General features: G+C 40.2%; 1 protein-coding gene and 1 long non-coding RNA gene across 2 annotated transcripts; one reads left to right on the top strand and one right to left on the bottom strand.

Annotated features, from left to right (window-relative positions):
- Nucleotides 1–164,332: 164,332 nt before the first annotated feature.
- LOC136364501 (uncharacterized) lies at nt 164,333–168,307 on the top strand. Its single transcript, XR_010744159.1, has 3 exons — nt 164,333–164,451; nt 164,574–164,637; nt 168,094–168,307. It is a non-coding gene; the product is annotated as an uncharacterized lncRNA (long non-coding RNA).
- Nucleotides 168,308–313,259: 144,952 nt separating this feature from the next.
- On the bottom strand, nt 313,260–575,575 carry SORCS1 (sortilin related VPS10 domain containing receptor 1). The gene is given in 29 exon segments (XM_066323615.1): nt 313,260–313,622; nt 315,084–315,202; nt 316,671–316,831; nt 317,005–317,110; nt 320,862–320,961; nt 330,407–330,538; nt 332,918–333,030; nt 334,010–334,133; nt 335,961–336,061; nt 336,064–336,093; nt 339,922–340,108; nt 349,783–349,954; nt 351,937–352,050; nt 359,565–359,695; nt 361,451–361,568; nt 362,537–362,644; nt 363,657–363,748; nt 365,011–365,087; nt 365,551–365,653; nt 372,197–372,343; nt 376,363–376,542; nt 381,699–381,788; nt 383,992–384,110; nt 392,280–392,344; nt 406,158–406,231; nt 419,170–419,328; nt 459,570–459,669; nt 492,752–492,819; nt 574,002–575,575. Coding segments are annotated over 29 exon segments (3,771 nt in total). The 5' UTR covers nt 574,626–575,575; the 3' UTR covers nt 313,260–313,565.
- Between the last annotated feature and the right edge of the window lie 1,141 nt (nt 575,576–576,716).

Below are 576,716 nucleotides of genomic sequence, written 5' to 3'. Positions count from 1 at the left end.
GTCCTTTTTTTTTTTTTTTTTTTGTTCCAGCTTAATCAACACAGCGCTAATTGACATAATCACTGTGAGCTGCTGCTGTTCTTTCAATTTTTCCCACAGGTAGCTTCTTCCCTTGGTGTGCCTGTATCAGATGGGAAATTAAGAACCACTTGCTGACAGTGATGTAGGCAAGGGAATGAATGACCACTGAGCTGTTGCACAATCTGTTTGACTGGCATCCCAGGATGCTCAAAGGTTTTGAAGAAAAGGAGGTTCTACTGCCAGTCCGCATTTCTTTCAATATTGTTAAAGAGAATAAGTTTTTTCTTCCTCCAAGCTAAGAAAGGGAATTACCTGGACAAGCCTAAGGAAAGAACAAGAATGTTAAAGGTAGTGGAAGCAGGTACATCTGTGATTCTCACCTGTACTGGAGGGACCCACTGAGCCCTGGGGAGACACAAGCAACTGGGACTGTGGATCAAGATGAAAAATCAAGGTGCTTCAGTGGATGTGTGTGTAGCTCTAGTTATTCCCCTAAAAAATAGTGAAAGTACAAGTGGGCAAGGGACCTACAACTGGCATTTTCCAAATTAAAATGTTACTCTGTGGATATGATAATTCTGAGCTGACATGATTGCCTGGGCAAAAGGCAAAATATTTGGTATCTTATTTTTTCATTTCAGCTTTGCCTAAATTGGGAACTCTGTAGATCAGTGCATTAGCCTTCTACTCATGGCCCCTTTTGTGTTGGCCCTCACTGTTGAACATTTTATTTCTCATAGAGGACATGGTTCCCTTCTCAACATCAAATGCCACAGAGACCCTGGGAAACTCAGATTAGTTCAGCCTGGATCCTGCAAGAGACATTCCCACCCCCACAGGCACTGCAGCAGTGCAGACAAATGTTGCTCAGTATCAAAATAATCTTCACTGTTTCAAATTTAACAGCATGAAGGCACCAGATTTTCCTGGTTAAAAAAAAAATAAAATTGACTTAGTGTGAGAACACAAATGTGGAATTACCAGAAATTTCAGTTTCTGGCAAACCTTAATAAGTACAGCAAACATGAGCTAAATCTCTTTTCTCTTAGAGGAGTTGGTAGCTGTACCTGATTTGTTGGGAGTGAAAGATGCAGCAGCTATACTTTGGTGGTGTAAGGCATCAATTTAGCAGCAGGAGGTGCAGGGCATACAGGCTGTTTATTTCAAATTGTTTCTTTGGTGGAGACAGAAGTGATACCCACCGTGCCTCTTGCCAGAAGGTTTAACTCCAGCCATCCATTCATTATGGTACTTTTGTGTGGTGATTACCTGTACAGTGGCACCAGCAGTACAAGTTTCAAACCCAGCTGGCTTCTCTCTGATACAAAGGAGGCAATTCAATTCCACATGAAGATAAGCTCAAACTCTATCTCTTTGTTCCATGGCTTCTCTTTCCGAAGGGAAAAACACAATTTGTGGCAGATGCACATGAAAATATTAGAAACAGGGAGCAGTATTAAGTGTTTTCTCCCAAATAGTGGAAATCCTCATTTTTGTCCTAGAATAATTTTATGATCCTGAGGAAATCAGTTTCTCTGCCTGGCCTCCCCAGCTTCCACAAATGGCAATAATATCTTGGCATTTCAAATGTGTGTGGCAATGATAAATATGTATTCAGAGATGCTCAGGAAGAGGATGCAGCAGAAGTTGATTTATAGATAAGTGATATCAGAAGTAAAGTTATAGATGACTATTATTCTTGTTTTTAATCATCCATGAAAACAAAAGTGATTATGTGACCTTGCAGAACAATAAAAACAGTTTAGTTGTAAAGCTCTGCAAAATGGCATTTTGTGACCTAAGCTTAAAAAATTAGGTCTCATTTTCTCTGCATGTCATAGAAGTTCCAGCTCCTTAATGAAAGCAGCACAACAATTGGTTGACGTGGAGTATTGTATGAGACATTTATATATCTATTCAACTGGACTTCTGACTTTTTCCAACATCATCCAGCATTCACTTAAACATACAGACACATAATCGACTCTTCAGAGTCATTCTACATATAATAAACAGTGTCCACGGTCAAAGTTGTCTTTTTTCATCTCTTATTCACACTGTAAGATCCTATAGGAAAATCTGCAATTGTTAGATGTGTTCTATATGGCCCAAAAATTGCAAGTATGAGGCCAGTCTGCATAAAGAGATATCCACCACATCTGCACATCTTCCTCTGAGGGAGGCAGAGTTTTTACTCCTTTTCAAGAGGAGCCCAGCTCTGGAATCCAGTGAAGCACGTGGCAAACTGCTGGAGCCTGGACTCGCCTTTATGTGGTCCTTTGTAAGATTAGAGACCTGCATGCCATTTATGAGGATGTACCAAATTAAAGTCTGAAAATCTATACAATACGTGAGTGAAGATAAGCCAGAATGATAGGTTCTTAGAAGACTTTTATTCACTTCATTCTTACCCCAGGTGAGACAGCAAAACAATGTGTTACAAGGAAAACTTGGCATTATCATTTGTTTGCTCACATTCAGAAGTAGAGCTGCAGTGATGGTAGGGAAGAACAATCTATTTAAATCTCCCATTATCACTGTTGGTAGTTAGTGCTTAATGCTGCTGTGAAGTGTGGGGGTTCAGGAGCCAAAATCTCTGGTGTAGAGGTGTGGAAGATGGAAATGGAAGGGCAACAGAAGTCGATGATAAGATCTGAAATCACTGGCAAGACCCAGGAAGATGTGAGGTGTGAGTGGAGAGGAAGGGGGAGGAGAGAAGATATTACTCAGAGTAGACTTATGCAGTCTGATTGTCAAGAAGAGAAATTGTTGTTCTCCTGTTTCTTTTTCCTCTGTCAGAACCAGAGGCACAACTAAAACAAATGAGGTGAAATACTGATCATAAAAGATCTCCTGCCTGCTGCCACGACTGAGATAAGAATGAAAGAAGCTGACACAGGACCTAATTCAGGTCAAGTCTGAGGCTTGGTAGAATATGAAGCAAAATGATATAAGAAAAACAAAACTGGGATAAGTGATAAACCGTGTCCTCCATCCTAACCCTGTCATTTTTCCAGCTAATAAACATGAAGATTAATTGACAGAAATACGAAATTCACTGCTGTTCACGGGATTGTCAGTGTTTGCAGCAGGTCTGCCCACCATGCCACTGATGTTATTCTTTCCTTTTCTTGGAAAACAGAACAAATTAACTCAGCTAAATGTGATTCCATTGAGGCTGGGTACTCATTATACCAGGGAACTATGCACTGAACTGCATTAAAGAAAAAAGCCAACAGGCAAAAAATAGAAAATGAAAACCGGAAGGATCGCAGTTATTTGTGAAACTGTTTCAAATTTTGCAGATAGTACCAGCACTTCTCCCTTGCACTGAAAAAATTAAATGGCTTGTGGATAATTGATTTTTAAAAAATAAAACTATAACATTTCACTACTGTCAAAATGAAATTAATACCTCAAATGCTAAAGCTCTCATAATTTGAGAATTTTAAAATAAAAAGTTATGAGTGTCTTTCTTTTAAATGAAAACTTGGCAATATGAAATGTATAAAAATGTCTTTTAAAAAAAACATAAAGAATTTTTCAATGCCAAAATAAAATGCATCACTTTTTTAGGATTGAACACAATATCTGCTGATGGCTTTTATGAAAAATAAAAATGACAAAGAAGATATTTTCATTTAATCTACAACAAATTCTTTTCCTGATTTTTAAAGTCAGCTGCTGAATAAAAGATCTGTTCTTCATTCTGATCTAGTTGTGATCTAGACAGGGTGATGTGAAGAGTCATAGTACCTTTCATTTACAGAAAAATAAGTAGAGCACTGAGAGAACAGATGACTTTCCAAGATCACATGTGACAAGTAGAAGGAAGGCAACCTAAAGACCATCTTAAATAATACCCTAATTTTACCTCTACTGCATGGGGAACAGCAAATGGACTTTCAGATTGCAATATATCAGTAAATTCCTTCTTTGTATAAAATAAGACTTGCCTGTCTAGAAGTAATTTGCACAGTATTTCAAGGTATCCATCCCAGGTGTCCACATTTGCTGACAAGGGCAAGTACCTGTGGATAAGACAGCCACAAATTTATCATTATCTTTTGCAATGACTGAAGATGAAATTCCCTTTTCAGCTCTGAAGTTCTTACTCTGCAATACATCCAAGAGGATGCCTGAGGATTTCATGAGCAATTTTTCCACCACAATTCAAATGAATCTCTTTGAGAGCCTGATGTTTTTTAATAAGTATGTTGCCTAGAAGTCATTTATTTGGCAGAAATGATCCAGTTTCTTTCCTCATACTTCAGAAGCTGGTCTTTCCCTTACTGTTGTGTAAGAATCTCAAGGTTAACATCAACTGAGAGTGTTCTGTTCATACATCAAGGAGGGATGCACAGCACTGAGGTTAATGCATGGTAAAGAAGGGAAGTTTGAGCGCCATACTCACACTGATTTCAAGAGGAAATGGAATTGTTCTGAAAGTCACTCATTGCAGGCCTACACCTTATTTAAGCCAGGATTTCTTTCTGAAGAAGGTTTTTTAACTCGAGGCATAAGGAGAATAGTTGGTTGCTAATGAGAACAGAAATGTGATGCAACAAGACAGTTCTGCAATCTTAAACACGGAGGGCACTGAACAGCAATGGGCATTCAAGGCTTTATGCAATTTAAAGGTAATTTGCCTGCTGCTGTCTTTGCTTTCCCAAGACAGAAAGAGACATGGAGAGCAAAGAAGACACAGAGTGAGAGCTGAACTGAGCTGGCCTGGGAATGAAAACAGAATTGAACTGTGCTTATACTGCTGAAACTTTTACATTGCTACACTTCGGAGGACAATACTGGACCCTGGTCAAATAATGGTGCTTTTGCTGCCTGCTCAGGGCTCTCAAAACCTTAATCCCATGTTCTTAGTCTGAAAAGTATTGGTTGTTCCAGGACCAGTTGCCCAACATATATTCAGACTCTCAGAAATGGATATATTGTCCTTACTCAAAGTCACATTAGTAATGTGAGCATAAACACAGTGAAGTGCTCAGATACACGATGACTATTTAATTATCAACAGACACAGACCCAGCTGCTGTTGCAGTTAGTGGAAATTTTCCCTTACTACACAATAGGAACTGCAGAGAATCTATATTTTAGCTTTTATTTTGGCATTCATTCAGTATCTTGTAATGACCAGCATAAAATCTTTCAAATCACTAAAGGACCACTCACTGCAGGGGAGGAACATCTGTACATTTCCAGAGAACCATGACCTTCCTGTACTAAGATCAAGAGCTTATTTGACTGAGATTTCAAGCCCTTTTTAGATAAAGGAGAGGCAATTACTCCCTGGCTCCTCTCTTTTCTGTGTAGAGGGAACTTTTGCTTTCTGAAGCACCAATTAAAAAGCCCCACAACTCTCTCTTTGAATTGCTTCATTACTCCTGTTAATTGTCTCGTTTGAGTCTCTGCCAGAGTGAAAGTACCTTGTTACAGAGCTATGAACCTACAATCAACTTTGAGAACTTCCACTTTACAAGTGCAATCTCATGCTTTTTTTTAAACCATAAATGAAAGGGGAAAAATAGAAAAAATATATTAGGTGTTTTCTAAATCAAAGTCTTTAATTACATGTTAATCTAAGTTTTTATAGATTCTAAAATGCAGTTATAGACAGCTGAATTTTTTTCTGTGGCTTACTGTCAAATATACAAGAGACTGTTTGGAAAGTCTGTAAGTACTGTAATCATGGATGAAATACATTCTGCAAGGGGACTTGAAATTTGCAGTAATTATGTACCATTTAGTTAATCTGTCTACATTATTTACAAAAAGTATTTTGTAGTTAAATACTTGAAGAGTTGACAGGGTAATGTGCAACAGCTACTTGGAACAGAAGTGATGGAGAGGCAGTAAAAAAATAATTTCAATTTTAAATGACTCTGTGTTCATTTCCATGTTTGTTTTTAACTCAAAGACATAAGTGTGAGTCTCCTTTTTTAAAGGAAGATTAAAGTTGAAGTGTGCTCTGTGTGTGCATAACTTCTGTGTACATCTGTACTTTACAATGAGAAGGAAACAGCTTGGGTTTTTCCAGAGACCTCAGCTACCTGTCCTTTTCCACACTCAGCTCCGTGGATGCAGTTTCCCACACTGATTTTCATTTACAAAAGGAGTTGGATTGGATAGAGGTCAGTGTCACAACATGTTTTTTTTACAACACGTAACAGATACAAATCTACGAATGTACTGAACCCTCATCCTCACAATCACAGAAAATGCAGAACAGGAAAGAGAACAGAGTGCAAAGATGCCTGGCCTGTTTTCCTTGCCCTTTTCCCACTACCATGCAAGGGGAGCAGGAGAAATCACTTTTCTTCAATAACACCTGCAGTCTGGGAAAAGTAGGAAGGAGAGATGGCCCCCAGATGGAGAGGACAGTGAGTGCAGATAGAGGAGAAAGTGTCAAATACACAAATGTTCAAAAGTGGGCCTGGCTGATAGAAGGTCAGGTGAACAGTGCCCTGACTTCACAGGAATTGCTGTTGTACCTTTCTGAATCCCCTGGGGGGTAGCAGGAGGGTGCCTGTGTGAGGGGACTGCGGGGTGTATGTGTACAAAATCTCCCAAAGCACCCATACTACCACCAGCTGGGACAGGTTCATAAGTTGTTTCCCCTTGTTTTTCTCTACCTCCTAAACCCTGAGATTAACTGTCATTAGAACAAATTCCCATTCCCCTCTGGGATTTCCTCCACGAATAAAATCTGCTTTATTGGCCCACGTGAGCTGTCGGTAGAGAATGTATCAGATTCATGTGTTGTGCTGTGAGACATAACATGCAAAAGCTGTTCCTTCAAAATCAAATTAATGCCATTCATTATAAGGTGAGTGGTGACTCACCACCAGATGACAAGCCTGTTGAAAACGGGTTTTATTCCTCACGCAAGTTAGTAGCATTTTTTTTTTTTTTTTTTTTTTTTTTTTGTAAGCTTCAAGTGAGTGCACTCACTCTCCCAGGAGGGAACAGTCAGTCAGTCAATTTTATCAAGTCATACTGAACATGCAAAAGTATTATTTATGTGATTCACTGACATCCATGGTTTTAATAGATGCCTGTAAAGCACTGCCACTAAAATAATCTTTATTGGAATCAGGTCTCTGTGCTGCTTGGGGCATTTTTATTGGTTTTGAAGCAAATGGCTTAACCATGTGGTATGTGCTGCAGTATGTGCTGTGGTATGTGCAGTATGGCAGTGGCTTATGTGGCCAACACAAGGAGTGAACAAAAAGCTGCAAGAGAAACCTGCATCTTCTGATTGCAGCCTTCATTGTGCTGGGTTTGATGAGGTTTTGATAGCCTGAAGGAAGAGCAGATTTGGTAGCAAAATTCCATAGAGCCACAGGCATTTTGCATTCATGATTTATTTCCTGGAGTCAGGGGACTGATTCCATGAAAAATCCCAGCAGGGTTTTTCAGGAAAAAAAATCAGTCAGCTGCACAAGACAAACACTTGTCAGAGGGGGAGTATTACTTTTCTCTTCTGATTCCTTGTCCAGAAATGTGGGACATGTCTTGTAAGTTACTTTCTACACTTATTTCTTCACTATAATGCTGTGAGTCTTACTGACAAAAAGAAATACATAGTACTCTTTATGAAAATAAAGGAAGGCTAGAGATATAATTTGTTGATGTGAAGTACACAGAGTCCTGCCAGGTCCTACAGGACTTGACACAAGAGCTGCCTTCTCTGTCTCATCAAGAAGTGAACTCCGGGAGTCTGTCAGAGCTGCAGTGTTGTTATCACTGCTGTGGCAGGAAGGATGCAGCAGAGTGAACTCATCCAGAGACCGCCTGGTTGGGAACGTGGCAGTTCTGCCGCTGCCATTCCTCACACATCAGAAGAAGGCGGCAGCTTAGTGCTGCCTGATTGCACACGTGCTGCTCCGGACCTGTCTGAGCCTTTCCTCCACAGTTTTCTCTGCAGATAAAGGTGAACAGCGAGGAGTCCTGCTTTCTATACATTGTTTCCCAGCTTCGGATTGATCATCCTGAGATCCAACCCCAACTTTCCAGGCGTGATCCTTACCAGATCCTGGAGGCTGAGCCAGACAAAAGGAGCAGGGACCAGCTTCAGTGAGGAGAGGGTGAAGAGCTCTGGGTCTGGTGACAGTGCAGCTGTTGCAATCTACTACAAATAACCAATTCCTCTTAAATTTGTTGCTTAAGTCAGAAGGATTTCAGCTAGTGTTAGCCTCTCTAGTTGAGGACAGTGCTGTAGGACAGCTGTAAAAGGACAGGGCCCAACAATTGGTACCCAGGAGCAGCCAGTGGCTCCTTGGTTTTGCTGTCAGTTTTGTTTTTAAACCATCTCTGATGTGTCTGCCCTCTGCAATGCAGGCATGAGAGGAAGGTTACTTTATAGTGTAGCTAATGCAGAAAGCACACCTGAGCCATTTCTGACTGGTTCCTTTCAGCTTCTTGTCACCTCCATCTTCGCCATCCTTGGCTCAGCTGCCTAACTAAGTACAGAGCCTGTGCTTACTGAGGGGGACTGAATCAGCCCTAAAAATTTGATGAGACATTAGGTACATTTTCTTTTAGGATATTTTTTTTCACTTGTACAGTTATAGAAGACCACTGACCATTACAGTGACAAGGAAAATAAATAGGTTATAAAATTCATGGTGTTAAACTCCCATTTGGTCTGAAGTCCCAAGTGTTAGACTTTTTGGCTTTTCCTCTCCCTTTCTGATATTCAAGGTAAGCAGGATATCAGGAGATGCCTGGCTGCTAACCAGGGAGCCATCCTCTCAGGAACAATTGGCATTAAGCACAGGAATCAACAAAGACTTTGAAACACGATTCCTTTCTGACTCACACTGCGATTTTGCTGAAGAGGGTGGGTATTTTTAAATAAAGGAATGCCTTGAAGGCTCCACGACACAAGAAAGCAGTTTAGTGAAAAGGAGCTGACAGGTTTCCATCTGCTGAGCAGGACTTTCATCGGGATAACAGAGTGATGGACACATTGAGATGCACCGACTGCACACAGTTATTGACACTCACTGATGGGACATCAGTGCCACATGCTATAGCACTGCTCACTCACTGCTGCTGCCAGTGCAGGGTACCCTCAGAGCAGGTGGAAGCAAGGCTGTGCCTCACCTGCAATGAGGCTAAAGAAAGAGATGATTGCTAAATGCACAGATGACAAGAATCTGTTTTCATGCTGGTCTCCAAAATCTGAGCAGTGTTACTCACAATGTATGAAGTCAGGTCTGTAAACTGATTCTTTCAGCAATTTCTGACATTCTATTCAAAAAGAATAGTTGAAATGGGGATAATTTTCAATTTTTTTTCTAAACATTAAAAAAAATCTGAACTTTTAATTTTTGAAACTAGATGTTAATGTGTCCTTTTAAAAATAATTGCATCATACTTAAATACTTTAGTAAAATGAAATTATGATATACTGATTACAGTATGAGGATCACACAAAATCTTTATAATATTTTTTAAAATGAAACTTCTTCAAATTAATTAAAGTAGAAATGTAGAAGTAATGTTATATTTCTTCATATTTTATCAAGGGAGATGTTTCGTTTTTGTTTCATGGTCAAAAATGGATCTAAGTTTTACATCAGGTGAACTTCTGTCTTTCAAAATAGTGAAGAGAAAGGAAAACAGTTCATTTGGTAGGGTTTTAGGCCATTTTTTCAACATAAACGGAACACAATTCTGAGGTTTTCAAGGGAATAGGAAATAAACCCATGAGCCCTCTGGGGTCTTGAGTGTGGCTTTGACTTTCCTGTGGAGGTCAGAGAGAGATGGGATATTCAAGGAGGGACACGCCCATTCTATAGGTAAATTGGAGCCTCTCAACTATACAAGGACCCTAAACGACTTTCAGGGGGAGGTTACCAGGCTTTGGGCAAGTGAAGAAGTTGAACTCAGGCCACTACATTCACATACCATGACACTTCTGATGGATAAAATTTACAGCTGATCTACAGATATTACCTGGGTTTTTATTCACTGAACACATGAGGATACTGTGTTAGAATGGAAACTGAATGCAGATCCAGGCATGGTACTGAAGTTATTGCAGGAAATTTGGAGTTGCTGCTTTCTTTTTTGTTCCTTTTAAAGCCCCCTGCTTATTCCAGATATGAAAATCTAATGAACAGTGAAAAATAGCAAGCTTTGTTTGTCTCTCTTTTTTTTTAACCTCAAAGAAATGCTATTTAAGAACGAGATTTATGAACACTGCTTCAAAGTCCTTTCACCAGAGGGCTTTAGCAAGGAACGTGACAGGTGCTAGGATAACTTTTAACCCAGACAAATAGATAAATAAATAAAAGATTTGAAAATTCAACTTTGTTCTGCAGTGGACGTAAGCAGTTTGACATTTCAGACTCGAATCCCAGATTGCCTGTTAAACTCAAGAATTAAAGAATGACAAGTATTTTTTCCTTTCTTGCTTTTGTAAAAGTGCTCGAAGAAAGCAAGAGGCACAGTCCCAGAGAGCTGTAAGTGAGTGTAAAAACCCATTTAAAAGGGCAGAGAAGAAAGGAAACAAGGAATGTGTTTCCTCAAGAGTCTGGTGTTTTGCTTCTAAACTGACTGGAGAGATTTCACCTTTATTTTATTTCTGCATTAGAATTAAATTCAAAGCTTTAATGAAATGGAATTTTGCTGAAATGTCCCTTTCCACAATAAGAAGGTTGGAGTTATGGTGAGCATCAAAGCTCTTGGAATCATCCAAGATTTCTTCTCTAGGTTTTAGGAATATTTCTGTCTACGGTGCCATTGATCAATGAGTTGTTAAACCCTAGTTTGATCCCAACAAAGTGACATCTGAAGAAAAACAGAGTTTCTGTTCTGAACAGCCCAATAAAGGTTCCTGTTGGTGTTTGGTGAGTGAGTCTGTGTTCACTCTCCTCTGCCTCGGTTATGGGTCTGTTAATCCAGTCACCTTTCTACCACCAGGAGGGATTAAATTCTTTATTAGGAAACTGCTTTAGCCTCTGTTAATGTAAGACACCTCTGTGGGTAGTTTTAAGCTGTGAGGAGTTGTCTTGTCTCCTAAACATGGATCACTTGGAAATGCTTGACCCAACCTGGGCCAGAAAGTTCAGCATTTTGGAAGATCAAGTCAATAAGCAGCTGACTGAACTGCAGAAATTATCAGCTGGAATTCTCTGGCTTGTGTTCTGCAGGTCATACTGGATGATAATAATGGCTCATTCCAATACTAAAATCTAGAAATTTATGAGCTTGAGCAGACTACTAATATGTAGAAACCCATTCTGGACCAAAGCTCAGAGTAGCAAAAAATAGGAAAAAAATCAAAGAATTTAATTTCCTGCTGCTTGCCCATCAATATTTGATTCCTTCATTTATTTTGCATCTTGTAATATTTGTCTTTTGCATCAAAATTAAGACGGACCCATATGAACCCCTGCACACATTTAATTATTGTTAAAGATGTTTATCCTGAAGGGAAGAACGGTGCTGACTAGTTACTTTTTTCCCTACTGCACAGTTCCACTATTTGACTTTGCCACCAGTGTTGCTTATAAGCTGAGAAAGCAAATGTTATGGATGTTTCTGTCCTGAAAGTCCTTCCTTAATTTTTTGGTTGTTTTTGCCATTGGTTTTAACATAAAATCTGAATTTTGGAACCAAACCAAAATGGTTTTGCACATGACATTTTATTCTAAAACTAAATAGTCACTCAAAGGACAAAGAGATTTGAAACACTGATGGATAAAGTGGGAAAAGGTTAACAGATTTCCCTCACTGCTTTCTTTGAGGAAAATAAGTCTCTCCAGTGTGTCTGTCTGCCTGCCATCTCGTCCCTCACCATAATTATGTTTGATTTGAACCACATCTGACTGAGAAGTCGCAGGGGAAATCTCAAGATAAGTGGCCATATAAATGTGAGACACGGATTGTTCCACCATAGCTCACTGTGCTAAATGTGGGAATGTTGGCCTTTGTGCTCTAGAAGATCAAGAGGTAACAGAAAAGCAAATCCTTCCAGATGTCCAAAATTGTGGGCAGAGCTTTAGGTGTGTTCTGAAGGCACCAAAGAACCTACATCCAGGACCTGTCACAAGCAAGTCCTGGCTGTCTTCCCCTCATTGTTCTCAGCACAAATTGTCCTAACTTTAAAGTGAGTCCTCTAGATATGTAATGTTCCTCCCCTCTCTTTTTTTTTTTTTTTTTTTTTTTTAATTTCTTTCTTTTTTTAACTCTATAATAATTTTGGTAGTGAAAATGTTGAATCTGTCTTCTCTAAGAACTGGGGGCCACACTAAGAGCTGGAGTGGTTATCTCAGCCCCAGTCCTCAGTTCTCTATAACTGTCTGATAAAACTTCAAGTTCATTTGAATAATAATAGCATACATTTTTCCAAACAGCTATCTAAGTAGGTACATGACCTTCATTATCCAAGGACCTCAAAGCACACAAAATGTACTAATTAACTAAATCCCACAATTGCTAAGTACAATAAGCATGAGACTGGCATTAGATTACTATTTCTAATTATATCTGTGATGCCCAAGATATATTAAGGAACACTCAAAATCTATTACAAGTATAAAGATTAATCTCGCTTTCCCAAAGGCAAAGCTGTGAAAAAACCCTCTGGATTCCTGCCTCCTGCTTCCTGGCTCAAGCCATGCACATGATCCTTTTGTTTAACTATTTGCCCATTAAATCCCTGATTCAGCAATGTCCTTTACCGCAAATTTAACGTGAAGCCTACAAAAAATTCAATTAACTCTGTGTTGCATCTAATGCTATGAGACAGGCAAATAATCTGTAGAAGACCTGGTTGAATAAAGCGGTTAAGGGTCTACTTCAGGTCTTCAGTTAACAAATTCTCTGATGAAGATATTTTCCTAAATCATTCTGCAAACTGGTCTACTGATCACTCTGCAGTCCTTCTAATAATTTAAATTCTTTAAAATATGTTGCTAATATATTGTATTTCAGTGCAATGCTTATGTGTTGACTGGTTAGCACATCTACAACTCTACATCCACTAAACAGATCACGGTGTAGAACAATGTGTCCACCAAATGTATACATTAGCACCGTCCTATAGTAAAACCAGAAACAGCAACTTTATTCTCTCAGTAAATATTTAATGAAGGTCATTTAATGTGCAACGCATCTTCTGAGATTGTGTTTTTATTCTTCTGTCATGGCTTTAGAAGTGCTTTGTTCAGAAGCATTCAGCTTTGAAGGACCCACAATATTGCTCTGTCAGGCCTTGCCCATCAGGTGAAACATTGATTGGAAACTGCCAATGCCTGGGGGCAGGAAAGGCAGATGCAATTCTGCAGCCTGCGTCATGTGATAACGATTCCATTCATTTGCAGAAGGAGTTTGCTGGTTGGAGACCCAACATGATTTGTGAAATCACAGCTCCATGTGGTTCATTCACAAATGCTGCTTTTCCCCGTTCAAAATACAAGGAACTGGACTGAGATTAGGTTAGGCAATGCTTGACAATCCCATACTGGATACCAGATCAGACAAAGCCACTGGATCTTTGATCAGTGAACCTGGTCTCCAACAGTGAGCAATGCCAGATCACAAGAAACACTCTCATGACAAGCAGAGCAAAAACTGTATCCCCACAAATTTGTACCACTTGATTTGATGACAACTTGTAGGATAAAGAGAGACCTGAGGGATGCTTTTCTACAGAGTTTTGCTGTTACTTATGAACAGGCAGTGGCATCCCTTTTCATCTGACAAACTTGAATAGAATTGATCAGGGGTTTAAAAAGTTATTGGTGAGAAATGGAAAACCAAGCCAGCAGGATGTGACCTCTCCATGCACATGCAATTATGTGTGTGTGTGTACACATTGTACGATCAATACATTTGATTCCTCAATTTCCTACTAGAACTGTACGTTGAGAGAATGGCTGAGTGTACGTGAAAGATAACACGGCTGGATTTTCCACTCTTGGCTATACAGAAAGAATATTTATTCTGTGCCCTGTGATAAATTGACTAGGTTTACTTGTAATATCTTGTAAATATCCCCATTTACCTGAGGATCTGCCTGCCAGGCTTCTGGAGTTCAATAAGATGATTTCCCGGGCTTCTCTCCCGTGGCGGTCACTCCTCTGTGGGAGCTCAGCTCCGTGGCTCCGGGGGAAGAGGGGAGGACAGCCAGGGCTCTGAGTCTGCACTTTCCCATGCGGGTCTCTCCCTGTCAGCGCAGAGAACACACTCACTCTGCATGTAGCTGGAATTTCCCCCAGCCTGAAGGGAAGTTTGGCCCGAAGCACAACTGCGATCTCAAGGGTAACAGCCCGGACCTCACTCATCGGGATGAAACAAGGAGCTCTGCGTGTGGCAGTGCACAGACCACACAGGCCCCTGCAAAAGATTTGTTTCCCTCACTCTTCCAAAAGTTTGCTGCTTATGTTCAAACCACATGGGCAATTAAAACAGTGCCAGGGGCCTTTAGCACTTCGCGAAAGGGAAACAAAGGCGCAAAATGATCTCTACACTTAGCAGCAGCCATCCCTTCCCGTGCAGGAAGGAGGGATGCTCACCGCTCCCTGTCCCAGCCCTGGGAGATGGGAAGCCGGGCCTCTCCAGCCCAGCTGGCAGGAATCGGGCACGGGGAGATCATGGGGCAGTGTCTCCACACCCTGTGCTCCTCAGGCAGCCTCTTAGCTGGATACGGAGGCAAATCAATCCATTAAGTCCTCCTAATGAGCTGCATATGTACAGTCAGCAGGCTCACGGGGCTCTCGTCAGGGGACAGCGGCCTGACAGACACAGATTTGTTACTCGGCATCTGCTGCCAGGTTTGGAAATCTGAAGTTTTTGAAAATGAATTAAAGCAACAAAACGCAACCAAATTTGCCAGCTGGCAATGTTCCTTGTGCGCAGATGGCTGGGAACACCTTTTGTGAGGAAAGCCCCTTTTGAGAGGAGGACAGTATAAGTTCAGAGTTAGGATGAAGTTATATCTGAAGTGAGGAGTCGAGACGATTCTCTCCTTTTCCGGGGTGTGTATATTCATTATGAAACACAAAGAAGAGAAGAACTCAGTGCTTTAATTCCTGATACTACGCAGAGTGCAGGATGGGGCTTCATTTTTGGATCCCAGTTTTTTATATAGCCTGACTGAATCTGCATACTGAAAAGATGCTCCTGATAACCATTAACCCTGAGATGTAGAGGGTTAGGTAGGTGTAGAGGGCTGAAGTCAAAGTAATTCCCTCATTTCTGTTAGAAATTATTGATTTTGTAGTTTACAGTGATGTTTTTTCTTTGCAGCATGATTTTCATCTGAAACCATAATGTATTATTGAACTACTAAAAGAAGCTTGAATTATTAATAAAGAAACTTGTATAGATACACTCATGGGCTTGCCAGTGTATCAAAATTAGTGTTCTTATTTTATGGGGTTTTATTACACACTTTTGTTCGATATGGATAAAATCACAGCTTTTCTTAGACTCCCTAAAACTTTTAATCATGTGCCTTATAAAGTTCGGCCTTGCTGAATTACAGTATTAACATATTTTTCAGCTCATGTGGTTTTTGTTGGCTATTTTGTGATATCTTCCCTGAATGCATGTTGAAAGAAAGAAGTTATCTTTATGGGCTCATTTATATTTGATTTTCCATAATTATGGGATACTTTGTGATATTTTCCATGGTGATAGACTTATCAATGATGTGTGACCTTTTTTTTTTTTTTTTTTCTCTCTTTATCTCAGTTGAATATTTTACATATCTCAGTTATGATTAAAAGAAAAAATATTCATAGAAGACTCATCAAAATAAATATTAATCTTTCCTATAAATCTTAACATAGTGGTTATTAACTAAATGTGAAAGCTGGAACCATAACTAAGAAAACAGGCTAGCAAAACACCTACACTATACAAAACACTATAAGCAAAAATATTTTTCATTGGTGACAAGATTCCACTGTTTAGAGCTGAGGGAATTTTAACTAATTTTAACAATACGGTTTAGTCAGTTCAGTAACAAAACCCATGTAGAAAAAAATCTTGGTTTTTCTCATTAAACGAGGCAGTGAACAGGCATAGTTTTGAAAGAGTTACATGAAATAATGCAACTTTTTAAAAAGATAGGTGTTTTTCCTTTATTTTTGTAAGGCAAACGTATTATTACATTTTCTTTCTTTTCACTGAAGAATCTCGAGTTAGAAATTAATATTTTTCCCCAAGGAAATTTCCTTTTAGAAATGTTTATTATTTCATGGCAGAAAATAATTAGTTAATCTCTAAATTTTCCCTTTGGAAAAATGAAATTCTGTGAGGCCTATCTCGGCGAAGTTTAGGACAAAATCTCTTATGCTACCCCGGAGAGAAAAGGTTTTATAATTGAGGTAAAGATTTAATAGTTCTCTGGAGAGAAGCATGATAGTTAAAAAGTGGTCAGTAATACTCTTAGCAGGATTTTTTTGAATGGACATTTTCAGAGAACAAATCTAATTTATCCTAAAGTTAAAAGCAAATTTATCATCTGGTTGAGTCACTTCAACTGAGTTCTCTGCATCATCCTGTTTTAACATTAATCATTGTTAAAACAGTATCCAAGAAGTAATTTCAACTAGAAATTATCAAAACAAAATATTAGAAGATGAATTCTGGTTCCTAAACTTCCTCTGGACTTAAGACAGACCTTTATGAAAAATAAAAATGTTTTCATTTTCCAGTTAATTTTATAGCGAGTTAATAATCTTGTGTCATATTGGTGACAAAGAAATATCCACAATAACGACATTTCCAAAGCTGTCTAAATTAAACTTTATAGAAGCTTTATTCCTGAACAAAATTTCATATTAAATCTCTGAATTTACAGGCGTTAATTCCATATGTTGGATGGAAAAGAACATTGGTTCTGCTTAGAATCTGCTGGACATACCAGAGTGAAAATACATATTCTATTAATAAGGATTGACAGCAATGTGGCACAATGAGAAAGAGATCCTTCAGAGAGCACTCAACCCAGAAACACACTCAACCATACCTTTCACTGTGCAGATGAAATAAAGGTTGTTGAGCGCTCGTCTCCTGCCCAGGCTGAGAACACTGTGAGAGCAAACCATGCCAAGGCACTCAAGTTAATGTGCACAGCTGGCAACGGGGAGATGCAGGACCTGTCCTTATTCAAAGGGGCACTTCATTCTGGCCACCCACCTGCCTGTGTCAGCGAGCTGATTGTGGAGGTAAATCCCTGAAATCCATTATTGAGATGAAAGGGAGCAGCCCTGGCAGTGAGAAATGGTGGATGAAACCTCTCTCATTCACACTCATCTGAAGTTCTGTTTGACTTGAGGGAAATTTGGTCCAATCGACATATTTCAGGAAAAGAAATCAGTTTCAGCCTGTGCAGTGCTTTTCCTCTTCGAACATCTAAACATTTTACAGAAAGGAGAGTAGATAATTAATCTTTTATTATTATTAAGGGAAGAGTGGTGAATTAGGAACAGAATGGTGTTGTGCTGAGAGTCAGATAGCAGTGGAGATCACTGACCAACCCATGAGTCCTGCCTCCTGGTCCATTGCTTCAGCAGAATGATATAAATCCTGTATTCCTATCTGCATTGTGTAAACGGTCAAGAGACTTTCAAAAGGTTTAAGAATTAAAACGTATTCTTTGCAGATAATTTATATGTTGATTTCTTCTCTAGAGAGATTTTGGTTATATGCGGCTGAGAAAAATTAAGTCTTAGAATAAAGCACTTTCATGAGTTGGTTTTGGTTCTATTCTAATATTTTGTTTGACAGAATAAACCTAGTTTTCATGTATCTGACAGGATGCCTCCTTTGGTACCCACTTACAATCTGTACTAAAATATAAAAGAGCTTAACCAGCTTTTCATTTTTCCACAGATAAGGTGCACGATGAGGCTAGAGGAAGTGTTTGATGTTTCTCAGTCCATTTCTCAGTCATTAATGAAATCCCCCATGGCCTGACATCTCCAATTAGTACACTCATCTGTTACCTCTGCTTTGCTCAGGAAGGCTGATGTATTGTAAAAAGAAAACCAAGGCAAACTAGTTACTGATTAAATAATATTCTGCTTACACAGAAGGGAGAGTGCAGGGGGGAGCAACAGGGAAACAAACAATTTTATTTCAAACACAACACAGGGGTGTTGGAATTACTGATTTAGTTAATCATCAGTGCACAGCTTCAGGCAGCTTCCCAAGCCCTGGCTGTGGGGAAATACTCTGACCAGTCATTCTGGAGGTCCTCAGACAGCTGTAAGACACAGTTAGTATATTGTGGGAGGAGGCAGCAAAGATGAAGGCACTTGTAAAATTTTCTAGAAGATGCTTTTCTTGAGCAGGGAACTCACATTTGTCTCCAAATGAAAATTGGTCAGTCCAAACTCACCTTGATTTCTGAGGTTCTGTAAAGTGAGTAGATGTTTATAGTAATTTCTCAGCTTCCAAATTTGTTTTTCTTTGCTGTCACTTTACAGGTGGTGGCTTCAGACTGTGACAGAAGATTAAATAAAAAAAATAAAAAAAAAGAGAAACAAGAATTAGAAAACCTATTAACTAAGATTTATATGGTGTTAACAAGCATGAATACATTTGACAGATTCAATATAAAGGCATCCTTTTTTGGCTTACATTCATGAATCAAACCCATAACTTCTGGCTCTGAAATTCTGCCTAGTAGTAAATTTCACAGTTCGACTTGGAATAGATTCTTCGTGTTTTTTTGAAAGGGTCTTTAAACCACAGTCATATCTAAAATGAGAAAGCAAAGCTTTCCTTGCAATGAAAAATTGCCTAAGTGATACTAAAACAAATACATGCTTACTTGCAATTCCCAGCCTAATACAGTATTGTTGGGAGAACTGCCAATAATGCAAATAATGTAAATTAGAGTGAGTAGAACCCGTGTGTTATGAACCAGGTTTGGAACAAAGCTAGTGAGCTCATTTCACTCAATTTTGGTGATAAATACTTCAGATCATTATTTAGCTTCTTTGGCAACCATCATCAAATCAATAGTGTAATCAAGGGTAAACGCTGAAGAATACAGCTCAGCCATGTTTAATTTAACAATATGTACAGGAGACAGAACTTCTCCCTGCTTGTTTGGGAACAACAGGTTGCTAGGTTTACTCACTTTTTCGTGAACCACTTTACTGCTATTCCAGTGAAATTTATCTTTGTAGTACTTCTGCAGAGCTACCTACATCTGAAGTGTAAAATGGGGGCTACCTACAAAGGTTCCCTCTTCTGTGGATGGAATTAGGTTCATCTCACTGAGACATTTATTTTAGGATCAGATTGTTCAGCCTACAGAGGCTCTTCACCTTACAATTGCTTTACAATAAGTGTCTGCCCTTTAGTGATGTAAGATGTGTCTTGTGGTAAGACCATGCTGTCAAACTCTTTCTTCTGAGTTACCTGCCTTTAATTATCTGTTGATTTTGAAATGTAGCTTCTGTTCTGGGTATGTAATTACTTTTTACAGTTGTCTCTGTTCATGGCAGTATTTTGCCTTGCAAGCTTTGAATTGGTTGAGCTAAAAAACTGGATGAAAAGGACAGAAATATGTCAATTTACTGAACAATTCAGCTTGGAAAAGCACTTTAGAAGTCTCCTGCTCAAAATGAGGCTCAAAGTTAGAAAAGCTCACTTGGGAAGTTATTTAGCTAAATTCCAAAAATCCACATGGAAACATAATCTCTTGGTACTCTGGTAAAGGGCTGCTGCCATGGTAGGTTTTGTCAAAAACTAAAATTCCTGTTACTGCAGCTTGTGGATCTTGTACCTTTTTTACACCCTAAACTCTGGCAGGGTTTTTTTTCTGAAAGCACTGACTGCCCAGCTCCTGTTGAAAACAACAGGCAGCTCTTTTCTTAAACCTTGTCCAGGTTGACAGATTCATCTCTCTCCCCAGTTTGCATCAACATGTCCATGTCTCATTTGCATGGGTGTCTCACAACCAGATGTTGCTCCAGAGGCCAATTTAACCAAGTGCCAAGCAGCAGTAAAAAATAATTCCTTGTATTTGCTGTTTATGTCCACTTTTAACCCAGATCAATACTCAGCCTTTACTGCTATAAGACAGTGCTGCTGAGAAATATTAATTTTGCTGTCCACAGGCATTCTGTGCCCTTTTCTGCAGAATCGTTCCCTGTCCAGCCCAATAACCTGCTCACATATTTGCATGGAGGTTTTATCTCCTGGTGCAGGATATTGTGCTTGAAATTTTTTAACTTCCTGAAATTCCCATTGGCCTACTTTTCTATGACCCCTCTGAACAGCAGCCCTTCCCTCCAGGCTTTCAGCAGCTCCCTCTCCCCTGCCTTGTGAAACAACACTGAGGGTGTGTTCTCTCCTCTCAAGCAGGTTGTTAATGAAGATTTTGAAATATCATTGTCCCATGACATCTGTGGTAAAACAGCACATCATTTAGACTTCAGACTGTTGTACCATTTGAACAATTCAGCCAGTTTTCCACCCACTTTGTAGACCATCCATGCAGTCCCTCTGTCCCCGGTTTGGCTGCCAGGAAGATGCTCAGATGGGCCATGGTCACCAGTCACCCTTCATCTACAGAGTCAGTTTTCTTGTGAAGGACAATTTTCCATCATCTGGGTGTGGAAGAGAGGGAGGTAAGGAATATTTTCTGTCAGGAAGATTTGCACACAGAGAGCAACTCTGGTTTCTGTTTCCCAGTTCATCAAAAGAAGCCCACAACCTTCTGCTGAGTATGTGACAAACTCCACATGTGAAGGGTTTAATAAGGCCATTATTTATATGATGGACAGCCCAGAGCAATTCACAGTAAGTGACAAAAGATAACTTATGACTGTGAAATCTAAACTTCTTTGTGGATCTGACCCAAAGAGACTTCTAAAAGCCCTATCTTGGGTCTCTAGCCTATCATTAGAAACAACTCTGCTGCTGGAGGGGAGAGGAGCAAAATGAAAGTCCCTTTACCTTAGTGATCAGTAAAGATCCTGTGCTACTCCCAGGGCCCTAGGCACGTTTGAGTACAAGTCCTTTTTCAGTTTAAAATATCCCCTGCAGCTTCAGCTAAAGATCTGTCTACTTTTAGACTCTGCTATGCTGTGCTCTGTTGGAGATTGTTGTATTCCTGTGGGGTTCAAAGTATTAGCCTTCTAGGGGGCAAAAAAAAAGTCAAAGGGAAAACATTATTGGTACATTCCAAATGTTTATCTCTGTTCACAAAGTTTTAACTATCCTTCAGAGAACAAACAAACAGAAAAGCCCTGATTCTAATTGCAACTAATTTGCTATAAGGTGGATGCTTTATTATCATTGCTTTCGTGTGGATTAGTCAAGTTTTACACATATTGAAGTGATATCTGACCCAAGGAATCTATTAATAAAGCTGTTGGATAACTCTATCAAGAGCATACCACAGCCTAGTAAATGATCAGGGAACAATATGGCATAAACTAGTTCATAAGGCTAAAATATTCTTTGAAGCTTTAAAACTGAGATTTCCCAGTGCAGTGACCTGACTGCCTCCATCAGTCCCTGGGAGAAGAGTTGCTTCTTGTGTGCAGGGCAGATGGCTTGTTTCCTTCACTGCTTCTGGAGGGGACAGGGAGCTGCTCGTGCCTTGCCAGGAAGATGTTTCCTCAGGAGGTTGTGGTTTATGTGCTCTGATCAGGAAAAGGTGCACAGCCCAAGCAAGGTCATCTGCCCCCTGGAAAAGATCAGTGAGCCAGGTAACCTCAGTCAGACCAAAAGGCTCCAAGGCAAGGGTGTACAGGAATTTTTGAGGAAGGGGGTTGTCTCTTCGTTTCCTCTACTTCTTTTTGTGTGTTTAATTTTAGGGGAGAGAGAGTTTGTGGCTGATGTAACAGCATTACAAACCCTTCTGTAACATTTCTGCCCTCTCCACCAGTCTCTAGTCCGGACTCATTGCTTTAATTTGCCTGTTCCAAGGACCCATCCTGGCTTATGATTTTGTACTTCTCTCTTGATTCTGCACCTGTCAGGTGGATAGGGACCTATCCATGTGTCTGAGATGACTCCTGCTCTCCTTTGAAGAGGCTGCAAAGACTGCTGAGCTAGTAGGGCACTTTCCTTTCTTCAATCTCACTGCAAAGGCCTTCTCTAGTTCTTTCACCTGATGAATCCACCCTTTGAAAGCTCTGCCTCAGTCACTTTACAACAGACTGGGGCAGGAAAAAAGGTTTTTCAGATGATATCCCCAGTGGAGCTGGCACTAGGGGATTTTGTAACAACGCTTTGAACTGTGGTCTGTGTTATCCAAGAGGCTCCAAAGGACTTCTAAATTCATTAAGTCCTGATCCACTAGCATTATTATCACTTCTTGGAGATAAGAACACCAAGCCTTAGAGCAAGCTCTGCAGGTAAATGACAGACCAGGGCTGAGAACGGGGGTGTGTCACCCCCCACCCTTCAGCAGTAACAAGAAAACTTGTCTGTGTCAGAGCCTGTTGATGTGACACTCTGCATTTTACATAGCTTTCACACAGCACTACATGATTTATTTTACTGCAAATGTTCATGGTGAAGGTACATAACTTGCCATGATCAAAGGATCATGGTATTCCTAAGGCAAAATATTAATAAAATATAATATTAAATTATATTAATCTCATTTTATATTGTACATACTAATGAGGCTTCAGAACGTAAGGTAATTGTATAAATTATCTCCTTGTCCATCTCTCTATTTTGAATTTTTAAGTGCAAAGTGTAAAGAAAGAACACAAAGTAGGGGGAAAAGAACTTACATCTCAATGCCAGAGATGTATCCTCTACAACACTCCTGACAGAGATCACTCAATCATGGTAATCCATGTGTGCTCAGACAGATGTTGATGCTTGACAAAATTGACAGTAACCACAGAAGGTCTCTTTGTTAAGATATACAACACTGCAAGGGCAGGAAACTGAATATTCTAGGAAGCTCATGATGAAAGGAAAATATAAATGTCCTGCACAGTCTTGCTTTGTGAGCACAAATCAACAGGCTGGAGGCTGCTTGCTATTCCAAAATCTGTCATGGATTTATAGTTTGACCTTGGGAATAGCTCTTCTTGTTTCCTTTACTACCTTTTGCATTACCACAAGAGGAGTGAATCAGAGTCAGATGAAATTATAATATGATTGAAAGCCAGAAAATGGCCTTTTCCCTGTCATGCCACCCAAAGCTTAGGCTGTCCTGGTTATTGGGAAAGAGGTAGAAATAGTGCAGACCTTCTCTCTCATTGTGTAGGTTTATGTTGCCTACTTTGAAATAGCAACCTCCTCAGCTCCCAGCCACAAGCCACTGCTGCAACAATAAATAACCAAAATGATGTATTTGCTGGGATTAATGAAGTCTTGCACAAATAGAAACGGTTGCTCACACTTCCAGGGAAATAGACTCATGAACAGACAGCAAGGCCATTGCTCAGGTGGAGCTCACCACTGGAGCTTCAGGAGGAGGCAGAGTGTGGCTGTGCTGCCCAGCTCTCCCCAGGGCTGCAGATCTCAGCCCCTCAGCCCTGCCTCAGCTGCAGAGGCAGGTGCTGCTCTCTGTGCAATACCACATTCTGTGCATGTTCCCTCTCTCCCTACAAATCACCTCGGGTGAGCCAACAGCCATTTGAGCCTTTCAAAGCAGCTTGTTCTTATTCCTCAAGAAAGTGTTTATAGCTAGGATTTAATAACTTTGTAGTGCTTTATATTTCGGAGAAAAAAGAGATCACGTTCTGCCCAACACAAGCTATGTAAACAAGAGCAGTGATTATACATTCAAGTGATGAAATGAATGTAATGTTTATACAGTAGGATAATAGAATATTTCTGATTCAATTGGTGGTTATTTGTCATAACCAATGGAATTTTTATTTTAGTGCAATAGGCTCTGACATTTTCACCCTGGAGTAATTGTGTTCACAAACTTGGTATCTCTCCAGTCTATCTCCTAGATATTCTAGCCCAAGATTTTCATGCTGTGCAGCAATTAATTTTGTGAGGCTTCTATGTGTGTTGTGTTTTTTTCAGAATTTCACTCTTTATATTCCCCTCACACAGTTTTTCAGCACAACTGAAACTGAACTCTATTGGTATTTACAATAGTGCAGGGCAATCTTTCTCTGCTAAAGTTGGATATCTGGTTTTCTTCTTCCTTAAATCACTCTGATGATGGCAACTACACGTAATAAAAATGGACATGCAGTAATAATATATTTACTTCTTTACTGTCAAATGATGTTTCCTTTTTCATATCTCTCTTCATTTCTTCCATCTCTCTTGTTTTTGAAATATTCTCTTTTCCTTTATTCAGTCCTTATCTGAGAGAAATGAAACACCTCATTCTACCCTGACTTTTTTCTTCCATACTTCACATTTACTCACTCTCACTATAGGACACAAAACATCAGGCTCAGTAGGAGCATTAATGGGAGACAGACAGGATTGCCTAGAGCCTTTGATTAGAACCTTCCACACCTGAGTAGAATATGGATTAATGAAAGACCTTGCACTGTGGTTTGTATTTTTTTATTTTTTTTTCTTTTCAGATAACAAAGAAGAAATCAAAGTCTTCATCACAGGTATTCCATTGGACAAATTCAGTAAAACACCTCACAGACACATCACACGACTAAAGCAACTACCTGTTCTCTTTGCTGTCTTATGTGCTTGGAAGGACCTGGGAAATCTCTACCAACAGCAAAGAAATCACCAGAAGCTGTTTTGTCTAACCAAGGAGAGGGTGGAGCCTCCTAGAACTTGCAGGTTTGAGGGCAGAGGAGGGACAAAATATTCTGAGGAAAGGCACATTAAGGATGCAGAATATGCACTCAATGAAGAATAAGGTTCTGCTGATTCTTTGGCATTGTCTTAGGTATTTATAGCTACATGGGACAAAGCAATAAACTTCTACCATATCTTCCAGGTAAAAAATGTGAGAGATCAAAAGCACTTCCCACCAAGGAGGTTTTATTACTACCTTGTCACTACTGCTGCAGGTCAGAGACCTTATATGACCTGAGGCAAACCTCCTTGTGCTCAGAACATTTCCTATTGTGTTTTAGTCTCTTTATGAGTCTCTTTGTGGCCCCTCTAAAGGATTTTTTTTGTTTTATTTTTAACACTTCCTCTTCATAGTAACAGGAAGATTGCAAAGGTGTACTATCTGTAATATCTACAAGAAAGCAATAAGTCCAGGACCCAGGACAAATGGCTTTGTTTCTTATCTCTTCATTGTTTCTTTCCTTTTTCATACAGAAAAAAATTTGTTGTACAGAATAGATGATGAAGATACATCAATGTATCTGGCTTGGTCCATGCACAAAATTCAGGGCTACTGTGTATATACAATACACAATCCTTGTGTGGTAGGAATATTTAGACTATAAATGAAGAATAAAAAAAAGAATAAAAAAAATAATCTGGGGGCTAATGAATGTACATGAGTACCGAGGATTTAGTTTGATGTTTCTGGAGGACATCTGCCTTACAGTCTGTTAATGAGTGAGGAGTAGTAACTGCCAGTGAGGAAAATATTCATGCTGCTTTCCACAGATGGGAAAAGTGACTGTTAATACGGGCGTTCATAAAGGCTACTCTCACAAGGATAATACTAATGTTTTATTGCCCAGAGCATAACCCGGCATGGGTTCTCAGGGTGACTCTTTAGAAAAGTTTCTATCTTCCTTTTGACAAAGGAAAGAGTACAGAATGTAGATTTTGAGAGCAGCTTAAGATTTCTTTTCCTGGCTCAGTTCCTAGATTTCCAGGATGACAATTGACAGGATGTATCAAGAAGCTAACTTTAATTAAAGAAAGCCAACAGGAAGAAAGTGTTATCAGGGCGTGGGTGAACAATATGGTGCTCTCCCCCAAATAATTTTGAGAAAACTTTAAAAAGTATTTTTGCTAATGTTTCCAAGGAGAACGTGGAAACTCAAAACTTTAACCCAGTTTTTAAGTTACAGTACACCTACAATGGTTTTAGGCTACAAAAAATAACACAACAAAATTAAGATGTTTGTTTAAATGTAAATTTTTGCATGGCCCATATCGTCTCATGATTATTAATTTTAAAGTACTAAAATGGATTTGGTGTTTCAAAAAAGAGCACAAAAGCTTTCTAAAGAAAAGACCATCACAGCTTTTTTTTTCCTTCATGTCTGTGTTAGGACTTGAAGACAAAGCAAGGGCAGACGAGGTCCCTAAGGTTAGGATGACTCTATTGTGTGGCTAAATCTGTTTATTCATTTGTATGACTCAGAGGACTTATGTCAATTCATCCTAAATAGCAGAAGACTGTTAAAAATGAGTGTTAGTCATATAATGTGCCAGCGTGTGTATCACTTGTTCCTCCACTGGCTGATTTGCTGCAAGATAATAGCCTATTATTGCTACCAGCTGCTAATTAGCTGCTAATTAATAGGTTGATAGACTCTGAAGCCTGGAGGGACCATTAGCTCTTACAGTATGACCACAGAAGTTTTAACCCATCTCACCCATGAGAACTTGTGACAGGCTACCAGAAGTTGTGACAGGCTGTTAAAGCCAGTCCTTGGCAGCAGCAACCACACCACTGAAGTTATCTAGAAACTGAAAATCTTCCGGTGTTTTTACTGTTATTCTGTATTTTACCAGCATCAATGATTAATATTTAGACCTTGATTCTCACTGAATGTGTTTGCAGCTATTAGTTATTCTCCACCAGGACAGAGAGCTCTTTATTATCTGGTGCTTTCTTCTGACACAATTGTTCACTTATTGTAAACAAGGTGCCTCTCCATCAAATGATTCACAAACTAAATAGGTTGCTCCCATTGATTGTCTGTCCACAAAATTTCTCATTAATTTCTGGAATTCTTTCCTGTACTCTCTCCACAATTCTATTAACTTTTTAAAAAAGCAGAGAGACCAAAACATCCGTGAGGTTTTACTAGCTGAAGGATTGAAAACGAGCTTTATGCATCCATTACACAGAAATGTCATCTAGATATTGTCTTGAATTTGTTAGAGGTGACGAGGTAGTTTGCCACACTGTTAGACGCTTCACCACCCCCATCATTCAATTTATTAAGCAATATCTTCATTTAGAAGAGATACTTTTTGAAACACAAAGGAAGGTGATATACCCTGCACTGAAAATGGTTTTAGTTTTTCATAAGAACATGCAGATAATATTTCCTCTGTCATATCCCAAACAATGGGAATGTGTCTTCAGTTTCAGTGTGTGATTACAACGTGATGGAAATGAAAGAACAATTTCCCTGGCAGAGGCACTGCACAGTAACCCTGGATCCCCCCATTCTTGCTCAAAGGCTCTTGATCTGGCACTCTGATTCCTTAAGCCTTTATTGTATCTTCCAGCAAAGGTCACATTTTCATTTTCTGTGACATTAACTCTGAGGAGATCTGATGTGATTTCCTTTTCTTCATGTTCCCTTTACTTCTCCCTCCACCCCCTCCTGGCACTGGTTTATTTTGTTTATTTAAGTGTAATTTATGGTGTATTTTTAGGTTCATGTGTGGCAAGTTATACGTGATAACATACTTGATTGCATGTAGACTTGTGTGATTATAAGAAATGAGGCAGAAAAGTAAATTCTCAGTGTCCTAATATCATGTGGAGAGGGGTTACACCAAAGGTACTTTATTTTGTGTGCATTATTATTATGAGACAGACATCACAATATCACTGCTTGTGTGAACTAAAACACAGTGCTGGCAATGCTGTGCCAAATTGCACAACTAGGGACAAAAAAAGGTACTTTCAGCACACCAGACAGGGTGACTACAGACTCTGAAAGTTCTGGTGCACTGTTCTCTTAAGCCAGCTGGATACTGAATGTTCTAAAGAATCCACAGATATTCTCAACTTTGTTTATTAAGAAATTTCCATCACAAAGTAAATTAGCCAGCAAATCTAAACCACCGAATGTTTTGTTTTAGTCCTTTCATATCTTCTCATGTCCCCATCTAGATTTTCTTCAACCATGGAGGAACATGCTCCTTTCTCTTCAGAAAATATAGTAAAATGCTATCAGTAATTTAATAAATTCCATAAGATCCTTCTTTAAGAAGAAAATATACATTCTGGAATACACACATGTACAGGGTTATTTTATTAATCTGCTTTTGTGCAGACTGGTTTGGTTTCTTCAGCCTGGCTTTACTGTATAAATATACTTAGCAGTCACCTGTTTTCTGGAGCAATCACGTGAGCTGAAGTTCATCTAATTAAAAAATATATGTGAATTCTGGGAGTACAAAGTCTTTAAAACAAATGTGTGCTGAGTAAAGTGCTGTACAGTACTACCATGGTGTGGTCTCCTCAGCTGACAGAGCCTGAATGCTGCCACTGCTGTGGGTTCAGATCACTGGGGCTCAACATCTGCTTTCCCCACATGGGCTGGCCTCAGCTTTCTGTTTCCATTGTTTGGAACACAAACAATTAATATGGTGCTGCAGACATTACTGGGGATAGCAGAACATAAAGCACTAACTGCATCGTGTGTAATCATTGCTGGTATAAACAGCCAAGAACATTTCCCAGTCCACTGGATATTTTATTAAGCTGTAAGATGCATCTTTTGTCCCAGTTTTTGACAGCAAAACCCCCTGTCCCTTTTTCATGATTTCATGAAACACAGTGGTGCAGTGATTCACTGGGTTCAAGCCAGGAGCTAATGGAAAAGCCAGAAATTCTGTTTAAATCTCTTGTACCCAGCTAAATTCTTAATAGAGTAAAAAAGCACTACTTGCTGGTCCATGGGGACCTAGGGACAGTCCTGAGCATGTGTGATACATAATTTAAAGAAAATCCTAACTGATGGGAATTGCCCTGTACACCTGGACTGTCTGATCAAGACCTACATCCATTTTATCTGATCCCCATCTGATCAAGACCCACAGGAATGAGCATGGGTTAATTAGGGACAATTTTGTCTATTATTTCCTGATGTTCCCTCTTTGAGCTATTTTTTGAACTATTACTCTAAAATGTTGTTCCTGAACATTGTGTACAAGTTTTTTTCCATGATAAAACATCAGTTTTTGGAGCACAATAACCCAGTACTTCCAAACAGACACCCCCACCATGTATGTATATATGCATATAAATATAAGCATATATAAATATATCTATATATATGTGTGTGTGTGTGTATAAACAATTTATTCTCTCCTATGAGTAGGGAATAACAAATTTGGACACAGGGGAAAGATGTTAAGTTGTTTTTATTGCATTTCTTTTAAATACAGATTATGCCAGTTCAGCTCTCAGAGGCATTACCTAAAAGAACCCAAAAGCAACATAAACAAATTGAAGTACAAATAAAAACAAATTCAGCAGTCACAAACAACCCCACAGTAACCTGACTTCTATTTCCAAGTCAGAATTTTGCCTAGAAAATCCAACATTTGAAAATTAATTTTTAGACTCCTTATATTTCCTTGTTTCTGGGTATAACATCTCAGGAATTTTGGAGGGGTTTTTTGACAGCCAGAATGAGAGTTTTGTCATTATTTGTTCTTAAATACCACATAGAAAAGAAATACTAAAGGAAAATGTTGAAACTGTTGAAAAGAGTACAAAAAAAATTAAAAGAAAATGTATTACAGCTGCAAGGTTCAATAAAAATAATTAAGGACCTTACTGCTGATTATATTAGAGAGTTGTAATTGGTTTTTTGTACTGAATGCTTATGGCATGTTCCTTTCTCTGTAGTACTTACCTTCTCTATGGGGAAACACCAAATCTATTAAAATAACCCCCAAAAAAGAGGTAGAAAAACTTAATATAAGCAAATTTCTCAGATGACCTAAAAAAGGCTCATTATTTCCTAACAAAGTCAACAACAACTTCACACACTCTACCAGGGATGTCCCAAAATTATTATGTCTAATATCAGAGTATCAGGTCCTTTAAATATCTGAAAACTCCCCATTCTTTCTGTAGGACTTGCATGTCTTTGAAAGAAAATCGTTACCAGCCTTTTCCAAAAGGCAGCCCTCTGCTGTAGCAATACTGCAATACTCTTATGTTTGCCCCAAAAGGCATCTCCTGGCGCCTGCTCCATTGCTGGTCTCCAGATTGTCATTTTCTGGGGTAGGTTAGTCAGCAAATTGTCATTTACAACAGTATACAAAAGAGATGGATCAAACCTTGACAGAGGAAACTGAGAGATATATTCATTAGTAGGAAAGGAGAAAAAAGCACTATGTGTTTTTCAATAGTAAATTAAAACTGGACAAACCTGATGTTTTTTTGTTATTTTTAATTACAGAATGGGTTTGGAGTTTATTTGGGGTTTTTTAGATAGAAATGGGAGAGAGACTAAGAGAAAAAAAACCTAAATGATTACTCTTTTATTTGTGTTGCCCTTGACAACCTGGGCACAAAGTCCTGCCATAACTGATGTCAGCAGCACTTGATTATGATGCAGACATAATGAGAAATGCAAAGTGGGGGCAGAAATAAGTCCATTTTCTGCCTAGGCCTGAACATGTGGTGATTTTCCATGCCTCTTCTCCTGGCTTGGGATAGGAAGAGTTGTAGCAAGTTACAAGGAAAGGAAAGGAAGATATTCAAAGTGTTTGTATGGACATTAATTACATAACATGCAGGAGATTTTATTGTACACAGTCCCATGAAGACATTGCAGAGACTTTGTCTCACCTATTTAAAAAGGAATGGCTGAAAAGAGATTCAAATCAACCACTGACTAATCCAGCAGTTATGTTGGGAGACTGCGACATGAGAAAGCCAACTTTAGTTACTGTCTTGGCACCCAGTTACTTATATGATCTCAGACAACTGAAGGAATTTCTCAGTGAAGTTTCTTATTGGTTTAATGGTGCTAGAAATACTTCCTGATTTAGTAGTAGATGTTGTAGGGAAAAATACATTAAAATTTACAGAATGTTCATCTCCTATTTTAAAAGGCTCTATGTGAGCATCATTCTTCCAGAACCTGCTAGTGGATTGAATAGAAATGGATGATTTCCAGTGAAAAATTAAGTTGTTATTAAATTTATATAAACACTTCATGGGCTGTGTATAGTTTGATTCTAGCTGCTATATCTGGGAAACTCAGTTTATTGTATTATTTGGTTTCTAAGTTTTTTGCTACCTGCGACTTCAGGTCTTATGTTGCTTAAACACCCTTCAACTTCTAGTGCTCCAGAAAAAAAGCTTTACTGCTGAGAAAGTATCTCCTATCCATGCAGGAGAGGAATCCTGCTAGCCCAGTTAGGGCTGTTGGTGCTGAAGGACACAGCTGCTCAAAGTGTGCAGTTGTAAGGCTGAAATTGTGCCTTGCCCACTGCCATAGCTGCTGCCTCCTACACTCATTCTTAAACTCATTTTAACAGAAGTGTGCTCACACAAAAGCTAGGGACCTGTCAGCTCAGCACTCTCCTGGATTTAGTTCTAAAAAAATAACTGCTGTTAAAAGGCCACAAGAAATAAGTGGAATTGGGAGAGAATCAGAAGAGGGCAAGGAGAGGAAAACATCTCGGAACCTTTTTTCATTTAAAATGTGCTCTTTGGGGAAAATGTCACTTACTGCAGATAAAAATGCAGTGCATTGCTGAGCAGGTGTAAGTAATTTTGTCTAATTACTACAAATGGGTTTTCTATGTATGTGAACCAGCTGGGATTACTGAATGGTGAAAGCATGTAGGAAGAAGGTAGATTTGGAGAAGGCAGAAAGAAATGCTTTTAATAGCTGATTACAGCAAGTATTCTGGGGTAAGAGAGACACTGAGAATGATCTTGGGCAGTTTTACAAAAGGTTATTTCAGCAAGATATTTGGAATAGTCTTTAGGAGGCATGTGAAAAAAAGTAACATCTGCAATGGTTTCATAAATCTCTGGGCATGAGGAATCCACTAAAGCCAGGAGGTGCATGGCAAGTTCCATGATCACCAATGTTTCCAAGAAGTTGCCTGCCAATGTTTCAAACAAGTTATTAGGATAGCCTACTTAGGCTACATCAGAAATCAGCTTTCTTATGTTAAGTGACTAGTGACAAAATTTATACAGGAAAAAACCAAGAAAAACTGTTTTGCAGTAACTTGTTTTGGTGGAACTCAACTACAGACATGGCAGAGGACCTTATGTGTTCTTGCAGGCTTCTATGATTTACCAGTTCCTCCATTTATTTTTAGGAGGAGAACTCTATAAAAAAGGCCATAAAAGAGGGAATCAGCTGTTTGCAATCATACTGATCATAGCAGCTGGAGCAAGCATTATTCATATGCATGAGCTTTTGGGTGGTCCATCAGAATTGATGGACCAAAACCATACAGTGATCAAGCAGGAGCCTGGTAACATTTATATGAAGAAGTTGGACAGTTCTGATCTTCTGCTGCAGAAGATGACAACCATACACCCTTTGACCATCATCCTGCTCTCTGTGGCTTTTTCCTCCAGAGTTCCACGTTTCACTGTCAACCCCTTCGTGCTGCTGAGGCACTGAGCAAAGAGCGTCCACCACAATAAAAATGAGGTGAGTACCCACCTCATGCATGGTCTGCTTGGGACTTTGTGTGGGGTTTGGTACCTTGCTCTGTCCAAGCTGAGATGCTCATTAGCTCCTCCTGTGTACGGGGTGCTCACCCTGTTTGCCTGACATTTGGACATGCAGAGGGTGTGATACATGATTCTAAAAGGTCAAGGACAAAAGCATCCTGCCACAGGTGGGTAGATATTAACTCCTCCGTGTGATGCAGTACTATCAGCAGCACTAAAGATATGTGCTGAGGAGAGGGGTATCTATGTTATAATCTATCTTATCTCAGCTGAGACAGGTGATGCATTGCTCTTTGAGCAGCAGCACTGTGGGACCCATCCTTCATGTACAGTAATGCCTGAGAGCCATTTCAGTGGTTTATGGCACCTCATGGAAAGTCAAAATTTGGTGGGGAAAACAGGAATTGGCCTGAAAAACAGACTGGTTTTACAAGAGGGGAGAGACAAATTATAAGTATGACAGATGTGCTGTGCATGGTTGTGCCAGAGTGTTTTAGAAAGCCACTAGTCCCCAGCTAGAAGCTGAATTTCCTCTTCACTGGAAGAACAATCTCTAATCATGTGTGCATTTCCTGCTCCTCACACAGCAGAGTAATCTGGGGTGGATTAAAGGAGTTGTTTCCCTCCTTGTTGCTGTGCACAAACTGCTGTGCACATGTGAACGCTGGCAGCTGCTCACGTCCCCCTGCCAAACCACTGGGACTGAAACCGCAGCATCACCACAGAACAAGGTTCCCTGGGTTTTCTTTCCAGATGCACACTGAGCCTTGTTCAGAAGGACCCTAAACACTCCGAAAACTTTATCATGGGCTTAAGGAGATCTTAAAGCAGAGGACAGGAGTATGGACCTGCAGCAGCCTTCCAGTTATGCTAGACGTGCTCTTTTATTCCTTTTATTTAATGTAAAGACCACCAGCAATGCGACAGGTTGAAAAGAAGGCTTTGGAGTACTCTGAAAAGCAGCTTTCTCTGGGATGGATGACTTGACCTACGAGTGGATATGCAGTGTTGTGCTGTCAGGTTCAGAGGGCCTGAGGAAGGAAGGATCTCTCAGCCCAGCAACCAGCAGGGAAACAACAGAGCAGTGGGTGGTACTTGAACTTGGACTGTCAGAAGGCAAGGGTTAGCTCTCCTTCAGCCTCTTGCTTTGCAGCTGTAAAACCATACACAAATGTGTTTCAGGGAAGCAGCTACCTTCACTGAAATCTTTTTTTTCCTCCTAAGCAGGAAATCTCTTAAACCATTAAGCGGTGAAATAAACTGCATTGCTTCTGCTGACCCAGGAACTTTCCTCGACCTTGGCTAGAGAGACAAATTGTCCTATGGATCTTCAAAGGAGCCATGGGGTGGGTGTTATGCTCACCATCTATAGTGGTGTGGCTCCTCCATGGGCTTCCTTGGCACCCAGAGAAGTGCCAGACCCACTCCTCTTCCTGTGCCTGACTCTCACAGCTTTGCCTCTCCCACCTTGTGGGGTTGCCAAGCAACTTCTTGTGAGAGGAGTGAGCAGGAGCTGTCAAGTTTATTATTTTTTGTCTTAAAGTAGTATGTCTCCTACATAACTGTAAAGTTATAAGAAAGAATTATTTTTTTGGTTGAACATCACAATTAGACCTCATCTCCTTGCCTCTCTCCATTCCCTCACTTGGTGTCCTGCATAGTTTCAGAGGGCCCAGGGAAGGATTTACCTGAATACATAGAATGAAATAAAGTTGGAAGCCCACTCTGGTTTTCAGATTTGCAGCTGCTTTAGGAGTGAGGGGACCAGCAGGGTCTGCCACACTGCTGAATTTAGAATCTGAAACACTACAGGAAATCGAAACCATGGGGAGGTCATGTTTTCTAAAGGCAGTAAAATTATATGTATTTAAAAACAAAACAAAATGTAGATACAGCTACAATCTATTTCTCATAGTGATTGGCATGTTAAATTTGTGCTAACTGGGGTTTTTCTGATTGACCTTAAAAGGTGGCAGTGATAACCGCAGAGCAGGGGAGAGGTGGCAGTGACACCTGAAGTCACCCAGCATGAGTTGTCTGTGCTGCACTACATCAATGCACAGGCACACAAGGAGTCCACACAACGTGATACTGAGGTGTATGTGCAGGTCCATTTTGGATAGTGGGTGACAGCTAGGGGCAAGCAGACATCATGTTCCCTTCATCCAAACTCCTGCTCCAATTCCTGACAGAGTCCTGGGCTTTGTCTGGCCATAGAGCGTTATGAAGATTTTATAGATATAAAAAGACATCATGGGTAAGATTAATAATACATAGAATGTAACTGGGTCATGAATCAGGATTTGATAAAACTGTCTGAATAATGAACAAACATGTTCACTAGCACGTTTATGGACCAAGTGTCATTTGCTGCTACCTTGTGTGAGAACACTCATAGCTTACTGGTTATATTCAAGCAAATGATGGGCAGCAATGGAAATGCAGGCTTGCCATTCACAGGCTTCATGAATTTGCACCAAGTTTGAGTTCTCTGTTCATTATTTGTCCTTTTTTGCCTTCTTTGGGAAAAAAACCAAAAGGACGTAAGTCATGGAAAAGACGCAAAGGTTTTGGGGCTAAAACTACACCAGTGATAATTATGGGAAACAAATAAATACAAAGTGAGGTAACTATTCATCCACAGGTAAATGAGGGAGTGGGAAGGAAGAATTCCTGAAATTCTGAAATATTCAATAACCTGGGAGAAAAAAAAAAAGCTTGATTTTTTAGTTTGTTTTTCTCCTTTTTAATCAGATTTACTGGCTGTGCATCCTATTGAGATGGTGGTGCACTTTTTTTTGAGGTAGAACATATACTTCTTACAGTAAGGAACAGTCATTAACAAAATTCTTCCTAACTAGTGGCCCTCCTTATCTTTTTCACTCTCTGGGCAGGGATTCATACAATTTTCAATCTAAACAAGAAGTCCAGGTAATGATAGAGCAGGTGTACCTTGGGAAGATTAGCTTATGGGAGTCAATGAGCAGCTTTGGGGTATAAGCTGGATGATTCAAATAATGTTAGCAGCACTAACAATTACAGAAAATAATGATTTTTCTGGTCCATGTGGAAGTATTTTAATGTCCAGACATAAGCTTACAGAGTCAACTGTGGTTTTTTTTTATTTGAAACTTCATAAATAAGACCAATATTTGTTTATGTGACCCTGGCTGCTGTATTAGACTCTGGTAAGGTTTAGTCTTTGCAGTGTTGAAAGTCCACACTGTGAGAGTAGGGGACAAAGATGATATTCATGGGAAAAAATGGAATAATTTACATTTCAGCAATATTTCCATGGTGTCATTCTGACTCTTAAACCAGAAGAATTTGTCACTTAGTCTAAAAATGTCTGGTTCTGAACAGCTGTGTCTCCTCCTGACAAATATTAGTATGTTAATCTCTTACATATCAACAAATGTTTATGCAAAAGGGGGAAGGAACAGTGCCTCTGCTGGGGACCTGAACTCTTCAGAATGTCAGAATTCAATAGAATAATGTTTCAGAAGTGACTGGCACCATTTCAGCCCTTTTTATGGCAAGGGTACGTTTGTTTTTTCCACTTGTGGTTGAATCTCATTGTCTGCTACCAGTGTCTTTAGCAAAGGCATGAGCAAGCTTTGGGGCAAACTGATAAAAACAGACAGCACAAGAAATCACCTTGAATGTCAGAAATACCAGTGACAATGAGAGGGAAACTCTGGGCACCACAGCTCTTTGAGAGAGGCATCAAGACCATTAACAAGTATAGATGAATTTTTTTAAGAAGAGGGGTACTGACAGCATTTTAAGCATATCCATGCAGGATTACAATAAAAAAGAGTATTTTTCTTAGGAGGTTCAGATGAAAAATAATCTGTAATATGCAGGGCTACACAATTTAGAATGTTAATGAAAAAAGAATCTAAAACTGATGATTGAATCTTGTACTTAAGCCACAGGAGAAATGAACTCCCTCAGCTCTTTCCTTTTTGCAACCTCTGGAGTATCATTCTGTCATCCAGAATATGAGAACAGATTCTTCAAAGTGTAAATCTGGGTGTGCAGTGCCAGCGTATGAATTAAAATAGACTGAATGATAGAGGTGATTTAGGAAGCAGTTGATCAGTTTTGCTTTTCTGAGCTTTTTCTTGACAAATTAGACCGAAACCAGGATAAAAATGTAAAAGCAGCTAGAAATGAGGATGCTCCTCTGATGAGATATACTTGATTCTACAGATTTCTTCCCCAAAGTTCAAAAAAGGAAATGTCAATATTTAGGACATTTGAACTTCCTTCAGGATGTATCTTATATCAAAACCTCTTGGCAAATTAAAGCTTGTCTAAAAGTCGAAAAGATTACTTCTAAAATTAAAAAGATGTCCAGCATCTGGTGACTGAAGGAAGCATTTTGAATTTGGTTGTCCCCTGGCAAAATCTTCTCCTGACTATATGAAAGTAGTGAGTGGGTACAGTACAGTACTGATCTATTGATGACTCCAGCTGGAAATTATTTATCTAGGTTTGTTATATGATCCATTTCTCAATTCTCTGTAATACTTCATTAAATAAAACCTGTGGTGGGAAAAAGAAATCTTTTCCAAAATGTTATTTTCCCTCTAGAAATCTCTGCCTTGAACAGAGGGGTGTCCTTTCAGAGATGAATCTTTGGCAGAGGTTTTATTATCTCAGAGGACATAGTTTGGGGATCAGGACCTCATCTAACAAGACAGGATTTGTTATCACCTGGAGATGGAAGCACTGCAGATAGCTGCCATCAAACTCATCACCAAGATTGCTCTTTGGGGACAAAACATCTTTGATTTTGCATATTGGCATCAAGTCTGGATCTAGGATGTGTTCAAAGAGAAGTCTGGTCCCATGGGGCTTGGCTATGGCAGCACTTCCACACGATGTAGATAGAGGACACCCTTTGGATCACTCACTGTGCCAAAGACAGCAGACCTCACCCAGCCAGGCTAAAGTCTGATGGATTGCTGTCATCAGCAAGAACTCCAATAAAAACTAGGACAGTTCTCGAGTTCATGGACAAGCCAACACTCCCTGATCGACCAAGGATGGATAAGAAAGCCTCAGCCCTAGTGCAGCTGACAGGGATCTCACTGATCAGTCAGGTTAGTCTGGAACAGCTTCTACGGAGTTGGGCGCCCAGCAGCACATCACAATGTGTGAGAGGTGTGAAAAGGCTCTCTGCAGAGTGAAAAAACAAATACTGCTCAGCCACAGACTGACTTTGAAGGTTAATTGGACATTTAGTTTTAGCTGCTGTCACAATAGATCAGTCATGTCACACTGTAATCAAAACTAACACCTTCCAGCAGGTTTGTTAACTATTCTAACATAGGAGGCAATTGTTTCAGTAATAATGGCAAAGGTAAGGAGTATTCCTTTGTGTGTTACAGACATTTATAGCAGCAGCAGCACCTGTCCTCTGGAATTATGAGCTGTTCTGTTCGTGAAGGAATGACCTGATTTTTTTGTTGTTTGTTTATTTGCTTGTAACACACATAGAAGTCTGGCTCAATCAAAGTAATTCATGGTAAAAGGTCAAAAATGAAGAGCTGCTTGGTCCAGAAGATGTCAATAAGAAGAGTTACAAATAATGCCATAGCCTGCAAAAGATTGTAGCTGTATTTTTTAATTGAAATATATTGTATTCAAGAATATAATAAGATAAGCCTAAAAAGTTCTCAAACAGAACAGAGGATCTGAAGATAAAACTATTCCGCAGAGATGTGTCTTCAGGGAAGGCTGAAAACAAACTTCACCTACAACAGATTTATTAACACACACTAAAAGGAGTTAAAAAAAAAAAAAAAGAAACTTTCAAAGTTTCAAATGGAACTTCCTTACCCAACAAACTGTTCACTCTCCCACAAACAGCATAAAGAGACAAAAGCTGTGATTTCAGTCAGTTTCACCATTTGAAAATAATCTTTCATCAACTCTTTGGAGAGAGAAGCCTCTTTAAGTTTGCCATGGCATTTCCCCCACTGACAACCTAGAACAGTTCTCTGTTTGGTGTTTCCACCTGGTTATGAACTAAAACCATTACAATGGTGCCTTCAGCTTATCACTGATGCCATGACAACAGCAGATTTTTCAGCCCATCTATTAGCCTTTTCAGGTTCTTCTCACGTCTCACCATGATTGGAAGGTTTCTTTTGGCATTAATTGTTCAGGAAAGACTGAAATGGCAAATGCAAAACTGAGGAGCAGAACAGATGTGAAAGGAACTGCAAGGGAAATTTTCATAAAATTTTAATACTGATTAAAAATATTTGAATAGGTTATGACATATCAAAATATTGTATTCTGGTGACTCCTATGAATTGTGTCATTGAAAGCACCATTTTCCCAATATCTATAAATAAGGACATAACCTTGGTTATGGTATATTCAGTCTGAAAAGACTTCTTTAGAGAAGGAAGGATGGCAGGAACTTGGCAAAAAGATTAAGGAATCAACCAAACAACAGTCAGAAGTTCAGTGCATCCCACTGAAACAGATATGAGTTTGTCTGAAGAAAAAGAAGAGAGAGAGAGAGAAAGATTTACTAGAAAAAAAGAAACCTTCATAAATATTGTTTTGCTCATGACTGCACTTTTGATTCAAAGTATTGTATTTACAGACATATATATCCCTCATCTGTATGTGGGGGGCATTTATATTTTATGAAAATACTGCAAAAGCTGTTAAGGCAATTGGAAGAGAACTACTGTAATGAAGTGGTAAAACTGTGTAATATAGTCTGGTAAAAAAGGGGAAAAAATAAGAAAAAGCGTGAGCAGAAAGAAATTATTGGCATAAAGATGCAATTCTTCTTCAAGACTGAAGAAGGGAGAAAGAAAAAGCCATGGTGAAAAAGGCAGTATGATCTGTACTTAATCAGACCGTGTAGCTACATAGCTGTGACACAAGAATTTGTGTTTTACATCCAGTAGCTTTAGGGCTGAGGACTCTTTTAGCCCCCTTCATAAATCTGTTCCTGAAATTAGAAAACAAAAAGCTCCAAAGCAGTTTTGCTCCTCGAGCCAATGATTCAGGTGTTGTGCTTTCCCCCTTCCTTCGGGCTGTTTTTTTTGGCAGCTGCTCAGTTTTCCCACTCAGATTTGTGGGTTATAATGAAGGCTGCTGATAAGTTGCTGTGTGCATGGCTGGGGCATCTGCTGCTTGAACCTGTTGGCAATTTCCTGGTAGGGAGGGATTAATTCTCCAAAGGAAGGAACAGTCTGTGGTTTGTAAATACATTCTTTACTACTCAGCCTGCAAGAAACTTAAACTAGAAAGATATTTTTCTACTTTCTTCTGTACAAATTCATTGTCCAGGTTTTTTTACTTTCTTCTCTATCAGGAGATGCTTTTCTCAGTACAGCTGCAGCTGTCCCCTCTCAGGTGGATGTGTCAGACTGTGCTTAACCAATAATATTGTTAATAGTTATGGGGCAGCTCTGATTCCTTTGCTTGACCAGTTACATCAAGTTTCTCCTAATGTACAACAGCAGAGACAGTGATCAAGAAGCAAACAATAAGCAAGCCAAGCCAGAGCTTTCACCTCCACCTCACCGGTGAGGATTCTGCCTTGAAGCAAAACCTCCCATGAACCATCCTCCAGAAATCTGGCTGCTCTTTCCCTTGGGCAGAAAGCACAGTGTGCCATGCTCTGGAGCCCATATTCCTCTGAGATGTAAGAAGAAGTACTGGCCTGGGAAAGGCAAACTGCTTCTCTCTGAGCCACAAGCTGGATGGCAGCCACCTGCAGTGTGTGTGAGTCTCAGGCAGAATCATAGAATGACTTAGGAAATGTCCTTTAAAGTCATTGAGTCCAACCATTAACCCAACACTGTCAAGGCCACCACCAAATCATGTCCCTTAATGCAGCAGAAACCTGCTATAATGAACATACCTGGGCTAAAATGATTGCTAACTGAGATCCAGGGAATCTCAAGTGGTGATTTCTCTACTTGGTACCTTCTCCATCAAGCTCCCTATCCTTCTGACCCTGTCTTGGCTTGAAAGATTTGGCAGGTTCCCTCACACACTGCTAGGCAATCCTGCCTGTCATGCTCAGTATTTAAACTGGGAGGAAAGATGACCAGGGGCCACTGGTCAGGGACTGGCAGGGCATTGGTCACTGAGTGGTAAATGCATTGTGCATTGCTTGTTTTTTATATTCTAATTCTACCACTATTATTATTATTAATATTACTATTGCTACTATTATTATTATTATTGCTGTTGCTCTTATCATACATTTTCGTTGGCACCTGTAAAATGGTGGGAAATTTCATAACTAGAAAATTCCCAATCTCATAATTTCTAGTTCCCTTTGCAACAGCAGACTCCGCAAAAAGACATTCTCCCTCCAACTGAGCCTCTAAGGGACAGAAAAAAGAGAAAGTGAGAAAGCATGCCTCTCTAATCAGCAATAAGTCTTCCCTGTAAAGCTCTAGAGAGCCTGATTAAAAGCAGATATGGGTAATCTTAATGAGGGAAAAAATTACAGCTTCTGGAAGAATTAAAAGTTCCATGAAGGCGCCTTGACTCTGCAGCAGACCTTCGCACAGGGTTAATAGATTTATGGGCAGGCAGCAAGCAATGGTTTTATGGTGCTTTTTGCTAATCACAGGAGCTGTGTGTTGCACTGCAGGAGGAGCAGAGGGGATATGTTAAAGTTCAGTCCTCTCTAGCTGCATGGCTCTAAAACTGAAACAGTTTTGTGATCACTCTGAGAGATTTGTCTTCCAGATATCCGTGTGGTTACAACCGTCCTTTTTCTCAGTGTGCAGTATCCCCTTGAAAAACCTGAGGGTGGAAGAAAGGGACTATGCCCAGTGAACGTGCTGAAAACAAACCATGGTGAGGGGAGACAGTTTTACTCTTCCTAATTTGGAATGCTGGCGGATCTCTGCCAGCTGAGGGGCTGAGGGGGTGACATGTTCCCTTCAGACCCTTCTGGCAGGGAAATGGCAGCAAAGTTTCCAAAAGTAATTAAAATTTATCTTCAGCTACAGGAAAAACAAAACACACACAGAGTGCCTTAACTGGCAGCACTGTGAACAGGATATTTGTGTTTATGAAAGAAAAGAGCAGTTCACACATCAGCAATGGAAGGAGCTTCAAAAAGCTTTAGTGCAGGAAAAGAAAAATCACCCTTCAAGACTCACCAGTTGGAAACTTTTCTCAGCAGCAAAATGTGGTGATTTTCAACTGCTTTTAAACTCCCAAGTGTTAGCAGAAGTCTCTAGAAATGAGGATCTAGTGTGGACATGGAGTTTCCATGGACTGTGTTCGCGTGTATGAACTGACATTCCCTCAGATGCCTTACGAGAGTGTCTCAGATGTAACTGTAGATCAAAAATTGCTCACACACCACAGAACTTGACTCTTGCATTTGGCTGATCTATTTAATCAGTCTCCACATCAAAAGGCCATCTGAGCATCCCTGCAATATGTACATCCTTATCACATTCCCATATGACAAAGTGATACTTCAGACCATATTTCAAACTAGATACTTTTGACAGTCATGAATAATTTTCCATAATTTTTTGTCACTAAAATATCTTTGTCCAAATTGTTTCACTACTAAGAGTCAGGTGACATGACATGAGATGACATGACATGGTTAAGAATTTTCTCTAAAAATTTTCTCTCTGAAGGATTTTCTCTCTTTCATTTTAAAATAGAGTTTTATTGTAACTGTACTTTTAACAGAAGAGTTATTTTGGATGAATTTTTGAGCTGAAAATGGGCCAATGTTGTCCAAAAGATTGCTTTGACACTCATTAAAGGAAGAAAAAAGTGTTTCAATTTGAAGTGCCTTTGTATTTAAACATTAAGGCAATTTTAGTCTTTTTTTTTTTTTTTTTTTTTTTTTTTTTTGAAGTGAACATCTAAATGAATATTTTATGATTTTCATTTTGAGCCTTTTCAGTGGGCCCTGCCAGAATACATTTCAGTGTGACCAGTTTGGGGGGAAGATTTGTGGTTTCCATTTTTCAGATTTAAGGTGGCATTTAAAATAGTACCTGGACTTTGGTTTTCTTCAGAGGTGAAATTTTGTTTTCCTGACTCAATTTTCCCCCTCTTGTTCACTTAGGAGATGGTTAAATAAACAAAAAAGCTGTACTATTTCAAAATATCTCCTGATGTTCACTGTAAGTTTTGTTAAATGGCCTCCACACAGCACAGCCTCACAGCTATGCAAAATTGAGAATATTTTTGCATATTTGGATGTACATTTACATCCTAGTTAAAGTGATTTTTTTTCTAAGGCAGAATATACTCCAGAAAATCTTGAGGAAAGAACAATGGTCTCCATGGCAAGTGACTTTGTGGACCTTAGATTCCAAATTTGTAAATAGTTTTAGGAGAACCCTTTTTTTAGTAAGGCATGTATCTGTAAACTTTGGGGGTTTTGTAAATTCATCAAAAGGACCACGGATTGAAAAGAAATGCATCAAAAAGAGTAGGAAGTCTGCAGAAATACTGTGCACAAACAAGAGTGCCTGAAAGAAAGCCTTCTTGAGAGACTGGTATGAAAATGTGTGGTGATCCAGAACATGATCTGTGCTGAAATAAAGTGCATGCAATTTCCCAATTTAAACAATGAGGAGAATTAAGGAAAGACACTGGAAATGAACCCAAGCTAACTTTATAAATTATTAGAGTGATAATAATTCAAAATTATTTTTAGTCTGTATAACTTGGGCAAATAACCTACCCACTATGTTTTGTTCTCAGAGAGCTGTTCTTCTAATGTGAGCACTTGAACTTCCCTATCACGTCAGCAGCAGTAGGGGTTCTTGAAGAGCTCCTGGATGATGTTCTCTCCCAAAATGAAGCCTTTTGTCTTCAGCTTTTTCATCTGCAGACTATTTCTGGGCAGAATAGTTGCTGTGCTTGTTGTAGTTTTGATGGCGAAGGTACAACCACAAGAAAACATGAGTGCAGATTGGGTGTTTGTCTGACCACAGCAGCCAGCAGAGCATTTCCTGCAGGATTTGTTGAAGCAGAGAACTGAGCAGTTTGTTGGCTGATGTTTGTCTGCCATGCAATGCAGCTCATTCTGTCTAGCACAGACACATTTACCTCCCAACTGTGTTTACACATCAGCTAATTTTTACTTGCGGCTCCCGCTGTATAAAAGGAAAAACCAAGCAATTGTTCCTAACAATTCCCTAAAAATAAATGTGCCGCCTTTACTGGGGTAGTTAGAATTCTAAATAGTGCATTTTATGATCATTTATAATGCAACAGCCTTAATGAACAGTGCCAAATCAGTCTTAGTGTTCTTGATCTACCCATTGCGTCGTTCCCCTTTCTCTCTTTCCATCGCCTTTATGGAAAGAATGACAATAAATCCTGTTATATTTAGAAAACTCTTTTTTTATCCAGAATTAATCAAAAGGATTAGCAACCCTCCACACAGAGTCCTCAAGCCCTCATTCTAGAAAAAGAAAACATCAGCCATGACAGGAATTAGAGCAGTTACTGGAACAGGATTTATCAGTATTTATTTATTTTTGATGCAGATATCACAGAAGAAAAGACTAGGATGCAAAACATTCTGGGTCACAACCAGAACTGTAGAAGAGAATTTGCTCAGCTATTTAGCATAAATCACTGTTCTTGAAGAAAATTGACATGAGCTTTTTTAATGACATGAATCAAAAATCCTTTTTTAAAGGCTTCTCTGAAAAGTAATAACCTCAAAAGATGTGGCCCTAGCAGCAGTCTTTGGATATTGACTCAGTATGGATCTGTAGGTTAAACAATCCTCCAAGGCTCAACAGGACCACTTACTTCTTTTGGGAGAGACTCCATCCTAGTCCCCTAACTAGCTCTGTGATAAAGGTTACATACCCTTCAGCATATTTGATGTGAGCTTTTCACTAGAGCTGAAGCAATTGAATCCAGTGCTGTGAGTTCCTCTTAAAAGGGACACTGGCTGAGAGGAATGAATGGCTGAAAGATATTGATGAACAGTGCTGGATGGCACAGTGTTTAATAAAAATGAGTCACACCTTGGCAGCTCTCAAGAGTGACCTTACAAATAATTAGGAAATTAAACTTACTGGAAAAGAATCTGGTGCAGTCAATTTTTGTTTTTCTTCTTTTACATTCAAGGATTTTTTTTTCAACAGCACTAAAGTCGACTTCAAAAGAACCCAAAAACGCCAAAGTTAAACACTCCAGAAATTACACTGCACTGCTGACAATTTACTTTTTCTAATTTGGTATTTTCTCTTTTCTTTTCTCTCAGGCTAGGATTCACCTGGTAGAGGATATCAAATATTTTTTTCCAAGTTCCCTCAGGCTACCAAACTGAATGTCCTATGAAGACCATCCAATGAATAAGTTTATTTTTAAAATCTCTTAAAATACAAGCTTTAACCTTTTTTATCTTCTCATTTTATAGTGATTTTGGGGGGAAGGGGAGAAGTGGAGCAGTTTAGGAAACCTTTATAAAATGTATTTGCTTTGATTGGTTAGGTGCTGGTAGCTAGTGGCTTCTGAGGGGAGTTAAACCTGAACTACAACAAAATTAACAGGCTGAATCAAAGTTGAAAACCACCACATATTTGAAATGAAACACGGCATAGTTGTGCTACTTAAAAGCAACTTCTCAGGTTGGCATACCAAAGGTGCTTTTCATACACACACTCTTTTTGCTTAACTATGAACAATTATTACTTCCTAATATTCCATTTGGATATTTCAAATCAAAATGGCAGCTGTTCTGGGCATCAGTTTAATCAAGATGATCCGCATCTTGAATGGGTGAATTTGTGCAGAAGAATTTTTAATCCTTGCTGGATTTGAACAGAAAACAATGCATCATGAAGGAGAAGAGATGCTGAGAATTAACTGTGTCTAAACAGTGTAAAATCCCAGCAGAGTTCTGAGATTCCACTGCCTGCTGGTTTATTGTTGAAGGCTATAAAAGACAAGAAAGCATTGACATAAAACACACATTATGATATTTGGTCTGTGGTGGCAACAGAGGAGCTGAAAATAAGGGGCAGCTCAGACATTGTTTCATTCTCCCTTACTTGCATCCTACCTGTTTGTAATACTCAGCTTGCTGAAATTCAGCTATCCTCCATCTGCTTATCTTAGAAGCAGAAGCCCCAGAAATATCAATGTGTATGAAACATATGAATCATCATTACTAGTAAGCATCTGGCAATGCTAAAAGCAGAAACATAAAAAAAATGTGCATAGTGATCATTTACAACTAATACAAATATGTGTGGAGGAAAAGGACTTTATAAACAAATTCTAAATGTGTTTATTTTTTCAGACTGAAAGAATCTTGCAAAATTAAGTGCCTCGATATATGTGCAAACAAGTGTGGAGGGAAGACTTTCCAACTTCCCGTAGTTCAGAAAAGACTTTCATAAACACCCAAGCTAAAACTATGATTTTTATATATATAAAATATTGTTTAACATAAACCAGTTTAAAAATAAATAGCAGCAGACAATGAAAAGCAGTTAACATTCCATGAGTGATGGAAGAAATACAAGTTTGTGTGCAGATTTCCGCAGCAAGTGAGACAGCCACCATCCCTTCCATTTTTCCTTTTCTGCCTGCACATTCATTTTTATATGGTCATGATGTATTGATTGCTTAGTTTTATAGTTACATATAGAAACACAGATTTTCCTTAGCGGTGTCATGTCAAATTCCATTAAACACAGGCTGCTTTTAGCTTTGTGACAGAAACAGACATGAAGAACTCAAGGATATGGCAGGTGTTGGTTTGAACTGTGTCCTGGACATGGGTGTAGCAGTGACTTCTGGAGTAAAGAACAAGACTCCACGTGTAGTGCAACTGGAAGAAACCAGCCTTATCCCCCTTTGCACCCTTGTTAGGATAGGGTTAATAATTTCGGTTACCAGAGAAGCTGGGAATAGAGTCTCCGCTTCACTGCAACCAGGTGTTGCTTTCATTGTTTTAACCAAATCAAGTATAACTCTGCCTGGGTAATCGGGATGAGGGGAGAAGGAGAAGATTGGGACGACTTGTATTTGGAAACTAGGTCGGGTGAAACTGTACCTAATCATCATAAGATAGATGATCGAATTGTAATGATTTTTGGTAGCTAAACATGATTATTATTTCAAACCAGAATTGTAAAGAAGGTATTTACAAAATTCATGCTTGGATGTATACAATAGAACAATGTAAGTTTAATGATTAACATAGAGTTATGTAACAAAATGGTATAATACGGGGCCCTTCTTGGACCCTCGTTGGAGTTGGATTTGGGTTTGTACCCCGGCTCCCAGAGCTCTTCAATAAAGCACCTCATAATCATTTCGGTGGTTATGTGTTTTCCTCGCTAACACCCTGACATATTCTTTAAACACACATATACAATATATATAGAATTCATACAGGAAGTAAATACATCATTCCTGGTGAACCACTGCAGAGGCAACACTAATTCAATTCAGTGATGCAGAATAGTCCTGGGAGGAAACTGAGCTGAGGTAACTGTATAAAAATTTAAGCTTGTGGTACAGTGGCATAAAGTGCTGCAAAGAGTAATTAGTGGGAGGGGAACTCAATTAACTGAAACAGACAACTGATTGTGCAATTAAGGAGCACCCTGTAAATCATTACAAACTTCTTGTCATAGAGCATTTCTCCACAGTCCTGCTGTACTGGCCCTGCTCAGTCAGCTAAGGGTTAGGGCTAAGCTGCAATCATGTTTTGATTGCTGCATTATGAACCACTAATGATAATGACTTGTGTACTTTCCTTAATTACTTGAATAACAATGCACATCGCTAGCCCTCCATCTTACTAATATTTTTACATACGGATTGTGTAAAAGAAAGAGTGCAGGAAGTCATACAGAGATATACAGTCCCATATACTATACACCACATGCAGTTTATGGTTTGTACTTTTTGTACCAAAGACCAGCCCTCCAAGGGAAGGCACAAAGCTCCTTTTTTATCAGAACCTTTAGCCAGAACGCAACAAATGCTTATATTTTAAATTTCAAACCCACTCAGACATCACTGGTAGGAAAACTAGATTTGCACTTTGATTACAAGGTTTGCTTCTATTTAGAAGAGATAGGAAGAGAGAGAAGAAAAGATCTCATTTCAGTATTATTCAGAAAGGGATAATAGAGAAAAAAGGGATCAGTACAACAAAGCAGAATAGTGATACCATGTGAGAAGGAGAAGATGTAAAAACTAAGTTGGCACAATTGTCTAGAGATAAGATTCCTTGAAACTTCACCTTTATGAGCTTCCTTGCTGTTATTTCACTAATTCTTTGTGATTAGACTGCTGCATTGGCTGAGGATGTTGAGTGTGTTTAGCCTAAAATTTCAGTAGAACTGCATGAGAGATTGGTACGAGATGGAATTAAAATGTCCATGCAGCATTTTGTCATGGCCTTTCCAACTACATGAAAAATGTTAATGTAAAAAAAAAATATATATCCTGCCATTGTTCACCTGAATTTCCTGGGGAGTTTTTGCTTTGGTTTGCTTTTCCTTTCAATCCTTATATGTCAAGAGAACTTTGTTACTAAGGCAGCAGCTGCCCTCATGGTGGTTGGGCCATCGCTGTCACCTGGAAAAAAAGGAAGCCCTGTTCCCCAACCTCCTTTCTGCCATACTGAGATGCATGAGTGACTTCCTGCTGAAAGCACAACCACTGATGTGTCCTCCAGCACTGACGACTGCTACTGACTGCTCTGAAGAAATGCCATCTTTTCACATACTTTTCACAGTACAAGCAGCTGTTTGCTATGTTCCCTTGCTAAATGCATTTTTAAACCATGTTGGCAAAAATAATCTCTAAGGGAAATTTGCCTTCTGTGGCCCATTGGTCCTTGGCTTGGGTTTAGAGAAACCACTAACGAGGCTGGTGATTAGTGACAATTCTGATGACAGTACGTATGGTGGGAACATCTGGCTGGATGCTTTGAACTGGATGCAGACCCTCCAGCCTGACCCACCATTTGTTGCTGTGCAAATGGCTTTATATTACAGAGACTGCTGGGTCATTTATCTTCATTAAGTGACAGTCTCTAAACCCAATAATTAATGAGAACTAGTCTGCGAATGGCTGTGCAGAAATGTGGGTACTAACGGAATAAACAAATTCTAGTAGGAGGAAAAAGTGCAGGCTGGAGGAAAAAAGACATGAAAATGTTTTCCTCTCTTAAAGCTCTTGGGATCCTGAGAGGACATCTTAGTGTGCAAAGAACCACAGGTATTTCTTGACCAAAGTGAAGAGCCCAGTGGCTGTGTAAAGCTGCCTGGGTGTGTGAAAATGACACAGCTGGCAGAGGGCAAGCCTGGCAGCTTTCCTGGCATCCCAGGCATGGGCTGCACTGGCCTCTTGCTGCTTGTCCCCTGCTTATATTGCCAGTGAATAGGAGAGCCACAGCTGGGATTCAGATCAACAACAGGAATAGGAGGAGGGCTTCATGTGAAGTGTAGACAAAATTTATCTTTTTTCCTCTAAGCTTTCTGTGCATAGAGTCCCAAATTTCAGCCCATCCTCGTTGCCCACTTTCCTGGGCTATCTGAATTAAATTTTCCCTATTCCTGGAGGCAGGGTACCATTTCCTAGGTACCTTGGTTTTCAGTCTTTGTAAATAAAGTGTACAAAGTGCAGTCATGGGATAGTTGCCATGAGTTTCCCAGAAAGAAATCTTTAGTGAGAAAAAGTTGACAGCTTCTCTTTAAGAAGGACAAAATAGTGACAGAAGACTTAAAAATGCACTTTAAAAATCCAGTGGACTCAAGGAGCACAGCAGAAGGAAGCCTAGTGTGCAGCTCTGCCCAGCATCATGGGCCTCTATTACAATTTCCTCTAAAGTCCCCCGTGACCGTAGAAAGAAAAGTGATTTCTAAAAACCGTGGTTTAAGGTAACAGGGAAAATGGTTTCTATTTACTCTTGTGTTATGTTAATTCACATAAATACTTGAGAATTGAACTTTAAAAATATTGAAGGGAATTGCTGATGGGTCTTGTACAGTCTATACAGAGAGAATTTTTTGTAATTTCTAACCAGCATTAAGACCCAGCACTAAAATTGCACTTTCACCCCCTGAGCCCACTGCTTGACTAATCATTTTTCATTACTTCATAGTCCTTTTGTAAAAAAAATGGAGGAAAGTCTCTGATATTCTTCTTCAGCCTGTTCTGCAAAGAATAGCACATAAAATCCCTCTTCTCAGGGCTATGAAGAAATTTTAACTTTAAAATGAGCAGATTTCCTTTATCAGCAAATCCCAGCAATGTTCCAGTTGGACTAGTGAGGGAGAAAGTTCTAACTCATTTAAAGTAGCCTTGACAAGTTTATAATGAGCTTGTATGAGGAAGCAACCTCAGGTCACAGAGGCCTGGCCTTGATCCAATAAATATGTTTTGGTTCCAAGTTTTAAATGTGCTGAAGGCTGTTTTATATTTTAATGAAATTTAGTAATGTGCGAATACCTTTTCTTCTGGTGTTTCGGTGGTTTTAAAACATGAGTAACATTCTGTACTTACTGAGAAAAAGTGCAAGTAGGTAACAGCAGGAGAAGGAGAAGTAAAAATGATAAGGGAGCAAAGAAATGAGATTTGGGCTTATTCACAGGTCTCTATTTTTTATAGTGAGGACAACATGCATTGGCCAATGATTCACAGGCAGCTGGTGGTCTGCAAAACCATTCCAAAAGGCTCGTAACTGCAGGAATCTGGTCAGCTTCCAGTTTTTCAGCAGACATTTCTGGACACTGGGACAAGAAGGTCCCTCTGTGATGGTTCCCTGTACTGAGAGTTGATCACCTTGCAGTGCCAGAGCCACGTGTGCTCATCCTCACAACTGCAATACAGAGATCCCATCACCTGGAGGAGGGAGAAAGTCCCTCGCCGTGAGCTGAGTCTGGATGATCACCTCCTGCAGTGGTTGTGGTGCCTTGGTTTGCAACAATATATGGACAGAGGCCTGTGGGTAGCTCTGGTCTGGCCATCTCCACACACCTGTAAGTGATGGAATTCTGCATCCCCTCCCATGGGGAAAATGAGCAGTGTGACCCTAATTCCCTTCATATGTGTGCGTCAAATACCAGCCATTGGGAAGAGCCAGTGAAAGCCCCAGGGCACAACCACAGTACTAATAATTTCTTTGCTATAAAAAGAGATTGCTATGCAATCCTGCATAAAAATTTAGCAGTTTTGTGAACTTCAGCCTGTTCCTGTTTCTCCAGTGAGCACCAAATGTCAGAATCTGGTCGCTGATTCTCTTCTTGTTCGGAGCAAAACGCTCAAACAATAACAAGCAGGGAACCTGTAGGAATGCTCTCAGTTTTAGAAGGCTATGAAACAGATGGCCTGGTTATAGCATTGTTTCCCTCTGCAATAAAGGTTTTGCTTTAATTCTGTAAGTACAGCTCATCTATCTCAGCCAAGGGGATCCTAGAGGCTTTGTCAGTTTAGTGTGTCTGTTTGGGGGCAACACAGAAACGTTGCTTGCCATGAAAAATTAATGTACTCCAACACAGCAAAAGAAAGAGGAAAAAAAGTGACACATTTTAACCAAGGAAACAATGATTTTTCATGCAGGACAGGAAGCAAAGCATAGAACAGGGAATATCGGGAAAGAGGGCAGGCAGAGCCCCATCTTGTGGCAGAAATTCCGATTCCTGTTCCTCCGGCTGTGAGTGAGTCACCGTGTCCCAGTGACAATGATGTGGGACATTGCTCTGTGCAGCTGGCCTTTAAATATTTAAATGCATTGGACTACAAGAAAGATGTCTGTTCTTTGCCAAGCAGCTGCCTATAAACAGCTTTCTAAATTGCCAGTCTAGACCTCACTAGTGTAATCCGGAAGAGAACAAGAGGGATTCTGTAATTAATTTTCCCCTTTTTTTTCAGGAAATATCCCCTTTGTCCTGGGCAGGCAGGGATGGGTTTGAGTTTAGAAAAGAACTGAAGTGGTGCTGAGCTTTGTTGGCGTTTGTTCAGTTTGGGAGTTTGCTGTGGTTGGGGGCAGGAATACAGCTTCATTCTGCTGGCTGCTCCCGTGTTAAAGATAATTTGTCCAGCTCTCCCTTGCACCAAATCCAGCCATCAAAACAGACATTTCTTCAGGTAATTTCATGTCCCTGGACAGTCACCCCACTCAGGCAGCTGCAGGCAGACAGCAAACTATCAGTCAGTGACCAGGAGTTGCTATTTTTGGGGTTTTCATGGCCCCAGAGCTTCAGGAGTGCAATGTAGAAGTCCCTTCAATTAGTGTCCTGGCCACCTCTCCTAGGATTTCCTTCTGTGAGTATACCCCAGACAATCTGCTGCATGTTGAGGAAGACAGGAGCAAACAACTTGCAGCTATGAATGTCTCAGTCATATCCATGGGACTGTGAGAAAGAGATCAGAGATGCATTCACCTTATTTTCTAGCAAAGATCCCGATTTTTAAGAGATTTTGGCACATTTCACTGATTCCAACAGGACCTGAATTTTCTCCTAACTTTTGCTAAACACCACCAAATTCTGAAGTTTCTTGATAGGGGACTTTCCTGACATAAAGATGGATTTGTCTGAATAAAGCTTACCTCCTGCCTTAGGTCTCAAAAAAAAAAGATTGGAAATCATTACAAAGTTCTCTCCTGAGCCTTCTCTTGATTTCTCATCTCTGTTAATGAGCACTTATACATGGAGAACATGTTCTCCCATGTCACTTTGTTACCTTTGCATCTAACAATGAAGTAAAATGAGTACAGGACAAGGTTTTGCATACTCATAGGTTTATTAGAAACTTTCGTCAAGTCAGATGTTTCATTATGAACTTGATCCAAAATTTGCAGACAGCCTGAGTTCATCCAGGTATCCTTAAGAAGAAGTTCCTAAAAAGTAAATTGATGAATCATTTTGTCCATTTATATTTCCAAATAAGAGTCTGTGGTGGCTCATTTCTGCTTTGCTGTGAGTGAGAGTGCAATAAAGATCTGACCAGGGCCCTTCACCTCTTACAGAGACACATGCTTGGAACAAAGGTGCCCACAGGCCACTTTTTAACAGCCTTTGCCACGTGGCTTCTTCACATCCTCAGTTCAATTCCTCAAGGCTGGGCACTTGTAGCAGGAAGCTGAACGGCAACTTATTAGAAAACTAACAAATGGGATATGGACCTGTCGTGGAAAAAGTGCTCCTATATCAGGATGTCTGCTCCTAAGGAAATAATCTTAACTTCTTTCTGAAGAAACATTTTGTGTGAAGTCAGAAGCCATCACATCCTACACACTTAAGCTTTTTTTATTAACACTTTTTCCTATTGGAAGCATCTAATTGTTGCCAGACTCTGCTACTCTGTGTGTGCTACAAGCAGGACTTGAGAGAAAGTGCCTAAGGATGTTCAGGCTGAGCACAAGAACAAATGAAAACAAGAAAATTAAGCTCATAAATAGAAACAGGAAAAAGATCCATATGTTTCATCTTACAAACATCCATTGGGCCACACTCACTTCCTTCCCTCTTCTTCAGCCTGAGCTTTTTCTGCCCTATTGGATGTCCCTTCCCTGCCTGTGAAAGATGGTGGCTCTGTAAGAGAAATGGCTGGACAGGAAACAAAATCATAAAGTAAAAGCTGTAATTTGTGATGGAATGGTTGAACACTAGAAGGGCATACACTGAAGGATCAAATGACATTGGGGAATCTTTGGATTTGTGGGATGGCATGCCGGGGCAGAGGGAGTTGACATTTGAGCTTATTTACCATAGAAAATATGCTGATACCTTTTTGATTCTAGAGAAGTGCCAACATTTCTCCTAGAAGCATCAAGGGACGTAGAGGATCTTCAGTGGTAGAAAAGGAAAGCTCAAATGCCAATAGCACAAGCCAACTGTGGATTATTCTGTTTCTGGAAAAATGCAGAAATATTTTATTCAGTATTTTTCAAAGTTTTGCATTTTCTGTTAGCAGACTTGAAAAATACTTCACGAGGATTATTTTCAAAAGGTCAGGGAGTGGTATTAGTCAGGTTTGTTTTGCTGAGCATCGTTTGAAGGATTTTTTTTACAGTAAACAAAAACTTGAGAAATCCTTAATTGGCAATTAAATGTGAATATCCCTATTTTTTAAAAAGGGCATTTAAAAAACCTCAAACTGATATCGAGATAAAGTTTCAGCTTGGCTTACTAATGCTTTGTACAAATTTGTTCTTGGTGCATTTCAATGTGTGACTTGCAAAAGTTTGCCCAGTGCTCAGTTCTGGCTCCAGCTAAATTTTCTTTACAAGTTGGTGTACACAATTTTCTTTACAGCTGTTGGTGTACACATTTTGTTGCATTATGCAGTGAACTTTCTCAAGAGCTTTAACTGAGGGATCAGGACCTTCTTAGGACACATCACTGTCAGAGTGCTCTGAACTCTGGCCCTCAAAGGCACAGCTGGGAATTGCAGTAGATGCCAACACCCAAATCTAAAAGGAGTATTTTTCACTTATTTTTTCACAATAACTTTCTGCCAGGCAGAAAACCCTACAGCAGCAAAACTCCCTTGTCTTTCCTGGTATGACTTTCCCATAAATCCCTTCTCTGCACATTTTGTAACCTAAAAGAAGTTTTCTTGCCCCTCTCTCTGTCCCTCCCCACCCCTCTCCAAAACCAGTTTCTTCTCTATTATCTGTGCCTCCCTGCTCCTGCCTGTCCTCATTGCTGACCATGTATCTGAGCACTTGTATTTTATTCTCTGTGAACCAGCTTTGCACCACCCCTGTAATTCACACCCCATCCTGCCTGCTGCTGAGTGTTGTTTAATCCTGTAAAGCTTCCCAAGGTACAAGTTGCTATGCACTGTGTCATCTTGTATTGGCATCTTGAATCTTTAATAAAGTTGTTCTCAAATAATGTTTCAATAAATGAAATGTACCTGCTGAGTTGATATTTTGCATATCAACATGATGAGCAATTAATGGGAAAGGAGATACAGTCAAAGGGAGTGATAGAGTAGCTTAGAAAGAAAGACAAAGAGCCTTCCCACTATTTTTCTTTTTGCATTCAGAGATTTCAGTTCTTTTTGCTTGAGATATCTCCCACATAATTGTCAAATTTAATTATTTAGAACACATACCTAATAAAGCACTAAGACTAATTCCCTGGAAAACTGTCAAACGTGTAAAAAGGAGTGGTGAGAAAAGCCCTGGAGGGATTCTGTTTAACATTACTGCAATTCAGAAAAAGATGTGTGCATCAATACTAAGGGCTTGGGTATTTGCATATGCCTGTAGATGTGCACACGTGTTTATACATGCATATGTATTCATTTGCATGCTAAACAATTCCTAAAAAAAGAAGAAAAATAGATGGCTGAAAACTGTCTCTTTGTAGACAGAAAAAATCCCCCAGAATATCTAATTTCTGACTCTGTGCATTGATACAAACAGTTGATGGAAAGATTAATGCTGACTTATTTGTGATGAAGAAAGGTTGGTTTTCTGTGAGGATTCATTATGCTGTGGAAACTCAGATCCTTACAAGTGCAGAGGCACCCAGCTGCAAATAAAAATCAGTAAGAAAGAATTACATCCACCTCCTTAAGGATCTGAGCCAGAGCACCTCATCCGAGGCCCATTTTTTTTGGTTTCCAGGGGCTTGGGGACAGGTGCTATCTCCAAGATGCTGCAAATAGAGATGAGGCCAAGGTCTGCTGCTCAGCCAAGGGAAGATAATGTGTTAAAGCTTTGGTGCACTCAGCTCCCTGGCAGCTTCCCTGTGTCCCCAGGAGCAACAGGGATCAGGCAGAGTTATCCAGCTGGAGAAGGACAATGTCAGGACTGGAAATAGATGAAAAGCAGGAAAATGGGTGCCAGACAAGTAGTCTGAGCTACCAACCCTAGTTCAGATATTCCCACTGCCCCTTGGTTCTTTGCTTATGAATTAGAACTTATTTACTTCATAAAGGTACAGGAGGGAAAATACACCAGAGTTGTGCTGAAAGGAACTGCAGACATGTCCTGAGTGACACTGGGGAGATTCTCCTAAAAGCACTCAGCTGAAGGGTCTCAGAGGAGCATGGACAGAGGAAGCAGAAAAGGATGTTCTTCATCTCTTTTCTACTTTCAGAGGGCACAGAGTTTGGTGAAGAAGGGCTGTCAAAGAGCAGTACCCAATAACCAGCTACAAGCCCCCTCTGGCCTGTCTCCCCCTCTTAAAATGATGAGATTTTCATCCACACAGAGGTGTCAAGATGGATGGAGAAAGGAAGGACTATAGTAGACATTTGTTTCTAAGAGCACTCTGAGGTTTTAAAGGCCACAAGACATGGTGGAGCCTACTCATTAAGTGGCATACTCCCTTTCCCCCTTGATTTTGTCATTTGCTTCAAGATGTCACAGAGTGATCACATTATCTGTGCTGTTCCTTTATCAGTGACTTTTGTGTCTTCTCAGGTGTACTTTGTGCATGTGCGTGAATGGGCACGTGCATGAGATTGAGGTGTCTGGATTCTGTACCTGTGTTTTTTACACAGCCTATTGATAGAGCCTCAGGCTTTAGGAAGAATAAAGCTGGGAGAATCAGCACAGATAGTAATAGCTTCTGCTAATGGTGGTAATTTAGAGAGCAACCAGAAACTAAATCAGGTAGGTTTAACTTTTTTGCCAGTATAAAATAGTGATCCTGGTTGCTTGCTTTACTCAAGAGTATCCTGAAAGTTAGAACTGGGGAGAAGCAATTAATATTATACTTCTCAGATGTTGAGAAAATGTCTCTTGGGAACAATTTCTATTATTCAGAATAAAATTAGAGCCTGCAAAAGTTCTGCCACCCAGTATTAAAACTCTTCCACTCCCTAAATATTCCCTGATTTTGCCATTTTTGTGAGTCCCTGAGAATGGATGGTAATTCCCCTGAAAAGAAACCTTAATAGCATAATTAAAGCTGCAATGCATTCTTTCTGCACCAATTTTGAACTTCAGGGGAGCTCAGTGCTGTAATCTCCTTTCTGAGGTGATATATATGTGTCTTCCACTAAGTTACTGATAGTTCTGAAATGTATCATCTGCTGTCATTCCAGATCTGTTTCTTCTCTCTGCTTGCAGCTGTGCTGCAGCACCTCAGGACCTACTGCCCCAACACTATCCCATCCTAAATAAATGACTGCAAACCAGAAAGAAAACATCCTTGCTGTTGTAAACATGAGCTAAGTCCCATTTAGCCACATAATCTCAGCCTGGCCAGAGAGTGGTTTGTGGTGTCAAACCAATCTCAGTTTGTGTCTTTATGAGGTTTCAAACAGGGAGAATTTCCTTTCTCTTCTCTCCTCTGTCTTAAGACCTGAACTGATTTCCTGAGATACTGAAGCAAGGAAAAAAAGCAAAAAGGTGGTCCACCCTGACATGAAACAATTCTGGAAGGGGTTGCTGTTGACAGGCCTACAGCTGACCTTGGCAATATGATGGATTGCTCCAAACCATCCGTAACATCCCAGGGAAGATGCACAGACATTTCCTAATACACATCTTTCAAATAACTCATCAAAGTGTGGATTACACCATGGGGCAAGAGCTAAGGTCTCATTGATCTTCCCAAGCTGGTTTTGCTTAGCAAAAAGCACCAGCAGATAAAGTTTATGCCCGTATTGTTTCCTTGATACAAACAAATTACATTGTGGCTCAGATGATGTACAGAAGATCTCCTATCAGCTTGACAGCCCAGAGTGAGGATCTGGTGGTTTTGAAAAGGAGAACAAAGACATAATATTTTTGCTCAGTTAGAAAGTTTGGGTTGTTTTATCATGAGGTACAGAGAACGATGAAGTCAGGCTGTAGTAACCAGAAGACCAAGCGGGCTAAGTGCTGAGCTAAGCACAGCAGAAGTCTTCTGGGTAGCCAGCAAGAGTTATATCCTAATGTGGGTACGAGATGCTTAGGAAGTGAATATGCAAAAGAGCTGCAATAAAGCAGGAAAGGCAAGCCTGAGGGGGTGGCTGTTTTCCACAGGACAATATTTCAGATGTCAGAGCATTCCATATCTGGCAGGTTGTGTTCAGGTAAACAAGACACTGAACTCCTTTGATGTCAGAAATATGCCGAAATTTTAACTCTGTTTCCTGATTTTCGCTTAAGCAAGCCTGTGACTTTCCCTAATAATCTTTATGTGGCTGATCAAAAGCAAACCAGGCAGAGATAAAGACTGGCAATTGTGCTACTTAATTTCAGTGTTATCTGATGCCTGTGATCCTGATTATTGATACAAAACTAGTCAATTCTTCTCTGTCAGGGAAGCTAAAGCAGGCTTACATTCTGTCCAAACCTCCCATTGAATGTTCCTGTTAGGAGAGAGACATTTACCTCTGTCCTGGGGATACAGTCATTAGGAGAACAATTAACCAAAGCAATCCCTTCCCCTGCTGAGCAATGTGAGGTGGCTTCACCCAGGCAGCCGAGGAGAGGGTGAAGTGTCTGACTAGTGATGTTCAGTGGCACAGGGTTTGCACCTGAAAGAGATTGATTGGGATTTGGGATGGACATTACCCAGAAAAAATGAATTCAAACATTTCTAAAATAGTTATTCAGGTGTCTTGAGTTTCACAGAGTCTGCAGGCAGCTGAACCTGAGGTGTTGCAAGCTAAGAACAGCTGTTGCTCTAATTTATACCTCAGGGCCTTTTTGCTGCTCAATGTCTGTTGAAATGGAGTGGGCCTAAGGGGAATGTAAATTCATCTTATTCCTGCCCTCGCCTTAGTCTGTTCTCCTGGAGTGTAGCACGATACACTCTATATTTGCTTATAAATTTTGTTCCGATGATCTCCCCAAAATAATTTTTTTAATTATTGTTTTATCTCATGGTCTATAGTTGACTCCTACTGCCCAGTGTGTGAGAATGAAACTCATTTGGCCTCCTAACACTTAAGCACAAGGAGGTGGTTTTCCATAAAAAAAACCCTGACTCTTAAATTCCCCTGGAATGGAATGCTTGTTTTCTCTGAAATGGAAGGGAACCACTTTGTTTTAGAAAACTGTCTTTAGCTTCTTGTAAGATCTAGTGATAGAGACTTGAGCTGAGCCCGAAGAATAGCAAGGAACATGTTAAAAGGTCTGAAATCCTTTCACTATAAACTAGTGGCTCTTTCAGTGAACGTGTCTTCAACTCAAATACATGTGCCACTGACAAAATTAGACCATACCATTGGGGTATGGCTACAAACTCCTTGGAGCAATTAGGCAGTCTCACCCTTAGTATGTCTTTTTTTTATTGAGATGACATCCTACTGTCTCATTCTGTGTTGGCTATATTTTGACTTGTGATTTAAAGCTTTTCCTGAGAATCAGTCACTGCAATACACTGGTTTTATATCAAGGACGGTGTAAGTCTCACTCACAATGCAAAATTCAAAGGCTTTATTAATATTTTGCAGTATTCTTGCATATGTCTCATTATGCATATAGCTAGACTCCTGTTTAGCATATGTACCAGTGGCATGGATATAAACTTAGTTGCAGAAATAGAGCTGCACCCAGTGCCTTCCAAAAATAGCTAAATATTCTTTATCTTCTTTATAGATAACGCTTCTTGAAGCTGTCAATATATGTGACAACCTCTGGATCTAATGTGCATTACTCATAAAGCTGCTCACAGGAAATGTGATTGGACCACAATGACTCCATGAGAATATTTTTTATACCACTGAAACTCAGGTACTTTGACTCATTTTAATTTCCACTCCAAAGAGGAAGGAGCACAATTCTAAGCAGCTGACATCAGAAATTAAAATTTCTGAGGCTTTGTTTATTCATTTGGATGTCACCATTTGCCTACTTTGCTGTTTGTTTGGGTTTTTCTTTCCGTAGATAAATACGTAATAATTCAAATAGTAATAAAGACATCAAGGATTTGTGTTTCTGTTGCAATTACGTGTTTCTGAAGACCCACACAATCCACTCTTGCTCTTCATGGCCACTGGGTAGAGCTCTCCTTCATGGAAAATTTCAAAATTTTCAGAGGTTTTTCTCACCTGACACAAACCCAGTCTCTGTGCAGCTCCTGTCACAATAGCAGGATTGGGGTTTTTTCTTTCTCTTTGAGAACCACATGGTTTTTAATTTCTTTATTCTTGGCAACATTATTGACCTTTTTTCCCGTTCCCCATTTCAGTGAATACAGTAAAAATTTCATCCCTTCAGTCTCAAGGTTTCTGTAACTCGAAGACAAAGACAATACTGAAAGACAGTTTTTAGTCTGATCTCACCAGCAGAAAATGCTCTGTAGGGGCAGAGCCAGGGGACTCAACTGACCATGAGATTTGACTTCTGTGGATTAAATCTAATGTTTTTTTTCTTAACTCCCTTCCAACCCATGGCCAAGATTCCATGTCTGACTTAAACCCTCTCCTGCAGCAAGTGAGCAGGATGGAGTGTCTCTATTTAGATAGTAGTTTTTTAGAATTCAAATCATATTTGGGTCTCAGAGATTATTCAGAGAGGTTTAAAAGGAAGTAGACTTCTAGCTTAGGGGAATGTTCTTCTTAACTCTGTGCTTTTGACTTTTCATTATTTCTTGTTTTCCTGACAATAATACTATCAATACCAAGTCAAAGGGAATTCCCTGGTTGAACTTGGTTTTTTCACAGGCTTCTTATCTGTCTGAACATTCATCTGCTCAGAGCTTAGATCCTGCCCTGAAGTTTTATAGCATTTATTTTTATCAGATAGAGATCTTCTTTTGAATATTCTTCCTTTTCTCTGTTAAAGAAGACTGATTTTCATGTACACCACTTGCTTTTATCAGATAGAAGGGGTTTTGAAAATTATTTCTTTTTTGTTGTTGTTGTTGTTAAAAAAAGACAGATGTCATGTAGACTTCATATTGCAGAGTCCTGTGGTAGCTGCAGAATTAGCCTGGGATTCATGGCTGAAATCAGAAGTGGTAAAAGAAGGAAAGGACTCTAATGCAGAGGTATAGCAGCTGAGTTGCTCCATCATGGGTTTAATGCCAAGTTGCACCCTGGATTTTTTCACAGTTTGGCCTAAGGACATCAGTAACATTCTGGTGTTTAGAGCATTTCTTATATAATTTTGGGCATAGGGACCATAGTAATTTATGTGCCCTGTGAGTTCATTCAGCTCTGGATTGATCTCTTTTGGATCTGTGTGACATGAAAATGAAACAGAGTCTGCTTGATGATCAAAAAGGTTGAACAGTTGTCTCTTTTGTGCTGCAGGTGCATTTTTTAACCTTTTGAAAGCCAATAACATATAACAAGGCCATTTGTTTGAGCAAGTGCCCCTGACATTCTGGCAGGACTTTCCAGACTGTCACAGACAATGTAATGTAAGTAATGCACTGTTTAGCACAATATAAATGAATCAAGTGAGCTGCATCTTGTCGGTCCATAAGAGTCTGTTGCTAGCCACAGTCTCTGACATTTAAGACTCTGGATGTTTATAACAGATTGCAAGGTGCTCCCTGCTACCTGTGCTTTATCACCTGCATTGAAACAAACATTGCTTTTCTGCTGCATCATTTATACTTCAGAGTTTAAAACTCCAGAAAAGAAACACGACTAAGTCATCTTTGAATTTCAGTGAAATGTTTTAGCACATCACACCCTGCATACTCTGCTGAGCCCTTCTAAACAGCAAGTAGGAGATGTGACAGAATTAAGTTTGTGCCTGCTGCCCTCTGTCACAGTTTGGCTGCTAAAACAAAAGCCTCTCCCATCACTACCCCTAAGCTCTGCTAGAGATGTTTGTCACCTCAGGAGGCAAACACAGATTGTGTTGGGAGTGTTACTGCCTGGCTCACAGTGTCAGATCACTCTGCTCCATCTGATCAGAGTATGGCAAGAGTCTCTTAGACTTTTCATAAATATTTAAGAATCATACTGAAAAGGTATTCATAAGGAATTAATTTATTCATTTTCTTAAGATAAAGCAAATAACCCAAGAAAATAGTTATTTAACCAACTTGACTCTGTATCACACAGCTTCTCTGCTGATATAAAATGACATAGCTCTTTTTTATTCAGCAGAGGTATACTAATTTATATTTTTGGAGAATCTGGCCATATCTCCTCATTGTGCTAAGGTTATCTATGTTATTGAATATCCTCTGCTGCAAAGATCATTTACTCTTTATGGAAATCAGCTCAGAAACAAGATATTAGATCATATTATTCCCGACTGTTGTAGAAAAATACAGTCAGTAATGCAGAAACCACCTCTCTTTCGGCAAGGTGAAAGAGCAATACAGATCAGAGACATGCTAAAACATCTAGAAGATGTCATCTTTCCTAAAATGCAGATTTTGCTGGAATTTGATCTAAAAATGAGATATACACTTTTGTATATTTCAGATGCAAATTAGATTTACTTGAATTGTTTCCTTTTCCCTCAACATTTTAACAGAAAAGTTATTTTTAAAAAATATTGAGAACTCTTACTAAAAAAGAACGTTAGTAAGATTTCATTAATATAGAAATTGTGAGCATTTTCAGTTTTATTCCTTAACCTAAAGCTTGGATTTCTATGTTTGAGCATGAACAAGAATAAAATTAATGATAATTGATTGTCATAGCTGACCAGCTCAGTGAAAATTTGGAATATTTTAGTCACCTGCACAAGCAGTCTGTTCTAGTACAGGTATTTTTGATAGAAGAGATTTCCAGTTCAATTTTGGATGAAATGAAGTCAAGCATTTCAAAATGCTTTCATGGACAATTTTAGAAGCAGGCACAAATGACAAAAATATCAATTATGTGCACAATATAAAAGGGGTAGGAAAACTGACCTCCAGCTTGTCCTGCAATTGGGTAGTGTTTTCAAGAGGGTATGAAGGTAAGTGGATTGGGGTCATGTGTAGAAGAGAAACACTTGAGTAGAAAAATCATGATATCAGGTATGTGAATCTCCAGCTTTCATTTCTTCAACTCTATTATACTGATTTCTGGCCTTGCTTGGGTCTCTCTCACCCAAAAGAGAAGGGTCTCTCAAAGTTTCATGGACTCAATTTTCGATTTCCCTCAGATTGGTGTCTTCAACAGGAGAAGCAGCATGAATACACAGAGTGTGGAGTGGGGCCTTCAGAAATAAGTCAACAACAAGAAAAGGCAACAAAGGAGTTTTGAAGGCTAACTTTTTAAAACTATCAAAACTCCATGAGAAATAGCAACATTTCAACTTGAGCTTTGCTCTGTGTCTTTCCAGAGCCCTCTCTGGAGGACTCCTTTGTCCTCTGTTATTTCTGTGATCAACACTGAATTACTCTCAGAAACTTAGAGGCCATCAGACAACCCTGATTCCAGGACCCAGCCCCATAGTTGTTATAGTTAAGCAGATATTTCAGTTTGCTGCAAGAAATCAGTCTTTTTCACATTATTTCTTTTCAGTTTGTTAAAAACATCTTTCTTGTTTTCCTCCTCTGCAGCTAAAAAACTTTTTTTTTTTCCCCCTGGCTCACAGCAAGGAATGACTTGTCTTGGGAAGGCTCTAATTTCTCCTGTTCTCATCTGACCATCCTAGCCACTCAGCTGGATCCTCTGCTTCTCACTGCTTGGATGCTTCAGCTGCTACCCTACGGACCAAAGAGAGCTAAAACTTCTCTTAGCTCACTTTAAAATAATCATACATAAACAACAATGTTCCCTCAGTATTGGAGCCAAGGTGAGGGAATTGCAAAGGGGCCTTCAAAAGTGTTTCTACATTTCACCACTCATGACCCAAACTCCCAGATGGTTGGGGCTCATATAATAAGGATGTGCTGATATCATATTCAAAAAGACATCATTTTATCTGCAAGGATACTTTTTTTCTTCTCCAACAAGCTCCCTTTTTCTTGACAAATAAAGGGCTAAGCCTGAAAAGAGCAATTGTTGCTCATTTAAGTGTCATTTTCTCTGGTAAGCCCTGCTAGGTTTGGTTCTTGTCCCTCCTAAGGAAATCTGAGTTCTTCCCTGTAATGCCACAACATTCTGAGACTAAAGACCACCCATCTCCAGCAGTGAAAAGTCTCACAAAAGCTACAAAGCACCAGATTGGTGCTGGAAGAGAGAAACTCACTAAGTCCCAAGGTTTGTTAGCAAGCAAGGACCCAACATTTTCTATCCATCCTTCTGCCTGAGGGAGAGATGCAATCATCTGGCACACATTTACAGGGCATGAAATAACAACTTGGCTGTGACATCTCAGGTCAGATCCCTTCTGCTGCTGAGCCTTGAAGAAGTGGGAGGAAGGCTGGAAACAATGTGCGTGCATCTGTATGTACAGATCATTTTCTCCCATGCTTAGGATTTGATATAACTGCATTAGCACCTGCTGAATGGTAAACTGAATTCTTCCTGCCACTTGAATGACAAAGCTGCCAAAACAGTGCTGAATATTTCTTTCAAGGCTGATAAAGTAATCTATCAGTGCTGGTCACCACTGAGTCTCTGGGAAACCTTCAAACACAATTTCCCCCACGTAGGGTTGTACTTATTTGGATTTTCAATGAATTGCATCAGTGTGAAACCACCCAAAGAAGACACACAAGGAAAGAAAAAGACTTAACTGGTGTGTTTCTGATTGACTGTGTAGCTCAATATTGTGCTGTAAGCTGCATTATCAGTTAAGCTCATCCTTTTCACAGGGAGTGGGATGCTCTGGAGGGAAAATAAGTTATCTAAACTATATAAGGGACAATAAAATTGTGAACACTGAATGGGATGGAGTCTTTGACATGGATGAGACAGAGTAAACCACCACCCACCATAAATCTAGATACTGGCATTTACTTAAGGACAAGTCATATTAGAGCTTTTTAAATTCGAACTTACTTGATTATCTCACACATACACTCACTGTCCCCCTGCACTGCATTCACCGAGTTTCAACTTCCCACTGGGAGGTGGCATTACAAACCCAGGCCACTGGCTGTCCCTCAGCATTTATCTTCCTGATCTGCATGATGTTGCCCACATCTTTTCCCCAGCAGGATTTCCATCTTCTTCTTTCCGGTCTCAATTCCTTCTTTGGAAATCACTTCTTTTTGGAATCACTACAAAAAACAGACATTTTTGGAGTCATCTTTTTTTTCCAATCCCCTAAGCCCACTGTTTTCCTAACCTAAACAGTCAACATGCAGAACAGTAGACTGCATGAGACGAACAGCGAAATCATTTCATCTAATCCTAGAGCTGGGAAAGTAATTTTCTTGCTTGAATATTTCTGTGGCTGGTTTACAACAGGAACATAATTTTTCTCATTAAAATCTTGTGTACAACATTGTTTGAGCATCATGTAAACCCTTCATATAAAGAAGATTTACTGCTTTTCCTCTTAATTTTCCTTGTTTAGTTCAAGTCCCCATGTGACTACTTTAATGCAGGGGCTTGCCACTGAGGACAATTTGAAATGCAATGCTTGCTACTCCCACAGCAATGAGGCTACCTACATGAATCCCAAGCTGAAACAAGTTTGAGTGCTCTGCCCCACTTCATATTGATGTAAAAAACAACAGTACAGGGAGAGCAGGGACTGATCAAGAGGGACGACTTCCCAAGTAACCTTGTTATATATATGTATATATAAAGACACATATATATATATATAACATGTATGTATACCTTACTGCCTTCTATATTCATTTCCAGTTACCTCAGCCTCTGATATTTCTGGTATCTCCCCCTTCATAGCTGCTTTTTTTTTTTTTTTTTTTTTTTTTTTTTTTTTTTTTTTGTGGTGAATTAAACCACTAAAATGCAATAGCAGAGTGATGTTTGCATGTCTGATCTCAAACTTTGCCAAGTTTTGTTTCTTGTCTCTTGCTTCACACTTCTTCCTCTGGCAATTTCACAGACTATAGAATTATGATGAGCTTTTATGGGTCCTTGCCTTATACTGGATATCACCAGGAAAATGAATCCTTTGGAAAATAATTTTAGAAAATTATGAGATAATAGTCTTTAAAAGACATCTCTGTGTATGTGTGTAGACAGAGCTGAAATCCAGCACTGCTGTCTTGGGCTAAAAGCATGGTCTTTGGTCCAAGGTATTCAGAACCACCTCAGCTGTATTTGTGCCTGAAAGACTTACCTTTAAGTGCATTGCCTGCCCTTGGCAAACTTTAGGTAATAGCAGACTCATCTGAGCAGTTTGGGCTAAACTCTGAGGGCCTCTGTCTGTTAATAGTCTAGGAAAATCAATTATTTCCCATTTTTGAAGGATGTGAGGCAAAACTGTAAGTTTTTCTATGCTTATGTAAATCCAGTCTTCCCATTCTGGGATGCTTTGTCCCTGGGATATCACTCAGGGTAACAGAGGCACAGAAGGCATTTGATGGGATGCAGGATGGAGCTGCTGGCTTGCAGGTTGTGGATTTCCCTTTCCAGATACACTCAAGTGACAAGAAATGGGAATTTATTAGGAAGCCATCCTTCTTCTTGTGCAACAGATAGATGACACATACTGAGGAAGGATGACAGGTTAATGAAAAATAAGACCTGGGAGCTTTTAGCAGCTATGGTAAAGTAGAGAAGTCAGGCTGCAGTGTCTGTTTGTAGCTTGAGTCTTCTATGATTCGGAGGTACTTTAGAGAGAAAAAATCAACTCTGTGCATGTAGAAGCAACCTTATTTCACATTTCTATGGGCAATGCATTTGTGTAGTTGGTAATTCTACTCTGTTCCCTGAAATGGGAAACAGCCCCTAAGCTGTCCATTTCCCATTGTGGCAGGAATTGCTCAAGGTGCTTTACCCATTTCTAAATTAAAAACTCCAAAAAACTAGATGAAACATCTCAATATTTGGTAGTATTGAGTTGCTGCCTCTGCAGAACCATGATGGAGTGCAAGAAAAAGCTCCCTCCAAAGAGTATTTAATGTCCCAGCTCTCAGCTGGGGGGAATCATCCCTGCTCCTTTTCCATCATAAGAAAACCTTCCAATAACTGCTCTTTTTAGCCTATGAGTCAGCTGAGATGTTTAGATTCAGAGGTTTGGAGTTGCAGCTTTGGAAGCAATCAAGAAAAAATCTGGCTTTCTATGCAGTAATTCTGCAGGAAAGGGTGATTTTTTTGCCTGAGTTGAGGCATGACGTAGAACAGAGGGCTCCTGCCTCCCTCTCTGAACCAGTCACATCGCATAAGGTCTTTCCTCTTTCATAAAATCATCTAGGAAAAAGCAAGCTGGTGAATATGGGTGGGATATATAAACTGATAGAATCATTTAGGTAAGAACAGACCTCTAAGATCATTGAGTCCAATCACTAAACCATCTCCCTAAGTACCACACCTACACATCTTTGAAATATCCTCAGGGATGGAGATTTAACCACTTTTTCAAGAATCCTGTTCCAGTGCTTGACAGCTCTTTCTGTGAACACATTTTTCCTGATATCCAATCTAACCTCCACTGAAGCACCTGAAGCCATTTTGCCTTGACCCCTCACTTGCTACCTGGGAGAAGATATTGACCCCCACCTATCTGAAACCTTTCAGGGAGTTGTAGGGAGTGATAAGGTCACTCTTGAACCTCCTTTTCTCCAGGCTAAGCATCCCCAGCTCTCTCAGCCACTCCTCATCAGACTTATGCTCCAGATCCTTCACTACTCCATAGCTCTTCTTTGTGAAGTAAGCACATGGGATTTGCAATGTTTAGTAGCAGCAAGGGGTGGCTTTTTGTTCTCATCAGAGACATTGATTGTACAGCTCTCCTCTGCATCCTGCTGAGGCACAGGGGCCATCCTGTAGCCTACTGGCTTGTCACTGCTGACACCTGCAGCACCCCTGGGCCTTGGGAGGGTTTGCTGCTCTGCCTCCTGACCTCTGTGTGTTGTGATCTGAGATGATCACAGCCTGCAGAAATAGAGCCACAGGCAGAAATACAGCCAAAGGCAGAAATACAGAGGATAGCAGCAGCTCTGGCTGTTGTGAGCTGGAGATGAGCAGATGATGAATCAATGCAGACAGAGGCACTGTGGCAGCAGCAGAGCACTGTGTGCAGCAAGGGGCTGGGCTGTCTCAGTCTCTGATTTATGTCAGCAGGCCACAGCTGAGGTCAAAGTCCTCTCCACATGGATGGGAAAACAAATATTATCAGAAGACATATCCAAAAGATACCTTCTGAGAAAAAACTCTCTGGACCCCAAGTGGTTGTCTGGACAGGGGAAAGGAAGAGGAGAAAAGGATCAGCTGCATCTCAGGGCCACAGCTCAGCTTGACCTCATGCTCTTAAATTCACAATAAATCCCTGTACCAGCTCTGCTGCTGACCCTCTGTGCCAACACAGACAGGAGGGAATATCACAATAACATGTTCCAGGCAGGAAGTCAAGGAAATTGCATGCAGGGTGTCAGCAGAGATGAGAAGAGAGACCACTGCTCATTGAGTCCAAACTTAGCACTGACCCATGCACCCAGGCCAGCAGAGAGTTAGAGAAGACTCACAGAGGTATGTGGACCTTTAAAGATCACCCTAAAGTAACTTAAAATAAAAGGTCACAATAGTCACCAGAACTTTGACCTGAAATGGATGACAGCTACAGTTTTTCTCTTTTTTAATCAGACTTCAGGACATAACAAAAAAAACTGAGGTTTTTTTTTTCCACATATCTGTGTTAGTTTTCCTACTAGCATACTGTGTGGAGCAGTTAAGAAAATTAATATATATTTCATGTAATTAACAGTTGATAAGCAAATTACTTATTTCAGCAAACACTTCCTCTTATTTCCCGTGCTTTGAAATGACAAGAAAATAACCAAACTTTGTCATTTTAACGACAAGATTTAATTGTGTGGCCTGTTGCCTAAAGCTGTGTCTAAAAGATGGTTTAGGTGGGTGAACACCCTAAACTCTACAATAAATCTACTGCTGCAATAACTGGGTATTTTAACTTTCTCCAGGCAGAAAGGCTGTTGTCACATGAACATTTTAGAGACAGTTTGATCTGTCAGCCTGAGTTGTTCTTTCCCTAAACCTCAAAAATAAGGTGGAAGAGTCAGGATTAGCCCAGGACCATTTAAAAGGTGACAGTCATTGCTGTTTGCTGCTTGGCTGTAGATGAAGCAGGCAGGGAGCCGCTTCTACGGGGAGGCAGAAGTGGGTATTTAGTGTGAGTGGAGCTGATCCCAGCACAAATGGGAAAAGCTGGGGTGGGGAGGAGGAGAAGGGAGAAGAAGAAGAAAGAACAAAAAAAAAGGAAGAAAAGAAAAAAGAAGAAGAAGAAGAATAGTTTCTCCAGTTTTCTCTATTTTTTGAACTATGGTGTTCAAAATTAGATATATTTGAGTTGTACTTTTAACAACTACACTGAAATGGTGTATACCTGTATCTCCACTGCTAAGCACCCTTCATGCATATTGATATTCATAGTTTACATAAATCAAGTTTCTTTTCTGCAGAAGCATGCAAGTGTTCCTTATTTTGCAGCTTTTGCAGTTCATTATTCCTGTGTACATCTTCCTCAATTTATTCTCCAAATCAGCTCATTTAAGATGACTTTCATGTCTGTGTTCTGATACCCTGCTACAACTCCATTGCAGCTATAACTCCATCATTTAGGTTGTTAATGTAAGTGCAGTTTTTAAAAGAATAATTTGAGGGAAGAAGACACAGTGATTTATTTGCAACACCTGCAAATAAGATTGTCCCCTAGCAAAAGGGGCACTGGAAGAGAAAGTACAAAGGGTTATTTTTAAGATATAATATTAAAAATCAGTTATCATTGATGAAAAGTGAGCGAGCTTTCAGTGCTGAATAAGACCAGGTGGAGAGGAGCAGGCAGGTTGAGCCCTAACATAAGTGCATTTTAATGTGAGAAGGAATTAAAAAATATAGAGAAAAGATTAGGTGAAAACAGCAATAGGCCATGGAAACATCGTGTAACTGTGTTTTTTGGCACTTAAACTGGAGGAAATGACTTTTACACAATGAGTGTGCATATGGAAATGTAGCACACTTGCAGTTGGATAGTTTATTTGCTTTCTGACTGATTTGGGGGTTGAAGTGGGATCACTGGAATAACTGAGTTGTGCTGACTCTGCCAAAATTCATGGTTATACCTCTAAATATAGGGAAATTAGTCACACTCAAAGAGTGGAATAGTTTTAAGCAAGATTGGATGTGATGGTCAAGGTTAGTAAATTGATGACCTCGTAAGACCAAAATCAGAAGTATAAAAGATGAGCAGTGCAGATTGAGAGGACAGATAATGTCCTCAAATCAAAACTCACCTCTTGCACTACCATACCTTGAATCTTAATTTTTGAAAGGGAATTAACATATCAGTCATCTTCAAAACAGCTTTCTATGGTAAGACAAACTGGCCCTTTCAAGCAAAGAAATCATGATAATTCTGAGAAGCCTGATTGGAAAAGATGTAGCCAACCTCCTTCTGTGGGCATGCTCTCATCAGAGGACAGGTTTTGGACTGTTTTTACTGATAGAATGTGTGTCACTTCAACTGATGGTTTCCTTTTTCCCTGTAAAGGGGGTGTGTGGTGTGGGGTGCCTGGTAAATAATCCAGATGAATGCCATAAGTAGAATTATTCTGGTTTCACTGCATTTACAATGACTTAATTGCACACTAGCCTCATTTATTGTCTCATGTTATTTTGGCATAAATATGAATTGCACAAGCAGGAGTAAATAACCAAAGGACATAGTAAGTTCCATCAGGATTGGACTTTGGAGTCAGCAAGTTACAAACATCAGAGATTGCTTCTTGCATTTCATTTGCATCTGAGTATTGGACTGACACCAGCTCTTCCCAAGCACTGCTTAGTTTTCCTCAAGGTGTTTTCCTTGCCTAAAACATCATGAAATATGGATTCTGAAGGGATGATAATTGAGCAGGTCTCCTTTTTCAGCATCTGTAAAAAGTTGTGCTTTACTTTAGTACTTTTGCATTCTTTCCCTGGAAAAAAAACCCAACACCACCTTTTTTAAAAATTGTCATTCTGAATAAATTTTTTAAAATGATTGAAAAGGATTTTTGAAATGGGCATTTCAGGCAACCTGTGCCAAGGCCTCACCACCCTCACAAGGAACAATTTCTTCCCAAAATCCCATCTAACCCTCACTGTGAAGCCATTCCTCCTTCGCCTGTCTCTCCAAAGCCCCCTCCAGCTCTCCTGGAGCCCCTTCATGTACTGAAAGGGGTTCCAAGTTCTCCCCAGAGCCTTTTGTTCTCCAGGCTGAACACCCCCATTGTGTAAAAACCATCATCCTTCAGAACTTAAAAGAAAACTCAGGAAATCTGTGGTATTATGATGAGTATCTGGTCTACTAAGGAGTTCTGCATATCATATCTCTTTTGGGTTCAGTTTCTTCCTTTGAAAAGCAAAGGCATTTTGTTACAGATCTCTTTTATAAAGAGCTCAAGAACTGAAAGTTATTAATACGTAAAAATACCCCTATCTTTGGCTAAAAAAAAAAATATATGAAGAGTTGAGCCTGTAGGTATTGTTCCAACTAGCAATTTACATCTCATTATCTTCTAAAATATTAACTTTCATCACATTGTGGATTTTCCTTACACTGTTTCCTTTCATACTTAGGTTGACTGTAGTACAAAATCACAGGAAAAATCTCTCTTGTTCGGTTCAAGTTAATTGCGCTGTCGTTGAGGGATTTTGATAAATTGATACTTCACCCCCATCATCTTTGGAGCTGAAGAGGATGGAAGAAAAAAAGATGAGATTTTATCCTAATATTTTACTTTGAAAATGAGAAAGTATATATAATTATTTTCTTCTGCTATATATGGTTCTGTGAAGGCAAACCATAAATGGCTGTACTGCTGATGGCTGGGCTCACTGGGATGATAGGATCTTTACCTCAGAATGTGTCAATTCTCCTTCAAATGAATCATGATGGTATGTTTGAGCAAAAAGGACGCAGGTTCTCATGCTGATCTCCTCTGGAAGTTCTACAGAGGCACAGCTATCCACAGTACATGGATTGTGTCACTGTGCCTGGGTAATTTTCCTTGCACAGGCCTGGCCTCCATCACTCATGGATCATGCTGATCACTGGATCTGCAAGACAGGAGGTGACTGCCTTGACCCCCTCGCCAAAAGAAGCGTTTTAAGCCTGTGGTCAGCAGTAAAAAATGTTGATCTTTTCAAGTGGATCATCCTTGTGCCTTTGCAGGGAACTCTACTAAGTCTGACGTACTGTTTATGGGCTCAACCGTGTCAGAACCTAAGCCCACTGCTGAAGGTGCTGAGGGCAGACTCACAGGAGCCAACTTCAGGCTCATTGACAATGTAGGCTTTGTGAAAGGAAAAGACTGTCACAATCCCACTTTCCTAATTTTAAGTACCAAATACACCTACTGGAAATTGGAATAGTTCAGCTGATTCAGAATAGTCTTACTGATTCAGCACATTGTGCTTATGCTTCTTTGAAAGATTTTTTTTTTAAGGAACAAGACCCATCTCTCCTGTCTCTGTTTCATTGTAGTTCTTTCATTTGGCTTGATGCAGCAAGATGATTTACAATGCTGCAAGCATCACAATTAACATGATACCAACATAAAAAGGGATTTCTGATATTAATCAGAATAGCTCTGGCCACCTGAGTTATCCTTTGCAGGTTCCTTTACACCTTTTCTCTTTCACAAATGTGTTATACATGTGCTTAAATAGGTGTAGAAGATAGCCATTGTTTATTGAAGAGTTGTTCCATAAAAACTTCTATTTTCCCCCTCAAAAATCCATTTTCTATGTTAAATAATAGTGCAGAAGCTCTCCCCTTTTCCCCCTGTATTATTAGATGCACAGGCAGCTTTTAATCAGAACAGAGAACTAAAAGTTTCCTGTTTTCCTTGTTCCATGATTCTTGAAGCCTTAATAAATAAATAAATGAATAAATTTTAAAAAATAGTGTTTGGGATTTTTTCCACAAAATACATGCAGTCTCAGCTCTTAGGTTTACAAATAGATGATGTCAAAGGTGTGCAGCCTAGTCCCTAATTTCTGCAGATTGTTTTGACACCAAGAATTGTGTGCCCTATAAATGACAGTCATGCTTTCAAGAGATGCTGAGGAGCCTTCATGTGCACTAGGGAACCAACCAGAGCCCTTCAGCAGCCTCTGATAAAAACATACTTGTCACAGGATGGACTATGGCATAGGCAAACTGAGTTGTTACTATCACACCCAGACAACTGCAACCTCACCACATGCTATTTTATCCGACTTGTGTGTAACTCACAGCACCAGTCAATAGCCCCATCTACTACGCTTTCACCTTTCCATCTTCAGACCCATAAATGTTTTCCAGCAGAACAGTGATTGCAGAAGATCAGATCTAACCTTAATGATTTTCTTGGTCAGTTTTGTTGGTTCCACTAAAGACACCAAACCAGCTTAGTGGCAACAGACAAAATAAAGGATCCTCTTGCCACCTAAGTGACACAGATCCTCCTGTTTCAGAGCAGGCTGTAGAGAAGAAATATTTGTCTTTGAAATGGGCCATGGTAATAAACTTCCAAAATACCCTATGTTTAGTTGCAATTTGCAGCAATATCACTGCTGGAATAGCTCATTCCTTCTCTCCAGACAGGAATGGAGGGTGCTGGTTTCATGGCCTCTATGATAAATGAGTGTGTACAAATTCCCAGCTTCTATTCAGAATGGTATTTTCAAATGTAAGGTTTCCTCCTAAAAGGCTAGGCAGTTCATTTTGTCATCTCTGCTTTGACTTCAACAGAAGCAGAAAACTCATTTCTCTCTTTGAAAAAATGTAATTTAAAACAAGAAAAAGAGCAAACTTCCTTACAAAGAGAGGCATTTTTTTAAATCTGAATGTTAAAATGAAACCCAAAGTTAATTCAGGAGCGACTATGATTTTTTTCTATTATTTTTTTCTGCATCATTTATATGCAGATTGGAGAAACTTTTCAGCAAGTGTCAATGGGGAGAGGACTAATGACACCTCAGGGGCATTAGGGAAAAATTCTCACCTGAGAAAGAACACAGACATCACAGAACCAAACTGCTGTGGATTTTCAGTTCATGCAAACTGTTTCCAACACCCCAGCTTCTCAGTGATGCCTCAAAAATGGCATAAATCAGAACAGCCCCACTGAAATTCATGGGGGTGTCAATAAATTGGGGTATATTTTAGTTTTTGACTTTTTCCTTTTAACAACAAAGCCTTCAACCTAATGAGAAAACACTGCAGTGGTCATTTCTGCAATGTCTTCAGTAAGTACATAGGGAGCTATTTCCCCCATTATTTACATGATTTTCCTGGTTTAGTTACTTTTATATACACCAAGTGTTTCATTTCCTACATAGAAACACAGAATGGCTAGTGTCAGAAGTGACCTTGATGATCATCTATTTCCAGCCCTCCTGCCATTTTAATTTCTGTAACATACCAAAAATAAGTCAAGTAAAGTTACAAATATCCCCTTCAGGTGACTGTTTATCTAATACATCTTTTCCTCAGCATGAAAATGAGAGGTGGATAACAACAAACAGAATTTTGCTAAATACAAATCTGGACATTCCTGATTCTGCACAATTATGTTGCTGCTGCAATGTGAATTTCTTTCTGCATGCTATCATATTTTATTATGCTTTCTGAGTTAAAAATTCTTTTCTTCTCTCACTTTCCCAAGTGTCTCACTTCTGGGATATCTAAACTCTTTGATTTTACCTATTTGCCTCTCTCTCTCTCTCACTATATGTATATATACATATATATATTTACTAGTGGATAAAACTGAGATGCTTTGCTTAGGTCTCTGTAAAACAAGCAGACACAAGCTTTCTATGTTAGACATTCAAAAAGAATGAGATGAAATTGTACTTCTCTCCAGAAAGATATTATCTATGCATTTGTCAAAGTGATGGACTGTACTTTCAGATTGGCAGTATACTGGATAACAACAGAAAAATCTTGAATATAAGGTCTGTTTTTCCTAGTGGCTCTGTCAAATCAGTCCATGTGACAATCACTTTCTATCTTAATTTTCTTTCTTGTGCACCATCACCACATGAGTTTAGGGTCAAAGCTGGTTGATGTAGAAATAGTCTCCTAATGCAACTGTGGCACTGCATGCAGAGAGACTTTCCTACATTGGAACCTCCTGTTATTTACAGGGAAACTGGAATATCTATTATGGTTCTTCAAAAAAACTCCTACGTATACTGGATAGGGAAGTGAGTGAAGGAGGCTTTCAAGTCTTATCTGCCTAACAGCAGGTGCACCTGAGATAGTATGAAAGACTTTCTCTAATGCTGATCACATCTCGTTGTGCTTTCTGTTTGCATTCTGGTTCCAAGTCCTGAATCATCACCAGACCTATTCCATTCAGCCACCTAGAAGAGTCAGTTGCAGATGGGAGCACAATTTAAAATAATGAGCCAATCACAGTTAATTTTCTTGGTATTTACTGTAATAACATTAATTTTGATGAACCCCTCCATTATTAATATGAATGTCACAAGTGCTTCTAGAGCATTTTCACTTGGATTCCATATTAATTACCCTGACTGTTAATCTAAAGTGACACTACAGGAATATAATAGAACATAACCATGAGGGGAAAAGATTTCTTACTCAATGAAAAGGTATGAGCTAAAAGAAAAAATTACCTTCTCTCACTGATTTCTCAGGCACGGTGAGGTGTCAGTGCCTTGGACAGAGTCACAGCCCCATAATGGATGCCATTTACTCTTCTGCAACGTGATGATACATGGCTGGATTACCATTTGAACTCATCCTTCTTTACATGTAATGGACATAAATTGCATTTATGTTTTCTTTATAGCCCACTTTAGTGCCATCATGGAAAAAGCTTTAGAATAAATGAGAACAGACCCACATTTTTTATCCAGTTTTCAAAACATGGACCAACTTGACTTTTCTTGTGGAGTTTGAAGCTTAGCAGGGTATCCAAATGAAGGCTAAAATTTCCATCTGTGAGAAGCAGAGTATCAGGTTTCTATAGCATGAGAGCTGCAAAGCTAATCTCTCCTGTGATTTCTGTCCAGTGCCCCTAATCACCCTCTTTATGAATTTTCTATATTGCAAGGGAGCACTATATAATTCACTAACTGAGCAATATCTGTTAAACTTTCCTTTTATGAGCCATTCCCTGCCCTCTTAATACAGATTATCCTAGATAATTTGGATTCCAGGAAAAAGCACTCTTCACCTCTTCTATTTAATTTTTTAAAACCTGGGTTGAGTGGGATCGAAACAGATTAAAAGCATCATTGTTAATGTGAATGATAATACATGCTTTTTATTAGTACTCTGCTTGATACTCCTCTCTCTCAGACTTTGTTATCAAACACTTTCATTGACATAATCTATAATTCCCTCTTATTCCATTGCTGCACTCCTAGAGGTCCCTTTTTCAGCCACTGCTTCAAACCCACAGTTCCTGTTCTCTGGATTCTCCTCCTGATGTCCTGATGCAGTGCTGGAGGCTCCAAGGAATCAATATCCTTTGTGTGCTGCCGTGGTATCACTGTAAATTACTCATCTGGACCCATTGTTTGCTCCTCTCTTTTCCAGCACCAGACCAGCCTTCCTAGCACTTTATGAATGGCCCTGCCATGCCTCACATCCCTGAGTTATATTCCTTTACAGTCTAACACATTCGTGTCTTCAGTGGAGACTGATGACTCCATCTTCTTCTCTTGCCTGTCTCCAAGCTTCAGCCTGATTTTTCCTTTCTTCCTCTGTGTGCATGACTTACTATGGAAGAAAATAGAAACCCAGGTATGCACCCACATGCCTTGCTCTGGATGACCAACCATGGCCCTCACAAACACCTCAGCTCAGCTGTCCCTGATGGTCAGCACAGACCTGTGCCTCACACAAAGCAAATCCTGTGCACAACTCCTCTGCTTCCAAAGAAGAAACTTCCACTTAGAGTATGATTTGAATGCAGATTTTGATAAGCTGCTTAACTCTTCCTGACAAGCAGAAGGTGGCCCATGTGCCATCTTTGCTAAGAGCTGTGTTCCATGAGCTGTCTTCCTGGAGAGGTTTGGGTTCTGCTTTCTCTTGAGTGATTGAAAATTGACTATAAATGCATTGTTTTAACTCCAGAAGAATTCATATCACAAATTTTCTGTGTGCTTTCTTCTCGAAATATCAACTTTCATCTGCTTTCATCAGAAAATGCTCCATCTTATATGGAAAAATCCGAGTGTGTTTAGCGTCTGTCAACACCGACTTCATCACAGTCCTGGTGAGAAAAGAGTGATGAATAAATGAGAGAAAGATATGAAAGCATAATAAGTCTTATCTATCTCTCCTAACACATCAGTGTTGAGGAATTAAGAAGGACCCTTTTCTCAGCCTCTAAGGTCACAAACCTTGTCAGTCAAGCTTCTAAAACCCAGGGTTGCTAAACATGTTACAGTATCGTGGTGATGTAACAGATGGCAGGGAGCAAGACACCAAGGGAATGTGATTATATCCTAAGGAAAGTATTTTAAAATATGGCAAACACATCAAAATCTCCTTTCACATATTCTTCCAGACCTAACAGCTAAACACTCTAACAGCTCAGCAAGAATATTAGTGAAGCTCAGAAAAATTATATGCTGGAAACTGCTCTTCCCAACTCTGATAGAAGCTACCACCTATGTGTAAAATAATAAGACCTTTATGTTACAGCTAGATTTCTTAAAAGAGAGGCAGGAGTTGCCAAGCACATTAAATATTAGGGAAAAGATTTAATGATGATTTTAAACATGGGTGAGAGATAGACTGCATCAACTGAGCTGATGTGTCATTGCCTGAGAGAGGGTTTTTTTAAAAAGGAAAAGACCTTTCTAGTCACTGTGGGCTGCCCTCATCACTTCTTGTGATCCTTACAGAGTTTCACATGCCAGCTGAGGACATGCTTTAACCTGTGTATTTTCTGCAAAAGCAGAAGAGCTACATCAATTTACAACATCCAAAAATCTGCCTCTTTTGCCAGGTTGTCCCTCACAATGACCTACAGCAGGATTTTCAGCATTGCTAGCTCACAGTTTTATTGTGAACCTTGTTTTCATGACTGTCTTCTGCATAGAATTTAATGGTTTGATTTTTTTTTTTTACTTTATGAGGTCACTCTTTCAAAAAATGATTCACCTTAGCAGCAGGGAAAATTTGACTGCTAAGGGCCCCAAACTAGTGATTCAGTGGTGTCAGTATACTCAGTGCTGACATTAGAAATCTGGGATTATCCAACAACCGGACACTCCAATGGTAGCCCAAGCCTCAGTGTCTGACAGTCCCAAAGGCACCAGCATATTCTGGAGCGCAGGAGCAAGGTCTCCATGGAGAAATCCCCCCAGAGAGCCAATCCTTTAACTAAGTAGCTGAGAATTGCCACCCATAATAAGAAGAAAAGTACATTTATTATACTCCTCCCTTTCAACTTTCTCATTTTGCTGCTGCTTTATCAGCTACCAGAAAATGCCCTTTCTATCAGCATATTACTGCAGAGACATTGTGTAAAGTGCTGGGAACAGACCGAGCATAGCTTAGAGCTTATTACTGATGGACTTAACCAATTAATAAGCATGCTTTTTCTGCTCTCTGAAAGCCAGAATGGAAATATTTTGGGCTCCAATTCGTCTTGCTCATGATGTATTTCTTCTTCACTTTTGCTTTGTGGGGTCTCTGATTCATGGCTGCTTTATACAATGTTAGCATATACACTAATTAAAAAGGATTTATCAGGTTGAGCTCATGATGACTGAAGGATCCTTTCTCCCTTGGCAAGGTTTGAATATTTGACTAGCTCATTAATGCTTCTGCTTTTTCTCTTTGTAAGAGGAGACTGAAAAATGAAAGAAGGGATTTGCTGTGCAGCTTTGGATGAAAGGTTGGTTCATTTATTTTTAAAGCTGTCTAAAGGGGTTAAGCCCTACTCTGATTTACACCAAAGGGCAACTTATAACCCCTCAGCAAAATAATTACTCTTTTACATTGACACACACCATTTATTTGCAGGATTTCTTCAATGTAAACAAGAAAAAAAATTATGTGAGTTTTTTTTCTTTAGAGGGCGTAAAATTGTCAAAGCTCTTCTGAATCTGTGTAAATCAGGAGTTACCTTAGTTGACCTGTTTTTTATATTTCAGACCATCAGAGCCTTCAAATTACAGGAAAATATCCTTATTTATGCCACTTGGGGATTTGACCCTTGAGTTAAAAAGAAAAGTCCAGGACTTGACTCTTATTCTGCCACTATTCACACACCCCTCCAAGCAGAATTACTCCAAAATTACCTTGCCACAGGTGACATCTCTGCATCTTCAGAAACGGAGTGTCCGCATAAGAATTTTAAGTTTCAAAGTAATTTAATATATCCAAAAATATACACACATATTTTAAAACTGCCTCCTATCAGTGCTAACCTTTGATGTTTGGCTGGATTAGTATCTCACGAAGATTGTAACCCTGAGAGTTTCAAGTGCCCACTATGTCTTCCTTTTTTATTCTTTCCAAAGTACTTGAAAGATCCCACTGAGTCAATTACACACAGTATCTCTTAATAATGTCCTCTTCCTGGCACATCATTGTTTTCCTTTATGTTTATTTCAAAAGGTTAAATTAAATAGGAGAGTAGAGATAAATCCACATTATGAATTATAAAAAGTTACCACATGCTCCTGAGAATGCCTTGAATTTTGATGGGGAGGATTTAGTGAAGTGCCCTGGGGAAGTCAGTGCCACAGAAAGCCAGGGTTGTTTAAGTCAAAGGAAAGCTGGGTGCATGAACTTTGCTGTTTACAAGTTTATTTTTTCCTGCACTAGGAGTCTAGTGCCAAACACCCCCTTGCTTGCTGACTCTGACAGTTCCTTTTGCCTGAAAATCCCTGCACAACATAAGAGATTAAGTGGATGCCAGAGAAAGTGGAGCAAGTCCCAATGGTTGGGAATCTTCAGGAAAAGACTATTTTGACACTATCCAGGGCTGATTTAGGTGCTGACCCTCCTTTCAGCACGCTGATCCTTGGTAAAAAACCTCCAACTCTGTATTTATCTGGAATGTTCCCACAGGATGGAGTTGCTTTGTGTGGGGGAGAGAGTTTCTGCTTCATGAGAATAGCAACAGTGGGAATCTGAATGCTACAACTGAGTGCCGTAACCTTTCCTGGTGCTGCACACCTTTGGAATGAAAACTCAGCAAACTCCAGACTGTGTGACTTTGAGCTCTATCTTCACTGTGGACTATGAAACACTGGCCACATCTCTCATATCAGAGTTGCATCTCATAATGAGTGAAATATTATTCATGTTGCCGTTGAGTGAGTACATAAAGCACCTTATGAGCCTTTCAAATATAAAAGGTGATATAAAAGGAAATAGTAATATGCCCACATAAATATTAAGGGAAAACTGACACTTCCCTTTTATAAAAGCAATATCCATCCCTGACTTAATATTTTCTAGAATGTATTGAAAGATAAAATCTGCATGTCCACATTTTATGGCTACATTCTCGTCTACAGAATTTCACTAGGAGTTTGCTCACCCTTCTCATTTCCTCCTCTCCTCCCCAGTAAATCACTAAGAGCAGTATGGCTTGTAAACCTGTTGAGTACAGGACTCCCTGAAATGCTTGTCAAAAAAGGTCAGGAAAGAGAGGTTTGTTCTGAGAAGCAAGTGATGAGAAACGAAAGGAAAAACCTCAGCTTTTTATGCTGCAAATAGAAGAAGATAGTGCTGAATCTTAGAAGCAGGCAGCAGCATTAAATGTCAAGCATAGTGTGTAATAAACTCTATCTACAGGAGTATGAGGAGTAGCCAGCATGTTACACAGGTCATCATTCCTTCCTTGTTCTCTTTTCAGTTTTCCCATTGCACATGGCCACCTGAAACCAAGTAGTGAAGTCCGTAGGGGAAAAATAAAAAAAAAAAAAATCCAAAGCAGGGCTTTACCTGTGATGGTGATAAAGCCTATTTGCCATCTACTCCAAACTGTTGTATTGCCTAACATAAATTGGTTTTGCCTGTCACTTCAGAAGTCTCTACTGAAATTGGAACAAAATGGTTCTCTGGCCTCACTTTCATCCTCAGTGACACTTCATTTGAATTATAGCACTTCTATTTCCAGCTTTCTTTCTTGTCAGTACTGTATCATGAGGAAGATACCTATAATAGGGAATGGGATATGGGGTTATAGCACTTAGTTGTAAGTATTTACACCAAGAGGTTTTGATTTCCATATCTGAATTAAGGTTTAAATCAAATTATCTAGTTTGAAGACTTGTGGAGGATGAAGAACCAGTCAAGGCAGGGATAGATGACCTGAATCAGCCATTATTCAAGACTATATCTTTCCCTAGTGACATATCCAGCACAGCAGAGATGCATAGAATGAAGTTACCCCTGCTTCTGCTGATTTTGGATAGGGCAGGTGGGAAAAGCAGAGGGAGCAGAGTCCCAGCCACCTCTAGCTGAGCTGCTGCATGACCATCCTGTAATTGCTGTGCAAACCACTACCCTTCAACAGGGACAGTGCAGGTGCAGGAGTTGAGCACTCAGCTGTACCCTGTGCCTGGAGGAGCTCGTTCCCTTTAGCTTTGGGTCTGCTCTGCCACCCTGGGCTGAGCACAGCTCAGAGGCCCTGAGAGAGGAATGCCACGTCCAACTCTGGAAGAAGAAACAATGTGGGAAGGACCTACCAAAATTAAACTTGCAGGACGTCCTGTCTTAGTGTTTCTCAAAAACCTAGCCAAAGCCTCACTTGTGGGAATGAGCAAGCCAGGGCTAAGTTGCTTCTGCCACAAGGCAGGAGTGAGGAGCTGAATATGCTGCTGCTGCATCCATAAGGATGGTCACTGGTATTTTGAAGGAAAAAATGCCTGCCTTTTTCTATGCTTCTTCCTCACAAGGGAAGACTATCAGCACAACTCAACTTTCCCCTTGGTACCTCTAACCTGGGCTGCAGGGTTTTAATGTATGCAGAAGGGGGAATAGCCATTTTTTTTAATCTCAGTTTTCTGCTACACCAGGACACTACCTGCTTTGCTTGAGGCTGGAGCTGTCTCTGGAGCAGTCCCTCCAGTGATACCAATAAAGCAGAATGTCACAGTTTCCTGTGGCTTTGCATATTAACAAGCCTATAATGGCTCCTAAATGATCCTTCTCTTCTCATCCCCTGGGAACTCTTCCTTTGCAAGATTATTTTATTTACATGTGCAGTGAAAGTCAGGTCAGGCAGTCATTTCAGAGAACTTTGTGAATTTATTGGATTTTTCAAAACCAGCTATAGTTTACAAATTTTTCTCCCTTGGAGTCAATTATATTTTAGGTTGGTGTTTTGTTTGGTTTTAATATTTTTTGTTAAATGGCATCCTGCTTCTTTAAATGAATACTGAGTCCTCCAGGCCTTTAATTCTAAGTTGTGTAACTGTTGATTTCTGTAGAATAGCTCATCACAAAACATATATATTCAATCCATCTACTTTACATTACACTACTTCTTGCCCCACTGGTGCTGTTCTCTCATTTGTTTTCTGTGCTGACTGATTATTATTTATATCAGGCCAAGAATTTCCTGCAATGACTATTGCCCTTTAAAAATCCCCATTTTACAGTTCCCTAATTGCCCTTTAAAAAAAGCGATTATTAAGCAGCAAAATGGTCATAAAAAGACTTGGCAATCCTAACAAAATCTGATCTATATAAACTGTAATAGAAAGTCATGATAATTTCACACAATTCTATTCAGATATTTCTGGATTGGAACATTTTGATTTTAAAATTACTTAATTGATTGATTTTAATTTTATTGCCTGTTATAGATTTTTAAAGAAATAATTTGGAACATAAAATTTAATGTTTAGTTAGATTTTTTTTTTTTACCAGACCTTTACTTCAAAAAAAGCTGGTGCTTTTTTCTTTCAGTATGTGTGTGTGTTTGTGCGTGTCTGGTTTTTTTGGTCTTATTATACTCTCCTCTCACAAAAGACCCATCATAAAGCAATTATGACAAAAATGTTATTCACATTTCTGACCAGTTTCAAAGAAAGTAGCAATAAGAACAGATTCTGTAAATGGTTTGAATTTTATGTGCCATTCCAATACTGCATGACTGCCCCACCTCTTCTTTCTCTCCAACAACAAAATAAAGCCACATTGGTCCTTAAAAAATAAAGAACCATGCCTAATAAGTTATACCAAACACCCTCAAAGACAGAATCTTTTCTAGTGCCCTGTAGTGATTCCTTTCCTCTTCCTCTATACCCCTGTAATAACTTACTGACTTCCTGAGTTCCTAATCTTTCTAAACTTGGCCAGATTCAGGAGGATATCCTGAGTGAGAGAGACTTGACCCAGAACAATCCTGATACACTTCTGCCATATGGTAAGAAAATCTTTCAGACTTTTCTTAGGTTTGATGAAAACTAAGCAATTCCCAACTAAGGTCCAATATTTGGAGGATCCTGGAAAGATGTTGTCCACTCTTCTCTGCATTTAAACTACATTATTTCCCCTGGTCCACCTGAAGCAATGGGTTCATCTGTGAAGTTCAAATGAAGCTGAAGTCAGACATCACAAATATTTCTACAGAGAGGATGAAAGCCCAGTTAAGGCAACTTTCACCATCAATATTCTCATGGGGATTGTCCTCTGAGGTTTGGAAGAAGAAACTCAAAGAGAACAAAGAGCTGATCCTTTCAGAATTTCTTGATATTCATGAGTTACTGACAGTGAATTAATATTAACTGTGAGTAAAAGCTTGAAAATGAACTTTAAAAGCTTCAAATTGGCCCTGTTTATGCCTAATGATCATTTTCAAAGTAACAGGTGGCTGATTGAGATCTTCAGCTGTCTTAAAAGGTGATAAATTATGTTAGTTCTTCTGCAGGTGCTGTTGAATTCCCATATTATCCTCAAAAAACATGTCTTTTCCTGTTAGCTAATATTTCATAGGGTGTCAGAACATTTATAAAACTGTCATATTGCTGAGTGGCAAATAACTGAGAATGTAAAAACCATTAAAAGTGAAAGATGATGTCCTCAAACGATTAAATTAAAAGATCGAGTAACCACAGAAATTATTGTTTACCAAAATTCCTGGTGAACAGAACCAGAGTTCTGTTCTTCCTAATCCAATTTGTCTTTTATCACACACTATTTATTCATGTCCATTTTTTTTTCCTAAGTGATTCTCCCCGGTTCATCACTCTACAAATGAGATCCTCTTCTTCTGAGTCATTTTGTCCTGCTGCTTTATAAAGTAAAGGCAAACCTCTAACCAAACCTGTATGAATCATTGCCTTTCCTGATTTAAGATTCTTCAGAATTCTTCTTTGAGGAGGCCTATAAGTGAAAATCACACGGAGACTATTATATGAAATGATTAGGGAAGACATAAGATCAGTGAGTGACTTAGATATTATTCAAGGGATTATTCAAGGAAAAAGCATCTACCAGGAAACAAATAAATGCCTGACAATTGGTGATGTGATCAGAGAAAAACACTGTCACTTTACAGTTGAGAAGAAATCTGAAGTCATTGATTCTATTCATTTTGCACTTCATAGAACTATTACAGCTTGTTGGGATCAATAGTAACAACTAATATACTACCAGTCACAACTGTTATTCCAAGAAGCCATTCATCAAAGGCAATCATGTTTTTTCTTCAGAAGTCCATGCATTAAGTAGAAAAACATCTGAAGTGAAAGTAAAACCCTGTGCCAAAATTCAGCAAAGTTATTACACCACCGCAGCTATGGACATAAAAATAGAGTTCCAGTACTGAGCCCACTAACCAGCTCTCAGTTGAGATAATTCTGCCTGGAAAGATATTTAGGTCTTCAAAGGATTTCCAGATCTGCAGAATCTATCCCCTCCATAATTTCTACAAATTTTTACTCAGTTTCAGTGTTCAAAATCTTTACCTTGCCTCTCATTTAGACATACTCAACTTGAAACTGCCAGCTCTCAGTTCTGATTAGAGTTTTTTGACTGACTCAGAGAGTCCTTTAGGATCTGGTATTTTCTCCCCACCAAAGTACTTACATAAACAATCAACGCAGTGACCTCCCAACTTGGGGTGCGCATTTAAAAGTTTTACTGCTTAATTATTGGAGACAAGCAGCCAGGGATTTCATTGACTCAGGCAACCTTGTCGTGGATCAGAGGCAGTGGTAGCACAGCTGAAAATAGAAGCAATCCTTCTGGGCTCTGCTTACGTGCACTGATCATAAGCTATCTGCCAGATAATATTCACACTTTGCCGGTGTACACAATCATGAGCACATTGCTCGAGACATAATATGTTGTGCCACTAATGGAAGGTAGTTCCAGTGGGATGGGGAATCCAACCAAGAGGAAACTTAAAGAGAAGTTTGGCAGTTCTGTATTGAACTCCTCCTCTGCAACAGATTTTTGATCTGATCTCAGGTGAATCCCTTAAATTTGCTGTGTTCCACCTAAAAATACAGCCCTGACAATAGGGTGGGGGGAGAAGAGTGTGGCACTCCAATTCACCCTGCTGTAACAGGAATACAGGGCAACCTTCAGTGTCAGTGACAGGAAATAACCTTTTTCATCCAAATTCATGTTACCTGGTGGCATCAAACATGACCCAACCTGAGCATTTGCACCATGAAATCCGGGTTTCTGAAAGTGCAGAGGTATGAAACTCCATCTTTAATTAAAAATAAGCATTTCAATCCTTGTAAAGAACATGTGAACCATGACAGCTTAAAACACAAAGCAATATTAATAAATAAAGTTTTATAGTTTTATCTGCTTTTTTTGCCTTTCAATCATTTTTTGGTGGATATAGCTGATTATAACAAATCCCCAAGGTAAACATATAAGCCATGATTAGTTTCAATCTCCTGCTACTGTTGAGGGTTTGCTCTGAGGGAGGACATGCAATGGCATATCAAACTAGAGAGTTTCAAGTTCCTTTTCTGTGTGATGTTAATATTAAAATGTTTCTTCTTTGCTCAAATTCCATTGACTTCTGGTCTATGTCAGATTTTCTAGCCAATTTTTTCAGAGTTGGTTTCTTCTATTCATTATCTCTGAACTTAGATAGCCTTACTTTCATATTTATGCAGAGGGCAGTTGGTTTTGAAAATGCAAATTAATGAACATACAAAAAGAAGACCCTGTATTTTAAAAAAAATATATCCTAATTGTACAGGAAAGTATCTATTTTGAGGAGCTCAGTCTGAGATACTGAAAGAGGCAAGGGTTTTGTATGGCTTGTTTGCTTTTTTTAGGAGTAGCCAACAGTGAAAAATAAGCTTCTAAGGCACTAAAGCTCAGACTAGGAAAAAAAAAAAGTATTTTTCAGCTACATAAATGCTTTATTTAAAATTATATATTTATTTTTCTGTCCAGATTAAGCTTTTGAATATCGTATGCTTTTCTAGTTTAACAAACCCAATGTTGCATTATGTAACTACACAAATGTGTCTATTTAATGGACAAGATTTATTTCAAATAATGGCTTCCTGGGGAAAAACAGCTTTAAACAAACCCTGGTGCAGCAGCTGCTTCTAAATTCCAGCTGAATTGTGTCTTACACTCCACAGCACTGTGTGACCAGGCGTGAAGCAGTGACGGCCTTCTCCAGCCAGAGCTGGGCACTTTATCCACTGCCTTCACAGACATTTGTATATCCAAGATGACATTAAAGGAAAAAATATCAAGTAACAGCTTCCCCATCCCTTGCCTGGGTCATGGTTATGTCTTTCCCACCCGTAGGCAGATCAGTGTCACTTTTTTTAGGAGGATTTCACTACTCCCCTGGTACCACTTCTGGCCCTTGCCACACATGGATCGTGGCTCCAGCCCTCTGGATGTGTTCCTATCAGAGCTGTGCATGCACACACATGTGTGTGCACTTGGAAATTAGTCATGTTAGATAAGAATTAAGAAGCACACCAGGTACCAGATCAGCTAATTATCTTAAAAGAACCACGAAGAAATCTCGTTGGAGCAGGGCATCCTGCCAGCTGTGTCCCAGCATGGGCCAATAGCTCTCTGCTGGGGAGCATCAAGGCCTTTTCTTTGGAGGACTGGAAAGCACTTTAAAAATGATAATTAGATGCAAATCAAATATATCCCTAGGAGCAGCCAGATATTAACATCCCTGCTCTGAGTAAGAAGAACCAAAATTCCTCTGTAAACTTGAAACTGGCCATATAGAAGGCAGAAGCAAGAATGGCCCCATGGCAGGATACTCTAACTAGGGAAGGTATAACTGAAGGTGTTTGATGTTCTCAAAGTGAAATACACACACCCTGAAAGCAGCTGGGAGCTGACCCCTCTTTGCAGAAGAAGGGGACTCGGCTGCACTGCCTGAGGAGCACAGCCCCAGTGTCACACGGCTGTGCAAACCTCTGAGGTGGTACATTGTCACATCTGAGACAGGAAGGAAAAAGATTCTCTACCTACTAACGCTCTCCACCAGATATCTGATAATTCAGATAGCTGCAGGAAGGTAAACGTGTTTCAAATACAAAACCGAGGTTTTGTGCCATGGGGGCAAGTGGACAGTCCTTACCTTTGCCTGCAGAGACAGGGCAGCACACAGCAGAGCCAGGAGCAGGAGCTGCTATTTCCTACACCAGTGCTCCTAGGAAAGGCACGTGCTGCTTGCAAGTACACAGTAAAGTAAGGTTTTACAATAATAACTCTAGAGTTTGAAGTGGTCATTGGGTCAAAGAGGTAACAGCAAACACCATTTTCCTCCTAATGATTGTCTCAGGGCACTTGTAGGTGTTTGTAACAGAGTAATTCATCCTAAAAATTTTTGTACACACGTTATTTTTCTGGTTCAGAAATAGAAAATGTTTGACTTTTTGATTTAAAAGCACCTGCTCTCACACTGGTCGTGACAGTCTTGTTAGTTGTACGTGAACTCTGAGATTTCCAGGTCTAGAGCAGACCATGGGGTGAACCTGCCCCATGCTGCAAACAGACATTCATTAGAGATGAACAGCAGCTCACCTGAAATAGAGCATTGCTGTTTGTGGTCTTCTCTGATATCATTTCCCTTCATTCTCTGATCAAACAGATGAAGACACTTTGTTTTAGAGAAACACTTAAAGAGGAAAAAAAAAAAAAACAGAGAACATTTAAATACTGCTTCTTGCTGTGGTCAGAAAATTGTGGTAAGTTGCAACTTTGTAACTCTAGTTGCCTCCATATCTTCTTGCACAAGCATTTCTGTTTTCTCAGAGCAGTACTAATAGGAAAGATTGAAAAGCAGTAACTTTTTTTACACGGAGTGCTTGTCATTTCAAATGATGCTCCAGTATGGAACCGGGAGAAGTATTAGCCATTAATTAATTCAGATATACTCCTTATTATTCCCCTGTGAAAGTATATTTTTTTTCTTTTTTTATTGTAGTAAGGAGAAGGGACAGAGACAAGGTGTGCATTTTTCTCCCAAAATACTTCCAATTCCTTTGCCATCTTTCATCTATTGAAAGCAGAAGAAAAGAGATGGAGAATAGGCAAAGAACACACTCAGGAAAAGAAAGGAAGAGTTCTTTGAAAGTTTTCACTCTAGGGAAAAAGGCTGCTTTGGGGAGGGGCAAGAAGCTCTAAAAATGTTAAATGAGTACTTGAAAATTTGACATTTCAGTCTTTGATGTCTATTGCTGTAGGGTAAACATTCGATAGATAATGCATTGGAAGCTTTTGTCAAACATAAATCTTAGATTAATAAGATGTAAAGGTCATATATAGATTTACATAGAAGCATTAGAGACTATTGAAATGGTGATTATTTGAATTTTTGGATTTATTAGTACTGTGACCTACACATGATAAAGTAGGCCCACAGGTTTATTATCAGTCTTTAACTGTAAAAATATTATAACTTGCTTAGTGAAGGTGGGGGTCAGAGTTAAGGCAGATCATAGGATATTAAGTTAAGAAAACAATCATTGTGGGGTCAAGAAGACAGAAAGATCTTTCCAGACTGAAATTGTATAAAAAGAGGCAGAATGAGAAACTAAGTAAATGAAAAATAAATGAAAAAGATTTTGTAGAATCCAGTGGGGAAAACCTGAGGAAAAGAATTATGAGCGCAGGGATGTGAGCCCTTCTGCTTCTGAGTTCAACCATTGCTTTGCTTGGTGACCAAACCCTGTACATTCTCCAAAAATTGAGTTTGCAGCTGGTTAGCCTCAAAAATGTGATTATCAGCAATGGGAAAGCATTAAGAAAGGGCTACATGTAATGAATAGAAGGAAACACTTCCAGATGGTGAAATTAATTAGAAAGTGAAGCATGCACATGGGGAATTTCTAAGAGTCTCACAGCAAAGGTCACTGAGCACAGGACTGAACCAAGCATGGCAGATATCTGCTGAGGGATTTTTCATGGCCAGCTGTGGTTCACTCTGTTACTCATGAAGAACCATTTTTTTCTTTGGGGGGTGAAAATCTCTGCAGAGTTTATATCAATAGTCTATTTCTACCAACATTAATCGAGGTCCCTGAAGAACTCATTTCTTTAAGGAACATGTAGGAAGTTTAAATCTTTTATTCACCACAGCTGCTACACAAACATAGGCTTAATCCAGACCAGTTAAGGACTTGACTGCTTGACATGGATAGCATGATTTCAATCGCCAGTCACAAGTTTCCTGAAACATGAGGAGACTTCAGTTGTTGGTCTCCCGAAGATCAGCAAGACTCTTTGAATTACCCTGTAGCAGAGTCTGGCTCGATTGCAGTCTCACCTGGGCTGTGAACACAGAACACAATTTATTCATAAATTTTGCCTGGCACACACATATGTAGCATGTGAGAAGCACCTGAGCAAGGCAAGGTGCCATAGCAGGCATACAGTTCTTTCCTCATCCTGCAATTAAGCTGACAATAAGCCCCAGGCCAACTCTGCCTCATGTCAGATGGATACCCAAAGCCTTCTGAAAGCAAATGATGCTGCACTAATGCACTGCATAATTTACTTTCCTAGGGGTGGAATGGGGATTTGCAACAGCCAAGAATGTTCATGGATTAAGAAGATATCCATCCCTTTAAGTGCTCTGTGTTTACAGGGACTTCTGGGAATGCTTCTGAAGTACAGTGATTTCCTGCATTTTTTTCCTGCACAAGTAATGTCTTACTCACCACAAAATAAATGAACTACACCATGAACTTAAAGTGAAGAGTAAATATTTCTCCACAACCAGAAACAGATTTTGGGGGAGAATCTAATGATCCTAGGAGAAAAAATCAATCATTTCAATTTAGTTTCAACATGCACCACTTTTATTGTATATTGATTTTCTACCTTCACAATCAGTTTCACACCAGAGAGTGAGATAGGATGGTGACCCACCTCCCTGCTTTACCACTATCAGCTTTTACAAAAATCCATGCTCTGCCACCTCACTGGAACAAATGTTACATATGCATGGTTGCTAGAGAAACTTTGAAAGTGAAAAAAAGAAAAAAACAACTTCGTGGTCAATGTTTTAGGACCAAAGACCAAGTGTAAGGCAGAAAAGAGAATTTTAAGCAACGTGGTGTCAGCACCAGAAGGGTGCAAGGGTGCTTCTTGAAAGCCAATCTGACTGCTATTGATCTGTGTCTAGAACTGAGAAGTCAAAGCTAAAAGGTGATAATAGGAATTGTGGAGGGTACCTGTAGTTACCTGGAAAAAATAAAATTTGGTTCTAATGCCCATAGCAAAAGCCAAGGGATAACTCTCCTGGTTTTAATCAAGTTCTAGAAATAACACAAACCAGTTCAACGAAGTTGGTTCTATTACCAGCTATCAATAAGTTCTCTTTAGCTGCAGTGAACAGATATATGATTGGACCAGATTTTCTTTATATTTTTCATCCTTTATACACCTTTTTTTTTAATGAACTGATCTGTTTTTCACTGGTTGAGTAGATTAAAAATGCTGCAACTTGGCCTGAGGACACAGGCCCTGAATGCACAATTCCTAAGCCGCTAATCAAACTACATTCATAACAGCTTGACAAATTTTAAAGGTACTTTTGAGGGGTAACTACAGGACGAATAACAATCCAACAAAAAACCCAGTGAATCTGTGCTGCACTCTGCAGGACTTGGCTACAAGATGTCACACCGAAGATCAGATAATCCATTCAAAATTTATTGCCATTTAATACAGTGAAAGGTTTCCCTCACCCATTCAATAAAACTGCCAAATTAATGGTCACACGTAAGGCTTTAACAAAGATTTACTTTATGCTCTTGGTAAACTTTCTCACAGTATTGCTAAGCTCAGTGCTTTCTTCCTATATGATCCTGACAGAGGTTACTCCTATTTCTAAGAGATGTGTGCCTTGTAAATCTCATAAAAAGGGTCTGCTGAAAATCTCCAACAAACTTTTTGTAGCCATAACAACAATGCTACCAGGTTAGAATTTCCTGCCATTATTTATGTCCTATTGCAACACCCTTAGAGCACTGAAAATCAGATAAGGAAGAAAAAGAAAATCTGACTAAAAGTACTGATTTTTTGAGACATTTTACTTAAGGGACCAACAGCATGACTGTTGAAAGTGGATGTTGGCAATATTAGCTCCTCCACAGGTGGATGATTAAAGTAAATGTTGTTATAAATAATCTCCATAAAAGAGCATTCCAGGATTAGGAAATTAATGAGAACCAAGATGTGCAGATGTATAATATAACTAATGTCCCAATTCAAGGTAAACTTGATATTTCTGCACTCCTTTCTCAGGATATGAAAATGAAAATTATTCAAGTATGTTAAATTATTGTGAACTTTAAGTATGCTTTTTTTGAAATAATAAAGTGTAGTTGATGATATTTATTTTGTGGACTCTATATGATTGTATACATATTTATTTACACAAATATGTACCTATGAACAAACATCAACTTTGGAGAAGTTGGATGAAAGACCAGACAGTTGGCAGACAGATTTCATGGCTGATGGGAAGACTTTTCCCTGTAGCACTGAATCAGTTGGAGTTTGTTAGAGCATAAACACCCAATCTATTTTCAGGGTGAGTACAAAGACTGGAGGGTGGAAAGAAAACTTGCAGACATGAAAAAATGAAATGAAGTTGACCAAAAGAGAATAAAAGTCTGGAGTAAACTTCCAACTTTCTGTCCCATCAACCATACAAGACACACTTGCCCCAGGCCTCTGGATCTGTTGCTGCAGACTTTGGAAGTGTTACAGCCTGGAGTAAAATCTTTCAGTAGAATGAACATTCACTGAGCAATTCTCTTTCAGGTTTGCCAGCCAGACAGATTTGCTTTCAGCAATGTGTACAGGGATCTCTAACTTACCTGTGATTGTTTCTAGCTCTTCAGCTTCACAGTTTTCCTTTTAGCAGCTGGACTTCTCTCATTTGAATTTCAGCCTAATTAGGCTACAAGATTTTGGCAAGCTCTGTCCATTCCTATTATTGCAAATGGGCCTCATTGTATTGCAGAAGCCTGTCCAAGTCAAAGAAAATTGTATCTGCTGTTTTTTCTTCCCTGGAAATTTTACAGGCTTCTCCATGACCTTAAGTTTGGCTCAGATAGTAGATTGCCCCAAATCTCTTAGCCTGAAATCTGCTGGTCAGCTTTATGCTTCTGGAAGCCTTGTTGAACATCTGGGCAGGAAATGAGCTTGATAATTTTAAAATAGTCACTTTCCAGAGACAAATCAAAATCTGAATGGTTCTAGAGACATTCAGGATAGCTGAAAATTAGAATCCAGGTGGTGATGAATGACCCATAATATTGACCTAGCTGTACCAGCAGCACCTCCTGCAGACTTTTGATCAAGAGCGGACCAAAATTGTCTTTGGACACCACACAATACTGAAGGTGGATATATGCACAGTACAGCAACAGAATGGCATTGGGAAGCCTGTTAGGATGTGTCTGAGATTTCTCACGGGAGAAGGTTTTTTATCAAGTAAAGTCTATTTCTCAAAATAAAGAAATGTTAGTCAATCAAATGAACATCTAAACACTATTATGTGGCCTTTGATAAAACATTTCATTATGGTATATTCAAAACAAGATACTGAGATTTACCCAAAGGAAAACCAGCCAAAAAAATAATGGCTTTGAAATTTACACTAATAGATTTGGATTTTACTCATAATTAAAGAATGAGACTGAGATCCTTTTCAACATGATTGCAACTGTTAGCAAAAGAAATAAAACATCTTTTGCATAATTTATTGCCTTCTATTATTAGTCTTTATTATGTCTGTTTTTTTTTTAAACAATCACCTTGTATTTGCCCAAGCAAGAGTATAATACAGCAAGTCTATAATATTACAGAATGTATGCCTTTCCTTAGTAAAGATTTCATTTTTTTTCCAAATCCTGTGAGTTAACTATAGTAATCTAATCAGCCTGTTGGCCACTTTATCCTATCCAAGATTCTAACACTCCTACCTCTGAAAACCCTGCCTCATTAATCTGCCACATTTGCATATAAGGGAGCCCATCAATACATGCAGCTCAAAATAAGAATCACATTTTCATGACAGATCATTCAGAGCAAGTATTTATGTAGAGTAAGTGAGAATACAGACAAACAACCTCAGAGTACCCAGGAGAGAGGGCTGTTTGGAACAGCTGTAACTTGATTATTAAAAAAATAAAATTTAATGGGTGTAGAAACATAAAACCCACAAAGGCTAGAGTTTCTTTATGCATAAACAAACATTGTAAGCCTTGACGATAATGAATGGCCTTCCATGAATAATCTGTTCTGTTTAACAGGTGGCATTTCATACTCAGACTTCATCAATGGGATAATTTTCTTGTTAAAGAAAATAGATATTATCTTGACAAATAACTGCTGCTTCCATGTGTAACTTAGCCTTAATAGGCTAAACAGCAGGGGGAGAATCCTGGCACTCCTAGTGCAAAGCACATTGAATTGTATGGTGTCTGAGAAAGGCTGCATGGGCTGCATAAAGGAAATTTTCTGATGGGCAGCTTCTTATATGTTCAGATAAGTGTTCAACAGCAGCCTAATCTTGTGATGCAGATGGCCAAGAGCATCCAAGAACACTGCTTTTTAACTGGATGGGACTAGAAAAAAAACCAGGACAAATTTCAAAGACATTTGCTGTATAGCAGCCATCTGTAAATCCAAACTAAAACTCAGAAATGTTTTGTTGACAAACATATTGGAAAAAAGTCCATTTCTTTCCCAGAAAGTTTACTGTCTGCACAGAAAACACTATAATGAAAAGTACTTAGTGCACTTTGCAGGTGTAAGAAATGTTTGCAAAACTGAAGCCAGATCTACTAAATTCTCCTCTTGCCTTAAAACAACAGAACACTCTTTTCTTCCCAACTATACTAGGTGCTGAATTTTGATGGAAATGTTGAATACTATACCTATTTAGACTCAAAAGCTTCACAGAACTGTGTTTAGAGTTCAAATAGTAAGCACTTTAGCCAAAAGAATCACCCATCTACTGGTTTTCAAGTTTCCAATGTCTCCAAACTATTTCGTGAGAGGTCCACTCTTGTGACTACTGATTTATATAAATATTCACAGCTTCTGAAAAAGACTACCAGGAGGAAATATTCCTTTCATTTCACGTTTCTCTGCTGGCTGCTCTCTGACAGGCAATATCATCATGCTTGGAAAGCTCAGTGATCCCCCAAATACCCAGGTAATCCCATGAGCTGTTTGGAATTGGCCACGTGATCCTCCCACACCGGTAGCTGACATTCATAAAGGTCTTGGAAGTCCCTCAGCCAGCACTCCTTGCTCCTGAAGAGTCTCTTCCCCTTTAACACTTCCCTACCATAACACCACCCACCCACCCACCCACCCAGCTCTGCTTACAAGGTCTTTTGCTGCAGAAAAAATCGGAGTGGCAATCCCAACAGTTGCTAATAAAGCAGCTTGGAGGGACTTGCCAGAACAACCAGTTGCTTCTGTTATCCATCACTGAGCTCATTGGCTTTAGCTGATCTTCTGCATTAAAACTGCTGATGAAAAACCAGCACTTGCCAGGGAATAAACATTAGGAAGAAAGCTGAGTGGTTTTATGCCATGTGTTTAAAAATAAGCAGAAACTTGGACAGAAGCATGGATTTGTAACAGACACCACCCAGTCTGCAGATATGGCACGAGTGCATCATGCATGTGCCATAGCAGCAGTTTTGTCATAAGCTGCACTAATTCTCAGAAGAGGAAGATGAAGAAACACCTTTTTTCAAGGGCATTAGGAGAAGTGGTGATTCAACTTGACATAAATAGGTAGAATTAAATCAGAGATTGTTCATTAGTAGAGTGACCATTAGCAGAAATCAATTGCTGCTCAGTCTGCATTTTCACTGCAAACTTGTCTGATTCTAGTAATGGGAAGGAGGCTGAAAACCTAAGTGCTCCTGCTGATTTGAAACACAGAAGTCTAAAGTAATTGAAAATAAACAAATACTGTCATTAGCTGATTGTTGGGGCTTTTTTTCCTAGTTCAAACCTGAAACATTGGTTTTCTAATTTAGCTGGAACTTCAGTGGGAAATTAGGTGGGAAAAGAAAAAGTGAAATCAGAAGATAACATAAGCCTCTTCTTAGTGGAAGCCATTCATGATTTATGATGTCACCAGTGTATCAACTGTAGTCTTCCTTCATAATAAAATTAGATCCAGTTTCCTTGTATTCTACCAAATATTGAAGCTATACCATATTTCAGCAGATATCTTTCAGGTTTTCGACTTGCCCAGAAAATGGTGAAGAAAAAAAAAAAAGCAGAGGGAATTTTTATGAAATTATCAATTTTTAAAATTCATATTGAATAAGTGTGAACTTCTAAAGAGATTAATTTTGCATTCCTTACTATTGATGTAATAAGTGCTTTTTGCATTATCTCTTAGGTAACCCTTCCAGATCAAACAATTCTTGGGAGAAGAAAGGGTTCTATTAAGCAAACTCCTTGCTTCTAAGAAATGTAAAAAGACTGTAAAAGGAAAGCCAGACTTTTACCTTCTTTTCTCCTCTTCACATTGTCAGAAATGAAATTTTGATTACCATGAAAATGACAAACTTTCATACCAGATAAAGTATAATTGTGTGCTTTTATATTTTGGTAGAAAAAAAGGACATAGTAGGTTTTTACACCCACCTAAAAATCGCTTTCTTTCTGTACAGCCACACAAAAATGCATGTGAACACATACAGATTTTTCCTGTTTTTTTTCCTTTAGTCAGAAAAAAGGATGTATCTTCTGCCTCTCACCCAGTTTTGCACATGATCCACCATGACCTGTGCTCTGAGGATGGAGAAAGCCACAACTGCACCACTTGCTTTAGCAGTGTTATGAAAGCAGCTGATATCTGACAGTCCCAAAGGCACAGAGGCACTTCAGCACTCCCAGCAGAGCAGTTCATAACAGCCAACACTCCTCCATCTCCCTTCACTCTAAGAAGACTGCAGATAATCTGTTTGAGCCATCAAATCAATATCTCCTGCTCCTCAGTGCCAGTTCCAAACAGAGTGTGTATGCCCAGCATGGGTATAGGAGGTTATTGCCAGTATCATGCTGGAAAATCTAATTAATTCATCTCTGAGGCCACAATGTAAATTAGGGACTGGCTCTGTTTGACTCTACAGGATGTTCTCACAGCTGTCTCCCCCTTCCCAATCTGTTTCACCTCAGAACAAGAGAAGTGCAAGGGCTAGCCAGGGTGCATGCTGAATTATGCAGTCAAATTCCTTGTACTTAAACTTCTAAAAAAGAAAATAAATCTTAATGTCCTAATTAAACCAGAAACTGCACAGTGCATCTTCCTAAATCTCAACTTCCAGATTGGTCTCTCTTGTGACAGTAAGCATAACTAAGATAGCAAGAAATTTGGTGAAATGATAACTTGCAGCTCATTTAAATCATCTCATCAGGCACTGTTCAGGGAAGTGTCTTGGCATAGCAGACCACAGGAGGCATCCACTAGGACAAAAGAAATACCAGTGTGTATTCCTAATGTGTGCCTGTGGTAGGAAAACAGACTTTAGCTAAATTCTATGATGCCCCATATGTCTTACCTTATACAGAAAAATACAGAAGTCATGGTTTTTATAGAGGTAACAGCCATTTTCAAAGAAAAGAAACGTGAGGTCTTTGTTTCAGAATGAAGTTGAAAGTTTGAAGTCCAAGATAGCAAAATTCCCCAGATTTTTCTCCTGTTTTTTCACACAAAATTATTAAGATATTTTTTCAAAATAATGATGTTTTATTTGTTATTTTTTTGAATTCTACCAGACACAAGAATGAATGTCCTATGTCAGAACATGTTCTGAAACTGAAAAGATCAGGAGAAACATGCTTCTGTTTTTTTAAAATACTTAAATGATATATTTATGTAAAGATTTGCTCCCTATGACTGATATTCTATATGCTGTCTTATTTTGGCTGTTCAAATTTGGTGAAAAGTGGAGACAGAAAGCAAATTGTTCCAACTGAAATAAATAAAATTCTATTCAGAATTTTGATTTTATGGGCATCACTCCCTCCTTCCTAGCACTTCTCCATACTAGGATAAAAAATAACCCAAATTTAAACAGCTTTCTGTCATTTGTATCACACATCACACACTTATGTGTGTTTGCAGCAGATAACACGAGCTGGAAAGTTTGTTGTGTGACGATGGCTTCTGTAATTAGGATGAGAGCGTGAGCTCCATCTCACTGTGCTCAGCAGCTGTAATGAAGCAGTCCTAAAGATCCCTGTCTGCCTTGGTATCCCATCTGAAGATGGCCTCATTCCCAGCTAGCGTCAAGGGAAGAAAGTGAGACCATGAGTTGCACTGTGCAAGGCAACACTTTGCACTTGCAGAAGGGATGTTTGCGCAGTGGTGCTTTGCCCAGATCCAGCTCTTCCTCTTCCCCACATTGGGTCTGTCCTGAGAACCACAGCCTTGAGTAGGCCCCCAGACCACACCTTCACAGAGGCACTAATCTTTCTCTGTTCCAGCATTTCTGCTGCCTGCCACTCAATGCTTTTGGAGGGTTTCTGGAAAAAAAGCCTGATGCTTTGTTGCTGCAGGCTGAATACACTGTTAGAGGGCACCTTCCCTAAACACAACTGTCTCTGGACATGAGATCTTTCTCTGCCATGAAATCTTTGGCACCTGGGTGCTTGGCTTGGCTGTCATGACATCTCCCACACAACAGTGTAGCAGCCATAGGACTGCACGTTAAAGGTATTTGTTACATTTCCTGACTATTTCTTAATAATATATATTATGTGGCATAATAATTGAGTTTCATCTGTCAAATTTCTGTGTATCTGATGAAATGAGACTGCATATAAAAAGGCAGCTTGTAGAGGAAAGAGATTAGAATCAGACTGAATTTCTTGGCTGAATGTAATCCTGAACTGCCGCTGCTCCCCCAACACATGCCTGAGTTACAGAAGCCAACTTCTCACTCTTCTTTCTTAGCTTTCGTAATATCTTTCAAGGTTGTTTTCTCACAAGAGGGCAAAAATCTGAGTTATACTGGTGAAAATAAAGGTGAGGATGCTTTGCATAAAGCATGGGAGCTGGCATAATGGGAGCCAGAATGGGAAATTAGCTGTGAATGCAAAAAACAGAAGAAAAATAGATAGTTTATGATGAAGAAATCACCACAGTTAAGTACTGAAACTCAACATTTAAACAGGGTCACTGCTGTTTTTGATTTTTTAAGAAAAACCTTGGATTTCTTTTTAACCATTGTTTCAAACTCAAAGTGGTTTATTAGAGAGCTACAAACACGCTCTTGGATTTCCAGCCTGTCTGCAGCAATTAACTTGGACAGCAGAGTCAGGGCCAGGACAGGAGTCCCTGGTGACCACCTGAACCCGTCTCTCTTATCCCATTCAGATGTTAACGGGGTGCGCAGGACGCTAATCTGCACTCCCATTTCATGTTAGCAAATCAAAATGCCTTGTGACAACAGCAATACCCCATGGTATTAGTGACTTTCTGAAATGTCTCATTAGATCTTCGTAGCTGTGTAAATTAAACAGGGTCAGGTTTGGCAGAAGCAGACGTGGCTCCCCTGAATGCTGATTGCCTTCAGCTGCAGAAGCAAGGCTGGAATGGAGCATTTTTGAGGCCATTTTGCTCGTTCCAGTGCTGTCTTATCCAGGTCAGAGAGGTACATGCGTGCACTGAACATGTGTTGTGAAAGCGCTGGAGCACAAGTCTGATAAGGTGCACCTGGAGGAGCTGAGGTTGTTTAGCCTAGGGTTGTTTAGAGGTAAAGGAGGCTCAAGGGTGACCTTATCACTCTACAACTCCGTAAAAGGAGGGAGTAGCCAGGTGGAAGTCAGTCTCTTCTCCCAAATAACAAGTGATAGGACCAGATCAAACAGCCTAAAGTTATACCAGGGAACACTTAGAACCAATATTAGGAAAAAATTCTTCACTAAAAGGGTGGTCAGGCTTTGGAGCAGGCTGCCCAGGGAAGTGGTGGAATCACTGTCCCTGGAAGTGCACAAAAGGCATGGGCATGTGACACTTGGGAACATGGTTTAGTGCAGAACCTGGTGATACTGCCTTAATGGTTGGACTTGACAATTTTAGACCTTTTTTCCCAACCTTAAGGATTCTATTTGATTCTATGATTGTAGAAACAGGGAAGAAGTGAAACAGTAAGAAGGTTGACTAGGTTAGAGGCTAGGCCTCTAACACTTTTCCCCCATCCTTTGCAGATATCTGCCATGACCCTTTAAACCAGTCACCTCTTGTTTTCCTGATTTCCTCCAATCAGATTTGTCTTTCTAAAAGCTTTGACAACTCATTTTTCAATGTGTATTCCCCAGTATTTTATTTACCCGTCTACTTAAGTATCTGTTTTGACAGTTAAATATTTTCTCCTTGCCAGAGCAGTATTAATGGGTTCTCAGAGACCTGGTTGATTTCAGTATTAACTTATCCTGGAAGACAATCTTAATCCTGATATGCACCAAAAAGTTCTTCCAGTCTCAGGACCATGGAAGGGCTGAGGGAACAGCTGGAATTGCAGCCACTAAGTCAGAACCCTCCTGAGTAGACTTCAACTTGAATCTCTTGCAGAACTGAAAAGCAAGAGAAATACATCAGAGATTGGGCTACAGGTAGGAAGACGGTTTGAGTCAGCTTAGGGAATGGTTTAAAGAATGTATCAGAGAGAGGCCAAAAGCAAAGGAAGGATGAATTCAGTCACAGGATAGAGACTGGGAGTTGAAAGAAAGGATGAGTAGGAAGGATGGTGCAAAGTCCTGCATGATCGCTTCACCCTTTCCTCTTTCTAGTGACTTAGAAACAAGCTGTGAGCACCCATACAAAGGAACAGCTTATGAACACTTGGACATTACTTCAACTTGTGTCAGCATGCACCGCTTATCTTAAAGACACAAGTTCAGTCCTCTGACAATACTCCATTATCGTGATACTTGAAAATGAAATGGTTTTATTGCCTACCCAGGCTTCTGCAGCAGACAATGTGTTCTAATAGGAGCGGCTACAGCAGTCCTGAAAACCACTTATTTCTCACTGTCACAGTGCTTCCACTTCTCTGATCTCATAGCTTCTCCCTCCCTTTCCCATGGAAAGGGCCTGGCATGAGGAGTGTGGTGAATTGTATGGTGTCAGTAAGTAGACATTTTTCATAACTCTCCATTTAGTAACCAAGGACTCAGCAAGGTGGGAGACAAAAAATTCCAGGGTTGGTCGATTACTGATGTCCTCTTACCAAGAAGGAAAGCAGCTCAGGGAGGTAAATGGTCCTGGGCCTTGGCTGCACTGCTAAAGATAGAAAAGAAACGTCTCAAGAAAAATGGGAGTGTCCTGCTGAAAATGGCTACCACAGCAGCAAGTCATCATGAAAGATGAGCCCTTTCCTCTTGTCAACAAAATGAATGGTGCAGATGGCTCTGTTTAAAAGGGAGTTTGCACCATAGGATGAAAGATTTTCCAGCTGAGGGACCCAATTAACAGAGGTGACCAAATCATTTAATATACTTTAAACATGGATCCTCTGTTACTCTTTCAAAAGGGTTGACAGGTAATTAACTAAAAAACCACTCATCATTTTCTATCAGTGTAGATTGTGACATGGTAAAGTTCGTGTTTTAAATTAGGGAATAGATTTAGACAATGAGGTCATGAATTGCAGATCTACTGTCCTACACATTCAGTGCACCAGTTCAGGCGGGAATTCAGCTTAAAGGCTGAATCTGAATTTTGGCATCTTCTTTTAAATGTAAAGTAAAGCTATGAAATTCAAGTCAGTAGCAGAACTTTTACAGAGTTCTGTAGGTGCATGGATCCATCTGCTGGAGGAGGACCAGCTTTATTTCAAGCTCAGAATAAAGGTGGGTATATTAAAATATGAAAATTGCAAGAGCTCTGAAATTTGCTTTAATGAACACATTTCCACAGTTTTACATGTTCAAATCTAATTTGTATAAGACTGGATATTTTTACGAGAATCAATTGAACTTGTGTTTAAGAATGTCCCTCAAAACTTTCCAGGCCTGAATGCTTGCCTGGCAATTCCAGCAAGATTTTCACCTCTCCATGCATTAAGGCAGAAAATTCATGGAAAGACCAGCATAGCAGTCTCCTAGCCAGACCTGTGAATTTCCTGTGGAAGCTAGGAGATGTTTGAGACAAGCCTGGAAAGCATTCTCTTAAATAAAAGGTAATTTCAGAATCTGGGAAGAGTCTGTACTGGCATTTTGTTTTTTTCTTTTGTAAAGTTGTAGTAGAATAGCTCATATATCTGTCAAGACTGAACAATGAGGGGTTTGCCTCAAACGTCTGCCAGAATTGAACACTACATATTATGTATCTGTCAGAAGCTTTGATTCCTTGAAACAAGTGAGCTCTCTCAGTGTTTTGATTTGCCAAATTTAGCTGCATTTTTCTGATAGAGACATGGGAATCTCGGCAACTTCAGTTGACTCAGAAAAGTTCATTTAGCACATTAAAGCAATGACTTTCTCTGCAGTTGTTTCTTTTTTCTTTTCTTTTCTTTTTCTTTAATCAGAGCAGTACTTCAGGAAAGAGCTTAAAGCAAGCACATCAATTGCACTTATAACAGTATGCAACAAACAAACAACAAAAAAATCCTACTCATCTACTGGACCTGGCACTTGGAAAATGCCACCTAGGAAACTTGACAATGCATCAGTTCCATGAAATGCCCCTGCTCCTGGGACTCTAAACCTTCTGAGCAGCCCCTGTTGTGACTGTGACATGAGATGTGGTCTTTCACATGTGCAGGGATGAGAAGTTCCAGTACTCAAAGGATCTAGAAGAGACCCATCTATTGCAGAAATGCACAATGAGATCCACTTGGTAGATCCAGTTTGCAGAAGCCTATCCTAGGATTAAATTACTCGTTTTTACAGTGAAGATGATTAATATGTAGATCAATTGTCAGAGGAAATACAGCAGCTTTTCCTGTACTGCGAGTCTCTAAATCAAAACTAAGTGCTGAGGAAATTATACAGTCATAAGAACTAGAATCAGCAAAATGTTTTCCACATAAAATTAAAATGCCTGTTTTACATATAGTAGACATTGCAGTCTTCTATGCTTTTAAAACACACAAATTTTTAAGAGGAATCCAACTTCAGGCCCTTATTCAACAGAAGGGATGTTGGAACTACACATTTCAACATTTGAATGGCCAATGTAGAGGTCTAATTTGCCTCAGCTAATGAACTGCTCTTTCTTAATCCAAAGCAGCCATTCTGCTGGCCCTGGCCCAGACAAGCTGCAAGGTATTTAGAAAACCTGCTCCCCTGGTGTGCAGTTGGGTTTCAGTGTCCAGTTTCCATAAAGCCTATTAAAAATTTGATGGCTAAATTAACTTGCTGCCTAAAATGGAGGAAAATAATGGAATAAATATTTTCAAATAAACAGTCCACATCACCAGCTTCTGATCTCTTTCTCACATTTTTTCTTTGCCATTCAAACAAAAATTAGAATCTGGCCTGATAGGTCTGCAGCAACAAACCCAGGAGCAGAAAATTCCTGGAAACAAGAAAGAACATCCCTGCTTGGTAATATCATTTCTCATCTCTATCAGTGTAGTTTAAAGGCAGTTTGATCTTTTTCACTCACCCCATGGCCATTTAACTGCTATGAATTGTTACAAGTTGCTTCAGCAACCCAGGTCTTCTGGATGGCTGTGTGTTGCCAAACATATTTAAAGAAACTGCAGCATGCTCAGGAAGGCACTAAGCACAAATAAAGGCAGTGGTAGGTCTGTGTTCTACTCCCCAGTTTGGAAATCTGTTGGCCCACAAACTTACGATCAGCTCCCTCTAAGTTTTTATTCAGACTGAAATCTGTCCAAAGTCAATCACACAGAAGAATGTTTGGCATAAGCAAAGGGGTTTCTGTCCACCTGTGAGTATTTCACTGCGCACAGAAATGAACTAAAAAGCAGCTACCAATGCATTAACTAGCAATATAAATAAAACTGAGGAGAGAAAACGAAGCCAGGCTATGTAATTATGTCAATGCTTCCTGATGATCAGGTCCTGAAATGAAAATTACTCCTGAATTACATGCCTCTGTCTAGCTGCATCACAGCAAAATTTGGATCTAAACGATCCTGAACTCAGCATTTCCCCAAAATTTCAGAAATTTAGCACTCATTAGGGTGGTAGTTTAAGAAAACCTTTCTGTGGCAGGGGAAGATCCATGAATGCAGTCATCACTTCCTGACACTGTAGGTAAAAGGACTCTTCCAGTAAAACATTTTTCATCTTCATCTGGCTACTTATTATGGTCCCAGCTGTGCTATTGCATCTGCTGTAATAAAAAATGAATAGATTGGGGGAAGAATTTTATTCCATAATATTGTCTTTCAACTCTAGTCTTGAACATTAGTATTTAAAATGGTATCTAACTGCAGCCCTGATGTTCATTTTATGACAGCACAGCAAGTTACCTCCTGTCAGCTGCCTGCAGATACCTTAACATACCTCTAGGGCCTTATAAAAGACAGTTCTTTCATGGAGGTTGCTTATACTTTTAAGAATTTAACTGCACTACAATAAGTGAAAATGTTTATTGGATGTTGATCAACTAATGATAACGTGAAAGTAAGACATTGTGTCACAAAACTAAACTTAGTCACAATAAACTTTCCTTCAGGTTCTACTTTTGAGCACTGTCAGGAACAGGATACTGAGCAGAAGGTGCCTTTGGTTTGGGTGGTTTCGATAATTTGGATACAGAGTGGCTAAACCACAGGCACATACCGTAACAAAGACAGGAACGAAGAACACTTGTGAAAAGGAATGTTAACTAGGAGAGGGGAGAAAGCAAACATAAATTATTGAAAAGTTGCTAACTATGCATCTGCTGATCCATCTTATCGTTTGCAGTTCTCTCTGCTGCAGGTCAGCTCTGGGCTAGAGGTTTCCCTTGTGGTGCTTCTGCAGACCGTCTGCACTGCTCTCTTCATCCTGCTGGCCAGGGCAGGGGCTTTGCTCCTGCAAACAGATGGGTTAGAGATTTGCTGGGCTTCAGTGAGACTGCTATTGCTGCTCTCTAATAGCATCTGTTAAAGAAGCATTAAGGCAAATGGCTTGTGTTCTAGAGAGGAAAATGGGGAAGGCAGTCATTTAACACTTGTTAAGAAAAATTCTCTCCTCTCCATGCTGCACCTCTCTCTATATTCTAACTGCTAAACCTAGCACAAAAATCCTAAGAAAGTGTTTTGGGAACTTCAATGCCCTACATACAAAGTCAGTCTGTGATTTGAAACTCAACTATGAAAGGCGCCAAGTCTACTGTCTCCAGCTCTCCCTCCTCTCATCTTTCTGAGGTCTCATCATGTCAAATATTTGGCTTAAATGGTTGAGACACTCATTACACAAATATTAGATTTATCCTACTCAGGATCAGTATGGAAATACAGACTCTTTACCCTCTGCATGATACAGCTATACAAAGTAGTGGTCCAGGTTAGCAAGAGAATATTCCCATATTTTTTAATGGTCAACCATGATTGGTGTTCAAAGCTTCAAATTTGGGTTTTCAGATGATTCAACTTTTTCATTTTCAGCTGCTCTTGGACTCACAGGTTGATAAGTCTGGCTGAGATACACAACTTGGCTCTGTCCCTCTATGTTTGAATCCATTCCTCACCATTCTAAAAATCCACTAACATTCATCCAAAGAGGAGAAAAAAGTAAAATCACCCTTTATCTGCTTAGGGGACAGAAAACCCTTTCTATCAGCTAAAAATACCACACTATCTGGGCATTTGTTACCATCACAGCACACTTTGGGGACTCAGAACATATTGTTTCCCTCTTTATTTCTTATTAGATCAGCTTTCAAAAGATCTGTATTAAACAACCAAGAGGAATTGTTTGTGCTAGGGACTGTGTACATACAAACTGTCATCATGGGGAATGTACAAGTGAAATATACCACAAAAAACAACTGGAGACCATTTCAGATCTTTCATAATCTGGACATTGAGGTGGAATAAATTCACACTTCTTCATTCCTGCCAGTGAAATGGCAGCACCTATAGATTTAGGGCAACTTCAGTTTGAAAATTTCTTTATAACTAATTTGTACTCTCAAGCTAAGTAGGCCTTAAAAAAATAAAAAAAATAAAATTAAATTAAAAAAAAAAAAAAAAGGTAGAGGAGCTCAATTTTAGGGGAAATTACTAGCCTGTATTCTAGGGGTACAAGCTTGTTTTAGGCAGGGGAAGAAAATGAGGGGAATCAGGCAGATGATGTCTGAGAGCCCTGGTTATTCATGGAGTGGTCCAGCAGATTTCTCCAAGGGGGTGTCAGGGACAGGATTTGCCATGATCTCTGCTCACCATGGAGGTCCAATGGGCAGTTTTGTCAAGAAACATCGTGTTTGCCTTTAATGCTTATTTTTATTTCAAAATGAGAGAGGGAAATAGAGAATTACAGGTTGTATGTCATGTATTAGGTTTGGAAGTTTTATAATCAGGGTGAACAATTATCAAAGTTGGCTGAAGACAGCCCAGAAAATCTGCTTTTCTTGTCAGAAATCAGCTCAGTACAAAAATGCCTTGCTGCACCTGTCTGTCCAATATTCTGCCATAAAAACTGTTGGTATTTCTTATGTAGCAATAAACAGAATGTCAATCTAATTCTTACTCTAGCTTTAAAAATTCTTGTGTTTTAATAAAAACCTTTGCTGACAGCTCTCTGGCTGAACTCAGTTTCTTTTTTGGTACACTGAAGTCTCATAAAGATACTGGCATTTCAGAGGAAATTCAGCTTGCTGGGGTGCATTTCATCTTTCTATGATTTCATTTCACCCTCTCCTTACTGAGTTCCATCTGCCATACTCTCCTCACTGTGGACATCTTTTATTCCATTTTTCATCCACACATTGATCATTATATGATTTTGCTTTTGCTTAGCCAAAAACCCAATTGCAATGACCCAAACATCCCAGAAGTCAAGACATCAATATAAGTTTGGAATGAAAGTAATATTGACTGCCAGCACTTCTGTAATTCCTAGCAATCAACTCCAATCTCTTCTCTCTTAATGATAGATAGATAAAACATTTGACTTCACTTTTCCAATCTATACAGAGGCCTTCACCATCCTTTATAACCCTCAAATTCAAGACAATTAGGACTTGATTAAATCCTATCATCTCTCAGGTCTCTGAAGCCAACTAATGGCTTCTTGGAGAAGCCAAGTAATTTTACAATCTCTCCCACTACCTCCCTCTTTTCTGGTTCATGTGCATTTCTGGCTCTAAGCATGAGTTTAATTAAATGAGCTTGACATCCAAAGCAATTGAGGAGATGATTCTAGACCTTTAAAGAAGAAGATGTATGTTTTTATTAGCAATTTGGCTAGAAAGAAACCTAACATACTTATGCATATTTTATATAGACCTTCATAGTTGCAGTCATATTTGTATCCTTCCTTATACACACAGTACATGTGGACACACACATATATATGTATATGTATCAAAAATTCACAAGTCTTCACTTTGTCTTGATTCACATCTCTGCACTGGCTCCATGCATCCAAACTCATTTCCCCAAGAAAACAACTAAATAGAACGTCTGACCCAAATATGTTCCATACCTACTAGCATAAGCCCCAAACGATGTGGAGTCACACCACAAATACCTAACACATATTCTCCTTAAAATGTATTGATGTCCCACACTCTCAGGTTATACGCTTCTTAAAAGGCTGAGTCCCTAAACAGCCAGCCCCCTACAGATTTTCACTCTGCTTCTGTGACAGCCCAGCCTTATATCGTCAGCCTTCCTCACTTCCGGTCTTAATTCACTTTTACTTTTCAGTAATCCTACATTTTGACAACATCTTTAATTGACAACTTTAGTATTTTCTCTCTTTACACAATTATTTCTTTAATTCTATTACCTTTGTATTCCATGTTAACATTTGCACCTTATATTCAACACCAGTATAAAAGTGGTATGAGCTCAGATCCTCAGGTAATAGCCTTGTGTGATGGTTACACTGAGATGCAAAGGATCTGTTTCTTCACCACAACTAATTTTCACATCATAAAGGAAAAGCAATATTTGCTCATGATCTTCAAAACCTTTGACAATGGCCATCAATGGCTGTCGATGGTCCTGCTCAGGCTGAGGGGCAAAATCTGCTTAGATAAGAGACTCTGAGTTCTGATCAGTTCAGAACTGTGCTGGAAGTGTTTGCATAGGAGGGGAAAATTGGACAGAGACAGTCTCTCACATAGTGCACATGAGGGCACTGATCCTTTTGCCTCAAATGGCAAGAGAACAACTTTGAGGAGACAGAAAGGAGCTTCACAAAAATGTGATCTTATTTCTGTTGCATGCAAATGAAGAGAGAAATTTTTCTGGATTTTGTCTGTCAAGTTGTGCCCACACAAGAAGTGAAGTTCCTCCCTGTTAATTCCAGAACACACTTTGGTAAAAAAAAGCTCAAAGAGCCCAGCTGTGTCTTGTGTTTGTCTTGTAAAGTATTAGCGGGCTTCTCTTCAGCTCTGCTCCTGAGAGCTCCCTGTTGCCCAAATGTGGTCATGTAGGGATAAACCTGAAGAAAGAAAGTATGGGAGTGGGTTCACTATTTTTAGCAATCAAATCGTAGGCTGTGAGCATGCAAAGCAGAGGAATTCACCTAGAAGTCAGAGGAGCAATATTATTGGACACGAGAGAGGTCAGTTTGCAGAGTCAGGTTCCATTTATAAATTGTTCATAAAGAGCTGACAAATGACTGAGCAAGGTTTTAATAAGTGATTGTACTTCAGTAATAAGGTTAAGCAATTATGACATGGAAGCATTAGTAACAAATACTAATTGAATTTCTAATACGCTCATAACAATGTGTATTATAAATGGCATAGACTTATAGAGAATCAGCATTAAATAACACCTCTTAAACTGCATGTGGCTCCTCACTCTTCCAATAGCTTCATTGATGTCACTGTTTTATCCTATCAGGAAAATACAGCAAGGTAAGAGAAAGGTTGAAGAGATTCCTTTGTCCTGTACGGTAAAGGTTAAAAGGTTTCTGGCTGATGTGCCCTTTGAGGCACATTGCTTTTCCAACAGCAATCATCTCAGAGGCAAAGCCTGGTCCAACAGCCAAACGTGCCCTCTCGGTCATTGGAAACACAGCTCCAATTTCCTGCTCCACTACAGAACACTTGTAAGATCTTAAGAAGGTTGTGCTCTTTCTGTAACACCAAAGATACCGTTTCTCCCAGGGGGATCTACACTGACATTTTGAACTGGGGACCAAAGCAAGGACCTTGCTTGGAAACAGCAAAGAAAGCACCTCTGGGGAAAAATAAAATCTTTTCAGGGGAAACAGTGTTGCTGTTCTTGTTTCAATAAGAATCAGCATAACATATTGAAACCATCATTATATTTCTTTTATCTTTGTTAAGAAATTAGAGAAATATGGGAATAAAAAGTGAAAGAAAGTTCAAGCTCAGTTTCTAGCATGTCAGAGGACTGTGTGATGATTCTTTAAATGAAAGGTCAATTGAGACCAACCTGGGTAGGAACTATAGACAAGTCTGTTGTCTAAAACAATTATGCATTGCCTCTAGCTGTGTGCTGGGTCCAGATTATGTATTTGTTCTTTTCCATCTCAAGTTACTGTGATGTTATAGAGAGTCCTGAGACAAAATTTTGAAGAGCTTGATGCAAAGCCAAATTGCTCTGGGGTAAAAAATCACCTTTCCCTTTGAAGCAAAATAGATGTCTCTGAGAAGACAAGAAAGGATGAAAACAACATCAGTAATTGTGACTTTGCAAAGGAAAGCTCCAAGGCCAGCTGACTTAATTATGCTAATCACCATATCAATCTTAATGGACGTGAGATTGCAATCCTAAAAATATAGAGGCACCAAGAAAATTCCCAGTTTTCTTGCTTTTGCTAAAGCCACTGATCAGATGGCATCATTATAAAGGCATCACCTTGCTTCAGACCCATTCAAATGCCCAGGTGGAGATGGCTGGCACTGACTGCCACAGGAGATAATGAGACAGCTCCTAAAGCTTGTTATGCAAAAATCTCACAGAGGAGAATAGAGCCATAGACAAACTTTTGTTATACTTTAAAAAGGCTGTGAAAAAAACACCTTATATTCTCTTATATTCTGCCCCTTTCTGGCTCCCTTGTTAAGTTCTTCCCACTTTCATGTGTTATCAGGTAGTAATATAATACAGACCATGGAAAGAATATGAAACCTGAGCCTCTTGAGGAATGGTGCTTTAACTCAAATTTCAAACCAAGATCTGTTATTAATAATGGAGGTGAATTTTTCTGAAGAGGCACACATATATCTCAGTTCTCTGAGTTCTAAATGAGGGAAATACCTGTGAGCTTGGAGAGGTTAAAGGCTGCTATTCCTACCTGGTAATGAAGGAGGAATGGGAATCTGATTTGATACATGATCAAGCTTGTTCCTGCTATCTCAGAGAGATATACTGTCGCCAACATGTATTAATTCTCCAGAAGAACCACCCAAGTTTACTAAAAATGCTTACATAGAACAATATCTGCCCATATATACAACAAGGGAAGAATCTCCTCCACTCTTTGAAAAGTATGTTTCCATCTCACTTCTCTTCTTCAGCTGCCTGATGGAATGCAGATGGTGCATGAAGTTTTGGCTCCCACCTGATTTGTTCCTTTATCTCCCACCTTTCAGAAAAAAACCCTACCACTTTTCATCAGCTCTGATTTGGTCATGTTACAGACTACAGCACAAATTTAGCAAAAATTGATTTGTGTTTATAGCTTTATAGTCTATTTTACAGAATCACAGAATATGCTGAGTTGAAAGAGACCCACAAGGACAAGTCCAAGTCCTTTGTAAAATACAAGTCAGTTAAAATGGAAGGTCACGAGAGACTATGTGGATGAAGGGATAAATGATAGAATAGGATCATTCTTCTCTCAGCTTGTTTCAGACTGGCTGTTGAGCAGAAGCTCCCTAGATGTTTTTTCCTTGGAAATCATTCTCCCGGATCTGTTTTTGATGATGTCGATCTTTCCCAAAACAAAATCATCCAACATCTTTAAACTGAAACCTTGATCTCCAAAATTTCACTCACACCTAGGTGGGTGACATTTACGCTAAAGAGCTGGAATATGTATAGGAAGACTCCACATTTAGAAAATGTATCTTCATTTCTTATCACAATGGTGATAATATCATGTGAACTGTTCACAAGTAAATATAATGAAAATTTAAGAGAAAGTCTTCTGATCACTTAGCAGCCTTCTCTCTTGCTCCACCTATATGAATCAGTTTTGTGCTAATTTAAAACTAAGATAAACACCTTGGGGTTTTTAACAACTATGTTCATTATTTATGTCTAATTAACTCTAGTGGGCACATTCCAATTTTAATAGGGAATGACAATGCTTTCAAAAATGCATGGTGATTTCTAAACAAAGATAAATTTCAAAGTGATTTAAATTTTTATTTTGAAAATAGTGAAAATATGAATGAGAAATATACTAACATGAACTGAAACTTTTCCAAATTCTGCATATATTAATAAATAGTTTTGGTTGTCTTGAAGTGGATCATATTGAATATTCAATTCTTAAAAGAAATAAAAGAAGATGTATGGTATTTCAGAAAAGCACATTTTCTGCATCTTAAATCCAGAGATTAAATAAATATTTTATTTTAAATTGTGCCTTATACATGGATCTCAGGAGAAGATGTAAATCATAAACACATAGTTGGTTTTACTTTCAGTGGTTTATACTACTTTTTCACTTCTTTCAAGTAGATATTAAATTGCTGAATTTGAACCACTTGACACAGTCCAATCAGATCGTCCTACCCTGTTATGTAGGATGTGTCAGGGCAGTAGGCAGCAATCTGCATGACAGTAAAAATTCCTTCCTCACTGCTAATGCTGATGTAACATCCTGAAGGCTGGTATCAGGTTACTTGATCTAAGGTACAGGGAAAGCACAATGATTTAATGAAATTGTTCCGCACTTCAGTAAATCCAGATCCAGCCATACCTTTCAGATTAGATGGTAACCTAACATCCTGAGAGCTACATACACTTCTATACTGTTTTAAGTAATATATAAATCTTTTATTCATTCTTGGCTGGTTTGGTTTTTTTGATAGTAGATCAATTGCTATTATTGCAATATGTGACACCTTTCATATGTCACAACACAGTGCAGCAAATAGAGAGCACCTAAATTCTACATTTGTGAGGTGGAGCACTTAAATCTACACTTCCAAATATCCTCTTTGACTGACACGTTGAAGGCTGGATGGAGAAACCCGTGTAGTTACTGGAGTTTATTATGCATAAATGTAGAACATTTTTATTAAAAAAGCTGAACAAGGCATTTACACCCCACTGTAATATTGCTCTGGGTATAATAATTTTATAAAATTCGGTGTTCATCAGGCACAGCATTACCTGCTGGGCAAAGGAGGGGATTGTCCTGCTCTGCTCTGGGGAAACCACACCTCGAGTGCTGGGGCAGCTTCAGAGGCCACAATATAAGTAAGACATTAAACCAGTGTAGACCATCCAAAGGAGGGTCACAAGGATGGTGAAGGGGCTGGAGGAGAAGCTCTGTGAGGAGTGGCTGAGGTGACCTGTGTTGGGATTTATATTTGGATTGATTGAGGGTGAGCAATTCCAGACTGGGCCCTTTGGCCTGCAGAGCCTCTGGGCCCCTGAGCCCATGGGGCCTGCAGGCCGCAGTGACACACCTAGAAATTCACAGGTACCAGAAAAACTCACAGCTTATACTAAGGTGTTCTGGGCAATAATGAGGTTTGATATGCAAAATTGTAGCTCTGATACTTTAACCACCTTATTGCAAGATTGTTTGCATACTTTGTGTGACCTGCAATGTCAACTAAGTTGTGAATGTATAAAAGTCACTGCTGTAAACAATAAAGGGGAGAACGACATGATAACCACATTGGCTCGACATGTCGTTTGCTCTGTCCAGCCTCCTATTAAACTGGGGCCCTTTGTTACACACCTGGTCTGTTCAGCCTGGAGAAGAGGAGACTGGGGGGAGAACCCACAGCATCCCACAGCTTCCTCATGAGGGGAAGAGGAGGGGCAGACACTGATCTCTGCTCTGTGGTGACACTGACAGAACCCAAGGGAATGGCCTGAAGCTGTGTCAGGGGAGGTTCAGGTTGGACATTATAAAAAGGTTTTTTCCCCAAAGGCTGGTTGGGCACTGGAACAGCTCCCCAGGGCAGTGGGCACAGCACCAGCCTGAGAGTTCAAGAAGTGTTTGGACAATGCTGGGGGATGGTGCTGTGTGGGGCCAGGAGCTGGACTCGATGATCCTTGTGGGGCCCTTCCAACCCAGCATATTCCCTGGTTCTGTGACTCTATGAGTTGAGGAGGATAGGCAGGAATTCCCAGGAATGAAGGCACTGCCCAGGACAAGGAGCTTCTGTGCTCAGCCTGTAACCCGGTTTAGGACCGATCACACCAAAGCAGTCAGGGTTTGTCAGAGCAGGGCTGCCGAGCTGTGCAGGGGTCTGTGCCAGGCACTGGCAGGGCAGGAGGGCAGCAGGGCAGGGATGTTCACACACCTCATGTTCCAGGGGCTGGGTGCAGGTGGAGTTTTCCAGGTGGGGTCTACACGTGTGTCTCTCTCTGCATTGTACAAGAAAGAATAGTAGGGCAAACTGAAATCCTACTGAGGATGCAGAGGTCTTTTGGAGCAGTTTTAACAAAATCACCTGAATAAAGAGACTGTATTCACCTTTGAAAGAACTGTGAAAACTCTTCGACTTTCATATGTGCCAGCAAGTAAAATAGGTATTAAAGCAACATTTATTAAATCTTGGCTTTCAAGTCTTAAGAATGGCATGTCCTGATCGTGCCTGTCCTCTTTGGATCCTTTTCATCTGGCCAACTGAACATAAAGCAGGCCAAAGAAAAACTTTGCTGTGATTCACCACAACTTTTCGAGTGACAAAGAAATACACTATGTTCTCATCCATTGAGTACTCCGAGCCTAGTTAAGTTACACCTGCAGCACACATAGTCCTATACAGGATACATAGAGAGCAGAAACATTTTTGTTTCCTGTGGTGCAATTGCAATGAGTTCAAGGAATGTTTTACTTAAAAAGGGAGAATATTTTCAGAAGGGAACACCTCTAAGAGAGCACTCTCAGCAGAATCCACTTTTCATATATAGCTGTAAGCTGTGCTGGTGTGCTGACCCAAACACCCTCATAAATTTAGACTATATGGAAGGCACTGAATGTAATTATCTGAAACAGCTAGAACATTTATTATGATAATTAAAGTCAATTACTTTTATGACAGGATCAAAAAATAAACTACACTTTTAACACTTCCTTCATTTTCCTATCTCTTGCACAATATAATATTGCCACAGTAATTACTGTATCTTACCATCCTCCTGGCAAATTCCAAAGGCATGGACATCTTAATTCACTTGGCTAGTCTCCTTCCACATGACTGCTTCACTTAGCAGCAGTAGATGGATATCTTCCTTAAAATGCTAATAGCAATCCTGACTTGGTTTGCTTTAAAAAATGAGTAGTTTATTGTTGTCAGAACACCTCTGGATAATGAAGGATGTGGTTTGAATTATTGCTAGGAAATTATTAGCTCATAAGCAATGCTAGACACATCTTAATGAAATGGGATGTCATTATTGCTATGGGAACAAAATGAAACTAAGAATATCCTATACCATCCATTTCTGTGTATGTGTTTGCTCTGTTTGGAGATGGAGCTGAATAACAGTCTACTAAAATAATCACAAACTACTTTTTCTCTTGGGATTATATTCAGGGCCCAATTAACATATTAACCAACTTACTGACAGTGTTTAGGAAGTTTGATTTTCAAACTCTTTCTGAAATGTACTTCAGTTTTAAGACTGAGGATGCTTCATTTCAGTCAAACAACAAAGCCTCATCCAGGCCTCATGTGCAAGGTCACAAATCTTTAGTGCTAAAGGGCTGAACCTACATTTTCTGAGAAAAATCCCTCTCCAATATTTCATGTAGTTCAGACAGAGATATGCAAAAATACCCATACTACCTAAGCAAACAAAGAAAAACAGAACAAAACAAAAATGAAGATAAAAACAATTAAACAAACAACCCCCTCCCCCCCACCCAAAAAAAAAACAAAACAAAACAAACAAAAAAAAAAACAAACACAAAAATAACATACCAAAAATCCCTCAAACTAACATACAAACCTCAGTACAATGAAGCTTAATCAGTGCCAGCTGGTTACTGCTTTTCAGAAGTGGTGGAGTCTTCTACTGTGAGAGGCATCTCCCAAAAATCTTTATGAAAAATGCTTGATGGACTCAAAGATTCAGCAGCACTTGAAGGATTCACTGTACTGATATCTCAGATATCTTATTTTAAAAGATAAATGGACATAAAATGCTGCATTTCCATTATAGGATGATCCATCCTTAAGAGGTCTAAATCACATTGCGACAGTGATGTCGTGGACAGAGAATGACCAGAAGCTGGAGATACCAGTGGGGATCTGAGTTCTCTGTCATGTTCTTACTGAAGACTCACACAGGGGCACTCAATAGGCCCACCAAGCACCTGGGATGTGAGAGGCTGGTCTGCAGCTAGGGTTTGATTGCAGCAGTTTATACCAGCCCTAGGAGCACTGGATCACTGGTGGAAAGAAAGGTGTGCTTTTCTATCAACTCAGCATGGGAAGGAGAGGATGCCTTGTTATAGATGCACTTTATTGGGGCATAGGAATGGAAGTCTTGCAGAGGGCTGTGGTGATGGGAGGCTGGAGAAGGAAGCCTCAGCTTTCTGCCCCAGCAATGCCCCAGGCCATGAACAAGAGCCACAGCTGAGATGGATTTATTGAGCATGTGGGTAATGTGAACATGTGGAAATATTTTTCCCTCAGGCTGTGCTTCAAAAAAATCCATGTGTAAAAGAGTATTGAGGATACCTGGGATCCAGCAATATGCAATTGCTGTAAGGCCCCATGATTTGCCTGCCTGTTTCAAAATAAAACTTGGAGTCTTGGGGTCTTCATTTTCCTGAGCTCATATCCAAAGTTAATTAGCAGGTCATGCTACAGGTTAGTCTATAGCATTGCAGATGTCTTAATTTTCTTCACCTTGTGGGCCATTTCAAAGACAGGAATGGACACACTGTGATGAAAAGTGACCCTAAAAATTCTCTCTGATCCAGGCCATGTGCCATTCTATGAGTATCCATGCAAGCTAAGCTGAAGATAAAAATAATTGGGTAAAAGTCAGTGTGAAGTGCAGTAATTGACATTAGATGATGCAATATTCTTTTCTCCTCTTGTCCAGTTTTTCTCTTGCTCATACCCTGTTAGTCTTTTGGCCCCATTATATTCCATACTAGAGCGTCTTAATTTGAATCTGTTCTTCCCTGAAAATACCCAGCCTTCCTTAGGAAGAGCACCTTGGTTAATTAAGCTATTCTCTGCTAACAAATCAATCATTAAAAAAACAATAGGACATTAACCAAATGTATCTATGCCTCTATTAGAAATGCAAGTGTGTTGAAAAAAGTGTTCAAGCTCTGATTAATGAATTTAATAATTTCCATAGAAAATGTCAGAAAGAATGAAAATAACTCATTAGAAAAGTATGTAAAAGTAAATATTTAGCCTGGTAAAGTTTCCTGGGGTAACTTAAGAGCTTAAAGAAAAAAAAAAAAAGTAATAAAATAGACTTACCTCCAATTGCAGCATTGTTTTTGTTTCTGCTGCTTTTACTACTATAAAGATTGTGTTATTGAAATGAACTCATAAATGAAAAGATACAGATAGAAAGTGTTACTTATTTCATAATTGTAACCTTGTAAAACATTAGGAAAAAAACCAGGTTTGGCTCCCAGCTTTCAAATATTTTCAGACACAGGAAAACAGTGAAAACCACTCTCCTTACTGACACATTTCCTGTATTTTTCACTGCTCATGGGGGCCACGAACTCAGGTTCAACGCTTCCAGCAGTCAGCTATGACTACAAGGCAACCACTCTAAGACATATACTCATCTTTGTGAGGAATTTTCCTTCATATTTTTACGTTGTATTCCAAGGGAAGTGAAACATTAAGCAAACTAATGATGATAAACAATCAAAACAAAGCAGAAACAGCTTAACTTCCTATACGAAGTAGTCACTTGCTGCACAGCAAGAAGATAAAAATTTTACCCTCCAAGGAGATAGAAAACCTGAGTTTTTCATCCTCAGCCACTGAGTAACCTGGACTTATTTCCTGATTTCAATGAGCTGAGCCAAAGAGGATGTACCAACTGGCCAGTACTTGCATTTTAATTTGCCTTCTAGGTGACAAGATTATGGAGACATGAGCAAGGGAAGTTTTTTAAGCTACTGTGGTGGCTGGTTTAAGACCAGCAGGAAATTAAACTCTTTAACACCTGGTCAAAATACAGTTATTAGAAAAACTAGATCTTTCCAAAAGAAGTTTGCCAGAGCACAAGTCACAATTTACACTAGCAGCTTGATGGAAAATGTATCATTGAGTTCAGGCATTTGACCAACAGCATTACTGACACTGTACCCCAACATAAAACAGCATCTGACACTTCCCAGTTCTTACTGCCTTTGGACTCTCTGTTCCAAGGAACTTGCAGGCCCATATCAGGAGTTTTAAATGAAGCCTGTCCCTGATATTATTGTGAAGACCTATAATGAGATCATAGGACAATTGTAGAATCCTAATGGATTTTAAAGATACTTTAGCCCCTCTCCATTTAAAGGGTCAATACTTTAACTTAGACAAGTTACTTTTGGCAAAAGAAATCAGATTTAATAAGTAGAGGGCTGACAGTAAGAAGCCTTTGAATTGCACGAAAGGTTTACCCACATTCCTACTGAGCTTAATCCTTGGACTTCGGAACTGTCTTGTCTCTCAGAATAGCAGTGGTTAGAGTGGTTCAATAAAACAAAAAAAGGAAAAACTCACTGAAGGTTGATCACTCAGTATTAGACATCAAAAATGGGAAGAGGAGACTGCAGATGGCTCTTGGTAACTTGCTGTGATTCTGGTCCTGTAAAGACAGGTTGTAATAACACCAGGAACCTACTTCTCTGCTTAACTGGTTTTTGTCTTCACAAGCATTTTCAGATAGAGTGGTTCACTTTATTATTCCCTCCACTGGAAGATAAACACTATGAAGGAAATCTAATTCAGATCTTTATGTCTAATGATATGGGTGGGAAGATACTTTCACATAGTGGGGAAAAAATGATGTTATGGGGACTTGTAATTAGGGGAACTGACATGTTCTGAAGGCTTTCATACCTCTTCACACAGAGTGTACACCCTCAGTGCAAAGAGAAGCATTTCCCCTCAAACATTCCTTTTGTCTGGATTGAGGGTCAAGCTGCTCTTCACTGAAGAGCAAGACTTGTGGGGCAGCCTAAAATCTGATTAGTGAATTTTCTGAACTGGCAAAAGATGTTTTTTCTGGTCAGAAATGGAATGAATCCAGTCAGACTAAAAAGAAAGAACAGTTGAAAGAGAGGTAAAACTTCACCCACCAAAACTTGAGAGGAAAAAAATTCAAACTGCAGGGAAGCCAGGCAGGGAACATTCAATTAACTGGTTGGCATTTATGCAGGATCCTGGGATAAATGTCCTTTGCAGGCTCTCTGCCAGCAGTGTACAGGCTATTTCTCTTTGAAGGGCTTCAGGTTCACAGGGGCTGAGGGTTTAGTAGGGTTTTTTACCACTTTCATGCAGTCAAATAATGATGACAGAAATGTCAAGAAATGAGATCAAATGTATGGAGGGTCACTATTGCTCTTTTACCAAAGTGCTTCTGGTGTTTGGCACCCAGGCCAGCTCAACAACACATATCAGAGGTTAAAGAAAATAATAGCCTGAGCACTGTAGAAAATGATAAGAAACAAGTAGCAGGGCGGCAGATAGTACTGTCTGAACCCAGTGTTATTTCCAAAGGTTAGGAGAGAATGAGTATTTCTCCTTTTTTTAAATGTCAATTTAATCTGAAAGACACTGAACCTCAAATAACATTTCAAACTAATGTAGGACTTCTGAAAACAAGGTAATTGCTGATCAAGCAGACAGGGATTTTGTCTTGAACTGACTGTAAGTTTCAATACCCTTGTTTTATAATGTAAATATCAGTAAAAAAGGTGTAGGAAGGGAAAAGGGAAAAAAGATTCGAGGACAGCTGCTGAGTCCTTAGCAATGGTGAGCTACAGGAACTGATGTACTGAGATTTAAAGAAGGATGAAATACTTCCTTTCTGAATATTTTGTGATCTTCTCTCACTAAACAGAGAGGCTGCTACAGTAAAAGCTTTGTCCCTTTTTGATAAAAAATCAGACATTTTAAAGGTGAAGAGCCTTGGCCAAGGCTACACAGGAAATCAACAGTGCATCTGAGGAATCCAAATGCAGGGCTTTAGTGCTGGATGTTTCTTCTAAATGTTCTTCTTACACCATAATCAACAATCACATAACTTCTTAAATATCTTTACATAATTTCTTAAGTGCTTAAACTTCTTAAACATACTCTGCACCTGACTTGAGACATAGTAATTTGCTTCAGTTTTTCCGTATGAAACAGAAGATGAGGAGTTACAGGAATTTTTACTATCAGTTGCTGCAGCCAGAGAACTTCAACTTAAACATTACGAAAAACTTGGCTAAAGTCCTGCCATAATTCAGGGACAGGCCACACAGAAGAACTGTGGAGTCTCTCTCTGGAAGATTTTTCACACGGGTGTACAAATATCTCTGCAAATATTCCCATTTATTCCTCCTCTGAGAATGGAGAAATGGACAGGGTACAGCAATGGATCAGTTGGTGGTTCTTTCAAATAATAATAAGAAAAGAAATCAGTGGGCAGAGTGCTCACTGTCACTTCATGATCTAGATACCTATCTAGCTGGAAAGCTTTCTTTGCAGAACCACCATCAGATTAAGCCAATAATTTTTTTTAGGCTCAAAATCATTACAGTCAGGCTAACATTTAATAATTATGTCTGTCTGTAACTTAATTGCTGAAAATGTTTTGTTATCTCAGTGCAAATTTCATACCAAATCAACTGCTTCAAAAAATAAATTGGCTGACACATATAGTGCTACTGCTATTGTAGGTTCATGCTTATTTTGGATGTGATCTACAAATTAATGGCTTGCAGTATAGAATACAGTATTCAGAGCAGTCTATGTGTGGTGACCTTTTCCACAAAGCAAAATGGCCTTTATACAGAAATTAATACAACGGTTTCACCAGTATTAATCCTGCTCCTATTTATGCCAATAGCATGATGAAAGGAGCTATTTCTGTTTAGGAGTATGGGGGAAGGCATGCAAGGAGATTCAAAAGACTAGAGAAAAACATAATGCATTGGTAGAACTTTGATGTATAACTGTGGTGCAAACTCATTGGATTTTTTTTAATTTCTGTACTAATTTTTCTGGAAGTGTTGATTGTCATCTTTAATATATATTTTTAAAAAAGTGTTCTGCTTTTATCCCCTAAATCAATGCTGTAAAGAGAGTAGCAGTGCAAGGTTCTGCACAAACCATTATCATTCAGCATGGTCTAAGTCGTGCACATCCCATGAGGCAGAAATCATCTACTGCCATATTTCAAGAGAACGATCTGCATAATAAAAGTGGTAAGTGGTGATGGCATTTTGTGAAGTATGCAGTTCCTCAACAGGAAATATGCTGGGATTCCAGATCCAAAACTTCACATGAATTTTTAAATAGCCCTCACTCCTTCAGGGACCCTGTGCTGGATTTGGAAGGAAAATTTAAAATGTAAATGTACCTTCTCTTGCATCTCCTTTAGGGCTTTAAAGGTGAATTTTATTCTGTGTTCACATGCTTGTGAGTATTGGTTTAGAACTGTGCATTCACTGATAAGAAATCCTAATAATCCCTCTTGATCAGAGATAGAAGTGATATAGTAAAACCCTTTGAGAGGTAGAATTAGACCATCCCAACAGTCACCCTTCTCTCTTTTCTCCATCCTACAAGGTAAGTAGTATGAAATAGAGAAGTTGTCTTTCTGTTAGTTGATAAGATTAGAAACATTCCTGTGTGCTGTGCTGTGAAAATGCTTTTTTTTATTATTTTCCAAAGATATTTTCTAATAATGACTATGTGTACCTTTTCAAAGTAACTGGTAGTACTCCAGGAATCATTTTGAGGGCTCTTTGTGAGAACAAATTCACGTTTGTCATGTCTGAGAACCAGGAACCTGGTCAAAGTTCCATAGTATGAGGATGAATCTGCCTATTGTCTTCCATTGAAGTTTAGAAATTGTCCTAAGCCCATCCTCAAGGCATGATAGACCATCTGTTAAAGTTTATGAGAGCATATATAAGTTCATTCAGAGTTAATGGCTTTTTTTTTTTTTTTTTTTTTAATTAAATGAGGGGTGACTGATTCTCTTACACTTGGAACAATCTTTACTCCTGGCTGTGTATGCAGGAAAACTGGTGCTTCTATTTTGGTCACAGGTAACCAGTTCTGAAATGGTCCTTCATCGAACCACAAAACACAGATTGCATAGGCAGAACAGGAAAAAAAAATCAGATTCCCCTATGTCTTCTAAACACAATCTGAATTTTCTGAACTAGAATTCATCATTATAAAATAGAGCTTGTGAGAAAAGTGAATCCACAAGTGAGTCATGAACCAGGTGCCTTCAGACAGACTATGCAGAAGTACACAGTCAGGCAGAATTCACTCTCAGCAAGTGGATCCAATTATGAGATTTTAATGAAAAAGGCACCTATAGAGTCAGTGGATGATATAACACATTATGTAACACATGCTGCAGTTCTCTGAAGAAGCCAGGGAGGTATTTCTGAAGGGGTAGGAAGTGTCTCCTCTGCATCCTGCAGTTTGAAGAGCTGACATCTGATCGTACATGAGTAGCTCAGACTTTGATCAGATCTTTAACTGTGTTTGTGTTTTGTCTTCTATGAGAGGCATGTTTGCTAAGTGCTTTATTTACACTGTACAGCAGGAGATAATGCAGAATAAGAATTGGATATACTTGGCACACACTGATTTGTGAACATGCTGTCTGTGCAGAATATAGCTACAAAGTCTGCACTGGTGTATTTATACCCAAGAAAAAGCCAGCTTCTATTTATTACTTAGGCTGACTACTGAGAGCTTCCCATGTTAGATCCACTCAGCTGTAAATTCTGAAAGGTACAATGGGAATGAGTTAAAGCATTATGCCACCATTGCAAAAACCTTATTGGGAGTGACTTACTGATATGTCATCCATACACAGTTTATTAGATATGTATCAATGACAAATGTGCACTTCTCACAGACTTATAAATGAATCCACCCTCCAAATTCTTTCTTATCTCTTTCGAGATTAGCATCTCATCAGTGCTTTATCCATGTATATGTACATACTCATTAATAACTGCCAGAAAAAGAATAAGATTACAGTGTCCTTTTGTACAGAGAGAAATTCCCAGAATTTGTCAGGTTTGTACCAAGCATTGGTCAAGTATTTACTGCTCCTCTCCATGTAGAACAAATTCAGTGGCTGAAGGAACACTGGACTTTCAGAAAGATTGTTGATAGCTTTCTTCCTATTTGAGAGCACTTGGTGAAGGGAGAAGCTTTTTGCCCCTCTTTATTTTTTATGAACACATCCCTTTCATATCACACATGGTATTTACAAAATCAACTTCCTTTCAAAATACCAATTTTCTGATTAAAAAATGCATACCTCCCTTTAAAAATCAAGGCGAGAAGCTGGGCTTCCAAAGTATTCACAATTCAAACATTTTAATGGGCTAGGTTTTCAGGGGATACTCCATTCACAGGGGGGAAGTTTCGGTAAATAGGTTTACCTCGTATATATATACCTATATATAGATATATATATATTTGGTGCATTTGCAACAGAGGTTCAGAAGTTGCTCTTGGTAATTGTCCTGTCTAAGGCCTGAACTGAGAGGCAAGAAAAGTCAGCCAGTTCTTGTCTTTAAATCCTACATGTAATGGGCAAAGGAATCAGAAAGAAATGCTTAACCCACAGGCAAAGGTCTAGTCCTCCTTGAAAGTTCATTAGAAGCATTTTATGGAATCAGCAAATTACTATTTCTCCCCTTTGGAGTTTTTCTTACCAGTGAGAAGTCTTTGGAGTAATGTTCTCTTTTTTCATCAGTCCCCCAAAGCTTAAACCTTCAGCCAAGGTGACTGGATATAAAGATTTTGGGAAAAGCTTTTTCTTCAGTTTTTATCAGAAATAACATTGAAAGCATTCTTTGTTTCCCAGTGACTTACAGCCACAGATCTACATGGGGGGGGGGGGGGGGCGGTATTTTGGGGTTTGTGGTTTTAAATTTTTTTTTCCTCCTTCTTGGGACAGCTCTACCTCTATCATAGCACTATTTCTGACATCTTTATTTCTATTTTCTCAAAATCCTAATAAGGCCAGTATATACTATGTCAGAAGGAAGAAATGTTTCTTGAATGCTACATCTTAGTGGAACTCCTGAATATGGTACAAGTTCCCTCTTCCAGTGTCTCCTCATAACATTATTCCAAATACCAGTCACCTCCTAAGAAACAGGGACGATCACAAGCTATGCCTTCATTCTCCAATTATTTTGAAGAATATATGATAAAATAGAACTTTTTATTGGGACTATTCATATTACAACTTCAAAACTATTTAATCCAGACTGAGAGCAGGGCACTTCTGAGCCACCTGTGATAAAATTTCATTTCTGTTTATTCCCAGGAAGTATAAATGTTTATGCAAAAAGCCCCAAAACACCTAGGGGTGGTGACATTCATAAGTCCCCAGGCTGTGTTGTATTCTTGCATGTGGAATGGAAGTTTGGCTAGAGGATTCCTGAGGAGCAGCAGTGAGGTGATTTACAGGACAAGCAATTTTCTGCATTTATTGTTGGTATTGCTGTGACAACTTTATGGACATTCTGGAATAATGTGCCTGATTTGTCTCCTAAACGCAAATATAGGCCCACTGCTCTGCAATACTTTGGTGGCAGATTTTGTGGGTAGATTTTTGTTCCAGCACTCTGCATAAAGCTGAGAAGTCTTAGCTGAGTGCAAGAAGATACTGCATCTGAATGTTAAATTAACTGAAAAAATCGGAGTTTAACATACTGTCACATAGTAGGAAGGTGAGCACGTTTCAGCCTCTTATTTTAAGCATTGTTGCATTTCTGTTGAAAAGAGAAAAATCTGTGCTCTGACTGGGTTACAAAGGTCATAGGCTGGCACATGAAATAGTGAAACAGAGAAGCAAATTCTTTAACTTCTTTAAGTGACAAAGGGGGAACTTGCTGAGAAAAGACAAACTCATGTTTACATACCTTGTCAAAATACAGTGTTATTTGAAGCTCGAGAGAATGACTTTAGGAATTGAAATTCTGCACATAGCACACTTCCTTAAGAAATTCACAATACCAATTCTAGTGTCACAGTTAGAAACCCATACAAAAATCCTAGAAGTGGCAGCCTGCCTTTATGTGAACAAAGATCTGACTTTGGATCTTAACACTTGCACATTTTCATCTATTTATAACGCTGCCAAAAGACTTCCCTGGTATCTCATTAGTCCTTTCATCATTATCACAGCCTACATTCTCTGCTACTCTCTTTAGATCAGAAGACCAAATAAGCTACTTAGAACTTGAAGAAAAAAACATTTAGTAAAACTGGTGCTTAAAGTTTCCCTCTGCTACAAGATACAGAACACACATATTTTCATTGCTGTTGTAGTAAACACTATCCAAGTGATCCACCCTGCATCTGAGTACCAAGGAGAATGAGATGCAAATGGCAATGTAAATAAAGCCTGGAGGCCAACTGACTGTCTCACTGTAGGAAGTTATATGATTTCCAGAAAGAAACATCAGAAATCAAAATAAGGAGGTTATCCTCAAGCTCAACGATACTCAAAGACATCCAGAACTTTCTTATCTGATACAAAAAACCATAACCAGTTCAGAAGGTAGATTGTACAGTGACAATCAGGAGAATGGAAAAATCTTAAATTTGCTCAAATTGTGTTAGAGTTATGACCAACATCCCCATGAAATCCATAGAGCTATACAGTATACAGAAGATGATCCCTTTTGGCAGTTTGTATGGTGCCTTTTCATCCTGGTGGCTCACCACTACTCTCTCCCTTAAGCAAGGAAATCTGTGGTATTCAATCCATTTCCAGCTGCAAGGCTGGTTTCTTGAGAGGCTTGTGATTTTACCCTGTTCATCAAACACTGCCAGCACCTTAATTTCCCTGGAGTATGACACAAGTAGCAGTAGGCAAGCAATGAAAGTTTTGATTCATTAATCTCATTAGCATTTTTTTGAGTTTTGTTGAGCTTGAGCAATTACTAATAAAAGCAGTAAGACTGTCCTTGACAAAAATTCTGCTGAAATACTGATGCAGGCACCAAACCAATTGCGTGGATTCTACGATGGCAATAGTCTTCTCTGTCCACATATTGAAATTTTTTCCCACAATGATCATTGTGGAAATAGTCTTGTGTAATACATATTTTTGGAGGTTGGCTCCACAGACCTAGATTAAAAAAAATCTCACAGTAAAGAATCAAATTCAGACAACCAAAGAAAATATTCCACTTAAATTTAAATTTAAGAAAGTCATACTCCTGTGGGATTTAAACATATAAACCAATGCTTAACATTCATGTACAAAATGGAAGATATTATATTGAATCCGGTTTTTCATGGACAAAAGACAAATAGTTTTGGATTTTGATAAGGGGAAAAATCCACAATTTACATGCTTTGCAATTTGTCTAAACAATTACTACCTGTGAATTTGATGCTTTGTAAAGGAGCTGGTACATCACATGAACCATTAAAGTTCATTAAGGTATATGGCAACTCTGAATCAAGCAAAATCTTCAGGCTCTATGAGGATTGCCCTCCTACACAAGGGTTTGCAGGACCAAGGCCTTTTGCTTCTGGTAGACTTTAAGGTCCGGCAGGATCCATTACACCAGCCTGATGTCTAGCCTTACAACTGAACAAGTTCAGTGATGAAAATCCAACCCAAACCCACTCCAGAGCATCACACATTGTCCCGATTGTTCTTCTACTCAAAGAATTTCCTAATGTAAAACTGACATTTTCCCACCATCATCTTAAATCTATTAGCCTTGTTCTGTCCTTGATGACTCGAGAGAATAATTAGTCACTCTTCTCTGTAATATCCCTCTATGTATGTATAGACAGTTATGTCTTCTAAGTGCTACATGTTCCATCCTCTTTATCACCCTTGCAATTTCCATTTTCAAAGTCCTTTATCATTTTACTGCTATCACCCTCTAGACTACACTCCATTTGTCTGCAAAGTCCTCAGTAATCCAACATGCAGAAAAGAACAGCTCTGACGCCTTGTTCTCTAACCAAGTAATGGCTACAGGAACATGCCATCTTTCACTTGCAAGATGAAAACCCCCTCAAGTGGCTACTTTATCCAAATTCTTTTTAGAAGTCATAAAGATGTTTCTGGGTAAAAGAGAAGAAATGCCTCTTCCCAAAACAAAAGAAACTTGTTAAACAGATTTCTTGACTTTTTCACTTGCCAAACAGAGTTAATATGCTGAAGTCCAGGCAAGGCAGCGCCAACTCACAGCCCTCCTGCTGCAAAATATCTAAAATGAAGCTTTACAGAAATGACACTCCCTCACTGAAAGCAGAAACACTGAAAACAAATATTCTGTATTAAGGAGTCTATTCTCTTCTGCTTGTGGGTGGCAAAAATCTTTGGCTGACGTTGTCGTAGCTGAGAAGTGCAAGCAAATCCATTAACCCACATAAAGCAGTTAAACGGCTCACATCATATTTCATGACCATACCATAAGACAGAGCAGTAGATTTTCAATTTTTGCGTCTTACTCCTCTTGCATTACTCCCACCATTTTCTCTAAAATAGCTCTAACCCTAGGAAGTCATTAACACCTAATTCTTCCTCAGCGTGAAACTGTTTATCTGCCACAAATTAACAAAAGGCTTCTTTTCTCAACTGACAGTGGTTTAATTTTTGAACAAAACATGAAGAATTATGCATGTTTAGAAGCTATTCTTTAATTTCAGTGGACCATGCACTAACAAACCATTCAAAGGATTAGTAGCAGCTACCTATTTGTAGCAAAGTTATTCCAGCATGAAAATACACAGTTTTATTCCTTTCATTTTTATACCGGATCTCAGAATATGGTCCTCATATTTTCCAAGTCATGTTTCAGTTCAAATGTCAGGGTATCTACACTACTCCAACATTTCCTTTGGCTATGTTAGACAGACAACAACTTTGAGTAAGTCTCTTTTGAAGGATTATTGTATCAATCAAAGCATGGAGACCATCCAAAATATACAATGAACAATCAGCCTGGACACAGAAATCTCTTTTAAAACATCAAAAATATTTTTTGGTCATGGGATTTTTGAGTTTTTAGAGACTCTGAAAAATGGTGTTTTACTACATAAGAGAAAGGATTGTTTGTCTCAGCCTCCTGATAAGCTGCAGGAACATTGCTATAATAGTACATAGACAGCCAAAGAACATAACAGGGGGACCGAAATATAAAAGATGAACAACGCTTGCCAAAACAGACTGTTTCTCTTGTCTCTTTTGGACAGTGAATTCAACAACCAAACAAGGAATGATCTACAAAATTATTTTTTAAATAGAATATAATGTCCATTGATTTAAAGTGAGGTGTTTGCCTTGCAGATACAAGTAAATAATGGAGGTTGTCTGTAGGATTTGCCTTGTGTTTTATAAAAGACATTTGATGACATAAATAATACATTTGCAGTGTTTTGAAACTGGCCAATATTCAGTTATTTTAATTAGCTTGAGGAGGACATTAAACATGGCAAACTACTGGACACAGCAAACTACAGGAGTGCGCTGGGATGCAGCATTAAGAAACTTGGTCCCTAGCTAGTTTTATTCATCATATTTCTATTAACATCAGGAGAACTGTTTTGGTTTTTTTTTAAGTTGTTTTGGCAGAAGGAAAAAAAGAATTCTTAAAGTAGCAGCAGAACTTAAGAACCTTGCTCCTTGAGGGAGAGTTTGTTTCTTTGGAAACAAGACCATAAATCATTTTCCATGGAATTCATTTAGACATTTCTGAAATAGCTCATTAACAAGACACTTTATCAGAGGCAATGAAATTAATACTTTTAGCATATTAGATTGATAATAGCACTCCACATTTGTAATAGCCCCTTTCCTTCCAGAATCTTCAATCATCCTGCAACTATTTATTAAGCCTTACACCACGTGTGGGAGGCAGGTACAGTGTTTTATATTCCTTCAGGCCAATCCTCTACAGATCACAGAAAATTCAAAAAGAGTGTTTGCTAAGTGTGTTTAGACTTATTGATGAGCAAGACACAAGTATAGTTTATCCTTCTGTCTGTACAGTCATATCAGTTACATTAGGCTGTGGATTTCTTTTTGTTGGGCTGGCTGCCCTCCTCTTCCTCCAAATAACCTGGTCATAAGTGATCCATCCCTCCTGAGTGACCCATATGTGACAAAAATAATGGTTGCTTGGCTCATTATATTTTTCTCCCACATTAAGATTTTTTGCAGTGAAGAAATCATGAGAATGGAGAATTATGTGGACATCTACCAAACTTAAACACACAAGATGAGCTGCAGAAACTCTTGGGTTCAAATCCAGAGAAAATGGGCATTATCCCATTATCTCTCTGTTCCAGCATATGACCTAACATCCTTGAAGCTAAATGATATAGGAAATACCATGAAGTTTCCCAGGGTTCTGTCAGGTGCAACCAGACACTAACAAAAGGGCTCTGCAAAGCATTTTGCCTCATGTACAACAAATGTACCTGCTGGGCTTGAAAACTGGTTTTCAACCCCTCCACAGGGAGCAATATTCCTGACAAAGACCCCTGGGATTCCTTTTGCCAACAGAAACTGAAACAAGAGAACAAACCTAATAGGACATACTAGTAGAAATAAGCCATGATGAACATTTCAATTCCCTAAACATAAAGACTCCTTCCTAAACTGTAAATACCAATTCTTAAACAATCACAGGTGCACCCCCACTACAAATATTGACACTCTCCTCATAGGAAACTGTGAGAACCCCAGCTCACCCTTTTCTTGCAGCAATTTATTTTTGACTTTAGAGAGTAGGCTGCATAGGGAGTCTCTAAAGATAAGACAGTAGATTGGTCTGCTGGTAGGAAAGACCTCCCAGTATATAGGTAGGTTCTAGCCTAAGCCACAAGATTCCCAAAATAAGTTGATGCCTATTTATAAAATCAATTGTTACCCTAAAATCAAGATTGAGCTTTTAATCTCTTAACGTCTCACAGCTGAGCTAAAGAGCCACTCGTGCTTTTGCTTTCCACCACCCCTTAGCTCACTCTCTTCTCACTAATCTGAAGTGTTGAATCTTAAAAGAACCTACAAGACTTACTGTGATCTTGACTCCAAACTAGCATATACCCTTCCCTTACAGAACAACTTTGTCACTAAAACTGAAAAAGCACTTAAGGAAGCAGACTCATATAGGTTCCGTGCTTGGTGTTCCAGTGTATGATGGGATTTGGGAGGCTATAAGTTTCAGTTAGTTAGGGATTTTTGTGCTTGGTTACAGCGGTGGGAGGAAAGGAAAAAAGGAGCAAGTGAGTAAGTAAGCATGATAGGTACCAAGATAACTGCTTGTAAATTTATATTGCGAGAAAGATTTATGCCTGTTAGAAAGCTGTGGTTCTAAAGAAGATAGGTAAGGGTAAGCAAGTGGGTTTGATGGGTAAGAAATATTCCTGAAAAAGAACATTTGTGTTTTGGTGCAGTGTCAAGGGACTGTCTGATCACTTATTATTGTTTGTAAGGTTGTGTTTCAATTTATTCTGAGATTCATAAACAGTCTTACCAATACTATTGAGTACCACTAAATCCTTAAAAAAAGATAAATTATCTTGAGAATCAGGGCTGTGAAAGAAATGCACAGAGATGCCACTTATACATTCTCAGCCATAGCTCAAAGAAGCTAGAATAATTTTCCCCTCAAAAGAGATTTTATTATAATGAATGATGAGGAAGCAATCTTAAGGAGTGTTATTTCTACTTGCCTTACTCTTTACTATAGGTAGAGGTTGACTTTGGTTCTTCACTTTCTCATCTGTATATTTTTTATCTTAATTTCCTTGAACATACAATGTAGGAAGTGATACATTTCTCTCTGAGGATCTGAGATACATTTCTCTGTGAGGATCAGCTCACAGGTGATTGCTGCACCCAAAGCATGTGTTTTGGGCCTCTATATTTTAAGCAGGAAGAAAAGATCAGTGTGTTGCCTGGACTATTTGTTTTCAGTGGAATAGTGGTTGTGCACAGCTGCTGAAGACATGGGTATGCTTTCCTCAGCTCGGCTTGAAATGGGAACCTTTCTTTCCCATATGGAAATAGTCACTGCTATGGTAATGAGACATTTTTCATGTGAGGTGTATCTGGAAAGCTGATTTGATCAGGCTGTCTGTAAATTCACCTTTGACAACCTTTTCATGAGGTAAGCATGCAAAACATTTGGGAAGATGAGTTAAAAGGAACAAGGGAAATTCTCCACTTGAGGACTCAGAGAAACAAAGTTCACTGTCTTCCTGGCATAGCAACAGATGCTTTGGATGAGTTAAAAGGCAGAAAGCAAAGGCTTCAAAAATGGCTTTAATATACAATCCTCTGTATGTTCTCCAAGAAAATCGCACTTGTTATTACATCCATTGCACTTAAAGGATGATTTCCTGTTCCACAACACTTGATCAATACCTTTTCCAATGCAAGAATCAACAAACCATAAAATCCTCCTTTATGCTGTCATACAAATTCCTGTAATTTCTGCCCTGACTTAATGAGCCATCCTGAACCTAAACATGCCTTGCCCTCTTCCAGCTTAGCCTTGTGACAGGAACTGGGCTTGGAGGGGACAGCAGGGTGGTGGGGGGTGAGATTAGAAGGAGGGTCTGACGTGATGGCACGAACTTGCCAGTTTATAAGTGGTGGTGGGCATTTCTAGCCATGAAATGTAGGCATTTCTGCCTTTGTGCAGCAGTTTATTGCTGCCTGTGTGTACAGAGCCTTTCCATTATCACTGTCCCAGGTGGTTATCCCTGGGAAAGGTGAACAAGGTGTTTTGCAGGAAGGAGCCACCCTCCTGTGTCTTGAGAAGGAGTGATCTGATTTTGTTCCAAGAAACTACATGCTGCTCAGAAAATGATTAGCAGACATGTTTTATATGCCTTAAGGAAGCCTTTCTGTGGTGTACATGTACTTTTCACTGTTTTTCCCACCTGCTGTCTCCTGTCTGACATTTAGTTTGCAAACCCTTGAGAGCAAGAACACGCTCTGTTTTTGGGTGTTTGCACCAGATAGTGCAAAGGGTCTAGGATTTGATTAAGAGTCACAGGTGCTGCAGAAACACAGGTACATAAATACTGACCTGTTTTCTTCGTGTGACTGAATTCTGAGTTAGCAGTTCTGCCTGGTTATTTTGATTGGAAAAATAATCGTGTGCAAATATATCGAATTTCAGAGAGGAGAAAAGGTGAATGAAGTATAGTGTGAACAGAAGAACTGAGCTGCTCTTCCTGGAAGCACAATGAAAGGGAAGGATGGATGTGTCCCAAACTCCCTCTCTTAGTAAGGAAAAATCAGGAACACCAGAGCTGTCTTTAATCTTTTTCTCTCTCTCTCTCTCAATTTTTTTTTTTTTTTTTTTTTTTTTTTTTTTTTTTTTTTTTTTTTTTTTTTTTTTTTTTTTTTTTTTTTGTGAAGGGTCTAGTTCCTCTTTTCTCATCCATTCCTGCTAAAACAAGGACATGTGATTTCGTGATTTCGCTATTGTCTTTAGATTGTTTTTAGAATAAAAACAGTTTTATAGAAGCTCTAAACTTAGGAGCTGTAGCTTTAAAAGTTTAATGTGCTATATTTTCTCTTTTCTTTGAAAATCAAGCTTCAGTTACTGAGTTAGGATGTGTAGTTTATTGTGGAGGGGAAATGAAATTTTAAGGTGTTTAGGCCACAGAAAATAATCAGTTTGTCTTTGGAAATCTGATTTGGTTTTAGACCACAGATTGTGGGGGTAAAAGTGAAAATATCCCCCCTGAAAAAAAAAAAAAATCTGACTTTGTTCTGAGGATAAAAAGCAAGGTTATCAAAGAGAGTGACTGAAGAGATATTTTATGCATTTTATTACTCCTTCTACCCTAATCTGAAGTAAAATCATGACTTCCTCCAGAACATCTTGCATTTAGACATTTGTCTCTAAGATGTTTCTCTGGACATGAGTTCCAGAATGCAGAGCATCCCTGGGTCACTTGGTGGAAGAACAAGATTGGTTTGTAATGAGGATTTCCACACCTAGAGTTAAAATGTATTTTTAAAATTCTAGAATGCTAATCTTTACTCTCTAGCTTGACAGAAAAAGTCAAATGCTCTTACCCAGAAACATAAGTTCAACATTAAAAGGCTTAACAGAAATGTCAGTGCAGTAGATCAGAGTAGCAGGACAATACTGGAGGGATGTGCTGGAGACACAGGTCTGAGAGTAGCCCTCAGGAGTAATTTCTGCAGCATCAAGTAATTGTTGTGAAGTATTTTCCTGTATCATCCCCAGGGTAGATCTGCAACAGCAATCCATTTAGCACAACAAGAGTTCTTGTAGAGCAAAGCAGTGCAGTTCAAGGACCTGTCATCCCCAGTGATCATTTGTGCCACCTAGGGCTAGGCTGGTAATCTTATTTCAAAGTCTGATTTTGCAAACTGGGATATGGGATATCAGTCTTTGCCTGACTGTTGGGTTTGCTGCTGTGTGGCTTCCACAGGGATTTCTCTGAGGAAGATCCAGCTGGGGTCAGGCAAGGCACAAACTAAAGCACTTCAAAAGTAGACAGGGAGGAGTTTTGTGTCAGAAAAGTACTGACACTACAAAATAAATTGCTAGGGAAGGTGCACCTTCATTCTGATAGTAGCTTCAGTTATTTTCCTGGCACACTGTAAGAAAAGTATTTTATTTCATGAGTTTTAGAGCCGTGTAGGGGGCTATTCAGTTGATGTGGTAGCTGAAACTGCAGCTATTTTCTCAAAAGCCTTTTAAATGTTTCTTGCTGCATGCAGCATGCTGCCTGCTTTGACTGAGCCTCTGGAGCTGTCTCAGCTTCTTTTAGGCTGCTGCTGGTTCTCCCACTCAGGCTTTCCTCAGTTTCAGGAAAAACATGTCACCTGCTTCCATGTGTGTGGAAGGGTGAAACCCTTGCAAGGTCCTGACAGCCTCCCAGCTCGTGTCACGTGGAACTGCCTGTGAAGACTTGGAGGTACAGCTCTGCACTGGGGGCTGAGGTGCAATTACAGGATGAGTGGAAGTGATAACCTAAAGACTGTGGTCAGAAATTGCTCTGGAAATATGGTCATACCACTATGATGGAAAAAGCTTCTTTGGAGAAAGATCACAATATTTATTAATACTTCTTTCAGGAACTGCACACTCAGTAGGGATGCAGTTGGCGATAGCATGTTGCTGAATTTGGACATTATTTAGCATTATCTGTAGATATCTCATTACTTTGATGTTTAATTCACTCATCAGTGCTGTTTAGAAAATAGCATGGACTGAGCAGAAAGAACTGATTTTTGTTTCCAGATGGTGATCTGTGAAGTGATGGGCTGTGTCTCTTTAGTTATTCAGACCTTTGCTGGGTGAGACTGACATGCCAACCTCCTGCTCTGCTTAAGGGTGGAGATCTGGAGTGCCATGTTATGCTTAAATGAGCAAATGCTGCCACTGTATCACAGGATTAGTCAAAGGAAATATCCACAACCACTTTATACTTTGTAGATTTGCAAGCTGCCTTTTATGCAGGGATGGGTTCCCTGTACTGCCAGGGCAGGGACATGGCTGCCCTTAGAAACTTTTCCTAATTTCCTGCTTGGTCTGATTCCTGACTGGACTTTTTAACTCTCAAACAAGATGTTCACTGGTCTGTTATTTTGTCATGGTGTTTGTAACAGCTGTAGCTCTGAACCTTGTACAGCTGACTGCAGTACAAGGAGACCAAAAGAAATTGCCTATGCCTCAAACAATTTATAGACTACATGTAAAAACAGAATGTCCCTCGAGTCTCTATATAGTATGAAAATGAAATCGGAAGTTTAGAGGTTAGGGATTAAAAAGAATAGATTGTCTTGTACAACAACTCCATGTGTAACATTTCCACAAAAAGAATTGATGGAATTTGAAAGTGCACGTTATTCCAGCAATGCAAGTTTTTTACTAGGTGTCCTTTTATAAGCACCAATTATTTTCATATTCTGTGCTTGACACTGGAAAATCTTAATCTATAAATTTAATAATTGTTCCACAAGGCTTAACTGAATTCTGGTTGTAGAAGCTAAAGGAAATAGGAGTGATGAGAAGAGCTGAATATAGACCATTTCACAAGGAATTACCTCTTAGATTTATTCAACTTGTTCCCCCTCTGGTCCTTCCTTCTCTCCCTCTACCCCATATCTCCTATGCTCCACTGAGCTCACCTGGAAAAATGCATGTGACCAAAAGGCAGATTTTGCTGAGCAATAGGGAGATGATCAGAGGGAGTTCTTGCTGAATGGCTTGAAGACATTCAAGAGTGCGGTGAAGCTGAACTAGAACCCACTTGCTTTGGTCTACCTGTCCTTCACCTTGACTTGGCTGCTGCAAAATCCCACCTGGACTGAGTGCAAAGCCCCTGCTGCTTTGGACTAAAGCCATTGCAGTAATGAAGTCAGTGAGGCTGTGATGGGCTACCTTCACTCCAGCAATTCCCTTGTATCTGCCTGTACAAAAGGATGCAGCTTTCTGGTATTTTTAGGGAAGAAGTCTGTATTTAGTGTTGCCTACTGTGCTGCTGTGTATTTGCATTTCACAAGAGGTTTGAAACTTTAGTGGTTTGAATTTGTTTAAATGAAATTTTCCCACAAATTTTTGTTTGCATAGCTTCAAGCTTTGTTAAGAAACCAGACTTTATCTCTGAAGATCAACAGTGCTGGTTCTTGTCTGATTGGACAGGGGGTAAAGGAGGGAGATTGCAGTCACTTAAAACAAACAAACAAACAAACTATATATATATATATATATATACAGTTTGAAATTCCAAAACGAAATGTTTTTAATGACATTCCTTGCCAGGGCTAATCAGACTCCAAGATCAAAGTTATCTACCCACCCATGTCTTTTTAATGGCAAACTATCACCATTTTAATTCCTGCCTGAGCACTGATTAGATGTGGTATAAAGTGAAGCGACAGCCTCCTGCCTCCTAAACACTGGCAGAAAGTGCAGTCACAACATTCACGTGGGATTTGTCTCTAGAACCCTTCTGGATGAGCTGGAGAGAGTGGCTTTCCACAGACTTAACAATATGCAAATGCTGACTTTGCAAGCCGACACAGCTGTTTTTAAGCAGAAATACAGAACAAACTTCAAAAACATTTTAATATCCACATCTCAGTATCCCAAGTGATTCCCAATTAGGCCTGAAAATAGATGACCAGATGTGGCATTTGCAAATGCTGCAAGCTGATGTTTGCTGGGCACTTTGAAAATCTGCTGTGGTACAATCGGAGAACTTTTCTTCACTCACTTCTACCTCCCAAGGATTGTGGGTTGTTTTGCTTTTCTCAAGCTCTGTTTATGACTTACCTCAATGATAGCTGTGTCTTAAAAGCAGTGCAGAAAACTCAGAAATAAACATATCTGAGAAAATAATGGAAACTAGTTTCTTACTGTACAAATCAGCTCATGGACTGATTAAAAATATTTAGATTTTAGTATTTGAAATAGATTCGCCATTTAAATTAATGAGGATTCTGTCTAAATTCTTCAGCTTTGGAAATCTTTGTTTGGATTCTCTTAGCTTTTAATATTATGTCATTATGATATTGGGAAAACTGGTTCCTCAGGTGGAGTGGAGAAATGCAAAAGAAGTTATTGTATCCTCTTTGACAATAATGAAATCTGCCAGCAGTGGGGATGCTCTAGTGACCATGTTTTCATGGAGTGGAGGGAGAAATATGTTCTTTCTTAGAGTGTTGCTAAGACCATTTCCTTGCCCACATTTTCAGAGTACACATAAGGTCAGGCAGATTGCTATTCACTAAGCCAAATAAAATGTGCAGTTAAATAAATAAAATCTGTAAGTGAGTTTTTATACTGACTGGATAAACAACATGAAGTTGATTTATGCAATAAAGGAATCGTGCTTTGCCAGATTAGCATTTGTCATATGTGGTTTCCTTCTCAGTTTCCTGCATCAGGAGAAAATCCATCCATGGTCATTCCTCATTATCCAAGGTTCAGCAATGTACTCTGAAAGCTCTTACACCACAGACCTAAGGAGAGAGAGCAGAGCACATGGCAGTACATTGCCAGTAAAACACCCAGCTAAGTATTCCTGACATTTGAGGTCATGAGCTTTTCCTGGCCTCTGAGAGGGGTGGTGAGAAATACAGAGGCAGAGGATCATTGCCCCTGGGCCTGCTCCTAAATGCAGCACAGATTGTGCTCACCAGTGCCCAGGCGATGGGGCTGGGATTGCTCTGCTGATGTGAGCTCAGTGTTTGGGGCAGGCTCAGCCCGGGGCTCTGGGGTCACTCCTTCCTGCATTGACACAGCGAGAAAAGGGGGAAAGGGAGAAACGAGGGAGGGCAGGACTAACCCCCAACCCCAGCCCTTAGGATTCTTCTTTAGACTCCTCTAAGGTTTGATAGTTAGCTTGTAATCTTTTACACACTGTGCTTTAAATAAAAGTCAATTTTATTGAAGAGGGAAGAAATACTTTTTTTAAGAAAGTATTCTCTTGTGATCCCAAATCTTCTAGAAGGTCAATTTCTGAAGGCAGAAGTTTGCCTGGATTTATTGTGCTACATGGAAGTTTCACATAAAGGCATTTATATGGACATTTCCTACAAATACAAAGAAATAAATCATGTAAGTAAATTACTTGGATCACTAAAACATGCCAGTTAAGATGATTCACAAAGATTAATCTATTGCTCTGAAACACCAAGCAGCCAATTAAAATTTGCATTCAGCTATAAGACGCTGAGAAATTAAAATTTAGTAATCCTAATTCTGTGGCTAGTTAGACCAGAAAATAATCAAACAATGAAGAGTTTGTCACAACCATCATTATGTTAAAACAGATAAACAGGAATTTTATTTAGCATTTTTTTCCCAGCATCCCTCCAAGTAGGGGAAAAAAATACAGGACTGTGAGCTTAAGCAGTTATTAGCTTAACAGATGCCTGAAAGAAATACACTGGGCCAATTTTCAGCAGTTTGCTTCCAATGGAAAGAATATTCCTTTAGTACAAAAGCAAAATGGACCATGTTTATTTACTGGTAGGATAACAATGCTCCATAGTTTAGCTGAACAGAGAAGTGTGTGTTTTCTACTGATGTAAATAACTTTTACTTCTCTGGTCTGGTAAGGGTAAAGAAACGAAAATATTATGTTATGTTGAATGTGAATGAAATTTAGAATTGGATTAGAAGTGGACAGAAAATACAGACTGACTTCACAGAACAAACAGAGGTTTTGGATATTCCCGTTGGATGTGAAATGAAAATGAATAACAATCTTACAAAAAATAATTAAAGAGTAAGCTCTGCCTCAATCTGAAAGGTTTCCAGATTAATAGGTCACTCTTCATACATATTTTAAAGTCTAGACATGAAGAAATCTTTTAAAAATTCCTAAGGTTGCTTGTACCTAAAATCTGAAAGAACAACTCCCTCAGCCAGGTTTGGTGACCAGTGATAGGACCAAGGGAGTGGGCTGAAGTTGTGTCAGGGGGGGTTTAGGTTTGATATTAGAAAAAAGATTCTTCACCAGAGAGTGGTTGTGCGTTGTAACAGGGAAATGGTTCCAGCACCAAGCCTGACAGAGTTCAAGAAACATTTGGACAAAACTCTCACATTATGGTTCTTGGGGACGGTGCTGAACACGGCCCTGAACTGGACTGGACGATCCTTGCAACTCAGGATATTCCATGATTCCACGGTTAGGAAAAGTCTGTGTGAATGTGCAGCTCGCTACACTGTTTGTCAAGCATAAACCCCCATCAAGTTCTGCGAACAAAAGCTCTTTCATGGGATCAGTGCTTCTTGCTTTGAACATAAAGGCTTCCACACTTTGAGTAACAGCAAGAGCCCATTATTGTGCAGCAGTATTTTTATCCTGCTTATCAGCACATGTTTCTGATCACGCTTGAAATGTCAGTTTAGCTGCCTTTGGTGGTGTCTTGTGTGTGATCTGAAGTGACAGGAGTGTGGCTGTGTCAGACACACGGGCCTTTCATGGGCTCTGCAGGTTGAGGCGTGTGGGAGGGAAAGCCCGTGCTTGTGTTAGCTGGGGAAGGGGCTGGCCCAAAGGGGCCAGGAGCTCCCTGGGTTTTACCAGGGCTTCACACTTCATGCCATGGAGGTCTCTGAAGTTTTCCTGTGCAGAGCAAGCTGCAGCACTTAACCCATTTCCCTGATGCTCATTATTTTCTGATGCTTAAACACACTTTAGAGCAATGGTGCGTTCCTGCCCTTGTGCATTTGTGGGGACTTCTTGTCACCTGAAGTGCTCAGATATGACCAGCTGATAGTTCACACTCAAGATTACAATTTTTTTACAAATTAATGTTGTGTTTTGGGTTTGGTTTTTGTGGTTTTCTCGGGGGTTTTGGGTTTCTTTTTTTGCCAGTTCACAGCAACTAAGTGTTCTCTTTTTATTAGGACTATCTTTATAACAAATGGCTTTTTCTTTCTTTCCTTATATGATGGTCTCTTAAATCTCAGTTGTGCTCCCCTCTGCACACAAAAAAAAACTTAATACAAAATTTTCTGTTTAGATCCACAACAGATAAAAAAATCATGGGTGTTGCCACCATCTGCAAGTTTATGTCTTCTGCAGTGGTGCAGTGTCAATTGTTATAGAGAGATTGGATATTTTCTACAGGTTAAAAAGAGGGTGTATGAATCTATTCTACTAGTGGGTGGCTCTGAAGGAGAACACTGTCTCCTTGAACTGTCTGAAACTTTGCAATGAAATTTTTTTTCCTAACATGTAGATGTCAAACTATGCTGCTCTGGATTTTCCTACAGCAATTATTTCCAGTCACATTTAACTGGGAAAAGAACTTTTTATTGGGTCAGTGACTCAGTTGAGTTTCTGCTGTTACTTTTTTTTTTTTTTTGTTACTTCTGATGTACCTTTTTGTTTCATGTGTGTGTATAATATTCTCCAATTTGTATATATCTGGAAACATTTACCAAAGGTCATTCCTGTGCTTATCAAAATCCACTGTGTATTTTTTATTTCACTGAGATGTCAGTGATTTATCTCCTTCATTGAAAAAACATATTTTAATTCTGGCTTGGAAATCTAACTGCACAAATCAAAATCAATTCCAGCTTCTGTAACAGTTGGCAATGTAGGCATAAAATGGCATACGATGTGAGAGGATGCTGACTAAAGAAAACTAATGATGTTATCCCCTTGTAAAATGCTCTGATGTGTTTTTCAAAGTGGGGTGATATTGGCTGAGGTGAAAACATATTTTCAAAATATTTTTTCTCTCACTTTTCCGTATTTCCTGTTTTAAAAGGAAAACACTAAGGAAGCTGAGAAAAAAGGGATGATTTTCTAGGAAAATGCTGTCTTTTCATTTCAAACCAGTATTTTCTTTCCAAAGCTTGGGAATTACACATGCTTTAGAAGCATATTACACTTCCCAGAATTTTTGACCAACACTGACAATATGTTTTCATTGCCTTGTTTGGCAGAGGAACTAAAAATATTTTCCTCAAAGTGCTCTTATGCAAAGAGCACCGTGAGGAACCATGACAGGAATTGCTTCTCTTTTCCAAAAATGGTGAGGTTTGTTTGCTTTTTTATTTTTTTCTTTTTTTTTTTCTTTTTTTAAGAGTGGGCTAATACCATTTCTGTTGTTAGTAAAGGTTTCAGGATTATTTCTCTGCATTTTCATCCTGCTGAGGATCTTATTTATCTTGCTATGGAACTGTAAGTAGGGCCTCTCTCCTGTCACTGTTTGCCTTGTTTTTAAGGTGTTCATATTAGTCTGAACCACTCTATAGAATTCAATGTTGATTATGAAAAAAAGTCATATGAACAGGGTGAATACATTTGTATAGTTTGGCCAAAGGCTTTTGTTTTTATTCTGCACAGTGGACTCTTCCAAATCCAGTACAACCCTCCATGCAAATGGGTTTTTATCTGAGAAGTTCACAATAAACTTCACCCTCTGATTCTTATTTATTTGGGATGCAAAGATGATAAGGAAGGGGCTGTGTCATCCTATCTATGGCTGAAGGATGGAATAAGAGGGGTTATTCTTTATACTTTGCCTGTTTTGGATATAAAGGAGATGATTCACTCTGAATTGGATTCCTCTTGGGACAAGGTAGAGAAAGAGCAAGGGCAGCAACATCTTCCTGCAGTCCCAGGAGCTGGTGAGGCATGCAAGAGTGAGAAGGTCTGTTTCAGGACCAGGTAATAAATTCAGTATTACAAGACTGGATGCATTTAGGGAATCAGTTTGACAATTCATTCCTTGCTCTTTTCCTGGGGTGACGCAGAGACTTGTATTCTCCTTAGTCATGGTGGATTTCAGCTCAGTTCATCACCAAGTCAAATAATAAAAAAGTGACAGTTTGCAGAACTCCTTAGCATCCAAATCACTTTTTTGAGAATAAATCCTGTTGATGTCTTCTCAAGAAAAAAAGATTTGAAGGAGAATAAATGTCCTGGGAATTTTTTTGCAAAATACTGTTTGATCTTCCAACCAATTCTCTAAAGACCTCTGAGTTAGATTGGGGCTGTTAGAAACTTGTGTGCTGTGTCAAGGACTGTTTTTCCTTCCTCAGAACTGTTGCTGTCATTCACAGTGAGTAGGAAACTTGCAACTTGTATGATTTATATATCACTTATTATCAGGTGAAGGGATTTTGTTTTGTCTTTTTGGTGTTTCTTGGATTCATGCTGCTACAGAAGCTCACATATTCTTACCAAAGGTACTGTTGCAATTAGAGCTCTTTTTTTGGCCTTCAAATGTAGCAGGAAGATGTTATCCAGGCACTTAAAAGAAAAACCTATTTCAAAGAGTGTATATACCTGTAGAAATATATATATAAAAAATACTATTATAAGTACGATGGATTGGCAGTAAATATTGTTCTGTTCTTCCACTTTGTGGACATACATATAATTCACATTATCATCAATTGATATATGCTTATATTCAATAAAGAGGAGATTCCCAAGGAAAGTGATATAATTTCCCTGGTTTTCATTGAACAGGGTGGGTTTTTAATAAGATAGATACATTTGCTTAGCATGTGTTCCCTAACAGGTCTGAGTAATTGAGTCATTTCTCACTGCTGTAGTCTCAGATCACTGTTTCTGAAATTGCTGAAAATGGGACTTTCTGTCTTGAATGTCTGAGAAGGAATAAGCTGTGAGAGTACTGAAGTCATTATCAGCCCAGAGGAGGTCCACAGCTCTGCTCAGAAAAGGGCAGCAGGTATTAAAAGCAACCTTTTCATATTCAGAGAATAGTGAAAGAACACATTCCATATGAGGGACTATTGTTTCTGCTGTACACTTTCCCCCTGCTGCCTGGGGTACCTGGAGGGCCCTATGCACTCACTGTACCCTTTATGTGCCTGAAGTAAAAAATCATTTACAGAGAACCCACTGGAGAGGTACAGATCAATCCTGGTGGCCATAGTGGTCTTTTTCAACAGCTTTTTTGCTTTTACCACTAAAACTTTCCATGCTGGGCTAATGAAGAACTAATGCATGGATAGTTTATAAAGTCATACTTAATTCTGACTTGACTGATCAAATGTAAGATAAAGAGTTTGTGAGAATCTGGATAGCTTTTCTCTGCTTCACTTACAGTTCCATGGCACTTACAGCTGGGAAATATTAATATTGTGATATGAGTGGGCATGCCTTGAATCAATAGGATTTTGGAAAGTCTTTTTAGGTCTGAAATATGACTGTTGGATATAATTTAGACAGTAAGCAGTGCCACTTTTTTTTTTTTTAAATGCTATTCAAAGAAACAAAAGCATGCTATATTAGTATTCATATCTTCAATGTGTATTTTGAGGGAAGAACTCATAAAATGAGATGATCTGCATGACACATTTTATAAGCCCTTGTGAATGTCACTCCTGTTTTGGTCCTCTAGCACAGAAAAAACTTTTTTCGCATACTTGCAATATGTTGACAAGTATGTTCCTCACGGTGGAAAAGAGACAACAGGCATGATACTGGAATGTGCTCTGAGACAGTTTGTAGAACTGCCTGAAGATATATAGTGTATCTTCACTATCTAGTGAATTTAGTGTATCTGGGAAAGGGGTGGTTATTCCTCCTCTGCCCCACTCTGTGACAAGGAAAGAGAGAACAGCAGGCACAGAACAACTCCTGTCTCTTCTCTGTACTGTCTGGTGTGTTTATTTGTCTTGGTTCTCAATCCCTCTTTTTTCAGGGAAATAGAGAGAGGCAGGGCACATGGCTCTCAGCATCCTTCTTCAACTCCTGTTTTGATCAAAGGTGAAAGCAACCCTCCACAAGCTGAAAGTGCTCAGAAGGTGATGAACAGGGCACACCACCACTGAACACTTTCCACCTCTCCTGGAAATGCCTGTATCCAGCTTTCCTCAAAAAATATGTCAATGATCTTCTCTTTATTCCAATACCTGGTTCCTGTTCAAGTTGCTTCTCATTTTGTTTCCAGTCTAATCTTTTGGAATGAAGTGTTTTCAGGAGGCTAGTGTTCATGGTTAGCAAAATTCCATTTATCAACTAATACAAAAGGAGTCAACTATGTGAAAATGTTGCTTTCTAAAGAACTAGCATCCACCTCCACCCAGAATTCTGCCTGTAAACATAAAATCATATTACAGCTTTGTTTCTGACTGCTCAGGTGAGGTGAGACTTAGATATGTCCAGTCCTTGCTTAACCACTTTGCCATTCAAAATAACCTCTGCATATTGGGAAGGTACATTATCCATTATCCATTGGGCAGCCCAGTGTCTCTGCCTCAGAGAGCAAGGGAGGTGCCAAGCATCATGTTCAAGTGGGGCAGTTCCTTGCTGTCCTGCTTTTCCCTCTGCTTCTCCAGCAATTCCTTGTTGGGTAAAAGGAATACATTACTTCCCTTGTAATGTTTTAGATCTTCCAACATAAATAACTCTCATGAAAATATTTGAAGGAGTGTTTGAAAGACAAATGTTCCACTGTGGGGCAAGAGCAAACTGACATCTCTAAACAGACATTTTTTTAGCTACCTGGAGTTTTTAGTAACTTTTCCCAAACACCCTGGCTTTTCACAGACGTACCCTTGGTAAATTGATGAAGTCTCAATGCAGTAATGAAAGGCAATAAAACTGAGTAAAAAACAGGCTGTCTTAAATGCAGTAGATTTTGTTTATTAATTAATAAGCACCACAAAAAGAACTACAAAACAGCCTGTGTGAGGTAAATGGATTTATGTTTGAGTCAAAAATATTTGAAAGACAGTTTACCCCAGTAGAAAAAGTCTCTCTTTTAATATATAACTAATCCTTAAAAAAATGCTGGGAGGACTTTTCATAAAAAGAGATGAAAATTGCTGCGATTTGAATTGCAAATATTTGCGGCAACCACTGTTTTCCCAAAATATATGTTAAGGTGGTTTCAAATTTTGACTGTTCCTATTTAATTCCACATATGACAGATTAGCCTACCCCCTCGCTCTACTAAGTCTAAACCATGCAAAATGTCTTTTTTTTTTTTTTTTTTTTTTTTTTTTTTTTTTTTTTTTTTCCACAAAACCTGTACATTGCCTGTCCTAAACCATCGAGAGTAGAACCCCCCAAGGGGCGTGGTCGCCACAACTCACACAATTGGAAATCAGCTCATGGTAGCCAGGCAGAAAAGACAGCTGTAAAACATTTTGCTGAACTAATGATACTTTATTTGTTCTCACATAATCCCCTTTTGTCACAATTCACATTTATACCAGTTTCATGTATCTACAAATAAAACTCGACAGGCTGCTGTTCTGCTGGTGGATTTTTTTTTTTTTTTTGCCAGTGGGCTGAAGATGTCTGATTTTACTTCTATCTGAATCCGTATCTGAATCCAGCAATTTAAGTCATGTTATATTCTAGGGATCACATCTTTATTTTTGAGATAAATAAATAAGATAGTCTGGTTTCCTTGATTAAATTAGCTATGTGACATGGGAGCTGAAGTGAGCTTGATGCATCCAGTTTAATTTTGTCAAAGTCAATGGGCAGTACTGAAACAAATGGGAGATATTAATTTAATTAATACCTTACTGGGGGACAGGTAATTGATTGTGTTATTTTGGCTACTGCCAATCACAGCCTAGTGGTATTTAATAACCAGGAATTCAGCTTAAAAGGGCTGTAATGCTCAAGAACAAAGCTCACTGGGGTAGGAGCTGGCATTCCAGAGGGGGAACAGGAGCATTTTGATATAGAGCAGAAAGGGGTTTTGGGGAAGTGACTGCTCCACCTTTGAGGCAATATTGAACCAGGAAGCCAGCAGGGACCAACAGCAGCTTCTAGCTCACCTCTAGGCCAATAGCCACTAAATTTTACCAAACTTGAATCCCTAGGGAGAACGGCAGGTACGCAAGGATGGATGGGTCTTGTGAAGAAAAATGTTAGGACAATGATCTGCAAGATGGAGAGGAGGTGTGATGTCAGTGCAGGCTGGTTTCATTTCACAATTTCACAGGCTGGATTTATGTGGTGAGCCTGCTGCTAATGGCTTCCCATTACCTGGCCATTTACAGCTCTTGTGACATGAAATCTTCATTTTCCATACTGAAGAAAATGAGCACAAACCATTCAGGTAATGACCTAAGGAACAAGTAAAAATTTGTCAGCAATTTGAGTATTTGCTCAGTGTTAATACCAGGAGTAGTAAAGTCTCTTTTATTTATGTTGCAATGCTAATCCAGCTTCCCAGCCTATGTAGTAATTATATGTTTCTTATAACTAAGTCTATTACATGATTGCATTTAAATCATAAAGTTAAATCCAGGGCAACTGTATTTAACCTATAACAACATGCAATTAACAATATAAACAGTCCTGCAATTAAACGGGCAACAATTACTTCCCTGAATGAACAGACTTTTTGGGTGCTGAGAAAATGTAATTTTAAATGTGTTATCATTTCATTGTTATGCCTTTAATTTTTGTGAAATTTGAGAAGTCAAGTCAGGCAGAAATGGATGTGAATATTAAATAAAGTCCTGTTCCCAGTGACAGTGAAGCAGCTTTCAGACTCCTGCTCCAGATTTTCTCTGCTCCTTTCAGCTTACCTATACTATACTCAAAGCCACTGAGCCCTCATGTAGTGAAAACAGAAAATGTCCTTAGCTCCTTCACAGACCTTCTAGCCCACTGCTAATTTTCCATTAAAGGTAGCAATACAGCTGCTCCTCAGCATGAAGTGATTTTCAGACCTACTTGACTTAAATTGTTATTTATTTAAGGAAGATGAAATCTATTGGTAATTCATCTTCTGAGTGTAATTGGTAATCTGCTGCTGTATCCTAGCTATGGAGTTGAAATAGCTTTAGTTGTTATTTTTTATCTACTACCCTCAGGAACCAAATTAGATGGCTAATAGACTGGTCAAAATAACAGAAAATTTGTTCATTATTGCTTAATCAGATTTAAGTCAGCATGTTTGAACCCAAATAAGCAATTGAGAAGTTATTTAAATGTTATATTATTATCTAATTATATCAAAAAGCATAGCCTCCTCATTTTTTAGAGAGAGGAGGTATATAATAGATTCATTGTACAAATATGTGTTTATGAAACTGTCTGACTGCACAATTGTAATTTCTCTGGTACAAGACCACTGATATTTAGGGGCACATTCACTGCCATTAGAAACATATTAGAGGAATTAAAGTCTGGTGGGTTTTTTTTATTGTTGCTTGGCAAATGCAAGGATGTTGTTAATGTGTGAAGTGGTATAGACTTAATTCTGTTAAATTCGTGTTATAAAAAATTAGTTGCTCTCTAATTGCCTTATTTTCAACTCAATATCTGCTTGCCAGGGTAACACTTTTCCTTATTCAAATCAGCTACCAAGAATATTTTCTCCCTAAGCTTTTTTAATCCTTTAGTCTTCAAATATAAATGCAGTCACTGATAATGGGAAATGTAGATTTCTACCATGCATAATGGCCATGCTGAAGCTGCTTGCTTGGCAAAGGAACATTGAGTTAAGGGAATTGGTGTTAACAGTCAAATAGCAACAGTTAAAAGCATTCTCATTAGGGGCTAAAAATGATTGACAGAGAAATGGAGCTACCAAGTGTTTACTGGAATGTGTGAAGGTTTATTAATATTGGCTCAGGGATGGTCCTATTTGTCTAGACAGTTAGAAAATCTAGTGTGTCTCGACTGTGATTTGTGGGAACTTTTCCCCTTTGTAAACTGTATTTTGTTCTCAGTGATAGACACGGCTCAGAGTACAGTGCAATATTGGCCTGGAGCTTCAATTGCCTTTGATTGAAATCTGCTAGTCACAAATAATGGTGTAATGTCATTGTCTTTTTTAATTCCCTTTGGGCTGGGGATCTGGAGTGGGGTTTCAGAAATCTGCTGAAAAAAAAACCCAGTACTTTTTTGATACTGTCATTTCAGAGCCTTTAAATTTATTTTTCTTTTTTTACAAAGGATATCTGGGACTGGAGTGTCTGGAAGAAAGGGACATAACACCTGAGAGAAGAGCATTTCCTAAATTACTGCATAACTCTTTGTGTCCTGGGCACAGTTATTTCTTTTCTACAGTGTCACAAAATGGTTAATAAATACTGAATGCAGAAAAAGGCCAAAGCCTCTGGTTCTTTGCCATTCACCTCACTTTCTTTAAATTCTGAAGGCATCCTCTTGATCATCTTCACCAGCAAATTCATTCTTTCAAAACTTATCTACACCAAAAGACTACAAATATATACTCTCACTTGCTATGCAGGTATTTAATTTTTTTTTCTCTTTTTTAAGCCACATGAGTGTTTTCCAACTTAAATGTAGTATCCATGATAGATGATTGTATTTTCAGCGCCTATTAAAGCCATAATATCATAGCAATTTTGTCATGGACTGGTATGGCTCATTTGACAGTAAACCTTTGGCTGTGGAAAACTGTAGTGTAAGTTTAAGCCTGGCTTGCAGACAGCTCAAGGGGGATGGCTCAGTTATGAAGCAATGCAGCCATCATTCTGGGATGTGTCCCCCAAAACAAGTCACAGCCTCAAATAATGGGGTTGTGCCTGTTGCTGTGCCCTTTGGAACACGAATGAAGATATGTAGCAACAGCAGCATTACTGTATGTAAATAAGCCTAGACCAGAAGAACAAGAAGCAATTTTCATGTGATAAATGGGGCATTTTCAGAGCTGTGGAATATCCATTGCCTCCCTTACCTTTGCTCTACCCAGGTGGAATAAAGAGGATTTTGCTAGGTGACCTATTGCATTGATTTGAAAATAACCAAAAAACCTTGAAAACATACACAGAAACAACCCAGCCTTTAGATGACTTAACACATACTTTTCTTTAAATAGTAGAAAGAGCTCATCTTCAGGTGGTTTTTGGTTTGGTTTTTTTTTGGGTTTTTTTTTTTTTTTTTTTTTGGTTTTGTTTTGTTTTGTTTTGTTTTGGTTTGGTTTGGTTTGGTTTGGTTTGGTTTGGTTTGGTTTGGTTTGGTTTTTTATTTGTTTGTTTATATGGTTGGTTGGCTTTTAATTCCCAGAAACAGCTCTGGGATCCCCACCACAGGATGGATGTGGACCTGTTGGAGCGAGTCCAGGGGAAAGACACAAAGGTGATTAGAGGAATGGAACACTTCTCCTGCAAGGAAAGGCTGAGAGAATTTGGGTTGCTCAGCTTGGAGAAGAGTAGACTCAAGGGAAATCATATTCTGGCCATTCAGTACCTGGAGGAAGCTTACAGTGAAGCTGGAGAGAGACTTTTGGCAAGGCTGTGTAACTGATAGCACAAGGGGTGATGGCTTTGAGCTGAAGGAGAGTAGGCTTAGATTGGCTGTAAGGGAGAAATTCCTTACTGTGGGGATAGTGAGGAACTGAAAAAAAGTGGCCCAGAGAAGCTGTGGATGCCCCATCCCTGGAAGTGTTCAAAGCCAGGCTGGATGGGTCTCTGAGTACCAGGTTTAGTGAAAAATGTCCCTGCCTATGGCAGACATTTGGAACTAGACAAACCCTTCCAACCCAAACTGTTCTATGACTCTATAAAAGACATGTGAAAATCACTGATGATTTTCATGGGTTCTGTTGGTTTCCTTTTGTTATTTTTTAGTGCAAATAAACAGAGTTTTTCCTAAATACAAAATCAATTTTCAGGAAAATGTGTGTTTTCTGTCAGATTCTCTGTCCCAACAGAACTGGACCCCTCCACTCACTGGAAACATTTTCAGTTGCTGTATTTCAGTCAGCCCTACTCACCAGTTTTCCCAGCATGCACAGACAGGAGAGGGCTCCTGTGACCTTGAGAGGCTTCAGCTTAGGAGAGACCTTCCACCACGATGAGTTTTCTTTGCTGTAACAAGAGCTGCAAGTGTTAAGGATCAGGGAGATTTTACAAATGGCTCCCTCATTGCAGCCTCCATTCTTTGAATGACACCTGGTAACACACTGTGCTTTTGCAATTTTGCTGTCAAAATGGATGGTGTTTTATGGCTGGTACATCTCATAGAAATAGATTGCACAGCTCGCTGAAGAAGCAGTTAGTCAACAAAGTGCACTCTGGCACTTGGTGTAGTGACTGCAATTATTTGACTGGTGTCCAGCCTAGGTAGCTCTTGGGAGCCATAAATAGTATTTAGAGGTTGCTGTAAAAGCTTTTTAATTTGTTACACCAGAGTTCATTTACATTGTACACCATATGTCATGGCAAAAGCGCCCTCTCTTTGTAGAACATTATGCACAAAACAATATGTTATAAACACAACTTTTTAATGGCCTCCAGAGTAGCTGTAGATAGCTCATCCAGGAGGCTGCCTCAAGATGGATCTGTAACGTGGCTGGAAATCTGAGGTCACTTCTTTTTAGCTAATGAAATGAGGCAAGATTCACCCTGCATTTCAGATGAGAACATGGCCTACTAGCAGTTTAATCTCAATAATGTGAAGTCATTCATTACAGATTAATGCAGGAGTTGTTACTATTATTGGAGGATGCCTCTTCCAGAAGCAGAGAAGGACCTTGGTTTTGAGGGGAGAAAGTCTCTGGATGCACCTGAACCCACTGCTGTGCAGCTGATGTGAAACAAGACAGCAGTGTATTTGGGAGAGATTTTAGCACACGTAGGGTAATTAGCTGCTGTCGAAGGCTGTGAATGTACTCTGTGATTTTGTCACTTCAGTTCATGAAACTGAAATGGGGAGAAGTGCAAAAAGAGGCTACCAAAGAACAGAGCACGTGTTTGCAGGAGAAGATGAAAAAAGCTTAGCTGGCTTAGCAGTTGAAGGCTGCAAATTGAAGGCTGAGAGAAGATAGGATTATTCAAAATAAATGCATTGGAGAGGATTAAACATGAGGGAGGAAGAACTTTATTAACTTAAGGACAGTGATGGTAGGGAAAAGAAAGGGTTAGGCACTGCACATAAGCAAACAGTCCAGCAATTGAATGATGATTAACCTTTAAAGGAGTAATTTCCACCCACTCCTCCAAGATGCTGATTACATGAATAAGATGGTAAATGGAAAATATGCGCTAACCTGATAAACAGAGGTAGTATAGTAATGTTCAACATCTAAAATAACCAGGAATCAGAAACAGACATTTTTTAATAGTCTAAACAAAGTCGGAGTGGTTTGTTTGTTTTTCCTTTAGCAAAGGAAATATCATTTCACCAAGAAATTCTGGACTACTTCACATCAATTTTACCTGTCTGCATTATCTTAAGACAACGGAGGAAAGAAATCGTTAAAAATTTCACTCTGAAAATTTGATATCAATTGGTTTTCTTTTTTAGGGCTTCACATTGCTTTGAGCTTTTCTTTTTCTCTCTTCTTTCTAATTATTTCTAGCTTTTACTGCCTGAATAGAAATAGAAAACCATCTATTTTTACATATTAGTGCAGGGCCTATGCTTGGTTGGGGGGTTAATGTAATGTTAATAACCATCCCTCTTATGTAAATAAGCATCTCTCAGTATGTTTTTGTAGACTTGTATTTGGCCCCATATCTGTTAAACAACTTATTCTCAAGTCAACTTGATTTTTAGAAGATTGGTAACTTTTTGAAGCACTTACAATAGAAAGAAATATTTTTCTTTTAAGTCAATCCTTCTTTCTTAGTGTAATTCTGTTCTGGACTTTGTTGCTGGCAGAATTATCCTGCTTGGTCTTGCCAAATAAGATATCAGAGGGCTAAAAAAAGAAAATTATATTCAGTTTAAATGGAATCATATTCCTCCACGAGTTTCAGTGGTTTTGAAGTCATTGCAAATTAATTGCAATTAGACTCATAAAACCTGTAAACAAGGTATTTGTCTCAGAGACACCAAACAACTGTTCCAGAAGTCAGCTCATGGTGTCAGGATGGGTATTCTGGCCACATCGATTTTTTTCCTTGTGGTTTAGCTTTCCTGCTACCTGTATTCTTCTAAGAAATTATAAGATTATCATTCTTATTTTGCCATCTGTGGCACTGGGCGGGATCTTCATGTGAGTGGAACTGGATAAAAACACTGGAGAAGCTGTTTCCTTGTCACAAGTCTTAACACAGCTTCATGTTTGTACATCTTACTACCAAAACTCTTGCTGCCTCCTGAGGTGAGGTGATGCCCCAAAGACTTCTTCCTTCCAGGGCAGTGCAGCAGGGGAAGTGTGAAATCCAGAGAAGTGTGGTCTCTACAGGCACAGAGGCACTGCTCCAGGAAACAGAGGAGCAATGTGCAGACCTGAGAGAGTGAACATCCTAAAGGAGCCACGTTTGCTGCAGTACAGTCTCCTACATTCCCTAAGTCTTCCTGTTAGAGGGGCAGCTTTCCTGCCTTTCCAGAGGTGAGCAGGGGGGCAACAGAGCAAAGGCTGCTTCTATCAGCCTCAGTGTCTTCCTATGGCTTGAGGCACCATCCTTTATCACAGACTGCATTTTACATCTGTTGTAGCTTTGGGTTTGGATATTTCTAAAAGAACTTTTACCAGGTGGTAGAATGAGGATTTGTACCATAATGCCTTGCAAGAACTGACTGTACCTTCAAAGGTAGCAGCAGCTCTGATCATTCTGGTACACAAACCAACCCCTGCTTGTAAAACTTCCTTTCCTGGAGAAAAGGCTTTTGTTGAAATGCAAGGACTCCTTCCAGGGATGTGTGGCTCTCTTCTTCCAAGGCAGGGAAATAATTAACTGCCGTGATCTCTCAACCATGCTGTGCTTCTCATAACACTTGGAAGGAGCTCGTTAGATGCACATAACGTACTGTGCTTGCTCCATGTTAAACCCTTCAGTTGCTAAATCCACCTTTTCCAGCTGGAGACAGAGACAGAGTCAGTCACGTGGAGTAGGTGTGGCTTGCTGATTTAATTAATTTAGCTAATTGCAGCATTTCTTCAACAGTATCAATCTTTTAACTGTCTTATGAAGTATGTCTCTGGTTTATAAATTCGATTGCTGGGGCTGCTTGATGATCAGCTTTGAAAATTCTATTTTTTCTATCATGGATGTTGACTCTGTCTTAATGCCCACTCAGCCAATCAAGCCTAATTCCTATTATAATGAACTTCTGGAGATGTGATGAAGTTTGAGTGCCAAGGGCTGGAAAAGAATTGTGGTATTTCCCAACTTTACTCTGTGATTCCTTCCTTCTCCAAAGCCCTCATTACTGCAGCCCTAAACAGATTTTTATTTTATAAGGGGAAAGATGCAATTAGTAAAAGTAAACAAATAATTACTGAGGGAAATTGATGTTAGGCTGGTTAACAGTGGTAAAATGAGAATATTGTGGTCTGATTTGGAACAAGGAGATTTGGTATATCCAAAGACTCAGTGCAAGTAGATCAGGTTTATGGATTATCAATAACTACCTCCGCTTTCATACAGGGCTCAGGAACACCTTTGCATCTTGGTTCCTTTAATAACTTCATCAATCCTCAGAGTTCACTGGCAGGCAGAGTCTTGATAGATTTTTTTTTTCTTGTTTTCCCCAATACTGATGAAGTCCTGAAATACTACACTTAACCAAAGTTTTCAGGTGTGTAAATGAGAATTCGGAAACATAAATCCCATAGAACCAACAGTTAAAATGTAGCTGTTGAAATCGAAGGATTTGTGCATTCATAACTCACTCAAATGTGTGTATATTTGTGTAAGTAACAGATACACAATTAATATATCAATTTAAAATATATCAAATACAAATACATCAATTTAAAAGGAAAGTATGATCTTACATGAAGCTTCTTTAATTTGTTTGTGCCTTGAAACTCTAGACCTCTGCACAAACATGCTTATTCTAACGAGTTTATAATTTTTCATTGCCGGTGTTAATTTTTGAATTCTTTTTCTTAGTTTTTTTGTGTAGCAAATCTCCTCTGTCTTTTAGCACACTTTCTGATATTTGCCTACATCATCTCTGTGTTGTAATCAGGAAAATCTGTCACATAAATATAATTCCTAAACTTATTATGAGAGATTTTAAAATAGTACTACTGCTACTACTACTATTAAGCCAATAGAAATATGGAGCACTGGAGCTTAGTGAAGTATACCTTCCAGTCACATTGTTATTTCACCTTTTTTAGGGTTATTATGTCATGCTATGTTGAAACCCTGGAAACTTAAGATTTAAGATTTTAGTATATAGTAATATATATAAAGGAATATAGAGGATTTAGGGTGTAGGCTAAGTTCTTCTTTCACCTTCTTCATGGGTTTGGGTGGTGTTTTCTAACTGGATGAAAAGATCTGCATTGCAGACCTCGAGTGGTTAGTTATTGGGTTAAAAGTATAAATAATATAGATGTCATCTCATTATTGGATAATTAGCACTTAAAAGACTGTGGAAAGAGTTAGGGACAGAGTCATTTTCTACCCTGTTAACTAGAGCTCACAACTCGTGAGACTGTTCTTCAGATAAGAATTAATAAAAAGCTGACTCCAAACGTGAAAATACTGCATCTCATGTGCATTAATCCTGGCTCTAACAGGAAGAAAAATAAGATAAAAACCTCACAATCAGTGACACAGCCATTCCAGAATTTAGCCTTTATTTCTGTTCCTGAGAGTAGGAGCAAACCAACAAATCTGCTCAGGTGCTCCATCAGCTAATGCTCAGCACAGGGGTGACTTCACAAATGGAGGCCAAGGCCCTTTGCAGGCAGTGTGACAGGAAAGCAGGATAATGTAATGTGGCAGATGCTGCATGGAAGGGAATTGGGGCCATTCTGCATGCCTGTGTATAATGCAACATTATGCCATAATTAAGACACTGCACAGAAACAGTTGAGAAGGATTAGCTACTGATCCATACATTTTACGTTTCTGTTTATTAAAGATAAAGCCTCATGCTAGAGCGATTTTTTTTAAATATTAAGCCTCTTTAAAGATTTAATTTCCTTTATTTTCTTTGTAGATGTATATTTTTTTAATGTGTTTATCTCTGGTTTAGTAAAAAGATGGATTTCTAGAACATGGCCTGGCTTTAGAAGTTGGCCTATGAAGCAGGACAGAGATCTATAGAACTGAACCATAAGCCCCATGATTCATGGCAGCACTAAGCCCAAGGGGAATTATGTTTCCCATTTTCAGGGAAGGGTGGAATAGTCTCACTTTTCAAGTACAGGGAGGTGATTTTGTGCACTTTCTTTTTAAATAATGAAGTTCCCCACAAAAACTGGGCAGTTCTCCTAAAATATTCTTTCCTCAAAAACCACAATTTCCTATCAGTAGACAGCTATGACTGGAAAATATCACCTGCTCAAATTCTGGAGAGAGAAATGGGGAGATGTGAAACTTTTCCCTAGAAGGAAGTTTTGTACTGAAGGCCAGAGTGGATATGAAATTTGGACCTCTGTTAAAAGTCAGCTTTGATAGAGGAGAGAGGGGACAGGCAGAACCAGGTTACGTTCAATTATTCAATTAATTTCTATCACTGGTTATTTCAAATCTTCAAGAGGGTGCTCAGGAACAAAAGGTTGGAACAACCATCTGTCTGAAAAGTGTGCCAGTGAAAATGAAATGATGAATTTGTATCAAGGGCAGACTTTTTATCTGACATGGTAACTGGAAAAAATGCAAAATTATGAAGCCTCGTGAGCAGTTCCCTTAGAGTTTAAGGTATGTTTGAACCTGAAGTAATTTTTTCTAGCTAAGGGGAAATAATCCTGTTTCTCTCTCTTTGCATTTTTTTCCTCTTTCTCTCTTTGCTTTTCTGTGCTGTTTTCTTGCTTTCAGCAAATCTCTCAATGTATTTCCAAGTTAGATAGCCCAGCTTTATCAATTTTGTGCTTGTTTGGTCCTTTGCAGTTCCCATGGTACTTCAGTGGAGCTGAAGGTCTTTGAAGACCATCTCTGCAGAGTTCTGAAGAGAGTTTTTTAGCACACTTAGCCTGGAGATTATCTTCTTCCTTTTTTTGGGAAAAGATAGCAGAAGAAAAAGACCCAAAAACTGTGTTAATTCCTGAGAGCTACATCCTATCACTGCCAGGTTCCCAGAGGATCTTTCAATTTCTCCTTCCCTCTGGTGGGCAGGACCAGAGGCCATTCTGCTGAAAGCAAAACGTAGTAACCCCTTTTTCATGGACCATTTGCCTGTGAAGGAGTTAAGGTTTTGTCTGTATTATTGCATCTGTTTCCTTTCAGAGGTTGCATAGCCATGGTTAGGCAAATTCACCACCTGGGAAAGAGTGCTTCTTGTTACTCAGCTGAAACAAGGCTTAGAAATGCAAGCACACCACAGGGAAAACCACTCTCAGAACCAAAAATCCAACATGTCATATAAATTTCACCAAGAACAAGCAGCACTCAACTGAGGTATATTTGTAAACACAAATTGTTAGACTAAATTTTTAAAAATAAATTTAAACTCTGTGACTTTTGAATGCCTTTGTACCTTTCAGTGCCTCGTGTTCAGAAAACAGATCATCATTCATATTTATGAGGAAGAATTTGTGTCAATTGATAATTATCTTGTGTAAAATTCATTGTCTCAGAGCATAAGTAAAATATTCAAAGGGCAAAATGGAAGGTCCCTAATAAAAACATTTGTCCCTCATCCCATACTGCAGAACCTTGTCTAACCTGGAGTCTTGATCTATAAACCCAGTGATTGATTTTCCTGGAGGTAAAAGTTCAATGTTAATTTGTTTCCAATGCAAGCATTTTTCCAGTCATGGATCCTTTGAAAATTAGTTTGGAAAATAGACATCTCTGTGTATTCTTGAGACTGCCTTTTCTAGGTTATGTGGGCTGTGAGCTTTGGGGAGCTGAGTTGGAGCCAGTTTTAAGAACAGGCAAACAGCAGGTACACTTCAACTTTTTTAGCTACCCTTCCTCTCTTCCCCTTGCCTACCTGTGTGCTGCCATGATATCTGTTTCCAAGCACCACTGCTATTAATAGTGTTTTCCAACAGACTGGCTCATTTCCTACCCTGGTCATTATGGGCAGTCAGTGACCTTTAGCAGACGAAAGCTTGAGGCAGTGCTGAATGAACCTGTTCCCTGCAATCAAAGCAAACTCAGATTATTAATTGCATTAAGTTTTCACCATTGCTTTTAATTGCAAATTTACTTTTCTGTTTGGTTGGTTGGGTTTGTGTTTTGGTTTTTTTATGATTACAGCCAATGGCACCAATGAGAGGAATGTGCCATTTTGAGCTGTTAGCAGCTCTTTTTTTTCTCTTTAATTCCTCACCTGAATTCTAATGAATGCAGGAGAAGGCTTACTAAATTTGTTGTGGTTTTTTATTAGTCTTGTCTCACTTCCAGCCCTGAAGAGAGGAGTAGTCACATCTCACTCTCTACAGCTTTGTAACTTGGAGATCTGCATGACATGGAAATGGTTGTGTCCAGGTGTGGGGGACTGGACAATAAGGTGTGCAAGTCTGGGAGTTCATTAACACAGTCCAGCTGGGAAAAATGGCAATCACAAAGTGTGCCAAGGCATCTTCCTCTGGAGACTGTCTCTGGAGTGAATTTATCACATTCTTTAGACGCAGAAATAGAATTCTGTCCCACCATTCTTGTCATTCTTTGTTTGAATGACTAACTAGCTCCATTTTTAGATATTTTTTTTACATACACCTTAAAACATCTCAGGATGTGAAAGCACGCTTTCAGACAACTGAAGGCAGACAATCCCAGGAGGAAAGCCCTTAAAAATCAATGTAGACCTGGGAAAGTTCAGACCACTTGATTGCTTCTAGTTCAGTTAGTGGCTAAGTGAGGATGGAAGTGGACATTCCCAATTCTCAGTAAAATGACACTAAGTGGAAGTCTATCTGGCAATGTGGCTTTACACCAGAATAGAAGAAACATTTGCAGAGGCCTCTGTATTTTTTGAAAATCAGCATAATGCACTGAGGTGGCGATTGCTGGAGTTGTAAGGCTTTTCTCAACATTTAAATAAATTAATATTCTTTATTTAAAACTGTCCCAACTATAAACTTAAGCCTATATTTCAGGCACTCTCTAGCTCATTGCATGCTAAGATAACCTGCTTAGTATTTTTCTTCTGAGACCTGCATTTCCTCTCAGATGACCAAACAAAGTGTCTGTCCTCAGTCAGGACAGTGTCTGTCTGTCTGTCCGTCTGTCTGTTTGGGTATTTGATCCTGGCTTGGAGAGCTTCATGTTTATTTATTTCTCCTTTGATGGAGTAAGGTGTAGCAATGTGACATCTGCAAATCATTTGTAGCAGCAGACAATTTAAGGTAAAAAAAACCAAAACAAGGCATTCATCTTAATGCAATGACTATTAGTCAGTTAGGGAATCCACAGTTACTAAATTTAGGTAAGCAAAATAAGAGACAAATGTTTTCTAAGTACCTAAATAGTAATTTAGGTCCAAAAGGTTCACTGTGTGGCTCAGCCATTCAAAAAATTAAGAGAATATTAATATTACTGTCTGTTTTCCTTTGTACTGTCTCCAAAGAACAGGCTCTTGATATGGAGACAAATCTATTTTCCATATATACCTATTTTTTCTGAAATTCCAGTCAAATCCAAGTTCCCCTTCTATGCTCAGGGATATGCATAATAGAGATCATGATTTACTGGATTAAAATATCAGTTGTCTCATTTTCCTAACAGGATAATGGTAACCAGTTTGTATATCTACTCCTGTCCCTTGTGTGTTGACAGATAGTAAAGAAAAGCCTTTGCTGAATGCAAATGAAAACCTGAGGACTGATGTAGTAGTTAAGTGGACTATAAATGGATAACTATCCTCAGTAAATGAAGTGCTGTATATGTACTCCCTTGGTGGGGCTCTGAGCTCCTCTAGCTGGGCAGGAAGTTTTCAGATGAAAATGCAGTATGAAAATGTTGATGAATTAAATCTATCAGCAAATCTGGGTATGTTTTGACAACTTTTGTCTGGAAATGTTTCTCTCAGCTCCAGGATGGGAAGAGTATTTTGATAAGGGATACAGCTCAGTAGAAACACAGCAATAATTTTTGCTCACAGCTTTGTTGGAGCATTGGGTTTTTCTTCCTGCTATGTCACCATGCCACATTTCTCACACTTCCGGCCATTCCAGGCCCATTTTACTGCAAATGTTCTTATTCTCTGAATAAATAGATATTCAATGGAGGAGAGAAACGCTGCAGTGACTGGGCATGCCATCTATGTCTTAATATGAGAGACAAAAGTGACAACAATAAAATCTCTTTGAAGGAAAAGGTATTCAGAAACCCCAGCTTTGCTTGAAAGTGCATTTTTCCTGCAGATTGAGACGTACCTCCAGAACTATATTCAGAATAGGAGCCTGAGTTTGCTGAATCCTGTGGCTGCTGTGGTGCCTGTCTCCAGGGACTAAGGGCAGCTTTTATCAACCTGCTCATTTAAGTTCCTAAGGTCGTATGGATTCCATCTCCTTTTTACACAGCACCTAGCTCTGGCAGAGCACCAGGCTCAGAACTACAGACAGAATTCCATACTAACATCCTTGTTTAAAGAGATGAACACATTGATGTCAGTGAGAGCAGGGCACATGGTTGTCACTGCATCTTCAGATTTGCTGGGCAGCACTAACACCAAAGCCAACTACAATCTCCTTAGATTTTTTTTGTTGTTGTTAATCTGTGAACTGTCTTTATCACGTGAATATAAATTCATTGTGGAATATGTCCCTCTTTTTTTTTTTTTTATTTTTTTTTTCCATTTAGGCTGCCCATTTTGTCTGCCAGGCATCTGTTAGGTGTTGCTAACCCTCATCTTTATCAGAATTCTCTTTGTGTTTAGTCTGGTCCTCTCCATGGCTCTTCTCCTTGGCCAATGAGTTAGGGAATCCACAGAAGCCAGCAGGACTCTTCCTGCCTCAGAGTCTTGTGCATGTCTGACTGCTGCCAATGCACCTGCACCTACCCATAGCTGATGCACAAGCAGAGAAAAGATGTTTGGGATTATTAGCCCGGGCACTGCTCCCCTCCTACACTGATTTCAATGTTGGGGTTGTGTTGAAGGCCCTGAAGCTGTGCTGACAATCCTCCTTTAGTGAAATCAGTAATTTCAATGCTTGGTGTTGCTGTTTTTCAGGGATGGTGGTGATGTCAGTTGTCGAGTTAGGTAAGAAAATTCCTGCCATCTTTCCAGAAATACTGAATTCTGAAGAAGTGAACTGGGCCACTCATTATTTACAAGAAGAAAGGAAAGTATGGAGACTCCAACTTTCTTATCTTTGTCAGCAATGAGCATCTCAATGGAGAAAGAGAAGGTTTCCCTAGCAAGTGCATCTGTAGCTAATGGAAGGTGAGGAATGGATTTTGTGACACAAGAGAAGACTTGTACTTTTAAAATCATATTTTGGTCTTGATTAAATAGAGATTCTAGGAAAAATTATCCTGTGAAACAAAACTTTCACCCACGAAAACTTGATAAGTTTTTATTTTGTTAAAAAGGGATATTGGATTTTCATGTCAGCTTTATGTTGCACATGCACAAAAATATAAATTTAATTTTTTAAGCATTTTACACAGTGAAGTTGTTTTATATTACATGAAAAAAAATAGAAATTGTAAAAAGAAAATGTTATTACTACTTTTTAAGTGCTGCTATAAAAATAATTCTTAAGTATTTTTTCAAGAGGAAAGCTGAATGGTTTTTATTATTTAAAAAGTAATGGAACTTTCTGTCTTATACTCTTAAGTTGTGGCAACTTATCTAAAAAGGATGAATAATATGTACAAGGTAAGACTAGAAGCTATTGGGTAATGTAGAAATTATGTTAAGATAATTTGAATTTTAGTTTATAACCTCTCTAATAAGAAAGCTAGTTTAGAGAGTATGTACTAAGACATTTATCTGCCTGGGAAAAAGTTGCCTTATATTTTACTCTTTTGTTTTAGACTGGTTCAACCCAAAATTTTGTAGGTACAAAGGCAGGAGATGTGAGTCAGCACAAATCCCAGGTTCAAACTTTGCAGACAGCATGGAAACTACAGACCTTGCACTTCTCTTAACCCAGAATGTTGGAAATGTGGTTATTTCAGAAAAACTCATCCCTGGTTCTTTGATGTTCTTGTTACTCAGAATTCTGTCTCTTTCTTTTAATCCTTTTGGTGCACAGAGTGAGGATCTCAGAGCCAATTTGCTAATTTGGTTAAAACCTCCTGTTAAGGTGGTTGTTAATTTTAACTGCTAGGTGCAGCCATAAATCATGGGGACAAAATCAGGCTGCATCAGCATCTATCATTGCTTCTACTACATTAGAGGATTAGCAAACTCCCCTCCCTCAGGCAGATCAATCACACTGTTAGCAGGTTCCCATGGTACCATCCCACAGCAACCAGTCTCCGCCCTTTGTACCCTGCACAAAATATCACCAACCCTTCCCTGATCTTCATGCTACTGTCCAAATGTTTAGCACACCAAAATCTTTGGAACAATCTGTGCAGAGCACAGAGGGACCTCATCAGCCCCTGGGCAGCTTTACAATTGTCCAGACAATCAGCACTCACTCGTTCCCCTGCATGCAAATGGCTTGGAAGAAGCGGGAGCCTGCCTTTCCTCCTGGGCAATCATCACTGCCACAGCCATCGTGGGCAGAGTGCAAGTGAATCTGAGACTGTCCTCCTCATTCCCATTCTCAAAACATTTATGAGATTGTGGCCATATCACAGCTGGCCATTTAGGGAATAGGCAATAAGCTAAAACATTTCCCTTGTAGATGACAGATGGGATTGGGAGATAGGGTCTGATGAATATCACTAAGGCCTCCCCATGAGTATCCATACATCTTATTGATGCTAGAGCTAAAGCTGATACACCTTGAAGCAGAGAAAAGACTGTTTCTGATGGCATTAGGGGAGCAATATGGAAAGAGCAAGATATTTTCTCATGAAACCAAAACCAAAAAAAGAATGAGTTTGTTTTCTAAGCTTTAAAAACAGTGAGAGTTGATCAGCCTCTTTATAAATTTCAAAGATGATAGAAAAAGCTCAGAAACCCACAGGTAGCCATCAAGATAGAGAGACACAGAAGGGAGGGTTTAATGGATGGCATATCCATTTGATCAACAAGAAGAGAGAGCCCTGCATGCTCAGCCTGTAAGGACTGGTGTTGATGGGAGGAGGAGAATAATTCAAAGCAATTACCTTGTGTAGCATCAAGGTGTCAATGCATGTTTACATGGCATGAAAGTACATTTATATCAGCTGGGGCTTGGACTGTGACTGTCACACCAGTGCTCACAGAGCTTACCCCATGGAGGTAGTGCCTTTGGACCCTCTGTTTTGACATGTCTGCACCATCAGATTCACAGCTTAAAGTGACAGAGCATCACAGTTGTCCTTCTATCTGGTTGGCTTTTGCTCCCCTTCATCTTCTGTCAGACCATCTGCTAAGCAATCTTTCTCCAAGAATTGTCACACTGCACAACTGGGCTGCAGCTGCCACCTTTGCAGCCACAAGGACTTCTGAAACTTGCTTGAGGCTGTATGATCAAGCTGGAAAAGTAAGTTATTAAGATGATCACTCCTCTATTTTCACTGAAAGCCAAAGTGCAACACTTCACCCCACTGGAAGGTGGAAAACTGTTGCAGACTCAGTCAAATAAACATTCATGGCCATGAGCTGAATATCACCTGGGGTTCCTCAGGCCTGGTGGTGAGTGGTTTGCTTGGCTCTTGCATGAAAGGATGAAAGGCATGAACTCTGCTCCTCCAGAGACAGAAAAGATGATTTTTTCATAGGCCTGGGAGCAATTTTTGTTTTGCTTTCACACTGAATCCCGCTGAGTTCTGCAGAAGCAATTCCTCCTTGCCTCCCATCCAAAGGCTGGAGCTCAGAGCTGATGGCTGCTTTAGCTGCAACTTGCAGCTTTGCCTTCAGCAAATATAGTTCATGTTCAAAATGTATTTGCTCCTCTGTAGTCTGTTGGAACGGCAGTGCTCCAGCCTAGAAAGATGCCTTCAGCTATAGAGAAATTAGAATGTTGAATGAAATGAGTTTTAAATGGGCGAAAAGGTGGTGGTGGAGTATCTCCTATTGTACTCCCACTATGGGATTGGCATCTCCATGACTTGGTGATTGAGAACATCTGGACATGTTATGCTGAAGTTATATAAAACTAGATCTGAAATTGAAGAAATTCTGTGCATGTGCATATATTTTATCCTAGCAGTTGAATGCTGTTTCCAGGACAAATAGTATGAAGTTGGAGGGAAGTTTGACATGGAAGGAAGTGGGTATATCTTTTACTTTCATAGTCCAGATGTCTTGTTAATTAATATTGCAGCAATTAAATTCACAGCAGATGGACCTTGGGTCTCAAAAAATGCAACAGTTCTTGAAGTTTTGGCACTTCAGTTTTATCTGAGCAAATGGAGGCTCAAACCATGTGAATCATCCCTGAGTTTTTAAAAAGTAGCTTTATTTTTAAAAATGAAAGGTAAATTACTTGAGATGGCAAACTGCATTAAGAGGGCTAAATAAGGAAAAAATATTGGTATGGTGACAGTAATATTAGCTGCCACAAACAAAAATCAGTCAATAAAAGCACTTTGGAAAGTTAGAGAGCCAAATGAATGAAAAAGCCTCTTCCCAAATTCAATATTTTCTTGTATAAAACATTAGCACTCAGACTGAAATCATCACCTGAGTATAGTATTTTTTTCTGTTTTACCAGCAATCTCTCTCTTCCCCCTAGTAAATTTGTTTATTTACCAAAACTGCAGCATGTTGTCAGCACCTTCCTACACACATATGTAAGATAATGCACCTTTCATCCACTCTAAGCCTCTCATTCCACAGATTATTGATTTACCCATGCTGCTGTAAAGACAGTCATATTCCCATTTTGTGGCTAAAGTGACCAAAACCTCTCTTGCTTGATGAAATCTACCTCATTATAAGAGGGCATTGGGGACTGTGTTTGTACATGGCCAAGCATGGACCCTGTGTTGAGAGTCACTTGCCCACCATCCCACTCACTCCCAGTTGGGATTGTGCTCTGGCACAGGCTCAGCCTGGTCTGTGGAGTCTGTCTGAAGTAGGAAATGTCAGTCTTTATGTGTACACCCAAGAGGTTCATTGCTAAGAACAAAGAGACAGGGAGAAACAGGGAAGGGCTCTTCACCAGCACATCTATCCTAACTGTCATCTCTGAGCAGCTGAAGTAGTGAACAAAAGTATCTTGGCTGAAAGGCAGCAATTTGGGTAATGAAAACCACCCCAGGGACTGGAATGTTTCCATTTGGTTTGGGTCCTGTGTTTCTCTTATGAGCAGAGAAATCCTCCTCTTCCTGCAATCCATCAGCACTGTGTGGAGCTAATGCTGTCTACATGAAGATGCAGATTTTGTCCTATAACGATGTGGAGTGATATGTGGGAGCCCTTATTCTGCCCAGTGACACCACCAGACAGCTCATCTGCTATCTTGAAGGCTCATATGTTTCATCACCCTTAACTCCTGGTCTGCAGGAGATTCCAAGGTCTGTATTTTCATGCATTTTTGGATGTACTTGGAGCAACAAGGCTTAACCTATGCTTTCTGTCTGCAAGAAACACTTGAATTTTGAGCTAAGTATGACCTAACAATTAGGAAATTTTGACCCTTCCTTCTAGGTAAGAAGCCAGGTCAGTTATCCAGGCTTCCTCCACCTCCATGGAGAGTTTCTGTGACTCTGTCTCAGCAGGCAAATTCTAAAAGAATGCCCAGATCTCAGTAACAGATATTCTGGCATCTTCCCTTTTGTGAGCCCAAACCCCTGCCTGTGTCACCCAGCCAATCTCTGCACTTATGTAGAGATTTCTGTGCTAAATCTGTGATTTACAAACTCTGTGGTAGTCACCTAAAATTATCACAAATGAGCAACAAGACATAAGAGCAGAACAGTTCCTAGCTGGCAGCCATGGCTGCAGTTTTTCTCTTCCAGAGGCAAACATGTAGCCTGAATGTTTAAGAAATACCTGCAAATGTCATGGGATCAGGAGGGAAAGCTGTAAAGAGGCCATGACACTTTGGACATACCAAATGCCTTGATGCTCAGGTCCTTCAGCCAAGGAGACACAAAGAATCACACAGGAACACGGGATATGCTGAGCTGGAAGGGACCCACAAGGATCACTGAATCCCTGGTAATGTCCCTGTATTTATGGCTATGTCTCAACTCCTGTATCCAGTGCCACACCAGCCCATTTCTGTAGCAGCACAGCCAAGACAAACAGTTTGCAGTTTACTTCCAGCTACCAGACAGTACCAAATCTGATGGTTTTTAGTTTGTTTATTTTCCCTGACAAGGACATCTGTTTACTAGAACTCATCGCCAGCGTTAGTGAACATCAAAAGGGACGTCTGTGAGACTGCAGCTGGATTTAGATGGTACAAAGCCCTTCAACTGACTGTTTAAATCTCTTTTCTTTTCTGCATCCCCAATCTCCAAACAGAAATGGGCTAATTTTAAATGCGTCTCCAGCTCTTTCCATTTTTTTTAATGTGTCTGTCCTAACTTGTGCTTCAGGATCACCTTTGGGGTGAAGTTTAGCATTTATTGATTTAAAAAACAAAATAGAATCAGAAAATAATAGCTATCTTAAAATGCATACATGTATCTTTTTCTTCAATAAAAGCAGATAACTTTTATTACCTAGAAGTGAAGGTAATAAAAGGGGAGGTGGGGAGAAGTGAACAAACTGAGGAAGATCCTTCTTTGTTATTCTTCTCCTGATATCAACCAACACACACTTAATCTCAGGGAGAACTGATTTAGGAGTGCTGTGAATTCATGTTGTATGCCTATATGACTGTTTATTTAGTTGTGAATTGATTGATTAGGAAATAAGTGCTTTTCAAGTTGACAGTATAAATAATGTAACTTTATTAGTGATATATGTGACACATTTAACAATGCTAATTTTCTGTACTGCTCTGTATAATTCACTTGCCTTTTTCAGTAGGCTGTAAACAATAGAAGGTTTGAGGGAAATCACTAATTTGTTGGCTTTCTAAAAGACAATGGAAAGGAATCCAGAATTTAGGAATACTTCTAGAGTGCCATCTAGTGTGAAAAGAAATGAAGCCACAGGAAAATGGAACTCCAAACAAAGCTTTGGAAAATATGTCTTAATACACAAAACTGTCTCTTCATTTTCCTCTACAGCTAAACACAGGCAGCCACTAATGGATTTTATGTAATTTAATTATAACTGGGAAAATTTATTTGTTCTATTTTTATTAAGTTAACATGTATATATAAATATAATGTATGCAATATACATGTACATATATATGGTGGAAATTACTAAAATTAATGCCCTCTCTGCTTTTATTTTTTGAAAAAAATGACAAATGTCTGGCCTAAGCCCAGACTTAAGGCTTGGTTAAATCACCTCATGTTCTCATGCTTCAAAGGCTTTGTCATTAAACCTTGATTTAATTTTCACTCTTTTAATTAAGTTACAGACCTTTGCATTTGGAATGGTGATATATAGAAATTGAAGACCACTGTTATGAAACAAGCTGTAAAACAAATGAGATTTAAAAAACTGCGTTACTGCATCATTGCTTCCAGGTGTGGTTTTATCAGAGGTGGTGCTTGATCCTCCTTATCAAAAGCACATCTCCTGTGGTCCTGTGGTTTTAGCAGATGTATTGCTACCTTTAAAGCAGGTTTCTATAATCACTTATCTCAAATTACACAGGTAATTTTCAGGGTGTCCAAAAAACCCCAGTTTGTCTGTCTTTGCGGATGCCACATTTGCAAGTGTGGGTCCAGATTTAATGAGGAAAATGCCAGGTACTTACCAAGTTTTCTTGCTTTCAGGGCTTTTTATGGGCAGTCTGGCAGAATCAGAGTGCAGGGGGAGAGGGCAGACCAGTCTGTGCAGGTGAGCACTTCTGCATTTGTCTACCTGTCCCCTGGGGATAGACTGAGTGTAGCATTTTGTAATCCAGATGTCTTTCTGAGGAGGGATCCCGTATGGGCAGATGTTGTTACAGATGCCTCCTGGAAGGGGACTTTGCAATTTTAAAACAATAATTTATGTTGCTACAGTTTTCCTTATTTGCATTACCTGTCAAAAAATGGTGCTGCTGTGTTGGGGGTATCCCCTAGGTTCCATAGTTTAGTAAAGACTTACAGCAATACCAGCTCTGAGAAGTGAACCAGAGAACCAGGCATGTCTGTGGAAGATGTGTTTGTCTTTTCAATCAAGCGCAAGAAAATTAAATCTCTTCACTTTCTTTGTACCTGTGTCTTAATTAATGCTCTTTAAATTTATCTTCGGCCTATGGCCTATTGCAGGGAACTGTTAATGCCAGAAAAGAGCCGTGGTTATATTCACAATGACTGGCTTTGGGATTTAGAAATGTTTTCAGTATGCATGTCATCTGTCTGGGCTGTGGGTCTTTGAAAGGCAGAGATTTTATCTATGGTGAAAGAAATATTTGCATTATGAAGGCTGAATATAGTGTATTGTTATGTCCATTTGGTATACAACACTGGTAAGTTTATTGATCTCAAGATGAGATAAAAGAGGGGAATGACAAGAAAACCGATGAGAAAAGAAATGTGGAACTGAGGCAGGAAGATTTTTTTTTATTCCTTCTGAATATTGCATAAGCTGTGAAGGAGGAGACTTATGACAGTATCAGTGAGCAATTAGCAGGGAAGAGGAGAAGGGAGGATGTGGTGTGCAAGGTACTGCTTCCTGCTGAGCTTAACTGAAGCTCTGCTTTTGCCTTTCTTCAGTTAAAGAAAAAGAAAAGAAAAATTATGTAGAGATCACCCTTGCAGCCTGTGTGTTTGAAAAGCCATCAGGAGAAGAATTTGTCAAAGAAAAAACTTTCATGGAAACATGGAGAGTCCTCTTTCCAAATACGCTGCTAAGGTCCTGACAGCAATAGTGAGAAACAGGGGACAAAGGGGTGGGAAGGGACGGAGCAGAGAGGAGGTACTTTGGTACTAGGGAAGGCGTGTTTTCTAATGAGGTGAAAAAGTAGATTGAGTGTTTGCTGTAGAGTACTTTATCAGCTTTACAGGTTGATATCTCCCTATATCTAAGGGCTCACAAATCCTTCTGGAGGAACACGTTATTTCTCCCTTTGCAGGTGTCATGTAGGAGACCTGTGGTGACATTCTTTTCTGCTCCAGTATAATTACTCTGTATTTTCATGGTGCTCTGCAGAGTGGTTTGAGATGTAAACATGAAGGAAATATGGAACAAAAGAAAGGGATTGGAATGGCAGCTGTGAATGGTGCAAACCTGTATCCATGAGATACAGCAAAGAGTTCAAATAGGCAATAAGGATCATCCTCTCCTGGGAGTCCCAGGTTGGATCCTACTCCTGTGATGGATATGCCTGTTTGAGCAGGAGATTGCAGATGGGTTCCTGTGTCCCAGGAACAGCTCCTGGAGGCAGGCTTTCACCACTGAAGTCAATTTATTCTGCTGCAGTTTCAAATAGATGCATTGGATCCTTTTAAGTTGAGTTTTGAAAAGCTTGTTCGAGAAATGTTTCCAGTTTTCACCCTTATTGCCAAATCACTCCTACTTGGATCTTGGTGTGCTCCTGAAGGAGTTGTGAAGGCTGACAGTCAGAGATCTTGTAGTATTAGGAACTCCAACTTTATGCCCCTGAAGAAAAAGAGAGAAATTTCTGGTTTTAGCTTAGGGATAAACTAGAACTCTTGAAGTTTTTCTGCTGTTTGACTCCAAGTATTTGATGTTTTTTCCTATGGAAAGAAAATATCCTAATTCATGTTTGGAGATGTCTCCAGCTGATTAGTTGTGGGTATTTTTACTCCCTCTGAATCTAGTTGTATTTCACTCATGGGAACCTTTATGCAAGCAAAAGAGCATGCATGCTCTTGAATTATTTTTGTTTAGCTAATATCCCTAAAATATTTGTGCACTGTTTAAAATATGTGACTTCCACCAAATACATGTGTGAATACAGCATGAAAAAAGGTATTTTTGTGCCACAATCTTAAACCAGCTGGGGAGGACAGAAGGCACTTTTTACTGCATCAGGTGTCATTTCTGTCTGCCTTCAACTTGTTTGTCATTGTCAGCGCAATGAATGTTAAAAGTGGAAGTTTACTTGAATCTCTCAACAGGTTGCCTATGGTGTTTTCTATAATTCTATTCTCACCAGCCTTTACCAGCTTTTTCTTTTTTTCATACTGAGATGGTCAACCTTGCATTTAAGAGCCTATTCCTGATGGCAATTCCTCATAGCTGTCGTTAAAGAGTGATGAGTTCAGGCCAAAATACCGTGAAGTTAATGAAAGTCTTTGCATTGATTTTCATACTCTCCCGTGTTTGTGCTACATATTTCAATGGATGTTGGATCAATCCCCTCAGAATGCTCTATGAGATTAGCCAGAAGTGGAAGTTAGGTACCATGGAAACAAAAGGCTCGAGTGCAATCCATAGATGAGAATCTTGTTGTCACAGATGAATTTACTTAGTTGGCTTTCAAATAAACACAAATATAAGAAAAAGCACGTCAGCCTAGGTGTTAGTGTAAGGACTGTATCTTTTAATTAGTCTGATAAATATTTCATTGGCAACAGTAATAAAATATTGATTTCAGTGTCTCCATTAATCCATATTACTTTGGTTCTGTACTTTTTTCACTTTCAATAATTTAGCAAAATCTTTTTTACTGGACACTTTCTCATCTAACTACCCCAGGGTGGGAAAAAATTACTGTGGAAATATAATTATTTTTTCCCTTGTGCCATCTCTCCTAATTCAATTAATTAAACATACTGTCATAACATCTGGTTTTATTATGTATAATAATATAAGCTAAAGAGTTAATATTTCCTTGAAGAAAACATTCTTCTAATACTCCTAAGACTCTAAAGTGACTGTTCATAACATTAGCACAGAGCAATATTTCTGAATGGATGGTATACAAAAGAATCTAAATCACTTTCCACGGGCAAGAGCAAAGCATTCTTACCTCAGAGAGGCTCTCCTATTTTAGAGAAGCTAGAAACTTGGAAAAAAAAAGCCAAAGCAATAGCTAGATACAAAGGAGGAAACAGAGGAAGTAAAATATCAAAAGCCTTGCTGCTTTGCCTGTTTACCTTGCACACTTGCAGAGGCATTAAGGTTAATAGTCAGGTCACCTAATTATCCTCGTACAAATCCCTCCAACAATAGATGACTACTGTTTTCTTTAGAGCAGTTGAAGTCAAGGTAGTGCTTTGACCAAATATGCAGACCACTTACCACTATTTGTAATTGTAAAGTATGTGTTTAATCTCCTAATATTTTCAGTAGTATGTTCACACAGAATCCACTCATGGCTTCCTATTTCTTTTCTGCTAGGAAGTCAAAATGCAGAGTGGCTCTACCAGATCCTCAGCATCAACTGTGTTGTTGCATATTAATATATAATGGTTAAATACATGTTAAATACTGAGTAAATGCCTAGAAAATACATATTCAGCTTGATCTTCTAAAATCCGGTGTAAATGGCAAATGGTATTTCCTTTGCATTTAATTTCTGTGGAAGTATTGAGCTTGTTCTTTAATTCTTCTTGGTGCTGAAGAAACGAATAATTCCTCTTGGAGCTAGTTACAGTGGCAACATAATAATTATGGAAACAAAGACATTAACTGGACCAAAGTTTAACTGGCAGATTTTGGCATAGAGTTTATGGTATGCTCTTGATCATCAAACCAGAGAAAGCAGTGGTTAATGCCCAATGTAGCAGCTAATTTCTGTCACATGGATATTTGTCTGGGAAATTAGCCTGGGTCTGAGCCAGATGGAATTGCACAGTTTCACTAACTTTGCAGCTCTATTAGTTTGAAGTCAGGAGAGCAGACATGGCCTTGACAAGCATATGATTCTGTGCTGCATTGCCTGTCCTGGGAAGCTGTTCAGCTTTTCTATATTTAACAGATGAAAATGTCTCCAGAGTTCATCAAACACACACTCAAGATATCACAAGCTGCAGCTGGCAGCTGGGAGCTCTGCAGTTCAAGGTTAATGGGACACTAATTAGTAAGTATATAGGGATATCAGCACATAACACCCACTTTTTGAGCAAGTAGGAAAGTGAATTAATAGTCAAAAGAAGGAGGGCCCTTCTCCAGCTGCCTCCAGCTCCCTGCAGCTCTCATTCCTTCTTCCCACAGGCTTCCAGGACCAGTGCTAGAGTGGGCTCCTGCAGGAACAGCTGGGGGCACTGGAAGCCCTGCAGGGTTGGCTGGTGTGGGGACAAAGCCAGGTTATCTCTGGAGAAGGTCAGAGCTCTGCTTTGCCCCTTCCAGCCACCTCAGACACTGCGAAAGCCTGGGAATGTGGCAAAACCACTCCATAGCCCCGGGTTATGGGAATCATCCCACTGCCAGAGAAAACCAGCAGAGAGCAACACTCAGCTGACAAGCAGCCTCTCTTCTGGCATCGGCAGAAATTGACGGTAGGAGAGAAGATGGGATTGAAAATTGCTGGAACACTGAGTTGAACGATAACCAGGGAATGATCCTTCTTAAAATGGAAAAGAGCAAGATTAATGTGCATTTTACCAAGAGATAACACTGCCACAATTACTATTAAGTATCTAGAAGTCCGTAATTCAAAATATGGATAATTTTTTGTAAGCCTTGCCACTGACTGCCATATTTTCAGGCTGTAAATTTAATAGCTGCAGGAAAAATTTGGTTCAATGTATGTCACATCACACCCTTCTCAAATCTTTCCTTCTTTATAACAGTCATTCTTTCAGGACTCAAGAGCACATTTCATTGGTTAGAAATCCCATCTGTATAATTTTGAATTATCCACGATAAGCCTGGGGGATAAAATCAAAAGCCAAGTTTGATGAGGTTGGTTCTTAACTTCCTTGTCATTTGGCTATCTGGGACATTGATTCTTTAGATGGCTTTGTGTATGACAGCCCATATTCCTAGTAAATTCAAAATTAGTGACTTTGTGTTCATAGAGATCTCAAACTAATTTTTGGCAGAGACTTTTGAAAATGTAGGCTACACAAACTCATCTGTGGTTCAATAGCTTTGCTGTCTCCTCCTATAACTCAGCTTTTCATTTTTACCCAGAACATTCTCCATTGCATCCCTCCTATTACAATATATTCTCCTTAGTTTGCAGTCAGGCAAAGGCAATGAATGGGAGGGAAGGTGAAAGCTTCATGCATCACAGAAGTAGCATAAGAAGGAATAAGTTGCTCAGATGTCAAAGCAGTATTAAGTCTAACCAAAAGGATAGTACAATTACCTGGGAATATTCAGGGAAATGCATTGAAAATGACAAGCTGAAGTTCTGCGGCATGAAGAAAAGTGAAGATGTCTTGCACTGGGGAAAAAGGCAGTAATGAGTGAAGAATGCAGCTGTAATATTGCTTTAGGAATTACTTCATGCTGTACAGTTAATTAAGGCGACAGCTCTAGACCTGTAGGCTTCTTTCTTAAGTCGGGAGTAGAATTTCTATTTCTCACAAGATTGTTCCAGAGATGAGATCAAAAAGCCTTTACTGGTATCAGCTGAGACTCCTACATGTGAGCTTGAATGTTTGGGCCTTGGAGAAAGAGTGCCCTGAGACAATTACTCACAGACAGGTATCTCTGGAAAGCTCCACACTGACACCGTCATGGTGCTACAGAATATGGACACACCTGAGCTGTGGAGCAGCTGACACCAGACACAGCCACACCACTCTCTGTGGGGTCACTGAGGCTTTGAGTTTGAGGTAAAGATGATTTTAGTCCAGTTGCTGCAGTTCCAGTTCTGTCCTACTGAGATTGAATTGGCTCACAGAAGCGCAAGCAGTGAAACGGCAGGCCTGGGATGGTTGCCTGATAAACCTTTGGGATGCTGGGATTTGGTAACTGGAATGACCCTGTGACATTACAGAAATTTTCTTTGTTAGAAAAGCACAGCTATGGTATTCTCAAGTTATAACACTGGCTTGTTCCTCAGAATGTCTCTCTGGCTAATAGTAAAGTAGAAAAGTGAGGTTAACCAAGATAATAAGATAGCAAAGACTGATGGAAATTTGATTGCAAAGGAGTGATTTGCGTAGCAAATAAGAATTAGATACCCTAATGTGTTAACCAAATAAGAATCAGGAAACACTTGGGAAATTAATGTGTAAAGTAGACAGAATAAACATTCAAGGCATGCTGGTCCCTGGGTGTTTTGTTTTCTTTCCCAATTGTCAAGCCATAGGATGAAGGTTACAAGTATGGGAAGAGATAGCCCACTTCTTTTGCATCAACTGTGTTCACTAAAACTTTAGTTTTAGAAATAAGTGAGGCCTGAATTTCCAGAGTGAGTCTGTAGTTCTTGTAACCATCTCAGACAGTTGTATTCATTCAGGCATTAGCAAACATCAACCCCACAGCTGAACTGCTTCTGTAATGTTTCCAGCTGTGTTGCCCAATCTAGTCTAGAATACACTGTCTCATCTGAACACCTGAGACACTTTCCACAAACACAGTGTTCTTATTTAAAGATTTCATTACCTGAATATCTTCGTTGATAACCATCTTTTTTCAGCAACTTTGTCCTGTTTGTGCTATGGCTATTTTGAACCTTCTGAAGTGTATTTCTCGTGTTTCTATTTGTGTCTTCAAACTGCAGAATCATGTCATCTTGGTAGCTAAACAAAACCAATGTCCTCCTGCTGTAAGTACTGAATAGATGCTCAGAATGAGACTCTGACCTCCCTAAATAGACTGCAATTTGGAAGGACCAGGCAGAAGGAAAAGTCTACTTTTGTTGAGCTGAATACAGGATAAATTGCATGGATACATGGACTAACTGCCCTAGTGCACAGGGGAACCTCTGTCGGGATGGACACTGCCTGTGAGCCTCCTGAGCCCCTGTCCAACACTTTCATTGTTCATGTTACCCTGAGTCAGGAGAGTTTGTTCCTTGACAAAAACTGGGAGGACTTTACTTGACAGAGAAAGCAAATCATAATGTTTATAGTTCTCCATTTTTATTCTTTTCCCTTTTACTTAATAGTATATAAAAATTGTTTTAGAGCCTCTTAATGAATCCAATACTTTATATAGTGCTGTAATTACTTTGATACAAGTGTCTAAAACCACAGCCAATCTCTCTTTTGCACCATTTATATGCAAGTGAAGCACTTATTTCCCTAGTAAATCTTCTGCTTTTCTAACAGAAACTGATTTCAAAATAGGGAAGGAAAGGAAAAAAAATTAGGTCATTGATATTCTTACGAGCTGTCTGCAAAACATTATTATAAAAATAATTGCATTTTCAGCTAATCAAAGATGTGTTTAGGAGTACTTGTTCTGCAGGAATTATATATTCAGAACTTAGATGGAGCTTACAATAGCTGCATGCCTCAGTATTCCAAAGAGGCCAGGATATGCTGTTCAGTATAATGGATTCTTATTTTCTGAGCATGCTTGGACTGAAGGTTGTTTTCTGAGGTAACCCAGTCTCTTCTTTTCCACATCTCTTAGTGTTGGTGCTCAGAGTGCATGGGGAAGTCAGTGATGGAGAAACGTAATTTAATTAATTGGGTAAAATTAACTGAATACGATATGATATCTGGCAGATGTTGATCAGCAGGTAGACAACCCAAATTTCGTATTGAGTGAGTCATTATTTTGGGTTTGTTTTTTTGCATTTTTTTTCAAATATTTCCGTGTTTAGCTCCCTCAACACTTGCACAGTGAGATCAGGGCAGACCAACAAGAGAAATTCTTTGCTATTTCCTGGGTCCACCTTGCCTTCAGAATAATGCTGTCACAGGATTTTGCATGACAATAGCTCTGCAGTTACTTGTTCATTAATATTAATCAGAGATAAAACAGTAATATATGCTGATCAGAAGTTCATTTCCCCATTGTTTGCTCTCTGACAGTCCAACAGCAATGATAATCCCAGCTTAACAGGCATTACAATGGAAATCCTCCAAATGAAACACAGAGATTAGTGACTTCTCAACAGTACAGCCATTTCCTGTTCTTGCTAAAGGGATGCTTCCTATGGAAAGGGGAGTATAAAGTGAAGTTCAGTGCTTCCACTGGTTTCCCTCAAGAGTAAGCTTTGCTGACAGTCCACTCAGTCCAAAATGTTAAGCTGTAAATCTGTTTGGGCAATAAGATTTAATTTTATCTTTGTCATCATAAACATCATCTTCAAATTAGCTTCTTTAAGCAGGCTCCCAAGATTTGAGTTTTGCTTGTCTAAAGGGCCATGGCAGTAGTGTCCTTTGCCATGCTTCTTGAGAGTTCTTGCCATGCTGAGCAATTCCCAGTGTTCCAAAGAGCCAGGAATATCTAATAACTGACTTGGAAAATCCCTTCCATGTGATGTTAGGGTATGAAGCAGATTATTTTTCAGAGACAAGGCAGTTTAGCAGAATTACTGCTCTCTGGGCTTTTACCTCTTTCTAGTACAAGAGAGGATAACAGGCACATTTTGTCTTATTCCATAAGAGGCAAACTAGGAGAGCACTGAAAAATGGTGAGCATCCCTTAGTGCTCTGCTGACGGTATTGTGAGAACTGTAGAAACCCTCCTGATGGTTTAAAAAAAAAAAAAAATGAGCTCCTGGAGAAACTCCAGATAAGGTATGTGCCTTATGGAGTCACACTTTTCTACGACCAAACGAGCCTGAAAGGATGATCCTTCCTTCTCTTCTTCAGGAATAAGGCAAAAGTTATCTCTAGAACCAGAGAACTGAAAACTAAGGCTATCAGGAAGTGTTCAAACAAGACAATCCCTCTGCAGTGTCCCCAGGGTGCTGCTGGAGGTGTGTGAGCAGGTAGGGACACAGAGGGCTCTGCTCTGGTCCATGTGCTGCCCCTCAGCACACGCTCAGCACACAGCTCTGCCCTGTCCTGCTCCAGTTCTTTGATGTTGAGTGGATTTGTTGGTCCTCTGGAATGCAAAGCCATAGAGCCCAGGAAAGGAAATAGAGACAAGCAGAAATCCAGGTAGTCATATGAGAAATCAGCTGGAAACCTTTTCTTTAATGTATAAGATCCTCCAGGTCTGGTTCTGGGGGTTTTTGTTCTTTTTGTTTGGTTGGCTGGGTTTTTGTTTTTGGTTTTTATCATAAAGTTCCTTTTGTTGCAGAGGGGCATCAGGACTCAAAGACCCGCTTTATATCACAAAGCTTAACAAAGTACCTCCTTAAGGGTAGATCTGTCTCCACAATGGTTTTCAAGACAGTTTTAAAAGTTGAGCTCTCAGACTGGTTTTCAAAGTGGCTGGCAAGAAATCAGAAGATTGCCAGTCCCAGCTTTAATCTTCCATTTCATCTCCTATGGAATGAAGTATTTTATAATGAATGTTCGTGACTTGCCTTATTCTCATTTTACTTGTACTTCCTTAGAAAAATACAGGGCACATCTATTGTTAATTAATTAATAATGACTTTATTATATAGATTTAGTTTAAAATTACTAGCAGCTCAAAAATGTATCTTGCAGATACTTATTTAATAACTATTTATTTAGTAAATCTTACCTAGAAATCAATTTCAAGTGCCTTTACTGAGGGTGGTGGGGGTCAGAAATGGAAAGACACAGTGTTCCATTGAAATGTTCTGGTCTCAAGATTGTTTTTCTATGCTGGAGAATAGTAAAAAAAAAATTAAACATATTAAAATCCACATTTTCTTTTACTGTATGAACTGACCCACAGAGGCTTTATAAGGTTATAGCAGAAATGATGAATGATCTTTCTTTTTTATTTCTATGTAATTATTTTTCTAAAAAAATTAGATTATTTCCCTTTGTTACAAGCTGTCCAATATTTAGGGCTTGCAAAACTATTTCTGTTAAGCAGTTTGAATCAAAGAGCCGTGAGATTTTTATATTTTTTTTTCAATTGGCATGAGGGCAGTACATGTGGAAAAAAACAGTGGTAGGCAGTTTCTTTGAGCAGAGATTCCCCACCTGTGTGACTCATGAGCTCTGTGCCAGATGAAGCATCCTTCCTTCTTCCTGTAAGGCTCTTCCTCACTGCTCCTTCTCCATCATCCAAACTGCTGCTATGCCCAAGAATTTACCTGAACTGCATATTTTTGTACCACATACAATTAACCATTCATGCATTGAGCAAATATCTCTCTGTGTTTAGATTTTTCTACAGACTTTGAGCCTTAAAAGCAGAGCTTACTCAGTTGTTCAATGAGGTAATAGGAACTTTGACTCTCCAAATGCTATTTATTTGCATAGAGGTAAAGGGCTCTTATTATGGGTTATGAAACAGTTGTTACATTCAGCAACTTCCACCACAACAAGATTTTTTTATGTATTGGCTATGCTACCTGTTAGGTAAGGCAGGATTATGGATCTGAAAATATTATACAGTTGGCTTAGAGGGTATTACCAGGGTATGACAAATGTTTATGGGACAGTTTTGGGATTTTTCAATATTTGTGCTGACAAATACAACTGAATGAAGAAATGAAACACCAGGCCTTTTTTGTAATGTATGTCTAGGATTTGAACCTCTTTGACCAAAGACTAATGGAAAACACGAAGGGATATGACTGTGCTGGATGTAGGGCTGGTTTCCCATGGCTAAAGAATGTCTCTACTGATTTCTTCTGAAAAATCTTTTTATTGGTGGTGCTGCTGTTCTTTTGTTCTTGTATGTTGCAGCTACTCTAAATTTGCTGACTTTATGTATAGTTTTGGAGTAAAGCTGCAAATTTACAATTGTCCCAGCAGTGCATTTCCTGGTGGGGAAAAAAGAATAGTACAGCAGCTCTTAATGACAGACACAAAAATTTCAACCCGAGAAGAGCTTTTTTTGACCAGGATGTTCTTAGTGTTCTTAAGAGCCTTGGAAGCAAGATAAGAAGCCTTTTCTGAAAACTAAGTCCCTGATTTAGCTGAAATACCTTGAGTTCTGACATTCTGAAGTACAGGTTCACTGCAATACTTTTCTCAAGCCTCAGTCAAAGAAACATCACAGCACACCATTTATTCTTCTCTGCTATCAAGTAAAAAGGAATCTATGCCTTTTTATGTGTGGGAAAAAATATTTTTAGATTTAAATTATCTGTTCCTCGTATCCTGCTCCTTGTATATGAAACAATAAGTAATTTGAAAACTAAAACACCAGATCTGGTAGAGTGGTTTGTATACAACAGCTGTGACAAAAGACAGAGAGAGTATGGCTTGGAAACAATCAGCATAGAAAGTTCTAACAGCAGATGCACCTAATTGATTTGTTTGGGTCTCGATTTGGTATAAGTTAGCACTAGCATGATCCCAGGAAATTTTTCCCCTTTCATAGCATGCATTTAACCTTGCACACATGAATAAGTTGCAAAAAGACAGGGTGATGTGCAGAGACTGAACAGCAGGACTGTGAGGAGTTCCCTTCCACAGACACAGTTTCATCCATTACCTGCTCCCCAATGCACATTGCATTTTTTTTCCTGGTAACCTGCAGGTCACAACCCTCCTGTTATAAATTATAAGAAGCCTATTCAAAATAACAGAATTTATTTAGCAAATTTAAAAAAAAAAATAAAAAGCCACAATAAAATCAGACAACATCGATCGAATGCTGGGTGGGCAGAGTGACAGTAACAAGGTACCATCCAACCTCAGCCACACACCACCGGGTCTCGGCGTAGTTTTTGTACACTTTATTTGCCCTGAGGCTAAGTCCATTGAAAGTCCAAATATTGATGTATCTCTTTATTTCCAAGCGAGGTCTTGAAAGGGGTTCCCTGTAAGTATGAAAAGACGTTGATAGTCTTCCCAGATCTCGTCTTTGGGGTGCTGATTTGATCATCCTCCGGGATCCTCTATCAAGATTGATATCAGATGTCGAGAAGCTGTGAAGTGGAGGCCCATCATTGATGAATGGGCCATCTCCAGTCCGGCTATGTCATTTCTCTTGCAAATGTTGTGGTTTCACAGCTTGCACCACAGGTCTTGGAATCTCGGAGATGCCCTGGAGTAGCTTTTTAATAGACCAAATCTTTGATACACAAATTTATCCATTACATTTACCACACTCCTGAAAGGGGGAAGGGATTTGGATTAGTTCTGGGACTGCAGCTGTAACACTGTTACTGCAAATCACACACCTGCCAGGTGAGGGGAAGAACTTCTACCATAAAGTGGCTTAAAGATCACCAGCTTTAAAATGTAACAATGGATTCAAAGTCTCTTTTTAATTTGTCTCTGCCTGGTGGAAAGTGGATCAGCCTTCTGCTGACACTGTTTCTTTTTAAGTTTTCCTACAGGTCAGGCAAACTCAGAACCATTCAGTGGATTATTTTTTTAAAAGAGGACAAGGTTAATGTATTCAGACACGTAACTCAGAGAACTATTTCTTATTTCTTTGGGAAAAAAAAAAAAAAAAAAAAAAAAAAAACAACACCCCAAAACTGAAAACAAAAAACTGTCACATGGGTAATAAAAGGAGCTCATTATGTTGTGACCACTTCAAGCCAATTTGGCTCAGTCATATAATGCAAAATCTTTTTGCAAATAAGAAAATAGGAAACTACATTGCAAAGATTTCACTAACACAGAGGAGGAAAAAAATAAATTCAACAGAAGAGATCACAGTGGTCTGTCTGTGTTTAACCTGACAATTTTTCAGGATATTGCTGTAGTCTCCTGTACCAAAATTGATTTGAATTAGCATAATCTCATTTTATCCATGAACTTACTATTCTTATTACTGTCTCTCAGCCTGTCATTCATCAGTTCTGCTTAGGAAGAGCTGAGTTTTGGACTCCTGATTCTGGATGGTATTGGATCCTGCCTCTTTTACTTATTTTGGTCTGTGCATGTTTTAGAGCACACGGAGGGCAGAGAATAGCTGCAATCCCTGCATGGCCCCAAAGCTCTCCCAGAGAGGATTGGTGGTCAACTTTGCTTCAAAGGCAGCTTGTAGGTGTTCATGTTTATGGATTGCCTTGAGAGGTTTGAGATAAAAAGCTGAATAAGAGAAAACCCATCCCATTTGTACCCTTTGTACTGGTCCTACAAGATCCTATTATGGGAATTCATAATATTGAGTGGAATCTACTGGCAATTTATCTGTAAATGGAGTACGCCAGATGGATACCCCACACAGAGCACACTTGTGCCCTGGGGCAGCAGTGAGCACTTTTTTTTTCCCTAACCTTCTGTGGAATCCTTTCAGATGCTTGTGGCTTGTTTATGGTTTTGCTTTTTTGCATCAAAATACAGCCTGAGCTGCATTCAAACGTTGCCCAGAAGAGAGTGGATGTATAGTGCAGGCTGTGAGCTGCTTTCAGGTCTCTCTGTTCTTTGTGGGGAGCCCACAGGGTAGCCTGTAGCACTCACTACTGGAGCTTTATCCATGCTTTGACCAAGATGAGGCTGAAGAGCAAAGGAATGAATGCACCAGCTTGATGTTGTTGACCATGAAAGAGGTTATACACAATGGGAAATGCAACCTTGGTGTTTATGAAATCCTGCTGAATTTATTCAGAAGGAAAGCACTGTCAGGGTCCAGAGATGGATATCTTGGTCCACAAGATCACCTTTCTTCGTTTTTCTGTCTTCCTGAGGGCCTCTCCAGTTTTGTTCTTTCACACAGAAACATATTCAGCTCTGAGGTTGACTTGAGGAAAAAAATGACGGAGGTTATATTACAATGACGATAAGCACACACATAATTTTGATATGCCCATCCCAAGTCAAATCCCATCTGTGGACCACAGTGGTCACTACAGCAGGAAGAAGGACTATATTAGGACAGGATGAATGGGATTGACAGGTGGGGGAGATTTAGTTAGTGGCATTTGCCATCAGTGGCCTGCAGGACTTTGGGGGGAGAATGGCATTGTTATATTCTCTGAAGGAAGCAGTAGATGCATTTTGTCAGTGAGATTGATTCAAAGGGCAAGGATAATTCAGAGATACTTCATTTTTCTCTGCTGTAAGGGTTTTTAAAGACTCTCGATGAAATTTGGCATCATTTTTGGTCTACATTATTCCAGGGAGAGATGCTTGATCTGATATTTTTTATCATAGGAAATATAGTGGCTTTTAGTTCAAAATGAGCATAAAAGTGGATTTAGTTATGATAAAAATAAATAATGTGGGTGGGCTAGTGTTACTGCATTTGTCAGTCTCATTCCCATTTCATTTTCCAAAAGCTCACATTGTGTTTGTGTTTTATTTTGTCTCCTCTGTCCACTTTAACACACATTTGTCCAGGAGCCTGACTCTGTAAATATCACGGGAATGGTCATGGATGTAGAATTTCCCTTTCCATGGTTCAAGTATTACAATCCACAAGATGCATTTGCAAAAGATAACACACAGCTGGGACACAAGAGAATGCATTTAAAATAAATATGGGGTAGAACTCTTTTGTACTGAGAAGGGAAATAAATCAAGTAATGACAGATTTGAGGTATTATTAGTGTTCCCACTGACTGCATTTGTTTTTGTTTTGTTTTTCCCAATCAATATTTTCCTGTAAACCCAGGAAGCACTTAGAAGACAGACTTGCTTCACCTAGATATCACCTTCTGTTAAGGGTACAGGTGGCTACTCTTTGCTAACAGGGGCGTTAATAAAAAGTTTTACTTCTTCAGAGAGAGTTTAATTCCTCTAGTTATTTATTTTGTAAGTAAACTGTATTTTAGTGGCTTCACTGTAAATCCAGGCGTGTTTGAACAATCCATGCTGATTAAATAAAACACTGGGAAAATTATTAGCATAGCTAGCATATATTAGTTTTGAGACTTTGTTTTGGCTTTAGGAACTTGGACAAGTATTGTTTGAGGTGATCTGTTGTTCTACTAGTTTAAATCTTTTCCCCTGTAAAGCTGCTGTCAGAAAAGATTAAACCTGTGCACAGAATAATGAAGTGGAAGAATTACAGTGAAGCTTAACACCAGGTCAAAAATGAACCTCTGGCCCCCTTTAAAAATTCTCCTTACAGAGCAACTATAGAGGTGTGAAAATGTTCTTTGTTGCCTCCTGTGTTGGATTTTGCTACCACCTATCACCACTTTTTCTTTTCCAGTTATGATTCTCTTATCCCATTTATCCTTTACTAAGAAAGCTTAGTGGCTGGCATATATTCTCTATTTCCTCCCTTTCTTACTTTGCACATCCACCTGCATTCGCCATTCTGTTGAATTCAGCACAACCATGACTGAGGAACAGTTGTCATGGGAAAGGAGTGCTAATGCTTCCCTCAAATCATCACTTGGGTAACTCTTTCCCACCCATCTTCTTCAAAGTCACAAAAATATATGATTGTTAGGACTTTTGAAAGCTCTTTGACAATGACTTGGCAGCCATCAGTTTTTAGAGCTCACTGAATCCAACATTTCAAGGGTTTCTGGGATTCCTGCTGGGGTGATGGAGGACAGACTTGGTCTCTGCAGGCTCTTGCTTGAAGATGTCAAGCTTGAGGATGAGTGTCAACATTTAGCTTCTTGATGTTAAACCCCTGTTCACAAGAGGATGGAGTTACACTGCAGAAAGCACAGCCCTCTGCCTCAGATTTGTTTTCAGGCTTGCAGCCTGGCAAAGAAAATTTGAGGAATCCACAGGCATTTCTCCTCACACATAGCACAATTTATTTTTAAAAGCACTTCTCTCTCCCTAATGTCCATAACTCTTAACATGTGTGGGCAGCTTGTCTTCAGGTAAATGAAAATCATTGTCTAACTGAGGCCATTTTTCCTTGTCCTCCTTTCTTTTTTCCTTTTGCTTTTTTTTTTCTCCTTTCTTCCTCTCAGTGAATTACTAGTTGGCAGCCTGCCTTTGCTCCCTTGTGCTCTGGGTTGAAGTTCAAGAGTGCCCTAGAGCTGCTTAGCTGAATCGCTGAATTAATGATATCCAATATGACCTGTTGGTTTGAGGGTGAGAGAGGGAATTTTCCAAGATGATGTACACCAAGCAAGCTCTGTTCTTATGTAAGTGCCCCATTATTATCTAAATTAAATGGTTATAACATCCTGGCTTTCAAAAAAGTACCCTATTACTGTAAGTTAAAGATTATTCCTTCTTTATATCTCTATTACTGGGAAACGCTCAAGAATTTCCCTATTGCTGACCTCATAGGCTCATAAAGTGCAACTTCTCACGACTCAAGGGAAAAGGTGCAAGGAGTGAGCCAAAGGAAAAAAATATTCTCTTCCATCTTAACATATTCTTTTCCTCTCTGTGAGGTGATGGCTTGTGCATTTTCAGTATGATACAAGTTATACACTGGAGAAGGGATGCCAGCTGTCCATCTTAGTGTTGTTCAGAAAAGACACACTTTTTAAACTTTAAGGACAAAATCAGTAAAAAAAGAGAGAGAGGGATAACTGGTAGTTTTAAAATACATGAGATTAAATGCAATGGCAGTGAATGATTGGAAAGTTAAGGTTTCAACAGCAATCAAGGTCCCAGCTTTAGAAGAAATACAAATCTGTCTTGGGAATGCTGATCGGGAGTATTTGCATAGACATTAGTGAAGTATGATGGTCTTTCTGGGTGGAAAGTTATTCCATCTCTATTGATGGCAAGAATTGCAGCACCTACAACATGTACCTGCTTTCTTTAACAAATTCTTGTGTGAATCATCCCATATCAAGAGCAAATGAAGGATTTGTGAAGTTGCTAGCTTTGGGATTTTGAAAGATGGAGTCAGGGAGGTGTTGCTCTCAAATGTTAGAACTTTTTTTTTTTTTTTTTCCCTTATTTAATTGAGGCACTTACCATCATTTAAATTCTGTCCCAACAGAATTTAAATCCATCTTATCCCATCTGTGAATGAGAAATGTCTTTCTCCTCTGAAGTACAGGTATCACTTCCCTGTGGTTTGAGATTGACCAAAGAGTGTCTTTGCAACATGAAAAATTAATCCTACAAGGTATGTTGTCACAGTGTGCTATAAATAGTCTGCATGTATTTCATGAAGGCCTTTGTGAAGACTTTTTCTCTGACACTTCCTGTGAGACTTTTTTTGAAAAGCCGACTGCAACTTAGTGGTTTCAATCTAAATCTGTAGAGATTCTGAGATCGACCTGTTCCACTTTTCCATTTGGGAGAATGCTAATCTGCTTTTATCAGGTGTGCATGGAGCACAAGAAACATAAAAACGTGCTCTGGGTTTAGGCAGGCAGATGGCACTTTTACTCAGTTCAACAGAGAGGGACTAGAATTTGCAGCTGTGGAAGGGAATTTCGGTGAATTGCTGCTTTTTCTATACCGCCAAGTGACACAAACTCCATAGATCAAAGGCAGTCCCTGCTGCTTGGAAATCCCTGCCCGGCATTTTCACGTCCTGAGGAGGATGAGCTGGTGGCAAATCAGAGGAGGGGAGAGGTACTAGACTGCTGCATATTAGAATCAAGAATCAAGCATATTCAATGTCACTGTGACTTTTATTTCTTTTTAAAAATTGTGTACTTGTGTTTATGTGCATGAGTAAACGATAATGAGAGAGTAAAGTAAATTAATGAAGATTTAGTAGGTCCCAGTTTTCCACCAGGCCTTGTAAAGACTCAGTCTTCTACCATGACTCTCATTAGCAAGTCTTTGTTATTTTAAGTGACAAAGCTTTGATTAGGTACAGGAGAACTTTACATTATCTGCTCAATGTGAAAATAGCGTGGCTAAAGAGCTGCCATAAGATTGAACACATTATCTCTCAGAACAGATGCAAATTTGATTCTTTCCTTTTGTAATATATGTGTTCTGTATCCTTTTGCTTTAGTCATTTCAAAAAAGATATTGAAGTAGTTCTAGTGGTCTGTCTTTTCATCTGCCTATCTACATTTTCTGACTCTCATCACAGTAATATTTGATTATAGGATTTGACTTAAAACTCCCTGATTTAAAAGACATCTTTCTCTTGGCTCAGAGGCTTCCTGAACAGCACCTTCAGCCAGCTGCAAGGACTGAAAAGACCTCATTCCTGTAAACAGAGCAGAGCCAGGGAACTAGATCCACCCAGAATCCTTCCAAAGCTCAGTATCAATCAGGTTGTCAAATTCCAGCTTGAGAAAAATTGTTAAAAATCATGAAGATTTTACATCTCTTGGATGAGCTCACTGTTTGTGTGACAATGTTGAGGTTTCTATATTTGCTGCTTTCCTATCCTTAGTGGATAAAAAAGGATTAAAAAAAAAAAACATTTTATGAAATAAAATTGAAAAAAAAAAACCCTCCATCAGAAACACCACATTGTATATTCAAACAGGCTTTCACTGACCTGCCTCTACCCTCCCTTCTCCTTTTTAATCATACAGAGTAAAATGTTATGATGAAAATTAAATTCAGCAGAATGTTTTTTTGATAGAGCAATCAAATTATTTAATGTCAAAACTGCTGAGGCAGGATGCCTCGAGATTGTTACTTTCCTCCCCAACACACGGAGATACACACACTCAAACACACATGTACTTATCCAAACACAGTTCCAGAAAAATCTAGCTGATTTTGCAACAAGAGAGAATTCCTTTAAGGAAAGTGGTTTTGTTTGGAGATATTTCTTCCCCTCTTTTAAGTAGCTCTACTCAGATTGTTGAGGAAAAAGAATTGCCTTTACTTCCCCCTGAGTAATCGAGCTTGTTCCATGAGATCAAGCCTAACATTTATGAAAAGCTAACATTTATCATCAGTTTTAGACTCTGTGTGGATCTGTGAGTGTCATTTCCTTAGAGGAGCAAAGCAAAGCCTGAGGGAACCCCTGAGAAATAGGGGCCAAAGACATTAACATCAAATGCATGAAAAGCCTGACCTCACAGGGGCATCTCCTTGCCAGGCAACCCAGTGACACTCCTGCTTGGTCTCTGGGGCACGAGGGCTCCAAAATGAGCAGTAACATGTGAACTTCTCTGCCTTCTATCTACCCCTGCAGCCAAGGTTCACTCCCCACAAGTTTTCCTTGTAAGCCTCCAGTGTGCATGTTCTCCTCAGCTCCAGAGGGAGGGATTTATTTCCACCCAGCAGAGAGGAACGAACAGCATTTCCCACCACCATACACATAAATCTAGCTGTGGTCTGTATTATCTTTTCAGATGTGCCCAGCCAGGAACGATTTTGTGCCATGCCTTTCTTGCCAGATCCATGGGTTGGGAGGAGCAGCAATAAAACGGTGACTAGTAGGTGTTCCATTGCAGAGCTTTTCTGATCTCAGTCGCATGATTGGGGTGACTATTTTTTTCTTCGTTTTGAAAATAAGTCTGTTGCTTTCCCTGGATTTAAATCTTTTTTATGTTTGAGGCACTGAGCATTTAATGTATGCTGCTAAGGGCTCGATGCAGAGGAGTGGCAGTGTGAGTCACTGGAAGGTTATGGTGTCATCTATGTGCCTGCTTCTTTTGCTCTCTCTTTGTGTCTTGCAATTATTTATAATGTGTACAGAAAAGCTTGGGGAGCAATTAAACTACTCCATTAAAGTAAATAACATAGATTGTGTTTGTGTATCTTATTTAAATCTTTGAAATGTAAAATAAAGAGACAGCTTAATGGCTGCAATGTACTTTGAACACAAAGCTCAACTAATAAGGCACCCCCTAATCACTGATTTTAAAGAGAATTAAACCTGGCTGTTAATAAACTAAAACAGACTTTAACCTGACTTGATGTGGTAGAAATCTCATTTTGCTGGTAATCCAATACACACAGGTAATTTTTTTCTTCTTTTCTTTGATTTATTTTGAGGGCAGCCGAATGAATTTTCCTTTCTTCTGATCAGAACAGTCACATTAAACAAAGCAACTTCCTCAAATCCAGAATTTTGAATCTGCTTCCAGAAGAATTGATTTTTTTCCAAACCAATGCATTCAGTGTGACTGTGAAATCGAAAGATCATTTTATTCTCACAGATCTAATTTGGGCTGCTGGTTGCTATTATGAAGGTATCTTATCACTAATCTTTTCTAAACTGCGGCTGAGATAGTTAGCAGCTGTTACAAATGTCAAGAGCCTCCATACAAACATACAGAATAAGGGGTCCTGAAAGAAATCTTAGAAGAAAGCTCTGACTTTGCCTCATTCACCTTCATTTCACTTAAGAGAAGTTTCTAAGTACATACTTCTCTGAAAATCAAGGGAGTTATAACCACTTTTTTGATGAAGTATGGATTTATATACATGCAGTTGCTTTCCAAGAGTATGACATTTTTGGGGTTCAAAAATTCCATTATCATTTCTGTTCTTACAGAACAGCCTTTTTGTCTGAAAACAAAAGTACATCTGTCTGTCCTAGTAATGAAATAAAATTGACTTAATTCACATAAGCCTGAAATTTGAAGAATATTAAAAGATACTGTGAGCTCCCAAATATTATGGGTTAACACTTTTGAGTTCTACAGAGGGTCAGAATATAAAAAAAATCTTCCAGGATTACTAAATTCTTTGCCAACTTTGATTCCTTCTGTCTGCATCAATTAATCCTAAGGACAGGCAGAGTCCTGACCTTTTAAAGACCTGAAGTGGCTGGTCAAGAATAATAAAGGTCAGAAATGAGGAGATTAGCCAATCTTCATTAGCACTGTGCTGAGTCATGCAGATCTCACACATTAACAACCAGGACTGCTTTTCCATCCGTGGCTATCTGTGGGTCAGCTCCACCCTTTCTTCCATAGCCAACCTGATGTTGAAGCTTAAAAGAAAATCTCTTCTGGAGAAAGGCTCAATAAATACCCCCTTTGCCTTTTGTGGATCTCAGTTTATATCCAAGTGGAAGGAGAATAAGTTTAGCCATTTCTAATATGTTACAAGTTGGTTTTAAGTGCCTTTGTGATTACCCATGTTGCAAATAAAACCCAGGTGTTATTTCAGGCTGGTATAAATCCTGAAGTGTGTCCTGTTTAGCTAAGGCTTCTGTCCCCAGATTCATCCATGCCCCATCTCTTCAGAGAGAAAACTCCTCAGATAATCATTCTCAAGTGTGGTGGGAGCAGGGCCAGGACAGCTCCCTTTGGGGACAGGGATCACACACCACTGCAGCGGCCATCAGTCTGAGAGTCCTTCCTGCAGTAAAGGAAACAACATCTAATAAGAATGTAAGGGAACCTCGACTTTACATCTGGGAGGTGTTGTGTCACTGGAGAGATGGTGTCAGTGGTCCCAGCAGCGGCCAAATGTTTTCTGTGCCTAAGCCCAGAAAGGCTCAACAGCCTGGTCCTGCTGGGGAAGGGGTAAAGCAGAGAGAGCATACAGACAGGCATTAAAAAAATCCCACCACTGCTTCAGGCACTGTCTTGAGAGGAAATTAAAAAAGTTTGAGGCTATGTTTTCCCCCTCATGTTAAAATTCTCTGCATCCTTTCCCACAGCAGCATTTTCTCCACTTGGCTGCATCGCTTCTCTTCTGCTGGGGTGTTGGTGTATTTAAAAGCTAGTGAGATATTGGTTTGGAAGGGGAGGAGAGGGAGGAAGAAGGGAAAAAAAAGGGGGAAAAAATCCAGGGACAGATTTTGAAACCCAAATCCTATTCTCAGACTGATTTTTCTCTTTGTTTGCTCAGCTGCTTTTCACAGCCGCCTTACTGGCACAGACAAATCTGAACAGCTTGCAGAACAAAATGACAGGAAGATGGAAGGATAATGTGTGTTTAAATATCTTTGACCAGCCTCTTTCTTGGCACTCTCAGCATGGGGAAAGCTTGTTATATACTGCCTCCTTTAATCATTTGAGACAGGGCTTTTCCTCCTGCCTATCTATCAAGAGAGAGGATCTTCCTCCAATTGTAAGCTGCAATGATGGACAGGTGAATTATTAAAATTGTTTGCCACTGACTTTCCTTGTTATTCTTATTTGTTAAGTTCCCAGATGATGTGACCCATGATTTCTTTTAGTCTGCCTAAAGCCTGACCCACTCAATTACATGCAAACTGCATGTGATCACCGAATGGATTTGAATTTGAGAGGTTTTTAAAAAGCACAGTGAAAAGGAACAATTTTGGTACCTGGAGCCCAGAGAAGCAGAGCAGAGAGGAGCTGGTGGAAGGCTGATAATACACAGCCTCCAGTTAATGAACTTGCTGCCAAGAAATTCATCATCTGCTGTCTCCCTGGGACAGTGATGTGTGTCAAAACAAAAATCATACACCTTTGGTGAAAGCAGACCTTTGTAACAGCTAGCATCTGAAATGATTAAAATTTTATCAGATCACAGAAGGAGATAAAGAGAAAAATAGTTCTTCCCTTAATTGGACATTGTGTTTTTTTCTTGCTTCCTGATGAAGGAGGTTGTTTATTTCCTCAGGCAGATTTTGCTCTGTGCGTTTCTAGTGTGTGTGTGTGTATGTGTGTGTGTGTGTGTAAACCCTGTACAAAAAGCTGGAGTGCCTGGCTGTAAATCAGGAATCAGTGATTGAAGGTTGCACAAAGATGTATCATTTCTCTCCTTTCAGACCAACCTGAAGGTAGAGGTTTTCTTCTTATTTAGTCTTGGAGCCAGTTAAAATTATGAAGTGCTTTTTTCCATGTCACATTTCTGGAGTAAGAGACATTGTAACCTGGAGTTTATTGAAAAGAAATTGAGGCATGGGGAAATTGTTCACAATTTTATTTTTAAAATAAATGAGGCTACCGATTTTGAGTGCTCATGTATTCAGAGCTGAATGCAGCCTGCCTACCTGGAATTTGCGTCTGAGGCCCTGGGCTGAGCTCGGAGGCTTTCTATTCAGCAGGAAAGCATTCCAAGAGGATGAGTGGCTTAGCCATAAAAAAACCCTCATCCTCCATCTATCCCAAGGCAGCCATCATCTCGGCAGAAAATAGGGTAAATGTGCAAAAAATCCAAGTGGCTGTTCCAGAAGTTAGGGTTGCCACATGTTCCTGTTTAAATGGTCACCAGAATTACTATATTTTATTTTTTAAATTGAAAGAATGAGCAATTGTGTCTAAGTACATGAGCCTGTGAAGACTAAGGCATTCTTTCATAATTTTTTTCATCAAATATTCCCTGAAAATAATCACTTTGAGGTAGATTACCACCCTCAAATTTCAACCTAAACCATTAAAGCAGCTGAACAGAGAAGGCCTTACCCCTGTGTAAACATTTTAGGTAAAAGTATCAGCCCACTTCAACAGCTATCTCTGCTGAGATAAAGCACTTAGGAAGCCTAATGTTAAGTGTATGCTTATGTAACTTGCTGAATAGGGGACCAGATGCTGTAAAAGGCATGTGGTACAGGGATGTAAAGTGGGTAATAACAATAATGAACATTTACATAGCCTTTTGCACTCTCAAAAGGATGTAGGAGCTGTAAGTATAGAGCACCAGTGACAGCAGGAGATATGAAAATGCAGCGTAGGTTTGCCTGGTTAAATCCTATCTCCAGTTACAACCTTGGTAAATGCAGCCAAGCTGGCTTTACTAACTAGGCAGGAAGAATAATTCAGCCCAGGGTCTTTTATGTAGGTAAAGGGCTGTCTCAGAAATAAAGACTTCCTCTCTCTTATTATTAGTGATTTCCATTTTCCTATTAACTTACTGCAGAAAATATTGCTTTGCCATGATGGTGTTCTGAGCTCCAAACCAAATCAAACCAGCCAAAGATGAGATTCCTGGCCCTGGAGACTGACTTACACAAATCCACAGAGGAAAAAAAATCTGGAAGTAAAGGAGGGGGAATAAAAAACAACAGAGATTTTTAAGGATATAAATACATAAATTTGCATTCTTCTGGACAAGAGACAGTATGCACCTAACCTTAGAATCAGCCTGTAATTAACCTCTTTAAAAAAACAAATGGAACCAAACGAAACCAACACTAGTCCCACTGATGTGTGACAAACAGGCAAAGGGATGAGTGTTTGACAGGATGCCAGGCAGCATCAGAGGAGCTGTAGGAAAATGAGATTGAAATTAAAGGGGAAGTTTGCATTAGAAAAGTACCTCATTCACAGGCCAAATTTCACCGAGCATCCTAAAGAGGAGCTTGGGAGTGGTTTCAAGGAGCCAAGCCCTGAGAGGTTCATAAACAGCTTCTCAGTCTAGCTGGATGCTGTGACTGACTCTCGTCACAGAAATTAAATGAGACAGCTCACACACAACCGCTGCTGTTGGCCTTGGCTGCAGGTAAGATACTGCTTGGGCACGCCGCTCAAGTTTTTGTGATAGCAGGAGCTTGTGAAAGCCTGAAACAGAGGAATCAATTCATGTGGCTCCTCCATGAGCCAATATCAAACTTGCCACACTCCCTAATGGTTGAATATTTAAGTTCCTTGTATGACTTTCTGGAGCAGTTTTGGCCCCTCTCTTCCCTTTCACTTGAATCTCATTTCCTAATCCACCTTCCAAGATACATGCTTGAAGTTCAGCAATACTAAAATGGGACCATATTTGAGTTGAATCATGAAAGTCTCAATTTCACAGTGTAGCAAAAAAGAGTGAAAACATTGCTGACAGCCCTTCTGTCTCCCAGCATCTTTAAGGGCAACAAGGCTTGGGGAAGTGATCCCCAATTCCTGGTTGAAGGACACTACAGAAGAGAAAGGACTGCACAGCTCCATGCTGTGCTGGGCAAATGAGTGAATAATAGTTATATTGATTGCTATTAAATGCATAGAGACTGTGCCTGGTTCAGAAAGTCTCCAGCCTTCAAATTGTTTGGAGACAGGAGATTATTTTGGGAAAGCATTCTGTATACTGCTCTTTTGCCCTTCTCCAGGTTTCTGGCAAGGGTCAGAGTCTTGAACGCAGTGTGCATGGATCCTTTCCTCCTTCTAGCTTTAGGGTCTGTCCCAAAGTACTGCACTGAATTTATCAGACAGAATCTGTTTTGTTTTGAAAAGAATAGGCTGTATCTGTTCTGAACATTAGCATAAAGAAATGTTCCCCTTCCAAAAAAAGGTCTTTTAGAGTAGAGATATCAGATTCAGCAAAGGCGTGAGCTGAACTCCCCATCTGGACACGCCCTGGAAAAGAGAGAGGGTGAACAAAGAGAGGAAAAATCTGCTGCAGACCTTTAGCTCCCCACCGTTGGTGTCAGTGAAGCTGACAGTTCACAGCAGCTCAGCCATGCCGGGGAGGCAATATCCCCAGAACAGGCCACTGGTCCAGCCACTGCCATGGCTTAGATGGAACCACCACCAGCTGCATTTCACACACTGACAGCACATCTGTGCCCCAGCAAACGGAGAACATTTCTGCTGTGATCTGATCTTTTGTCAGCAAGGAGGAAAATTTTCCAGAGCAGACAAATTAATTAATCAGGTTAACCCTGAGACGTCTAATGACAAGAATTATTGTATTTAACCACCAGCAAATCTGGCAAATTCTAAACAGCACTTGAGTTCTGTTTCTTTAATGACTGTTTTAAAAAAGAAAACAAAAAACAAAAAACAACAACAACAACAACAAAAAAAATTAAGGTGAGTCAATTATGCCAGGTTAACAACATTTAATTAAAATGGAGGGAAGGGGTAGCTGTAATTTGCAACCACCACAGAGAGAAACCAGATAGGAGACTACTGTGCAAACCCACGACAGGCTGCAGTTTTAATTAAAATTGCAGGTTTTTAAGATAGCCCTGTGTCAGATGGATTCTGGTTAATTGCTGTCACTCCTGCAATATTGCCAGCAGGATTCTTCAGTGGCTTCATGTCTTTAATAGAAATCTGAGTGTCAAGGGACTCCTTCATGTCAGGCTTCATGCTGGATCTGTCATGTGAGGCCCCCTTCCCTCTCTGAGTGTGATACTGCATGAGAATAATGGTACTGTAGCTGTCTATCTCTTGGGAATGTACAAGCTCTAGATGGGATGAAAGAGATGTTGCTAGACAAGCAAGTTCCATGTCCTTTCATTTAAGGACTGATACTTCAGTTATGGAAGCAAAAGACAGTTTGCACTTTGTCATGATACTGATACTCGTAGATCTTTGGAAAAAAATTTGGCAGTGATGGGTTGACCCCTTAATCCATTGTCAGCTCTTGGTCATTTCTCTTAACTTATCCACATCCCTGTATCATCTGCCTGGAAATAACAATCCATACAGAGTTATTATGGTGTCTGACATCTGCACATAAAACTATGGTTGTGGTAAAACCAGCACAACTACAATGTCCTGCTGGCATATATACACAAATAATAGGAGGGAATCAGGATTCACTGCAGAAAAAAATTGTTCATGAACAATTAACAATGTCTGGCAAAGTCAGAGATGTCAAAGGTGGTGTTCAGAAATATATTCACAAAGTAGTAATCAAGCACAACAAGGCAAAAAAGAAATGACCTCTGCTTAGTGCTGAGAAACAGAGAAATGGCACTTGTTAAATTCACTGTCTGCACATATGCACATACCTACTTGTGCTAATACATTGTTCTTGCTTCCTAAACTACAAACATACACAAGCACACACAAACATATTTGGAAAATGTTAATTTGGGATTCAGAGAATATATCCTTGATTTGTTAATATGATTGCGCTAATTCAAAACGCATCAGGCAAAATCTGAATTTTAGCTCATGGTATCTTCCATTAGAGGTGGCAGGAATTCATGTTGAGTTGTCAGTAGTAGTTTGGTGGGGTTTGACATAAATATCCTAGGAGTTTTCACTTCAATGGCCCTAACACTTAGTTCTGTCTCCTGTCTCTGTTCTCATACTTTTAGCTCCTTGGTGTCCCATTATCCGCAAAGTAAAGAAGGTAGGATTTTACAGACTTTCATATTCTTCAAACTGTGATAGAACAAAGGAATTTTCTTGTTGCCAGAGGATGCATGAGAAGTATATTAAGTTGTTGCTCTACCACTTAATTACTTTATTTCTCTGTGAATCAGGCCACATCTCTGAAACTATTAGAGTTAGCCCTGTGTTTTGTCTTTTGTCATTCTAGGCAATAAAGTCTTATTATGTACAAGAAAGACACTTACTGTTGGGGCCTTTATCTCAATTCACTGCTGCAAAGAAAAGGTGTGTTTCCTACTGGTTAACTAACACTTTTTGTTTAACAAACAAAGCAACAGCAAGTCTAATGAATATTACCTGTCAATTAAATTATGAGAGCACAAAGTGTGAAAAACCCTTCAGCTGCAGAAAATTATGTTCAGGTATATTGTTTCACATGTTTGAAAAGCTTTTTTTTGTTTGGATTTTTTTAGAGCAAAACTTTTTGAGGTAAAACTAGGCCTTTGTTGTTTATCATAAAGAAGCCAAAAAGCAAAAGTAGAGCTACATCTATCTAAATTTAATTTGCTTGTCCCTTTCTAACCAAAGACTTTATATATATTTATTTAAATAATACATTTTCTAAGAAGCTAGAAATTCACACAGCTGCTCTGGGCTAACTTCATTCGACTCAACTTTGAAATCCCTTGGTCAGATTCTGCTCCCACACACATGGCTGTAAACATGCTGTAAATCCACTGAAGTGCCTGCTCATTTAACTCAATCTCAGAAAGCTGGAACTGGCCACCAGATTATTTATTTATGGATATCACAACCCCATCGTCACTTAAAAGTAGATGTTTGTATTTCATGTTCTTGATTTTCTTGATTTTTAATAATTCATAGGACGACATCAAATATTGATGGTCCACCTATTAAAAATGTCATAAATAAATAAGCTACGTACACAGGCCTGACCAGAAACAGCATGGTCCAAGATCCTTCAGTTCTGTGTGCCAGAAACTGTCTTCTGTTTGATGGTGTATTCAGCTGAGCCTGGAAGCTGTGGGTAGATTGCAGACCTCTACCTTCAAGACTGCTGTACCATAAGATGATATTTCTCCTGCCTCTTGGTTAAAGTGACCCAGACAATCTCTGAAAGGGAATATAAATAACCATACCTGAGTTTTAGTAACCTTTTCTTACTGCCTTATGTCTAAATGCTGCATTTTAATTCACATTTTTGGGAAAAAGGAAATCAAAGAGCCACTAAGGCTACTTGGATGCCCAATTCTGATCTATTATTACTTTTTGAAATTACAAACAGAAAGAAAAAATTCTAAAAACTTAGTTAAAAGCAACCTTTTTGCATGCAGATTTTTTTACAAGAAATTATCCTCTTTTAAGAAGAAAGTTTATTTTAATTTTCAGTTCAGAAGTCACCTTTAAAAAAAAAAACAAGGACTAATTACACACTCAGCACAAACATTTAGGCTAATAAGTGCTTTATTCCTTGAAGGGGTGTTAAGAAAATGGATCCACTCATAGTCCTGTTGTTTTATTGTTTAATTGTTTTACCTCCTGCAAGCTGCCATAATCCAAAGGACCTGCCAGCCTCCACATGATCTTCTCCCTGAAGCATGTTTTTAAGCAGAGCTGGTCTCACACTTGTTAGAAGAGCTCTGAGATAAGAGAGATTCTGTTGTGTCAAGCACGTGGTCCCTTGGCTGGGAAACCTCTGCCACCGCAGAAGAGGTCTGGGACGGACAGCACTTGTCACCTAAATGAGGGGCAGCTCTCACTGTGCCTGCCCCCACGAGACAGGATTTGGGGTGAGAAAAGCCCAACCCTGAGCAAACTCAGACATGGAGACTGTCACATCCCACCACTGAGATCACCTGGGAGCCTAAATTGTTGGCTCTTCTGCTTTGGTTTAGGTAAAACACAGGCTGCTGGGGAAAACTTTGAGACTGCTGTGTCTCATTTGACCAAAAAAGGTCGAAGGAATCTCTGCTATCCCAGCGACTCATTTGACTTTTAGGGTTTTGTTCATCAAGTGGAGTGCTGTGCCTTCAGGGGTGTGTCCCGGCTGATCCTGACAGTGCCTGTGGGAGGAGGGCACACGGGGACAGGTGATGGGCACGGATGAAGAGGGAGGCTGGGAGCCCCATGTCCTAAAGGAGGATCAGACAGTCACTCAGGGCTTGTGGCTATGATTGTTTTGATCTCTCTCTTGACTCTTCTTCCCTCCTGCCCTTCCTCTTTTATGAATGGAGCTGCTGGGCAGTTGCAAACGTGCCTGACAAGTCTCAAAGAATCAATTTCTTGCAAGCTTAATGCAAACAGGCAGCTGGTCAAAGCAGAGAGCCCACAATGTGTCTTTCCATCCCTGTCCCCAAGGTGATCACAAACTGGGTCACCCCTGGAATGGCACATGTGCTGATACACAGACACATGAAAGAGCAATGCCACAGGCTCTGAGGCGCCCCCAGTTTCCCTCTCCATGGGTTGGCTCAACTCAGTGGTGAGGGACTGGGATTTTCTCTTTGGCAAGTTCCCTGCCTTCATGAGATAAGTTAATAAATCCATGAAAATCTAGGCAGCTGGCTATGTGGACCTCCTTTGTGCCCTCTGATCCCTGCACCCATGGCTCTGTGGTGATGCTTACAGCTGCTGACAGGCGATTTGCTGGGGTCTCTGTTCTTTGGTGTGCTTGGTCTTGGCATGAAAATTTCACAGCAGTTAATGAGATCCATTGGCCACAGCAATCCATCCCCTGTGCATCGAGTGCTAATTAGTGTCAGGCTGTCACAATAGCAAGATGAGTTGCAATATAAAACCATCAAGTGCACTCTGATTCTGATTTATTACTTATTTTTCTGTCACTGTGACTGAACAATATTAAAAAAAAAAAAAAGTCAGTCTGGCCTCTTCTTTGGCTTCGTGCGCTGTGGTGATGATTTCCCTGTAATTAATGAGGTGCATTATCTAACTCCCTCACCTTGCAGTAGGAAGAAAAGTCCCTTTTTCACTCTTTCATTGTTTCCAAAGAGAAAGTCTCTGAAAGCCTTGGGAACACACAATCATTCAGAGTGAATGGCCTAAAAGGCAGGCTCCATTCATGGTTCTGCACCCTCCAGGGTCCTTTTGTTCCTCAATTTAATTAGACTTACTGTGGTCTGCCTACCCACACCAGTAAATACTGCATCCATGTTTCAGGTCGATGCAAAAGAGGTTTTTGGGTTCTTGAGACCTGGTCCTTTTTTCCATCTGGCCTCCTTTCCACAGCTCTGTCCTTACAGCATTGAATAAACCACTGCAGTTTTCTAAGGTGGTACAAACTTTGCCATAATAAAGTTAACTTCTAAAGAAACTATACACCTGGAAAAAATTCTAGAGAATGGGTATTTATCACAGTTCTACCTAGAAAAAGCTTGGTGACAGCAGTCTTGCTCTCTCAGATTTGGGATGCTAAGGCTGGGACCAGTCTCACATGGTCTATGTATTACAGTGCTAGACAGTTTTCCTCCCAGAATATTCATCCTTCTCCAGCAGTAAATTTTTGCAAGAGGCTTGATTCATATTTATTGTATTTTGTAGACTCTGTCTAGAGAGTAGCAACTGTGATTAGAGTAAGTATCCTACTATTAATAATGAAGCAGCAAAATAAGTGTTGGCATAAAATTCATGTATGTCCATTTGTCTGAGTGTGACTTGAATTATCCAGTAGCAGTGGCAGAAATACTTTCTTTAGTGCCACCTCCTTCTTTTTTCTTTTTTATTTTTCTCCTTTTTAGCAATATTTATGAGGTGATAAAGTTTTACAAATGTTGTAGGAGGGAAAACAAGAATTATCTAGGTCAGGAGAAAATGGTGAATTACCTTTTGATATCATTCTCTAGTCTCCCAGGTTCTTTCCAGTGGCTTTATGCTTAACCCCATTGAATGATCCATGATCAGGCTGATAATTATTCTTGCAATTAAAGACTGATTCTCATACAGGTCTGTCCATTTTACACCACTAGCTTTTCTACTCAGCTCAGTAGGACAAGTCAGCAGGATACTTCCTCACACAACAGCTTAAAATGATCCTGAGTAATGGTGTTTCAGCTGTAATACATTTAAAATAAAACCATCATAAATATTCTATGGGATAGCCTGTTTCAAAGCACACCTATTAGTCTATTTCAAAAGGAGGGTCTTGACTTCCCTGTGGCATTCCGAAATCAAAACTAATGCTACTATTTTTAATTTGTTGGTTTTTTTACTTGTAATGATTTAATTTGCCGTAGAGAATTTTTACATGGGTATAACTGGACATTTTGTTGGAGAGTTTGCCTTTTTCCGTTATCTACATTGGGTTATTGGCTGTGGTTTAGACCAGTAACATGACAGTTTCCCCAGCTGTTACTTTTTACAGTTTTCTGGTCTCTTCTTGCTTTGCAAATAGGTCAGTTCTCAGTCATGCACCAGCAGGCTGTCAGCAGTAGCAAAGGCCTCTGATGAGCTTCTCAACTATGGAGACAGCTGAGAAAACCTCTCTGAAATGGATGAGAACAGCAAAGACCCTCAGACTGATCAAACTGTTCCACCTTGTCCCCATTCCCCACTCTGGTCCCATCCGTCTCCTTTATGGTTGCTGTGTGGATTGGTTTTTCTCTTCAGATCTCATCAAACATTGGATGCACTGTTCTTTTTTTTTATTACTGATTATTTTGGGGTGCTGTTTGCTGGTTTGTTTGCTATTTATTTTTTCTGCACAGAGAGCAGATTCTGTCCATCTCGTGTAACAAGTCCATAACTGGAAGTGCAAGTGTGTCCACAAGCTTTTCTTTAAAATGTTGTTTTTCTTCTGCTTGCTGCTATGGTAGCAGCTAAAGCAGAGTTGTAAAGTAAAGGTTTGAGAATCTGGAATCTGGAGCTCTTTTGCTCACCATTTTCTGGCCCTGCTTTAAGAGAGTTTTATTTATTTAAGGAGCTAAATGCCTTGTCTTGTTCCATGAGTTTTTCTTGGTGTAGACAAAGTTCTTCAGGAAAGCTTCCTGAAACTTATTGTCTCCAGCAGGAATTGGCTTGTGATGTGATTTTGCTCTTGTAATGTGTCGTTTGTTTTCTTTGGTAAAACATTTTGCACATAAATAAATAGGAGAAATAGGTATAAAGCTGGACAGTGAAGAAGTAGGAGAGTAATTGTATTAATTGGAGTAATTGTAGAAGAGGCAGTTTGGAAGTGGAACGTAGTCAGTGAGATCAGAGAGTTTTTAGACAACCTGATGTAAATAAGGTTTCAATAGGGTTATAGTTTTTAATTTCTTTAAAATCTGTTTCCTGTTAGCGTTAGAAAACTGACACAAACAAAGTCATACAGGATCCTGTAGCATGGTCAGGCCATGAAACAGGACTTTTTGGGTTCCCCTCTATTATTTGATCTACAGATTCATGTACCTTCTGCCTTCAACTGCATTTTGCTTTTATGCAGCCTCTCGTGATCCTGATTCTTAAGATCTCACTGGATAGCTAACTGTTAGTTTATGGTGATTTTTCTCCCTCAAGTGTTTCTCTGAATCACAGAATTGTTTAAGTTCAAAAAGATCACCAAGGTCATGAAGCCCAACCACCAACCCAGCAGTGCTAAATTTACTTACAAACCATGTCCCTAAGTTGCACATCCACATGACCTCCAAGGGCTTCCAGGTGTGGTGACCCAGCCTTGTCCCTAGGCAGTGTCTTCCAACACCTGGCACCCCTTTTAGTGAAGAAATCATGATGGCCAAATGGGAAGTGAATGACTAAAAGCCCATGCCTTTCTTTTTGTCTGAATTTAAGTATATTTTAAAGGAAGGCCTGTTCACCCTGCAGGCTGCAAGTGCTAGCTATTTTGTATAGTATTTCATACTCAGAGCTTCAGGGTATATGACAGGTGTAGAATAAGCAATCTTGTAGAAGACATCTGTGCAAAACCAGGGCTTTGCTGAAATGGTGCTAATTTTTGTTCATAAGTAGGTCATAGGAAAGAGCAATCCAATATGAGAGTCTTTGTTCATTTAAATGTCTAAAAACCAATCTAACTGATTAAAAGAATGAGGGAATACAAGAAAAATCCCACATGACAGAATAAACAGCATTTGAAAGAAGGCAGTTTGTTTTCTAATATGCGCTTTACTTTTTATCAGCTGTAGCCCCCAAAATTGTATCCCTTTGAGTTAATTTAGTTTTTTAAGAACATAACTTGCTTTGTTAATTTGGCATGGACTTAGCCTGTTTACATAAAACACCCTAGCAAAAGAGATTGGCAGAGTTTCCTTGTAAAGACAGAGTTCTTTTCAGTTAATTATATGCAAATCAGCTTTGTTAACAAACACCTAAATAACTCTGCCTTGTCTTCATTAGCCTGGGAGATACAGTACATTTCTCAAGGAACTAGACAAGGAATATTAATCAAAGCAGCTTGTAAGTTTTAATGAGCTTATTAATTGTTGACCTCTGTATTTCCAAGAAGTGGTATTAAAACTGAAAGGTAACTGAGATATTTTTGTGCAGAAATATTACGCAGATATATATTGGAAAAGCATTCATGGCCAAATTTGGGTCATGCAAAATAAAACCTTAATCTAGCTGCTAGCATATTGACAACTCACGTTTTTCTAAAATAATATATGGCAGCTGATGAGAGTTTAGGGATAAACATTCTTCTTGCACTAAAAGAGCACTCAGTGTTGTAGAAGAAGATGAGAAAAAGCAGAATAAAGTTCAGTTTTGTTGTTTCCCAGAGCAGGTTTTTTACCTTTCCAAACCAGTAGTGATGAGTTCTGGATTTGCTTCCTAAACGAACCTCCTGAATGTCAGGTGATTCTAGCTCTTGGTTTAGGGTTTGAACAATTTATAAGGCAAAAATAATACAAGATAAACACGGAGGTAAGGCTGGGAGAGGTCTGTGTCTCCATGGGCAGCTGACCTGGTCACACCCTGCACATCAGCCCCATTAACCATAATTGGAGGGGAAACCCAGCCTGGGGAGTCTGGCTATGAGGTTCATCGATGCCTGCCCTGGGGGCAGCCTTCAAGTCCTGACCCTCAGCAGAGATCAGCCCTCAGCAGAGATCAGCCCTCCTCCATCCCTGCTGAAGGAGGAATGTTGTGCTTCACATGGCTAATCCGAGAAATGTGGTGAAACCTTAAACCCGGCCCCGGCAATAGCCTTTAATGCCGTGTGCGGGAGCAGACTCCAGTGTAATTAATCCTCTAATTAATTTCTAATAGCTGTCTAGCCGTGTGTCAATAAACAAGGAGAATACACGACAACAAAAACATCTGTCAGAGTCAGTAATACGCAGTGTAGCTTCAGAGAGAGACAGACAAGAAGGGAGGGAAAATGAGTACAAGAAATAAAACAAGGCAAGCCATGGGCTGGGATTAAGTGGAGTCTAAGCAGGAAAGACAGATTCTGAGTTGGCAGCTGATCTTTCCTAATTTGATTTGGCCATTTCCAGTTCTGAAGCATAAATGAATTACCTGAATGGGAGCATGAATAGCTGATGATTGCCTTCTGTACCTGAGTCACTCTGGTCTCCAGCTCTGACCAGAGATGGCAACAACAGATGATGGTGACTCTTGAATTTGTGCCACGGCGATCCACATGAAGCCACTGTAAATCCCTATAGATTGACACATCCAAGAGATTGTACCTGTGCAGTGAGGGACAAAGCTGACAAACAGAAGTACTGGAAACCAGACTGTACTTCATTTGGTGCAGCAGAAACAAACTTGAGAAAAACTTGAGGAACTTGAGAAGATATTCTATCATCCTGTAATCTGAACTTTTTCACCAAAACTTTTCAAAACATAATTAAGATTATGCAGTCCTTATGACTATTTTTTATTTTTGATGAGAGATAGCTGAGTAAGAAATATTTTTATGGGTTCTACTAAGTTCATTACAGATAAAAAAACCAAAAAGCAAACCACTGAGGAGAGTTTTTCTGAGATATTTCTAGTTTCTGGAACATTAGAGACCCAGGAAACATCAAATGGCCATCTGTCCAGAGATCACATGGTTTGGGGAGAACAGAGATACAACACAGCCCAATTCTTTTATTAGTCTTTGAATTCTGTATTGCAGTTCTCTTTGGTTTTAGATATCTCCTTGAATTTTTGAGCCAAATAGTCATAAAAACTGCAACCCATCCCTGTTTCAATCCGCAAAATGCTCATGGCAATAATTCTGAGTGACATAAAGCAGAGCAGTTGCATGTGGTGGTGGCAGCTTTGGGGGGAATTTTGTTTTGCTTTGTTTTGTTTTGCTTTGTTTTGTTTTGTTTTTTTTTCCCCTGTGAAAAAACATTCTGCTCTGAACCAGTCACAGACTCTCTGGAAACTATAAAAGGGTAATTCAGTCTCCTCTTTTCCATTTTAAATCTCTTCAATAAGTTCTTTCTTCCTACCATCATTGCTGACTTTGATTTATTTCAATTAAGATTCTTATGTTCAAGTGCCATAATTAGCCCCTGTCAGTACTAATTCTCATCCCTTTGGATTACAGATAGAACTGAAATCCCTGTGGCCTACTTCAGAGGCATTTGCTTACCTGCAAACTGGAAGAGAACGAGTTCTACATTGTTTAGTGAGGCATATTTGGGACCAGGAAAATGTTTCAATGCCTGTCTCGCTGAATCTATGGATCTGTGTGTTTTGAACGAGTTCATGTACTTTCTTTCTGATGTTATTTTCTACAAATCTTCCTTTGACCTTCTTTAAAGGATGGAAATTAACCAGAAAACAGCTCTTCCCATAAGGCCCCAAAGGGCTCTAATATAGATCTATTACTCAGAAGTGGCTCTAAGCTTCCAAAAATGTGCTTTTAAATGGAGTTGTTAAACATGCTGTTATCCTTGGCAGTAAAGAATATGAATAATACAAGTTACCTCGTGTAGTTGTTTGCTATTCCAGGTCAGTTTGACCATCCTTCACTCCAGATCTTCAGAGGGGCTGTGAGATACCCATCACATGCCAGGTTTCCCTGCCTCCACTCCTTGCATAAGGGAATTGCAGTTTAATGTATCAGCAGCTGCCTGAAGTGTCCTGAGAAGGGTGATCCCTGCTCACCCATGAACTTTGCTGGAGCAATGTTGAAATGAACCACATCTGTCAAATCCAAACCAAAATGCACATTGTTATGCTGTGCATAGAAAAAGGACAAAATTTGATGGAAAAGGGTAATAGGATAATAGGGATATATCTGCATGCCTGTTTTGTTTCTTCTCTGGGATATTTTTACAACTTGATATCCTGGCTCAACCAGCGGTGGGTGGTTTTGGTTTTTTTTTTCGTTTTGTTTTGTTTTGTTGTGTTTTGTTGTGTTTTGTTTTTTCCTTAAAAAGCCAAGAGATAACAGCTAGAATGACACATTCAAATAAAAGGCCTGGAGATCAATGCCTTGCCTGGTGAAAGTACAGTGTTTGAGATGAGACCTTCTCAAAACAGATATGAATCCAGTGCTTCACCTGCTCTGTAAGCAAAAGCCATTAGAAGGCAGCATGGGAAAATATGTACCTCAAGGTCCTCATACTCATACACACATGGAGTTTATTGTAAAATCTGCAGTAAATTGTTGTCAGGCTTTGTAAACATGGAATTCAGCACTGTTACATCCGAGTCTTGCATAAAATGCTTGCAAAAGGTTCCAGTAGCCTTCAGGGAGAAGGCTGTATACATTATAAATGGTTAATGCTTCATGGGATAGAAATTCACTGAAGCAGGAAAGTGCTTGTTCAATTACTTTTTGGAGGTTTTTTGTTTGGGATTCTTTTCTGCTTTTATTTTCCCTCTTTCTCTCTGCCTCTGAGGCTCTGGATGCCCAGTCTTGCTGGGGACTAAGGAAACTGGAGTTTGCTGAACCAGAACCTGTTTCAGACCTTAAACATTTACATTCAGTGCTGCCAGCATTTGGGATGCCTTTTACTTTAGTTGAGTAGGGAGCATGAGTCTTGCACCTAAAGATCTTTTTCCCACACCAGTGACTCTACTTAAAGAGATAAGAAGCCCTGCAATATTGATCAGGTTAAGAAAGCATCAAATAACCTTTCACCTCTATCTGATCAGCTTTCTGTATCAAAATATAAACATGAAAATAAGAGCATTAAGCTCTGAGCCTTTCCTTTCATGCTCAGGAAAGCTTATATACACTAAAGAACATTCTGTATCACAGAAAGCAGCTGTGTTTGAGGCCTGGGATTAAACATCATTTGGGAATATTTGAATCCAGGACAGATATTTTTTGCTGCTTTCAGTGTATAGAGATCTGATTTTCTGATTCAGCTGAAGAGAAAGACACCAGTTTTTCCTTGAACACAATAATGTTTTGAGAAAAGTAGTAGAGAAAGCTTCTCTGATTTACATGTTTCAATGTAGTTTTCCAAGGTATGTGATCAACTGAAATTAATTGGAAAATTTAGTCAGGCAAGACTGAAGTGCCTATACTGTTTATATGCCAGCTTCATACTGAAGCCTTGAGACTTTAATAAAAGTGAATAAATTCAAAGTATCCATATTACACATATAGACAAAAATATCTCTCATTTTAAATTGAGAAGCTGTCCATGCCAGTGAGCCAACAGGCATAGGAGAGCCTGGGCTTTAGTTCAGCTGGAGTCCTTTTGGTGTAAGAGCAGTTCAGTGCTTGGCAGGGAAGAGCAAAGCTTGTCCTTAGCCAGGTGGGGGAGAAAGGATTGAGATATTTCCTATGTAAATGGTCAAGTCTGCAAGGACACATGGGTTTAGAAGGTATTAGAATAGTCACAGGTGAGAACCAGGAAACCTCCTTTTATTGGGAAAGGTGGAAATCAGTTCCCTGGGAGGGATGGAAATCACCATCATTACAAATATTAAACTGCTTGTGCTGAGAATTATAAAAAACACATTGCATTGAGTTAATTATTTTTTTCTGAAGCTGATTGGGTGAGGTAATAATCCTGAGGTCTCTTTTGACTCTATTTTCTATATTTTTCAAATTTACGGTACAGAAAATTACTAATTTTCTGTCAGCTAAATGTGAGTCCACATTCACAGGCAAACAGACATGAAGAATCTGAACACAATGCCTGCAGGGCTAATTTTTAGAAGTTTAGAATGGAAGGAAAAGTAAAGTATCCTTCAAGATAATGATCCAGTTAGTCTGTCTCATCCCAAAAGCAGCTGAGTGTCCTGCACTGATGAACTATTGATGGGAGGAAGTACTAATAAAGGAACAGGAACCCAGGGGCTATTCAAAGGAACTAAAAAGCCTTGGACACTCCTACATTCACCCTGTCTATATTGAAAATGAATACACTGAAGGAAAGGGTAGAAAAACCTTTATCTGTTACATCTGCATGCTTTTCTTTTTGAGTGAATGCCCAGAGCTGCAATTGTTGCTGCCCTCTGGGGCTGGGGTGGTGTGTTAGAGGACACAGCACATCAGTGTGCTCCTGGTCTCTTCGTTTTTCTCCATCAAATATGGTGTAGCTGTGAAGCCACCCATTTCATCACCCTCCATTTCATCACCCCCATCTCACCACCCCCATCTCACCACCCCCATCCCATCACCCCTTGGTACTTCACCCCTATCCCATCACCCCCCATCTCATCCCCCCATCCCATCACCCACCCACATCACCCGTCCCTGTCCCCCTGCCTGCCCACTGTGCAGCACCTGCTGCCGTAGCTGCGTCTGCAGAGACCCCTCGTGGAGATGCAGCAGATACCAGGAGAGAGAACTGCATTTTTTTAAGTGCTTAATTCCTTCAGGACCTTAGTGAAACTGAAAAGGCCTGTCTCCCTTGGGAGGAAGCAGTCCCCCAGGAATTATGCAATGGGATCCTGTAGTTGAGGCATTGCCAAATTTTCTGGGTGCATTATTAAAAAAACACCTTTGCAGAGCTGTGTTATGAAAGGAATGTAGATTCTGCTCTCTCACAATTTTTTTTTTCTTTGTTGGTCTGGCGGGGTTTTGTATGGTTTTTGGTTGGTTTTGTTTTGTTTTGTTTTGTTTTGGATTTTTTGTTGGCTGGTTGGTTGGTTGAGTTTTTTTTTCTGTGGTGACAATGAAACCCCAAGGGGAGCACGACAAGGCTCATGGTTCTGCACTCTACAATACAGACATCATTTCCAGCATTTCCCATCTCTGCACCTTCCTCAGTGTGGTAGCTGTAATCTTGCTGGTTTGGAAGTAGGACACAAAGAGCAGAGTTCTGCAATTCATGGAAGGTTTCATGCCTTCTTTAATCTTTTACCTGTTTGGAATCAGAAGGAGCTGCAGAAAGCTCAGCACTGACTCCACAGAGTAATAAAACATCCAGTCCAGGACTTTGGGATCTTTCTCCAAACTCTTGCCCAAAATATCTTAAGTTTTCCCTCTTTTTCTCCCTCAATAATATCCTTTCCTGCTCAATTTTCCCTGCAGTGTAAACGAGCAGATTCTAATACTGTCTTCTTTGTCTATTCAATCAGCCTTGAAAAGAATATTTATCTGAATCTAAGGGAGAGGCAGGGAAACTCACCTGAAACATGGGGTTTGAGCCTGATATAAACCCCCAAGTTGTCACCTTAATGATGTCTTTTTCCAGCTATGGACCAGTGTTCCATGTGTGCTTTTTCTTCACTATCAGTTTTTTTTCCTATGCCTTCTCTGCATGAGTGTGTAGAATCCTGATTTTTTACTTTTTTATGAAATCTGCCTTTGCTGTAGTTGTTGAACCAATCAGCTTAAAAAAAAATTTAAAAATCAATTCAGTGCAGCATTTCCATGCCTGATGTATGCTGGGCTAAGGTTCACATGTGAGAACTCCAGAGCTTATCAGTAGCCTTTTTACAGCCTTTAGTTTAGCATCAGCTCCTTCCCAGCTAAAGAAACAAGGCTTGTTTTAGCACAGCATGGTTGTGCCCCTGTTTACCTTCCTGCTTGGATCAATTTTGATCAGATGATGAGAGAAGATGATAATACCTTTAATATATTGATTTTTTTTTTTACCTGTTAAATAGTACAAGAAATCACAAAGGATACAGAAAATTTCTCTCAAGATATGAGTAAATAGACAATCCAACTGCAACAGTTCAATCACACCGTGGGAGCTACCTTTGGTTTAATATTTGCTCTCTGTTCCTTTGCATGATGAGAATAGACTTTACCATCATTACAGAGCCTTAATGATAAAAGTCCAAATAAAATCTCGTTGTAAACTGTAAACATCATATTCTTTGCTCCTCTCTCTTGGCACTTGAAATATGTACATACAGAGTTTGCAGAGGAAATTCCAGAGAGCTGATGCAGATGGACACCTGTGTAGATATTCAGGTCTTCTTGGATGTGCCACCATCACACAGTGACATCATAAAGCCTGTCAGAATGCCATGAGAGAATGCAGAAATAGCTCATTTAATTCCACCTCCAAATCTTATTCTGAATCCAGTGTCTGGTTGCAGTGCAGTTAAATACAATGGGAGTTGTGAAAGATGAGCAAATCTCAATTTTGGCCTTTACATTTCTGAAAATAATAATCAAATAAAAAGTTAATGTGAGTGAGAGCGACATCCAAAAGAGAAAGATTAATATCCCCTCTGAAAGACTGCTTGTCTGAAATTAATGTCATATTCCCACTGCAGGACCTCAGTAAAAGGTAACATGAAAATCTGTGTTTCTGCCTCTTCTCTAGTTGCAATAAATGCATATTTTCATTTTCCTCTTTTCTCTTCCCTCTTGGCTTGGAACTCAAGAAGAAGGTCCTGTATGGAATTTATTGGCAATTAGAAGAGGTGAAAGTTTTTTAATTAGCTATTAAAATGCATACTAATGTCAGAGCTTTAGAGAATGTGCTCATGTGATGTGTTAATGCAATTTTAATGGGGAAAATTAAGGGGGGGTTTATTAAAAAAAAAAAGGGTCTGTGGAGCATTACCTAATGAGCTGGATGGATCTGCTTGGTCATCATATCATTTCACCTTTCTTGTTCCAAGACCTTTTTCATAGGGCTTAATCTAAGTGAGAGAAGTTGCAGGTGCATTGTCCTCATCATGCCAAGGTCCTTATTCCCTGACTCCAGCCCTGGGTATTGCAGGCCAGGTTACATGAGCTTCTGACCTAGGGTTTGTTCTCACCCACGTGCCACTAAGCTGTATGTGACGAGGAAAAAGTGAAAAGATCAACCCAGATCTTGTCAGAGGTCTCAGTAACAGCCAGGGAAAGATGAAGATTGATGCAAACATTATCCCTCACTTGAACCCTTCAGCCCACAGTGTGGATCTCTTCCCTCTGAACTTTCTCTCTGATCGCGATGATGATTTTAGAAACAGCAGAAGATACTTTGCATCTTCTTAACATCATCTAGCTCCACTACCAAGATTGCTTACTTCAGCTGGTTTTTTTGTTTGTTTGTTTTTGGGGTTTTTTGTGTGGTTTTTTTTGTTTGTTTGTTTTTGGGGTTTTTTGTGTGGTTTTTTGTTTGTTTGTTTTGGGTTTTTGTTGTTTGTTTGTTTTGTTTTGTTTTTTTTCTTTTTGCTTTGATTCTGGGGTTTAGAAATGATCCCTATAGAACAACCAGGAAACTTTTGTTGTCTTCACACTCCAGTGAAGTTGAGGCTCCCATATAGACCAGTGAGAGCCACAGGCCACACTCCAGTGAAGTCTATCCTTAGGTGAACCTACCTTGGTTGATGCTACGAGCACTTCTTTTCATGTGAAAGTGGCCCTTTGGAAGAAAGAACTTTCCTTCAGGAACTGGATCCAGCAAGTCATGACCAAATAATGTAACTGTGATTGTTGCTTAATGTTATCCAAGGAGAATGATTGGGTGGATTTACAGCATAGGCTTTGTTTGATCAGGTTGGTACCCTTTAATGATATTTAAAATTCCTTTACACACCCGTGTTGAGAGAAAATCACTCTAAAATATTTTGATAGCATGAGAAACAAAGCAGAATGTACAACAGAATGAATCCTAGGGCGACAGAATTAGTGGTTTGATGTTTCCTTCCTTTTAACTCATGTCCCACTTCCTCTCCCAGCCATCCACCCACTGTCAATTATCAATATTAATATTGTTTCAGCTGAAGTGATACAGTTGTGCTAGAGGATTATGGCCTTGTCAATAGACCTGGAATTTGCACTCTCATTCACATGCACAAAACCTCAGGGACTTAATTTTCAGATCAGGTGGTTCTATCAGTTGAATTCTACAGACTTCAAAGAGTAACCTCCAGTTTGTGTCTCCTGTGCCTGCATTGGGGGCTTGTGCATTGTAGAGAGGATAGTGGGGGGTAAATAAATACAGCACCTGGTGGAAAATGCATGAGATTTTTCTCAGAGTTCCTTGTTTTGTTGGCTTCTTGTGTTGTTTCTTGTAACTGGGAGATGCTGATCATGTCCAGATAGCCAAGCCTCCTGTTTCCTTCAGAACCATAAATGCTGTGGTAATAAACTACATATTTAGATTGACCTTCTGTGAAGAATTATGTCAAGCAAGAAAATTGTTTTCTTCCTCAACAAAAAGGCTAAGTAAGTTGCCATCAGTGCCTTTAAACCTTTTCTTTGCTGTAGCAAAGATGCAGGCCATAAAAGTTTAGGCTCTGCAGCTCTAATTGCTCGTGTTGTGTTCTCACCCCTTCTCACATCTTTGAGTCACAAGGAGTTTGTTGCTTGTAATGGAGGAACTGAAGGGAAAATCCAGTGATTCAGAGGTAATTTCTCTTCTCACAAGCTGATTGCTGAACTAAGATATTAGCCTGCAGAACTGGAGGCCTCTGCAGGGAATGGTGTTTATGTGACAGAAGGTTGTTACTGCACCCCTGCCTACCTCCAACTATGATAATGTCCCTCCACTGCCTCCTTCCCAAACTAGACTTTGCTATTTGGGGTAATGGCAGAACCTAACTTCTCTCTCACTTTGAATTTCAGTGATATGTCTTCATTCCTGCTGTTCTTTACATGTACTTTGCTGCTCAGTTCCACCCCAGCAATAGCTGCATTTCTGTTTTGGTTAGGGCTTTGCATTATACTTTTTCCAGTAATAGCTGTGTATCTATCACTATCCCAGTGAACAATGTGCCTCATTGCTTCTGTGTTGTGTTTTTCAGCCTCCTACTTGGCTTATGCATTATTGTCTCATTTTGATAGTGATTTGAAGAAGAAAGAAAACTTTTTTTAAGTGAAAAATATCCATGTGGCTCTTACTTTGTGTTAGAGAATGATAATGTGAGATAGAGACTATGAAACTGGAGAAGATGAGATTTTTTTCCAGCAGTCCTCAATTCATTAATACAGTGTTGGTGCAGGACCTAAAATAAATAAGTTCTGTACAAGAATGTTTGTGCTTGTAAAAGAATCATTGCAGTAGAGAAATGTTCCTGTAACTGTGAATGTGAGACAACTGTTTACTGTGTCTCTCTCTTGGAGTTAAAGCAATGGACTGAATTGTGACTTCAAAGGGTCAAAATACAGGAATAGCCACATGATTTTCCAGATCCTGAGAGAAAGCCAGGTAGAAGAGCTTTATTTGGAGTTGTGGTTACTGTGTCCCTAGAATGAATAAAACTTGGAGCACCACAGAATAAACTAGGACATAGCAGCAAAGCTTCAGAAAATAAAAATATTTGCCTCTGCACATTTCTTCCCTGAAAACAGAAGAAATGACACAGGTGTATTCCATTGATCTTGCTCTGCGAAAGGAGGAAGAGGAAGGAAAATTTGTCTCCTATGGGTTGGAGAAGACTGGAGCTGTAGGTCCTGTCAGATGTAGACAGAGATATAAATGAGATAGAAGGTTCTGTGGCAGCTTTCTTTCTGCTAGAATAGAGCCACAGCCTCATTTCACCTTTGAGAAAATGCATCTTGTTCTCTTTCTAGATTTTAAAGTTATAGAGCTCTTGGAGTCAATGGAGGTCCTGGCCTGTCTGTTCAGCTGTTATTTCTTCAATGGATTAAGAAAGAATGGAAAAGAGAGCCTGGGATATTTGTTCCTTGTTTGTACTGCCCTGCTCTTGGGACAGAGGTGGCATTCTTGGAACATGGGACTATTTTGTCTCCCCAATATCAGAGAGAGCTGGGGCTAAGAACATGCTTGAGCTCCTCTTTAGAAATAGATTCCCATAGCTCACTGAGGAGATGCAAAGTGGATGCATAGTCCCTGGAGAGTATTTAATAAACTACATTCCAACACTGGAAAATTAAAAAGATCTTTCCGAATCTTTTCTTCCACCCTTAGCTCTAACTTGGAAATAAATAACCCCAGATCATACTTGTAGAAGGACTTTCAATGTGTTTTTTGCTTTTTTATATTGAGTCACATCTTCACACACAAAAAAATTCTGTCATGTCATTCTAAGCTACTCTAGTAGCTTATCTTATTTAATGCTGCTCCATCAAGGTTTCCACATGAACATAATCTTGTAAATGAAGGAACCAATGCAAACACGATCAGTGTCAGACTTTGACATACATTATATGCTTTTCTGATCATCCTTACTTCATGGAGATCAAAGGCTGGAATATACTATCAGATTAGCAAGGACCATTAGCTTTTTTTAATTGTATTTATTTATTTATTTACAGAAATGAGGAGAAAATGAAAAGTTGCTTAAGAATGACTCTGAAAGTAATTTGAGTATACTTTTTTGGTTGGTGTTTAGAGCTTGGGTACCTCTTTATGAAAATGCTAATACAAGAATCCCAAGACATTGGAAATGTCCAACACAAAGGGGTGTTTTTTTCTTTATCAAAAAATTTTTCCTTATGTACAAGAGAGAACTGATCAGCCCAGCCATCACCTGTAACCTGATGTTACAGTTCCTGGCTTGCTGCAGGTTATGGAAGTTTGCGTATGTTCTAAATATTTGGCTAAGTACACACTTAAAATAAATATTGCTGTTATTATTATTATTAATAATAATAATAATAAATTCTTGCTATTATATATACAAGAAAATTGCATATATATTACATAAATAATGGCAAGAAAATCTTTTTATCTGTACAGCTCAGAGAGGTACTGTGAGCTGTTTCTGTAAAGAAACAGAGCTGCTGACTTGTGTTAGCTTTTTTCATCTTGCTTTCTTTTCTAGGAGAAATGTCATCCATGCTGAGAGAGTTTGTTAGGATCACTTTCTTTGGAAAACTTTTAAAATCAGATAAATCCTTAGAGATGCATCAAAACTAGATACTGTGAAATGTACAGCTTTTCATGAAATCAAATGAATTCATTATAATACACACAATTTATACAATATCTGAGATGCTCAAAACTCTGTACAGACATTAGCTCATTAAATGTGACAATAGTTGCAAGCTGCCACAGTTTTGATTTGTACAACTTGAAGTCACACTCAGTTTAATTCTAAATAGACTAGAATTTCAATTTCCTTCCTTTGTGGAAAAGATTTGTGTGTGTGTGGTGTGGGAATGATACAAATGACACAGGATTGAGTGTGAGAAATATGACCAAATGTTAGTGGATTATGAGAGGGAAAGCTCTAAAAATAAAATCTGCAGCTGTTTATTTCCACGTTAGCACACAGCTGTTGGAGGGCCACAACATAAAAAAGCACAAAAGTCTCTCTTGGCTCATTTTCTGTGATGGTACCAGAGGAATAAGTCAAAGCACCACCTTCCTGAACCATCCACAGCTGGTTTTCTGGGAAGGAGTTAATTTATAATTTGCTTTTTAAGTTCAAGTGGTTGAAAAATCTAAAAATCAAAAGTCCGAGATATGACCCCAGGACCTGTTCTTAAAAAATGCATAATTTGGGAATAAGCCTTGGGTAAGCTGTCTCAGTTAATTGTATATGTGATCACAGTACAGATATCTCCATCTGAACTAGTCTCCTCAGACCCACTGGTAGGCAGTGAAATTAAATAATGGCTCCTCTGGAACCTTGCACAGCTTCATCTGCCTCTTGGACAAATTTACAGGGTTTGGTTGTTTGTTCTTTATTATTTGTTTGTTTGTTAGGCTTTTTGCTTGGTTTGGGGTTCTCTTTTGTCATATGAGTAATCATCACATAAGGACTATTTTGTGAAGCATGTCCCTAAAAACTTTCACTTACTGTCAAATGAGCATTAATTTAATTTTTCAACCTTTAATTCTTTCTTCTCTTTCTTCTCTTGATGTCTGTAGACCCTCTGTGCATGGGCACATGGTTCCTGTGATAGTCAGATGAATTAAACATGCAATCATCCTGACACACTGATGGCTGTTCAGAGACTGAGCTGAGAGAAACTCTAAATAAGCCTCTAATACAAATAAACGGCAGACATTGACCCTTGGGGACAATGATGACACAGTTGGACTCCAAAGGCAGGAAAACATGACAAACTGCCTTTGTCCTATCAAGACATTTTTTCCTTGTCCTTTTGCTTTCCAGTCTTACATCTTCAATTGAGAAATCTCATCAATATCTGATTTTTAGAGACTTGAATATTCATGTGGAGAGTAGCTGCTGGCTTGAGCTTCCTTCAGCAGGATAGGCAACCTGAAGATCATAAAACACTAAACCAGTCCTGAAATGACTGTCAGCAGCTCTGTCTCACCAGAAGCTCCCCACTCTATTTTGTTTAGCAGTCAAAAGCTTTTACTGGCAAAGACAAGCACTGTTCCCTGCTAGCACCACATGCTTTACGAATAAAACTTTCTCACCAAGCTGAACATGATAATATTTCTCCACTGGAGACCAGTTCCTCTAGTTTGTTAGTTTTGGTCACTGTGGATGCAGCCACAAACTGTGGTATCTCTACTGTGCCTGCTGAACAGCCAGTGTGACAGTGTTGTTTGAAGGGGAGAGGAAAAAATAGTATCCTTGTGTCTGTCCAAGGTTTACCACTAAAAGCATGTTTTTCTCTGTTTGCACCCTGAAAACTAGCAAAATCTCTGGTGATTATTCCATGAAAAACAGGAAAATTGCAAAAAAAACCCAATCAGTTTTTGCTATTGTTCTTATTGAAGAGGGTAGATGAGTATTTCAGCAACATCTGAGAAAATAGATACCTCTGATACAAATAAAATGGCTTTTTCTTCCTGTGCTTAGCTCAGTCAGGAAGGACAGGACACATCTACATGCTCATCTTCTCTGGAAACTGCTTTTGATTTTGCTTTTGCCTGCTGGGAGCATAAACTCCTTTAACTACCTTTGTTTCCTGAGTTGCTTTCAGCAGCTGATAAGTAGTTCCCTAATCTTGTATAATAAAAGCACTCTACACTACCCATGAGCAATCTGATTCCTCTGAAGTTCTGTCTTCTCATGTGTGCCTCATATCTCAGCATCAGTGAAGGGGAAAGTGTTACCTGCACTACTTTCATACAGATTCCTTTAACTGAAATTTCTGGCTGTAGGACACATCAGCTCAGATACCACAAGATGCACCCATTTTCTCTGGGCTTTTTTTGCTTTGAAAAAATAGAGACTTTTGATCATTTAAATTATCAGAATTATTTGTTCCTCCCAGCTGCAGGAGGAGAATGTGGCAGTGAGGAACACAAAGCGAGGTTCCCCTTTCTGCAATAAATTGTTCAAGATCACTGCCATGGAGGAAGGATTGTTCCCTCACATTTACAGGAGATGTGGGAAGGGTGGTAAAGGAAGGGAATTCATTGTCTTCCCGCTTGTGCTGATGGTCCAGAGTGTTAGTTTGGTCAGGTCCCATGCAGACTCTGCTCTGCAGCCCACTCCTGGCATTGCAGAGCTGCTGCCTTCAGCCCCCCTGACATCCTCTCAGCCCGGCAGAAATGACCCGAATTGAGCAGAAGGGAAGGGATGGTGGTACTTCTGGTCTCACTCTTGCTAGAAATGGGGAAAAAAATGATGAAGATGAGGAAAGGAAATCTCAGATACATGGACAGGACTAGAATCTCCCCCAAGTACCCAAAATTATAAATCTCAGTTCAGTGAAATGAAGTCAAACTCTAGGGTGTTTTGATGCCTATCCTCGCCCGTTTTTCTTGCCTGTGGGGTAAAGTGAACTGTAAGGTGAATTTGCAGCTACTCTTTTTCTGTCTCTTTTGAGAGATGATCACTCTTGAAAATTTGCTGTGCACCTTCAATGAAGTCACATGTGTTTTGAATATCTGGTCTCAACAGTGGGACTTCCTAACATGGAAAACTGAGCCTTGAGTTTTCAGAGAGACCAGCCCTCTGTGCATATGACCATTAATAGTTCATTTGTTCTCTCTGTGTTCCTTCATTAGGTGTTTAACCACTGGCCATTGATCAGTGGTCCATTCTTAGTTGAAACTGAAATATAAAAAAAAGCAAAAAAGAGAGTGAGTGAGGGAGAAGGAAGGATGTGCTTATTTTGCTTTGGCTTAACATGCTGCAGACTTTTTTATTGAGGAGCTTCCACACCATTTGACCCAGCAACTGGGAAGTGAGTTGACTCTCTGTACTAAAAATATTCACAAAAGGCTCCCCTTGCATTTCAGGCTCCCTTGCAATAATATCAAATATTAAAACATCAAAGCCAGAATACAGCCAAAAAGGGTTCTCACTCTCCCCATTACACATTGTCAGACCCATTTCTGGACTGTTCCCTGAGCTCCCCTGACCCTGTCAGGTGGCTTTCTGCAGCCACTGTGAGCTTGCAGAATGAAGCAGAGCACATTGCTTCTTCAGCACGGGTTAATATTTGAATATGGATGTGTGGATGTAGATGTGCCTCTCGGGGCTCCAGCAGCAGAACAAAACCTTGAGTGTTTGCCAGCACTGCCTGCATTGTAAGACCTGAATGTTCCCCCCACACTCATTAAAATACATGTTCTGGGCCGAGGGCAGCATTGCCAGCCTGCTGCTGCCGTGCCACCAGTGGGGACAGCGTGAGGAATGGCAGGGCAGACTGGGCACTGCCAGGGATCCCAGCACTCCAGCTGGGCCTCTGGGAAACCCGTGCCAGAAACACTGCAAACAATGCAAACACCACTGCAGCAGGACCCCTTGAATTGTCACACCAATGTGTGTGTGTGAGTTTGTTCTCACTTGTTTTGTGGGAAATTGCTGTCCTTGTGAAACACAATGTTGTGATTCCTATCCATGAAATGCACACTTTTCTTAGTGTACCAATTGTGTGAGAGCCTCTTATCTTAAATTCCATAACATAACATTTTCTCAACTTTAATGGAAAATGTATCACGGTGTTCATTTACATAAGTTTTATATGAACTGGGTTTCTTTGCTTCCAGTAGTCATGGGTAAGCGATGGATAAAGCAAGTGCAGATTTCCCTGTGGCTCCTCCTATGAGGACACCCAAAGATCAAAGCTAATATTTCTCTATGTCTTCAGATGTGTAGAATTTTAAAGTTGTTTGATATGTTAAAATATAGATTACTTTTGGAAGAAAAGTTTCAAATTCATGCACATGAACACACACATACAGTAAAAAACACGTCCAAAATGCACATTTCTGAAGTTTAGTTTTGGGTTTTTTTTTAATCGATCGGTTTTTAAAGATAAACTTGATTCTCTTCAGCAAATAGCTGGTGCCTTCTGACTAGTTCTGTATAACTGAAAAATGCATCAAATTCATGCCCGTCCATTGGAAAATGGACATTGAATTTCATGTGTGGCAAAGCTTCCCTGCTCCAGCCTTTTGGCCAGGTCAGAAAAAATCAGCTCCAGATTTTCCCCTCCTGTTCTCTCCATAACGTGAAAAGGTGAACAGGGAAATAACAAAACCACTGCCAACTTCCCGTAAGCTGTGTCAGCCTGATTTGAATCTGAAGACAAAATTTGCACCAGAGCTAGCTTCTGAGGTAGTGCAAATCCAAATAGCTTTAATGAGTTCTGTTTACAATCTGGCCTTCAGTTATTATTTAATCTGGAGGAGCCAGCTTGTCTTTACTAATTACACATTACAAATACCTTGCCATGCTTTGTTCATTAGAGCAAAGTAACAAATTCAATACATATGTGTTAATGACTTTTGGATCTCTGCAGAAGTTTGTCCTACAAATGCTTCGAGGTCAATGGGAAGTTTCTCCAGGCAATCAAATTTCTTGAGCTTCCACTCTGTGAAGCAATAAATAGGAAGAGTAATTAACAGATTATTTAAACTAGCAAAAAGGGGGCAGGCTCTGAATCTGTCCTTCTCTATCAGAGCAGGAATGATTTGGCAGAGGTTGGAGTCATCAGGAAATGGCTCCACTTTGTCATCCTCTGCTGATGCTTTCCCACGTCAGACATGCTGAGCAGCAGGCTTGTAAACAAACATGTTTACACTGACACCGTGCAAAACAAAGTGCTACTGGCTTCAATTTAGCTGCCATTCAATCTTCAGTTGGAGACTGCCCTGTGACATTTTGGATTTTGCATGCATAAGGTACAGTAACTCAATGACAATGTTGGCTCTCTCCATCCTTCCTGAGCAAAATAGCTCTCTTAGCCAGGAGAATGTAGATGACAGATGTTTCAGATCAATCACTGCAAAGGGATAACAGGACTGCCTTGGATCATTACAGGACATGAATCTTTGACAGCAATTATAGGTGGCAACAACTGGTGTGACAATTGAGTCCCTCCAGCCTGTGTTTCACTTTAGAAAACAACTACATGGGATATTTCCCTATAGGAATGTGCTGCTGCCTGCCAGATCCTGCTGTTTTGATGTGAAGTCACATTGTGCATGCTAAAAAGGAGAAATGTTTTTAGCACAAGTTTCTTGTTAGCCCAGCAGATCTAATTGGAATCTAAGGAACACGGCAGGGCACATGGATGTCAATTTTCTCCCTTTTGATAATTAAAAAAATAGATGTTCTCTTTGTGGGCTATGCTATCAAACTGTGATATTTAGCACACCATATTCCCATGGTGTGTTTTATATACTCTTTATAAACAGGGATATAATTTATGTTTATTCTTTGAAAAGCTAAATTCTTGTTGACTTCAGCTGAAGCTGAATACAGACATATTAATATCTGGTCTTTTCATTGAAAATACAGAAAGATAATACAGAACTAAAACAGCTTTTCAGGTTTTAAACTCAGAATTTGTTCTATGTCACTCTGGTCTCTTCAATTTGATTTAAATACTCCAGCATGTCATGTGCTTGTGCACCTAACTAGAAATCATTTTTAAATTCTGATTTGAAAATGGAGATATCCTAAGTTACTGTCTGATACTGTTAGTTAATAAATATCCTTTTTCTCTTTTTCTCTAGCTAAAGAGTACTTTAGCATAAGAAAAACTTTTTGCTCTTTCAAGCAGTCTGCATGTTACTTGCAGCCTTCTTCTCTTGCAGCATGCTGGAGCAGCTTTTCTTGCATCTCTGCTTCAGCTCTTCTTCCTGTTTTTTCTCCTTTTTTTCTTTTCTTTTTCTGGAAAGCTGTTTATTCCTTCACTCATTACTCTTTGCTTCATTTCTCTTTTTCTTTTATTATGTGTGGTGCTTTCAAACACTTATTTAACTTATTAGAAAACACGAGTGATTTTTTTTTTTCCTCCATGGCTGGTAACAAGATAAAACTGTGCTGCCCAATGAACAGTCAGTGGGATCTGGTGATGCTCATATAAAACTTACACATGGAACATAACGGATTTTACTGAAGGAGTATCCCAGCTGAATTTGTAAAGCTGCCAGTCTTCTCATCTGAGGCAACCAGAATGAGGGAGAGAGAGGACAATCTGGGGAGCTCTGTGCCTCAGAGAGAGGCAGAGAATGGGGGGCAACAGGAAAAGATACATTCCTGGGAGAAGAGACAAGCAAAAAAAAACCATACTTGATTTTCAGGGAAAGGTTTGCAGAACATGCTGTGAACCCAGAGAAATCCTATACAGCAGTAAAATATCTAAGGCCAGGCTTAGCTGAACCCTCATCATAAAGAATGCTGAGGTAATTTCAATATCTGTAAGACAGGGATAAGATGGAACTAGTGATTTGTTTACTATATAGCATATGCTGGCACAGGCTGTTTGAGGAAGGAAAATCCTGAATAGAATAGAAAGGGGAGGTGTTCACATGATGCAAATTGGCCTTGCTCTTTAAAGAGAGTGGAATCTATGGAGAGAAACCAGTTTCCTGGCAATTTCACATGTGTATATTTACAAGAGTGGTTTTTACAATTTCACTGTTTCCTTGCCTCCTTCCAGACTTGGATTCATGTCTCAGAATGAATATATTTTATGTCATCTGCCTCGTTTAGATTAGTTATACTTCAGTTATCAATGTCAAGTTTTTAAAGTAAATTAGAAAAAGAAAAAAAAATAAGTATTTAGGAGAAGTTCTGCAGCATACTGGCAATTTTGCTAACAGACAGCTAGAAGGTTTTAAGAAATGTCTTTGGGCCTAAATTACTCAATCCTGCTCATTCACAGTGCATTCACACCATCAGGAGAGTGATAAGGGGAAGTTTTTTAAGTGGCTTAATAATGAAGTGTTTCAGCAAGTGGCTAATAAGGAAATCAGAGTGTGCTGCCTTTGCTTGCACCAGCTGACATTTGGCGATGACATCTGCAGGAAGGTGGTTTCAGGTCAGGGGAGAAGAGTCTCAGTGTTTCTGGAATGATCTCTTTGCATTGACCTTCTCCTGGCTAAATGCTGTTGTTTAACATTAACATGCAGGAGGAGGAGAAGTGTTCATGGGGCACTCAGAACGGTGAGAAAGACAAACACCCTTCTCTTAACAAATAAGGGAATTCTGTAAAATATTTCTTGTGTGCTGGACAAACTAACTGTGGGGCTGGATCTAGTACCAAACTTCCTTGTCACAAATGGCTCTGTGTGTCAAAATAATACCAAATCTCTGGTTACTGTAGAGATGAATAATTTTTTTAATTAATAATGTGTAACACCCCTCTCCCCTTCTTTCTGGTTTGCTGGACAATCTCATGGCCTGACAAATATCTCAATCAGGTACTACTAATTTTATCTTCTATTCAGCCAATAACATGATCCAATAAAATTTGTTCTGAATCTAACACCTTTCCTGGTAAAATGGTACTATTTTTTCTCTCTGGCTAGACTAAGGGTATTTTCAAAGTCCATATGAATACTTGTGTTTTTCAAACTAATTTTTTTTCCCGTGAGATATTACTGCAACTTCTTGCAAATAATGTTTTTGCTGTAAACCCTTTACAAAACCACAAAAACCTCAGCCAGGCAACAGAAAAAACCCACAGCCTTTTAATAACAATCAGATATGGATGAGAAAAATCAATGTAAATCATGTAAATCATGTAAATATGGCCTATAGAACATAGGATTCCTTGAATGTTACACATAGATATTTTTGTGAAATGTGAATCAAACAGGTTTGGCAAGTCATGCATATATTCTACAAGATGCATCGTCTGTATTTCTGCCAATTATAGAGATATGGAAAGAGCAGAAAAAAATTATTTGGAAACCAGCATCCAAACATATCAAAGTGCTTGAACCATTGTTTAAATCCATTTCTTTTTTACCTGGTAGACTGTCTTTGGAAATAAGGAAAGATGAAGGTGGACATGTCTTTACACACAATTGTCTTGGTGGTTATCCAGTGGCCAGCCAAATTGAAACAGATCTCTCAAAGGTGGCCACTCTCCTCTGGCCAAAAAAATTAAATAAAAAGAATGTTCTATACCCAATCTGATTCTGCACCTGCAATGCAAGCAATTTATCCCAAAACTCAATTTCTGATGCTTTACCAAACTTGTTACCAAATCTCTTCAGTCACAATATCCTTTCCTCGTTGCTACCCAAATAGACATGTGTCACCTCAGGGCATATTGTAGAATAATGAGTCAGCCTAAAGGAAAGTTTCCAAGAAAATGCAGCAAGCTGATGATGGACAGCAAATCAAGCCTCTATTGGCAGCAGCCCCCTGAGGTGCTCTGAGATATAATTATCCTAAGGACTGAACTCTAAAGAAAACTTTCTAAGGTATAGAAGAAGTTTCCATCTTAGATGACATCTTCAAAAACTCTTCTTGAATTGCTATGGCAAAGCTTGTAGGTCCACACTGACCACAGATCCTCAATTTCCAGCCTGTTTGTGGCTGTGCTGTGAGAGAGGTTTCCTGCACTTCACTAAATTAGGGATTTCCTTTCTTTGCTGATTTCCCATGACGCACCAGGTACAGAATACATTAAAATAATTAGTTCCTTGCAGCTTGGCTCTAAAGCTCAGTGGATATTTTATTTTACCATTCAACCAACATCAACTGAAGATCATTAATGAGCTCATATAAAATGCAGGAGGCAGTAAGCAATGGAAGAGCTGTTCTCATCAACTTTCCCAGACTTTGGCTCAGCCCACTCAGCCCAGTGCTCACCCTTTAATTTGCTTCCTTGCTATCAGAATCTTCCCATTGCCATGCTCCTGGGTGAGCTTCTGTAGATTCATGTTGCTTAAAAATGTCCCTCCCTCTTCTGACCTCCCTCAGAAATATCACTCAAGAGAGCAAGGGCAGCTGGCAGCCCAGCTGGTTCAATGTCAGAGAAGAGCTCACTGTCCACTTCATTTCCCAGGAATTTGCAAACATTGGATCAGGAATGGAAGCAGTAGAGAAAGGTTGTCTCTAAAATTAGGCAGAAGCTCTAAAAGAAGATGAAATTAGATAAAATTAGGCAGAAGTTCTAAAAGAAGATGAAAAACAGTTTTTCTTGAAGTTGAGAGAATGTTTCTGGTTAAGTTGTTAAGGGAACCAAGCTTACTTTAAGTTGATCAACAAATTCAACAGACTCCTGTTATGGTGTCTTTGTAAAGGAAAGAAGAGGGGAGGGGGGAAATAGTGATTTTGGAAAAGTAAATTAAACCTAACACAGTCAGTTACTACTATAACTGATTTCATCAACACTGACACTGTTTCTTGCCCATCCAATGCCCTGAGAGTGGCTGAATATATTGTTCTGGGATTAGCATCAGGTAAGAGTAGGTTTGTTTAAGATTTGCAAAACAAGCAGGTCAAATGCAGGATTAGAAATAACTGGTCACTGTAAGCAAAAGAAGCTCCACAAAACAATTTTCAGTGTATTCTTGAACAATTCTGTAAAATTAATCTGAAAGCCCCAGGAGGTTGATAGTGAAAGGCAGTCTCAGCTTAAGTCTTTAGAATTGTTTGAATATATTTTGTTTCTGTTGTTGTCTTTATTTGAATGCCTGTTTTCTGACAATAGAGTTAGAAATAAGTCATTACAAGACAAAAAACAATCTCCTTTGTTCCAAACTACTTCATAAATAAAATTTCAGCTATGTAGTCACATCTAAGGAAAATTCTGATATTGATGGCCAACTCTTTAAAAAGCAAGCAAACAAAAAAGCAAACAAAGCCTACATTGAATTTAAACAAAGGCAATTTTGACTACCTTAAAATTTAAATTTGTATTGTAAACTCTCTCAATAGCTGTTTGGATGGAATGTGTGGCTCTTGGGCTTTTCTTTCGCTTTTTGCTGAGCAATTGCAATTTCCTCCTAGTTTTATTAACATCTAGTGTAATCTTCAAAAGTGAATATCAGTGCCAATAGGAATGTCAGTCAGATTCAGTTTAAGAAGTTCTGCTGGATTTTAAAAGAATTGCTATGTGTCTGTTTAGTGTTTATAATTAATTTTGCTCTTGGTTGTGCAGTCCTTTATAGAATTGTTTTAGAATATCGCCATGCTGTGTTTGGTTTCAGAGTACTGTAGCTCATTGTGACATCAGGTGTTTCTGACAGCTCCATGGATATGCCCTGTTTTGTTCTGTTTAATTGAGAGATGGGTAATTTATGGCCTCTGGGTTCTCTATGGCCTGCAATGTTGTCTCACAGAGCCTGGTTATCCCAGCAGATCATAATTTTATTCTGGATAATGTTGCATATTAATAGAAGGCCCATCAAAGACATTTGAGAGGCCTGTGTGGATGAAGAAAAATGTAACTCATCCTAATCCAAAGTAGCGTTCAAAGGGGTAATAATGACAGGAAAATAAAAATCTTGTTTTGTGTATCACTGTGTTTAGATGTGGACCAGAAATTTCCAAGTATTATCTCCATGGTAATTTAGATCCACTTTCTTTCTGTTAAGGCAGTAGAAATCTGCCATTGAGGGGACTTTTGAGATGTCCTTGAAGCTACTGGCTGGTACCATACTGAGGAATGATAATGACTTTGATGGCTGTCAGGTTGTGTTGCTGCTGCTGTGTCTCAGAATGTTCCTCACAAGGACTAAATCTGCTGTCACTGCCACCTGGCTTAGCATGAATTCGTGTTCATGTCTTCCAATTGACATGGCACATGAACTGCCTGCAGATAGAGAAGGTGCCCAAAAAGTCTCTGGTAAGGTTTGTCCCTGATGGGGTTAAAGGATAAAGGAAAGCCAGGTAGCTCCTGAAGTCAATGCTGGCAGAGCAGGGCCACAAATCCTGGTGTTTATCCCCATGAAAAGCACGGGCAGGGAGAGTCAAATCCCAGCAGCACCACCAGGAATAGAAAAATGCTGTTCCACTTCAGTCCTGGCTCACACAGCTCCAGAGCAGGCTATGGCTGGAGCCAAGTCAGCTGTTCACTAAATCACCTGTCCTCTCATTTTTTTGTCTTCTTTTCTTTCCCCTGTCCTCACACTACTCCCTCCCAGCAAACCCACACAGGGGAAGCTGCTTCCTCTGCAAAAGCTCCTGTGTGGGTTTCAGGTCATAACAGAGCAGTAGGAAAACCTCTCGAGTTTGACACATGAAGTTTCCCCTACAAAGATTGCACCAGGGGGTATTTTTGGAGCAAATCTTGTGATAAGGACTGGAAGCCTTGAGTTCAGTCCTTGCTGCTCTGAGAAGGAAAGGTTATTATTTTTCCCCCAAAAAAAATCTAGTAGTAGTAGCACTTACATCTTCAACAGATGGTTTGGCCAATTAGAAATCTCTGAAGAAAATAAGAAAACATCACAAGTTGTTAAAGGAGGTAACTGCCACTAGCAAATGAACATTAGTGTAGATTTAATAATTTCTTTTCCTAGCACCCATCAAAGCATTTGTTTTGTCTATTACAGGAGTTCTACAAGTTTCTTAGTTTCCTGCTTTAGCCATTTTCCTTTTCTGAAACTCTTGGAAAGACAGTCACTTCCCTATCCTCCACTGGTCCTTTTCCTTCCACAGTGGTGCTGCACTCTCCATTTGTGTGTTGCAAAGCAGAGTGCTGTAACTATCTGTGCTCAGGGCCTGAAAACAGACAATTTGGTGCATTGCAAATCAGCTTCAAACCCCATTTCTCCAGCAGCACCCTTGGACTGAAAGTTATAAATTATTCCAACAATTCTAAACATCAAGAATGCTATGAATTATGAGCTTTTCATCAGAATAACGTGTAGGATCAATAGCAACAGAAGGTGTCTAGATAAGCACATTTCGTAATTACTGCCTAGAACTGCATAAATCAATTTACCAGCACACTTCAGGAAAAAAAAAGTTCATTTTTTTAAAGATGTGTTAAAATAATGGTAGCTTGATGGAAGGTTACATTCCATCTCCCTTTTAATAATACCTCTTAAGAAATTTAATTTCAACTTCAAAGGAAGCTAAATTAAATATCAATCCTGTATAAATGGATCTGACACATTTATGTTTCATTATTTTACTTTATGCTCTCCCCTCCCCCAAAGGAAATGAATCAATCATTTTGTTCCTCTTCAGCTCCTCTTACTCTTTCTTGTGCAGAACTATATCCTGGAAATAATCAGGTTTCTTTGACAATCAGTTAATAAACAGACACTTAAATATTCTTTTCTTGCAGCCTAATAGGCAGGCAATGAGGTTGAAAGGCATTGCACAGTGCACATCACACTTGTTCCTTTCCTCAGATTAATTTAATAAATCCTCAAGCTCTCTAGTACTTTTAAGAAGATTTATTTTTACTGTCTAATCCATCAGTTAAAAACAAAATATGAAAATTTGGTCATTTTGATGCAAAGTTTCTTGTGTTAGTAGGGCTGATCATTCTTTCTTGGGATAAGTGCCATATTGGCTTCAAAATGAAGAAAAATCGCTGTATAATTTCTCAAAAGTGGCCATGAATGAGAATAATTTTTCCAAAAAAATTTGATTTACAGAAAATTATTTTCATTAGGCTGTTGTGTTAGGAAATGGTAAGGCAAGATTGAAAAAGAACAAACAGCATGTAATTATTTAGGAAGTGGAATATGATGATGCAGTCCCATTTTTTAGTCCATTGTAGCCTTCAAATGTTTAAAACACCTTGGTAGAAAGAGTAATTCATGCCAAAGTAGCTGAGAAATGGGATCAAGTAAAATATGGCCTTTCCAAAATACATCACACAGTAAGTGCATTTGATAAGGGATTTTCCCTTACAGCAAAGGTAGATTTTCTTGCTTTTAAAAAGGTGTTTTATAAGTAATAAACTAGGGGAAAAATAGAGAAGGAAAAGAAAACTGGAGGAACAGAAAATTAGTATAATGGAGGAAAAATAAGTTATAAAATAAGGAATAAAAAAAGAAGATGGTCACAGGCAGTGTTGAAAGGAGGTATTATGAAGCCAGAAAAACATAACTAATACAGTTCATAAAGGCCACATCTTGGAATTGATTGTACCTAGTATTTTCAATAATAAGCTTGTATTACCACACTCCTGCTTCTTAAGCCAATAAGCTGATGAAATGAAGATGGAAATCATTGTTAACACAGATGGTCAGGTTATCCTACAGAAAGATTCATCGGCTGAAGTCTTGATGTTGGGATGGAAATTAAGAATACAAAATACATTAAATATATATATGTGTGTGTGTGTTTAGAGACTAAGTATGATAAAAATAATTGAGTTTGTCAGGTGGAAACAGCACAAGAAGAATATGGATGCTCTCAAAAATCAAGTATGACTGCTCACCAAAATGGTGCCACACATTAAAAAGTCAAGCACGACCCTAGGAAGTATCAAGCTAGGTTTCAGTGCTGTTTTCCAGAGGTTGTTCTCTAGTCCAGGCAATAAGAGCAGTTGACAAAGTTTTCCATTTTTTTCGAGTGCAATATAAAAGTAGACTTAAAAATAAAGTGGGTTTGGTTTTTTTTTTTTTTCTTCTCTCCTTTCAGTGACTCAACAAGTGAAATGGGCTGTCACCCTGAGGTTCTTTCACAGCTGAATTCACAACTGCTGACCCTGTGAGGGAAAAGGATTGTTTAAGGATTTTGGTGTTAAACTAAACTTTATCACCCTGTATGATATATTTCACTCCTACAAGTTAGAAATCCTCAGAGAAGCAGAAAAAAGAAGGTCTTGGCTGCCATTTTTTTTCCTCTGGCTATAATGCCCTGTTATTAAATCTCCCCACAGGTATCAGGCTATGGTTTACCACTAACATTTACGGGTACCTATAAAATAGGATTAAGAGTAATATTTCACACTATTCTTCTTCAACAACATATTGTCCTGAGTCACCCTGACATTGCCTATGGCATTAAGAAACAATCAAGTTAAAATTGAGATTGGCAGGAAAAGCAATGTCCTACTGCTTGTGGGGTTATTTGTTCAGTATTATTATTCCATCGAAGGTTGGAATGCAATTGGATTAGACCCATTTCCAGTCAACCAAAGTTAAAGTACAGTTTATGAATTGCAGGGCCTCAGTTTAGCTATGAGCTGTCTGCTTTTTTTTTTTTTTTTTTTTTTTTAAAGGCTTCTCAGGGAAACTGCAAGATAGAGATAGGAATAATTAAAACTTGTATCTAAGTCACTTAGAAGTGTGCGTAATGAGTTGCTCCAAATCTTAAAAGATTATCTTTAAATTATCACCCAGAAATTTCCTTATCATGCAGCAACAGCCTCTTCTCCCTTACTGCTTAGAAAGAGCTCTTGAAAAAATGCATCACTCTGGAGAATTACACTCTCCTTTCAAACAAGGAAACAAACTGTATATTTGTGTGTGTGTATATATATATGTGTGTGTGTGTGTGTGTATATCTTCTAGGAATGTACCTTGGCACCCTTAAAAATGCATCTGTTCTCACAGAACCCTTTTCAGACAGGCAGAAGTAACACATCCAAGACATTCCTTCTGAAGCCTTGCTAAGTCATGGGACTACTGGGCTGCTGTGCTCCAAGACCTGCCCCATTTTGATAGTGTGACATCTTTCTGCCATTCTTTCTGACTTTCTTTCTCACTCTGCACATCCATCCTGCCATTTCCTGATGAAAACTACCTCAGTGGAATCGAGAGCACTGTGCTCATCCCATGGGCACCACCAGCTCTTCCATCTCATTTGTCCTGAATGCATTTCATTTTTCCTGCCTGACCAAAACACATTTGCTGCCTTTACTCTCCCAACAGCAAGTAGACCAAGAACCACAGGGTGCTTTGGGTACTGTCTTTGAAAGAGCTGATCAAACTCCTGTTCATGGTGAGCATTTCAGGGAAGAGCACATGGGGCTAAATCAAGGATACCATAATTTGGCAACTTGAACATCCCTGAAACATCATGGCCAGGACATTCCCAGCCTCTTAAGACCATGGATCAGTTAGGAGAGCTAGTGCTAGTCTCAAGAAAACAAGCTTCTGCTCAAACAATTCAACAGCTCTTCCTCTTATGGGTCTGCTTTTATACAAAAATCATGATTTGTGGACTTTTTATTTTTTTTTCTGTTTTTACTTTGCACTGGGCAGAAGTGGACCCCTGTTTTTCTCAGACTCAAGTGTAAAAAGGCCATTAATTTCCCTAAAGATTGTAGCTCAGTGGTAGAAGCAGGAAACCTGATTTTCAAAGGCTTCATCCCTAGTATTGACTGACTGCAAGCACCACTCAAAATCAGTGTTCTTTCTTGTCATCTATATCATAAAAAAGGCACTACAGAGAAAATTGTAACTGCTCTCTGCAGGTGTGGAAATAATGAAACTGGGCACTACTCTTCCTAAAAGTGACATTTTCCCCTATGGATTCAGCTCCCATGATGTTTGTCAAAGGGCTGTGTGTGATAATGACATTTCCTGTGGAAACTCTAAAGTCAGAGCAACTACAGAGCAAAGAATTTAAGCTCACTTCATGTCAGACTTTGGTGGTGAATTTGTTTTGTTGCGATTTTTTTTCCATTTGAGCTCAGCAGAATACATGATGCTTTATTTGACTGACATTCAGACCAAATCAATAAACATTACATGATGCCTTCACAAGAGGGAAATGGTGGAGTTTCTAGTATGTATGTTTGTGGCTGGTGGTGTTATTTTCAGACAGAAGTAGAAGTTTGCATTCATGAAGCGCTACTTTGCCTCTCTCCAGTCACCTAATTTTTGCCTCATTCCAGGTGGAAAATGACCTTTTCAAATAGCTCTTGCTGATGACTTTCATGAAAATCACACAAAAGAGGGGAGGGGGGAAGTTACTTGCAGCACAGCCAGGGAGGAATGCATTTGGTTAAGATTTGTTGGCACTAGTGTATTTTTGCTGTTTGATCTCTCTGCTATTGTTATGCCAGATTCCTTCCTCTTGTATGAGGGCCTTCAACAACAGAATGCCTTTCTTTTCAGATCTAGATTTAATAGTCAATGCAACACAAAACTCAAGAAAGCCACCACTGACTTGTATCCATGTGGTGAGTCTTTTTAACTATGTGTTTTGGAGCCTTGATAGCATCAGACCTGTGGCACCCATTGAAAAGAAGGGGAGTGTCCATGGTCACAGACTGCCTAGCAGGAAAAACTTTCCCCTGCTCACTGACATGGCAAATTCCACTTCCCTCTGCAGCCTGGCTGGGCCCTCGTTTCACTGCACAGTCCTGTGATCTTCCAGGGAGGACTTCTATTAGCCCAAGCCATTAACACAGAAAGTTATTAGTAGGCTCTTGGGCAGAGTCTATTTTCATATTCATTTGGTTAATTAAATGTAAATCTGCTGCTCTGGATTACCACCAAGTGTCCCAAGCCCCATCAGTCAGCCTGTATTCACAGGGGAGAAAGGGTGTCACCCTTTGCAGAGGTGATTCATGGTCACACTGGACATGCCAGGCTTGCCATGTCGATGGGTGGCTCTGTCACCCATGGGTGACACAGGGGGATGCTTCAAGTTATTTGGGTTCCAAGGAACAGGTACCACTCCTTTCTACCCACAGGATATTTAAACCAGGGACATCTGGCCATGGCTCTCCACAACGGCAGGGCTTGAAAGACGTTCTATGAACATGCCAGCCATGATCAATATTTGGAGCCTGCTGGCCCTGGCTGCCCTCCCCAGGGCTTGATGGAGCATCTGGGTGTTTCCACCCAGCTACTGTTGCAGCAGCTTTTAAGATGTCACTGATCTCCTCACAGGGACCATCTGCCAGCTACGTAGGCTGAGGTGGCAGGGGAGTCCAAGGAACCCTGCAGGGTCACACCACCAGCCTCGTCCCCATTCCCATGTTGGTACCCAACACATCACATGGCAATGCTACAAAATCACCAAAAAAGGGGATTTTCTGCTCCAGGCAGGACGCTGAAGGGTTGCAGGCAGGGGTAGGATGGACAGAGATGGATGCCCTGAAAAGTGATGAGGAGATGCTTCCTTGTAGCCACAGAACTCACATGAGGGACATGGCTCTCCAGTAAGCACTGACACTCCACCTTTCTTTACCATGTACTCTGTGTCTGCGTCAGGGCCCTGCCACAAACAGCAGCACAGCTGGATCTTGTTTCACTCCTTTTCTCAAAGCAAACAAACACAGCGTCACCCGCCTGTGTCAGCCTGGGGGGCACCAGGGCAGGCAGGCATCGTCCTCACACAGACGCTGCATGCAGCCAACCCTGAGCGGTTTGGGTGCTCCAGGTTGCTCCTGCCTCGTCCCCCGTACTCAGCCTGGGCACCAGCTCTATCTCGCATCCCAGTGGTGGGAGAAACCAGCCCCTCTACCCCTGTGGCCATGGGTCTCAGGGCTTCCACCTCTCTCACATGAGGGTGAAGCCACGCTTTATGTGATACAGGAAGGACAGAAATAAACGCTATGTGTGTGTTTGGCTGCCCAGAGCCCCATGGGCGCGGCTCTGCATCCACAGACTGCTCAAGGGGTGGGCAGAGAGGGATAGAGCCAAGCTGCAAAGCCAGGGTCGGGGGGTGTGTGAGAGTCCAGGCTGTGGGACAGTGCAGGGGAGAGCTGCCGTGCAGCGGTGGTGGGGAAGCCAGTCCAGCCCCACTGCCTGGTGTCTGCTTTTCAGTGCCTGCAACAAAATCCACCTGCCACTCAAAGCAACGCCACATCCGCCTGCCCCGCAGCCCCGCTCTGGCTGCATGTCCCAGCTGGTTGCAGATGGATAGGCTGGGAGCAGGCCAGCAATAGACTGATTGCTGGGAGCCAGGGATACTTTGTCCTGCTTTAGGGCAGCTCACAGGCAAAGCAAACGTGGGGTACCTGTCTGTTTGCTGTAGACTGAGCTGTAGCATTACACTCAGCCTCTGAATTCCTTGTTTATTTGGCATATGCTGCCCAGCTGCTTGGAATCCAAGCATACACAGTAAGCTCTGCAAGGTGGGGAAAGCAGGGGATAGTGTCTCCAGGAGTTCAGGAGCTGTGCCACACTGCCTGCAGTCCCACGAGTAGGGAAGGTGCAGGAGAATTACTCTCCATTGTCCCGGGGTACCTTGTAGCCCCTTGTCCCACAGCCAGGCTGATCCTGCCTCTGCCCTCACAGCCCAACCTGGTCCCTGCTACCTCCTGTTATCAGCCCCTGAAATCCCACCTGTTTTCCCTGCCATTTGTAGGAACACCCCTGTCTGTATTAACCCCTGACCCCAGCCAGATTCTTTTGGCAACTGTGTTCACCAGGGGCTTGGAAGTTGAGGGGTTTTTTTCTCCATGCCAGAGCTCAGCCATCCTGTCTCCAGCCCAGGACACCCCATGGTCCTTCCCATCTTGGAGAGTCTGCAGTGCCTGCAGCTTGGCACAGGGTTGCTGTTCCTGCCAAGCCAGTCTCTGATCCAGAGCAGTCCCAGCCTCCCTGAAAAGCCTGGCAAGAAATGATGCTCACCTTCTGCTGGGAGATCTTTGGAAGAAGTCCACCATCCTCTCCAGGGTCTCTGCTAAATTTCCATGGGACCTCTGTGTTGTCTAGGTACCGACAGGGAAGGTCTCACCCACACACCTCCTAAGGCTTGATTGACTTGTGCTTTCAGCTCCCGCAGGTCCAGCTGGAGAACTTAGACCTGCCAGAAACCTTGGGAACAGGAACAGAAGAGGGTTTAGGGGTGGAAGCCAAGGGCAGAGAGTGTGAGGGAAGAGCTGTAAACCCTCACCAAGAGAGCCCATCCCAGCCTTGGTGGATTTCTCTTCAACCTCCTCCCCTACTCACCCTTCCTTAATTATTCTTAATGGGTAAGCTCATAAGAGCTTCTATTAACTTTATTACCAGATCAATTAGTGCTTACTTCCCCCTCGCCCCCCCTCATGTTAATAATACCATCAAATATGAAGACAACATCTGCACTGCTACCCAGCAACCTGGAGAAGGTGCTGGGGAACGCAGTCTAGTCTGAGCTCCAGATGCTTTGCTGGGCACTTCTGAGATCGATGGATCCTCCCCAAGATGTGGTCCAGGGAGGAGGGAAGCCAGGGAGGAGGAAGATTAATTGGAGAAGACGTTGGCACCAAGCAGCTCCAAAATCTGCTGGTATGAACTGAGCAGGAGAGGTTTGGCACCAGGAAGAAGCCCTCTTGCCTGCAGCCCACTGCTCACCTTCCTGGGACAGCTTGGGAGTGTTTCTGGGGGGAAACAGCAGTTGCAACCCATCTCATGGGGAAATAGGACATGCCAGTGCTATCCCAAAGACACATCCCAAGGAGTCCGTTCAGCTTCCCTCTCCACCCACAGGACCTTCCATATCCAGCACATGGCAAGATACTGGACAGCAGCACATCCCACACCACGATCTGGACCTATAGCTAGCTCCCAGCTCTGGTCAGTGCTGTCCCATCCTTTCCCATCCTCTGAACATCCACATGAAGGACCAGGAGTTTAATACACCATCAGCCTGACCATGAGCCACTTTGGATCAGCACAACTCGAGGCCTGACTGCCAAGTGCTTTTGGCACTAATTTTTTCCTCTCTTTCATATAAGGTGAGGTCACAACATCTGCTGAACAGGTCTCAGCATGTAATGAAACACAGCCACTGCTCTGATTGACAGCACAGCAGTCCTGCAGAAGAACCAAGCCAGACACCAGCTCGTGGCTGGCTCTTCCTCTTTTCCATGAAGGGTTAGGCTGTGTTTGTCCATGGGCTCCATTGGGTTTACATGAACAACTGTTGTCTTGGAATCTCGTGGAGCTTGGGCACTGAAGCTGCTTTAATTGCAGGGCTCTTTTCCTACCAGGCCCTAACGAGGCAGGTGAGTGGCAGACATTTGTCAGCTGTGCAATGTCACTGCTGTCCCAGCATTGCTGGGAGGTGACTGTGAGGCCACTTGACCCCAAGAGTGCCAGGACAGGCACAAGCACCCATGGCAGGAGGCTGCAGGGACCAAAGGGATGTTTAGCATTATCCTTGCCAAGATGGCATTATGGTCCAGCACAGTATCACACGGGGACCCAAAAACCCCCAGCCCCTCTCCCCACTCCATATCCCCATCAAGGAAACTTTCAGATGTGGGACAAGGTTGACACCAGTGATCTGTCACAGGCTCCATAACACTAGGGATCCTGCCCTAGATGTCAGGCACATCCTGGCAGCTCACCCTGGGGCTGGAATGACACACCAGCTCTGCTTCTGCACACGTATATTGCAAGCACATGAGAAACCACTTCAGCTCCTAAATCCAACACACACCTTGTACCCACTCCAAGGACTGAGCCGTGAAAACCCCTGCTCAGCCTGCAAATATCTCAAATGAGTTTTGCCCTCTGGCTTTGCCAGCAGGGGTGGTGAGGAGCCCTCACTAATGCACCCACCAAAGAAAGGCTGCGGGTGCCAGCAGCTCTTCAACCATAATGAAAGTCTCGAGTATCCCAGCCTGGCCAAATCACCTCCTACAGACACAGAATGGCTCTGGAGTAGCAATAAAAGTGTCAGGGATGTCTCCTCGTGCATCACCAGACTGCAGCATTTTGGGAGCGGCCTGCACAGAGGTTAATTATTGCTTCCTTCTCTTCCCCTCTTGCTCCCAGTTTAAGATGGATCTGACTGTCAGGAGGGGTGACAGATGAAGACAAAGCACAGGTACGGCTCCCATGAACTCTGCGCCTGCCTGTATCATCCTAGAGCAGCTGGGAGCACGTGGAGTGGAGCTGGGGGGAGGGAAAGGAGGGGACGAGGAGGAGGGAGAGTTGAGAAAGCAGCAACCGTACCAGTGCTGGAATGGATTTGCTGTGGGGGACATGGGGCTATTGGACTGGGAGAAGAGAAATTACAGCTCCTTCCACCCCATTCTTGTGGAAGGAATATCTTTTTCCCTCCTTGCCTCTTCATATAGCTTCAAAACTTCACTCAAGATTAGCAGAGACCTTTTTCCAACTATCAAGGGAAGCGTGAGAAGGAGCACGTGGTCAGCTGCCTTCTGCACCACAGAGCTCTCATCATTGCAAGCACAAACATGTATTTGAGCATCTCTCCCCTGAGAGTTAATTTAAGAAAATCTGGGATCAGGGTCCCAGCTCTGCCACAATCATGAGTCTCTGAAGTCCAGTTCCCTAAAGCAGCCTCTGGCTGGGACAAAGCTCAAGATTTTTGGGTGGAAGAAGCTTTGCAGAAGCTGTTATAAGCAGTCCTCAGCAGACAGATATCTATGAGCGTCCCTTCTCCATGTGCAGCAAGAGGTGACTTGTCCTTCACTTTCCTTCCTGGTCAGTGACTTTAGTGCTAACAGAGTCATTGCCATTAAAACCTTGTTTTGTCCTCTGGAGGTTAAAGAGATGACCATGACCTTTCTATTTCCCAGGACACGTCCCTTTTCCTCTCTACAGAGCAGCTGGCCTGTTTTGGTCACCTCTGTCCTCTGACCAGACATGCTGCCCAGGGGGTACCCTGCCCTGCTGCCCCCAGCAGAGACAGGGCACAGCTGCTTTCAAAGTACCTTCCTTCCAGCCAGCTGGGGAAAATCAGTTCCTATGCAGCAGACAGGAGAACATTGGTCTTTCCAGGAAAAAAGCCAGCTGCTTTGCCTCCCAGTCAGTTGTTTTGTGTAGTTCAGGGATGCTGTGTCAGTGTAGCACGCGCCCCACTGTTGCTGTTTTCCCCCACTGCTCCCACACAGAAATTCCTCAGGCACTGGGAGCAGTGCTCTTCCTCTCCCACTCCCAGGGGGTTTGAAGGTATTCATTGGGAAGATGGATTCACACCCCTTCCTCTGCTGTCCCTGCAATCTGGTTTAGCTCTCACCTGTGCTCAGGGGCTGCCAAAGCATCTTCAGGGAGGCTGCAGACCACAAGCCTGGGAGGTGCACTGGTTCCTCAGGGCAGAGCAGCGCCCACATCTCCATCTCCATCTCCTGCCTTTCCCTTGCTCCAGGGCACAGACACTGCAGCCACTTCAGAGGCATGGAGCCCACCCCAGGCTCCCAGGATGAGAAATTGCCCTGTTCCTGTTCCCAAAAGGGTTTGGATTTTATCCCATGCTAGGAGCTGAGAGATGAGAAATGCCAGTATTGGCAGTTTTCATCCCTATGGAAAGGCTGTCACGGCTGACTTTAATGGAAAGGTCTTTCTCCAGCCATTCCCAAACAGTGCCTTTCCTTTCCAGGCTTTCCCGCCATTTCAGCCTGGCTTGATACCATTTAGCTGCAGATGCTGAAGGAAACATCACTTCAAATTAAACCAAAGGGGAGCACTTCAGCTGGACAGCTTTGAAGTAGGAGGCTTTGATAAAAGACTCTATTTCCTCCCGCTCTTGATCTTTCTTTCTTCCCCCTGTCCTCTCCAAATGGTGAGTTTAGGCATGGCTGCTCCTGCACGGCCACGGGAAAGGCTGCGACTCCCCCTCCGGGGCCATCTTCCATCACTCAGCCTCTCCTCCAGGACCAGGGGCTCGGTACCAGCAGCTGAACCCAAGTTCAGCCTCTCCATATCACCCAACAGATGTAACACAGAACCACCCAGAGGTCCTTTCTCCCTCCATGTGCACCCTGAACAGGCCAGTTCCCTGCTGCTGGGATGGTGCAGAGCCCAGAAGGTATTTCCAAGGACTTCAGTTCCTGGGGGAAATGTGCAGTCCAACTCTCCTAACCACCTGCCAGCCTGTCCTACGACTTGCATACACTGAGGTTGTCACATTGAAACCAGGGTAGGATGCCCTCTTCAGAGCCAGAAATGTTCTGCCGCGGGAATAAATGAGAGGATACTTTGAAGCCGTCATTTAGTTACACTGTGTCTCCCAGGCAGCTCCCACGGCCCCAGGAGGCTCCCAGCTCTCCAGGCGCTTGCCCGAGCCCTTTTGAACCCCAGCGCTCAGCCCTGAGTAGGCTGGGCCATCAGAGCACCGAGCGAGCCCCGAGCGCTGGCCTTGGATGGAGGCTCATCTCCTGTGTACGCCTCCCCAGCCCTCCTGGAGGGCAGCAGGAGCGCCCAGGACCCGTGTGCCTGCCGAGGGTGGGTGTGTAGCGAGGGCTGAAGGGCTCAGAGCACATCCCTCCCTGTGCGACAGCTAAACGGGCCGAGACAATTAAATGTGCCATTTGATGGCTGCCTGGCAGAGCCAGAGCCTCTCTCTCTCTTTTAATAAAAGGACTCTTTCCAGAATTGCTCAGGCTGCAGTGAGGGCTGCAGCTTGTGAAGTGTGAGAGCCCTTCACATACAATTAAACAGCCCATCCAAGCCTGCCTCGTGTGGGCAGAGCTCACACACACACACACTGCCAGAGAAGCCCTGGAACCTTGCTCCCGCTGCAGCCCTCACTGAGTGAAACACCGCTGCCTCCTCCATCTGCGCTCCCAGCATGGACAGAGCTGTGTCCCAACTCACCTGGGCTGCATGAGCCACCACAAACCGAGCTGCTGTGCCCTCAGAGATCAGTGCCACCACAAACCGGGCTGCTGTGCCCTCAGAGATCAGTGCCGCCACAAACCGGGCTGCTGTGCCCTCAGATCAGTGCCACCACAAACCGGGCTGCTGTGCCCTCAGAGATCAGTGCCACCACAAACCGGGCTGCTGTGCCCTCAGAGATCAGTGCCCAGGGGGCACTGTAACCCTTGCAGAGCTGATAACCCCCTTGATGTGACCAGGCTCTCCAGGGAGGCTACAGAAGTGAGGTGCTGCTGGAGAGCCCAAGGTGTGAGACAGCCAGGGATAGGGAATCTGTCAGTGGATCCAGCCCCATGGTGGACCACACCACCCTCCACATCTCTGACCTGCAGGCACACAGGCCACCCCACAGCAGGGACACCACGGTCACGGCCTCCCTTGAGCCCTGTGCTCTCAGCCAGCTTCCGCCTGTCGCCAGCTCTGGTCCTCATCAGTGGAGGAGGGGGAATGCCCTGCTCTTGCCCAGGGCAGATAAGAGAGATGGATAAGGGTGGGGGCAGAGGAGAGGCCGGCATTTGGGTAGCTTGGCTGACTTTTCAGAGAGCATTTGTTTTACTGAGCCCTGTGGCTTAACCCTTCCTTCCCCAAGGGCAGAGCAAGCTGGCAGTGGGAGAGAGCTGGAGCTTTGGACAACTCCTGACAACACCATCCTAATGGGCTCATGAATCTGATGCTTGCCACAGCTGAGGAACGCACATCCCCGTGGGCATCTCTGCCTGACCATTCACCAGCATACACAGGCATTTGGAAATAACTGGGCTTTCAGAGACATACCAAGTCTCACAAGAAAGAATTTATCCTTTTCACTTCTGCATAAGAGAAATTCTTCCTGGTGTTGAAAAAATCTGCTGTCTGCGGGCAGCTAAATCACAGTTGGTTTGATTCTGATGTGGGGGCTGTGATTTCATGGATCATAAAATTCCTTTCAACCCAAGGGCATTGGTGTGCCTGGTTCTGGGAGACATTTTACCCTGAACATGAAGCCAGAATCAGAACATATATGTAGTGCTCATCAGCTGAGGGAATAAGTCCTTTGGAAATCACAGGAATGCTCCTACAAAGAAAGATAAAATAACTTACAATTTTAGTGCATCTGGTTGAGAAACCAACAATTTCTTTATGGTTAGTCAACATATATATATATATATATATATTCTTTATTTTAAGGAATTTATCTGGATAGATAGCTTCTTGACTACTACAGTTCTACAGCTTTTTCAAAGTGACATGTATAATATATTTTTTCTAAGCACATGCACAAAATCCTAAAATTTAGAGTACATATCCAGTCTAATTTACCTTGAAAATGATAACCTTCTAAATTTACACTAAGACAGCACTGCTACTGAAGGACAGGTTTGCAAGGAAATTGCAGCACAAGTCTTTTTTCATCAGCAATCTTCAATCCAGACATGAATTCTGTCTGCCTCTTAATTTTTATTTTATTTAATTATTTTATCCTACAGATATTGAGGAAGGTTGCCGAAAGCTTTGTTAATCACTGAAATGTGAGGAGCTAAACTTATCAATCTATTCCAGTGTGCAAAAGAGATATCATATGCCTGAAGTAATGATGTGATATAGAGTCCATTTCCCTGGATTGAAATATGGTATGTAACCATGGAAGCAGATCAATAAAAGCATAATGATTTTGAAGAAAATGTCTTTTAAACAAAACAGATTATTGCTTTTCTAATAAATCAAATTTTAGCTAAAACTTTTCTAGTTTCAGTCAAAACCTTCACAACAATTCTTATCCTTCCCTTCATCCCAAACCCAATCTTTATGTGAAAGAAAATGTCTTCAGAGATTGTTGATAATAAAAGCTTCTTTGGAGATCATTTTAATAATGAAAAAATCACAAAAATTGCCCAAGCAGTTGTAAGGAATTTCCTTTCTGCATCAATACCCACAGTAGTGATGTAGGTTGTAAATAGAAAGCAATCAGCTTAAAGTACAGCTTCAATTTAAACAGTTGTTAACCTGTATTTGCAAACCAGACACCATACTTTTCAGCTACAAATTTATGATTTACATACAAATGTGATACAATTTTTTGTAATTTAAATACCAAAATGAAAAGTCTTATCAATAGTTTACAAGACAATACTTAACTGTAAATGAGGGGATTTTTTTCCCATTTAAAAATAATATGAAATATTAAAGTGTTGATAAAGTCCAACTGAACTGTTTGGTCTGAGCTTCAAGACCAGCTTAAGATATTATTTTTCAATTTCATGTCCAAAAGAGTTTGGAAATAAAGGTGAATGTTAGGTTGAAGCTAGTGTCCTTAATGAAACATATTGCACCTATTAATTACCCAGGTAGCCAGCCTCCTGCATCTCTTGTTCTGCCTTTTAATGTTGGCTGGAGCATTTCAGCTGTTACACTGTTAAGAGTTTACAAAGATGTAACTTGCCTTTTGCAACAAACTGTGGCTCATCAAAATTCTGATTTTATAACTTGATTAGCAGAGGAAGAAGCAGGAGTTTGAAAGTCATGTCCCCCCTTCTGGTGAGCTATCAGTAGCAAGAATGAGCCAGAGGCCTCCTTTATCTGCTCTGCAGTCTATCAGGAAAAGCTGGGCCTGCCTCAGGCATCCTGATCCTCTGTGAAGATGAGAATACTTCTGTTGACTCTGTTTTCTTCTGTCCATCACTGTAATGGAAATGATCAGGTTAACATGGAAGTTACAAAAAAGAAATCAAAACCAAGTAAATATGGATGGTTTTTAGACTGACAGAAATGAGGATATTATTTATTGATCCAGACGACAATGGATGTTTTCTAAAATGTTTGTGTTTTATGCCTCTATTTTCTGAAAACCCTGAAACAGAGGTTACATCCCCATTAAAGAATTTAACAGGCATAATAAAGTCTATATCATATTTAACTTCTATTTTAATCCATCAATACTTTTATACAACTATAAAATACTATGTCAACAAGGTCCACAATTTAGTTATGTCTCACTGAGAATTGTTTTTCTCTTCCGAGTTTTATATGCTCTGACACCCAATAATAACACTCTGTATCCTCTGCTCCTAGACTGTGGAAAGCAGCAACTCATCATCTCTTTTTCACTCTCTTTACATAATGTGATTCTTGAGAATTGACTGTATACTCATGATCCCTGTCATCTGTCTTGGAAGCCAAGAATTTTCAGTCTCTTTCCCGTCTCCTTGCACAGCTGCCATCCCAACTTTCCTGATTAAGCTGTCACTCTGCTCTGTGCCCTTCTCAATGGGCCCCTTTTTGGCAGAGAATGAGAAGAGCTCCTCTCAGGAGTCAGGATGATGATGCACCATAGCCGCACACAGTGGCTTAACAGGGGTTTCTGTTTAGTTTAGGGAAATGTCCATACAGACTCCACAACGTTTTTTGCTGAATTATGAACAATTTTCGCTTCAGCAAATCTGTCTTGTTTCTCCTGTCATGACCCCCTAATGAGCTCTTTGATTCCCCCCTATTGGGAATTACCTCCTGCTGGTTTTGCCGCCTTCATTATTCTTTCTGTACTCTGACCCGAGTCTCTGGAACACTGGGAAGGTTAAAAAAAGGCACAAGCCCTCTATCCTCAAACAAGAAAAGAGGGACTTTTTTAGACTGACAGAAATGAGGAGGTGGATGTGTTGAGCTTGGGACAGGCTTAAGGCACTCAGATTTGCAATAGCTAAGATAATTTGTTAGGAGCTTCCTGCTGGGCCAGTCACAAAATAATACAGCTAGAATTAGTGTCCCCAGCTGCGTTAGTTTCTGTTGGCTTTCACTGGATGTTTTATCATTGTTTTACCCAGTGTCAGGAGATACTTGATAGTTCCCCATGCTCTGCTCCAGTTTTAGTTGCCTTAATTTTGTCAGTCTTAATTTTCCATTGTCAGCAAACTTTGCCCCTACATTATTCACTCAGTTTTCCAGATCACTTGTTAAACAATAGAAGTCCCAGTATAGATTCTGATGAGAATTCCATGGTAACTTCTGCACTCTCCTTCAAAAATTAGCATAGTATTTATTCACTTGAATCTTCTCTTAATTAATACAAGAGAATTTAATAATTTGTAGAGGACTGAAGAGCTTAATTTAAGCCACCAGGGATATGACCTTCAGGGTGTTTCCTGTAGTCATAATGAAGCAGGAATATGTACTAGATAGGCTGAGTGGATTGTGGACTTGATAATCTTTATGGGTTCTTTCTAACTTAAGTTATTCTATGATTCCTGTTGTAATTCAGATAAAGAATTAATGTCCAAACAAGAATGTCTTTGTTTTTAAGAGTCTATCACTTAAAGAGGAGTTCAAGTTGAAGGAAAGGGACATCATCAATTCTCTTTTGTAGAAATAGAAATAAAGGGAGTGATTCAAACTAATTCATCTAAGACGAATCTGATAGATCAAGTCTAATTTCTCTGTTTAGGTGTCTCCATCCTTACAGCATGGCCTAAAAGTATATTCTCAGCTAGTTCAGGTGTAGCTATGTCTGGATGTAGTACATTATCTAGTGTGTGGTAGGTACACCTGCATTTGAGACTCCTGCTTAGGCAGTAGTAAAGACTGTGCATCTCAGGGTGGGGAGTTTTACAGACTCCTCCTGCAAATTTTCTCAGTGAGATTCAGATTTCTGGGCAGTTCCTTCTAGGATGACTTCTGAAGAAATTATAAGGGTTTTTTTAAGATCACCTTTCAAGAATTGCCTAGAAGTAATGGATCATGGGCTGACAGTTTTTCTAGAGAAGACCTATGGGAAATGTCAAAGAGAGTGGAACATTATTGCTTCTTTGGAGCATTACTGATTCTTGGGTACTGATACCTTGGGACTTGGCTATATTGGCTATATAATTGCAGGACAAAATTTTATAATCTTTGCATAGAATCTGAATAAGAATCAATGGTGAAATACAGCAAGAGATGTGAAACTCCCATCAAAATTCCAGGTCTTCAATACTGAAAACTGTCAAAATCACAAATTTCATTTAATTTTTACTTTTTAATAAAAACTGGAAATACAGAGAGAAGACTAACCATAATGTCTGCATGCAATTTTAGGCAGTGACATTTACTTGTTTGTTTCTCCAGATATTTTTACCCTTTTTTCCTTTCAGGATTATTTCAGAAATACAACAGAAACATCACTTCCAAAGAGAGGAAGTGTAACTAATGTACACAGATTTTCTAGCCCAAGTGTAACTTCATTCTACTTCCATATGGAGATTGAAAATACTTAGATAGAGATGGATGATCAGATTAGACATACACAGACATACATTAGACTAACAATTAGTAATAATGACTTCAGTGTAGCAATGAACACTTTAGCCACCCACTGTGAGACAATTTTGGAGATTAAGTCCTGAACTTCCTTTAGAAAAGGAGTTTTCTTGTTCCCTCTCCCCTCTTCCTCTATTGCCCTCCAGCTTAGAACCAATGGGCATGAAATGATGTTCCTGTCTGAAATGAAACCAGAGCAGCTTCATCCTTGAAGCTACTTGGAAGTAAAGACTTAAGATTTAGACTGTGTTTACCTTGAGAACTAGAAGTAGTTAACACAATTCAAAGGCTTGAAATAGAAACAAAAATTAAATGTGCTGCTTAAAGGATTAGACAATCATCTTCCTGTACAAACAGCATAAACAAGGAAATCGTATTAGCTTTTAATGTAATTAGTTGAACCCAACAGTCCATGGATAAAACCTTTCTATGCACCTCTCAAAAAACCTACCAAAAACCCCACAAAATAAACAACAAAAAAACCCCCAACCTGGATAATTTGCATTAATTTCTAATGAGGCAAAATTCATTGAACTGATTAAATTAAATTCTTCCTGTTACCTAATCCTCATAACTGCTGCCCAGAAGAGATGAAAGCTTTACCTACTTCCACACTGAGAAAAAGCAGCAAAGAAAGAACAAAAATTTCATAACCACACCATGACCTCATTTTTTTCCTCTTTTGCTAAGCTAATATCTAGAATTGAATTACTTTATTTCTTATTCACAGCAACACAACCTTGGGAACATTTCAAGCTAGATAAACACACCAGGGATCTGATCCAAAGGCCATTGAAGTCAAAGAGAATTTCCAAATATTTCAATGAGTTTGAATGAGAAACACACTTCTTGATATTTCCTTACTTGTAAAATAGCATCACTCGTTAATTGTTATCAATAGATTTATTTGAAGAGGATGATATAGATTATGAAATTATAAATAGGCAGATACAAAAATGTAATTTTTAAGTAACTATAGAATTACAGCTAGTCTAATTCATAAACTGTATTTATCCTTCCATATAAAATTCTAATATTTTTGATTCATGCTTGATTCTAATTGGGTAGAAATGACAAAGCACAGGACTTCTTTCCTGGAACAAAATTTTTGGAGTATAATTCCGTTTGAAAATGTGCAATTTTTATTTCAAGTGGGTCCAAAATTAAATTTTCTTAGTTATAAATCTCCCGTGTGTGTGTGGGTAATCTCAGCAGCAGTGATTGTTCATGAGACAGGTAACATGGCCAGAAATAGTTGTGTGAAGGAGAATGTGGGAAGTATTTATGTACAATACAGTCTCCATTAATTTGGGCATATTTACTCCAAACAAACAAAAAAAGTTTTGCTTCCATTTGGCTTTCCTGCCCAAGTGGAAAATTAAAAATAGATGTAACTAATAACTATCTCCAAAATTAAACAGCAACTTTCCAGAATCCAGCATTTGTAATGAACTAGTTGTTCTTATAAGCTGTAGGTCTAACAAGGTCTGTTTTTCTACCAGCTTTATATTTGTTTGTATTACACTGGATTTCCTCCTACCTCCTCTACAACCTCACATCCTCCCTACTTGCCTGCCCTTGTTTTTCCTAATTGATATGAAAATGCCTCCCTGCACAGAGCAGATTTGTAGGGAGGTTTAGGGCCCACACTTTTCCCTTGAGGGTATTTCTGACCTGAACCCTGCAGGAGGGCTGAGTGTAGGAGTCCTGTGTCTCATCAAATTTAGGTGAAGTTGGCCAGCTGAACAGAACTTAGGTAGGAACAGCAGAATCAAGCACTGTCATATAATCTTATTAATTCCATAACCCTTATCAGGTTTGGGCAAGTGAAATAGAAACAGGTTTTGGGTGAAAAATTCCTAATCCAACAAGACAGGATTATCCACCGTTATCCACTGTCTTGCAGAACATACAGATTACTCACCATGAAATACCAAAGTGAAGGGCAGCACTGTAAATCAAAATAAGGCTGGAACAAATATCATTGTCTGAGACAGGGTTCCTTCCTCAGCAAAATGGGCTGGAAGCCATCAGCCCCAAATGCAGAGAGACTGATGGTCATTTGGTTTAACTAGACAGTTGTGGAGCTACCACTGCCTAATGCATTGCATTCCTAAGGTGCTTGGAAAAGGAGTGAGACAAGGATCTCTCTTGTTTTACAGGGTTGCAGTTGTTTATTGTGTACAGGTGCAAACATCATATTTCAGGGAGCCAACTGTAGCCCAGTGGTGTGTGAACCTTTATGCAGGGGAAGAAAAAAGATGTTGGAAGTGCATTTTGCTTTTATAGCTCAGTTTTGTATATTGGATTCTGGACAGTGACATGAACAAATCTTCCAGTGTCTTATTTACCTTCATGACCTATGGTGGACTTGAATAAGCCTAAGGTGTCTCCTGCATCAATGCAAAAGCAGAAAAACAGAAAAAATAAAAAGTGAGTTACTCCTACAGTGGTGAAGTAGTGCCAGGGGCTGCTGTTAGGTCTTGGGGTGAGAGGGGACACAGATGGTGAGGATTTAATGCCAACAACTCCAGTCTGTCCACCTGAGCTTTCTGCCCCTCCCAGACTGAGAGAATGCCCACGGTGACAGTGGAGGAAGGTGGTTTTGCCTCCAGGAAAGGGGATGTGTGAGCAGGGGAATCAGGAACCAGAATCCAAGCCAGGAACACCTCATGGTGCCTGTCTCCCTGTCTAACAGGGAGTCTGTGGCCATTGCACAGGCAGGGCTCTGACCAGGGGACTGCTTGACACGGCAACAGCTACACAGCAGTCCCCTCAGTCTGGAGACTGATGTCACTGCCCTGCCCCATCACCCCTACTTGGGACCTGTAAAACTCAATGACATGAGCCCAAAACCAGGACTGAGAGCACAGGAGAGCACCTGCCATTCCCAGGTGTGCTGCCTGGCAGGCATTTGACCCCATCCAGCCATACAACAGCCAGCAGCTTGCTCAGTTGGTATGCAGAGCTCAGATCCCCACTCAGGAGTGGCAATGTGTTACACTTCACCCCTTCCTAACAACTCGATTCAGCCCATAAGATGGAGCTCTCAAGAGGCTTGACACTATTATTGTGTGGAGGTGAGTGTCTCATATTTTTAGCCCTGTTGAATTTCCTAAACTTGGTCTTAAAACTACGGTGCTAAGGAGCCTCTCGTTGGGACATTGCAGATTGTGAGGTGCTCCCCAGACAGATCACAGAGCCATCCACACAGTGCAGTCTGGAGCACTGCCTCTTGCCAAGTAGAGTGAGGTTCTGTGTGTCCTGGATACAGCCCCATGGCTCCTCATAGCCTCATTTTTAGCGTGGTTGGAGACAGCTGCTTTTCCTTCCAGTGAGAATCAGCCTCATCAAGCAAAGAACTATTAAACAAGTTTCCATTCCAATGAGTAATGACTAATTAAAAGCATTACAACAAGGATGTAACTCTAAATGCTGAACTTGACATTGAAGTAATTTTATGCTCTGTGGCAACTATTGTGTGAGAAGAGTAATTGTACATCTGAAGGAAATAAACACACATATTTTATAAGGGCAGGAATCTTCCCCAATTGAAATGACACTGGCTTTCAATTATCATCGCAAATTGGATTCCAACAGGGAGAAAACAGAGGGGAAAAGAAAGAATAGACATCAAATGGAGTCCTTTGGTATAGAATTGTGTTAAATTACAAAAGATGCGGCAGCTGTCATTTGTGATGGATACATATAACTATCTGCAAAGATGCAGCTCTGAGAAAAAAAAGCCAGAAAGTATCCTGCATAAGAACTCTTCTGTGTGTCATTCACCAAATGTTCACCTGAGCAATTACAACAACTTTTCCATATTTAGTTCTTTGGGGTCCTTTCCTATCTTTCTGCAAAAACAAGTAATGGGTTAAATCAGATTTTAACAACAATGAAATTCTGTCACTGCTTGCCACTAAAAAAAGATGTTTGGTCTGATAGGAAGCAGAATCTCCTGTGTGACCTCCCTTCACGAAGCAAAGTAACAAATCCCATCTGGCATTTTCTCCTCTCTCCCACCCAACTGTAGCATAGTGCTGCCAACTTAATAAATATATCTCATTGAAGAAACACTCAATTTAATTTAAAAATTTCAAGTGATGAAGTATCTGCTTTGTTCCATGGTAAATTGTGCAAATGAATAGTTATCATGTCTGTTAAAAAAATCAAGGTCTGTTATGAGAGTGAATTAGTCTCGCTTTCACTGCCACTTTACAACTTTTGTTCTGCCTTTTCCAGGGTGTCTTAGAATTCTCTCAGGCATGAGAAATATTGTCTCTGTATGTGGCCCAGTTTCTTGGTTACTTAATGTGTAGCAGAGACCAACATTTAAGGAGGTTTAAGGGCGGTCTAGCAATTCAGATCAGTCTGAAAGAGCAGACCCCTTTGGAACTAAACTTTGGATTTTATTAAGGGAAAAATATTCCTATTATGTTATTCTTGAACTAACAACAGTTTGTTTCCCAGCTGAACTTGTTCTTGTGCCTGTATCTCTGCTATGGGATTTCTCTACTGTTCTAGCTGAAAATATCAATTGTACCAGCTAAGAACATCAATTCTTTTCTCAATTCTTTTAAAATCCTTGAAAGCAAATTTTCAAAGTGTAGAGGCTGAAGCAAGTGTGAAGCATTGGAGTTTAGCTCTTCTCTTAGTGGGTCTCCCACAGATATAATCCATAACCTTGGATTGATCATATCTGTACAATATCCTTTATCTTCTCTGGTGTGTGAAGACCATAATTTTTCACTGCATCCTGAAACTGAAATGAAAATATTTCTGTAATTAATCCAGAGCTATATATTAATGAGGCTCATAAGAGAATCTAATCAGAGATACATTAATATTTCAGATTCAAATGAACAAGTAGCTACTATTTTATACACAACATTATGTACAAGCTGTTTAAACTGAAGTCTGTTCATAGATAATTCTGATGAAATTGGTGTAACTATTGGCTACACATGCAGTTTTACTGACAAGTCTTGGAAAGGATACCTTTTTCTTTGCAATAGATTATGTGTGAAAAGAAACTGGAGATCTACCAATTAAAGTGGCTCAGACACAGCCAGACAGGATGTCTGAGGGCACCCTCCAGCCCAATGTCCTGACTGAACTACCCTGAACTAGGCTACGAATTTGGATTTCCTCTATTCTGACCTAAAATTCTCTCCCAAATCCAAGAAACCTGCATGTCCAAACTTAATAACCTTGCACAAAATTTTAACTTCTGTGACATTGCACACTCCAGCAGCTAGAAAAAGATTTCTAATGGAATTTTCCAACAAGCTGTATCCATAGACACTCAACTCAGCTTCTGTTCAGAGCTGCTGTCTATCTAAGGGGACTTAAAAATTATACAAACCCAGGTTTTTACTCCTTTAGAGATAACTAAAGGGGAAAGGAGAAAAATCTACTTCTGAATGTTTTTTAGCATTATTCACATTTTGTCAAGCTCATACTGTATTGTAAGAGGATTCCCATGTTATCAGAATCAAATAATTCACATCCTTGTTCTGCACAAGAAGTGAAGAGTACTGTCTATAAATCCCTTTGGATTACCACATGGCTTTGAGCTTGCAATAAATCTTTTCCCCTATCCCATCACCTCCTAATCTGCTAAAAGTCTTCCAAAAGATCAGAACCATTAAGATGTCATTTTATAATGGAGGAATTATAGCCTAATTTAACAAACCTTGTCCTGAGGTCTATAAACTAGGACTCAAAAGTGAGAAAGAAATCCTGTGCTGAATTCAATCACTGCTTTGGATTCATTGCCATGAGAGCCCATTCACTGGCTGAGTATCTGCCAGCCTTGCAAACTGGCTGATTTTCCCTACTCAGGTTTCAGTTGCTCTGTTCCAATAACTGCAGGTCCTTACCTCATCGCCTTTTATTTTTGTTCACCAGTGACCTAAAATGTGGAATATCCTCCCAAATTTACTATTATATTAAAATAATAATAATGACAATCATGATGATTATGATAATAATGATGATGATAATGATTATGATGATAATAATAATAACGATAACGATAACAATAATTATTTCCCATGCAGATTAAATTTGTACTTTCTCTGTCTATTGCAATGTCCAAAACTTTTACACAAAGGTTTTGAATTCTACAAATGACAGCTAAACATTCAGCAAGCAGCCTCCCAGCTTGGAAATTCATAAATCTGACCTTTCTTGCAGTGCTCTGTCACTTGAGGAAAAGGAGGCACATCAGTTCCTAAATCTGTGTATATGGCACATGGCGCTGGCTCAGCCCCAGATGCATTTTGTGTGTGCAGGTCACAGATAATGAAGTGAGACTCATATATACTTCTATACCCCATGATTTTTGTGCAGTCTTTGCCTTGCTTCACCTCTTATTGCCATTTTTTGGCTGGATGGGAGTGTAATTAGGATGCAGGTATGAGTGGCTGGTAAGGGGGCTAGCAAGCCCCTTGAGAGCTTAGGAAAACAGATGGCTGCAATATTCCTTTCTCATACTCTGCTTTCATGCAATCTGCATGTACAGTCTGACAGGTTTCCATGGAAATTATGGAAATTGGACCAGCAATAGCTGCTTATCAAGTCTGATTTTTTGCCATTTACAGGTGCCTTTGCCTAAGGTGGCAAACCAGTAAAGATTGGCCTTTTCTTCCCTTTTACTCTGTCCTCCTGCCTGGCATCACCCTCACCCTTTGAGCACCTGAAAGAAATATGTGCATGTGTGAGAGGACTCTCTGCTTGAGGAAAATTAAACAGATACTTTGGTGGCTTCATGCAGGGTTGGGTCATGGCTGTGGTACTGCTCAAAGAGGGGCAGGGTGACTCCACCCAGCTCTAGGCATCAGTAGCATGGAGAAGGCAGTTTCAAATGCTTTCTCTTCACAATGGCAGGTTTTTCTCCAAAGCATGAAAATTGATTGCTCATGCTCAAAGCCTGCATGGCTCTAAACTATGGTTAGGGTCATAGATTATTAGTCCCCTCCCAGCTTTGAGCTGCTGTGTTTGATTAGCTGACCTCCTGTGAGACAACAGCAAATTATTGCACGATCCAGTGACACATGGCACAGCCAGGCTCTCCTGTTAATCTCTTCTAAATTTCCTAGCCATTAATTCCACTGAATAACTGCTTTATTATGGTATAATCTCTCCTCAAATTTATAATAAAAAGTTCCAAGAGCAAAGCAGGAAATGAAATCACAGCTTCAGCTTAAAATTGAAGGTGCCTATATTCCTGCAATCTCCTTTTTGTTCAGGTTTCTCTGGCCTGTTTATGGCCTGAATAAAGCCTTACAATAGTTGACATCCACTTAAAGGAGGAAACTAAGGAACACTACTTAAATAAATAGCTCAGATCCTGAGGACCCTTGAAGTAATTCCTCTCTGTCCTGCTGAGTTTTTTTTGTTTTGTTTTGTTTGGTTTTTTTTTTTTTTTTTTTTTGTGGTCTTGTGAAATGCCAAAACCTTTCTTAAGACCATGGGGTAAATGCTTTCAGCCCATGTGTTCCTTTCAAGGATGCTTTCTCTCCACCTCAGCAATGCTCAATCCAGGGAAACTAAGACCAAGTGTTTTTTGCAGAGTACAGCAGCCACTGACTAAGCCCCCATGACCTGTCTGCCTGCTTTCCTCTGCCTCACCTAAAGTCCAAAGAGACCAGAAAAGATAAGAGAAAATTTTGCCAGCAAAAAGAGAAAGCAGAAGGATTGAGCCACTCCTAAAACTGTCAGTTCTCCATGTGCAAAGTAATAGTTTATAAATAGGACTGCCCCTATTTTTCACAGTGTGCAATGACAATTCAAGGGGGGCAATATTCACATCAAAGCTTACTGACAACCTTTAAATAAATGCATCTAAAAAATAAAGACAAGAGCTTGTAATACTCTTCTTAGCAGTGTGAAGAGTGGAGTCTGATCCTGTTTTCACAGCAGGAATTTGTTCAGGGTTCTGTTTAATTATTGTCAGGAGCTGCAGGGTTGTTCTCCCAGGGAATTAGCAAAAGAAATGTCACAGCTGAGGAGTCACATTGAGAGTTCGATCAGGCTCCTTTCACCAGTCTTGAAAAAGTGCATTTGCCATAATGGACAAAGAATGTCTAAGAAGAGATCAAATGTCTAGAGGTAAGAAAACCAGATTTCGTTTTCTTACCAAAGCATTTGAGGATCTGTAAGTTTCCACTTTATTAGTATTTGAGAAATAAAGAGTAGTTGCCCTTCACTGTCTCCTAGCGCCAATGAGGAATTCAGTGTTGTATTGGGTTTGTATGACAAGGTTTTGGTGATGGGGAGAGTTGCAATCATGTGAATGCCACACTGTAAACCAGTCAGAGGAGAAGCTGCTTTTTGTGGTAGATATAGTTCAGGTGGTAAAATCTCCCTCTTGGAAAGAATTTGGTTTGATACAGGACTGTGATCCTTATGGGGCTTTGGGGTATTCTAGATTGCCTTTTCTTGATTGGAAACTTAATGTGTCAGTACACTTCAGCTAATCAAAATATTACCCTCTGAGAAGTCTGAAAAGACATTAATTTTGTTTAGTAGATTAAGTTTAAAAAAATAAGCAAACAATTTTCTGTTGGAAATTGCTTACTTATACAACTTCTTCCATCAGAATTTATTGTGTCTCAAATTTTCCAGCAAGTTCCATTGCTCAAGCTCATGATTTAAGCTTTTACCTAAGCCTTGCTCAGCAGCTGTAAGGTTGCAAATCAACTGCAGGTTCTTCTTGGGGAAGGTCACATTACTACTTTTGCTCACACACTTCTTATTTAGGAAACTTATTTTGAACCAATCCTGAATAAATCAGCGTAACTCCAGCTGGGATTCTGCTAATGAATTCAAGTGTAGCACATGAGCTTGATCCTCATGTCATACATGATATTTCTAGCTTTAAATTCTTTGCAGAAATTTGTTTTCATTTGTTTCTCTTTTGCAGAAACAATAGCATCAAGTAAGTGTCTTGACCAGAATAATTCAATGCATTTGTCCTAAATCCTTGGTCCCCTGATAGTACTACAGATGAAAGCAATGTGTCCATAGAGCATGAAGGCATTTGCTGGGATCCTCCCTCTTATCTCTTGTTGCTTGTATTTGAAGTCTGGAGTACTCTTGTCCCAGATGCCAAGGATCTAAGCAGCTGGGATAATAACATTGCAATGCTTGTGTTGAGTAAAAACACATTCCTCATTGCTACAGGACTGCTTCTTGTGGACCAAGATTTGATCATGGGGATGGATTGAATGTCCTCTCAGAGTGAATTGAGATATTTTTGGTAGTTCTAGCCTACTTTTGGTTTCCTTTTAACTTTTTTTTTTTTTTTCCCTACCTCGCCTCTTTCATTTCTTGATATTATTCATACAAATGATATTGATTATAACTGAAATGTAAAGTCATTGTGTGATAAACACACAAAAAGAATTGTTATGAGGCCCATTCCTGAACTCTCTCAAAGGTTAACAGACTGGGAGGACAAGGGCTTCCTTGTGCGTCTTGTTCCTCCATAAAGCCCTTGTTTAAGAAAGAAAAAAGTTACCCTGTAGAGATATCTACAACCCTGACTCTCTGGGGAGTGCTGGTGTCTAACTCCCAGACACAAAAGTTTAGAGGAAATTACACCCTGCTGATCCTAAACTGATCCTTTGCACTCTCTCTGCAGTTAATGGTGGGGACAAATGAAATTGGTAAATGTCAAATTACTTCGTTTTGAGTTCTACAAGAGGAAGAATTGTCCTCTGCATGTTCTTCACTGTTTACTGCTGGTAGAAGCCCAGGTCTGTGGTTCAGACTAAGTATTCCCAGTTTTGATGGCTGAAGAGAAACACAAAATCACACAACAACCCAGTTACAGTGCTTGTAACTGAACCAAAAAGTGTAACTTCTAAATGGTTTTAGCTACCAGACCATGACTTACACCGTCTTACACCTTTTTTCAGCAATGCTGCCTAAGGACAGGGACCACTTGATGATTGAGGTTGAAAAGTGGCCACTGAGGGCTTTCAGAAAAGAAATAAATCCTCTGGCTAAAAATCTGAGACTAACAACTGCATTTAAAGGCCCTTCCTGGGACTCGATGTCAGGGTTCCCAGCCGGGCAGAGCAGCAGAGTGAGAAGTGCTGATAATGTCACTGTTCCCCCGCGGTAAATGGGAACACACTGAGCAGCTCCTCCCCAGAGCCCTGCAGGTCTCAGTGGTGTAGAGCCAAAAATACTTTTTCTTCAGGGAATAATGGTTCCCTTACTTTTTAATGCTGGTGAACCCAGTTATTTCAGCTCTGTTTCTGCTACTTAACTTATTGTTCTCTAAAGTATTATTCATTCATTGCTTTCTACAGACCTATAATGCAGTCTCAGAAAACATTTCAGAGGATAGGGATTTGATTAGGGTGATGCATTTAAAATGTCAGAGGTCTCTCCACCTCATCTAGAAGAAATGGATAGAGTTGACAGATGTGCTCTGTGATATAATGGGAACAGCATTATTTTTATAACATTTTTATAAACTACCTCTGTTTATTCTATCTCTCCCCCTCTCCCTTTATTTTTCTCTCTCCTGGAATCAACACTAGCACAATACAGGGAAATAAATAAGGAAATAGACTTGACCTGGGTCACCTAACTTGTTTTTTTTTTATTAATGTTATTTTTTGTTATTTACATAATCTTTTCTCCAACTATTCCTCTGGTAGGACCACAGAAATGTCTACACACATTTTCTGGAATATTTGTTGATCTGCATAAGTGAAATTCTAAATTCTTCATGAGATACTAATAGTTTTTCTTACTGTTCCTCTGAATAGCCAAAATCTGGAGAGAAAGTAATGCACCAGGTCAGAAAAATTGGTACTGTTCTAGAAAAGGATGAAGCCTGGAATTTCTGATGAGTGTATTTGTGATGACTGGAATCTCAAAGCTGAAAGACAACTGTTGTGCAAGTTCTATTGCCAAGAAAAAAGGAGGCTTCTGCAGCAAGGAAAGCTCTCAAGAGTTTCAGTTTTTATTTTCTCGTTTGATTTTTCAAGGGAGATCCAGAGCCCATCTGATGGCTTTGAAACTTCCAGCACAACAATCTAATCTGTAGGAGCAAAGCTGCACATATATTTAGACTCCTAATTCCCTCTGATTTTTAAACACCTCGATACCACCAGGGACCTGGGCTTAATAGCCTAGCACTAATTCTCTTAGTATTTTATTAGGCTCATTTGTCTTTCACGCACCTGCCAGTGGCTCTAGGCTTCCTGCAATTCCTTGGCAAGGTTACATCTGGGCTTGGGAACCATGTTCAGGTCTACAGGCCTGCAGAAAGGACAGTCAGACAATACCAGTGACCTTGTGAAGGCTGAGACTTTCACCTTCTCTGTGTTGACTGATACCATAATGTGCCATTGCTAACACTTTAGAAGAAAACATGGGAGCAGCTGGTTTGTCTTTATATGTCTTTTTCCTCCCCACACAAGGGAGCCCTGCCCAGTCACAGAACCTTTTCATGTCACTTTGTGTCCTTTAGACAGTTCAGAGGAAGGAAACTTCACACGGGTCCCAATAAAAGTGGAAGGAGTTGAGTAAATGTTGATTCATTTCCAGCTTTTCATTGCTGCTGGAGCTGCAGCCAATATTTAATGCTCAGAATTCCCCATAACCCTGTGGCCTGCTTTTCTGAGCTGTTTCTCTGGTACCATGGGAAATAAACTTTAATTAGGGCTGGTTTCAGTAAATTTAACACACCAACTCTTTGCTTGGAATGCTGACCAGGGTAAACCAACATTATGAGAGATGAGTACAATCCTACCCAGACATGAAGTATTTTGCAACTACATTAAACAGTTCCACAGGTGTGTGTTAGGAAAAGCCATCACTAAGGTGATGAATTTGTGTTCCAGACTGATAGCAGGGAGTTTCAGCCCCTAGCAAGGGGCCTGGTAAGGATAGACACTAAAAATTAAACATAGCAAATGTTTGAGAAAAGGACATTTTAGACTACCAGGTAAGCAATAAGCTGCTGTGCAGTCCTCGTTCTGGATGAAGGTTTGTCATCTGTTACCATGCACTAGCCTGGATAAAAGCCTAATGTGCTGCAGCTGCAGACTGGCTGTAGTTTGAGAATCAAGCAGATATAGTCTTTCTTTCATCTTCCTCAGGAGGAGTTCCTAACAAACATTTGCAAAACTGTATTGTTAACCTTCCCCAGGCTCTTTCCTAATCCTTTCTCCTTGGTTTTTAAACAAGAAGACTATAAAAGATCTAGTTCTCAGATTTTCATAAGAAGTCTGTTTTAGTATATCACAGTGGTCCTTGATTTACAGATAATGTTTTTTTACCAGAGCTGCACTAAAACATTTGAGCACCATTAATTCCTCTCTACCTGTTCCTATCTCTCTCCTTATTAGCTTGGCTACAAACACCTATTGTGGAAGGTTTCTATAAAAGTAGGATAAGAGGCACTTTTTCCTGATTTGTTTTGGTGCTCTCTGACTAAGCCCCTCTCATACTCCTGGTCCCTGTGAGACTGAGCCTTCCTCCATCTACTCTGCTGTATTTGATTTGGGGAGTTTGGAGAACTTGGTTGGTTGGTTGGTTGGGTTTATTTTTTAGATGAGGACTTCAATTGCTTTACCTTCATATGACATTTGGGTGTGACAAGAAAGGGATGATCTCTTTTTCTATTTCTTGTATCTCTTTAAGGCTTCTCTTCTGGAAAAGAGTCCTCTTTCTTTGTGTTACTATTATAAATCTGAAACTAATTCTTCTAAGGTTTAATGTTTTAAATACTATGTTTTTATTGAACAATAAGTGATAAGATTTCAAAGGCAGCACTCAGACAACGTAAGTGCACTACCTCTCTCTGGAGAGGAAGGTGATGGCAGTTACCTTTTATTCAACTAATACAATACCAAGGCTCAGAAAAACCTATGCAGATTTTCAATGTAACCTTTAAGTGAGCTTTACCTCTTCCTTGACCATTTTTTCAGGCTATACTGTATTGGTAACCGAGACTTTCTCTTTTGTGATGAGGCAATCTTTTTATTCTCAAGAATATTTTCCTTCTCAGGATTTGCTTAACTTAGCATAAATTTTAGGTAAAAACAAATATCCTAGGAGCCTAAATAGTAGTGTTACTGTAGCCAAGATCATGTGGTGGTACAGGCAAACAAAGCCTGTGGGTAGAGGGAAGTAGCTAGACAACTGGCTGGTGTATTTGAAAAAACAGACAAATTTTTGGGTGCACAAGCAGCCCTTTAGGCCTTATAGAAATTCAAGTATTGATCATACATTGATTGAAATGTTTCTTGATTCTTGTCCTGTATTCCTAGCACTGGTTGTTTCTGTTGGCTTGCCTTTTGGGACAGGTGCTTTCTGCTGGTGCTCCAGCCCAGGAACTGCTCAGCACAGTGGTGCCAGTGAAGCTCAGCATGGAAAGGCAGGGGATGTAATGGCAGAAGCTTGGACTTGATGTTCCACATATCTGTATTTTCAAAGCTTATGCTTTCCCTGGGTTTTCATCCATTGTGGTTGTTATTCATATTGCTTTAATTTGTAGGGGTTTCTATAGTTTGCTTGGGGGGGATATTTTAAAAATTGAAGGAGACTTTTAAACAAGAAGTCAAGCTGCCAGGCTGGTCCAGAGAAATTTGCAAGGCTGGTCAGAGAGAACATTTGCATTTCTCTATTCCACTAAAACATACAACGCTCCATTAGGTAACTGCAGCCCTGGGGCTTTCACTCTGCCCCCTCTGTACATTAAGTGCATTTCAAGTCTGTGTATTCCCCTTACCAGAGCACATAAAATTGAGCAACAGTGTGTAACATGCAATAAATGTCTAGCAACCACTTCTGAAGTAGCTGCTGGCCAATTTAATAGATATTTAACAGGCAGGGAATGGGAGAATAGTACCAGTTTTGTATTTTAAAGGCAAATTTAGCCTTTATTATTGGTCTCTCATGTGAGAGCATTGTAATTATTTCTGTAGCTTCATCTTCAGGGAGGTTTGCTTTATGCAGTGTTTGTTAATGGAAAACAAACATAAACTGCAGCAGAGAGAGGTAACATAGTGACAAATGGAGGATATTTCCCTTGGGAAGTTTCTATTCCCTCTTTTGACAAGTGACTCCTGTTCAGGTTCCCCTGCAGCTGACTTTGGAAAAAGGGAATGTCTTCTTTTGGTAGCATCCAGGCCTTCATCCAACAGGGCTTAGGAAGAGAGATCCCTCAGAATTTAATGACCATAAGTTTGTAGCTGTTCATCAATGTTGTTTAAATCTGATTTCATCTCCAGAGCTAACATAAAAAGACAGCTAAATTGATTACTGTGGTCAAAAGTTTACTGTGGAGGGTGTTAGAAGGTTATCAAGGTCTGGTACTGGTGCTGTCTTTGTGGATGATGAGTGGGTTCTCCAAAGTCCTTTAACTGTAAGGAGTGAAAAAAAAAAAAAAGCTAAAAACGTTTTTGTTTCTTTTTTTTTATTTTTTATTTTTTAGTTCTGGAGTAAGCCTTATACAACACACACAAAGAAAAGGATGGGATAGTTTAGAAAGCAAAAAAATACCTTATGGTGGAATCCACTGTTGAAGTGAGCCTTTTTCTTGATTTTGCTCTGGTGTTTACTAGACAGCCTTGCATTCATGCAAGTCACCAGACACTAAAGTGTTAGAAAAATATGCAATGAATGCAAGATGGAAATCAAAAATGGAAACCTAATTAATATTATTTGTGTTACAAATCTCCCTAAAACGGGTGGTCTTTGATCAATGTGCCTCTGGACTTTAAAACTCAGCCAACTTTGTTTTTTGGCCCCCATGCAGACACCACATACTAGGGCAGGCAACCCACCCATTTCAATTGACTGCAAAAAGTGGGCCACTTGAGTTTTTTTTCTCAGCTACAAAAAGGAAACAAAACTTACGCCACTTGAAATCATCCTTCCCCATCCCACCTTACAAAAAGAGTCAGACTGTTTTGAAAAAAATGTATTATTTGTCCAGCTATAGTAGAAACACAAATGTAAACCAAGCAACTGTCAGTTTTCCAGCAGAACAAAAAGCAAAGTGTCACAGAACCCACACCAAAATGCATAAATGCATTATTAGTTTGATTACATGTTTTCCAGTGGGATAAAAGACAATGATACTAGTGTAACAAAATTAAAATAATTTGGTTCTGGTTCAAATTAAGATACAGCTGAGAATGCTAGAAAGTCATTCCAGTGGGTGTATTTTAAGAAAAAAAAAAGTACTTTTTATTCTGCATATTTTTATTAAACGTGTCTGTTTTCTATCATTTTTCGTTCAATATCTATGTGTCCAAAAGCTCCAGTATTTATTTGCATGTGCTTGCCTGGATACCATTGTCAGCCTCTTAATGAGGAGTAATTCAGTGTCCCAGCTGCTGCTGCAGCCCTGGGAGGGGTGGTGCTCTCACAGCTGGAGGGACAGGAGATGCTGGAGTGTCACTCCCCTGGCCTGAGTGACAGAGGTCCAAAATCCCAGGCTCTGAGAGATGACTGCAGCTGCTGCAGTTTGCAGCAAGCTCCTGGACTGAAGGAGATTGTGACTAAATAAGGGTCCAGCCATGCCTTGAAAAGATCAACAACACAGATGTGAGGAGGCAATAGGTTATTGTTTGCCAGAAATACAGTGCTCACACCTCTTGGGGTGCTCTGTAATAAATATGTCTCTTTAAAGCTCATAGACCTCTGCTCAGAGCTGCCAAGGGAGGATTTGCTGTTGGAGACCTCTGCCAAACAACATTTGGAATCAGGAGTATAAAATCTCCCGGACTTGAAGAATACTGGTGTTTGGATTTCTTCAGGCACTCTGGGGCCAGCAAACTTAATGTACCGTCTCTTACAGCTATAAAGCTGGATAGATTTATTCAGCTTCCTAAATGGCCCTATAGGTAGGAGGAAGATCCTAATGATGTATGACAAGACTTTCACTACAAAATAATTTCATTTGCTTCATGTGTGTTAAAGCACCTTATAGCTGTTTTGGAAACTTGAAAATGGGCTTTAAGCGGGTTTTAAATTAAAAGAGATGGGGGATGGGTTATCTAAATAGTGGAGCTTCTTTAAAGCCCTAATCCCAAATGTCCTAATTTTTTCTTCAGTTGATGGAATCCCCAGTGCTAGGAGAGGAGAAAGCATTTGCATTAAATACAAATTGGAGCTGTGTTTACACATAGTGTATGGAAGGCAAGTTTGAGCAAAAATAGTGTGGGAGAATATCATATTTGGCTGTAATACAATTTCTTCAGAATCTTTTAAAATAGTCCATAGAGGAGGCAAGTGTAGTTGCTACAGCTACTTAACTGAAGGAAGAGGGGAGATGCAGGGGTCTGCCAAGTTTGTGTTGGAGATTAGCAGCAGCATCAGAAGTAGAATTGGCTCTTGCTGCAGCAAAAGCGGCTCCACTGCCTGATGCATACTCTGCTTTGTACATTGCTGTGTGCCAGGGAGCTGGAGGGGGGAATTTTGCTGGAGCAGCACAGCAGGAACAAGCAAGCCTCAGCTGAGGAGTGCCACAGTGCCACAGTGGGGAACTCTGTTATGCCCTGTAAATCGTTGCAAAAGTCTCGACAGATCTGATGACAGTCCAGAAAATACTGACTCCTGACTACGCTGCAACTTCTTGCCCAAACACTTTTGTGAGTCAAAAGAGAATTGACTCCCAGTCTCCTTGGGAATGAGGGGGACTGATGCTGTTACACAGGTGCTTGAAGAGCAATCCAGGACAGACCTAGGAATGTTTTCAGTTATAATGAAGCTGGGAAGTAGCTGCATCATCAGTCCCATGATTGCTGGAGTGCTATCTTTGCTTAATTAAAAATAGCACTCCACAAGCAGCACTTATCTTCCAGTGATCTGACACCAAGCTGCTCCAGCAATCCTAAATCAGTTTGTTTAAAGGGAGGCTCTGATGGCATTGCTCCCTCTGGTGTCTCCCTTGCAGGAGGAGCAAGAGAACACAGTCCCCCTGCTCAGAGGCCCTTCTCCAGGAGCGAACAAAGCCTGTAAACATCACTTCGAATCCTGCCAGAAATGCAGCAAGGGATGGTCTTGTTGTGAAGCCTTGGGAGGGAAGGGCTGTCACATGGAATTTGGTTTTGGTGCCATATCAGGCCTGGGTCATCATCCTCATGAAGAAGGGTTGTTTAAAAGCATCAGTTTGAGATGATACACTTTGGGCAAGAGAGGGAATTACAACATGCTGTGAACATGTGAAGGGAAGGGGGCTCATAACAGCCCTTAATATCTCTGGAATGGGCCATTCCTTTTCTGACTATAAACCCATGTTTGTTTCTCTGGGTAAGAACATCACAAGGCCTTGCATACGAGCTGCAAGGGATGCTACTTAAATGGTCAATTGTATTCATTTACTTTCAGCATCAGTCTTAAACTTCTATGTTTATGTGCACTTCTGTATGTTGCCATTTCTTTTGATCCATCGTGTATTCATTTATGTTGCTATCACTCAACAATAACAGAATTATGAAGGTTGTACTGTTAATATAGTCAGGCTTTCCAGGTATCTTATCAAAATGCTCACTGCTCAAACAATCTGGGAATGAGCCTATTTACACAGCAGTCTAACATAAAATTACATCTTTATAATCCTATTCCTCAAATAGTGTCAGGTTATGCTCTGTTCCTTAATTAACAAAAAACTACATTACACTCTATGGGCAAAGCCAAACTGAAATCAGCTTACCCATAACTCATTTATTTATGTCACAGAGCTCTCCAGGAGGCCTAGTAAATGAAGAGGTTGTCTGTTGCTCTTCTGTTTGTTTTACATGATTTGGTTTAATTTAAAAATTCTCAAATGCTGCCTTGGTTACGATGCATGTACTTTCAATACTTTTGTCATGTGTGGGCACGTATTCCATGGTAAAAATGGCAAGAATATTGTCTAGGCTTTGGCAGTGGAGTCAGGTATGCTAAAAATTGACTTGAGAGCTGTTCTGATCATCTCTCTGATACCTCAGAGCAGTTCTGGTCACCAGCAAAGCTCACATGAGAGAAAGTTTTCTGATCTCAGGTGAAAAACTCCAAGGAAGTGGCATTCAGTGGAACTCTGAACATAGGGTTTGCAAATTGCAGATAATTTCTTCTGAAGTGCAAAAAAAACCAAAACCAAAACCAAAAACAAGCCCAAAACCCAGTAGAACTGGCCGTGGTTTGCACAGTCTGTGTCAGAACAGAGGGTTCAGTTTGGAGCTCTCAAGAGAAAAGTTGTGAGAGGCTGATGCTACAAGAAAATTCAAAATGGTACAGCTATGTCTTGCTTTGAGGCTAGGAGAAAAATTCACAGATGAGCTCTAATTTTGCCTGAGACCATTTCTCTCTTGGCTAGTGCAATTGCCAGTGTCTCTCTTCTCTCTGTAAGCAAAAATATTGTTCTTGTCAAAGAAAATGAATGCATTTTTAAACCAGAAGACTATTTTTTTGAAACACGCTCTATTTGAAAGAAAAAATAAGAATGAATGCTCCATATTTGAAAGCTTAAAATCAAAAGGAAATACTTCACTTGGGATAAAATAAAAATATCTATTTTAAAATTCCTGATTTAAAAAAAAATATTATCCTGACTTTAAATCAGTTTCCTCATTCCATTGAGACAGTGAACTGGTTGCACCTTTTACTTCACTGTTTATAATGTTGGAGCAATTTCATTTTCAGTTATTTTTCAGTTTGCTTTGTGTCTTGCAGTGGAGTGAGCTGGCCAGTCACGACAGGAATTTGTAGTGTATTTTCATTAACCTGAAAGTACTTTCATTTTTTTTTTCTTTTTAACTAAAAATAAAAATGTTTCAGCTACTAAGAAAAGGAATTCAACAAATGTGTGGTGAGAACTTTAAAGTTTCATGTATCTGAGCCACCTGTATCTAAAAAGAGGAGAGTTTCTGCCAGAGCTCATGCAGAAGCTGAAGTCCCCCAATGTCATTGAAGTAAATCAAATAAAGCCTTGAAAACCTGGCAGGGAAAGTTGGGCATCTTTTCAGGCCAAATGAAAGTCTGGCTCAAAAGAGACTCATGGAAATGAATAGTTCATATTCTGAAGGCAACATATATTTACAGAAAATGAAATTTTGGTTAAAACACTTTTTGAATCATGTTGAAGTGTTCATTGTAAACTCAAAAGGTCTTTCTTGATTTACTTGGCTCAGTTTCTGAACTTTTTTTTCTTCTACTAATGGCAACCCATCAATCATTGCAGTTAAAATCAGATTTTGCAGAAGGCCATGGGCATCGTTTAAAGTCATTTAAACTTTGCCAGCCTGTCCCCAGTTCTTAGGAATCATGAGAATTAATGCCAAAGGATTTTTTCCCCCTAAAAAAATTTGCAAGTGTTGATTGCATCTTTGTTACACCTGACTCATTTATCACCAATTAACCATTTCACTGCTCAGCAGGGAAATGGCTGCCTGAGAGAGTGGCATCCAATGCTGTTCTCATCTCCTACAAAATTATTTATAGACCAGAACCTCCCACATTTTTGAATGTCTTAATGTGCCTTTGAAATGAATAGATAATATTTGCCTAAGGTATGAATTTGGTAACAGACTTGGGTGTGGCTGAAGAGTCTGAGTTCACAGCCAGGAGCAATGTGATGTCCTGTGTAAAATCTACTCCCAAGAATATTATTGGCAGTACCTGTAGCAGTGGCAATTTGCTGTCAGGTACCTTAGGTTTTACTTGAGTGCCTTACTTACATCTTTGTGTCATTATAAACAAATCTGTGGAAGATTACAACTAGAGCCTTTGTCCAGAGGTCAGTATAACTTCATGTTTCCCTTCATGCTACTCTTCCTTCTAGAATTGCTGCAGAGCCACAGTTAAAGCCATCACTGTCTGTTTTAATGTAATGCTTATGTTTTGCTGATGATAATGATGTTATCATACCTTGTTAAAAATCAGAAACAACACAGTTAACATTGGCAGATGAGATTCTGTGTCTGAAATGACTGATAGCAAATTAGTTTGTACAAAAGATGATGAGTGGGGAGTAGTATCTTTTGAGTGTGATGGATAGTTTATTCAGTAGTGATGCAGAAAGCAGAACAAAAATAAATGTATGAGGAAGTACTTCAAGTGGTGGCTGACTTGGATTTTTCTCTGAGTATGAGTACATGAACCCAACGTTGCTCAGATTTGGTCACCAGTCCCTTCTGGCCAGTTTTGGAGGTTACCTTTTTCCCAGTTTTAACTCTGGCTTGGGAAAGTGATGGCATGGAGCTGGGTAATGATATTCCTCAGAAAAGAAAAGCAAAACATATCTCAGTTTAATAAATAAAAAGATGGAGGTAAAGATATTATGCTGTACTCTCTAGCCATAGCCATTTTCATATGTTTAAATACCTCCCTCTTTCAGCCTTGGGTCAGCCCATGGGGGAGTTATCAAATATCTTTTCTCTCAGGTGTCTAAAAGCACAAGCAATTTCCAGTGGGGTTTCTCCCATTCTCCTGAGGAAATAAAAAATTATGAAATAACTTTGATATCCCCCTGCAAAATTGACACTTGTCAACATTCCTTGTTTGTGGGCTCTTTCTGTTATAAAACAGTCTTCTACAGTAGCAGGACAGCATAGGCAGGGACAATATAAGGTTTATATTCAGTATATTATGCCAAATAATTTCCATTCAGTTCCTGATATATGACTGTGTTTAAAGCACGCTGAGTAAAGATTTAATTCCTCTAGTCCTACAGAGACAGTAAGTTTCTGCCTTCAAAGGTAGGTTTTGTTTATATCTGCTTACTCAAGGTAAATTATAAGCTTTTTAAAACTTCATTAATTAGCAAGAACATCCAAAAATCAATTATGTAATCCCACACATTTTCACCCTGTTTTACTTTTCCAATGAATGATCTTCCCAGTCAAAATCCACATGTGCTGTCCTTTTAAACCACACTGCAAATACAATCTTAAAATGATAACCTGAAATGCTTCTTTCCAACTGATGTGTCTTTGAAGAATTTAAATCAGATGGCCTTTGCACCAGTGGAATGAGAAAGTAAGGCAGTCAGCTAAAATACATCTCTTTTTTTTCTGGTTTTTTCTTTTGTCAGTACGTGTAGAATTATGATTGCACAGGTAGAATATCAGCCGGATGTGTCGGGGTGATCAGTCACGCAATCAAATGCAGGATCATTCTTTACCATAAATGCATTAAAAGAAAATCAGTCACATAGATTTGGCTTTCAACAGAGCAGCAGGCTGCGTTCTATTCATAACAAATCAGCTCACGCTTTGGGGAAAGCTACAAATCACTCCCACAGCATTATTCATTGGATTGTCCTTTGCATCCCTCCAAGGAATTCTTATGTATGCTCTGTGCTCTGAGGCTAATAGTGACAGTGGGGGAGGCAGAAAGAAGGAGCAACCTCCTTGGAAGGACAGCTTGGGCTCTTTTTTGGAGAGTTGGTGGGTGTTTTTAATAAGCAGGTTTTTACATTTCTGCTTTTCATGGCAGGCAAGCATTCTAACTGAATGCATGGTAGATTATTCAGGTTAAGGTTTAATGAATTTCTTACGATTTAGCTGGAACTATCCATTTTCTACCAGTATGAATCCATTATTAGTATTGCTAAGGCATAGATTGCATTAGTGGTTGTACATAAAGCTCCTTGCTGAACTCAGAATCAGTGGTACTGAGCTCTAGACCTCACCTTATAGAAAATAGTAATAAATATTCAGTAGAAATCTGAAATGGTCAGGTCTCTGTCTATGCCTTGGGAGAGATAATCAAGAGAATTTCAAAATTCCCCCAAAAGCTGTGGTTGCCTAGGAACATATATACGGCACCTTGAACAAACAAAAGGATTATATTAATTTACATCTTGTAACCAGAGGGGCTAAATTCCCTCTCTTCCTCCGCCTGCAGTCTCAGCAGGGGAAGAATGATGCACACAGGCCAAATGCAGCCCCACACAGCTTAGGAGAATTGAGGAGGAAGATGAGGATTTTGGTGGCTGCTTTCTGCTGGGCTCCTGCTGCCTCAGTTATCACTCTAGCAGTATTTATCAGCTACTCCAAAGCTGGCTCCAGTGTGTGGCAATCCCTAAAAGTGCAGCCTGAGGGAGCAGGGGGCTCAGCAGGCAGAGGCTCCAGAGGCTTGGCTGGGGAGGCTGTGGGTGCAGCACAGCTCCAGAGGTGCCCCTGGGAGCTGGGCAGGACTGGGCCATGCAGACCCAGGTGTGTGCTGAGCCTGGCTTCTCACCACACCAGTTTTTAGCCCAGAATGATGTCATTTGCTTTTGTTTCCACTGCTGAAAAAACTTGAGCTGGCTCTGTGAACCCTGCACTGGCCATTGGACAGAGGGATGGCAGATTTAGGCACCCCTCCATGTGGACCTCAAAGTTCATCAAGCTTTGAATTGCAGTGGCTCAGAGCTGGACACAGCACGAATAGAATGCCTGCTGCTCTGTTGAAATCAAATCCATGTGACTGATTTTCTTTTAATGGGAATACTGGAGGATATCAGTGTGGGAAACCCTGCATTATGCCTGCTGCTGTTTATCCTCGGTCCATTTTGAGAGGTAGAATTTCTGAGAGTTCAGTGTGTTTCCACTTGTGTGTCCCACTCTGCTGCCTGGGTGCTGTTTCAGGATCATCCTGTTCACAATAAATTTACTCTTTGCATTTCAGCCATAGTTTTGTGGTTGCTCTGGTCACCTGCCTGTGTCTATTCACAACCCAGGGTATTTGAATTCATCGCTGTTCTCTCAATAATCTGTGAAATAGTAGGAGGGAAATAAATACCTACTTTATTGAGTGCATTTATCATGAGCCCATCCTTTTCCAAGCAGTTCAAATAACTCCTAAAGTGAAGATCTTGCACTTTGGAATAATGACATGGCTCAGACAGTAGATGAAATGAGTAAAGCAATAAGCATCTCATGCAAGAGAATCTGTCCCATCAAACACGTGCCATCTGCCCAGAGGATGAGGCTTCAACTTTATTTTCTCATTAACTCTCCCTATAGCAGCAATGAATATGAAGGTAGAGCAAAAACACTGTTGACTGACACAAGGAGGGTATGGGTTCAATTTTGCAGCCATGCCCTTTATGAACTTCTGGAACCTGAATGTCATGGAAGACAACGGAAGGATCTGGTAACATTAACATCAATTCGTGGTGTAAATCCATGCATAAGAAATGGTCTTCAAGCATCAAAACATGGATTTTCTTCCAGATGGTTGCTGAATCATCAGGAAAAAATGGTGGTATCAGAAAATCAGGCTACCACTCCAAGATGATACAGTTTTTAAAATAGGTGGTCAGTTAAATATCAAACTGCCTCAAAGGTTAATGTGTTGGAACAGCAAATTTAAATGATACATCTAGATTTGGGAATATCAGAAAGCTTGAATTTCTTTAGTAGAACTGTTTTGTCATTTCCAAACAAATCTTTACTAAATATGCATTTATGAGCTTTGTAGAGATTCTTCAGTTTTTATACCCACACACATATGCCTGCACACAAATCAGAGAAGAAAGAAAAGCTTATTCCTATGCATCTCAAATATTAGAGGAAATAAAATGGTGGCAGTTCAGAATGTTTCCAGGAAGAAAAAAAATCACTTTCTGCTTTAACATAGCATTAGATCAGCATCTGGCCCTCCTCTGTGGAAGCAATTGATAATTCCCAACAGAAAATCACCTCATTTTCCTCTTAGAATTCACTGACATAAAGACCAGATATGTCAATTTTTTTTTTTTTTTTTTTTTTTTTTTTTTGTAAGGTCATTCCTTCAGATGTTTGGAACTAAAAGCCACACGGGATATACCAAACACTAATTTGTTATGGCGCTTCATTTACATAGATGGGTGAAACCCTGCCTGCTTGAGACTATCCACACTTCCTAGTGATCGCTTAAAAATGATACAAAAATACCCAGATAGCTGTGCAATAGAAATACTTTGGTAGATAATTCTGTTAGTGTCAGAATTGCTTCTCAATTTAATCTTTTGTGATGATTTCCATGAAACATCTGGGAATCTTTAAATTTCTTTCCTCAGGCATTGAAATTCAATTGATCACCTACTGTTTTAAAAGAACTAATCTAATGTTGTGATTAGTTAAAAATCTTTTAGAGGAAAGAATTGAAACAGAAATAGATTGAAAGCACTCTGGCATCTGTAGGAATTAATACAAACTTGCTTCCCCTATCTGTGATTCCTAATTGAATTCTTTATGAAGAAGGTTGTAACCTTTCTTCCAGCACCTGATGGAAATATTTTGTATCTTTGTCCTACCTTCAAGATCAAGACACCCACCTTCTGCCTCATGACTCAATAGTGAATAATAAGGGGAATGAGTTATGAAGCCAGAGTAGCTAGCTTCACTAATTAATTCTTTCTTTAAAGTGCTCCCAATGCGGAAGCGAGCAGGGAGTGAGAGAGGGACATTGGAGGAAGACAGAGAAAGGAAATGCAACTGCAAAACAATGTTCAGTTTTTGAGGGATCAAAATGGGTTTATGGTCCATATGATGTACACATTGAAGCTGCCTTGTGTGGGTTAATATATTACTGCTTTGGAAATAAGGTAAGAGAAATCTTAAGAGGTCCTGAAGAGCCTAGTGGAGGGAAAAAGCAAGGAGATGATCATACTCACTTCTGATATGAGTGGCAAAAAGATAATGTTCATTGGGGAAAAAAAACTCCAGCTGCTTAACCAGTTTAAATTTTTTAGGCCTGTGCATGGCTAATAATACTTGTCAATAGGATATCTTCTCCTATATATGAAGGTTTTATGAGCAGTGAAGAGCAATCTTTTTAACACTAGAAGTGAAGACCACAATTCCCTCTTCACTGCCAGCCATGAGTCATGCATTTAAGTCCTGTTCCAGAAGCATAAACTGAGCTCCCAGGACACTGTCTCTAACACGCTCAAATAATTCTCAAAATGGTTTCAGCCACTTCAGACCAATGCTTTTTAAGGCTGCAAACAGAACAAAGTGGACCTGGGTGAAACACCTGTCCAGTTTTGCCCTCAGGACAGACAGGCTTCTTTGGCTTCCAGCATAACACACATAACTTGTTTGAACTGGAAAAGTTGAACTGGATTCGCCTCATTGCTTTGTTCTTTTTGCCCCATAATTCAGAATGCAGAGCACCAGAGATTCAAGGCCAGCTTTTTCCCACCCCTTTCTCCAAAGTTTGTGTGCGTGAGAAGTGCAGAAGTCTCAAGTGCAGAACACCTCATTGTTAGTGAATAACTTTGGTCCAAGTTTGCATGAGTGCTACTCAAACAGCACCAGTTTTGGTGTGGGTTGTTTAATTGTTTGGGGGTTTCAGGTTTTTTGTTTGTTTTGTTTCGTTCAGTTTTTGAGGAGGAGGGACTAAAAGAGGAACATAACAATGGAAATCAAAGCAATTCAGAGGGGGTTTTCCAACTGCTCCTCGGAACCACATCAGGCATGTTTCTGACAGCAAAGTATGCAGCAGGTTGAGCTGCTTACATTTCTTCTAAGCTTCATACATCATAGGTGTTTAATTAAATAATGGGAAAAAATTGAAAAAAAAAAAAAACCAAAAAAACAAACTCCCACAAAGATGTTGTCACTGGAGTTCTTATCTTTCTTGAGTACATTCATTATCCTACAAAAAGTGCTGAAGACACTTGTGCTGAAATGACTAATCAATTTTTCATCCTATGCACATACCAACAAATCAAAAGGAAAATAAGCTCTGATAACATTTAATTGGAGAGGGTTATTACTGAAACAAACAGAAAAGCATTTCTGTTTCAGATGGAACAGAACATTTTGTAAGACACATCCCTTTCTTATCCTATGCTTGTAAAGAAAGCTGAATTTTTTGGGAGGCTTTTTGTGTATTAATAATCCATTGCAATTCTCTGACCTGGTTACCCAGTGGTTAGTACAGTCACATTGTAAAATCTATTCTCAGGCTTAATCCTTCCTCATCACTACCTGGGAATATTACAGACAGGAGCTATCAAATCTAATAACATTTTTTTAATCAGACAAGCTGTTTTTGAGTCCTATCTGAGCATCCATGGCCAGGCAAAGGCCTCACTTAAAATAATAAGAGGAACCTCATTTAGGTGAGTTGAAAACCACGTCATTTAATTTCTGTGTCTTCTACATCCCTTGTGTCTTTGCAACTTTACATTTCAAATTGTTATCAATAGCTATCTTGTATAACTTAGCTTTTGAGAGCTAGACCTTTACTTTTCAAGACCTTTTGTGGGACTAGAAAAGATTCCAGATTTCCTTTTCATCCAGGTGGGCATTGCACATCTCTTTCCCCTTTCCTTCTGGCTGCATGTGGTATGGTGCTAAGCAAACCTTCTCTTTCTCTCCAGTGAATGGATTTGATTTTCAAGTCTATTCTGCTTTCAGAACAGCAAATTTTTCACAGCTAAGCCCCATAGCCAGCTTATCACAACTAATTCAACATATTATCTGTAATGTTTATCAATTGACAAATGTACACTCAGAAGTAATATTGTAACTATGATTTGGAGCAGATTGAGAGAGATACTATGTACGGACTATGAAAAGAGTTGGGGCTTGTTGTTTTACAGTGTTGCTATTCTGTTGTTGGTAAATTTTCAGTGCCAAGTTTTTGACTTTTCCATCCTGTTGAATCAGACCATCCAGGTCTTCAAAATTACTGACAAAAGCTGCTGTCTGCAGTGCATTTCCTATTAAATCCCCACTAATCCTCAAAATCTCTTGAGACTTTGTCCTTTTTACCTTCTCTCTCAAAAAAATATTGCTGAAGCCAGTAGTTTGATAATTGAGGATTTTCTTTCTTTTCAGAAGAGTATTTTATTTTTGCCATCATAATGAACTTTTCTGATAAGTGCTGGAAACAAACTTTAGGCAAGTATTGACCAGGAAATTCTTTCAAATGTTCTTCACTGTGAGCTGGATGTTTGGCTGGTACAAATGGAAAGGCTTCCTGCAAAGCTTGCAGAGCTGTAACAGCTGCAAACCTGGTGCAGAACTAGCTCCCAGTGAATGAGGAATTGTTCTCCACGGTGTGTTCTGCAATGTTTTAGCTTCAACTATTCTTCAATGTCCATTTTGTGCTAAGACTAGTTTGTTGGATATTGTTTTTCCTGCAACTCCCCCAATGATCAGACAAAGTGTTGCTTGTAATTAAGTTTGGTATCTGCTAGAGATATGTGGCAAGAGGAGCATAGTTTGTTATTTCTCCTGGTGAGGAGCAAATGTGTGGGATTTGGAGGCAGTCAGAAGGAAAGCACAGCACAGAGATGTACTGACATGCCTCAGAGAAAAGAGAGAAGATCACAACAGAAATTCCTCACCAGAGTTTATTGGCAAAATCATTTTCTTTTTTACCTTTTTGTGTTTACGTTTTTATGAAAGCTGATGTTTATGTTCTTTCCATGTGACACCATTTTCAGCTCTCAGGGCCCCAGGATTTTAGCAGTAGCTTATTCCCCTTGCTATGTTTTTAGGATGTTTTGGGTGTTTGGGACTTTTTTTTTTATTTCTCTGGTGTTTTGGAAAAACACTCCATTTGCTGTCATATGTATTTGCCTGTGTGAAGGGCATCTGCTGTATAGCTGAATGTCCATGGAGAGGCTGGGGTTTGTGGGCTTATTTTAAATGATGCGTGGGCTTGCTAATTCAGTTTGTTTTCCCCTGTGCTTATCTCTCATATAATTCGTCACTACAGGAGTCAGGTATTATTGTTCCCCTTTGTCTATTTTCCTCACAGCAGACAGGAGGTAAAGCTCCTGCTCAGTGGAATTGCTCTTTTAATCGTGTTTTTTTTGTCCATTCTAAACCTAAAGGATTCAGATGAAGGAGGCAGAGGAGCCATGACATTCTCCCTGCTCTTCCCTGGCCAAGCTACAACCCTAACACAGACCCTCCACGTGCAGCTCTCCTGCCAAGTCTCCTCCTGGCCTCAACCACAGCCAAGGGATAATGAAGGCTTGTCTTCTCTGTAGTGCCAGTGCTTAGAGATTTCTGCAGGGTGGCAGAGAGGGGTTCCTTTCTAGCTGCTTAGGTCTGTGGGAGTCAGGATTTTTATCTCCACTGAAAACACAAGCATTTCAACAGAGGCAACTTTTCATGTCATCTGCCCCATTTGCAGTGAACACGCTGAACATTTCTTTACTAGGACCATTTGTAAACATCTACAAAAAACATGTATCAAAGAAGACAGAGTTTCACAGTTCAAACCAGCTTCCTCAAGGTTTCCAGTAGGGTTCCAGAATGGTTTTGTTTTGTGTAACAGCATTGTAATTCCTTTGTTCCATGGTCCTGTTTACCTAGCAGGGCTATGCGGGAGAGCCTCAGAAGTTTCTTATCTCCATTTGTATTTAGGGTCCTGAAATTCTTCATTAAAAGCTGCATTGATCTTCTGGATATAATTACATCTGTCTTCCTGTAATTATTAATTTCTTAATAGCTTTATGAAGGGCTCCTTATTCCATCTTAAGTGCCATTTGGATGCCCTTTTTCCTCTTACACAGATTGAATCAGTAATAATAAAGCTTACAGAAATTCAGCAAGTGCACTACAGATATTGCCTGCAGTGATGGTTTCACTCACCTGTGAAATGCAGCCATCTCTGGAATGGAAGCCACTGAATATTTTAACAAAGTCTTTCTGAAAGGACAGAATTAAGAAATATACATAAGTAGCCCATTTTTGTACCAAACTTCTGCATTTATGAACTTTCTAGATTTTTGTTGTTCCCAACTTTGGAAATGTAACTTAAAGAGTTCTTTTCAGAAGGATTCTCCTCATGATCTGATATCCCAAGCATCTGTCTCCTCTTGGAGACATTCAGCAAATTTTGTCTTTGTAACTATGGTGACCAGGTCAACCTGTTGATTTTCCCTAGTTGATTTAGTTCTTTTCTGACCATGTGGCAAACTGAAAGCTGCTTACTCTCTGAATGGGGAAAGGGGAGTTGTCTGTGACTTGAACAGAGAGGAATGGCCTCTAATCTCTGCATTTAATCCATAGGTGCTGTTTCTCTTATCAAATTGCCTGACATAACTGGTATTTGTTAACTCATAACTAATAGTTTTGTCATGTCGAATTAAAGTTCTTTAGGGCTCCTAGAGGAATATGATAAATGTTCACAATAATTTGATAGAAAAACACCTATGGCTTGATCAAGAGGGTTCCTTACTTGCCTTTTCTTCAAATTTCTTTCTGGGTTTTTGGGTCTTGAGTTGGTTAGTTGGTTGGCTTTTGTCTTCTCAAAATAATTCCTACTGATTTCCAGTCTGCATGTTGCTGCCGAAGGGATGAAATAAGTCAGAGAATCTTTGAAATTGTCTTCCCCTGTGTGGGCTTCCAATCACTCAGGAAGAGTGATGTTGGCTCAGGGGGTGACTTCACCCTTCCCTTGCCCTGCTATCAGCAGGAGGGTTATTCCAGAGGCCAACAGGCATAGCCACCACTGGCAAACACATTGTGCTATGATGTGTCCAGCCCCTGAACTCCTTCCCTTGGCCAGCAGAGAGGAGAGGACTCTCACACCCTGCAGTCCACATGGCTGCAGAAATCGTCTGTGGGCAAATCAAAGTGACATTAATCCTCTGCCACGATGATCCACTGCAGAACTGTGTCCTTTAGCATCAGCCTGGCAGCTTGGGTTGTCTGGCACAGGCACTAGGATACCTCCATTGGGGATGAAAGTGAAGCCTGAAACAGAGAAGGCAGTGATCAGATCTGGGTTGCACTGCATACTGGTTGTTTGAGGGAGATAATTTTGTTAGGTTTCAGGTGGTGGTGGATGGTCCGTCTAGCTATGGATGTGCTCACCTTCTTGCTAAGAGCATGTGTTTGCAGTCAGTGAGGGTTTAACAGGTACTTCAGTCCTTGGTCTCACTGTTAAATCTTCACTTGTGGTGGCCCTTCCCAAGATACAGGCTGCTCTCAAAGTTCCCTTAAGGTAATTAGTCTTACTCCAGTTTTTCCCCATGAAAGGCATGGAAGGCAAGGAGACACCCTTCATACCTTCAAACCTTCATAATTTACTAGAGCAAACAGCATTGGGTTTAATGCCATGAGTATAGAATCATAGAATGGTTTGGGTTGGAAGCAACCTCAAAAATCATCTGGTTCCAACTCCTATCCATGGAGAGGGACAGGTTCCACTAGACCAGGTTGCTCAGAACCCCATCCAACCTGGCCATGAACATTTCCAGAGGTGGGGCATCCCTGTATAGATAGGTAACATCAGTACAGTCACTCTTATTTGAAATTGTTTGGGCCACAAAACACTACCAGATTGCTTGCAGGTGTAAGCAACATGCCTGAGAAGCTTCCCCTCTGCCCCAGCCTGCGTTGCACAGGGTGACAGTCAAGTTGCTGTGTTGAACATGGAACTGGCAGCCCAGCACGAGGGGGGAGAACTCTGCACTAAAAAAACCAGCACTTCTGCCCAGGCTGGCACAGAAAGACACTAACCATGCCTGCTGCCCAGCCCGCTAAGATTTGGGAAATGTATCTGATGAGCATCTGTATAACAAATGCCAGTTTTAGTGCTTTGAACCTGTTCAGAAATTTGGGAACAAAGAATTCTTTGAATTTTTCTTTCTTCTTCTTATGGCAGCAATTATACGAAGTTACACACAAAGGAAAACTATAAATACCCTTTTAAAGTTCTTGACCTGCCTTGGGACAAATGGATTTCCTTTTGCATCCCTACAGCTTTTAAACAAACAGAACTATTGCCTTGCCTTTGTTTGAGTTCCCCTGCTGATATCAGTTAGGTTTTCATCTGACTCTGCTTTAATTTCCAGTGAGACTCTTCCTCTTTAAACTGCAGGGAATGGGAAACCCCAGTCATTTACTGATCCATGGTACAGAGAATCACAGGACTTTCTGCCATTCCAATAGCCCCTACTCAAGCAACTGGGGTTATGGTTCCTTCTAAGGATACCTTGCCTGTTTTGTTTGGGGTTTTATCCCAAACAGATGCTTTCCTTTTTGTCCATGATCTAAATACCCAGAAAAGCAGTGCAAATCAGCACCAGCTTTAAGGAAGTAGCACACAGGTGAGCTGAAGCACGGCACCCTGAAGCCTTATTTCCTGAAGCCTCGTTACCTTGAGCACACAGCACCTCTTCAGCATCCAAGTGCGCACAGGAAGAGCTTCTGTCTCAGGCAAAGAGCTTCTGGTCCCATTAGCTATTCCCAGCTGCATTCTGCCTTGCTGACAGTCTTACTGATGGTCTTTTTGGCATGGATTCAGGTGGGAGCACAGTCATACTGTTGTTCCTTGGTGCTAAGGTGTCCAGGAGGACTGGCAATAATTTTGAGTTTGTCCTTGAAATGTTATTCCATTCCACCCCATTGACTATCTCTTAGCTCACTGAAATTTACTTTTGTTTTTCTCTTTCTTAGCTCTTCTAATAAAATTTGGGTTATTTTTTTTATTGGGGGGGGGGTGGGGTGTTATTGTTTATTTATTTTAATTGCAAGACTATTAAAAATTGCCATTAGTAATATGAGACTGTTGTGGAATACTGAATTTTTGGCTGCTTTAAATTTTTTTTTTAATTGGGGAATGCACATAATATTTTTAGTATTTTTAATGAGGGTTCAAGTGCTTTTAATAGCCAAGACTTACACTTGAGTTAACACTAAAAACCAGGTACTTCTCTACTTTGCACCACATATATCAACATAGTTCCATAAAAGATGGATTCTTTCTTTTGTTTGGATGCAGTGCAAGGCCTTGTTTTCAATGTCTATTTTGATTAGGAGTCCATCCCTGTGCATCTGAAGAAAAAAAAAAAATGAGTAAATACCATTGACTTTTTGAGTTCTGGTCCTGTTTCTGCTCTTGACCCACAGGGTGCACAAGTAATGCATCCTCACCCTCACCATACCTCTGCCTAATCTTCCAGAGGAAAAGACTGAGCAGCACAGGTACAAACATGTCAGGAAGTGGGGCTTTGGGGCAATTACATTTACTTTTCTTCTAATCAAGGCTAAAACCAGAAAACTGTGGGGACAAAGGAGGAAAATTGTGTTATGCTTGGGTGGTTTCAAAAACGCAAAGGAAAAATCACAGGTTATTTCAGCATTCAATGTTACATTTAAAATTTGCAGAATATATGCCCTGAATTCTGTTTGAAATGAAAAATCAAAGAAGCTTTGTCACACATTTCCATTACATATTACCAAAGCTTCTCCAGTGCAGTCTCAGCTGAACAGGGCATGAGGTAATTCTGAGCAGATATAAATTCTATTTCTACAAAACTACAGTTTGCAATTCCTAGTTTATTTCATCTATGGTTTCTTGAGCAGAACCAATCTAATCATAACACTTAGACTGACAAGATCTACAAATATTTTCATAGTAATAATAATAATAATAACTAAAAGGACTGCATCAAGTGTCTCTGCTTGTTTAGCCATACAATTCTTGTGCTGTTTTAATCCTTTTGCTGCTGTCTCAGTTCTTAACAATGCTAGAAGGCATCATCTGCAACTAAATATTTCTCAGTCCTAAAATCAGCTTCATATAATGAAAGTAACCCTGGAGATAGCCATTGAGGTCATTCTTCAGTGTTTCATCACAAAGCTTTTTGTATTTACTCCCAATATTATTTAGCTTTATTTTTTTCTTGTCATTGCAGTTATATGCTTCACATATTTTCATTGGAATATAATCCTCTTCCATGTGGATTTGTACAAGCCAGCTTTTGCAAATGCTATTTATTTTTCAATTGTTTCACCTAAGAGCAGAGTCATCTACCTGGAATAGATGATCTCATCAGGAAATGAAAACTTTCAGCTTTTAGAACAAGTTTGATATTATTTTTATTCACGTCTTTCCCTTTTTCTCCATGCCAAACACATAATATAATGAATTATGCACACAGATGATGAACTGGTACAAAATCACCTTTCTTCTGGGTAACAGATAGTTTTACTTTGTACATACAGTGGTCTGTCTTCCTGTTGATGTATCCTTGGATAGGGAAGAAATTTATGACAGTCCTGCTGAAAAGGCTAATGGAAGTCACAAGCATTTTCCTGCCCTCTGGCAGATTTCTTGGAACTAAGAATGAAATTGGAAAGTGCCTTGTTGTAATGATGCATTTAAAGAAAATCCCAAAGAATTTTCAGCCATTCCATCCTCGAAACTTTGATTGATTTCAACTACTGCACAAAGTGATTCATATAAGGGAATTTTAACAAGATTTAAGCAAATGAAATTGTAGAATTAATTCATTAACAGGACCCATCTCATTTAGGAGTTTAGCATATTAATCAGCTCAACATTTTACTTCCATTTTTTTTTCCAATCCATTTCCACTGTGGTATCAGTGTACTTTTGGAACTCTCCCTGACTCATTTTTATCTTGTTAAATTTCTCCAGCTCTAGAGAAAGAATACTGGCTCTTCCTTCAGTTGTAGTACTGCATTTTTAAACAAATGGTACATATTTTTCTCCTAAAGCTTCTAGATGTTTTAATTCTCTTTTCCTTTTAATTAAACAAGCCAACTGTACATGTTTAAGTGGAGTTTGAGATACTTTGGCAGTGTGATGAGTAAATCTGTTATAATTTCAATTGGTGTATTTTTCTGGACCAAGTTCAGACTGACATTTAAGCACCTGACAGTCTGTGAACCTTGGTGATAGACCCAAAAATTCAGATGTTAAAAGTATTTTATTTACCATAACCCTGGTAAACATGGCTATTTCAGATGCAGGGTTATAGTGTCCTGCTCTACACCAGCAAATGTGAATTTAATTTTCACTTCATATCTGTTTGAAGAGGGAAACTCAGCTGCTTTGCCAGGCATCTACTATTGGGATGACCAGGATCCCAAAAGATCACAAAGCACTTTTCAGAATTATGACTTTTTGTCCATATTTGCTGAAATCATTTAGTGTACTTACAAAATTGTACAAGTGTACTAGGTGCCTTCATGTTGCTAAAATAATTTTGGTACCAAAGGGCTGAATCATTTCACGAGCTTAGTCTTTTTTCTCCGGTCTTCCAGCTCCTTGTTAATTTTTTTTTGGTTGTTTGTTTGGGGTATTTTGTTTTATCGCTTTGTTTTGTCTTCTTTTTGGTGTTTTTTTTTGTGTGTGGGTGGGTTTGTTGGTTTAGATTTTGGTTTTGGCTGTTTGGTTTTTGGTTTTTTTTTTTCTAAGATAATAGCAGGTTTTATAGTCACAGGATTGTCAGCATAGAGAGAGAGATTAGAGATCATAAGATGGTCTCAGGGAAGTGGCCCCTGCAAGTTTCTTCTCTGAGCATAGTTTATATATTCCGCAAGTCAACTGTGCATATACTTATTTTAACTTGTTTTGCAGTGGAAGAAGAATTAAATGTGTGCTTAATCTGAAGCTCATGTTCAAGTGCTTTGTTGAATCAGGCTCTGTAATAACATTACAGTCTCTTCTAAATAGTGTTTCTCTGTTCCTATGTTCCTGACTAGATTGAGCAATGTACTGTTTAATTACATCAGAGCCACTGAACATTGGCATTCAGCTCAACCCTAGGTAATGCTTCTGATTTCACTGTCCCCTTATCTAACAGATGTGACATCTTTACACTGGAGTATCTTATCCTCTAAGCAATAAGCCTCTGTTGCAATTAATTATATATGAAAAAGCAAGAGAACACAGCTCAAAAAAGTACTTTGCCAATAAAGCTGCTGAAAGAGCAGAACTGCATTTTTAAATCAACCTGAAATTAGGCTCAGAATTATGCAACTTCTCACTTATGGAGACACTTGATGGAAAGTGGAACAAAATTCACAAGAGCATAGCACTCTTGAAGTTTCATTAAAATCAGTGGAAAACACAGGTGTTGAAACTAAGCTGACTTGGAGGCCTGTCTTGAATTTGCACATTCTATTTTGCAGGTGAACATGACTGCTGACCTGTCTTTGTGCAGTGAGTGGGAGCCAGATCAGGGAATAACCCCTATGAGCTGCATGAGGCTTTCATCTGAGAGATGTCAGAGAAAATATCACCCTTATCTCATAGTCAGGGAGATGAGTAAGGACTGGTCCCTTCCTCTAGCAAGGATTTCCTGAGATGGTCCTGAGCTGAAAAAGGCTCAGGCTCAATGCAGAGAAGGATTTCATGAATCCTTCAGAATTAGGAAGGATTTCATGGGATGTTGGTAGAAAGATTTACTGCCCTAAAGAACAGAGGGATTTGGAGGACAAATAAAGGGGACAAATATCAGTTGAATAAAGGGACAGGAATAAAAGTAACATAAATTTTAAAGCTTAGCATAGAATTTAGATGCACAAGTATTTTTGTTGTCAGCTAAATATCTCGGGCTATGTGCACAACTGAGAGATGGAACAGGAATTATCTCTCCTATCTGCTATAAAATCCCATAAATTCCACCTTAATTCAGCTTGCAGACATATTAGGCAGACTTCTCTAGGGTTGTGAAAAGGTCAGTGCTACAGCAGTGAGGTCAAAACCCTTGCCAACCTTCACTTCCACCAACTGAACAAGTTCTGAACACAGAGTAAGAGTTATTACTGTCTCAGTCCCCAAAACATTTCAGAAAACATTAAAAAATAAAGAAAAGGAGTCTCACAACTGTGCCTTTAAAACTAAACAGAGTAGGGAGTATAAATAAAGGCAATATGAAAACAGAGTTTGAGCCAGCAGCTTGACTCTAACCTGACTTTATCTGTTGATGAATGCAAATTGTCACTGTCCCCTTGATAAATTAAATCAAGCTTTGATGAAATACACAAATCAATCAATTTGTGTATTTCAGGTTTCTTGTATAAGCAATGTCAAACAAGATAATGTATCCAGGCCCACTGTGCCCTTTATAAATTCTTTAGCATGTTCCTATTTGGAGTTATACATTTTATGGGAATTGATGATTCACAATAGATTCATCATTCATTTCACTACAAAAAGGAGCAGGGGGTAGATATGATAAATTGATAACTACAGGCATCAACATATTTTTAATGCTCTTGATCAATTGCTGCCCCCAGACCTCATCTGCAGTGCAGGGTGGTTATGGTAGTACACAGGCCTTAATAATACAACAGTGCATTTGTGGTTTTTCATAATAAGCATTTGTGGGTTTTTCATAACTTTTACTAAGTAGATATAGTAGGTTTTAGAATGCCACAGTATTCTTAAAAGGCTGATGAAGACTGCATTTAAGCTGAGACAAGACTGCACTCTCAGATTTGCACACTGATAGGTGTCTGACACACTGTTCAATCTTGCTGCCCCAAATCATGTGGCAGTAATTTCTACTTTGAAAAATCTCTCCTGTAAATTAAGATTCTCTGTGCCCAGATTACAGCTGAGTGAGAAGAAGTTACAGGTACACCACCAGACCTGCTGTTAAACTATTTTCAGGTTTTTCATCACTTTACTACAATGAAATCCCATTTAATTCCCTTCTCTGCCAGTTTCCTGGAGATGTTTTCAGAGATATTCTTTCTCATACATATCTTTATCCTAAAGGCTTTACAGTAATATTCACATGTATATTCACACAAATGACTCTTATAAAAAGTGCATCCTTTTCTGTTTGGATCACTCCACTTCTTTTTCAGATCTCCCTCAGGTGGATATCTGTTAGTGTTATTAGGACACAAGGTCCATTGAAGTGAACAGACATTAAAAGGCTTTGCATTAGCCCTTTCTCCCTTGAGATAACTTTATCTTACCTGAATTAGGCCATGTATGCTCCAGGCAATGAGAGATGATCTAAGGGTAACAGTGGCACAGGAGATCATAAAGTGTGGTTAGGAAAGTGGGACTAATAAGCTTCTGCAGAAACAGAAGAGAGTATTTCAGAGACAGCACCATGCAAGGGACTCTGTGCTTCTCTGGGATGAGCTCTGTACCCCTGAGTAATGTTAGGCAGCTGTATGGTGTGGATTATTTCTAGCTTTAACATTTACACATCACACACCATTGCACACATCCACGAAGTCTTCAGTGGCCCCTGCTCCCAAAAAGGGTCTGTTTACCTCTCTGGAGCAAGGACAGCAAGGTACGGAAAGTACTGAATGTGCTAGGTCATGTTTCTGAAGTAGAACTGTTTGGAAGATGTTAGGAAATGGCAAAAGTTGTCTTGGGTAAATAGTGATCATGATAATTTTTGTTTGTCTCAGTTAACATTATAATTTCAGCAGAGAGATTAGAAAGGGTGCCAGGGACGCAGGTATGGCTCAGGTTGTGTCTGACCACCAAAGCTGAAGTTTATTTTGGAGCATTTTCAGTCCTGCTAAATCAGCCATACTCTGTCATGCTCCATTACTAGAGATGGGTTTTTTGTGGCCCCAGTACTACATTCATTATTGTGACAGAAAGATGCCTGTTACTAGGAGAACTTGTGGAATGGGTAGATACAGAGTAAAACATTTCCATCTTCAATTGAGTTACCCTCAATTTTAGTGTTGTGAAGGTAAGAAATTGTTGCTCACATCTCAATGACTTCTTAAAGATTGATCTGCAGTCTGTTTCTTCAGAAGAGCTGAATGCATGATTTAGAATTAAATGTTTTAAATTTCCTCTGCCATTTGGCTGTTACAGAGCACTGTATCATATATCTTATGTCTGCCTAAATTACCCAGGTTTGAAAAGTGAATAGATGGTTTTCCAAGAGGAAAGAATTAAATGCTTCCCTCTTTCCTTCATCACAAGATCAACCTTTAATTCACAGAATCACAGAACATGCTGAAATGTAAGAGAACCCTAAGGATCATTGAGACCAATTCCTTACTTTGCATGGGACATTCCCAAGAGCCACACCCTGTGTCTGAGAGCATTGTCCAAATTCTTCTCGAGCTCTGGCAGGCTTGGTGCTGTGACCACTGCCCTGGGGAGCCTATTCCAATAGCAAACCTGCTTCTGGATGGGGGAACTTCTAATGTCCTAAACATGTCCTGACATTCAGGCTATTCCCTTGGGTCCTGTCACTGTCACCACAGAGAAGAGATTATCACCTGCTTCATCAGCACCAAAATGGAGATACTGGTAGTTATTCAACTTGAGGGTGTATCATGTGCCGCATGGCAGGATTCAGAGCCACTGAGAGTGGAGCAGGTGGCATCTGAGCACACAGCAGCCCTGAAACTATTATTTGATTCAGCTTGATTCTACCCTATGCTGGTCACCTCTTCCCAACTGCATCCACCAATGTTCCATACTCCTAAAGATCATTCCAACAGCATTTCCCCAAGTGGTGCGATGTGGTGCAATAAGAGTAGTACATGAAGAACGTGTTTAGGAAGAAGGAAAAAGGCAGAGGGGGGAAAATCTTTGGAAGTTTTTTTTTATCCCACAGTCTGCAGAGACATCTTTTTCATTTCCATGCTTTAATCTACATAAATGAATTCAGCCTACATCTGGATCCCAGAATTTTAGGAACACATCTAGTATTCTGTGGTGCTAAATCCTTATTTTGTTTTGCTTTTATTTGCAGCGAAATTAAAACTCAGTAAAGTGTAGAAGCAATTCCTTGGACTCTTCAGTTGTGACATTTGCCTTTTTGGCTGACACAGGAGATTGAAATAGAGATGCTAAGGTTTGTGTTGAGGAATGTGCTGTTCCCAGTAAAGAACAGCTAAGCTCCTCTGGGGTTCAATGTTGTGGAGACAGAATTTGTAATATGTCACTACTGGGTTTCACAGTCATTAGTGTTTGTTTGCACTGATATTATATTGCTCATTTTTTTTACCTTGTCAAGTGTTTCTGAATTTCAAGTAATTTTCTGTTATCAAAGCACAATAATTGTTCACCCCCTATAAATGCTAGCTAGATCTGTGATCTATAGAAGCACAGATTTTGAGTTTTTGCTGATCTCCTTAGTGGTACAACCCATAGACCATCACCTGATAATTCTTGCATAAAAATTTACACTTGGCCCAGAACACATGTCAAGAATGTTTCACTGTGATGTAAAGATCTGAATTTCTTAGGAATCATAGTATTTCTCCCAATATTCAGTTTTTGATCAAAAGTGATAATGCTGAACATCCTAGATGCCTCATTTCACATTGAAAATATTATGGTTCATGCAACCTCCTTAACAATACAACGTGTACTGTTAAGCACTGTGTAGTAAGATGAATGTTAAACATATCAGACTGACATTAGACATTCTTCATACAATCCAGTAAAGTTTGAGGGTGATATAGCAGAGAGTGAAATTGGTAGAGAACCACATAATGGTTATAAAGGGAATTGTTATTTCAAGAGATTTTTAGATACTATTCGATCTTTTAACTTCTGGGATTAGTCAGTAGATTATCAGAAGCATTAACCTGTGGGGCTGATGTTCTCATGTCTGTGTCTTGGCTAGGACACAATCATTCACTGGTCAAAGGCATGAAAATTATTCCAACGAAAATATGAATGAACAACTCTGAGGTTCTATAATAGACGGTTTTAAAAAAAGGAGGAATAAGATTAGAATGTTTCTATGGCAAATAACAGGCCATTTCCTTAGTATGCAAAGCATTTATTTTTATGCAAGCTGTGTTTATGCAGTTTCTCTGGACAGGAATCCAAAGCAGCTGTGCTTTTCTATTTGAATTCCTCCATAGGTTATAATGAAGCATGCTCCCAAACTACTGAACAGCATTTAAGGCTCTATTTTTAATCTTGCCATTCTTATCTTGTTCCAAACTGCCCAAGTTTTCTGTCTCATGGATAATAAGCTGACAACAGAATTAATAAAAAGAAGGAAGGGAGGAAAGATAGAAGCTTGTTATTCCATAATGCAGTCAAGCTTCCACTATTTTCCTCTTGTTAACTGCACACTGGAAGCAACTGCCCTCTCACTTTGTACTGGTATGAAGGGTATAAAAGTAGAAAAGTTCTCTCTAGACTGAAGAAGCAAAGAGATAGAAAATGTCCAGAAACCATATCCTGTGTGGGTAGAAAGGATATGTCCCAGAGCCTATTGTGTGCTATTCCAGTGCATTTGCAAAAGGCTGAAGTCAAGTAAAGAACGAAGGGAGTTGATTCATTGCCAGATTGAAAAACTGCTACCATCAGTGAAAAGACTCTGTTCTCAGAAAGAGACATTTTCTGGAATTGAGTATGCCATTTTGAAAGAAAGAGTCTGAATGCTTAATTTAGAGAGCACTGGTGTGAGGTGGTCAGGCTTTACCAAATCTAAATGCCTGGGTGTGAAAATAAAGTATATAGACTGGTTCTCAACACAAGATCATGCTTGAGAATTAAAATCAAAATCATCCTCCAGCTCCAGCAGGGCTGGATGCAGACACAGTGCTGATGGAGAGCTGGAGGAGTGGCTGTGCAGTATCCATCACCCGTCAGGGAATCTGTCCTTGTCCTGCAGCTCGCCTGTCCTGCCTCAGGGTGTCCTAGGACTTCTCAAATTCCGCTTCCCAACATCTCCAAACCAAGAATCTGCTGCTCTGCTATCCCATGTTCCTTCTCTCTCTGTGAATCTGATCTTGCAGGGAACTAGGAAGGATTTTCAGACCTGTGGGAATCATTGCACCATGGCAGGACAAGAACTTTGGGAGAGGACAGCTGAGAACTTTGTGATGCAGAGGCTCTGGTGAGAACACTTCCAAGAGAGGTCTGTCCATCTCTGTTGTGCTGCCTGTCTCCAACACTGGCTCTCCTCCACTGACAGCAGAAGATTAGTTCCTGCTGCAGCAGCAGGGTCTGCACTGTGAAGGATATAAATTAGCATTTCATCATGCTTACTTGCCACGCATGACCTCATAAAATCTCTGTTTCTTTACAATGTTTCTCTTTATTTTAGTGGCACTCTTTCCTTTGGTAGATGCAGGTTTTACCATCACAATATTGCGTCTTATTCCCTGGAGCATTTATAGAGTTTGTGTCACAAGTTTAATGGACTGGGAACATAATTATTCTTATCATATTAGAACTTTAACTGATGGCACTCAGCCATTTATTTTATTTATTCATTTTTTTTACAATGAATTGCAATACAGAAAATATTTTAAAACCCACCACCACATGGCAGGCCAAAATTCTCCTGTCAGCTAAATCTCAAAATATCAAATGTTATTGCCATTTTCCTTAACTTTTTTGCTGGTGAGAAATGCCTGGGAGCAAACTGGAATGATTTTGTATCAGAAAGGGCTAATTCTCTGATGGGATTTGTACTTTTCTTAGGGCATTAATCTAACCTGCTGTATAATCTAATGATAACTTTTACATGTGAATGCAGAATTTACTTGGACAGTGGGAGAGGAAGATTTCTAATATGTTTTGTACAAATATGAGATCAGACATGGCTGAAAGAGAACATGTGGTGTTGACGTGGAAATTTTTGTTATTATTTTTCCAGAAAATAATTATTTTTAAGTTACAGGTTTAGGCCGGTTGAATTGGTGGTGCCAAGAGACAATGAGTAAAACCTTTCAGATAATAACAGTTAAAAAAAAAAAAAAAAAAAAAACACCAAAAAAACCCAACAAAACAAAAGCAAAAACTGAAAAATTAAAACTATTTAGTCAAATATTTTCAAACAAATAAATACTTTTTCAAAGAATGCTTGAAATATATCCTGTGAAAATTGCCAGGAATGTAATTCAAAGAGGAGTAATAACTAGGTTAAAGATGCACCCCCACAAAACAAAGGACAAAAATCTATTTCTCTAGAGGTAATTATAGCTGTCCTTTGACTGACATCTTTTTCATGTTCTTTTTTTCTCCCTGCATAATATTAAAATAAAAATAATTGGGGATGGAATCCAAATGTATCATTTTTTGTAGGGCTTCCACATCTGATATTTAGAATCAATAATTTGCTGCGTTTCCTTTGGAGATCAGTGAACATTGCAAACCCTTCAGTGTGGCTGTGATCATGGCATATACCTTAACAAATGAAGTTAATAACTATGCACTGATATATTGAGATTTTTCCCAAGGAGGCAGTCCCATGCTGTTTTCTATTTTCTGTGTGTGTTGCCTGCATGATTGAACGTTGCATTAGTCCTGAGATTTGTAGGGATGAATTCAAGTAAATATGATAAATTCTGCGGGTAATGTATGGCTGTGGGCAATACTTTACCGCCTGAAGGATACCAACCAGCTCGTGAAGGGCCTCGTAAGCTGAAGTAGAAACCCAGAGGAAACTGTCAAAATAATTTAAAAGCATTATGTGCATTCATCCATGTTGTCAGAAAACATTTATTTTTCCCCCATGCCTGCTGTTATAGTTCAGGGAGGCAGTTCATCCTGGCTAACTAGGTGAACCCATCTCCAAGGAGGTGGGCACTGCTTATGAGTAGAAACTCCCTTCACACAAAATGTCATTGACAGTCCCTCAGAAGGATGATGTACCTGGAATGTGGCAGCACTAAGGAGAAATGAGAACAGGACAGGAGATGTATCTTCTGACTGAAAATACTGATGTGAAATCAGAAGAAGAAATGGCAGGTCCAACCTCTCACTGATATATAATACAAATGGAGCTGATGGATTTTTTTTATCAGGTGTACAGAAACCTCTGACCTTCCCTATTTTCCTGGGGGGCAGTGACTAGGGATGCAGTGGATCACATTATACAAAATAAACAGCTTTAATTCTGCTGGGATGCCTCTATGTATATTAATATTAATGAGCTTGAAAAGAAGGGAAAGAAAAGGAGAGAAAAAGAGGAGTCCTTGCCCTACCTCTTCCCATCTCAACATGATTTCCTTTTATGGCCTTTTCATCTCAGCATCCTTATTTGTCTGTCTGCAGATGAACCTGAGTCTCTACTAAACAATATTCCAGAAAGGAGTTGATGACAATATTTTTTGTTTCCCATGGTGCTGGTTACCTCACCAGTCCACAGCTAATGAACAGAAAAGGCTACTTCATTGTTCACATCTCAGAAACTCATGAAATGTAAGCATCTGGGCTGAGTTTTGGGTGTTTTTTAATACTCAAACAGAACAATCCTTTTTCACTTTCTCTTTTGACTAAAACATTTGGACTGGGATTAATTTCTTTCCTTATCTGATTGAGAAACACCAGTTCTAGTCCTCCTCTAAGTGACCTTCAAAGGTGTCTAAATTCCACCTGTAAGAGACAGACGCAATAAGTCAGGGTGTTCCACAGAAAATTATGAATGAGGAATACCCTCAAATGGAGTTGGGTGTGTGGAGTGTGGTCATTCACAACAAGTCAGCAGAAGATTTTGGCTAGCCTGCTCAACTAAAATGTCTCACCTACTGCATAAATTATTTGTGACTAACTGTTTTCCTTTTATCAAAGAAGATTGTCAAAATGGTTTTGTCCCATCACCTATGACTTCTTATTTTCATAATTTCATAATTTCATTTGTAAATAAGTTTTTTTTTTCACTGCTGGAACAGGTATGCAGTCAGGTGGCAGTACCTGGAGCAACAATACAACACATCTAATGAACACATCAGTGCTAAGCAGGGTGTGGAAATCCTTCCTGCTTACCTAACACACTCTTTGAAGAAACATGTATCTAATGAAAGCAAAAAGCAAGTGTCTTGAAGTGTTACTGGGCCCCCCTCCCAGAAAATGGCCTCACCTTGAGGCTTCTAGGTGAGCTTTGCTCCCTCTGAACAGGCTGTTTAGGGAGAAGGAGACTTTCCTTGGGGAAAATAAGATTGCACCATCATGACGGTCATGCTTTAGCTGTCAGGTTGCAGAGGAGCAAGTCAGATTTAAAATCACAAACTACTGCTGCTTGAGTTTACAGATGCTTCTGCAGCTGGCCTCAGGCTTGGGAAGAATTTTCTTCTGCTCCTCTTCCTTTCCATGAGCATGGAACACAGGGGCGTAGCAGTCCTGCAGAATTCTCTTCCCTCTTAGAGTTATCCACACATCCACAGCTGCTCAGTCCTCAGGAAGAAAGAAAGAAAGAGAGGACTGGGTTAATACAACTGCTGGAGGTGTCTAAAGAAACTCACGTGCCTAAATTATTGATAGGTGATTGCAGACATTTGTGTAAAGTAGACACAAATACATCTCTAAGTTTAATGCCAGCAGTTAAATATTAATGATTCTTTTATTAAAAAAGCTTTTTATCAATTTAGCTCTGGTTATAGAATCCTGGAGGCAAGAAAAAGGCATATGAAACCATTTTCTGGGTGATTAGGGATGCTCTAGGCACAGGAGAGTAATCCCAGTCTCAAATTTCAGCCCTCAGAATAAGGGAAGAGAGACAAACTATTCCTTGGCAGTCATGGCACGCTGCCAGAACACCAAACAAAGAGGGCATGGAGTTCCTTTACAGAGTGTCTCCAGTGTTCTGCATACACAGATTGAAAAGAAAGCAAGCTACAAACAGTAGGCATTTCCAGAGGGGATGGAGGATTTACTTCTTGCTGTCCATCTCAATGCTGTTGCTTTTTCTGTAGTTCTGGGCTGGCTCCATTCAGACAATGACTGATCAGGGTCTTTGTCAGTCCAGCAATTGTCAGGGATCTGCAGCTCCAAACAACTTCCAGCTAACAAGAAACTTCTCCAACGCTGTGCTAAAGTTTGCAGCAATAGCTCCAGAGGACTTTAGCCAGTAGGGCTGGGGTTTTTTTTCTAATGCAATTAGCACTGCTATCCATTTGTCCCTGGAATGCTTTCCTGCATTGCACTATGCTGCCATGCTGGTGTTTTTACTGCAGTGTCTAGTTAATTAGCACTCGGTCTGTCTTCCCGATACTTTGGTTCCAGTCTCATTACATTATGCAAATCTGCATCTTGCTGAATCTGCCACGTTTTAGGCCACATGCTGAAATAATCAAAACCCCTCTGCATCCCATTGTTGTTGTCCTTCCTATTTCTGGGTGTTATTAATTTCTGTGCATGTGTGTGTGCATGTGCGCTTTCTAATTTAGAAGCAATTGAAACCTTAATTTCAGTTCTCACATAAACTGTATCATTATCATTCTAAGCAGATGACATGAAATGACCAGGTTTCTTTTCCTAAATGTTTTTGCCTGAACCTCCTATTCTTTGATAAATATTTATCATTTTAATCCTGAGTGTCATCTTCCCTCATTCATTGGTGACAGGGTTTTTGTGTCCCAGACAGAAGCATCTGAAATGGGCTGTGGGTCTAATCTTGTGGACTGAAGTAAAAAAACAAAAAACAACAAACCCCACATTATTTCAGCATCTAAGAATTAAATATTGAACTAAAAAATAAACTTGCACCTTGCACCTTGAAATTTAACCTTAAACAAACAACTCAGCTAAAACAAATAAATAATAAATAAATTTAGATAATATAATTTATAATAAAGAAATAAACATGTTAAATAATAATAATTTTTAAAATATTTATAGTCAGGTCTCCAGTGTGCCAGGAATGTTCAAAATGCCTGAGAAAATGAGCCTCTCATTCAAGGACTTTTTCAGTCAGAATGCTTATAGACAGAATGTTGCATACATAACCCCTGAAAGTCCGAGATCTTGAGGAGGGCTTCATAACTGGAATTGGTTTTTTATCATGAAAAGTTGAAACAAGTTTCTTGGCAGCCTACTGAACTGTAGGAAATCCAATATTCTGCTGATTTTTGGTTGTCAATCACATGCCATTACAAGATTGGTGGGATTAGATTCAGCAGGATAACGGGGACCACAGCTAAACTTGCATTTTACACTCCCATAGTGCTCTGCTTTGTCAGTAATGATGACTGCACCTAGAAACCTTGAGCAGTGAAAATAAACAGTTTTAAAATATGGCTAATGCAGATAATCACCTGTCCATCACAAATGACTCCTGTGAGTTAGAGCTGTTTTCTACAAGCAGATCTTTTAATTAACTGTCCTTTGACCCTTGGAGAGGAGCAAATGGTGGGTGAGAAGGTCCTACCTGTTCTGCAGTCCAAACAGAGTGGTGTTGGAGGGCAGGGAAACAGGCAGTGCAACTCCCCTGCACAGTCAGGAACAGGAATCTGTCTTTTGTCTTCTTTATTGAGCCTCTTACTCAACAACATTCTCATATTCTCTGGACCTTGACAGTATCAAAGTAGAACTTGTTTCTTTTTTCTTCTGCTTCTGAGCTGCTACAAGGGAAGCAATATTTTGAAGGAAAAGATGAAACAAGTTTCATTTCCTTATTTGTCTTACTAGAATCTCTCTGAACAAAATGGATCAAGCTGCTAATTATAAGTCAGCTTACACTCAGAGATTCAGAGATTAAAGAGAAGTGGTTAGGGTAAGAGAAGAGTTTTCATGCACCTCCTGTTCTGGAGCACACACTAAAGGATTAAAATTGAGTGAAATGATACAAAACACATTACATATTGGAGATTCACAGTGATCTTTGGTGATTAAAGCAACAAGAGCAGTGGCAACCAGATAAAAAATTATGATTTGCTAATTCTCTGAACTGGTATGACAGTGTTTCCAAGTCCACAGCAGACAGTTTAGACATTTGAATGCAGAATGAATCTATGATAGCTCACCATGGGAGATCGAAAATTCATCTCCAAGCAGGAGCTCACAAGGGCACTCTGTGTTGGTCATGACTGTATTAAGAGAAGATTTGATGAAAAGCACGTGTAAGAATTTGAGAAACACAAGCTCAGCTTCTACGTCATGTAGTTGTCTAGGAAAGCAGAAAGGTTTAAGAATAACTAAGAGATATAAGAATCTTATTTATGGTCTCCACCATAACTCTATCACAGCTGATGTATAAAGTTTCAGAGATAAATAGATCAGTTTCTCAATAGAGTAGTTTATCAGAAGGGTGGTTAAAAGTTTTCAAAGAGGACAGTTCTTCCTTTTCTTTTGTATTCAGTCTTTTATAGAGGAAAGTTTTTAAAACTTGCACATTATCCTTATTAACACAAGGAAGACATAAGGAATGCCTGGATTCTGATCCTGATATTTTCCTCACTTTAAAAAATAATTTGTTGTTTATCCTTTCACACAGGATTTGATCACTATTGACCTTTCTGATGCATTAGGAAAATGAGTTAAAACTTGTAAGGCATTTGAGATCTCATTTGAGAGTATTTAGGCTGAACTGAATACCCTTGACTCCTTCAGAAGCCTCTCTTAAGGATCAGAATTGGAATCCAATTTCAGGCATTGTCACTCTTCTGTTCTCAGTGACCTTCTGCAGATATGAGAGATCTGATTAGATCTAAATTAGAGATCTGATTTTTGACATAACAGCTGACAGAATGCATTTGCTGCCAGGGTCTGGGCAAGACTCCTAACCAGATGAACAGTTTCTCATCATGGGAGATGATAAAGAGGAGAGGAAAAGCAAAGAGACAAATGAACCCTTGACCAACTTACTTATTGAATGAAGCTGGGATTCTGACAGAAGTAGATAATTAGGTAATAATTTATTCACTGATTATCAGCACTGCCTGCCTAGAACCACAGTGCAGCACTTGTTTTGGAGCAAGCAGAGTGTAACTTTATAGTATACTTGTGTTGTCAATTACCTGCCTAATAGGCTTGTAATTGAAACAGCTATTATCATGCAGTTCCCATAATAAGCAAAAATCACTGTAAAATAATGCATGAAGCCCCACCAAGTCTGTGGAGAGCATGTCTAAATCATGTAATCAACAGCAGCTTACTTTGTGAATCCCAAAAATTGATTAAAAATAATTACACTTCCCGAAGGCACTCTTTACACAAGCATCTCTAAACTTCAAGAACTTTTGGATGAGAGTCTGGATCTTTTAAAGCCAAATCCCAAGGCTATGAACTCAATGGATAGTTTGTCTTCATAAATGTTTGGACCAGGTCTTTAAAAGTCAAAGCATGCCCAGATCTTATGCATTATGTCCCATGCTGAGCTTCACTGACAACAAAAGCAAAAAACACATCTGAAGCCAATCTCACTGGCTGCCTTCCCAGTGACAAAGCAGAGTTCATCTCCCTCACCTGGTCTCACCAGCTCCATAATTTCCCCTCTCAAACTGCTTGGAACAGGGAGAGAAACAGACTCAGGTGGCTGATATTTCCTTCCTACATCTGTTTCTACTGAAGCAGTGGAGGTCAGGATGACTGGAGAAGTTCAAGGAAGCACATTATCACTGCATCCTTCCCACACCATAATTGAGTTGAGAAAGCAATCACAGGCCAGGTAAAACACACGAGGGGTTAGGCTGTAGAGAGATTTAGGTATTTTACTGACTAGAAGACTACAGTTTTAACATAATCCTCACAAATTTGGCCACTAACCAGATTAACACACAGAATTCCTTGAAGGAACTAGTATTGCACATGCTTCAACTTCTTGTGATAAACACTTGAAATGTGCTGCAGATTTCCCTCCTGGCAGACACTGTTCCTTACTCTGAAGATAAGAATTATCTGCATTTGTGAACCAATTGGAGAATCAAGCATATATTTGATTTATTGCTAATGTTACTAGGAACATCTTATATTCTGAGGGCAGAGAAAAAAAAAGCATACTTATTCCTCAGGCAGAAATATTGATAAGAAATCCTGACCTTTCTTGGTTTATTTAAGTCATTTAACTAGCCACTTGTCATATCACATAGCAGCTAAGTTAGCTCAAGAGAAACTTGATACAGTTTTCCTCATGAAAACCCAATGAGTTAAAGACAAACTACTTGAAAGTAATCCTGATGAAACAGTGTGACCTCTTTCACTTTCTTCCCTCTGTTTTAATACCTTCATTTAAGTGAGGAGATTTGACTTTATAGAATATTCAGTGCTGCTCAAAAATAAAAGACTTCCACCCCCAAATTTTTATGATTAAACAGAATGCCTTATTCTGCCTTGGTCTAATTTGTATAATAAATTAGCCATTTCACTGTGGATTCCTAAATGATAGTTGAGCCAGTTAGCAAGTTCTACTTCTTACTGCAAAACTAATTCTTAGCTTCAAATACCTCCTGGGTGTATACGCTAGACTTTGATTTTCCCTCTTTATCCTAATAAAATCTCCTACATGCATTTCCTACCTGTAAAGGGACAACAGTTTTATTTTCTTTCTGTAGCATTTAAGTGAGCATTTCTGCTGTCACCTCCACCCAGGATGTTCAGCTGAGTGGGAGCTATTTTCAGGTCAGTTACAGCCAATTAAATCCTCCGTGCCTTCATGTTTCTCCTGTGCTCCTGCAGATCACAGGACCATGCTCTGAGCTCTCAGATGGGCTCTCCCTGGAGATGTGGCCCCCAGAGCCTTTCACTGCACCACACTTCTCTAGCTTCACCTGGCTCCTGAAGTGTGTACCTTCAGAGACACAGTGCACAACAAGGGAAATTAATACAGAGAATAAAGCCTCAACAGAGCAAAGAAATGCAAAGTATTGAGGACACTGGAGAGTGGAAACTTGCAGAAAGCAGCCAAGTGCTGGTAGGTGCTTGATCAGGACCTTTTCCCACCTGCTTAGGGGGATGTGGTTTCCTGTCTTTGTGGCAGTTCTCCCTGTATGTTTTCAATGCTGGAAAGCCAAGTTCTTCCCAGGATGAGCATGGAAATTTAGCTCCTATACCTACCCTCAGCTCCTTGCAGCTGGCTGCATAAAAACTTTTCTTCCTCAGATGTCCCACAGAAACCAAGAGAGAAACTTTCTGGGGCTGGGGCACTAGCCTGCTGTGTGTCCTTGATGGGGGCAGACTGTTTGCAGAAATACAATTTACAGCTTTACCATGAGCAGTGCAGATCTTCTCAAAGTATCATGAAAAGCAAATGTTCTGCATAATCTGATACAAACATATTAAATGCTGTCACAGGATGTTTGCTTAAATGCTTGATATTTCAAAGCTTTCCACAGTACATATTTGAACAACCAAAGAATATCAGGACCTTCATCTTGGCTGGGTCTTGCATTATTCCATTATTAATCCTGTTTGTTGTAGGCCATTCTTTAAGTATCTTGTGCCAAGTCCTGATGTGAAACTGGGAAGTGAAAATAGGACAGATTTTTATGGTGTCTGCCTCTCCCAGGTGAAGAGTGGACTGAACTATTCCCAATGGTCCAGCCCATGCAGACCCCACTAACCTCTGCAGCTTTACCCTTCTGAGGAGCAATATTCTGCCCACAGGCAAGGAGGAAATTGCTAATGCAGCTTGGTTGTGAGAAAACAGTTCCAGAAGGTCTTATCCTGAAGGAACAAGAAGGATGTCACTGTAGCTGTAGGTGTAGATGCAGACTAGATGCAGACCAGGGATGCTCTGACCTTCCTTGGAAGCCTGTTCCACATCCCAATCCCCCTGGCAGCACACACTTAGCTCCCAGCTATGCTCCTGTTTGTCCCATGCTGCCCAGAGGAGCTCAGCTGTCTTATTTATCTCATTTAAACTTTCTCCAATTGCTGCAGCCCTTCTCTCTGAAAACCCCATTGTCAATATCTCTTCTGGTGCCCTGGAATGAATATAATAGTCCAGGTGCAGGCACAGTAAAGCTGCACAGAGGGAAAATTATTGTTGGGTTCTTTTTTTTCTCCATAATGTAACGTCTCTCTGACCATAGCCTTAGATTGCATCACTTTCCTTTTTCTGCTCTAACATTGCAAATTCATCTATGATTTCTCTATTGCTAGCCCTCAATGTCTGTCAACAGAACTGTTTGATTCCATCAAATATAGCATTAATTTGTTAGTGTTTATAGACCAGGGAGTGCTGTGCGAGAGGTTGGGCTAGATCATGTAGAGACAATATAATATCGATGGCAGCCAGACAAAGAGAGAATTGACAATTCAAAAATAGAAGGGAAAGGAGGAACAGAAGACAAAATTTAGTGAGTAATAGATCTTTCATTTCTGTGGTAGACTAAAGATTTAAAAAATTGCTCACAGTTTAATGGGAAAAAAAACTTATAAAAATACAAACACAAATTCTACAAAACAGTAAAATACTCATTTTAAACCTCACTGAGGTGGTTTTTTTTTTTAATTTGAAACTAATAGTTCTGAGATTTTTCCTTTTTTCTTGACTAATGTTCTTTTACTGTCACATAATAATTTAAAAATCTCTTTTCAAGGGAAAATATTTTTGGCTTTTAAACTGTTTGTTTACATCCTTTGACAACAAGAATCAGTACAAAGGTAAAATTTTTAATCATATTTTATATATATTTTCAAAATGTCTTCTTTTTAGTTAACAATATTAATCAAATTATTATTAGTAGCTAAGTTTCGGTCCAATTTTACTTTCTTCAAAACCAATTTTGGGAAAACTGTTAAATGATCATCCACTTAAATACAGAATACATGACCAGAGGGAAAGGACCTGAACTTCTGAGTGGGAATGAGCAAGAAGGGAAGAATCAAAGGGAAGGAATACTGCAAACAGACAAAGTGGAAGATGGAAATCATTCAAAAGTAGAGGAAAAATTTGAGGATTCAAAGGGAGAGAAACATGGATAATATGCTAGAGAATTGGAATAATGCAAAATCATGGACAATGAGCTCACACCCAATGGGAAAAAAGAATAAGGTTTTCAAGTCAGGTGCCCAGATGTCATGCACTTCCACTGCAAGAGATGGAGAAAAGAAGCTTGACAGAAGCTGCACTGAGATCAAAATATCTCTTCAGATCAATGAGTGTTTCTTCACTGCAGACATGAGGTGACAAAGGTGACCAGACTCCCTAATCAGACTCTCAGCTTCAATGAGATGATGCCAGCCAAGATGTTTTAAAAAGTGCAATTATGTTCTTTTTCTTCATGGCTTCTTTATGCCTATGGGAAAAGCCTGGTGAGGAGGTATGGCTTATTTATGGTAGTATACGCAGAGTTGCATCATAGGTTATGGAATGCAAGGATAAATTCAACAAACCCCATCATGGTTTCTTGATGAATTACACAAATTGCTGGCAGTAGCACTCAGGCTACTGGCACGGGTATGTGGGACCAAAATACAGTGGCTCAGATAATCATGCAAAAAAAAATTAGAAAACAGGCCTGAGTGCACTGGAGGATCAGGTCCTCTTAGTTCTGCTGCCTGTTTGATCCTCTAAGAATAGTATTAACCCATCTGTAGTGTTTTGCAGTGGGACAGACAAGCCGCCATTGGTGGCTGTGCATTTTTTGTTGTGGATCTCAGTGCCCAGAGGAGGACATTAGACAATTATATCAGCTCTTTGCTTAGCTCTAGGCTGCAGTGGGGACCTGATTTGGCTTAAGTGCTCTGGCAATCCCTGACTTGGTCCTTTCTGGGACAAAATCTTCTTGACTAAGCACTGAATGGAAGGCAAAGACATTCCAAGGTCTGGATCATTTTTCCATATTGTCTCTTAATTAGCTTTGCCTAAAATATTGTAAGTACAATTTTCCCAGTTCAGTGCTTTGAAAATATTCATTCTGTTGTTTACATCTTTTGGAAAAGCTATGTGCTGGCACCCCTGAAGCACAGTGCATTAAACTGGCACAGAAGTAAATGATAGCTCTTGTAAGATTGCTTTGTTTGAGACTCTTCTGTACATGTTAACACTCAATTTCAGCAATTTCCAGAGACTTTTTATTTCCAAAAGGAAGTTGGCTTCCAGAGGAACCCTTATGCATTATTCCAAGTAAAATCAGAGCCAGCAGGCTGCCATAGAGGCTTAACATTCCCTGCTTTGAAACAGGACAAACATTTGGGTAGAAGGAAGTGTCAGGTCCATTCTCTTTTGACTACCACAAGATGAAATTCTTGTGTTGTTTTCGCAAGAGCTAATGAATGACAAACCCAGAGTCATTTCAACCCTGGTTGCCAACCATTGTTAGCATCCCACCAATTATCCCATCCAGACCTACCACGCAAAAACTGCAGACCCAGGTTCACAATTCTGGCTTGAAAAGTTGCAGCTGCAGATTTCTGGAGGATCAGCCTGTGCCCATCCTCAGGGAACCCTTTCCTGAATCTGCTCTCACCTGCAGGACTCTCTTGTCTCTGCTGCTAAATCAACCATCCTCCGTTCCCTGTGCAGTGCCTTGATGTCCATGGAGAATATTTTCTCTCTTTGGTTGATGTTGGATCTGAAGCAAGTCTCCCTTGTGTTTGTTCTGTGAAGCCACTGGTTCATTGCCTAGAAGAGTATTTTTTGCCAATAGATATCAAAATAGATCCTGAAGCTTTTGATTAAAATGAATTTAGAATCATCTAGCTGTAATAACTAAATAGTTGTCTTGGTGGTTATTATGTATTTACTGCGAGACCTCTCATCACAGAGGCAGATTGCATGAATCAAAGTAATTGTACGTTGTGGGAACTGGCAATGATGACTTTAGCTGCCCCCACTGCACAAACTTCTCTTCTGAGCTGCTGTGTAAAACACGGAGTGAGAGAGCATGCCTCTTGTGGCCGAGGCACTCTTGAGTGAAGAACATCTGTCTGGCATCTTTGCTCCTCCTAGGAATTGTCTCCTTAGTGACTATACCACTGCTTCTTTTGAAAAAATAGAATAAAAAACTTTAAAAAAGGCTACAGGACATCAATTTGTATAATGTTGAAAAATTAGAATAAGGTGGACTCTAAGGCCTAATCAAAATCTAAACTCTTCAATTAAGAAAAAAAAGTTCCATTTCTCCACTTCCTATCATCTTTTAGTCAACTCCCAGTTGCAGTGGAGATCAAACCTTAAATTGCAGATTGCAGTCAGGTCACGAACTTTGCTTTGGGCTGGGGCTTTCAGCTCATGCAGACTCTTGGCTCTGTGGGCACGACCTGGAAGCCCAGCAGGGCTCATTTGCAAGGCAATCTGAGGTTTGGCTACCTCACTGGAGCCCAAATGAGAAGTAGTGAGCATCCCCACACTTCACAAAGCAGTTTGGCAAGAAACTAGGCAGGGAACAACAATAATTTTATGCAAATAGATCACATTATGTAAATAATTTTCAATAATCTTTTTCTTTTCTGATAACAGTATACCTATTTGATCATCCTTACAATGCCTTACCTCTGATTTTGCAAAGCTTATTTTAAAATAGTGTATCTCCAGAATTGCCATTCTTCTTTCCAAATTACACCTTTTTGAAAGGCTCTGTCACTGCAGAAATGCAACCAGGATCAGAACCCCATCTTGTGGTGATAATACCTTAACCTGTAACAGGTCTGACTGTCCTTCCCCATCCTTATATTTTTCAGACTGTTGCAGCAATATATTTTCTTCCATCAGTGTCTATATTTTTTTAGGGAAGGTTGAAAAAAAATTAAAAGTATAAATAAATTCTTCTTACAACCTTATAAGATTGTGGGTAGCTATTCAGTGTCACACAGAGTCTTAGTAGAGTGCGAGCCTGTAAAATTCAGCCATTAATCTAGTCTGGAATAATCAACTATAATAAGACTAGAAAAAAAAGTACTAAAAGTTCTCCTGAGTGATTTTTTCCTTCAATATATTCTAATATTTTTGGAAGATGTTAAGACTCCTGTGGAATTCTGGATCAAATACAGCATGAGCTGTACCTTTCTTTCTGCGTATTTCAGTTCTCTTTGTTAAATAATGGATCTGAGCCAACCAAACACATCTCATGTGAAATTAGATATGGTCCCTTATGGCTGATGTTCAGACAAACTTTAATGGCAGTATAAAGTTAATATTGAGATGAACTTAGAGGAGAGAATTTTAATTCATATATTTATGATTGAGATGATTTTTTTTTTTTTTTGCAGATAGAGGAAAGAAGTTCTCCTGTGATGTTTTTCTTCCATTCTGAGTCTTTCTATTCAAATGTCAACGTGAAATGTTGCAAGATGGATGTTTATAATTACTCTGATTTCATTAGCTCAAAAGTCAGAATTAGGTGGTAAAAATTAGATTTTAATGAACAATTTCAACACGAGGAAGTTATGAATTGATGTCTTGAGGATATCATCATGACTTAGAAATGAGGCAAATTAGACAAATCCAATAGGAGAAAAAAATGGAAGGTTGAGAAGAGATTAAAATAACTTCAAACAGACCCGAGTAGAGTAGGAGTAGAGAAGAATGTGGAAATATATTTAAAATCTTAATTCTTGTTTAAATATTGCAAAATAATTCTGAACAGTGATGGTAGGAAAAGACTTCAACTGCACTCAAACACAAGGCTGGGGAGAATAAAGGTACCCAGAAAGATGTGCTGCTGCTGCAGTTATCGTTGTTTTGAAAGAAGTGCCCAGGCAGACTGCCTACATCACACCCACCTGGCTTCAAAACAGACCCAGAGTGACTTTTCACTTTTGTCTTGTCGATGTCTTGACCCTCTTCTGCAAGGGAGTCTGGCCTTAGGCCAGTGAGAAAAAAAAAAAAAATTTGCAGTTTACCATGGTTTTGGTGACTGAGGATGAAAGGCAGCTGTTTGCAACCTGTGAGGGAGATAATTCTGGAACACCTCTCCTACTTAAAGACAGGCTGAGAGTGCTGGGGTTTTTCAGCCTGAGGAAGAAAAGGCTTCAGGGAGACCTTAGAGCACCTTATAACACCTAAAGGAGCTGCAAGAGAGCTGGAGAGGGGCCTTTCACCAGAACATGTAATGATAGGAAAAGGGGAAGTGGCCTTAAGCTGAAAGGGGGTAAGTTTAGATCAAATGTTAGGAAGAAATTCTTTATTGTGAGGGTGGTGACGCACTGGCACAGGCTGCCCAGGGAAGTTGTGGATGCCTCAGCCCTGGAAGAGTTAAGGCCAGCCTGCTCGAGGCAACCTGGTCTGGTGGAACATGTCTCAGTCCATGGCAGAGGGGCTGGAACTAGGTAATCTTTAAGGTTGCTTCCAACTCAGATCATTCTATGATTCTGTATTTTATATATATATATATATATATACACAGACATACAGAAGTTTCTTTACCGTATATTCTGCTGGTGTAAAGCAGACTACAACTGTACAGCTCTTGGATGAAGTTTTTATGAACTGGGTGGTGAGGCTGGGAAAAAACAGCAAAAAATGTTAAATCAAAAATCTGATTGTTAAAAGGTCAAACACGTAGAAACAAATCTAAGGTGTCCTGAATCCTAATGCAGTATCATTCTCATTAAACTGTGTCATGGCCTAAAGCAAATGCTCAGTATAACTGCATTTTTACTGCAGCCGTTCTAAAATAATGGTTCTTGTGGCATAGGCATGTCTCATTTGTTATATACAGCCATGCAAGCCATGCAGATGATTCTTAATGTTACCCTCTCTCCCCCTCAACTATTAAATAAACTCAGAAATTACAATGACATTAAAAACACTTTGAGCAATTTTATGTGATCATTAAGTCAGAATATTCCACTCTGGAGGCTTCTGCTATTCAGCAGCCTTGAAATTACTTAGATCAATTAAGTGCATTATATTTTATATGGAATATAGGAATGTGGTTTTTTGCCACTGTGGGGAAATATAAATAATGAAACAAGGAGAATCTCCAACATTCCCTTTGTAGTCCTGTGCTGCTTTTGTCACATCTGACTGTTTTTACTCGCTTGGGCTTGCTTTTTCCTTTCTTGGTGAAATACAGTGATATATCTCTATAATCCCAACGTTTTAGCCTGAAAGCCTCTCTTATTATGCCATGCCTTTTTTCTTATGTGACAGAGAGAAGAAGAGAAATAAGCAGGCCTAAATACGGATCTTTTAATGAACCTGAAGTACTTAACCAAGCCATCAAAACTAGGAGACTCATTACTGTATATCCTGGAGAAGAACTTCCAAAGGCTGCTTCCTTCTTCTGTAGATTTGAGGTACTGCTTCGAATTGCTCTTTGTATCCACTGACACTACTGAGCCAATCTGAGTCAGCTCCATGGGATGGGTTTCTGTGGGGGTGTTAGTGCCAGGAAACTGAACAAAACCAGGAAAGGAGAGCAGTAGAGGAATCAGGAATCAGAGAAATGAGGGACCCATTAAGGTAGGTCGCTGCCAGACCCAGGAGTATAAGCCAGGTCTTTCAATGGATTATTCTTAATGGGTAATGTCCCTTTGGGAAAAATGATATATGACAACATCACACTTCATCAATAAGTGAGATTGAGGCTATATTTGCTTATTTTTTCTGTTGATTTTTATTCATTTTACATTTTATCTCTGCTGTTAACTAGTATAAATGATTTTTATTGTGATATGTTTATTTATGTTTCATTCAGAAAGTGGGCTGTTTGCTGTAAATCATAATCTTTACTCCTGATCATTACCAATTTGAGAGAATCTTTATAAACTCTGGTGTCATTTAGGAATATGACCTTGCAGGTAAGGTCATTGGTCACTAGCTAGTACCAATAATTAGTAATCAAGCAGAGTGAGTAGCCAGTCAAGTAAAGTGCAAGAGTAGCTTCAGAAAAAGCATTGCTTTCTGTAAAGTGAAAGAGCTGGAAGATAGTTCCCAGGCTTACAAGCAAGCTGATTGAAAGGCTGTGTAATTAAATTCATTGTGTGCCGTGCCTGTCCTACAGAACATAATAGGACTTTACCCAGAAAATGGATCTGATAACCCGGCACCCAGTGCCATGCTAATTCTCATGCTGTTGTGCAGCCCAGCCACTACATTACAGTTCTGCAGGATTAATTAGTACCATTCTCTATAAAGCTAATACTCAATGTAAATGAGGGGGATTAGCAGGGAGTTATGCGGTGACTTACGAGAAAGGAAACACATTTTTAAACAGGGATCTTAGGGCATATAAATTAAAAACCAAGGGATTTACTTTCAAATATCAATGGCCCACTGCATCAGGTAGGGTTTTGCTTTGCCACAGCACTGAAATATGTTTGCAGAGAGAGAGCTGTGCTCCACCAGCTGCAGCTGAACATCCTTAAGTATTTCAGGACTCATCAGCTTCTACATTATACAACCCAAAAGGGATCCGAAGTGCACTTCTAAGAGATTACTTGTATAATGGGGATATTGCAACTAGCTTGAACTACATTCAGTCTGAGTTTCTTTTTAAAGAATATTTTTAGGAAGAAAACAACAGCAAGCAAAATCTATAAGCCTTTGATGCTAATCTAAAATTGCTCAGTGATACAGTGAAAGTTCTTGTTTTGCTATTGTAATGATTAATATCTTCCCTATTAAAAATGTATATCTTATCACATGTTGTTTGTTCAAATTTGGATTCTAATCCCTGGGTTTACTGTAGCTTTATCAGCTTGAGGTTGAGTAATAAACTCATTTTCCACACTGAAATCCATATGAAATGGAATGAAGCTACTCAACCTCTTTTAAAAACTATTAGATTTAATTCTTTAAATATTTGTCTTTGGGGCATGTTTTTTAGTGATTCATTCCTCTTTCTAGAGCAATGGGCAATATCCTTCCTGAATTGCAAATGCCAGACCTGGACATAATATGCCTGCTATGATTACAGCACTATCAAATGCCGAGTAAATCCAGCATCTTGAGCTCTACTCAGAATTGTCTTGTTTATTCTGTAATACACATTTTTTTTCCCCTGGACTCTTTTCCTGGCAGCATCATGGTCACTTGATTCAAAATGCTTATCCTTGCTTCAAATTCACTACAGAAGAATTCTTCTCTTCCCCACTTATGTAGGCTGTAGCTATGTCTAGCACACTTCATTCCCCTTCTGTCTCTGCTGGCATACATTGTTTACACCCAGATTGATTTCCTTAGGAGGTGGAGGTGCAAGGATCTTTACAGCAGGAACTAGAGTCCTATGTAGTGTCTACACCAGGAGTAACTGCAAGTTTGTGAACACCTGATCAACCAAGCAATGACTCCATTGAGCAGAAGAGGGGTTTGCTGTTTGTTCTTGCTTCAGAAAGGTGAAGGATTGCACCATGGGTATCTGAATGTTTATGCTGTTCCTTCTAGTCTTCCCTGCTAATCCCAGAATGGATACCATCTCAGATAGACAGACTTACTCTGATCCAGTACAGAAATTCTCATTTTATTCAAGAGGGAAGAAAAGAAAGAAGGGGAAACCTGACAGGAAGATACAGTAAATTACTCTTCTCTCCCAGAAAGAGAAAAAAAAAAAAATTACTCCCAAGCAAGGTATTTTGCTCAAGACTAGGCTGGGCTTCAGTCACAGCCCTGTTCCCTCCATCTGGCTGGGCCCTGCCCTGTGTCACCTGCCCGGCTGGCACTGCACCGGGGCCACAAACAAACCCCTCTGGGGCTGCACTCCGGAGTCTGCCCCAGGACTGGCCATGGCAGTGCCACAGACAGACCCTCCCTGTGACAATGGCAGAGAGAGGAGCATGGAAACTCCCACAGACTGACACTTGTGCAGTGCCAGCTTATTTATGCTCCCTAGTCCCAGCAGGCCATTGAGTTTTAATGACATCACTGTTGACGTTGTGAAGAAGGATGGCAGAGGAATCAGGAGAAAGGACACAGCCGATGCTGCGATCAGCTCACCTTCACCTCCCTCTGGACCCTGCCCTTGCTTTGTTCTGAACTGGTTCAGAGCAGTCAGAATCTCCAAACATCTCTCATCCCCCATGCCAGAGTGTATTTAGCAGTTACATTGCACAGGGTTAGTACATTTTTCTAATGAGAAGAGGTGCTATGAAAGCTTTTATGTTGTTTTCTTTTGCATTTGGTTAATACACTTAGTGTCTGTGAATGTGCATCTGTGCAAGGTTTTGTTAATGTGACATTTATTCTAGCTCCTCCTCATACTTGTCTGCAAATCAGTATGGTTTTGTGTTTAATGCAAGTTATCAATCATCTTTCCATGAGCAAACGGTCTCATACTAAGTGGAAAGAAACACTCTAATGTATTCATTCTGTTATTGTTTCTTGGAAAAGATCCAGGTTTGCAATAAACCAGTGATTGGAAATGCTCAAAGTATTTTAATATCCTAATTATTTTTATTTAACTTCCTCTTATAGTTTAAATTGATACTGAATTTATTTAGAAGCTATTACAAAGGGATTCCCCTCAGCCCCTGCCAAGTAGTTCAGAAACACATACAGAACTTAAGCTGAAGACAAAATACATTATTCCTATTCCAAACTGCCAATGATATGAGAAGGGGAAACTTTTGAATGAGAAAGCAAGGTGGAAGGAAAAAAAGGGAAAGAATGCTGCTAAATATACACTCAATTATCATTTTAAAATTCATCTGATTTTTAAAAAAATGATACAATGGCAATTTTTGTGTCTTCAGGAGATGATAATCAGACACCCACTGACTTCCTACGTTGCTGGCACTAAGACAGATTTGACTATGTGAAAAGACCTCCTCATAAATTGCAGCTCTCCCAGCCTACCTTTTATTCTTTTCCCACGCTTATCTGCATTTTCAACCAACTGCTACAGTCATGTTTTGCCTTGTTCACATAAATTTTATTTGAAGTGTTCTCAGGAATGCTTTGCTCATGTCCAGTGTTTCTAAGCATCTTTTCACTGCCTGGATGGCCTGAGGCAGCTTTAAGGTGGTAATGCTCAGTCCTGTAAGAGATATCCCAGAAACCTGAGAATTGTAACGAGGGGACTCATTGCTGCAATGAAGGTCCATGGGATAATTCTACTAAGAGCCTTGTAAGGCCTTAATACTGGCATCTTATATTGCCAGGCTCTTCCTGAGCTGTGGAGATGGGAAGTGTTTCAGTTCTAGGTAAGTTCAGATCTTTCCTAGGTTTTTCATGGCATTAGAGACATCAGTAAAAGCTACAGGCAGGGCAGTGGCCCGTGCTGCTCCTGGCACAGTGGGTATCCATCCTTGACGGGACAAGGTGATGGTTCCAGGCTTGGTTCCCCAGATAGGAGCTTTGGACTACAACAAGCAAAGCTGCCATTTAGGGCAATAGTGGATTGACTTGTTCAAGAATTCCTTTTCAAACTGCCTTCAACAAGAAGTTTCACACCTTTTTGCCCCTAATAGCCAATGGCATTAGATTAGTATGAAATTAAAGATGTGGAAGACTGAGAAAAATTGAATAGGATCTCTTATAATAAGTTAAGAATTTATGGCCCTTGATAATTTTGAAAATAATTGTAACTTGACAATAGCTATAGCCTGTAAGTCAGCATCTAAGGGTACCACATTACTTAGGAAGTAAATTCATGATGATGATACAAATGTTTTTCAGACAACTTCGCAGAGCCTTGCTCATTAAATTAATTTTCCAGTGCTAATTTGGCACTATTTTTTAATGCACATTAATTCACAATATAAATCTTGACATGTTCAGATTTTTTAAATGCTTAAATGGCATTAGAATTGGTTTGAGAAATGAAATTTATATAAAAATAGTGTAATTCCAATCCCCATGCCCTTTCCATCCCCATACTTCTTTCTTTAGTCGCACATAAAGAGATGAGTGTTTCATGTCTTGCAATGTCACTTCATGAGAGCATGTGAATGAAGTGCCTGAAACTATTATCAGTGTCATTTTAACTGTGGTGCCTGGTCAATACTTATCATTCACCCATCCAGACCACAGACTGGGGTTAAAGCCACTTTAGATGGAATATTTGCACTCTGAATTTTGTTGTGTCTATCCCTGTGTCTCAGGTGAAGTGAAGGTAACAAAACATAAGTTGTTAACACTGTGAAAGACTGATGGTAGAACTGCCTGATCACAATGCAAAGGCATTTAGTGCAATGACAGCTCAGGGTTTGCTGAATATTTATCCAGGTATGTACCTGACACATAAACAAGTCTGTGATTATCTGTATTTGTTTGAAACACTGAGCTATGATCTAAGTATTTATTGATGTAATAATCTTTACCCAAGTCACCAAACATGCACTGAATCCCTCAAGATGTTTTAAATCAGTATCTTAAGGCAAAATTTTCCTCCTTGAATTAATCAGAGGTTGGAGTGTGTCTTTGCTGCTCTGTTCAGTCCTTTATGTGAATAATTGCAGATCTTTCCTTTGACTGTTGCAGCAATGCCTCATCCACTCCACATTCTCTTTGGTGTAATCTACCCTCATGGATGAAGTAATTTTGGTTTTTTAAAAGTCCATTGCCTGTCCAAAAATGCTGTAAGATTTTACAGGCTTTCATAGATAAAAAAAGGTGGAAGCCACTGGAAGGTGTTTAGACCCTACAACATGTAGCGCTGAATAAAGAGGTGCCTTTGAGTATGCTAATTGATTCAAAATCAGTGTTTCAGTGTGCAGGGAAACACTGTATATTTTAGTATATTTTTGCAGGTAAACATGAACCTTGTGGTCCTCTCTTTAGCACACAGCTTTGGAGCTTTAAGGAATTCACCTCCTCGGAGAAGCCAAGGTGAAGGTACTCACTGCAGCATCATTTAGAGCATCCCAACTCCAAAACAAATGCGCTTTCTCCAGAAGGTAGTAGCTATCCTTGCCTGGGAAAATGGGGTGTAGATTTCTGGTCCTAGAACCATAGCAGATGACAGGAAATGTTTTTCACCCTTTAGCAGTGTAGCTGTACAGCATGCACACCCCGAAGAGATTTCTGACTAGAGTTTGTTTTTAGCTCTTTTATACAGCAAACTGATATAATTTCTTTCCAAAAAGAGACCTTAGATGTATGCCTAAAACAAATTTCCACATCCCTTCATCAGACTATTCTGCCCTCTCCTCTTTGTCTCTGCCCTTCCTTTCCCTTTAATAACAATGGAAACAATTTGCATGGTAAACTAAATACAACTTAATTTCCTTGCACCTTATAGGAAGAAAATAATGTTGCAAACTAAGTTAAGTAAATGAATAGTGCATGAACTGCTGCCATCTCTTGGTTATATTCATCACTCCAAGTATTTTGGGCATATTCATCTAAATCAAGAAAATTAAAGCATTTCGTAGTGTTACTTCCACTTTACCTTCACATCCAGCCGTGCAAACACAAAGTAAAACATAATTTTGCTTTTTTCTGGTACTGTTTCTGAGATTATCAGTTGCAGCTATCAAGATAATGTATAAAATCTTCTCTCCCTCTCGCTTTTTTTTTTTTTTTTTTTTTTTTTTTTTTTTTTTTTTTTTTTTTTTTTTTTTTTTTTTGTATGCTTAAACTAAGTAATGTTTTTTATTTTTCTGGGGTTTAGTTTTTGTTGGGTTTTTTTATTATTTTAATCTCCACCTTTGCCAAGGTAGGGATCATTCTTCCCAGCATTCAGGTGTAATTTTTCTACTACAACAAAGCAAGTTAACTTTATTACATTACCATTCTGATAATGAAAGGCATGAGGACAAATAGAGGGAAGGGCAGTAGAACTGAGGAATCACATCTGCTGAAGTGAAACAAAATACATTTCTGATATAATTTTTTCCCATGTTTGAAGACTAACATGCTAATTTTTATGCTTTACACAGTTGTGTTTCTGATTAGAACCCACTGAAGGTAGTGGTGTAATTCTAGTGCATTTCAAGAGCATTTGGATGATTTCAGCTGGAAATTGTCAGGTTTCTAGTGAAGTTGTCGGTGGAATGACATTGGTTTCCCCCACCCAATACCACTCACCACAATTTCTGCATGTTTAATCAGCTCCTGCTGATTTCAGTAAGACATCAATTGACCTTTTCTAGGTCAATTGCAATGTGTGGATAGCCAAAATATCCTATCTGAGTAGTCATTAGATGCTCTCTAAATGATAATATGGATGTTGAATTGGAGCAAAATCCAGACAGTCTCCCAATGGCAGCCCCAAAGGCAGGATTTTCACCTGCTCCTCCCTTCTTGCCACTCCAGTTGGTGTCTCACTTGCTGATGAGCTCACACCTTTGCTTATAGCCCTGCCTTGCACCACACTCACTGCAGACAGCAGCACAGAGCAAGCAGCAATTTATACTGAGAGCACAAATAGAGGGTCTGAGAGCAACCCAATTAAAGCACTCCTGCCTTGTGCCAAAGGTTACTTTAACACCTCGGCTATAATTAGCAGATCCTCTCACTTAGCAGCAGAGAAGGCTCATCCACAGCCTGTCTGTTGGAGCAGAAGCAATTAGGAAATCCCATCACTCTGATTAGCAGTTGCTTGTCATGTCCCACTAAAAACACCTCGTGGAAATGAGGCCTTACAAAAAAGTTTCTTTATCTGGAAGACCAGAAATTGCTTCGTCTTTCCCCAGCTGGCAAGAGACCTCCTGTCATAGCTGAGGATCTCTCTCCCATGGGATGGACCCTGCAATTCTGGGCCAAACTACTTTCTTCTTCTTTTTTTTTTTTTTTTTTTTTTTTTTTTTTTCCCATGACTAAATGATGTAATTATATCCAAACTCAGCTAGCACCCCCAGCACTGAGTTTGGAAGGACTTACAGAAAGTAACAAAGTCGCCCCATATAGCAGTTTGCTTCACTGCATTTTATTCATGAGTTCGTTACATGACAATTCACTGAAGCTGATTTCCTTTATCCACTGAGGTGACTAAAGCAGTATCACCCCAGAGAGCTCCTGTTTGCCTGTACATATCACTGCAACCCTCTCAGCTTCCTCCAAGGCAAGGGCAGAGCGCTTCTGTGCTGGAAATTTGGCAGGGTGAGGTCTGTTCTCATTTCATAATGGAGGCATTTTGTTTGCCCTCCCTTTATCTGGATATAATTTCTTCCTGATGACTTGATTAAAGGATTAAAAACAAAAAAACAAAAAAACAAAACAAAACAAAACAAAAAAAAAACCTCACCAAACGAGCATGGTAATTCTGATGTGGAAGAGCACAATAAATAGCAGGAAAAGTGCTGTGAAGCAGTGCTTCACCTTCAGAGTGGCTCAGAGATAGATAAATAAAGTGCTTTGGGCTGGGAGCTGAACTACCTGTTCTGATGGGCAGGTAATTGCCAGAGTGAGTGTGACACGGAGGCATGAAAATGGGGTGAAAAGGCACTGCAGAAGTACAAGCAGGACCTTCAGTGCTCACATCCCGTTGCCTAAGCAGTGCTTTTCTCACACCACTTACTTACCACCTCCCAGAAGGAAGGATTTCTACAGCTAATTTGTGGAACGACTTATCAGTAGGCTGGCTGCCTGAGGATGCAGAATTTGTAGTGATTATTGTAGCCTTTTCCTTCCCAGTGCCCTGCTCAAAAGAGATTACATGGCATTGCTCAAAAAGCAGGCAAATAGCCTTCATAAGCAACAAAACATTTTTTCTGGCTTACATCTTCATTTTAATTTTATTTTTTTACGAAACCAGGATGTTTAAACAATGCCCAACCCTAAAAACAAATAGATTCAGACTGACGGATTCCTTCAGGATGTTAATACTTAGCTTCCAATTTGCTCTTCCACTGATTTTATTTTTTTTTTACTACTTTATCATTAGATTAATTGGAGAAAAAATGGTAGGCCACTACAATTTCTGTTCAAATTCAGACACATCCTGGTGGTTTCCAAACCTCCTCCAGGGACTGATCTTTCCTGCACAGCTGCTTTATCAAGTTACTAAATGGGTTTGCTGTCATGAGAAACCTCCACAGAACCCTGTATGATACTTTTTTATTTTCTGCCAAGATTAGTTTTCTTCTTTAAGGGAATCTTTACCCCAAAAAGGTATGAGTACTTTAATTTAGAATAGATGCCTTTTCAAAGAAAATATCCCAGCTCAGGTAAACACCACCAAGCTCAAAGCAATAACTGGGCTGAGGTTTTTGTGTTTGTGTTTTTTTAGTGTTCAGTACAATCAACACTCTGCTGAAATCAGGAGCAGGCTGGGAAAGGGCACAGCCTCAAGAGCTCCTGCCTCATGTTCTGACTGCCCTGGAGGAATGGCTGTTGTAGTGATCTGAGTGGGCAAATGAAGGATTCTGGTTTCTGACATGGCCAAGGGCTGAAATCACTTACCAAAAAAAAAAAAATCCAACTGAGGAAAATAATTTATTTACTTTTTTTTTTTTTTTTTTTTTTCTTAATAGCTGGGAAGAAAACATTTCCCTAGATGATATCATAGTAAAATTCAAAAGTGATTCCCTGAGCAATATCCTGACCAAGACACTTAATTTTAAATTAGTTAAGTGGTTATTTGGCTGAAAGGGATTTTACAAACAGGATCTACTCATGAGTCTTCAGGCTAAGGAAATATTCTAGTGAAGTTAATTAAGAATGGGATTCTTTACTAAGTGTGCTGCTGGTTAATATGGTAATCAGGACCATGTTTGCAGCTACTGAGAACTGTAATCAAACACCAGAAGAAAAAGGTAATAATCATCCTCATGCTTCACAGGCTTTTTGTTAAGGAACCTTCTGGCTGCAATTATAAATATTATTTAATATAGTGAAGGTATTACTTGTCTTAAATCTACATATTGTTAATATGCTGGTGTTTTAGGATTGAACAAGACTCAGAGGAGGAGGAAGTCAGGCAAACTTTATCAGTAGAATCTTCCGATAAAGGGAAATGGGTTTTTATTTTTCCTCTTTGTTGTAAATTTCTCCTAAAAGGCTGTCATAGAGAAAACTGCAAATTGAAACTGTTTGATTAAAAAGAAAGACAGTTCTGTTTTCTTAATAAAATGACATTATTTTTAGTAAAATAATGTCACAGACTGTTTGGGGGTGGTTTGGTTTTCTCCAGTGTCACTTCATACTTGGAAAAAAGAAAATCTCGTGTTCCAAACACAGCAGTGAGGAGTTTCCAATGTGTGAGGAGAGGGTGTTGCATAACACTCCTCAGCACTGCTGTCTTAGCAATTAATCAGCACAGAGTATTGCTAAATGAGGGTCAGCTTGGAAAGACAGGGGAGGAATCTCCTTGGCAGGAGCCTTTTGGGAACAATTGTGGAGGAGACTTTGCAGCAGTGTGGAAATTATTGCCCTCATTTATTGGCTGATAAGGATTCCTGGCACGTGAGCAGGGGGTGCTGAAGATCAGGCAGCACTTCCAGGGTTTGCTGCATGGCAATGGCTATGAATAATGGCCTTTAATGGCCTAAAACATGAACTTGCACATCATGCAAGTGGAAATGCCCAAAGGGTAAATAATTTCATCTTTCAGATCTGACGCCAAATTCTGTGTGAGAATGGGCCTTGATAACTCTGATGGGCTCTCAAAGCTGGGCTTGTAACAAATCTTTTAAACTCTATTCTTCGAGAAAAATAAAGCATTTTTAGCTTTTGGAAAATTATGACTGGAATTCACACAAGGAGTCCTCTGAATACTTATAAAAGTCTGCTTTTAGCTCTACACTTTATAGTACTCTTAGAGAAAAGCATTCATATATCCAAAGATGCCAACATCAAAGGCTACCTAGTGTCCAGTTAATCCAACCAGCAGGTGTCTGTAGATGGCTGGTGGAGATTCTCTGCAGGTATGATGTTAATGCTTTTTCAGACATCATCTACTAAGAAAAGAAAAAAGGATAAAATGGGAAGCTTAAAATTAGTATTATTGTTAATTTGTTGTTTATTATTATTCATAATAATAATATTAATGATATTATTATTATTTACCCAGGTGTATAAGTCCTAATTTCCCCATAGTTTGTGCATGTTTTTTCTTAGTATGAGTGAAAAGACCAAGATCTGAAAATGGCATCTAACCTCAGAGCTAAAAATAATCATAATTTCTCCTTGTTATCTATTTGTTCTCAAGAGTAAAGGTTTCCTTTTTCTGCAAGTTTTGGAAAAGTGCATGTTAGTATGTTGATATGCTCAGCGTGGAAATCAGAATATCAAAAGAGAGCAAATATAATCTATTTTTTGCATCTAGTTCAAACAAGTCAAAAAGTAGCGTTGAATGCCTGCTTCATTATTATCATAATTAAAAAGGATAATTAGAAGAAATATTATAGAGATGAAGGAAAAGCTCAAGTAAAACTAAGGATGGAAGGTAAATTTCCTCTCCCTGAAACCAGAACTTTGAAATTAGAAGAAAAAAAAAAGGTGCAATAATCAAAAGTGAAGGAATTATTGCTTTAAATTAATAAAAATGTTTAGAGGCAAAATAGATTCCTATGGATGGATTATAATTTCTTTTTTGATTAGAGCTGATAAATGTAATCCACTGAGTACCTGGGGACTTCAAGCAGCAAAGTGCTGCTGCAAATAACCCAGTGTTTATTTTCCCCTGAAGTTAAGTCCAATAACCCTGACAGTGCCTGAGAAGAAATGACTCTTCTTGTAACAGTGTCAAAGGGCTGAGACACCTTAAAAACTGCTGCAAACAAAGGAAGTGCTTCTGTTTACAGATAAACACCAAGGCCATGTGAAAGCTGTGGACTAAGTCTTTGGGTACCCTCATGGAATGGCAGGAAGCAGAAGGCAGTGTGCTGAGCTTTCAGGTCAACATGGAATGCAAACACTGGGAAAAGAATACCCCAGGAATGAGAAATGAGTCCATGTGGGTGGGCAGGTCAGTCCGTGATGGAGGACTGATGGCACTGACCATGGAGCTTTTCTCTGCAGCCACCTCCAGGCTCAGATGGGCCTGCTGGCTCTGACCCTGCTCCAGGCTGAGCTAAATGCGATGACAAGTGAGAATCATAACCCCACTGCTGACTTTAGGACTGCAAGTGAGGAAGGAAAGCCTCCAGACTCACGAGGAGCCTCTCTCTTGTCCATTAAAGAAATGTTTTTCGGAGTGTAAACATCATCTGGGAAACTAACTGCTTTCTGTGGCTTCAAAAGTTTCCTTCCTGAGCTGCAGATTATTTTGGGATCAAGCTGTCTTTCACTCTGTGATAGTCAGTAGTGCCAGGGCCTCTAGTCACTAATGGGACATCAATAATTAACCAAATGGTAGACCTGCAAGTTCATCTATAGTGGAAGAAACGTTTATCTGCACAAGCCAGTGCAGCAACAGGGGAGAGCCTACTCCATTGAACAGCCCACTGCAAGATTTTATGTAAGAAATCAGTGTCTTAGTGATGCCTTTACTGCTGTTAGATATTTACTGCTATTGGATATTTATCTATGGTTAGATGGTTAGATGTTTATTATTGTTAGCTGTTTACTATTGTTAGATACTTATTTGTTATTGAATACCCATTATTAGTATATATTTAGAATAGAGAATTGACAAGCCTCTAAAGGGGAGAAATGATGCCTTAAGTTTCATCTTTCATGTTTCTCAGATTCTGGTCTGCCTTGGTGTGAGCCTCATATTAGGTGTCAGTGAGCTCTCTTCACAGAGTAGGGAGACAAAACAAATCCTTTTCCTGCTGAAGACCAAGGACAACAAGTAGAAGTTTCAGGCCCAAAAGCACAAACAACAGTAGACCAAAGAGAGAAACAAGAAGGATGAGACCTCACGACCTGAAATTGGACAATTAAACCCCAATATGGAAATGGACCAAAACTTACAGAAGCGTAAGACCTTGTGATGGTCATCCATTTTGTGACCATTCTTAGTCCACCTTGGGTGTAGCCCTGGCCAGGCCCTGTCCTGCCCAAGGTCTACCCTAAAGGCCTTTCAATAAGTATCTACTTTATTCTCTAGCTCTGTCCAGTCTCTGTTTCAGGTCAGCCTTCCCAAGGCATCATCAGAGGCCAGTCTGTCCAGTCCTGTGACTGCGGCAGGGGCTGAGGTAGGATTTTGTCTTTGGTTTTTGGATTATGGCTTCTTCTGGACCTCCTGAGCAAGCACTTTCCAGAGACAGACCTTAGTGCAGTGTTCAGGGGATTGCAGCTCTGACCAAACATCTTCACTTCACACATGAGGCCGCAGAAGGAGACCTCAGCTCTTTCCTCTAGAAATTCTGTAGCTTCAGGGGATCAAGGAGAGTTACAGCATTTTGAATCTCACACTCTGTGTGGGACTAGGCAAGTGTGGAATGTGGGAAAAAGTTCTTTGCTGTGAAATATCTGGTGTAAATATTCCACATGGCATACACCATCCAATTCTCAACAGAACTGAATCTCATCCACTCACCTCATGTGACATCAGGCAGGGATCACTTCAAGTGAGCAGCCTGCTTCAGAGGTTAAGGAAAGTTTCCAGCTTCAGCCAAAATGTCTGGAGCAGGACTCTGCACTGAAACTGCCTCAGGCCCAGGAGGGACCCTCAGCCTGGAGTGCAGCCCACAAGGAGAGATGATGGGGACAAGCCCAGACCCTCCTGGGGTGAACATAAAGGTCCAGTCCCTCACTGCAGGAATTGAACAGGAATGTTCCTCTCATGAAGGAAGGGTTAATAGTCGAAGGTTTTCTCCCTGAAACACTCAGTGACATTACATTTAAATGTGCTGCATGCATTATTCATCTCTTTGCAGCAAGCAGCCAGAGCAGAGGCAGCTGTCAGTCCAATTCTTGTTTCAGAGCTCTGCCCTACAGCTGCCTCATGGGGGGCACGAGAAGGGATGATGAGGTCCATGGGACCAGTGGCTCATGCTCTTGAGCTGGGGAGCAATTATTTGCAAGGGTAGCTGCAGTCCCAGAAATGTCACCACAGCCAGCTTTGTTTAGGGAAGGCTGGAGGACGAATTTGTTTCAAAAAGGGAGGTTTTTTTCTTTGCATCTGTGTTGTATCAAAGGCAGGCAATCGTGCTCCTCTTCTCAAGGGTTTTGCTACAGTCCTCCTCTTGCACCTTTGTCTCTCAGGGCTTCTCCATAAATAAAGTATAAAACTCCCAAAAGTTTGAGATTCTGGTTTATTTTCTCTGGAGTGTGCAGAGAAGGTCTGGTTAAGGCCCACTCACCAAAATTAAAATGTGAAACCCAAGCTGCAATACAGAGGTGGTAAGAAAAATCTGTCCCCTAATTTTTTCACCTTTACTACCAAGCTGCACACAGCACCTAGCACTGAGGTGGCTGCATCACAATGCAAACAAGAAGGAGTACATCTTGAAATCCTCACACTGAGAAAAATACGACACAGATTTCCTTTACATCCCTCTTTCAGCACAGTAAGAGAAAGCCATATTCCTCAGTAGGAAAAAAGGGAAAGGAAAAAGCTAAAGTTAAAACTGCAGATGAAATACATCTCTTAGGCTAATGACTTGGTACATGATAGCACTTTGATCTTATCAATTACAAAACAATCTGACTTCAGTCTTTTCTTCTGGGTATTATGTCCAAGATCATACCAACACTCTAAACTTAAAGGATCTGTTTTAGCTCAAGTATTATTTATTCACATGCTTTATGATTCTGTTTCATGGAGAAATGCAGGAACAGCATCTCATTAACTGAAGGAAAATAAAGTTTTCTTTCTCAACACCATGAAGATGGTAGCTTTGCAATCAAGGATAATGTTTAAAACACTGAATGTACCTAGAGATATAATGTGACAAGAAAATTTCTCATGCATTCAATGAGACGTGACAGCACACTGATAAAATACTAATCCCTGGTTATCAGCTCTGGGTACCACACTAAATGCAATTGTCAGAGATTCTCAGCAGAAGTTGACAGGACCAAGACAGAGTTCATTCAGGGTCACTGGAAATTCCTGCTTCATTTTCATAAGCACTTTAGCAAGTACTTCAAGAGTCCTGCTTTTCAGAAAGAGTTTAAGCAACCAAATGCAGTCACATATTAAGAGAAAGCAATTGTCTGAGGCCCAAATCCCCAAAAGTATTTGAACACCAACTCCTCATTTCCAGGAAAAGCAATCCAGCATCTTAGTTCAAATATCCTGCTAGGTGGAGAAGTATAAATCTCTCTGAAGCCACAATGTCTGTCTCATCTGTATGTTAAGGTGACAGTAGAGAATCAACATCAAATCAGGAAAATACTTATATTTGACTCTTTAACCATATTTTAACTCTCTACTCCTTCTGACAAAGGATGATGAACTTTTTTTTGTTTCTTCAAGGAAAGACAACATCTTCAGGGAAAATTCATATTGGATTTTATAAGTATTTGGTATTCTTTGTTTACTCTCACAGTGTTCATCCATTAGCAGTGAATTACTGTGTTGTTATACAAACCAGAAAACAACTACAAATAACAATCAGTCTCTGCCTCAGGACACACAACAAGCTGAAGAGAATGATCTGAAAATGCTGTAGAGAGTTGCTTGCCAAACCAGACTTACTGTTTATGGCCAGAACAGATGCCTGCTAATTCAGGTGGGTACTTAAACTATTAAAGTAGATTATAGCTTCACACACCTCAGTGAGTCACCTGCACTGTGGCCATTCCAGCCTGAATGGAGAAGGCTGCAGTGTCCACTTGAACATTCCAGGCTAATAATTGTTAATTACACTGGGGTCTGCCCAGGGCTGAAAACTATGCTCTCCTCCAATGAGAAAACCCTGGACTCCTAATATGTCATACCACAGCCTTGGTTGTTGAGTGTGATAAATGTAATGTATAAATTCGTGTATAAAATATTGTATCAAAAGTTTGGACTATTAAAGGGCTGCTCGAGGGTCTCCGAGATCCCAAGGCCTATTGTGCAGCTGTGAAACCAGAAAATTTGCAACAGAAATGACAGGAGTGGACTGGAGATGGCCCATTCATCAAAGATGGGCTTCCACTTCACGGCTGCTCAACACCTGATATCAATCTTGGTGGAAGATGCAGAGGATGATCAAATCAGCACCCCAAAGAAAGAATCTGGGATGACTCTTGAAACGTCTTTTCAAACTTAGGGGAAGACCTTTCAAAACCTTACTTGGGAATAAAGAAATACATGAATATTCGGACTTTCAATAGACTTAGCCTCGGGACAAATAAACTGTATAAAAACTGTACTCAAAGACCCAGCATTCCTGGCAGGGTTGGCTGGCACTTTTGCTGCTGTTACCCTGTCTACCGAATATTTGATCGATGTTGTCCAATTTTATTGTGGCCTTTTAATTTGATCTTGGAAAATTGCTAAATAAATTCTTTTATTTTGGATTGGCTTCTAATCATTTATAACATTGAGGATACCCACACCCCAGATCTTTGACTACTTACGTGCACATATAAATTCAGATCCTGAGGTACAAAAAACTAGCACTGGACCAGGATCTTGAGGTGACTGCATCTTGACTTGAAAAGCAGAGAAATTTGGTTTTCTTCCTTTTTTTTTCCTTAGCAACAGGCATCCACTGCCATATGGCAAGCTGACAAACTTCCTAAGCTTCATTTTATTCACATGTAAATTAATCAGTAATGCTAATAATTCAGACTCTCCTTCATCAGTGCTGGCAGAAGCAGAGCCAAAAATATATTTTAAAGGAATATTTTGCAGAGACTGTACAGGGAAGGATAAGCATGGAGAAGGAATGGAGCTGGAGCTCCAGGGAACTGCTCGGACCTCTATCATGGCTTGTTTGGAAAGCAGAAAAATTGAGGACTGAGAAATTTACCTTTATATTGGCATCTTGCTTCTAGGAACTCTATTTTCCTCCGTTTGTGAACATCTGTATCTTTTTTAGGTTATCAAGTACCTCCTGTTTTAATACTGTTAGTGATTCCCCAGCAGGAATAGAGGCTAAAATGAGCAACAAAAACATGGGCCTTCATTTAGAGACATAATCTGTTTAATAAATATGACTGTAAAAGCAATAAACAATAGCAATTATACATTACGCTACATTGTATTTAACGAAAGGGAAAAAGAAGATGAAAAAGTACATCAAAAAAAGTAATTTTAAAATTAGAAATAGTTCCAACACTATAAGAAAACTTTTTGATTGGCTTACTATAAAAATAAGTTGGCTAATGTTGGACTTCAGTGGGGACTATTATACACTTGCAGCCAAAACTTTCCCATCTTTCTTAAAGCTGTAGATGCAAACATAATAGCAAAGCCGTACAAACTGCTGTGTTTCCACCAGTCCTCAGAGAAACTGCAGAGAGAGGCAGAGGACTCTGTACTGTGATTATCCTTTAGCTACTACGGGCCTAATGACCTTGGTATCATTTTTGTTTTGCCAGCAAGTGGGTTGATTTAGGTTTGTGCCCAGTTTGTGACAGAGAAATTCAAACCCCACCACCACCAAACCCCTGCCCTGGGGCTCTGGGCCACACTGACCACGCTGCTTTCTCCTGGTTTTGACTCAGGTTGCCGTGGGCAATGTCTACTGAACAAAACCCACCCATGTCAGCAATCAGGGGGCTCCTACATGTGTCCCACTGATTATGAACTTGCCTCCATCTAACATGGTTAGGCAGGTGTATACTGGTAACAATTATTTCTCTCTTTACATTCCAAACCAAAGTCCTGGTGCTAGGTTTAATTACCTGAGTTGGGTTGGAAATCAACAGCTGTAATGACCACGGGCTGGGCTTCACACAGCTATCACCCAGTGTCTTTAGAGGACTTGTTTGAGGTGTGCTAATCCTGCTTTCCTGCTGTTCCCTTGCACAGTCTATGTGAACATGTCCTGCAGCCTCATTTCCACTTGCAGGGTGAGATACAAGGTTAAGTTATTGGTAAGAAATCAAATCTTGTGTAAGAGTGGTCCTGTGGCGCTAAGACTCAAAATGAATGCGACAGTCCCAGGCCAAATTCTCCCTTCTCTGCCCACAGTGGCAGGAGCTTGCAGATGTGCAACCTATGTGGTGCCAAAGAAAGCCATAGGAAAACTGTGCACAGACCTTTCCCTGTTCCCTATTCTATGGACAAGGTGCAATTCAAAAAACTGATGGGCCTCTGGGTGACTCTGAAAAGGCAGAGATCTCCTGGGACTTCCCCAGACAAATTCAGCCATCAGCACTACGTGGAGCTGAGGGTGTTGCTTTCTCTCAGCCAAAACTGAAGGTGTAAGGCTGGCACAGTACAGGAAGTTCTTGCTGGCAGTAAGCTCCTGCAATGCACACTTGTTCTGTTCTGTTCAGGGTTAGGAGGCAACGTTATCCTCCCATGGCACTACAGTGGGATGCCCTGGTGTGAGCAGGCTCAGAAAGCTGTTTGGGAAGGAGCCTGGCCTCACAGCTGGCATCACCCACACTCACACTCAGCCTCCTCACAGTGTGGGGCACAGGCAGCAGCTGCAGCTAGAGGAATGAAGGGCAGAGTCCAAACAGAGAATAAAACCAGACTGACCAAGAATATTTTCAGTGCCTTAAAACTCCAGTGTGATTTTTGTGTGTGTGTGTGTGTGTCCTACAGAAGTCTGCTGGAGCGGCTACCCCTCCCACAGCCCAAAGTGCTAAAAGAGCAGTTAAACCTAAAGCCAAGAATCCCAAACACTCCCTCCCACCTCCCACCGCCCCAGCCCTTCTCCCCCACACCCCAGCCCACCCCTCTCCCTAAAGAAGAGACCCCCCCATGCATATTCTTGGCCTATATCATTATGAATTTTCTACAAATTAGAGACAGATCAGAAAAAAGAGTGAAAGGGTGAGGGGAAGGGCCGCAGGAGTGAATAGTGGTACCAGTTCCTCTCCCCCCACCCCCCACTAAAATTGAACACCTGTACAATGCAGTTCCACTATGGTCTCAGTATAATGTCCACATGCACAGGCTTAAAGCTAAAAACCCTTTGTCATCCGAAGAATTAAAAAGTCCAAATGCAGTGAGCTCTCCTCCATTTTTAGATACAGATGTTGGTGTCCTCAATTCAACCATTTACATAGGTAGGGATTTCTTTTGTGCTCTGGGACTCAGCAGCTGTGGAAATACTTCCTGTGGCAAAGAATAAAATAAAAGTCAGTAAATAACATGTGTATTTAGTCAAGGAAAATGACTGCAGGTATCACCTTGATAGCCTTTGGGATTCAGCTGTTACAGACTGACACATTCTTTCCTGAAATATTTTCTTGTCATTCAAACACTGAAGGTGATGTCCTGTTCTTTTGCTAATGAAGATGATTCACCCATGTTGAAGGGTAGAGGGAAAGGCAGGAGCAGAGGGGTGGAGAGAAGGAGGGGTTGAGGTCCTCGGAGGAAATGTGTATCATTTGCAATAATAAGGTGTTAAAGATTTCATAAATTACCTTAACGTCTGCATTTGCAAAAGAAATGCCTAAACCACTCACATCCAGAAAACAGGAAAGTGAGGTCTTGCTGCCAGAGTTTGGAGAGAAAATTAAATGATGCAGGGACATTAATTCTGATTCCTCTAAGGCAGGATCCCTGAATGTTAGTCAAAGGTGATGAAAAAAAAAAAAAAAAGTTTCTGAACAAGCATACAAAAGAGAAACACCCAATTACAGTCTTGCTTTGTTTTCCCAAAAGAAAGAAAACTCATTAAAAAAGAAATTGCTGATTTCCAGAAACAGATGAGGTGGTTGTAATAGGAGAGTGCCTTTGCACTTTCCATTCAGTTCACAACTAGGTCCAGACCCTCTCATTTTGTCAATGAGCTCTGATTCAGTTTTCTCATTCATCTCACTGACAGGATGGAAAAACACCCTTAGGAAGTTTGTTGGACTGATTCCTTTTGATCCATAATTGAGTCTGTGTATCTCACACATTTAACTTTTGTGCTCAATTGTGCAGCCACAGGTGCAAACCAAGGAATTGTAAAAGGCCAATTTCTGGTTCAGTGCAGTGTCTAGTTGAACAGCTGAAAAATGTATAAAATTCTGGCTGGTATAGAAAACCAGAAATGCTACAGATGCACTAAATGAAAACCTGCCCCCAAAATTTGCTTTTGATTTCTCTCATCCTGGAGCCTTCTAGGGTTTAAGTTTCCACCTCCAGCAAGAGCAGTTTTGAAGGTACCTTGCATAGAGCTAGCAGTGACTGACTCTTGCCACTGCAGTCCAAGTGACCTGTGAAAACATGTTTTTCCCTGCTCCTGGAGCAGCATGAACCACCACCACTGCATTCTTTTAAAATGGGAAGCTCAAAGCCCAAAGCTCACCCAATTCTAGAAAGAGAGTTCCTGACTTGAAATTGGGTGTTTCTCTCTTAGCAGCTTACAGCAATTTTGCCTTGGAGGTTTCTAGAGGAAAAAAAAAAAACCAAAAAAACCCAAACAAACAAACAAACAAAAAAAACCCCAAAAAAACAAAACAAGACAAAAAAAAAAAAAAAAAAAAAAAAAAAAAAAAAAAAAAAAAACCAAACCAGAAACCAACCAACCAACCAAAAAAAACACCAAAGCGAAACAGAACAAAATTGTTAAAGTTTAGGACCCACCGCTCTGGGTCTTGGCTTGAAATCTCTTGGTGATCCACAAGCTTTTTGGAAGTCCTCTGTCCAGACTACCTTGGTTGCATTTCCTCTCCTTGGGTTCTGCACTGTGGCCTGAGGTTGCTCTGTATGGGGAACACCACATGGCAAGGTTGGTCCCCTCACTCCGTCCTGTGCTCTGCTAAGCAGGGGTATCCAGGTCTGCTGATGGACAGCTGCTTAAAAGCTTTTAGTGCTAAAAAAGTCTCCTTAGTGAACAGGTTAGGAGAGATCAGCATTGAGAGCAGAGGAGCTTCCAGCTTAGACATCAGTTTCATCAAAAGCCTTTCTCCTTTTTCCTCCCAGGTTGTTCCACCGGCTGCAATCTTAGCACATCACACCCCCGCCCTTTATTTACCCTTTTCCTTATTCCCTCCTTACAGCAGCCATGACTCCAAGCCTGCTGTAGCAAACACTCCAATAGATTTTAGGAACATCCTCAGGTGAGGTACAAGGTTTGTTTAGGCTGACTAAATTGGTAATAGGCTGACTAAAAAGGAATCTCAGTTGCATCTGTGCTTCACTCCTGCCTAAGTCACAGAATCACAAAACAGTTGGGGTTGGAAGAGACCTCTGGGGAACAGTCCAACCCCAGACCGCTAGTCCAACCCGCCTGCTAAAACAACTTCACCCAGAGCAGGTTGCACAGGATCATGTCCAGGAGAGTTCTGAATATCTCCAGGGAAGGACACTCCACAGCATCCCTGGGCAGCCTTTTCTCTTTAATTCCTTTAAAATAGGTGCATGTCCTTATTTGCAGGGGTGCCTCCAGTCTGGACCTATGGAATTGTCATCTCATGAGCAAAGCCGAGCATTGTCTAGGCAGTCATGGCTTTAGCAGAACATGTCTCCAGACTGAAACCTCCCTGCTCTGTCCCAATACTTCTACTGTAGCCAGGGTAACAGAAAACAGACTGATCCCAGAATGCCCTGTCCAAATCTATTCACTTTAGGTCCTAAAAAAAGCCTGCTTTTGAAAATAATCAAACATAGAGGCCTGTGGGAGAACTCAGCTGGAGGATTAACCCAGCTGTCCAATACTGAGATTCCAGGTTTTACTCGGTTTATTTGGGAATCAGCCAGACTAACACTGCTGCTGGCAACAAGCTCTGGCACAGCACAAAGACTCCAGCAGTGAAAACATCAGCAGACATTTAGTTTTTAGGTATTACTTACCAAATCACCTGCTCACCTCCATGTTCCAGGTGAGGGTGGCTGAAGTTCTTCTGGATATGGGGCTTAGCCCCACAACTATATCAGCCCCAGAAAAATAAATTACATTGCCAGCAGGATTTTTTTTTTTTGAGAAGGGGAGGGGATCTACGTAGAGCAACTAGGAGAGAGAAAAAGCCTAAAGTTGTTCCCCTCCCTTTCATCACATGGGAGTGAGGAAGAGGGAAGAGTTAGAAGGTTTCCTGTAGCAAAACTAATGTTGCAGCAGAAAAGGATGGGAGGAGGATTGTGCAGGAATATGGGAAGAGGGGAGGCTGAGAAAAAGGTTAGCCAATTATAAGTCAGAGTCTGACCAGCTGCAGGATGCTGCAAGTTATTTACCTATGGGGTGGACTTCCAACTTCTCATCTACTAGTTGCTCAGGGCTCATCAGCTCACTTTGAGGGACATTAGGTATGCTTTCCCTCTGACTGACTGGACTGACCATCTCTTGATCTTTTTCATTCTGCATCTGTGCATATATATTAAGGCCAGGAATCTTCCTAAAACATTAACAGAAACCATCATTGTGTGGTACTCTGGCAGATGATGTAGTATCAGCTTTTACAAACCAAAAAACAACTCACTCAGAAAAAGAAAACCCAGCAAACAAACCCCAAACACCTCAGTGAAAGGCAGCAACAGAGAGAAGGAAATGGCTCAGGGAAGGTCATACCTTTTGAACTTGTAGATGACAAACACAGCTAGTCCCACAAAAACAACAGAGAGGAGCATCAGCATGGCTGAACCACTGTGACTGGGAGTGAGGTCCACCAGGGGAGCTGCAAGGGAGGAGAAGGTTAGAGCCACCCCCAGCCTAAATTGAAAGCTGTTCCCTCCAGAAATGCAGTTCATTCTCCCCTTTTATTGCAGCAGGTCTACACATCTCCTGGGCTTCTGTCCCTTTTTAATCCACCTAGGAAAAAACCCAAGTTCATATCACCTGTGGTGCTCAACATACCCTTTGATGTGAAGTTCCACAGTTTTCTCCTTAGACGACTTCCAGACTCAAGAAAAAACCCAAAACACACCAAAATCAATCTTAATCAGACAGAGAGCCTCTCAGTATTTCTCAGAGTTTCGCTCGCCATCTTGTCATAAGCCCTTTCAAAATAAGGCCACCCAACCCATCCAGAAGCATAGATTTCCCAGGAATACGAAGTGAATGGTATTAAACAGAGTTTCCATCACTCTCACACACATATACAGAAAGGCAGTGAGGAGCCTCCAACCAGCTTCACGTAGGAGCAGAGGAGTCAGTTGTTCATGCAGACCCTGTACTGCAGACAGACACAGAGCCCCAGCTGTGCCATGACAAGGAGCAAACACAGCCCCACACACAGAACATGGCCCAGGTAGTGCTCTCCTCTGCAAAGCAGCCAAAGCCAACTTGAACTGCTGCCAAACACGTCCTCTCCCTCTTGCACCTTTTCACATGCACTGAACAGACCCCTCCTAAACCAGAGCTAAAAGGCACACACATTACATGTGTGTGTACCAATGGAAAGGAAACAGGCACACACAAGCAAAAGCACACACATTACATGCACATGTATTTTCAGTTTCACACTCAGACTGATGAAGCAAAAATCTACAAAGTGAAAAGCCTTCCCCTTCCAACATCTAGCAGGAACCAGAATGAAAGCATCCATTATTATAAATTCCTCGCACATCTCCACTCTGTCCCCTCTCCATCTGTGTTTTGTGGGTCTCTGCAGCTCTGTGGGATGACAAAGTGGCTCTCCAGCCTATTCAGATTCACCATCACTCAATGTTCTTTCTCTAATGCCGCACTGAGAGCCTAGTAATAAACAGCTATTTAACTGCTTTGTGAGGAATATTGGCATATTTTCATCTGCCTTAGAGCTGAAGTTGTTGTCTGTTGAGCTGGGGACATTGGTTTGTTTTTATCTCATGAGAAGAAGGAATGAACACGATGAATGAATTGCAATCTGTTGTCTATAATTGCCATTAATTAATCCTTCCTCCAGTGTGTCTGAACAAAGACAGAAGTCTGATATATGCTGAGGCCAACGCCTGTCATTCTTCTGTGCTCCAGGGAATGATCACGCTCACACATAACACACACAGACACAGAGGGTCATTTCTACAGGTTCTGCTTGAATGTCCACTCCAAACTCCTTTAGATACCTGCATTTTGCTGGTCTTCTGCAGGTCCTCTGCTGCAGAAAGTGCTGCTGTGCATGGGCAGGCACACACAGAGGGGACACACCTCTGCACTGAGGCACAGCAACATAAATGTAGGTGTACACATAAATGTGTGTGTACACTTCCAAAAACACATGTTGAGCTTTGTGGTTCAGCCGACTACAGCCCAATAGCTACCAGAGTCCAACACAAAACCAGTGAAAAGGCTGGGAAAGAAGGGATAGCATAGCCCAGAGCAGTAACTTTGGGTATGTACATCCCCTGTGACTGTGTTTTCTAAGGGTTGCTTCTGGCACTTCTGACTGTGTTCCAGGTTTCCCTGCCCCATTTTATTTATTTTTTTATAAAATCTTGGATTTCCAAAGGCCAGTTCTTCTCATTTTCTAACAACTAAAACAATAGCTTTCAGCAGGGAAGTAAGTCTCTCCTGGCTTTTTGCCAAATTTTAAACTGATGCTTAGAGAGGCTAACTGGAACAGAGGCTAGACAGAGTTAAAGGAATAAAGCAGGCATTTATTAAAAGGCCTTCAAATGATACACCTTGGGCAGTACAAGAGCCTGGTCATAGCTACACCCAAGACAGACCCAAGATGGATGCAAGATGGATGGCGTGCCATGAGTTTTCACACTTTTATAAATTTTGGTCCATTTATATATTGAAAAATTACATATAATTGTTCAATTGCAGCTTCACGTTGTGAAGTCTCATCTTCCCAGTTTGCTCTCCTCAATTTTATACTTTTTGAGCTCAAAGCTGCAATGGTGTCTTTGGTTCTCAGGCTATAAAAGGATTGTTTTGCCTAACTAAGCTGTGAAGGGAACTTGCTAAAACTTTATATGAAGTTCATGGTTACATACTAATGCAGTACAGAATGTGGAAAATATCAAAGCTAAAACTTAAAGCATCAAAATTATTCACAAGTTTTGGTATGATGAAATTGGGCCTTTTACTTAAGAGAACAGTCATGACCTCTGCACCTTATTAAGGAGACATAATCCCTCAAAGACCTCACAGGGGATGTTCTCTGGGTTTTTAATACATAGTTTGGCCATCCAAGCTCATTTTGCATTCTTACTGAGTTCTATTTCTGCAAGAGACAAAATCCTATAGTGTTCCTATAGGACACTGTGAGTCCAGTTACAGCAATCACTCAGCAGTGGCTTTGAGAGAGTACAACAAAGCCTACCTGGCAGAAAAAATGAGTGTTTGTATTTGTTATGGACAAAAAGTACTCCTTCCTGGTGTCTGTGTGTAAATACAAACAAAAATGTGAGTTTTTGCTAAAAATTTTGAACAATTGCACATAACTCCATTTTTAAAGCTGGCATATGCTTTTGGTTCTAACTTGTCTAAAAATAAGCATCTGGTCATCTGTTCCACAGCTAATGGAAAGCAGAAACATACAGCAATATTCCCAGGACAGATATTAGAAAGCTCTGCTTAGTAAAAATGAAATATTGGAATGCCCAGGCCTTTCTTTTGGGGGGATTTAAATGCAGTCACATTACATCCTTTCTTAACTGTCTCTTTGTTCTTACTGCTTACAAGGCAGCACGTGGACTGACACCTGGTTGGGCAGTTCCATTCATACCACAAAAAGCTTTTTGGAGAGCAGTTTGCTGGTACAAATGAACAGAGTGTTTAAGTTTGCAAGTGATCAAACAAAGTTGATACCAAGGGATCAGAATTATCAGCAGTGCCTGGGGAAAATGAACTCCTAAGAGTGTGGGTTGGTTTGTCCCAAAGTAGGACTGTGCTGTGAATGATGTTTGAGCATGCAGAATAGTCAGTGACATATGTAATTAAATACCAGGACATTGGAGATGACTTATTTTGAGATAGGATTAGTTAAAGTCCAAACTGCCTGATCTTAATTTTGTGCATATCTATAGTGATTCTAGTCTTTCAGACTGCTGAACAGATTTTGAGCAGTGTTCAGTTGCTTTGAATGTTAGTTAACTCTAGAATATCTGAACATATCCAAGACCAGAAGGTAGCTTCTGCACTGTGTGACCCAGACTGAAAATGCCATGGTGCTGCTTAGCTGTTGAATATTTCAGAGACAATCAAGAAACACACACTTCTACTGTTACTTATACCATGTTTCCTAAAAACCAGTAAATTCTTGCACCTAAGAAAACAAAAGGATTAGCTGTAAATGCAAAAGCCACTATATCTTTTTGGCATGATATAGAAAGGTGAGGTAGAACAGACATTTTAATATCAGCTCATACACTGTGCTGTAATTGTGATATAAAAATAAGAAATGTTTAAAATACAGCTGATAGCACACTACTACCATTGATATTGCTTGCTGTGCTACAGAGCAGCACAGAAGGCATACACACAGAGAGGATACTCACCTGCTGTTAAATGTGCAGCATGGACAAGGATGCGAACTCCTGGCTTCAACTCAAAATGGACCAGGTTTTGATTCAGTTTCTGGATCAGCGTTTCTGAAATCTGGGAAGGACAAGATCCAACCAACCAGCCAATCAACCAACCAACCAACCAACCAACCAACCAAAAAAAAAAAAAAAAAAAAGAAAGAGAGAAAAATAAGGAATGCATTTGATTCTTGATCATTGGTTTAGATTGCCAATAGGTGGGTAGGAAATGAAGCTGCAGACAAATCAAGCATTCTGCAGACTTTCCAAGCACAGATCCCCATCACCTCACAATGAAGGACTTTTCACAGAGTGGTCTGTGTACGGTCAGCACTGACTGAGCAGCAAGGTGTCCTGTCACAGCTCTGTGGGAGCAGCCCAACAGCAAAAGGGAATTGAGCCCCAAAGGAACATTCCACCCACATGTGAAAGTGGCCACAGGACCAGCCAGCAGCAGCACGTCAGTGAACTCATTCACTGTTCAAGGGAAAAGGAACATTTGAATTGTAAATGAACACTTGCTCGTAATAAATAACTTCTTGCTTGCTGAGTGGCCAGTTCCATGCTCTTAGACGATGTTCATAATATGTGATATACCTGAATAAAAATTAATGCTTCAGATCCTTGCCGCAGCTTGTAGTTAATTTTCAAGTTCTAAAAGCAAATTTAATTTCATCAGCTCTCTGAGATTCAAGACAGCTGCTCCCTAATCCTTAAATATGTACCAGAACCAGCTCAAATCTGGAAGTGTTTACTGTCTACAGAATGTGGCTTAAACAAAATGCATGTTCCATCTCCTCTTATGGGTTACATGCATAACCCACTCTCTTTCATGGGGAGATATTCCACAGAGCTTTCAGATCACCAGATTATCTTTCCAAAACTGACAACATCAACAGAGCCCTAGCAGAAATGAAGCACATTACTCATCCTTTAAGGACACAACAGAAAAGATGAGCATTTGCTGAGATAAGACCCCATGAAATGAGTATTTGTGCAGTAGAGGAGCCAAACTTTGGTCCAATCTGTTGGCAAACATGCCGCTTTTTTTAAGTCAGTTTGTAGCAATATGCACAGATCCACTGTTTCCACATCACACTTCATTACACACAAGACGTTCTAGGCATGTTGCCATTAAAAACTAAAAATCTAGATAGATTAATCAAGGAGTAGAAGCCTATAACATGGTGCTGACAGTTTGCTGTGTGTCTTTTGTATGTTCATTTGCCTGATGTTTCATGTATTTCACATTCTCTTACAGCAGAGATCAACTTTCCCATTGAACAGTCACAGTTCTCCAGATTGGCTTATTAGGGAGAGGTGGCTGGAAAACTGGAAACACAACATCCCCCATAACCCCTTCATATGCAGTTGCTGAGAATGTGTTTTTATAGCCATACCAGGATCAAGTGGAATCATATTCTAGTGCTCACCACTCAATTCAATTTGTTTTAAATAAATCCTTATTCCTTCTCCAAGATTAATGAAAAATTGTCAGAAAAAAGAACATTCCAATAATTTTTACACCATCTTTTTCATGTTCTTCATTTTTGTCTGGTTGAGCTATTTCAGTAAATTCTACCCAGATATGATTAGATGTTCCTTAGCTATCATTCATCACAGTATGAGATTTATCTGCTTTTTATTTTTTTTAACATTCTTAATGGTTCTTTCAATACTCTTGGCTCATGCACTTCATTTCTGGCTGCTGATCACTTGAATAGGTGCCTTTGGTCCAATATCAATTTGGCAATAACTCTTACAGGCATTTTATTTATACTTTTAAATATATCTCTTTTAAGTTACAATTTATTTCATGGGTGCCAGAATGAGCAGTAAATATATTTTTTCCAATAGCAAGAAAAAATACCACCTGCATTCAAAGAGCCATCTGTTGAGCTCAGAGCAGCAGGGATGGTGACACAAAGATGTGCAGTACATGAAGAATGCCTGGGAAGCAAATTATAACCCTCTTTAAGGATTTGAGCATATTAATAACCAAGATTGACAACTATAAAAAGTTTTTCATCTCTAAAACTAGAGCAACAGATGCAGATTGATATGCTGTAAACCAGGTACATTAATGGCTCATGGAACTAATGGGAAAAGTATCATCTTGGCTGTATCCAGTCTCACATAAAACCTAAACAGCTCTCCTCCATAACCCTGCAGGAATTTTCCTTCCTGCTCTGAGATCCTGATGCTGCTGGGGCAGCTAAACCTCTGGGAAGAAAAAAAAAAAGAAAAACTAAATGCAGGACAGTAAACTAAAGAAAGGAGACAACCACATTGTGTGTCATTCCCCTTCAACACATTAGCTGCAAAATGGCAGGGAAAGAGCAGAGATAAAAAACATACATGATGCCTTCTATGCAAGCAGAGGCTCACTGTGACATGTAACTCAGCCTGCACCTAGCAAACATTGCTATGTAGGACTGGAGAATGGTTTCCTCAAGGATTTGGTCAAGAAATGGAAGAATGGGAGAATGTCAGCATGAGAAGGTACAAGAGATTTGGGCTTTAGTGACTTGAGGGGACAGTGAGATCTCCCCTGGCCTGCCTGTGGGCTCCTGTGGCACTGAGTGAAGAAGCAGAACAGCAGCTGAGAGGTGCTGTGCCTGCCACCCTTCCAGCAGGCAAGGTGTGTGAGAGAAAAGTCAACAGGAATCCCTCTCTGGAGGGCCAATGGAAAGGAAAAACAGGAAGGAGAGGGACAGTAAGGGTGAAGCAGTAAGGGAAACGAAGAAAGACAGAAAGGAAGAGTCACAACTGAAATTTATTATTACTGTATTGCTCTGTTACTTGATTATGAATGAGGACTTCATTGTATAACATCTTGTACAAATTCATCTCAGACTAAAATAATTTCTGCCTGAGACCATCAGTGTCTCAGCAGAGGCTTCAAACAGCTGTAACTGTTCCAGGACTACACACAAAGTGTCAGAACTGGCAGCAACACTGTTCCTTCTATGCACAGTATAAGGCATATTTCCTTGGCTTGATTAATTACATGTTCTCCCTGTGGCCTTTTGTGTACAGTTGTTTTTTTTTTTTTTTTTTTTTTTTCCCTGCCTTGGTCTTTATGGAATCTGAACAAGTGAAAAAAGTGAGTAACAACCTAAGATCTTCAAAAGTGCCAGAAGTTCTAGTGAGAATCAGACATCTGCCTTCCTCAGGCAGCTCTGGAGATTCCTGACACACACATCTGAGGGAAGAACAGATGCATTCAGACGTATTTTTAAAATGCTTGCTTGTTTGGTACAATATTTTCATTTTTCTTTATGTGGAAAACAAGATTTTCTTCAAAACACACATACAGAGTGAAAATGCATTTCAGTACTCCTAAAAATGATCTAAAATAGAAACCATACATGTGGCTTACAAAAGCCAGTATTTGAGGTCAGTGAGGAGCTTACATAGACCTCAAGGGCCAAATTGACACTGGGATTGGACACTGCTCTCCAAAGCTGGACCTGGCAATGTTTGTGGTCCTCACAAGGTCTCAATGGAACTTGTGCACTGAAAGGTCAGTCAGGACATTTGTTTTGAGATTGGAGAACAGACTCCTCTGCCTTTCTTACTCTATTGAGCTTATTTCTAGCTCAGTTATCAGACTTTAATCTAGGAGTGATTCTGACTTGACTTGTTTATTAGTGAAGTGTCTCCTAATTAAATTTCCACACAAAGGCTGATCTCAGCTGTTGACATAATAAAAAGGTTTCAATGATGAACATTTTGGGGTTTGTGCTTCCCGTTATTTCTGCACTCAAAGTGATACCATGGATGCATTTTGGTTTAAAAAGCAGAAAAGGAAACATCAAAGTACCTCAACTTGTTTCAAAAATAGCAATGCAACTCCAGTTGAACAGCCAGACCTTCATCTGGGGAACAGGTTGGCCTCAGGCCTCCCCCTCTTCATCTCTCTCTCCTGGAGATGCAACTAACTTAGCTGAAGACAAAACTTCTTAGAATAGCAACCTCCTAATTTATAGTCTTCAAGAGTCTCTCTTGTGAAAATAATTAGCTTTCAGAATTAGTTTTGGTCCTTAACTGAGCCTCATTGACTTTATCTGCTTCATTTGCAGAATTAAGCATGATGTGCAAAAATAATTCAGTAATAGGAACTATTCTTCATGTATCATTTTTCATCAAAGGACACATAATGAATAATAATAACAGACAATTTGTGAATGGAAAAAAAGAAGAGATTCCAATTTAAAAATGGAACAAAACAAAAATTAATTTGGCTTTTCTTAGCATTTTGTCAGATTTGGGACTGCAAAAGAACCATGTGAACCAAGAAGTAGAATTATCACTGAGAAGGGCATTTTCCCAAACCCTTATTGACTTTTGAAACCCCTGGTGTAAATTATTTTAGACTAATTGAATGTGTTTCAACTGTGCCAGTATGCACTAGCTAAGAATCTTGATAATTTTATAGATACTGTGTAAAGATCTCAACTAATGAGTGCTACACTTCTATTCAATTCATTGAGCAAATCAATAAACAACTAAGGAAAGAATTATGCACATTGATTTAGTAGGAAGAAACTTGAACCAACATTGGGAAAGAGAAGCAGGAGTCAGGGCCAATGTGGATTACTTTAAACTGTGCCACTTGCCCTGGATAACCTTGGACACTTCACATGGGGCCTCTAAAGCTTGCTTGCCTTAGCACTGAAAAGAGCACAGCCACTGACTTACTGGCTCCAGCAGGAATTTCTTCAGATCTTTAATGAAAGATGCTAAATTCAAGCTGCTGGGAGTGCCCAGGGACACTGTGAGAGCACGAGGCAGAGGATATTCCTGTGGTTACTCTGGGACAAGAATGGAACAGCAGATATGAACCCAGAGAGAACCTGGACATAAAAGCCAGGATCCACTTTTGATGAACAAAGGCAGCCAAAAACAGTCTTGAGAATCAAGGGCTGCTCTGTACACTGAGCAAAAGACGAGGGAGAGAGGGCTGACAGTTATGTGGCAGGAGTTAACTCAAAGGTATTAAGACAAGAGATTTACACAGCCTCTCCTGCAGCACACAAGCAGCTATTAAGAAAAGCTGGCTACAGCAAAAAAGCCCCTGGTACAAGGTCTTTTGGTTCACATTATTCCATTCTCTTCTTATCTGCCTCTACTTCTTAATACTGGACCAACCTCCTCTAAGAACTAGTGGGAGACTTGATCTTCATTCAAAGACATAGATGTTAAAAAAATCTCTCCTAGTAAACATTAGATGATTTACCCCATATATCAACCTCTTCCTGGATTTTAATTTCCAGGACTGATTGGCACAATTTTCTCTAAGATTTGGAGCCGTTCAGTGTCATGGTCTTGTTGCTAGAAATATTTTGGTGATGGGCACACCTGAAATACATCAGAAAAAAGAAAAGCACTGAAAGCAAATTCACTGAAACATTAAAGCTTAAGAGGGTGGGTGAAAGAAAACCCCAAACTATAAAATAAGATAGAAGTTCCATCAGCTGCAAAGAAGCAGACGTAAAACTAAATCTGTTTTAAGGAAAGAATCCCAAGAGGTGTATGCTTACAGGATTCTTGAATGCCACTCTCAATGGTTTTAAATACACAAGAGGTATTTTATCTCTGCAGTTCATCACTGTCCATTTGATGTTCAGTCATCCATGTCATTTCCCATCTCTTTGGCTGGATACAGATACTGGCCACAGCTGCAACATATTGAGTACAGTTGGCTACCAACTAGCTGATGTTACCATTTGCCAAAGTCTCCATCCTGCTGTGTTGCTGAGAACTCTTCTCAGAGAAAAGATTAATGGCCTCAAATGTCATTGACTATTTGCTCCTACCCTTGTTTTGCATTATTTTACACTAATTCTGAGTAGGCCAGTGAAAATCACCCAAATGGAGAACTAAAGAGAAATTCAGGATAACACTGAAACATTTACATGAAAAATCACTTCAGAATTCTCATGTACCTCCTGCTTACATTTCATTTGACTAAAAGAAAATGCATTTGTTATGTTTGACAAAAAGCCCCCACTAGTAAACAACATGGAAAGAAGATAATTTGTAAAATGCTAAATAAAAAGATAATCCCTCAGAATCTTCCTATTGAATATAACCATATACTGCAATAAATAGAGTAATCGTAACACCCCTCTACTGAATTTTAGGTCAAATATTTTCCTACTCAGCATTCATTTTGAACTGGATTTGTGCTAAGAATAGCTCTATTTCTTGAAATGTTACTGTTAGAAATTTGCCTTTCACTGAAGAAAAATAATTTTGTGCTTCTCAAGTAACAGATCTGAATTCTGTAATCATCAGATTTACCAATCTCATCCATGAAGATGGTGAAACAACTGCATTCCAGCCCAGGTGGCCAGTGGCAATTCTGTGTGGCTGTTTTTGCAAGATTTGAGATATTTCAGTGTTGTTGCAGTCATAGCATGCAAATCAAAGACCACTGTTTGACAACTGCCAATTATTTATACATTTTTAAACAGGGTGGTAGTCTGTCCTCAGACAGACTGTTAAATGAAGCAGAACAATCAAATGACCCAATTAAAAAGAAAAAGAATAAAAATTAAAAAAAACCCAAACAAGTAAAGCAACAATATTCCTGTCATAAATACAAGATATTGTGAATGTGTTTTGGGATTCTGCAGGATGAAAAAGCCTTTTGATTTCTTAGGAAACTGTGAAGAATAGCTTTGGACTGACTACAGAAAGTGGAGTGGATCAAGCACTTTTTTTGTATTTATGTATTTATGGAATTGTCCTATGTTGCACATTGAGAAAAGTTCCCCAGTCTCACACATAACAGGTTTTTTTAGCTGTCAACAAGAGTCAAACTTTTTAAAAGTACTTTACTCTCCAATGGAAGATATTAGGAATGCAGAGTTCATATTTCTAAATGCAAACAGATATGACAATAATCGATTCTATGTATACGTTAAAAATAATTTGGGACAATTGTATGAAAGTGATACATCAAGTCAGGAAGAAAATGACATTTACCATCTAACCACAGTCTCAAAAAGAGCATGAGACACAAATGGAAAACTGCATGGAAATGTACATTTGTCAAGTGGGGCACTACTGCAATCCCAGTACGACTGGCCTACTGTGTTCAGACTCATAAAACATGACTGGCACAAAGGGGTATTATTGACTTTGATAAATGGGAAACCAAGACCTAGACTTTCAAGGGATAGTGGACATCTAAATGCCTCTGAAGTCAATGGGAATTATGTACCTGGAGACGAGTGGCCAGACAGAGAGACCTAAGAGTATGTTTACAAAGCCAAGTGAATATATATGAGACAAAAACAGAACAGCCTAATCCACCTCAATGGGAAACAGCAAAATGTAGCCTCCCATGGTTATTAAACATGAATGAGATTTACTGGTAAATGTGAAAGTCCATGAAACCACATATACCCCTCATGGTCACCCATGGCAGAACATGGTCACCCCAGAACAGGGGTCTAGCTCAGGTGATGAAGAAAGGAATCCCTATAATGATGTGTTTCCTTAAGGAACCTTATTCCGTTGCAGTACTTGTGTAAACTATTCCCATTTTATTCCCTGTATACTTGGAAGTTTATCTTCTAAATTAGAAAAAATAATTCAGAGTTGTAACTCCTTTGGGTGTGCACCTGCAAACTGGCAAACTCATATACATGCCTTTGAACAGCTTGTTCCTTGCCCTTGAGCACAAAACAGACTTCTATTCCTAGCAGAAAAGAACAGTACACATCAGAAGTGCCTCAGAAGCAACTTAAGCTGTAGCCATCAAAAACATTTGCTCCCAATACTCATCCCAGCAACTTCAAGCACGGGGAGAGGCTGTTGAATGAGCTCTGAAACACTTTGGGCAAGGCACAGTGAAGGATCACAGGCAAAATGGGTGACAAAACAGGAGCGATATCAGAATATGCTTCAGAGCAGAGGGCAGAGACACCTTTTATGGCCCTTGAGCAGTTCTCACTGAAAACCCCACCATTTTCTACTAGAGTTGCTAGAAAGGGTAATGAAGCACCCACAGACCAGAAAGAAAAACATTCTGACCATCCTAATTTTTATTCACAGGAAAGATCTGGCTGCAAATGGCAAATAGTTTCTCTCTCCTCCAAAGGTTACCATTTGGATCCTGCAGGATGCCAGAGATGTTGATGGAGTTACACTGAAAATTACATTTCTTCTTGTCCATAAAAAGGGCCCTGAGAGCACTGCCAGGCCTTCCTTTCTCCACAGCCACAAAGACTCTATTTTTACAGGAGAGAAAAAGAGAGGCATAAAAAGAGGGAGAAAGAGTAAGCTGCTGAATGCGGGAAGAGAGCTGGGTCAGATGTAAATTTGGAAGTTTATGGACTGGCTTCCTTGTCAATTTGTGAAGGAAGTGAGGAGAAGGGGAAATGAAGGAGAAAAAGAAGCAAAGATTTTGCAGAGCAGTAAATCTCCATATTTTTTGTTTATTACATGGGTGGTGAAAATTGAAGAAGAAAGTCATTTGTCAAAAGAAAAGATGACAGCTGGAAATGCTGAGCAAGGGAAAGTGTAAGAATATGGGTGACTTGGAGGTTTGAGGTTCACAGCTAAGGTAACATGGCTTGAGCCATGGACATGCAGTATGGAGAGGCAGAGGTGCTTCCCTCAGGGCCAAAGTTATCCTTGCCCCTGGAATCTGAACTAATAAGCTGAGAGACAGCAGAGGAGCTATGGGACAAGAGGACACAGTTTAGTGGTGCACATGGCAGTGTTAGGTTATCAGCTGAACTCGATGGCATTAGAGGTCTTTTCCAACCTTTGCAATTCTGTAGTTCTGTGATATTTCAGGATTTTTCCTCAGCAGTGTTTTACCTTTTAATTACAATCCTGCTAGGCCCATCTGGTTGGTAGGACCTTTTGGGTCTGCAGTGACACAGAATCCTTGAGTCATCACAACCTATTTCAGCTGTTCACAGAGAAAACAATCCACAGTGGCTCAGCCTCACTTCCAGCACCATGAAGAAGGCAGGCAGATTGCCCAATCCCAACCCTGTGCCTTAAACTAAGGAAGTTCTGGACTGCCCAGGTTTTCCACCCAGTTCTGACCCTCAGTGCTTTCTAGACTTGAAAGTGTCATAAACTTTGCTTCATGAAGCTACTCTGCAGTTCCTGCTGGCAGGAATCATCCCCTAAATCCTTCCTTCTTTCTTCCTGATTCCATGAAGTAAACAGGACTTCTAAGGGAACACAAATGGGCATCTAAACTCCTAAAGACAACTCCAAAGCCTGTTTCCAGTGTTGCAGAGAAAAACCAACCAAACAAACAAGAAAACAACCTGCCCAAACCAACCAACCCCCAAAAAACCAGAAACATAAGAAGAATCCCTGAGGATATAACATGTGTAACATTACCCAGTGAATCAGATGCATTCCTACCATAATTATCAGTTCTAACCATACACAAATCATATACAGATGCAGATGTATAAGTCTCATATATATATACAAAGAAATACACAAACACACACTTCTCCAAGTAATGGGCACGATACCTGCTCTAGGTTTGCTTCTGTTCTTTTTTTTTCTCCTGTGCTATCTTGATATGGTAAAATGAAGAGTTCAGCAGAGGTGGGCAGGCCAGGGAGCACTGCAACCAGGACATGCTTGCTGGAAACACCTGTAGCCTGATACACAGACAAATAATGGGGACAAAAAACAGTGAGGATGGCACTGAATGCTGAGAGCCTCTTCGTTAAGGCATTGCAGTACTTACACCATGTAGGCTGTATCTTGTATGTCTCAATGGCTGAAATTTTGAAATTAGGACTTTAATAACCCTAATTTTGACACATTTGAAAAATTCATAGAAAACATACCCTACAGGCATTACTACCAGGGTCATCTCCAGTCTTACATTTCAGCTGATGCTCCACAATCAGATTGCTGAGTTATTACCCAAAAAAGAATCTAGAATCTCAGGAAGTTTTGTTAGCCAAAGGAAGGAGAAACATAATTCGATGAATCTTCCTCCATTGCCTTTTTGTTGTGAATTATCCACCAAAGGCACTTATATCTCAAGGTTTTGACTTAACCTGAAGTTTTCAAGTGCTGAATTCAGTTGGTCCCTTTTGAAGCAGTGGGAAAAAAGCACCTTCAGATACAAGGATGGATCACAGGTGCACCACAGAGACTCCCTTGCAGTAAGGACTTGGAAGCCTCTCAGACATCAACTGCTCCTAAATGTCAGGAATCCTTCTCCAGGTAGTTCAGGGGCAAAGACATGGAGGAGGTGCTCATTGGAGGAAATGGTGGATGCAGGACAAAGGGTCAGCAAAACTGATCATAAATCATCATTTTCTGAGCTTGACCTGTGGATAACCCTACAACAACTGCTGACAGTCTGGGGAAAACCCTGTAGAGTCCCCTCCACCATACACTAAGGGAAAGCACGTGTCTTTGTTCCCTCTTTTTATTTTGCTTTGTTTTGTAAGGTGCTTTAAGAAAAAACCTTATATATATAAGGGTCTCTTATATTCATTATGAGTATTCTGTGAAGCCAGGGATTGCATTATTTGTGCTTCTCTAACAGGTCACTTTAAGGTGTCAAGAAAGACACAGTATTGCCTTCATTTTCAAAGGCTGGGAACAATTATTTTTTTTCAGAAGTGGGAGACAGTAATCAGAAAATCAATGATGCGAGCAAATAATTATGATCAAAACAAGAAATAGGATATTTTGTGGTAATATGAAATTATCCCTACTCAGAGTGAAGAACAGATTTTAGTACAGAACTATAATTTTGTATGCAGAATTTTATCCAAGTCTGATGATGTTCTGTAATAAGAATATAATACTTTAATAAAAGTTCATAAAAATTCTATAGCACAGCTATAATTTCCTATTGAATTATTTAGTTATTTGACTCATTTTTATACCTTTTACTTAATTGCTGTAGAAATCTACTGGGTTTATCTTTAATTTTCACAGGAAATTCTCACAAAGGCTTGTTTAAGGTGAATCATTTAGCTATAAAAGAGATAATTAGCAATCAATTTTTATTTTTTAATCAAATAACAAAAAGATTTTGTGTTTTCATTGCTCTGCTTTTGGAATGTAGCCTTGGTACTGTGGTTTTACAATTCCTCTTTTTTGATGGTTTGATTTTGCTTTATTGAGATGTTTATATTCTGAGAATTCATCCTGAAGATAAATGGATCCTTGAATACTCGATACAGACATAAATATGTCAGAAGATCAAGCTCCAGAAAATGCTCTTTTCCCCCCTTTCCTCCTGCTTTTAAGAAAATATCAGAAAAAAATCTCAGAAACAATCCAGACAAGCTTGTGCAACTGATCAGTACACAGTTTTTCTAGAGTTTTTGCACAGATGATGCCACAAGTAACACTTAGGCTTGCTAAAAGCATCAACAAGCCTTTTGTCCTTTCAAACCCTTGATTTTTACCTGATACCTGAGTATCATGATTTTTAAAAAAGCAGAAACACCATTTCAGACAATTCCTTTCCACTGAGATGAGAAACCCTAGCCATCTCTTCTATCTCTTCTTACCTCCTCAATTTCAAATCCAAATCCAAATCTTCAGCTACACTTTTTTGTATGCTACTTTTTTTACTGCTATTTTTGTGACATTCTGTTATACAGTTAAAGAAGGAACTTCAGAGCTTCTCTACAGTGTTGATGGGAAAACCAGCATCCAATCCTGCCTGTGAGCCTCATGCTGTATGAAGGACTTAAAGTACTTGCTGTGGTGTTCTCCTGCGTAGTAAAAATTGTTTAATTTTTGGTCACACAAGTTTTCCACAGCATTTTTGCGATTCCATTAGAACAGCACTGCTTTATACTGAAGGCTGACTCTGGGCACCAGATTGTCATAGGATGAGATTATTTCACCTGTCTAAAATTTAGGATGCTGGCCTCAAACACTGTCGATTCTCCATTTCTGGGTGGTGGAAAGGAACAGACATTCTGAGAGAACAGCTGATCCAGTCCTAATGAAGGGGCAAATCAGGAACCCTTGTAACACAGGTTATGCACACAGCTTACCTCCACCAGAGCTCTCTTGACTACTCTGCTGATGTCTCTTCTCCACTCTGGGATATCTGGGTTGTAGTCATCGAGGTTTGGAGAGAATGATAACCTCAGGGACTGAAATTTCTCTGCAGATACAATGACAGTGGTGAGGAAAGACTGAAATGCCTTAATGCCGAATGAGGGGTCAGAACCTTGTGAAACCTGGTGCAGCTCACGCTTTGCTTAATCAGTTTGCAGATGGTGCATGGAGTGTGAGGGAATCCAGCAGTGCAGTGTGACTGAGAGAATCCCTGAGAAATGTGGATAATCTGGGAGATTCATCACTTGAGTGTCCTGGAACGGAAAGGGCTGATCAGTCCTTACTTGAGTGGATGAATAGCACTGCAAAGGGAGCTGTGTTGGGAATGCAAATGAAATGTTACCTTCAATTTGACTTCTGGAGCAGGCATGCCCTGTGTAGGAAGCTGTGACTCAAATAGATGTGCCTCAAATCCTAGAGATCTTAACTGGAAAGGAACAGGGATAAATGTGGGGAGAGGACTAGCCTCGGAAAATGTACCTAATCTCTCTTGCTGTTAACAGAGGTGCCCATATTGATCACACTCAGCTGAAACTGGGATTCCCAGTGGGCCTTAGGCTCCATCTACACTATATGGTATTTGTGTGCCCTAACTGCTTCTGACTCATGAGAACAATGTCAAATCAGTACAGAGTTCTGTGCAGAACTGCAGCACACAGCATTGATTTATCTTTCAAGCTGAGCAGCTTTTGTGTGAGTTAAGAGGCCTCTGCTGGCCAAGAAGGGAGAAAACCAGCTTACAAAACAAGCTAACATTTTGACAATCATGTAGGATGATCAAAGAGTGATGGAGCACATGCAGAGGGCTCTGGGAAGGAGATCAATGTTCTGCAATCATGTCAGTCTGCATTACTGTCAGGCAGTGGCCTTCAGAGATACTATGCTGGACTGGTAACACTGGAATTCAATTTATAATCTCATTCAAAGCATTCTGGAATAAAGACCTCTTGTTGCTGCCAGATAACCTGGCTCTCTAAATGCTGACTATGGAGAATCCTATGTGAAATAAAAGGGGAAGGACTCACCATATACTGCAATAGTCTTTGTGTCCTGAAGAATGGTGTTTCCTGCTGAGACCTGAACAGTGATGGTGTTCATCCCTTCCACAGAAAATGTGAATGTGATGCTCCCTTCCAATGTGATCAGTGGCTGCAAATATACCATAAAAGGAAAAATTCAGTTAATTTGGCTGGAAAGGAAATGCAAAACTGAGTTTGGCTCTCTAACCTATTGGGAAGGTTTAGGCAGTTAGTTCCAGACTAGAAATTTCAGACTCAGGAGGGGCCCTGTGACATGGCACCTAATTTCCTAGAGAAGGCAGACCAGTCCCAGACAGGGATGTCCTCCTAAAGCTCAGAGTAAGGTACCTAAAATTTCCAAAGGAGCTATGTTTTAAGATTCCAGTGCTTCCTTTCCCTTAGCATGCTGGTTGTTCTGGATCCCATGTTAAAATTTTCACCTTTGCTCACTCCCCAGAGAGGCCCAGATCCTGCTATAAAGGCCTGCAACACTCACTGAACAGGTGGCACTCTGCTTTCCTAAATCTAGTGTGAGTGCTTTATTTAAGGTGACTCAAGGGGGTTGTCACAGAACCAGCCAAATTAAGATTTCACATTCGCTATCCCATGTTATCCTTAGATACAGAGACATCATTTTAGGCAAGTGCTGACACCTGAAATGACACAGATCCCTTTAGCTGTGAATCAGTTTATCAATGAGTTGTGTCCTCCAGCAGACTCTCCTTAACTTCTCTTTTCGCTTGTTAATGAACTCTGGTTGAGATCTTCAAAGCACCCAGTATTAAGTCAAACTGTTGCCATTGTAGTCTATAGTAAAACTCACACTTCAATGAGAACAGAATTAGACCAACCCTGATCACTTAGGAGCTTAGGAGATCAGAGGGAAGGTTAAAAGGTGACAATCACAGCCTGTAAGAACCTCTAGGGGGAGATGATTGCTGATAGTACAGAGAGTTCTTTAATCTACACAAAAAGGCCTAACAAGATCCAACAGCTTGAATCCCAGACTAGATAAATTCAGACTACAAACATGGTGCATGAGTTCAAAGCTGAGAATAATTAGCTGTGGGGAAATAGTTGGAGGAGCTCGTCAGAAGGAGAAGCAGTGCATTTTCCATCCTCTGAGGAAAATTATTAATGCAAAACAACAATAAAAACCCAGGTTCTGCCTTAGTCACAAGAGTAAAATAAAGCAGAAGGTACTGATCAAACTCTCCAATCTACCTTATACAGAAGAGAACCACATGTGATTATGAAGGTCCTTCTTGCCTCTACAAAATCCATGACAACCTTTCCCATCAGAAACTAGTTAGGGTTTCTGGGTACTTTAGCCACAATTATATGTGAAGTAACTGCTCTTATTTCTGTGCAGATTCAAGAAGACTACAAGCACACAGACAGCAGAACATGACGGATGATACTCTCATATCTGAGCAGAGCCCTGGGGCAGGGAGATGTGTTGGGAACCATTTCATCCACCTGTGGCACATGAAAATAAGGTCCTCTTGCACCTTAGCATAGAGTGCTGGGGCTCAGCATAGGCCAGTTCCAGATAGAAAATCTTTCAAGCTTTAGCTTGAAAGATTATTTTCCTAAAAAAAAATCTTCCAAAGCCCCTACTTTTTTTTCTTCGTGTTACTGAAGAAGGGAGGGTGAAGCAAAACAGTAGAAACTCTCCCGGATTTTGGTTAACTATGTTCACCTTGGATGGAATTAAGGAAGAGAGCTATTGGCAACTTGCATGAAATAGCAATAAACCCTGCAGCTAAGTCACAGCCACAAACACAAAGCACTACTTACATTTCCATGTTGGTTTCCAAGGACCATTAGTGTCTCGGCATTTGGTTTACAGTTTTCTTGCATATGTGACTACACAGAAGCATTCCCAGATCCCTCTCTCCCTCCCTCTTCTGTCAGAGAGCTCCTCCAGGATTATTTTGACCTCAGGAATACAAACCTCTGTGTTGTTCCCAAACCACCAGACATAAGTGAGTGTTCCCACTTGGCTCGGCCACAGCACCGCTGTGGCGTTGATCTCCTTGTTCTTCGTGGTGACAAGGGCAGAGATAAGTGAACATGTTCCAAGGGACCTGCACGAACACAAGCAGCAGGTGAGTCCTCCCTCTATTTGAAAAGTCAAACTGGATGGGTTATCCACTGGTTTAGGGAAGAAAAGTCTTCCCTAAATCACCATGAGACACGACAGAATGTTTTGGCTTGGTACCATTTCTAGAGAGGAAGTCTTAAATCTGTTCCTCAGAGACAGGAGCCCCCCTTGTACCTGGAACTGAAAAACTTGGACTCTCTACTGCACCAATAAAGTCAGGAGCTTATATGACTTTTACAATAGAGACAAAGCCCTGTTGTGTGAATGTGGCCTTCACTGGGAAGACATAAGAACATGCAGCACAAAGGGCTTCAGCAGACATGAAGCATCTTTGCTTGAAAACTGCTATGATTTGGAGAACTTCAGCTGAAGCTCTTTCTGAAGGCAGCTATTCACTGAGTGTCTGCATTTTAATGTTACCTTATACTCCCTCCTTTTCATCAATAAACTCTTTCATTTCTTCAGTATAAACAGAACATAATTCATTCGACAAGTGACATTATGCCCAGGGTTACACATTTCCCATCTTCTGGAAACAGATGGGCCTTTGTTGTTAAATCTTGTTCTATAGATTATTTTTAAAATGTGATCTGACTGTTCACTAACAGAACAAAGCAACTGTCCTGAGTGACAGGGAAAGAAAAATAAAGAAACCTCAGGTGACATGAGGACATGCGTTCCTTAAAAAAATTAAGGCCACATCTACACATTGTCTATCTGTGAGCTCCCCAGTGATGAGAACCACAGCCATAGCCTTCATTGTTCATAAAGAGTTGAGATGCATCGCCAGAGAATTTTATATATTTCCAGAGAGGATCTTTCAGATATAACCCATGCATGAATCACCACTTAGACCTTGCAGACTAAAGGAATACCACATACTCTGGAGAAAGCATCCTGTATAACAGAGTAGGCAGAGTGAGGAAAAAACTCCTAAACCAGATTGTATAAACAATGCCAGAATAAGGACCAGTGTTCCTGATTTATTACTGAAATGGATCTTTCTCTGGGTTGTAGACACAGCCACTGCTTAAGCTGAAGCAGCCCAATTAAATGTTATCCATGATCACATTAACCAAAGTTCTCTATACATGAGACCATGGCTTATTTTGCATTTTATAAGCTGCCAACCCTCTTGGAAATTCATGAGATGCCACAATTTCATCCTTATCATTTTAACGGCATCTTCCTGCTCTGATCCATGCTGTTCTTGCTTTCAGCAAGACCCTAAGGCCTGAAAAACAGCATTTTCCCCAGCTAAATTCAGTGACGACTGTAATGATGTAGCCCATGGAAAGTCTGATACACTCCATCATTACTGCATCACTGCTCTGAACAGATCCCAAATGATCCTGCACAGCAGAAAGTGCCCAACACCTCCATGGACCTTCCCCATACAATGGCTAGGAAGGGATATGAAAGAATGGCTCAAGCAACCCAATTCTGCCTGAGCATTTCCCAGCACAGCTGGGTCAAGGAGGCTGAAAAGCTGAGCTGTTATCTGGCCAGCAGATGGGGATAGCTCACTCTGGATAGGCCCTCCTGGAAGGAGACTGTTTTCTCCCAGGTAAGCTTCAAGAGGATTCAAGAAAATTAATTTCTGAGCTCCATGCAGGGCTATGGAAGCTATGGCCTTCACCTGTCCCAGGGAAAAAAAACCACTGTACAAGTTCTAGAAAATTGAAAGAGAGAAGTTTCCCAACAGGCTCACTTGCACAGGTGATGTTATTTTGAAGAATCCAGGGAAATCCATGACTAACTTTCCAGGAGAAAATTTTGATATGTCAGGACAGCTGAGAGACAGGCTGTTGGCTTGAGCAGTTTACATACAACAGTTTATACTGTCCAACCAACTCAAAATGCTCCTGTCTCACAGCAACCTGCGTTTCTGGATCCCTGGAGCAACTGCAGGAAAGGCACTGCTCCTGTGCACTGGCCACATGGCTGCAGCAGGATGAGGAGAGCATAGGATGAAGGCTTTACTTTTATCTTTGAGACCATAAGCCCCGAGGCTCAGTGCCTGCAGTTTTTTTCCTGCAGGAGGAGTGCTGGCCACAGGTGAGGGAGGTGCTGGAAGCCTGTTAATACATGAGGCTGCAGACACTCATGTATTAACCCTGCAACCAGGAATCACCCAGTTTGTATCCCTTCCTAAAGCTCTGCCTATTCAGGCTGCACCTTGCTTGTCTATGGATCTTAGTGTGTGTCTATGTTAAAGACAGATATTTTTGCAAAACTCCCCAAAGGCCAAGCTCAAACCCCCCAAGCAGAATACACAGCAGAGTGGCAATGCAAGCATTCAAATAGGATTTAGAAGCTTTTGTGGATCAGGATGTTAGAGACTCTGGAGGGGGCTGGATCTACTGCACATCCCTGTCCTCAGCAAGTCTTTTTCTGGTCTGAGTGGCACCATGCTCATTTGTAACCTGTTTTGTAATCCCTAATTCTTGTCATGTAGGGGAAGGTGAGACATATCCCTTAGAGTTGTCACTCCTACAGAGAGTCTGGCACATATAATCTGGGCCTGACTGCAATAATCACTCAGAGTTTAAATCCTGTGCTGGCAATTACCTATGCAGAACACAGCAGCTGATAGTGTATGTTTCTAAGTCGCACAAACAAATCTGAATATTGTTCATTTCTTGTACAGCCTAAACAATCAAAATGGTTCATAAGCCTTCAGTGCCTCAAGAAAATGATTTAGAGCAGCTGTAGACCAGAAAACTAGTATGAGTGAATGAAGGCTGGACATCTGAAAAACCAAAGGTGTTTTAGAAGGGGGACATTCAGGTGGATATTTGTTCCTCCTCCTCTGGTTCTCCATTAAAGAGCTGCTCTCCTACCCTCAAAAGGCAGCTGCTTTCATGCTGTGTGAACTAACCCCAAAACCAGAGGCAAAGTTGTGCCACAAAGAATGTGCCAAATCATCTATACAATATGTGCAGTTAGTTTGGTAGATGGTAAACAATATTTCTGTAAACATAACTTCGTGTTTTAGAATTTCCTTTTTTTCTCAGTTAATCTGGCACAGAGGCACACAGCAAAAACATAAATAACAAACAAAAACCCCTACCGTATAAAGAAAATTATAGCCCCAAACAAAATCCATTAGGAATGTTACGAAAGTTTGATAAATAGATTGACCCTTCGGGTTCATAAACATGTGCTAGAATAAATATGAAAAAATACAACGTTAGTTTTATCCAACAACTTGGGATACATTTCAGTAGTAAACCAGACACATATGAAGCATAAAAATGTTAAAAAGAATAGCAGAAAGCAATGTGAGGATAAGTTGGGGTTTTTTTTTTCAATACTATTTAATAAAAGATTTTGGTTCCTATGACAACAGAAACACTGAAATGTACTGGTTTCCATCCCAGAGGTGGGTGTGTTTCATTAGAGGGCAAAATATGCACAAAATAAAATTCAAAGCTTTTAAAAGTCATTAAAGATCCCTGGGTATCTTTGTTGCTCTCGAAGTGTAAGCTTGATAACGAAAATACATTTCAGAAAGGGCTGGACAATCCTTTGAGGTGTCCCAAATTAGACTATCCAAAATTAGAGATAAAACATAGCTTAGAAAGCAAAAGTTAATAATTAGACTCAATGATCTTAGAAGTCTTTTCCAACCTTAATGAACCTACGTTTCCTCTCAGTCTGGAATCAAGGGTCTGTCTGGAGGAGAGGTGAACCCTGATCATTTCCCCCCACTCTGGACCCAGCTGCCAAATTCCAAATGTCACCTCTAGCTCCAAGCAATAATTCTAAGAGAAAACCAGAAGCTACCAAGGGGTATGAACATACATACACGTTACATGCAGGTAGAGGACAGCGCTGTCAGAACCCAGGCTGTTTTCCACCAGCACGGTCACTCGGAATATGCCCACGTTCTGGTAGATGTGCTTGATCCCATCTTCTGTTGAGCTGAGATTGGCATATGACACAGCAATGCCATCTCCAAAATCCACCTGGATGAGGGATCTCTGGAGGTCTCCCTGTGGTGAAAGAGAAAGGATCGAAACAGGCTCTGTTTTGCTTTTGAGAGATGGGATCCGAGGGGTGACCGAGACCAACCGGAGAACAGTGACAGGGTCTGATGTACCAGAGGAACAGCCTGCACTGCCCTGTCAGACAACCCTGGCTGCTAAAGATCCCTCCCTTTCATGTAAGATGCAGCATTTTGCCTTACCTTTAAACATCCTCACTCCCTAGGAAATGACCCTCTGGCTCTGCATGGTGCTCATGCTGGCTGTGCTCACCATTGCTGGCTACTGCCGTGGAGCACCTCCACAGCCTGGTGCACTGCAGCAGTGGCCACTGTCTGGAATGATGGAATATTAATAGCTGATCATTAATAACCTTTCATAAAATCGGCTCAAAGGACTTTTTATATTTACTTTGGGTTTGTTTACTCTCCCTTTTCTTCTCTTTCTTCCTTTTTCTCCCTCTCTGAGAGAGAAACAGTCCTCTGGATGCCCAATTCCCCTTCTGGAATGAAAGGTACCTGTGTGAATGGCTGGCATCAGGCATGTATCCACACCAGAAAGAGATGTCAATATATGTGACTATAAGAGGAAACTGTAACAGAACTTTTATACTCCTCATGTTCTCTCAGTCTTTTTATAACCTGTGAAGGCAGAAATAGTGGAGGCTTGCCTAAATGGGAAGCAAAAGGAGCAGACTCTATACCTCATGGTGGCAAGAGCAACAAATTTTCCCAGATGCTCTCTTTTAATAGACTAAAGTTGTTTTTACACTGCCCTGGCACCCTGCTGGAAGCTCTGTTGCTTCCAAATAGAGACAAAAATAACTGTGTTGCTCTATTATGGAGTATCCCAGACTGAAGGTGTGGCAGGGAAATGGTCTTAAGAACAGAGTGATGTCCTTTGTTGACCTGAGTTATTAGAAAGATGTGCAGTTTCAAAAATGATGCAGTGCTTTGGGCACTCCTGTCTGTTTGACTGAGCCAACAGAAGCCACCAAATGGGATATGCTTCCATAACCAGAAATGACCATACATAACCTCTGAACCTCTTTCAGAGGGGGACTATTATTATCTCAAGTCCAGTGCTGGACTCAGACCAAATACAGAGATCTCTGAAGTATCCTTTGATGCTCTCCCAGTTCCTCCAGGCCCCTCATTATTAGAGTTTCAGTTGTCTTTTCTTACTCAAAAGGAGATGATGTCTTTGAACAGTAAGGCCACGCTGCTGAGACAAAAGCTTTCCACATGGTTAAAAACTTGCCACCACAGTGACCCTGCTGGATTTATCAGCTCTGAGGATATTCAAAGTCGTGCAGTTGAAGTCTGTTTCAGGTCATGGAATATTCCTCCACATATCTGAGGTAGCAGCAGAAGACGAAAAGGGTGACAGCTTTTTAGTCTCCTTTCTTCAAGTGTCAAAATTTGTGTTCTGATGACCCCTTTTTTTTCTCGCCTTCATTTTGTCCATAGCCATGAAACTCATGCTGTCTACAGGTGTGGCCAGGGAAAGGAGCCATTTCTAAGGCATGCAAGATTTAGATTTCAATTTCTAGGTAGAGAAGATACTGACAGAAACCACTGAAAATCTAATTCGAGAAGAGCTTCAGCTGCTGTTCCCTCAGACTTTTTTATTTGTCTTGGCCTTTCCTGTTTTAAAACCCTTTGAACTGGAAATACATTTTCCATTGTATAAGATCCAGGCTATAACACTCCTCTGAAAATGCCACATTTTGAAAATCTGACATTTAAAATTCTAGCTTAGGAAGTGGGAGAGAAAAGTCAGGAAAACAAAGAGACTGTGTTTTGACTTGTTCTAATATTTTATCTGTGCCAGGTAAGGGCACAGGCAGAGTAAGACAGGAAGAGAAAGCAGATGAGCCAAAATCCAAACATCTCCCACACAGCCCACACCTGATTTAAACCAACCCAAGTGTCACTCTCTCTGTCTCCAGCATCTCTCCAGAGCCAATTGCAAGAGTTTGTTTTACCAAGAGAAGTTTTGTTCCACAACAATTTGATGTCTATCCATACACCTTGCAAAAAAACCCCTCCTGTTACTTTTTCCAGCTTCTCCTTTTTATTTTGTCAAGCTCAATATTCCACAAATTTTCTGAAGCTTTTAGCCCAATTAAGGCAGAAACAAAGTTCCCTGCATAACCTGCAGGAGACAGACACTGCTGCTGTTGGAGTGTTTTCATGGATTAATTAATTGTGTTTTCTTTAGATTAACCCTTTTCTCTGCAACACGCACAAGCTTGGATATAACCTGAAGTACACTGCAATCTTGATAAAGGCTTTTGTGAACCCAAAGGCTTAAGCATATGCTAAGCTTTAAGAACTTTTAGCCTGAAAAGAAGCCCTTATAATTAAATCCAAGTTTCCCAAGGCCCCATATCAAACCCTTTACCTACCTAGACAACGTTAGTTACTAAAATGTAAATCAGAAATGTGCTCTTTTCTAAAGGATTTTCTCTTTTTTTCTGAGCATATACAGAATTTTCCTCTCTCCCTCCTTCCTGCTTCTGCCTTCTAAGCCAAGCTCACCTTTCCTTTTTCCTGCATCTTGACCAAAGGAGCCTCGAGTGCACACAAGACCTGGACATTACCAAAAATCTCTGTGAAGCTTCCTGCCTCAGGGTATATCAAGAAACACCCCATACAGTTTGCAACAATATTTTTATATTTTGATTACTTTTATGCTGCTCTCACACCTCTTTTGGTGGATGTGAGATGTCAGACCCTCCTAACAGGATTCTCTTTCTCAAACACACCACTGGAATCTTGCCCTGAAAGTTGTAACAATGCATTTTCCTTATTGACTTTTAGTATTTGTATCTAAATGGAAGTATTAAAAATAGAACAAACCCGGCACAAGGTTTTTAATTTTGATTCCCATGTTTCAGATTTCATTTTTAAGTCTTTAATTATGCACTGACTTCTGTGTCTTCCTTAGAGATGTTGACAATAGATTTAATTATCCTTTGCAAGAAACAGACACGACTACTGTTGGAGGGTTTTCATAGATTAATTCATTGTGCTTTCTTTAGATTAACCCCTTTCCCTCTCTGGCATTTTCCTGTCACCAGAAGAAGTCATTCATCAAAGATATTTCACTGGAACTGAATATCCACATATGGCATACTTTTAATCTAGATCTGATTCAAGTATATTCTTAATTTTTAACAGATACTTAGATCCAATTTGATCCAAGAACTGAAAAACATGCTTTCCTATGTAAATCTCTGCTGCCAGAGAGATGGACTTAATTTTTGCAATCAGAAACTGAACAGAAAGGTGCCTTTTAGCAGGGCAAATTGCTTGATACTTTTCACATGTACTTCTTTTTCAACACCGAATAGTGAATTGTACTGATCACATCCTTCATCCTGACTGCCAGTTGTGCCAGCTCAACTCAGCTATGAGCTCTTTTTACAGTACTACATCTTCTGTGCCCCCCAGGAATCAATAACAGCCTCTCAGGATTATGCAGAATAATTCAACCAGTGTGACTGGAAGTGCATTACCAGACTGTGGTGCTGTGTGTCATTAGGAAGGCAAGGTCCACTTTCATACATTTTCATGGAATTTCGACAGTGAACTTAAAAATGCATGGAAGACTCTTGATTTCTCCCAAGCAGCTTGTCATCATCAGAAAATGCAATTACAATTCAGACGACAGTGGTGTGGGGGAGGGTACATACTGTGTTATTTGTGTGTTATTACAGGAGTGCAGTGCTGTTAGTAAGATAAACAGCCGTGATTCAGCATGTGCATTGAAAGTTAGGATTCAATAGAAGGTTTCATATTCTGATTCGATTTCAATTATTACTAACAATCTTGTGATATCAAAAGAGGGATACTGGAAAAAAAAGAAAAAATTAACCACAAAAGACCAAAAACAGACTATGCTTTTAATTACTACTAGCTTTGCACCTTTAATTTGAGTACAGCAACAATCAAAACAATCCTAATGCTAAGCTCATCTCCAGAAACTTCACCTGAGTTGAATATTGAACTGCACCAAACAATAGGGCTGATGTGGGAAATGTTAATGGTACTGTGCCCCCAGCAGGATCCCCAAGCTCATTAAATGTACCTGGGACACAGTGTACCTTGTACAGCCATGTATCAACATTGTCATTACAGAGAGCCACGGCAGCTTCTAGGAAATTCTGGGCTTCATTTGTATGTTCACAGGGTAAGAGACACTCCTCTGGATTTATCAGCAATCACTACACAAATGCAAGACATGGGGGGTATGAGGCAGAAAGCAAAACTCTATTTTCAAAATGAGGGAAAAAAACATCAGAAAGTTTTAAGTTTATTACTCAAGGTCATGCAGAAGGAGCTCAGAGTGCAGTTCAGGAATGAGTTCAGATTGCCTGAATTCTAGCCTGTGGCCTGAAGTGTAGGAACAAATTAGCTTTCCCCACACATTAGTCTAATCCAAACATCACATAGCAGCAGCAAGCAGTTAAAAGCAAGCCAAAATCTACTCCCAGTGGAGTGACTTTGCCAAGTGAGAACTGAGGCAGACCTGGAATGTCAAAGATTTTTGGCTGTCATTTTATCAAGATAAAAAATAAATTAGAGGAGGCAGTTTCTCTGTGAATTATCTGTAATGAAACAGTCAAAGCCCTGAACCTTCCTGCCCTGAATGTCTTTACCATCCATTTCCTCAGCGAAGATGTGTGAGCAATCAGATGAAACAAGTTTGAAAGCCATTGTGCTGAACAGCATTGCTGCAGCTTTCAGAGCCTCTGCTGAAGCAGTACAGCAGCACAAGTGTCTGATGTTCACACAAATAATTCTAACATACAAATAACAATTGTGGTTGTGACAGGCAAGAGACCTACGTGACCATGTGATCAGGAAGGCACACAGAAACAACACACACTTAATAAAATCCCTCTATTTTCTACAACAGGGAAAAAAAACATGCCAAGGACATTGGGTTGAACAACTCAAGTAGGAGAAGTGCCTTTGTAACTTTGCATTTTGGTTTTCTTCTGTTGCTATCCAGAAATAAAGCAAGGATTCAGGTTTTTTAGGCTGAGAAACAATTCTTGTTGAATGCTGCAGTGTGAGAGGTACCAGCCCTGGGTCTCTGCATGTAGCCCAGGCCAGGGCAGAGAATTAAACTTTTAATTGGCAGCATGTTTAGTCAATGAAAAATTTGCTTTTAAGCATTGCTACTTTTCTTATGTGCTGTCACACAATGACAAAAATGCTGTTGGTGTTCTGCTTATCTCATGGAAATTTAAGAGTAAAATTCCCAGCTTAAGTACAATGCCTTGCTTATTAAACACTTCCAAAATACGTCATAAAATGCAACATATGATAGTAAAGGCAATATTGATGAATCTTGGATGCTGTCACCCACTGAAACTATCACGATGATTATACCCAGATTAATTGGACAAATAACTTGGCCAAACCTTTCCAATAATGGAACCATAAATATTAAGTGCAAGGTGACCTTGCAAGCAGTTTAGAGGAAGTCATACAGAAATTCTAAAAGGTGATAGGAGACTAAGATCACTTTTGAAAGAATTCTTACATTCATATGATTTAAATGACCTGTTGATTGGGTTTGCTTTTAATGATATTTATATGCTGCTGGATATAAATGCTTCACAGGAACATTTCATGTGATTCAGGGTTAGAGAAACTGGGCCAGAATCCCAGCTCTCAGAAATCAGCAACGCTCAGTGTGCTCCTGGGTTTGGTTCCTGCCCTCCCTCCACTTGCAAAGACTTCAGTGATGATTTTCTTTTCTGTCTTCTTCAATAGCAGAACACTTTTGAATGCTTTGTCCTTGCTTCTCCCGGGGCATCTTTTGCTCACATTGTGTTTTTGTCAGAATGCACAGTTGTGGCTCTCAGCATCACCACAGGCACAAGCAGGCTCTACAAGGAGCCACTGTGCTGTGGTTCCTGACCCTGAATCCCACACCTGAGTGAAAACATCAGCTTTTTACTGCTGCCATTTGTCTCCCCCTGCCCTCTTCGCAATCTGCTCCACTACAGAGATGCAGTGAATTTTCAGGGCCTCCAGTGAACCTGATTCTGCAGTTTGTTCCTGTTTTCAAACCCAGGTGGATTCCTACATGGAGCAGAAAGCCCTAGAAAGATAACAAGAGTACAAATCTCAAACCAACTCTTGTACCTTGGTTCATCAGCTTCTCTTTCCTTTTTTTTCCCTTTTTCCTGCAGATCAAGTGGAACATAGGCATGAAAAAAGAGAGCTGGGAGGCTGCAGTGTATGAAACAGCTCTGCAGATTTGAAGGCTTTAAACAAAATGTCTCAGAGGGATACAGGAAATGTTAAGATGTAAAAGGAAAGGACATTGCTTTTTCACATCCTAAAAGATATCAGCTACCATTCACACTAAAGGAGGAGTCCTCACCAGGGTGTAGCATGCTAAAATATTGCCCACTACTCCAAGGGGCAAGAGTTGAATAGCATTAATTTTTTTCTCATGTTGTTGAGGGGAAAGATGTGCAAGGTGACATATCCAGCCCTTTTTAACTTTCCTGATGCCTTCCCCTCTGTAAAAATGGAATGGCACAGATTTTTTGGATACTGAAGATCCTGGATTGCACTGTGCTATATACCTGTGCAGGGCAGAACTCAATAGAAATTGACAAATTCTGGTCTTGTGATACCTCTGCCTCGTATACAAGGGAAAGGAACTTCCCTTTGAGAAGAGGGGTTGGATTAAACAATCTCCAGAGATCCCTTTCAACCTCAATTATTCTGTGAAATCAGTATCCATTTGATAAAAGGATACTCGTTCTTTTGATCAGTATTTTAACTTTTCTAGTGAGTGGTGATTTTTTATCACCGAAACAGTTAAATTGGTAAATGGTTTAGTCTACAGAGTTTTGCTGCTTCAAGGACATTTTATTCCCCTATAACTTGCACATAACCGGGCAAATATTCCTCTTTGCTGAATATTTCTTTTGCTGCAACACCCACACAAAGTCATTGCCAGACTGGGTAAAATTCTCCCAAAGGTTTTGTTGGTTGCTCTTTAAGTTGACAAATCTAGGAGCAGGAGGTCAAGATTCATCTAACAGGGAGAGTAATTGGAAAGGCTGGAGGCTGATCAATACTGCTTCAGCCCTCAGAGCAATTCCTAACCTCTTCCTTATCGGATACAGTGGATGAAGAGCTCCCTTTAGATCTCCTCAGAACTGACTCACTCACTCATCAAAACATCTGTTCTGTACTCCTTGACACCCAGCATGAGACAGGCACCATCTCATACCGGAGAAGGTGTTGCTTCCAGACTCTGGTGCACACTGAAGCAGAGCTGCCAAAGAAGATCAGAATCAACAAAAGAGACAGAACAACGGAGAGAAGCTCCCTGTATGACAGAGTGCTCAGGGTTTTCTTACATGGTATGTGAGCTGAAACACTTCAGAAGAAAGAGCAGGACATTTGTCCTCAGTTTCCCATACTGTGGGTGATTCTTTCTCCCTCTGACTATTGACATAATTCTTTGACAGCTTTGTGACTGACTATTCAGATTGTCCATCTCCTTCTCCCAGTCAGTTTTAAAACTTTGCTCAGAAGAGAAAGATGATACAAAGTGCACTTTTTCTAACCTATTTTTTTAAAATCTGGAAACTGACTCTTGTTTTGGACCTTTTCCTTCACATTTTAAATGGAGAGATCAGTAATTTAACCAGATGAAATTATATGTTCACACTGTTATTACATCATCACAGTAGAAATGCTGTATGACTGTCAGTACTGAAATAAAGTTACCGTATTTTGGAGAAAATAAACATTCAGGTCAAAAACTGCTTTGGGTTAAATGTGATTTATCATATGGTATTGCCTTTACAAATCAGGACACCTGTTTGCTGGGGAAAGCATCAATAACAGAGAGGTAAAAATAAATTCTTTTTTTTTTTAGAGATGACATAGATGACATAGATGACATAGATGACATAGAGATGACATAGATGACATTTACTACAGAGAGGTCAGAAATAATTTCCTTAAATACTCTCACCTGTACTTTAAACTAAAAAGATATGCACATTGTGCCTCGAATACTCTAAACTATAAAGGGATGTACATTGTCCCTTGGTGTTAAAGCATACTTGTTTTAGGATTTATTGAGCAATAAGAGAAGAAAAGGGGTAGAAGTTTAAAGAAATCAATTTAGATTAGGGGAAAAAGGGAAAACTGCTACTTTGTGAATGTTCCTGCGTGTGCACCTGCAGTTAAACATAGATGAATAAGTGCTAAAAAGAAAAAAGAGGTGAAAAGATTTAAATACTTTTTTCTATGGATTCAGGAATGGAGGGAGAAGAATAATGAAATTCCAAGTTAAGTTAGAGATGCAACAAAAACAGAGCCTGAATCAATTTCACAATAGCAATAAATTTCAGACTTAATCCTGCTGAGGATATCTTGAGATTTCACCCATAAATGCCTAAACAATATGTACCAACTTGTGTGATGGTGACCCAGCTGCACGTGTACTATTTGTCATCTTTGGTTTAAACTCAGTGGAAAATAAATATGGAAATCCAGTTTCAAAAAACCGCAGGAAGCAAAAAACACACTTAAGGGTGGGGGAATCAGAATTCAAACCTGCAGTGTAGTAAAGCACCCCACACCTGAGCAAGTGTTTTCCATTTAGGGAAAGGTTTGACTCACCCCTTGTATTTCTTGTAAGGTAAAGGATCCAGAAACATCTTTGCTGTCCTGAAAGGAATTGGCTCAGTGCTGGCACAGAAGCATTGCTTGGGCTTGGAAAGTGTAGCTCAAAGCCTGCTGCCGATTTCATGGGCAGGGGCCAAACGCCCCACCTGAACCATCGATTACTAAAGGAGCATAAAAGACCTAAGGAGATTTTTGGAGTGTTTTTATCAGGGTGTCAGAGGTTTCTCTGACACCTGTGCTTGGCTTTTCTTTCTGTAACATTAGTTGTTTTCCATTTACTGTACCAAGCACCTCTAAAGAGTAGTCTCACTATGATTATTTTAAGCCAATCTGCAAGGGCTGGACCCTCAGAGGCATTGGGAACCCCAATACTGCAGTCCTCAGTTCTCCTGTGAAATTCCCAAAACAAGCCTGTAACAACGGGCCCTAAATTAATAGGAGGCTGGACAGAGCAGCGACACGTCCAGCCAATGTGGTTATCGTGTCGTTCTCACTTTATTGTTTACAGCAGTGACTTTTATACATTCACAACTTAGTTGACATTACAGGTCACACAAAGTATGTAAACAGTCTTGGTCTTAAGGTGGTCAAAGTATCAGAGCCACAATTCTGCATATCACACCTCATTATTGCCCGGAACACCTTAATATCAGAAGGGAATTTTTACTGTGCCACAACTGGGAATTTTTACTGTGTCACAGAGGCCAACAGGCCCTATGGGCCCAAGGGGCCCACAGGCCTTAGGGATCAGTCTGGAATTGCTCACTCTGTCTTCACTCCTGCAACACAAGCCCAATTCCCAGTTTCTATCAGCTTCTCCCAGACACTACCCTGGGAACCACTGTGACTGCCGTACACCTCCACTTTGGGGCAAACTCCACGCAGTGACATTCTGGCCGTGACTGACTTCACACCACCCTGTCTCCGTGCAAACCTCCCTGGCACAGATGGCCCTGGACACGGGCGTGGGGCCCGGGGCGAGGGCAGAGCAGAGCCTACCTCCTCCAGCTGCACCAGGAAGGTGACGTTGTGGCCCTGCTCGGCCGTGAGGCGGCCGTCGGCCGTGACGATGCGCAGGCCCTGGGGCGCTTTGCCCGGGCACTGCTGGCGCTTGGCCGTGTACCTCTCGCGCACCCCGTCCGTGCAGTTGTTGGAAACCACCTTCCGGTACCTGCAAAGGGACATCAGTGGTGACAAGGAGCATGGCGGGGTTAGCTGGGAGAGGGTTCCCTTAGGACTGAGGAGATTGTTAGGAAACAAAGATTCCCAGATGTACTTCAGCGTTTGTCTCAGCCAAGCACACGCTCCTCGTGTGCCCAGCGCACCAGGAGCTCATACTGTTAATGGCACGTGGTGATTTCTTGCAGAGTATCTTGATATCTGTGAAGACCCTTGTGCAATTAAAGGAATTTCCAACTGCCCTTCCCTAGGAAAGTGAACACTAAAGATACTCCAGGTGTAAAAAAAGGCTCTCCCCATGGATTCTTGCCGACATTGTGCAATCTTCTCTCTGGGTTTCACAAGTCCATCACTCACCCCATGGCATCCCCTTTCCCTGTTTCCCCAGTGGGTATGGGGCTCGGTGTCCTGTTCCTCTCTTTCCTATGGTCACTTGCCCCCTGCTCTGCCCGTTGTACCACCCACGAACCTCAGACACCCTGTATAACTAAGAAACACCACATTCCATCTCTTTAGCTCCAGATTCACCTTCAGCACACTGGAATAAACACTTGTTGGAAATTGATTTCTACCTCTCTGCTGAGCCAGCCTGGTAATGTGTGTGGTTGTGTGACCTTGACTGTGCCTGAATGTTTCTTAAGCAGTTTCTCTACGGAGAGACTGACTGGGATTTGGAAAGGCTGTAGCTGCACTCCAAAAAGACACACTGTTACAGATATCTACCATGTTGAGTGGTTTCCCCAAGGAAGAAGAAAACTTCTGCTTGATGCCCTTTCTAAGGACAGTAAGCAAAAGGCTTACTCACATGTTCCCCCTTAGTTCAAGCATGCAAATCATTACTAGAAAGTTCCTCATTCTTTGTGTTACCATAGGTTGATTTTTGGTGCAGAAATTTTAATATTCCTAAAAGTTCTCCCCTGTTGGACCCTTCCCTCAGACCCTGTCTTAACTCCTCCCACATAATAAATAAATACCCCCGTCAGAGCCTGGACTCCTCCTTTTGCCTTTGGCCCCTTGTTACTGACTTTTTCCGGTTTGCTCCACATACAGTGGACACCTTTTTGTTTGTTATTTTGGCATTATTAAATTCTGTTTCCGGACAACTGGATCAAGGCTGCCTCTCTCTATCAAGTCACCATTGAGTAAGAGTCCCAAGGAAACTCAAACAGATCTGATCATCCAGTCTCAGACCCCCTGGAGTTTCAGTTACATAAATTGCCCAAACCATAAAATTATATGTTACGAGTTAAATAACTGTAAAGTTATGAATAAATTATATACACATATAGTATGGCATTGTATTCAATTATTACGCTCATTGTATTCAATTATTACACTGTTGGGCAAAGTTTAACAACTTTTCTCACATGTTCTCCCCTTCTCATTAGTTGTGAGAGGCAAGAGTCTCTTAAGATATAACCCTCAGGGGCTAGAGCAATAAGAACTGAAGCAAAAGCAAATTCTGCCCATCTTTCAGTGCACAAACCCTCCAAACACAGCTTGGGTTGCTTTGTTTGCTTTAATCACTTGCAGCATAAATGAAGTCTGCCAGGATCTTAAACTTGACTTCCAAGAAGGCCAAAGAACAGTCAGCATTCAGGCTAGCAGCCCATCTATTAGTTCACACATACATGAGTTTAATTTCCCTCCACTAATTTATTTTCCAGTGTTTCTGCCTCACCTGATCTCACAGGATTTTAAGAGGAGTCTTTTCAGAAACATTAATGACTTGGCCTTACAGTCTCCCCTCAAGTGTCTTTAAGGCATCATCTTTCAGAGAAAAGCCTGGGCCATACGTGATGGAGATTTGGAGTGACAGATGTGCAACCCTACAAAGGCAGTGATGAAAATGTCCCAAGGACTTCTGTCCCAAGGTGTCCTAAACCAGCTCTGACACAACTACAGCAGGTGTAATCCAAAGCTGTCATTGGGTTAAACTCATACTAGCTAAATAAAGCCTGGTGAGCCACTTACCCAGTGCTGTTGAGATAACTCTGTCCAAGGCTGCAGTCTTTTGACAAGGAGGATGGGTTATACCAAAATGCTGGTAAACACTGGCCATTGCTGTGGCGTTCATATCCATAATCACTGTTGTAACATTAAAAGAAACCATGACATAAAACCCCAAAAGAACAAACACGGTATTAGCTCATGCTCTCTACTATTAACGCAAGTTTTGCTTTTTCTCCATCTGTTTACTAGGATTTTTGATTTTATTTTTACTGATAGAACATATTCTTCATTTCACTTCAGCTTTTTTAATTGGGGCAGTCATCTTCCATAAATCCCAATATAAAAAGGAAGAACCAGAGTAGGTAGTTTATGAGTGTTGCATCGAGGGTTGCATCAAATGTTCTATCTCCACAGAATAACAGTACCGCTCAGGATCAGATCTAGGGTCAAATATATACATATATTTAAAAAAAATACAAAAAATCCCCAGAAATTTATGCTATATTAGATCACCACTGTCTCAGTCATATCTTGGAAAACTGAAGGGCTAAAAAGCTAATTGCATTTGGAAACTATATCACACAGGATGTAGAAAAAACTTTACAGCCCTGAGAGAGCTCTCGCCTGAAGGCATTAACAGCATATTCACTAATGGAAAAGAATTCTGTGATCTTCAATTCTCTTTTTGTTTGGAAGAGGAAATGCTACCAAAAATCACATGTTAGAAACAACAAGTCAAACTTTAATCTTTTGTCACAATTTGAATTTAGCTATGACTAAATTTGCTTTGCTTTCACTAAAAAAATATTTCAAATTGTTTCTGATTCCAAGTAAACAAAGACTCTGTAAAAATGTTATTGCAGGGAAAAAAAAAATCCAACAAACAGAAAACCTCTTTAATCAGTATTCCATTCACATGTGGGTTTACTTTCCAGCCGTTGAGTAATGAGAACTGCTTGGCTGGATAATCATTCTTATTCCTTTTACTAAGCCTTCTCCATAGCTCATAATGGAGAAGTAATGGGATGTTGTTTCTGAGAACTGCTATGCAGAATCCACCAACTCCACTCCAATATTCCAGTTGCAACACAATCCTTGATCTTAAAATGGCACTTTTCTGCAAAGTATTTTTAACTAATTATCCTTAATGTCTTGGTATCAAGTAGCCAGATTTTCCAAGAAAAGAGGATTAGGGCAGTGTTAGATCATGTGATTAAGGGCTCATATTTGTGTCTGTATGTAAAGAAGCAGAGAGAAAAAACAGGAGATGGATGAACCCCCAGCAACCTGATTAGAATTAGTGGAGCCCCTGCTCCAGCCCCTCCCAGAGCGGTCAAGACAGCCATCAGTCCATGGCCAGGGTGAGACCTACCAGATCATCAACAAGAGATCTACTTATAGAAAAATATTAACGACAAGAAGAGTGTTTAACTTAATGAAGACTTTGTTCAAGTATCTTGAAAAAGCATGATGACTTAAAAAAATGTAGTGAGTGACTTGTAAACAATGTTAAGAAGCTTGGTAGTAGTCTAAGCTATAAGACAAAGAAGAAAAAAATAGATAATATGTTTTGATTTATCTTTGTTAAGTTTTTTGTACTGTTTATCAAGAAGACACTGAAAAATAATTCAGTTACCACTTTTTACTTCTGCATCAACTTTTTTTCTTCTGAATAAAAAAAAAAAAAGATGTTTTGAGGCAATCTTAAAGTGCCAAGATTAAAAAGATGACATTAAGCAAAAGAAAATTAATGCTGTGTATCACTTGAGGAAACAAAACAAATATTAGAGTGCATGACTGTTCCAAAGGAACATTTTGGCAGCTGTGGTGCTTGGGGTATCTCCAACAAATAACTAAGAACATACTCCAGGAAAGAGCAATGAAGTAGATGACCTAAATGATCTTTTCCTCATTTTTTTTGACTGAATTTTCATCAATCTATTTACTCAGATGGTTGCAACTCAGTGCTGCTAAATTGCTTTGGAAGCATCAACCAGCCAATTCTCCCACTGCCATGTGCTTCTGTAATCATCCTTGTTGGAATAAGAACACTATAGCTGCAGAACACACTTTGTAATGAAGAATAACGCCATTCTGATTTGCTTGGAGAAAACAAATATTTACATACAAATGGGACTCCCATATTTTTGTAATTCATTTGTAAATGCTCTGCAGCACTGTATTCCTAAGTTATCGTGTGTGACTCTAATTAAAAAACTGTAACACTGTACACACACAGTGTTCTGTAATCAGGTGAAAACAAAACAAACTAATACAGTGAAATCTCCCTCAGAGGGGATCAGCACTCACAACCCAATTTGATGCAGTAGTCTGGGCTTTCTTACTAAGCACATGTCTAGATTCAAGCTACTATTTTGGTTCCTATTCCTACCTGTAAATCTGGGCAAGCCAAGCTGGACTTGACTAGTTTTGACTGTGCTTGGATCATATTTCTCCAAAGCAAGGGAAAGAAATCCCAGGATTTTCCACAGCAGAAACCAGTTATAAGCACAGAAGTTTCACAGTGCTGTTCTCAGGCTTGCAAATCATCTGGCTCATTAAGGCCCTACAGAAATATCATCCCAGTAAATGACATGAATTGCTACTCCATATCCCTCCACAGATGCAGCAGCCGCCCGTTCACCTCTGCAGTCTTGGAATCTAATGAATTCCTTGGCTACAGGCTGCTGCACGCAGAACACTGATGCTGACAACAAATTGCTGCCTACAATTTGGCACAACAGGCCTTTGTAGCAATCAAGAAGCATTACCATCAATTGGATGTCCATAGCATGAGCCAGCACAGCAAAGTCTGGAGATGGGGAAGGCATCAGCCTTAGCCTGCAATCAGCTCCCCGAGTCATTGCCTGGGAACTGGGAATTGGAATTTGCATAGACTGATGATATTTTGTGTCGGCCTGAAAAGAACTCAGGTGACACAGATAATGTATCTCCTAAAAAGGAGTGGAACGTTTGCCATCAGGGATTGCTTTATCAGTATGAAGCAGCCTGTCTTGTGGCTCTCACTGATTATGGTTTTACCCTTTTACTGGTTTAAATTGGAATCTTATTTGTCTTAGTCAAGTAGAACTGCAAGTTTCTTTCTGTAATTAGATACAAATTCATTCCAGACGTTTGTATCTCTGCTCAATGCTCATGATAAATTCCTTTTTCTAATGTTATTTTTGGCATAGGTAATAATCAAAGAAAAGAAATCCCCTAAGGAAGTTTGTAATTTGAAAAGAGACCTGACAAACATACTGTTTGGAAGAACTGTTAATTCACATGAAATTATTAAAATCCTACTGCTCTAAGAAACAGGAATAATCAGTTAATTCAGATGAGTGATTGCCATGTTCACAGCTTCTAAAAATCAAGATATGACTTAACATGTAACCATAGAAATTCTTTAAGATTAATAGTTTCACCTTAAGGTCAACTACGCCAGAACATGGCAATGCTCTTTGTGTTTCTGCATACTGTGTTTTCCAAATATTTTGGACATTAAATGGGGTGAAATAGAGCTATCTCTGAAAATAGTCACCTTTTTTTCTGCAGTTTCCAAAAGCCCTGGTGGGAAAAAACAACTGTGGCCACAGCACTTTTTATTCACTTAACACCATTCTCTAATATTTAACCATGATTCAAGTGTAGATTTGTGTTAAAGGGGAGCTATGCTTGTTCCCCAGTTCTACAGGACCTGACATGGGATTTAACTCAGAGAGGGATGGATTCAGCTACAGTCTGAACTGTGGATCTACAAAGGAATACAGTTGTAATTGCACCACACTATTTGGAGTTGAGCTATACCAGATTATGTTAATATGGAACCTAAAATCCCCAGAACCTTTCCAGTAAATCCATGCCCAGTAGATATCCAGGCCCTTCAAGGTGCAGAGATACACTGTAGATTTTGCATAGTGAATCTGCATTTTCCACAAGCACTCAAAATGAACTAAGAATTCTATATTGCTATTTGTTAGCTAGCCAAGCCCATAACTGAAGGGTACAAATTTAGGTGTATTTCAGAGCTGGCACCTGCATGACCTGAACTGATGGCTGGTGACACACAAAGCCAGCAGAATCTGTCTCAGTGTCTGTCCCCTGCCTCCCTGGGGTTTGTCAGAACACTTTCTTCTGATGCAGGACTCTGATGTTTTAGCATTGTAAGTAACCTCAGCAGGCAGGGCTGTAATTTAAGTGCCAGAGAATACAAAAAGAGCCAGCCAGATCCTTGCTGATATCATCTGTGAAATACATAAATAGACCTAATTCCCAGTTGCACTAAGGCACCTTTGTGCCTCTCTGGCTATCCAAAACCACTAGCACCAGTATCAACAGACTCATACTTCCCATGGAGGTGCGAGGTATGGGAATACTGATAGAAGAGGCTGTCAGCATTAACGACAGCAGCCTCAGAGGGAGGACTGACAGTGAGACCCTTTACTCAAAGTTCCTAGCAAAGAACCTGGGAGACAGGTGGCTGAAGGATGAGCACCACCAAAGGTTTCCATCTGTGTCCAGGAGGCGTTTCTGCTGAAGAGAGATCGCTGTAATAATGCTCAGACTGCAGGAAGGAGTGCAACACGAGGAAACTGGATAAATTAATGCTTTAATAACACCCAAGCAACAGCGCCATCCATTTACCCAAATCAATTAAACAGAGAAGGAGGTTCTCGTTTCTAGGCCGTTGCTAGGACAGGCTCGCCGAGGGCTCCTGCGCATCCACATCCCTCGTTATTCCTGAAGCGCTGTTGCCCTCTGGCTGCCAGCCTCATTCCCTGTATTCCTGCATTCCTGCATTCCTGGGGAGCCAGCCCGGGGGAAAGGGGCTCAGGGCACAGCAGCACAGAGCCCCGGGCTGGAGGGGCCACAGCCGCCTCTAACCTCACTCAGTTTTGTGGCTGAGCAAAACAATAAATAAACACGCCCTTCTGCCTGAGAAAGGAGTACCAATGGGCTCGCACACAGGTTTGAAATGAATCTGGAGTTCTGTGATATTAAAAGGAAGAAAAAAAAATTAGAAAATCTTTGTGTCTTTTATAACTGATATTTTTCCCCTGAACTGATAAAAAAAAAAAGACTTGCAGGATTAACAGCAATAATACTTTTTCTCACTTTAGCTGACCACAGTAATACAACTTTTACTCCAATCTCTGACAAGCTTAGATAATAAAATTTTCTCCACATAAATTTAGTGTTTAAACAGCAGTGACAGCACGATTATAAGGATTATTGTTTTCTCCAACTCTATTTACAAACATGGGTTCTATAACCACTGACAATATAAAAATCTGTCCAATTTATTTCAGTATTGAAAAATCAGGTGTGGACAGCTAAGAAGCTTCTCCCTAGCTGGGGGGATACATGTCCCTTTCAATCTCCTTCAATTAAGAACCCTGCTCAGTGAAAAAAATTAAAAAAATAAAAAGGAAAAATAGAGAATTCAAAAGTACTAAAATGTCATGAGTGAGGATGATGAAAGTGATTTTGTGGTTTTTTTCTTCCTGAAAAAGAAAGATCTCCACAGAGGGCACCCTTCCACAGCAAGAATTCACTCCCTGATTTCCTCCAAACCTCCCTCCAGCTTCTGCAGGGTGAATTGGCAGTGGAGCCTAGTGCAGAGTTCAACAAGGAAAGCATTGAAAGTTACAGTGGTGCAGCAGCAGCTTTGCCTTTCTTAGCAGACAGAATTGCTTTTTTTCTTGCCATTTTCTTTTCTCCTTTTCTGTCCTTCTCTGGCATATCTATGTAAAATTATGTTCCTGATGAGTACTGTTGGTAAATGTTTCTGAACTGGGTGCTTAAAGCAGTATTTCAGTCTTTTTTTCATCAGAGACAGGAGGGAAAGAAGCTGAAATGGATAAAGTAGAAATCCAGGTCTGAGGACTGTAGGAATAACTTGATCTCAGAGAGAACTAGAGGGAATCACCACAGTCTGGTCTAAACCAAAACTGATTCTACCAGAAGGAGAAAGGTCCTTCTTGGTCAGAAAGGTCCCAATTCTGCCTCTTCCAGTAGATCTGAGGTGTCTCGTTTGTTCATGTGAACTATGAGCACCTGTTGTACATGCCAAATCATCCAAGCTTTCTCTCAGAGATTCTCCCACAGCCCAGCAGAGCCTTTGGAGAAAGTTTCCTCGAAGTGAACATTAAATTTCCACCAGCAAATGTCACTGTGGTACTTTTGTTTTGTACTTGGCAACAAAGTTTTATAGTGGCAAACCACATAGTCAGTTTTAATGAAATAAACATATTCATTCTCAGGGAGAAGTCCTGGATGGAAAGCATATTTTTATCAGAAGTTTCAGGTATGTGTGTCCCTTACAAGTGCCAGGGATTTAAACTCTAATGAACTGACTGTGAGTCAATTGTATGAACTATTTTATTAGACCACGAGGTTGGCTCAGCATTGTACTGCATGCCCTATACGAGGGTTAAAATCTTCAGGGAATTTCCTTGCTTTTAATGATGGTTTGGGGGTTTGGGTTTGGCTGTTAGCTTTTTTATATTACTAGAGAAATATTAAATGATTGAAATCTAGGAGCTTTGGACACCAAAATGATGAACTACACACAGATCTTCTCCCTAGAATAGAACTAAATGGAAAATGACGAAATCATCAAGGAAACCATATTGACAGAATCTGTGCCAAAATATGTTCATAATTGTTATTGTTTGAGGAAGAAAATTTACTTTTCTTTAACACAATATAAAAGTCTCCTGCAATTCTGTGCTTTTATACAAAAAATATTCTATATTTATTGAGGAGTGAGAAAGGAAATGCTATAAATTTCCACACAAAATATTAATGAGATGAACCATTTCAGGATTCACATAGCAGATTCTAGGTTTAATTAGTAACATGACATAGATCTGGGTGGGTGAGGCACAAAGGGAGTTTATCACCACTGCCAAAGGGCCAACATTTCTCTCATCCAAGATACTGAGGAACTTGCAGGCTTGGAGAAAACAGGTAAAAAGAGATTTCAATAATGTGGTTCCCTGCCTTTTTTGTGCAAATTGCTGTGAGTCAGCAGTAATACTGAAGTGAAACCAGCAGCTGAAGATTTTATCACGCCATGCAAAACTCATCAATGGACTTTATTTCCCATAGCAAACTTCAGAGAAGAAAAGGCTTCAGAAAGAGATTAACTCAAATAATGAAGGCAGTATCTGCTGGATACCGTCAAACATGATGGTCCAGATTCAACAAATGACCCAAGAATTTCCTAAATAGTTGATTCTAGAAGCTGAAAGCATACTTTGTATATGCACATACTTACTTTTACTCATATATACATACGAGTGCATGCCTTAAGATTTTTTTCTTCCCCCACAATGCTGTTGTATGTCTTCAGGCTACTCTCAGCTACCCTTGGTCACCGCTGAGGTTAGATGTGCTCAATTGACCTGGTGCACAGAGCTGTGACCTGGAAAATGGTCTGCTCAACACCAATATTGTGGGAGCCTTAGGAGATTACAGATACCCATTCCACCTTTCCTTCTTTTAACATACCTGCCCTATCAGGGAGCAGCCTATTCCAATACCTGTACATTTAATAATCTCTACTCTCTGCAAGCCCACAGCCTCTCCAAGGATCCCCGTGGTGCTGAGTGGGAGCCCCAGGCCCTCTGCTCATTGCTCACCAGTCGAAGTCTGCCTCTGTGCACACGCACGGCTCCGAGGTCATAGCCCCAGCGTATTTCCCTTGCATGCATTTCTTCTCTGACTTGCGCTTCCTGTAGATCCTTTTTGCTCCCATGATGCAGGCTTCTCCCTGGAAACAAAACCAGAAAGATTTCTTTGACGCCCACCAGGCTATTTGTGTCACCCGGCTTTTCCAAGCCCGTGCAACAGGAGGTGTTACTCAGGGGAAGAGGATGGGAAGCCAAATGTCATCTCAGTACACTGGAGTTAATTAAAGCTACTGAAGCTCTAACTGAAACGAAATCAACTTTTCCAATACATGCTAAGAAATTATCTGAGATTACTTATGTATCTTATTCAGTTCTGAATTTGTTCCCAATCCCATAACATTTGATACAGGCCCATTTCACAGCAACTGAAAATATGGTCTGATTCCTCTGCAATCTGAGGCACAGAGCAGATTTATTTCTTTGGTCTGACCTCTCTGGGAATATTTTCATTCAGAAGGAACTAGTAATGTGTGTTTATGTAAATACTTCCCATGGATGAGTTGGGGTTTATGGGGTTTGACTTGTTATGTAGATGTTAAAACTTCCTATCTTCAGCACCCTGCTTAATATTTCTATCTAGGGAACAAGGCTCAGCCTTGCAATCTCAGTGGAAAGGAATTCAAAAGGCAAGAGTACACAGAAACCTTCCTAAAAATAGTTCTTCAAGCTCCAAAGCCAACATCCTCAAAGAAATACTGCAAAATCCTTGGTATTTTTGCTTATGCAAGCACAAGAAAGCAAAGAACAAAATACAGTGAGTCTCACTTATTACCTTTTATGCTGTTAAAATCGTTGTGGAAAATTTTTTCATGGCTTTGATTTGATGATTTGATGGCATGAAACAGAAGGGCCTGAATAGCAACTGGTGTAAAATGCTGTGCTTCCTTGAATTTCAAGGAAGCTGTACTGATTTTCAGCATCTAAAGATCTAAGTAATAACTGGTATTTTTAGTGTAGAGTTGTGCCTTGTGCGAGCAGCTAGGCTGAGTCAAGCTACTTCCATTTCATATTCATTATTAAATTCTTTCCCAGCAAGATATATACAGAAAGACAACCTTTGATGATATAAATGTGTGCTTTGCTCTAGACTTCAGTGGAGCCTGTGGTGTTTATATAACCACAGAATTTGGGCCATATTTTATTCTACCCTGATGAAACATAGACTGTTGTGAAACATAGCTTGGCAGAGCAGGGAAGGTGCCCCGAGGCAGGTGCAGCACTGTGCAGAGCACCTCACTTTGCTGGCCATGAATTCCATGGCTCAGAGAGGGATGCAGCAACTGCATCCAGGATGCATAGGGCAGGGCATGGGGGCCAATGAATTGGGGAATAAAGTGCCCAAATCCCACAGCAGAGAGAGACAGAACAGGGATGAAAACAAGTGAGCAAGAAATGAGGCTAAGAGGGCCAGAAATTGGAGAAACAAAATGTGACACAACTAGAATGGTCTTATGGCACCAGCTCTGAGGACACAGAAGGATGAAGGAGAAAAAGGAGGTAAGGATGGGGAAATCAGATGGGAAATGCAAGAGTGAAGGAGTTCAGGCCTCAGTGGCAGTTCTTCTGCTGTTGCTGGGTTGTTCAAGTCTGCATAATTCTGAGGTAATTACCTGTGTGCAGGATGACATCCAAAAGACCGCTGTTCATCCTTCAGGGATCTCAGTCTCAATCTGAGGCCAACACACCAGAACAGAACAGAACAGAACAGAACAGACCTACCCACTAAGGGACGAGCTGACACACAAACAGTTTGGAAAAGATATTGGATCGTGCTGATCTTGAACTGTAGGATCATTAGCTATTTGAGGTCACAGCCCAGCATCCTCGCTTCTCACCTGGCTGTGGAGCTGCCAAGGCCTGTAGTCCTCTTCTGCACATCTCCGATCAAAAATGGACTTGTAGTCTACTTTCACCAGCTGCCACTCTGAGCGGTGGCTGAAATGTCCAAACACGCTACAGAATGCAGCAGGAAGAACACACAATAAAAGGAAGTCTGGTAGTTACAGAGGTACAGTCACTATGATTTCCAACAGAGATCAATTGCTTTAAGAGTGAGAGTCCTACTCATTTTCACTGGACTGACAAAGTGAAAGTGAAGCACAGCCTGCTAAATATATATAACCCTATTAGAAACTGCAAAATTGCATGTAGCTTTTATTCTAAGACCCTCCCACTTGTGACAATATCCAAAATGACTCAACTTGAAGAGTCAAGAGAAGACTTGATATGGGGCTGGAGACAGTAATACCTTCAAGAGTTTTATCTGAGTTTTAAGGCTTGGGAATTCCTTCCATGCAAATTAAAATCAGACCCTGAAGGAACATTCTTCATACATCTTTTTTAGCTCAGGTTAGTTTCCAAGCCACATATTCTGCTTATTGCAGGTCAGTCAGAAATACTTCCTGTTTTTACAAATCTGATCTCAGATAAAATATCACAGTTTCTGGAATAGTGAGTCCAGATTCATGCATCATGCAGAACTCAGCATACCACATCGAAACTGAACATAATTTTTCATGAGTCAACCTCCAGGCAACATTTTGTCATTCATTTTTACAAAAGAATGTCTTCACTTATCTGTGTCTCATTAAAAAAAAAGAATGTAGCAGCAAAAACACAGTTATGAAAATACCTCACCATTTTTCTTTCAAATATTAATCTGTCAACAGTAACTCTGCTTTATATCACATTCAATTTGAGGAGTCAGGTTTCATGCTGATAAGGTAAGTGATAATGGGTTTGCAGTAACCATGTTGCTAATCTCTCAGTCATATCACAAATAAACTGATTATTTAGCAACAGAAGACTACACACTCTTGGCTTCAGATTGCACTTGGTTTGGTCCCCAACCAGAAATGCCACTGTTCCAAAATGCAACGTGTGGTTCACCTCCACAGCACCATTATGGCATGCTCACTTACGTCATGATGAGGGTTTCCTCTCCAGGCTCCCCTAAAACTCCATCTACAAACAGTGGGAGGGATGTGAAACTGTACTTGCTCCAAGATCTCCCTTCATCAAAACTTAACCTGGAGGAGAAAGCAGAATTAGTGTCTTCTTTCCTTACTCTCCTATTTCACTCACAGGGATTTTCTAGTCCACTACAGTTGCTATGGAGAATTGGAAAACAGCTTCTCTTATTGGATTCTGATTTTTTAGTCCTTTAAATAACTATTTTTTGGGGCGAAGCATCATAAATCAGAGCATCGATCAAGCTTGTCTGGCATCATACCACTAAGCCATAGCCAATATTTCAGGCATAGAAACTAGCAGTTATGTTAAAGATTGATGCTCAAAGAGCAAAACATAGCCCAAGCATAAGATTTAAAAAAAAAAAAAAAAAAGTTATTTTGAATATCTGTTTTTTGAATTACCAGTATAAAACGTTTTGAGGCTAATTTTCTGGAGGATGACAGTTTCTTCAGACCACTCCCTGTGGGGAGTGTAAGTGAAACTCTGGAACCTTATTATTTCTTAAGACTTGGGTCTGGGTGTTTCAGATCCTGATATGGCACTAACTGTGGTGGAAGTAAATAACACAAAACAGCACAAAGCTGTACTCCACCTCCTCACTCAGGAGTGCTAACTGGCAAGGACACTTTGGCATTATCAGTTATATAACCCTGAATCTATTCAACAAAATTCTGATTTAAAGTGCTGCCTGCCACACAGAAGGCAAGTTCATCAATAATTCAATACTATTTTGGTAACCTAATGAGAGACAAAGGTATAAACCATATATATATATTTATATTTATATATATATATTTATATATTTTATAAACAATCAAATCCAAGAAGCCAAGCTGTGGTAAATCAGGAGTGTTGTGAAATTACACTAATGGTATCTCAGATCTGGCCGAGACAAAATTATATAAACTGTAATTTCCAGGATTTCTTAGTTTTCTCTGACTTGTTTGCCAGTATCTTAAATAATACTTTCTAGATTATAGTTGCAGAAGACTGGAGGCATACTAACTGCCTACTTCCTGGCGTCTGAAAGGAGGGACAGCAGATATTTAGCACAAATGGAGTCATTACCAGAGGTGTCTGATAGGCAGAGATGTGTGTTTCATGGCAACGAGTACTCCACCTTGATCCAGGTACAGAACACTGTGCTCTTCCTCAAAGATCTGGAAAAAAAAAAGTGTTTATTTAAACATATTATCCTTAGTATTAAGAAAATGTCACAGTTCTTTACATAGGATCATGACACAGGACCATTATGTGGTAAGAAAATTATAAAGTAGAGGAAATTATACATATATTTCCTAGACTCAGTTTTTTATTGTTTGGGGTTTTTTTCTCCACAGTTTTTCCAGGTACATGGAAAATTCATTCTTCCCTTGCTTGACAGAAAGTTAGAAATATGATCTTTTTGCAAGGATCAACAGTTTCCCTCCTTTAGATGGCAAATTTTTGTTTAAAGAAGAATTTCATGTGTTTGCACATGTCTGGCCCCATCTCAAATAATTGATTTAGACAGAAAAATGAGGCTGGTCAAACACTGCAAAATAATTAGATTCTTGGATTATCAAATATTGGAAAAGATTTTCTCTCCCTGTGTCTTTTTTGTATTAGCTTTCTGCAAACAGCTGCTCTACAGTCTATACAGCAGCATTTGTTAGTCTGAGAAAGTTACTCTTTCTCTCCATGATTTGATGTCCCATTCAGAAAACAGAAGAACAGAATCTCCTGATCTGAGGATAAGCACATTAAAGGGTATTTCTTAACAGGTGAGACTCCACTAAATATTAGGAACTACATATAATTTCATCATCCAGTCTCTTTCCACAATTAATGCAGAGGTAGGTAGCTTTGGAACAAGGCAAACTGAATTTTGTCTTTTTCTGCATTAGCTTAAGAGCAAGGCAAAATAATCCATTTATATGGACAATGAATTTTGGACAACTCAGCTTAGGTGAAATGACTCTCAGCTGAAGTGAGAAAAAGCAGACTTGTGCAACCACTGATTTTTGGGTAAGTATAGTATGGAAGGAAAGAAAAATGGTTTGGTTGCACGAGGGATGTACAACAGTAAAAGGTAATACTTTCTCTACCCTTATTACTCGTAATTTATTCTGTTCTCTTTGCTATGGGGTTAAAATGAAGTCAAACTCTGAGTAGAATAATAAAAATAATTTTCTCTTATATGAAATCTAATAGCATATTCAGTCTTTTTCCTTGAACATCTCTGTACTGCTGAGAAGGGAAGTTTACTCCTTCATAAAAAGTTTGCAAAAAGCCACTCTGAACCAAAAAAAAAAAAAAAAAAAAAAAAAAAAAAAAAAAAAAAAAAAAAAAAAAAAAAAAAAAAAAGTAGGTGACAGATTGAATCCTGTTTTAGGGCATTTCCTATGGTTCTTACTTAAACCAGTGATTCTGTGTCATTTACCTGCCTCCAAGTGTTCCCAGCATCAGAAGTAACAAACATGCTGATGTCATTGTCTGATAGTTCAGTGCCTATATTACCTGTAAGATGAGCACTGGTTAGTGAAAGAACCCTCTCAGAAACAGCAGAATGAGTAAATCAGGGGAGTAAATGTATTTATTTATTTTGCAGTTGTTGAACTTCTGGGTTTGGGAAGAAAATAAGAGGGAAGGGGGAAGAAGGAAGGTGTTTCAGTTTGAAAAAATATATATAGAAGACCAAATATATACAACTCTACACACCTCCACATGCAAAGGAAATGCCCTGATTTGATCTTATACTCACAGGAGAAGAGGATTAGACATGAACTCCTCCACCTTGAAGGCCAGTTTCCATAAAAAGCATATGACAAGCTGAAGGCCCATAAGGATTTTCATTTGACAGCCTGCCTCCTTTCCCAATACTGGTGGTGTGACACCCCACAGCCACCCAACACCCTCCACAACCTCCAGAGTTTGTCCAGGTTTGCATGTCAAATAGAGGTAATTTTAAAATGTTTCATACCTGAAGCTACAATAATACTGGGGGCCGTGTCTCGGCTGGCGATGTTTCCTGAGGTGTAGGGGTTGTCTGAGACCTTCAAGTGAAGATGAAGGGAGCAATAGGGCTATGGAGAAAGGGGAAATAAAAGTAAAAAGCAGACACAACAACATATGCTCCTATTTCTACAGGCTTAGAAACATACAGTGTCTTTCTGTATCTCCTCCCGATCATTGCGTTCAGTACCCCTTAGATAGGCACAGCCACTTTGCCATCATTTTCTGGCCCTGCCCATTCCCAGTGGGAAACTGATGCACCAGGCTGAAATCTTCTTTCAAGGACCAGATCTTTGAGGCTGTACCTCAAAGCAGGGGACCAAGCTTGCACCAGCAGGTGATGGTAAGGACTCTCCTGGCTCCTACTCTTTGAGAAGCAATCATGCAGATTGATGCAGATACAAAATGACTCCGAGCAGAACTACCCGAGCTGTGTCTGAAACAAGAAGCAATTTAACCCCACTGGTGTGGTGCTGAATCACCACTAATTAGCCAAGAAAAAAAAACTTATTTCATACAATTTCTTAACTCTTTTTGATATATGACTGTTCTGAAATGCACTGCAATAAATACAAAGAAGTACCACAACTAGAAAGTGTTAGTTTCAAGTTTAAAGCAAAGCTTCATTGCCCATCTGGATGTGACCTTTAATATTTCAATAGAAATACATCCATGGAAACCTTACCCATTTGCTACTGATTTTGTATGCCGAGTTACTCAGGTAAGACACAAGTGGTACAGAATAAATCAGCTGAGCAAGAAGGTAAGACAGATGGGCAGATTTGCAAACTTGCCATTACAATTCCCTCCAAATCTGTAATCTGTAAAATTTCTAAAAATTTCTGAATACTATTTCCTTAACTTAGGTTGTATTTCCAGATTTTTTGTTCTTTCAAACCTCATGAAGAACCCTTCATGAAACGTGCTGAGGGAGGAGCAGGGGAAAAATACTGGCAAGAAAACCTGAAGCAAATTGACCCAAGGTGGACATCACACAGGAACAGAACTGGAGCAAAGCCCATGCTTCAGCTTGCCCAGCTCTGTAAGAGAAGGAGGGGCTGTGCAGAGGGACCTTCAGGCTCAAAGGAGGCAGGTTTTCCTCAATAATATCAGCTGCCTAAAGGCTAGATCTGCAGCCCCAAGGGTCTGGCAGGTCTCCTCTCTAGGAGACCTGGTCCCACAGGTCACTGGAGGAAGACCACTTATCCATCCCATCCCAGAGTAGGTAAATATGACTGAAGTGACAGTTCCCCTGTAGAGACAGGCAGGGGCTCTTTTGGCAAAGGCAAATGAGGGTGGTGAGGAAAGATGGGAGCTCTCACTTACGTGAGACAGGCAAAGGGGACGTGGGCAGTGCAGCAGGGAGCACAAGCTGCCAAGTGGGATGCACTGAGCAGCCTAACTCCAAATGACAGCCTGGTGAGCGCTGCCGCTGGAGCAGCCCGGGGCACCCAGAGGGAGTGGAAAACAAATTGAGCTGACATGAATGCAGGAAGTGGAAAAGCACTGTAAGAGCATGAACTCTTTCCTTTTACATTTTGATAGGTTGTGAGAAGACTAAATAGAAAACATATTTTTAAAACTAACATACTCCAAGCCCACTTCATCATTTGGAAGACAGAACCTAATGGCAACTCAGACAATCCCCAACTCAGATGAGACCTTGTTAAGATTCAATCTTTGTGCTACTAGAAGTTTCCTTTCAAATTTATCTCATTTCACAGATATAGCATATAGAAATGGAATATATCTCTCCAATGCTAAAAGCCAGGCCATCAGTCTAAGCAGACCGACGATCTTTTCAGTGTCATGACTTCTTGTTGGTTGGAGTACAGTAATGCTTAGGGTCTTTAGTGACAACAGGATATCGGGCAAAAACCAACCTTTCCACTCTTAGCCAAAAACCTGAAGCTACTGCCTGGCCCATGGCCATCCCACATCCTGTGTTTGCATTCTCTTTCTCATTCCCCTGTACACCTTCTCTACCTCCATCCTTACAGTTCATCAACAGATATCTTTCCAGCTGTTTTGTGTTCTGTGTTCTGCTGGTCCTTTTGTGTTCCTCCTCTACCTCCCACAGCTTAATTCACATACAGACATCGCACTGGTTTTCAGAATTTTCATCAATTGTCTCTGTCCTTTTGGTTGTTACCAACTGGCTACTAAAATCATTATTATCACCAGAATTGCAGGTTTGGGGTTCCCCGTCATTGCCTAGTTCCCATCTGTGGCAACTGCTGCACGGCCACCAAGGCAAAGGCAACCACAGCATGGAGCATTTAAACTCTAGATAGAAGATAAAGAATAGGTGATAGAGCCCATTGCTCTGCTCACCACCACAGTTTTTACAATTATCCTGGAGTTCCTTACTTGTTTCCTAGTAATTTCAAGACAGCACTCTTATGCTCCCCCCTCAGGAAGCTCATCAGTACTTAGTAAAATTTCTCATAATCATCCACAAACCCACTTTTGGCTGTTCTGCAAAGCCCACTTCAACTGTTTCCAGTGGCAGGACACAATAAAAACTAGTGGCTGTTCCTCATCAGAAGTGGGAGAAAGTATTATAACACAAAGATGATGCTGGTCACCATTCCCAAACCTAGGGGTAGTGACAGTATTTGCTCACCTGCAAGAGCAAGGAGCAATGAAAAGAGATAAACACTTCCAAGAGAGATACCTCACTTAGATGCTTAAAATACTCTACCAGATGTCCCCCTTCACGAGAACAGGGTCTTTGTCCTGAAATCCATATAGATTCCTATGGAAAAGACAAACAAAATGTGGGAGGGAATAAACAGATGTCTAGAGAAGCAAGGCACAGAGAAAAATATGTGACTTGCCCAGGATCACATAGGAAATTTGAGACAGACCCAAAAATTGAATCAAGATTCTCCTGAGATTCAGCCCTCTGTCTGAACCACAAGTCCATCCTTGAAAGCTAATTGATTAATTCTCCCAGGCAGATGCTCAATGCTTGCCAGACAGAACTACTCCTCAGTTAACTACACATGGCGAGTATCAAACTAAACCAGCATCTTTGGAATAAAATACCTTGGCAGCCATTTAATGAAGATTAAGTATATTCATCTTAGAACACAAGTGGTATAAACAAGAAAAACAAAACCCTGGGATTAGATGGATTTTCATTGCTTTCCTCCTTCCTCATTATTTAGAGCTGTCTCACAAAAAATGCGAAGAAATTCTGAGTCCCTTAGAAAAACCACCTCGAGAGTAGTGTCAGTAGAGGGATGGTTTGTCTGGCTCACCCTGTGCTTCAACCAGATTCCTTCCTAAACCTCCTTAGACAACAACTCAGCTGCTAGAGACTCACTTCTGTTTTAATTCTCACTTAGTTTAGGTTTAAAGACCAGATGCACAGAGCACACAGCACTGCACTCACAGGCTGGGGAGTGTACTGTCACTCTGGGAAATGGCAGATCTCATTTTGCCAATGAGCTGGAACATCCATCACTGCTGAGTCCTGAGCTATTGCTGGAGACAATTATGCTGCAAACCAGCAGTGGGAAAGCATTAGTATCTGCTGTGCAGCAAGGATGGGAGCTAAACTACAAGTACAATGGACTAAGAAGAATTCACTTATCTATGCCATAAGGAAAAACAGGATCATGTCAGGAACAGTTATGTCTAGAAGGAAAAGGAGCAATTGACATAAGGAGGTAAAACTACTGATGTAGGGGTGGCTAAAGAGGTGAGTGCAGTCTGTGAAGTGTTTAAATGCTAAGCTATGTCACACTGACGAGGAACAGAATTGCCTCAGAGGAGGAGAGAATTCCTTTTCTCTGCATTTTTCCTCAGTAGAAAAAACCCTTACGGATCCATTACTTATTTCCAGGAATGTAAACTTAGAGTGCTTTTCCTTCAAAAACTTCCTCAGTGCTCCCAACTTCCGTGGTTTATTCTCTAGAATTTCTAGAATGCTTTCACTCCATATCTTGCCTTCATCTTCCCACCATTAAGTGTGAACCTCAGATGGGATTTTTAAACAGCTTGTCTCTCTTGCAGAATTGCTATTTCACTTTGCAGTTTGGTACATTTTCTGTACTTCTGTCCCTCCCCTTTCTATGGTATGCAGACTGTCCTGTTCTTGTAAAAACCTAACTAGTGAGCTTAGTTCAGATTTCAGCTATTTGCCCTCTTTCAAATTTGCAAGTTGACCACCTGAGACTCTGCATGTTCAGCTGAGGTTTCCTGCTCCTCTGCCATTCCAAAAGCTGGTGAAAACCTAAACATGGAGAAGTGCTGAGACAGTGAAAGAGGCCTCTTGCCTGTTTTACCAAATGCTAGGGAAAGAGGAAAAATAAACATGGCTAAATATTCTTCTGGCCTCATCACAGGGCAGGGCTGATAAAATACTTTCAATTCTCCTAAAAGAGAGATACAAAAGACTGAGATACAAGCTAAAAGTCCATGAAGGATTGTCCCTTAGCACCCTGAAATCACAGAACAATTCCAACACTCCAGCTCAAGTCACAGAGCACTTAAGAAATGTGAACAGCATGACAAACATCCACTGAGCTTGCACAGGTGGCAGTAATTCTCAGAGCAAGTACACAGAGAGCAGAATAAAAAACAAACTAATGTTTAAATAGTTGTTTATGCACAGTGGAGCTCCAAGGATGTAAATGAAATCCCCAGAGGACCATGAGCTTTTCTAGGTCAGCTCTCACCGTGTCCCTACATGAGCCCACACTTCTGTTCCTCCTCTTGACCCTTTGTCTGGCTTGTTCAAATTTATCACCCTCGAGGGAATCCAGCTCGTTCACGCATATCTGGTCTAATTTTAAATGAAGTTTATTGTATTCTCTGGTGCCCATGTATATAGTAGCATATACAGTATGGATGGGAAGGCTTAAAGACAGCCATAACCCTCTCCCCCCATATCTGTTTCAAAAACCAGATATATATGATCTCTTCCATTATATAATGGGCGACTACAGTGGTAGGCCTAGCCTTGTATATAAAATACCCAATTCCTGCAAACAACTGTTCCATAAGGGCCACACAGAGCAGTATCACTGGCCCACTTATAACCAGAATGGCAAGTCAGACTCTGCATGATCAGTGCACAAAAATGACAGGAAAGACCTCTTAGAACTCTAACTTCAAATTTATGGAAAAAAAAAATAAAGTCTACTTTTATTATTTTACTTGCCTATGTGATTTTTTGTTCTTCTGCCTTGCCAGTCCCCTAGAATATTATGCTATCATATAATATAATAAAAATCTTGAGTTTCTGAAAAAAATGGTTATTATCTGAGAAGGTCAAGATGTCAAGTTTTCTTTTATTGAATATGTTCAATTGAGTTAAAACTAGATTATACAATCTATTTGAAACACAAAGACCTTTTTACATAGTCCCTTCCAAAGAACTCAATTGCTTTATGCCTGCAAAGTTTTTTGCATGCCATCTTTTTTGGTTTTCACCTCATAGAAACATCTAATTAAAAACCACTTAGTAACAATTTTTAAAAATTTGAAAGAAGAAAAACACCCAAAGAAATTTAGTCATGCTCTGAAATAACTCTTCTGTCTTACCCCCAATCTCTCCTATTTATTTTTTCTAAACGGGACAGAAAATGAAGGGCTTGCATTTTGGCTCAATAAAAAAATCAATTATTTGAACAGCTTCAAATATTTATTCTTTGCTCTTGCAATAGTGCATGACATTCAATTAAGAGATTAGTGTAGCATTCAGCTACAAAATGTAATGCTGATTCAGATTCTAATGCCTTAAAATGAGAAACTTTTTTTTTGATTGCTTAGATGGAAAACAACATGCAAGTACAGGAGAGTAGCAGTAAGAGCAATTTAAATAGTGTCCCTGATTCTGCCAGAAACCATATTAGAATTAGTATAATATGAAAGCTATTGAGAATCCCAAATACAGGGGTTCTGAGTATTATCCCACTACTGTGAATAGATTGTATCAGTTGAAAAATATGTCAGAATCAGTTTGAGCTCTCTAATTTCATAGACGTCTCCAGTTCTATTCACATTGCCTGTATTTCACTTTCCGTCTTGGAAACTGTTTGCATGTAATGATGATTAAAGACTTGGCCATATGTGGATCTATACATCAATAAGTACAGAGATAGATACAATTTACACCACCACAAAGCTGAACATATATTTGGATGAATGTGTCGATTCTCACTTCTGAGCCCAAAGATAAAATGATGAATGTTAATAAATATTAATGCCAACAGAGAAGCATGAAAGCAATCTGAGCTCTCTTTTCCTTTGAGCCTGTTTCCAGTCACTGTCTCAGAGTTCTGAGCTACAGCAGCTCTCGCCTCCCATCTAGTGTCCAGAGAACGACTGCCAGACACAGCATCAGCTTCCCATGCTCTTCCAGGAGACATATCACTTACTGCAGTAGGCAGCTGATTCACAACCCGTACATTTGTTCCAGAAATTAAATTAAATTAACCTAAATTACAATGCAATAATCTTCAGGCAGCCCAAGCTTGAAGCAGAGGATTCTATGAGATACACTGCACAGAGAGGGGAGCTGCCCACTCTGTTGTGTTACCTGGTAGAAAAAGATTGTGCTGGGGTATTACCACCCACCAAGTTCCCCCTCAGGTACTTACTAGGAGACACTGAATGGGATTTCCTCTCAGATCCGTGTGTGGAGCCTGCAACAAACTCCAGTCTCTCCCTTTATTGTAGGTGATGAAAGTTTTCACTTGGTTGTCAATCTTCTTGTTAGCCAAGAACATTCCCTTTATCCCTGCTACCTAGGAAAAATTGACATGGCTGAAAAATAGATCAAGTCCATGCAGGTTCTCTGCGTGTCCCTTTTTTCTCTGTCAAACCCACCAGGGCTCTGATGGCTCTGTCAGAGTGGCCAGTGTCAGGGCCAGAATTGCCAATGTACATCAAAGGCAAGCTGGGGTGCTGGGGAAAAGATAAAGCCATCACAGGTGCAAAGATGACAAATGGGAAAGAAATACTGTATTTCAGAATCATCATGGGAACATGGCAAGAGATCAGCAGCATTATCTGTAAGTGACAACCTCTCAACTGTGCAGGCATCCTTCCCCCTGAAAGATGAAACATGCACAGGCAATTATTTTTTTCTTGCACAGCAGCAACAGGAAACAGCAGCAATTTTGGCCTTGTGAAGAAAACAGCAACACACACACAAAACTGCAGTTCAATATTTCTATTTTCATCCAGCTTTCTTCAGACATTTCATCTAAAGTTTTCAATGTGTTTCATAATTATCAGTGTTTCAACAGGATAACTTGGGGCACAGAAGTATTTTCATTATGGTTTTGTATTTTGAGGAAACCAAAGCACTGGTGACTCAAGCAAGGCCGTACAGAATGCTAGTTACGAAGCTGGCAATGAGGTCTTCATCCTTTTACTTTTTCCCGGTGTTTTACCCAACAGTTTAAATTCCCAGACCTGCAGGAGGATTTTGCAAACACATACGCTAACAGATTCACATTGGAATCAAGCCTAAAAGTATCTTAGTGAGGAGGAAAAAAAAAAGTCAACCTCAAACCACAACTCACACTGCAGAATGTTCCCATCTTCTCAGCACACTGAAAATCAATAGCCCAATAGCTGCTGCAGCTTGCGAATGAATTTGTTAGGCTGTCATTCTGCAATCTGAGCACCGCAATAAAAAGGGAAGTGAAAGCAGGAGGAGGAGGGGGAAAGTGAGAAACTTTCTGGTTTCCAGCAAGTCTGTTCAGTCACCCACCTCACCTCTGCTTATGATGTAGAATTAGCAGACAGGCTCATTCATCAAGAGTTTTTATTCACAGAGATTAAATGGCATGGCAAACAGTTACACAGCAGATTCAGAGCTTTTTTCCAGCTCAACCTATTTAATTATGTGTCTGGATTTGGATGCTACAGCTACCAGTGAATGGGACCTTATTGCACTTTTAATCACATGCTGTGTGAATACTTGTGTACAGTGCTTTGGTACAGCACAGTGATGTACTTAGTCATTCAAATAACACCTTCCTGAATTTCATTTGAAGTTCATAAAGACTTTGACATGGCTTGCTATAAAGGGCAATAGACTTTAAATTAAATAGTTAATTAATTCATTGTTGATATAAGCAGAAAAAAGATAACCTTTTCAATTTCCCAGCTGGATTGTTTGATCCCACCCAACTAAGTATTCAGGATTTCTTTGTTGTAGTAGAAAGGCACCCTGAAAAGACAAGGGTACTCCTGTCTCACAGTGATATTGCATGAATAGACAGGGATGGAAAAATAACATAGTTCTGCCTTTACTACCAGAGGCTAGAGCCTATAGCTGCAGTTGTACTTTGCTTTGTTGCTATCCCAAAACGATTCTATTATATAGTGCCTGTGAAATGCTGGCCATAAATGATTAAAGAGCACTTTATATATCAGGCAATAAAAGTGCTCTGAAATCCTGATTTTTTTTTTTTCTTTTTATGATTCTGGTCATGGGCTGGGAGTCAGAATCCTTTCCTGAGAAAGCAGAGTTATTCTGTCAGTCTTGGACAGTTTTATCTTCAAAAAAGACTCTACATGCTTGCGTACTCTCAGAAGGAGGAGACAAACCAATTGCATATACACAACCCTGACACACACAGAGAGCTGTTCATAACAGAGAAAGACCCAGACAAGCAAATGCATGAACACCAGTGGTCAGAGAGGAAGGCACTCCCTCAGCTCCCACACAGGAATTGTAGAATCCTCACCACCCTGAATGCATTGTGTGCAGATAACTAATGCTGCTCTACAGCTTCAGAAAGAGCCATACAAGACACAGGAACACACAACTCTAAAGATATTTTTCACTCCCCATCACCACCTTCATACATCATACTTCTCAGGCAACATACATACAGCTAGAAAAAAAGTAAGCTCCAGAGTGAGAGGTACATATACCACAGCTATAGACACAGCTCCTCACAGTCTGTTATCATTTCAGTCGTGGATTGTCACAGGCAGGACTGTCTTGCTGTGGACCATTCCAACAGAGCCTTATCACATCACTGGGCAGACAAAGGAACTAGAAAGGGCACTCAGACACAGTGGTCAGTGATTTAGCTCTTCACTCACTTCAGGAGGAGGCCAATAGGACAGCCTTTTTATGAACCCAAGGAGACGTCATGAAAGATTTTTATTTTCTCTTTGAATCCTGTGCAATTCCCTGCTTAGCAGCATTGAGTAGATTTATCCTTGATTTAGAATCAATGTAGGAATTACATACACATGTTTACTGCAATGCAACCAGAAGAACTTACTTCTAACACCTGACAAACATGCACACAGACACATTAAACAGGACTTCCTCTGGCATCTTCTCTAATGATGATGCTTTTTTAAATGTACTGCTGCCACCAGAGGAGGACTCATTTGGCAATCCCTCCACTTACTTTTAATTTATCTATAGATTTTTTTTTCCTTCTCTTGCCTTCCTCTCCATTTTCCCCTAGATCGCTATAAAAATCTGACTCAGGGAACCATGCTGACTGGCTCTCTGCTTCCTTCCAGCAAGAGCATCAAACTGAAAGGAAGGTCTGTGCCAGGTTCCATGTCAGCCAATATTCCTTCTATCTAGATAATCAGCAAATATGATGTTGCAAGTCTGATTCCATCAATTTCAATCCAGGTTGCTGTGTGGTGTCAGATGAATAAAAAACAAAACAAAAGATTTTCTTTACCCCCTGGGATGTAGGACACCTTTACATAATGCAGTAAAGCTGCTTCCCCAGCTGACAGTAATAAGAGGCAACAGTTTTTCCATGGGCTGCCAGCACTGCAGAGAGATTAATGGTAAAATACGTCCAAGTGACTGAAATGGCAGTGCCCATCCTCCTCTGGTCCTTCTGCACTGATGTACAACTCTTGGGCTCTCTGGACAGTTCAAGGTGGTTTTCAACTAGAGGGCAGCTGAAGGAAAACTACAGAGCAGAGCTAATATTGAGAGAGTGATGGGGAAATACAGGAAACATCTTCAGAGGTGCCCAGATCTACCTGATGACTTTTATTCTGAATGGTCAGAAATCGCCCTGGAGGAGACCTAAAATCAGAACCTAACCTCAGAATGGCAGCTGAGGATTGAATTTCTCCTCAGCTGAGTGCTTGTCTCCAGAAGGAAAACAGGTAGCAGAGCAGGAGATGGACAAGGGCACATTAGAAGTCCTACTCTTAGGATCAGTTGTCATAGAAGGCAATACAAATTGGCCTCTATACAACAAGCTTGAGCAGAGCACACTTGTTCAGAAAAGGGCTCAGGGTAAAGAGGGCATCAAAATGAGGCTGGAGAGTTTCCATGCTCACGGGATAGCCCAAATGGGCATATCTGGGAACTTAAATTCCCAGAATAGTCCAAGCTGAGAAAAGTGACAGGGACAGCTGAAAACTGCAGTCTCTCCTTAACTTCTAAAACAAGAGATCACGCTGCCAGAAATACAACAGAAATTGGAGAATGGTACTCATGAGACTGCTGGGAGCTTTCAGAGCCATAGAGCCCACATGGATCCAAGCAGGATTTTGGCTGACAGGGTTCCTCTTAGCAACTGAACGAACTATTCCACAACTTTTTCTCTATGCATCAAAGAGCCACGAGCTGTCCCTCACCTGGGAACCTGCTGGTAAATACAGCAGTAGATGTAGGAAGGGGAAAACTCTGTGTTTAGTCATTTGTTGGCTTTGCTGTTCACACGCATTTACAAGACTGATGTGCAAGGGGAAATGGTACTGGCATCATGTGAGCTGCCGAGACAGCAGTGAGATGTCTGGAGTTATGACATACCTCATAGAGGTCAATCATCACATTCCCCTCCAGCCCTTGACTACTCTTGACGTTTTCCAAGGCCAGGGTGAAGTAGACCCCTCGGGTGTCGGAGATGTACAGATTGTATGTGTCGTTCTGGTTCCACTCCTGTACAGCTGCAAACACCTGATTCTCATCTGTGCTGATAACATGCATGTCCTGGGGAAAGAAAAGAGGGGCAGGTTACTCCAGGGAGCTCTGTGCTGCCATTTCCAATGGCACCAAAGTAACTGGGGAGGAGCAAGGGATATATTTAGACTGGAGTTTAATCGGGAACTCAGGAGACAATACTGTGGCATTTTATTATTTTATTGTCTACAGCCACTGTAAGCAGGTAATTCCATCCAGGAATATTCTACACCATCTCTCTTCTGCCAGTTTTCAAAGCAGTAATTAACTGATGAGGTGTTAATTGAACATTTACATTGGCACTACAGCGTTATACAGCAGCACTTTCACTCCCCTTAAGCAACACCTTCATTTTAATGAATATTTTGTCTGGGGAATAGGGAGGGTTGTTTATTTGTTGGGTTTTTTTCTCTTTAGAATCTGAGTGATTCCACTCATGACTATGGAATCACAGATAAAGAAAGAAAAAAAGATTATCTGAAACATCTGCTTCTTGCCCAGCATTCAGAAGCCAAATATGCTCAGGACTTGATACAAGTAGGAACTAATGAGGGAACATCTGCTGTTATCTACTGTTTCTAATGACAATGTGGGCTGGAGCCAAGGCCCTGGACCACTATACTAAACAGCACACCCCAAGAAATAAAACAGAAAAAAACAACCCTAATCCTCACTAGACATAAAGAACAGAAATGTAGTTAGATGAGTAGTGTTATGAGAGATGTTTCATTTTACTAGTTTCTTCTGGGTTACAGGAGGCAAGAAACCTCCTGGAAGCAATAGATTTTGCATAAGTGAAGAAAAAAACAGGAACTATTGAATCTGATCCCATCTTTCAATGCCTGGAGAAATTATTACCCATTTTATTTTATTTTCCATTACAATGGAAAAAGCCACCAACAGAGAGATTGTTATAATGAAATTCCCAGGTTCTATCTGCCCAGCACAGGCACCCTGAGTCCTTTGGTGCCATAAAAATCTGTGGAGGTAGGAAATGAAATGAAGATTTCTTAGCACCAGGTGATTCCCAGAAGACTCAGCTGTTCGGTCTGTCTTGGGCAGATATCCCAAAGTTATTCTGCTTCCATGAATCTAAGCCAGGACTTTCTATATGCAAAACTTAGAACTTTATCAGAAAATATAGTTTTTGGAAGCTGATGCTACTTCCCCTTCTGCTAATAATAGTATTTGAAAATTCAGTGTCTGGTGGCTTTTTAGGGATGATTAATACTTCCAGATGAAACCTTGTAATGTAAAAAATAAAAAAGTAATATAATGAAGAAATTTGATCTATAAATTTGAAAGTGGATTCACCATGGAGTTAAGATTCAGAACAGTTGCTTGTTCATCCAGATCTGGATCTGAATACAGAGAGGATGAATATGCACTTGATTTACTTTCCTCTTTTCATTGGAGAAAATCATGTCCCAGAAGATGGGCTCCTTTTGTGAAGGAACAGATTGGCTTAATTCCCAAGGCAATAGGAAAAGTAATGTCTCACTGAGTCCTACTAATTTTGGCTGTGAACAGACAGCCTCTCTCAGCTCCAGCTGTGCCAGTAGGAGTTACAGCCACAGCTGTTTGTCTGTGGCTCCTCATTTCAGACTGTCACCCTGGTTCAATCTGCTGGTGGATCTACATCAGCAGGTGTTCCCAGTGTGCTTCAGGCAACATTGGCTAGCACAGCTCTAATCTCAAGTGCTAATTTCTGCACATGGGCACACATGGGCAGGCCTCTCCATTTGAACATCGATAGAAATTATAAGTAAAACTTGTTTTCCTGTACTGGATGTACTTTTTCATTTCCTTACCATTTAATTCAACAGTTTTGTAAAAACTGGGGGAGAGGGGTAAAAAGATACATTGAGCAACACCAGAGAAAACTAAAGGCAATTTCACAAATGCTGGAGAAGTAAACAATTTATTCACTAGATGCTTCCTGCATTTGATCAGAGCATGCTGTAAAATGGAAGTCTAAAGAAGATTCCAGTAAGCCTGAAGGAATTTAAGCCTAGGGAGTCAGAGATTGAGACTGAATTGGCATAATATACGTAATGCAGAAAGTCAAAAAATAGAGCACTCCAACTGTGTGCCTTTGGGGGTAAATTAACTTTTCCTCTTAATATGGCCTTGTCCAATAGATGCAGGAATGATGCACAACTTTCATAGAAGAGGATGAGGATATGGGCATCAAACAGGTCTTGGACGAGCATCAGGAATTCATTTCCACATTGGGAAAATTAAAATTAATCAGCATATTATATTATTTTTTCGAGGGTGGGGATTAATTTCTGGGAGGCAGGGGGGGAAGTAGGAATAATATAAAATTACAGCCTTCATCTTGATTTAGCACAAGCTCCTTACAGAGGTGGAAGAAAACAGGAATGTGAAGCAAAGCACCTTTCTCAAACAGTTGTCACCTTCAGGGGCTCCTTGCATTTGTCTACTGAGAGCCTGGTTTGTTTTTTTCTCTCTGTTCCAGAACATACTGGAAGTACTTCAATATGCAGTTCTACTATCTGTCCTTTTTGCCTTTTCAAAGACAAAACCAACTTGATGGTGTACATGGATTTGATCAGGGGTCTCCTCAAATTACTAAAAGCCAAGGCTTTCTGAATTACTAATTCTGAATTACTAAACAACTTCCCCTTTTGCATTTGGCCAGGGAACATTTTTTCCTGGCAAGTTAAATAGCGGGGATGTGTAATCCCAGTTTTATTCTGCCAGCTCAGTTGGTCAGAGCATGGTGCTAATAACAACAAGGTTGTGGGATCAATCCCCACATGGGCCATTCATTCAAGAGTTGGAGTTGATGGTCCTTGTGAGTCCCTTCCAACTCAGAATATTCTGTGAAATGTCTGTGAAGATGCTGGCTGTCACCTTTGCCTTCTGTGAATTTGCTGGGGCTGTCAGCTCCTTAAAGGTCTGTATTTAAGTATCTTATTTATTTATTTTTGTTATTGTTTCTTCCATCAGGTTGAAAGCAGGTATGAATTGATGAATTTAAAACAGAGGTACCACATGAACCCATTCCATCACTTTTCAAGCTAATACCAGTTAAGACAGGTCTTTTTAAAAGAGAAATCACTCAACTCGCTTCAGTATTCTCAAATGTCTGCCTAGTGCACTGGTCTAAACTGGAGTAAATGCAACCCTGTGTGTACATTTAAGGTGATTATCATGAGTGACATTACAGTGTGTGACAAAGCCCACATTGTGGTGCTGTGGTACAGAACAGGCAGCATCAACATCACTGCAACAATTAACAGATCTCAGTAAAGACTGTTTACAGGGTTAACACAACCTGTGAACACATATGCAGGCATCTGCTTGAAAGGAGCAGAGTTTCAAGTTTATTTAGGCTTTTAATCAAAGTAGCTACAAGGCTGTTAATGTCAACAAGAGTAATATTTTAGTTTGATTTGCTGTAGGCCATCCTGCCTGAGCAGCAGCATCACCTGCCAAGGCTGCTTGCTGTCACATGCCTCCAGCTCAGGAAGAGTGACACACAGAGACAAAAAGCTTGATATTTCCACCTTCAGTTCCAGAAGTCACTTAGTACTGTTTACCACATTTGGCCCCTCTTTCTTAGCTGAAGGAGATAAAAGAGAATTTGGGTATAAAAGAAGCTGTATGTTCCAATTCCTTGAATAAAATAACTCTCTGTGCATTTTTCATAAAAGTGACTATTCTGCTTTGATAGCAGCCTCCTAGACAGACACAGTTCCACTGTAGCTCCTTCCAAGCCAAATGCAGCTCTTCAGACTTTGAAGATATTCTGAGATTGCGACAAAGTATCTTTCTTTGGGTCAAATAACATGAATATATTGGTCCAATTTCTGTTCTCTGGAACACACTGTAATTTAATTCTAGTGTATTGTCCCTGGCTCTTGAGAAGGTGGACAAAAATAAATGTGGGCTAAAGGAAACAATAAGTTTAAAGCAAGCAGTGTCTCTACAGATGGTCTGAATTGGCTGTAAACAACAATTTTTATTTGGCTTTTACAATAACCATGCTAAAACGCAACTCTGTTGCTAAGGGCTCCTTCAAAAAACACCTTTTAAAATCTGATCTGAATTTGCAGAATAATTTCTCTTGCTTGGGCAGGAAGTTTCAAAGCAAGCTATCTTAAAATGTGACTGAAAATTTTGAGGCAGACCACAAGTCTGTGTCATAGCTAAGATCTCATGGCTTCTGGAGGGGTCCTCACTGTCCTGGTTTCCAGAGCTGGGAACAGGAGTAATGGCTCCAAAGCAGAGTAGGGAAGGTGAGACACTGAAGGGCTCAGTCTGAGCTGCAGTCTCTTTATATGAAGGTCACCCAGTCAATCCACTATAAACAAGTCTGTTGGTTTGAAGAATCAAAGACAGCCAATTGTGAAATTAGCCAAGTTATCCTTTTGAACATTTTCACCTACAAAATCTGACCTTGCGCTTTCTTTTTTTTCCTTTTGACAATCCCTGCTTAGTTTCTGGGAATACATTTGTCCTCTGATGTTAGACCTCATAGAGAATCCATAAGATTATTTGCTACCTTTCAGCTTAAATCTCATTTAAGATAGACTATATCAAAAATGAAAAGGCAAAAAAAAAAGTCCTGTGTCTTTGTTAGGAACCCATTAGGACCTCAGCTGCAAATTGGTAGGTTTCCTCAAAATGGAGTGAACATTTTATATAGGTCTTTCAAAAAATTCAACTTCAGAAGGCAGAAATATCCTTTCAAGCTCCAATGCTAATTCACCATTGTTAATTAGGCCAGAGAAGGACTAGGCGCACAAAGACATTTTTCTGCTTGGTTCCCATTAAAATCTACTAATGAGGCAAAGCACAAAAAGCTACCCATACAAGACAGAGAGGAGAGAGGAATTTAAAGAGAAAAAAAAAAAAAAAAAAAAAAAAAAAAAAAGAGAGAGAGAATCCCCTCCAAAGCTTAATTAATGAGCCATAAAGAAATGGCAATTGACATGTGCTGTAGTATCTGTCTACCTTTCATGTTCATGTCCTTGACTAGCCAAAGTGCTGACTTTTGGGTTTAGTCCTTTCTGGCTTGCCAACGCTCTGTTAAAGAAGGATACTGTTTTCACTCACTGCATGTCATCTTGTGGTTACTTGTGTTGGACTCAAGATCTTCTGTGCAATCAAAATATCCATAGGCTCATAGGGGCATTCTAGCAGCAGCAACCTACCTTAGGCAAGGAGTACTTTGGCAGCTTCATCTGTGCAAATGGGCTCCTCCTATAAGAAACGTAATAATGTGGTCTTCCACCTGACGTCAGCTATGAGAGAAACAGGAAAGTTATCATCAGGTTTTTCTTAATTTCTTTAATTATCAGAAAGAGTATCAAACAAAAGCTGTTAAGAGAAATACCACAATGTGGTGGCAATGGCATGAACTGCAGCACTGCTACAGCTGAGGAATAAACATGGATCCAACTGACAGCGGCTGGAAAAGAAAACAAGAGGAATCCCATTTTCAGCAAAGAGAGACAAAGGCTAGAATCTTGTGTGAGAACTTGTGAAGTCTTGATTTGTTGGGCCATTATGCCACCTCCTGACACCACAGCCTTACCAGAACACTCTCTGTTCTCTGCTACCTACAGAGCTGCCCTGTAGGCTCTTGATTAGATCAGCACACTGGCAGACATGAGGCTTGATTTTTATTTCTGCTTCCACCTTTGCTTCCTGTGTGGCCCTGGACAAGCCATCACAGGTATCTGCTACAAGATCAGCTAAATATTCAAATATTAGGAGGGCAAGAGAAGCTCGGTCGATTTGGCATTTTTTTGAATCTGGCCATTTATTTAAGTGCATAAATCCTGACAGCAGACCTTGAAAATGCTGGGTTAGAGCAATGTGAGGGATCATTTTCTACCACCTATTAAGGAAGAGAAAAAGAAAGAAAAAAGCTGTCAATTTTATCTGGCTTCCAGTGCTGCTGAAGTATAATCAATGTTTGTAAAGTACTTTGAAATCCTTGGATGAAAGATACTGAAGAACAAATATTCCAGGGGATTCTCCGTGCAGAACTTTGCCTTAATTGCTTGATACGTGAACTTATCAAGATTTTTCTTCAGTAGTAAGTGTTTTAAAATGCACTACAGTAGTTTAAAATTCAAGATACACAGAGGCCAGGTTCATACCAGATTAAGTAAAATAAGCACAATTTTTCTTTCTAAAGCTCTTCAACATTGTTTTTTAAGGGAACTGGGCAAAAGTTAGGGGAAAGAAAGCCAAAAATATTTTTTAATGAGTGTGAGCTTGTAAATAAAACAAGTTTAGAAGGAAAATAAACTCCCATTCCTTTATCCTAGTTCTTTTAAGCCTACTAATTCATTCCAAATGGCTTAGTTGCAGAAAAGCCAGATGGAGATCAAGGAAGGAAGGGCAGGCTAGGAGGAGGATGTTCATCTATTCCTCCAAGCACACACAGCCTGGCATAGGCTTATTCCTCCTCTGAAGAACAGAAGGGATAACACCAGAGCCAGCATCAGGCAGGATGGCTAAAGAGAAATACTGCAGCTCCCGTGTCAGTCGAGCCACAAACACACAGTCATTCTGGAATGAGACAGTGTGGCTAAACAGTGATGCATGCCCCTGTTTCCCCTGCCACATAAACATTTCCCTTTTGCCTCAGACACTCTAGGCACAAAAGCTGTTCTGAAGCGTATGTCCCAGATTTATTTGTGGATTATTTAGACTGGTGTTTACGACTGAGTTCATTAACTGAAGCCAATTAGCAATCAACTAACCCAATGTAAAATATCAATCCTCTCTCTTGCCTCTACTCACAAGCATGCTAACATATAAACTGTCTGGAAACCCAGTTTAGAGCTAATGATCTTCAGTTCACCTCCATGTTCCCTACAATTCTGTTGTTATTTTTCTCCTCTTCAGCTGACATTAAATGGACACTGGCAGCAGCCTAATGAAACCCACAGTGGTTCTAGTCTATTCACCAGCTCTCACCTGGAACACAGCCTAGCTGAGTACATCCCATCTTCTGCCTTTTCACTATAATCACAACTGAGGCATAACAATAAAGCCTGATTACTCCTTTGGTGCTCTCCCTGACTCCCTCCCTTCTTTCTTATTTCCCTCTCATACTCAAAAAAGCTTTGGTCTACTCCCTTGTAATAGCAGAAGAGTGACACACCACTTCCAGCTGGGGGGTTAAAGCAGTAACTCCAGAGTGCTGATGAGATGGTAAGGAGTGGCACAGAGCACTGCAGCACACAGAGAACATACTTCAGACAGGAACTCTATGGCCCTACAGTGACAAGACACTAGAGCTAAAAGGAACACAGCATTGTAACAAACTGCTACAACCCATTCAGTGCCTTTATGGATCCAGTGTTGCCTGACTAGTTGCAAACTGACACACATGCACACACATGCAAAAGAATGCAAGAGAAAATAATAGAAGATAGAATGATATAATATAAAGTAATAGAATCAATAAGAGAAGAGGGTGTTCTGCACCTGAACAAAGACATAATCACCCTGGACGATCAGGGAGTTATGGTCAATGTAGCCTGGAAAGGGTTTGCTACGAGTGGCTTCACTGCAGTTCTGCATCTTGCAGGTGATGTATTGGGCATCTGAAAGGAAAAGAACAAAAACAAAACACTTGAGATCCTGAGCATAGATTCTTCCTACTGTAATAAACCTGTTTGCTGAGGTTCACTTTTGCTTCCCAGATTCATGTGAAATGAATTGACACCAACTGTTCAACACCATACAACCCTTCCTTCCCCTACAACCTTCATAAATCCACCCTTGATTACTTTCTTCCTTTAATATCTTTCCTTTTTTTACCTGCATCAACCTCCCATTATTTCTGTCCTTCTGCCCTAGATCAGATGTGAGAGCTACACATTTTTGCCATGGGAGAACCTTCTATGATGCAGCTCTGCATTTCCTACAGCATTTACACTCTGCAGAGTAATGCAGATCAACTTGGAAAGTACCTCAGACCAGCTCCTGTTCAGTTTTACCTACTTCTCTGCTGACAGCGTAGGTAGATGCACTCTGGCAGACCTGGGCAATCATTCCACACTCTCTTGTAACTAGAAGTCTTAGCAATTGCAAATTAAATGGCCTAAATGCAGCCATCCATCTCACAGCCATCCATGCCATCTCGTCCACTGTCACGACGTGGGATGTCCACACTCCTATTTTGAAGCACTGCAAGGTGCTCATCTCATAATCTGTCACCTGAAGAAAACCAATTTGAATTTCTTCACGGGGACAATTCATCCTAGAATACAGAACCAGATTCTCAGTAATCTGCTTGGACTCTTCCAGATTCATTAAGAATTTGCACTTTGTTTTTGGACAAACCTGATCCACACTAGGAATAATTTTGGCTTTTTAACATTACTACTTACATGAGAGAAACACTACATTGCATTTAAAGTTAGAAGTACTTCTAATCATTTTCCTTGGAGAGACACAGCCCCTTGTTTGATATAATTACCTCTTTCAGATCAGAGAAATAGCATTTTACACTGAAATAGAAATGGCTGGAATTTTACCATCTTGTATTTAATCTTGGTTTCAATTAAAATCTATCATTTGACATTTCTTTCCTTGCTTCTAAGGGCTGTTGACTTCTGTTTGAAACAGACACGCAGGGTAACGAACCTTCGGGAAAGTTCCATGAGGGATGATTTTTCCCTGGCATTTGCAGGGTTCTTGGAATATATAAAGTGCTAAGTATTATTAGTCGCTGCCGTTTGTAACATTTTATGTTTCCACAGCTCACTGCAAAACATTAATGAATACAGCCCGGGCAGCATGATGGAAATGTATTTCCCCTCCGAGGGACATGATGTTTTCCACATTAGCCACGAGAGGGCAGGGAACGACGTAATTCCCATCCTGCTCATGGCTGTGAGCTCAGGAAAGTTCCCTTTCAGAGCTGCTCAGCCCTCTGTCCCTCTGCGCCCAGGCAGGAGGGGGACAGGGGGGCCACAAGTCTCTCCTGGGTGTCCCCTCCTTGTCCTGAGAGTGCTGAAAGGTGACAATGAGGTCTCCTCGGAGCCTTCTCCTCCCCAGGCTGAGCACACCCAGCTGTGTCAGCCTCCACAGGGAGCGGGGTTTGAGCCCTTGCTCATCTCTGTGGCTTCCTCTGGACTTGCTCCGACAGCTCCACACCTTTCCCGTGCTGAGGGCTCCAGAGATGGACACACAGCTCCAGGAGGCGTCTCTCACTTTGTGTCTCACAGCAAAGCTCCTGAGTGAAATGTGTGCTGATCCTGAGCTTCAGCAAAGCAGCCTCAGTTGAGATGGTCCTACTGCCACCTGAGGATTAAAAGCCTGGGGGATTAAGGAATTTCCTCCACAAGAGATTTTAAAGAGCAGGCCAGGTTGACATCCATTGGAGGAGAGTGAGGTTCTTTGGATCCTGCTTTAATGGAGGAATGGGAACTATCCCTGCTTCTGCTGTGATGGCAGGAGTCGGTGCAGCAGTGATTGTATCATTGATGAAGATTTACTAAGGCAATTCCTGTGTACTTTTACAGTGCAATTCTCCATGGCTTCAATTCTAAAATGCCAGTAATAACTACTAAAGGGCAGAGCACTGAAATTGCTTAAGCTAATCTCCCAAACAGCCAAACACTGAGATGTGCCCAACAAGAAAAGCTCCTTTTGCTAGAGGAGACAGAAAGAAGGAAAAGCAGGCTTCTTGCAGTGCCTGGTTCTCACTTTTTTTCCTAGGGGAAGATTTTCTGTGTACACATTAACTGAAGGATTTTTTTCATTTCATTCTCGTGGACATTTTATGTGACTCCATTGGCAGAGGTTTGTAATTTAGAATTAATTAATGTCAATTAATGTATTCAGTTGCTAAGCTCTGGAATTAATTTCATTAGTTTTCCTGCACAGATGTTTTCCCTGCCATAGGTAATTAGGACATTATGCTTTTCATTTCCAGAACCCTCACCTCCAACAACAGCTGCTGTTTTTAATATACAACAACAAAGTCACACTGTGCCTGGAGAGAAGAACATAGCAACTCCCAGCTCTTACACCCCCAGACACTTTCATTTTTGACAGGTTTAGACACCCAGAGTTGGAATCTTCTCAGGGAATGGCAGCTATTTCTAAAGAGGAAGCAAGAAAAGTCACAGAACACAAGAACGGAGGAGACATCTTGCAAGGGAAACTTGTGACAAAATGAATCTGTTTCAGTGGTGAAAGAGAGTTGCAAAAGCTAACACACAAAAAAGTTAAGAGCCAGAGGGACCCTGTGCCATGAAATATTTTAGTCTTTTCCATTTAGCTTGGGCTCCATGCTCATATCTTCTCAATGCAAATGGATCCAACCTGTCACAGAGACATTTCTTGGCTCAGCTGGTGGAGAAGGAAGGTTACTGGTGGTTACTGGAGGCTGGTTGGCCTCTGCAAAAGCAAACAGCAGAGTTTAAGATCCCTTCCTAAAGCAGTGGGATTTTCTTCAGGATATTTTGTTGACAGGTGCTTTTTTTGGATTAAATATCAAACCCTAACAGCCACTACTTCCTAGTGTAAACTTGCATGTACATCTTCTCAAAACCTTCTTTGATCACAGGGACGGTCAGAGAAAACAGTCATTGTACTCTGCAAATGTATAATTTATATTTTTCCTGCCTTTAGTTTATTGAGGGATGTGTCTTTTCCTCTATCAATAAACCCACTGGGGACAAATCAGGAGTTTTATACAATGTAATCAATGATCTGTTTCTCTCACAGATTTTCTGTGGAGCATCCCAGTTCATTACTGAGCAACTGAGACATTAGGGACAGTGCCTGCTTCTGTAGCATGACTGGCAAACTGTAACTAATGACCCATAAGAACATGGTAGTGACACATGTCACTGAAGGACCCAGGCCTGTAACCTCTCCCTCAGTGACTAATAAGACAAGTCTAGGTTGCCTTAGCAGTGCAGGTACATCTTCAGCATTCACAACCTCCCATGGCAATGAATTCCACAGTTTAATTAAATGTTCTCCCGTACTGTAATTTTTTTTTTTTTGGAGAAACACACAAAATGACTGTTCTTTATCCATTTCCATCTGGTCTGAATGTTGATTTGTGAAACATGCATGGTATGGGAATAGGCTCACAACTCTCCAGGACTCAGCAAATGCAAAGCAATTAACCAGTAATGAAGATCAGTGAAACGAAACCATCCCATTTACTAACTACTCACAAATCTGGTTTTATCCTGCTGCTACTCTTTCTTCAATGCATATCAGCATCAGAAATCTTTCTTTATAGAGGGAAGTATATCCTCTGCCATTTCTGGCATAAAGCTATAATGAGAGAAACTAACAGGTGTCGTTCTCCAGGACAAATACTAATCATGATCAGGAAAATAAAGTAATCATGATCAGGAAAAAAAGAAAAATCACTGCACAGGTTTAGGGCACTATGGGAATTAATTCACTTCTGTAGCTATGTTAGGAAAAGACTGCCAGGCTAGGTTGCCTACTCATTGTTTCCACAACAGTGATTATTTTATTCTTCCTAGCAATATTCTGTGAAAACAGAAATTAAAGTACCAGTGCAACTTTGTGATTCAGACACTATTGGCCAGATGCTCAGACCCTGTGGATCAGCAAGCAGAACATGTCTACTGGCCCCAGGTGAGGCTTTGCTCTTACCTGCATCACAGCAGCACCTAAATTACCTTTCAGTGCTGTGTAAATCAGGACAGCAGAAGAAAAGCAAAGGAAACAAAACTACTTTTTAAATATCAGGAGCTCTCCAAATTTATGCCAGCACATTAGAAAACCCCTTGGCTTCTTTCATTCACACTTAAAAAAATGAATTAAAAACTTTACTCTAAATAAATTGGTGTCTTATCTACAAAAACAAATGCATGGTTCATGAATGCAATAGTTGTTTTACTGTTTTACTGTCTATAGAAACTGTCATTTATACATCCTCTGAGTCAGCTTTGCCATTCTGTGAAGGGCCAGGAAGTACCCAGTTAGTCTCCAAGTGCCTTGTAGGAATCCAGCTTTCCAATCTGCACCAAGAATCTGGATTCCTCAGTAGGCACCACCTGAATAAAAATTACCTCCCATTTAATTAGCTTGAATCAGGTCTTACTGGGATAACCCTACCAAGCTCAAATCAGATAAGTCTGTTAATTTTAGGATCTTGTGTATTTTTCACAAACCTGAACCCCACATGTCATTAAGTTTATACCTTCTGAAAGCACTTCAAGTTGCATTTGAGCAAACCCAGATTTAACTTCCACCATCACCCTGCCGGCTGGCTCTGGTGGTGAATGTAACAAAGAGAAGCTTATTGTGTGATTAAGAACCGTAGGGGATTAATTGTCTTACTGGGGTGTTGCCCTGAAACCAGACCAAAAAAAATTTACAATTCCTGCTGACTTTGCTGCTTTGCCTTTGATCCTGTTCCAAAATCAAAGCGAAACACCAGGGACACCCAAGCATACAAATGGAAATGTGAGATAACATTCACATGAACTTCTTCCAGAAAAATCAGTTTTACCACTATGCTCTCAGCCCCAGATTGATGTGGCTTGGGTCTGAAGCCTTTGAAAAAGAAACAAAAGCATCACATTCCACAAGATGAAAATTTGCATGGTGCTCTCCAAAACTCACACAACAGGATGAAAAACATAAATGGAAGCGATTAGCCCTGCAAATCTGTCCCCACCAATAGAACTAAATTGAGCAGGCTGTACTCAGCTTGCTCATCACTACCTGCACCCTAATTTGAGACACAGTGTGCTCAGGAGGAGTCCACATTTTATCTGGATCGTAAAGGGAAAAAAAAAAAATTAGAGAAAACGTGCACTCAGGAACAACATTGCTAGCCAGATCCTCAGCAGGTGTAAATCAACACCACTGAAGTTATACTGATTTATGCCTGCTGAGAGACTCTTGTTTTGGTCCTTGCAAACCTTTTACATTATGTACATAAGCACAATAAATAAAGTGCACAGACAGACCATAATCAAAGAGCAGAGAGAGAGTTACTGGTGTTCTAGCAAGTAGAGCCCAGTACTGAGGCTTTTGCTGACAGATGTTCTCAAACAACTTAGTGAGGGAGACCTTGTACCTGGCTGACATTTCTACTTCTCACCTAAAGCCACAGTTGTACTATTCGGCTTCTGATGGAAAAGATTTCAGCACAAAAATGAGCTTTTTTTTTTTTTTTTCTTATCTACACTTAGTTCAGCAGGTTTTTGCTTAGCCCTTATATTTCCACTTCAGGATCTTTTATTTTGTTGTACAGATTGTGTGCTTGTTTACATACCACTCCCCTTTCTTTCCTTCTTTCTCACTGCCTTTTTTTGGCAAATCTACCTTCTCAAATTTAATCCCTTTATTGAAATTTTACACTTGGTTAACTCTCAAAAGAGATATTCCAAATAAACTATAAATAAATGCAAGAACATAAAAAAACCTACCATAAAACCCCAAGAAAAGTTATTTGCAGATTACCCTCAGTCTGGAATACAGTATTTTTCTCACTTCAGCTCACTTCACTCCATTACCCCACTGGTAGAAACACATCTGCTGCATTCCAGAAGTAAAGGTTTTTTCATCTGTTGGAGGGTGGTGATTACTTTGTGCAGGAAAAGGAGAGTGATTTGGTTTTTGGAAGAAAGCTCTATCAGCCAAGAGACCTGTACATACCAAACTGCTCATGGTAATGACAGCAATGGAGCACGTGCATGCTCTCAGCCTGTCTTGGCCTTAAAATCCTGTGATCTGCAGTGCTTACAAATATTGGCAAAAAATGCTGTGATATGTTCTAAGGTTACTGCTTCCAGCAACCCACCACAGTCCTCTGGGTAGAAACCAACACTCCTTGGAACATGGGGCAAAATAGAGCATGTACTTACTGAAAATCCAACATATTTTCTTATATTGCCAGCGAGGTGAGTCCTGATTCATTATGAGAAGTTTCACCCTGATTTGCAGGGGTCACCCACTGGCTGAAGGTCTGACACCATTGATACAGTTTTAGTTCTGATACTGAATAAATTGAAAACTTTCAGTTGTGCTGCCTCACAACTAAGCCAGTGTAAGTGTGCATAATCTGTTACTGGTGTTGAGTTGATGAGCAGTAAATTGTTATTCCCCAATATATTCTTTTTGTTAACTAATATTCCTGACTCCGCAGTGAAGCCAGTTTCATCTACCTGTTTTTTAGTTCTCACTTTAAGAACTCTAATGAAGCTTACTGATTTGTTAGGAACTCAAGAAGTGTTTTGCAAAAATGTGCTATAGCTGTGCAAAACACTCTTATTTCAGCCTAAGAACACAAACAAGACTGTTCAAGGCATTTGGAGCATGGCACTTTCTCTGCCTGCTGTGAGCTGAATATCCCTCAAACGCATCACCAGAATACAGCTCCTTAAACATCCCTGGTAGTGCTTCATCTCAATGACCTCGAGCTTTTAATGACTTCTAACAGCAGTATTTTGTGCTGAAATAGACACTGTCCTGTTAGAGTATCTCCTTTTGTGTCCCAAGAAATAGAAAGCTTCATGTTCCCAGCCTTGCTGCCATATCAGGTAAGTGAAATTGAGAGGAGAAATAATAATAATAGATCACAAATTATTAGAAATATGGATAATATGTTCTTTCACTGTCACTAATCCTGCATATCTTGAAATGAAAGAACCTTCAAAATTTTATGGTTTCCATCGTAACTGTTTCTTTTCAAAATTTATCTTCCAGAAGTTTCTCTTTCAAGCTAAATTTGCGTAAGTTAAAAATCAGATTACCTTACAATTAACTTTTCTGATTTTTTTAAGTTTCCAATGAGCAAATGCACATTTTAAGCAGCACTACTGCATTTGAGGGTATAATTATCCATTTGAAAAATGATTAATTGAAGGCATCATTAATACTTTTGTACTGCAAATCATAAAAACCTTGTTATGTTGCAGGAAAACTGCTGTTTACTGAGAAAACAATATAGAATTAAAATCACTAGATCTCTGGTAGCTGGATTTTCAGCATGATGCCTGCCTGAGGCAATCCAGTGTTGTGGAAAAGAAATCCATGGAGAAAGATCTGCAAAAGCAGTGGAGCTCAAAGATAAACCTTGAGAAAGCCTGGATGGGAGGACAAAAGGCCAGTGGGTGGCTGAGGGTGCCTGAGAGAATTTACAGCCAATTAGGAGAATATTTTGGAGTTGCAGGTAAAGGAGGCTCCTGGAACAGAAAGAAAAACACCTCAAGAGGCAAAGCAGGAAGGGAAAGGAGCTGATGAAAGTGAAAGACAACGACAGGACATGCAGTAACAGTGAAGAATGCACTCAGACTGGTCATTAGAAGGTTTCTAATTAGGTATTTTCAAAGGTAGTACCTAAGGCAGAGTATCCCTGGTCTGCTGAAACTACAAAGCTATGAACAAGGTGATGTTATGTACTGTGTGAACAAACAGCAGCTACACTTCATGACCCAGGAACTTCCCTTCAGTGTCATGTTCCCATCAAGAAAAATCTTGTAAGAAGAAATACAAATGCTGTGTGTAGTAACTCAAGTTACTGATTACCACCTATTCTTCCTTACCATGTCCTCATCTCCTTTCACAGCCTGGTTAACCCAAAGTTTTGCCTTGCTGGAGAAGCTTCTCTTCTGACAGACCTAACTTGAAACAGCCAAACTCCTCGTACTAAATGAGCAATCACTAAAAGAAGTGAGATTTCTGTTCTTGTATTGTATGGTTACAAGAACATGAGGAGAGCCCAGAATACCACAATATTTGGAAGGTGATGTACTTACGACCATCCACTGTCCTTGCCTCCAGGTGCACAAGGTCAGCCTCTCTTCCATTCCCCATCATAGACCTGTAAAAGACAAATTGAGACAAGGGCATTAAAAACAATATACACCATGAATGGCTGAGATATTGCTTTCAAAGGAGATCCTGTTTAGCTGGACATAAACTCACACTCACAAATAGGAACTGATGATTTTGAAAGAATTTTGGCGTTTTCTCAAAAATGAATTTGAATATTTTAAAGAAATTCTACCATTTTTATCTAATAAATGTCATTGTGTGTATGAGTTCTTAATTTCTCATCCCTTTACTTCACTTCTTTCCACCTAGAGACCTGTTCTTGTTGGCACATGAAATTTTGATGTTTCTCCTGGTTTGGTCAGAAGGATGCATTTCAGTTCAGGGTGGAATAGAGAAAGACTTTAATTGATGGGATAATAGTATTTGCCAGCATACTAATTATAGCTGTTCCTTTATATTGGACATTTATGCACATTTGCTTAACTGACACTCTTAATGATCAATGTTCCCTCATTAATTAAGAAGCTTTAAAAAACTCATTTTATCCTGAGACATTTTATCACTTCTGATCTAATAAAAACTGTATTCCATTAATAAAAGAAGTGTCACATTGAAAATGACTGTTTGTTCCCTCTGAATTAACAAGTAACAAAGTAAAGACATTGAGCACTGCAAATAAGAAGTTTATGGAATTAAACTTTGCTTCCACTATCGGTCTGATCAAGGCACTGGTGGCCTCATCAATTCCCTGGAAGAGTCCAAAAGTCCAGCGGTTTGATGGACAGCCTGAATGATGGAAGTACTGACTGCTCTTTGTGCCAATCCCACTGTACAGCTGCCTCAGCAGCATCTCTGACAATCAGCCTTGTTTCTAGCCTTGATCCTTTCACCCCAATCGTAATCCTGGATTAAAGTTAAGGGTTAAACAACCAGTTTCTTGTTAGCTGACTGACCTCCTACTTAACAGAAAAATGAGGGAAGACATATATTCATTTCCAGTGATACACAAATTAGATGTTCTCTTCAAATCCTCATTATTTTTCAGGAAATCAGAAGAGAGATTCAAACAGTGATTTAGACCTTAATTCAATTCCCACTGACTGCAATCAGAGGCACCTCCAGCGCTTAATCATCATGTGCATTAACTAATAACTATTATAAAAATGTTAACAGTAACAAGACTGTGTCCTGATTAATCCTTACCTTTGCTTGACAAAATATATAGCAATTCACCAGCTAGAAAAGGTTTTGTTCTCCTTTGTTGGGGACTGAAGCTCAGAAAATTCTCTGAGCCAGCATTGCTTTTACCTCTTCTCCATTTTTAATAAAATTTATGTCAAGATGCTATTCCCCCAAACATTCAACTTCCACTTAAAATCTCTGCTTCCTGGTAATTGACACCAAGCGAGGGGGGAGAGAAGCACCTTCCTAGGGCATTTTTATTATGCCTGCTATGATCAGCAGATTTAGGGCCAAAATGTTGGGCCTGCTGATTAGAATTCAATTCAAGATAGACAGGTGCCAGTTACAAGCAGCTCTGGAAAAACTGCAGAAGGACAAAGCTAGCATATCTCATCCTTATTCCTCTTTATTTAAGTGGAATATTGGAATAGCCCACCTGGAACTGGGCTATTGCAGAAGACATACTACAGCTTTGTCAGTACTTTCCTCCTCCTGACCTCACACACCTCCATGGGGATGTGAACTCTCCAAAGAAACAAGGAAGAGATTCCACAAAATTGAATATTTTGTCTCTTAAGAGTGCAGCAGTGGTGTTTATCCAGCAAAGCATGTGAGTCTAACTCAGGTGTTTTGTGAATTTCCTCCTCACGGTGCTGTTCTGATCCCAAGAGAAACATCTTTTGCATCTTCTCAGGCAAAGACAGGCAATTTTATGAGCCATAATTTACATCAAACTCTTAGGTGCATTAAGAGCAGCATATGAAGATCTGGACCCTCAAGCCCTGAAAGCAGTCACCTGCATGTATTTTAGTCTCATACTACAACAGCCAGGGTTGGGACTGTAGGAGCTTCAGTTCAAGGTAGAATTATGCCATCAATTGTCCCAAGGGGGGATAGAACCAGGACAGCTGAAACACAGCTGGTGATAAACCTCCAGGACTTCCTTTCTTTTGATGTCTCCTAACCCTGCAACTTTGAAATGTGATGACAAATATGAAAAGTAAGGTCCAGAGGAAGAAATTCCTAAAGTCAAACAGGATATCTGAAGTATAGTCAAGAGCTGTATCCATGACTTCCTATCTGCCAGATCTTTCTCCCAACCTTAGAAAATGCACATTTCATTGCTTTGATATATAATAGGCTTAATTTATTTGCGACAGCACAAGGTCATGGTCAGCCCCATAATATTAAATGCCAAGATGAAAAATCAGTTGTAAAGAACAGGCAAAATATAAATACACATCTGCTCAAATCAATATTAACTGTACAGAGCTGACAGCCAGAAACATATCACTTCCGTCTGGATTCTGCTGAGAGCTTACTGACCAGCATTTTTGTAATGTCACATTTTTTTGGATCATGCTGTCTTGTTCCATGGTAGTCCTAGGATATTTCATTATACATCTCTCCATACCACCTGAAAAGCCACATAAAGTAATATTCATCTTATCATTCATATACATCGCAGATATTTAACTCTGAACTAGTCCCACTCAGCTCTCTTTGCAGGCAGAGAGATGAAACAGGGAGTTTTGCACTGTGGATCAGCTGTACAGTGTTAGATATGACTTTATGAGAAGAATTTATCCTACAAAGGCCTGTCTCTCTCCCCATCAAATTTAAGAAGTCTGGACACCTACATCTGATCACATAAAGGTCTCAAAGCAGGAAACACAACAGACCTGAAATATGTTTATTATCTAATTTTAAAAACACAAATTACAGATGAGCTATGGATTGCAGTTAAAGGGGTAATTGAATGTCCTGAGCAGTTCTCTTTCTGAGAAATGTTTTATACCCCTTACATCAGCCTTATTATTTACTTAAGAACATATAAAAACCTAGGAGACATTCAGAAATGCAACATTGACCACAGTCAGCATATACAGGAGATAAATATTGTGCTTTCGGTTGTACTGCCTCTGAGAACATGCTCTCTCTAGGAAGACAGACATATCCTTTTACATGCATAGGACAATCTGTTCCTAAAGCATCTACTGCAAAAAAGCTGTTAGGAACTGTAGGATATATATCAGAATTCTTGAATTTTTAGTATGCCTACCAAATCAATCACAACACTACCAAGCATCCAGCAATCCCATCAGTGGGTTTTTCTGTCTTTTTCATTTGGCTGGGGTAAAACCCCAAAAAATATTATCCTTAGAAGCTGAGGAAGTCAACATATTCCTAAAAGCTTGAGTATTGTTAAGTAACAGTTTTAACCCCATGGCATCAGTATGGAAAAGAATTAATAACTAATTACAAAGAAATTCCATTCCTGACCAGACTGGAAGGTTCTTAAACCAAAAGCCAGAATGATCAAAAAAACCCACCAAGGTTCACATGTGGAAGAAGAAAACTACATGCTGGATTGTTCCAAGACAACACCAAAGCCTCCAACTCAGTGTTTGTAACTTAATACAAGTGTCCACTGTACTTTATTCTCTTTTGTGCGCATGGGCAATGCAACATGGGCAATGCAATGCTTCACAAGGTAGGCAATAAGGAGTGTGCTGTGTTCAACAGCTGATAAACCAAGGACCCTGCAAAGAACAGGGGTACAGATGAACATTCTGGGACCCACTCAGATTTCTCTCAGAAATCTCTCGTAAAATAAACAATAGTCCCAAATTTGCCATTCCCTATCCCGAGCAACTTCTGTTCGCTATGCTGGCAGTGCCCTCTTCTCATATTTCTCAAATCCATTCTTCCCTTCCAGCATCAGTTCTCAAAGACCAAACACTCATATTATCCACAAACTTTTCTCCTTGCCTCAGCCTATGTTTTCACTTTGTGGTAAAATGCCAGTGTGTCCTTTGTCCGTCCCTTTAATCTCAGGCTTTCTGTAATACACCCAGAAACTTCAGGACACCAGGGATATCCTTGTATGCTTTCTGTTGAATGGTGCCTATTGTATTTTTGTGATTAACTTTTAGTGTTTTGTTGGTATAATTGTCTGGGTGTTTTGAAAAAAGGAAAAGAAAAGGAAAAAAAAAACCTTTTGGGAAAAGGAGGACTTAGAAAAGCCATAGGGAGTGCAAGGCAGTGACCCTGCTGCCTTTACACTGAACATGCTCACATTTTGAAAAATTTAGGACCCCCATGGTCCTATTACAAAGTTGCTTCCTAAAATTTTAATCACTATCAAGCCTGCTAAGTAGTTATCTGCACTTGAGAGGCTCACAAATCGATACCACTGTCTGCAGCACAGTAATTGCTCTGAATGCAGATTCTTCATCCACCGTGAGAAGCAGCACAGGGAAAAGACCCCAAATCATCCCCTGGTTTAGAACTAGGCTGAACTAAACAAAAGCAGCCTGGCACTGCCCATTGCACAGTAAATGCTAGTTGGCATATTTCTGTAGTGACCAACCCCTTGCCATCTTCTCTGTCTGAAACATTTCTAAAACCTTGGCTTCCTTGGCCTGTCAGCTCCTCTGAGCCAAGAAAATTCAATAGAGACCCTGTTACCCTGGGGTTTCCACCTCTTCTATCTTTTTTCAGTTCTAGGGACAAAAGCAATTGTTTATGGATGCTGGGAACTGATGAAGCTTGCAAGGCAGTCAGACCACTCAGAACTGCAAAAAGGCATCATTGTGAAGAAAGCAAAGGCTTCTACTTGCTGCACCTAATTTCAAACTGCCATTTTTTCATACACAATGAACTCGAAACCCCAGACAATAAGGGCTGCATCTCAAGGATTTGTGCATTCTGAAAAGTAGCTTTGGGTGCCTTTGGTTTTGGATGCTTGACTTCAGACACAGACACACTGTATCTGGGACTATATGCCCAAGAAACTCAATGGCAATCTTTTCATATGTATTTCTTGTACCATACATGCTCACAGCAGCCAAGATCAAATGTCTTTTAAGACAGTCAGTTGAAGACATTGTTATTTCACAGAATTTACAATGCAAAGGGCCCAGAATGCCAAATGCTACCATGTCCTTATCACAGACAGAACCAGTGTGAATGTCCTTCACTCTTTATATGGACACAGAGGCCTTATGCAGCTTTTCTGTGTCTCAGAGGAAGGGACCAAATGCAGAATTAGGACTCCTGTGACCATACCTCACCTGCTTTGGGGGCAAACAGGTATGATTTGTTCACGCAGCAAAGGCTGGCAGACAAATGACATAACAGGATGTCTCTACTAAGGTGGATGGAAGGAGATCCACACAGTTCTGGCCATTTTGAGATTATCAGTGCCGAGGGGGAGTAGCTCAGATGTGGCTGCAGTGCAATGCCAAACAGAAAAGTTACACATGGCTTAGAAAATCCAGTTTGATTCAGCATGAAAAATGCTCATGTTCCTCGGCTGCGTTCTGCAGATGACTTTGCCCTTAACAAGCTATATATTTAAGATGCCTCCTGACCCTCAGCATTCCTTCCTCCTAGTCCCAATTTGAGCAAATCCCCATCTCCACATGCACTGCATTACACAGAAAGAATAACTAGCTGCAACAGTCATGTAAGAGAGAACGTACTCCTAGAGATCTTTATGCCAAAGTTGTCCTATGAGCATAAATATTCTAACAAGCTTTATCCTGTCACAATAAAGCTATAAAGTTGCTTTGTTCAGCACATGATAATGGCTTTGTAATTCAATTATTGGTAGAATTTGCCTTGAGGGATTTATCTTCCTTTAGCCTCAGCACTCAAGCAAATCCCTTATCGTAAATCTTGGCAATGCAAAACCAGCTCCTCCACTGCCTCTGGACAGATCCTGTCACTTCATGTTAAAAAATTGACACCTTCCCACAGCTTAGTGATTGGCAGGTTTTTGGTTTTGTTTTAAAGGACAGAATGAAAGCAACAACAGTGGATGACGCTCATGTTGTCCTCAGTAGCATCAGTTTTTTGGTCCCACTGATGTCCCTATAATCCTAAATTCTAATTGCCATTCATAAAAATAGTAACATGCAGCACTGAACAAGGAGCTTTTTGTCCAAAGATACAAAAGTACTTGACAATCAACCTTTAAGTAACCTTCCCTGCATGGTACTGATTTGTTCAAGACCTATGGAAAAGTACAAGACAAGCAGACCAAGTTAGAAATAGGGGCTGAGGAAAATTTTTCTTCTCAGCTTTATAGATAAACTTCACTGATTAGTCAAGAGCACAGAGGCCTCATTGATTTGACCAAGATCACACAGTTGCTATGTGGCAGAGACAAAAATAGAGTCTGAGAGTCCTCCAGGCTGCTTTTTCTTTTACTACTATATTGACTCCATAAGGACTTTGCAGATACTCTCTGTTCCTTTTTTTCCTTGCAGAGGTCAGTGAATCTGCCCCAGGGAGCTTAGTGTGGGAGGGAATTCTTGTGGTTTCTTTAGTTCAGTCCCTATTATGTGAAATTTCACAGATTTTACTATTCCTGGAACATATTTTAAAGACTGCTTTCTAGCTTTAACATCTAACCACATCCTCCTGACATGTTTTAGAAACACGGACAGATTCCAGATAGGCATAAATCAGCACTTCATTTCTTTATATCTGGCTAATAAATCTCCCCTGACCATAATTTAATTAGTTTTTCCCTGCTACATCTCATTCTTTCCCACATTATCTAATCACATGAAATGATACAATTTGGTGCAATTCAACTGGCAGCCACTGGGCCAAATCCATTCTATGGTTTGCTTTACTCAGTTTGTCACCCTTTCTTTAGAACTGGTAGAAAACAGCAATGCAGCGAGTAAAGCCCAATTTCTCCTAATTGTGCCACATTTTCACAGCAATGACCCAGAAATTCAAAACAGGTGGCTGCTAACGCTGAAATAGGTGAGTAGGTAACTGGGGGTAGTGGTGTCACTTTCAGGCCGTGGGGAGTCACTTTTACTCTCATCATCCCACCACTTTTTAGAGCCCTAGTGCATAACGACCCATCCACCCCCTTCCTCACTCTGCTGTCTACATCCCCCACAGCTCTGAGGGCAGCAGCAAAAGAAGCCTTCTCCCTTGCTGCTGTAACACCACAGCTCTCAGTGGGAAGCTCCAGAGAGGAAACTTAGCTAAAACTCTGAAATAGATGGATGCAAATTCTCAGGAGGTAGCTGTCTATTGCTGGTAACACAGGGTGGGAGGAATGTCTTAAAATGAGGATCTAAACTAAGTGGATAAAATTCAGTTAACCAGGACCAGATTCTGATTTTAAGATAGCCCTTCAATCTTATATCTCTTTTTCATATATTGCAGGAAACTTAAGACTTCAAGCTGGCTTGAAGAGAAAGGAGGAGGAAAGTACCCTCTAGTTACAGCCTCCGAGGTCCCCTCCTTGATACCATGGACCAAACCTACCTGATTTACAGCTTCTCTGCTGGTACAGTCTAATAGGATCACAATTTCCTACTGTGTTAAGACCATGTCTCTTGCATCTTGTAGTGCTGCCAGTCAGGCAGCTCTGGAGGATGCCAGCAAGCAATTTAGAGCAGGAGTGGAAAGTCAGGTCTGGTAACACAGTATGCTGCTCATTAAACATACAAGAGAACACAGCAGTGCAACCTTCCTGACACAGATCTGGACAAACCCACAGGTGACCTACCTGTGCACTGCTTCACCTTCCCAAGGTCTGCCCTTTGTAGGTGCACTTTTATAGTACACCTTTATAGAAAATCAGCTGCTTAGCCCAATGCCTGCTGGAGCCTGACACATTCCAGGGTCCTGCATAGCACTGCAGGCTCCTGCTACTGATTAGCCCCCAAATCGAGATTTTGAACATGGTCAATGGATGCCTGCCTATTTCTGCAGAACTCTAACGAGGGAAAGTGGAAGATGTAGAAAAGCTGAAGCTCATGGGAGTCTGTACTCATCTATAAAGTATCTCTGGATGATTTTTTTTTTAAGAACTATCTACTGAATTGGAAAAACTAAAACACACCAATCTATGCATCAGTCAGACTGGGGCTTCTTGGTCCCAAAAGGCTTAATCAGATGAACATTTGCTTCATTCACACCTGCTGAAAACTGTCATGGGTTTCTCTGGCATGTACCCATAACCACCATACTTAAGCTGTGAAAAAGCATTTCAAATTAAATTTCTTCCCTTCAACTCACTGAATAAGGCTGTGTTAGATCAAGTGGATGATTTTCTGGACAGGCTGTCACAATGCACTTTGATTGGCACCTTTCCCATCAGCTTCCAGCAGTTGCCCTGCAGTGATTAAAAGGTCCTGTTCAGCCATACACAGCATCATTTGTAAACAGCCCAGGCACTGAGGCATTTAAATTGCCTTAGCTCACCTGGGTGGGTGTGCAAATCTCACCAAGCCAAGAACTGACAGAAACACTGGGACAGTGCAGCCAGCTTGCTCCAAGTGATTGAATATAATGAAGTTTTTAACAGGGCTTTGACACCTCATCCCCTTGATTTTCAGCTCTTTCAGCTGCTCCAGTGAACAGTCAGAGCTTTTAAAATACAGTCTCCACCCCCTCTGAAAAAGAAAATATATATACTATATAATTATACTGTGAAGATTAACTTTCTTTGCTACTACTCATAAAAGAAACACAAATATAGCCCTATCTAGTCATCTGTCCTCCCAACTGCTTACAGGCTTTTCTCCCCTTCAGTGTGTGTGCATATTTTGGTATTATTAGATGGGAAAGCTTGGTTGGCTTTTTATTTTACAATGTTTGCCTCCATTTTCTTCTCCTGCTTATAGTCAGAAAAACTCAAGACTGAGTGGAGACCTAACAACATCTCTTACAAACTGACATACCTCCTTTAACTTCTTCAGGGCACCATTTGCATCATGGACATGTGACATTGCTGGAAATTATAAATGGTGTGGGTTGGAGTAGATCCTAAAGATCATTTAGTTCCAGTTCTCCTGCCATGGGCAGGGACACCTTCCACAAATTGCTCACATCCAGCTTGGCCTTCAACATTTCCAACTTCACAGCTTCTCTGAGCAACCTGTGCCCCACCACCCCAAAAGCAAAGAACTTCCTCCCAATATCTAATCTAGACCTGCTCTTTTTCAGCTGGAAGTCATTACCCCTTGTCTTATTTTTCCACACCCCTAGCAAAAGACCCTCTCCAGCTCTCTTGCAGTCCTTTTCAGACACTGGAAGGGGCTCTAATGTCTCCCCAGAGCCTTCTCTTCTCTGCACTGAACATCCCCAGGTCTCTCAGCCTCACAGAAGAGGTGCTCCAGCCCTCTTGTTATTACAGCCTCCCTATCTTCCTCAAGTATGGAGTGCTATTAATTTTGTATTTCTCCTACTTGCTTGTCTGAGTGCAAGTAAAAAGTAAACTCAAGTAAAAAATAAAATCAATACAACTGATAGAGATAATGATTGTAACTTGATGATCTAATTTACTAGCTGGGCCTTTCTATCATTCATTTTATATTAATTTTTCAGACACCTTTATTATTTGGTTTTATTTCTTTCCTCCCCCTCCAAATTTCTCAGGGTTAGATTTTGATTAGAATTTGATGAGAATCTTTTCAGAAAAATGTCTCATTTTGATTAAAAACATTTTGAGAAAATTTATGGTATTTTAGCCCCTTAATTTTTTTTTTCTTTTTTAGGGCCAGCTCTAATTCTGATGCCTTGACTTTCTGACTTTAGGAAATAATTTCTGGTGGAAGGCATGACTTGATCTGAGTACCAGAATAAAAACCTGGCTTTTAATGACCAACAAATGTCTGCATTTATATTTTGGCTGTGCACTCCAGGCAGTTCTTCTGCAACTCCTGGCCATGGGTGTTTGGATTTGCAAAGTATCACTACTGAACTTTGACTAGATGACTGAACCACTCTAAAAAAGGAAGAAAGAAGTAATGTATTTCCCAGTGTGACTGGTTCACCAATTGTGGTCACATTTGTATTCACTACAAACCAGCATCTAGACCAGCAAAACTACACAATAGGAATGTATGCCAAAAATCACCAAGTATCACAAAAATAAACTCAGAAGTATTTAAATAAAGCATTTTTATCCAACTCTTTTAACTAGGGTCTACTGCATTCTCTTTCCCTAATGCCAGCTACATTAGTAAACACTGTGCTATCAGCAATAATCCATGTGTATTAACTTGTTTCTGCATTATGCTGCTGAATTAATATTGCTTAGAATACTCCTGCCTAGTAATTAGGATATTTTCACAGAACACAGTTCCAGAATTACCAAGTACCTTGGTAACTTTCACGCATTTTTCTGTCACAGTACATTTAACAGCAAAATCTCAAGAAGCTGCCAGGAAAATAATAAAAAACATGAAAATTGTTGATGCAGTGCAGAGCTGCTGTGCCTTGGGCTTGTATGCAATGTGGATTCTTCCAAGTCTCTGCCTGACACATAATATGAGGTTGACTCTCTGAGTAAAGTACATTTTGCTCAGTCCATCACTTCCTCATCCCTAGATTATGCACACAGATAGGTGATGATACCCAAATTACAGAAATTATTAGAGGTGTCAGTTAGAGTGGCCCATCACTAAAGCCTGCCCACAAGTGTGTCCTAACAACTTTCTAATGCTGTAGAAAATTACAGATTCCTTTTCTCAACTTTTGTTTTACTTTGTTTTTTGCTGAAGGTTTTTAAGACAGCAAATCTCCAGTCACCTCACATTTTAAAGGTTTGACTTCATCTGCTCATCTCTCACCTGATATCTCCTTTTACAGAATGACACTACAGCTCTTTCATCACAAGTGTGGATGTCAGGGCAGCACTTAGAGCTGCAGGTGGAAGAATGAAAAGAGGGAACAGAAGAGCTTTGAATAAAAAAATCTCTATTTCCACATTAATGACTCCTCTTAATGAAACAGAGGATGCAAAAATAAAAGTTCATGTGGGCTACAAGGAACTGAGTTGTGGCTACATAGAGTGTTTTCTCAGAGTTATGTAGTTAAGCATCATCACACTGTTTTTCTTCAGGGGTTTAAATTTCTCTGGAGTGGTAGGAGAAAGAGTTGTTTCACAGAGCAGCCAAAAATAAGCAAATGAAGAACAAAATTCTCCTGGCAACAAATACAGGAAATACAGCTGTAAAAGGCACTACAGCTTCTCTGACAGAGTTTGCAGGTAGAGCGTTCTCAAGACTAAAACTAGCAAGCTCCATGGAGTTTATTCACAAGACTCTTGCGTGACCCAAAAGCTATTTAGAAGACAGCATGACAGACTAAAATGGCAATGAAAATATCAGTGAGCAATCAGGAAAATGCATCTTTGCTTTCATCAACCATCCAAATCTGTGTAAAATCTTTAAAGTCTTCCAGGTGCACTTTCCCTGTCAAAACAAGCAGCGTAACTAACTGCAGCCTCAAGAAGGCCAGAGGCCTTGCTTTGTGTCTTCTGATTTTAGAGATGTCCTAGTTTAGAGAGTACTTGAAGCAATCTGTACTGAAGCAACTCCTCAGCCTTCCTTAGATATCAGAATATTTCCCTCATTCTCTGCCCAGTTACAGCTGTGTCCTGGTTCATCCCTTCAAAGCCATTAGATTTAGATAAAGCACCAGGAATAGGAGAGACTATCCCCACATTTTGCTCTTAAGTTGTGACTTCAGGACATTTCACTTCACTACTTATTTCTGCTCTTGAGAATAAGAGAAATCAGTCTTCTCACTTTTCAGGTTGATTACACTCTGTGTATTTACAAGCCAAAACCTGTAATAATAAATTTAAAAAGCCCAACCAACAACAAATCACGGGGCACTGAGCAAGGCTTTACCCAACTTGTACACCAGCACTGGCTAGAGAGATGGTGCTGCAGAAATCTGAATTTCAGCTGCACTTCTGCAAACTCTTGGGCCCCAATTCCCTTTTGCTTTTCTCACATGGGGAGTCAACTGTGACCACACACTGAATGCAAAGTGCTTCCCTTCTGATCCAGCATTCCAGTGCTGCTGTACCTGGCTGCACAGAATGGAAATGCATGTTAAAGCCCAGTGTTGCTCTCTGTGGTGTTCTCAATCACATGTGCACAGCTGTTTTCTGCTGTGGATGTGACTGAGGACAGACAGTGTCCATAGAATTGCAGCTGAAAGTATTATTTTTGTCCTGGGGTCATTATGATCATCATAAATACGCCAGAATGAGATGCAATAGTGCCTGCACAAACAGTATTCTTTTCCCTTTTGACAGCAGAAGTACAGTCTGGCTTACACTGAGGTGTGCTGTACAAGGGGCATTCTGTTCAAGGTGAAAATACAGGCTCTCAGTTTCATGCTTTGTGAATGGCTGTAGGGAAATTAGATGGGTGGTTGGAGCATTTTTCATCTTTTAACTTGCTCTTTTGCCTTTGAAGTTCCAAGCCTAAGTTCCCTTATTTATTAATTTCTGAGAGGTCTTCAAAGTTTGAGCTCCACAGAAGGGAAAATTATAACTTCATCATTTTTCTTATTGCCGGCATCCATCAGCTCATTTCACAATAAACCAGAACTGCAAACAATGACAGGAAACTTCAAAAGGCTTGGAGTACTAGACAGGACATAAGGATCCAAGACTAAGGACAGTCTTTTCACCCCTCTGAGCCCCTTTAGCAATTACAATTTTGTTGGATTACAATTTTTTGTCTCAAAGACAAGGTACCCAGATTTCTATGACTTTCTGCTTTTATTAGCCCAGAAACAAACAGAAAATGTGTAGAGCTCTGTTTTTGCATCTGACATTTTGAGCCCCTGTTAGGAGTCCTGCAGGAAAGAAATAGTGATTTAAACACACATGTGACTGTCTGTACAGGCACTCCCACAGAAATGAGTTTAAGTTAAAAATGGAATTTAGCTTGCATTAGCTTCAGCTAACACAAGTTCTGAGAAAGGATTAAAAAGCAGAAGCAGCAAACAAAATCTCTGGCATATCCTTTGCAGACCAAATATAAATTCAACTTTAGAAATAAATTTGACCTAGAGCTCTTCCTTCTTTTATAAATTAAAAGAAAATATTTGACTAAACCACTCACAAATCTTGCTATGTTCAAAACCTGTGGGTTTAGTTTAGAAGCTATAAAGCTGGTCTCATTTTAATCATAAGGTTCAGCTCCTCTTGATTTCAAGATGACTATTTTATCAAAAGCTTCTCTTCTAAGGGTATATTCACAGGACATAAGCCCAGTTCTGCTCACAGGCAGACTAATGTCTCCATAAGGAGTTGGTGAGAAGTCCCACAAATTTACAGCAAAACACAAGAAAACCTTATCTTTGATTTGGACAATACAACCATGCTGACAGGGGGGAGAAACATTCAGCATCTCCTTCATCTCTCAGCTTTCTTTTCCATGTAAGTAAAAGTTGCACTGATTTCTGTCGAGTGGCAGCATTCTCACTTTCAAGGAGTAAGTTGGTCTAACAGTAATTAAAAGCACAACACCAGCCACTAGAGGATGTCTGTCTGTGGCAGAAATGCTGGTGTCCTCCAAAGACTTCAGCTTTGTCCCTTAGTTGTTGCAGGACCAGACTGAACTCTTCACTCTCCCATCCTAAATCAATGCTTTCTTCAGACTATTTATTATTCAGCATATTTCAGTTCTGCATCACTCTTAGATCAAAGACCCAGCATTCCAATGTCATATAAACACAATATGCCCCTTTCATACCCGTTCTAAATTAACCTTGAGAAATCAGCAGTGCAGACTGTATTCAGCCACACTGCCTTCAAGACCTCATTCCAACACCTCTGCATGTGTGGGGAAGTTGTGTCAAGGAAGTCAAGAGGAGTGTTTTGCTCTTACCAGTAGAACCTGTTTGGTGTAACTCCCTCATGAAGAAGCAGCCATCTTCTGCCAAACTCCACAGAACTGAATAACTGTGAACAAAAACAAAGAGACATGAATCACAGTGAAACACAAAGATACCAGATAAATTAACCTGAAAAACCTTCTACCACTTCTGAGATAGTGACTTGGACTTTTATTCTTCCCAGTCTCCAAGGGGCACACCTGGGTCAGCTGAAACATGTCTGTGGTGACTTTTATTGGCACAGAGAACACTGAGATGTGTGATATGGGACACAAGTGGTATTACCTGAGGGATCACTTTATGGGTAAACCCAGCAAGCTGCCCTGAATGAAAATTCATCATCCAGTTGCCTTCCTCAATATTATGTCAGAAGGACATTGTCTTTCCATTAGCAGTGCCATGTTTAGGAAGCTTTGTCAGTCTGGCACCAAAAGGTGTTCTTAGGTGTCTAGACTTCCCTTGCAGGACTGGATGAGTTCAAACAGCACAAGGTACTTGTTCCAAGGAAACCCAGGATTCTCCCTCTACTCTTGTCCTCCTCCTATCAACAACATGACACCTTCTCCTCATCTGGTTACACAGACAATATCCAAATACATCAGTCATTTCAGAAAATCCTTCCATGATAAATACCAAACCAGCCTGAGAAAGGTCAGCAAAAAGGCACAGTACAGGTATTATAAATCCTTTGACATGTCTTTGTGGAATGATATACAAATGTTACTATTACAGAGCACTTAGGAACAGCTGCTCTCTGTAAGTGCTGCCATCAGGCAATTCTCAGAAGGCCAGTGGAGGGAAGGATCACTTGGGTTCTGTTATTTCTTTTGCTTAATTTAGCTTCAAATGTGTCATGTGGAAGGATTGAGAGGCAGTTTGCTCTACACTTTTCTTGCAGATTCATCCTGTTTCCCCTCCTTTCTTTGCCTGGTAGACTTGGTCAGTCCCCTTCATGGCAAGGCGGGTGAAGTATTTGAACTTTTTGAACTATTATCTCCCTTTTTATTACATCTCTTAAAGGATTTTGCATAAAATGTAGATGATCTGAATCTTTATGTGCAAACCATGGCAAATTTTTTTGGAACATTAAGTGGCAGTGGACTGGTAGGAAAGTGAAAGATGGATGTCTGGGAGAATAACTGAGAAGAAAAAAGTATGATTTAGAAGCTTTGGGTTCATCAAAAAGATAATCTGAATGCATTTTAAGAACTATGAGACAGGGATATAAAAACTTTGAGGGTCTACTTATTTGGATATTGATTCCAAATGCAAAACCAAATATCCCTCACTTTTCCCATGGCAAGGACTTGTAAGAACATGGAGAAACAAAGGACTTTTTAGTAAACATTAGACTGGCATGTATTAAACTTTACTCTGACATATTAGAGCTAAAAGGTTCACCTCTTTCATCTCCCTTTCTCTTGAATACTGTCAAAGAAGAGAGAGGGGACAGAAGATAACAAGAGTAAGAAGAGGAAAAACCATTCTGTGGCTAGAATTGCATCCAATTTTAAAACTTCAGTGAGTCTGTTATTTTTCCTTAAGTAGAAGATTTTATTTGAAACTTTAGGAAACCCTAACCATAACAAAGGAAAACTTTTCATTTTTCATTTTGGAAATGAAAGAAAATATTCTCAAACATTGAACAACCACTTTTTGAAGTGATTTAAGGTCATCTATTCAAGAACTTTACCATTACAGGAAGTATTTTCCCTCCTTCACATCGCAATCCATTTCTAGACCTTTTTTAATAATTGTAGTGAGAAATAAAAACATGATAACAATAAGCTATTGCTATTATCTATCATCCCTCTGATGTCAATGTTTTTCTTTCCATGGCAAAGTCGTTTCTTCTGTGCCAAGTACTCTCTTTGACAGACAGTAATTTGAGTTTCAATAAAGCTCATCTGATCCTTTAATTAAGAACAGGGAGCAATCCAAACTCAGAAAATACCTCTGTATTTCCAGACCAGGGATAAACAGGATGCAAGCTTTCCAGGGACATTGATGTTCTGATGGCTGAAGTCATCAGACTGAATCTTGTTTTCCCACTTTTGTATCTCTCGCCCTTATCCCTCTCTGGTTTCCCTGAGCACAACTTTCAGCAGGTTATACCCTCTCTGAATTTGCTGGTGACAGTAACAGTACCAGAATGAGTTAATTACAGCCTGCAAAAGCTTTCTCTGTGCTCGTGGAGCACCCTCCTCCGTGCCTGCAGTCCCACTGCAGTGCCAGGTGCTTGACAGCCCCAGTGCCACAGCTTCCCCCTGGCGCCTCCAGCACAGCTCCTCCTCCAGAGGGGCTTTACCTGAGCATCTGTCAACTCCCCCATCAGAACAGAGGCTGTGATGCTGCACAGCACCCAGACAGCCCTGCTTTCTCCCAGTCTGTGCCCTGAGGAAGATGCGATTCAGGCAAAAAAGTGAAGAAATGCAAGAGTTTCTAAGTCTGTTTCAAAGGGAGGAAAGGGATACAGCAATTCTACTGTCAGGGCTGGGATCTTAAATTAGAAGCCAGTGCCCAGTGAGCTGGAGACAGCGTGTGAGAAAAGGCAACAGCTCTCCAAGGGAAATACCAGCTCCCTGGGAGCCCATATCCAAAGCTCTCATTGTCTTTGATAAGACACTTTAATAACCAGACTTTAGAAGTTTTTCATCCTCTATCATTATCTCAGCACAAGCTTTGGCCTTTACTGACTCACAGCAGCACAAGAAGCACTAATGTACCTTTAGCAAAGGGGGGACTCCCTCCCTGATGTATGACCACCACTCTCCCCCAAAAAAAGAAAATTACAGTAAAGATTTTTTCAGGTATTTTATTTGAAGTATCAGTCATTCTTAAACCTAGTTTATTCAGTTGGACAAAAAAAAAGTATTTGAAGGCTATGTTTTTGTCAAGTATCATTTATGATACAGCTCGGATTATTTTTCCCCTTTTAGCAATTGTAGTGCTTGAATGGATATTTTTTAAACCCAGCATGGCATTTTGCTCTTGTTACAAAACCCCTCTCTCTCCTGGGACTTCTTGTGATAGCCTTGTGCAGGCAATCCCTTCAAAGATGACATTGTTGTCTTTGGCAAGCACTGCTGTCTGATGACAATTTGCATTATTAGACTGAAGTTAGATAATGTTCTTTGCTACACTTTTTTTTCAAGCACAGATAGAAGAGGAACCTATTACAATTTTATTGTATGTTTTCATCTGAGGGCCAAGTTGACATTTCTGTTTTCACAGAGACAAAACTGTTATGAAGTACAAATCTTGTATTGATCCCTAAGATTTGACCCTTGTTCATCAGGGAATAATTCTCTTCTTGCTTCTTCTCTTGTACTTCATTTTTCTGTTTAATACGCAGATTGTGTAACAACCATTAAACAGTCTGGGTTTGCTTTGTTTTGCTTTTTTAAATCTTATATTCTGTGAAGTAGAAACCTACCACCTACCTCATTTATATAAGAAAAAAGAAATGCAAAGGGAAAGAAAAGGCTGAGGTTCCAAATACCTTCTGAGGCTGAGCAGGGATTCAAATAAACCCTTTGAATGGTGAAACAATTCCCCAGCCCACTCACAGCATGACACCACTGTCTCTGGAAGTAGGGAAAGCCAACATCCAAAACCTGAACTTCTTTCCTTATCTACACCAGACATGGTAAGGTACTCCCCCCTCCTCCCTCTTTTTTGTTTCCCAACATGTATGAGAAGCCCAAGGGTTACTCCTGTATTTCATAGGGATAGTGTAGGCTTTACCTTAAACTGCTCTGGGATATCCAAGTAACAGCAGCATACAGTTGCTATGTATTATTTTTTTTCCCTTCTAATTTCATGATCTTTCTGGTGCCAACTTCAGACTTGACTAGTTTTTTTTGTTTGTTTTTGGGTTTTTTTGGGTTTTGTATTTTTGTTTGTTTGTTTGTTTGTTTTTTGCATTTCACAGTATAAAAAACCCAACTAAATTCTATAAAATACAGGGAGAAAACATGATATTTTCCCCCAGAATGTTCCATTGAGAATAACTGGCATTTATTTGACCCACCCATTCTGATATAATACCATCTGAAGGGCCATTATGCCAGCCAAGACCTACCATCACCCCTTCTGTTTTCAACAGATTACTTTTCCTAGCCAAAGCTATTGTGTGAGGAATGTCTTGTGCCTCCATCTTCACTTTAGTGCCTTTAGAGACTGCTGCAGATACAACTTGTATCTGAATGTCCATGATGTTTCATCATTCAGCGTTTAAAACAGTTGGACTAAATATTTGATTCTGATGCTTCTCCACATATAGATCTTGAATCATGTGGCAGTTCCATGTGCTTCCTATGCTGATGAGGATATTAGATTTTCTGCAATGATTTAATCTCATGCAAGAAAAAATATGCATATAGAAATTCAAAACCAAATTGGATGTTGGAAGTGACATTAGGGAAATACTTTGAGAAAGCTAGTAGTTCCTGTTCTTTTTCTTTTACTTAAAAAATTTCCCCTAAACAAGTTAAAATGGAATACAGCATGGAGTCTGGGTTGACTGGGTTTACCACCTTTGGTCTAACATTCAAAATAGAAAAAGGCTCTCTTTCTCTCACCTCTAGTTTCCATGCACTCTCAACTCATTCTCCCTGCACACAGCTCAAACCAAAACAAATCAATCTATACTACATTATGACCTAAAAAGCCAGATGCTACTGGAAAACTAGCTCAGAACAGCTTTGAAAGCACTGGCTTTGATTCAAATTCACCTTTAATTCTATGTGAAGGCTTCTACTAGCCAGTGCTCCTGGTACTTTCTTCACATTTTCTGATTTCTTGACTCTTACACTTCCTCATGTTCCTATGAGATGATAAAAACTAATGCTGTTCATACTGTTTCCCCCTCACCCCTTCACACACCATTTATTCACATACAAAAATCCTCAAAACACCAGTGCCCCTTAGCCACAGATTTTGCACTGCTGAACCATATAAATATTTTGAGAGATCTTTCTTGTCTTCAAATTTCAAGTTCACTAGAGAATGCAACATTCCAAAAGCAGTTTAGCATGAATTGTAAACATAACAGATAAAGACAATTTTTTTTCTGAAGATGCAACAACACAATTTGAAATACAAGCCAGAAAGTCCTTCTTCATCTCATTCATTTATGCAGAATAATTTTATTGCTGATAAATTTTACTTTGCCATTACTACTTTTACTATTACTACAAATGCAGGTGCATTTGAAGAAATTCTAGTCTTCTACAAGGTTTCAGTCATCATTCTCATTGTTCATAAGAGCAGTTTTCAAGTATTATTAAAGTGTGAAAGACCATATTTTGAACTGATCTAAAATCTCAGGAAAGCAAGGAACAGTAGGGAAGGCATCATGTGGATTGCTGCAATTTTGTGATGTATTTCTCCAATTTAAATCTCTCTTGCATTTCTTTTACTTTCTATCCAGTCTGCAGAAAAAGTGGGGTTAGTGCATCAGAGAAGGGCTGCAGATTAAACATGTTTATATAGGCATATACAATAGCACTTTATGGTCTTTCACACCCCTTTGCCCAGACTATCTGTTGGATGAAAATTTATCACAGTTGGGAAAGAAGTTTCCACAGTGGCAAAAGGAGCATCTCAAAACAGGAATGAAATGGAATGAACAGGGACTCGGATGGACACGTTCCCAACATGCATCCAGTGCAGCTTACTTGGTATCAAACAAAGTACATTACATTTAAAGAAATTGCTGCATAGGACATTTCTTCTTCAGAGCTGCCAAATGCAGGAGGCATGCTGCCATTCCCTGAATCCGACTATGGACCAGGCTTTTCTCTTCTAACACTGCATTTAACAGAACAGGAGTTTTGTATAAAAAAGAATCTGAAATCATGAATGGTATTTCTTTCCTAAAACTAAGCATACAGAAATGGGATACAGGGGTGACACTCATTTACTTCCCTGATCTCTGATCTAATTGTAAGTTCCACTGATAAGAAGCTTAAATATCCTTGAACCAATAAAGCTCACAAAATGCTTCATAGACTTTGAACATTTTAGGTTGCAGGCAATGCATTAATCATGCATGCAGAAGCCATCAATAAGGTTACCCAATAATTAGTGTTTATTGAATGCTGATGGAAACACATCAGAGTGCTAAAGCTGTCAGATACCTGCTTCACAGCCCATTCTAACACAAGTGATGTCTGCAGCTCTGCAGCTGCTTTTGCTGATGAACCACATGCTACTGCCATGCAGAGCTGTTCAGTGTGGTCATAACACGGCAATTGCTTTTGTCAATGTTCAGCAGACCACAGCACCCTGAAGATGACCCTCAGCTTTCTCCCTACCTCTCCCTCAATAACTCCTCACACGCTGTCAGCTATAAGCCACATCAGCCAGTACTCTGGCTTTGTGGCAGTTTTCAAGCAACTGCATTAGGATGATGTCCCCAGTTCATTCAACTCACATGCTAAAAGAATGACAGGAAACATATTTTTTACCAGGAGGTATTTAAAGGACCCTGACTGGCATATATATTTTAAAGACAGAAGGAGCCTCTAATATCATCAGTGTGTTCCCCTCCTAACAGATGCTGCAGCATCTTTACCAGTAACTCAAGCAGCAGAGAGAATTATTCAGGCCAACAACTGATGGCTGAACAAGATTGTATCATTTGGAAAGACACCCAAACTCAAGTCCAAGGGATGATGAATTTACCACTCCACTTAGTATGCTGTCCTCAAGGTTAATTCCCGTCTCTACTAAAAAAATGCTATCTCTGTTACAGGCAACAGGGTACCCAGCACTTGCCTTCTGCTGTGTTCTAAATTTACTAAGTAGATTCATAATTGCTTAGATAACTGCAATAAATAAGCACATTTTTGTTTAGGAAGTGTATCGTATTTGTATGAGAACAGAAGAGAAAAGGCTTACTACAGCAGAATTCAGGGCAAAGTGTCAGAATTTTCATGCACACATGCACAGATTTAAATTTAAAAATAGATTATTGTTCATCATTTGCATTATATTAAAACCTATGTCTTCAAGTGAATGTAGTGTGAATCTATCTTCCACTGGGCTCTGCTAGTTGATTTTTTTTTCTTTTTCCTTTTTATTATTAGAGTAGGAAACAGCACTACAGATTCCTATCACTTTTAATTCCATTATTTATTTTAAATTGTTACCCCAGCACAATATGCTTAGTGAGGTCTGTAAAAGACTGATGGATACTCTAGGAAACTATATTTTTCAACACACCTTCTACACTGGCTTATGGCCAATTTAAAAAAAAAAAAAAAAGAAAAAAAAAAAAGTAGATACAATCTGGCACCATTATTCTTCTTTTGATGTCCCTTCTTTGTTTATTTTTAGAACTCTGGCTGCCACCAGCATTATCAATTTGCCCAGAGATAGCAAGGGATATCTGCAAAGAGTTGTGTGCAAGATGTTATCAGTATGCCTAACAGGTGTCTGTGCTTCGAGTCCTCACACACAGCCCCAGCTACAAATGAGGGTATTTCTCTGCATTGCTTGCTTAAAAACATAACCACATGGAATGTCTTAAAAACAGGGAACAGCAGTGACAAGCCCTTCCTGTGGAAGGTCCTATGCACTGCTGGCACAAGTGCTGGTAACCCAGAAGAGTTCTCTAAGAGTAGAAAGTGCAACGTTGCAAAAGCTGGGGCAAACAACTTTTAACATGGGAATTATTTCTTGGTTTTTCCGTCTTCAACAGTGTGCATCAAAGAGGATCAAGTCTGCTGGAAAACTGGCTTGGATTATTAGTGATGGCCCAAATATCAACAAAAACAGTGTAGACTGTTGCAGGAATAATGCCACAGGGAAAGGGGGAGTTCTTCACACAGGCTAATGTTAGCTTTATGCAAACTAGTACCCTGGTTGTGTCCATAGTCTGTCAAAAGAGATAGGCTTTTCCAGAGGATGATTCAAAGTGGCTAATGCTTACCACTCTAGAGAAGCTTTTTTTCCTCTCCATTAATTTTAGATGGGATTAGCCTCCCTCAGCTAACATTAGCCCAAGTGAATAGTCCTCTAAATTGCTGTCACCCCTGCTGTCAGCAATGTAGGAAAAAAACCCCCACACATACCACAAAAAGGAGGTCACTTGATGATAACAGCTTTTTGGGGGTTTTTGTTGGGGTTTTTTGTGTGTGTATGTTTTGTTGGTTTTTTGAGGGGGAGGTTTGTTGTTCTTTTGATTGGTTTGTTTGGTTTGGGGTGGGGTTTTTTTGCTTTTCTTTTTCATCTGTGATGCAATTTCTGAGAAAATTAATCTGGATTTTATTCTCCCTTCTCTGGTCCAAGTAAGAAATTACTGTTACCATTGAAACTGAGAGTGTGTAGTGTAAATAGAAAAAGAATAATTTACGTTGAAAGGAACCCCTGGAGATTCTGGGTGTGATCCTTTTCCAAGCAGATTCACCGTCAAAAGATCCTCATGCAGTGAAATGAAAGGTTTTAAAGTGATGGAGTGAAATCAGAATAGCCCATCACATCTTGAAGAGTGAATACTGGCTACAGCTGTGGCAGATACTCTACTGTCAAACATAAGTACTAGACCAAAACACGTGGATAGATGGGTCTGAAGGTACTTTTAAGTGTTGGCCAGCTCTCTCACAGATACCCTGTGGACATATCAATCTGTATCTCTTCTCTAAGTGGTTTCTCTGTCATTCCAGATATAAGAATACCTTTCTCTTCTACGTACATGCATGAGGAGTGGGCATCCTTTAATGTAGGAAAATGAAGTTGATATTTGTTTGATGTCAGAAGATGTGTCTCAAAAGTATCAAAATCCTGATTTGCCACACGTCAGCGCTTTAGAAATACAGACAAGTATCAGTCCGTAATATTCATCTGCAGCGTGATACACACGGTAAATAAAGGTAGGCAGATGGAACCAGACAGCTGGAAAAGGTCAAAATGAATAAAGAAAGAAAAAAAAAACCCAAACATAAACCACTTCATTCACTAGTGCTGTGTTGACAGGGCTCCTTTAATTTGGGGTGCCTCACTTTACAAGAGTTACTTTATAAAATGAGAGCCAAGAAGCAACAACAGTAACTCCATTTTAAACCTGCTTTTCAGCCTCTGTTTCTGCCTTTCAGTACTTGAGTGCCTTTGTGCATTTATTCCTGAGCTGGGCAATTACGACTCTGCATTTTGCCTGTCTGACTTGTGTTTCCCAATTTCACCTTTATTTCATCTCCCCAAATAGCTCTGCTATTGCTGGCTGATTACTAACCACTCCTCTGTGTGCCTGACCCATCTGAATAGCAGAAGATGCCTCCACATGAACTCGAGGCTCTTACATTCCATGGTCTGATTACACAGCAAACCACTTTTGAAGATTACACAGTAATACATAAGTAATACTCCCATAAAATACAGCCCCTCATTCTACAAGCAAGCTGATTAAACCCATGAGAGCTTACATGTACAAGACCTCCAAAAAGCCTTTGCCTCACAAGCATTGCTTTACTGTGTCAGGAGTTTCCTTCTGATTTGTAACTCCTTTATGCAGAAAATGGAGAAGCATGCAGTAGTTCTGCAATTATGTGGTAAGAATCAGCCAAGTAACAACCGTACTTTCAGCCAGAACAATTAATGCAATCATGAAGCAATTAGTGCAGGCAGCAGATGGTTTGCTGCTCTTTTTTTATTTTCCTCAAGACTGGCAGGAAAAGCCATGACTGAATTACGGACTGGTCTGTCAGCAGTAGTAATTCAAGTCCACTGCCCAAGGCAGAGCCACAGGAGAAGGATATGTGAACAAAAGAAACTGAGTCACCGAAGCTTAACGAGTTATTGTTCATCAGCTGAACCCCAGTAATTAACCACATTCACTCACAATCAACACCCAAGAATGTGGGGCATAAAATTACTTCAGCTAAAACAGATTTCCCTACCATTGAGTAAATCCCTATTCAAATAAACAAGGAAAGATCTTATTGTAGTGATAGACTCAGTGGGCTGTGAAGAGATTGAGGGATGATTCTGTGTGACCCATTTACTGTTTATTACAACTGAGCAATGAGAGGCATCCACTACTGTTGGCTTTGCCCTCATTAATCCTCAATTGGATGGACAACTCCTGAGAACCAAAACAGTCCAGATCCAATGTGATTCCTGTCTCTCCAGCTCTTGGTCTATTCACCACCTGATTTTCTCTGTCCCATTTGCTGCAATGACACGATGCAAATGGATGACAACAATCAAGCACCTTGCTAGAAGGATGTAAAAGTGTTTTCTACTTGATTACCACCTCCCTCCAGTCAACAGCAAAATTAAATGACCGCACCAATCCTAACCGGTCAAAATCCAATTTACTCTTCAAAGTCCCCATCAAGAAAACCCTCACAGCCTCTTCAGTCTGGCATCAAAGTTATCGGCAACGAAATGTAAATTCCTTACCATGCAGATCTGTTTCCTTTGCCTCCTTGGGTGGCTCTTGAGTCAGTATGCACACAGCCCCTGGAATCCAAGGAGTAATGTATTCTCTTCCCTTAAATAAAGCCTTAGCACAAGACCAGGAAATAGCTGACAGCAGTGTCATTTGTTGAAAAGCACCCCTCAGCTCCCATTGCAATTATCTAAATACCTGCAGGACCTCTTAATTACTCAGAGAAAATTCTGCCTTTGGACACACAAACATGAAACCAATGGGAGTCATTTACACTTAGCCACAGGCTGAACTTGACCCTTAGTTTGAGTTACATTTAACTTAGTCCAAACTGATTAATACTTTTTGCCCACTGGTTACCCTCTTCAGTTCTTGGGCAAAGCTTGTTGAAGTCAGAAAATTTATCCATTAGGCTTTAAAGTAGAAACCAGGGCTGTGACTCATACCCATTCAATATACTTTTAAAATTCTATTTTGGAGTTAATTGGTACAGATCTACAGACTTTGTGCTGTGATTTTTGTCTTGCAACTACAGTATTGAATTAGCAACAGTTATTCAATTTACTAATCAATTCCATTAAAAAAATTATAATACAGCCTACATCCTTTCTCCCCAAACACCTTATACACAAAAGTCCAACACCAACCCCATAAATTCATGTTAACACACAAACAGACCCTTTGTTCTTATATCCAGATTGTCTTTTAGGATTCTGTGGAAGAGTCGACATTTCCTATCAAATAGTCATTATATATTTCTTGGTAGCCATCAATTATAAATTAAATAAGCCTTAGCTGTATGGCCTCTAATGCCAAATTATTTCCTGACCAGGCTGAATACTCTAGAAATTGAAATGAATTTTCCACTATATCCTACTTTTATTTGACAAAGTTCTCACTGAAAGTTTTCATTGATCTTCTTGTAATAAATCTCCTGTTATTAAACACAGTAACTTTCATTCCAATGGTCCTAAAAAGACGTCAGAGACCAGCTTCTGTTCTGTTTCACATCAGTCCAGAGAACACAACAGTCACCAGGGGAAGGAAACATTCTGGCCTTGCCTAATTACATAGTGAACACAGAGAAATAATTTAATCTGTACATTCCTCTGAACACAGTATGACCATAGTACATTTTACAAAATGGAAAAGTATTGCATGCAACTGACTTTACAGAAAGAATTAGGAGGCAAGATGCATTTCTCAGTTGCAAAGGGTATTAAGCTACAGTCCTGGAAGGATTCTGGTTTTGAGTGCAAAGTGAAGGAAGAAAATATTCCAAAAATTTAAATACAATCATTTTGCAACCTTACCTATTTAGTTTCCTTATGCCTTTGTTTTCTCAGGCTTACAGTAAGAGTAACAACAAGCCTAATTTATGCAAAATGAAACTTAGTAGTTTAATTATTTTACAATTAATTTAACTACACAGATAGAAAACATCACAGATTTCAAACTTTTATGTTGATCCTTACATTAATGTATAACCTGAACAATTCAGCCAATATTTAGCTTATTAATAGTTAGCTTATAATTATTCATACATCCTATTCTCATGGACTTATCATACACAAAACAAAAAGGAGAGCACTAAACTATTTTATGCAAATCCTATATGCTAAATGTCAAGATATTTCACTCTTTTACCCTTGCTGGAAACTCAAAAAAACTCTTTTGGTCTTTTTCCAGTTTTATTCAAGAACTTTCAAATGCTAGGACATGAAATCTGCAATTTCTCTGAACAGTTTGTTCCAAGGGCTAGTTACTTTACAGCCGAGTTTATCTGCTGTTGACTCCTAACTATCAATTTTTGTTAGAAGTTTTTATCACTAGATTGAAATGTTTTCTCCTATGATTTGTCTTCCCCCACTAGAAATATTTATGCACAACAATATAGTTTTCCCTCAATATGCTTTTTGTTGAACTAAACAGATTGAGGTCTATCAAGTCCTTCACCATAAGAAAACTGACTTGTATTGATGTGTCCGATTTTCAAAAAATTCCAGCAATGAGTTCTCCACAAAATAGTCCTGTGTTGTTGTGTTAGGTTGGGCAGCAAAAAATGAAGGCAAATCTCACAGCATATTTATCTGGCTGATGGATTACCCATACTGAGGGAACTGGACTTCAAAGGAAATTGATTCACTGCTACTTTTTCCTCTTACAGAATCAAAAACTACTTGAAAATATGCCAACCAGAGAGGAACAAGGAGTGTCTTATACTGTTCTTGGAGCTAATACTAAACTGGAAGAAGAGAATTGTCAAATAAGAGGCCAAAAGCCTCATTAGAGGTTTGTGAAGGATCCTAGCTGTCTTCTGTGTCCATTGCCTGTCACACAATACTGGCAAAAGGATGGATGAATAAACACAGACTGCCAGATCAGTAATAAAGGGCTAGGCCCCAGGAACACAGCAGACACCCATGTCCTTTACCTTGACATTTACACTGAGGCTTGGTCAATGTTTTCTCCTTGGAAGTACCAAACTGGTATTTCCAAAGACTGTCCTGGTATCGCCCCGAAGACTGCCCTGAATGCTCTGCAGCAGTTGCATAGAGAGATGGAGAAGCTCTGGATTCTCCCTAAGCAAACAAACCCACAGCTCTTACCTTCTGATCTTGGCTGTAGGCTAAGATCCAGTCTTCCTGTTTGGGGTGGAAGAGCAGACTGTGGATGTAGAAGTTCAGACGGTATTTTTGATAGCTGGCTCCTTCATCAGAACTGATTAATAAGCTGCTTTCAACTTCTGGATCAGTCAGCAGCATAATCTATATGGAAGGGAGAGATGAAAATTAAGAGGAGTCAGATGGAAAATTAAGCAAGCAGCTAGGAACTTCAAAGAAGCTTATTATATATGACTATTACTAAACGCTTCAATGTAATGTCAAAACTACTACAGCCAATGTTTCAGTAATGAAAACAGTGTGTTTCAGCTGTGTATATAAACACATAACATATGATCAAATAGACAGAATGACTTTACCACTAGTTAAACCAGACCTAAATGAAGTTGTGCTTAATATATTTAAAAAATTAAACCTGAAAATTTTAACACCAGAGCACAGAAGTTACCTGGCAGACACAGTGGGTTGCTAGAGTTTTCAAGAATGATCTATTGGAGAGGCATACAAAAAGTTAGGTGCTAAGAAAAGAAACTCAAAACACAGAGAGAGGAGAGAGACTGATCTCTAATGGTGGGTTTTGCCAGATTCTGGCAGAAAATTCAGAGAAGGCAGTTTCACTGCCTAAAATATTATAACCTGGCTGTCTGTAACAAGCAGTCTTGCTTTGGCACAAGAACACATTTGATAACGTGCTGGGTTCTTTCCTCCTCCAGTTTCTATGGTGCTGCGAACTGTAGATTTGGTTCTATTTTGTAGAATCTCTACATAGTAAATTTACTTTCTAGCTTTGTCCAGGAATGACAGTTTAGGCGTGACAAAAGTTACACGGCTTAGAGCTGTAGTAGCTACCCCACCCCATCAGCTGTGGTATTAACTGGTCTGCGTTGCTGTTGAACCAGCGGCAATAATGAGTTACTCCTCCCACGTGTCTCTGCACAAGAGAATATACAGGTCTGAGTAGTAAAAAGAGGCTGTTCCAGTATTTCAGCAAAAGAGTAATACCCCTAAGGAATGGGAAGAAGGCATCATGATTTTAAAACATGAGAAGTTTTAAAGAATATTTGCATTGGAGAGGTATTAAAGGCTTGAATCATTAGCATTTTTATTTTATTTTTTTCTAAGTTGCTTTGCAAATGGCAAACACTGATCTGTTTTTAGACAAGCCTGAAATGAAAGTATCCACACCTGGCATTTCTCAGAACAAATTTCTATCTGGGTTTGAGCACTGCAAAAATCACACACTCCATTTCCTTCTCTTCCTTCATTTAGGCAGGCAGTTAGACACAACTTAACTTGCTACTTAGGAATTATAAGGAAGCATAGCATCTGGTGTCTGTGAGACAGCAGATGCTAAAGAACTATTGTATGTCAAGGTGTAAATACACATATAATCTACACAGAATGTGTCCCTCATTATTGAGCAGCTGCCAAATCTTTTTTTCTGTCCCTAGAAACCTTCTTGATAGCATAATACTTCGGCCTCTGACTTAGAAGTTTTGGGTTCTGCAAAACCCCTGAACTTTCAGGTCCTGAAAAATCTCAGACCAGTTACACAACCCCACTGTATCACTAACATAAAATAGGGTAATGTTTCCATTGTAGCATAAAGCTAGGATCTCCTATTATATCTGATTTACTTTAGAAATTAGTAATGAACATGTGCATTTTAAAACATTTTTATCTTCATTTAACACCTTCAAATATTCCAAGCATATAATGAGCATGATCTCCAAACTAAAGATTGATAAATGTTACACAGAAAGGATTAATAATCAAACTATCAATATATATAAATATAAGATACTGTCACTAAGTAGCCTATTAGCTTCTGAAGCCAAAAATTCTGATGCTTATCAGTTGGTTTCTTTGTCTTATCACACTTATTTCTGGGATCAGGTACCTGTGTTTAACATTTATTGATTTGGTACTGTGATTCAAGCATTATGATTTTCCTATTTTTATTACTTCCTTCTTGAGTGGATTTTGTTTATGTTGGTATTTGGAAATATCACAGCACAGCATTAATTTGGACTAGAGCAACTAGAGCAGAAATAAGCACAAATCAATGGGCTTGATCCCAGCTCCTTGAAGTTAATAAGAGTCTTGTCACTGACTTTGGATAGTGCCTCTAAGGCAAGTTGTTAATCAAGATCCACTCTAGTCTCATACTTCCTTCTACCTGGGCAAGGAACTCATCTGACCTCATCACTGTCACATCCAAGCTCATCACTGCCTTAACACATTTTCTGTCAGAAGTGTGAAAGTGCTCTTATCTGCATTTCTTAAAAAGGGAATGGAGGGAGAAAACTGCTGAGGTACTGAAGCACCTAATACTTCACCCGATCAATAAAAGTTAAGTGCCTAAAAAGACTTTCAAACACTACCGACTTTGCCTTTAATGTGCTAACTACCACCCTGGACTATTAGCACTTTGTTTTCAGGGTCTCTGGTCTCCAAAAGTCTTGGCTCTGCATTGTGATAACCAGCCGTTCCGTAGGTAGAAGTGCTGCAGGACACACCAGTTTTATTTCTAGTACTAACAGCACCTCAGATGTGGCAGGGCGGTGCTGAATATCGGTGAATTTATGCGAGGGTGGGGAGCTGATGGATGACTCTATCCACCAGTCAGATTGCTAACGATGAGACCAGCTTTCAGCATTATCTGCTCCACTGTTGTACCTTGTCCTGCTAATCACTCTGCACACGTGTCATAAAGCAAAACAAGTTAGAGCCGACTATCAGTCACTCCTCTCATCACAGCCGCAGCACCAGGGTTTTTATAAGATAAGAAAAGCAAATTTCATTACAACATATCTGTGTGTAAATAATCAGAGTTACAAGCCCAAAAGATAGCATTTATTGGATATGAAGAATAAATTGATACCTGTATGAAAAGTAAGTCAAAACAAGAGGGAAAGGCTGTGTGCATATAAACCTTTCAGAGCACACCAGGATTCTGAAATTTGCCCTCAAAAATTTTGGGGAAAACCTCTGTAGCAAGTTCTTGTGTTCTGACTCAGGGCACAGGAAATGCCTTCCTTTTAAAGGAAACTAAACCATCACATCCCCTGGCCATGGCAGGGGGTTGGAACTGAGTGATCGTTAAGGTCCCTTCCAACACAAAGTGTTCAATGACTGTGACACACCTTGGGACTCTATCTAATGTTTTCCAGCCGCTGTTCTGGGCATTCAGATCACAGTACCACGTTAGCACCGGTCTGAAGCCAGACCCTCTACCACCGAAATGCCAACAGTGCAGATGTCATCTCAACATCAACCATTTCGTTCTACAACACACTTTTACTGAGCTGCACTACATGCTAATGTAGTTGCAGTCATGTTAGTTTAGTTTTATTGCCTAAGTTGCCTGGAATATAAATGAGAAAGGAGGGAAAGTACAATTAATTTTAATGCATTTTTTGTTGCAAGGTATGAAATACAAAGTAAGTACGCTTTAGAGTTTCCTTTTAAATAAATTAACCTAATTTCTACTTTGAAGTAGTCTATTACCCACTGAGTTTATGTGGCTGCTTATACAGAAAATAAAACCAGACACAAATGTGTTGAACAATAAAAGCATGAAAACCAAAACCAGAAACAATAACAAAATTAATCTAAGTTTAGATGTCATAAACTTTAATAACTAAGAATACCTAAGACAAAAAGAGTATTTTTATCATTTTGGGCTTCATTGTACAAAGCATGCTGGATTTCCCAAAATGTGAGTTTCTTCCTCAATCATCCTGCACTGCTTTTACAGTGTCTAATACAGTGTTATTACTCCTTTCTCAGCTAACAGTGGGTTTTGGATGAGTTTATTCCAAATATCTCAGAGAAATCAACATGACTTTTGCATATGAAAATCATACCTTAAATTTATCCAGGTCTTTAGAGCCTGTAGGGAAAGGCAACCTAGCTCATGAAGTCAAGTAAGATTTTTGAGGTGTTCCTGTGCCAAAGGATGTGAAATTTTCATGGGATAAAGGGCTGGAAAATACTTCCAAGATCATCAAGTCCAACCATTAGTCTAACACTACCAAGCCCACTCCTAAACCATGTCCCTAATCACCACATCTGCACACTTTTCAAACATTTCCAGAAATGGTGACTCCACCACTTCCCTGGGCAACCTGTTCCAATGCTTGGCTACCCTTTCAGTGAAGAATTTTTTCCTAGTATAAGATCTAAACTTCCTCTGGTGCAACTTGAGGCAATTTCCCCTCATCCTAATTCTTGTTACCTCAGAGAAATGACCAACCCCCACCTACATACACAACAAAAACTTATCAGCTTGGTTGGGCCCATGTGAAGACTCAAGCCCATGATTTTCACGCTGACGGTTTTTAAACTACCTCTGATTCCACCACTACAAAATAAAGCTATTAACTCAGGAATAAGAAGAGCTATATTCACCTGCCTCTCACTTCTAGCAAAAGCCCTTTGTAGTGGGAATAAAAGCCCTTAGAGTGCCTCTGGTCTGGTTTATTGTTACGGTCTTATGTTAAACCAAAGTGAAGAGTGAGTAGGAGCAAACACTACTTCTCCCCAGCAAGAGTAATTGCTCTCTGTTCAGATCAGTGTTCAGCAATGATCAGAATCTGCTTATTCACACCAGGCAGAGCAAGCAAACACTGCACTTCCTATTGCTCCAGATGGATAGGTTTTTTCCTCTGTAAAAAAAAAAAGCCAATACAGTTGACACAGGCTTTTGCAACCAAATGCAAGGCATCCATTAATCATCTCCTTCTAAAAAGGGAGAAACCTGATTTGCTTTTCATAGAAATGACAAATGGAAACCAAACATAATTTATAGACCTTGAAACAATCCACACTTTTTTCACCCCTTTTTCAGTGCTAACTCTGCTGATGACATTGCCATTGACAATTACATGTATTATTCCTGTCATCACAAAGAAACACAGGAATTCTTGGCAAAGGGACCCTGATTTTGCTTCTGTAGGTGAAATTCTGAACCTCATAAATCTGCTGTGAATGCTAGATTTAGTGGCTTAGTAAAAGGAGTCCAGAAAAAGACTCTCAGTCTTTTATTTTGGACCAGCTTTTTGCTCTTAGGTAAGAGCAGAGGACAAGAGAAATGGAACCGTGTGAAAAAAAAAAATCCAACAAATGTATTTCGTGGAGTCACATCTTTTCATTCACTTCTGATGTATCAACAGATATCTGATCAGAAATGGGGTAACATGCAAAGCAGGTCAAATCCACTGGAAGAACCTTCACTTTCCTTCCCCACCACAAGCTTAATGCATAGACTCAACTCTGGTGGCCCACATAGAACAAGCAATATTTCTCACGGAATACAGCAAAAAAGGAAATCAGCAAAAGAAACCAAAAATGTCCTACTCCTAAAAAATGCAGGGCATTCCCTACTTAAATTGTCTAAAGAGCTTCATTTTTTTCCCCAGCTTCTCCACATGTCAGTTGCATAACTTCAGAGGGTTGTGGGGTTTGTTTTTTTCACATGGTGACTGATAGCAAGAAGATCAATGCTGTGGAATCCCAACATAATGAAATGTCATTTCTGCCACTTTACACAACACTTCTGAATTTGGATTGCCTTTTTCAAGTGAATGTGAGTGTGGAAGAGTAAGAGTGTGTAAATGTGTGTAAGAGTGTGCAAGAGTGAATAAGAGTGTGTGTCTAAGTGTTTGAGTTGGTGTGTACAACTGTGTGTGAGTGTGAGTAAAGAGAGAATCTGGTCCTTCAGTTTCAGCACTCCACACATTCATTCAAAGAAACGTGCTCTGCTTTTAATTAATTAAACTCATTCATTGCTTAAGCTTTCTTAAGACCTAGAATAAGATATAAAGTGAAACAATCCAAAGGAAGGAACTGCTTTGGTCATGAAATTCTGAAATAAATGCAACGCCACTGTTAAGCAAATTAGACCTATTCCTTTTACAGGACTGAGTTGCTGGAAGCAACATGTTTGCACAAGCAAACAAATTAAGAGACAAAAATTACAAAAGAAGTAACATAAGCATTTAGTTGGATATTAACAGGGAAAGAGGAGACTGAAGCCTCTGTGAAATTTTAAAAATCTTTCTTCATGGGCTAACATCAGCTGCTTTAGAACTGTGCACATGAGTAATGCCACTAAAATTTGGCCCAAGTTTCTGCTTCAAATAAATTGGGTAACAGTATGAGCCCCTAAATGAAAACATGAAATGAGCTAGAGCTGACAGTTTTGAATCTGTATCTAATGCCAGCTAAAAGACAAGGTTAGTTGCTGAGCAATTTCATTAAGACACCATTAAAATAATACACCAATAATTCAATTGAAGCATTGTGGAGTATTTCATTGCCAGAAGTTCTTGTTAACTCAGAAAGTGCAGCAATTTTGTAAGGAAAGAAAAGATTTCAGTGACAGAATTACGCTTCTAACACTGAAGAAAAAATGAATATTGCCTTTGAATGATGACCTGGATCAGAATGGTGGCAGAAGTAGAAATGACCTCTTTAATGCAAGGAAAAGGTCAGGAACCAGTTGTTTCGCTACGATTACTCAGTGACTTAAGAAGAAAGAAGTTCTTATTCCTACAAAGATGCATAACCCAAACTCATTCAATCAGCTTGCACTTTGCTGATACGGAAGGTGACAGACTGCAAGCCACCCCCAAATAAAACCACAGTCATGGTGACTAGGCATGACAGATTCAGACTGAATCCAGATCCACAGTGGAAACTATCATCACTTCCTCCAAGAAACCCCAGGAGTTGCATAACTGGTAAGATACAGTCATCTTCCTCAAATCTTGGCTGTTTAAATGTAAGAGAAATGATGTGGCAAAAGGTTCAGACAGTGAATTCATCCTGTTTGCACCCATGAAAGATTTAGTGCCCACTGAATGATAAGACAATTTCTTGTCACCACAATACTAGATGGCAAAGGACTATCTTTTAAGAGAGAAAAATTACCATCTGCCAATATTTCTGAAAGCTGAGATTGCACAGTATTCCTAATAAAAGAATTGTTGAGAATCGCATTTGGCATCTTGATGAATGTTGTTTGACATAAAAAGCTGGCTAGTGGATGGAAACAAAAATCCATTTACCTGTATTATTCAAGATGTTCATAACAGGCCAAAGTGACTGTAGAATAAAGCAGCTATAAAAGCTGTGGTTTTTATTATCTGTGGGAATCATCTGTGGTTGTTTTACTAGATAGAAGGCGTGAGTGTATGTATGAACAACAACTTAGAAGTATTTTATGTGGTGGTGTGTGCTATATATCACTGAAGTCCCAGGTATAGGGCTGGGTCACTGCAATAAAGACTCAAGGAAAGCCAACATGAGGCTGAGACACCTGTGCAGATGTGATTCAGTTCTTCTCTCTGTTAATCCTACTTGATGCGAATGGGGGTGCACAGAAAGTCCAGAGGCACAGGGGGAAGATTTTTCCTAGGAGACAACAGCGTATAGAAACAATCCCTCCTTACTCTAAACATCACCTCAGCAAACCTCAGAAAGCCCCAATCGGGATGGGACTGTTCCTATTCCCACCGAAATCCAAGAGAGGGCAGTGCACCCCCACAAGCCCTTCTCTTTACTCAATGCCGGGACATCCATCCCGGGGACAGATTCCCACCTACAGCCTTTTTCCTTTGCAGCTGAGCTCTGGCAAAAGCCCGGTTTTCAAAAGTGCCTCACCTTGGATCAGACCCGAATAGCTTCAGCTTTTTTTTTTTTTTTTTTTTTTTTTTTTTTTTTTTTTTTTTTTTTCTTCTCTCCATTAAAGCTGAAGAAGTTGCGGCATCTCAGGGTTTTTGTGAGCTGCTGAGTCACTGCTCGTGGGCTGGGTTGTGCACAGAGAGAAACGTCGACCTTCACCTTCTCAAGAGTCAGCCACAATCCCAGCAGCCAGGGTGAATTATCAAAATATACACTCTTGCTTTGAGGTAATAATTCATCAAAGGATGAGAAAAGATGAGGTGGGGGGAGAAAGGAGTCACTGAAGATTAGTGTAGCTTTTTAAATCTCAGGTTTTTAAAGGCCAGTTTCCATCTCCATTGAGCCAGAATTAAATGAAAATAAAGATTCTGCATTTGGTCCTTACCTGACTTAGTGCATCTAGTCTTTTAATGAAGACTGAAAAAGGACAAAAGCTCTTCTTTGTGTCATCCTTACCAAAAAATAAAAATGTAATGCTAAAAACAATAAAGAAACCCTCTCACTGATATAACTTAATAGATTACTACAGGATATTTCTGAATTGCTTTTGCCTTATCTAGAACTAAACAGTGATGTATAATTTAAATTACTTAATTTAAGTACATGAAGACATCTAGATGTCATTTATTTCAGACTCCTGCTTCATACTGAACCAGCTTCAAAGGTACAGATAAATTCTCAGGACCTTGTGCTGTCAATATTAAAATAACTTCAAGGATGGAGATTCCACAAACTCTTTGGGCCTATCCAATCTGATACTGTTTAGTTTTCATTCAGTGTTAATTTTAAATACCTGGGGTTATGACAGTTCTAGAATAAACAAAAAAATCTTCAATTTTACATTCCTTTTATCTTAAAAGTCTATCTCAACTTAAGCAAGAGCTTTGGAAGCTGGAAGTGCTGTGTGAGCCCAAAGCACCAAGGTTAGTTCCACCCGCTGGGATCCCGTAGCAGTGCTGAAAATAGAACTCGTCAGGCTCAGCTCCTAATCACAGGCATAAACATGAGCTCTGGAGCAATCAGTTCTGGGGGAAGGAACACGAAAAGATTAAGCTTCTTGGTTTTTCAAATCTCCCTCAAATCAACCTCTAGATTTTTCTCTCTTCATTCCACAGAATGGGTCTAATTTAGTAACCTCACATGAAAGGAAAATCTCTTTTCTCTGTTTATTTATTATTACACTCTGCTCTCTCTTCCTTTACACTTGACATAAAAAGCTTTATCACCAGAACCACCCTGAAAATATATTACTCAAAACTTAAGTAAAACACAGTACAAACTTCTATTCTGAAATAAAATCTAATTCGTAACAATGACCGATTATTATACTTTGAGAAGAAATAAAGAGACAAAGGCAAAAACTCAGGAAATCTACAAGTACCATAGGCACTTTATTTTGGACAGTGCAATCTAGTTTCAATTATTAATTATCCATTCTTTTGCAACAGATGTTCTGCATTCTACTGAACAGAGAGAGAAAAAATAAGCTGAGACATTCTTATAGTCTTACTTGCTTAGGGGAGAAAAAGATCCTCAGCTTTGTAGACATCTGGAATGAGCTGCGCTCATACATATTGCCCCTGCTTTGTTCTGTTGCTCAGTTAGGCATTCCTTTCACTAAAGAATCTCATGAGATTAATTAGTTAATCTCCACACCAACTTTGTGCTAGAGATGTAAAGCGCACATATCAAGAGGGAAAATTACTTGGACAAACTCCACTAATCAATCAATGGCACAAAAAGAAAGAAGCCACTTGCACTGTAAGCATATTACAAACAATAGCATTTCCCAGCCCCAAATACTGGGCCCTAAGGGTTGTAAATCCTAGTGAAAGCAAGAGAAAACTTTTGGCCTAAAATTGTGGTGACCCAAGCAGAGCGACAAAAGGGATACAGGGAAAAGAGGGTCACCAGAGGAGCACTTTTTCCCTGGAGGATAAGTGACAAATGCACAATTCACATGATGAGCCCTGGCAGGGCTCCAGTCCAGGCTGGATGGGTGCTGAGCTACCTGGTTTGGAGGAAGGTGTCCCTGGTCATGGCAGGGGAGTTGGAACGAGATGATTGTTGAAGTCCCTTCCAACCCAAACCATTTTGTGATTCTGGAGACAGTTATGCCAAGCCTGGGCAGATGGCCCACACTGAACACTTGGTTTCATAGCCAGCTCTTTCAAGCCAAGCCACTTGCCCCTGGCCAGCCCTGGCATCTGTGTGCCACTGTTCTGTTTAATATCTCAGGGTTCTTACTCTTGTCTGTGTTTTATAACACATCCAAAGTGAAGAAACAAAGAGTAAGGAACATCACAAAGCAAATGCACCTCAGACTGGGCAGAGGTGACCTGCTGGTCCCAAGGACATTAATATCCATACCTGCTCACCTCCATCTCTCTGCACAATGTTCTTATCCCTCCATTTCCTACAGATGTTCTCATCTTATTTCACCTAAAACCCACCAGCTGAGACTGTTCAATGAGCATGGCTGGTTTTATCCAAAGCACTTAAACTAGTCCATCAGTTCTCAGGTGGGGACTGATGCTTCCAGCAAGAAGACCCCTCTTAAACCCCTGGAACTCAGTAATAACTTTGAATAGAAGCTGCTTAAACCAGGTAGGGTTAGTAAGAAACTGCTAATTTTCCTTCATCTGTTTTTTCTGGCAAAATGCCTGGGATTGACTTCATTGCAGCTGGTGGCACTGTACCTGTCTGAGGTAAATATCAAATATCCTTTAGCATCTGCTGCTTTTGTGTTCTGAAAGTGAGAATCTTAAACAAAAGTGCAACAAGACAGAACTCAGAGTTTTCACTTATTATCCAAAATAAATGTTCTGGGTGGTAGAAATGGGAGGAAAAGTAAAAGTACAGTTTCTCAGGATAATTATCAAACTTTTGGAAGAAGTAATTCATATTCAGACTTTTTTCTTGAAATTGCATGGAATCTATGTGAAAGAAAATGAACAATTATACACAGCAAAAAAAGAGCAGGATGTTTACTAAACAGTCTGCAAGACTACTGGCTATTTTTCACATAGTGGAAGAATTTTTTTCTGTTTACTTTGCTCACATGTTTTCTAAAGACTTGGTATTTTACAACTTAACTACCTGAAAAAAATAAGGATTTGGGTTCAAAGAGTCATTCATAAAATCTCGTTTCATGTACGATTTTTGTTTACCTTTTTGGTTTTAGGGTAACAAAAGGAGGTAATTAGTTACTGTTTACTCCTTTAAAGCTTTTCTATAGACATCTCAAGTCTAGAAACTTTAACAAATATCTAAATTCTTTCCAGTTTAAAACTGATTCCACCAGCTGGCACCTTTAGAAAAGATACATATTATAAGACTCCCAACATAATCGAGAGTAGGCAATCAGAGTTGGCACCACGATTTCTGCACTGAGCTGCAATTCTTTCCTCTTGAGAGATGGCTATACAACCTAACGGTTCTTAGTGATATTTTCTGATTCGATTTAAATGGAATTGCTGTCAAGTAATTATCTACCACCACACATCTACACAACAGATGATGGTAGCAGCTGAGCATACTTCACTGGATCAATATCAACTTTGTCATGGTACACCTGATTCTGCTACTTCTTGATTTTTAGGCAGGAAAATGGGAAAAAAATAGACTACTAGAACAGCAGAAGAATGAATCTCTTTCTTGCAGGTGTGAATCAAGTTGATTTTCCTACCCTATGACTGTCATGAAAACAAGCAAAGACTTAAGAGGAGAAAGCAGCAAACACAGCACAGAATCTTCTGATATGGTCTGTTAATTTTTCACTTCTCACCATACAGTACAAGGTCTCTTCAGATTCATGGCACACAGTTCTGTTCAGCCATCGACCTGCTTCCAGGCTTGAGTCATCTTTAACCAGGATATGTGCTCATACAGCTGGAAATTCTTCCTTACACAAGTAACTGTGCCTTTCCCAAATAGGTGACATGACACTTTTTGTATCCTCTAAATTCCAAAGCACGTGTCTGTGTGTTAGCTTTACTGAAGCTCCATGTTTTATTTAATTTTGGCTTCTTACATGTGAATTCTCAAATGCTCTCTAAAATTTTTACTTAGTTTAGTTTTAATTTTTCCCTCTGACTGTGAATAAAGCACAGCTTCACTAATTATGTCTACAGCTAATTCTTTTTATGCACATTTATCTGATTTGCTTCTCTCCAAAGCATTTTTTGTATTAATGCATTAATTTCATAATCACTTCAAATTATGTTCCATGTTGCATGAACAATTGGGGAATTAGCATCTGCTTACAAATTGTTAGCTTGGCTTTTCATTTCTGTTGTTGCAATTGATGAACTCGAATTATCCATACTGAATGTGCCTGGAAAGAATTCCACCTCCAACAATAAATAATTCTCTTTGCTTTCTGTATTGGTTCTTCTTAAGGGAATTCAGTGCAGTTACGCAACAGAATAAAACACTGGTTTTCCTTATCAGTTTTGGTGTAACAGTTGATTTCTGTGTAGAGTCACTGTGTGACACAGTCTTTCACAGATGTTCGTAGGTAGCTACGGTGAGATTTTCATCCTATTACCATTCTCTGGCTACCACGATTCAGGCTCTCCAATGGAACCACAGTGTCACAAACCACCCCTGACATCTTAAGCAGGTTCAGAGCAAGCACTGAGCTCACATTTAGCAAGGGCAGCTTTGCTCAGCTGCCAGACACCCAGTGCAGCTGCTTTCCACAGAAGTGACCTCCTGAGCCTGCTCAGACACAGGGACATGGAAGCTGTTCTGGGTCACACCAAGATGTTGCAAGAGCATGAGGGCTAAAATATTCATGAAGAAATGATGCCCCATGTCTCATTTCCCTCCCTGCACATACCAAGGGACATCCAAGGTCGATGGCAATGTAGAAAGTAAAGTGCTCTTACCCTTTTACTACTCCATTTCAGAGCTGCTGATGCTTCTACTTGACCCCTCATTTTTACCTTTCTTTCCATGCAATTTTCCTTCTTCTAAAATCAGTAATTTCCCCCAAATTTTAAAATAGGGTGGAAAAAGGAGTATGATACATCAATCTGCTGAGATTTTGTTATTACCCCACCTTCAGTTCGTGATCTAATCTACCTTTGCAATGTCTAAAGTAAAGGATCAGCATGCTTGGTTTGTCTTCATATACTATCACAGCAGGCATGACCAATTAGTTCAACACACACAGAAAACCAATTTTTAAAAGAGAACCTCAGCTAGTGCAAAACTCTACTGAAATTAATAGAGTATGATTAGAAGTTAATGGCATTATTAAAGGTTGAACCAACTGAAGCTATACCTTTCTGTCTTCATCACCCCATGCACAGTTTCACCAACAAAGAGAAATCAACTTTTTTAAAAAACACTGCTTTTACAGGAATACTACAGCAAGTTGTATGTTTTCATGTTATCATCCCCAGATAGAGCCTTCTTTAAGGCTGAACGCCACCTGTCTGAGACACGCTGATGGAAACTTCAATCCATACCCCTCCTTGGCTTTTTAATAAGGTGACGAAAGCTTTTAGCAGTCACACAGTGCTGGAACTTGAAAGAAAGCTTTCTTGCACAATAGACATTTTAGTTATTAAAACCAAATCAGGACAAAGCATTGCTGGATTTTTATATGAATATTGCTATAACAGAACTTACCTTTCTGCTTAAAATGGAGCATACAAGGAGGAGCACTAAAACATACTCTCATTTTAGGTTTTTATTTTTAAAGGAATAAAAAATGGTGGGTACTTTACAGTGACCTTTCTAGCTATGTAGCTGATCTTGCCAAATCAGAATCCTAGTCATTATTAGACTAATTGCCAAAACTGCACAGAAGAATCCTCTAGTAAAGAAAGAGAAGAATCATACTTAGAAGTTTTAAGACTATAGAATTTGTGGTATTTTTAGTGACTTGATGCCATGGAGTCAAAGATCTGCTTCTACCCTTAGTAACATTCTGTAACCGCATGAACTGTCCTTCTGTGTCATACTTCATGTCAGGTATTTGGGTGTCTGCTCATCAAACTTCAATGAATGTTTGAGAGGCTGAGGCACTAATGACTTCAAGCAGTGCTATAACTCATGAGATGACAAAAGAAACTTGGACTAAGCCTGTAATGCTTTAATGGCTTCTCAGAGCTAGATGTTAAACCGTTTGATAACTCACTCCTAATTATGGAGAGTATGGAAGCAATTTAACTCAATCAACTAGTTGGCTTCAAAGACAGAGCTGTATTTTCTTTATCAGAAGCCAGTGATCAGTATCAGCTTCAGCAGCACTGATAACACACGCAACAATGGCTGTTGAGTGCCAATGACTGCTAATGAGGACTTGATCAATAGTATTTCTAATGATGCAATTCCGACTGTAATGGGGCTGCTTCTGATGGTAAGGAAAATAAGTTAGGAATGATCTTATCCTCAGCCATGGCAAATTCCAGTGCTGCCTATTTCTTGCTATTCCATATGCTGCTTAATATTCAATAAGTATTTTTCAAGTTGTTTCTGCATTATCCAACCCCTCATTAAAGACTCCAAGGATCACAATGCTTAGGTATGTGTAGATCATAATGCTTAGCTTATGCTGTAGAACTCCTGAGGTACCTCCTAATGGTTTGGTTTTTCTATTAATGCCTAGTAGATGCAAGGTGAGAGCAAAGGTACCATTTTTTACCATTCAGGCAGTGTCAAACAGGATCATCCATTACCAGCATTTTCTCACACAACTTCCTGGAGGGTGCACTCCAGATACAGACAGGTATTAATGTCCAGGTCTGTCTGTTGCTCAGTGATACAGAGGAGGCTGTTTGATTGGATGCTCCTAGCAGTATTTCTACATTTACACTCAAATCTCTGGTTTAAGCTTTCTCTCCAGCCATGTTCACCTCAACAAGCCAAAACCAAATAATTGAAGATTCTGGCCCCTGGGAAAACTATCCCCACTGCCATAGGGGGCAACTGCATAATACAGTGCAACTAATTTCTCTAAGCTCTTTTGTGCATAAGTTTAAACAGTGCCACCAACATTTAATGTCAGGTGGCAGCTCATTCCATACATAAAGAAACCAAGATGTGGTAAGCTAGTGATTGAAAGAACATGCTCTAGACACATTGAAGAGAAATCACAGAAGCATGGGAAAAAGAGAAAGCTGAAGAAATAGATTCTAACTACTACAGAAAGAGTTTAGGCAAGTCAGAAGTTAGAGAGGAGGACTGCATTTTGAAATGAAATTTCAGAACATTCTCAGTGAAAACAAACATACCACAACTGCACACAGTGAACAACCTTTCACAACAGATATGATTGGTATGAAAACCAGAGCGAACAGAGGTGAAGCCAAAGAACACTGTGAAGTCCCTACTCTTCTGGATCTTTGCTGTCATAGTCAGCTGGAGTCATAAAAGAGTCAACTATATTTTGTTTGTGCACTGCAAGTATTAACAACGTCAAACACACAGGTATCACACCAATGAATGACACCAGTTTAAGTTCACTGCATGTGTGTGGGTGAATGAAAAAACTGCATGTAATGAGAAGACTAGAAAAGAAAAAACAGTGGCTATATAAGTCAATTCCCACAGGCAATATAACTGTCTTATTTATTGTACATTAGGTGCCCATGTGTATATATTTCTCCTCACTCTCACTAAGGCTTAAGCACCATCAAATTTATCACACTGTTGGAGGGAGCATGTGGACAGTTACCAGGCAGTAGTTAACATGCCAGAAATCGACAGCCCAAGGTGCTTGACAGTCATTTGTTATGGAGACATAACCAGAAGCAAAAAACAATCAAGGACTGGGAGTCAGAAAAAAACACACAAGCAAAAAAAATTAAGAGGTTTAATGGTCTTGGCAATGAATTCTAACCATAACCCCTGCTTATAAATATGTTATTAAGCCCAGTCATTACAGATAAATGGAGCATTCAAAATAAAAATGTATCCTTCTCTAGATGATGCACTAACTCTGCTAAAGGAATACTTTGGCTGTGAATGAGACCAAATCACAGAGAGTTCATGCTGAATTTTCTGCTTCCCTCAGTCTACCAGCAGGAGAAACCTCCTCTTGAGGCCACATATGTTCTAGGGGAATAAAATCCTTGAGGATTCAGTAGTGTATGCTTAACTTCCAGGTCCCGGAAAATGAAGAGAGGATAGATTGATATTGCCACGTCCATAAACTAAAAGATGTTCTTCCTGAATATAGTGGGTCATCAAACTGTGCTCAGGATTACAAGTGGTGTGATTTTGTAATAATTATTGAATGTGATAATGACATTCTTTTTCAAATAATTACTTGATCTTCTTGAGTCTTTCAAGGTATTTGCCACTCTCATCAGCTGAACTGTCACTTTATAAAACAGAATTAGAGCTAGGAACATGACAAATAGCAGACTTTGCTAGGACTTTTTATTGAAAAATTATTTGGAAAGCATTTCCTTAATAAGTTCTCATTATATTATTCTATTGTACCTGTTCCATCAAAAATTGTCAGAGATGTCTTTCTCCTCATTTTTCCAAATCCTAATGGATAATGATGTACTCAATTGTTAACATTCAAAAGCAGAGAAATGATTAACATTTGTATAAATGATTTGTGAATTTTAGGGGGGGGTTTACTTTAGAAATAATTGGCATCAAATTTACATCAATCTCATAAGGATAATTACATTTATCTAACATTGATTTCTGTGGGGCAAATGCTCCTCAGAAAATTTTGATTACCTCACATGTATTCATTGAGTTATCCTTTGAATATCATTAGTACAGCAAGTATTCTCACCTTTACTTTTAACCATGAAAAGATAAGGCACAAAGCAATTAAACAGCACATTCATTAAAAGACTTCAGAAAGCCTGTGCTAAGGCTGAAATCCTCAAGTGCAGTATCTCTATCAGAAGACTTTCCCTTTTCCTATCACACATTTCTGGGCCAAGTATCTTCTCTGGGAGACAATCAGGCTATAGACACACTGTCAACAAAGGAAAGTGTTGTTGTCAAACACGAACTTTGTGACATTTCAGTCCCAGTCTCTGAATAGCTTTGAATACAGGGATTCTCTCCTTTTAGAAATAAGGTTAAAATCCATCCAGCTGAATGACTCAGCCTGAGAAAATATCTGAGACAGAGATTACATTGCTGGAAGTTGGAGGTGGAAGGGCTCCTTCAGGTCACCAGCTGTGCTGCTATGTTTTTAAAGAACATTTAATATATTTTGTATACTTTTTCTCTTTTTGTTATCTTCCAAAGTTCTTGAATAAGAGGGATGTTTACTGCAACTCTTCATGCACTGTCACTGAGCAACAGCTCTCTAAACCGGCTTGCACAAAGTCTTTCTGAACTGCTCTATGAAAAACTGCCAAACAATGCTGCACCTTCTCTGATGTTTGTTCCAAAGTTCCCTAGAGTCAAGAGAAGTTTCTCCTGAGGATTCAAGCTGCTGTAAGCCTGAAATTGTTTATTAATTCACAGAACACAAAACAGTAAATGGGTATCCCCTTGCCTGGGTTCAAGTGCCTGAAGTACAGATGCAGCCAGAACTGAATTTCAGCCATGCATGTAGTTTTTAGCCAGTGTAACCCCCAGACACTGAAGTGAGCAGCCCCAGGGCTGGCACAATCATGCACGAGGAGGTTTCCAAAACTGGGGGAACCTGAAGGGAGTGCAGAGTGACAGTGAAGGGACAGGGGCAACTGGGACAAGTTCCTGCTCTGCACAGTATATGAGTGTCCTCTGTGACTGCCTCACCTCCCCAGGAGCAAGGACTAATATTCAGGAAAAGTTCAGCACCAGTGGGGCTGTGAAGCACTGGAACAGGAGGCTGAGGAAGTGGCTGAACCACCACCCCTGGAGATATCCAAATGACACAGGCATGGCCCTAAGGGACAAGGTTTCAGTTAACCTGGACTAGGTCAACAGTTGAACTCAAGGACCTTAAACATATTTTTCAACTGAGATGATTCTATAATTTTAAGTTAAGACTTAAAGACTTAAGATCAGTGCATGTAAACTTTTATGAGTAATGACATTTGTCCCTCTAGAGCTGGCTGGCTTGCTCTGCATAGCCCGGATGTAACACACAGTATGTCCTATTCTTGGAACTCTGGACATCCCTCTTCTTTAGTGAGATTCCCTCCACAGCTTAGGCCAAATGTCATGGAAACCAATGAAATCTCATTACTGTGTGATAACAATTAACTGCTTTTTCTTAATAAGCCAACATTTTCTTCTCTGCATATCCTGATTTCTTTATTAACCTTGAATAGAAGTTGCATTCAGAAACTGTTATCAATGACTCAGACTGAGACAAAAAGTCAGTAAAGAAAATGATATTGCCCAGAGCATCCTTTCAGCTTTAGTTTCTTCTTTGGTTTATGGGTCATTTGCAAATCTGTTCTGACAGGAATATTAGCCTGCTATATAGCTATAGCAGAAAATTCACCAGAGATTTAAACTCCAGTGAATGTTCACATTCCCATGGGCCGTGAATGGGAGAGTTTTTATATCAGCACTCCGTTCTGAAACGACAGCCAGCTTTTCTCACCCATTACAATGAATTTTAAAAACCTTTATAAAGCAAGCCCAATTTGTGTGCTAACCAGCTCTCCAGGAAAGTTGGTATCTGATTACATACCCTCTCTCAAACAAATATTTAAGCTATAAACATTTGTTCAGCAGTTGTGAGCATGTAGATTCCCCCCTAGCTGCAGAGCACTTGCACACAAAAATGCAAAGCTTATAGCTTTTTAGCTTTGCAATCCCACTAAAACATTCACAATCTTTTTTGTAGGCATGTATCTCAGCTAATTGCATATTTATTTTTTTTTACCTGACAAGTGAAACAGATGTCAGATGACTAAATTCATTGATTCAGGTGCTGATTTGGCACAGCTTTCCCTTTTTTATTACACTCAGATCTGCCTTGTCCATGTTCTCCTGCATAATAAAGTCACTGGAACAATTTAGAGAGCAAGTAAAATGGCAGAATTCCAGAAAACTCACTGATTTCAACCCTCCCATACTCTGCAATCAACTTTCTTACACTCTGAGTATTTTATACTTTTATAGTTTGAGAAGAGCCAGATCAAAATCCAAGTATGAGAATGGCGCCAGTTTCCACAATTAGTTGTGAATTTTCTAGGAGGCACTGAAAAAGGGCACTGAACTCAGTGAACGAAGTCACTAGACAGGTTCTTCTCTCCAGGGTCCTTCATGGAGTTGGCAGAAGGCTAATTAGGGAGACTGCAGCTCAGTGTATCCTGTCCATACTGACACACTGCTTCCCCTCACAGCACTGACATAAACTAACAAGACAAAACAGGTATGGAAGAATAAAGAATCCTGAGTTCTGAGTTTATTATGGCTTCATCATCTGCTTCTCAGATGGGAGAGAAGAGCACATTGCTTCACATCAGACATGTCATATACACAGCTCTGGATTCTCCAAGCCAGCAGAGAGAAACAGGTTTTTTAAGATACTGCTTCAGAAAATCTAATGCCACAGCAGGGATTAGGATCTCAGGTCACAGGTGTCGAGATCCTCCTGTCTCCTTCACTTCTAGCTGCAGATTTTCTCTTCCCTTCTTCTTGTGTTATCATTGGCACTCATTCAACTCAATCTGCCAGCTGGTTTAGTGATGTGACCATTGCAGGGGCACATAGCCCTAAATCAACTAGGAAACAATTACTGAGTGGGGTGTCAAAGGGGACACAGGGGACTTAATCCTGACACAGACTGTTGCAGTAGAACTTTTTGTTTGACTGCTGGAATCTTCTCCTGACAAGTCCATGGTCTTGATGACAAGAAGAAGTCAAGAATGATAACCTCATGGCTTTGCAATCTTAATAGAAGGCTGACACAATTAAAGGTGAGCACTCTTTGTATGACTGTTTTGTCCCTTACTTGGAAGGTTAATGGCTGGCTTGATTTGTATCAGAATAAAGTTTTATTTGGAAGCAAATCGACATTCCAGGCTGCGTCAATACTGCTTAATCTTCCCAAATTCTTTTTCAGACCCAGAAGAATTAGCTCTTGTGCAGATCAGAATCAGGGGCTTTACAATCTAACCTTTTTCCCTTTCTATTCAAACTCTTACTCTTGACACCGAAGATGAGAGTCTTTAATATCAGAAAGCCCCAGAAATTAAGCTCTTGAACAGTGCCAAAAAAGAAGATCTGATCAAAGGGCTAGTGGCAGATATGGGACTCAATACCTCAAAGGGCATCCAGCTTACAAGTACATTTTGTATTTTGAAAGCATGGAATTCTCCTACCTTCCAATCAGAGTACTATTTATACAGCCTCAGCAGCACTGCAGTTACAAATAAAATGGGAGGTACTTGTCCCAGAGATCTTAAATTATTTCTACAATGAGATGACAACAAAGAGACCAATGATGTTATGCAAGAGTCAAGATTTCAGAAGTGAGAAACTGTCAGATATTCTTTAACATACTCTTAATATTATATTCAGGCTTCTTGCTTGCTATTTCTCATCCAGCTTCAGTTTCTACCTCATTCCCTACAGATCATGAGATATGAGATCCTAAAATTCTGCTACCCTGAAACGGGAAAATTTTATACTCTACCTCATTTTAGTGGTCCATTCTCAAGGATAACTAGTTACACTAAAAATCAATACTTCACAAAATCTAGTCACATTTTCATGGTGTTTTTAAGAATCATCACCCAGTTTTGATCTTGGTTACCCTAGGAAAAGTTACAAGCAAATTTCCAGACTTGCAGCCAATTCATCTCAGTTTAACAATTTACAGTTAGTTTACAGTGTTACCTGAGGCATTTCCCTTTCTGTGAACATACTTTTATCGCCAATACATTAGACTTGGTTTAAACATTTTATTTTTTTTAATTTTGACCTAAGCTTAATTCTGCCACTTTGCATTGCCAAGCAAAGAGCACATACATGGATATTGATGTTAATTGATTCATTAGCACCTATCAGCCTGGTAAACTTTATTTAACTGAGATGTTAATGTCTGTCTGAGACTACAATTCTATACTGCCACTCACAGATAAAATCAGTGTTAAGAAGTTTAGAGGCTGCAAGTAAGGAAGAGGCAGAGGCTACAGGCATTGTGGAAGTTATTTCATAGTATCTGTGACCATGTACTAGAAGTCACATAGCTGGTGATCTGGCCTCCCACTTCTCTTTCTAGAATATTCTTCATGAGTTTTGTTCACTGAAAACATTGCTGGAAGGAAGACACAGTGACCTCATCTCCTAAAAATCCCATTCTATAAAAACAAAAAAAAGCAAATATAACAACAAAAAGTTAAAATAATTTTAACCTATTTCACATAATAGATATTCCCACATTTAGAAGAACATTTTAATTGGTCTTACTTGAGTAAATTTCCTGTCAGTATAAATCACTTCAAAACACGTGCACTTTTTTTTTCTTTTTTTTTTTCTTTTTTTTTCTTTCTTTTTTTTTTCTTTTTTAAGGAGAAAAATACATGATTTTCAATGTTAATGAAAAGAACCCCTCCAAATGCAGGCACTATTTGCAGCACCAAGGCATTCCCCTGACAACTCAGCCACTGAAGAAACAGTTAATAGTTATAAGTAATATTCAAAGACATTAAATAAAATTCCTCTGAAAAATTCCTCCCACACCGCCTAAAAATGAGCAAGACCAGAACTATACAGACCTTTGAATGATGAAGCTGCATTTTAGAAGTTGATTTTAATACGTTTTTCCTCCAATACAACTTGAGCAGATTTCATCTGTATCCTCGGCGAAATCCTACACACCCTGTGCAGGTTTGGAAGCCCATGTCCTGACATATTAATGAACCAGTAAACAAAATATATTGCCTATATCCCTAAATAGGCTGGAATTAGGAAGAGCAGGTGCAGGATTAGCAGAGAATTCAGAGCAGAGAAAGGATTACACAGACAGGATTTGAAAGACCCAGCAATAATCAGCTCCCGGACAGAATTCAGAGCTGCTTTGGCTCAGCAGACAATGTTTCATAGGGTTTTCCCTGGAGTTCCTTTTAAGAACATTTGAGGGAGTTGCAAGTTTTGTTTGTGTTTGCTTTTCTTATCTTTTCACACAAAAAGCAGCTGGATGTGGATGAAACCAACATGGATATATAAGAGATGAGCAGCTGAGAGCGCACAAACCTCTTGAGACAAGAAAAATCCTGTGTCCTTGGACATGATAAACCAGGTATGGGCCTTCAGTTAGAAAAGGGCCCTGACTGCTCCTACAGATAAAAACATCCTACAGATAAAACCGGTATACAAGGACAGTCGGAAAAAAAATATTAAAGACTACAGTGATAAGAGAGATTTTATTTAGACTGACGTCCTGACTCACCAGCTTTATAGCGAATTCCCTATTTTCCTTACTGTAAAAATTTGCTGACAAAACAGGGATAATGACATGAATCTAAATCAAAAACAGGAAGAAAATAGGTGAAGTGACAGATTCTTATAAAGCTACATGCAGGACACAGTTTGGTCAGAACAACCAAGGAAAACCCCACATTTTCTGACTATGCTGGCTGATAAACAGCAGAAATATGTATTTTTGTTGTAAATATTTTGGGTGTTTCAAAAACCCAGTGTTTCAGGAGAACCATTGTAAAGTCACACATCTTTGAAATCTCAGAAAAAAAACAATTTAATCTGAAACATCATCAGGGAAAAAAATCATGAAGAAAAGCCTAAATGTTTTATCTACTTCAAAATGAAATGCTTAAAAATGAGTCACAAAGCATCACTTTGTTTTGAAAATTTTGGCAATTTAATAAAAATTAATTATAAACTGTTTGAGTCTCAACAGAACAGACACATAGGAGGAAATCAAACAAATTTTTTGACCCTAAATTATGTTTCCTCCATCTCTTTATTTCAGAAAAATGAAGTTTTCAACCTTCTATAAATAAAATAAAAAAAGAACAAAGTCCTGACTATACAGAAGGCTAAATATTTACATCCTTATTAGGTGCACACCTCCCAGCATAGTGAAAAGAAGAAAAGAATTGGTACTAACTCTCCTTGTAGGCCCTGAATTCTTCTGAGAATTTAATCGCCCTCAAACAAAGGATGGTTCAGAACTGTAAGTCTAAGCTGGAGAGCCTGAGAATGTTATGCCAATATTTGAATGCAATGTGCACCCATCAAACAAAGAAAATAATCACCTTGATTTGCTAGAACACCCTACCTATGATTCTCTTCTTAATCCCCTCAATTCCTCCCTGCCTTGACTCCATCATTTCTTTTCTTTTATCTCTGATTCCACTTCTTTTGTTTTTTCTCTCCTTTCTATTCCAGCAGGCAGGTGACTGCCTTCTCCTCCTCTGGTTCTTTATTTTTCACACCTCTTTCCAACTACTTTATTAATTATTACTTGCATTAACTCAGCATCACAATAGTCCAATCACAGTCCAGGAATCTGTTGCTCCCTTTTAACATACAAATACCAACAAAGCATTTGCCACAGAGAACTACGAAGTACAGTATCTACAAAGGCATAAAGTAAAGGCGGCCAAAAGTAAGCTGAAACCCAGCTATGACCAAGGCTTCTCTGTCATAAACAACAGAAGAAAAAATAAAAAGGAGGGGGAGTGGAGAGAGAAAAAGAGAAAACCAGAAAAACCCTTGGATGTTTTAAGTACTGGCATAGGGCAGTGGATGTTCCTCAGAAAGCGTCTTCTCCCATGCACACTGAGAAACATACACAGGCACTTAATTGAAAAGGTTGCAAGCAGGAGTGGAGACTAGAGCCACAGGTTAATGGGAGGCAGCAGCTGACCTCTTAATAAGCAGTGAGGTATGGCAAAGATAGCAAAGTCTGGGAAGCAAAGCTCTGCTTTTTGTGTAAAAAGTTGGGGAGCATTCCAAAGAGATTTGTCCTGTGGCTGAGGTGTGTGATTTCTGCAGCTGCATTCTGAGTGACTCAGAGACGGCCACATCTGTGGGGGACAGGGCACTGTAATAGCTGAGACATGAGGTGCTGAAGGCCTGACCAGCTGCATTAGCCATGAGGCCAGCTAGGAAAGGCAGCCTGTTAGAAACAGGAGTGGGGAAAAACAATCACCAGTCTTTGAGAGAACTTTCATAGAAAATCTGGCCTGTTATAACCCAGCTTTATGGCTCCCTACAGCTGGAGCCAGAGGATGGATGGAGATCTTTCTCCTTCCTAATGACCACCACCTACAAAGCCCGTCATCTGGATCAAAGAGGAGTTGCCATGCTGCCCTTCAGTAGTCCTCTTAATCCACAGCAGCACACTAAAATAGCAACTAACATCTTTAAGGCAGCTCAAGAAGACATCTCCTGCTCCTGGTCTCTAGCATTAACATTTCAAAAGCAAATAAATCCTGATTCACAGGAAAGGACTCAATGTCCCCACAGACAGGCTCATGCAGTGAGTTATTTGGATGAAGGGAGGAAGGCAGACACTGAGTTTTGCTGGTTCAGAACATCAAGGATGTGCTTCACTCCACAGCAATGAAGGGAAAGCTAGAAGGAAGCAGGATCCAGTGCATGCCTCAGTGTGGGTGAGTTCAGGCAACCCCCTACTAAAATTATAGTAAAGAATACAGCTGTATCTATAAATAAATCTTTTCATTGCAGCAGTACCTGAGTACTGTAGCTGTAGTGTACAGCTATACTTAGCTACACAGCTCTGATGAGAAAAATTCCAGTTCCCAAACCCTAATGAGGGATAAGAAATGAGGAGACCATCAGAGCTCTACCCAGAATTTTTTTAGAAATTTAGGCCAGCAGACTTTGTCTCAGTCAAGGAAAAAAGGAACTCATCTCCTGTTTAACTCTTTAGAAATCAGGGAAGCTCAACTTGTATAAACCTTCACAGATTCTGGCAACAGGGACTTTAGAAAAAGCCCAGATGAAATCAATGATAGAGTAAAGCAGTATTGGGCTGGATCAGAGAGCTGGGTCTCTTCATCTGCATGTTAGAATATCACCCAGTGGACCTGTGATCACCCAAACTGTGACAAGCAATTCAATGGCAAGAAATCCTACGGCACGCAGCCAAAAATGATATTACACTGCTTCATGGTCCAGTGGGCAGCCTAAACCCTGACTAGCAGGAAATAAGCAAGAAGAGACTTCTCTAAAAACGTATCTGTGCTGTTATAGAGCCTGTCAGCTCTATCTGGGAATCTGGAAACCCTAATGACATCTGAGTAGCATATGAAACCAATAAATGTGAATTATGTGAGCTTATATATGGGGCTTGAGTACAAATATGTATGAAATACTAAAAGACATATTTATCAGGGTAACCTCTGTAACACCTCAAAGGTTAACACTTACTGAAATGATACATCAGAAGATCTGAAGTCCAGTAAGTTGCCTGCAAGCCCAGGCTCATCCACAGGCTCAGAAAGAAACTTTTATATTCTTGCTGAATATTTTACTCTGATGCAATGGTGGGATACTGCAAGAGGAAGCTCTTCTGACATGCTAAGAAGAATAACTTTAATTTTGCATTCAAAATGAGTCTTTTTATTGACTTCAGTGGATTTTGGATCAAGATCTGAGACTAGTAAAATGAATGTTAACCAAGTGAGAGCCTGTGTGGCTGATTTTCAAACAGTGGAATACCGATTAAAAATGAGATCCATGACTTACAAAAAGCTCTGGTAAATTTGCATTTAAAAGCTTGTAAACCATTCCCAAGACAGGCTTGGATTCATATTTCCCAAGTTTTCCTTCAAATTCACTAAGTACTCTTCTCTGTACATCCATATTTTTAATTTATAATGGACCTTGTTCTTATTTTCACCAAAGACTGCAATAATGTACTCCGTTAGTAACTGCAGTTTAAGAGGGGTAAAAAAGCCTTGTTTAACATGATAATCAAACATTTATTTTTCAAATTACTCTAGCTATAATCACAATTAAAATCAGAGCAAAACATATTAATTATTCTGATTATTTCTCAGCTTAACAAGTCTACAGCCTAATAATCAGATTTTATTGCATAGAAAACTTTTGGGTTTCTGATTCTTTTCTGCTTTACTATCATTTATTGCAGCTATTTTAACTTATACTACTATACAGAACAGGCACATTTCAGAGACATGCAGCAGGTTTTAAATGGGCATATTCTCAAGAAGCAACGTCACCTCAGAGTGGTGGGGTGGCAGAGATGAAGCCTCCCCTTCCTTCCTGTTCTTGAATCTAGAACACTGGTGTCCACATGAAAGTAGCTTCTCTCACATATGCAAAATCCAATCTAAATGCAGCTTTTAAGAGCCAATAAATGCTTTTACTAACTGTACACTGAAGTGTAAGCAAGTTTCCCTTTAAATGACCATAAAATATACTCACCCTTTCCAAGTATCCTTGCTGTGGATTACACATTTATGACAAATATTAATATAAGTAAGTTAAGTGTCCTCTTGAAAAAAGCAGCTCTAATTTTGCTGTAGTTATTGGGTCTGCTTGTTGTGGTTTGTTACTGCAGACCTCCAGACTGTATTTAAAACTACTGTGCTGATCACTTGAATTTATTAAAGTTCTCAAAACTCTGTCCAGGAACAATGCTGGCATTTTCTAGGTTGCCTAATTACATTCCCTCTGCCAAAATTTCCTCTGCAGCTTCAAAAAGAGATTATTTCCTTCTTCCTTTCCACACAAATACTTTTTGCAGTTTCACCACCTGCTGTTAGAGTGCGGTCCAAATACATTCTGACCTAGAAGAAGGTATGTTTCAAGTACAATAAAGAAAGAAGATGGAGAATTTTTTTTGGTTTTGTTTATCTCACTGCTTCTTAGAAATGTTTGCTTATGCCAGATGAGACAGGCTACCAGGTATTTTCATATTTGTGTATGTTTGTTTGCAGGGCCCTTCCACACACTTAAAGAGGGGAAAAACATTTTTCCTGCTCTCCACAAATCAGTGAGGTGGAACACTTTTTTCTGGATTGAAACACATAAAGAAGGAGACTTTCATTTAAAGAATATTCACTGAAGGTACAGGCTGAGAGCTGGGTACCTGACCCTCTGTGAAAATCACTCCTTTCATCACACACCCATCACCATTAGCAGAGCCTGTGGTCACAGCCACCCTGGCCATGGAGAACCCTGGCAAAGAACCCACCTGGGATGAAAGTCTGACCCAGAAAGAAGAAACATGAGGACTAATTTCACTTTATATTAAACTCAAGCTGGACCACAGCAGCCTTCAGTGCAAATGACTTGACAGATTACTGAGTAATATTTTATGACATTTAGGGATGGATTTTTCAGAAGGATGAAGCATTTATTTTTTCTGAGGTTTTGCATTTTAAGGAGAGAACAGCCTTTCTAGTGCTTGGATTTTGAAAGCAGGCAAACTTCGAGAGAGAGAGTGGTTTGATTTTTAGTTTTAAACTCTCCAGCAAAAATAATGTTCTTTTCTTTTGATGATTCTGCTTCACTTACTTAAAATATTCATTAAATATTTGTGCAGCAAACCTAGGAAATATCTTTTTACTGAAAGACATGGGGTTTTTTCCATCTCAAATGGTAGAGACCCATATATCTCTCACACAGCAATAATACACAAGTGTATATAGTATAATGTAGCACCTATTCATATAATTCCAAACAGAACATATACACACAGCTTTAGTATGGCAGTAATGTAGATATATTGAACAATATTAACCTTCTTTATAGTGAGAACATACTTTTTATTATGCACATGAATTGACTATTAATAAAACCTGTTTGCACTTACAGAGCACCTCACTCCCAAAAAATTCAGTGAGATTTTCTCAGCAAAATGCATTTCTATTTTGCAGAAACCAGGAGCTACCACTTCCAAGTTCAAAGCTTCAATGCAGCTTTTTCAAAGTTATGTGTTAAATGAGAAAGCATGTAAAGAAATAAAAAGTTATAGGTTATAAAATTTTCTTACATTTGTTAAAGTCACCTCTCTACTCCTACAGATATGAAAATAGAAAATAACTCAGTTAATTTGAGCACTGACATCTGTGGAGACGCAGTGACACAGGTTGTAGTCTCACACGGAAAGCACTCCAAGTTCCTGGCAGGCTGCTGTAACCTACATTGGAGTCTTTGCCCCTTTTGGTGGCAGCTGAATCAGCTGAAGGATACCCTGGGCTGTGCCAGCCTCTCCCTGATAGGAGTCAGCTACAACAGAGCCAGACCCCAAAACTTTATTCACACCGGGATCTTCTCATCAACCCATGGGTAGCTCTGTCATGGAGGTGCCCTAACAAAATAAATCTATATACAGATTTGTCTGTATCCACAGTGCCGTCAGGGACCTAGATAAAGAAAGAATCTAAACTTCAAATCCTCCTGACTTAGCTCCACAAGGCTACACTGCTGAACACGCAAACTTGTTACGGTACATCTGCTGTCCAAATGGTGGAAAAACCAAATAAACTCAGACTGCCTGCAGGTCCTGCCTGGTTAATAACTCCAGAAACACCCTCAAAGAGCCACTTCATGGCTGACTTTTCTGATCCACATCAACCAGTTGGTGAATGCCAATCACACACTTTATCTTGCATTATCCTCACCAAAAGCAAGGGAATCCCAAAGCCCAAAGAAGCGTGGGGATTTTTTTTTTCTCCCTGAATTTCCTTTTAGCACAGACTTGGCATGTTTGCAAATCTCACCTCCAGGGTAGGCTTAAATCCACTCCTGAGAGACACTGAGGTGGCAGCCACGCTTACATAAGAGCAGCTGTACATAGCATGATTTTAGGGGTTCTAATGTCACAGCAGCAGGCTGGGACAAGCACAGCTCTTGCTGCTAGCCAGTCAAGGTAGACTGCTGGATCATCATTGATCACCGGGAGAGAAAAATGCTTTTATCAATATTATTTTACTCTTTATTTAGAGACGTGAGCTGCAGACACACTCCAGAAAGAAAAGTACATCTGCCCAATTGTACTGTCATACAAGAAAGGAGAGGGAGGCCCTGAGACTCCAGAGAGTTGTCAGGTACACACCTCTTGCTCCCCTCAACTTTCAGAGCACAGTATTTTTACTAGCAAGGCTCACAGCGTGTTTGTCCTACAGTTGCTGGAAAGCCTTTTCTGTAAAATAATTGGGGCACATCAACTGAAGGAAGAGAAAAAAAGAGGAAGGAAGTAAGCCATATCATCATGAAACATATCTATTCTTTCACTGGAGTTTTCTTATACTCCTGATGACAAGTGAAAGAGAGATTAAATTAAAAGACTCATCAAAATGTTGTTGTTGTCGTTGTCCCCAAGGTATATACATCTGTGGTTTGGAATTTTCACTCTTGCCATCTTTAGCAAAGTTTCAGTAATAGTAAAAAGGAGAGGGGAAACCAAACAAGCTCCACCAGACAAAGAGCCAGAGCTCCAATTAGAGTGAGTACGATGGGAAAAGAGTAATAGATTCTAATTGGTGCCCAAGGGGGGAAGGTCAGTCTCTTTGGAACACTGGGAGGCTTGGGTGGTAATTGACTGAAGGCTCCTGTGATAGCTTGCAAATGGCAGCAACACACTTGAAACAGGAAAGGTCTGGCATCCTGGAACACATGGAAAAGTATTGCTGGTAGAGGTAGAACAGAAAGAACAGTGAAACACTCTAACAAGGAACCTGACTTGAGAGGCAGCTCTCAGCTCCAAGGTTTGAAATGTCAAGACATACTTTCATTAGCGAAATTTATTTAAGTTTCAAAAGGAATATTGCCATGCCACTGGTGTTAGGCACACAAGGGTCTGGAGCAGCAATGATCTGTTGATCTGTCCAGTGAATCATTGAACGACTGAATTAAGCTTCCTCTGTCCATGATAACCTGGTGCTACTTTGCCAAACAGCCTCAAATGATTGATGCTTTGCTTTCTGCACCTCTTTTTTTCTTTCCTTTTTTTTTTTTTTCTTTTCCTGTGGAAGGGTTTGTTTATATCTTTAAGCAATTTAAATGAAGGGCACAAACTAGAACAGCTGAACTGCAATTTGTGATTCAAAATGAAAAAGAAATGGTATAAAAGGAAATCTGGAAGATTGTGATCTTCCAAAATCACAAGAATTATGAGAAAAGATGATTTTGTGGCTAGAATTTCAACCAAAATCCTGTGTTCAGTTTCTGTCTGCTGTCTGATTTTTTATTTTTTTTTAACTTTAGAAAAACGTAGATTGATCTCATTCATAAATTAGGACTGAAAATATTTATCTTGAACTAAAAACAAACAAACAAAAACCAAAACAAAACCCCACAAAGGTCTCGAGTAGAAGCAGAGAAACAGAGAAACTTAGAGAAGTTTTGTTCCTCAGTTGATACTACCTGGGTTTATCTGCAATTGTTCTTTGCCTTCTGGGAGCTCAGTAACATGGCATTAGGGAGGACATATGGATGTGTTTGTGTTTCTCCCTTCACTGCCAAAAGCTAAGCACAAACTGCTGCCATTCAGATTTGCTATGCTATTACATTGATTATTTACCATTAGTAAGAGTAATAAATGGAAGACAAGTTGTACACCAGAACCAAAAGGAACAGATGCTGCTCAAACACAGAGAAAAAAAAATCTCTTCCTATAAATTCTTAACTTATAAATAGGACAGAAGAATCTTGGTCTTGACGCAGAAGGGTGAGTCACAATAATATGATTTTGTGTTTTCAGGGCTGCATAATGTCCAGGAACAGCTGTAAGCCCATTGCCATGCTTATTATTAAGGAATTACTTCTAATGGATTGTCTTCATCAGAAAGCTATACCCAGAGCACACGATATGCTCAAGAATAGAGCTCACAGAAATATGAGAAAAAAAAAGAGAGGCCAGCAACCACACCCCACACACAAGACTAAATCCTCCAAAACATATTCTGTCTGAAGAAAACAACCTATAAAAATAATGTTCAAACTCTGTGCAATGTAATGTGCAAAGGAGATCTAAATTAGGAGAAGACAATTTTTTTTAACAATATCTGATGAAGATACATCTTCTAATTCTGCATTAAGATTAAGCATCACAAATTGAGGTTTTGTTGGTAACTGTGCAGTTGCATGGAGAACATATTCCACAACTTTCTGTTTGTCTTTGGTCTGTGTGGAAAAAGTTACTGAACAAACACGTAAGCATCTCATCACTCCACAAGAGAGACAAAACCCTGAGAAATGCCTGCACATGCAGAATTTTTAATGCAATGACCAGATCACAGTTCCCTTCTAATTTTCCTTTATTACCTCTAGTGGAGGATTTAGGTACATGGGACTGTAGACTGAAGAGATTTTATATTTACACAGAGGCAAAGAGAGACCTAAATGCAGATGTGCGGTGGAGAATTCAGTGTTTTGCATTGAAGCTGTTCAGGTCAGACTTTTGACAACAATAGAATCAGCAAATTGGTTAAAAATGTAATTTAGGTACCATTATTATGTTCCATGGTTTTCAGTAGAATTTATCTTGGTAAATCTCTGAAGAATTTTAAAAGGAAACATTTCAAAACAAAATGGCTTTAGCTTTTCATACCCAAGACATTGTTATTCTAACATCAATCTCCTCAAGACAGAAAAGTCTTAGATGACCTGAGCAGAAAAAAAATAGTGTTTTGACTAGGAATAAGTGCTTTCAATCAATATGATTTTTTTCTTTTTTGAAATAACAAAATCCATTATTCATAATATTCTACATGCAATAGAAAACTGCAAACTTGATTTTTGCTTGTCAAATACTGTGCTAATTTAAATGTTTCTGTAAAATGTTGTCATTTGAAAATATTTCACCAGCTTTTTAACTGCAGTGTCAGTTTAAGAAACAGCAACAAAAGTGTCTTGGCTCACAGATTCATGGTAACAGTTGGCCACACTCAAAATTTACTACCAAGTATTTCTCTCAAATCCTCACATGTTCTTCTTAGCAAATGTGCATAGAAACACTGTGAAGGTACAAGTGTGCCCTGAACATTCACCACAGGCTGATTTCACGCCCCTATCCATGAAAAAATGCTTAGGAAACAGTGGTCTAGGGCTTGATCCACTGAATCAGAGTAGATAGCAAGAACTCCTCTGAAAGGTCTTTATGAACATATTTTGGTTTACTTGATTAATGTCAACCTCAACACCGCCCTCAGCACTACCTCCAACAATTGCCATTATCATTGCTCTGCTTCCTCAACAGCTTTCTTTCCTTTGTTCTCACTTATGCCCAAAACATTTACCTTTACAGGAACATTGACCACAATTCAGGACTTCTGAACATGGTAGAAGAGATTCCTCCACAGAAAAACTGATTTTTTGCAAATTTGTGGGAGATCCACACCTATCTGAAAGCCACGTTGTGGTAAAGAAAAAGAGAACGAATTCTTTGTATTCCCACCCACAGCCTCCCTGTGCCATTACTCTCAAAGCTGTGTGATTGTATTTTGAAAAGCATTGTATTTTCCTTGCTCCTAAAGTTATATGCCTTTCCTAAATGTTTTAATTCCAGTTTTCACTGCTATTGAGAAAGAGGTGGAGAAATGAGAATCAAAAGACACAATAGAAAAGATACAGATTACAGTGCCTTATTTTCAGTAAGTTTTGACCCTTGAATTCTCTATTTTGTGTTAAATTTGACTCTTTTTTAAAATTATTATTTTCATTATTATTCTGGCTCTGGAAAATCTCTCTGTCCCTGCAACAAGAAACCTAATTCTTTCACTTAGTAGCACTAAAAGGAAAAGGTCATTCATGGTTTTTACAATATCTTTTTTATACCAGACACTTAATTATTCCCATTTTCTTCAGGAAGCTTGGCTGCTTCCTCAAGGACCTCTTACTCTCAATTTGATATATGAGTCATCACTTGTTGGTCTCGAGTTCTCACACTATTTGCATACAAGTCAAATTCCACATTTTCTTAGCAGTAGATGGCTTTCTAATTGCATCCATTAATCTTTGCCATCACTCCCCTCTCTCTGCATTTACTAGCACTTATCAATCAGAAGTTTAATAATCAAGAATATTTTTCTTGTTTATTTTCTTCCCTTTCTTCTCCCTGTACTCCAAGCACAGCTAGACAGAAGGAAAAACCCCTTGAGTAGTATCCTGTCATTTCATCATTCATTTCTGCACAACAACATATCTAGACTGCAGAAGGAGTGAGCAGTTCCAATCTGCTGGCAAACATGCCCTACAGATTACATTCTCTGCTAATTAACAGACCATACTTTGCTGCAGGCAGAGCAAGGGAGGGTTGAGTGGTCAATATTCAAACAACATTTGGGCTTCCTTACACTATCATTTCCAAAGTGCCACAAAACAGCCATTTTATGGTCATGTCACAGGTCTTCTTCCCTTGAAGGTGAACTTCTGAAGATATACAGTATGAAGACAACTTCCAAATTTCATGTTCCTACCACGACACAACAGGGAAAGGAGTTAAAAGAGATTTAGTTATGTAACTTTAAAACCTCAAAACCTGGAAGATAACTGAAAAAAACCCTGCTTGAACATATTTTTAGCCCAATTTTATGGGACACTGAACAAACTGACTTTTAACCACTTGGGACTAGTTTTTCATAGGGAAAAAAACCTTCAATATTATGGCAACTGACTTTCTTCCTGGTTTAAACAACCTGTCTTACTTATGGAAATGGATGGAGCTACAAGTCTGAAACTAAGACAGGTCTGTTCTTGCTCTGCCATCAATCCCAGCTGCCTGTATATGGCCTGCAACTAACAACATATTGCTCCTGTGCTCTCTAAGCTGCTGGCATATATTCATCCTTGCCAAAAGGGATATCATCTGTTCCAGAGTATTTGGTAAATCATAGAGGAATTTAAAAGGGATAAAAGAATTGAAGGAAATTCAACAAGAGATTATCATGCATAAATTTTAATTGTCCAGTCTTTAGAAAACAGGGAACAGGCTCAGAAGGGAAAGAACACTTTTGAAAGTCTAAAGTTGAATTTCCTGGCTTATACCTCCCTATCATTAGTTTGAACACCCAGTGTGCCCTTAGAGACTTCTGTGAGATACAAAGGCATACTGTAGTGCTACTTTGAGTGAGGAAATGTCAAAACTGCCACTATTTTTGATAGGCTTACAAGAGCAGAAGTGGAATAAATGGGCTTTGATTTCACTTCATATCCAAGAAGAGATACGGATGTAGAGTAATGGCAAGGGCTTTGTGTGCAATGGCTATTGTGGGAGCTGTCATGTACTGCAGCCATGAATCAGAAAGTTTGGTAGCAGATGCTGCCAGACACTTCAAAAGTAAAAAGATTCACTTTGAAAGATGAGGCTCTGCCTTCAGTTTGTTAATATGGACCAAATGATTGTTAATTATTTGTTTCCCAAAGAAATCAGTATTAAAGACAGCATCAGCTCTACAGTTACACATCTTCACTGACTCCAGAGAAACTACCCAACTGCCAGATCATATCCAACAGATGTGAGCAACAATCCACCTTTCTAAATTAGTAAAAAATCCTCCTTGTTTGCATGCGAGATGGGAGGCAGAAAAGACAGTCTTCTGAAACAGAAATCAAGTCTATACTTGTTTATCTGGTTCACAGCTAGAATTACTCTTGAATCAAAAGGTATTACAAGCAAAAGTGAAAACTGTAATTGCATTAACCCAAGGACATCTCAAGATTATCAGATTTTCCAGTTACCACCACCAGAGGCTTGTAAAGTAGTTGACTTAATCCATCATTATTGCTAAACTGCAGAAAATTAAAGCTTAATTCTCAGTGTGAGACATCCCTCTTCCCATGGGTAGTGAACTGTTTGTGTTTGTACAGTGTTATCCACTGAACCACCCCTGCAGTCCAAGATAATCTCTTGTAGGTTCAGGGTTTCAGCCCTTTTCTGATGAGGTGAAATCTTTAGCTCAAACTGCTGAATGAAACAGATTTAGGCCACTATATTTAGAGAAAAAAACAGAAGTGAAGAAGAATTCCTGGCTTCTTCCACTGGAAGACATTGGATAAAAGGCATGTGTAGTACTATGCAACCCAAACTGCCTATCAGGTGAATGAAAACAGGAGATAAATCTCACACCATATTCTCTCAACTCCAAAACACTCTCTCTAAAGCAAATTATGAGGTTATAAAGAATCATTACTTGTGGTCATAGCATAGGAAACATTTCATGCACCATCCTATATTATACAGCATTTAATCCAAACAGAAATTTCCATTTGAACAAATTTAAGTTTTGATGTCCAAAACGCTGCAGGACAAGGTGGTTCCTCCCTTTAAAAAGGTCAAAACACATTTTCAGTAAACATCTTGAAATCTCCCACTCACTACAAAATTTAAAAAAACACCTGAACAATTCCACCCATTCGCATATGCCTTTTTGGTCTCTCATATCTCTTTGAAGGCTGGACTCAGCCTGCAGCTAACAGGGACCTTTCCTTTCAAATTAAGAGAGGAGAGCAAGGAAATAATTGCTTTTATCTCAGCAAGAGTGGACTGCAATCACACATTGTGCTATTGGCTTGACTGACAGAGGCTGGTTTCCCACTGTGCCTGACTTGCTAAGGATCTAAGGATGCCATCCCTTGATGGCCACAGGATTGACTTAGTCCACAGTGAGGTGTGCTCAGAGCTCTGCTGAGCTCCAGCCTCTCCAGTACAAGCTGACAGCCTTCACACCCAGGTTTACAGAGGCTACAAGGAGGACACAGCCAGAAATAACTGGTTTTTTCTTGACTGAAAAAATCAAGACCTGCCCTCACATCAGAGTTCTGAAAGTTTCCATAGTGAGGTAGGTCAGAAAGAGAATTTTTAGAAGTGCTCCCAAACTGATTTTAGCAACGGAAGATAAACAGACTCCTGAGAAATAGCAATGCCAGGTGGAACTGTTCACCTCTATGGACATTCTCCCCAGCTCTTAGAAGAGCGGGTACAAAGGCAAGGCTAAAACACACAGCTCTAGGTCTTACCCTTTATACAAGAGGGGAGTTTACATTTCAGAAACTTAATTTCCCTAAAGCAAATAACTCCCCTAATACCACAGGACAGAAGGTAGCAATCAATCATTCCCATTTAGCTAATAAGGGTAAATTTTCAACTGTCTTGACTAATAGAAACTTCTGCCAACTATTCTGTGCAGAACCACCAGCCAATCCTAGAAAGAACAGAAGGCTAAGTTGCCATTCCTTTAATTTCCTTTCATTTAAAACTCATTAATATAAATAAATTTGAAGTAGTTGGGGATCTAGCCAGCATTCAAACCCATGCAATTTTATTTACAATAAATATGTGCTATCTTGGTACTACACACTCAACAGGACAATGCTTAACACACTGTAATAAAGGTGATAAACACAAGCAGTGAATATCAAGGAAGAGGAAGGCATCTGTAATCCATTCATCTTTAAAGAGAGAAAAAAAAGGCAACACTGTTCCACACAGCAATTAAAATCTGAACAGTTGGAGGAATAAAGAAAAAAAAAAATCAAGGCAGGCCTGTGGAAAGGGAGAGAAAAAATAAAACAAACAAACAAACACTAGCACAAAAATTTAAACCCACAGGAAGTATCTGATGCACTAGTCCTATTAACAGCATAAGAGTCACTGGCAGATACTATCACCCAGCATTTGTTAATTAACTGAAGATACACAGATACAAGGGGCTCGAAAGAACAAAGAACGAACGGGCTGCACAAACTGGCTCTTTGCAGAGAACACAGTGTGCTTCCTACAAAGATACAGCATCTAAATTAGCCAGCAGCACTTCCTGAGTCAAAGAAAACCTCCAGTTTAACAAATTCCAGAGTCTCCACCATGACCCATTCACTTTCTATGTGCATATGCCTATGATTTTCCACGCAATGAGTAAAAACAACCTATCTGAAAGGCTTTTATAGAGAAAGACTGTAAAGCTAAGTGCATGTGAATTTCTAGGAAAATGAATGACACACTTCCGTGAAAACAGAATTTCAAGGTATCAACTTGGATTTCTATTTTAGTTTTGTTTGTAACCCATCAGCATCATTCCCAAACAGTATTTCTTCATGTAGAAGCATTCAAATAATTTTCTTTCTCATCACAGAAGGCTCTGTGAACCTAACAAATAAACCAATGTTGACATACCTAAGCCTAGGGATTTACTGCACATTGCACATATCTCTTCTGGAGACTTGTTGACAAATACTCAAACAGACTCTGTGTCTTTGGCAAGATCCATGTGGTACATTTTTTACCCCCTGATCAGTGTCATCTGTCATACGACCAGGCAGCAGAGTAATTCAGAAAAAGGAAAGAAAACTAAAAAATGTTTCCACTTCTTTTTGCCAGGACTTATACATCACTATGTTAGTAACCACTTTCTGCCATTTCCTTCAGAAAATATTGTAATTCAGAAAAATGCCAAGCAACAGCAATAGGTCGTCAGTTTAAATTGTAAACAATGGTTGACTTTGTTCTAATTTTTTTTCCAAGCATCCTTTTGCAATATGACATTGCCTGCAATGTCTGGTTAAAGGGTTTAATTTTGTTCAATAAAGAGACAAGAACTGGAAGTCAAAAGCTTTTAGAAATAATTTGGCATGCATGGGCTGTGGGAAGCTCTGCAAATACTGGGTATTTATAGACCCAGTTTTTTTCAAGATGGAGAAGAGCAAATAAATTACAATAAACAATTTATTCAGCACATGTTGTTGTTTATTCATTTCCAGAATGTGAAAATAATCAGAAATTCGTGAACAAATCTATCAATTATTTTAATAAATCCAATTACATGCATTCTACCGTTCACTGTTCTAACTGCTCTGTTTTGCAAAGAAGAGACAAGACTTAAATAAACGGTACACTTGCTTTTTTTCATTACAAGCAATCAGTCCTGAGTCAGCTAAGTTCAAAATTTACCTTCTGTTTCAATGGAACTACTCTTAAAAGTTAAATATGTGCTAAAAGAACTTTTTTTTCCCCAAAACAAGGCAACTTCAGTAAGTTAAGTACATGCTGACCCCCCTTACGGATCACTGCTGCAGCAAGGTCTCTCATCCAATAACTTCAAGAAGAAAAATGCACCATTTTCTTTTCCGCTACTGAAGAAGGCTTTTCTCTCTGCTAAGAAAGGCCTTGTGGAACAAAGGACATCAAAGGCTGCAGATGCAGTCTGAGAAATCACCACATACAACTAATATTTAGGGAAAACACACTGTTAGCATTTGCCCAGTGCTAACTGCAGAACTGTATAAACCCTTCACATGAAGGGTTTGAGTTTTAGAAAATTCATGGAGCTTAGAGTAGTTGAGTTCTACATTTTAAAACTATTTCTGCAGCTATCCACCCAGCCCACATTAGTGGAACAAGATGCAACTTGCAAAGTGACCAGAGTTTCTAAAATCATTATCAGAATTTCAGGGGAGGAGAGGGGATCAGGTCTCAGAAGCCATAAATTTCCCTTGATGGCAAATTTTTAAAATATGTTTCCTTCAGCTTTTCATTCCACAGCAGGTATAATGAAGATATTGAGCTTCAATATTTTTGCTTTCCCTGTAGAAGTATTCTTAGTGTGGGTACATGAAATGCCCTCTTAGCCTCGGGGGACTCTTTGGGTGCCTAAAATTAAATGTTTATTGATGGAATGGCCTGATGTTCTACAGAAACAGACAGCATAAGGAGGGCCTCCAAAAGTTCTCCCTTCAAACCTAATTCTGCTTCTGCTGAAATGAACTTTGAAAAATTCAATCTTAGAGCATTACCTAGGTCCTCTCATCCCAGGTGTTGCAGCTTTTCTCTGGCACTGTACTGTATTGACTAGAGGCCAACTTTACAGCAGACTTCTGCCAGAAAAGATAGTTCCACATTTCTGCCTGAAAGCTTTTTCCTTTCATTTATTTCGTTTTTGAGCTGGAAAGGGATTAGTTTTCAGGCAGGTCAGTCCTAGATCCAGCTCACCAGATGGCTACACAAACAAGGGTAGCAGAGAAAGGCAGGAAGTGGGAGGGTGCAGGATGCAGCCAGAGGTGATGAAGGCTTTTCAATGCCAGAATGCACTTCAGTAGGCTTGCTGAAGGACATTTAAGTGACCTGATAATTTCATTCTTCAGCTCCTAGAGAAGAGCTTCATATCTTCTTAAGGGTCAGTATCAATGAGATGACATCTTTCCACTAATTTGGGGCCATTTAATTGCAATTTAAACTGATAAGCATTGTCCTCTCTGGTTAGGACAGCTCTCTCTTCTTTCGCAGTCAGCCTTAAAGAACACATAATTGTTTCAGTACAGTGAGAACAGCATTATAGTGACCTCAGCTGCCCAAATACACCCAGTCTCCTTTAGAGGTGAGTCTTTGCTAAGATTTTCTGCCAAAGCATTTCAGGTTTGCCTGTAGTGACTCAAACTATTTACAAGGACTGAAAAACAAGGAGTAGAAAACAAAAAATTTTGTCAAAAATGTGTCTCAAAGAAGGCATCCAGATTCTTTTCATGAATATGTCAGCATTATAAATTCATAGTAAATTGTTAGTCAGTAGGGTGTCTGAATGATTAAAACCTTCTGGGCTTTGAAGGCATTTTCTCTGCAGGAATTTGTCAAATCCTGTTCAGTTCACTATTGGGAGCACTTAAAAGACAAATAATGTTACATACAATCTGGTCACTGTAGATGCATTTCTGCCATTTTAACGAGTCTCTCTCCCTTCCAGACAATAAAATCAACACCATCCAGAAGGTAAGCAAACAATTACATGCATGGCACCTGTCCATTTAATAGCCATCCTTCCCTCAAGTATTACCGGTAAGTGGCATAGGTGTACAATTTGGGCTATATTTTGATAAAGTGTTGGGGGTTAGGTTTGTCCCTTTTTCACTCTAGAGAATTTTTTCCCTGTAAGTTACAGAGGAGATCAAGTGTTGGATACTTAAGAGTATTTAACTACTTAACTCAAACAAAGAGGTGGCCAAAACCCGGTTGGGGAGATTTTTTTTTTTCTTCCTTTATCTGTTAGGGAGCGGTTAACTGCCTTTTCTGATAAAATGCCAGCTGTTAAAACCCAGGTGGAGCAGTGTTGCTTATCTCTGCTCAATTGGGCAGTGTTGTTTATCTCTGTTCATTCTTCCACTACCCCCATGGGAATATCTTCTGTTAATGGGCCATTAAAGCTCATCAATTACATGACACATTACATCATACTCTTGTAAGATGCTCTACCCAGGGAGGAGGAGCCACACCATCTTCACCTAGATAAAAGGAGTGAAAAGTGTCACCAGACATCCAGTGTTCCCACGGGAGTCCCAAAGGAAGACTGGACCCATCACTGGACCCTTGGCTCCACATCACTTGGATCATGGCTGCTTCCAACAGGATCACATCTGCCACTCCAGGAGGACTTAACACTTGGACTGTTTCCAACACCCTGACCAACAGGGTGTCAGGTTGTGTTCTGACTGCCACTGTTTTCTAGGATTTCTTATTTGTTTGTTTGCTTGCTTATTCTTCTGTACTGCAACATTTGTATTTTTAATATCCCTAGAAAAAAACCTGCTATAACTATTCCCAAAATCTTTGCCTGACAGCCTTTTAATTGCAAATTTATAATAATTTGGAAAAGAGTAGGAGGGGGGCTTACATTCCAAGAGAAATTCCAATCTTGCCTGGCAGATACCTGTCTGTCTAAACCAAGACAAAAGTAACATTTTTTTTCAGGCAAGAGGGTCAGAGAGACTTCTGCTACTTAAGCAGTAACAGATATTGAGAAAATTAGAAGAGATCTCCAGGACAGCATTAGCATCATAAAGGTAAAATGAGCCAACACGTTGTCACCTACCTTACGTTTGTTTGTTGGGCAAACATACAAGTAGCTCAGGATAGTCTTCAGACCAACTTTATCATTCAGTTTCTCGTATGTTGTCCCATAATCTGTTGACCTACAATTCAAGAGAGATTCCTATAAGTACAAACACTTAATCACAAAACCACAAGTCACTTGGCAGCTTTTCAATATAAGTCATGCTTTAAATAGCGGAATGGCTCTCCAGAGCTTTTGCAATGATTCATGTAGTATATAATGATACTTAATTATATACACACAGCATCATGTGCGTGTTTATAATTTGCATTTAAATTAGATTACGAAAAATTAAACCAGCATCTTCCCAAAGCATCTTAAACATGCACAATAAGAAATGCTACATTCTGCATACAGAAGATAATGATTGTCAGAAATACCAAATAGCAGACAGCAAGAGACTAAGGTTATCAATTCATCATGTACTCCAAGCTTAGACTAATTTTGTTAAGATGGCTCATCTCAGCATATTCCAAAGTAGCTTCTCTGACACTAACTAGAAGAAAGGATGGACACATGCACTTTAAAATGGCTTTAAAAGCCCCCATTCACTAGAGAAAATAAAATATTTCTGATATAAGGGTTGCCCATAAAAGCACTGACTACATGTCTTGGGGAAGAACAAAAGTTAACGAATGAGACTGTCCAGTGTTCCTGTAGGAGTTACTCTTAACATGTGACTGGAACCAAGATCAATCATCAGCAGAGATTTGGTTCATTATGCACCTCGTGCTTGCCTGAACTGTGTCCTAGTATCCCAGAGATTTAGGTAATCAGCCCAAACCAGTAGAGCTGACATCCATAAATTACAGAAAGGGGCATGTATCTGGGTAACAGACATTCAAAAGCATGACATATTCCTGTATCTCATCTGTAACATGTAAAAATGGGCCTATATAGAACTTCACTTGCAAGCAGTAACTTGAATTTTCCCTTTTGCTAAGCCCTCCAAAACAAGACATTCTGAAGTAAAATCTTGGAACCCATTATTTGCAGGTTTTCTCCTATCAGGGCAACAGTGGCTAAATTCACAAAGGCATTAGGCCTTTAATGCTTACTCTTTTATTTTTGGTGGAATATGGAGGGTGAAACATTCCTGAATCAAGTACCATACCTACATTCATATTATAGCTTCTGGGATTTCAGATTTTGCAATCAGTACATGAATAAAAGAAGAAAGCAGCAGCTTAGGGTTTTATCTATGAAAGATGAATTGCACTGAAACGTGAATCTGCATTAAAGTTGAGTCTTTCTATTTAGGAACTTTATGGAAGCCTTTGCACATCTCTGCCTGCTCATATAACAAATGGCCTATGATTTATGTCCATAGATTTCTCCTTTCCTCCAATAAACACACTCCCTCCTGTGTGCATGTATGACCTTTGGTGTTTAGAACATTAACGTCAAACTCTCATCTGCTGACTGATCTTTCCCTTTATAAGGTCATCTCTCTCAGGAGCACATTTAAACTAACTGAGATATTTCCTCAGAGGACTGAGGAGTAGGGTACTGTTCTGGTTATTTCTGTTACTGAATATTTCAGAGATGCTCCAGTATCCACGAGAGGGGATCCACAGCAGGATGCTGAACGCAGCCTGGCCAAAGACTGAAGATTCCCTTTGTTACCTTGCCCCACCTCACCACCCAGTCTTACCAGACACGAGTATTTCTGCTGCTCTCTGCCTAAACACCAAAAGCTACCCTTTGTGAAGTCTGAGCTGACAAAGACATGCAAAGATAGTAAGAATTATTTCTGACCTGCTGAGTTAGGAAAAATGTATTAACAAAATAATGCTGCTTTTTCTTATATCAGTGACAATGAATTCAAAATGGGATCCTTCAAAAGGGGATAGGAGCAAAGAAAATCAGAGACATAAAACTTGCTTTGAAAATGTTCAAGAAAAGCAGCCAGAACCCCTGCCACAAGACAGGCAAACTTATGTCAACAGCCTATTGCAAATAGTAATCTCAGAATTGCCAGCCACATCTTACTTCAAATCTCTAGGCAGTTGTTTTGCATTCACAGCTTTATTTACAGGTAACACTCTATACAGATTGAAGTTTGTGCTTCTGTCAACATCCATAAAAGAAACTGAAAGATTTAAAAGCTTAGAAAAACACCTTTTTTCTTTTTTTTTTAATCAGATGAACAAATTCACAAGCAACCGAAGGAGCTACTATTAGATCTTACTCTCATTATTGTGTTCTAAACTGACAATAGCAAGTTCTTCTGCCTTTGCATTTACCACTTTTTTCTTTTGCACCACTTTACAATTACTCTTAAGTTTGGGGGTGGGCCGGGGCAGAAGGAGGGGAATGTTATATACACAACAGCAGATAGGCATCCATAAGTGTTTTAACACAAAGAAATGGTAATATATACATTTGCAGAGCAGTGGGATAAAAAGAATTATATCAAAGAAAACATTGCATACATGGGAAGTCTCTGTTGGGATCCAACCCAGGTATATCACCAACGTGCATTCGTCTGATTTCTATTATATATATATATATATATATATATATGTATATATGTACAAGCAGGCACTGATTAGTAGCCTAGATAATGAGCTTTGTTTGTCTTATTAAATGGGTGTATAAAGCAGCATGAGATTCCTAACCCATAAAAACACATCAGCCATTGGATAGCCCAGGAAGCCAGCCTAACCTGGAAGAGCTGCAAAAGACAGATGCACCTCAGCAGGGAGTAGGCACTAATGACAGAGTAGGATCAGCAAATTCAATCCCAGTTATCTGAAGAGGAAAGGATATGTAGCAACCAACATCTCCACATTTTGTGTGGAAGGTTGCTCCTCTGAAGTTCTGCAGAAAGAAATCAGTTTTAGTCCATCTGTCCATGAGCAAGCAAATGCCTGGGGAAATCACTGTAAAGGACTAAACCCAGGACCTGTAGAGCTGAAAACACAAAAATGAACTTTTAAATGGCTACAGCTAATGGAATAACTATAGGAAAAATAACTATAGTTAACAGTAAGCTTTATTTTATTGTGTCTTGTGTAGACGCATGTGTTGCAATGGTGTCTCAAATTGTCTGGGGGAAGAAGAGGGATGTGAGTGGTACACTGAGGATGTCACTGAAATGCAGATACCAGGAGAAGAATAATATTCAGAAAACAAAAGTATTTAGACTCAATTCTGAACTTTATTCTTAGTGTCCTGTCCTGACACCTGTCCTGCCCACCATATTAGTTGTAACTTCTCTAATTAAATCCCAATTTTTACCAGTAGCTGTTTAAAATTCTACTCCCCATTTTTTCAGTAAAGCAGAAGACAATGCAAGAAGATAAACATTTTTGTGATTACTAGCTCATTTCAAAGTATAAAAATGTACCAAAATTGTGGAATTGAAGCTCTGACTTACCCAGTAATAAATTAAAACAAAACTAGAAACATGTAGAATAATTTCTGTTTTGCAAACTATTTTCAAGAAAGCTGACATTTAAATAACTTCATTATTATTCACTGACAGGGCTTTTCCCTCTCCTCCCGTCAGGGTAAATGACATTTCTATTACAGTATTATAATAAACTCCTGCACATTTTAAATAAAGTCACTGAATTCCATTAGTCCACCTACTGTCATGAATATATCTCAATTCATTCCTACCAATATTTCACAATTATAATAGGCATTCTGAATCAACCAGCAACATGAACCCTATGGAAATTTTCTTCTTTCTCAAGAAGCACAGACTGACATTCAGAGTACTGTCAGTTTGAATATATAGATTAAATAAATTCCCTAGCAGGTTGCTGTTTTCTCCTTTGTTGCAAATTTAAGCTTGTGCATAGTTATTTTACACATAAGATGCTGAAGACTTGAAGAATCAAACATTTGGTCAGGAGGGCTTTTTTTTTCTTTTCTTTCTTTTTTCCCCATCAAGATCCTTCCAGAACACCCCGTGAGAAAAAAAAAGAAAACCATTACTTGCAGATTTTAAGCTGCCTCATGTCTCCTGCTTATTGAATACAGCTTTCTTCCCATGTTAACAGATTAACTTAGTTGTTATAACACACATCACTAAAAAGCAATCGCTTTAATTAGCACAATTTACTTTTTTTTTTCCTTTTCCCACCAGTTACGCCTGGTTTTCACACATTAACTTGGCTGCTTCCCCCAGGTCCACCTTGAGAACACTGCGTTTTATGTCCTTATCCCCCTCGTTCCTCCGCAGTTTAATTTGCTGCTCTAACCGTGCTCCTGGTGGCAGCCAGCCCTGGGAGGCAGCACCAGAGGCAGCTGAAATGTGGTCTGGGAGCAGCAGAGCAGGGCAGCCTGTCCTGCCCAGGAGCAGTGTGAGAGATGGGCTCTGGCCTTTTCCTCCCTCTGTACGTGAATTTACCCCTGGCACAAGGCAGCCATCTCTTAGTCAAGCAATGACTATTAGATCTTGTGTTCCAGCCTCGCACATAACTGAGTTTGCCACCTGGTTTGCCTCCAAAGGGAATGGCCAGGTGAGCACAGGATTTGCCAGTTGCTATCAGATTAATCTCCACAAGAGCAGATTTTTGGAAAGAAGCCCTTCAGATTGCAGAGGGCAGAACTGCAAAGCCACAGGCTGCACCTATAAAGGGCTTTCAAATGAATGAGTTTTTGAATAAAGGAATAATTAAGACATTAAAAATGATCTTTCATGTCTGAATGCAAAAAAAAAAAAAAAAAAAACCCAAAAAAAAACATTGGAGCTGGTAATTCTAGGGTGAATTTGTATTCCTGTACAAAATGTTTTAAGCCTGTTTGTAAACTGCTGTAAAGTTGTTGACTTCCACATTCTTTTTTTCTGGGGAGACTTTAGGTTGAGGTGTTATTCCTTCATCCCTTAAATTGAAACTCTTTACTTTGGTTTCATAGCCAGGTAGTAAAGTTTTCCATTGATTTTTGCCATACCACCATGTTTCACAAAAGCTAGTAATGTCAAAGTCTTCTTCAACAACCAGCCATTTATGTTCACATGTTCCTCCTCTTAAGCCCTTCACAAGGCATTGATAGATATCATCTCTGGTCTAATGCCTCCTTTGGTTTAACTCCTTCGTTGGCAAGGAGTTTTTTCCAGAAAATAATAATATCTGATCTCAGTTTCTCTGAGAAACTTTTTTTTCTTTTTAATCTCATTGTTTTCATAGAAAGTTACTCTTGCTTTGCAAATTACCTTGCTTCACTGGGACACTTCTCACCACTGTCTGTCTTTTTAATTCATTGTATAAATAATTCCCCAAGGCTTTTCACATTTCTAATGAGATCTGTTTGCTTAGCTCATGGAGACTGACACATTTTGAAAGGAGATTTACAATTCCACCTGGAAGAGCAATTTCAAGGTGTAAACACAGTAAGTTCTCTGTCCTTGGACAGAACTTCCATGTAGAAAAAGAGCTTCATAAGACTACTGTAAGAGTTTGGTTCAGAAGGGCCGTGGTCAGACATCAGTGACAAGCCAATGCTAGTCAGCATTTCTTTAAATACCTGTCACAGCACTGCACACGTCACAAGACTAAAACACTTCAAATTTATCCAACCAGGTTGAAATTAAATTTACAGACATTTACAGGGTTAAGAGAAATAAGGTATTTCAAAACTCAAGGGACCCATATGCCTCACTCCCTAAGTGAATATATTTCTGCTTACTTTTTTCTCATGAGACTCTCAGCAGGCTGGAAAATAGTTCCCACTGCCTAGGTGGGGAAAAAGAGGGAAAGAGTACATAACTAATCCTACATTTGAAGGAAGTCTGTGACAGAGCCAAATTCAAGTCCCCTCAGGCTCCAACATCTTCCCATTCCATCCTGACAGTTTTAAATTTTCTGAGGTTTATTTGAGTGTAAATAAGGATTGGAAAAAGTCTTGCAATCAATGGCAAAAGGATGAAGTACAAAATTAAAGACAGTGTAAGTAGGCACCTTAAAACAGATCTAAACCTCCATTTTGAAAATATTTTGCTTCCAGTCTGAGTTGTGACTATTGGTTTTACTAGAAATTAAGTCATAAATTTCTATGAATTTAATGAAATGTGTATTTTTTTTTCCCTCATGGGAAGAATTTTCTCATCACAAAACAAAGTTTCTCACCAGCAGAAGCCACCAAAAAGACTTGAAAAGGGAGTAAAAATATTCCACAGAAACAATAGGAAACTATTAAATCGACATTTCTCTGCATAATCAATTAAAGTAATTCAATTTTCTTCTTTTCATTTTCAATCAACTTTTATTTGAAGTAATCTAAATGAACAGAAACCTACACACTCAAATTTCTTGTAATTTTTGCCTTAATATAGTTCAGATGATTATTGCTATAAATAATTTAAAGATGTGACAAGCAGGAAAAGTAGCTCATATTTTATCATCCAATCTCCAGTCTACATACTGCCTTGGATGATTTTTCAAAATATTGCCCAGTGCAGAAAGAAAACAGGGCAGTGAAGGGGTCATGAGACGTCATCTGTTGGTGACACAGATGAGCCGCTTGTTTCTCCTTCAAATAATGACTCAAGAAAAATAAATTTGCCTAACTTGCCTTCCATGCTGTTTCAGTGGAGAGTTTGTAACTCAGGTTACCACCCCATGGAAGCAGAGATTACTTGTTCCTCTGTCAAGGTTAATAAGAATTTGGTCAATTGCTTCAAAAGTCATGGGATGAAGACTGTGGGAATATTCCAACAGGAGACAAGATATGTTGTATGTGATGAAAGGAAATTGTGTCATCAGGGTGAGGTTATTTCTTACTCTTATCTGTGTCAGATGAAAGGTGAAGGAAAGGGTCAATTATGATGAACATGCAAGAGTTCTAAACTGGACAAAACAGAAGAGCAAATCCACTCATACCATACTGCACAAGAGTTGTGACTGTTAAATGCAAGGAGAGGGAAAAGAAGAACTCTCCTAATAACCAGAGTAGCACATAAATGAGAACCATTATACTGGTTTTGGCTGGGACAGAGTTCATTTCTCCTTAGCAGCTGGCCCAGTGTTCTGTTTTGGATTCACCATGAGATTAATGCTGGTAACACCCACAACATTTTGGTTGCTGCTGCGTGGGGTCTATGGTAACTCAAGGATTGGTTAGTGTCAGTAAGAAAGTGCACCAGAAGCTGGGAGGAAGCACAGCCAGGACAGCTGACCCAAACTGGCCAAAGGGATATTTTATCCATCATGCCAGGTTTATATCAACAGGGGCAGTTACCTGGAAGAGAGGCCAGTGGCAGTTTGGGAACAATTTGGTGTCTGTTAGCAGGTGGTGATCAATGGTATTGTGCATCCCGTGTTTTCCTGGGGGATTACCTCTCCCCCTCTCCTCACCCCCTTTAAATGTTATATTTTACTTTGTTTCGATAACTTTTCTTATCTCAAGGAATGAGTTTGGGGGTTTTATTTCTGATTCTCCTCCCCATACTGCTGGGGTGGGGGTGAGTGAAGAGAGCTGAGTGGTGCCTCACTGCCAGCTGGGGTTAAACCACCCCACCTGGCTGGCAGGACTGAAAGTTGACATAAAGTCTCTGCAGTCGCCCAAGCATGAGGCTCTAAGTCTCATAAGTGCTTTTTTATCACCTGAAAACTTGGACAATGGTGCTGAATTGGCTTAAGCACTCTTGTCCTGAGATCAGAATGATCCACGTGAATTGATCTGCACTGCCCTCGCCGTGATGCAAATCTTGTGTCTCTGAACTGCTAAAGACTGGCTGATATCTATTCTGCTAAGGCATAGCATTCTTTCAGAGATCAATCACACCTGCACAAGCCATGGTGAACAAACCTTAGAACAAACTAATCCATGTTGCTCACTCAGCTTCTTCTTGGAGACACCTGGCAAATTCACTGGAAAATAAAACTGTGGCACAGATAATCAATAGCACAGAATCAAAAATACAATGAGGTAAAGCCAAAGCACCAATGTAGATGTATCTGTTTCGGCTAGGAATACAGTGACACGTGTATTCCAATGCATAACTCCTCTTCAGAGCCTCATGTCTTACCCAACTAGCCATGGAACAGCATAATTCAGAACAAACTTTCATGTGAGAAAATACAGAGACATTCTATGCTTGTAAGATTAAACGACTTTTTAAACATCAATTTCTGATGCCAGTGCCTTTTTTAGCAGAAGTAGCATTCCACTGTATTGTGGAAAAGGGCTTTTTATCCTTAGGCTTCAGAGACATTGCTGCATAAAGGTTGGATACCCAAAGAAAAGAGCAACATCAAATATTTTAGCCTGAAAAAAGATCAAATTTGGATTAGATGGGAATGATGCACTTTCCCCCTCCTCCCTTTTACAGCTTTTCTAATTTTAGATGTCTGTCTCATCTTGTTAGATCGGTAAACCCCCTCTAACTGCACAGTCTAATGGTTTCTCATGTCAGCAGGCTAAGAACAGAGGATTCTGCCAGTTGATAAAATCCATATTCAGATCCCCACTCCTCTGCCTGCTGACCAAAGAGCAGATTCTGATCATACTCTCATGTAAATCCAAACTTTTTACTGTATAGATGCACCATCATAAACATGGAACTGGATAGCTTCAGTGATCAATTTGCCCTTGCTTGGAAGCAACTGACTCCAGGGAATCAGAAGGATCTTTGCTGTCACAATGCAAGACATGAAGATTTTTATTTCAAGTGTACAATTACCAGCTTTTGTGTGAAAAATAATGCACTGAGATTTGACTGGACTCTGTTCTGGAAGTGTTTCCAAGGCACTGTTTTGCAGGAGGGGACTGTAAATTCACTATTTGCCATTTTGAGGGGTCAGATACATTGTGGAACCCCTCTTTGCTGTGCTAAATGACCACTTGCAGGATTAGCTCTGGAAAAGGGGATAAGATGTCAAGAGCAGAGGATTTAAAAAAAAATAATTGTGAACTTATCACCTATTTTTCCTGTTCACCAGACTCCCAGGAAGGCTGGCATTTGCCATGGAGTAACGGGAGGGAACTGGGTCTTCCCTCTCCATTGCCTGAGCTGCAGAGAGGGTGACTTTCCAGAACTTTTTCCCTCAGCTTCTCATTTCAGCTTCTCATTTCTGCGGCCTCAAAGACTCATCTGCAGTCTCTCACTGACTGAGGCAGCAGAAGTCAAGAGCAGCTTAGAGAGGTTGGCAATCACAGCCCCTTTAGCTGTTCTAATCCAGTGCTGGGTGAAAGCCAGCAGGGAGAAACAAAGGAATAGCCATCAAAGCAAGACCTCCACTTGACCCACTCAGTGCAAGGCTCAAGAGGCTGGCTCAAGTGAAGCTCTGGCTGAAACATCAGTGCCATCCCTCCTGCTCTTTTTATGAGTCCTTTTGTGCCACAGCTTCTGGACGCACGTGGGAAGGACCAGTAACTCCCCCAACTTTTGGGGGCTAATTAATAGATACCAAAAATATAATACCAAATACATACCAAAATCTGAGGTTTGCCCATCTGATGGTGTGTATGAGCCCGTAATCTCTGTCCCCAAGTCCATAGGAGTAGTTTTCATTACTTTTCCATTTGCCATCACAACATTATTTTTAGTGAGAGACCCCGAAGAAAGGAATGAAAGTTTACTGACAACAGGCTTTTTCCTTGTTACCTTAAGGGGATTTTGGGGGATCAGTGGAATATAAGTGGAAGAGCACCAGTCTGGGAGATCTCCTTGTCCACCTGACTTATTTGTCAAAACAAACAAGCAGGGTAGGATGCAAATTGCTGCCCTTCCCTCATCAGGGTGGTGAAGACTCGGCAACACTGCAACTCAGAATGCAGCCACTCTCACAGGCCCAGCCCCACTTAAGGCTTATGGTCATCAACACAAATCTCAGCTTAGCTGTGATGGATATTAAAGTCACTCTCCCATATGTTTAAATCAAAAGCTGCCTTTTAAATTAGGATTGAGAATGACTTATGATTCTTCCTGCCATATGTTTACAGGGGCATACTGACATCAGCGCACCCTTAATGCCAAATTCTTGCTCATAAAGTGGTTCCTTGAGTGTTGATTCTTCCCATTTTCGCCCCAGTCTGGTGTTAATCACACAAATAGCTAGGACTGGAGCCCAGCAATCATCACGCTATTAACTTTCTAATTGATGGTAATGGCCAGAATAAATTTCAGGCACCCCAAGGGGTGGTTAATGGATTTTGTAGCTCGAGGGCAGAGCAACAGGAAGCTTTTCCATTAATCAGGGAGATGAGACAACCATGCATGTCCTACACTTCCCACCCCATCCTAACACTGCGGTCATTGCAGCTTGGCTGAAAAAACCCTCACAGCAGGCTGAGCTCAGTTAGAAAGTTTAATACACTTCTTCAGCAGAGCTGCCTTAGCATCCACAGCCACGTTATACATCCAGAAAGCCACTTTAGCCCACCTCCAATTAAGAGTAAGGAGCAGTTTTACTGTGCCATAAATGCATTGCAGGTCTTCTGCAAGGAATGTACTAAAAGCCAGAGAAAAGATTTTCTGGCTAGCAGCATCCAAGCATTTGCAACACAATATGCAATCTTCATTCTATCCTGCCAGTGCAAATCAACAGCTAGAAAGCTTAAAAGATCCAGACAGCCCGAGACATTATTGTCAAAATCACTGTCCGAGCCCCTTAGTTGTTATAATGGAGTAACTCCCAAGGACCAGTAGCATTTTAAAACCTGCTAAAAATGTGCTTCATGCATTAATTCATACTAAAGTTAGTTGGAAGATGCAATTCTCATCCCTTAGGCAATGCTATTTTTTCTTTTTGCCTTGCTTTAAAATATCATTATTCCCAAAATCTGGATGGAGTAAGAATACAGGAGGGAAAGAGATAAAATTTAAAAAACAGTAATTCAGAGTGTTTCATTTCACTTGTACCAGTGTTATCATTATCCATTCAATTGAATATTTTATAACACAGTCTGGCTGTCACCCTACAGAGAAAAAAAAAAAGCTCAAATGAAACAAGGAGAAAAACCAAAATGAAACACACTTTCGGTTTCAGATTATTCCCTTATTTTCTGTCAAGATTTCATTTTTAAAATATTGCAGAAGATTTATCTGAATAATGCTGCATTTCCCAGAAGAAAATTGTTCTGCTGGAAAGGTTTCCAATTCATTCTCTGAGTCCAAGCAGTGAACACACTAAAAGCTGATAGCTCAACTCTTAGCACACCACAGTACCTAAGAAAGAATTTGTGCTGCCGGGTGTAAAAGCTGCTGGACTACTCTACCCAAGAATCACTAATTAATGCTTTTAAGCAGACAAATACAATGGATGTTACTGTTTTTCTTTTAAAAGCAATTTGAGTGATGCAGCTCTACCATTTGTGTCAGCTGCAAATAATAGGCACCACCCAGAGCCACGCAGCTTTATGTTTTTCCTCTTGGTTGGTAAGAAGCATATTTATCACTATGTATCTCAAGGATCAGTGGGGTTATAAAGCCTGCTATTTATAGCTACTCTTGGGGTATTGAGCAAGTGACAGTAATTTGTTCCTCTGACATCTAACCTTAGGTCAACTCCAGTAGCAGAAGATGGATTTTTACAGGAAATGAAATGAAAGTACACAGCAGAAGATTAATACTGTTTTCCAGGCCTGCGGAGAATGCATGCTCCCAATCACTCTGCAGGAAAAATGGTCAGGAGCCTGTGCTGTGTGTTAAGAACAGAGCAAGCTGTGGTCAAGGTGAGGTGTTCAAACAGTCTATTAGCAAACTGATACACTGGCATCTGGGCATAGAGGAATTGCAGGCTGACAGTCTAGAAATGAGCTCAGCTCTTCGGGTTCTTTGATTTTGAAAGTCATCTTTAAGTCAGCACCAACTACAGATAAAATGGGATTTGCTTTTATGTTAGTGGCAAAAGATAAAAGTAAGTTAAAGGATAAAAGTAAGTTAAAGCTTGGCTGTAAATTCCATATAAGAAACATCTTGCAAAAGATCAGGTTACTATTTTGCCCTGCATTGCAACAACATCTTATTTTAACTAAATTTTCTGTTTGTGAGAATATAAGGACTGCAGATTGAAACATCTTTAAAATAGTCCCTGACACCGAAATCTTTACTGATGGGCCATATTCATCCACTACTCCCAACCTACCATTCTAAACAACCTAAAAAAAAAAAAAAAAAAATTGACCAGAAGACTTATTTTCCCCACAAGCCATCTGTTTTTAATTTATTTGGAATTAAAATGATAAGGAAGGTCTTTCCAAAGATGTGGGTGTATGAAGACATTAATTATACAATCTAGTCATTAAAATAATGCTACCAACAGGAACTCAGCCAAGTACCTGAAAATTCTTTCCACCTCCTTATAACAGACCTGTCATCCTCAGCCACCACCGACTCCCTTCACAAAGGCGTGTCTTCTAACACGCTCAAAACATTTCAGCTTCGCCAGCCAAATTTCACACTTGACCACAAAAGCCCTATAAACCCTCCATGTCCCAAAACAGCTGGAAAAAGCCATGCCAGCTTCACCTGAGTGAAAGCCAAAGCTGGTAGAAAAAGAGTTATTAATTACAAAATGCTCGATCTGCACTTGGAATGACAAAGGTCACACAGCTACATAAAGATTATACCCTCAAAAAAGACCTTCATAAGTCCCTGGACATTTCTCTGGGAGATGGCTGCCAAGTCCTACCCTGCTGTGGGATAGAAAGTCACTGATAAATGACTGTAAGTGGAAGGTCTTCAATTCAGTTATGATTTATTAGTGCCTAATTAGAACAGACACTTTAAGTAACAGTTGCTACAGCAGCCAAACACTGGAGCTGGGGGTGGTGGGGAAGGGCAGGAGGCAAGACCAGGTGGAACATTTGAAATGTGCAGTTCAGGTGGGGAGCAGACATTCATGGAGCACAGGTATGCCTCAACCCCCCTTTCAGCACCATGTACACACACACACCTTCACCACCTGTCACGCTGCCAGAAATGTAATCATTTGCTGCTTAAAGGTCCTGCAGCAGGTGGAACAAGACCAGACAACTGTGACCGATCCTTCTACGTCTTCACGGGTCAAATTCCTGCCAAAAATGCACAGAATTTCACTTTTCAATAGACGAGAATTGGAGGACTGCAAATACGCAACAAAAAAAGAGCCTGTGATTTTTTCAGAATTGCTTCAGAATCAAGTTCCCTGTTCAACTCATCTAATTTTTGGGTGAATAAGGCACCTTAACCTTCACATCATGCATGGGTTTTTCTGTCTCCATCCTCTTCCCCATTTTAAAATTTATAGTTACCATTTAGGTTGATTTCAATTTCCATTAATAATATGTGCAACTGATGTACATTTAAGTGATTTTAATCATGTTGTAGTGACAGGTTTAGCTTAAAGCAGGGCTTCACTTAGAACTATCAAGTAAATTTCTCTTGAAAAGGTCAGTTTAACATTTAACAGGAGGGCCCATTCCAGACAAATTAGAATTTGCTCCACTTCCTTCAAGTGCAAACAGTTTTCAGGCTGGCTTCAAGAGAGGCGTGTCAATCAAAAGAGGAAAGTGTCAGGCACCCAGGAGAGAAGGTTCGCTGATGCCTCCCCACACAGCCCGCCCAAGGACTGCTCAGACACCTGGGCAAAACTGAAATATTCCTGCCCCACTATTCAACATCTGGGGTCAGACCATCCCACAGAAAGTAGGAAAGGCAGATCTGGGAAAGTTTAGCCCAGCCCCTGACAAGTCAGATTTCTTATTTCTGATTGCTGCAGCAACAGGAATGCAGTGAGAACAGCTTTCTGTGTGAGAGAAGGGTTACTGGGTGTGCATGCCACCAGGATTTGTTATTGTCCCTGTGCCTGCCAGACACATTTGGGCTTTCCAGGAGAGCAGCACAAGCAGCAGAGAGGCAATACCTGTAAATGTTGTCCCAGTGGCACTCTCAGCAGCAGCCCAATTCCACGCACCCCACAGCTGGTGACAGCTGGCATCATCACAAATAAAACCCCAGAAATAAGCTTGTGAATCCTTGTGAATCCTTGAACCAGAACCTCTAGAGAGCGCAGTGACATCAGATCTTGTGGTACCTCCACGTTGTTGACGAACCTTTCACTGTCAACAGTAAAGCAGAGCCTGTAACCTCCTGTTCCTGTGGCACCCGTACAAGAATGTAACATGTCCTAGTAGATCTTTTTCATCGAAAATAAATTTTCCCTAAGGACGTTCTCCATCAGAACATTTATTCAATTTCTGAGTAAAATCAAAATATCCTCCAGGGACCTGTCCAACCTTTCTAGTAGCTGGCTGAATGACATCATCCATTTAGTGACAGGTTTCCCAGTCTTTTTTGCTATCAGGTTTTACTAGTTTCAAAAATGCAAAATTCCTCATGAAACAGAAATTCTGTTTGTCTAGACAGCCAAGTAAAGTAAATTCATCAGGGTGTAAATTTCCCCTGACAACCTCCAAGTTCTCCAGGAGTCCTGGAGAAGCCTCAAAGAGCATTTTTGACATTTGTGCTGTCACACCTCCTGAACAATCTTCATTACTTTACATGTTTGTGCTTCTGCCTAAAAAGAGTGGTTGGGGGAAAAAAATAATAAAAAAAAAAAACCCACCCAAAACCAACAACAACAAAAAACCAATAAAACAACAACAACAACAAAACCCACAAATAAAACAAAAACAATGCCACATACACACAAACACAGCATTTGAAAGTTCAGGGATAAAACTAAAATTTAATTCAGTCATCTGCAGGGTCACTTGGAAATGCTTCAGACATGTTTTCACTTCAGAAAATGCCAACCTGCCAAAGCAAAACTTTTCAGAAAAGCTCCCCAATGGAATTTCCCTGCAGAACATCAGAAGGGGCAGATTGTTTTAGTTCTGAGATGTGAGGGGTCCAGGCCTTGTTGGAAAGAGAGGACAGCACTCAGCAGAGCAGTCCTCTTAAGCACTGATGCATCTGTAGCTGTCTAAGCATAAAACAACAGCTGGGGCTGTTACTGCAGCAACCACCAATATGCTGAAATCAGTTTCAAGCAAATCCCCCTTTTACAGCCAGGCAAACACTGAGATGCAGTCATTCTCAGATAGTACAAAACTTCAATTTAGGAGCATCCTTCATTGGAAGAGAGCTCTCTCAGCCACTGTGCTACTAATTGTTGGGGGGTGGTGCCCTCCTTCACCCCTTGGAACTCTGCTTGTGTGTAGGACACAGAAAGATGTCTAATAATGCAACCACACTCATGACTAAGGAGAAGAGTAATAGATTCACCAGCAATTTGAGTAATCAAGCTGACAAAGTGATTGGGTTCAAAAAGGGAAGGACTCTCCCAGCAGCAGTTCATTAAAATAAAAATGGAATTCTGCACATTTCCAGTGTAACAAAATTTACTGCTTCAAAATAGGGAAGAAAAAGGAAGAATAACCTGCATAATCTCAACTGTCAGCAAGAAAAATCAGGTATAGGGTGCAGCTAAAACTGGAATTGCTCTTTTAGCTTCATTACAGATAATCAGCAAACAAAATCTGCAAAGAGGAGGTTCTGCAAGGAAAGCCCTTGTACCTAGAACCAGTTATGTCAGGTGATTGTAAGCAGTGGTTGAACGTGACAGGTTTTCTCACAGCAATGGAGACAGCTGTGGCTCTGAGGGAGGACCATGATAAACCTCAGAAAGGAAGCCAGAGGGTTTTTTTATGAAAAATGTGTGCTTGCAAGAAAAAAGTAAAGCTACGTTAAAAATAGAAAGCTGACTCATCCACACACAGCACAGCAGTGGTCCCATGAAGTTATCAACACTGTGTGAGGCTGCTGAGAGTCAAGGAACTCAGCCTGGGTGGCAGTGTGAGAATATATTAAAATAAGTGTCTTTTTGTGGGCATGTTTTATTTATGAGAGTAGAACAGAATTGTTGAAGAGAATGAAATAAAACTCCTCTGATTTTATTTATCATCTTACTTCATGTTAAAACTTAATGGGAAAAATCCTGAAGTTATTAACAGTTAAAAAACTACATGTTTTATTGGATTCCTGAGCTGCTAACAGTTTTTATAAAGGACATTTCAAAATGGTGTAAAAGATGAGCTAGATGGGAGAAGCTGCTCCTCAAGAGAATGGAGGAAACATGAAAACATGGTTCAGGAAAAGCTGCCTCTTAAACCGTCCTTAAGGACCATTAAGGGACATTGACAGAATGAGGAAGAGGAAGGGCTTTAACCTGCAGAAGAAGCAATTGTGTCTGCAGAAGAAATGTGTTGCAATCCAAACTAGTTCAAACCACCCAGAAAATCCATCAGTAAGGCATCCAAGTGAGATAAACAATCCCAAACCCTGTAAACAGGTGGCCAAATAAAAAAAAGGTGTTCCAAGAGTGGCTTGATTGCTCAGTCACTGATGTAGGACAGTAGAAGAGGGAACCTGAGGGTGGAAGAGAAACTGCACACTCAAAAATTCCTTGTGGCAACACCAGACACTGAACCCCTCGCTACCAAAACCAGAAAATCACCCTGAACTCTTCCACCTTTGCATATGCCAGACACACTTTTCATCCCAGTGGTGTACAGATACAAAAAGAAAAGAGCATATGTTCCCAAATTTCTTCAGCCCTAGTATGGAAGAACACCAACTGTATTTAGGCTCAGACTCAGGAACATCACCAAATCCTGCAGAACAGATGAAACCACCAATGCTGGGAGTTCTTATTGGCCAGCATGTGGAAATAAGGCTAATCTTGGCACTGTGAAACACAGTCTCACTTTCACATTCCAGACACTTACAGTTCTTTGGGAAATTTCTGTGAATTAGATCCCAGTTCTTTATTGAGTTTCTATTCCCAAGGAAGGAGATGTTTAACTGAAGCCACTATTCCCAAATATGATGTTGCTCAACTATCAAAGAAAAAAAATGGACAGCCAAGGCTAAATGCCTGTTGTCACTTTTTTTGATTGAGCTCAAATGTATTTTCTGAGGGCTGTGCAAAGGTGAGCAGGTAAAGGAACCTTATTCTACAGGGAAACAGAGAGGGACAAGTGGACAACTCTAGTGATTGTACTGTCACTCCTGAAAAATGAGGCCTCTACTGCCTCCATTAATTAAGGTTGTTGAGCTAGATCAGAGGCTGATCAGTCTTCAACCCTTGGGCTTGTGCATAATGATTAACTCCTAGCTCAACCTTGAACCAAACATCTCCTTTGGGTACTCAGAGAAGGAGAATCCAACTCAGCTAATTAGACAGAGTTGTCACAGCAGCTAATCAGCACACCTACATTCAGCCCTGTGATTGGTACCAGCTAGGGAATCATTTCAGAATTTACCAGGGAATTAAGAAAGCACACCTTTGGGACCTGCTGGAATAAAAGTCTGGCTGACAGAGCAAAAAAGATGCAGGAGATGAAGCAGCAGCTAAAAGTAAAGTTCACTTTAGAAAATCAGGAGTGAAGACAGGCAAAACACACAAGAAGTGATTTTTGTTGCAATTGATAGATCATCTGATCTGCAGTGCTGGTGGGCAGGGGAGCAGTAGTCTACTTTAGGGGAAGCACTGGTAAGAAAGCATCATAAATTAATCCCAGCCAGTCAGCCTAGAGTGCAGAAAATGACAGCACTGGAACACAAACAGTGAGTAAATCACGTCTACCCCTGCCTGGGGACTGGGTCTAGATCTCTGTTCTGTACCTCCAGACAAACCCAGTCCTAGCCTATTATTTCAATTAATGGAGCAGTCTTTTTACACTGAATGAAGACATTACTTACTACCTGTCTACTCTAGGACTCTGACAGAAAGGCAACATTAACAGTGGATCTTCCTCACTGTACCACTGGGCATTAGCTCAGCTGATAGTGCTGACAAGTCCTGTCCGATTTAGAGGCTGGTAAGTTCAGCTCCTTGAGTGCACCTACCTCATCCTTGCAGGACTCTGTCAGTAGAAGAGTTATGCTGCCAGTCCTGTTCCTTCAAGAATCGAGGTCTATTGGCAGTTTATCTTTTTTTTTCCCCCCCCCATTGGCATTTAGACATTACAGAGCTGCATTTCAGATGAAGCTGAGGTTCTGAATAGACTGTCCTGTGAGCTCTGTAAACCAGGAGCAGCAAGCTTGGGCCTTCTGGCAGGACTGCTGCCAGATCATGGTCTGAGCAGATGAGATTTGTCTGCCACAGGTCTCTGCCCCAGCTGCACAGACTGTTAGAGGCACACACTGGGCACAGCTGGTGCCTAAAGATCAGGGGAACCACCTGCACCCACTCCACAGAACCACAGAGCAGGAGAGGCCGTGGCACCCTGCTGCAGAGAAACAGGAGCTAAGCTTGGTCAGGAAAGTCTAACAGCTACTGTGGGATGCCTGACTTTTTTTTTTTTTTTTTTTTTTTTTTTCCCTGTTTTGTCATCCAGAGAGGGCACAGTGACCCCAGTAACACATAACAACACATAACAGCTTTAGCTGGCCATTGATCAAACTTATCCACCCCCACCTATTTGATCCTCAGACAAATTCTTCCTTGAAATTTACCTCTGACTTAACATCTCTGATTTCGTGGAGGATAACCCTGTTCATACTCTTGAGGAAACTGAGTTTGATTCTTCATAGAGCCCTTTAAGTTCACTAATCTCTGTTATTAAGTTTAGCACCTATTCACACTGAAGATCTCTCCTAGGAATAGGATGCCAACACCACAAGAATTAGAGTCACTGCCTGATGTGCCAGCAACACCTCCCCACTGCACTGGGGTCACCCAAATCACAGTGAATACAGGATGCTCTGGACACTGGAACAGTCACAGTGCAAGGACTGTGTTCAAGGGTGGTACATTACTGGTTGGGCCCAGAGAAACAGAAAGTAGCCATTTTACAAACACTGATTCAAAAAAACCTTTGTGTTCTTATTGCTAGTAGGAAAAAGACAAAACAAATCAGAAAACAAAAAATCTGTCTTTTTGGATAGGTAATGAGCCTGACCCAAAGCTTACTGAAATCTGCACAAGCCTTTCCACAGACTTAATGTTAGTTTACAGGAGAGTCTGTGTAATTACCTTATATAATTACATAAAAGCCTGCTAGAGATTTAGTGATTGAGAAGACAAATGTTTATGACATCCGCATTCAGGAAAGTTCTGGACTGCTTTGTGATGTTCTAGAAGAAAATACAAATATATTATTTAGCTTTCAGAGCAAGACTTAAAGCTTCTTGAAACCAACAAAGAAAATGTCAGAAGCAGGAGGCCAAAGAAGTAACATTTTAGAAAGCAAAGGAAGGGACAAACCTATGTGGGAGGACAGGATGACAATGCCCAGTGGGATATTTAAGCATGTACATGATCACTGTCAAGTGTAGGCCAAATACACATGTAAATTAAGGCTCAGAGGCATGTGAGATGTTGCTGATTCACTCAGCATCCTCTACCCCTTCCTGGACAAATTAGAGCTCATTAGGTGCAGCTGGAAGACATCAGCTCCTATGAGAAATAAACTGGGTGCCAAAATGGATGGAATTATGCAGCCAGATTTAGACCATACAATTTGTGTACTTTCTCTCTGTCCCAAACTGAGGTATGGCCTCTTTGGGTTTTCCAAAAAAAAACAAAAGCCCACTATCAAAAAGCGAGCCCCAAAGTACTAACACAGGTGTCAGTGGTCGATCTTTAAGGAAGAGGGGGAATTTCTGCACAAGGGCAGATGGAGGGTGGGTGTTGGTACAATCCCATGCAAGGCATTGCCTGCAGCCACTGAGAACAATGCTGGCAACAATTACATGATTCCCCTTTTCCCCAGCTTTCCAGCAGTGAAAAGCTATTTTGCAGCCAGTAGAGGCTGACTCATCCCATCATCATCCCATGGTGAACTTCCAGACCTTACAGAAGCTAATGCTGCCTTTTAGATTTCCTTCTCATAACAGAGAAGACACAGCTTGCCAGAATTTTAATTTCCTCTGCTTTTTTCTTTCTGACCAGGACTTCTACAGGTACTTTTGGAGTAGCTTTTTCTGTCTTGAAGGTAGATTCAATTCTTTACATCATGTTCAACCAGAAAAAGACACAGAAGCCACCAAATTCTTTCAGAAAATTCAACTAAAAAGCCAATAATGCCCCACTGTAGGTTTAGGCCCACAAATTAAATAGGAAAACTGATGTTTTTCATCACGTTCCAAGCAACTGGATCTTAAGGGTCAATGTTGTTGCCACTTCTCTGAAGAGAAGAATATTTCTGAGGTGGTAGAGACAATCTGTCCAGCCTGCAAGCAACATTCAGGTGACGCTCATCCAAAACCATCACTACTTTTGTCCTACATAGTTTCATTCTCTTGTAAGCAGCATGATACAAACACACAACAGGCCAAGTTTACTGAGGGGCCAGAAGTTTTCTTAACTACTGGATGGGTTTCCCTTTATACTTTATTCATTAAAAGGATAAAGCAATGCTTAAAGAGCAATCAATAGAACTCAAGAACACTCTGTTCTCCAGCTGCTATATGAAGTTCCTTGCCCTAAAGGCCTACACATAAGTGAAATTTTATGTCATTTACTGCTTTGTCATTTTCTCCAACATGCTGAGTGGCCAGTTCACTTAGAAGATAAAAAAAGCTGGATGAGTTTGCCTTCATCACAGAGTAAGATTTCAAAAATATAAAGAGGTGTAGGAAAAAGAAGCAGGATAGCTAAAGGCACAGAAAAACCTCTTCCTTCTCAAGCACTAGTTCAGGTCTCTGACAGGACAACCACCATCTGGTGCTTTTCAGCTGCTCATCCTCCCAGATTACTAAAAATTGTATTGGTTCAAATGATGGATACATTCTGAGAACAACAAATAAACCTCACAGATACACCCACCAAGGGCTACTAAATACCCCCACTCAATGCTTCCGCTGTTTCAAAAAGTGTTGGAGGCAAAAGTCAGCATTAGATGAAAGGCTACATCAAAAAAGTAACACACATGGCTTGGCCTTGTTCTCATACCCCTGTCAATGTCCTTGTCATCTTTACCTGCTGCAGGTTCACACTGAAGATACTGGATCGCTTTGGTTTGATCCAAAACAGCCCTCGGTACAACTGCAGTGGATTTTCCTTGTTCAATGGTCAATTCTTAATGACTTGATGGAATTATTAAAAAAAGGCTAGAGGGATAGTTATTATAACAGGAGTAAATAGCCTCTCACATTCCCTCAGTTAAATGAGACACACTTGGATTATGGATTTGGTTTGAGGGTAAATTGCAACATACAGAGCCTCTACATAATAACTCTAGATTTTTAATTTTCTTCAAAACCAAACTGAAAACAACATTCTTTCCCCTTTTTTGTTTAACACTGATCAGCATTTCAGGAGTTACTGTGCATTAGAGATAATCCACGAATATAAATGAGGCTATTATATCTCTGTACATGTTCTGTTCATGCAATTTCAACAGAAATTCTGCAAATTAACAAGCCCTGTTTACTCTGAGAGCTTTATTACATCTTCTTTCTAAACCAATTGACTCAGCATGTTTCTTCTGAAACAAAAAACCAGCAACTGAATGTAGGAGAAACCAACTGCCAAGCCCAGTGTTTTTACAATTACACTAATAGAGGGCCTGAAGAATGAATTTATACTTATTACAATACTGACCATTATTTTCTAATGGGACATAGATTGAAGAGATTTTACAGCTATACTAACTGTATTTCCACCCACTTTTTGTGTTTATTTTCCATTTTAATGATGCTAAAAAGCTAAGTGGTAATAGTAGCCATCGAATTTCCTTACTAGTAGTAAGGAAAAAAGCCTAACAAGAAGGGTGATGCTGCTGCTTTTATAACACTGGCCAGGAGCTTGTGGAAAGTGGTGCTGTTTGACTCAGGTCAGTGAATTAACACCAGCTCCTACAAGCAGAAGGGCTGAGTCCTCACGCAACCCTTCTCACCTTAACCACGTCTAATCTCCATTGCTCCAAAAATCAATTTCCTCCCCCATCTCTCATTGGTATTTGTCATCCTTTACCTATGCTGCATAATCATTTGGCCACCTTATTCCACCATTCATATCTTCTTCCCTTCATTATACCTCCCAAGTCACTATTCTAATAGCCAACAAATTTGGTTCATTTGCAATTTTATGCATTTGCTATATCCATGACCTTAGAAGAATGTTTCTAGTCTGTTTAATTTTATGTCTGTTCTTTAATTCAGACTGACATTTCAGTTAGTCACTTTAATTTTTGCCCAGAACTCCAGTCTTGGGAAGGGTTTTATTGAAATTTGTATGCTGTCTTAAAAATCTTTACATGCCAAGTCAGTATCTTAAACATTTCAAAGTTGTAATTTCTTCAAAAATTCAGCTCCTGGCTCCTTAGCTTACAGAGTCATTGATCAGATCAATGCATTTTGGTCTTCTCACAATGGGACATGAAGTCCAGTTTGTTGCCTGTTAAACACTGTCCAGTCATTCTCCATGCTGTACGTAGATATTACATAGTCCTGTAAATTCAACCTTCAGCCCTTGCCCTACTATTATTCTTTGCTGAAATAAAATACATTTCTTCAAGTGATCTCAGCTTACTAAGCCATCCATTTGCCCACTGTGACTACCTCAGGTCTCATTTTGATTCACTATCTTGCTTGTCTCCAAACTTGGAAATTATACCAGATTTATCACCAGACTAATGGCAAAGAGGTCCTATATCACTGCACCTACAGCCAACCTTCCTGAATGTCATTAGAAATACCTTGCCAGGAGAGGATTCCTTGCACATGACTTCTGGTTCTCATGAATTTGCTGATTCTTGATTATGTCTAACCAAATATTTTTCTATCAAACAGTCACAAACCCATACAGCGACAGAACACAAATCTCCAAACCACAGCCAGTATCCTGCTCCCTGAATCGTGCAGCTCTCTCATATCACAGTAAGTTCATTCATACTCCTGCTCACTCAGATCACAAACTGGGCTGATTAACGCACAAAGAAACACTAAATAACAAGTAGAATCCCTGTTCTGAATCCAGGGCCCTTTTGCTCCAATCAAACAAATTGCTGTGTTGAGGAAGAAAAGTCAGGAGATTGAAAATAACTCCTCCAAGTCTCTCTTAAGGCAGCATTTGGCTTCCAAATGCTGTTATGCATCATCTTAATAAAGCACTTAGGGAAATAAATCATAGGCTATTAAAACATTTGTGACATCACAGTTGCTTCTTTGAGTAACATCCACATCTTGAATTTACAATGCATGTCTGCTGAGTAGCTGGTGGACTGTAAAGAAAAAAATTTAAAAAGCGTATTGGCTTCTTCCTTCTTTGGCTGCTTTACCAGAGATAAAGTCAACTGGGATTGTAATGTGCTTTTCTTACAAAAGAGTTAGCATTGTGAAAGCTGTTAACACACAGGGAGAGATTACAAAGAATAAGACCATTTACCTTTGAAAAGGGAACACTTAGAAGGAAAATTTACTGAGGTCTCTGAGTTTCTTTCTTACTACCTTCACCGTGACTAGCCTCTAAATTTTATGCTGCCTCATAACAAGAGAGCACATCGTCACTGGAACATTGGCAGGGAAGTGAAGAGAAATTATATTTCCACAATGCCTGTAGTCAGTGCACACTGCTCACAGCCAAAGGAGGTCAGAGTCCCTGCAAGCCACAGATGCGCTTCACTGGAAAGGGCCAACTGTCTATAATTGAGACAACTTAAATTTTTAACTAGATAATAATGTCATATGGCAAGTCATCAAAGCTCATGTTTGGGGGCATAAGCTGATTGCTGCAGCAGCACAAGAAAGAAAAGTTACCTCAAAGGTAGTAGGTTTCTTATTGAAAGCTTAACACTGGTGATAGCTGCCATTTACTGGGCACTGCTGGAGGAAAAAAATCAGACTCACTCTTGAAAACTCTAGCAAGGGAAACTTATTTTGAGGAAGAATTGTGCCAAAACTTCACATTCTTACCTACTCCACAGAATGGTAATGCTTTCACTTAGGCAGCCCTACCATGGAGTAAGTAGGAAGAGAAAGGCTCTGCTTCTGCCTCCCTCACCTCACAGAAAACACAAGAACAGAGGAGCTGAAAAGTTGCAAACACAATTAGAAAAAGCTTTTTTCATCTCTTTGTAAAGAAAATAAAATTTCAGGTTCCTGCTACCTCTAGTGTTTTTCCCAGCAATGGCACACAGTCTGTGGACATAAAACATCTTCTGTGGTGTTTAAACTCTTTGGAAGGAGTTTTAAAGGAATGGGTTTGGTTCTCATTTCTTGTTCTCTTGCAGGGATTAGCCTGTGTTCAGGCAAAATCCAAACTAACAACATTGCACATTGACCCAAAGATGACAATCCACCCTGCCTGCAAAGGCATTCAAGAGTTTCTCATGGTTCTGCTAGGTAGTGGAAGAGAATATATCAGACACCTGGCTTGGTAAAGCATAGAGCAAATCTCTGTTAGGTTTCAGCCATGGATAGAGACTGTAAGTTTATATCCATTTCTCCACTCTCACTCTTCCAAGACTGGATTTTATTAACCAGTTTAACCCAAACCCTTCAGCCCATGTACTGCAGATGGGCAGGTAACATAACCCCATTACCCACACATGCAGTGGTGAAGAACCTTGCCTAAAGCTGGATGTAGTAGAAGGCCAGGACTCAGAGCTGACCTTCTCATTCCACAGCTCTAAACTCTGGAGAAAGAAAGGAGACTAAAATTGTGTGGGTTTCAGCCTCCTAAATGGATCTTTTGGAGCTGACAATGTAAACACTCGAACTATCAGTAAGAAAACAGTGACTTGTTAGTAAAGCAGAATGGGAGCTTAGAGCTGCCTAAAAATTCCTTTTATCTCACTGTATTACAGAAGGGTATTTAAACAGACAGTTTTTCTGGCCTCCTACTTCCCTTTCAGGCTATTCAAATATAAAAAGACAATGCTAGCTTGATTTTGACTGCATCCCTTTTCCCCTAGAGGTTACAGGGCCCATCAACTGGCAGATGAGTGCTGTGCAGATTATGAAACCAGCAGCTTAACAAAAATCTCTCAGCAGCTCAAGACAGGCAGTCAGGGCTTGCTGGGGAAGACTGGCGGCTATTAATAAGTGACAAGAAAGCTGCCATCTCTTCAGCCTCTGTGTCCTTTCCACAGAGCTTTGTTTCTCCCTAATATATGGGAAATATGCAGTTCCCCATTAACTCTGAGGGGGTGTCTCCTTTGCTCCTGCTGTGCCACGGAAGAGCATCTTTGTAGTATTACAACTATGAAAGAGAAAAAATTCTCTAATTTTATAAAAAGTAAACACCAACACAAGTTCAGTAAAAGCACTGTTTGGGTTTGGGGGTTCTTTTAATGCTAGACACTGTAATCATGGCCAGCATTCAGCTGGTTTTCAGGAGAGCCAGACTCAAGATTCTGCTTGGCGTGACCAGAGCTGAACCTCAGCCTTTGGTATGACAAAAAGGTACCTACATGCTCAATTCATTGAGGAACCCACGGCATTTTTATCCCACTTCCATCCTATCCTGATTTGTCTTCACAGCTAAGATACTTCAAGCAATTAAGAAAAAAAGCTCTCAGGAACGAAGTGTGAAGAATCTGTGTTTGGGCTTTTCAGTCTGTACAGCAATTGAAACTATTCAATTCTCTCTTCACTATGTGAAAATCAGGAAATGGAGCTTCCTCCTACCACAGAAAAGCTGAGATTCTGAGCAACCACCCAACTCCAGCAGCTCAGGCTTTAAGGAAAATCAGAAGAAAATTAATGGGAACACCTACACAGATATGTACATAGCCATAAAATACAGCAGTAAAAGTGCATTAGTAGAATGAAAAAAACTCTTTTTGCAAGAAATTTGCCTTGGAGAAAGATCAGATATCAGTCTCTATCTCCTCATGAAGTCATTTAATGCACAATACATGTGGTGTTTCTGAATTTCTATTTCTTTTCAACTCAGCATCTCTCATAGATACTCCCACCTATCTAGATTGCAGGATCATCGAAAAGAGATTTTATCTTCACACCCAGCTACACAGCACACACTACAAGGCATGCTAGGGAAATTCACTCAACTTCATTGCAGAAGAAACTCATCTGGGTGATAGGGGGAAATAAAGGCTGAAAGGAAAGGATGGCTTTTTACCTCCCACTGGCAAAGCACAGGATATGTTTAGAGGACAATACAAGTGATGTTCATAATCAGGAGGATACATCTTCCTCTGCCACTTAATGCATCTCACCAGTGAAATGACTTGGCATAATAGTAGTGGGAAGCTGCCAGCCAGAAGAGAAAAGTTCCTGAATTCCCCCATGCCTCCTCCTACGTAAGGGGAACTCGAGCTGCAAATTAATTCCTTGCTCACCAGGAACTGAGTCTCCCTCAGGTTGTCCATGTCACACAAGCACAAACTTTCACAGTGCTGGGTACACAGAGGCCCTCAGTGGTACACCCTAATGAAAAGGGCAAAATGACCCTCCCTTGCCCTAGCTGCTCCAGTGACCTGCACAATATTCACCAACAGCTCTGCTCACACACAGATCTGAGTCTCACCCAGTAGCTTCAGCCTTCCTACTCAACAGCCCATGCCTTGATGTCCTACTTTACACACACACCCCACCCCACAAGCACAGCAGCCACTGGCACAGCAGCCACTGGCAGGATCACAATCAAAAGCCACACTTGAAGGCATGAGTTGATTAATTGTGAGCTTTATTTGTCCTTTTCCATTTTGACCAATTACTATTTGGTAGGTCAGAGAAATCAGAAAAAAAAAAGGATAGTTCCAAGCAAGCCACTATGTTTCAGTGTAAATGGCAGGCAGTTTATGCTGCACAGCAAACAGACCATTGATACATATTTAAATATACATTTTTCACAGCACATCTTTTCCAGGTGTTTCACTAAGTCCTGCAAGAAATACCTAATGACATATGCCTGGCTCTTTCTACAGTAACAATAAGCTTTGACTGTTTGCCTGGAGAGTTCCTGAGGTGCAGATGCAAAAATATTTGGGACCTGGATCTGAAAACCTTGGAGTTCAGATCTCAAGCTTGTATAACACTTTCAACTGAAGTATCTCCCTGTTTACCCAAGCTCAGCCCCAATTATACTCTTTCCTTTTGGTAATTAGTAGTGGATATATCCTTCTGAAGAGAGGAGAACAATCTTACCTAGCTCTGCAAAATGACTGCATTGATGTAACAGGAATGGAAACTTAGAACACAAAGGGTGTTTTACTTTCTGTTTATGAAGTACTGGTAAGCACTGTGTGGTTTGTCTTTCCCCCTGGACACCAGCTCCAGTCTAGCTTGTCTGCAGTTATTACACAGCCACTGCAGACAGACTAACCCTTTGGAGCAGAACCAGAGATATTTCTGTTGTTTTGCCAACATCTTTTGAGCAAACAGGTACAGCCTAGGAAACAGATATGGAAGTTCTTCATCTAATTTGCAGAGTAAGAATGACAAAGTACATTGAAACACTGTATGCCTTTAAAGTGGCATGAGCATGGTGCATTTTTTATTTACAGAATATTGCTAATATATGTCAGCATTAATATTCATTATCTTGATTTACATGTTTCTTTCATGCAGAAAATGGATTTGGATTCTTTCTGATTTACTTGATAACACTCCTACATTTCATGACTGGCTGCAACAGAGAACACATTTTTAATAGGTTTAATAAATTTACATCATCATTAGTACTGAATATTTTATCCTCACAGACCAGGGAGTGAAAAGCATATCACTAAATCCTCAACAGAATCTGATTCTTCATAATATCAGGGTATGACTCTTCAAGATAAGTCAAGGCAGAACTTACATGAGATTGATTAAACACACATGATATGCCACAAAACACAATGGTTTTACTAGCCCTTATACTTTAGGGAATGTAAAACTGGTAAAATTCAATAAAACTTCAGTGTCCTGCTAAACTAAGCATCTGCTGTAGGTTGTTCCCTAGGTAGGTCATCTGGGGGAGGTTTTGGGTGCACTTTTTTTTTTGATTGGTTGGTTGGTAGTTGTCCTTCCCCACTCTTCATCTTTATCGGAGATGGTTTTGATAACAAAAAGAACATCCAAGGAAACTTTGGCAGCCAAGTAGAAAATTTGACTGTGCTACAAGTTTTTATGACTGTTAGTCACTAGGGTAAAATGAGCCCTCTTAGGTACAAAAATTGATTGCTACAGAAACTGCTAGGTCCCTAGGGGTCCTGATGGCTGAACAGAGTGTCCCCACACACAGGAAAAAGGCTGCACTGAGCTCCACACACACAGGGCATAAAAATGCATGTTCTAAGCCCACTTGCAGTGCAAGCAGATCTCCCACTGTGATCAAACCATAAAAAGATACTGCTTCCTACATGGATAGCTGAGTGTGCAAACCCATTCTTCCCTCCCCAGACACCCTCCAGCATCTACACACAAACCAGCCAGAGATTCCCACATTTCCAGGGGAGAAAATGAAAAAAGGATTAAACCCAGAGACACAAGGAAATGTCATTGTTACAATTTCACTGAAGGCCCACGGGAGATAATGTAGCAGCATTTATCAAGCTCTGATATTCATTTAAGAAAAGTGACTTACACTGAGCAACTGGGACACTGTATTTATAGATAAAAGCTTTTCAAATAGTCCTTTTAAAGTTCCTTTTTCCCACAAAACAGCTGTCTAAAATGTGCTTAATGAGACGTTCCTTCCCTTCACGTTTTCAGTCCCTCTCATATGGATTTGCTTCTCCCACCTACTTCAGCTAAAAGACCCTAATCTGCTGTTGCAGAGCACACTGTGTCACTAAGCCACATATTATGACCTAATTAGTGTGGCTTAGCAGGTAGAAAATAAATGTGAGTTGAAAACAGTCAATCTGCAAAACAGAAGTAAAGAACCTGCATAAAAGGTCCAGGAAAATGATGAATACAATAACAGACATAACCTAGAAATTCCCCTTAAAGGAAGTAAGCAAATACAGACAAACTTTCAAGTCTCCTGTTGCAAATACTGTCTAGTCCAGAGAAGAAAATCTCCACAAACACATCGACAGTTCTGGGTGGCTACAGTTCTGATCTGCAGAGAGGGCAAGGAGCCAGGGAACTGCAGTCAGAAACATCAACATGGGAGCCTTCAAAACACCTGTAGTATTTATACCAACAGGGCTGGGGTCAGCTCTGACTCTTCTCTGGATTACAACACAAATTCCCTTCTTGAAAGGACAGAGTTGCAGAATGATGTGCAGTGGTGGGGGGAAAGGAATGGATAAGTATACTGATGGAAGGGTTAAAAGAGCAGTTCAAGGTTAAATAAAAAGGCCATATAAAAGCTAGAAACAGAGCCAGAAGCAGATGTATTTCAAGCTTTCCAAGAATGAAAAAAAAATAGCAACTATAAACAGCCCCCACTTTGCATATGGAAAATTAAATCTAGATCTACCTGAGACATAAGTATTTTTCAGCATCCTTGAGATCTCTTTATGGCATATGTGCTGAGGCTTCCTTAATGCAGAAACTAGAAGAAGTGAGGGGAAGGTTGGAAGTGATAATCACTCCTGAACTGGAGAGTTCAGAATTCAGGCAAAATGTTGGAGTGTCAAGATTACCATCAATAGCTTCCAGAACTAACACAGCTACAGATTATGATTTAAAATACTCTCAACAGTAAGCAAATTATACATCTTCCTAATTTCTGGCTGAAAAGGAAAGTTTAATTACTGTAATTTTTTGTACAAAGTTGCAGGAAATGACTCATTTCTGACCAAATACAGAGCAATAAGAAGGCAAAGAGGTGAATGGCAGCACTCATGGCTTGACAGCCTGAGAAGTCCTGAGGGAAAGTGTCGCTCATGCACATCTTTCCAGAGCATCATATTTACACAAACAGGAAAAGATTAGTCCTCCCACAGCTGTCTACAGCTCATGGATACTGTGTGCGCTATTCTGACATTTTTATTTATTTGAAATGTAAGCTTATCTTACTCCAGTGGTGAAAAACATCTTCTCCCAACTCTCACAGCTTAATCCTCTTTTTGATCTGAGAGATATCTATGGGAGGAAGAGGAATAGATCCAATACACTCAGTTAATTGCTCAGTGACAGATAATCTTTCCTCCTCCATTTTCTTTCTCTTCTATTAAAAGAAGAACAAAAAGTAAATAAAAAGTTCTCAACTAAAACTGTGGAAAAAATCTGCTGAGAGGATAACAGCATAATTAAAGTAAGGCCCAGTTCAATGCAAAATTTTGTTTATCATGTACAGAAGCAGCAGCTCACTTGCCATCCAAAGCTCAGTGCACACAGAGCCTTAACAATCTAGAAGATTATAGAGATTGTCCCTGTCTCTTTTCTCTTACTGTATTTCACCCCTGCATGTCTGTCACCTGTGATCTTTTAATTTGTCAGTGGCTTTAGAAGGATGATCTCCATCCATTAGTGTTGCAGCCAGCAATGGTTAAACTGAGAAATAAAGAAATGTAATCCTAGCAGGAAGTACTATGCTTATAAAAAGGATGGATTCATATCCCATAGGCAATGGCATAGTTGGGTTATAGGTGGTTACATCAGTGAGACTGTTTAAATCACCCAACCAGGAATAATGGAGCACTGCAAAGACAAGTGGGTTGGTTTTGGTTCTCCAGCATTCCCCAGTTCAAAGCACTTGCCCAGGGATTCTGGATGGTTTGCCATACAAATGCAATCGAGTCCTGATAAGTGATGTGTGCCAAGTGAAGCTGAGGGGTTCAAAGTAAGACATGTGGCTCCTCAAATAATTTATGGAATTCCTTCTTCTAAGATGTCACAGGTACTAAAAATTTTAACACACCCCAAAAGATATTGAGCAGGTCAGCTCATGGAATATTAATCCTCTGGTATGGACTAAAACAAAAAGAAAATTATTCAGCTCCTCATACACCTTACACTGAAGGCTGGGGGTAACTTAAACTTTAACAATGAATGCTAGTATAATATTAGAATGAAGTGTCAGATATGATAACCATTTTCACATAGTCTTGGTGCCAGCCTGTTTGGAGACATCATGTGGGAGCTGCACATACCCTCAGCTTTGAGCCTCCCTGGGATCTGCAAAGCAGCTGCACAGTTCTTTATATCTCTTTCCAAGTCCTGTTTTCTTCTCTTGTCTCTGTCCTGCTCTGCTTGCCAGAGGTACCATAGACATAAATGACTAAGGAATGTTTCCCCCAATTAATATTTTGACATCTGGTAGTTTTAGAAGCAGACATTAAGAAAGCAGGCATAGAAATTGGGAAGAATAAACAGGAAAAGCAGTGTGATTTTTATCCCTGTTCCTTGCCACTCGTTGATGTAGTCTTGGGGAACATCATACAAGAATCAAGAAACTGTAAAATTCAAGAATTACAATCAGGGTGATTTTATGGAATACTAAGATCAGGAGTGTGTAATTACTGGTGCTAAATAGACTGAGAATTATTTTGCATAAAATACTCATATTTTCACTTTTTATCAGACAGTTTTTGGTAATAGAATTCCAGACCAGAGGAAACAATCATGCTATATTTATGTTGTTAATCGCATTCTGACATTGGGACTGAGGTCAGGAAAAGTGCCCTGCACTCACTCCAGGACTGCTGCACTGCTGAGGTCCCAGCTATCTGCTTCATCCTCCAGTGACATCCACCCAGTCCCTCCCTTCCCAATCAGGGCAAAATTTCCTGCCATTGTGGAATGCTCCACAGAAACCAAAAACAGGAGAGAGCATAAGGTCATCAGCACAGTTTTGTGCTGCATTCATACATCTCATCAGGAAGTGTGCTTTCCATTCTGATGGGGCTGTCCCAGTTTCAGTCAGAAAATAGTATCTCAACAAATCCTGCATCACATAAGCAGATCTTCAGCACTGTCAGCAACAGGGAAGGAGGTGCCTATGCATGCTGAAATGCCATAACTTCTGCAATGACTGGCAAATGAGAGAGGAGTGTTTCTCGTGGTAAAATGGCTTAGGGCAGTCAGAGAAAATGAAAGTATTCTTCATATTTATGAATATTCTTTTTCAAAACCACTGAGAAATTAAACAATCTAGCACAAACTCCCTGTAGAAAAACGTTGCCAAAGCCACAGTCTTGAAAGATCCTTTATGTGTGCAGACATAATAGTAGAGACAAAGCAATAGAAAGTTGTGGCAGCAAGGTGAATGATATTAAAAGATTGATTAACCCCCCATAACGGGAGGAAAAACCATTTATTCAACCCCACAAAATACTAATACTGTTGAGCATTCTCGTTACTGCCCAGAATAAATCCTAGAAGTTCTGTGTTTCTTTAGGTTTTAGCCTGTTTGGTTTTGGTTTTATTTTTTCAAGCCAATGGGTGAAGCAATTGCCCAAGTTCAGAACAAGTCAATTCCTCCTCTGTCATTCTATTAAAATCCACTTGGCTCCTGAGCAAAATTTATTTGTTCTACTTTTAATCCAAAATTCTCAAAACTCAGAAAAGAAAACACCTTTCCTATATAAGTTTATTAAAACAAGTTTATTCTAAGAAGAGGTTTGAGTTTCAAACACCCAAAGTTTTCTTCTATCCTGCCAGCAGCCTATGCTTCTTCAGTGACCTGCATACAAAACTCCAAAGGTTCCCACCAAAGTTTCACAGATGTAACCACAAGAAAACCTCCCTTTCAGCTCATGAAAGTAGTACTGGGGACATGAGAAAGAGGAAACACCTCTTGGATAAATTTTTCAGAGAAATAAAAAAAGGCACCATCTGCCCACATTAAATCCAAATAACTGCCTTAAGAAATTGTTCATGGCTCAGTTCTTTCCTTTGGTTCACATAGTGAATCATATGCTTTTAAATCATGAAAGTATCAAAACATTCCCTATAAATTGGTCCAGCAGTCAAGTTCACACAAGTGGAAATCAATTAAGTATTAATCCCATCACTCTAATCAACAGACATTGAATACTCACTCAGAGGTATTCCCCCAGTCTCAGCAACTCTGGTTTTTCATAAGGATTGTTTGGGCAGACCAGCCGTGAGATCCTTCACTATAAACAAGGACTTTGGGCTGTTCAGTTGTCTCAAAAGTAAACCAATTGGTTGATTTCAATCTGAATAAGGTGGGAAAGGGGAAATCAAAGGACAGAATATCTGAGAAGTACCTTATCTAGCTGAAACAAGACAATCAGACTTCTGCCTTTTTGTCCTTGAGTACGGAAGAACAGGAGTGAGAGAAGGTTTAGCTAGAGACCTTCCAGCACTTTTAAAGAAATCTAATTAAATTCAATGAAAGAATTGTATCAGGCTTTTCCTATTTAAGTAAGGTGGTAATTATTAACTCAATTTATCTCCATACCTCCAAAGAGAGCTCTCTGTGATGCTTCCCAGGTTGTAGTCATACAACTTTGTCAGAATTAGAATCACCTAAAGGCAAAAGAAGAAATCGTGGTTAGTCTCAAACAATTACAATCTCACAGAACTGAAATGACCCCGGGGAGGGCTTAGGATTCCTTTAATGGGTGCTTAACATAATTGAATGAATTGTTAAAAGTATTTGCCTAAACTGACATGGGAAGAATTTGCAGAGATATATCTTGAGCCAGGTGGACCTTTTTTTGTTCAGTTCCTCTACATGACATCGCCAACAGGTTCTTCCCTTAACCCCAGGAGGCAGAGTGCAGTGGGAATGAGTTCAGATCTAGACAGAGTTTCAGGATACAAGACAAGATCTTGCATGCAGTAGGAATAGTAACTATTTTCTGCTCTGTTTCACAGTCACTGAAGCTGCTGATCCTTTTCATAGCTGTGGTGCACAGATAACCCACTGGCCTGTCTCCAGTCAAACACTTTCTGGTTGCAGCAGATGATTTGACAAAAGCAAATGGTCACCAGTGGACTGGCTGGATATCAGGAAAAATCTCAGTAAGGATAATAGTTCAACACCTGCACAGACTACCCAGATCTTCTGTAAAGCCTCCATCCTTGGAGTTTTTTAACACTTGGCTAGACAAAGTCATGGCTGACCTGATCTACAGCTGGTGATAACACTGCCTCGAGTAAGAGGTTGAACTGTGGACCTCCGAATATCTCTAACAGCCAGTGCTTCTATAACTTCACTGAAAAGTTTTAAGTTTAGCCAGAATAGAAGTGTTTATGACTTTTATTAGCTCTTTTGATAAACAGCTTTTCCCTCCTGCCAAAACAGGCACTTCTAGAATAAAATTATCTTACCAGGGGGAGGAAAGTAATTTTAGCAAAAAGAATTTGCAGCAAAAGATTTCAGTCTGCTCTTTTGTTAGTGTCTTTAAAAACTTACTTCTGACTTTCAAGATGATGAGCTTCTTTAACAAGATCTACATTTGGGACAAACTACCAGACCATTACTATTGCTACTAATTTATTTTGCATGTCTCCCTGCCAGGCCACTGTATATTTTATCCTCCTCCCTATCCCATTAAAACTGCAGTAAATTAGAGACCCAGCTCTTATCTGACAAAACCTCTGATCTATATACCTCTTATTATTTTCAGCCTGGGTTCCTAAGAAATGAGGCTCACAGACTCACAATCCCAGGTCCCTTGATAAAATTGCCAACTTCAATCAATTTGGTTGAGCAGCAAAGGACTGTAGGAAGTTCAGTGCCCATCAGCCCAATGCCAGCTGGCAGCAGCATGGCACAGGAATTGCCACATGGGGAGGCACAGACCTCACCACTGCCTTCCCCAAAGGCAAAAGCCCATCTACCTCTTACACATGGATTGCCCTTAAACAGCCACAGTGGTAATTAGCTCCTTCCAATGCACTCAGCACATGAGACAGCACATGAGACGGCAGAAAAAGCAGTATAAGGGGCAGAGAACACACCTCTGACAAGACATCTCTTTCTACAGCACAACTCCTAAATCACTCCCAGGTTCCCCAAAGCATTTTCTATCTGCATGGACACAAGTCATGTGTGGCTCATGGGGAAACTCACAACAGCCATGATCCCCCTCTGCTCCCCAGGGCACCCTGACATGACACCCCACTGCTCCCCAAAACCCCAGTGCTGGCAGGGAGGAGTTCCCCCTCTCCTGGCAGAGCCCCCTTTGAAGAGGGAGCCAAGGTGGGAAGCCCCAGCCAAAGCAGAAGCCAGAGCTGGGTGGGCACATGATCTTTGCCAAGGCTAATGCCAGCCAGGGCTCTGTGAGTCCTGTATTTCAATCTGCACCCTCCCAGGAATGCTTATCAAGGACAGCAGGGCAGCTGTCTGCTCCAGATACAGAGCTGTGTCACTGCCACCCCTCACAGCGCCCTCTGGACAGGTCTGCAAATCCCCTACTTAGCAAGCAAATACAAATCAAGGGGGGGAAGATCAAGGAAGGGGATGGGATGTGCACATAAAGCCTTTCTGAATACCAACCCAATGAAAAGTAGCAGTGAACTCCACTCCTGCTTGGAGACATCATGTGGGAGTTGCACACACCCTCAGCTTTGAGCCTCCCTGGGACCTGCAGAGCAGCTGCACAGTTCCTTGTATCTCTTTCCAAGTCCTGTTTTCTTCTCTTGTCTCTGTCCTGCTCTGCTTGCCAGAGATGTAATGAGTAATGAATGTTTTCCCCAATTAATATTTTGACATCTGGTCATTTTAGAAGCAGCCCTGAGGAGAGCAGGCATAGAAATTGGGAAGAATAAACAAGAAAAAGCAGTGTGGTTTTTATCCCTGTTCCTTGCCACTGGTTGATGTACTCCTGGGGAACATCATAAAAGAATCAAGAAACACTTTCCCCATCTGTGGGAATTTTTATCCCTAAAATTCAAGAATTACAATCAGGGTAATTTTATGGAATACTAAGATCAGGAGTGTGAAATTATTGGTGCTAAATAGACTGAGAACTGTTTTTTAATAAATTACTCATATTTTTACTTTTCCCCAAGTGAGAAAAATTTACAAATCTTAAAACAGCCATGAAAGAAAACTCCGTTGAGAATTTTAATCTCATCATTTGAGGGGAGAAAATTTGTAATTGACATCCTAAAAAGAATTTGAAATGAAAAAAATTATATTAAAACTGCCAATAGAAGAAATCAAAATATTTCCCCTCCAAGGGCTGAAATGTCTCTTTTGTTCTTTTTGGTTGTTTTTTTTTTTCCTTGATGAATTTTAGTAAAACCCACACAATCTTAAAGTTTTGTAGTTGTCTTAGAACTGATGGGGGAAGAAAGCCAGCTGCATTCCACCACAATTCTTTTTGATATAGCTCTAACAATCCTTCTGCAGAGGCACCCCTGGACCCATCCAAACATGCAGATCAGTTACTGACTAGCTACATCAAGAACCTTAAGCAATACTGTTATATCCTCACTTTCTAGTAACTTTAGGATTAAATCTTATCATTTAACATTTCCAAGATTTGTATTTGACACCACGCTGTGCCAGACACATGCACCAGTTTCTGGATTAACAGCTTAGGTATCTCCACTTGATGCAGAAACTATTATCCTTTGAATATGTACCTTATTCCAAAAACACGTAAGAGCTTTTTCAATTAGAAGCTTTTTAATTTTTGAGAATGTGTATCAGCTTCCAAATGTCTTTAAGATTATCCATGGTTTCAGCAGTCTCCTTGTGTCATTTACTATGGTTTAAATACCAGTAATAGATCTGCATTAAACATATATGTGCAAAACAAACAAATCATTGGGCAGAAAATTAGTTATTTCTGCCCTAGAGGTCACTATTCTTTTTTCCCCCTTTGTAATGATACTTGAGTAACCTATGCAAGACCATGATTTTGGATATATTTACTTTTTCAGAAATCATTTTTCTTCTTTGCTGTTCTCATTTCTTTGTTATTTAGCCTGCAAAGGTTAGTTCATGTTTGAGACTGTTTATTTTTCTTTTTTTTTCCGCCACCCTCTGTGGCTGTCACTGTGTAGTACTGAGGAACCTAATGAACAGAGACATGCATATTATGTTGTTCTAAATGTCAGAATAGGGGCTGTGAAGAAGCACAGCAATGAAATGAAAATAGTCTCTCGCCTTTTCTTCATTTCTTGCTTTGTTTTTGCTTTTTCTGGGACTGTGTGTTTTTCTCCCTTTTTTACCACTTACCAATCAATGCAAGCTAACAAGTGCAAGAAGCAAAAAAGCAAGCAAACTAGAAATAGAATGAAAAGGAACTAAAAATCCAGTTTCATTCCACCTCTGGTGTGAATACAGATAACCCTTCCTCTTGCATAGAAATACAAGGCTTCAGAAAGTCTGTTATTCATTAGGATCAGCACTTGAAGTGGATTATTCTGCCATGGATGGGAAAGAGAAGGAGAAACAAAATTTTATCACTTCTGCTCTGACAGCTCAGAGAAAAAGATATCTGATCCTGGGTTTACCACTAAAAATGGGTTTAGATACTCACACAAAGTGCAAGAAACACACACCTGGGAACACAGACTGACAAAAGAGGTGCTTAAACCTGGCTCACCATCTCCCAAAGGAAACAGTTCCCAGAGGCCATTCTGGGAAGGACAAGGCATTCACACCTTGGACACCATCATGTATCTCTTCAAATCATATGAACATTTAAAAAAAGAAGCCCATATTTTGTTAATTGATCCTGACCTGTAACTGCTTTTTAAGACCTGAGATGAAAAGGACCATCTGTAGGTTTCAAAACATAAATCAGTGGCTGGGCAGAAGAGATTTCTCTCTGAATTTGCTGGATTAGGCCCTAGGAGGATCTTTGCTATCACAGGAGAAATTCAAGGCTAACCATGGCTAAATTTTTCCCAGACCCCCTTTGGCTCATGACCAAGTGATCCATGCTGTCTCACCTTACCCTTTCTTGCACTTGTGACCCCGGTTAACAACTGGCTTAGATCTTTGCCTTGACCCTGTTTTCAGCTACTCTGGAAATACTTCTAGCAAGGCTCCCTCCGGATACGGACCAGAGTTTGTCCTTTACTGCAGCACAAGTTCCAAATGTAATAAATGGGTTTCTCCCCTGGCAAAAAAAATATTTCTCTCATCAAACAGTGCTGAACTAGCTGGCCAGGAAGGGAGTGGAAGTCTGCACTCTGCTGCTGATCAGGTTCATAACTCACTGGGAAGGAAGCAACAGGCTGCACTCTGTGCCACTGTAACTCATCTCGGGTAGTGATGTGTGTCCTCAAAGCAAATCAGCCAACACTACCACAGAAACCAGCACTGAGGAACTCTCAGAACACTGGGTCAGGCAGCTGTAGCACAACAAGGTCTAAATTCATAACACTTTCATGGCTTTGCAATGATAGATATTTTCTCAAACAGAACACCACCATCAAAATTCTAAACTTATTGGGCCCTGAATTTTACAATCTTATCTCTGGACTGAACTAACTCTGGCCAGAAAGAGGGCCCCTAACAGGGGCCTTGAATCCCACAGGATTCAGATGCTGATTCTGAATCACAATAGACTTTGCTTATGAAGACAAAACCAGAACCTAATCTCTATAATCTTTTTAGACTTCCATGCTTTACATATATTTCAGTTAAGGCTGCAGCTGTACTGGGATAACCCACAGCACTAAAAACCATGTATTTACTAGCCTACTTTCCAGACTTGTACACCATCAGCTTTCAGCATGAGTTGTGCACAGACTGCTCATCAACATTTTGTTGAAATCATTTGGATGTGGTATATTTAATAAATTATTTTTAGTATTTGATTGCTAGCCATTTACAGAAGCTTTCTGAATCAGTTTCTTGTGAGGACTCTGATGTGGTGATCAGACATCTCCTTCTGACCATTGAATTCTCAGGAGGAAAAAAAACAAAAAACAAAGGAAGGTTCTCCTGCATCCCAGCACCCTTGCAACCCAAGGAAAACCTTCAGGATGCTATTCTGCCCTGACTCCTTATGGACTCCTCAGGACAGAGCCATGGATTTCAACATCTCAAGCTGCTACCTTCTACACCTTGGGAGCGTATTAATTTCCAGCACAAGAGAACTGAGCTGGGTCTTCATGGACTCCGCCTTTGGTTCTGTGTCAAAGCCAGTAACATACCAGAAAACATCTGCTTTCAGTCATGTGCCAGCTCCACACTCTGCACTATGAGCTGATCTTCAGGATGTGCCACAGCCCGAGGAAAGAGCAGCTGCCACAGTCTTCTTCTCCTGTGGTGCTTCCCACTCACACAAGGAGCATGCAACACATGCAGAGCTGCTGGAACTCAGCACACCCCACCTGCAGTTTGGCTGCTCTGTTGTTACCAGCTGAAAAGGTTTAGTCATAGGCACTGCCTCACACAGAGACAGGCAGCGTGCAATGTAACCAATGCGTTAATGAAGTTCTGTAATATTTTACATACAGCTGTGTAAAAAATGGTAACTAGATTTAATGGTGTAACTATATTTGCAAGACTCCCCTGATGAAACACTCATGCAGCCTTCTAATTGGGAAGAGAGAAACAAATATCCAGGCACAATCAAGACAGTTTAAGCACACCTCAATGTGCAGTGATCCATGAATCCCTTATTAAACTCTAGAGATCCCTTCCATCGCCTACTTAACAGGAACGTAAGTCAATAACAAAGAAGCACTAAATTAAGTTTTCACGAGCTTGCTGGGCTGTTATAATTGAGCAGGAAACTAAAGGACTTGAAGCTTTTCTATGCATTATGAGTCAATAAACCATCATTGTCAGGCTGTCGCGTCTGAGAGTTTGCACATTCAAAAACTGGAAATAATTGGGCCCCTATCTGTTCCCTTCTTCATCTCTACTTTCTCAATATCACCCAGAACCCTGGGACTGTAAATAAGGGGAACACAACCAGAACACAGGAATAGTCTCAATGAACTGTTCAGTGAGACAGCTACTTGAGGAAATGTTTCCAAATAAATTCACAAATAAGCCTGAATAATTCACAACTGAGAATTTTACGGGCTGCTTATGAATAAAAAAAGACAAATTTGAGAGAACTCATTATTTGGGGCAAATTACTTATACAAATCTTGTTCTTCATATTATTTTTAGCAATTTTATACCAGCCAGCAATACCAGGGACTCTACCAAGTACTCAAGTAGCAAGAACTATGGAATCATGGAGACTTTTGTGATTTGCTCTCCACATGGACTGCAGACCAGGGGGTGCAGTGACAGGAGAACAACCACAGTCATACAGCTAAACTACCAACTCTCCATTTCACCAATCTCTGTTACAAAGAACCCATAAGGTAAAATTCCTTCACTTTCCTACACCCATCAGTGAACAGAAAAAATATTGCCCACTGTCCCACCTGTGGCACAAGAGATAGAAGTTTAGGGAGAAAAATTGTTCATGTAGAGGGTGGTTCTTCCCTTTAATAACTTCCATAAGTCGGCAGATTACACCCTTCCTAATTCAAAAACTACTGCAACTATTGTGCCTAATAATAAAAGGATCAGGGAGAGCAATCAAGGATGATCAAAGATGTGGAATAACCTTTTTTAGTGAGAAATTACTCCAACTATCAATCCTAGAAAGAGACAAAGGAGACATGAAAGACATCTGTGAAGTCACAAGTATACAGAATTTATTAGTCACTACTTTTCAGCACACAAGACCAAGCAAAACTGGGAGGCTAAAAATATTATGTATTTATGACTAGGGAAGTTCCTTCCCACTGCCTTTGGTGGGTACCAAAGATTTACTATAAGCTCAAGAGGAAATAGAAGTCCAGGGGAGAAAAACATGTATTGAGGTCAATTAAATAAATCTATATGTAGCAATGTTTGTACAAGTTTTCCCAGGTATACAATTTTAGCCACATTTAAAGAGAGAACATGGCCAATTCTTTTGTTCTTATAGCTATCACAGGTAGCTTTAGGACTCGTGAACTTATATAAATTTGTTATAGTTATTCCTATTTTCGGCATCTATAAAAAACACCTGTAGGCCAGAAATTCAATGTTTGCCAAACACGGATACCAGTATTTCCTTTCTTAATCTGGTATAATTCAATCAGCAGAACAAGATGTATGGCAGTTTCTATTACATTCAGCTTACAGGGGTCCCTGGCATGGTGACAACTTTTATAATCGACAGCAACACAAATTATTATAAAGAGAGGCAAAATGCAGCATGTTTTTCTCTCAAACCTTTTAAAGATAGCCCCAGTCTCCATGCTTGCCATCTGGATGAAACAGAAATTTGTTACAGTCTGAAAAGGATTTAAAATACTACCACACCAAAGCAGAGAAAATGAGACTGTAATAGCTAAAGCCCAAAGGTCAAGACACTGAGTTACTGCTTTTCCTGGCTTTCAAAAGGACCCAAACCTAGGCCTATCACATTCCAGAAAAAACACCTTGGCCACTGACATGCTGATTAACTTATAATGTAGAATTAAATCCCTGCTCTGAGTCCTTTTTTTATCCCCACACTGAAATCCCTTTTCACAAATTCCTCTTTCATTCAATAAGAATCTGCTTCATGGAAATATTTCTGAGCAGCTCCAAACATGATTAACTAAACCAAAGAACCAAACACAAACCCAATAAATTAAAAGGAGCAAAAGGAAAATCTAGCGAGTAAATTATTGCAGGAAAAAAAAACCAGAGATAGTCAGGTTTCTAAGAAAATGTAATAACCAAATTTCTTCCAGTGGCAGAATCAGGCAGGAAAGATGGGAAGGAGGACAAAAACAATGGAATAGACATCCTGTCGTCTTGAAATGTTTTAATACAAAGGCAAATAATTATGAAAGAGACAGGGTTTCATTTCAGAAGACAAAAGCTGGTATAGAGAAAATCGATTACACAGTATAATTGCATTGATGCTTAAAAGCCATTAGCATGAGAGTTCTGTGCATGTTTCAAGATGGAAATGTAGTCTTCTGTTTATTCATTTCACTGAATACCCACATAGGCCTTCAGGGGATTATTTCAGAATTAAGACCAGAAGAGGGAAAAGCCCTAAACTACTTGGAAAGAAAATTCTTCTCTTACGCCCCATTATATTCCCTGCCAGTCAGCAGCTTGTGCTCAAGCATGCAGTCACTGCCAGTGATTTGGAGTGGGCACCCAGAAAGGGTGGAAGGGTCAAGTGGAGAAAAGCACTTTGCTGTTCTGTGCCTGGCCAGCTCCTGGCTTCCTGTTGAAACACTCAGAAACATTCCAGAGGCTCCAGGCTTTGCCAAGGGACAAAGACTTCAAGCGCTGAGAAACCATTTCTGAAGGAAACTTGGAAAGCCAGCAGATCTACAAGTAAAAACTTGCTTCTGAGGAGTTTCTCAGACACCTGATCTCATGTGCAAATTAGGACTGCAGCATAGCCAGTGGCAGCTGAAAGACAGCAGCACACAACACTCAGAAAAAGAGGGAATATGCAAGAAAAGACTTATGAAAACATGCCAGTCAGCCACTAGGACCCTACTTTGTAAGCTCTGTTTATGGTGGTGCCTTTCTGGCTTAGGCCCAGAAGTTACTAAAGGATTTAGAAATACCCATGAACTCCAAACACGCACAGTTTTTCCCAAACCAGTAACCCAAGCCTCTACTTGAACATAATTCACCCGAGTCTATCTGAAGAAAGCATGAAGGGGAAAAATTGCCCAAAAGTCAACCAAGGTGACAAAGGCTGAAGATGCTCATCCTTGGGAAAAGAACCATGTCTGGGGGAAAGACCAAGGTGGAGGATACACACAATCAAAAACCTTGGAATTTATACAACACCCAGATTGTTTATTCTGGAGCTCACTACAGAATATAAAAGTGAAAAATTAGCATGCAATGAATAATTTATTTAGCACTTTACTATTGTTTCAACAAATCACTTTCATGAAAGCAATGTGTATTCAAGCAATAAATCACTGTTTAGCACACTGGCACAAGCAAAAGATAATACTTGACAGTATTATTGAGTGATGTTGCATGGCCACAAGACAACTACAACAGAGATAAGGATGATATCCTTGAATAATAGACTACCTCCCTCCCACTCCAGGGAAGAAATTGGATCTTTCAGGTAAAACTTTCACATTCTGGGGCAGCAGAGGTAGTGAAACTTAAGAACATATGGTGCCTTTTTTTCTTTAGGTCCCAAAAGTGCCCTGAAAACATTAATTGAGCACTCCTTACAAGAGTTCTGTGATATAAGTTGGTTTTGTTACAAACATGCAGCATGCAGAGTTCAGGAGAGTTTGTTACAGGAGGCAGGGTGGGATTACTTATCCTGATGAGCCCCTCAGTCTTCACTCTTGAAATCATTCTGCCCTGTCCTCCAACAGAGGAAGAGGTGGCTTCACAAGGTCCTGACCTGCTCTGTTAAGTCACAACTTCCACCCTGTCCAGCCCTAAAAGGACATAAGCCAAGCTCTCTATTCCCCTTCTTGTACTCCTACTGGATTTTGTATAGACTTTTTGGACTGATCTTCAGTCAGTGATGAACAACATTATGTTAAAAGACACAAGGCATATTTTTCAGAAACTGAGAAAACAAACGAGCCTGGTGTAAAGATGATTTTTATTCTGCACAGTCTTTTGCTCCACTGTGTTGGGGACATCTATTCTTCACCTGTTTATCTAAAAACACTCTATGATTCCCTATGCATCCTATACTAACAACTGATAAAAAAATACAAACTTGGTAGTTCTCATCTTATTGGGCAACCCCATATTAATGGAGTTAAATTAGAAATTAATTTGGCTCAGGATTAAGATTCAGGAAGTGCCTTATGAACTCTCTGTGTGCCGGCATTAACTTGGTGACTTGTTACTCCTGAACAGTGATAAGAGAAGATGAAAAATCAAGTCCTTGTGCTTCTCCCAAATCAGCAGAAATCTCAGGGCCAAATTCAGCACAATACTTCCTTTGTGTGTTAATCCCATGAACAACACCACAAAGCAAGAATTTAGTGCACTTGGTTTGCCATGAACAAACAGGACAAACCATCCATTCAGCTTGGACTCACTGGTCTCCACAGGCCAGGAAATAGGAGGAATTACAGTAACACAGAGCTTTCTAGTGTCTCCTTGCTCTAGAAAGAGACAGGACAGAAGGTAAGGACAACTAACCTCAACTAGTTAGACATCTTTATTACTGAAAATTAAATCACTCCAAAGCTACAGAGTAAGCCCAGTCTCCAACAGACATTTCAACCATCACAGAGTACATTTTGTCATTTGAAAAATTGTAATATATGCCTGATTAGACAAGAAAAGTTCCTCAGTTCCCTTCATTCTTCCACCCACTCCAGCTACAACAAAAAATGCCATCAGCAGCTGTTTATACGAAGCTGGAAGGCATCTTGAGACCGATTTTAAGGCAAAGGTCATATTTTCCAAGCTGTTTATAGACAGTAATTTGTAAAGCTGTAATGTTACATGTTGTTAATAATTACAGGTGGGAAATTTAAACAGTTAATAGATCATCAATTCTTAACTTTCCCACCTTATTTCTTTCTCCCAAAGGAGCTGTTAAACCATGTTTCATCTAAGTTCATTCCTTGAACCTCAGGCTCAAAGGTTTCCATTTGTTTATGAAAAGAAACTTAGGACTGTAAGATGTGAGTAATCCCATAACAGACACCAGGGATCATATCAGACATAAAGTGCACATTTCAGACTTGGGATATAAATTGCTGTTAAAGGCCTATTCTCACAGGGGCTCTATGTTCTATAAAACAGGTTGAAGCTGTCAGAATGAAAACTGTCGCATTTTAGCAAAGAGAAGAGGATTTAGTCAAAACAATTTGTTAAATGAAGATATATACAAAGTAAGATTCCCCTGATAAAAACAAACCAACCAACCAGACACACAAAACCCTGTCATCAATACATGAATTAGGCTATTTATTTTTTTCTACCCCCATCCAATTTACAGCCACCAGTTAAAGATGAAACAGCTCCCATGGGTGGCATCAACACTGACAACAAGCGAGGGCAGGGCCAGTAACAAACACAAGCATCAGTATAACAAGTGTTAGGGGTTTTCACCTTGGAAAGCTGCACCCATCTGTTGCTGCATTCCCACCTAGCATCCCCGTGGAATTTATTTTAGCAAAACACCACTTTGGGAAACTGAAAGTGTCTGCTGACCTGCAGTACTGATTCAAACTTCCTGAGGAAGAAGATCATACAAACCTTCAAGCTGCATGTCCACATTCCGACAGAAAAACTGAAATTGTGGCTATTATGACAAAGTATGTCCAATTGAACCTAATTATTCCAACTCCATACTATTTATAACTAATATATGTAAGACAATACATTTTGCAGCACTGTGGCCAAAATGGCACTCCCTTCAAGCTTAAAAAAAAAAAAAAAGAAGGTTTTTATTCTTTAGAAAGTCTTTTATTGCTCTCTACATCTTTCCCTCCCCTACATACTTGAGTCTTATATTTCCTTTTCTATAGTCTTTAAGCATGTTTGCTGCCTCCTACTTATAAAATAAAAAGAAAGGCTCATGTCTGTCTGCTGCAGAGGGCTGATCTCTTAAAGTTGGGGGAGCAGGACAGTAACTTGCACCTCACATTTCCTCCTTCCCATGGCACAGATTTTATCAAGAAGCTACCTCAAAAAGAGGGGAAAGTCAAAGTATATTACAAGCCAACATACAAAAAATCTTATTACCCACTAAGATGTGTGACTAAGATCCTATTATCTGAGGGATAAAAAACCTAAGCTGCCTTCTGCCTATATCCTCAAGGCTTCAGCAGAACACACAGGAAAGGAACAGCCCAAGTGACTTCATGGTGAACTTCATTTTTCCTCCTCCTCCTCACTCACTGTCAAGTGAGATGTAGGAGGAGATATTCTTATTTTTATATATATAAACTACCTAAGTTTGGGATTTTCATGTGGTGTTTCGGGAGTGAAAAATACTTCCTCTCTCAGCACAGGGCAAAAAACAAAGAACAAAAGGCTACTGGATAGAAGCCCATTCCCAAAACTACAACACCCAAACCACTGATCATTTTTATAACATCTGACCAGTGCTGTCACCCAGGATCAACAGTGATGATCAAAGTCATCCTTTGGAAGCACACATCTATTAGATTTCAGACGCTGTAATAAAACAGCACTGGTTTGGTCATTCCCTCTAGTGAGAATACCTCTGACACCTAAAAAAAACCCCAAACTCTCTTACATTAAGCAAAAGTATACCAAGACGTGTGAGGAAGGAGGATTTCTTTATTGGGTATTGTCTTTATCCCAGAAGTTACCCACACATGCCCCAATCTCCCTGATAGTTTTGTCCTATACTCCTTATTTATGCTTGTTAAAAACTAAAAGCAATGTATTGACTGTCAAAATTCCGACAACTTGAGTCAAATTTCTATCAGTGTATGCCAGCAAAACAAACCATCTTACCTGAGGGGTGTGGCACAGAAAAATAGCCCATTCCTCTCAATACACTGCAGAGAAATATATTTTTTTAATCAGCTGTATCAATGGAAAAGTGAAAGCAAGAGGAAATGTATTTTGAGTTCTTCTCAGAATTTCAGACTCTAATAAAAACCTTTTAGACGGAAAACTTGGGGTTTGTTAACACACACAAATAACATCCTACAGATACAGAAGTACTGATTTCCAAACTCTATAGGCAAGAGTCATCCCTGAAAGTCCAACAAGGGATTCAAACACTTGAAGCTCTGGCAAGTCACAGATAATCCAGGAGCACTAGAGAGCATTGGCTTAGAGACCTAATTTCAGAAGCACTCAACAGCTTGAAAATTATTTCTACTCTCAGATACTCCTTTTCTACAAAAAAAAAAAAAAAAAAAAAAAAAAAAAAAAAAAAAAAAAAAAAACACCTCCATTTCTGAGTGCAAACCTGCAGCAAAACAAGCACCTCTCCCACTTACACATTTCTGCTTTTTCAGCACTACATCCCCAAATTTTACTCCACTGATTTTTTCAGTCAGCCCTACTCAGCTTCCTCCAGCAGCAAACCAATCTGCCCTTGCCCTTGACAAAGAAGGGTTTTAAAGACCTGAATTTGGCCCCAAAGCTGGACATTGCTTCCATATCTTTCTCACCTGCTTGCCATTACCCCCAAAACACACTAGAGAAATAGTATGGATTTATTTGTTATAGCAGAGACTTCTCCTAAATTATTTGTAAAGGAAACTTTCAGCCCTGTCACCAGTTCACTGACCATCCAAACTTGTCTTACACTTACAGTCAGCCATTTATCAAGGTATGAAATGAAGCTTTAGATACCATTCCCTTTGACTTACATTTTACATTTGACACATGTGCCTCCAGGGGAGCACATACCATTTTTTCCCCACCATCTCTTCTGCTTGCTTAACACCTGCCCTCAAGGAAAGCAACATTTCTGCCTTTAAGCCACACAAGCAAATGAAGAAATAGGTCTTATGCAATAAAAATATTCTTATAATTTCGCCCACCAACCTTTATCCTCAGCTGCTTGTTCCATTCAGTAAAGAAAGTGGGTTCTTTGCCTTTACCCTTGAATTGCCATTAATCAAGTAGCTCAGTGTCGCACCATAAGAACCATTAGCTGTTTATATTCCCCAAAATTATTAAAGAGGCAAGAAATAACCTGGTATCACTCAATGTGTTTCCAGCAGAGCACCAGTAATTTCAGTCAGTTGGGGGATACCATCCAGGCAAGACAAGACATTCTCAGGAGCTGTTACAATGGGAATAGTGCACTCCAAGGACCAGCTCTTCAGCCAGCGGAAAGCAGAAGAACAGGAGGAATTATTGCCTCCAACTTCCTTGAGTGAAAGATCTGCCTCACTAGGAAACAAACAGAGCTGGGAAAACCCAAACCAAAAATGATGTAAGCAAGGGCTGCAACTCTTGTCCCCACTTGCACTAAGCTCAGGAACCCTGTGCAATTTTATGAAATTACAGAATTTTGCTTTCCCATTTTTGTTAAGAAATTTGGAAACTATTAAAAGAAAAGCATATACACCTTTCACCTGGAGAAAGTTTCATGACCCTATAAGCTGTCATTACAAATTTTCTTCAACAGTGAAGATGTAATCAATCAACCAAGACCCGACAGTGGCTTCTCTTCTTAATGGGGTAATTACAACCAGTGTGAAAAGGTATCAGCTCTACAGATTTAGTTGTGACAACCAAAAACAAAGTTCAGCTCTGAGTAATGAGCTTCCTATCATTTTAAAAGGGTTTATCACTGTACAAATGCATCTAAAGATTAAAGACTACTCAGCTGAAACTCACTGACATGTCATTAAACCAGTAAAATCTTTCCATAAAAACTGTCTTATCCTTTTTAAGCCAGTTTCTTCTTCAATAGGAAAAAGAATGTTAGCATTTTAGAAGATGATTAAAGCAAAACCAAGCTGAAAAGTAAAAATGTCACATTGTTTCTCACAGAAAGAACTCGGGTAATCCGACTTTAATTTCCTACACAGAGAAAATATGTTAGTTAGTGTTATCTCAATGTTAAATTTGTAAAGGTGCTGCAAATACCAGCCCCAAAATGAACCAGAGCATTTTGCTGGAAAAGAAAGAGATGGAGAGGCAGTAATTCTGGTTCACCAACACCAATCTTGCTAGGAAAAGGCAGACAACCTGGAGTCAGAGACAGAGCTAAAGGGGTTTTTTTTTGTTTCCTCCCAGCTTTTCCTATTCCTTCCTCCCTCTATAGGCAGAAAGCAAAGTGATTGCTCATGTCAAACCAGTACAGTGACAAGAAACTCTGTGCCTGGCAGAGAGAAAGGCGCAAAGCGAATGCAATCCTTGCCATCAGCTGCACAAAGCACAGCTCAACCCAGCTGGGTGCAGCGGCACTGAAGCACAGGATGGCATGAGCAGAAGCCTGATGCTTTTATTTTAGGTTGTCTCAAGGAAATCTGTAGAGATTCACCCAGAAATCCCCCACTACTCACCCTCAGAGCCCATCCAAAACATTGCTGTGCTCCCCAGAGGATCAGTTCCTGTGAGAACTGACAGGTAAGAGCTGCAAACACTGATGTCTGTCCTCGGTTTGTTCAATGGGAAACATCTGAGTGTCCAAAGGAGGGCAACAAAGGTGGTGAAGGGCCTGAGGGGAAGTTATATGAGGAGCATCCGAGCTCACCTGGTCTGTTCAGCCTGGAGAAGATTGAGGGGAGACCTCACTGCAGTTACAGCTTCCACATGAGGGGAAGAGGAGGGGCAGACACTGATCTCTGCTCTGTGGTGACGGTGACACAACCCAAGGGAATGGCCTGAAGCTGTGTCAGGGGAGGTTCAGGTTGGACATTATAAAAAGATTTTTTCCCCAGAGGCTGGTTGGGCACTGGAACAGCTCCCCAGGGCAGTGGGCACAGCACCAGCCTGAGAGTTCAAGAAGTGTTTGGACAATGCTCTCAGGCCCGTGGTGTGACTCCTGGGGATGGTCCTGTGCAGGGCCAGGAGCTGGACTCGGTAATCCTTGTGGGGCCCTTCCAACCCAGCATATTCTGTGATTCAAATTCCAACATCATTCACAAGTGAGAAGTTACACAGGCTGGAGTTATTCAACAAAAGTACCTTTCTCTCAGTTGTGAGGATGTGTGCAAAAACTCAGGAGGGATTAGAGCAGCTCCTGCTCAAATGGCACTGATGGTTTAGGACAAAACTCTGATACTCAAGTGTCTTTTCCAGACCCATTGTGCTCACTATCCTTAGATGTCTGAAACTGGCACAGGGAAGAATGATCATCCCACCAAGTTCATCCACACCAAAGGATGAGCTAATTTGGAGAAGGCCACTAGATAAATAAAACACAACTGCAGCTTGCGTGGATGCGGAAATCACGGTCATCATTTCCACACCCAATTACCCAGCTTGCACTGGCTATTACACTAATTCCCTGCACAAATTAGACACAGCACTGCATGAGCACATTGTTTATACAGTAATCCACATTTCCTATTATTACTGGGTTTTTTTAAATTGACCCTAAAGCTTTTAGTGGCTGATATTGAGACACTGATAAGCAGGAAGGGTAGTAGACAATGTTTTTTTCTAGAGATGTATGTTCATTTCATAGAGACACTTCTGTTTTGCTGAATAACAGATTCACTTTCTTCTTCTTCACTTCCTGAGGAACAAAGTTCTGCTTTCTGCCTTTAAGTACTTTGGAAAAAAAAAACAAAAACCAACTGTGTATATATAGCAAGGGGATGAAGGGGATGCAGCATTATGGTGACAAGTAGTTTGCACAGGTACAGGAGCAAATTACTGTTTCAATTCTAGATAAGTAGCAAAGCTGACTAATACAGTCCCTCCTTCCATAATGTGCAACCAACTATTCTCAGTAAAGATTCTGTGGGTTTTGTTGTTTTTTGGAAGGGATAGGTTTGGAAGGTCAAGATGATATGAAAAAAAAATCTCTATTTGGTATCAAACAAGTCTCACCATTTACAGGAAACAGAAAAATGCTATTCTACTATGCTTTGTAATACTAAAACTCTTTCCTGTTCTTCTTGGTAGAAAAGAGGACAGAATAAAATGGAATAAAAAACCAAGTACTGCCAAGTGCATATGAAAGACAGGAGAAAAACTTTCAAAAATTGTTATATCTTCTGAATTTTGATGGAAAAAATAGTAGGTAAAAAACCCACATTCTTTTTCTCTATTTATTTTGAGATCTAATCCAGGATGTCAGGTGTGTTTATCTTTCTGCTTGTCTGCCCAAATTAACCTGGGATGTGACCCTGCATGGACAGAGGTCCCCAAGGAAGCCCTGAACAGCTACACTGGCTGTGGTGGTCAAACCTGGCCAAAGGACAGCAAGGCTCCTTCCAGCACCTGGAGGAGCAAGGCTCCTCCGGTCCCTGTAGTCTCAACACAGCCTAATGTGCTTAGAGAGCACCTTACCAGCACAATATACAAACATCTCTACATATGCAAAGGACTTTTAGCACAGACTCACAGCCTCAGTTATGTGACTACACTATCAGTAGTCTCTAGATTGAGGGTAACTGCCCTGCAATTAAATAAAACACTTTCTACTTACTAAACAAAATGTCATATTTAATTTCTTTTTTTTTTTTTTTTATTTTTCTTCTTCTTATGTAAGTAGACTTTATGACTTTAGGTTCTTGAATTGCTTTTTAATGCTGGTGATTTAGCTAGAATAGAAATGAGCAGTCTAAACACCCTACAAGCGCACTGCTCAATCCCAACTGAACTTATCTGTTTTTACATTAAAAAGGCATGTCTCATTCACTATTCCCAAAGAAAATCAAATTGAATTATTCAATAGTTTTTTTTTTTTTAATCTCCAAACAGCTGTTTTCTCCACTTATCTGTTTTCTTTAGAACTATTACATCCTTCCCTCCTCCGCCTCCAGATAAAACCCCAAACCAACAAAACATGAAAACACACAGCAAAATCCCCTGCAGCAAGGGGTTCACAATCAGTTCCACTGTGAGCTTCTAATTCCTAGCATTTCAAACAGTCATCTGTTCCAAGGTGGTGTCAGTTATTCCAGACACCAGAGCAACACAGATCGAGTCCCTGGGCAGGATTTCAGTCCCTCAGCCTCGCTAGTGAATTAGGCAACTGAAAACATTCGTGACTGGAGAACTGAGGTTTTCCACCTCCCCCTAATGCATTAAATCAGGAATGACACAATTCTCCTTTGCTTTCCACTTAGGGAACAAATCATCTCATTTTATGCAGGGTGCTAAAGAAATAAAGGAAGACACATGAAAAAAATAGGTTCACCTTTCATCCTGACTATAAGATCATGTAATTTTTTTTCTGTCCAAATCTAGCTTCTGCAAGCTTGTCATTTGTACTTATGAGTCACTTTCCATTGGCAGCTGTTCTCTTTCTCAGGGAATGAAGGAATGACATCCCAGAAATCTGTTTTTTAAAAAAAATCTAGCCAAGCAGTCTCTTCTCTCTCTCCTTCCTGAGGGAATATAGTTTAAGGTACCTGTAAAGAAAAGGACTGAGATGCCCATGTAAAAATATAAAGAACTCAGCATATTACATCTCCTAGGTGACTTTGAACTCTTCAAGCATGATGCAAAAGATAAGGCAAGATGAAGAGCTTCTGAATGCTGGTGTTCAAGGAAAACGGGGCAGCAACATCAAACAGAAAATTAAACTGTATTTGTGGACTGTTTCTTTGTGTTTCATGCCATGATATTTTCACTGGCTAGAACACTGACATTTATTAGCTCTTGGCCTGTAAAGCAGACACAAGACTTATCACAGCCCTAAAATCAGGTATCAAAAGTAATTTTATTCCTTGGTTTAGACTGAAATCACCTCAGGATCTATACAGCACTGCCAGAGCCCCTCTTTTTCCAAAAGCAAGTTTTGAGAATGGAGCTGAATGCAGTAGGAAGCAAGTTATCTTCAGACTTGCAGAATCATTCATCATTAGACTAACACAAGAATGCCAAATTTAGGCAGCCATATAGTCTAAAACTCTAAGCAATGGAAATAAAAATCAGCAATACGAAATCAAGTGCCAGCACCATAAGCTGGCATTTCAAATCCCCAGTTTCTATCATCCTCTCTAAATAGGATGTTGTCATTACCTGAGCCTCATCATTTGCACATTAAGTTGGATAAGATGAATTATTTCCATTAGCCAGGAAAGCATTACAAGTCTCACGGGGGAGATTCTGCTGAATCCTTACTTTGAAATGCAGCAGTGGTTAAAAAACAAGCCTATGGCTCTCAGAAGAGGCCTTGTACTTAAATGGCCTTGAAGACAGACAGACAGTCTGTACCATTGGTACAGACAAATATGTTTTCACGTGCACCTTGGCAGTGTTTAGCTTGGGCTCTACTCCCTGAGCTGTGGTTTCACACCCACTGAGCAGCAGGAACTCTCCTATAACCTTTGGCTATTTCACATAAAAGGGGTGTGGAAGTGGTGCTGGTTTGGGGTGTTGCCTGCCATGAAAAAAAGCAGGAGGGGATGTCATAGAGCTGCCTGGCCAGCCCAGTGCTCGCAGGACAGACTTGCATCTGTCATCTGCTCCTGGTTTTGTTTCAGAGCCCAGACTGCAAGGTAGCACATTATCTAACTGCCCTGAGTCACCGGGCACTGATGTGCCCAGAACAAGGAGCTCAGAAGCTTCACTGTGAACTGCAAATCTCACAGCAGATGTTCCAACCCCCACTGCATCACAGACAAATCATTCACAGGTCTCACACCAGAAACATTCCTGTAATTACACAGCTCTGTTGAACAGGTGTCTCTTAGTAACCAGGTTTTTATTTTCTGTGCATCTGTTTCTTTGCAACCTCACACCCTCCCTACTGATGTTATTGTTGCCCTTGCCAGAAGAGAAGCAACAGTTTGCAAGTGGTTTATCCAAAAAAGTCCAGAAGTTTTGTGTAAGAATTAAACCAGACAATTTCCAGAAACTTTACCATAGTGCTATGTAAATAAGACAGTTTAAAATCTCATACAATTTCAGAAACGTTTCCTCCAGACTGAGGCTGCAACCACTCTACTAAACCCAACTGCACAGACAAAATTTTTGGTATTAGTTAAACTACAAATCATCCCTTGTTATTTTATTTTCAATTCTTGATACTTACAGGTTCGTGTTTATCATAGAATAAGACTGATGTCTTTAATAATTCAGCAAATTGCATTCCAGTGTGCATGTTTTGTAAATCATGTTATAAACTGTAATTGAAGTAAACTGTTTACAAACTAAACACAAATTCCTTCAAAATGTTTATTTGGAGCAAGAATAAAATATCTGGCACAATTTTATTTAAAGCAAGCAGCCAAGTCTCAGTGTGATGCTGCACTAAAGGAGCAGTCATACAACCAAGCCCTGCTGTGCTTTCAGGAAATCTCAAGGAAGATTTTTTTTGTTGCAGCCAGAAAAGGAAGACAGGTCCATAAAACAGTAGGAGCCTAAAGCAAGCACATGAGACAACAACCAGGAAGAAAAGCAAAACAGGTCATGGACATTTAAAAAAAACTGGCTATAAAAAAAAAGGAATTAGTTTATAAATAAAATAGTTTTTCTCCCAATACAACATCAAGCTGGGACATCAAATCCCAATCAGCATTTATTTCAATGCCTTTTATCAAGATGTAAGTTTGTAAGTATGGATGGGCCATTTATCTCCAGACCTTGTCAATTTCTGGGAGATTTTTCACACACAACGTCTCAGCACATATTCTTCAGCCTCCTGTTCTGGCAACCTTCTTCATCTGCACACACACAAGTACTTACAGAAATCATTCACACAAACTCACAGAAAGGGCTTGAGTCTGCAGGCAAAAATATGTTCCTCTAAATGACAGTATTTCTCAGTAACAGCACAGCAGCGGCAGAGGTGGGAACTAACATCTCGAGAGGGATAAGTGACATGATCTCAAGTATTCCCCAGGAGGAAAGCAGCAAAACTGAGCTGATGGGTTTTGGCATATCACACAGTGCAACATCCTCAGAGCCAAAAGGACCAGTCGGATTCTCCAAGTCCAAAATACTTCCTTAGTCAGAAACTGGTGTGGTGTGAAGGCGAGCAGGGAGAGGATGGAGACAACCACAACACAGCACCAGGATGAGAGCCCACACTTGTTCACCTCTGGCATTTCTAAACCAGCACTGCCTAAGATACATTTTAAAGAGCTCTGAGCTGGATGAGCACAGGCTGGTAAATTTGTCATTGACAGTGGGTTTTTTTTGACCAAACGTGGAGTGACAAGAAGTTATGTAATTTATCCATTGTCAGTTGAACTGTTTGCTCTTTTTGGATTCAATAAAGTGCCAAAAATACAGGCGGGATTCCATGTAAATGGCATAAATTAAATGGGGTTTTGCAATAAATAATTACTTCTTTGGCTTGAAAGCTCTTCTAGTTTTGCTAATTAACATGTTGATAAGGAATACTTCATGCTGAGTTTGTTGGTCCAATTCAAACAAAATAATTTAAACTGGATAGCAAGCATTTTAAGGGAAGGGCATTGCAGATTTTTAATGCCCCTAATGGTTTTTTTCAGTCAATTCATGCAAGCCTCTTCTCCCTGCTGTTTGCTTTTAAAGTGACTAAACAAAAACATCAGTTGTTCATGCAGCTGCACCTCTAGGTAGAGCTCCAGCTGATTTTTTAAAAAAAAACTAACAAAAACAAACACACATACAAAAACAAACAACAAGAAAAAACCAAAACAAAAAAACAAAAACCACCAGAAAAGACAACTTCCATGTGTTCCCACGGGCCATGTCCCAGAAACCTTCTCAATCATTTCAAGCCAAAATTTTATATAGTAATTAGAAGTACATAACAGGTTTTATTTATGGAATTTAGTATCCTTAAAAAGAACTCAGAGGATGCAAGTCTGATCCTAACTATGAACTTAACAACTTAGTTTTAGGTACCACAGTTTGGAAGGACTGCCCATAATATACAGATAACACAAAGCATATGTGGAAGCACTTCAGGTTGCTCGAGCAGAAAGAAGCAGTTGATTTATCTATCAGTGACACATTTGCAACCACACTGGACGCTGCATAAAACATTACCCTGGGCAGATGTAATGTACAAGTTTTATTTCCCCGAACTCTGTACAGCTTTACTTTATGGCAAACACTAGTGGAAAACTTTGAAGGGGAAAAAAAAAAAAAAAAAAAAAAAGAGAGACAAATCAAACTCTCCCCCTAAGAAAACAAATACAAAAACTTATCAGATTTCCTTACCCTAATACTACAACGTGGAGTCTGAATGTTCAAAATCTGTAAGGTCACTTTATTAAGGAGAGAAAGAGGAGAAAAGCAGTAACTGGTATGCAAAAGCATTAGATCGCTGCAGGATTACAATAAAGCTATCTCTGAGATAGAGCAGAGCACTGCCAGAAGTAATTAGTACTCTATCTGGAAGATGTATATTACCAGCAAGAGATCAGTGATTACTTTTAGTTGGGCTAATGAAAGACCTGTGCTTATCCCAATTCCAATTCATTTCTATTCGCCCCTGTTCAGCTTTATCAGCACTGGGATTAACATCAGTAATGGGGCTGTGTTCATATTTACACATCCTAATTAACTGCTGGGGGAGGACGGAAGGGAGCTCTTTGAGATAATTTATTAAAATGCAGGCACACTGCTAATCAGAGTCAAAATGTAGGGAGATGTTATTACAAAATAAAGGCCCACTCCAGGATGACAAAGCTATGGAGCCCTCCTTGGGTCGATGAATTGCTCAGGAGTCACTGACAGCATCAAAGGGACTCTGGAAAGGGCTGCAGTACCCATCTGAAAATGTCTGTTACAGTTAAGGCTGGCTCAAAACCTGTGTTTCAAGCAGAGGAGTGATTCACCCATTAGATGCTACCCATTATATCAAAGAAAGGTGAGGATTATCGTGGCCATTATGGCCTGGGTTCAGCAAAGCACTTAAGAGCATCCTTTACAACGAACACCTCCTTCATATCATCCCAATCCAATGAACTGCATAAAAATATTCTTAATTCCAAGCATAATTTCCCTTGCACTAAGCCTCTGCTTAAGCTGCCCTGCTGCTAAATCTCTGGTTTTGCTGGTTTCAATGCCCACCTGCTTCTGCAGCTTGGTTGTCAGTGGGCCCCTCACACTGAGAATTTTTGTTAACATCATGGAGCAGCTCATTCTCTGCAATATGTTCTCCACCAAGATCTCTCACTTGAGCAGATCTGCATAAATTTGCTTTCTAGCAAACACATTCAGAAGGCTGGAGATTTCTCTGGGTACTGCTGGATTTACGTAATCAATCGAAACTAGTCTGGTAGAGATTACAGATCACACAGAAATCCATTAAAAAAAAAAATCCTGGGGCCATTACGTATGTGTTAAGTATTTGTTCTCAATCCATTTATATGATTTATAACATATTCCACTTACTACCATACTGTAAAATAAGCATCTGAGGCTCAATCAGGATTTCGGTTTCTTCCCAGAGGTTACGGTGATTGGATTTTCACAAGCCCACAAGAGCTATGTTCAGGTGAGCTATGTTCAGTGTCCTAAAGAATTCTTTTCTCCAAGGGCTATCCTTGAGGTCCAGTATTTTTATGGCTTCCATTAAAAAGCACCATAAGCTTTCTGCCTTGTTATTTACCTCCTTGCTTTCCACAGAGCAGTTACACTTCAGTAGAAAGGGCAGTACCAGCTGCATTCATGCTTTAAAATCTTTAGTAATTAATTGCATTTATATTAGTGCCAAGAAATTTTATTCTTAAGACTGTATTATACTACCCTTTCTGCTGGAGCCAGTCTTTGCACACCACGTGCACACACACAAGCCAAAACCCAGAAATGACTGTACTCAGCAACAGAGCTACAGACCTCATCAGGAAAACCAACTATATTATAAACATTAATTAATTTCAGCCACATGCCCTCCTCAGTGAAGTGGGTAATTACTATCCCCATTTAGCACAAGTGGAAGAACTAAAGGAGAATGATTTGCCCAGGTCAAACAAGGTGTATGGCACAGAACAGAGAGCTCATAACTCTAGCCAGCATGCCATCCTTTTCCTCCTATAACCCACATAATTAAATTCTTTCAGTCCAGTATGCAAATTACCAGAAGTCAATATGATGAAAGCAAGGCTACAGTTTCTTCCTCAAACATAAATAACATGTCCATCTCCTCACTTGCCTACTTTTAGTATTCTCATGAATATTCACACCAGAGTTTCTCCCTGAGAATGCTCTGGAGAAAGAAAAAAAAGAGTAACGACCTACTTAAAAAAAAATATCTAATGACCTACTGCAGCTTGAAGTCATTTATTGGCTGCAAGGTGATTAACTGTGTATGCAATAGCCTGAAAGGCAAAAAGCAAAGTTTGTGGACTGGGTCCAAAGAGAGCAAACAGGTTCTGATGATGAAGAGAGATCTGCCCACAGTAAGTAGGCTTGAAGTGGCAACCTGACAGGAGCTTAAGAGATTCATCTCATTTACATATATATTTGGATTTTTTTTTCTTTTCGGGGGGGGGGGGGGGGGGGGGGGGCAGCGGAGGGAAGGACAGGGTACATCATGAATAAGCCCAGTTTCCTTGCTACAGCAGCAGAAGCACTTTGTTAGCTGATTTCATCAGCAATATAAGCCAGCACCTAACTGTTTCTGTGCACCCTGGGTTTAAAGGAAATAAGTTTGCTGATGGGTTAATTCAGTAGGAGAATTAACTCCCATAAACACAAAGAATGGTTTGGTTGGAAGGGGCCTTAAAGACCCCCTAGTTCCCTACCATGCTCCCCACCCTGTTCCCTTCACAGTGGTTCTTCCCTTCAGCATGCCTCAAGTCCCTCATGGGTTAAAGTACAGGGCACTAAATTTCCTTTTACAGGGCTGGGTGGAATAAAAACTGCCCACAGTGCTTTCTAGAATCAGTAGAAGGAGTCAAAGCCTGTAGTGCTGACTCTGCCACCAAGCTTTTTCCATCAGCTTCAGGAACCTCTCCTCACACTCCTTTATCTCTACTTTCCATTTCCTTACCTCAGCAACTCTGTCAGATGTGACTGAGGGATATTGTGGATGAGTGTGGACTCATCAGTCCACCACTAATGCCTTCATGTGTAAAGACATCTCTTGTTTACACAATACATCCTTGACACCATTTCTATTTACATTAAATTAAAATTAATCAGCCAGGCACTTGCCACAGCAATCCATGTAACTCAGCTTGGCAGCTTGATATTATCAGTGGCTAAGCAATATTAGCTTTGTATGATTAGGACCTCCTGGGAACTCCTTCCATGAGAGGACTGCAGGTGTTGTAGTCATAAAACATTACACTCCCTCCTAAGCATCTCCATGACAGCCTCTTCCAAGGACAGCATGGAAAACTGGCACGGCAGCTCAAGCCTGATTTATTAGTGTGGACATCACAGGTACACAAGTCCTGAAGTTATCGACTCATCCTCCAGCAAGAAGTCCTGCAGTTCATTAACCCTTTCAGCAGGTGTCACAGTGCAGGCACCCTCGCTGCCCACTGCCAGACATCAGACTGAGCCACATCAGGGGGGTTCATCAGGTTGGCTTTTTCCTTGCTTGTTCTGCCCCCAAGATGTTCAATTCTTCAGACCTTTGATGCAAATTATCCCCATGTGTTTACTGACATTTTAGGTCCTAACTGCTGTAGGAGCAACCCTACTTTGTGTTGTCAGAGCAGTTGCCCATGCTGGGCTGCTCAGTACCAGCTGGGGAGGGCAGACCACAACATCTTCTGGTGACCTGCTTGTTTGCTAGAAACAAATATCTGTAAACATCCCTGAACAATGCCAGAGGATTCAGATAAACCACGTTTCAGGACAAAACTAAACAAAAAGACACTGATGCATAAAAATAAATTCTTTAAAAGCTAGGTTTTCTGTCTCTGCTGCAGTCCTAAAGATCGGGATGGTGATTTCAAACCCTGTTAAGGATAGCATCAGAACGGTCAGGACAAATAGTGACAGTCTTTGCACCCAGACAAGCAGATTGTCCCAGTTACAGGAAAGGTTGCCTAAAGGTACAGCTTCTGCCAGAAGAGAGAGCAGCTGTTGCACTGTAAATAGAATCAGCTTCAGCATTAGATTACAACCAATGTGACAGGGTTTTGTTTTCCCTTTAGATTCTGCGTTAGCCAAAGAACATTTCTGTGCTTAGGTTTCATCCCATCTAAAGGCAGGCCATTAACCAGGATGGTTTCCCAGGAAAAGGGCAAAGCACACACATAAACAAACAAGCACACACTTTTTTTTAAAAAAAGAACATTTTTCCTACTTCTAGTTTCAGTGCAATGAATAACCCAACCCAACTTATGCATTAATCATTTTCTTAGAGACAGATAAGCTTGACTCTTGACCTGCAAAATTACTAACTTTTATGCGCACGCGTGTACACGCATGCAAAAAACATTTATATAAATCTATCCTTGTGCGTGAAAAAAGACTTGTTAAATCAGTGCAAACCCCAGTGACATCCCTCCTGTGTTCTTCATGTATTTTACTGAGGCAGAATGTTTGCGGAAAAAAAAATTAATTTGCCCATCTGAAACAATTCACTTCCCTGCCAGCATTCCAGTGATAATTTTTTTTTGTAGTTTTAAAGATAAAACTTTTTTTGTTTTGCTGGTGTAGAGAGATTTATAACAATTTGTCAAAACCTTAATTAACTTGAGAAACCATGGGAGTTGCCAGACAAAAAGTATTCGTGGTAGAAAAAGCCAAGAAAATATGAATAGTTTCTTCCAGCTTGGAAGTCTGCTGTTTCATTTTTTAATTAGTCATATTGCAGAAGGTTGGATTAGTCATGGAATCACCTAAAAGCTGTCATAAAAAGACTTGCAATTTTACTACTGAAATTACACATAGGTTCTAAGATTTGAAGAATTTGACATTCATATCCCATATATTATGATGCTGAGTAGAACTCGAGACAATACCTGCTATCTTTAAGAGGCTCCTATACCTGAAAAAGGAGAAAAAGGATTGTTAATTTATGCTAAACCTAGCCAAGGTTTAGCCAAGAAGGCTGTTGAAAGCGAATTTTCAGCAAGATCTGAAGATGAGAGAAAAGGGCCAAACTCTGTGCTTATGAAAAACAAGTGATTCACAGTCATTATTAGGGATCAAAAAAATCCAGGGATTTCACAAAGGTCTAATTCAATCCCATTCAGTAGAAGTGCAGTGGTTTTACTGCTGCTTGTGCCACTCTGGATGTTCAGGTGGCCACAGGGGAACAGGCTCAGGCTGCACTCTGACCTGAGATTTGTCTAAAATCTTCCCCAGTTTTGTTATTGTTACAATTGGACTGAGCCAGCATGCTACAGTGCTACTAAAATAAGAGTTTAGAGAAGTAGAATCAAATCAAGCATGGGATATAAATCACTCGGCATAAAAACCAGTACTTTTATTCTCACTGTTATAGTCCTAGATCAATTCAGCAGATCTTTCACACCCCCAGCAGGAATGGTCACAGCCACTTTTTCTGTGGTTTAATTGTAACAGGCACAGGATTTCAGTAAATCATCCCTAAACCTGAGCTGGCAAGAAAGAACAAAATGTGGCAACTCACCGTGCAGTGCCCAGGAAAGGTCAATACAAGGAACCACAGGCAGTGTGGACCACCAGCCATCACGAACCAAGCTGAGAAAACTTTTCTGCTTCTAGAGTTCCTGCACCATGTTGGTCTTTCTTAACCATTAGAAGAAGAGATCAGAGGGATGAACATTTAAGTGTCCTCCTCCTTATGAGCTCCAGCACTCCCTCAAGTATTTTCCTACAGCAATTATCAAGACAGCATCCTCTGCTGTCATGCTTTATTGCAGCTCTGAATACAAACTCCAAAAATAAACTTGCTAGTACCAGCAAGATCTCCATGTGAGTGGCTGTGGGGGCGTGAGAGTTAAACAATGGCAACAGGCTCACCCAGAAAGGAAAGCTTTCCATTCTGGAGTCTCAACCTATCCACCACTGCCTGTACTTTGTAAAAGCAATATATATCAGTAAACTCAGTACAGCAGGCCTCACTCCTTTAAAATATTAAAATAGCAATGCTGCAAGTACTACAGAGTAGAATGGGGTGTGAAACTACCTGCAAACTGCATTTAAACTGGAAAAGAGACTTGTGTTTGTCCTTATTACTGTGAGGGAGAAAAAAATAATATAATCAATGTAGCACATCCAAAGCAACTACATTTTATCATCCCAAGCTTCATCTTTGCAGCCAAAGAAGGATTTATGCTGATTGATTGAAAGCATTACCTAGAGCTTGTGCTATGCTTTATCTATTTATTTGCAAGGAAGGAAGCTCAGCACTCATTAGGTATTTATTGCATTGACCAGTTTTAGCAAGGCTTTTGAAGTGCTATAAAACAGGCTAATCAGGTGAGCAACATTTATATTCATGCTTAGAGTGGTTACAAATGAATTGATCAAGGCCAAGGAAGCTTTCAATAGACAAGGTTTGAAGTTTTGCAGCCCAGTACTTAAGATATGCTGAGGCTCTTCTAAACATTACCTTAAGGATATTAACTGGGAACTTCCCTGTGTGAAAATAAGCTGCTCAGCAAGTTTGGTTCTCCCCAGAGAGGGCTGAAAACTTGGAATAGCATGGTTCCAGTATACTCCAGTGTCATGTAACTGGGACACCTCTAGCCCAGGAATGGGAGAGCAAATTTGTATTTACAATGACGACAGGAGAGTGATGACTCCAGCCACTGGGCACACCTGCAAGAGCAAGTGTCACCAGCTTCAGACACATCATGGTATTCAGAAACATGTCCATAAGAGCACAGTGCAACTGCAGGAGCAGGACAGAGCAAAAGCACCATGCATGTCCAGCTCCCAGCTGGGATGGAACATGTCAAAAAAGGGATGCCAGTATTTCACTGTACTTCCAGTACTCTGCAGTGTAAGGACAGCCAGCAGAATCTTTTATTTTTTTATTTATAAAATAACAGGGCATCATTTTTTCATCCAATACTGAACCAAGCATTTTGTGTTGTGCTTCAGGAATTATTACCTTTCAGATCAGATATAAAGCCAATGATGCCCTAATCACAAGAATCATTAAAGATCCCTCCTACTGGATTTTGTCATTAATGTTAATCCTAATGCCCCAGCCATATTCCCACTGAGATAATTGCTATTTGCCTCTGGAAAATCCTCCCTTTGTTTCAACAGGGCCTAAGCAGACAAAAGTCATCCCTATGTAACATCACCAGCATGATTATCCTGTTCTTCCCCCAGGTTCTCTGCTCGCTTTATTGGGAGCAGGGTGTACTCATGCCTCTTTCAGCAGCAGCATTACACTGTGTCATTTCAGCAGGGGATGGTGCAATGCCACATGCAGGGTGGAAAGACAGGTTTTGTCAACACTAGACTGAATATCCTCCAAGTGTTAAGAATTTCCTAAGTAAGCTGAAGCAAACACACATTATTCAATGTTAAGTCAGAATCTCCCCAAGCACAAGAAGGGAAAAAAAAAAAAATTCTGAGGCCAATGTGACTTTTACCAGACAGAGCACAGAAGACAGATCCTTATTGAGGAGTGAGAGGCACTTGGTGTGACAGACATCACACTGCACCACATGGGACTGTGGCATCAAATCCCAGCTTCAAGACTCAGGGAGATGGTACACTTACATCTCCCCTCCTTCAGTCTCATTTTTAATAGGAATTATTTTATGCTCAGGAAGGTTGTTATTCACTAAGGTAGACTTCATCTGTTGGAAATTAGGCTAAACTTCAGGAATTTAACCTGGTCATGTTGACATCCTGGACAATGGTAAGAGAGGAACTCCTGGAGGGAAAAGTCTTTAAAGAAACATTTGACACCTTTTCTGGCTCACCCTTTGCAAGTTGCATCATCTCCTAGCAGGACCTCAGCACTAGATTTTACAGTAGAGGAGTTTTTTCTTGCCTAACTTTAAACACAGAAGAGGTGTTTTATTTAAAAAGTATTGGTCCAGAGCAAGTGTAGCAGAGACTAATCTCTCCATTCTTCAGAGCTGACAGAACAGTCCCTCCAACAAACATGAAAGATGTGGGAATTATTTAAAGAACCCCTTAGCCAGCTGCATGCAGCACACTGCACAAAACAATATTACTATCATCATGATATATATCATTAAATACACAAGGTGGAACATCCTTTCCTTGACATTATTGTTTAATGGCACAAAGTAATAGCCATCAAGTTACTGTATGAAATCCCAAAAATATCTAAAACAGAGGGGAGGGACAAGGGGGTAAACCTACAAACTGTGACCTGTCAATGAGCTGTTGGCTTCTGTTCAAGTTCCAATGATCCATGTGCACAGGGGGTTCACTTTTTACTGTGCCCTTTAAGCTGGCGCAGGTCAGAGAGCCCATGTCCTCCTTCTTATGTCACTGGGCTGCAGGTGCCAAATACTTCTCATTATTTGGGCAAGCAGCAGGTCTCAAATCTGCACGTGGCATACTCAAGACTTCTCAATGAATAATAAAGCACCTTCTTTTTGCAACCTCATCTCTCCTTTAGGTAAAGCATGGACAATTTTAAGGAGCAATTCTCAGACTTTTTTTTTTCTCCCACTGCTGAGCTAGCACAGCCAATATATCATCACTTCCATTTTCCTCCCTCCCATCACTGCTTGTCAGTCACAATTAGAATCCCTGCTCTGCTGCTTATGAACAAAGGCAACTTTGAAAAACAAAAAAAAGTCAACTTCAAACCATCTGATCTCTCCTTTCATCCCTAGCCAACAGCAAACAACACTAAAACACAACAAAAACCAGATGTTCATACATTCAACAGAAATGATCAGAACATGTCACTGTCTTAATCCAAGTATTAAAAATGCAACAATCAAAATGAGGTATTAACAAGGGACAAAAGGACTTAGAGAGTACCCAGTGGTGTTCCTATCATTACCCAGAAATTGTTTTTATGGTTATTGTGCTTTTTGAAAGTTTTGTAGCAGATCATTAATTTGACAGAGCAGAAACTTTCACCCAAAAACAGTTCTAGTTTTTGAGTGGCACTAATCTAGCTGTACAGTTTGTCAAAATTTTATCAAAATTTATGAAAACAAATTCTTTACTGTCTTCCAGAAGATGAAAAACACTCTGCAGATGGAATGCTGGATATAATTCAGTCAGTAAAGATATTCATGTTCATCAGAAATCAAAGGTAGTAAACGTGGTTCAGCTTTGCACAGGATGTGCAGGAAAATATCACTTGTCTAGTGTGAATTGTGTAGCTATCACTCCACCTAAAAGCACTTACAATTTGAACACAGCATGACAACTTGCTTTTCCTCACTTCCCATGAGCATTCTGGCTGATGAGACTCTACAGGATTTGCAGCAGAGACTGACGGCAATACCTGGCCATGGCTTAAGGTTGGCATTGGAGAGACACATTGTATTTAAACTTCTGGTTTAGAAAGGTCCAAAGCTGGACTAAAGATACTGGAACATAACTTAAACCAAAACAGGACAAAGCTCTGTGAGCACCTACTGATGGTGCTCACGCTGTGTCTACTTCCACAGCAGGGGAATTAACTTCAGTAGTTGGTTCTGGTGGATGTTGGGTACAAGGTCACCATCCAAGATTCAGCAAGCAGGTTGTTGTTCTCCTTCCTCTTCATTCTCACCAAAACACTAGTTCATTCAGGTCTTAGGCATGGCCTCCCAATTCAGAGAAAAATATAGGAAAGAAATTGTCGGGAAAAAAATTTCCTCCTATCCCAACAAATTTGTACTAACACCTGAAGTATATAAAACCCATGACCACGCTTTAGTGATAACCAGCACATCTACAAATTTAAGATTGTCAATATCTAATATTTCAATTCAAAATAAAGGGAGCACCCAAACAATGCCAAGGGAAAAGGGAAAGAAAAGCCATCCACAAGTTCCCTGAGAGCAAATGGTGTCACAAGGGCTCAGATTTTGGGAAGACTTCTCTGTTGATGGACAGACAACATCAGAGTTCAGAAATGCTCTGTATGCATGTCATTACCTGCAACACCATTTCACTGCAACTGACATGTCTACAGCAAGGACTTCCAGCTGCCAGTGTTTACTGAGCTGAAAAAGGTCAGAGAAATAGAACTGACCTTTTCAGGTGGGCCTGCTGGGTAAACATGAGGCATTGCTAGGCTTGAAAATGGATTAAAGGGGGCAGAGGGGGAGGAAAGCTCTTACAAGATCCTCCATGGGTAAAATCCAGCAATGCTCCCCCTGCTCCATCTAGTGAGATCTCAGCAGTCATTTGGGCTTCACTTTTAAGTTTTCAGAGTAGGAGCTTTTGGTCAAGTGTCACATATGGCAGCAGGAGTGGGTCCATACAAAGACTGGGAAGCTCTCCTGCTCAGTCCCCTAGGAAGGCATGAGGCTGCAGGTGCATCCTGTACCTCACTGCCAGCACCACCTGAGAGACACAGAAACACTTGCATTCATTTTGCATCAAATCTTGATTTTCCCCATGCTCCTTCCTTTAGGGAAAAGGCAGCACTTTGTCTCTTCAGGCCAGGAACAGAAGCTGCCTTAGATTTGCATAGCCAGGATTTCACCAGTGAGCTCCTCTCACATTCCAACTCTTCAGCAGTAGGAATTACCAGGCACCCACTCTCGTTTCAGCACACAGCACCATGGTATGTCTTCTGTCAGTGCTACTAAGACCTCTTTTAAAGTGTCACTAGAACAGGATTGCAGAGAGTTCTATTTAGCAGACACACTGAACGTGCTTCATCCAACATCAGCATGCTGCTTCTCTGCTTTTCCACAGGAAACATTGAGCAGCTCCAAAAAGCTCAAATTATATGAAGTCAAGCTTAGTCCAAACCTCAGTATTTTTTAAAAATCTCACACCAAGAGCTGACATCCAGGTTTTCACAATTTTAAAGACTGCATGCAGGATGAGAGCAGCTGCTGGGTGATGTCCTCCTTTGCAGTTAGATATTGGGGGAAAAGCACAGCACCAGGAAAGCCTGGCCTTTGGATACAAACCAGTTTTACTCTGCGGTTTCAGATCTTGTCTCACTGCTTCCAGACTGTGGAGGAAATGCACAGAGTAGAATTAAGGTCCTTACACAAACCCAGAAGCAGCAATAGCTCCTGTGAAGTGGCAGGTTCAGTGCTGAGCAAACACAAATCCTGCACTTTTGAAACCATAGCAAAATTCATAGTACAGCTACTCAACTTGCTCTGGGTTGTATCAGCACATGAAGCTGGTATTGTAAAGTCACAAATAAAAATGGACAGCAGCCAACAATATGAAAGCTCCATAATTCCTTTTTTTTTTTTTTTTTTTTTAATACAGCAAAACATTGACTCAAAAAGCACATTCATCATAACTGTATCACTCTTCCATATCATGGTAAAATTTAACATTTTTGTGACTTAAAAGCCTGCTGAGGCAAGTGACTATCACCATGTCAAATGGACATGAAAATAAATAAACAGGAAAAGAAATAAAGACTGACCAGTAAGACATTTAGAGCAGTCCTGCCATGTGAAGAGAACATGTCACTTCACAAGCCAGAGCAGTACTTCCCTTTGTGTCTTTTTTTTTAATTTTATTTTACATTTTTCCTAGAACATTCAAGTGCATCTTTAATGTATTATTCAAACAGAAGCAATGATTAATTAATCAAAACTCTGTTGTATAGGGAGAAGAAAACTGGGCTCTTGTGCAACACCCGGCCAGATGCTCCAACTTAAAGGGAATCATAAGGGAGGATGTGTCAGCAATAGTGCTTAATTATGCAGTAAAAAAAGACAGAATTTCAGAGACAGCTTTTAGGGTTTTAGCAGCATCTCTTTTCAGCACTTCTCCCATCTACCAGAGACACTGCAAAGAGTGCTGGGTCCAATCTCATGGAAACTGGCTCACATGGAACAACGAGCAGTTGGATTCAAAACTGACCAAGAATTGTCCCTAAAATATGCTGCTCTAAATAACAAGTGTCCTTTGTGTAAATCTCAGTACTTTTTAGGTAAGGAAGACAGTCTGTGTAACAAACCAAGAATCAAATCTGGAGTTAAGAAGGCTCTTCTCTGCTTTTGGTTTTGTTGAGCTATATAAGCCTCCTCAACTCTTGGTGTTTCTCTTTCCTTTCCCACACTGCATCTTTAAAAGCTGAGAATTCAGCCCTCTAAAAAATTATCCAAAAAAAAAGGGAATTTAGAATTGCTACAAATGCTTAAAATCATCCTAATATATTATCCTAATCCTATCTAGGACAAGTTTGAGCAGGGCTGTTTCAAGAAGTGAACAAATTTCTTTCCAAGTTTGTCATGGGCAGGAGAGGAATCAAAACCTGCAGTACCTACAGAGAAAATGCAAACTGGGTATTAAGGGAAAATTTCCTTACAGCAATAGAAATGACGTAGGAGAACAGGTTACTGGAATTTTCTGTGGAGCTTCTATTCTCAGTAGCCCAAACCTTCTGAAGCATAGGCTGGATACATTTCTGTCCAAAATAGTTCAGGTTGAGTTGCTCTTGCCACAGGGCAGAAATGAGCTATATGAGCTCTCATGATGTCTTCCAGCTCTACTTCTCTACAATTCCATATTGTTTTAATATCAGAAATTTAAAAGTTTTAAATTAGCATTTTTTTTGCAAAGGATGAAGTTCTTCACTGTTTCCATTCATGAAAATATGAAAATATTTGTATTCATCCTAATTCAACTATACATAAAGAACAGTTTCTTTTTTTTTTTTTTTTTTTTTTTTTTTAAGTGTTTTGCACAACACAACATTTTTGCCTCTGGTTAATTCTCCAAATCAGAAGCTACAGGAAAACACTGGACCAAATAACTGAATTTTTTCCCCCCTGTCATTTAAAGCACAAGGTAAGGTTTTAAGAGATTAAAAGTAATGTAACAACAATATGGAATGAAATAACTATTCACTACTCATCAGTCCTGGAGCTCAAAGACCACCAATTTGGCTCCAACTAGAGTTATTTCTCTTGAGAATCACTATCTGAAGCCCATAAGATAGCAAAAAAACACCCAAACAAAGGAAGAATTATCCATGAGGAAGAGTCTACCACAGCAATTCTTCCTCAGCCATACTGTTAAACTTTCTGATTTAACTACCTAAATGGGCAATATGGTTTTTGCTTTTCCAAGAAAACATACACCAGTAAGCAGAAGACAACCACAAAAAGATTACTGTAAAATTTATCACTCAAAAATATGCAATATGAGCAAAGACAACTCCTTGCTGGATACTTTTTCTAGGTGAGAAGTAGCCTGCAGATGCAGCTGTCCCTCCTGAATTTAAAGAGATCGCTCTGCTTAGGTCCCTTAGAACAACAGCCAGGAAAATCAGTCTGTAAAAAAGTGAAGCTGATTGCTCATTGTTCTTTTTCTGAAAGTTAACAGTTGCTAAGGGCAAAGCAGAATGATACACAGGTACCTGAACCCACTCTGCTTGATTTAGCCATTATGTCCAAATGGCCTCAGGTGGAACCAAGGTGACTGAGGAGGCCCCTGGAAGGCAGGCAGCCCTTCTGCATGACTCTACTCTTGAGCTAATTAGTCCTTTCAAGAAACAGGAACAATTAGTGTAATTTGAGTCCCTTGCTACAAAGGGCACAATATTACCTGCAGGTCCCTCTGCCTGGTGCTGCAGTGGGCAGACCTTGAGAGCTGGAGAGCTGTGCTTCCACCAGAGTTATGTCTATAAGATATTGATGAGGGCAAATTGCAAATCGTCCTCAAAAAATTAATTTCCATGCTTATTACTACTCCTTTTTCATTTGCTCTCTGTTGTTACAGATTAATTTTTTTAAGACCTATGTTACTGGGGCTTTGGCTAGTTTCATTTTTTAATACATTCACATGGCTGATACAAAATTAGTTGTTAATGGGTATACAATGATGCAAAATGCATTGTTACATCATATTTCTTTTGATCAGAGGACGTTGCTTTTACTTAATACTAGTTATGACAAAAGCTAACCTTTAGGTTTCCCTGTAACCTGATTTTTTTTCATCTCACTGAATCAGAAATAACTGGTTAGCAAGTGCCAGCAAGGCTGGTCCTTTGGTTGCTTGGGAACACTAACATGTCTTAATTCAGCTGCTCTTCCAATTTTTCAGAAGTCGAGCATCTCCCTTCAACATTCACCCTGAACTCCCTTAGAGACACAAGCTCCATCAAGTACGTGTATGATTGTGTCCTTTCTTCCAAGCATCCTCTCTGCTGCCCAAAACATTGTGCACCATTAGCATCAGAGTCCAGACAACCCTCACATCAATAAGGACAGTCCCAAGGAGCTTGAGCTGATTTTTTTGCCCTAGTCAGTATGTACAGCTCTTTTTACATTTGCTCAACCATCTCTGTGAGGTGTATGACCATGAGGTATCAGACTCCACTTTGTGAGCAGCTCAGGAAGGATAAAAAACAAAAAAAAAAAAAACAACTCACCAAGATGTTTCCCCCTTTCCAATAGAGCAGAGCAGCTAGAAAGAGTCAGCAAAAAGTCATTACAAACCCAAGCCTTGCCTTCCACATTTGCACATCAAATATGGTGATGAAGATGGTCAGAGTAACAAGACAGAGTGGCAATGCTACAGACGCCTGGAGAAATTCAGTCCATGTTTGGCATCCTTTAAGGGAGATAAAAAAAAATGAATTCTTGCTTTTTTCTTCACTGGCAGGGGAACAAAGCTATTTAATTTTAGAACAAGGATCATCTCAATGTCTTTCTTCTAAGGGCAGGCAAAAGAAGGTTGGAAAGCCACAAATCTGATGTCCACAGGCAAAACTATGGCTGTGTCACTGCTCATCACCAAGCAGTGGGGGCAGGTGACAGGTCTGGAGTTGAATCCATCTCCACCATGCCAGATACATCCCCAGCCTGATGGCATCCTCAGACTTGCTCCACTGGCCAGTGAGGTCCTAAAACTGCCAGAACAGACAGCAAGGGGGTAGCTTTGCTCTAGTGCACCTTTGACTCCCTGTGCACACATCAATCAGTGAGCAATGACTTTGCACTTGAATTCAGATTTCTGCTGGAACTCCTGCTGTGGACACAAACCCATGTAGCTGTCTGCAATGTGGATCCTGCAGGGGTCCATCTCTGCCTATCCAGATGCAAGGGTCACAGCTGTACAGCCACACTGCCAGGTGTCTACCATGGCCAGTTACCAACCACTGATTGATTCCCTTAATTCAAGTGCCTGTGCCCTCCTATCACAGCTCCTCTTCCCCTTGATGGCTCACATCCCAGCCAGCAGATCATCCTTCATCCTGAGCATCTAGGGTGCCCTTTGTCAGCTGCATCCAATCTTGCACCTATTCTTCATCTCCATTTCCACTACCAAAGTACTTTGAGATAGCTCTTCATGCTGATCAAGGCTGAATGCTTCAAAATTTATCACTTGTGAGCTCTTCTTTTGGGTCCTGCCCACCAAGAAGCCTATCTGATTTCAGTATCTGATTTCTGAATAGAGGAGGGTCCCAAATTCCCTGGATCTGCTCCTGTTAATACAGCCCAGGATCCTTACTGCCATGCACATGCTTGGCTTACCTGCAGCCCACCAAGGTGCTCCCTCTGCAGACCTGCCCCTCATTCAGGCTGTTCCCTGGGGTTTATTTCACCCCAAGACTGTTTAGGTCTCTCTGAATGTCTGCCCTGCCCTTGAGCTATTTACTGACTAGGTCCCCAAATCTGGTATCATTTGGGAAGTGTTATCTCCAACAGTTTTTTGTCACATCCCACTTCTGTTTTCCCCTACACACAGCTACTGAAAACTCCACCCTGATCATGGTTTCCCATACTGTCCAACCATATAAAAGAAGCCATTCACTGTTAAATTATTATTTAAACATTTAAATTATTATTTAACATTATTTAACATTTATGTCCTACAGGATCATGAGTGAAATAAACTACAAAACTCATTAACACTTCTACCTTCATGAGGCAGAAAAACAGCATTTTATACATTGCTTTAAAGAGTCCCTTTCCATGCACCATCCAACCTCAGCTGACAAAGAAAATCAGATGTAGCATCACTCAAGATGTTTTTGAGCACTCCTCTCAATTTGTGGTGGGTAAAAGCACAGCCATGCCACATTGAAAACTGGTTTTGACTGTCAGAAGCTTCTGCAGAGATTTGTCAAAACTGCCCTTACTTTGGTTCATTAGCCTTTTGCCCTTATTTGCAGTGCACCTGACTGCTTCACCCTTTCAGCATGTAATTATTCCCTTTTCCAACCAAGATGAAGGCTAAGGTTTGGCCTTGGGCCCCTCTGTCTGCTCCACATGAGCTCATTAAAAAGTTGGTGTTCTGTGAATGTAAGAAACAGACAACAAAGATAAAGAGCTGCTAAGGGATAACACCGAAAATGATAAAAACACTCAGTTTATGCAATTAACAAGGCCAGTGTTTATTTCTAACCCTTCCAGGATAACACTTTTTTGCTCACCAGTTTTGCAATGGTTAATCATGGACACCAATAGTGTTCTGCCCCTCAGCAGCATTTCACAAGCTTCCTAACAGTTTAAAATAAAATAAAATGAAAGAAGGTAGGATCACTTCTGTTAGACTCCTTTACAAGAAAAGTCTGAGCTTTTCTCCGTTTTCCATCTCTGCCTTCTCTAAAAGAGCAACAGGAAGCACATGGACAGCTCTGAAAGACCAACACTGAAATTTCTCAACAAATGCTTGTCTGTCACAGTGAAACCAGCTTCCTGAGCATAAATTATTCATGTTCAAGGATAAAAGTATCAGAGTGGATAATCCAGAAGACTAGGACATTTCTTACATGGCATTTTTCTCCTTTTGCAGGGCAGGCTGTTTCTGTTGTTTGTAGCTCAAATTTGCCAAGAAAGTTAAACTCAGCCAAGACATCTAATGGTCTTTTTGGATCATTATTTTTCTTCTCTACTGTTCATTATACAAAAAGCTTTTTTGATATTTCCACATCACTAATTCAGACCAGAGACACAAAATTCAGGATTTTCAGATAATCAAACACCACAGATTCCAAACTATGACTTCCACCAAATGGGAAATGGGAACCTGAATTCAGAACCTTCTTTCAATGCCGGTCTTACCAGCCCTGATGGAAAGGTCTTTGGGTTTGTGCTTTGGGATGTTCTCTCTTCATTTGCAATGCTCACTGAGCAGCCTGGGAAGTCCTTAATGCTCTGTAATTGATGCTATTACCCAATAATAAAAAGTGTAATTGCGCAGGGTTACAAATAGTGGTGAAAGTAAGAAACAACTGGAATTGAACTAGGACACCTTTTTTTCTAAATTAAAAGATTAAATTCTGTGAATCATCTCATAACTTTTTAGGTAAAACAGTGAAGTCTGCTATTGCTTCTATGTTTCTATTTAAGATGCAAATCCACTGAAGTAGCCACAGAGGTGAAATAGTTTTTACCCTCAGTTAAGGGTCAAATTCACCCATGTCTGCATTTTCTATAAACGTAGACATTTAGAACTCTGTTCTAAACCCTGCCTATTACACATTCCCAGCTACCAGCAGCAAGCCTCTGGGCTGCTTTTTTTCAGTGTTTCTCATTTTGTATTTTGATGCATGATTCATACAATATTTGATTTACCCCTTCATTAACTTGCCTCAAGTAGAGAAGGTTGAATGCTATTAGGTCAAAAGCATTTGAAAAATTTCCTTCTTTTCGGTTGATCTATTCAGTGAATCAATATTCTTCCTACTCAAGCAGTTCTACTCTCAAGGGAAGTCAGATGTTCATGGCCCTGACCTTAAATATTGGCCCTTAGCACATCACTTAAAATGATAGACAGTAATTACCAAATTGGCGGACAGAACTGTCAGCTGAGAATAAAAACAAGGAGAGACAAAGATGATCGGAAAAAACCACAGACACACTGAGATCAGCCTAACAGGATCTCACAAAAAGAGTGATATATTGTAGCTTGCCTCTCATAACAAATACATTGGGATCTAATATTTTTATGAAAACCTATGTATGTTCCAGGATGGAAATTCTGGTTATAAAGAATTTTGATTCAACTCCTTGCATATCAGACACATTATCTCTTCCTTCCCCTTTAACTTTTCTGGTCAAACCCTTGGAATCTCAAGAGCTCTAGAGTCTATCTTCAGGTGACCAAATATTGCTGCTATCTGGTATGAATTCGGACCCTGTACTCCAAGAGGAGAGCATCCTCTGAACTGTCATTAGCACCATTGCCTCATTTGAAATGAACAGAACTGATTTAACCTTTTTTTTTTATTAAAAAAAAAAACAAAAACAAACAAAAAAACCCACCCAGGTGATAGAGTGCTCACCTAAGCTCTTCAGTATCACAGGAACCACATTTCCACAGTTCAAGACTCATATATTTAGGATTCATAAGTCTCCAGTGATTCTAGTTACTCACCTCACTAAGTCTTGAAAAGAACTAGGCTTGCATAGGGCAGGTGCTCTTACTTCCTAAAGGTCACATGGCTTCAGGGTATTTGCTTCTCTGCTTACATTCTTGGCTTTAAAAAAAAAATACAGCTAAAAATTTTTAAACCACAATAGAAAACTATTCTATCCCAGCATTTCTGTGGCTGGTTAGCATTTTGTTGGCACAATGCATTTTGGAAAAGAGACATTCTAATCCAGCCTATAAAACAAAGTCTGTGCCTCACTACTGACAAAAAGTGCAATAGTGCTAGAGGCATTTTAATATACAGCAATTCTTTCCTGTCCCTACCTGCCTCTGAGACCAACAAAACTAATCAATGTTGTGAGAATGTGCAGCATACTCCAGATATATTTCCTCCTTATCTCCAACTGAGTAGGTCATGAAATGCCCCTCACATAATCCATGTGGTTTACTATTGGCCTGTCATCTTACTGCCACCTCAGCAAACGAGGCTCTGGAGCTGGGATTAAACCAGCAGTAGAGGGTTCAGAGATGTCTCTTAAAAACAGATATGAAAACAAACCCCATTAGCAACTTCAGAGAAACTTTTCAGAAGGAATTACAATCAATTTCCCTGTTTTGATGATACCTTCAAAAAGAACAGCTACTATTTCTCAAAACCATGCCCCCTTTTCCAGGCCTTTTTCTGCACATTCCAGAGAATTTCTTAACAAAGGCAATTACTCCAAGGTCAACAGAGGTGGACAAGTCGTGCTATTCCTGGTCCACGAAGAGCATGGAAAGCTATCAGTTTTCACACTCATATGAAAAGACACCCATTTGTGAGCACATTTTAAAGATGTCTAGTTTTGCCAGAATTATATTTTCACAGGAGCAGGGAAAAGGAGGTAGTCCTCCATATATCAGAGAAAATCTGAAGGTTCAGAAAATTCTTTGAGTTGAAATCGCAGGTAGGTTATGATGGGTTTTTCACTAAACTTTTGGCTGTGACATTACAAGTGACACTGTGGGCCTCGACTGACATGGCCATTACCAGCTCATTCACTTTTTCCTTAGCTCCCACAGCCAGGTTTGCACAGAACACATCGTGGCAATGAACACAGCCATATGAAGTCCCCAAACTCTTACTGGCCCTTACTACAGAAGGAGAATTTAGCGAGGGGGAATTTAATTCGTTCTTCAAAGTGCTCAAACTGAATTGAGGTTGACATGCAGGGAAAAAGATATTGCTCTGCTTAAAACAGTTCCCCTGCCACTACTGAAAGCTCTTCCATGGCACTTTTATCTCTCTGCTTTGGAGCTCAGGAGGAAGAGCAATGCTGGAGTCAAGAGCACCCAGTTGGCACATCAAGTATTTCCAGGCAAAACACTTGCCATGTGCCTTCCCCAAGGTGACCTCCACCCACAATTGCAGCTGACTAGTTTTTCAGAGACTTTGCAATGCATTCACCAAGTGGGCACGTGTCCTTCACCTGAAAATTGTTGCCATGTGATTTATATAAAATAATCAGCCTGAGCTCTTTTGACTGGACATGTGTGTCCTGTGGTATGTCTCCAGAGCTTTGGCTACAGAAACACAACACCACAGTCTCCTCTACACATATTTAGTTATAACTCTGCTTATAAATCAATAAAACTAAAAGCAAGAAACTCCCCATGGATGTCATTACAATTCAGCATAATGATATATTTTACTTGTATAACTCATTCTACACTATTGCTACTCTAGAACAGATGCCTTCTTATTATTCTATTTAGAAATAAAAGAACTTTAATTTGAAATATTTACCAGTCCAGGATGGTGTTTTTTACCCAATGCCAGTTGCAATTTACCATGTAAGTCTTAATTAGCAGATACAGTATTTTTATTTCAGGCAGCAACTGCAGGGTTGATTTAGATAAAAAAGTATTTAGAGAGATGATAGCATTGGTAAGTCCATTTTTACAAGTATATATTTACATGCTTCATATACCAATTATAAAGTATTAAGGGCATAATCAGCAGGGCTATCACAGCAAGTTTGTGACTTTTAAGTCTTCGACACTTGGGGCAAGGTTCAGGACAGCTTTAGCTTATCAGATGGGAAAACTTTTTTTTAATTCAATATCAAACAATTCTATCAGAGGTCAGCAGAAGCATGGATTTGCTTTTAAAAAATTAGCTGAACTGTTCAGTCATAACAAGTATCAGGTCTGCTTTAATTATCTTAATATTTACCTTTATGTGGTAGTGTTATAAGATGATGGAAAAGTGGTATCCTTAGCCTGAAGATGTATAGCCTGGTTCTGGACTGCTGTCAACCTCGATAATGAGAGACAGAGCAGAAAACCTCAGTAACATGGTAGATCTTTGATGACCCCTCTCCTCCAACTCTGAACACAAGTGGGTGATTTAAGTTGGAAAGATCTCCTAAGATCTAGATAAGATGGTGATTGAATGGCCCTTTCTCCTCCTGATCAAAGAGGGAAGTCAAATTCTGTCTTTTAAGCAGTTGATTTTCCTCAGCTATCCACCACATGAGTAAAAGCCTTTGAAACAGTTGGTCCAAAAGGAAGTACATCTCACCTGTCAAGAGGGATGTGGCAAGAATAGGTCTGCAGACTGCACTGGCTTTTAAGTGTTCATGAGCTCTTTGTGCAAGTATGAAAACATTATCATCAGTTTCCATATCAAACTGCTGCACAGAAAAGTGCTATCTGCATGAGGGAAATCCTACCTGCAGATTTTAAGAAAGAAGCCTTCCTGACCCTTTAAATTCAGGAACAAGAGCATGTAAAAACTCAGGGTTAATAGAGTCACTAGTAAAAGTCTGTCACCAAGGTCTGTGTCAGCAGTTCAGGAAGATCTGTGTGGATACAGCCTCCAAGAAACCTTGGGTCATTTGGAGCACAGAAATCATTGCTCATTTTCCACAGTAGATGCTACTTGTTTCTGCAGACAGAATTTGAGATCACTCTAGGTTTCTAATGCTCCTTGTCCAGACTGAGCTGGCAGACCCCCATTATTCTCAGAGCTCCTGCAGAGGGGGAGGATCTGCCAGGATTGGGAACAGGCTCCACGTCCAACCTGCAGCTGGCCAAACCTTACACACTGCAGTTAAATACAGACTGGGATAAAATACTAAATTAAATACTTCTACACAACAAACATTAGCCTTCTCACATTGCAGAGCCACCACTGTATATGTGACCTAATAGTTACACTTGACAGGTTTCTGTATTGTAGAAACACAGCGTTGCCCACGCTGAGTGAAACTCAAAACCAGATGCACAGCAGAGGAAGACAGCAGCTTAAATATACAGCTTGGCCTAGTTCAGAACCTGAGGATCAATAACAGTTGTTTAGCCCACAAAAGAGCAAGACAAGCACAAGACAAGAAAACAAACTCTGCTAGATTTGATCTCACCTTGCCTTTCTCATAGCCATGGACAAGTCAGCAATATCAACACCGCAACAAGTGCAATGCCAATGAAATGTCAACATACAGCAGCTAAGTTAAAGAAGAATTCCCAATTCCCACGGATTTGAGCACAAACCTCACAAGGTTAACTTTTACTTCAGCACCTACCTGCACAGTGATATCAACTGGAAAGTTGTGTACCATAATTTGCAAAGAAGCTCCTCAAAACCCAAGACTTTTGTCTGAATATTTCTTTCAGCAACAGTGAGTTCAGCAGCAGATAAGAAGAAAGTAAGCTTAACTCGAAAAATTTGACGAAATTTTTTATTATCAAGTGATAAAATTACTTTTTGTCCCACTTCACTCCCATCACTTCTGCCTCTGCCAAGACTGAATTCCTTAAAAACTTTTATTAAGTGTATCTACTCTAAAATAATTTTCCCTAGGAATAATTACAAAAGAAAGAACCTGCATTTATATTTAATTAAATCTGAAAAAATCTTGTCTGCAACCAAAGGTAATTTAGTCCTTCCACCAAGAACTTAGCATGTAATGCCAATGATAAATTTCAGGAAGTTGCCTGGGTTGGCTCCATCCTTTTAACAAACAGAAGTTTGAGGAACTTTTTACTATATTTCAAAACAGTTTCAATTGAGAAGCAGATTCAGCAATGTTTCGTTCACACTCTTAAACTAATGAAGGCCCAATCTACAGATCATTAGGAGACAAAAATTATTCCAGCAATGTCTGTGAGCTTTTTATCAGACTCTTTGAGAAAGCAATATTTTTTTTTTGTGCCATATTTTTCAGACTAGCAAGGGGAAAAACATCTTGCCATCACCATCAAGAAAAAATGTTGACACTCTTCAGTGAGTACTGGATTTCAAAGGGTGTTTGTTTCTCAGTCCAATTTCAGATACCTTGTGGAAGAACAGCTGCATGTAGTATTTGACATAAGTATTGTGGTAAAAGAAATAACTGACTTTAAAAGTGCTGGTCTCTCCATAAGGTGGAGTAGTCAAGTGCCATAGAGTGGCGAGTCCCACAGTTACAGTGTGGATTTATGTAGAGTTCAACATGGGCACAGCCCATCCAAGGGGGTGGGGGGTAAAATAAAGGGACATTAAGGCACAAGAACAAATATCACAAGACATTTTGGTGGTCTTTTAAATTGAAACTTTTTTGAAAAAATTTTGAATGTTGAGGACATTTATCCATAGTTATGTTTTGGGGCTTTTCCCCTCCTTTGTTTTCTTGGATTCTTTTATTAAGCAATACATTTTTTTCTTTGGAAAGTTAGTGCTTTTCACATATACTAGAAGAACAAAACATAGTTAAAAATGGCTTCATTAAAAACATCCATTCAGGGTCCCTTCATCTCTGTACTTAGCTCCCTACTGTTCCAATATTGAGCAGACCTGAGCAGCACTCCTGAAATAGGCACAAATATCTCTTTTACACATTTTCCCACATAATAAGTCCTTCTCCAATATGAGAGTCCAACATGTAAATGCATTCTGTGGGTTTACTGTTGTCAGTTCACTTATTTGCAGTTTTAGCGTTATTCAGCACCTCACGCTGAGCTGCCTTTTCTTACTGTGAACAGCTCCTGGATTTGTACTGCACTGCTATTAGGTCTGCCCTTAAAAAAGAAGAACTTGGGGGGAGGTAATTCTGTTCTCAGAGAGGCCACTTGTATCTTTGGGAAATAAATGTGTGGAGACACTCAGAAGCATTATTGTTATTTTCTTTTTAAATAGACAAAATAGGTTGGGGTGTTTTTTTAGCTTTGTTTTGCCAAAGTTCAGGAAGAGCATTCAGTAAAGTGGTGAATTCAAACAATTGTCTGAACTGTGTGCAGAATGAGAGAGCCAGGGAGGAAGGAACTGTTCCCAGCTCTGTTGGTAAGCTGGGTGCATCACTCGCCTCACAGCTCTTCTTGATCCCAGCTGGATATAACCCCCTGGGACACATTGTCTGGTCTGTGGATTTTCATCACCTAAAGGAATTGTTCCACTTGTCTACTCTGGCTCTCCCCAAGGAGTTCAAAGGCAACCCTTGAAGTACAGCACAAACTATCTTTTATTAATCCACAGAAATTTCATGGTTTGGATCCCTCATTTTCTTTGAGATTTCATCCACTTTCCTCATTCTTCCAAACCTCTGCCCAAATATCTTCTCTTCTCTTCTGAATGCCCCCTGGACATGTTCCCTTGGCAATCCCTTTGTCTCCTGCACAGACCTGGGCCAGACATCCCTTCAGCTCCAAACTTTATTCTGGTAGCTCTTTGTGGGCAGTAATACCAGTGAAGGCTCTCAATAGAGCAGGAATTGTCTGTACAGTGGAAACATAACCACAATCTCCTCTTAAAGCACTACAGCAGCTCACCTGCAGCCAGCTGAGGCCCCATTTTGGCAGGAAAAGTGCAGATATTGCAGACAGGACCCACATGTCCCTTGTCACACTCAGAAAGTGGTATTTAAAGGCCAATTTTCTAAGCAGCTGGTTTGTTGGTAACATTTTGTGGAGCAGGCTCCACCTTCCAGGTGAAAAATCCAACCATGCAGAAAAGCTGCTGTTACACCACATTACATGCTTTGGATATGGATTTGCAAGGCAGCTGAAATGGTAACCTTTGCTCTCAGCTACTCCATTGATTCAAGCTGTTAAATCTGCACATGTGTGAACAGCATCCAAAACTAAGGCCAAACCTGCCAGAGCCAAGCCAGACCCCCATCAGTAGACGGGGAATTTGTAGCAGCTTAGAATCCACAATTTGAAGGTTTAGTTTGAACAAGCAAGGTTTTGATTTGGAAGAACTGGAACTGAAGAAGATATGGGCAGATTTTCAAGCCAAACCCCCAAATCCTAGTTCTTTAGGCTAGGGATGGTCAGCAGTTGTATTAACCTTGCATGGTTACCCAGAGAGGCACAGATGATGCAGTGCCTCCTCCTCCTCAGTGATGTTTTCCACAGCCACCTCCCAGCAGAGCTCTCCACAGTCTGCCCTGATGCTCCAATACAATGTTTCCTTAAACTGCTTTTCCTTCTGCCCTCCTTGCAGGGACCATCTTTACGGGTGAACATCTGATGGGCCACACTAATGGGCAATCTGGCACTCTCCAATCCAGCTGCTCAGCCTGCAGAGCCAAAAGGAGGCTCAGCTCAACACTGCAAAGGGATTTAATAACCACTTGCAAAATACTCCTCCCAAATCAAATCCTGCCCCTTAAATGGTTTGAAGCGTTTTTCATGTGCAGCTTCAATCCAGGAAACTAATGAAAACAACACAAACAAAAGGAGAATCAGCTTCTGAACGACAATACAAATATATGCAGACAATTCAAATAATTCTTGCTGCTTTAATTCCCTGGAGATGTAACTGCATATATTACACAAAACTAAGGTATTAAACCCCAGTGTTTCCAAGCAGTGAAATTGCTGCCATAAACATCCCTGGATCCACTTTTAGAACTACTCTGAATAGCCCATCTCTGTCTTGGTTTGCTGTCAGGTTTCCCCTGATTTTGTGAGCATTTTAACACTGCCTCACCTCCCCACTTACCTTGGGATTTTACCCTGCATCACTCAGGATTCCTGAGGCTCACCAGCCAGGTCCATTTTCCCAGCACATCTTGATCATCCTGCCCACATTAACTCCCAGTTTACTTCCCTTCATGGCTTTACTCACAACCAGGAGTGCCTTCCAAGTATAATCCCTTGTCCAGCACCTCCCACATTGGGCCCCTGTACTAAGTCCTGGATACTTCTCCAATACAAATATCAATGCCTGTCTATGCCATGGTTCTGGCATTTCTAAGTGTTCATTAGCCTGGTGCTCAGATATTAAGTAGTGTACTTTCAGCTTCATTAAATATAATACAGCAAAATCCTTTCATGAGATGCTTTTTGTGATTGACTGCTCTTCAAATATTTGAAGAAAATGACTAACTGGCAATTTTGTGTCAGAATAATTTGCAGGTAGAAAGATTCTTAAAATGAATTTTCTATAGATTATTTTCAGATCCTCTTTCTTCTCTCCCTTCTGCATCTAAAACCGATTTTGTACCAGTGGAGAGGAGAGGGGGAAAAAATCAAGCCAATACCTGCCTACTGAATCTGACAAGTGACATCCAAGCAGACTGATGGAAGTAGAATGCCCCAATTTCTCCTCCTCAGCTATATAACCTCCTTCACTTTTAAATGTACTCATGGATCTCTGTGGAGATAGCCCTGACTGCCTCCATTTCTTGCAGCTGGGTTGGGAAGTTCTTCCTGGCCTCACATTCCTATCTGTCAACAGACTGGGAATGGGGCATGAGGGGCATGAAGCGTCTAAGCAGCAAGAGAGTTGCATTTAATTCCAGTTCCCCCCAGATTTTTTAAACCCCTAGAAAAAAGCCCAAAAATTCAAACTTTTTCACATCCACCTAATTATTTTAATATTAATGAAAGCAACGCCAGCCAGCTCTAATGACAACTAATCCTAAGCTGTTCTATATTGGCTTTGTTTAGAATATTGTCAATACTGTATCCACAAACCAACCAATTGCCAAGGACTGTTCTCAGTAACCACATTTTACATTAGTTTATAGAGAGCTCTTAGAGTCGGAGACCATCACCAGCTGTAACATCAGAATACTGAAGTGTTATTGTGCTATTTTCTATAATCTCTCACATGAGAAAACTTCATCTTCTCAGTAAAATGCTTTCCTGTTCTACACTTTGACCAATGTGATTTTCTAAATTAAAGTATTGATACTACATATTCATAAGACAGTGTATTTAAACAGAAAAAAGCTGAGCAGGTACAAACTACCCATCAGCAACTCACCCAGTAGGAGCATTATTATTAACCACATTATTCTTTCAAAGAATGAATCCCTCAGCCCTGCTAAGAATTTAAGCCAGACTTAAACAGCCTCATTCAATCAATGAGATCCCACAAATATTTACCTCTTTCCCTGACTCAACGTTTACTCTATGTATCCCAAAAGAATTTTAAAATTCCTTTTGCCCATACCCATAAACCCTTCTTTATCCAAGTACTCCTTCTTGCATCCCTATTCTCTGAAGTTCCAATTACTTGCTGAGCGAAGATCAGCAGAATTTAACTGGCTCAGTGAAAGAATCAGTTTTTCAACTGATGCATAGCAGCAGTTTAACAGTGAGGACGAACAACAAAACATGCTGGCTTAAAAGAAAAAAGAAAAATAAAAAAAGGAAGAAAGGATAAAAAGCTTGGCATATAATTCAGCTGGAAAAGGAAAACAAATAAATATCGGAAACAAGTTGGGTCAAAGACGCTGATTTCGAGTCATTTTACACAAATTAAACAGAGGAGAAAAGGCAAGACTACACTGTCAGTAAACAGCTACTTTAGCTTTCAATTAACTGTCTATTCACTGCTCATTTTCTCTGCAGCTGCAGGCCCAAGAGCCTGACTTCATCTGCAGTGCAATTCCTGCACCCTCAGATTGCTCCACCAGTGAGTGATGATTCTCTGCCTTTACACCCTTCAGCCCAGCAGTACCCAAGGAAACAGAAAGGCAGCTCAGGGGAGAGAGTTTCTCACTGTTCTCCCAGAATAACACGGAGAAAGTGTGAACTCCTGAGCTGACTTGATAACAACTCTACCCACAGCAGGAGCACTGCCTAGGGGGTGCAGATGTAGTAATACGTATATTCACACACATTAACATTGAAAGAGACGTCACCAGCTATGCTCCCCCTTCCCTGAACCCCAAAATCAGCCCTCTCTTCTCTGTCATGAGCACCCTTCTTTGTCATGAGCAGCTCCTCACCTGCTCTCCTAGACTTGCAATATATTCACCACCCTATAAAGTGGGGTGCCAAGGTTGTACCTGCCTTATCTCTGGTCTGTTAGGGGGAGTCACAGAAGGCAGGGTGCATAAAACTGGAACAGCTGAAAAATCCTAAAAAACCCTTCCCAACTGGATAGCCTGTCAGCAGGAATGAATTACAACAAAGGGCCACAGAGCTATCAACACAGGAGATTTGGGATCAGCTAACTGGTTTGACAGCTCTCCCTGGCCTTAGCACTGAGGAAAATCCATAAACCACAATTCCCTTATAGGAACATGTCCAGATGCAAAAGAAACAATTTAAAAGAAGACAGGGATATAGACTTCTTTAGGACAATATCACACTGGAATAGATAAAGTGTCCAAATGATTTAGGAGCCTTGACCATAACTCCTCTTTCTACAGTGACCAAGTGGAACACTTGAGCTCCACTTCTTCTTTCAGTTCCTGCATCATTTCTAAGCAATAAGTTCAGACTGTCATGCTCTGTTTCCTGATGATTTCCAAAGCAAGCCAGGCTTTTGAAGCTGCCCTGTGTGCTGCAGGTGGATGTGTCTGCAGGTCTCACCTCCTGCTGCACTGCCTGAAACTCCTGGCTGACTTGGACCAAGGTTTACATCTGCTGTAACGCAGAAAAATCTCAAAACATGCCAGGCAGCTGGACGGAAAAGAGACATCTAAGAAACATCCCCTGGGAATGCCCATTCTACGGGAAAGGCCAAGATTACATCTTACTGAGCACCTGCAAAGCCTGGAGAGCGAATTAGGGAGAAAAAAAAAAATAAACCAACAACAACCTCATGAAGTCTTAGCCCAGGGGAAAGTTTCAATCAGAGCTGGCAATGAACCACAAGACAAAGCCATTGGAAACCAAGCACCATTACTTCCACCCCACACAGAACTACTTATTTAAAGCATCTCTTACTTGAAGATCTCAGCAATTTAATTAAGTAAATGGCCCTCAGAGGCAGGTAAGTGTCATGATGCTTATGTTACCGATGGCTGGCACTGAAGCACAGAGCAGTTAATTGAGTTACCCCTGACCACACAGGAACCCCTGAGTCCTGCCTTTCTGGTCTTTTTCTCTAACTAAGAAAGGCACTCAACTCGATTCACATCTGCAGGTCTTTATAGCAGTCCCACAAGAGCCAGACAGCCCCTTCTGCACAGGAGGCCAGAACACTGCCATGAACAGTCCTGACTTCTCCTGAGCCTCTTCCCACTTAGCCCAGCCTAAAGACTGCCATGCCTCCCAGCAGATGTGCTCAGCTGTACCTCTGCTCTGGTTCTGCACAAAGAACCACAGCCATGTCCAGGGAGGCCTCGGAGATAGGTGCCAGAGCAGCTGGAATGCTGGACAGCAAGTAGTTCCTATGGGATTCAATTTGTGTGAGGCCAGCCTCCAATGAGCCTGCAAAGATGTATCAGCTCTGAGGGTGTCCAGCACTTCTCAGAATGCCTCAGAACAACTGCGAGACAGAAGATCAGGTGTGCTTCGAAAATCAAAAGCTTTTAATAAATGAGTAAATAACAGATGATACAGAAATGGAACCCAAGCACAGTGCAAGGAAGCTCTTTTGCACCTGCTAAGGTACCCCAAAAAGGCCTGAGCACCTCTGTGCTCCTTACTTAATGTTTTAGGAGGGTTTTTGGCTTGCTGCCCAACAGAAACCAGCTGCATTTCTGAGGAGCAGCTAAAAGGTCCAACAGGTTCCTCTGCGCTGGCAGTGGGCCAATTTCAATGAGGGAAAAGAAAGTTCTGGTGCTTCTTAAAAGTTAGGGGTAAAACTGGAAGCCCTTTTTCTTATTTGGAAACCTTTGCTTGGGTGTGGAAATGCCCTGCAGCTCCTACAGCGCCTGTGAAACCACTGCATGGCAGGAGGATAAGCCATCCTGGACACAGGCTCTGGAAACCACTCTCCAGGCCAGCCCTCCCAACGCCCTGTGCCATGGGCAGTGAGTCTGGCCTTGGATGGAGCCCCAAAACCCAGGGAAGATGGACTTCCTCCTGCAGATATCCAGGACTGTGGTAATAAAAGCTTGTCCGTGTTTCCATCAGCTGCCTGTAATGATTAAGATTTATTTTTGTTTTAATTCCATTCTATCAGGTCTATTTGTTGCCAAACTGGGGGTTGGTTTTTTCCCAGCTTTCAACCTTGGGACTTTTCTTGAGGTCCAAAGCACTCAAAGCTAAGACTTGTTTCCCAAAGTCAGAGCACTATTTCTTTGCTGGCTAGAGGTAGGCAGATAGCCCCTCTGAGACCAAAAATTAAAATATAAAAGCACACACACACACACAAAAATAAAACAGATCCTCACATTCCTACCTTTACATCTCCCACTGCTATAAAAGATATTAAATGCTCATCACAGTCTGCTTCTTCCAGCAGCTGGAAAGCTAGATTTTGAGTAACTAAACAAGACATCAGAAATGTCTTGCATGGAATAATTTCAGTTCCCACGAGAAATCAGAACCATAGAATGACACACTCCAGCTATGAAATCTATCATTCATTAAAACAGTACCATTGGTAACATCATTATGGCTAAATACAGTTTTAGCAAATAAAACAGCAGGGGATACAAATAGCAGAGGGATTAAATCAAAGAAAAGAAAAGAGTCTGTGTGTATGGAGTAAATATATGAGTATGACAAATTATAAAGATTAAACAGAACAAAAAACACAAGTGGAGAAATACATTTTGATTCTATTAGGCTGCATAAATTTGTCACTAGAAACGGAGTCATCTAGAGTTGGACCAGGAAACTGTGGGATGACTGACAGCAGAAAACAGGCTCTTGTTGAGCTATTTACATATCTGTGCTCTGCGAGGCCATACAGCCTCCACAGCCTCCCAGAGAAATTAACTGCTGGGCTCCCACCCTGCACACAGATCTCGAGCTGGAGACATGTCCACTCACCCAAAGATAAAGAACATCAGTCCCATTATCTGGTCCTGTGACAGTTTGCAGCACTCTTCTGATGGGAAAAGCCCATCACTAATGATGCAGTGGGGCAAACTACAGTGTGCCAGTGTTTGATAAAAACCCAAAGCACAGTAAGCCCATTCTCAGCTTTCTGTGGTTATTTATTTTAATTAAAGCTCTAATAACATTTAATTGCAAAGAAATAAACCCTCAGTTGGATAAGCACTAGTTAACACACCCATGATGCTTTAACATCACTGAAGTGAAATTTGTTCAGTCTGATACACCACTTCAATTAAACTTAAGGAATTCTGATTTTTCTGCAGCTAATCCTCATCTAGCTCAGTCATTCAGAAGTTAAGGGGAAGAGTGTTTTGTAACTTCCCAGACTGTGAAATTCCAAGTGATAAAAGGAAGGAAGCAGACACTGTTTTACTTCCAAGCAATGTCAGTAACTGGTGGATGCAAAGGAGAATTTCTGATTATGCTGAAGGAAACACACAACCACATTGTGCAGCTGCTGTTTAGAACTCTGAGACATCTCCCGGATTATCAAAAGTGTTTTAAAAGGCACCCTGTTCAAGGGAAAAAAAAGGAGTAAATAGAAAACTCCCTAGACTGGAACTTACTCTGAACATAACAGCCCTGAGTATAATGTTTTAAGGGGTAGATTTTGGTTTTTATTAAACCAAGCTCATACTTCAAACAATAGAAAGTGCTGTTGCTATTCCTCAGAGAAAATAATCCTCTTCATCAGGATGCCCAAAGGCAAACTCATCCTCCAACACGTGTAACACGGGCAAGTGCAGGAACTATTCTCTGCTTAAGCTCTGTTTCTTTAACAAGAGCCAAAATTCTCAACAGGGGCAGGGGTCTGCCTGGCTGGGGAGCAGCTCTCTGAGGAGGTGCAGGGGTCCTGGCAGGCAGTGAGCAGAGCACAAGCCAGCCCTCCACCCTGGAAACAAAGGTGCTGGCAGCCTTGCAGGGAGCAGGAACATGAGCCCAACCAGTGATCAAGAGAAGCGATTATCCCCTCTCCTCAGCTCTTGTTTAGACATCATCTACAGTTTTCTGCGCCCCCAGTGCAGAGAGCCTTGAATAAAGTTGAGCTTGCTCGGGGCAGAGCTGTCTGGACAGTGGGGCACATCTCTGCAAAAAGCCACCAGCAGCAGGCTCTGCTCAGGCCCAAGAGCTTTGCGGGGCTCCAGAGCTGCCAACAGGGAGCCCATCAAGCAGAGGCAGGCTTGTCACAGTGGGGAATGAGAGAACAAGCGTCCTAGAAACACAAGGGCTCAGCGCAGATGCAGGTGGAAACATTTCCCCTGAGAAAGTCAGAGGGACAGGCTGCCCAGAGAGGTCACACAGCCTGCATCTGAGGAATCTTCAAGATCCAACAGGGAAGAGCTCAAATAGCTCTTATCCACCTGGCTGAACCTCAAACTATCCCTGCTTTGAGCAGGGGATTGAAATGGAGATGCCCTGAGCTCTCTCCCATTCAGAGTGCCCACGTTCAAATGTGTGAGCACAGATACAAAATGTCAGGGGTTTCTCTCAGGACTGTACATGCAGTCTGGTGGCTTAACTCAAGGATTTCTGGGTTCGATTTTTATTTGCCTGAGCAGGTGGCACACATGCATTCGTATCCACACAGCAGGAGGGGAAACTACTCCATTTATGGCTTCTGCCCATTTCAGTGTAGCTGGTACTATGGCACCATGCATTCTAGAGGGCAGGAGTAAGCATCAGAGAGTAATAAATAACCAAAGTCACATCTTTTCCTTATAACTTAACTGCTCATAAGTTAACACCATTCTTCTTTTGATTCTTTTCCATGTCACAACCAAGCAGCCTGAGGCAAGTCCAACCATCGTGGTCACACTGAGACTTAATACAGGAGGATGGAAAACTACATCTTATTCCTTGCCTCTTACTCCTCCTCCACTGCAAGTGTCTGCTTTCCTGATTTCCATTTCCCAGTTCCTTTCTGAATGTTGGGATAGAAAAAAGGCCAAAAACAAACCACCAAACCAACAACAGCACAAAAGGCCATCCATCAGGAGCTTTGAGGAATTCATGTTGATTGTGAACAACTGACCTCCCACCAAGAGCTCAGCTGCTCCATAGCTGGGAGGCCCGTGCTCCTTCCTGCCCATTTTATTTTGATAGACCAAGACTCCCTGGAGTTTTACTAACATATTTATGCACTGTGTGGGTTATCCCAACAGCCACCAATAAATCTTATTATCTCTCCTCAAAAAGTCTTGATAGCACTGAGTGATTGATGCACTAAAACTTGGTATAAACACAAAGATAAACATCTGCCACTCCTTTCCTTCCTTGTCTTTACAGCCCCAGCAGTTTAGAAGTGACAACCCATTGCTTCACTTTTAGCACAGCTGTTCTAAAACTACCTGAATAACAACACAGGCTATGCAGAAGCACTCATCTTTACTTCCTGGGAGAAATAATGACTTTATAGAGCTCATCTTCCACCACAGCCCCTCTTCTTAAAGGAAGTACGTGGATAGTGCTCTTAAAATTGGGGATGATAGATGTCTAACAGCAGCATCCAAAACAGTGGTACCCAGCTTCTGGTTCCTGGAGACTGGCACAGCAGACTAAAGCTCCATGAAGCTGTCACGCCTTCCTTGGGAGGAAGGAAAAGACTCATGCAATCACAGTATTACATGCCCTGCATTTTTGACCTACTGATCACAGGGCATGCAGAACACTGACTCAGAGACTCCAACAGAAACCTACTCACCCCATGGACAGCTGCTGCCTCAAAGAACTGGCACTGCAAACAGACACCAGTGGAGCAATTTGATAAAGGCTGTCCATCAGGGTTAGCAAATTACAAACCCAACCAAGTGCCCCAATTCTATTTTTGGTTTCCATTCAAGATGGATCAGCTCCTCAGCATACAGGCATCTGAAATACACTATCACTTCATCTGCTACACCATAAATTACCTGGTAGATAAATCTGAAGGGTGCAATTCAGATTGTTTTCAATCAGAATGTTCATGTAGATTTTCTCCTGCTACAGAGGTTTTCTTCAATAGTTTTTTAGACCCTGTCCAACCCTGGACATGGGCAGAACATCCTTTTCCACGCTGCAAACACTGCAACCCATAGCTCAGGCTCAGGAAAAGCTGCAAGAACACAGCTGTTATGTACACATACACATAATCCTTCAATGTCCTTTCTCAATTGAATTTCTCTGTTACATGACAAAAGACACCCATATAATAAAATGAATTCAAACCATAAGACACATAACACATAGTGAGACAAAGCCTAGTTTAAAAGATAGGTTATTTTTCTGATAACTCCTTTGTTAGTTGGTAATAAGAGTTGGTCAGAAAACCTATGGCTTTCTTTTGCAAGAAAACACATCAGAGAAAATGTATCCTCTCTGAAAATAGTGAAATTTCTGGACTGAATTTTGATTTGATTTCTAGACTAAGTTTTGCTTTGACTTTGTTTGTAAAAAGAATGTTTCTTTATATTTCATTTCAAAACAGCATTTAGGTGGAGAGCAGAATAAAAGGGAATAGGAATGACTACTTTTGCATTTATTATCTCATATAGTTACAGTAAAAAAATACTAGAAAAGGGTAGAAAAATTTAGAAAGACTGACAGTATTGGGATGATGCTGGCTTTTAACTGGAACTAGGAGTTTTTGTCATGTGAAATAAAAAAATAAAATAATAATAATAAAAAAACCAATTAAACACTATTTCCTTCATTTATTTGGCTAAAACATGGTATGCTGTCAAAGCAAACACATTTTTGCAGTAGATGTTATCTTCACTTCCAAAGAAGATTAGCATTTGAAATATTTTATATTGAAAAATAAAATAATTCCATCTTCTTTAAAACCCTAGAAATAATTAAAACAACAGTTCATCAGTTCTGCATGGTTTAAAGGAAAGCAGATGTCCACTATGCCACATTAGTTTATCACACTGGAAAATGAAACACGAAACAAATAGGAATTTATTGTGTAAGTATTATCACCACAAATCTGTGTCCTCTTTTACCTTGGTAGTAAGTTAATCTCCTCAACTCAGTATATTTAAGGAGCACACAGGAGGGCTAAGCATGGAAATAGATTCACTTCACTGACTGGCAATTTGGCCCCAGTCAGAGGTGCCTCAGAACAGCAGGCGATGGTGGTGCATCACAGTGAAGTTCATCTCTAATTTTCCTACCATTTTAGGGCCACAAAACCAGTAGGCATTTATTGTAAGCCAGAGCAATCACCAGAAAAATGCCCCAGGATTGGGAGGGAACATCAGCTTCTTCCTCCACCACAGCAGAAATCAGCGACTGTTGGTGAGAAGCCAGCACAAGGCAGTGCGACCCAGCCCAGCCCTCAGCATCATCTGTAATAAAATAAAACCAGGCCATACAGAAACTCCAAAACCACTTATCTCAAAAACACCACATAAAAAATTCTCATCCCGGAGTGTTTATTTCTATTTAGATGTCTTTCGGTTTTGCTCAGCTCCTGCCACAAACTCAGGAGCAGCAGGGAGAAAGCACTTAAACTGTCAACCCTGATGTGCTGTGCCACACTCACACCTACCAGAGCCACGGGGTGCTCAGCCTGCTGCCAACCTCAACAAAACTAACAGGGCACTTGAGCTGGGTATAAGGCACTGGTGGACATTTCAGCAAGATCCACTGGGTTTGCTTTGGCATCTGAAGTAAGAGTTTGCCAGGTGCATGCTCTCCTGGAGTAGTAATCATCCATAGCATTAGCAGAGTTAACTTCACTGTTCCAGCCCAGCACAGACTTTAATCTAATAGTTGAAAATGAGATGCCTCCATGCTGTAAAAGCACACACTCCTCTGCCTATATATATATATATATATATATATATAATGAAGTCCTTTCATTTTATGATCAGTACAATAGTTCTGTAATACAGAAGACTATAATATTTTATTAATGTTAAACTTGTTCACTGGGGAATCCATACAAATCACTGTAATTTTGCCTCACTAATGTTTGTTATCAATTTTCTTTTCTCAATAAAATGAGAACAAAATATTGCAGAAGTCCCTCTCACTGAATTTACTATTTTTATTTTCCTTTTTCTATTATTATTTATTTTTCACCCTTCTCTCCCCCTCTTGTCTGGGCTTCTGTCCAAAGTCACAATGAGTTGAGAATAAGACATTCAGAAAGTATTTTATAATTCTTTAATCACCTAACTTTGACATACTCTAGTCATTTGGGCTGGAGCATTTTGATATAAGCAGATCCCATGTAGAGACAGAATCAGGTCAGCCAGGCAATTAATCATCTCTGCATTTACACTTTCAGCAAAACAATACAAAAACAAAAGAATGCATAGAGAAGATGGGAGGAGGGACACCGTAACCCAGCCCTGATGGGCAAATAATTGGCTTGGCTTTGCTTCTGCATCCACAGAGGAAAGATGTTCAGCTCCCATTTATTAATATTAATCACTTTTGCAGAACCAGCCCCCAGGAACACAGAACAGAACGTGGGAGGCTCAGTGTCCGCTGGCATCTCAGCAGCAGGTTGCAGCAATTTCCTGTGCTGAGCTCTTCTTGCACTCATAGGGGTCTAGTATCCTAAAACAAGGAGTTTGATACCTCAGCTTGTAAATACTGTGTAGTGCCCAAGGCTTGATAACTACAATTTGTGCTTGTTTTTGAGCAAACTCAGTGGGAGCAGGACCAGTACAGTGGAGCACATGCTCACGAGTGGCTGTATTCCCATCGTCTGCTACCCCACACATGCCTCACTCCTTTCCCCTATATGGGAAAGGATTTCATCAGTGGCTTTAAAATTCTTATTAATAGTGTCCCTCTGACTATCCTGTTGATCTGTAAGCTCAGAGAAGCACATACCAACAGCTTCCACGACAGCATGAGCAGGCTGCCCAAAATGTCTTGCAAAGGTTCTTCAGATTAAATCCCAACAAAAGAAATACCATTCTCCCTCTTTCCACTCCAGTACCCTTGGGAAAGAGATCTTGTTACCTCTATGAGTAAACTGAGGCACAGAAGGGGTAAGGGCGTGGAAATTTGAGAATTGAGGAGAATCACTGCTCTTTCTCCTGCTTGGCCACTCAGATGGGCAACATCCCAGAGACTGAATAAACTCAGCAGCACAAGGCTCATGGTGAGACAGATCTATGTAGGTAGCTCTAAACAGGATGTGAGCAAGTCACAGGGTGATTATCCCCCTCTATTTGTGGGTATTTTAGCATGCTCAGTGCTTCTGGAGTTTATAACCTGGAATAGACATTGAAATGGAAGGATCATAGGATATGAAGTTTGAGAGTCAGCTCTCAGGATGCCTATTACACAACAAGTTTTCTCAGCCAATTGCTTTCAAGGAAGAACTTCCCTCAGACATTATCCATCTCCTGCCCCACAATACACATTCACACACTGGTTGACAGGAATCCAAAAATTATCTTTTAAAAACCTCCCAGAGGCCAAATACCCATCAGCTAACTCCTGATTTCAGGACTATCTGCTGTGACATCCAGTGGCCCGGATATCCACACATCACACACACACATGCAAACTCAGATATTTGAAGACTTGGGGAAAACTCAGAAACCACTTTCCACCACTCCATGCAGCCATTCAGAAAGTTCAGTGAAGACCACCAAATCCTTCACTGCATTCCTCTCTTCCAGCCTCACGGATCAGGGAAGAGGCTCTCACCAATGCCTTGGTACTGCCAATAATAAGTTCAGTCAGTTAAGAATTACTCACATAGAGCCAGGATCAATAAAGCTATAGTCTGGCAAAGGCAGTTCAGGCAGGCTTTACAGGGGCATAACTAGGAGTGATGGGCTGAAATTAAGCAGAAGGAAAATTCTGGCTGAATTGCAAGAGAAATTTGCTTTGCTAATGGGTCAATCAATTAGACCAAGCACACAGCTCTGAAGGGAAGCATGCAGGGAAACCTGTCACTAGGATCACTTAAAACTGGAGTGAAGGAGCTCCAGAGGTTGTCACTGCATAAGCAATTCTGCAGTATGCATTTCAGGAGCGCTGCAATTCCGTGTAGCCCATGGGATCAACGCTGAAACTGCACAGCTTACACCACCTCCCAAGGTTGTAGCAACCCTTTCACAGCTCTCTTTCCCCTTCTATTGTATTTAATGCTCCCATACTCTCAGAATGGCATTCACCTAGCTAAGTCATTGAATTTTAGGGTCTTAATTATCTGAAATCTAGCTGTCTTATCAGCTAGCACTGATGGAGTGAGCTAGTGAAATAGGAATTTTTGATAGAAAGTACTGAGGTCTCTCCAACAGCTACCCAGAGAGTCAGAAATAATAATTGTCCAATTCTTCAAAAGCTAAACTTTTACTGAGTTACCTGCTAGACCACAGCTTCTTAAAAACATCAATATGATTAGCTGCAGTCATGTGAACGTGACATAAAAGACCTTAGCTTGTTTACCAAGCAGAACAGAGGATACAAACAATAAGACTTTTGTTTCTACTGTGCAAATACCACCGAGTGAAAATTAAAAGATTGTGCTGACAGAACAGCAAATGGATAAACAGGATCTAAATACAATTACACTGAGTATTAAGGAAACATTCTTAAACAGACACATGAGAGACTTTAAGTACTCTCCAACAAATATGGTAGGGCAAACAATTCAGAACCAGCAGTATGCCACATTTTGGTCTACCAGTGCAGGGCTACACGTTTCCCACAGCAGCACACATCAGACCTTTTTGACTTAAGAGACCATGCTGTTCTTGCAGCATCATTCCTTATCAATAGTGGGATTTGACCCTTGGCCTGCCAGCATGGTCCCCCTATCCAGATATCAGTTATTATTGAAGGAGGAGCCAGGGAAGACTAAAGCTACAGGAACAGCACAAAAATTCAACAGGCAAGAGCACTAGAGAAACAGAGAGAGGCCCATAATGCAGCAGAGTAAGTGAAAGTTAGGAGCTCAATAGGCTCTATGTGTGCAAATGACCTGAAACGTGTGACAGAGGACACTGCTCTGGTCAGGAGTCACGGTCATCAAACCATACTTGTCGTGAAACTGCTCCAAATCATGAATACTCTCCAACTTGGAGATGTGCCTTGAAGTCAGTCTTCTGCTAATAACAGCACTTCCTTTGTTTTTTTCTTCAAGTGATAGAATTTTCCTCGTCCTATAAAGATCAAGAAGGTCAAATATCCCATTCTTCACTCAAATTTCTCGGACATGCTAGCCCAGATTGACTCAAGATGCTAGACAGGCTTATCTCCTCAGCTGCAAATTGTTTCTCAGCTATTGCCCTTGTTATTCATGTGGCAGAACCTGCCACAGCCAAGGCACCATTTTGACATTTGAATCTTTGTCTGCTTGCCCTCTTTTAAATGGTTCACTGCATTTCTTTAAGGTACGTTTTGAAACAAGGCACAATCTCCCAAGCAGACTCCAGGCTGCTGTAAATTAAAGACAAGCAGGTTGTCTAGGCACATTCTCACTGCAAACCAGAGCTGGAAATCAAAAAGGGAAGAGATTTTGCATATTCAGACCTCTAAAAACACCAGTATCTCTATTTCTCCAACAGATGGTGCTAATAATTTCTCTCTCAGATATTCATAAATAAAAAAGGTGAGTTTCATTTGTGGCAATGCTGCAGTGAGAGCTGTGAAATGGGGCAGAGAAAGCAAAGCACAGAGTCCTAGCAGGACCCCTAGGGATTCCCATAATAAAGATGTGAAATGAGAATTCTGGCTCACCCCAGCAGTGCTACTCTGCTTTCAAATCTCTTTCCTGTAAGTGCTAAGTTCCTGAAACCTTTCCCGAGTCTTTGCAGCACCCTTTTCCTCATGTGAGTAATGATGAAAAGTGTGAAACTGGTGAAGGCTTTTGATGAAAAGTGAACTGGCTTATCAAGGCAAAACAGTGGGAATAACAGCTTCCATCTTCTGTCACTCCTCCGGAATGTATACAACACTGAAGTTCTAGAAACAACAGTTGCTTACCATTATGAGAATCAATCAGCAGCATGTTTTCACAAAGGACTGTCGATGTTAGAACCATTTTCCAAATTTCCTTGTTTGTTTTTCCCCCAAATGCATAAACAAAGATCTGCTTAAATATGCTTCAAAGCGTTGGAAAGCTACATCAGGGCTTGAGAACTGGGTAATTAAGAAAGAAATTCACTTCCATAATTGGCACCAAAAAAAAGGCAAGACAATACAATTTGCAAGTAGAACACGTTATTGAGAATAATTGCAATGCTAACAATTTCAGTTGTTTCAAGAGCTCTTACGAAAACTATCACCTTGGCTGTGTACAACCATCTTATTTTTGTTTTTAGCCCACCAGACTTGTTGCATTTGTCCTACAACTTCTCATCCTAAGCTAGACCATTATCCTACATCCTCTGCAAAATTTGCCTCAACCTACATTCCCAAGTGCATGTGCTAAAGCCTTGGTCTTCCTGCTGTATTTTCTCACTCATGGCTCTGTCAGACAAAAGGGCTATTCAGATGTTCCAGATCTCAAGCAGTGCTGAAGCAGATTATAAGAATGAAAGACAAGGTAGAGTAATTTTTAAGCAGTATATACTTTCCTTGGCTACACAGGTTTATGCATTAGGACTAGAAAGTAATGGGAAACTCGGGCAGTCAGACACAGATGTGGTTTTAACAGCAGAGGTGCCATGGTCTGAAATTTAATGGGTTTTTCCAGGAAAGTGAGAGCAGGAATCAGGCAGAAAACATCTCTGTGGAACACAAAGCAAATGAAAACTGCATTCAGCCAAGCACGTTCTCTGCAGATGAAGCAGCACTCACAGACACAACCCAAGCAACCTGGCCAAAGAGCCTCTTTGCAGAAAACAGACAGCAAGGGAGCAAATGATGAGACGAAAGTCACCCTTTGCCTGGCACTTCAGGAAGGAGCAGTCTTGAGATTCACAGACAGCAGATCTTCCCTGCTCCATATGAATGTGCTGAGCACAAATTTAGCGAGGGGAAAATGGAAGACCAGTGGACCCAGACAGGGCATGTGCCTTGGTACATGTGCTACTCCTCATAACACAGGAATTTGTATTTGCACAGCTCACTGTGAGCCCCAGGAGATCTTCCCCATCTAACTTAGGATCTTATCAGGGTATTTTAGTGCACCACAACCTCTGCAGAAGCCAGAACTGATGGATTCCATGGGAAGCAAGGAAAGGATTTTCGTGTTCACTCTACGGTTCAAGGAACTGAATCACCATGAGGCACTGGGATTTTCTGCTAAGCACAGGGACTCTGCAGGAGAGCAGGCAAAACTGAGATTTCCTGAGCCCCAGCTTAGAACCACAAGCACATGAACTATCTTGCCTCACTTCTGCCTACAATACAGCTTTCCCAAAAAGAAATACATACATACCTGAGTACGAAATCAGATGCAAATCCCTTCCTCTACAGAACTCTGAAATTAGCATGGGGGAAGAGAAGAATGCTCTTGAGCTGCAAATGAATAGAAATCAAGCTAATGTACAGCATATATTGCTGATTCTCTCATGCTTGAGTTTAAGCTCTGAAATATTAACCACAGTCATTATGGAAGGCTCTCTTTTGACAGTGCGTCTTATGGTTCATTTACCAAGAGAAAATGGGTGCAATTTTAGCCAGTGTTAAAATTAATCTGCTTTTACCACAGAAAGGAAACTAATCCCACTTTACCAGCTCCTTTGCACTCTGAGAGGAGACTAAGAGAGACAGAATGATTTAAATAACCAGGCTTCTTTGGTGAACCCGAGATTCTGTAGGTTTTCACTCATCTTAGACTGAAAAAAATTTTCTCTGAGAGTAAGATTTCACTTCACCCAGACAAGCACAATTCCTACAAGGCCAAGTACAGAGCAGACCCTGATCTGTCTCAAATTGGGTGCCTACAAGACTCCTAGTTTTTTCCTTTGGGGAAGGTCAGTTCTCAGAAGCCAATCAAATCTGTGCTATCTGGGAAGAATAAAAGCAGCAATAACAACCTACTGTACACTCAGTATTATCCACACACAGTGCCCAGAGACACAGGCAAGCAGCTTTATAAATCCTTTCACACACTGAGTTCACCCAAACTTCTCTCTAAGCTCCTAAACTGCTCCTCCAGCCCTGCTTAAGGAAGAGACAAAATTTCAACTGGTGCATGCCCCCAGGCCAGAAAAGGTTTCCTGGGCAAAGAGGAGAAAGAGGAGAGGCATGAGGAGGCTGAGTTCCCACATAAGCTCCTACCCCTTTAGAGCAGCGTTCTAACTCACACCAGCTTCAGAGACCAAACAGATTCCTCTAGCTTCATTCTGTCTTCTTCGCTTCTTTTTGCATTCAGAAAGTATTTTTCAGTTCTGCTGCTAAACTTTAATCACTCACTCTCTAGGTTTCTCTATAGATTGTTTCTATTGACAGCAAATCCTAGGAGAATTATTATTTTTTATTAGTATTATTATTTCCCAGTAGTGCACACGTAACAATAGCTCTCTAGATACAGCAAATAGATATGAGGAAATGAATGGAACTGTAACTGTCTCATGTCTTCCATTTAAGACACACTGAGTTTTAGTCCTTTTGTTCAGAAACAAATTTAAAGAGAATTTAGGAGCTGTGTGTTGGGGCTGAAATAAATTAGGTGAATAGCAGGAGAGGGAAGCCTGCTATGACTTCAAAGTACAATCAACACAATGATGGGACTTCATGGAATAAGAAAACTAAGACTGAATTTAATACAAATGGCTCCATTGTTATCAAAGGTTCTGTACAAGCTCTAATGATAATTCAATTGCATTGTTCATTGGGGAGAAGGCAGATGAAAATCATTTAATGTTTTATAATTAGCAAAAATACTTCATCCTGGCTACAATTTACCTTCTGTGTGAGGGAACAGGAGAGGTGTCAAAAGAAGGTTGCAGGTAGTTGTGGCTGTATGGACAGCCAGGGCAAACACTGTTCAGGGGCAATGGATTCCATCAACTGGAAAATTCTTGTCAAGGTTTCCACATTGTTCCCCTCATTTTTCCCTTTTACATAATGGATGGGAATGCTGGAACATTTTGTTGCAGATAAGGCTGAGCTGAGAATAAGCACTTCTCCCACATACCTTAAAATATTGTTTTTTCTATTCCAAAGTGAACACTTCCAATTTATTTAGAAAGTTAGGGAGATGCTGAAGTGGATTAAAAGACAGGACAAGTTCCAAGCCCAGCCTTGAACAAGACGGCGCCTACCCTGAGGAGAATCACGAGGAAAGCCTGGTATCTCAGCAGAAACGCAGCAGAAGATCCCATCCCATGCAACTGCTATGCCTTAACCTTGCTAGAGTGACAGCTACAGCACCTTCACCTTCTGGGAAGGCACTGTCTGGCATTTCCTCACACAGAGGTTGGTGGTGTCATTTGTCCTGTGGCACCAACAGGATGGTGGGACAGGTGGGCAAGGAGCAGTTGGAATGCTCTCCCCTCATTCCCCAACACCAGGGGCCATCCTCACTGCCTGCACTGCACACACACCAGTACTGGGTGACACCCATAACCAGAGCCAGTCAAACACCTCCTCAGTGAAATTGCCAAAAGACTGGCGGATCTAAGTGCAGATTTCCTTTCACATCTCATGACAAACCACACAGAAAATCCAAGAAATACTTTTGACCTCAAGACACACATTTGAAAATCTTTCAAGTAGAACTATGAACAGCAGTGCAAGTTCTGCTCTCCAGAAGGAACTATGTACTAGGAAGGCAGAAGGTCTCCTGCCAAAATACAGGCTAGAAAGAAGGTACTTGTGGGTTAATGTGGGTGTTGGCAGATCTTCACAAGAAGTAAGCCAAGCTGTGTTTCACTTTCACAAGTTAAAGAAGTTGGAATGAATGGGGGAAAGGAGGGGGAGGAACACTAAAAAAAAAAAAAATCAGCTGGAATGGGAGAAATCACCTCTGAAAGAAGCCAAGAGTCAGCCACTGATAAGTGCTGTTGTAATTCTTGGCCATCCCAGAGACTCCCAGCCCCCCTGAGATGATAACTGCAGGATATGAGGTGTTGGAGGCTGCCTCTTTATGCCTTTTATAACACATCAACCCATTTTATTCATCCCTTTCCCACCAGCTACCAACACCAGCTTAAAGAAAAAAAAAAGAAAACCCAACAAAGAAGCAATGCCATAGTGCAAGCTTCTGCAGGCAAGCATGCAAAGGCTTCAGCTGGAAAAAAAATCTGAGCATTTTAAGTGAAACATGTCACACTAGCCCAATTTAAAGACATAACAAACATTAGCCCACCTATGGTAACTGTACACTTGAGGGCTCCTCATCCTGAAGTAGAAAATATACTTTAAATGCATAAGCTAAGGTAAGGCAAAGTACTTCAGGTAACCTTCTGCAAACCAAGAATACGTGTGACATTGCTCCTCCTTAGCTCGGCAGTGACAGCCCACTGCACGTCTGAGTCTCAAATCCAAGCCAGGCTGGAAACATTGTGCTGTGATTGCATTGTCAGCCACAGGAGAGCTCTTTCCAAGTCTCCATGCTGAAAAGGAAAAAATGCACCACTGGATTTCCCAACTCTGCACAGGGTGATCCCTTATCCATATTAATTTTTATCACAAAGATACAGGGGGCCCTAAAGGCTTTTAGTATTCCTTACATCATCCTTTGGAAAATAAAAGCTGTGTCTACAGACTTTTGTTGTCCGCAAGTATTTCATTTCTTTCTGAGCCCAGAGACAGCATCTCTCCTGCTGTAAGAGCTTACCTCTTCAAGTAGCAAGGCAATTCCCTGCCAAATTCAAGAAGGTAAACAAAATACATCTCTTCTGGCAAAATGTCTCCACACCAATTTGTGTAATTGCCCATGTCCCTGAAGAGGGCCTTGTTCATGTTAAGGCTCTGACTCTAAGCACTGAAATACAATTAAACCAGATGCATCAGACAAACTGATTGGCTGGTTCATGTCAAACCCTCACAGGTGGTGGCTAAGAAAGGTGACTCTCATTCAGAGATGCTGAGAACAAATAGCACAGTATATCCAGGGAAAGTCACAGCATGGAAAAGTAAAGGTAAATTTGTTTATCTATACTTCATCCCCCAGCAGCATCTCTGCCCATTGAGTATGAAATTTTGTCTAACAATGTTAGTATCTGCCAGTGTGTTTTCTTATCACCTCGTCCAAGCTGTTTTACCAAGACAGAATCAGACCTTTTTACTTTTATCCTGACTCTTATCCTCTGTCTGTGTCTTTTGTTACCAGCCAGAGCTTCTACATCTCTTAAGTCCAAAATCCCCAATAGAGAAAAATCCCACATTCTTTCTCAAAATGCTCATGCTTTTCTCTTTGCATGAAATCAATCCAGTTATCTGCATCTAAAATAGTGAAACATTCTTTTCCCTCTAGCGTCTCATTTTAGCCAGTTCTGGAGTTTAAACCACTGTTCAAACCTATTGTTCTGATTGTATTGCCCCAATGCAAAAACCTTGCCTTCTCTCTCATTTTCCCCTGCCTGTTCTTTCATTTCTCTAAGCCTTGTCCCACAAACTTAGCTTTCTAACACCATCACGTTATTCTGTTCCATCAGCAACTTCCGTTTGCTGCCCCATCCCTGTATTTTCCAAGCAACATCTCAGCACACAATTTTCCAATCTTCCCTCGGTTTTGCTATGTCTTCTTCCATTCTCCACTTCACATTGCCCCACAAACACAAAGGTTTTAACCAGGTAACCTACCTGGTTAAAACACATTTCTCTCCCAAGACTGGTTCTTCAGTGGTAGAAAACATCTCAGACCACAGTGGGTTTTCTTTCAGTTGAGATAACTCAACATCAGCTTTTCAAAGCTTACTAACAACCGTGGCTCAGCTTCTCTGCTAGAAGAAACTCTTAGTCAACAAACTACTTACAGTTTCACACACTTCTACAAAAGACCCTCAACTTTTTACACTTATCCCTCATATCTCTTCCTGGTCTTCCTACTCCTTCCACCTAAGAAGGCAGGAAATTGCAGACAGATGGGTCCCTTTCAAGGACCTGTTTACACCCTGAGAGCCTACCTCATCTTCCTCCAAATTGCCTTCTTCTGCTTCTCCCCATACCCTCAAATCAATGCTCATCTCGTGTGTTTGTGCCCATCTGTATCTTCTTCATCATCGCTTTGGTTTTTTTTTCCCTTTCGAAAGTTAACTGTCTAAATCACAAAAAGCTTTCCTAGGCTGAATGGAGTGATCGCATAATCAATGGATCTGTAAATCCCTGGATGTTTCTGCTGCTCCTTATCGCCTGTTCACACATTTAAAGTAGCAGCAAACATCCACCCGACCTCCTCCCTGAGCGAGGCCACTGCAATCCAGTTACCTGACTCCTTCATAAAGCACTCCAGAGCATTCCTTGGAACGCTTTCTGCACTGAGGCATCTGCCTCCCAAACAATGGCTGAGACAGTTCTTCAAACCGGGAATCAAATATTTGTCTTTAAAGCATTTCAGTGCTGGAAAAAGAAACATCGTACAGCATTTGCAATTAACAGGGAGGAGACATCTCCTTGTTCCACACTAAAACGTTGTCAGTGATTAACACCTTCAGGAGGCTCCTGCTTGAGTGGAAATTGCCTACCTTTGGATCTCAGCTGTCAATTTGCTCAGCAGGGGAAGGGGTCAGAATGGTAAAAAAACAGCTATTTGGGCTTTCAAAAATGTTTCTCTTGCAATTCATTCTCCTGTTGAGTTTCTGTTCTAGTTAACAAATGGCAAAGCTGCCACACTTCTGATTTTCCACAGTGAAAGCTACGACTGTTTCAGGAACAAAAAGCAATATCTGATATTCAAGTTCCCTTCACCATAACTTTATAGCAGCCAATAAAGATCATCTTACAGCAAAATATTGCCAAGATTAATTTTAAAACCACCTTCCTAGCTACATTCTCTATCTGAATGTGTCAGAAGCCAGCATTTCTGTTCTGAGGAATTCAGACAGGCTAATGCTTGGTTTCAGTCCCAAGAGGCAAAGGCAAGATCATTAAATTTCCCATGTGTATCAGTAAATATTTTTCCTCTGATAGTCAATAACAACAAAGCATTTTCTTTCTATAATGTCAGAGGATTAAATACTAATTTCAAACATATAGAGAGATGTGGCTCTGTACACTTCTATGATTATCGGTGATAAAATCCCCACAATTGATTCCAAAAGGAAAACATTTGAGCTTTTGAGACTACCCTCTGACTTACCTCCCTGCAGCACCTTCAGTGCCCAAAGAACTTCAACAAAAATCCTTTGGTGATGCCTTCCATGTGAGGAGACTCAGCAAAGAGGAGAGAGATGGAAACCAAACCTCTCCAGGACAGAAAAATACAGTTTTTAACACATAGGGCCCAAGAATAGACAGGGCCCATTACCAGAAGCGAGGGTCAAACAGGACAGAGGAACAAGGAACTTTTACACTTATCCTATATATTTGGTATAGAATATGTGTCCATGTGTCTTTATCTTGGTGCCAAAGCAAGTCAATTGGCAGGGTTTCTCACTTTGACACTATCAGAATGCAGACAATTTTGGTTGATATTTTAGTGTAGAAAATGTCACTGTAAATGACATACCTCCAAGAAATTTTCTGATTTTGACTAACTGTATTTTCTAACAGAAAATTCTTGTGACAACTTTCTTCCCCCTGACAACTTTCTTTCCCCGAGTGGCTCTAATATTAGCATTTAATGACTTATGTGTCTCAGCGGTGTTTTCAATTTAGTGACATCATCTGTCCTGTGTAAACTGAACACAGAGGGTGAATATTTAAAACTATGTGTCATCTATCTTCTTCTGTCCTTACTGAGCTACTGCATTCATTCCCCGTCCTTCATTATACCATGTATTGCTACAATGAAATATTTTCATCTCCTAGCAGCTGCTACTGCATAATGTATTTCTGGATCATCTGAGTAGCTTGTTAGGAGGAAAATTTACTAATGAGTTAAAATTTAATTTGTCTTGTGTCATCCCAGTTCAGACATCAACCACACAATGTCATATATTTAAGCAGAAGCCCAAAATTACAGACATCTTTTCTACTCTCTGAACTCTCTCCAGCAACAATCTCCACATATGTCCTTATTTAAACAAAATTATCTCTATATAAAAGATTAAGTGCAGGTTTCCTGAGTAACATTTTATAATGAGATGCTGATTCTTTTGTACAATATTCTCTGCTCCTCATAAAACTTCTCAAAGTACTTCTTTCCCCTACTTGCTCATAAAGGTTTGTTTCACACCAAAATTCACCTTGCCAAATGCAAGATTTCTCAGAAATCACTCTTTCTGCTTGCACTTTCAATACCTCAGTGTCAGGAAGGAATAGAGATGGATTCTTCCTCTGCTTGCCTCAAAGCAGTTCTTGGCTTAGATGAATACTGATTTATGTGAGTGGAAAAGGCACAGACTCCACATTTCTCCTCAACTACTTCATCCTGAGAGGGTGCCAGATGCAATGGAGATAGGAGATATGGGAAGGATAGAGCAAGGCAGACAATGAAATTTTCTTCTCTTTGTGTGTGTATTTCTCTTTCAGTCTGACAGGAACACTGGTGATCTCTTAACTCTTTTTGGAAGGACCTTTGGAAAGCAGTTTGGGGCTTGTTTTCTTATTCTACTTTAAAGCCATCCCTCAGATGCCTCACTGATAAGCCTGCCTTAAGAACTTAAATAACACCGAAGAAAATTGGTGCTGCTGTACCCAGGACAGGCACCACCAGCAATTTAAAAAGGTCATGCACAGTCATCAAAGCACAGGCAGATAATCCAGAGCACAAACACTTCCTGGAAATACTTGTTACACTTCACATCACCTTAAAAGTTCTAGGAAACATCAGAATCTCTTTGGTTAACTCTGCTTTAAGAGAAATGTGATGTTCACTTGCACTGAAGCAGCATTTCACCTTCACTGTTTGCCGTGATGAAAACACAGCTGCAGTAACACTGCCAAGACAGAGCCGCCTCCTGAGGAGGGCTGGAAGGGACCCACACCCAAACAGGACAGGACAGCAGCACAAAGCAATTCTATTTGAGATAAAACTAAAAGGAGAGATTGAGAAGCAAGGGAGAAACACCAGAAACATTCATTTTCTCTCTCTGAATCCATGCACAGTTTAGACAAACCATCAGTATGAATGTTATTTGCTTCGCTGCATTCTGTGTGTATCTACACCTTGTGTACAGACAAACTTCTACACTGTAATGACAGCCTGCATCCTTGTGCCTGTACCTGTCCAGCTGGCAGGCAGGAGGGGACATGGCAGGTGTTCATAGCAGGACCACCGTCTTCATGCTGAAGCCTCAGGTGTTCCCCTCTGCCAGGAGTGTTATTCCTGCTGGCCCTGCAGCCCCCGCTGCCAACACCTGCAGGATCCCATTTAATTGCTGCCCAAGGAGCTCGTGTCTGACAGCATCAGTGCAGGCTGGCCTGGCTGCTGGGCTGACCTGCTCATCATGACAGTTTATCAGGGCTGTGTTGACCCTTCATTAATTCAGAAACACTTGCCTTCCCCTGCCCTTCTGCATCCAGGGGAAGCATCAGCGCTCGCACACCTACACGCAGGTGTGTGCGGCTCTCTCCTCGCGTGTTTACTGTTTATCCTTTCTTTTTCAGGAACCACACTCCGAACGTGTTGCTGTCTGAGCTGTCACTGCCTGTCACATTACAATGACGATGGCTGCTTTCAGAAGCCAGTTCGGGTTGTTTAATCATCGCTCCCCTCCAAGCTGTCCATCACAGGGTGGTCGCCAGGCAACAGCGTCAACAGGCTGGGCTGTGGGTGGCTGATGAGGAGGAGGAGGAGGATGCAGCACACGTTTGCAGGGAGGAAGAACTCACGTTCCCATGGGAGAGGGAGGTATGGGAGCTGCTGAGTCTCTTTCTATCTGATGGGCTCCCAGCCTGCAGCATCAAGAAAGTAACAGGGATTTCAGCAATTGCCGATCCCACTGTTTAGGAGGGGGAAAAGATGCCAGGAGGCTGGTGCATGGCACAGGTGTGCAGAGCTGGGTCTCGTTTCCTCAGCTCTTGGGTCCATGGTCCAACTCACTCCCTCACAGGTGGGGTGGAAGGGCCCTGCCATCACGCCCTGGACACAGCCACAGGCACACACTGGGGTATCAGACAGCTGGAATCGACCACATTCACTCCTTCAACAACTTTAAAATGAGTTAATTTGGAGTGAATGACAAGTTTCTGGAGATCTGGAAAGATCACATGTCAGTTTACAAAACTGAAAATAAAATGGAAGGCAACACCAGACTGGAAGCTTTCAGTCCAAAAGATGAGCTGGAGAATATTTTCATTTATGTCTGTTTCATTTTTTTTGTTTTCAAGGATACACAATTAAACAGTAATTTGTTATTGAAACAAACACGCAGATCTGCATCAAAGCATCCTTCAGTGACAATAGCCTAAATATTTACTGCTAAACTTCATCAGCTGATCTCTAGTGACAGGAGGCCACTGGATCCAGGCTAAGTCCAGATCTATGTAGGCCAGATCTATTCTCATCTCCAGCCCAGGTTCTGTCACTCTTTGTATACTGAGGAGTGTGAACACAAATGAAGTGGAGAATGTGTAGTGCAGTCCCTCCCCACGGTTCAGTCCTCAGCCAGAGTAACATCTCAAGGAATAATCACCCCACAAACTTCTCCAACACGGTGACATTTCACCATGGACCTGTGCATCATGAAATTAAGTTTAATGTCTCTCCTCTTTTGCTGGTGTGTCTCTTAATAAGTTGTTTAGCCTGCCCTATAAAAAAACAACTATTCTAAAGCTTCAATCAAAGTAAGATCTCACTGTTATTTGTAGATAACCATTTCAATAATTTCATTATCTTTCATCTACAGGAATGTATTTTTTTTTCTTAGGAAACTCAATTGAAAGCAGTGGAAAGCAAACTAGTTTTCCATATCATGTTCTTTGGCATACAGAGCTTGAATTTCAGCATAAGTATTATTTTTACAACAGAAAATATATTTACACTTACCTACAAGTAAATACTTAATAAGGTCCTCAAATATTCATTTGAATATTCAATGGAATTCACTTTTCCAACGTTTGTTTTCAGGGAAAGGCACTGGCACTATTTTTGGCCAAGACAGAGAACATTAAGCTGTTTCTAAAAATTTAAACTGACCCAGTGACACACACAGAAAGGGAGCATATGACCTCTTTCATCTACTGAAATTATACTTTGTAGTTAAAAGAAAAATTTTCCAGGCAAAGTCCAAATGATTAAACGGCATCCATTTCCATATCAGTGAGGAATTTCTCACTGCTTTCTGAATCAGGAACTTTATGATTACTTCATCCCCCCATAAAAAAACGTGCACCTGAAGAAAATCACATATTGAGCAGGGACAATTTATGGAGATAAAAACATGCCTACATTCGTTACATAAAATATTTCCCTTTAATTATTTTCTCCACCTTAAATTTAGTGGGGGAGGTGAGAATGGGGGGGGGGAAAGAGAAACACTGGAGAAAAGACATGGGATATCTCTGTTGGGTTATCTATATAGCCTGAGATTTTCTAAGGAGCTTTTCACTTCCTCCTGAAGTCAAGGTGAAAGAGGTGCATTTCATGAAGAGGTGCATGAAAATTATCTGCAAGAGCTCATGGCACTGCTGTCCTCGCATGATCACCAGCAAAGGTGATCTCAAACCTCACGCAATTAGGATGTGAACACTGACACTGGGTTGGGACCTGATGGTGTGAGTTATCAAGAGCTTCTTCCCTTTGTAGGCAAACAGTTTCCATCCCAGAAGCCCAGACGAGATGAAGGGGCCATCTCTGGAATTTTCCCAACAGAGGAGAAATCACGAGGTGCTGGCTCCTTGACCTTCCTGCCCCTGAGAAGCAGTTCTGCCCCAAACATGGCACAGAGAGAGCTCACTGGAGGCCCTGTCCCACTTTGGGCTGCTCCTGTGGGGAATGCTTGGCACTGACATCCCCCCACAGCTGCTGAAAGAGATGCAACTTCCCTCCTTCTTCCCTCTAGATCTCCACCTGTTTCCTCAAGCTCCTGCCCCCCACTCATCCCACACCAGGGGCACCTGAGCACAGCTGCCCTGAGCATGTCCCCAGCACGGGGGAGTCCAGAGGCAGCTCCAACAGCCAGTGTGCGCTCACAGGAGAACATCACTCCCCCACTGAGGGACACGATGGGAGGTAAAATTAACTTCTTACAGACCCTCTAAAAGGAAGGAATTACATTTTAGGACACATCCTAAAATATCCTGTTCCTTCTGGAAGTACTTTTCTTTTATGTTCCCCAAGGAGAGAAAGCACAGTACTAAGTAAAAGTGTTTTTGTGTTACCAGCACCGAGAATTAGGGATTAAGGGCTCTTACATTAACTGTTGTTTGATTTAAGATACAGCCAAAAAAAATTCCAAGTGGCACAAAAATCATTTTACCGCATCAACTTTTAAATGCATTTAAAATTCCAAAATAATTACTTTATTACCCAGTGCTGCCATTTGAATTGGAATCAAGGTCCATTTTCATTTAACACAGAAATGTCAATTAGAGCTGTGGGAGTCATTGATTTTTTGGTTTGCTGGTCAGGTATAAAAAAATAATTGAGGAAAAAAAAGCACCTTGTGTCAGTCTTAATTTTTTTTCCTCCTTGGAAATGTAAATCTGAATGCAGCTTTGCATCTGGATGAACAGGATTCACTACACACAGCATTTAATATAACAGCAGTTACCTAAATATAGGCAAAAACAGTTTGAGATGCTCTGCAATTTCCATACCTGGACATCAGGTAGGACACAGTTGCCACAGGATGCCCTTACCCTATGAAGCAGCAGTCAGAACTAATGCCATCTCAGGTGTCCCTTGAAGTCTCTGTCCAGCACACTGAAACAAGTGTTTTGCACCACTGGATCATTTTTTAATATAGAATATAGGAATTGGAAATCCATTCCAAAAACGCTGCCTGATTCGAAACAAAAAAATGTTGCATTTAAACTTTCACGATTTGGGCTTGTTGAGGGCTATTTCCCAGGAGCCTTGGAATCAAAGGAAAATCAATGTGAACATACAAAATGCCCTGGCCAAGCCACAATAGCATTTTCCAGAGAAAGTGGTCTTTAATGGGGCAGTTTCATCTGCCTTGCTGGAGCTCTGCACAACACAAGGGTTGCATTCACTGACGTGGTCCGAAAGGCCCAGAGGATGTAAAATTGTCCAAGGCCAATGCTGACCTTGCAGCCCTTCATATGTAAAGCTGTGTCACAACTGAACGGGTCTGTAACCCCTGCAGAATCAATTAAGGACTTCTGACCTCCTTGCCTCCCCCTCTGGGCTGACTTCACCATGGTTGCCAGGTTAGGGAAATACAAACATCTTATCTGAAGCCAGGAGGAAAGGGAGAAACCCGTTTTCTATTATAAAGTACTGTATTAAGAAGATTGAAAACTATAACCCGATTGCTTTACACAGTTTATAGCCTCTCGATATTGCATGAATGCCAGTTGCAACTGTCAGAGCTCTTCCATTATTCTCCTTAATCTCCCCTTGTGAAGGGATTTGCATATCCCACCTGTCAGTGGCAGAACCTCCTCACCGTCTCCCAAACTCTTTCACAGAGACCAGCATCACACAGTGACAAGCCTTTCTTCTAGTCCTCACAGATTCTCTTTCACTTACTGCTTTCTCTCAGAGCACGGCTCTTCTTATTAACGATTTCCCATGTATCCTATTTCATATTCTGTGTATGAAAAGCTTGTTTTATCCAGTCAAGAAACACATCCAGAGATGGACTGCAACACAGAAGAAAGAAATACTGTGGCTGTTGAGTCTTTTTTTTTTTTTTTTAATTAAACACACACACAAGAAAATAAATACCAAAAGAACCTGAAAACCTCTGGTTAAAGGAATAAAAGTCCTACCTAGTTACGGGAAATTTAGAGGAGGTTTCATATCTAGAATGGATGTAAAGTATTTTAATATCTAACAGTACTAAATATAATCAAGAAGACAAAAATTTGAAACAAGGGACTTTTAGCAATATTTTAATTTGATTTATTTTTTTCTGATTTAAATTCCCATTTTTGTTTCCTCACGTTTTATTTAGCCCTTCCAAAAGATATTCTCAGTAGCTCTAGCAAGAGATTAGCCTGGAACAGTCTCAGCATCTGGTGCATTATACTCTTTAATACTATTATATATTCTTGTAATGTGTACATAATACAGACTCCATCTGAATTATATTAATGCAAACATCCTCCTTGCATGAATCTTTTTGGGAGCTGTTTTCAGCACCTTAGGAATCAATCTCAATACGAAAAAACTGACACTGGGGTCGTTCCTCACTGTGGGTCTCACTGAGCACCTGGCTCTGGGCTCCACATCCATATTCATTACCTTAAAATTCCTGCTTTATAACGATTCAATTGCCATGGGAGGGAGTGATGGGCTATCACAGCATCATACAACAAAATGCTGGTCACTCATGGGATGAATGGCACCCCTGGTAGTTTTACTTTGAAGCCACAGCTTTGCCAGCAAGAGAAAGGCAAAGACTATCAACTATATCCTCTTGCATGAACGTGGGATTTGGGCAAAGTCTCCAAGTGAGATGTGAAAAAATCACACTTTGAATTATGGTTCCCCCATTCTGGACTGAACAGAACACTGTTCAGTCAGTGTTTAATTAAGGCAATTTAAGGTACTTTGGCCATGCCTTTACTGCCTCACTTGTAAAAAAGAATATATTTATTCTCATCTTCATTCATCAAAAGCAAAAATCAGATTCAAATTTGAGTTCTTGGGAATCTGACAGTAGAAATTCAGAGTTCACTCTCTACAACCTGCTGTACAAGCAGATACAGAAAGAAGAGTGCTTGCTTGATCTAGCAAACCAGAGGCTGAATGGGAATATCATCACTGCCTGTAAAATAATTCCAGGGGATGTAAGTGCCAGGGAGGGAAAATAACTTCAATTAAAAGGAACATACACAAATGAAAAAAGAAAAAAAATAATCTAAACTGCCCAATGGCAACATTAGAACAGAAATCAAAGAGGTTTCCAACAGTCAGGAGAAAAAGGCTTGGAACAGCTACCCAGAAAGGAAGAAGGCAATAGAAGGGTGAAGAACAGAACAATGCTAGATCCCCAGCTTTTTGTGCATGTTTGTAGTTTGATCAGTCATGGCTGTCAGATGCAGTACTACGTGCCGTTCTTGAAATTCCTCATTTACAAAGTAGGTCTGAACACTTCAGCTGAAAATCCAACAACTGTTTATTCACAATCACTTTGTCCAGGACAAAATACAACTTACTGGAAATATTTAGGTGCATCATTATTCTGCCTTGCCTGTGCCCAGTTTGTCCTGTCAGTAACATTAAGTAACATCTTGCAAGCAATACCTAATGCAGTGTCTCATCTTGCCTAAAAGCTCTCCCATAGGAGACCTAACTCTTCCCCTGCTGTCTGGTGTAATCACCTGACAAGAGCAATGATGACCTTGCAGGCTGCAACCTGCACTGGACCCTTCAGCTGTATTGATGTTCTGCTGTGGATGGAATATAAAACCTGTCTGCCCATGGTAGCTTTGCATCTACTCCCAGCTCCACCTCCAGATCTCCATCAGTCTGCTGAGGATCTGCTGCTGTAGATGAGAAGCTGCTATGAGAAGCTCAGCTTTGTCTTTCTAACCATGTAAATCACAGAAGCTTGACCCAGCTGTTTAAAGGTGTCATGCTCACATAAAAGCCAATCCCCAAGTATAAAGCCAAGTACATGCTCAAATTCTCTGCCACACACTTTGAGATCTACAACAACATCCATCCCAGAAGAGTACTTTGTCCAGTGCAAGGCAAACTGCTATTGTAATAAATGAGTTGAAGCCCATGCTGCTTTCCTTCACAGCACCACTTATAGCACCAGCTGTAGCATCAAGGAACTCACTCAAAATCCTTTACCTTTTGACCTCCACCAATTTTTCTGCTCTTGCTCCAGAATACTTCCAAACAAATAAATAAGGCACTGATCTCGTTCCAAGCCAGCTTAGCACAGAAGCAGTCTTTATTTTTTGTAAGCTCTGAAAAGCATCTGTATCCCAAAAGCTCATTATGGACATCATCTAGTGACTTGCTTCTCTCCATTAAAACCAGGTCTCATTTTTAACTCCACACATAAATCTCTACTAGCTCTTTTCCCCTAGTCTATAGCATGACATTAAGGGAGCTATAGAGACTCCAGACCTACAGTGCCAGGATACACCATCAGCAACACGTTTGATATCTCTGTGAGCTAGGAATTCTGCCAACTTCCACACCATTGATGACATTTCTCAGTGGTGCAAAAAGGCAGGAGATCTCACTTGTGTGTCTTGTATCAGAGATTTGAGAAAGATTTCAGGTCATATGAACTTCTACTCCAGTTTTATAGGAGCCAGTGGAAAGATACTCAGGATGGATCAATGCAGGTAAATACTGCCAGGACCCATTTACAGACTCAACAGTCCAGGCTCTTACTATATTGTCAGAATGATTTCAGGCAGGGTGCTGGCTTGGACCAGTTAACACCTTCTTGCATCATCCCAGACAGTCTGGCACTCAGTGCCACCAAAGACCCTTTTCAGAACCCACTTTTGCTGCAGCCACTATTCTCTGTCTTGCAGACTGAAAGAGCTCAGGATTGTAGAGAGGTAGGACAACTTTGTGTGGCCTCACTCACTTCCACTGGAGTCAGAGAAAGCCTGAGGCCCACCCGTGTTTTAATACAATACTGGATACATTCCTGATTTCATCCTCATCAGTCAGTTGACAAGCCAGGCTCCCTATACCTATGTTCTCCTCTGAGGAGCTCCTGCTGACTCCATCAGTGAAACAAGTACACAGTACAGATTAGGGAATGAATATGTGAACTGGGTCCCTACAGATGAGCAGAGCATGCTCCAAGTATCTGGATGTCAATGTGGATCTGGAGAGCAAGCTGTCCAGGGAGTAGCTGAAATCATTGATGGGCCAAAATAAGCACCGATCTAAAACAATTTATGTTGATGGAGTTAAACCTGGACAACTTGTACGATTATTTATTATTCTAACTGCACCTGTGGCTTAGCATACAGCAAATTCAAAGCAAAATGCCATCAGGTCCACAGTGCACACACCCCATATAAAATCACAGCTAAGCCTGAGAGAAGCTGCAAACACCCAGAACAATCCCATACAGAAATCAGGAGTTCAGGAATTCTTTCGCCTCCACAGCAGCACTGCAATTATATCCACACCACCACCAAAATAAGGATACAAGGAACCACAATGAGGCTGACAGGATAAGGTACACTGCAATAGAAAAACTCTGTGGTGACAATGCTTTAATTTTCCAATTTTTTCACCTAACAAGATTTCAAATATTTTGAGCTTTATGTTTGATTTTTCCTGTTCTGACACAGATACTGAAAACTGTGATCCTCTTCACACTGTCCCTCTGCCTGGGCAAAAGGAAAAAGTTGTTAGACAGCAGCACTTATAGAGCACATAAGAATGAAAATGAGAAGAGGTGTGTAGCATCCCTGTGCCACAACATGGAAATTCCAGCAGGAAGCTGTGCACACAGGAGTGCAGACAGGGCACTGGGGTTACACAGCACCCTCACAAGCAGCACATTGGGATCTTCTGCAATACCCATGCAGGCAGAACTATGCATGTTGTACCCTAAAGGAAGCATTTCACCCCAAGCCCATCACACTCCCAACTCCATCCCTGATGGGTACCCAAAACCTCCACAGAGAGACTGCCACCCTGGGCTTCCTCCTGAACACACACCACTGCTTCAGCTGAGCCTGGACAAGCCTCCTGTGCATCCAAGTCCTGCTGGGGCCCATCTTCAGTGAGTGTTGTGAGGGGGCTGCAAGCACAGCACGAAACAGAGCAGCACTGCCAGAGCCCCCGCAGAGCAGCAGGGAGCACAATATCCCTGTGCACAATGCAACCTGCAGCTCTTCGGGAAGGACAGCCACAAAATGTTCCCCCACAGCTCCCTGAAAACAATTGTACACCAACACACTCAGAAAGTAAATCCGTCCCTGACAAGAGCAGCCCACACTACCACAGTGGGCAGAAACACATACACAAATACATGTGTACCTAAACACATATATAACAATAGATGTGCCTTGAAAAATGTACAGGTGAAACATAATTGCAGTGATAGACCAGAGAAACTGCTGCCTGCTGGATGACTTTTTATATCAGAATCTTTTTTCTTAGCAAATGGGTCACTGGAAACTAGTGTCAGCCTCAATTCAATTTGTATGAACAGACCTGAGTTCCTACAAGGTAGCTTCTGTTCACACAACTATTTAAGAATAGTCTAGCTGAGTTGTGAAGAAAGAGAAAAGTCCTTCAAAATGGAAATGACAACTATTCCCCTGTCAATTAATTGATTAAAAACTTCCTGATGAGACCATAAAACCGTGTCCCAATTAACTAGGGCTGAACCCCACAGTGAGGTACTTATGACATCCTTTGCAATTCTAAATTAAGTAGCTCAATATAGTCTATACCAAAAGGAATTCACAATGACTAGACTATCATTTCAAAATGTTATCAGTTTCCTAGTACTAAATGCTGAAAAGAGGCCAAAGATTTCTGCCAGGCAGCCAGAAACCTGGCATTACAGCTGCAGCACCTTAGAGGAGAGCCCGTGCCCTGTTTCTCCAGGGAAGTTGTATGGGCAGCAGTCACGTAGTGGTGGCACCCCTTTCTCTCTCATTAGCATTCTGCTTGGTGTCTCTGAGAGGCAAAGTTGGAGAATCCGGGCAGACTGATCCCTCCACTTGTGCTGGTCCACGAGCAGAGTTAAGGGCAGGCAGAAAGCACTCCAAGCAATTTACTCTTGCCTTCCCTGGGCCTCAGCCCTCAGCTCCAGGCACCACGGCAGCACAGGCTGGAAGGATACAGTGCCCAAGTTAACCCGGTAACTTTGATGTCATCACTATGGCTCCAGCCTGGGAATCGGTCACTTACTTCCCTGGCCAGTTTCGTTCTGCTTGGCTCAAGTCAGAGCTGTTCTGATGTTATTCCTGAGACACAAGGTTATGAGGAGGAAACAAGAACTGTCCTGTTTAACACCTTGGTGATAAGAGGCAAAAAGCAGCTTTATCCCCTACACAGAGACACTTCGGAGGCAAAGTCTTGAAACCCTCCGGCATCTCCACATCAGCAGGGCCTGGAGATGAGCCCTTGGGCTGACGTGGGCCCCCACGGCTGGCAGGAGGAGGAGCAGCAGCAGAGGGGCTTTCCCTGGGCATCCTTCCAGCTGAGTCTCCCAGGCTGCCCGTGAGGGTTATCCCGGGGAGAAGGTGGATGCGAAGGCGCATCCCCTGAAGAGACCCTTGGCCGCGGGCGGCGGCAGCGCTGGATCCCGCCGCGGGGCGAGGGACGAGGGGCCGGGAGGGGGATGCGCTCAGCGGGCGGGCGGGCAGCGGAAAGTTTTTCTACTCCAGAAGAATGGCCCTTTTGAAAGCCTTCTGCCCCACTGCACACTGCTAAGCGAAGCCAATCCCCGGTGCCCGGAGGCGCAAAAAACCCCTTCGAAGGAAAAAAAACCCAGCACCCCCCACCCCCGATTACACACACGCCGGGAGGGGGAAGAAAGAAAAGGGGGAGAGGGGGAAATAAGGAAAGCGCGGAGGAGCCGCCCCCGGCCGCGGTACTCACGCTGCTGTTGTGGCCGGACCAGTGCACCATGGCCTGGTTGTGCGCCGAGTCTCCGGCCAGGGCGAAGGTGGTGCTGGCCAGCCGCAGCTCCTCCAGCCCGAAGCGGGCGGCGCCGCCGTCCCCCGGCTCCCGCCCCGCGGCACCGCCCGGCCCCGGCCCCGCGGAGCCCCGCGGGCTGCGGCCCCAGCGCCGCCGCCCCGAGCCCGGCCGGGGGCGGCCCTGGAGGGCTCGGTCCTCGGCCGCAGCCGCCGCTGCCGCTCGGGGACGGCGCTCCCCGGCCGCTTTCGCTGGCTCCCTCGTCGCCCGCCGTGTCTCCCAGCCGCTGAAGTCCATCCCCGCGGGAGCAGGGGAGAGGGTCCCTTGCAGCCCGGCATCCTCCTTCCCGGCCTCTTGCCCTCTCTCACCTCCCTTCTCCCCGAGGAACCTCCTTTGCTCCTTTTCTCCTCTGTCGGTCCTCAAGTGCATCAGAAATCCCTGCTGCGGCTGCTGCTGCGGCTGCACCTGGGAACGGCAGGATCTGCAAGTTATTTCTGCACCGGTAAAGCCGTAAGTGAAGAGGAAAAGCCATGTCCAGTACAGGAGAGCAACGTGCCAGGCTGGGTACCAGCCAGCAACTTTTTCCATCGCTGCCGACTGCTGATGAGTGCGAGGGAGAAAGAGCGAGAAAGAGAGCGCAGGAGCGAGGGAGCCGGGCGCTGCCGATTCAGCCGCCGCGGGGTAAACACGGCGAGAACTCCACGTAAAGTTTCCGACTCTTCTGTGCTAGATGCAGCAAAGGGGTAGAGGAGATTACTTTCTTCCCCTCTTCTTTCCTTTTTCTTCTTTTGCACTTTTTGCTTTTGTCTCTTTTTCCCCCCTCTATTTTGTTTCTTTTTTTCTTCTTCTTTTTTCTTTTTTTTTTTTTTCTTTTTTTTTTCTTTTTTTTTTTTTTTTCCCAAGACTGGTGTTGCTGATCAGGCTTGTGATGGAAGGCAAAGCCACAACCACACGGGGGAGGAGCTGATTTGAAATCAGAGAGAGAGGGAGAGAGAGAGAAGCAAACCCTGGCTGGTGATTTCTCCCGGCTGCCTCTGTGGAAGTCACAGCTCGCTCCTCTCCCGCTCGCTCTCTCTCTGCTCGCTCTCACTTCGCCGCTTCTGCATCACACTCCTCCCGCAGCCGCCCCGCCAGGCCGCCCCGTGCCTGTGTCGTGAGTGGCTGGTTACTCACTCCTCCTCTCTCACACATACTCCAAAGCCGGACTTACCCCAACTTTTAAACTCGTATTATCCGATCCCTTCCTCCCGTGCGCTTCCTTCCATCAGCTCAAACCCCTAAAGCCTGCTCCCCAGCGTGCTGGAGCCGCCACACATGGACTGGAAGCAGGTGTGCAAAGGGAAGGAACAGTACACGCGTGTGTGTACTCTCTTCCCGGAAGAAATGTTTTAATTCGATTAAGTAAGTGGCCTTAAATGTCTGAGCAGCCTCTGAAATAACCCTTTCTTGTCTCCCTCCATTCGCTGATGTAAGTGCCCTGGAGTTGCTCGGAATAGGCACCTGCGCTTTTTTCAGGGAGGCAAATTCGCATTTCTACCCCTCTGTTCCCTCCTCCGCTTGTGCTTCACTGTACTGTCGTTTACAGTGGCTGCCGATGCTTACATAAATCACTCATGCAAGGCAGAGATGTACCCACATAAGTGCTGATGGAGACAGGGACAAGCTTTTGGAAATGAAATGACAGCACTTGGTGGAGAGGGAGATTCCCCTCCAGTGGTTTATCAGCAGAAAAAAAACCCTTGTTGCTCTAGCTGTCTGTCACTCTTTTAGGACCAGCATTTTCTCCCCCAGGAGCTGTGCTCCTCTCCCAGTATCTGTCCTCCCCGGGAGCAGTGACAGCGGTGGCCGGAGGAGATCACCGAACGCTGCCTGCAGGGGCTGGTGTCTGCTGGTCCCTGACCACCCACAGCACTGTTGGTTACTGCCTACACAGCAGGACACGGCCCTGAGCTTTGACAGCCACTTCCAAATGCCCATGGGCATTAAAACTGGAGGGAATTAAAAGCTGTTCCACTGGAATTTTATTCCATCCCCCGTCTGCCAGCTCTCACTCATTCCCATTTGATTTACGGGAGAGTTTATTTTTTAATTAATATTTTTTAACATTTCTTCCCTGACACGGAGGACCTTATTGATTTTTTTTTTTTTTTTTTTTTTTTGGCAAGGCATTTCAGAAAACGATCTACAGATTTGTTCCACATTCTTCTAGAGATTTCACTCAAATGCTCTCTGGTGACACATCTTGGGATATTAGCACAAGACCAGAGGTGAAGGGAGACTCAGAGTAATTCAGGCTGAACATAACTTCATGCTGCTTACAACAATGATGGATTGTCTGCAATGTAACCACCTGACCTCAGCTAAATCTACCAATTAACTGCATACCTGTTTCCACATCTCCCAGCTAAATGGTTACTATTAGTTACAGCCTGTCGGGTAATAACAGTAATTAACACACACACTTAAACAGCTCCTTTCCTTTACTAAGACCAAAGCTCCTCACAAAGGCCTCTTTGTATAAATTGTATAAATGGAGGAAACTGAGTCACAGTATGAAGCAGTAATGATTGGAGGTGGAGCTACCTTATTATCAGCCCAATCCTTTATCTTCTGTACAACAGATTGAACAGGTGGATCTATCCCAGAGGATCAACTAAAAAGTGTCACCTTCCCAGAACA

This window comes from Sylvia atricapilla, chromosome 8 (assembly GCF_009819655.1).
Source record: "Sylvia atricapilla isolate bSylAtr1 chromosome 8, bSylAtr1.pri, whole genome shotgun sequence".
NCBI lineage: Eukaryota > Metazoa > Chordata > Aves > Passeriformes > Sylviidae > Sylvia > Sylvia atricapilla.
The sequence above is the reverse complement of the archived record's forward strand: the minus strand, read 5'-3'. Positions and strand labels throughout refer to the sequence as shown.